A 539,644-nucleotide genomic window follows, 5' to 3' on the forward strand; every position below is an offset into this window, starting at 1 on the left:
GTCTGCAGGAGGCAGAGCCCCCCAGGGAGAACCACCACCCCAGGGAGACCTGCAGGTGGTAACAAGGAGCTAAGCCTTCCTCCTGAGGGGCAGAGTGTGGGGCTGGCTAGGAGACAGAGGCTCTGGGGCCAGGACAAAACAGGATCCTTCTCCTTGAGAAAAGGTGGAGTTGGGCAAGGGTGCTGGCTGCTGGGCTCACTGACTGGGCTGGGACTGTCCCATTCCCCTTTGCTGCCTGCCACCTGCCCAGGGGCCATGAACAAGAGTGAGCCGGGCCTCCCATGGGCATCTGGGAAGGGGGCCATGGAGCTAGCTTGCTCACAGACCAATGGCTCCTTCTGCTCCAAGAAGGTGCTGTGCAGCAGCACAGTCGCCATGGCAGCAGAGGGAAAGACAGCTTTGACATCAGGAGCATGGCATCCCCCCCAGCAGTTTCCAGTTGGGGTACCACTTGCCCCATGTTCTCATTTCACTACCTGGTGGTTGTGGGGAGCAGCGTCACTTTGGGAACACCACTCTCCCTCACTTCCACAGCCTTCCTGAGGGTTTGCTGACCAGCTCTTAGGGCTGACAATAGAGTGTAGACGCAGGCTGCACTTGAGTGAGTGAGGCCTCCAGCAACCCTGCTGTGGGTCCTGTCCTGTGAGCAGCAACCCACCCAGGCATGTGGGCTGAGCCCCTCAGAGCAGAGGCCAACAGCTCCAGCGTCTTTGCCAGCGCTATGACCTGCTTGCACTGTGGCTTGTCTCACCTGCACTGTCCCTGTGGGTATGGGGGTCCTCCGGTCCTGAGGACCCAGTGAATATGGGGGTGCTGGGATTCTGGAGGATGGACGTGAGGACCAGTGGACATACGGGAGCCTGGGGTTCTGGGAGATGACCATGGAGACCCAGTGGATATGGGAGGCCTGGGGTTCTGGGGGTTGGCTGTGAGGATAAATGGATACAGGGAGCCTGGGGTTCTGGGAAGTGACTGTGGGGCCTCAGTGAATTAGGCATTGCCCCCCAACATCCTTGGTCCTCAGCGAAGCCCCAGGAGATGGTGTGGGTGGGGGACAGGCACTTCCTCTCACCCTCCAAGGGCACAACGGGGTCCCAGCCCTGGACGGGTGAGGCAGGTGCAGGGTGTGGCAGGACACGCTCTCCCTCATGATTCCCAAAAGCTCCCATGGATAAGCACTGGACCCTGTGCCGGGCACGGCCTTTTACACCCATCCTCCATGATGTCCCCCAGGCCACCCCTGCTCCTACTGTTACCTCAGGGAGTGACCTCTCCCTCCTGTCCACCAGGGCTCTCTCTGTTCTGGCCATCAGTATAGTGGTGCTGATTAGTTTTGGGTTAATTCATTAATCGCCGCCTTACTGCTCCTGGTTTCTGCTGCTTGAAGTCAGGGAGGATGGTTCTTACTTAACTGCTTAATGTGGCGGGTGGTCTATGATTGTTAAACACTCTGTGGGAACAAGCTGAGTGAGGGAGCTAATGGATGAATGAGTGAATGAATGAATGGGTGAGCGAATGAATAAGGGAGTAAATGAGTGTATGAGTGAATGAATGAGGAGTGAACCTCCTGCCCCCTGGCCCCATGCTCCCCCTGCCCGCAGGCCGGCCATGTCGGCCCTACTGGACCTCAAGAGCAGTGTGCTCAGGCAGGTACAGGTGTGCCCCTCCTTCTGGTGCAGGACCGACGTGGAGGCGGGCAGCTCGGGCACGGATGTCCTGGCGCCCTCCCAGGAAGCCTGGTGGGCGTCTGCCTGCCCCGTTGAATTTGGGTCCGCCTGAGAGGAGGGCGTCAGGGTCTGACTACAGACCCCGGCAGTGGCGCTACCACGCACTTGGGTCTTTCCCACTACGGACCCAGAGGCTGCAGCCGCGCTGAGCCGGCGGCTATCCCGCAGGAAGCCGGGGGACGGCGTGGAGGTCTTCGTGCTGAAGAAAGGCGAGGGCCGTCAGCGCCTGCTGCGCTCTGAGGTGAGCCCCGCGTCCCCGCCCGCTCTGCCTCCGGCGTCACCGCCCACCAGCCCACCTGCGCCCTCCCCTCAGGTCCTCCTGCGTAGCAGATCTCTGGCTCCCGCCGAACCGGTGGAACCCAACCGCGGCCTGAGGCCCCTGAGCCCGGAAGAGGTAAGGGGCTGCCCAGGGCTGGGGCTGCGCCCTGCTTTCCCTGCGCCCGGTGGGGGGTGCAGGGCCTGGGGCTGAGGGGTGGGCGCGACTGCAGACTCAGAGCACCTCCGCTCCCCCCAGGTGGAGATGCTCTACCAGGAGGCCTTGTACACAGTCCTCCACTGCCCGGGGACCATGCGCCCTGACCAGGTGGACGATCAGGATGCCCTATTGGCCTACCTCAGCCAGGTGAACACCGCCCCACCCCTCTCAGCTCTGCACCACCCCAAGTGAGCCCTACCCCCAAGTCTGCACATGCACACATGCCCCCTCCCCGCTTGCACAGGCACACACTAGACTGTGGCGCCGACGCTCCACTCTGCCCGAAGTCAGTGGGGTCCCACCAACCCGCCTGTGCCCCTGCCCTTTGAGAAGTGAGGCCAGGCCTGCCTCCCTGCGGGGCTCACCAGCCCTTGTGCCTGCCTCCCGGCTGTTCAGCACCAGCCCCGAGGAGCACGCAGAGGACGTGGGGCGAGGGAGGGAGGCAAAGGTGAGCCCCGCCATGTGTGGGGGGCACAGGCGGGGGTCCTGAGGCCGCTCCACCTGCTCTGCGCTCAGGGTCCCCCACTCGCAGGCCCCTACCTAAGCCTCAAAGTCTCCATCATGTGCACCAAAAACCTGCTGGCCAAGGACCCCAAAGGTGAGTGGGCACCAGGCAGTTGGGCAGGAAGGGAGGAGGAGTGGGTGTGGCAGCCAGGTGACCCTGGTGACCTGCCGCACCTCCAGGCTTCAGTGACCCCTACTGCATGCTGGGTATCCTCCTGGCCTCGGGTACCTCATGGGAGCCCCCGAGAAGGAACAGCGCTTCGATTTCCGCAAAGGCAGTGGCACGCAGGCTGCGGCAGGGATCTGCTGCCGGCCAAGTGCGTCCAGGTCACCAAAGTCAAGAGTAGCTCCCTAAGCCCCGTTTGCAAGAAACACTTCCTCTTGTGAGTCCCCCCCCCCCCGCACAACTGAGGGGGCCACACAGTCCCGGGGCTCTCAGTGGCCAGGATGGAAGGGTGACAGCTCACTCCCTGCCCCAGGGGACTCCTAGATGGGAGGTTGGTCATATCCCAACTTTCCAGAGGAGGAAACTGAGGCTCAGAGAGGGGTGCTGCACCCCGTGGCCACACAGCTGGTAATAAGTAGTGGGGTTGGGATTCAAACCCAGCCACCCTGTCTCCAAAGTTCCAGCCTGTGGCCCTCCCTTGCCTCCCTGCCCCTCGCCTCAAGCCAGCCTTGGGCAGAGGCTGCCAGGATCCTCATGACATCCCTGTCCTTGGCAGTGAGATTGAGGATGTCAGCTCAGACCAGCTGTATCTGGACATCTGGTATGGGCTTGAACGACTGGGGAGTAGGCACTTCTGGTCAGGAGGATGATAGGGGGACCTCAGGGCAAGGCTGGGGACTCCAGGTAAGCCAGGTTCCCTACTGCCCCCAGTCCCTGGTGGACACCTGCAGAAAGCTGAATGAGGTCATGGGCCTGAAGGGCATGGGCAGGTAGGGGGATGCAGGACCCAGCTTGGGGGCCCCTGGGCAACCCTGTGTCTGTGCCTCGGGACACCACACCTGCAGCTTGGTTCTCCAGGAACCACTGGCCTGATATCCCCACCCCCGACCCCAAGGTATTTTAAACAGATTGTCAAGTCAGCCCTGGCGAACGGGACAGCATGCCCCACTGAGGACCACACTGATGACTTCCTGGGGTGCCTTAACATACCCATCTGTGTGAGTAGGTGGGCAGGAGTGTCTGCTACCAACACCTGCTGCACATTCACGGAGCCCCAGGATCCCCCAAGAGTCTGTGTTCTGCCCCCACCACATGAGGCTCTGCAATGGGGCCAGGCCCCTGCAGATGGGTCGGGTGGGAGGGGCAGCCTCAGGGGACCTGCATATCACTGCACCTTGGGAAGCCTGAGTCAGCATGAAGGCGAGGAGGAGGGAAGAAAGGAGGGTGTGGGCCTGACCCTGTTTTGTCCCCCAGGAGGTGCCTGTGGTTGGTGAGGACCGCTGGTTCAAGCTGGAGCCTCACTCCAGCGAGTACCACCTGGTCCTCAAACTGCTCACCATGCAGGTAGGCTGGTGTTGGGCCTGCCCTGCCTGTGTCCCTGCGTGGGGACCTCAGCAGGGCTGGTGACAGCGGGCCCTGCCTTGCAGAGAGATACAAGCATGAGCCAGTGAGGCCGCTTCGGCTTCTGGCCCTACCTGCTTCTGCTCAACAGCCTGTTACAGTTTGAGGACCACACCGAGGAGGTAGAGGGTGCCCTGGAGATCCCTCTTGCCAATCCCAGGCAGCCAGGAGTGGCAGGGGGCTCCCATGCCCATTCACACCCACTCTCCTTCCCCAGCCTGTCTCGAGCAGCTGGCGAGGTGAGCTCAGCAGGCCAGCAGCCACCATCCTGTCTCTACATGCCACCCAGAGTAACCTGTCACCCCTGCAGCTGGCAGTGCTGTGAGTGGGGGTTGGGGTGTAGGGCAGGGGTGAGCTGGAGGCCTCCCTGACCAAGCTGGGCCCCACAGGCACTGACAGGTCAGCAGCCGGCTCCATCAGACCCATACCATGGACTATAGCTACCTGCTGGGGCTGCTGGAGGACAGGCAGTTGCACTGGCCAGGTGGGTGTGGCCTGCTCTGTGCTGGTTCTGAAGGTGTGCTGGGGGTGGGGGAGGGATGGACAAACTGCATGATTTGGGCAGCAGAGCCTGGAGGTGGGTTGGTATGACCACGAGGGGGCCATCGGGGAAGGCTGCCATGTTGGATCTGAGGTCTGAACAAGAGAGAGTGGGCACCTGCAGGCCTGGGCAAAGCAGAGGCAGAGGGAACAGCAGGTTCGAGGGGGAACAGCCTGTGCAAAGGCCCTGGACCATGTCTGGGCATGAGGGGGACTATGAAGGCTGAGGCCAGAGAAGCCGGCAGGTGAGGCCATGTGGGGCAGGAGGCAGTGTAGGGAGTGGCAGATGTGTTACTCCAGGCAGAGCCCTGCCTGGACCGGTCTGGTCACACCGGGGACAGGGAAGGTGTTTGTGGGCAACAGCAAGTCCCCAGTGGTGCTGTGACAGTGTGTCTTTAGCTCTACAAGGCCCCACCCCCCAGGAGGAGGGCCTGGCCAACAGCTTCTCAGCTTCTCTGAGTTCGGGCTGAAGCTGCTGCACCAGCTTCGAGACTACTTCCCTGCCACCAACAGCACTGCCATCTACCACCTGGAGCTGCTGCTCAAGTGGGTGCTGCTGTGAGGTAGGAGTGGGCAGGGGGGTGGTGGGAGGGCGGGCAGGCAGCTGAGGCTGCCCCCAGTCAGCGGGTGGCCCTGCCCAGGTGTCTCAGCAAGCTCCAGCTCTTCCAGCCTTCCTTTGAGATCTGTCCCTTTGAGACTGAGCTGAACATGGATGTCACCGTGGCCCTGAAGGTACGTGGGCTGCCGGGCACTGGACAGACCAAGCAACCAACCGCTCCTGCCCACCCTGTGCCCCGCCCCCCACGACCTGCCCTGCCCACTGCCCCCTTTCCCTCTCGCCCAGCCGGCTGCCCCCGTGCCTTCTGCTGCAGAGAGGCTACCGTGAGTGGTACGACAAGCTCCTGAACGCAAAGAGCCCTCGCAAGCAGGTGTGGCACGGCACGGGCAGGCTGGCCACTACAAGTGCCTGCAAGTTGGGAGGGTGCAAGGTGGGTACAAGCAGGCCTCCCTTGCAGCCCATGCTGCAGCGCCTCATGGGGCTCATCGAGCTAGCCGATGCCGTCTACGAGGACCTGCAGGCCTGCTATGGCATCTACACCAGCCTCTTTCACAGGTGGGCGCCCAGCCCGAGCGCTGTTGCCAGGCGGGCTCCAGGTGTCAGGTGGGGCAGCGTGGCTGGCTGGTGAGCACCTGGCTGAGGCAGGTCCTTTGCAGCACCCTGAAGGTCGGCTTCTTCACTCTCACCTTCCGGCAGCTGGAGTGTCTGGTGAGGAGGGACCGGGCTCCAGGGACCTGCTGGGCATAGAAGGGAGGGAGGTGGCCTCTGGGAGCGAAGGGGCCTGGGGTTCCCAGTTGCCAGTGCCTAACCCCACCCTCCTGGGCAGGTGGCTGAGGAGACGTGGGTGCTGATGGAGGAGCTGAGCCCCAGGATGACCCTGGAGGTGGCCTCCGGGCTCTTTGAGCTCTACCTGACCCTGGCAGACATACAGCGTTTCTGGAGCAGCATACCTGGTGGGTGGGTGCCCTCCCTCCACCCCACAGCTGTCAGGAGGGACTCCCTGGGCAGCCCCCCTTAGGCTGTGAACCAGGACGCTGGCTGGCCCGAGGTGCGGGTCCTGCAAACTCTGACTGCCTCTCCTGCAGGGACGGCTGCCCACTGGCCCTGGCGGGCATCAATATGCCCTTCCTTCCTGCCATGAAGCTCTGGCTGCTGCGGGACTGTGCTTCAGCCACATCCAGGAGCTCTGGGTGCACCTGGCATGGCCGGACCCTGCCCAGGCCCAGGGGCTGGGCACACAGCTTGACCAGGTGTGTTTGTGGGGGACAGGGGGTGGGAAGGATAGGGTGCAGGGTCTGGGTGACCACAGCACCCAGCCGCTTGTCCCTTAAGGACATGTGTGAGGCCGCCCTGTTCTACATGAAGCTGCTGCGCAAGAAGGTGGACACACAGCCCGGGGCCACGGGAGAGGCCATGAGCGAACCAGTGAGTGGGCAGGAGCAGAGGCCTCAACTGGCAGGGCCTCCATGCCCCTGGCCCATTCTCTGTACCTTCCCCCAGCTCTGCGTGGTCCTCAACGACATGGAGCTGGTGCACAAGGCAGCGGAACAGGCGCTGAGGGGCTTGGCGTGGCCGGAGGGCGCTGGAGGGCCTAAGGGGGGCCTCCCACGGCCCCTACTCAGCTGCACGCAGGTGCTGGACGGGGACCTGCAGCGTGAGGTGGGCACCGTGACAGTGCACCTGACCTCCGAGGTGGGTAGGGCCTGAGGCAGGGTGAGGGGCGTGTCCCCGCGGTCTTGCTGAGTGCCCCTTTCCCCAGATGGTGGGCGACATCTGGAAATACGTGCAGCATGTCAGCCTGTCGCCTGACTCCATTCAGAACGATGAGATGCTGCCGAGCGAGGGCGTGGGGTGGGTATTGGGGGCCGAGTGGGCCCCACCCTGAGCAGCCCACCCACAAGCTGTGGCCCCACTCGTTAAGTACCTGGACGAGAAGCTGGCCCTGCTGAAAGCCTCGCTGATGAAGGAGAACTTGGACAGGTACTCCCTGAACGCAGGTTAGGTTGGGGATGGGTATGATCTGGAACGCCAGGGGCGATCACGGACGCCAGGTCCTTGCAGAGTGCTGGAAGCCCTCTGGGAGCTGCTGCTGCTGCAGGTCATTCTGCAGGTGCTGGGTGCGAACCACAACGTCTCTGCTGACTTCTACAGTTGCTTCCGGTTCTTGTTGGCGGTAGGGGCCCCACCCTGCCCAGGTGGGCTCCCAGCTGGCTTCTGGGGACAAGGCACTCTGGCTGCTTCCACTGCTCATACAGCCCCCTGCCTCTACCACTTCCTTCACAGCTCACCTGCATCAGCAGCACCTGGGCCATCTGCTAAGCCAGGTGTCTGGCCCAGGCACCAGCCTTTTCTCAAGCTTCCTGGGGGATTCTGATGAGCCTCAGGAGTGAAATCTGGTTTTTCCTGGGCTTCCAAGGCTCCCTGCAACTGGAGGTCTCCACCTGGTCCTTCCCTAGCACCAGCACACACCATGCCCATGACCTTGCTCTCCCTTCTGTCCCTGCCCCAGGCCCTGGTGAACTTCTTCCATGCCAAGGGCCAGGGTCTGTCCCTAGAGAGCTGAGGGATGGAAGCTACAAGGTGAGCCCACGCATGGGAATGAGGCGCGTGGACACCTGAGGACCCGCATGCCCTGTACCAGCTGTGCAACGCCGACTAGCCCGTGTCATCCCATATGAAATGGGAGTCGTGACCATGCGTGCCCCACGGGCTGCCGCAGGGAGTCAAAAGCTGGTGTCCCCCAATTCACTCACTCGCCTCCCCATCCCCCCTCTCTGCAGAGGCTGGAGGAGGAGCTTCATCTGCACAAATGCTTAACCTGTGAGTGCACTGAACAATTCTACCTGGACAAGCTCAAGCAGGTAGGGATGCCCAGGTGTGCTCAGGTGGCCCTGCCCCCTGGGAGTCCCCAACCCGAGAGCCCCCAGCTCCACTTTCTGCCCTTTCCTCAGAGGCCCATGGAGAACAGGTTTGGGCGCCTGAGTGTCTGCTGCTACTATGAGGCGGCTGAACAGCGGCTGGCGGTGGAGGTGCTGCACGCCGCTGACCTGATCCCGCTGGATGCCAACGGTGAGAGCGAGGCTGGGGCCAGACGGCAGGGGGCAGGACTGACTCAGCCACCAACTCAGCCGCCGGCCCCTCTCGGCCCTAGGCCTGAGCGACCTGTTTGTGATCATGAAGCTGGGCCCACCGCACCTCTTCCCACTGATCCACAGCCAGAAGACCCAAGTCAAGGCCCGGACCCTACACCCCATGTACGATGAGCTCTTCCACTTGTGAGTGCCTGGCTGCCTGGGGCCTTCACGCACAGCCACTGGCAGGCTCAAGGTGACCCGTTTGTACTGTGTACCTTGCAGCTCCGTGCTGGCAGAGGCATGCTGCCGCTGGGCTGCCTGCATGCTGTTCACTGTCATGGACCATGACTGGCTGTCCACCAATGACTTTGCAGGCGAGGCAGCCCTCGGCCTGGGTGGTGTCTGCAGTGTAGTCCAGCCACAGGCAGGAGGGGGCGCACGCACAGGGCAGCCTATCACCCTGCACCTGTGCTAGCCCAAAACCCAGGGTGAGCACGGGTGCACATGGGGAGGGGGGCGGCCAGTGAGGTGAGGGTGGTGGGGCCTGACCCAGCCCACCCACTGCTGGCAGTGAGGTCTGTTCTTCGGATGCTGGAGGGCCATGCCAACAAGGAGGCGCAGGACTTTGTCATGAAGCTCTGGGAGCTGGAGAAGTGCATGGAGGTGGGTGCCTGAGTCCCTCCTGCTACCGCCAGAGCAGGACCCCAGCTGGGACGCTCCCCTCTCCCTGTGTCACCTCTCCTGTGGTGTTTTTGCAGCCAGGGCCCATGGTGTCTCACCCCCTGCTGCCTGGTGTGTGTGCCACAGCTTCTCTCTGCCCTGGCCATGTTGGTCTGGCATGTCCTGTGAACCCCCCACCCCTGAGTGAACCCCTACACCCCTGCGAGACCCACCCCCACCTCAATCTGGACGCAGAAATCATGATGCCAACAAGCAGGGGCTGCCCTGGGGCAGGCCATCAGGTGAGTGTCCCCTGACTTGCTGCCCAACACCAGCCAGAGGCGGGTGGGTGGGCGCTCATCTTAGGGCAGGGGCTCTCAATGGGCAGCTGTGCCCCCAGGGGATATTTCTGGTCCTCACACTGGGGGTAGGGAAGCCACTGGCACCAGTGGTGGAGGCCAGGGGCAGCACTCAGCATCTTGAAGCATTAAACCAGGCATTTCCCCCAACAATGGCCCGTCACCAATGCCACAATGGAGAGCCCCATCTTAGAGGAAGCTCCGGGGTAGGGTGAGAGGCAGAAGGCCTGGGGACTGCGATTGGGAAGCAGCTGCAGGGCTCCAGGTGGAGGCAAGAGAGGGAAAAGCAGCCCTCATCCTCTAGTGGGGAGGTGAGGTTTGCTAAGGATTATGGAGGTCTCTCCCCACCTGGCTCCTAGGCCCAGAAGAGGTTCCCGCAAGAGCATTGCCTGAGGCTGGTGGGCCGGAAGGGGCTCCTTTCACTCTCAGAAGTGACTCTGCCCACACTAACACCTCCTTCCAGGCAGGGTCTGCCCAGCCAGAGGCCGAGAGCCCCTGCCTTCCCCCAGGGCACTCCAGGCCAAGTGAGAAGAGACACACACAGGCTCCTTGACTACCAGCTTCATTGATGGCATTCCAGGACAGGAACCAGGCGAGCTAGGAAGAATACTGGCAGATAATTGGAGTCCAGCACTGCTGATGGCCACCAAGGGCTGAGACCATCAGACCTGTCTGCTCCTCACTTCCCACTGCCACCTCCTGAGTTCCTCTCACCCAGCAGTGAAAAATATACATGTCTGTGATCCTCAGTCTCTCTGTCATCTCCTGGTTCCTTTCCAAACCCTTTTCAGGGTGCCAGCCTCGGCACCCAGTCCCGGCTCCTCCTCCTCCTCCTCAGGGTAGCTGCTGCCGCCGCCACTGCTGCCTGCTCCATCCTCAGTGCCAGGCCCCTGCTCCTCAGACTCATCCTCCTCACTGTCGCCACTGTCTGGGGACAGCCTGGAAGGGAGTGGTATGTCTCTGAAAGTATCATCCCAGCCAGCCTCAGGCAGGCCTCCCTGGTGTTCTCACCCCCAAAGCACAGGCTCCCAAGGTGTCTACCAGCTCCTCTTCTCCCAAGCCCGCTCCCCACCCGCTTGGGGAAAATTTCCACTTTCCCTTTCCCTACAGTCAAAAACCACTTCGGGGGTGTTCAGGGCCCTACCCCTACACTGCAGGCAGGGCTTTGGCCACAGGCCTAGGTGTGAACTCCCTCGGAACTGGGAAGCACAAGGACTTACTGGGTGCTGCCCACGGGCCTGTTGGGGTTTGCAAATTCCTGCCCTGAATCCACGTCAAAAGGATCTAAGCCGAGAGAGAGACAGGCAGCAGTGAGCTCCCCCCGCCCCCACCCCCACCTCTTAGAGGTAATGGCCTGCAGGGTCCCACTTCCACCCCAGGGGGCTCCCGGGTGTCAAGGCTCACCCTTCTCCTCCTCAGGGCTCTCCTTGACACAGGTCAGGAACTCTTTCTCGGCCTGGAGCACCTCTTCCGGGCCACTGCAGGCTGCATACCTGTCCAGGAGCTGGCGGTTCAGGTCCAGGAAGCCTTTGCCCCACTTAAACTTTCGCAGCAAAATGACAGCAAGGTCAGAAAAGCCTGGCAGTGCAGAAAACGGGAGACCCTGTGATGCCCCGTCCCTCTCCTGAGTGGGTCCAGATTGACCTCTCAAGGTCCCCTCCCAACACCAAGTCACACTCCAGATGGCCTGGCACGCTCACCAATCCCTGTCTCGTACCACTGTCTGCCTCCGAAGCCCACTGAGTCCTCTTTTCCTGAGAAACACGTGTTCCCCCGGCAAAGACTGCCCTGTGGGGTCCCCCTTCTGGGCCTCTCTCTGGGCCATGAATTCTCTGTGGACAGGTCAGGGATGATGGGAACTCCCAGCCGTGCTACCACAGTAACCTGAGGGATTGCCAGGCCAACCATCTCTGAGGCAAGGGTTTTAAGGGGAAACTGGGACTGAAACCCTGGTCTGCCAATCTCCACCCCTCCCTGTGTCCCTGCTTGCGTCTTTCCTCCTGGGACTGAGGCTGGCCCAGGCGCCTCACTCACCTAGGATGCAGAAGGTGGCAGCAAAGGCCTCCACACAGGACAGCTTGTAGGGCCGGCCATAGTTCACAGGGTTGGCAGCCACCAAGTAGGGCAGCAGCCGCAGATGACTCCCCCGCATCTTGCCAAACGGCGTCTCATCCAGTCTGGCCCAGGAACAGTCAATGACGGCTACCCCCGACTGGGCCACCAGCTGTCTGCCAGAGATAGCAGAGAGCTGGGCTGTCTGGGCCAGCAGAACCTTGGTGTTGACCCAGAAGGAGGTATGCCCTTGGAGACTAGCCTTACTGTGAATACAAGAACATCATTCCCCAACCCCACATACGACCCTCCACGATCCAAGCTCTTAAGACAGCACGCTTAATTATTCACTCAACAGATGTCTTTTGACACCCTTCTATAGCCTAAGGCTCTGCCACAGGCAGTGGGGGCAAATTGGACAGACGAATTCCAGCCCACGTGGACCACAGTCTTGGGGTACGACAAACAAGTACAAATCAATGGGCCCCCAGGAATGATGCGCTAGAGACAGTGACTTAACACAAGACAGTCCAGGCGGGCACTTGCCAAATCCACAGCGCAACCGCCCACTACCTGCCCGTCGCCCCCAGGCCTCCCGCGCCTACCTGTCTTTGGGCGACACGTACTGGGCGCCCACGGGGCTGAGCACCAGGCCACCGAATCGGTGGCCGAGGCGCAGGCAGTGCACCAGGCCTAGGCGGGCCAGCTTGCGGCCGGTGCAGCGCCGGGGGTCGCAGTGGCCCAGCTCCCACATGGCCAGCGCGCAGGGCAGCTCCGCAGCGCCCGGGCTGCCCTCGCCCCCGGCCGCCTCTGCCTCTAGGGTCGCTGCACCGGGAGAGAGAAAGGGACCGGGTCTTAGGCGCGGGCTCCCCCGGTAGGTCCTGGACCTCCGACCCCAACCCAGCGCTGGCCCCATCACCCCGCACTCACCGCGCAGCGCGGCGCCGACCTCTTCGGCGAAGGCTTCCAGGGACCGGTCCGCAGGGCGCCGGCCGCGGCCGCCTCGAGCTCCGGGCCCGCGCACTGCCCTCCTGCGGCCCATGCTGGGAGCAGGAGCCCCCGAGGCCCGAATACACTCTCTTTTCTAGCCCGTAGGGCTGTGAGGGAGTCTGCGCACGCGCCGAACGCCACTTCCGGTTCCGGCGCTCAGGTGACGCTAAGGCCCGCGTTCACCTAACCCGGATTGGCTGCCGAGTGATGGCGGTGGAGCTGTCGTGCTTCTTGCTGTTCCTCGGGCTCGCGGAACGCGGTTAGTGGCCGGCCACCGCGCTTCTCGCTGCCCAGGCCTTTCATGTCCCCTTCTGCGCCCCAACGCCCCGTCCCCTGCGTTCCGCCTTTTCCTCGTTCCCCACACCTGGGCTTCCCCGCCCATTCCTCACCTCCTCGCTTCTCCTAGGGTCGGGGACTGCGGATGCCGTCAAGATGAAGGTGGTGGAAGAGCCCAACACGTTCGGGTGAGCGGACTTGAGGGCGGCACGGCACAGGGTGAGGGGCAGCCCAGCGCCCCGCTCATAACTGACCCTCTCGCTTTCTGTAGGGTGAACAACCCCTTCCTGCCCCAGACCAGTCGCCTCCAGCCCAAGAGGGATCCCTCGCCTGTGTCTGGTGAGTGCAGGATCCCGGCCGGGCGGGGTATCCGAACGGAGCAGGGAGCTGGCCTGGACACCTGACCAGGTGGACCAGGTCAGCGCTGTGATGTGACCGCCTAGGAGCCTGCTGGAGGGGCCAGGGGAAAGCCCTCTAGCTGGGGAACAAAAGACATAACGATGGAGAAGGGAGATAAGGGCAACCGTGGTGGAGGGACGCTGAGAGTGAAGGCCGCCTGTTAGTGTATGCGTTCCTTTGGCAGCGCTTTAAAAGTAGTTTTTAATTGTGGGTATCGTACCAGAAGGTATTGTACCAAGTTAAAATAATTACCCTGGACTTAGTCTTTTATTTGCTTTTCCGGAGGTAATCACTGTTAGCAGTTTGGTGTCTGCCCTTCCAGATGTATTGTGTGTTTCTCCGTGCATTGGGTACAAGTGGAAAATGTACAGCGGTTTTTGTGATCTTTGTTTTTTTTTTTTGAAACAATAATGCTACACAAGTTTGGTATCCTTTGGAACTCTTCAGGGTAGTGGATGTTGTTGTTAGGTGCCCTCGAGTTGGTTCTGACTCATAGCGACCCCTGAAGCACTGCCCAGTCCTGGGCCATCCTCACAATTGTTGGTGTGCTTAAGTCCATTCCTGCAGCCACTGTGTCAGTCCATCTCGTTGAGGGTCTTCTTCTTTTTTGCTGACCTTCTACTTTACTAAGTGGCTATAGGGCCGCTAGGAGTCGGAATTGACTCGATGGTACTGGGTTTGGTTTTTTTTGGTTTGATGTACTTCTCCAGGGACTGATCCTTCCTGATAACATGTCCAAAGTATGTGAGACGCAGTTTCACCATCCTTGCTTCTAAGGAGCATTCTGGTTGTACTTCTTCCAAGACAGATTTGTTCATTCTTTTGGCAGTCCATGATATGTTCAGTATTCAGTGATTGTGAGCATTTTCTCATGTATCTGTTAGGCACCTGAATGTCTTCTTTGGTGAAGTGCTTGTTCATATCCTTTGCACATTTTTTAATTGGGTTATTTGTCTTTTTGTTGAGGTTTTGCAGTATCTTGTAGATTTTAGAGATTAGAGGCTGATCAGATTTGTCATAGCTAAAATTTTTTTTCCCAGTCTGTAGGTTGTCTTTTTACTCTTTTGGTAAAGTCTTTGGATGAGCATAAGTGTTTGATTTTTTAGGAGCTCCCTGTTATCTAGTTTCTCTTCTGGTGTTTGGGCATTGCTAGTAATGTTTTGTATACTGTTCATGTCATGTATTAGGATTCCTAGCGTTATCCCTGTTTTTTTTTCCCTGATCTTTATCATATTAGATTTTATATTTAGGTCTTTGATCCATTTTGAGTTAGTTTTTGTGCATGGTGTGAGGTATGGGTCTTGTTTCATTTTTTGCAGATGGATATCCAGTTATGCCAGCACCATTTGTTAAAGAGACTGTCTTTTCCTCATTTAATGGACTTTGGGCCTTTGTCAGATATCAGCTGCTCATAGGTGGATGAATTTATGTCTGGATTCTCAGTTCTGTTCCAGTACCAGGCTGTTTTGACTACTGTGGCGGTATAATAGGTTCTAAAATCAGGTAGTGTGAGGCCCCCCACTTTGCTCTTCTTTTTCAGTAATGCTTAATTTGTCCGGGGCCTCTTCCCTTTCCTTATGAAATTGGTAATTTGTTTCTCCGTCTCATTAAAAGATGCCATTGGAATTTGGATAGGGATTGCATTATATTTATAGATGGCTTTGGGTAGAATAGACATTTTCACAATGTTGAGTTTTCCTATCCATGAGCAAGTATGTTTTTCCATTTACGTAGGTCTGTTGGATTCCTGCAGTAGTGTCTTGTAGTTTTCTTTGTATATGTCTTTTACATCTCTGGTAAGATTTATTCCTAAGTATTTTATCTTTTTAGGGCCTATTGTAAATGGCACTGATTTGGTGATTTCCTCTTTGACCATTCTCTTTGTTGGTGTAGACGAACCCAACTGATTTTTTTGTGTGTTTATCTTATATCCTGAAACCGTGCTGAACTCTTCTATTAGTTCCAGTGGTTTTCTTGTGGATTATTTAGGGTTTTCTGTGTATAAAATCATATCATCTGCAAACAGAGATACTTTTATTTCTTCCTTACCAATTTGGATGCCCTTTATTTCTTTATCGAGCCTAATTGCTCCGGCTAGGACCTCCAGCACAATGTTGAATAAGAATGGTGATAAAGGGCATCCTTGTCTGGTTCCTATTCTCAAGGGGAATGCTTTCAGACTCTATTCATTCAGGATGATGTTGGCTTTGTATAAATGCACTTTATTATGTTGAGGAATTTTCCTTCTATTTTGCTGTGTTGGTTTTTGTCAAATGCCTTTTCTACATCAATTGATAAGATCATGTGGTTCTTGTTTTTTGTTTTATTTATGTGATGGATTACATTGTTTTTGTAGTGTTAAAGCATCCTCGCATACCTGATATGAATCCCACTTGGTCATGGTGAATTATTTTTTTGATATGTTGTTGAATTCTATTGGCTAGAATTTTGCTGAGGATTTTTGCGTCTGAGTTCATGAGGGATATTTGTCTGTAATTTTCCTTTTTTGTGGTGTCTTTACCTGGTTTTGGTTCAGGGTTATGCTGGGTTCATAGAATGAGTTTGGGAGTATTCCGTCTTTTTCTGTGCGCTGAGACATCTTTAGCGGTAGTGGTGTTAACTCTTCTCTGAAAGTTGGGTAGAATTCTCCAGTGAAGCCATCCGGGCCAGGGTTTTTTTTTGTTGGGAGTTTTTTAAATTACCTTTTCAATCTCTTATTTTGTTACAAGTTTATTTAGTTCTGTCTCTGTTTGTGTTAGTTTAGGTAGGTAGTGTGTTTCTAGAAATTTGTCCATTTCCTCTAGGTTTTCAAATTTGTTGGAGTACAATTTTTCATAGTATTCTGTTATGATTCTTTTAATTACAGTTGGGTCTCTTGTGATACCACCCGTCTTGTTTCTTATTCTGGCAATTTGCTTCCTCTCCTGTTTTTCTTTTGTTAGTTTGGCCAGTGGTTTATTGATTTTGTTGATCTTTTCAAAGAACCAGCTTTTGGTCTTGTTAACGTTCAATTATTTTTCTGTTCTCCATTTCCTTTAATTCTGCTCTAATTTTTATTATTTGCTTTCTTCTGGTGTCCAAAGCTTCTTTTTGCTGCTGTCTGTTTGTTTGAGTTGTAGGGATAATTCTTTGATTCTGGCCCTTTCTTCTCTTTGGATGTGTGCATTTATTGCTGTAAATTGACTTCTGAGCACTGCTTTTGCTGTGTCCCAGAGATTCTGGTAGGAAATGTTTTCATTCTCATTTGATTCTATGAATTTCTTTATCCTGTCCTTAACTTCTTTAACCCAGTAGTTTTTGAGCAAGGTGTTGTACAGTTTCCATGTATTTGATTTTTTTCCCTTGCTTTTTCTGTTATTGTTATGGCTTTATGGTCAGAAAAGTTGCTTTGTAATATTTCGATGTTTTGGATTCTGTTAAGGCTTGCTTTATGATCTAATATGTGGTCTGTTCTGGGGAATGTTCCATGTGTGTTGGAAAAGAAAGTATACTTGGCTGCTGTTGGGTGAAGTGTTCTGTATATGTCTGTGAGGTCAAGTTGGCTGATTGTGGCATTTAGATCTTCTGTGTCTTCATTGAGCTGCTTTCTGGATGTTCTGTCCTTCACCAAAAGTGGTGTGTTGGAGTCTCCTACTGTTATTGTGGAGCTGTCTTTCTCTCTTTTCAATGCTGTTAGAGTTTGTTTTATGTATTTTGGAGCCCTGTCATTGGGTGCATAAATATTTACTATGGTTATTTCCTTATATAGTGTCTTTCCTAATCCTTTGTGGTAGAGTTGTGCCTTTTGATTTCTTGATTGCTGCTTCCATGGGTGTTGATTATGGATCCAAGTAAAATGAAATCCTTAACAACCTCAGTCTTTTCTCTCTTTATCATGATGTTGGTTATCGGTCAAGTTGTGAGGATTTTTGTTTCTTTATGTTGAGGTATAATCCATACTGCAGGCTTTGGTCTTTGATCTTCATCAGTAAGTGCTTCAAGTCCTCTTCACTTTCAGCAAGCAAGGTTGTGTCATCTGCATAACGCAGGTTGTTAATGAGTCTTCCTTCAATCCTGATGCCCTTTTCTTCTTCATATAGTCCAGCTATATGTAGTGGATATAGGTCTTCATTTTTTCCAGTTTCTGCTAGTATTCCTGGGATGGTCTGCATTCTTCCGATGTCAAGCATTGAGGTTGCTTATATTTCTGGACCATTAGAAGCAAGGCTTCAGAGAACATCATTTGTACACTTGTGTGAGTGGTTCCTTAAGGCCGAATCTCAGAAGTGGAATTGCTGGGTCACAGAATATGTGCATTTTAAACGTTGAATGAGTGTTAAATGTAAGAATTATTTATTGAATTCCACTATGTTAGGGCCCGTGCTGGTGATGCAGAAATGAATGCTTGTCCTCTGGAGCTCACAGTCTAAGAGGGGGCAAACTATAAATAATGAGGTGGATAAAGTACATAGACTGCTTATGGTGATAAAAGCCATGTAGATATGTAAAACAGAGAAAGGGGAAAGGAGTGTGTATGAGAGTGTTGTTCTGGGGCTTGCCGTTTTAAATAGGGTGGCCAGTAAAGGTCTTATGAAAAGGTGACATTTGAGCAAAGAACTGAGGGAGAAGGTGCAGGGAAGGGAGCATCCAAATGAATAAGAATACCAGGGCAGAGGAGATTGGGGGTTGGGGGTGATGGCAGCAGGAGGTGAGGTCAGAGATAAAGGGGCCAGGTAATGCAGGGTTTTGTTTGTAGGCCCTTAAACAGACGTTAGAAGTCCCTGGGTGGCACAGGTGGTTAAACTTGGACTGCTAGCCAAAAGATTGGCAGTTGGAACCTATCCAAGGCACCTTGGAAGATGGGCCTGGTGATCTGCTTCCGAAAGGTCACAGCTTTGGAAACCCTATGCTTTGGAAACCAATTCTGCTCTGCACACATGGATCACCGTGAGTCAGAATCAACTCGATGGCAACTAACAACACAACAGCATGTGGACTTCGACTCTAAATGATTCTATTCAAATTGTTATTTGAAAAAGTATCAAATAGAACATTTGAAAGCCTAGGAGGCTGAACGCCATCCTACCCTGGACTTCAGTACAGCACTACTCTGCCGTGGCTGCTTTATCTTTCTCTGTTTACATTTTTATTTTGGAAAATGTACATTTTTATTTCGCTGAACCATTTGAAAGCAGATTGCAGCCACAGTAACACTTTACCCCAGTATGCATCTCCCACCCCCCAAAAATTAACACAAAATCTATGGGGTAATTAGTCCATGTCTAGATTTCCACAATTGTGTCTAGAATGCCTTTTATAGCTCTCCCCACCTACCCTCAAACCAGGATCGAGGATCACATGGGCATTTGGCTAATTGTGTCTATTTAGTCTTTTAATCTGAATAAACCCCTTCCCCCCTCCGTTTCCTCCTCTTTTTTTTTTTCAGTTCATGACATTGACTTTTAAGGCATCCAGGCCCATTGTCTTATAGAATGTCTGGCATTCTGGATTTGTCTGTGTCTTCACAATGTCATTTAGGTTGTTCCACTTTCCCTGCTATTTCCCATAAATGGGAAAGTAGGCCTGAAAGCATGCTTAGTGCCAGTCATAGTTTGGGTAAGACTGTGTCATAAAGGGGAGGCGTGGACAGTGAATCACATCACCTCGAAATCAAAACCAGACCCCTTGCCATCAAGTCAGTTCTGTCTCATGGCGACCTCATGTGTTACAGAGTAGAGCTATGCTCCACAGGATTTCCTTGGCTATAATCTTTATGGTAACAGGTCACCGGGCCTTTCTTCTGTGGTACTGTGGGGGGGGGGGGTCCGAACCGCCAAACTTCACGTTAGTAGTCCAGTGTAAACTGTGCCTCCTCGGGACCTTTTTTATATCACGTCAGAAGGCACTGAATGCCAAGCAGCCCAACAAGCTATGCCTCGTCATGTGGTTGATGCTGACTGGGGGTCTAGCCACTTGAAAGTAGGTTTTTTTCTCTGCAGTTAATATGGTGCCTGGGAGTCAAAGCTCTGGCCCCAGCAGCCTCTCTGGTGGATCAGGACTCTCATACTGTGATCGACGGGGGTAGAAAACACTGGGTTTCTCTTTCTCGTCTTCCTTTTGCATATATTAATAAGAGATCTGTGATAAAAAAGGGCATCCTTGTTTACCTTCTCCCTCTCTTTTTGGACATGACTCTAGGCTCAGATTTAAGCAGATCTTTTTATTGAAGTATAGTTGACGGTACAGTAAAATAAAAGGTCTGAGGGGTTCACTTTGATGAGCTTTGATAGTTGAGCACATCTGTGTAATCACCACCCAGAACAAGGTCGAGAACAGTCCCATCACCTAGAAAGTTCCCTGTGCCCCTGCCTGATGACCCACCCCCCCATCGCTTTCTGATTCCTGTCACTGCTGATAAGTTTTGTCATGTGTGGACTTCAGATAAACGGAGCCACATAACACATATGCTTGTGTCTGCTTCTTTCGCTCAGCACTTTTTTTTTTTTAAGTGTGGTGAAGATACACATAGCCATTTCAACAGTTTCTGCATGTGTAACTTACTGACATTAATTACATTCTTCAAGTTGTGCAACCATTCTTTTTCCATATCATTCTACCACCATTAACAATTACTCCCCCTCTTTCCCACCCCTGGTTACCACTAATAGCCTCTGGTTTCTGCATATTAGCTTATTTCATATATGTGGATTCATACATTTATTTGTCCTTTTGCCGCTGACTTGTTTTGCTCGGCATGATGTTTCCAAGGTTCATCCGTGTTGGGCGTGCGTTAGAACTCAGTGCATGTTTTTAAGAGTTACTCTGTACAGTGTAGTGTTTTTCATATTGCCGAGCACATATGAAAACTGGTGAAGTCCAAGTGTGGCCTGTTCATTGTACTGTGCCAAGGTCAGTCTGCCACATGCTAAAGTTATGCAGGATAAGCATTGGGGGAACGCTAAAGTTATGCAATATAAGCATTGAGGGAAGCTGGGTGAAGGGTACATGGGACCTTTCTGCATTTGTTTGCAACATGTGAGTCTATAAGTATTTCTAAATAAAAAGTAAACCTTCACTCACACACACATGCATACACACCCACATGCATACACATACGTATGCATGCATACTGGAAGAATGTATGAAATACATCTGTTGTAATTTTCAATTAAAATTTCACATTGCAGCATTTTTTCTTTTATTTTCTCTTGGTCTTTTTTTCCCGTAACACTAAAAAGCTGGGTCCATTAATAACAGATATACTTACAGACTTTGTCCTGTCGTTCCCATAAGATAGAGTCAAAATGATAATGCCAATATCAGTATCATCAGTGAAATGACTGGGTGAGGCTTGAGGTTTTCCTTGTTTGCCTCTGGCATGTGCCCCGCTAAGCTGACTGTCAATGCAGTGAGGTTGCACCTGACCACAGGATCCTCTTCTCTGTGCTTGTTACCCATTTGCTGTGCAGTCTGGGCCACTGGTTTCTCTTTACGCTCAGTTTTAGTGCTTGCTTTTGGTTTTTCTTTTGCTCTTTAAGCTTTTGTGTTGTGAACAATTTCAAACCTATATAGAAGTGGGGAGGAGGTTTTGATAAAGCCCCAACTACTTTCACAGTTCTCAACTAAGTCCAGCTTTGATTTCTACTTTTAGTTTCTCCCTGCCACCACTGTTACTTTGCGGCACATCTCCAATCACATACTTTATTTGTAAATATTTGGTATGTGTCTCCTAAGAGCATAGCCACAACGTCATCATCACACTTAGAAATAAAGCAGTAATTCTTTAAATGCAACACAGATCCCCCAGTGTTTCGATTTCTCTGTTTGCCTTGTAAATTATTTTAAATAGAGCCAGTGTCTAAAGTCTGCACGTTGCGTATACTTGTATGTACTTTAAGTCTCTTGTAATATGTTGGGTTTCCCTTTGGTTTATTTGTTGAAGAAACAATCATTTGTTTCCAACATTCTGGAATTTGTTCATTGCATCCCGTGGTCTTTAATGCTTCTTCTTCATTTTAGCTGGGATAAAGACAGTTTTCCCTTTCTAATCTGTATGACTTTCCCTGCTTTTTCTGGTCTGTTTCCCTGCTGAGGGCGTCCTGTGCAGTGGTGGTTAGAAGCGGTGAGAGTGGATGTCCCTATTTGTTTCTGATTTTAGGGGACAGCAGCCAGTCTCTCAGCTTTATGTCTGATGACAGCTATGGGTTTTCGCTGTTGTCAGCTACCATCAAGTTGGCACCCCCTTATGGCGACCCTGCGTACAACATAACGAAAAGTTGCCCAGTGCCGCACCCTATTCGGAAACCCTGCTGGTGTAATGGTTAAGTGCTACGGCTGCTAACCAAGAGGTCAACAGTTCGGATCCGCCAGGTGCTCCTTGGAAACTCTATTGGGAAGTTCTACTCTGTTCTATAGGGTTGCTATGAGTCAGAATCGACTCGATGGCAGTGGGTTTGGTTTTTGGTGGGCACCATATTCATGATCTTTGCTAGGCTTTAGTCCGTTGTTGTAGCCACTGTGTGTTTTGAATGCCTTCCAATGTAGGGGGTCATATTCCAGCGCTATATCGGGCAATGTTCTTTTGTGATCCATAGGATTTTCACTGGCTGATTTTTGGAAATAGATCACCAGGCCTTTCTTCCTAGTCCGTCTTAATCTGGAAGCTCTGCTGAAACCTGCCCACCATGGTGACCCTGCTAGTGTTTGAAGAATCAGTGGCACACATCCAGCATCACACCGAGACACAAGCCACCACAGTATGACAGACAGGTGGTGGGTGAGTTTTTGTAGATGCCCTTTTTTAGGTGAAGGACAATCCCTTCTGTAAAATAGGACTTAGAGTAGTAGTGATAGTAGCGTCATCATGATCAGCCCCAAACTGATCTCTGTGAGGGGAGGTCAGACATACCTCCACTCTCCAACCTTTTTGCCAGTTCTGACACTACCCATCCCTCCTATGGCACCCTTTACTTCTCTGCTGGGTTTGAGAATCCAATGCGATGGCCACTCAGAACTCACAGACCATACATACAGTTAAGTGGTTTATTAAGGATCAGGATTAGAACGGATGCAGGCAAAGTCTAGAAGGCTCCCCTGAAGAGGAGAGCACATCCCTTCCTTCTTCGATGCAGGACAGCTGTCTCGCCTCCTCTCAACCCCCTCAGGATAGGCTCCTCTCAGCCCTGCCATCTGTCACGTCCAGTGCTCTCCCTGTCCTCAGTGTTGCAGCCTTTTACCAGTGTTACAGCTCTTCTAGGAGGTTCCTTTCCTCCTCTCTTTCTCATGCTTCTGCTTCTTTCTGCTGCTTTTCTTCTTGTTTTTTTCTGTCTTTAAAAAACCTTAGTGAGGCTGGCTGCATATATACATGCATTTATATGCCGAGGTTTCCTATCTGTTCAGTTGTTAAAAGTATATTTTATTTTTTACATTATCCTTTGAACATAGCTGTAACAGCTGCTTTAAGACCCTTTTCTAATTCCAGCATCTGTGCCGTCTGGGGGCCCATCTCTATTGAGCACCATTTCTCTTGGTTAGGGGCCCCTTTTATCTGTTTCCTCATATGTCTAGTAATTTGGGAATATATTCTTGACACTGAATGCTCGAAGGTTCTCTTGTGATTGTTTGCAAAGGCTTTATTATTTTTTTAGCAAGCAGCTAACTTGGCTGCACTCAGACTCCAAGCCACCTCCCTTGCGGTGGGGAGTAGTGCCGTCCCGCCTCTGTGCTTTTGGCCTCTCTGGGAAGTGCGGTCTTCCCGGGCATGTGCAGGCTCAGCTGGAGATCTGGGCGGAGTTCAGGTGTAGAATGTGGGTTCCCTCTCTGGCCTCTCCTTTCTGGCATTTTCCCCTCAATGTCCAGCTGCTGTGGTCACCTCCACTCTATCCTGATTCCTGGTGCCTTGAAGACTGTAGGCTCTGAGTGTTAGCCACTGGCTGGGCCTGCTGGGAGGGCAAAGCCAGAAAAGCTGGACCTTTGTAGCGGGGTCTCTTCCCCAGCATGACCCCCTCCTGCACCTGCCTCTTGCCCTCTGCCGCCTTCAGGTGCTGTTTTTGTTTCACCAGTGTCCCTCACGCTGTCTGCAGGAGTGCAGCTCTGTGGTCAACTGTGTGGCTTCTCATACCCAAGGTTACATACAAGGGTTTAAACATGACACCACAAACCAACTTGGCTTCATAGACATACACAGAACGCTCCACTCAACAGCTTCCAAGTATACTTTCTTTTCCAACGCATATGGAACAGTCTCTAGAATAGACCACATATTAGGCCATAAAGCAAGCCTTAACAGAATCCAAAACATCGAAATACTACAAAGCGTCTTCTCTGACCATAAAGCCATAAAACTAGAAGTCAGTAACAAAAAAATCAGGGAAAAGAAATCAAACACATGGAAACTGAACAACACTTTGCTCAAAAACAATTGGATTATAGAACAAATTAAAGACGCAATAAAGAAATTGATAGAATCCAGTGAGAGTGAAAACCCTTCCCATCAGAACCTTTGGGACACAGTGAAAGCAGTGCTCAGAGGTCAATTTATATCAATAACTGTACCCATACAAAAAGAAGAAAGGGCCAAAATCGAAGAATTATCCCTACAATTTGAACAAACAGAAAGAGAGCAACAAAAGAAACCTTCAGGCACCAGAAGAAAGCAAATAATAAAAATTAGAGCAGAATTAAATGAAATAATAATTGAAAAATAATAATTTTTAATTTAATTTAATTTAATAATAATTAACAATTATTGAAAGAGTTAACAAGACCAAAAGCTGGTTCTTTGAAAAGATCAACAAAATTGATAAACCGGCAAATAACCCAGATAAGAAATTAGATGGGTAATATCACAACAGACCCAACTGAAATTAAAAGAATCATAACAGGGTACTATGAAAAGTTGTACTCTAACACATTTGAAAACCTAGAGGAAATGGACAACTTTCTAAAAACACACTATTTACCTAAACTAACACAAACAGAGGCAGAACAACTAAATAAACCCATACCAAAAGAAGAGATTGAAAAAGTAATTAAAATCCCAACAAAGAAAAACCCTGGCCCTGACGGCTTCACTGGAGAATTCTACCAAACGTTCAGAGAAGAGTTAATACCACTACTAATAAAGGTATTTCAGAGCAGAGGAAAGAATGGAATACTCCCGAACTAATTCTATGAAGCCAGCATAACCCTGATACTGAAATCAAGTAGAGACTCCACAAAAAAAGAAAATTACAGACCAGTATCCCTCATGAACTTAGACGTAAAAATCCTCAACAAAATTCTAGCCAATAGAATTGAACAACGTATCAAAAAAAAAAAAATTCACCGCGACCAAGTGGGATTCATACCAGGTATGCAGGATGATTCAACATTAGAAAAACAATGTAATCCGTCATATAAATAAAACAAAAGACAAAAATCACATGATTTTATCCATTGATGCAGAAGAGGCATTTAACAAAGTCCAACACCCATTCATGATAAAAACTCTCAGCAAAATGGGAATAGAAGGGAAATTCCTAAACATTATAAAGGGCACTTATACAAAGCCAACAGCCAGCATCATCCTACATGGAGAGAGATTGAAAGCATTCCCCTTGAGAACAGGAACCAGACACGGATGCCCTTTATTACCACTCTTATTCAACATTGTGCTGGAAGTCCTAGCCAGAGCAGTTAGGCTAGATAAAGAGATAAAGGGCATCCAGATTGGCAAAGAAGAAGTCAAAGTATCTCTGTTTGCAGATGACATGATCCTATACACAGAAAAACCTCAAGAAAAATACTGAAACTAATAGAAGAGTTTAGCAGAGTATCAGGATACAAGATTAACATACATAAATCAGTTGGATTCCTCTACACCAACAAAGAGAGCATCGAAGAGGAAATCACCAAATCAATACCATTTACAATAGCCCCCAAGAAGATAAAATACTTAGGAGTAAATCTAACCGGAGACGTAAAAGACCTATACAAAGAAAACTACAAGACAGTACTGCAGGAAACCATAAGAGACCTACAGAAGTGGAAAAACATACCTTGCTCATGGATAAGAAGACTCAACATTGTAAAAATGTCTATTCTGCTCAAAGCAATCTATAGATACAGTGCAATCCCAATCCAAATACCAGTGACATTTTTTAATGAGATGGAGAAACAAATCACGAACTTCATATGGAAGGGATAGAGGCCCTGGATAAGTAAACCATTACTGAAAAGAGAACAACGTGGGAGGCCTCACACTACCGAATTTTAGAACCTCTTATACCACAGCAGTAGTCAGAACAGCCTGGTACAATAACAGATACATACACCAATGGAACAGAACTGAGAATCCAGACATAAATCCATCCACATATGAGCAGCTGATAGTTGACAAAGGCCCAAAGTCTGTTAAATGGGGGAAAAGACAGTCTCTTTAACAAATGGTAGCATAACTGGATACCCATCTGCAAAAAAAAAAAAATGAAACAAGACCCGTAGCTTATACCATGCACAAAAACCAACTCAAAATGGATTAAAGACCTAAATATAAAATCTAAAACAATAAAGATCATGAAAGAAAAAATAGGGACAACACGAGGAGCCCTAATACATGGTATAAACAGTATATAAAACATTACTTACAACACACAAACACCAGTAGAGAAACTAGATAACTGGGAGCTCCTGAAAGTCAAACACCTACGCTCATCCAAAGGCCTCACCAAAAGAGTAAAAAGAGTACCTACGGACTGGGAAAAAGTTTTTAGCTATGACATTTCCGATCAGCACCTGATCTCTCAAATTTACATGTTATTGCAAAAACTCAACAACAAAAAGACATAATCCAATTAAAAAATGGGCAAAGGATATGAACAGGCACCTCACTAAAGAAGACATTCAGGTAGCTAACAGATACATGAGGAAATGCTCACGATCATTAGCCGTTGTTGTTGTTGTTAGGTGCCATCGAGTCAGTTCCGACTCATAGCGACCCTATGCACAACAGAACGAAACAGTGCCCGGTCCTGCGCCATCCTTACAATTGTTGTTATGGTTGAGCTCATTGTTGCAGCCACTGTGTCAGTCCACCTTGTTGAGGGTCTTCCTCTTTTCCACTGACCCTGTACTCTGCCAAGCATGATGTCCATCTCCAGGAACTGATCCCTCCTGACAACATGTCCAGAGTATGTAAGACGCAGTCTCGCCATCCTTGCCTCTAAGGAGCATTCTGGCAGCACTTCTACCAAGACGGGTTTGTTCGTTCTTTTGGCAGTCCATGGTATATTCAGTATTCTTGACCAACACCACAATTGAAAGGCGTTAACTCTTTGTTGTCCAGCTTTCACATACATATGATGTGATTGAAAATACCATGGCTTGGGTCAGGTGCACCTTAGTCTTCGGGGTGACATCTTTGCTCTTCAACACTTTGAAGAGGTCCTTTGCAGCAGATTTACCCAATGCAATGAGTCTTTTGATTTCTTGACTGCTGCTTCCATGACTGTTGATTGTGGATCCAAGTAAAATGAAATCCTTGACAACTTCAATCTTTTCTCGGTTGATCATGATGTTGCTCATTGGTTCAGTTGTGAGGATTTTTGTTTTCTTTATGTTGAGGTGCAGTCCATACTGAAGGCTGTGGTCTTTGATCTTCATTAGTAAGTGCTTCAAGTCCTCTTCACTTTCAGCAAGCAGGGTTGTGTCGTCTGCATAACGCAGGTGGTTAATGAGTCTTCCTCCAATCCTGATGTCCCGTTCTTCTTCATATAGTCCAGCTTCTCATATTATTTGTTCAGCATACAGATTAAATAGGTATGGTGAAAGAATACAACTCTGACGCACACCTTTCCTGACTTTAAACCAATCAGTATCCCCTTGTTCTGTCCAAACAACTGCCTCTTAATCTATGTAAAGGTTCCTCATGAGCACAATTAAGTGTTCTGGAATTCCCATTCTTTGCAGTGTTATCCATAGTTTGTTATGATCCACACAGTCGAATGCCTTGCATAGTCAATAAAACACAGGTAAACATCCTTCTGGGATTCTCTGCTTTCAGGCAGGATCCATCTGACAACAGCAATCGGCCTCTTCTGAAGCCGGCCTGAATTTCTGGCAGTTCCCTGTCGATATACTGCTGCAGCCGTTTTTTTAAATGATCTTCAGCAAAATTTTGCTTGCATGTGATGTTAATGATATTGTTCTATAATTTCGACATTCGGTTGGATCACCTTTCTTGGGAATAGGCATAAATATGGGTCTCTTCCAGTCAGTTGGCCAGGAAGCTGTCTTCCATATTTCTTGGCATAGACGAGTGAGCACCTCCAGCGCTGCATCTGTTTGTTGAAACATCTCAATTGATATTTCATCAATTCCTGGAGCCTTTTTTTTCGCCAGTGCCTTCAGAGCAGCTTGAATTTCTTCCTTCAGTACCATCGGTTCCTGATCATATGCTACCTCTTGAAAAGGTTGAATATCTACTAATTCTTTTTGGTATAATGACTCTGTGTATTCCTTCCATCTTCTTTTGATGCTTCCTGCATCATTTAATATTTTCCCCATGGAATCCTTCACTGTTGCAACTCGAGGCTTGAATTTTTTCTTCAGTTCTTTCAGCTTGAGAAACGCCGAGTGTGTTCTTCCCTTTTGGTTTTCCATCTCCAGCCCTTTGCACATGTCATTATAATACTTTACTTTGTCTTCTTGAGAGGCCCTTTGAAATCTTCTGTTCAGTGCTTTTATTTCATCAATTCTTCCTTTTGCTTTAGCTGCTCGGCACTCAAGAGCAAGTTTCAGAGTCTCCTCTGACATCCATCTTGGTCTTTTCTTTCTTTCCCATCTTTTCAGAGACCTCTTGCTTTCTTCATGGATGGTGTCCTTGATGTCATTCCACAATTCATCTGGTCTTTGTTCACTAGTGTTCAATGCATCAAATCTATTCTTGAGATGGTCTCTAAATTCAGGTAGGATATACTCAAGGTCATATTTTGGCTCTCGTGGACTTGCTCTGATTTTCTTCGGTTTCAGCTTGAACTTGCATATGAGCAATTGATGGTTTGTTCACAGTTGGCCCCTGGCCTTGTTCTGACTGATGATATTGAGCTTTTCCATTGTCTCTTTCCACAGATGTAGTTAATTTGATTTCTGTGTGTTCCATCTGGTGAGGTCCTTGTGTATAGTCGCTGTTTGTGTTGGTGAAAGAAGGTATTTGCAATGAAGAAGTCGTTGGTCTTGCAAAATTCTATCGTTCGAGCTCTGGCATTGTTTCTATCGCCAAGGCCATATTTTCCAACTACTGATCCTTCTTTGTTTCCAACTTTCGCATTCCAATCGCCAGTCATTATCAATGCATCTTGATGGCATGTTTGATCAATTTCAGACTGCAGCAGCTGATAAAAATCTTCTATTTCTTTGGCCCTAATGGTTGGTGCATAAATTTGAATAATAGTTGTATTAACTGGTCTTCCGTGTAGGCGTATGGATATTATCCTATCACAGACAGCATTGTGCTTCAGGATAGATCTTGAAATGTTCTTTTTGACGATGAATGCAACACCATTCCTCTTCGAGTTGTCATTCCCAGCATAGTAGACTATATGATTGTCTGTTTGAAAATGGCCAGTACCAGTCCATTTCAGCTCACTAACGCCTTGGATATTGATGTTTATGCATTCCATTTCATTTTTGACGATTTCCAATTTTCCTAGATTCATACTTCATACATTCCAGGTTCTGATTATTAATGGATGTTTGCAGCTGTTTCTTCTCATTTTGAGTTGTGCCACATCAGCAAATGAAGGTCCCGAAAGCTTTACTCCATCCACGTCATTAAGGTTTACTGTAGAGGAGGCAGCTCTTCCCTAGTCCTCTTTTGAGTGCCTTCCAACCTGGGGGGCTCATCTTCCAGCACTATATCAGACAATGTTCTGCTGCTATTCATAAGGTTTTCACTGGCTAATGCTTTTCAGAAGTAGAGTTCCCGGTCCTTCCTAGCCTATCTTAGTCTGGAAGCTCAGCTGTAACCTGTCCTCCATGGGTGACCCTTCTGGTATCTGAACACCGGTGGCATAGCTTCCAGCATCACAGCAACACACAAGCCCCCGCAGTATGACAAACTGACAGACACGTGGGGGCCCAACTCCTATACTTGTGGATTAATCTAATCTAATATAATGTGTGTTGCATTAGCCATAGATTCTGTCTCACTCCAACAAGGCTGTCATTAATCCAAAAAGCACAAAATAATAAATGTTGGAGAGGTTGCGGAGAGACTGGAACACTTACACACTGCTGGTGGGAATGTAAAATGGCACAACCACTTTGGAAATCAATTTGGCGCTTCCTTCAAAAGCTAGAAATAGAACTACTATACAATCCAGCAACCCCACTCCTTGGAATGTATCCTAGAGAAATAAGAGCCTTTACACAAACAGATATGTGCACACCCATGTTCATTGCAGCACTGTTTACAATAGCAAAAAGATGGAAGCAACCAAGGTGCCCATCAAGGGATGAATGGATAAATAAATTATGGTATATTCACTCAATGGAATACTATGAATCAATAAAGAACAGTGATGAATCTGTGAAACATTTCATAACATGGAGGAACCTGGAAGGCATTATGCTGAATGAAATTAGTCAGTTGCAAAAGGACAAAGAACTGAAGAAATATTTTAAATAGAGGAGAAAATATTCTCTGATGGTCACGAGATGGGGGAGAGAGGGAGAAGAGGATTCATTAATTAGATAGTAGACAAGAACTAATTTAGGTGAAGGGAAAGACAACACACAAGAGAGGTCACCACAACTGGACTAAACCAAAAGCAAGGAAGTTTCCCAAATAAACCGAAGGCTTTTAAGGTGAGCGTAGCAGGGGCGGAGGTTTGGGGACCATGGTTTCAGGGACATCTAGGTCAATTGGCATTATAAAATCTATTAAGAAAACATTCTGCGTCCCATTTTGGAGAGTGGCATCTGGGCTCTTAAATGCCAGCAAGCGGCCATCTAAGATGCATCAATTGGTTTCAGCTCACCTGGAGCAAAGGAGAATGAAGAACACCAAAGACACAAGGTAATTATGAGCCCAAGAGACAGAAAGGGTCACATAAATCAGAGATTGCATCAACCTGAGACCAGAAGAACTGGATAGTGCCTAGCTACAACCGATGACAGCCATGACAGCAAACACAACAGAGGAGCCCTGAAGGAGCAGGAGAGCAGTGGGATGCAGACCTCAAGTTCTTGTAAAAAAACCAGACTTAATGGTCTGACTGAGACTAGAAGGACCCCAGAGGTCATGGTCCCCAGACATTCTGTTAGCCCAAGACAGGAACCATTCCCAAAGCCAACTCTTCAGACAGGAATTGGACTGGAGCATAAAACAGAAAATGATACTGGTGAGGAGTGAGCTTCTTGGATCAAGTAGACACGTGAGACTATGTGGGCAGTTCCTGTCTGGAGGGCAGATGTGAAGGCTGAGGGGGACAGAAGCAGGTTGAATGGACATGGAAACACAGGATGGAGAGAAGGAGCGTGCTGTCTCGTTAGGGGAAGAGCAACTAGGAGTATATAGCAAGGTGTATGTAAGTTTTTGCATGAGAGACTGACTTGATTTGTAAACTTTCACTTAAAGCGCATATAAAAATTAAAAAAAAAAAAAATGACAGCACAGCATTGCCGCCGTCAGAACTCCTGTAAGGACCTGCTCTTAAATCACTTGAAGTGGCTCTGTGCGCTCTGCTGCTTTGCTATTAATTTATGTAGCTAGTTCATTTATTTTTCTTCATTTTCAGCTTTAGCAGCTTATTTTGTCCCTTTTACATTAGTTTTGAACATGTGAAAGCATTTATGTATTCACGTATCAAATCTCTATAGGAAAGAACGTCCTTGTCTTCTTTCCTGTCACCCCATGCTACCTAGAAGTCACCATCTTTTAATTATAAAAACATATAACAAAGTTTGCCATTTTTCCCATCTGTAAGTGACAGTTCAGTGGCATTAAGTGCTTTCACCGTGTTGTGCAGCCATCATCGTTATGTAGTTGCAAAACTACTTCATACCCGCAAACAGAAACCCTGTCCCCATTAACTAATGACTCCCCATTTCCTCTCAAGCTGCACCCCATTCCAACTCATAGAGACCTTATAGGACAGAATAGAACTGCCTCACAGAGTTTCCAAGGTCGTAATCTTTTTTTTTTTAATTGTATTTTAGATGAAAATTTACAGTGAATACACATGTTGTTTTGTGACATTGGTTGCCAACCCCACAACATGTCGACACTCTCCCCTTCTTGACCTTGGGTTCCCCATTACCACCTTTCCTGTCCCTTCCTGCCTTCTTGTCCTTGCCCCTGGGCTGGTGTGCCCATTTAGTCACATTTTGTTTTATGGGTCCAAGGCTGTAATCTTGATGGAAGCAGACTGCCACATCTTTCTCCTGCAGAGCAGTTGGTGGGTTCGAACCACCATGCTTTGGGTTAGCAGCTGAGCACTTAACCACTGCATCACCAGGGCTCCTGTCTCTTACCCCCGAGCCTCTGGTAATCTGTACTGTCCTTTCTGTCTCTATGAGTTTGCTTTTCTAGACATTTCACCTAAGTGGGATCATACAATATCTGTCCTTTTGTGTCTGACTTATTTCAGTGAACATTGTAAAAATGATGTGATGGGGACATCTGACCTCCTCTAACTTCACAAGGAGGAAGGAGAATCAAGATCGACAGCCCAAGGCGGATTCCTGTGAGGCAGAGGTCAAACATTCCTCCTCTCTCCAGCCTTTTTGCCAATTCTGACACCAACAGTGCCTTCCACAGCTCGCTCTACTCCTCTGCTGGATTTGATAATTCATCGCAAGGGCCACACAGAACTCACAGACCATACTCACACTTATAGGGTTTATTAGAAAAGTAACAGGCTACAGTTAATGTTTAGGAATGCTCACGATACAGTTCTTCCATCAGGACAGCCTCCTCTTAGTCATGGTGCAGATGGGTCTCTCCCCCTGGCCCCTTGGACTTGCTCAGGCAAGTGTTATAAAGCTCTTTTAGCTCTGCTAAAAAGTGCTTGGAGGCACCCCCCTCAGCCAGTATGCCTTGTCACTCAGTCTAGCTCTGTGGATAGGCAAGCCTAGCTCCGCCAAGTGCCCATAGGCAGCCTACTCTGCCATCAAGCCTCCTGCCCAAAGACACTCAGCTTTCTTGCTCCAAGGGCCTGGAAGCCCACCGTACTGTCCCTTGCTGGTTTCCTGGTTCCACTTCCACTGTTTTTTTGCCGCTACTTCTCATTGACTTGCCATCTTCAGTGTTACAGCTCTCTGTCTCCTGGATCTCAGCGGAGGGATCCTAGGCCCATAGGACATGCTCAGCTCATGTCTCTTCTTCTTGGTGGTAGTCAGGCTCCCTCTGCTCTAGAATTGGCTCTCTTTTAAGCCGAGCAGGGTGGCAAAACTGACTAGTCCCTCGTTAGGGTTCCATACACTTTATTTGCATGGTCTCATTCCCACAACTATGCCATGAACCTTATTTACATTATTAGCAAGTTATCCATTCCTCTTGGTGGGCCACAAGCATGTCATTCACATAATCCCACCCAGTCATTTGGTGGGAGTTACAAAGACTTTGGCTAAAAGTGTCACATTAAGTAATGTACTGCACTGCAAGCATGTCTTCAAGCTTCATGTTGTAGCATGTATCAGGACTTCATTTCTCCTTATGGCAAATACTTCATCGTTGGGTATACCACATTTTGGTTATCCATTTATCTGTTGGTGGACATTTGGGTTGTTTCTACCTTTTGGCTATGGTTAATAGTGCTGCATTGAACATTGACGTACAAGTATATGTTTGCATTCCTGCTTTAGTTCTTGTGGGTATATATGTCGGAGTGGAATTATTAGATCATATGTTAATTCTATGTTTAGCTTTTTGAGGAACTCCCAAACTGTTTTACACAGTGGCTGCCCCATTTCACAATCCCACCAGCAATGGATGAGAGTTCCAATTTCTCCATAACCTCGTCAACACTTTTGTTTTTATTTTTTTGATCATAGCCATTCTAGTGAGGGTGATGTTATATTTAATCATGGTATTTATTTGCATTTCCCTAGTGATGTTGAGCATCTTTTCATGTGCTTGTTGGCCATTTGTATTTCTTCTTAGGTGAAATGTCAAATTCTTTGCCAGTTTTTTGATTGGGTTGTTTGTCTTTTTGTTGTTAAGTTGTAGGACATCTTTATATATTCTAGATATTAAACACTTCTCAGATATCCAAAAAAAACAAAAACAAAACCTGTTGCCATGAAGTCAATTCTGATTCATAGCGACCCTATAGGACAGAGTAGAACTGCCCCATAGGGTTCCAGGGAGTGCCTGGTGGATTTGAACTGTCTACCTTTTGGTTAGCAGCTGAATGCTTAACCACTGCACCACTCAGATATAAGCTTCCCAAAATTCTTTTCCCAGTATGTAGGCTGTCTCCTTACTTTGTTGATAAAGTCCTTTGATGAACACAAATTTTTAATTTTGTTGAAGTCCCCTTTATTTGTCTTTTTTGCTGTGCTTTTGGTGTCATATCTAAAAACTCATTGTTAAAAACTAGGTCCTGAAGCATTGCCCCTGTGTTTTCTGCTAAGATTTTTGGTGGTTTTAATTTTTTATCTTTAGGTCTTTGGTCCATTTTGAATTAGTTTTCCTGTATGGTATAAGGTATGGGCCCAGGTTGATTCTTTCCTTTGTGGAAATCCAGTTGTTCCAGCACCATTTATTGAAGAAATTATTCTTTCCACATTGGACGGTCTTAGCACCCTTGTTGAAAACCATTTCACCATAGATGTATGGGTTTATTTCTGGACTCTCATTTCTATTCCATTGGTCTGTATGTCTATCCTTGTACCAGTATCAGACTGTCTTGATTACTGTAGCTTTATAGTATGTTTTGAGATCAGAAGTGTGAATCTTATTTTTTAATCCTTTTTCAAGATTGCTTTAGCCATTTGAGGCCCCTTGCAGTTCCATATAAATTTGAGGATTAGCTTTTCCATTTCTGTAAAGAAAGTTGTTAGAATTTTGATAGGGATTACATTGAATTTATAGATTGCTTTCGGTAGTATTGATACCTTAACAATATTAAGTTTTTCAATCCATGAATGCAGAATGTCCTTCCATTTATTTGTTGTTGTTGTTGTTAGGTACCATCAAGTCAGTTCTGACTCATAGTGATCCTATCATCTAGGTACAACAGAATGAAACACTGGCTGGTCCAGCTCCATCCTCACGGTCATTGCTATGTTTGAGCCCATTGTTGCAGCCACTGTGTCAGTCCATCTTGTCAAGGGTCTTCCTCTTTTTCACTGACTCTTTATCTTACTAAGCTTGGTGTTCTTCTCCAGGGACTGGTCCCTCCTGATAACACGCCCAAAGTACGTGAGATGAAGTCTTGCCGTCCTTGCATCCAAGGAGCACTCTGGCTGTATTTTTTCCAAGAGAGACTTGATTGTTCTTCCAAACTATGGTGCTGGCAAAGAATATTCAATATTCTTTGTCAGCACCATAGTTTAGAGGCATCAGTTCTTCTTCAGTCCTTCTTATTCATTATCCAGCTTTCACATGCATGTGAGGTGGTTGGAAAATAGCATGGCTTGGGTCAGGCGCACCTTAGTCTTCAAGGTGACATCTTTGCTTTTCAACATTTTGAAGAGGTATTTGCCCGCCGAAATACATTGTTTGGTTTCTTGACTGCTGCTCCCGTGGGTGTTGATTGTGAATCCAAGTAAAATGAAATCCTTGACAACTTCAGTCTTTTCTCCATTTATTGTGGTGTTGCTTATTGGTCCAGTTTTGAGGATTTTTGTTTTCTTTATGTTGAGGTGTAATCCATAGTGAAGGCTGTAATCGTTGATCTTCATGAGTGAGTGCTTCAAGTCCTTTTCTCTTTCAGCAAGCAAGGTTGTGTCATCTGCATATTGCAGGTTGTTAATGAGTCTTCCACCAGTCCTGTTCATATAGTCCAGTTTCTCAGATTATTTGCTCAGCACACAGTGAAAGGATACAACCCTGACGCACACCTTTCCTGATTTTAAACCATGCAGTATCCCCTTTTTCTGTTTGAACAGCTTCCTCTTGGTCCATTTATTTAGGTCTTCTTCGATTTCTTTCAGTGATATTTTGTAGATTTCAGTGCTCATGTCTTTAAATTTACGTCTTGGTTAAATTTATTCCTAGATATTTATTCTTTTAGATGCTATTGTAAATGAAATTGTTTCCCTAACCCCCCCCCCCTTTTTTTTTTAATTTATTTATTGTGCTTTAGGTGAAAGGTTAAAAAATCAAGTCAGTCTCTCATACAAAAAGCTGTAAACACCCTATCAGGCACTCCCAGCTGCTCTCCCCTTAATGAGACAGCACATTCCTCCTCTCCACCCTGTGTTCCCTGTGCCCATTCAACCAGCTTCTGTCCCCATCTTCCTTCTCATCTCGCCACCAGACAGGAGTGGCCCACATAGTTTCATGCATCTACTTGAGCCACGAAGTTCAGTCTTCACCAGCATCATTGTCTACCTTATAGTCCAGGCCAATCCCTGTCTGTAGAGTTGGTTTCAGGAATGGCTCCAATCTTGGGCTGTCAAAGGGTCCAGGGACCATGACCGTCAGGATACCTCTGGTCACAGTCAGACCATTAAGCTTGGTCTTTTTACAAGAATTTAAAATCCGCATCCCACTATTCCCCTGCTCCATCAGGGATTCTCTGTTGTGTTCCCTGTTTGGGCAGTCATCGGTGGTAGCTGGGCACCATCTAGTTCTTTGGGTCTCAGGCTGATGGAGTCTCTGGTTTATGTGGCCCTTTCTGTCTCTTGGGCTCGTATTTACCTTGTGTCTTTGGTGTTCTTTCATTCTTCGCTCCAGGTGGGTTGAGACCAGTTGATGCATCTTAGATGGCCGCTTGCTAGCGTTTAAGACCCCAGACGCCTCTCACCAAAGTGGAATGCAGACCGTTTTCTTAATACATTTTGTTATGCCAGTTGATCTAGATGTCCCCTGAAACCATGGTCCCCAGACCCTATCCCTGCTACTCTGGCCTTCAGAGCTTTTGGTTTGTATTGAGGAAATTTCTTTGCTTTTGGTTTAGTCCAGCTGTACTGACTATCCCTGTGCTATGTGTTGCCCTTCCCTTCACCTAAAAAAATTTTTTGTCTACTGTCTAGTTAGTGAATATCCCTTTCTCTCCCTCCCCACCGTCGTAACCATCAAAGAATATTTTCTTCTGTGTTTAATCTTTATCTGGAGTTCTTGTAATAGTGGTCTCATACAATATTTGTCCTTTTGCAGTTGACTAATTTCACTCAACATAATGCCTTCCATATTCCTCCATGTTATGAAATCTAACTTCCTTTTTGTGATGCTCATTGTTGACATATAAAAGCCTGACTGATTTTTGTGTGTTGACTGTGCATCCTGCCACCTTGCTGAGTTCATTTATTAGGCCTGTAGTTTTCTTGTGGATTCTTTGGGATCTTAGTTCGAATCTGGAACCTTGGAAACTATCAGGCAGTTCTACCCTGTCCTATAGGGTCGCTATGAGTCGGAATCAACTCGACGGCAGTGGGTTTTTATCTATATGGGATCATGTCGCTTACAAAATGGGGTAATTTTACTTCTTCCTTCCTGATATACTTTTTATTTCCTTTTCTTGTAATTGCTCTGGCTAGAACTTCCAGTACAATATTGAATAGCAGTGGTGAGAGCAGGCATCCTTGTTTTGCTCATGATCTTCAGGGGAAAGCTATGTCTTTCTCCACTGAGCGTGATGTTAGCTGTGGGTTTTTCATAAATGTCCTTTAACATATTGAGAAATTTCCCCTCTATTCCTAGCTTGTTCAGTGTTTTTATCATGAAAGTATGTTGTATTTTGTCTACTGCCTTATTTTGTCTATTTAGATGACCATAAGGTTCTTTCCTTTTTTTGTCTTAATGTGGTGTGTTATGTTGATTGATTTTCTAACGTTGAACCACCCTTGCATTCCTGGGATAAATCCTACCTTATTGTGGTGTATAATCATTTTATATGCTTTTGGATATACTTTTAGTATTTCGTTGAGGATTTTTGTATGTATATTCATAGGGGACATTGGTCTGTAATTTTCTTGTGTTGTCTTTGTCTGGTTTTGGTATCAGAATAGTGCTAGCCTCACCGAATGAGTTAGGAAATATTCCCTCTGCTTTTATTTTTGGAAAGGCTTAAGAAGGATTGGGGTTACTTTTTCTATAAATGTTCTGTAGAATTCCCTAGTGAAGCCATCTGGTCCAGGACTCTTTCTTTTTTGGGAGGGAGGTTTTTTGTTTTTTTTTTTTTTTAATTACTGATTTGATTTCTGCACTTGTTACAAGTTTATTGAGATCTTCTATTTCTTCTTGAGTCACTGTAGGAATCTTACGCGTTGTCTAGAAATTTGTCCATTTAACGTAGATTAATTTGTTGGTGCAAAACTGTTCACAGTATTATGATCATTTTTATTTCTGTAGGGTCGGTTATGATGTCCCCACTTTCTGATTTTAGATATTTGCATCTTCCATTTCTTTGTCGGTCTTACTAAAGCTTTGTTGATTTATTGATTGTTTCACAAAAGAACTTCTAATTTCATTGATTCTATTTTTCTGTTCTGGTTTCATTTATTTCTGCTCTGTCTTTGTTATCTCCTTTCTGGTTGCTTTGGGTTTGGTTTGCTCTTTTTTTCAGTTTCTCAAGTTGTAAATTTATTGATTTGTGGTCTTTTTTAATGTAGCTATTTACAGCTATAAATTTCCCTCTGAGCACTGCTTTTGCTGCATCTCATAAGTTTTGGTATGTTGTGCTTTCGTTTTCCTTCGACTCTTAAGTGTTTCCTGATTTTTTCCTTGTCTCATTGGTTGTCTAAGAGTGTGTTTTTAATTTCCACATATTTGTATACTTTTCAGTTTTGTTACTAATATCTGATTTCACTGTATTGTGGTTGGAGAAAGTCCTTGGGTGTTGCAAGTGGTTTGTGCCCAACTACTAACCTAAAGGTTCATGGTTCAAAGCCACCTGGTAGCTCCACGAAAGAAAGGCCTAGACACTGCCTTTGCTTAAAGCTTATAGCCAAGAAAACCTGTGCAGCAGTTGTACTCTGTAGCATATGGGGTTGTCATGAGTCAGAATTGATTTGATGGCAACAGGATCGGTTTTTGGTTTGGTGGTTGGAGAAAATACTTCATGTGGTTTCCGCCTCTCTACTGAGACTTGCTTTGTGGTCTAGCATGTGGCCTCGCCTGGGGAATGACCTGTGAGCACTGGAGAAGAGCGTGTGTTGTGCTATTATTGACATGTGCTGCGTGCCTGCTTGGGTGGCACATGCGTTGCGTGTCTGCTTGGTCTGGTTGGTTTAGTGTCATTCTGGCCATTTCCTTACTCCTCTTCTGTCTCCACATCCTGCCCAGTGTTGGGGGTGGGCCATCGGCATCTCCAGGCCTAGTCAGGGTGGTCCACCAGAGCCACCCGTGCTTGGACTCAGAGGTGGAGGGGCCAGTGAGACTGGATGGATGAGCAGACTCAGGAAGTGGCAATGGTGGGGCTTAGAGCTGAATTCTGGAGGGAGGGTGGGGGACGATGGCTCCGGGGCTGCTAAGCTTGAGATGCCCAGGACCAGAACTGAGTTGGTGAGTGTCCACTAGTGTGGTTTTGGCCCTGCAAGGCTGGCGCTGGGGTTGGGGCTGGCATTGTTGGTTCAGGGCTTATCACTGGGTTGGCAGTGGGTGAGGGCCCTGGCGAGAGTGCGTGGTGGGATGAAGGGGTGCAGGAAATAGGCTTGGGGCTCAGCTGAGTGCAGTCAGGTCGGGGGCCACACCAGCCAGTGGAGAGTGGTGGGGGGCAGTCCCTTAGGACAGGTTAAAGGGAAAGGCACGTCATCAAGAGACAACACGGCCAGGGCCAAGGGGAGCATCACCAGGGCTACAGGCAGGAGGTGAGGGCAGCGACTTGAGTCTTTGATGTGGGCCAGGGAGAAGGGAGGGATGGCGCCGGAGGTGGCCGTGGGAGGGTGCTCAGTTCAGGTGTGGCTCCAGCTGTGTGGCTCATGGCATGGAGCCTGCCAGGCCAGCGTGGGAGTTGGCCATTTGAAGTGTCTGGTGCCCAGGATAAGGGCCGGGCATAGGGCCCACTTTTGTCTTAGCAGGTGTGAGGGCCAGGAGCGAGCAGAGGCTGGGGAGGGGCAGTGACCCCACCACCATGCCCTGGAGGAGGGAGCCCACACTGGGCCAGGCCAGCCTCAGGCCACAGTGCTCTGTCCTGTTCCCTTTGCTTGAGTGAGGCTGCTGTGTGCAGACCCGTGAGCCCCAGCCCCGGCGTGTCTGCCACGTGTAGACCTGTGAGCCCCAGTCCCAGTCCAGGCATGTCTGCCGTGAGCAGACCTGTGAGCCCCAGCCCAAGCATGTACCCACCCATGTGAACTTGTGTGTGCACCCCGTCCTGTCACGCATGTGAGCGTGTGGACTCACTGTCCTGAGTGTGAGCAGGCCCACATGTACTAGAGCACAGGCTGAGTCTTTGTGTGGTTTTTAGGGACCGTGTCACACTCTGCTGTGGCAGGGCCATGGTGCAGGGCATGCCCGCGGCTGCAGGAATTGAAGACAGGAGGCCATTGTGTAGGGGAGGGGGGCCAGAGAGCTGGGGGGCCCAGCCGGAGGGCCTGGAGCTTGCATGATGGCCATGCGTACCCGGTGCCCACAGGAAGGGGGGGGCAGGGTTATGGCCTCCTCCTAGGATAGCATGAGGGGGTGGCAGGCACCCAGAACATCAGTCGGGAGAGGGTGGGTGGCCAGGTCTGGGCCATCCACACAGACATGCTGGTCCAGGCTCTGGAGGTGAGCTGGGGCCCCCACGCAGAAGCTGCAGAGGAGGGGATGAGGCTATGTAGAGCAGTGGGCAGCACCCAGAGGGCTGCAGAGGGCACTTGCTGCCCCACTCCTGGGGGGCCTGGCGAGTGGGCAGGGGGCTCATCCGGCTAGTTTCTGGCTTCTTCTGGCTTGACTTGGGAGGCAGGGCCTGGAGTCGGGTGTCTGGGAAACAGTCACTCAACACTTTTATTTCAACTTTAATAGAAAAAGTAACACTGGCAAGAGGTTTTTAAAAAAGTGCCGACCAGGTTTAGAACAGCACATTCCCATCACAGAGGCCTCCTGGACCCCTCTGTGGGTGAGGTGTAGCATGGGCTGCCCAGCCAGGCCCCTCCCAGAGCATGGCCCCAGTGTCCTCTGAGGCTGCCTCCATCCTGCTCCGAGTGGCTCCAGGGAGACCTGCAGGTCTCAGAGTGCACCTCTTAGGCTCTAGGGGCAGTACCCCCTCCTGAGGGCCATGGAGGCCAGGACTTGCACTTCTGGCGGCCTCTCTCTCATCACCTTTCCTCTTATGTGGCCCCCCTCAGGCTGTCGGGGGCGTGCTCATGCTGCTCACATCCCGGTGGGACGTCCTCTGTGGAGCTTGTGCCACGCGATGTGTCCCTGTCAGCCCCTGGCCTCCCCACTCACGGCACCCTCTCCTCACAGGGCCCAGGCACCTGCTCAGACTCTCCAGCAAGTGCTTCAGTCTGGTGGAGTCCACGTGAGTGAGTGCAGGGCAGGCGGCGGCATGGGGCCGGCCCTGGGGACCCCCCTGACAACGCTGTGCGCCCCCAGGTACAAGTACGAGTTCTGCCCCTTCCACAATGTCACCCAGCACGAGCAGACCTTCCGCTGGAATGCCTACAGTGGGATCCTAGGGTGAGCTGCCGGCGGGGTGGGGGTGGCCCTGAGGCTCCCGTACCCCCGCCCCAGCCCGCCAACTTGGGTGAGCCGCAGGTAGGGGGGTGGCCCTCAGGCTCACCTGCCTACCTCCCCAGCATCTGGCATGAGTGGGAAATCGCCAACTACAGCTTCATGGGCATGTGGATGCGCGATGGTGACTCCTGCGGCTCCAGGAGCCGGCAGGCTAAGGTGAGGGCCCATGGGAGCCGGCAGACTAAGGTGAGGGCTGCAGATGAGGGCCCGGGACCCTCAGCTGCCATCACCCGCACTCCACCCCCAGGTGGAGCTCACATGCGGGAAACGCGACAGACTGGCCCAGGTGTCAGAGCCTAGCACCTGTGTGTACTCACTGACTTTCGAGACGCCACTCGTCTGCCACCCCCACGCCTTGCTAGGTGGGACCTGGTGCCAGGGTGGGTGTGCTGCCCCACACTGTGTTGGGGGAGTGTTGAAGGGGGGGTGTGGTTTGGCCAGCGTGTGTCGGCGCCCACACACTGTATTGGGGGACATGGACAGGAGTGGCCTCGGCTGAGCCACTGCCTTTGGCCACAGTGTACCCGGTGCTGCCTGAGACCCTGCAGCAGAGGTGGGACCAGGTGGAGCAGGACCTGGTGGATGAGCTTATCACCCCCCAGGTGAGCACAGGTGGGCGACTCCTCCCTTGGTGCCCCTCAGCCAGGTGCTGGGCGCTCCCACCACCTTCTCTGCCTCTAGGGCCACGCAAAGCAGCTGCGGTCACTCTTTGAGGAGGCTGGCTACTTGAGGGCCCACAAGGACAGTGACCCAGCCTGGCTGGAAGAAGTCTCGTGGGGCCAGGCGTTCGAGACCCTGGAGAGCTGCACTCAGGTAAGGACTGGCAGAGGGGTGCCAGGGCCACCTCCTGGTACAGAGGATGGGAGACATGCTGGCCACCCCACAGGCGCATGACTCCCCTTGAACGTCCGTCTCAGGCATACAAGGATCTGTCCAAGGAAGTGAAGAGGCTGCAAGGGTTGTTGACCCAGCATGGCATCTGCCACACAACGGCAGCAGGTGAGTGGGGCGGGGCCGTGCTCACGTCCTAACTGTGGCATGGGCCACTCTGTGACCTGCAGCTGTGCTTCTGCAGAGACTTCCAGCTCCCAGCACTTGGGCCAAGAGGCCCCCACACATGGGCCCCCAGCACAGCTGCGCAGAGACCCGGGACTTCACAGGAACACCCTGTGATCTGGCGAGGAGGATGAGACCCCAAGGGTCCATGCCAGGACCACAGTGCACGTGGAAAACACTACAGCCAGGAGGCTTTCAGAGCCAGAGGGACGGCTCCTGGGAACCACCCGCCTTTGCTGTTCTCAGTGATGCAGACGGAACAAAGATTCAAGGTTTTAATTATCCCTGTACTGATAAAAATAACTCCAGGGTTCTGTAAACCATCGCAAAATGCTGTAGTGTAAAAAATTTAAACAAGTGTTAACAACTTTAAACAATTCACTACAAGTAAATGGTTATGCGTTATAAATACTGCCTTCCAGGTTAAGAGTCCATTCAAATAGCATTTTCATCTAAATACTAAAACCTACACATTGGGGGCCTCCACAAGTTAATGCACACAAAGAGCCTGTGCAGAATCGGGTTCTCTACTGACCAGTATTAGATGCTGTGGCAGCACGTTACCACCCATGTGGAACACTCGGGACAACAGGTGACAAGGACGACAGGGCTCTTGCACCCCCTTGCAGCCATGCCTGCTCCCTGCTTCGCCCCTCTGAAGCCTGTGGAGGGGAGGCCCACCAGGGCGGCTTCCAGCACCTTCCTCGCTGTCACACTCCTGTCGGGATCTCCTTAGAGGCTTCCATCTCAGAAGATCCAGCACCGAGAGCGAGGAAGCAGGGTGGGAGCAACCCCCCGCCCCCCAGGATCACACACGGCAGTTACTGCCCGACAGTGCCCCAGAATGCCCACCTGGGCAGTCCGTCTCCCTCATACCCCAGTGCTCACAGAGCTGAGGTCCCAGCCAAATGCGGGGACTCAGAGGCCCTCCAGGACACACTGGGACCCTGCATCACTGGAACATCAGGCCCGGAGTTCCCCTCTTGAGAGCAAGCCAAATTCCAGAGACAGAACTGACCAGAGTAGCTTATACACAGACCTAAAGCTTACTTGTTCTCCACTGTCATGTAATTTGAAAATGTCTAGCTATAGATATTAAACATTGTTCTGTTATCCCAGCAAAGACCCACAGGCCTGAAGTGAGAAACAAGTACATAAATATTAATAAAAATAAAGGACTTTAAACAGTGATAACAGTAGCACAAAAGAAACATTTCTAAATATTGATCTAATAAATCATTATCACTATTGTTAAAAACAAAGTAGATTCACTAAAAACCAGGCAGAGTGTCAGTTTAGTAGAGGGCTAGCTGCAGAAGGTTGGAGGTCCTCTTCCTTTAAAACGATAGAACTCGTCTGTCAGGTTGGTTGCATTAGAAAGGGTTTTTTAACTCCTTACTATATTAAATACATTCTCATTTGGTCACTGATAAAAATTCTTACCTAGTCACTGTGCATTTTAAAAAATGCTATTAAAAGTCTTTGGCAGAGGCAGGCAGAGATGCATCAGCAGTCACTCCCTGGCCACAGGCGCCGGTACCTGTGCCCGCCACCCCGTGCAGATTCTGAGATTTTCTTAAGAGGACTGTGGAAAGTCTGGGTAGACCACAGACATCTTTCACTTATTCTGGGATCTGTAGGGAAGACGTCCCCAATCCAGGCCAGAGAGGATTCCAGTTACCCTCACCGTGCACAGTCTCAGTCTATAGTCTGCCATGGGGCCTGGCTATCACAATTCTGCTGTGGCTCCTGGGGCTGAGGCAGCCTCTCCCCCGGCTCCAAGGTGGTGGGCTGGGCCTTCTCTCTGCAAAAACCTTGTTGATCACACACGTAAGTTCTGTGATCACAACAGCTGGACAGATTGGTGGATAGTGGCAGCTGGAATCGTTGCATGCATGAACTCAGGAATAGACCACTGCCTGCCGGCCCCACCACAGCCAATGGGGCCAGGCAGTGGCCACACACTCTCAGTGCGGCCCCTCTGTACAGTTACAAAGCACCACTGCCTGTGACAGGTCTGAGGAACTGCAGGGTCACACACAGCTGCTTCTGAAAACTGAAATGCAAGCATCTGATCCCTTCTGCTGCACATTTTCTGTTAGGATCTAACAGCCTTATTTTCAAGGAAGAAAACAACCCCAGCGACCGTTGTTCACTTCTTTAGCAAGGCACAGGCACTTGGAACAAGTGGCCTCGGCTCATGTAGCTGCACGAGAGAACTATCACGCCACGTCACGTGCTGGACATACAACACCAGCAGGCATGCGTGTGCACACGGTCAGGAGAACAGATTCTTCCATAAATCAAACATACAGGTAAATGTATACGTGTCTTCCAATAATCGCCATCTGCTTGTAAATACTATTGGTTTGCACTTAATTTGAAAACTGTAAAAACCCTAGCATTTCTCACTACTAGATAGATGCTCATTTGATAATACGAAGTCTAATATTTACCATACTATATGAATAAACAAACTGATATGAAATAATTTTAAGTTCACAGTACACATATAAAGCTTCATATTATCGCATATTTAAAAAAAAACATAAACCTAGAAAGCAGCTTATAATAATTTTTAACATCTAAACTCCTTCGTTTACAAAGTGCTTTTATGAGAATCAGACTGCTACTGATCTTGCCAGCAGTAGTGTCAGATGATTGCAAACCCTGGCGGCAGCGCCCACCCCACGCTTGGCAGCCAAGGGAAGGTACGCTCGACCCCAGACACCGAGCCCACTGGCAGAAACAAAGAAGGGTTTTGGGGGGAACACCACGAAATCGCTGGTGTAAGTAACGCACAGGGGCATCACATCAAGGGTTGTTGGCGCACTCATGGCTGCACTGCACCATCAGTTGGGCTCCAGGAGGTGGGTCACCACTGTACCGGCTGGCCCTCGCAGTAGGGGCAGGCAGGCATGCTGGTGGCACACGGCTCACAGAGGACGTGATGTGGGCAGATTCGCGGGATGGAGCTGTGGGCCCGCTCGCGGCACACCAGGCACTGCTTTGCATGCACCTGGACAATGACCTGTGGGAGGAGGCACTGTTGATGGGGGTGACCTCAGAGGCTGTGCTCAGGCCCCCGGCAGCAGGGGGAGGCCACAGAGCACTGTCCACCAGCTACAGTGACCAGGGTTGGGGGCATGCAGAGGCTGGTAAGGGGGGAGGTGAGGACGCTTCACTGCAAGACCGAGCCCAAGGCCAGCAGGGCAGGGTGGCTGGCAAGACACCCAGGGGACAGGCTAGACCTGTCAGCCAGGCCAGTAGAGGGCCTGCAACCTGTGGCCGCCAGACATTGGGAAGTAGACTAAAGCAGTCCTGCCTTGGTGCCAGCCTTCCAGCACCAGTAGGGGGAACTGCACTGTGGCAGGCCTGGAGAGCAGCCCAAAGGAGGGCAGGGTGGTGGGACTGGCCCCTGCTCTGAGGGCCAAGAAGGTGGAGATTGGAGTGGGGGGATTCCTAGCCAACCTGGCCATGACAAGTGTGTGCTACACCTGAAAGGCTGGAGAACAGGACAGGTGAGAATGATAGATGGTGTACCGCAACATAAACCATGCCTGGGAGACACCTGTGAGGAGCAGTGTGGCCAGGTGGAGGGACTCCTTTAGAGGCAGGTGGTGGCCGCACTCCATCCCTGGACATGGGTGCGGGCAGAGGCTGTGCAGGGGTGTCCGACGCTGCACTCTCAGGGCCTGCAGCCGCAAAAGTAGAGGCTGAGTGGACAAGAGGGAGCAGCCACACCACTGGACAGCCTCGGGTCCTTGGACGTTGCCACCGCAACCTGGAGGCCCACCTTGCGCTCCATATGGGACTCACCCCGTCAACTGCCTCCAGGCCCAGGCGCAGTCTGCTCTGCAGGGAATGCAGTGTGGACAGGGGCGCTGCGTCCAGATCACCATAGCTCCTCAGCACGGGCAGCGCAGCGGCCAGCCCCAGGCCCTCCACCTCCTCCTGGAGCTGCCGGCACCGCGCCTCCACTTCCTCCTTCCGCTGCAGCGCCAGCTGCCGGTCGCTGTCGGCTGCCCGAGCACGCTCTTTCGCCTCCTGGGCCTCCCGCTGCCATGCATCGCAGGCCTGGAACCAGTGGAGATGGGGCTGGGGGGCCACATGGTGGGACACACAGGTGGGGTGGGGGGGGACACGGTGGAATAGACCAGTGGAGTAGGCAGACGCAGTGGGGCCAACAGCCCCCCCACCACGTGTCCCCTCCCCCCCTCCCCCGCTCACCTGCTTCACCTGCTGCCAGGACTCCTCCCACTGCCGGATCCTGCGCTTGGCCTCATCCAGCTGCCTCTGGACACACGCCAGCTCTGCAGTGCTCGGGGTCCCGCTGGAGGACACAGGCCCAGTGGTCAGGATGGGGGAGGGGCTGGGGGAGAAGCTGCTGGAAACGAAGTCCCAGATGCTCCCGGGGATGCCATTTAAGCCTGTGAGGGTGACAGGGACAGGAGATGACACAGACCCACTGTCACCCATCTTCATGGGGCACTCCTTTGGCTCGGCTCACCAATGTCACGGGGAGATGCCATGGGTGGGGGCTGCGAGGCAGATGGCACAGACGCCCACCTTGATCTCACCAGGTCCCTTTCCCAACCCAATTGCTTTTGGAGTTTAAAGAAAAATGGAAATTAGGCTTTGTTTCTGGGACTGCATCACACACAGCAGCAGTCCCCTCCAACTTTGGTCTCAGGGCGCCCTGTGCTCTGAGGACCCCGAAGTGCTTTCACCACCAAAGTAGGTGGTACCTACCGACATCGACGGCATCAGAAGTTAAACTGAGACATTTAAAAACAGAACCATTTAAAACAATAAATGATGTGAAAAAATAACATTTCTTAATGAGAAATAACTACATTAAAAAGAGTACAGTAACTCTTCAGACAGGGATTGGGCTGGAATATGGGATAGAAAATGATACTGGTGAAGAACGAGCTTCTTGGATTAAGTGGACACATGAGACTATGTTGGCATCTCGTCTGGAAGGGGGATGAGAGGGCAGAGGGGGTCAGCAGCTGCCCGAATGGACATGAGGAGAGACAGTAGAGGCAAGAACTGAGCTGTCTCATTGGAGAGAAAGCAATTAGTATATGGCAAGGTGTATATAAGTTTTTGTATAAGATACTGACCTGATTTGTAAACTTAAGGCACAATAAAAATTAAAAAAAAAAAAAAAATGCAGGACTGTCACTCAGTGACCCCCACACTGACCTCAATGCTGCTGTGAAAGGCCCAGCTACACTGGAGAACTGATCAGGTTTGAAGCACTAACACCAATTATAGCCATGGCTAGCCTCAACAGAAAGCCCCAGAGCCCCTCTGGAGGAAGGTCCACTGAGTCTGCGTGGGGTGCTACACCATGAAGGTCCACACCTGGTGGTGCGCAGAGGCGGCCTCTGTGCCTTGGTTTACTCACCTGTGAGAAGGGGGACTATGTCCTAACCTCAGTGGGAAGCAGCTGGTGCCTCTCAAGAGCCCCCAGGTCCTGTCCCTCCCTCCCCTGCCTGCCCACCCAGCTGCACTGGCTCACCACCAGCCCCAGCTCACTGCCTGCCCGCACCAGCTCACCACCCACACCGGCTCACTGCCTGCACTGGCTCACCACACGCCCGCACCAGCTTACTGCCTGCCTGCCCACCCTCACCAGATGACCAACCGTACTGCCTCACTGCCTGGCCACACCCGCTCACTGCCTGGCCACTCACCTAAGGAGCTGTATGAGGCGGCCAAGGAGCCCAGGCTCCCGGGCTCCGACTTTGGGGGCAGTGGGGGCTGCCGGGGGGGCGTCATGGCCAAGGAGACCAGTGGCCCCGACAGTGACTGAGAGAGCAAGCTGAGCGGGGAGGTGGACAGGGACGAGCACGAGTGCAGGGACGGCGAGCATGTCATGAGGCCTGGAATGGTAACCGGTGTTGAGGTCCCCAGCAGTCTCTGACCTGCAAGAGGGGAGGGGATGGTAGCACATCAGGAGAGGTGGGCTGGGGTCCTGGTGAGCTCACCACACCCCCCCTGCCCCAGACCAGCCATGTTCCAGCGGGATTTCCACTGGCTACGCCATGGTACAGGGTCTCAGCACCTTCAGAGGCCCCTGAAAGTGGTTTCTTTTAAAATCACATGGAACATCACATGAAGAAAATATGTTAATTTAAAATATTAGCATACCCATCTCTATACAATGTGGTCATAAGATACGATTTTGGTATTTTCCTCATGGAGGAAAAAGGCTGCAGCCTGGCTGGCTGGGCAGGTCCTCCAGCTCCCACAGACCAGGAGGGGACAGAAGCCAGCCAGCGACACATACCACAAGGCAGGAGGAGAGTGTGAGCACCAAAAAAGCTGAAAAAAAAGGGGCAGGGGGCCCAGAGACCCTCCCACCCCCAGGAGCTGGCAGGCCCCACATCAACTCATGGAAGAGTGATGAGAGGCACCGGAAAGCGTTGCACATCCGGCATCTTACTTGTCAGCCCAAGTTCGCTCTTCTCTCCGTCTTCTAGGTCTCTCTCCAGGGATGCAATGTTTATGTCACTAAGGTGGATGTCTAAAGCCGAACCTATCAAACAAAACACACGTCACCCTTGCATCACCCAACTGGCTGGGAGACCGTCCTGGCTCAAGCCTGGGGCTTGCCTCTGTGGACGTCTGAAGAAATCCCAAATGGCATTTTCTGGCCAGTCACCAAGGGCCAGAGTAAGGGCTGCTGGGTGCCTAGGAAGGTGTCTTCCCCTGACACACCCAGTGGGACTGCTGCAGCAGTGCTGACAGGTTCTCGAGTCAGTGGGCCTTGTTGCACCCTTGTGATGAGCTCATCTGGGCTTGGCACCCACCAGCCTGCTCTCCTCACACTCCATAACCTTGATGTTCTCCCCATTTGTTAAAACTGACCAGATGCTACACCTGACTATAAAAAGAGCATTTCCCAGAGAGCCCTTCTGGTTTACAGGGGCATCACATGGGTCTTTAGGTCACACTCATGCTGAATGCCGAGACCACAAACCCAGACCCCACTACGGCTGACCGGAAATGCGACAACAGACCCCAGATTCGTAGCACACCTTCCAGAGTAGTGGAGAATGCACACACTCCCTCTTCTCTCAGGATGTTGTGGTCCCAACTGTTCCTTCCCTGCACTGGGCACAGAGCAGAGCCATGCAGCTGCCTTCTAGAACCTTCTGGCCCACAATTCCAGTGCCACCATCAGAGGGTGTGGTGTTGGCCCTGTGACTAGGCATTAACCCTGGTCTAGGAGGGAACCTGTTGCACCCCCGGCTTGCCCATTAAATGAACGGAGGAGCCTCGGGTTGGTGAGCCACCCACCCCCCAGTGCCAACCCACAAACCCTTTCCTGCAGGCCAGGGCTGCCCTCTTCCAGGTCCGCAGGCCCAGTGGGGACTGCCCCACTGGGGTGGGGTGGGGTGGCACTGCTCTGCTTACCCAGGGCCACCCATCTTCCATCCTCCCTCTTCCCTAGGGCTCCCTCCTCCGAGTCCCCACCACCCACCCTCACCTCCACCATCATGCAGACCCCTCTCCCAGCCCAGGACCCAACGTAGAGCAGCAGCGACCCCAGGGGCTCCTCTAGCGGTCGTGAGACTGTCTCAGGACAGCTGGTCACCCCCAAACCCTGAGGCTGGAGTGAGTTTTGAATGTTCTGCTTCTGCGGGAGCAGCATAGCAGTCGGCTCAGGAAGGAGTGAGCAGATAGGTCTCACTGAGACCTGGGTGGCCAGTGTGCCTGGCCATCCCCCCCCCCCACCCCAAGTCCCAGCTTAGCCTCCTGGGGAGATGGCAGTGGGGCCCAAGATGACAGCACACAGGGTCTCAGATGATCCTGTTAAAACCACCCCTTCCTTGATGCAGGTGGGGTCTCTGTGGCCAAGCACTGTCCCACCTGGTGTCTGATGTTATCTGTTCCTGACGGCCCCCACACCCCTAGGCCCTCAGACCCCCCCCCTCCCGTCTGGGCCCCTGAGGATGGTAGCGCAGACAGGACACCTGGCACAGCCTGACCCAGGTCACACCTGCCCGCTTGTGCATATGTACCAGCTTCTAGGACTTAGGCCTCTCCTGGTCCCTATGGCTTTATCAACAGACAAGAGTCAGGCAGCTCCCTGGACCTCTGTCAACCCCAGGACATCATTTCAACACTGCCCAGGTAATTAGGCCACTGCCACAGGATTCTAAATAGACACTGGGCCCAGGGACAAAAGATGAAGCTTCCCCACTGTCCATCCACCCATCCTTCTTGCAGCCTACCCCTGGGAGTGGCATTCTGTGATGCTGACCCTGGCTGCCGTGCCATTGCTGCCCCCTCCACCGGTGGCAGCTTCCTTTCCAGTGGTCTCAATCTCCTCGGTTGGCCTTGACCTGTGACCTCTCCAGCTCCATCTACTAGGAACAGTCCCAGCTACTCCTGGAAGAAATCCTGCTCAGCCTCCAAAACCCTACTCCAAATGGCCTCTGCTCTGTTCCTGCTGGTGTGGACAGAGCTTACCCTGAGACCAGGTACTCAGCTCCCCACACTGCTGCCTACCCCAACGCCCCCTGCCACTCACCCCAGGGTGTCCCCACCCCCAGCAGTCCAGCCATCTGGACTGAACCCTCGGTCCCAGGCTGTTCTGGGTCAGGTCAGGAACGGCCAGTCTGAGGCTCTTGAGCACAGCAGCTAACCCTTGGCAGAGCTTCAGAAACTTCTGAACAAAGGCACAAGGATGACTGAGAAGGGGACACCTGCCCCAGAAGCCTCTTCTCACCCTGAAAGATCTGATGGCAGGCACACCTGCCTGTGACTCTGCACCAAGGCACTCCATTCTCCATCTGATCTGCTCCAGGCACAGCCTGGGGCCCCCAGGGGATGAGGCCAAACTGGGGCACAAGCTCACTCACACATAAACCCTGACCTCACCAGCCATAGTGTCCTTGAGCTCAAAGCACTTAGAGATGTCCATCCCAGCCCCAACACTCACTCCTCCCTCGAGCAGTGGTGTTCAGAAATGAAGCCTCATTCCACAGTGGAAGGCCTGGGAGGGACAGGGTTGGACTCACTCTGGAAGGAACCCTGGGACAGCCCCCAGGCAGTTCCCACCACCTACTCCTCAGGATGCCCAGTGGGGACACTTTTGTCTGAAGCATTTCTCTCCCTGCACACCTCACCACCTCCTAAAACCAGTCTTGAATCTCTCAGAATGCCCCATTCCAAGTGCACTGCTTTGGGAGGAGGGAAGAGCTGAGCCCGGGAACTAGGTGAGTGGTTACATAAGCAGCAGATTGGGTGGCACTGTGCTGCTGAGTAATGGTCCTGGCCGGGTCTGATTCCGGAGTGACAGCAAAGGAGACAGGCAGCAGACCTGCACGAGCTAAAGACCAGTCCCGAACAGCCACTTCCCTCGACCCCAAGTTCCCCAGCTCTGTCCCCAGTTGTGAGGAGAGAAACCCACCCCCTAGCCAGGCGACCTGACCAACGCCCAGTCCTCAGGAGGGGGCGAGGCCCACCCCACCAAGAGTTCCTGGGGGACAGCCGTCAGGGTCAACCCCTGAGCAGCTGCAAGCCCCTCCAAAAAAGCCGCCAGGGGCACAGGCCTGGGAGCCGGGTGACGGGCAGGAATTGTGGGGTGCGGGCGCGGTTCAGGGCGCGGGGTGCCTGAGGGGCCGCGTTCAGGGAACGTGGCAGCCGCCAGCTGGAGGCCAGGCGCCGACAGAGGCACATGAGATGCAGGCTTTTAAAATGGGAGCAGCTGCGTCCTCTCTAGCTCTGCAGCCTCTAAAAGCACCGCAACGACCTTGCCACATTGGAGCCGGGTCCCGCGCGCAGCACCTGGACGTCCTCCCGAGCCCACCTGACAGCGGCGCACCTACAGCCGCAGCGCGAAGCTGACTCACCGCCCGCCGTGCCACCACTGCCGCCGATTCAAACCCGCCCGGCCCCGCCCCGCCGCCTGCCTGGCCCCGCCCGATCCGCGTGACTTACCCGCGCGTGCCCCCGGCTCTGCACAAGTGAGATCCCAGCTTTTCCACCCGACCGCGGCCCGCCCCAGGTCTCTACGCCTTCAAGTGTCAGAAAGACTCGCGTCTCGGCCCCACCCGGTTCCCTGACGCACCGCCCAGGCCCCGCCCCCACGCCCTCAGACTCCGACGCCCCGTCCCGCCCCTCCCCGCTCAGGCCCCGCCCAGGCGCCCTCAGACTCGGACGTCCCGCCCCGCCCTGCCCTTGCGGCAGGCCAGATAGCCGAAGCCCGACGCCCGGTTTTAAGTTACAAAGGAACCTTCCGCGACAGACGGGATCGGCGCTCCAGCCTGAGCCCCGGGCCGTGTTCTCTGCTCAGTAAGGGACGCATTCCACACTACTGCCAGTTATGGGGGCGGGCCATACCCAACGGGGCCAGGGAGGGCAAGGCACGGCCCTGACCTCAAAGGTCACGTCCAGGGTCAGTCTACCGGGGTCACACTGGGGCCCAGGCCGCTCCCTCACCTCACCTGCCTCACCTGCGGCTCACGTGCCGGAATTTCAGATGGGAGGGAACACCTGCATTGGAGTGATCAGCTTGGCAAAACCCGGGGCCTTGAGTTCTAAGGCCCGCACAGGCGGCTATTTCCTATCAAAATCAGCACGTCCCTTTCGTGCGACCTCTGTGGTTCTAGAGGAACAACTTTTTTGCCCCCAACTGCAGGTTGAAAAAAAAAAAAACAACACTGGGTTTACTTTTACTTAAAAATAAATGCACACCAATACCACCCACTAAGTATGTACAATTTTAGGCAACTGCCCTCTAAGGTGAAGCCCTAAAAGAGAGTCTGTTTATGCATAGTGCTTCCTCTCATATGCAGCCCTACAGGAAGAAGATGTGACTTCCAGAGACAGGGGCAGGGAAGTTGGGCAGAAGTTTGAGTCCTGGCTCAGACACAGGCAGGAGCGTCCAAGGAAGGAAAGGCCCCACTCCAGGGACAATGCGGAGGGCAGGCCTCGTGCCTCAATGTGTTCACAGACAGTAGACCAGTAAGCCTAACTGCAGGTCAACATGGTCACCTAGCCCCTCTGGGAACAGTCCAGAAAAGCCTCTTTCAGCATGCACCAGCAGCTCACATCGTCCACTGGCACACTGTCCCCTGGCCTGATGGCCACCACTGTGCCACTGCCCGACGCAGCGGCTTGAGGTGGTGGGCTCCAACATGCCCTCTCCACTGCTTCCCGTGGGGAGACAAGCCATGAACTCCAGCGCTCTTGAGCTTTTCAGAGACGATATCAACCCATAACGGAGAACACAGGGCTCCATGGGGGATACGCCCAGGTCCCCAGCATTCTCCAAAGTGACCTTTGAAGAATGTCAAGGAGTCTAAATATCACCCCAAATGGAAACAGGATCCAGAACTCAGCTACACTAAAAGCCACAAAAATGCTGCACGCACACGGAAGCCTATTCTGGAAGGAGCACCCTGGGAAGTGCTGTCCAGAGCCTCCAGGGGCCACTTGCCACTCCAGAAGTTTCCTGCGACGTCCTCATGAGGTGCGCAACTAGACCAGCTCTGATGTCTCCTGACCGGTGGTCTAAAAGACAGCTGAGATGATGCCCTCTCACCCATCACTGTGGCTGGCTGCAGAGTCCACACCGGCTGTAAGGCCACATACTGGTCGTGGGCTGTGAAGAAGGTTCCATGACCGATGTCTATCAGCAGTGTCTGTGGGGCGGTCACCACCGGCATGCATCCATCTGGCTGTTACAGCTGACATTATCTCCAGTCAGGAGGCATTGTCGTGGGCCTGGGTGCTGGCTAAGCACTTGCTGTGCGTGGCCCGCCTGCTCTGACTCACCCAGAGCAATCTCACTGGCCAGCCCTGAGCCAAAGAAGCTGGAAATTACCCAGAAAATGAGGCCTTTCCAGAGCTGTCAGAACAGACACAGGCTCAGGTCAGCGTGGCACTGGTCCCTGTAGGGTGTGGGCCTCAGGGCATCCTAGAGCCACATGGGGAGCAAAAGTCCCCAGCTCTATCCAACCAGCTCCCCCTGTCTGTCCTGCATTTCACTGAGGCCTCCTCACTGGTCTCCATGGCACCCACCTTCCCAACCACGCCACCGCAGGTCTCCCCCAAGCCCGGCTCTAAGCATGTCCCCATGAGTCCCCATACCCTCAGTGACTCCCCACTGCTAGAGGCCACCCCACCCCCCACAGCTGGCCTCTGAGGCTCACAGCTGTGTGGCCTTCTGGCCACCTCTCTGCTCCCCTCCACTCTCCACCTTGTCACTGCCCCCACCCTCAGGGACTCTCTGGCCCCATCACTTCATTTTTATTTCTCAAACACCCTGCTTCCTCCTTATGGCCTCTGGGCAGATGGCACCCACCACCAGGACCACAATCCATGGGGGACCTGTGTTGCTGGACTCTGTTTTCGTGACCAGGTACAGCACAACCCAAAGGAGAGATGCCGGAGACACATATCTGGCTTTTCTACCAGGTGGGCATTCCAAGTGTGTCCCGAGCAGGCAGCTCCCCAACAGCAAGCTCACACACGAACAGCAACCTCAAACACAAATCACAATCCAGCAGACGTGGAAAGAACCCAAGGCGAAAAGGAGCAAGGGCATGGGACTCACCGAGGACCGACTCAACTGTGTTGCTCATGGGGTCTAGTGGGAGGGAACGGGCATCCAGGGCGGACAGCGCAGTTGGGGAGGAGACCCTGGGGCCAGTGCTGGAGGCCAGGGTCGAAGTCACGCTGGAGCCCACACTGGAGGCGAGTGGGTGGACCACGGCAAGCATGGTGAGGTGGTTCTGTTAAAAACAGACGAGGCAATGTGAACACAACATCATGATGATCCTGGGGCGCAGGGGCCAGAAACCCCCAGAACCCACATATGGGACAAAACACGAAGGAGGGCAGCCTTCCCAAATGTGCTAGAGGATGGCGACTTTCTAGTTAATTATGACAAAGCATCGTGGGCCACGTGGGCCTCAGGAGCAGAGCAGACACAGCCAGAACATGTGCCAGCTAAGGAATTTTCCACAGAAAACGATTTTTCAAAAGTGGGTGCAGACAATAGCCAAAAGGTGGAAACAATGGATGTCTATCAACAGATGAGGGTTAAAGAAGGCGCGGTCTGTCCATGCATGGGAATATTACTCAGCCATGAAAGGAAAAGAAGTCTTGCCCCACTCCTGCTCCAGGCTACTCATTCATAGCCCCTAGGCAGGTGCCCTGTGGGCCAATGCCAGCTACACAGACTGGCCAATGTCCACATTTCAGATTCTTTTCTCAGCCCCTGACTAACATCAATCACTTAAGATCTCACCACAAAAGAACATAACTGGGCTGCCTTTTGCTTTTAGCCATCCTTCAGCTGATTTTAAAAATGTTTCAGAAGGCCCGAGTAGAAAACAACTAAATAACATGTTTCCACAGATACTTTGGGACAAAAATCCTCAGGGAGGCACCCTAGGATTAGGCATCAAGAAACTGAGAAAGAGAAGAGAACATGAGGTCTCACCCATTTAGGAAGTGAAAAATAAACTTCATGGGCAGGAAATGAAAGAACAGTTAGCTAACCCCTCAAATAGAAGAGTGAAACACTCACTGCCTCCCCAAAACATAGTCCCTCAGTGACTCTGGAAACATCCAGAAAGCTCACTGCTTTTTTATAGCTCTGAAAAAAAAAAACACAAGGGTTTTTTTTAGTCCTTAAGGCAGTGGTGTCCAGAAAAAACAATTGTTTCTCAAAACAACTCTGGTTTGCGCAAACGGATAGGAAGGTGGGTCAGGTAGAACAGATGGGCAGCTGAGCTCAGCCAAAAGCGAGGGGCAGGACAGGGTGGGGTGTGATACAGTATGAAGCCGCCACACTGGGGTACACCAAAATGATCAACAAAATCTCTGGCGATGACATTGACAATTACCTTTTCTTTTTTATCGTTTTCCTCACCCCTTACAACTCCTCACCCTCCACACCTGGCTTCCTCTTGACCCCTCCCACCTCTTCCCTCCCTAGTCTGAGGCTTCTCCTGGTCCCTCCTACCTCCTTACCTACCACACCTGGGCCTCCTTCAGATCCCAGCCACGTCCTCACACCCACACCTGGGCACTCTCCTCACAAGATAATGACCTTTAAGGTGTGGCGATAACCTGGATGGGGAGCCCCCAAGGGGAGGACTCTGCTTCGCCCCAAGAGAAGGGAGTGGCCAGGCTTGTGGGGACAAGCTACAAAGGGCACCTATTTCTCCACCATTGAACAGTAAGAGGCTTGGCTTTGCTGCTTCTCAGATACATCCAAATATTAAAATATTAAAACACCACAATTTCAGAACATGGGTGACAGAGTATTTTGAGATAGAGAGAAAAACAAGATTTTATTCCAAACGGACCTTAACCAAACCACTTTGTGAGAGGGTCAGGAGTGAGCATGAGTGACTATTTGTAAAAAAATAACAACGAAGGATAGTGTCATCCAGTGGCAAAGGCTGTGCAACCCCGCCATGGGGCCTGTACCTGCTTGCTGCTGTGCTCGCTGGCTTTCTGGCTACCTTCCATGGGTGAATCTCTCTGCTTTGCCTGCAACAGAGAAACATTTACATCAGGGAAAAGCAGGAAGCAGCTCCCACCCTGGACCCTGCCTCAGCACTTCCGGTCTGGGGAGGAGTCAGCACCCTTTCTGAATGTGATCCAGAGGACCAAGCTTCCAACTCACACCAAACAGCAGTTGTGAGTCCAGCAAAGGGCAAGAATGAGTCAGCTGGCCCGGGAGAGAATGCGGCCAGGACTCTTCTAGAATGTTCTAGAAGAAGCTGCTGGCTGCGCCAGGTAGGCTGCCTCCCTCAAACCGCCCCACCTGTCTGCGCTCCTAAATGTTCAATGGAAATCCAAATGACACGGGCACAGACAGCTGACTGCGGCTTCCTTCTCAGAATGCTATCTTACGTTTCCCAGCAGGCCACTGTTGGTCGCAGGGCTGTTGGTGGAGTTGGGATCAAGGCAGCCCAAGTCACTTGAGATTCCGATGCTCTCTGCCAAGAAAGTGGGGGTAGCAGGTTTTGAGTAGAGAGAGCCCCTACCACACCAGGCAGTCAGGCCCACGCTGGCCTTGTTAATTTTTCTAAGCAGTGGGAAAACAAGAACCCCTGAAACACCAGGATGAGCATCCTGAGCAAAGTGACCCTTGGATTCTGTTGATTCACCTCTTTAATGATTTTTATGCTAAGAAACAAATTCTTCATTTGAGCAAGAATAGCTACCCTCTCCATTCAAATTTAAAAAAGAGAAAGTAAAATTTGAGTTTGCCAATAAAAACAAAAAAGCCAAACCCATTACTGTTGAGTCAATTCCAACCCATAGTGACCCTAGCAGACAGAGTAGAACTGCTCCATAGGGATTCCAAGGAGCTGCTGCTGGACTGAACTGCCAACCTTTTGGTTAGCAGCTGTATCACTTAACCACTGCACCACAGAGTCTCCTGAGTTTGCCAAAAATTCAGCTTAATTAGTAAAGAATGTCTGCCGTGAGCATTGTGCTCATTTAAAAACCACCTATATGGGATCAAATTGACAAGAGCAATTTGAAAGGTTAGGAAATTGAGGAGCAGGGAGTTTACGTTAACGGGGGATAAACAATTTGGAAAAGGAAGGTGAGAATGGTTGTACAACTTGAAGAATGTAATCAATGTAGACACTGTTGAATTGGTTTGTTTTACTACGTACAGTCTCAATAACAAAAATAAATTATTTAAAACAAATATTTGAGTTTGCAACTATACTTGGAAAAACTAGAGCTCAAACTCAAAGCCTTTTAAGTAGAGCTCCTGGGGAGCGGGGCAGGGGTGTTTGTGGGCTTTTCCCACCTGACACTGTGCCTCAGGGAGTGGTGTTTCCCCTCTGGAAACGTTTTTAGGAATGCCTTTGGTCATCCAGACCAGCCCCTCTTCACATTGACAGATGAACACAGAAAGTGAAGAAATGAAGCACTGTTCTTGGAAGTGGACACGCACCCCCACCACAGGGACAGTGCCACTTGAAGAAGGTGTTTGGGCAAGATGTAGTGGGCAGGTACATGCCAGGTTCAGGGACCTGGCTCACCCACTCAGGAGGCAGGGATGTGGCTGTGCCAGGTGGAGGCCCTGGCCATCCGACCAGAGGGCGGCCACTCGGCCCAGGACTCGTGGGGGCAGGGGGCAGCTCCAGGCTTCAAATGGCCAGACCTGGGGCAGGAGTGGGGGGATCTCTGGTCCAGGGAGCCTGGCCTTACACACAGTACTCACCCTCCTGCCCCAGGGGCCCTAAACAGGCATGTTGGGGTGCTCCCTACTCCCCTTTGTGCGTGCTGACCTCCCCTTACACCCCAGCGTGCATGGGAGGCCAGGAAACCTCCAGCTCGGGTCCGCTCAGTATACAGACAGTAGCTAGCAAGGAACCTGGCAAGCACCACAGACTTACTTTCAACATGTGCAAAGGCACAGAAGGGGCCCCGGGGGCAGTAGCCGGTTTGGCGCATGTCGTTGCATTTTGTCGATTTGTAGATCTAAAAACATAAAAATGAAAGATGGAGGCATGGTTGGAAATGGGTTTCTCGGGAAGCCCAGCGACACCGCAGTGAGTCAGGCACTCGGCTACGAGTGACCATCAGCTCTGGATCATGACAAGGCCTCCTGAAGCAGGGGCTGCTTCCCTACTCCTCGCCCTTTGATTGGGAAGCCCTGCCTCTCTGCACTGACCACACAGAGCCAGTGGGGCCGTGGAGGAGAAGCAGAAGCATAGACCATCCGCTGTGGCATCAAGTCACAAGCAAAGTCCACTTAAACTTTTCTGAAAGATGCAGCTAACACTGTGCCTGGCATACAGCAGTTGCCCAAAAACTACTGCTAAGTGAACACGTGCATCCATCTGTTTCACAGTCGGACCCAAGGTTACTTCACTCGGGGTAAAAAATATGTTCATCCTGCCCATGACACTGGGGGCTGGCCCCAAGGCACCAAGGGCCCTCGACAGGAGACACAAGCCTCAAGGGCCCCGACTCCCCCACCTCACAGAGCTTCCCCTCCAGGGACTCGGCCCTCCTGACCGAGCTCTGCTCTCTGCCAACAAGGCGGGGGCGGGGGGGGACGGGCAGCAGGCTCTGAGTGGAGGGACCCTCACCAAACTGAGCAGTCAAGCCCATGGTGGCCTTACTAACTTTTCTAAGCCCTGGCTTCCCCAGTGAAGCCTTCCCCAGCCCTTTAAACTCCTCTGCCCCGGCTTCATCATTGCCTGAGGGCATGTGCTGACACTTCAATGCTGACCTATAAAAGCAGTTTTAAAGGGTCTTGAATTCAGAACTAAAAATATCAAGACTGCTAAGTATCATTTTACATCCATTTGACAGCACAGGGTCTCTGAATACAACGCAATTCTAAGAAATGAAATACAAGCACAACTTTGAGGACGAGGCACTCAGGCCACACTTTTAGAACCTTCACGCTGCTGTGTCGCCTCTGCCTGGTACACTCGCTTAGCACAGCCATTTCAAATGCCTTCATTTACTTCCCACCTACTGAGTTCTGCACCCACTTTCATGTCCCCCAGGAAACATCCCTAGAACATTCCAGAAGAAGCATTCAATGACTCTCGAACAAAGGTCAGTTTCACCATCATGCTTTTGTCTTGCTCAAGAGTGAACGTACACATGCATATAAGTGCCTGCGTGTGTGTACAACAGCCCCTGGGTGGTGCAGTCTGCACTTAACTACTAACCAAAAGGTTGGTGGTTCGCATGGAAGCTCCATAGACACGTACAAACTCCCCGGGGGACCAAGTTACTGGGCTGAGGGCTATGGGGACCATGGTCTCGGGGAACATCTAGCTCAACTGGTGTAACAGATTATAAAGAAGATGTTCTATATTTGACTTCGGTGAATGGCGTCTGGGGTCTTAAAAGCCTATGAGCAGCCATCTAAGACACTCCACTGGTCTCACCCCTTCGGGAGCAAAGAAGAATGAAGAAAACTAAAGATACAATGGAAAGACTAATCCAAAGGACTAATGGGCCACAACTACCACAGCCTCCACCAGACTCGGTCCGGCACAATTAAACGGTGCCCTGCTACCACCACTGACTGCTCTGACAGGGACCGCAATAGAGAGTCCCGGAGAGAGCTGGAGAAAAATGTAGAACAAAATTCTAACTCACAAAAAAAGACCAGACTTACTAGCCTGACAGATACTGGAGAAACCCCAAGAGTATGGCCCCCCTTGAAGTCACTCCTGAGGTTCACCCTTCAGCCAAAGATTGGACAGGTCCATAAAACAAACAATGATACATGTAGCTCAGCCATATATACGAGACCAAATGGGCACACCAGGAGCAAGGAATGGAACGCAGGAGGGGACAGGAAAGCTGGTAATAGGGAACCCGAGGACAAGAAGTGAGAATGTTAACAAGCCGTGGGGTTGGTAACCAATGTCACGGAACAATATGTGTACTAATTGTTTAATGACAAGCTAGTTTGCTCTACAAGCCTTCAGCTAAAGTACATTATTATTAAAAAAAAAAAATGGGTTGGCAGTTCAAACCCACTCAGCAGCACCACAGAAGAAAGGTCTGGCAATCTGCTTCCATAAAGATTAACGCCCCCCCCCCCAAAAAAAACCTGTTGTTGTCAAGTCAATTCTGACTCATAGTGACCCTATAGGGCAGAGTAGAACTGTTTCATAGGGTTTCCAAGTAGTGGCTGGTAAATTTGAACTGCCAACCTTTTGGTTAGCAGCAAAACTCTTAACCACTGTGCCACCAGGGCTTCTCCATAATTATTATAGCCAAGGAAACCCTATGAAGCTCGGTTTTGCCCTATAACACATGGGGTCACCATGAGTCAGAAGTGACTTGACGAAAAGAAGCTTGATTTTTTCGGTTTAAAAAAGAAAAACTCATACGATTATATCAATAGATACCGAAAAAGCATTTGACAAATGCAATACCCACTCGTGATAAACACTCCCAGGAAACTAGGAATAGAGGGGAACTTCCTCAACTTGATAAACATCTACAAAAAACCAACAGCTAACATCACACTTAAGTGAGAGAAAATAGATGCTTTCCCCTTCATGTCAAGAACAAGACAAAAATGTCCCTTCTCACTATGCCTACTCAACATTATACTGGAAATCCCATCTAACACAATTAGATAAGAAAAGAAAAAGGACAGAGATTGGAAAGAAAAAAATAAAACCGTCTTTGTTCATGGGTTACATGATCATCTACAGAGAATATCCCAAAGGATCAACAAAAAATTTTCTGGAACTAGTAAGAGATTATAGCAAGGCTGCAGGATATAAGATTGATATACAAAACTCAACTGCTTTCCTATAAACCAGCAATAAACAATTGGAATTTGAAAGCAAAACGGAAAGCAAACACTCTAGACACGACCATGGCTCATGAAATAGACTCACACACCTTCCTGTCAGGCTATGAATCAAAATCAGCGTTGGAATACTTATGTGAAACTGAAAACAAAAGCAACTAAAACTACAGAGCCCGCCCCCAATCCTGTGCATACCTCGGGATGAAACTGTTGCTCAGTGCGAGAGTGGCAGTACTGGCAGCTGTCCCCGCTGGTGCACCTTGAGGGCTCGCCCCACTCGTCTCCGTGCTTCACGATGGGGCAGGGTGTGGACCTGGGTAGGGATGGTCGTGAGGAAGAGGAAGACACCGCCCCCTGACCTCTGAGGTGTCAGCCCATGTGATAGGTCACCTTACAGGGAGCTCCCCACTCCACCGTGGTCAGACAACATGGGCCCTGAGAATGGCACACCTCTCGTTACTTAGGACAGGCAGAGTACTGAGGAGAGGTGCCCCCTGAAACCTGGAAGGAAGTTCAGGGGAAGGAAAGCCCCATTTTTACTTTGCATCAAATGAAAAGGGAGTCTGAGTCAGGGCCCGCCTGTAGCCTGCCAACACAAAAAGCATCTTGGAGAAACAGCCAAATCCCCTAAGAGTGAGAAGGGGCAAGGCCAGGGGGGACGGGGCTGCAGGGAGACAGAGAGACAAGACTGTAGGCGCAATGAGGCCGGGGGATGGAGGGATGAGGCTGGAGGGGAATAAGGCTGGTGGGGCGGGGGGGAGGGCCAGATTGGAGGGGATGAGGCTGGGGGTAATGAGGCTGAAGGTTAAGGCCAAGGGGGAGATGAGACCAGAGGAGGCTGGCAGGTCACAGGTGAGGACAGACCAGGAGGAAGAGGGAGGAGCCACGCCCACCCCACACTGCCACCACATTTGCGAGCTGAGAGGATACAGGGGTAGGGGAACTCCAGGACAGGAAGGGTGGCCATCACCCAAAGGAGGAGGGGAGTCCAGGCAGGGGAAGGGGGTTTGCAGGGAAGCAGAGGGGCCTGGGCCACCGAGGCCCATTGCCCAAAATGAAGCCTGCACCAGCACTGGTGAGCGTGTGCTAGAGGGACCATGAGGGGGCTCTGACACCATGGAACCTGAGTCCCAGGCCCGTGGGCTCACCTGTACTGGAACCTACGGGGGTTCCGCCTCCTGTCGCGGCTGTTGTGGTAGTGTGGGCATGCATAGCCCTGGCGGCAGAGGCGTGGTGGCTTCAGGCACTGCTCCGTCTTATAGCTCCCCAGCACAAAGTTGGTGTCTAGAAAACAGGCAAGCCCACAGAGCTTGTGCGCAACGTCCACACAACAGTCAGAAGCTGAAACTGCCCAGGCGTCCATCAGCAGATGATGGACAAACACAACATGCCCACCCACACAGTGGGATACTACTCAGTTATGAAGAGGAATGAAATCCTGATGGCACTCTACGACATGGTGAACCTTGAATACATCATGCTGAGTGAAAGAAGCTAGTCGAAAAAGAGCAAGTATTGTATGGCCTCGCTTATACGAAATGGCCAGAAAAGGCAAATCCACAGAGGCAGAAAGCAGATTAGAGCAACTAGGGACTGGGGGAAGGGAATGGGGAGCGCCTGCTCACAGGACATGGAGTTTCTCTTTGCAGGGAAGAAAACGTCCTGGAACTAGACACAGTTGGTGATTGCACAGCACTGTGAGTGTGCTAAACACCACTGAACTGTGCGATTAAAGTGGCTAATCTGATGTTATAGACATTTCATCCCAAACCACCACCACCCATAAACCAGTTGCCTCTGAGTCGATTCCAGCTCATGGCAACCCCACGTGTGTCAGAGTAAAAGTACTTCACAGGGTTTTCTTGGCTGCAATCTCGATGGAAGCAGACTGCCAGACCTTTCTTCCATGGTGCTCCTGGGTGGGTTCGAACCACCAAGCTTTTGGTTAGTAGTCGAGCACAACTCGTTTGCACCATCTAGTTGCCCAACAACTGGGGGTACTTAAAGGCAGCAACTAGTGGGAGAGTATGGAAAGGCAGTAACTAGTGGGAGGGTATTTAAAGGCAGTAACTAGTAGCTGTATAACAGCATCTTATTTATACCTGTGGGGTAGAGCGTACAGGGTAAGAAGGAAAAGGCAAGGGCTGGGAGGAAGGGGAGGGGAGTCAACACCCCAAAGTCCCCTGAGAGCTGCCATGGTTTCGTACATTGGAGTCTGGCAGAAAAGAACAGGCACTGCCGACACGCAAGACACAGGTCCAAGTTCAAATGCCAGATGCAGATACTGTCCACCCACAGCAGATTTTATTCACTTATGAAAAGACAAGCAATGTCGACCCACAGCAGGCTTGTGGAGCACAAAGGGACTTGTAGGACAAGAGAGCTGATCTTAAGAAAATAAAAGTCGCCAAGTATTCGCAAATGTCGACTGAGCATCTCACATGGACAAAAGTCCCATATGAAACACAGGGACCAGTGACTCGGACACAACCGTGACGCAAAGGGGCTGGCAGATGCTTCAGACATGAAAACAAACGCTGGGAAATGTTATGGCTGACCATCTGGAAAAGAAAACGCAAATGGGCAATTATGATGATTAAAGCAGGAAAACAGGTTATCTTAACATATTCAAGTATGAAAGCTCATCATAAAATAAGGCACGCATGTTCCACTGTTACAGTAAAAAGCACCTAAAAAACAACCTATGTCCACGAAGTCCTTCAGTGGGTGATGGGCAGGCAAACTGTGGCCCATTCACACAATGGGGGAACACTCAGCCAGCACAAGAGATGAGCCATCAAGCCAGCAAGAGACATGGAGGAGCCTCGAACACACACTGCTAGGTGCAGGCAACCAGTCTGAAAAGGCTACACACTATGATTCCAACTATATAACATATTTGAAAAGGCAAAACTATAGACAGTCAAAAATCAGGGGGCTCCAAGGGTTCAGGAGGAAGGGGGAGGGATGAACAGGTGAAACACAGGGCATTTTTAAGGCAGTGAAACCATTCTGCTGGATACTGTAATGGTAGACACATGACATTATGCATTTGTCAAAACCCGCAAGACTGAACACCACAAAGAGGAACCCTGATGTAAACTACAGGCTCTAATTGACAATGATGTATCAGTACAAATTCACCAATTGTAACAATACAAAGTATGAAGCCCAATGTATACTATGGACTCTAGTTAACAACAATGTGTCAATACTGATTTACCAATTGTAACAACACAAAGAGGGAACCCCCCCATGTAAGCTTTAGTGAATAACAATGTATCAGTATCAGTTCATCAATGTAACAGATGTACCTCCAGAATACAAAATGCTAATAATAGGAGGAACAGCATTGGGGGAATGGGAACTCTCTGTATTTTCTACTCAATTTTTCTGTAAACCTAAAACTGCCCTAAAAAATATAATCTATTAATTAAATTAAAACAACAAAACAACCTGTATGAAGAACAAAAACACAGAAGCAACAGCCTGGAAGGGCTCTGCAAAGGAGGCCTTTGAAGCAGGTCTCAGAGCCCCTGCTTTTCTCCAAGCACTTGGAAAATATTTTCTTGACACAGGTCAAGGAATGAAAACAAGTATAAATAAAGTGGACTGTCTGGCACTACACTGCGAGTTAACCAGTACAACCCACAGAGTGACCAGCCCTGCCCTTCTCCATCCTCATGCTCAGCCAGGTGACGGCAACATGCAGATGCTAACCAGGGATATTCCAGAGAGAGGAAGCCCCGACTGGCAGCCAGCTGGGAACCAGAGCACCACCTTAAGGGGCTAGAGGTTGGGGGACCTTCTGAACTGGAAGGCAGGTGGGTGAAAAACAAGAAAGGCAAAGGTCTTGCAGGTATCTTCCTGAACAACAAGCATGACAACATCAGAGTGAAGCGCTTGTGCTCGGGCACTGGTGAGCACTGCTTCCAGGCGCCGGTACCTGGGAAGCCCTCCTGGGGGTCTCTCCATGGCGCCCCCATACCACAGCGCTCTCGCTCCCTGGCCTGGACCAGCACAAGAGCCCAGCAGGGCTTCATGATACAAGGATTTTCTTTAAAATCCCAGCTGTCACACTCCCAGGGAGCTTGGGAGACACAGTTCCCTTGCCCGTGGCTGGAGGGAGCGGCGGGGGGGTTGGTAGGTCCAGCCCAGGAACTGTTTCAGACCAGCTCCCGGGATCCTAACACCAGGGATCCAAGTGCCAATGGCAAAAACTGTGTGCTGGGACAAGGTGGGGCCGTGGGACACTCCAGGGAGTGGCTGACGGCAAGGACCAGATGCCCCAGGAAAGAGCTGCCTAAGCCATGTGGTCCATTCCCACACACAGGATCAGCCGACCACTGGCACCACCCAGAGGCATCCAGAGTAGAGGGTCAGAGCCACCTTGGGGACCACACACGGCCTGCATTCAAGTCCTGCCCGTCTACCTGCAACCCAAGAGACTGTGTGTAAATGACAGCTCGGAGAGCCTGTTTCCCCATCTGTAAATGGGGATGATGAGGTTTGACACATGAGGTCACTTTTGGAACAGGAATAAACCAAGCTGGTCTGTGGTAAATGACCACGACTATACCCAATCCCGCTATCACCTCGCATGTTCAGCAGCGGTGCAGGGTTACCTTGCCACCGGGGGTCCTCGTCCAGGACCTTCTCGATCATGGCCTGGCTGGCCAGGACCCCAGGCTGCAGATCCGGGAGGCCATCTCCACCACCAAGCTGGCCATTCTGTAGGGCTTCCTGGGCCTGCAGCTCCCTGCAACCAACAACAAACAGTTACGGCTTTGTGACAGGACAGAGCCCTTCAGGACGGCCAGAGCCAGCATGGAAACACTCAGTCCTGCACTTTACAGAGCCCCCATGTGCCACCCACAACGCTGGTCATGCCTGGGTGTCACAGTGGGCATCATGCGCACCCTGTCCCACACACATCCGTGGCCAAACCCTGAACACTCAAAGTGACCTCCTCAGACACTACTTCCCATCACTGTACCCTCTGAGGTGCCCACGGGACACAGAAGGAAGAGCTGTGTGGGAAGTGGAAGCTTAATGTTCTCATCAGAAAGAAAACCATTGCTCAGGGGACAATAAACCAAGAACACCAGCTGCCGTGGAGTCAGGTCCCACTCCTAGCGACCCCATGTGTGCAGAGTAGAACTGCTCCACAGGGTTTTCAAGGCTGTGACCTTTTGGAAGCAGGTTGTCAGGTCTTTCTTCCACGGCACCTCTGGGTGGGTTCAAACAGCCAACCTTTCAGTTAGTAGTGGAGAACTTAACCATTGGTGCCACCCAGGGGCTCCTCAGAGAACAGTAAGGGAGCAATAATCTTGTTCGCCCTGGTTCAGATGGTTACCAAGAATGCAGGCCCCACGCTAATAGTCTATAAGCATTAGCTCATGCAATGCCCACAAAGGCCCGTTTTAGAGGTGAGGAGCTAAACGACTTGCCAACGTCACCCAGCCAGCAAGGGGCACGGCTGGGACTCAGACCCAGACATTCTGGCTCTAGAGTCTGTGCTCTTAGCCACCACTCTGTAACTGCCAAGGTTTCTCTGCCTGGCCCACCTGGAGCATGCAGGGTGGTGGACAGGTTCCCTGCCCATCCAGCCATCCACCTGCCCGCCCATAGCACTCGCGGCTGCCACACTCACCGGACATCACACACAGGAGGCCGGAGGTCCAGGGGCCCATGTGCGAAGGCGCAGTGCAGCCCGTTCTTGGTGCAGTGGCCCCGGGCATCTGTCTCGTGGATGCAGGTCCCCGTCTTGTAGTAGCGGAGGTGGTACTTGCGCTCCGTGTCCCCTGTTGTGCGATGCAGGTACGGGCACCTGGGGAACAGAGGGGGCAGGCCCTGCCCAGTCCTCAAGGGCAAAGACACTCTTGATTCCAACGCGCCCACATCTCATGTGGCACCCGGCAGTCATTGGGTCCGCTCCTCTCACCCAGATACCTACTGTGCCCAAGCAGGGGTGGGGGTGGTGAGCGCTGCCAGACAGAGCACCAGCCCGAATGGGCTGTGACCCACAGCCACTGATCCCTCCACTAACCATGGTAGAAGAGTACACGCTGGACCTCCATCCAATCATCCTTCACGCTTTTTAAAATAAACTTCTGATGATCATGTGCAGAGAGGCGGCAGCTGAACCCACTGAGCTGCAAGCTTACTGTGACCTGGCTGATTGTATGTCATGTGAATTTCACCTCAATTTAACAAAAAATTCAAGTGGGGGAAAAGAATTCATGTTGAAAATAAACCTTGGTCCCTAGACTCAGGCAATGTCATTTTTTCTGGCAGCTGCTATCAGATGAGGAGTTGGTGGCCTCTCCCACCCAGCCATTTTGGGGACCCACTGAGGGAGGAAGGGGGCTGCAGGGAGAAGCTGCTACAGGCTGGGAAACACAGGGGGCCTGGACACCACTGGTGCGGATTCTGGCACGTAGGAACAATGATGGGCAGCAAACAGGGCCACTCGGCAGACCCAGCATCACAGGTGTCTCAGTGGCAGTGGCAGGCCACAGAGGAGCCGAGGGCAAGACCCCCTGCAGCTCACATCGCGGAGAGGAAACACCAGCAGATACGGTCCCGGGACTCCAGCATACATGGAATGGGGACTGTGCCAGCTTCAAGGTCAGGACCCCAGAAAAGCATCACAAACACAGATGGAAGAAAAGCCTGGTGATCTACTTTTGAAAATCAACCAATGAAAACCCCATGGAGCGCAACGGTCTGATTTGCAATCAATCATGGGGATGGCACAGACGAGGCAGCATTTCATTCCATCACGTATGGGGGTCACTGAGAGTCAGGGTGACTCAACAGCAGCTAACAATAATGACAACACTCGTAATAGCCACAGACTACAAATTTCCATCAACAGTGAAGCGGATAAATAGTGGTATTGTCACACAATGGAACCCTACACAACATTGACAATGAGCATACTATCACTGTGACCACCAACATGGTTGGATCTTACAAACACGTTGACCAAAAGATGTTCGATGCAAGAGTGCACACCCCATGATTCCACCGATGGGAACTACAGACACAGGACACACTGGCGCAGGGTTTCAGAGACAAGCACAGTGTGTACCTCTAGGGAGGGAGGGGTTGAGGGAGCCACTGGGGGCTCCTGGGGGCTGGTGGCATCCTCCCTTTGTGTGTGGGTGCTAGTTTCATGGCTGGGTTCAATCAAGCTGTACTTTGGATTTTTGCACCATATATTATACCCCTCAGGAGCTCTGGTGGCACAACAGTTAAGCACCCGGGTGCTAACCAAAAGGTCAGCAGTTCAAACCATCATACGTCTCCACGGGAGAAAGAGCTGGCAATCTGCTCCTGTAAAGATTACAGCCTTGGACACCTTATAGGACGCTGTGTGTACAGTAGGTACTCTTGTCACATGGGGTCACTGTGAGCCAAAATCAGCTCAACAGCATCTAACGACACAGTTACATAAGCACAGATGTATATCTGTGCGTACAGCAGGTGTGAACGCAGGTGTGTAGCTGCATACCTGTGCAGTTGTGTGTGGATTCCCCAACAACAACACGCACGCCCAGTACCATGTCAAGGTTTCTAAATACCCTCCCACCAACTTCAGACAGGGTCCTTGAAGGCACATGTTGCTGAGACCGAGAAGAGATCAAGCAAGTATCAGGCTGGTGGTGCCAGGGTGGGGACATGGGAAATCAAAGCCCTCTTCTCTAACACAAATCCACCAAATGTAAGGACCAGCTTCAAGTCAACGCCATGCAGTTCTGCTCCATTTCAACTGCACATGTGCACTTCCTCCTCGGACCCTGACATGAAGCTGGGTCAGAGCTCAAGTCCTCTAGACTGCCAGGCCTGCCTAAGATTTCAGACACCAGCCGCAAGCCTGGGGGTTCCTCATAGCACCCTCAGTTCTGATCTGCTGGCTACAAATCTGGGGGCTTCCCACTCCCCCCTAATGATGCCAACTGTACGTTTGGGGGGGCAGGTCAGGTTAGAACGAGGTGAGAATGTTACTAGACAGCACTGCCAATAGTACTAGAACCTTCTGGAACCTCTAAAGAGAGCGTCTTTCCTCTTGTGGATGGATATGGCATCCCCCCTGGTGCCCACGAATCTGTTAAATCACTATTAGGAAACATGAAGGAAGGAAGCCAAATAACTCACTTCCCGAATCCCTTTTCATTTTACAAAAGCAATTCCAATCTCCACACACACTTATGGCTACTGTGAGCCAGACATGAGAATTCCACGAGACTCAGGGTGAGGGGTTATCGCCAGAATAGAGTAGCTCCAGCAGTTTCACCTGCAGAATGCACCGTCTGGCCAAGGCAAGGTGGGCATGTGCCTCAGCATGGCCAAAGGGAAGGCAAACTGTCAGGAGCCTTCCAAGACCACGTGTACACTGGCACTCCATGGCAGTAAACCCCTATGAGGCCACTGCCCCTGACTGATGTCCCCTAAAGGTCTCTCAGGCTGGCTGCTTAGCTGCGCTCAAAAGGCCTCACCAAGAGCATCACTTACTGCTTCTCCACTCAAGGCGGGGCACCATTGCCATGGCAACCACAGGGGCTGCTGTGGCCCCCCTTGGCCCTGCACTGGAGCGCTAAGCAGGGTCTCGTGTAGGGCATGTTAAATGGGACGGCATCTGTTTTTTGTTTTTTTTTTTCTTTTGGTTTATATCTCCAGGATAGCTGAAAATTATCCTCTTTGTGATGTGGAATTGGATGTGCCAGCCTGGCTCAGCTACAGGACCAAGTGCTTTGGTCAAACAGTTCTCTAGATGTGGCCCCTTTAGATGTGGCTGTGAAAGTGTTTATATGTGATTAACACTGAAATCAGCTGATTCTGAGGAAAGCGGCTCACACTCCGTAATGTGGGTAGGCCTCATCCCATCAGTTGAAGGCCTTAAGAGCAAAGACTGAAGCTTCCCAAAGGAGAAGGATTCTGCCTCGAGACTGTAACACAGACAACCTGCTGGAGTTTCCAGCCTGCTTGGCCTATGGATTTTGGACTTGCCAGCCCCACAATCACCTCAGCCATTTCTAAAAATAAATCTCCTTATATATATACACACACGCACACATATACGTATACATACGTATATACATATTTAGGTAGAACCAATATATAAAAAAGTTTCCATTGAGTCAATGCTGCCTCTGTGTGTCAGAGCAGAACTGTGCTCCACAGGGTTTTCAAAGGCTGATTTTGATTTTTCAGAAATAGATCACAAGGATTTTCTTCCAAAGCACCTCTAGGTAGACTGAAACCACCAACCTTTCAGTTAACAATCTGCATTATATATATATTATTAGGACTCCGTGTGTGTGTGTGTGTGCACGCACATGCCCACACTCGTGCATGTGTGTATCTTATTGGTCCTGTTTCTCTGGAGAACCCTAATACATCTTCTCTCTGGCATCTCTCACCTGAAACAAAGGTGGACCCACCAAACTCAATTACACTCAACAAGGGCTTATGAAGATAATTCTAGAAGCTGCACACATGGGGCCTGGCCAGGGGTTCCCAGCCTGGAGTGGGCATCAGCACACCTGGAGGGCTTGCTGAGTCACAGGCATGGGCCCACTCCAGCATTTCCAAGTCAGCTGGTCCGGGCTGGAGCCCAAGGACATGCATTGCCAGCAAGCTCCCAGGTGAGGCTGATGCTGCTGGTCATGGACCGCACTCTGCGAGCCACTCAGCTTAGGGACATTCCAGGATAGCACGAACCCCTCCCACTCTCCAAGGAACGTATGCCTGGGAGGGGGAGATGAAAACACAGCACACGAATAACAGGGGCAGCAGGCGGACTGGACAAGGCAGACCGTGTGCTGCAGACCACTGGGGGTGGGAATTTGGAGCCTGGGGGAGAAATCCAAAGGTGTCATGGTACATCTGCCCTCTGCCTTTGAACACTCTGTCAGCCAAGTCCGCCAGCTCAGCTGTGCCCACTGGCCTCCAGCTTTCCAGGGCTACCCCAACCCCCAGCCACCTGCAAGAGAACCTCTCAGTGGATGTCCAAACACACAGGATACAGACCAACAACCTGAGGCCTCACTTAGATAGAGATGGACGCTCTGAAAAGTTTTCTCTCAAAGTCAACAACCACCACAAATACTGCCCAAGTGGCATCACCTGCTCATCCCATCATCACCCACTGGGACAGGCTGTGGCTCTGATACCCGAGTGCAGGATTGGGGAACTGTTGGGAGGGATGTGCCTGAGAGCATGGTGGATACACCATACCAGGGAGACCCCAGCCAGGGCCAGTAGGGAAGCCAGGCTGGAAGCAGGGTCTCTGGAAAGAGTATTTTGAGGTGTGGTCCACAGGTGTGGGCCAGTGGCCCAGTGCCAGTTCCAGCCAAGAGCATCAGCCTGGCTGCCGATCTTGGGTGGATATTGGAACCTGTACCTGGCACCTGGGGTACAGGCGGCCAGGCAACCCATGGTTCCCTCAGGCTATTGGGCAGCAGGGGAGGTGGGCAGCCAATCCTCACCCGTGCCTGGAAGGGGCATATCCTCCCTGACCAAGGGGGGCACTTTCTATGCCAGGAGGGGGGCTCATGGAGGATGGGGTGATGGGGGAGCTGGCTGCCGAGGAAAGGGGTAACCCCTGTGGGGATGCCCACCAAGAAGTAACAGCGGGGGTGTCACAGGGAGGGGTAGATAACAAGAAAGGGGATGCCACATGCTCAGGAAAGCAAGGACAGCAGGGGTGCCCATGGGGAGGTTGACCATGGAGGGGCCCACTGCAAGGTGACAGAGGGTATGCCCAAAGGGGGAGTGAGGGGATGTAGTGTGGGGTGGGGAGGGGTGTCCTCCTGCTCAGGAAAGCCTGTGACTGGGGTGACCATGGGGTGATTGACCGTCAAGGAGAGGTACCCACTCACCCCCTTCCTGTCCCATAGCACCTCCGGCCTGTGCCAAAAACAACGTTCCTGGCTCATTTCCCCTGAACCTGGCTGAACGATCTTGCTCTTTGATACATATTCATGTTTTAAAATAACAGGTGGGTAATACATGTGCCCCAAATTGGAATTTCAAAACCAAATGAGGGGACATCTAAGTCAATTGGCATAATAAAATCTATTAAGAAAACATCCTGCATCCAACTTTGGAGAGTGGCGTTTGGGGTCCTAAACGCTAGCAAGCTGCCATCTAAGATGCATCAATTGGTCTCAACCCACCTGGATCAAAGGAGAATGAAGAACACCAAGGACACAAGGTAATTACGAGCCCAAGAAATAGAAAGGGCCACACAGACAACCAATGACTGCCCTGACAGGAAACGCAAGAGAGAGCCCCTGAGGGAGCAGGAGAGCAGTGGGATGCAGACACCAAATTCTCATAAAAAGACCAGACTTAACGGTCTGACTGAGACTAGAGGAACACTGGTGGTCATGGCCCCCAGACCTTCTGTTGCCCCAGGACAGGAACCATTCCCAAAGTCAATTCTTCAGACAAGGATTGGACTGGACAATGGGTTGGAGAGGGATGCTGGTGAGGAGCGAACTTCTTGGATCAGGTGGACACTTGAAACTATGTTGGCATCTCCTCCCTGGAGGGGAGATGAGAAGGTAGAGGGTGTAGAAGTTGGCGAAACAGACACAAAAAGAGAGAGTGGAGGGAGGGAGCAAGCTGTCTCATTATGGGGTGAGCAACTGGGAGTATGTAGCAAGGTGTATATAAGCTTTTGTGTGAGAGACTGACTTGATTTGTAAACTTTCACTTAAAAAAAAAAAATAAAGCACAATAAAAATTTTAAAAAAAAGGGGGGGGGGAATGAACTGAAATAAAAGGTAAGTCCTCCTCCTTGCTCTGAAAAGTAGAATCTATTTATGAATTACACAGCAATGCTGCATGACCCAGAATAAGTAATGCAACAGGACAAATTTGGGGCCATTACATTTGTGGGGCAAAGGGAAAGTCCTTCTCCCTCTTCAGTGGAATGAGCGTTAATGTACTCAGGAGAGATTCCTGGGGAGAGGTCTGGCCTGTCACAGTCATTACATGTCCTCAGTAAAAGTTAAGACCCATGACCTTCTCACAACATGCCAATGCACACAGGCTGCATCCAAAACAGAACATGTCACACAGCACTGGGGACCCATTGACCATGTTTCTCAACGACGGACCCACGTGCCATTCAGAGTGTATTTCTATTATTGAAGTTAATATTTAGTAATAAACTCACTCCACATAATGACCTCAAAAGAGTACCCCTGGGTAGGGGGCTGCGGCAGTGCCTGCAAAGCACCGCCAAGACGCTAGAAACTGGACATGGGTGCCCTGTTGAGGGAGGCTGATCCAAAAACAGGACACCCAGCTATTACAAGACGCTTTCCTCTCTGCATGAAAACATTACCATTAGTTCCCACACTCAACGCTAGAACGGGACCAGGCAAGTCAGGTCACTGGCCTTGGCATTGCTGCGACCCAAATCCTTGAACCAGGGCTGGGCAGCGGAGTCCCCACTGGGCGACTCAGGACCCAAGATGCAGAGAGAGACTGGCTCAACTAAGGGACAGTGGGATTTTAGGGACCTGAGTCCAGGCTTCAACCACACAAACATATTTCTTCTAAAGACTCCTGTATGTAGAGCATCAGCTCAAGAAGCAACTAAGCATGTAATCAAAAATATCACTTATAAAATTGCATAGAAGTCCCACACCATCTTAATCAAAAACACTTCCAATTCAGAAGCAGGGCTGGCTACTTGATTTCAAGGTTAGGATCCAAAATGCCTTAACCAACAACACTATCCCTCCAGTACTCAATTAAAAGACTTTCAGTAGGTGTTTAAAGTTTATAAAACAATCGCCATGATCAGAAGTTCACTCCCTGAATGTAGAGTGGTGATGGCTGCACAACATGGTGATGCCACTGAACTGCACAGTGTGAAAAGCTCTTCACAGAACACACATTTGGAGAAGCAGCTCCCCCACCCGCCCAGCCCCACATGGGATCAGGGTATTAGCCATCAAGAGCCCAGCCAATGATGGAAAAATTCGAGAACAGTTGATGGCCATGGTTGAACGTTATGAACATGTTTAATGTCACTGAACTCTACTTGTGAAGACTGATGAAATTGCAGATATTCTGTACCTATATATTTATGTTAAAAATAAAATTTAAAAAGGCCCCACCCAATCCAGCTATTGATCCTAACAGAAGCTGAGCAAACTGTTATTTTAGAAGCTCATGGGCCAGGAAGGAAGCACCCTCCCCCTGCTTGAACATCTCATAAGAAAAAAAGTAAAACTTCCCACTACCAATTTCCGCCCATTATGTGAATATACAATCTTCCTTTATTTTCTGTTTTCCCATTCTACAAACTTCAAAATAAAGACATTTGTTCACAGCACCACTAGGAAGTTTGTAAAGAAAAAAAAATCCTAACTCAAGCCTTGGTTTCTTAAACTCTAAATCTGCAGATAAAACAACTTTCTTTACTATCAACCTTTTTTAAAAATTAAAATTTTAAATAGTAAGAAAGGAAAGATCCCAGGTGCACCTGGAGGTGGAGCGAACAAGTGTTCCTATAAGCCCGTTGATGGGGCCACGGGCACGGCGGGCAATGTCACACCTGGCAGCGCTGGCCCCCGGCCTCCGGCCTCTGTCAGGCACTTACTCGTCGCCGTCGGGGCACACACCAGTGGCCTCGTCATACTTGGGGCAATACACGTCGGGACTGTAGTTGAAGGTGCCGTCGCGCCTGCGGAGTGGTCTGCGCCGACGCTGATTTAGGAAATGCCAATGGAAACAGGTAAATGGCCTGTGCTGGGCGCACTTGTGCTGCAAAAACAGGGTGCACTGCTCTGTCCTAAACTCCTTTAGATACCTAAAAAGACAAACAGCGTTGCCGGTCCGGCAGGCGGCGCCCCCCCCCCAGGGGAGCCCAGACGCGACCCCCGACCCAGCCCCGACCTCTGAACTCACTCAGGCTTGGCTTCCCAGGTCCTAGGCCCGGTACCCGGTATCCCCATCCCAAGTGCGGCACCCTAGGCCCTAGGCTTACCCCAGGCGCGCCCCTGCCCCCCAGCCCAGGTGCTATCCCACCCCAGGCGGCGGCAGCCCAAGTCCAGATGGCCTCCCCTATCCCAACCTGAGGCGCGGATCCCAGAGCCCTGAACCCAAGCGCGGACCTCTGACCCCAGGCGGCGGCAGCCCGAGTCCAGATGGCCGCCCCTTCCCCTCAATTCCAAGCACGTTTTCTGTCCCCCAGGCCCAGGTGCCACCCCCAAACCCAGGCGCGGATCCCAGATCCCCAACTCCAGGCACCGCCCCCGACCTCAGGCAGCGGCACAATGAGTCCAGATGGCGACCCCCATCCCCGACTCCGGGTGCCACCCCGACCCCAGGCGCGGTCCCCTGACCCCGAGCGGCGGCAGCCGGAGTCCAGATGGCCACCCCTTCCCCCCAATCTCAAGCGCGTTCCCTGTCCCCCAACCCCGGGTACCGCCCCCGACCTCGGGCGGCCGCAGCACAAATGCCGATGGCTGCCTCCACCCCCACACCGCCCCCGCCCCCGCCCCCGACCTGAAGCTGGAGGTGGGAGGCGGGGGGGCGGGAGGCGGGGGGGGCGGGGGGGCGGGGAGCGCGGGCGCAGGCCGCACCGGCCGACGACAGGCCGCAAGCTGAGGGGCCGAGTCGCCAGCCTCCCGCCGTTCCGGACGTACTGGCGCCGCCGCGCTGACCTGTAGTGGGTCGGTTTCTCTGTCTGCGGGGGGGACCCGTTCAGCGCCGCAGCTGCCGCTTTCGAAACCGACGGCATTTTCTGGCAAAAACAATGCAGTGCGCATGCGCCGCGCGGGCCCGCCCCCGCCCCTCCGGTTCTCCCCCCGCGCGGAACCCACCCGCTCCCCCCGCCCACCGACCCACGCCCCCGCCACGCCCCCAGACCTGCCGAGCCCGCGCGCACAGCTTCCCGGTCACACCGGCTACGCACGCCCCCGACACGGCAGCACCGCCTCTCCCAAGCCCACTGCCAATCTCACCCTCTTACCCACCACAGTCCCTTCCCCGACCATCGCTATCGCCCCCACCTTCCTGCCCTACGCATTCTGCAATTTCGGACACCCACCCAGAGCACAGGCCACGCGCGTTCGCAGCCCCCACACCCACTGATGTCCTAGGTGCTGGGGCCACAAAGATGGAATCCAACTGCTTAGGGCCAGTAAGTGGGGGGCCAGGAGAGGGGAATGGGGCGTGACTGCAAATAGGTGTGGGTTTCTTTTAGGGGGTGGGGAAATGTTCCAAAATGAGATGGTGGTGATGGTTATACAACTCTGTGAACGTGCTTTTACTTTATATTTTTGAATAAATAGTACACTTTAAATGGGCGAATTGAATAGTATGTGAATTATATGTTAATAAAGCTGTTTAAAAAAAAAATGAATCCAAGAGGCTGAGTTGAGGGGGAGACACAGACACCACAGTCACCAACAGGGTGACAATCACGTGCATGGGGCAGGGATGTACCAAGGGTGGGAACTATGAGAAGCAGGCAATCACACCACTGGACAGCCCTCACACACATGGCCCCACTGTAGGCAGGCCCTGGAGGAGAAGGAGGAGAGTGTATGTCAGGGGGCACCCAGGGCTAGAGTACATTATCTTGTAAGTGTGTGTCATAAGAGACATTTTAAAAATCAGATTGAAAGATTTATGTTTAAAGATAGTTGCCACAGAGTTAGGCTGCAAAAAGTTTAGACTAACAATCCATGGAAGTAGCAGTTAAGAAATCAAACAGCTTTTTGCACTGGGCAAATCTGCTGCAAAAAGATCTCTTTAGAGTGTTAAAAAGCAAAGATGTCACTTTCAGGACTAAGATACACCTGACCCAAGCCATGGTGTTTCCAATTGCTTCATACGCATACAAACATTGGAAAATAAATAAGACCAAAGAATTGATGCCTTTGAATTATGAGGTTGGTAAAGAATATTGAATATACCATGGACTGCCAGAACGAACAAATCTCTTAGAAGAAGTATAGCCAGAATGTCCTTAGAAGTGGGGATGTCGAGACTTCATCTCACGTACTTTGAACATGTTATCAGGAGGGACCAGTCCTTGCAGAAGGACATCATGCTTGGTAAAGTAGAGGGTCAGTGAAAAAGAGGAAGACCATCAAGGAGATGGATTGACACAGTGGCTGCAACAAGGGGCTCAAACACAGCAACAATGGTGAGAATGGCACTGGATTGGGCAGTGTTCCTTTGTGTTGTACATGGGGTCGCTGAGTCAGAACCACCTCAACGGCACCTAACAACAACAGTCTAGTAGTCAGAAAATATTTAAATTACTAATGCTATACCATGGCTTTAGAAACCTTGGTGGCGTAGTGATTAAGTACTATAGCTACTAACCAAAAGGTTGGCAGTTTGAATTCATCAGGTGCTCCTTGGAAACTCTAAGGGGCGGTTTTACTGTCCTATAGGGTCGCTATGAGTTGGAATTGACTTGACAGCAATGGGTTTGGGTTTTTTGTTTTTTTTTTTTTTGGTTATGCCATGGTTCAATAACCATGTGTCCTAAGAATTTTTAGTGACTCACAAAATGCCATTTAGCTTAAAAACAAAACAAGAACCAACAAGATAAATTTAAAAAGAAAAACAAAGCAAGATATAAAGTTTCCATATTTGTTCCCAATTATGTAATTTTTTTAAATGCAAAGAATACAGTAAAATAGCAAAAACTATTACTAGCTGGTAGGACAAAAGACTTATTCATATCTTCACATTTCAAACTATGACCTCTACAAACATTACGTTAAAATCTTGAAATTAAAAGGATAAAATCAAGAAAGAACGTGGTATTTTCAGAGATCAAGCAGGAGGATGGATTGGGGAGGGGAACAGGGCTCGTGAATTCTTTGGAAGAGAAATAAACAGATCTTGAAAACTGACAGGATGTCAGGAATAAGAAAGAAAGGTCTAACTGGGGTCTCAAGCTCAGAGCACTGGGTGGATAGTAATGAGATTAAGTGAGATATGGAACAAAGGAGAAGAAACAGACTGGGAGAGGTGAATTTCAATTTGGAAGGCATTCATGGAACCTGTGGGCCAGTCCAGTATTTGTGTCCAGGGGAAGCTGGGAGCTCAAGATGAAGGGATTTGGGGTTCTCTTATAGAGGTGGGAGTGAAGATGCCCTGTTTATTCTCACCCACTGGGTATCTTTCCTGAAGTCAGAAAGAACTGTGATACATTGTACGGATGTAAAAGGTCATTTTTGTGCTTTTGAAGAAAGTTCTTAAAAGGCTGGGGTAGTGCTCAGACTTATATAACACCAGGGTTTTCATTGTGAACCTAGAAGTGTTTTTTCTTTTGGGGGGAAATGCATAGCACCACCAGTATTCTAAGACTGCTCATCAGTTTAGAAGTGACCATTTAGTTAGCTTCCTTTTCTTTAAAAAGATTCTCTCCCAATCTCTTTTCTTTTCTAACAATTTCCTCCTCCTTCTGCCCAACAGGAAACCCTGGTGGTGTAGTGGTTAAGTGCTACGGCTGCTAACCAAAAGGTCTGCAGTTTGAATCCGCCAGGCACTCCTTGAAAACTCTATGGGGCAGTTCTACTCTGTCCTACAGAGTTGCTATGAGTCGGGATCGACTTGACGGCAGCGGGTTTTGGGTTTCTGCCCAACAATTTATCATTTTAATAATCTCTGCAACAGCTTCCGTTTCAGCATGCTTACACTGGTCCCTGAAAGTGCTAACTGAGCACTCACATGAAAAAATCAATGTGCCAAGTAGCTAGGGAAATAGAAAATCTACAGGCCCATTGGGGAAATAAGGCAGCAGACTACAAAAACAGCTAACTAATGAAAGGACTGAAAAGTCCAGGTGTAGACAGGTCTGCCCTCTGTTGCCAGCTGGCCTTGAGTTCTCTTTTTGCTGAGTTGCTGTGACAATGAAGCTTATCCATGTCTCTGGGGTGAAGTAATAAATTGGAAAAGCCCTCAGAGACCTACCCTGGAGGCACTCAGGGTCTGTTGCATGTGGTGTGATGTCTCATCAAAAACAATGTTACTCACCCACTTGTGCTTCTCTAAAAATTGAGTATTTATATATGCATGGAAAAATCCAGGAAATGAAAGCAATGAAGCATTTAGTGGTTACCTCTTGGAGCTCTGGTGGCACAGTAGTTAAGAGCTGGGCTGCTAATCGAAAGGTTGGCAGTTCAATTCCACCAGCTACTCCTTGGAAACTCTGTGGGGCAGTTCTACTCTGTCCTATAGGGTCGCTATAAGTCAGAATCAACTCAACGGCAACAGGGTTTTCTTGGTGGTAGGATTATTGCTGTTTCTTATTCTCTTCCTCTTGCTTATTTTAGTGTCTAGATTTCCCAGATAAAATATATATTACTTTTATAATAGGATAGTAACTTTCAGTTCAAACAGAAATTCTTCCCATTCATTCTGCTTTGTTTCCCTGCAGAAGCTAGTGAGAGTAAAACAGGGGCTTGGGTTTGAATGACTGCTGCTCAAACCAGATGGTCCACAACCAGTCACAACCACTCCAAGTCTGAGATAAAAGTCTTAACTCTTTGATCCTGCTGGAACTATACTCCCTGAGCTGAGATGGTCAATCTTCCCAAACCTTGGTTTCTCCACCTTTAAAAAAAAATGAACATGCTTCCACTGGCCCACCTCCTTCACACAAATAATTTTATGGATGTGCAGGAAACATGGAAAGCACTTCAGCACAAAAGCATTAGGAGAAGTTAGTACAGGTAGTCCCTGATAACGATGGGATTCTGCAACTGTTTTAAGCTGGTTCTGATGTAAGCTAAATACCTCTTTTTTTAGTCTTCATTATTATCACCTTTTATCATCAGTATCCTTATAAATCCAACCTTTGAACATCTGAGAATAATAACATCACCAATTACATGCTGCAACATTGTATGCAGTGCATGTTACTGACTATAAGAAGTACCAAAAAATAAAAATGAAAAAGACGGCCTTATGTGTGGCTCATTATAAGTTGGAGACTACCTGTATATTACCATACCATCTGCCCTGGTGAAGCCTCCAATTAACTTCAGCACCACAGATACACTAAGACAAACCTTCCACTGGGAGGCTAAGTGTGTAATAATATCCCTTATGCATCTTGCATTTCAGAATCAAGCTGATTTTTCTAATAACTACTCACTTGAGAAAGAAGTCAATTTAGGTAACACAAAATAGTGTCCATAATTTGTCAAAAGAATTGACTAACTGGTTTATTCTACTCAGAAAAGTGTTGCCTTGCTAAAAATAAAGTTTTGCAGAAAGCTGAGAAAATTTGTCATTTCTGGCATCATCAGATAGTGCATTCCACAATTTACATTTCTGTTTCTTTTCTCAGTTCCTACACTAGGGAAAAAAAAAAAAAGACATAGAAAAACATGGCTGTTGGCCTGCTAACCTGCTCTCCTTGCCCTCCGTTTTGTAATAAAGTGCAAGAAAAAGAAAGAAAAGGAATTGTCTTGATTTCATGCCACCAAATTTATTTTCAATTTGTTAAGTGTGTAAAAGATCAATAGATGTTATTTACACACACCTTAGTATGTTATGAGCTCAAAAATGTAACACTTCCGCCGGTTATTGTGACTCAGAAGCCAGATGACCTGAAAAGTAACACTGCATTACAAGTGTCTTTAGGGACATGTTTCACAGAAGACATCGCAAATCTAACACCACACACTGGAAACAAAACCTTTCCTCTGCGTCTGAAACGTCTCTTGGACTGATTTACTAGGCATCAAGTACTAGGCAAGGCACAGGTTTCCATCTGCTGAGACTACCCTGCCTTCAGTGCGCCATTCATCAAGCCCTTCAGTGCTGGGGACGGACGCATACCCAGGGCAGAAAAGGTCAAACGCGACATCAAAGCCGAAGGACAGTGCCTGCTGCCTTCCCGGAAGCCCCAGGGGGCACTCCGTTAAGTTCTCTCCCAGTTGCCAGTAACAGGCTCCTAGGAGCGATCACTGGGCTCTGTCTCTTCTCCCAGCACACCAGTCGAACACTCGTCCGAGCTGCTCTCCTGCCTCAGAAAACACCAGACGAACAGAGCGAGGAAGGAGATACTCAGGGGCAGCACTTTCCACCAAGCCCGCTGCTGTACCCTTCCCAGGGAATGCTCTACCGTCCAGCGGGGCGGGTTGGCTTTGCTGGAGGAAAACTGGATAGGCCGGTTAAAGTCGTCCTCTTCCTCCCCCTTGGCCACCGGCTGGGCCCGTGCCCGGCCACTGGACGGCGGGTGCGGGCTTTGGGAAACCCAGCGCACAAACCTCAGCGCCCGGGCGACCCTGGAAGAGAGAGAGCAGTGAGCGCTCCGCCAGTCCTCCCACCGGCTCCCGCCCTTGGCCCCGCCGAAACCGCGCAGAGCTTACCCAGGCGCCGGCTCAAACACTACACAGCTCATTGCGACCTCGACTCCTCGCTTCGCGACTTCCGTCGCGCGAAACCGGAAACCTGACGTCGCTTCAGGCTTCCACTCACGACCGCAAAACGTGGGCCCAGTCGCGCACAGGAAATGACATAAAGCTTTCAGATCTCTCTTCCGCCGCAGGCCCCATCTCCGGGGATCCGCGAGTGTATGCCGGGAAATGTAGTTCCCGGTTCGGCCCGAAGCGGAACTATCTCGCCGGGTCCTCGGGCAGCGACGCGGGGCCAGGCTGGAGGGAGGGGGCAGAGGAGGGATGAGCTCGCCTCGGGGAGGTTCTGGTTCCATCACGCGGACCCCGCCCGAACATCCCTGCCCTCCCCGCCTCCGGGGCGTCAGGGGCTGATGTTTGGAGGAAGTTTTGCAATGGCGGAGACCCAGGCCTTACTCCCACGCAGCATTCCGTGAGAGCCGGCGGGTGGGCCTATGTGAACCCTCTGCCCTCGCCAGGCCAAAGGGAAGGACCCACCTCCGCTCGCCACACAGGCGCAGTCAAGGAGCGTCCGAAGCGCTGGGGACCACTTGAGCTTGAGGCTCACCCCCAGCAACTCGCAAGCCCACGTCCTCTTGTGTAACCCCAGGGATGCAGGCAATCCTGTACAACAACGAACACTGATCCCTCCCTTCGTCATGTGTGACCTGGTGGTCTGGGACAAGCACCTTTCCAAGCCCCGGCTTCCACCTCTCTCCAGGAGAGGAGATAGAATCTGCTCGCGGACCCCACGGGGACATCTGGTGGCAAAACCAGATCACTGTGACCCTAATAGCTCACAACACATTTTCACCTTTTCAAGATGGGCAACTGAGAGCTTGACACAACTAAGGCCATAATGATACTCTAAGTAATGTGTAAGGTTTTTTGAACTGTAGCAGCTGTACTGGTCTCTTCCCAAAGAAGTGCAGGGCCTTCTTCGCTCTTGCGGCCTTGGTCTCCCTCCTCTTTTTTTGTTCTCTTGGGAAATGGCCTTCAGCCTGCAAGACTAGGAAGGCTCCCTGGCCCTTTTGGTCTGCAGCTTTCTTTCTTGCTCCTTATCTCCCTCAGAGTAAACTTGGCAGGCCAGTTTCACTAGCCAAGAGATTTTTATGTAAGTTTTTTTTGCCTTTTACAGACATAAAGATGAGAGTCCAGATGTCCAGCACTGACTCATACTGACCCCACAAGGCAGAGTAGAACTGCCCCATAGGGTTTCCAAGGCTGTGATCTTTACTGAAGTGGACTGCTACATCCTTCTCCCGCCAGTAAAGATTACAGCCTAGAAAACTCTATGGGGCAGTTCTCTCACACGGTTGCTGTAAGTCAGAATTCACTGACAGCACACAACAACATCACCTCCTCTTGCAGAAACATCCATAATGAGCAAGCCCCTCTCTGCAACCAGTACTAAACCCATCCTACTCGAGCACAGGTGTGTCCCTATGAGTGGTGAGAGGGTTATTAGTTACTTGCCCCTCCAATGCAATGGGATTCGGGGTGGGAAAGGCCACAGCCGGATGGTCCTGGGGCTCCTGGCCTTCCTCTCCTGACCCTGTTGAGTGTGGGAAGGTGACAGGTGCTGAAGTGACCCTTGTGAGGCCTGCTCTGGTCCAGGCCCCTCCTCCCCGTCCACACCTGGGGCATAAACCAACACCTCTGCCTCCACTATCTCAGAGCACACAGAGAAATTTTGAGGCAGGACTAATGTCCCTGTAATGGGGACGCAGTGGCAGCAGCCCTTGTGTGCTTAATGGTGGGGGTAATTTATTGTAGCGCCTCTTGAGAGCTGACATATTGGAGCTATTGATTTTTCCCTAGATGGCAGGGCCACCTTCTTCACCAGGGCCCGTGTCCCACTCCTGGAGGCTGGGGCCTGTCACTGGGGTGGGTGCTGGCGGGGTGGGGCAGGGCGGGCCTGGCGCTTGCCACAGCCAGAGGCAGCTAGGAGCAGATGAGGGACATATGCTTGGTCCCCAACCCTGGCAGCCTGGCCCTCAATCCCACTGCAGTGGTCCAGGGCACCCCCCAACATGGGCTGAACAGGCTGCCGTTCCCCAAACCAGCCTCCTCAGTAACAAATGCTGGATCTCAGCTTCCGCTGCTGGACTCTGGCCTGTCCTGAACCAGGTCCAGACTGAGAAGGTGCGGGAGGGCAAACTTAGTGACCTCCAAGTCTTGGGGCCTCAAATCTAACACCTGCCCTCAGCCCCCACCTGCTGGGCCCTATCATTACTTGGCCAGACAGGTGTAGCAGCACAACCCAGCCTCACCGAGCCAGCCCACACCTTGCCACCTGAGGCCCTCCTCCCCAGCGCCCATCTGCTCCATTTCTCACCACGCCTGAATTCTCAGTCCTTGTCTGGGCTCTCCACCTTGGTCTCTGGGCCAGCAGAGGAGATTTAGGGCTATGCCAGGAGAGGCAGGACGAGGTCTGGCTGTGTGGGCTATCCTCACTGAGGCTTGCACGGGTGGGCATCTCCACCCTTGGCCACAGGCAGGGCCCAAAGCCCCACCTAGGGCCCCATCCCTGCAGACGGGACCTGCGGCAGAGGCCAGGCAGGAAAAGAAGGTGTGTGCACAGATGTGCACATGTCTCAGTGTAAAACCAAGGGCCCAGGGTGGGAGCAGGACCCTGGGGAGTGGGTAACCGTTGCCTGCCTTCCCCACTCCCCTACCATCCTCACACTGAGGTTTTTTGTTTTGTTTTCATCAAGGAGGAAAGAGCCCAGTGCTCAGATGGTCCCGCTTCATGTGCTCAAGAGGAAAATCCCAACTCTGTCCATGCCTGCATGAGGTCCGATATGGCAGCCCCCACCCTGCTCCCCCTCCGTGTCCCCACCTCCCTCCCCACCTTCACACTGTGTGAGCTTCCTGTGGCTGAAATTAGTCCCCACATCGTGCATGGCTTAAAGCAATGCTCATTCAGTATCTTACAGTCTGGAGGTCAGAAGTCAGACATGGGTCTCATGGGGCCAAAATTAAGGTGTCAGCAGGGTTGGTTCCTTCTGGAGGCTCCAGGGGAGAGTCTGTCTGCAGGCCTTTTCCAGCTTCTAGAGACCAGCCCTATTCCTTGGCTCGTGGCCCCTTCCTCTATCTTCAAAACTGGCAGCACAGCATCTTCCAATCTCTCTCTGTCTGGGACCCTCCTGTCTCCCTCTTATGAGGACCCTTGTGATCATATGAAGCCTACCTGGATACTCCAGGATCATCTCCCATCTCAGGATTCTTAACCTGAATCACACCTCCAGGTCCCCCTTTACCATGTGAGATCATATAGTCCCAGGTTCTCATGACTAGAGCATGGATGTCTCTGGGGGCATTACTCAGCCATCACGCAAAGACTTAGAGCTCCCCAGCCCCAGAGCTCCTCGTGGGACTGGGTCTTCTCCAGGCCATCCCCTCCACTGGCATTTCCTTCCTCCAGGATGGTTGCGGGGAGTCACGGCGGGTCCTGTTGAGAGGCCTGGACACCCTGGCTTCACGGTGCACCCCTTGCACCCGAAACTCCGAGGGCAGAGTCCAGTGACACCCCCGACCGCAGCCCACTCAGGCCCCTGCCTCCCACCCCTGTGGGTAGAGCCCATCGGGGTGGGGGTCCCTGCCTCCCTCCCTTGGACCCCAGGCCCTGGCCAGAGTCCAGTCTTCAGCCCTCTGTACCCAATCAAGTCCATCCTTCCTGTGCTGATCAGCAGAGGGCGCTGCTGTCAAATGGCCACCAGGACAGCTGGCTCCCACCCACAGGCGCCGCCCCCAGGTCTTGGCTAACTGCTAGCCTGCTGTCAGAGGAGAGGTGGCTGGGCTGAGGCTGGGCCGTCCATGGCCAGGACCTGGGCACTTATCACGGAGCCTGAGGCCAGCCCCAGGGCCAAGGCCAGCCTGACGCCACCATTGGTTGTGCCTGAGGCTGAGACAAGGCTGAACTAGGCCTTCAGTGTGGTCGCCCCCTTCCCTCCAGCCTCCCCAGGGCCTGCAGGTACCCCTGGCCTATGCTGCCCCTCCTCTGACCAGCACCAGCACCCCTCAGGGCCGGGTGGTCTGGGGTGGAATTTTTCACTTCCTTGTCCCACCCCGAAGTCAGGAGGAGTCTGTACCATAGCCTCCAAGCACTAACCGCCTGCATCAGCCCTCCTGGGAGGTGGGGCCTGGGCCTGGAAGAGTCCCTGGATGGTGCAAATGGTTGATGTGATCAGCTGCTAACTCAAAGGATAGAGGTTTAAGTCTACCCAAAGGCCACTCGAAAGAAAGGCCTGGTGATCTACTTCCAAAAAGTCAGCCACTGAAAACCCTGTGGAGCACAGTTCTACTCTGACACACTTGGGGTCACCATGAATTGGGGCAACTAGAAAAACTGGGAGCAGGTGGGGCTGTGGTGGTCCCCACAGTCTCCCCTTCACCGGGGCCAGAGCCCGTTTACCTAGCACATGGGCAGGCAGTTTGCTTTTTGGAGAAGGCTACTCCAGAAGTCAAAATAGCATGAAATTTAATTTTCCACCTATTTGACACAACTGGGTCGGGCCCCAATCACTGCGGAGATAAGGGCCCTTGGGCCAAAGGTGGGAGCCAGCTGGGCCCATAGCAAACACTCCAGGATCCCTGGGCAGGCGGCAGCCAGGTGAGGCCCCTCTGAGCACACACCCCCCCCACCCCCCACAGAGCTCTGGTTGCCGGGTGCTAAAGCAAACGGGACTGTTTGCCCAGTCTGCGATTACAATGCCGCCATCACCAAATATTTGCCAGCCCTGGCTGGCCAGCCACTGCAGCTCGGCTATAAATGCTTGAGCCCAGGTGGAGGCGGCCTGCCCAGGGAGAGCTTTGGCCAGGTAAGAGGCAGGTGTGTGTGGGCAGGGTGGGCCCAGGTCTCTCCTGGGACTCCTGGGGGCTGCCGCACCACCAGTGGTGTGGGGGTCCAACCTCCTCTCCCCTCCTTGCTGCCGAGGGTGGAGGTCTGGTCTATGGAGACCCCTCACACCAAGGAGGCCACCACAGCTGGGCTGGCCAAGGACTGGAAAGGCAGGGGCCCCTTGAGGCAGGCCATAGGGCAAAGATGGGGCTGGAGTAAAGGGCCCGTGAGTCTTGCTCTCTGAGAGTTGCCATCCTCAAAGTCCAACGATGGGGCCACCTGGGGGCAGAACCCAGCCCTGTGAGCTAGGTCAGGGCCACAGAGCAGTCAGCAATGTAGGGAGGGGAACCTGGGAACCAAAATGGGGGCAGCATCCAGGGCCACCCTCAGAGAGGGGGTTTCTGACACTGGGTCGCACTCTCTCTACACCAGATTCCTTTCCTCCTTCTCGCCCTCCTGCTGGGGTCCCCAGGAGCCCATGGCTGTGGAGGGGCCAACCGCACCTCTCCCTGAGGGTAGGGAGCCTTCCAGGGTTCAGTCAGCCCCAGTGTGGCTGCTGGCCAAGAAGAGGCCCCTCATCCTGCAGGCGCCCCCAGAACTCCCTTGGTCCTGCCCAAGACCCAGCCCAGTTGCCTTCCTCAGCCTTTCCCGGCTCTGGGACCCCCGATCCCCCCACTTCCTCCCTCCTGCCGACCCCTCCTCGGCTGGAGATGCTGACGCTGACAGGGTCATCTCTTATACCCCTTGTACCATGGAGGGGGACAAATTAAAGCTTTGGTGTGCCCGCACTAGAATTAGAGAAGACAAGAGTACCGGGACCTGGGGGAGGGGGGCAGCCTACCATCCCCTTTCCAGATACGAGCCTGTTTGTCAGAGAGCTGCCAAGGCCAGTTCTGATGCCACAGCAACCACAACCTGGGCCAGGCGCCCCACTCAGCAGGGATCCCAAACCCCTTGCACCGCAGTCCCTGGGTCTCTCCCCCGTCCCCTGCAGCACCTGGTTGGGGCAGGGCTGAGTCCCTGTGACCTCTCTCGGGCCCCTCCACTTCACCCATTGCTGCAGAGGCTCCCCAAGATCCACTGATTCTTTCCCCCACGACGATTCTGATGAACCATCCAAGTCATGGCCCACCTGCCCTCCACCCATGGACCTCTCTCTTCCCCCTGTCCCACAGTGCCCAGCCCTCTGGAGCTGCCACCCCAGTCTTCCTTGGCCCTCAAGAGGGCTTCGGCTCCAGGGAGGGCAGGTGGCCTACTGTGGGGAGGAAACGTTTGGGTGGGCTCTGAGACAGACCTACTAGAGGGTGAGTCTGTCCAAACCGCTCACCTGCCCCTCTTTCCACCTACCCCCCCGCCCAGCCCCGGTAGCCCCAGGACAGCGAGGAGATGGCGGCCGGGGTGGTCCAGCCCCTGTGCGACTTCCAGCTGCCCCTGCCTTTCCACCAGCCCTTCCTGCCCTTGGAGCCGGAGCCCCCAGAGACCGCAGAGGAAGAAGAGGAGCAGGGGGAGGAAGAGGACGAGGAGGAGGTGCTGGAGGGTCAGGGGCCGGGGGGCTGCAGCCCGGACCCCCGGAGCTCAGGCGAGACCTCCGCGCCCGCCCCCACTGGTCCCAGCAGCCCCGAGGGCGCATGGCGACTGCTACGCTTCTCCGAGCTTATCAGCGGCGACATCCAGAGGTACTTCGGCCGCAAAGACCAGGGGCAGGACCCCGACGCCAGAGACTTCTACCGGGAGGGTCGCGCGGTGGACAGGTCCACCAGAGGGCGCTACTATGCCGACCTGGTGTGGGAGGCCCGGGGTGGGGCCCCCGAGGAGACCCTCGAGGCCGCCGAGCCCGCACCGCTGGGGCCGCTGGCTGAGCTCTTTGAGTACGGGCTGGGGCGATGCACAGGGTCTGGCGGAGGCCGCGGCCAGAGGCTGCAGCGCAAGTACGGCCACATCACGCCCATGACCCAGAGGCAGCTGCCTCCATCCTTCTGGAAGGAGCCAGCACCCAGCCCCCTGGGCCTACTGCACCCCGGTACCCCTGACTTCAGCGACCTGCTGGCCAACTGGACGGCCGAGGCTGGCCTAGAGCTGCCGGGCCCTGGGGCCGAGAGCCAGGCCCTGGAGGGGGGGCCGATGGCTGAGGCCTAGACAGTGGGCTGGGGACACAGACTTTCCTATTGCCCCCCTGGAAAGAACCCCCGGGACCCCCAGTGAGCCACAGGAGGAGGGGCTGGGTACATGCTGGGATCTGACAGCCAGGAAAGCGGCAGGAGCTGGCGGCCATCTCCCACCCAAGCCCTGGTCCCTCGGAGCTCTGCCCACCGGAAGTGGGGACTCAGCGAGGGCTGTGGCCCTTTGGAAGCTGTGGCGCAGGGCGTCTGCACACTGCGACCCTGTTAGGCTGGGGCAGTTGTCATCCAGAACCACCGAGACCTGAGGCGGGCACAAGGGCCGCTTCTGTCACTGCCCACCTACCCTGGGCCCCCTGCGGCCCAGGTGAGGCCGGGGCCAGCTCCCAGCCCGAGGGGTCCGGGCGGGATTCGGGCCCCACCTCTCGGCCACAGCAGAAGGCAGGGCTGTGGGATGGGCCAGGGTTTTCCTGGAGAGGCAGGAAGAGAGGACGCTGGGGCCCTGATTGGAAGCAAACACCGCCGTTTATGACGCAGATTAGCGCTGGAGAAGCCCATTGCCTGTGCGGTAGAGGGCTTGGAAGGCCTCGCCCCCAGACCTGTAAGCCCCGCCCCCACGTGGCTCCTCCCTCCCGCCTGAGACCCCTGTTCTCATCGGTTCCGGAGCAAGGAGGGGCCTCGCTGAGCCAGGGGCGCCTGGCTGGGGCTCAGGCAGGACCAGGGGGGTTTGAGGATCAGAAGACTAGGCTCCTCAGCTTCCCCATGAGGCCCCCAGGCTGGGCCCCACTGGCATCGGAGTCCCTGGGGCTGGGCCACTGGGAAGGCCTTGGTCAGTGACACCAACAGGCTTCTTGTCCCCTCCCCTTGGCTAGCTCCATATCATGGAAGGTGTTGCCAGGGTCCAAGCAGGAGGCGTGGGGTCATTGAGGGGTCTCACATGCTAGCTTGTTTATTTCGGAGGAAAGGACAGAGACGGGAGGCTCGAGGTGGACTCCAGGCTGCAGAACTTCTCGGCGGCTACGTTAGGTCTCCTCTGGGGCACCAGGCTCATGAGCACCACCTTCCACTGCAGCCACCTGCCAGAGAGTGGCTCGGGGATCGTCCTTGGACCCTTGCCCGCCCGGCTGGGGCCAACCCCCCTGCCCACCTGGTGGCCTGATACACGCCCCATTGGTTCACAGAGGCCACCTCGCCAAGGGTGGTGTCCTTGACGAAGAAGTGCTGGCGCACCAGGGACATGAGCACCCTGCGGCTGCCCATTTTCAGTGCCCACGGGCCCTCCTCACTCCACAGCCGCATCACACCCTCCCGAAGCATGGCGATTTCCTCCACCCGCTGACGTCAACGGGGGCCGCAGGCCGCAAAGGATGGAGGGAGGATGGGGCGGACCGAAAGAATGCTGGAGTCAGACAGCAAACAGGGGCTTATCTTCCCCTGGCCAACACGGGCCAGGAGGTCCTTCTCTGCTGGGAGATGCTGAGCCGCCCCAAGACGTGGAGACAGATTGCGGTGGCCAGGCAAGCAGAACGCAGGAGGCTAGCCCGCCCTGCCCACCGACCTGGGCCCTCGCTGCGGCTCACCAGTTTGGTTTCCGTATTAAACTTGAGGCTCTGGATGGTCTTGTTGTCGTGGAGGCTGTTTTCTAACTTCATGATCTGGTTCTGGAACTGAACACGGCCCCGCGGTTGTGGGTGGGTCAGCCTCACTCTGGACATGCCCATGTTGACCCCTGGCAGACCTCTCCACCCTCTGGGCTCCCTCCACCCTCTTCTCCACATTCTCCCTACCACAAGATGGGGCAGGGAGATACCCTGGGTGGGGCCTGGCAAGCACTCAGGGCATCTCTGTCTTCACAGTAAGGCTGACCCCAGGCCTTCGAGGGCTCCGGAGGCTGACACACCGAGTCACCCAGAGAGACAGCTAGCTCTGAGCCAGGCAACACCCCTTGGATCTAAGGCTGTGCCTGGAGGACTCCGTCTGGGGGTGCTGAGAGTGCTGTACAGCCCCTTACTCTGAAAACCAGATGACCCCCAACTCTGCTGCCCTGGCCCCCCCTCCACCCCACCCTAGGCCCTGTTCGGGGTACCGTGGCCAGCTTGCCCTGGATCTCTGCAATCTTCCGCCCAGAGTGGTCCTTCTTGAGCAACTGCACGGACAACAGCAGGGCAGCCAGCTCCTGTCGCACCGCCCCCACCTCAAACTCCCTGTGGGCATGGAGAATGAGGGCTGCCTAGCTCTGGAGGGTCAGCAGTGGCAGCCTGGTGGCAGGGCAGGGCAGGTGGGGAGAGGAGGGCAGGGGGAGGCTCGCGATGGGGCGAGGATGGCTGGGCTCCCAGGCTGAGGGGACGTGACAGGGCATCAGGGCAGTTCAGCTGGGACTCTTTCCATGGAGATATGGGGGCTTCTCACCCAGCCCTTTAGGAGAGGGTCTTGGTGCTGTGGCAAAGGATACATGCAACTGCACCTGGAGGGGGTGGAGCCAGGGCACAGTGAAAGCCCCCTCCCTCTTGCAAGCCTTGTTGATAGTTCTGAGAGCTCCTGGAGCAGGGTGATGTGTGGGGCGGGGACAGAGCCCGCATTCCTGGAGGGGCATGGCTCACACTGCCAGCATTCACCTGGTTTTGCCCTCGGAGGTGATCTTCAGGTCCGACTCACTCTTGTGCAGGATGCACTTGGCAGAGACACCTTCTATCTAAGCACAGCCAGGGAACGGGATCAGGGTCAGGGTTGGGCCAGGGTCTGGGGCCAGGGTGGCAGTTGGGCAGCCCAGAGAAGCCACCCCATGCCTGGACACCAAGGCACCACCACCCCAATCCCAGCCCTGCCAGCAGGGAACAGCTGGGTAGTAGAGAATGAAAAAGAGGAGGTAGAGGAAGAGGGGAGGGGAGGGGAGGAGAGAGGGATGGGAGAGAGAAGGAGGGGAGGGAAGGCAGGGAAGGAGGAGGGAGGAAGAAGGGAGGGAAAAGAAGGGAGGAGGGAGAAGAGAAGGGAGGGGAGGGGAGGAGGAAGGGGTGGGAGAGGAGAGGGAGGGAGCAAAGAAGGGGGAGAGGAGGAGGAGATGAAGAGTCAGGGGACAGCTGGGTCAAGCTGCTGCCCGAGGCCAGCAGTGGCACAGGCAAGGGGGAGGACAGAGACAGGGACATCTGTGTTCTGTCCTGCACCCACCTGCCGGGGGAGGCTGTCCACCTTCTCACGCACCTCCCTCAGGTGCGCCTCAGCCTCCTGCTGCCACCGGGCCAAGTCCTCCAGGGACTTCCTCTCCGCACCTTCCCGCTCACTCTTCACCTGGGACGTGCATACCCCAGTGAGGCGCCAAGCCCCAAAGGGAGGACAGATGGACTGACAGATAGGCCCCTCCAGTGGAGGACAGGGGGGTTCTGGGAGGTGGGTTTCTGGGACCCAGAAGTTCACATCCTGGGCAGAGAGCACCTGGGGCAGCCACCACCAGCATCCACCTGGCTCTGGGCACATGCATAGACAGGCAGACACACATGCAGTCCAGGGTGGCCAGGCTGGCACACTCACTGAAGCTGGGCCATGTGCCTGAGGAGGAGGCCTGAGCAGCCCCTCCATGCAGCCCCTGCTGCCCACCAAGTCGGCAGGGCACAAAGGACAGTCAGCTGTCCACACCCATGGGAGAGAAGACAGTTGGCTGGACCAATGGGCTATGTTGAGCTGTTCTAACCACACACTTGCCCAGTGGGGCCACAGGGCAGGCCCAGGTGGGATCCAAAGGGTGTCCACAAACATTCATAGCAGCACTATTCACAACAGCCAAAAGAGGAAACAATCCAAGTGTCCATCAGGAATTGAATGGATCAACAAAACGTGGTTTATGCATACAAAGGAATATTACTTGGCCGTAAAGAGAAATGAAGTCCTGATATATGTTACCACATGGATGAACCTTGACAACAGTGTGCTGAGTGAAACAATCAGACAGAAAAAGAACAAATGCTATATGATTCCACTTACATGAAATATCTACAACAGGCAAATGCATAGAAATAGAAAGTAGATAAGTGGTTGCCTAGGGTTTGGGGGAAGATGGAATGGGGACTGACCACTAAAAGGTGTGGGGGGTCCCTTTTAAGGGATGAAAAGGTTCTAATATTGACTGTGGTGATGGTTGCACATATCTGAATATACTAGAAACCCCTGGATTGTGCAGTTTAAATGAGTGAACTGTGTGTTATGTAAGTCATATCTCGGTAAGGCTGTTCAAACAGAAAGAACCAAAGGGGAGCTGCTCCATGGAGCCCCCAGGTTGACATGCCTTCCAGGGGCCTCAGATTGTTACCAGGCCTTTAGGCCTCATCAGTTGACCCTGGGGTGAGGGGCTGTCAGGCACGGCAGGTCTCTAGGGCAATTGCAGTGTGGGGGTGGGAGGCTCAGGTCATTCTCAGGGTTCCCCATCTTTCAAGAGTGGCCTCCTTTCCCTCACAGTGCACCTGGTGCTCACCTCGGACAGCCGCAGGTTCAGTGTCTGCTCGTGCAGATCCAGCCTCCAGCTCAGGGCCATGAAGTGGTCACTCAGGTCCTTCACCTGCCTGGCCAACTCTGCAGCAGATGCCTCCAGGGCCTGACTCTTCTCTTGGAGCTGTGAGTGGAGGGGTGCGGAGAGGCCCTGCTGAGGACTGTGCCCCAGTGTGTGCAGGGAGGGGGCAGTAGACTGCCACCCTCTGCCACCCCAAGCCCTTCACTGCACTCACCAGCTCCAGTGTGCTACATGCCTCCTGTTGGGCCAGCTTCCCAGCCAGCCGCATGGCCTCGAGGTTTTCCTGCAGGTAAGTGGTCAGCTCCCCAGCCTGGCTCTTCTCCACGAGCCCCTTGGCATCCCTGAGGCCAGGGCCACCGAGAGGACAGCCCCTCAGCATCAGAACAGGGACAGGAGCCTGCCCCTGGTCCCTGAGCTTCCAAGACAGCTGGTGAGGCCCTGCTTGGGGAACTCGTGGGGCCGTGGCCTGGATCAGGGTGGCCCCCGCACAGATAGCCCCTCTGCCCCTGTGTACAGTCCCACTGGGCCTGGTACTATGCTAGGGCTGATGGAGAAGGGTGGGCAGGGCCATCCCCTCTCTGGCTCATTCCCAGAGTTCCCCTTCCTGGCCCGGTTTGCACACCCACCCGGCCTGTAGGACGTGGTTCAGGGACATCTGGTTTTGCGTAAGGAACTTGGTCAGTTGTACCACAGACCGGTCCAGGCCCCGACACTGGTCCAGAAGGCAGGACTCTTCCTCCTGCTAGGCAGAGCGACCCTGAGACCTGCCCGGGCCTGCACCTCGCGCCTGCGCCCACACCCACCCAGCCCGAATTCTGCTCGGACCCCACCAGGACCTGCCTGCATCCTGCCTCAACCCCACTCACACATAAGCTGGATCTTGTCTGCCCCAAGCCTGCAACCCAGCCCGGCACCCTCACCCCTCCTCCCAGCCCGGGCCAGCCCGGACCTCGCGCTGCCCGCGCAGCGCCAGCAGGAGCTCCTCGTTCCTCTCCTGAAGCTTCTGCCAACGGCTCTCCAGCTCCTCCCACAGGCCGACCTCCGCCTGCAGCCGGGCGTCCTCCGCGGTCTTCATCTTCTGTAAGAGACCCCGCGCTACCACTGTGAGCCTGGAGGCCTGAGGGCGCCACTAACCCGGGAGGCCAAGGCGGAGCCCAGATGTCCCTTCCCGGCTCGCCCCCACCCACCGCCCCAGTCCCGCCCACTGGCCCCGCTCCACCCCGCCCACTGATTCCACTCCTCACCGCCGGGTCCGCACACCCAACTGACCCCGCCCCACCCGGTGGCCCCGCCCCCTGTTCCGCCCACGCCCGGCCCAACACCATAGCGGGCCGGCGAACCTTCTCCAGGGCCAGGAAGCTCTTCTGCAGGAAACCACATAGCTTGGCCTCCCTTTTCAGGAAGCGCAGGCTCATCTCCTCGCCGAGCTTGGTCACCTGAGCCTGGGGGACAGCCTGGGTCACCGCGCGCCCTGCTGTGCGCCCTGCCACCTCGCCCGTGCGCGGCGCGGCCGCTGTTTCCGAGCCTCCCACAGGGCCGGCCCCAGAGAGGACCAGGAGGGGAACTGTGCGGGCTGCAAGCGTCAGCTCCGAGTGTCCACTGGGACTGCGGACACCTGCCCAGGACAGAGCCATAGAACCCACCCGAGCGGAACCTCAGGCCGGCACGCCCACCAAGGTGTGGATGTGAGCACGCTCCTGTGCAAGCACACACGTGCAGACACGTGTACACTCATACTCACGTGCGCACACACACACATACACACACACACACTCTTGGAGGAGGTGCCCTCACTGCCCAGGATGGCCCTTTCCGGCCCGCTGAAAACCGGCCCCAGCTCCCTCCGTGGAGACCCAGCGTTGGCCTCCCGGTCCAGGCCTGCAAGCGACCCCAGCCCTCCCTCAGCGCCTTCGCTGCCCCAGGATGTAGGGTGCAGGAGAGAAACGGGGACACCCGGCGAGGATCCCCGCCACAGCGCCCCGCGGGGGAGCGCGCCCCCGGCCCCAGTCCTGCCGGCCCCCAGTCCAGCCCGGCTGTCCTGAACACGCACCGCCGACGGTCTCCGCAAGGAGCACGGTGGGGATTGTACGGTCTGTGTCCCAACTCCTCCACTCTGCGCCTATGGCGCGAGAACCAAAAAACCAAACCCAGTGCTGTCAAACCGATTCCGACTCATAGCGACCCTACAGGACAGAGCAGAACTGCCCCATAGTTTCCCAGGAGCGCCTGGCAGATTCGAACTGCCGACCCTTTGGTTAGCAGCCATAGCACTTAACCACTAGGCCACGAGGGTTTAGCGCGAGGGTACTGACAGCACGTGCCTGCATGCCCATAAACTGTCCTTGCAACAGGAATTTGTGTATATACTTTGTATCTATTTTATTTGTACTTACTTTTAACAATTTATATAATTATTTTTAATATATTTTAAAATTCATCTTTTTTCAATTTTATTTTTACTGTTATCTATTTTATATTTTACTTATGGCTTTATTTATTCACATTTATATTTATTTAAATATATTCGTGCATTTACAAGTATTTTCATTTATATTTATTAATGACATTTCATTATTTGCTTCAATTTTAATATTTGTTAACTTATTTTTATTGATCGATGTTAACTCAGTTATTTGACTCATTTTTATCCAAAAATCATATTTATTATTTATCTTTATTTTGATTGGCTTACTCATATTCATTATTCTTTTAAAAATTATTTACTATTGCTTATCATATATTATCTAATTATTCTTTGTTTTATTAATCTATTTTATTTTTACTTATATTGATTTGTTTATATTTTTAATTTGTATTTACTTTGTTTATACTTACTTTTATTTGGTTATTTTACCTGTTTATTATCAATTTAATCTTTATTTAAATGTATTTGAAATTTGTTATTTACTATTCGTTTTTGTTTATATTATTTATTTTGAATTTTTATTTATCTATAAGTTTAGTTATCTCTTTAACATTTACTTATTGTTTTGTGTTTGATCAGTTGATCAATCATTAGTTTGATTATAATATTTAATTGATCAGTTTGTTTAAATTCTAGTTGAAAAAATATTGAAAACTTGAAAATTAGGTGTATGAAAACTCTAATTATTTCATTTATACCACAGCCAGAATTTGTTATCATTTTACTTTTGTGGACTTACTGGGAAGCCCTGGTGGCACAGTGGTTAAGGGCTGCGTATGGCCGCTAACCAAAAAGCCAGCAGTTCTAAATCCACTAGATCGAACCCTACAGGGCAGTTCTGCTTGTTCTATAGGGTTGCTATGAGTTGGAATCAACTCAACGGCAACGGATTGGGTTTTTGGGTTTTTTTTTTTTGGTTTTGTGTTTAATGGAAGTAAACACATCAGTGATATTTTGAAAATCCACATATTTGCTTGTCTTGTTTCCAATGTAGAGAAATGACAAGTCTGACCCTTTTTCTTGAGCAAGTGATGATCTTCAATAATGTTTTAATTGACTTTGACTTACTGGTCTTGTGCGTAAAATGTTGATGTTTTGTTCATCATGGATTGTTTATCAATTTTAATTTTCAAAATACTTTGCATTAAAGTATCATTAAACCTGACCACTGAGTTTCTTGGCACCCCTTAAATATTTCCTCATTCACACTAACCTGGCCCTGGTGGGGAAGTCGGTACACAAAGTGGGCAGGTCAGAGTTCAATCCCAGAGGACCGGCCTTCTCCAACTCTGGGCCCTTCTGTTTCCTCCGGCCAGATCGTTCTGTCAATGGACTTTTGAACATTGAGCTAGTGCTTTACTTCTTGTTATTCCCACGGTTCCCATCAAGGCATGGGATGGTGACCCCACTTCAGTTTCAATTACCAAATCCATGGTTAGAATCATCTGACACTTAATTTCAGCGATTCAGCAGACAGCACGGGAACTGCCGGTAATGCCTTCCCAGACCCGGAGCATGGGAACCGCCTAGTGCCTGGCCGGGACAAACCTTGGCGCCGCTCTCACTGCGAAAGCAGGAGGTTTCCTTCCCGTGGGACTCACCACCCCAGGGAGGGAGCCGCAGCCGCCTCGGACTCACCACCCCAGGGAGGGAACCGCAGCCGCCTCGGACTCACCACCCCAGGGAGGGAGCCGCAGCCGCCTCGGACTCACCACCCCAGGGAGGGAGCCGCAGCCGCCTCGGGGCCAAACCCAAGTGGAGTCAGCAGTGAGGACAGCGCTCCCTCTCCACCACCCAGACTGCGGAAGAGGGGGCTTCGCCAGGCTTCTCCCAGACACTTTTCTCCAGTAGCGAGCACCTCAAAGTCACATTTAACTTTTTTACTCCTAAACCAGAATTTATTACCATTTTACTTTCTTGGCTTTAAAGGAAGCTAATCCATCCATGATATTTTATAAATACACTTCTTAGCTTATCTCATTTTCAAATGAGAGTATTTCCATGTTTGACATGTTCTCATGACCCAGTAACAGTCTCAAATAATTTTTAATTACCTTCAGTTTATGGAAGTGTCTTGGAGGACCCGACTGTGACTTGTGTAAACAAATAATTACAATGAATAAATATGATAAAACAAAACAAATTAAATAAACTCTAAAATACAATTATTATATAAAATAACATTAAATTATTTAAAAATAAGATTAAATAAAACATGAAAATAAAAATAAATCTAAAATTATATTAAATTAATATATAATATAAATGGAAACTCCGGTATAAACAGAATTTTAAATAAAGTATTCCATAAAGTAAAATAAAGCTAAATTTAATTAAATACAAAACATAAAAATATCAAAACATTATATAAAGTTTTCTAACTCCAAGTCTTTGCACATGTCATAATACTTTTTTTTTGAGCCACCCTTTGAGATCTTCTGTTCAGCTCTTTTGTGTCATCGACATTCAAGAGCAAATTTCTGAGCCTCTTCGGACATCCATTTTGGTCTTTTCTTTCTTTTGTCTTTTTAATGACCTCTTGCTTTCATCATGTATGATGTCCTTGATGTTATTCAACAGCTCATTTGATCTTCAGTCATTAGTGCTCAGCACATGAAATCTATTTTGAGATTGTCTCTAAATTCAGGTGGAAACCCTAGTGGCATAGTGGTTAAGAGCTAAGGCTGCTAACCAAAAGGTTGGCAGTTCGAATCCACCAGGCACTCCTTGGAAACTGTATGGGGCAGTTCTGCTCTGTTCTATAGAGTCACTATGAGTCAGAATTGACTTGATGGCAATTGGTTTTTAATTGGTATACTCAAGGTCGTACTTTGGCTCTCCTGGACTTGCTCTAATTTTTTCAGCTTCAATTTGAACTTGCATATGAGCAATTGATGGTCTATTCCACAGTTGGCCCCAGCCTTGTTAACTGATGATATTGAGCTTTTCCATTGTCTCTTCCCACAGACGTAGTCAATCTGATTCCTATGTATTCCATCTGGCGAGGTCCACATGTGTAGTGGCCGTTTATGTTGGTGAAAAAAGGTATCTGCAATGAAGAAGTCATTGGTCTTGCAAAATTCTATCAAGCAATCTCTGGGGTCGTTTCTATCACCAAGGCCGTATTTTACAACTACTGATCCTTCTTGTTTCCAACTTTTTGCATTCCAATCACCAGTAATTATTAATGAATCCTGATTGCATGTTCAATTAATTTCAGACGGCACAACACTTAATTATGCTCATGAGGAACCTGTACATATATCAAGAGGCAGTCGTTCGAACAGAACAAGGGGGTACTTCCTGGTTTAAAGTCAGGAAAGGTGTGCCTCAGGGCTGGATCCTTTCACCATACTTATTCAACCTGTATGCTGAGCAAATAATCTGAGATGATGAACTATATGAAGAATAATTGGGCATGAGGATTGGAGGAAGACTCATTAACAACCTGTGTTATGCAGATGAAACAGCCTTGCTTGCTGAAAGTGAAGAGGACTTGAAGCACTTACTGATGAAGGTCAAAGACTACAGCTTTCAGTATGGATTATCAACATAAAGAAAACAGAAATCCTCACTACTGGAACAATAAGCAACATCATGATAAACAGAGAAAAGATTGAAGTTGTCAAGGATTCCATTTTACCTGGATCCACAATCAACTTCCACGGAAGCGGCGGTCAAGAAAAAAGACACATTGCATTGGGCAAATCTGCTGCAAAAGATCTCTTTAAAATGTTAAAAAGCAAAGATGTCACTTACAGGACTAAGGTGTGCCAGACCCAAGCCACAGTGTTTTCTGTCATCTAATATGCACGTGAAAGCTGGACAATGAATAAGGAAGACTGAAAAAGAATTGATGCCTTTGAATTACGTGCTGGTGAAGATTACTGAATATACCACGGACTGCCGAAAGAACAAATATGTTTTGGGAGAAGCACAAAGGGCTCCTTAGAAGCAAAGTTGGTGAGACTTTGTCTTACGTACTTTGGACATGTTAACAGGAGGGATCAGTCCCTGGAGAAAGACATCATGTTTGGTAAGGTAAAGGGTCAGTGCAAAAAAAAAAAAAGACCCTTGAGGGGATGGATTGACACAGTGGCTGCCAACTATGGGCTTAAGCATAACAACGATCATGAAGATGGCGCAGGACCATGCAGTGTTTCATTCTGTTGTGCACAGGGTTGCTATTTGTCAGAAGTGACTCGACCACACCTAACAACACAGCAATATTATATAAAGTAAAATAAAATAAAAAAGCAAAACAAAATGAAGCACTAAATAAAGTATCAAATCAAATTTAAATAAAAATAAAATTATTGTAAAGTTTATATTAAATAAAATAGCATATAAAATACAATAAATATTAAACCAAGTTAAATATTAAATGAAATGAACTCTAAAATATTATATAAAATAAAACAAAATTAAATATAAAATAAAATAGAACACAATAAGATTAATATTAAACTAAAAATAGAATGAACCAAAATTAAATAAAAATTAAGTAAAATATTACATAAAATAAAACATTAAACATTAAATAAAATTAAATATAAAAATGAAATAAAAACAGAATTAAATATTAAGATTAAATAAAACATCAAACAAAATTAAATAACTAAACTACTTTAAATTTCATTAAATAGTAAATTATTTAAAGTACAATAAAATAAATTTATATTAAATTACATTAAATATTAAAAATATAATTGAAATATTAAAAATGAAATAAAATATAAAATCAAATTAAATTTGTTTAAAATATATACAAACTTACACTTAAATAAAATAAAATATTAAATAACATTAAATTAAAAATTAAAAACAAAACCACATAAAATATGCTGAATAAAATTAAAAAATTATATTAAATATAAAATAAAATTTAAATGAAGTTAAGCCTTAAATAAAATATAATTAATTAAAGGAAATATAAAATACATTATTCTATAAAATAAAGAATAAAAAATTAAACTAATCTAAAAACAAATTAAGTAAAATTAAAAAAGCACAAAATAAACTATTATATATTAGTTATATAAAATAAAATTAAATATAAAACAACATAAAAATTAAATACAATATTAAAAAAATTAAGGCAAATATTAAATTCAGTATAAAATTAAAAAGTATATTTAAATAAATATTAAATGAAACCAAGTTAAATAGTAATTAAAATCAAATTAAATTACATTAAATATTATATTAGGTATAGTAATATGAAATTAAATAACATTAAAACTATGTATTGGTTGCTTGGTCAATGATTGAATTAATTGGTTGGTTGAATGGTTTGGTTGAGTGACTTTTTTTTTTGTTTTTATTTATTGTGCTTTAAGTGAAAGTTCACAGATCAAGTCAATCACTCATACAAAAACTTATACACCCCCTGCTATGTACTCCTAGCTGCTTGCCCCCTAAGGAGACAGCACACTCCTCCTCCCACCCTATATTCCCTGTGTCCATTCAACCAGGTCCTGTCCCCCTCTGCCTTCTCATCTTGCCTCCAGACAGGAGGTGCCCACATGGTCTCATGTGTCTACTTGAGCCAAGAAGCTCACTCCTCACCAGTATCATTTTCGGCCTTATAGTCCAGTCCAATACCTATCTGAAAAGTTGGCTTCAGGAATGGTTCCAGTGTTGGGCTAACAGAGGGTCCGGGGACCATGACCTCCAGGGTCCCTCTCGTCTCAGTCAGACCATTAAGTCTGGTCTTTTCATGAGAATTTGAGGTCTACATCCCAGTGTTCTCCTGCTCTATCAACGAATTCGCTGTTGTGTTCCCTTGTCATGGTAGTCATTGGTGGTAGCTGGGCACCATCTAGTTCTTCTGGTCTCAGGCTGATGTAGTCTCTGATTTATGCAGCCCTTTCTGTCTCTTGGGGTCATATTCACCTTGTGTCTTTGGTGTCCTTCATTCTCCTTTGATCCAGGTGAGTTGAGACCAACTGATGCATCTTAAATGGCTGCTTGCTAGCGTTTAAGACCCCAGATACCACTCACCAAAGTGGGATGCAAAATGTCTTCTTAATACATTTTGTTATGCCAATTGACCTAGACGTTCCCTGAAACCATGGTCCCCAGATCCCCATCCCTGCTACTCTGTCCTTTGAAGCATTTGGTTGTATTCAGAAAACTTCTTTGCTTTTTGTTTAGTCCAGTTGTGCTGACCTCCCCTGTATTGTGTGTTGTCTTTCCCTTCACCTAAAATAGTTGTTGTCTAATATCTAATTAGTGAATACTCCTTTCCCTCCCACCCCACCCTCGTAGCCATCAAAGAATATTTTCTTCTGTGTTTAAACTTTTTCTTGAGTTCTCGTAATAGTGGTCTCGTACAGTATTTGTCCTTTTGCAACTGACTAATTTCACTCAGCATAATGGCTTCCAGCTTCCTCCATGTTACGAGGTGTTTCACGGATTCATCGTTGTTCTTAATCATTGTGTGAATATTCCATAATTTATTTATCCATTCATCCATTGGGCACCTTGGTCGCTTCCATCTTTTTGCTAATCAGTGCTGCAATGAACATGGCTGTGCATGTATCTGTTCGTGTAAGGGCTCTTATATCTAAGATATATTACAAGGAGTGGGATTGCTGGATCATATGGTAGTTCTATTTGAATGATTGATTTTTAATTGATTGGTGGTTGGTTGAGTGATTTTTTTAATTGATTGGTTGATTGTTTAATAGATTGGTTGGTTGATTGATTAGATGATTTATTGGTAGAACAATTGATTGATTAGTTAATTGATTCATAGTTTAATTGACTGGTTGAATCACTGGTTGATTGTTTAATTGGCTCACTGATTATTTTTATTTATTCATTTTAACTCATCTGTTTGTTTTGTTATTTTAACCTATTTACATTTATATTTATTGTTTTATTTGTGACAGAGATTTCAATTATTTGATCGATTCATCAATTGATTGTGGGTCCCGTGAATGGAGCCCAATTGAACACTCGATGGAGGTGGGAGCAGGGGAGGCGTTTGTTGCAGCGTGGGGCCAGTGGGGCGTCAGGCCTCCTCCCCAGGCCAGCCCTCTGGGAACTGGGGCTATGGAAGAGTGTGGCGGATGCCGTACCTGCATCTTGGCCACCTCACGCTCCACTCGCTGGCTGGCCTCCTCCTGCTTTTTCTGCAGAGTGCCGCAGGCCACCCTCCAGTCCTGGCCCTCTTGCCTCAGCTTCCCAGTCAGCTTGCTCAACCTGGGGGCAGCGTTAGTGGGTCACGCAGACCAGCATGGGGAGCAGGGCTGGGCAGGGGGCTGCATGGGGGCTGCGCACCTGTGGATGCATTACTGGGCCGGGCCTGCCCCGACGGCCAGACTGACCTACAGGCTCTGAGCAGGAGGCACACCCCCAGTGAACACAAGAACAGAAACGGGCCCCAGGGCTGTGGGGTGGGGGGGCAGGCAGAGATGCCTGATGGGGAAGGAGAGGGGCAGGGACCTGGCTTGAATCTCTTCTCCCTCCAGAGTCCTCAGTGGCTCCAAGCCTTCCATCAACCCACAGCTTGTCCAGAAGCTGTCAGTGTTGGGGACATGGGGAAGACAGAGTGAGGCATGCAGCAGGGCACACCTGAGGGTCAGCTCCTGGTCTGAACTCTTATGCTTTGAGTCCTGGAGCACCTGCTTCCTCCGGATTTGAGCCAGGGCCTCGCGAACCTCCACCAACCTGGTGCACAATGAGTTACCCGTGGTGAGGGCCTCCCAGTGAGCTCCCCAAGTGAGCCCCCGCCACAGCAAGCCCCGGCCCACAGCAAGGCCCCCAGCGAGCTCCCCCAGTGAGTCCCCCTACAGTTAGCCCCCACCCCCAGCAAGCATCCTCAGCGAGCTCCCTCCCACATTGAGCCCCTCCAGCCCACAGCGAGCCCCCCAACCCCTTCTTGGGGCCCCTGCAGGCTGCCCAGGTGCACTGAAACCCAGACCTTCCAAGTGTGCATGTAGTTTACCCCAGCAAGATAATTCAGTGGAGTGTATGAGTATGCGTGTATGTGTACAAAAAAACTGTTTCCAGACTGGTTCCAGCACCAGTCACCACTCTGCAGAAGCCTGAGCCTTCTTTCCCTCCTGCAAGCCTGCACCCATGGGTTGGGGTACCTCTTGTCCAGGGCCTGCATCTGGATCTGGCTTGGGGTGCTGGCAAGCTGTAAGGAGGAGGTGGGGACTCAGCACAAGTCCGGGTTCTACGCTGGCCAGCACAAATGCAGGAGTACCCAGGGGTGTCCAGGGACAGGGGACTGAGTTCAGGGTCAGGAAGCCCAGGAGACTGGAGCCCCCCATAGCCAGTGCCTACCTCACAGGCTTCCTTCTCAGGGGCCCGGGCTGCCTGGCGCACATCCTGCTGCAGCTGCTTCAGCTCAGTGTCCTGGAGCTCCACGAGGGCCCGCAGCTGGAGCAGCTCCTGCAGCAGGCCCGGTGTCGTGCAGGAGCAGCGGTCCCTGTGCCCCCAGAGGCAGGCCACCTTGGCCTGCAGGTCGACCAGCCTGGCTGGGCAGCAGCAGGGCATGTTGGGCAGGGCCCCTGGGTGCCTGGGAACTTCCCTCACCCCTGGGGCCATGGCTTACCACTGCTCTAGCTGTCTCCAGTGTTTAGGGGTGTCCTGTCCAGGGACTGGTGAGGTTGGTGCCAGGCAGCCAGACTCACACTTCTTGGAGATCTCCTCCAGGCTCAGGGGCTTAAGACTGGCTGGGTCATCTCCATAGATGAGCCCCAGGTCCTCCAGAGTGGCGGGGCTCAGCCAGGAGGGAGTTGATGCCCCTGGCGATGGGATGCTGTTGAAGTCCACCAGCACTGCACAGGGAAGGCCCCCGTGGATGAGGCTTCTGACAATGCAGTGGCACTCACAGGGCTGGACCTGGGCCCCGAAAGAGAGGTCTCCTCTCGCCAGGGAGGGGCGCGGCCGAAACTGCTGGATGGCACCCAGTGCTGGCAGCAGAAACGGGGCCACGTGAGGATACTTGGGTCATGAAGCAGAGCCGACAGCCACCCAGCTCCTACTCACTTGACAGGACTTCACAGCAGCCTTGGCTACCCCTTCGAGGAGCCACACATGGCCAGTGAGGGTAGGGACAGCTGCAGGGAGCAGGGGAAGTGGTGCTGGAAGGCTGGGGTCTGTGCGGTGGTGGTGGAAGCTACTAAGATAAGCTCCTGTCTCACATCGTGCCCCTTTCCTGAGAATACCCAGGGCAGGCACAGTGGGGACTGTTCTGGAACCTTCCCTTCCTCACCAGAACCAACTGCCCAACTCCTATGCCTGCGAGGCCTCCCAAACTGCCAGTTTCCATGGAGTGGGGGTGGAGGGGTCCAGCTATGGTCCCTATTGCAGGGTTGGGGGAAGCCTGGCCTGACCTGGCGGGAACAGGGGCCGCGACAGACTAATTTGGCCTGTGTCCCATAACTCAAGAGCATATCCCCAAGGGCACACAGACGTGGCAACACAGCGCTGTCTGAGAGGTCCTTCTGGCAGCTCGATTAAGACAGTAGAGGCAGTGAAGTGAATCTTGTCTATTTTATTTAATCCAACATATCCAAAATAGTATTTCAACATGTCATCAATACAAAAGTTGCTAAAGAGACAGTTTGGGTTGTCAGGCTGTGTCCTTGAGACCTGGTGTGCCCATGTGGACAATGTGTCTCCTTCAGGCATACTGCACCCAGCCTGAGGGCTGCTGTCCACCCCTCCGCCATCAGGCCCCCTACCGCCAGGAATGGCTGGGTGCGGGCCTCTGCTGTAAGGAGGGAACCTGCAGTCAACCCCCTTCCCGAAGCTGCTCAGAGGGAGCTGGCCTGGGGCTGCTGCTCACCACTGGCTGCAGGAACTGGAAGGGGACGTCAGCAGCCTTGGCCCTGCACCAAGCCTGTGGGCAGGCCCGGCCTCCACTCCCCACCCCTGCAAGATGACCTCCCCCCAGGAAAGACATCTTCCCACAGTGTCCTGTGCACATCCTGATGGAGACAGAAATCAGCAGCAGAAGCTGGGAACAGCCAAAGCAGTGGGCATTCTCCTCAACTCCGGCTCCTGGGAGCCTCTTGACAACGGATCTCCCATCCCAGCTCTGTTCCGGCCACCACTGTTGTCACCACCACCACTTGGCGCCCCCTGAATATCGGGCCCCGGGAACAAATGAGCCTGCCTGGCCTTTCGAGGATGAGTTCTTTATTTCCACCTTCAGAACCCCCCACCTATGCAGTGGCCCACAGGGCGGTGCCCCCAGGGAGGGGTGAGTTCTAAGTCACAGCCTTCTCTGAAGGTGAACCTGAGCGGTGGCCTGGCCCAGACCAGCCCAAATATCTGTGCTGCCTAGTGACAGAGACAAGCCAGGGGTCCCTGGGGGGCCACCAGCAATCGAGGGACCACCAGCCCCAGCCCATCCATGCTCACCAGGACTACCCAGACCCACATGTTCCTGGAACTGGCCCAGAGCAGCACAGACCCCCTACCCAGGCTAACTGGGCTGACAGGAGCAGGGTCCTCAGAGGCCCCCCAGTGGCCACTGCAGCAGAAATAACATCACCACTGGCCCTGGGGGCCTCTAGTGTCCCTGACAGCTCTGGCACTGAGGCACAGCTCATAGGGCTTAGTGGCCTCAGGCTTGTGGCGCAGCAGGAGGTGGGCTCACTGTTTCCTGAAGCTGGCTGGCTCAGGCCCAGGCCAGGCCAGGGTGCAGACCAGGGAACCTGTGCATGATCCTGGGGACAGCTGGCATCTCCACAGAGCCTGCCCCTGATGCTGCCCCCGGCCCACCCCGTTTCCCAGGGTCCTCTGCTTAGCTGGGGCCTTTGCCAGGCCAGGAGCATCCACGGTGGCCACAAGTCACCACCGCACTGCCAGCCAAGACTGTGCCTGTGGCCAAGGCAAGTAGGCTGGAGCCTCCCAGCCATGAGTCAGGGACACCGGAAGGCCACGTAACTGTCTGTGTGCTAACAGGAACACAGAGAGTGGGGCCCTGGGGTCACAGAGGATAGGGCCCTGGGGTCACAAAGAGTGGGGCCAACCCTGGGGTCACAGAGAGTGCAGGCCCTGGGGTCACAGGGAGGACAGGCCCTGGGATCACAGTGAGTGAAGCCCTGGCGTCACAGAGTAGCAGCAGCAGCGGGGACCCCAGCTCAGTCTCTCACAGGCATACACATACACACACATGTGCACACACTTTGAACTCATACAAATTCTCATACACCCTACAAGCCCCCCCATGTACTCACACTCATATGCATAAACTCACACACAGACTCACTCCCAACACACATATACAGTTACATATTCCACCCTACACTCACATTCTCACACATATGCCCACACACTCACGCTCTCACACTCACACATGCACCCTCCCCAGATGGGGAGGGTGCACAGCAGGAAGGAAAGAACAGCTGGACATCGTGGCACACGTGTGACTCCCGTGAGGCGCAGATAGCGGGAAGAGAATCACCCTTGGAGCCAGTGAGGGGCGCTGGGAGGCACACGTTGTGTGAGGAGTTCCGGGGGAATGCCTGGCCATCTGCGGCGGCTCTGGGAGCTAGAAGGACTTCCTTCTTCCACTGAGGGCTGGGGAGCAGGCTTCGGCACGAGACCAGAGATACCAGAGGAGGTGAGAGGGGCACACGGGGCAGGGATGCCAGGCCCGTGAGAGCAGATGCCTCATGTCTGGGCCAGCGAGAGCTCCTCAAGGCCACCTCTGCCCAGCCGGTACCTCGCAAGGTCCTTCCTGGTCACCAGCCCCACCACCTGTGGGACAGTCCAGGTCATGGCCCACGGAGCCCCCACCCAGCCTGTCTGAGGCCCCCACCCTGAGAGCTAAGCCACTTGTAGAGGACAACCCTGTGCACCAGGACCCTGCCAGAGCAGCTCTCTGATGAGGAGGGACAGGAAAGCACGATGGCTGCTGGCTGGGACCAGTCTCAGGAGGGAGAGATGCCCCCACCACCTGACCCCATCAGCCTACCGGGCCCCACTTACCTGATTGCAGTTGTCCACCACCACCAGGTGCCTGAGGCCCAGGGCCCGGAAAAGCTTGAACACCCGTGGCAAAGATGCCTCCTGCAACAGAAGAGTGTGCCTCAGCACCCCCGGCCTCCCAGCCCAGCCATCCACACATCTCCCTGTACACCCCTAGGCCACGGACCACTGACACGCGCCCACTGGCCCTGCCTTCGTCAGCCACCCTGTAGACAGACCCCTGCAACTGTTCTGTACCAAGGAGCTCTGTGAGTCTGTTAACCCCTCCCCACCATGTCCAGGTAACGCGGCCCTCCCCAGGCAGGCCAGGTGTCTCCTCACCCTGTGCCTCCACAGGCCCCACCTACTGCCCCCTGCTGGGCTCCTAGAGGTGGCCACACCAAGAAGGTTCCAGCAAGACCCTCCCCCAAGTCACTATGTGTCGTGTGTGCCATGGCCCCTGTACCTGGGGCACCATGTAGGGGGAAGGGTTCATGAACTCCGACAGGTCCATGGTGCATTCGCGCTCGTCCTGGGACACATGGATGGACTGGATGGGCGGGAAGCGGGGGTAGGCATCACGGAAGTCCTTCAGCCTTAGCCTGCGCTGCACCAGGCCCAGGTGGGAGCGCTCCACGAACACCTGCCACACAACAAGGGGCGTGACAGGGCGGGGACAGGACTACAGAGTTGTCCACCCTGGAACTTCTGTCCCCACCTACTTCCATCCTGGGACCCCCAACACCTGCCTGCTTTGTCCCAGGACACCACTGTGTCCACCCCAGGACTGCTGTCCCTGCCCACATTTACCCTGGGACCTCACCCCCGCCTGTGTGCGCCCAGTACCCCGACACCTGCCCACATATACCGCAGGAACCCCCCCATCTGCTCTGGGAACCCCACCCCCTGCCCGTGTCATTTCAGGGCCCCCAAAAGCCACCTGTGTCACCCTGCCACCAGCCCGTGTTAGCCCTGACCCCCACCCCCACCTGCAGACACACCTTGTGCTTCAGGAGGACAATGAGCTGGGAACGCAGGATCAGGCCCTGCAGCCTGGCAGGCTGTGGAGACAGGGTGGGCACTGGGCTGCAAGGGCAGCAGGACCTAGTCCAAGACCTCTGGAAGGGGCCGCTGTAGGCTGTGCCAGCCGGGGCTGGAGGGCAGTAACACTGGGACAGAGCCCTGACCTAAAGGCATGTCCCGTCACCATGTGTGGCCCCATTTGCACATGTGTCTGGCTCTGACCCCTAGCCAGGAGCCCCTCAGGTCCTGTGTCACTTCCACCTTCATGTGCTGGCCTGGCTGCAAGTACTCCACTAGCAGATCTCACCACCCCGACAACCAGGAAGGCAGGACAGGACCCTCGCTGCAGACTAAGAAGTCCAGGCTGTGGGGGTACACGTCCGCTGGGTGGAAGGTACACCCCACCCACCATAAAATGACTCCCAACCACCTGGTGTGGACAGTCCAGGTGTCCCCAGCAGGAGAGGTGGGCCAACTGCACAGCTGCAGACCCTTTCCCAATAGCAGTCACGGTGACTGCTGTGGGCTGGAGCACACCCAGGACATGTCTTTGTGGCTATGCTGCTCACCTGCCCAGACATGAGGCCTCTGTGCTTGTCTGCACTAAGCGGTATGTTTCCCCACAGAAACCACGTGAGGCCTCCGTGCTCATGTGCACTAAGTCATGTGTTTCCCCACAGAAGCTACACTCAATGCCAGTGTGGTGACAAACAGCTTCCTGCTCATGCTGGGACGGGCCTCACACGGGTGGGAGCAGCTGGCCCAAGGACATATGCTCATGTGAGACAGCGGCTGGAAGCTGGGTCCACCTTGCCTACTCAGAGGCCCACCCACCCCTGCGGAGCTCAATCTAGTACCTGGGTGTTGTCCACGTCATCCACCACAGGGAAGCCATTGTGGTTGGATGCCGGGTTGCTGAGGACGTCCACGATGACACCGACCTTCTCCCTCCTCCTCAGACAGGTAACAGGTGTGCTCATCACCTCCCTGCCAGCAGAGCAACGTCCCACCAGCCATGGCCACTACCGCTACCTGCCCGTGTGACACTCTCAAACTGTCCCTCCTCCCACTTGAACCAATGATGCTCTAAGGGAACAGGGACCCCCTGGAGACTGTAGCCACCCTACCCAGCTTCGTTAGCCTGCAAATAACTGCCCCAACATTGAGAAGATACAACCAGACACAGGGAAGCAAGGATGTGGTCCCACCCTGCCTGTGCCAGATCCACAGCGTCCCTCCCCAACCCATGCTGAGCGTGGAGGACGCCACACATGTGGGAACAACAGGCCTGCAGCCGGTGGTCTGCACCTTGATCGCACGGAGGCTGGGGGAGCAGGTACCTGGCTGTGAGCGAGTGTGAGGTGACTGGGGCCTCCCAGTGCAGGAAGGGCACGCTCTGCAGCTGGATGTGCATGTCGTACAGGCCCTGTGGAGGGAAACTGTCCACACTGAGAGGTCCAGGCACTGCGTCCACCACTGAGGGGGTCTGGATGCTGCATCCAGTCACCAATGGAGTGGGGACCGAGGAGGCCCCGCTGTCAGGGAGGCCTCTGTGTGGCCCCAGGCCCCTCCACCCCTCACCTGGGCCCCCAGCTATCTCTATGAAGACTGCAGCCTCACAGGGAAGCATGAGCGAGCTGCCACCCAAAGGTGCTAGAGGGGGTCCATAGTGTTTGTGCCCTCCCTCCAGGTACGGGGGCCCTGAGGCTGCACCTCAATGAAGACGTCACCCACAATCTTGGCTGTCATGAGGACCAGCATGATGGGGAAGCCGTAGGTGACGTTGCTGGTGGCCTCCATCATGATGACTGTCAGGCTCAGCGTCATCCGCACAATCCCGCCTGCGTGGGGGAAGGGGTAGTGAGCGGGGCCCCAACCTTCCAGGGCGGCCGCTCCTCCCACAGACAGGCTAGAACCCCTCCACACTCAGGACAGACGGCCTGCTCACGGAACCAATGGGCCTGCTGCCTCTACTCTGCACGGCCTGTGCCCCTCGCTTGTCCCCAGTGGTCTCTCCCTCCAGACACAAGGCCTGAGGAGTAGCTCTGCTCTGGTCCCACCTGGTCCCCCGGCCAGGGGTTAGGACAGAGACATGCAGCCTTGGGGCACACTTCTTCTTTGTTCATGTCTGTGGAGTGTGATCGCCGCGCTAGGCCCACCCCAGCTCTGCTGCTGTGCAGACCTGTCCAGCAACCGGGCCCACCAAGACTCACCAAGCTGGGCGGCGGCTCCCATCAGGGCATACTTGCCAGGGTCTGCCCAGATCTGCAGGGAGAGGCCAGGGCAAGTGTTAGGGGAGTGGTGGGCCCACCACCACAGCAGCCACACCACAGCCATGCCTGGGAGCTGGCCCTAGAGCTCACACGAGACGACTGACCTTGGCATCCTGTGTTGGGACAACACTCAGGACAATCCACAGCACCTCACTGGGCAGTTGAATCCCACTGGGCAAGGAAAGGCCCAGCTCGCACCCCCGCCCCATGCCCCACCTGCTTTCACTGGCGCCCCACACCCTCTAACCCCACAGCACCCGTCCCCCTTTCTGTGCTCACTGTACCACACCCCCATCTTGCCCCCCCACTTATGCTCACCACAGTGCCCTTTGCCCCCTCACCCCACCGCCCCCCCATATCCCCTTATTCCACCAACCTCTCACAGCCCCTACCCCTGCCTTATGCCCCCCATCCCGTGCTCACCATGGTGCCCCACGCCCCCTCACCTCGCTGCCTCCCCACGCCCGCACTCCCCATCTGCACTCACCACCTCACACCCCCCCCCCCGCCCCATGCCCCCCACTCCCTATCCACTCTCCACTTGAGGCCCCGCCTGCACTCACTGCAGCACCCGTGAGGTAGGACAGGGAAATGCCAAAGAGGCGACCCCAGGCAGCCCCGATGAGCAGGGAGGGGATGAAGACGCCGGCAGACACAGTCAGCCCATAGGTCCAGCAGGCCAGGAAGAAGTAGACCAGGGTGAAGAGGCCGAGGGTCAGGGGGTTGTAGGAGCCTGGGGGAGAGGAGGCTGACCAGGGTCCCAGGACTCACCCGGCAGGTCTGCCCCTCCACTCCCCAGCTGCTCCTGCCCTACCCACATCATGAGTGCCTCCTGGGGTGCTCTGACACTGAGGGTGGTCCCAGCTCTAGACATTTTTGGCACCCCCAGGAAAAGGAGGATGTAGGTGGGACAAATAAAAAGCTGCGGTGAGAGACCACACCTTCAGCCAGGTGTCACCCACACCCTCTCCACCGCACTGGGTAGGGGTGTTGGACCTGGGCCTAGAAGGTCCTCCACAGTGGAGGACCAGGCATGCTGGTGGCATCTGGCCAGGCCCAGTAGCTGCTCGGGTCACACACCTGGAGGGTCGTGGAACAGGCTGACCACGCTCTTCTCTGGCGTGTTGAAGAAGGCAGCAGCCATTGAGTTGTACTCGCCGTCCGCACAGAAGAGCTGCCGGGAAGGGGGTAGTGAGGAAGGCAGACAGGGCCCAGTGAGCACAGACAGGCATCATCTGAGGATGGTGAGAGCCTCAGAGGCACATCTACTGCCAGCATGGGTCATGGGAGAGAAAGAGCATCTCCTAGCCCCTGGCAGCCAGCCTAGCAGGGTGCAGGCCTCAGACCCAGCCCAGACCCACCACAGTGCAGGAACAGAACTGGTTCGGCAGCCCCAGGGTCACCACATTCTGGGGGAGCCACGGGGGTGAGGCATCAATCCAGCAGAGCCACACCATCCACTGGTACCCAGTGGGCTGCAAGTCCTTCTCTAGATGCCTGGGGACCCAGGAGTCACCTTCAGAGACACCCCAGAGCCACGCAGGGCCCAGGGCTCCTGGCATGAGCTGTGGGGAGGGGCACACATTTCCAAGGGCTCCCGGCCTCCCACCTGGAGTGGGTAGGACATGGCGTTCCCCTGCAGGGGCTGGCAATCCCGGGAGGAGTAGATCATCACAAAGGCCACCGTGGCAGTGACGGCAGCTACCAGCACGGCTTCAATCACCTGCTGGCAGGGCCGATGGATGTACCTAGGGCGGAGAGTTGACATAGGCCTGCAGTGTGGTGGCCAGATGTACACACAGACACAAAACACGTATCACATGCATGCACACACACCACACACGCACACACCACATGCATGCACACGGGCACGCCACATGCACACACGGATCTACCGTATACACACACATCACATGCAGGCACACATACACATGCACAGACACAGTACATGCAGACACACCACATGCACACACAGACACACATGCACAATTTTATGGCCGGAATTATGTCCCCCAAAAATGTGTTTTAAGTCCTGACCTCTATGCTTGTGGTTATAATTCCATTTGAGAATAGGTTGTCTTTGTTAAGTTAATGAAGCAGGACTAACGTAAGGTGTATCTTGAGTCAATCTCTTCTGAGATATAAAAGAGATTAAACAAGCACAGCAGCAAGCAAAGATGAGGTAAAATAGATGCCAAGACACAAGGACATCTCCAGGGAACCAGGAAGCAGAAGCTGAAGAGACAAGGACCTTCCCCCAGAGCCCAAAGAGAGAGAAAGCCTTCCCCTAGAGCCAGTGCTCTGAATTTGGACTTCTAGCCTCCTAAACTGTGAGAAAATAAGTCTCTGTTAAACCCACCCACTTGTGGCATTTGTTACAGCAGCACTAGATAACCAAAAATTTGGTACCAGGAATGGGGTGCTGCTCCAACAGATACCTAAGTATGGACACTGTTTTGGAATTGGGTAATGGGTGGAGGCTGCAAGAGTTTTAAGATACCTAATAGCAAAAGCCGAGATTTCTTTGAAGCTACCATTGGTAGAATTTCGGATGTCAAAAGCAATTCTGGTGAGGGCTCAGAAGGAAGTGAGGAGAGGGATGCAGAAAGTTACTATCGTTTTAGAGAATACACACGATGCCAGTAAAAGAACGTTGCTAGAAATGTGGACCTTAAATGTGCTTCTGGTGAGGCTTTAAAACAAAATGATGAACGTGATTGTACAACGGAAGAAAGGCAATGCTTTTTCATGCAGTGGCAAAGAACTTGTCTGAATTATGTTCAAATGTTTGGTGGAAGATAGAAGTTGAAAGGATGAACTTGAATACCTGGCTGAGAAGATTTTTAAGCAAAATCAAAGTGGCTATGTGGTTTCTCCTTGCTGCTTATAATAGAATCCAAGATGAAAGAGATGGACTTAAAGATGAATTATGCGTGAAAATAGAACTTAGAGGTTGTACAAACTAAGTACACATGTCCTGGGATATTCACCAAGGACATGGCTACACAATCTTTTGTCAAAGAGACTAAGCCTATGACTGATGGATCTAACCAACTACCACAGCAGAAGCCCCCAGTAGCTTAGACTGAAGGGGACAGAGAAAAAAGAAAAAGAACATTGTCTGCCTCTTGGAATTCTACAGGCAGGAAACAGGCCAAATGAGCTACATCTGTTGTCCTCCAAAAAGAGAAAAGGACCATTCCTGGAGCAGCTCAGAGACCAGAACTGCTGGAAGATGCATGGGAAGCAGGGCCTTCTCAGTTTCGAAGGGTGGAGTCACAGCCTCCTAGGTTTCAAAGAATTGATCTTCAACAACTTGGTTCCAGAGGGTGGGGCTATCACTCATCAGTGCCAGGGGGATGGGGCCGCTGCCCGAAGATTGGAGGGGGGGGGGCTGCCATGCCTAAGGGGAGAAGAATGGGGCCTGCTGGAGCCAAGGGGGTAGAGTCACCACTCAGATGAACTAGGAGAACGTGGCCAGCCAAAGCCAGGAGAGCAAAGTTGCCTCCCCATTGGGTATGGAAGGAGAAGCTGAAGCCCAAGGCTTCCACCCAGAATCCAGAGGGCAGGGCCATTACCCAGATGGTCTCAGAGAAAAGAGGATTATTTTCGAGCTTTGAGAGCTAATGTAATTTGTTCTGCTGGGTTTTGGACTTGCTGGGTGCCCGTTGGAAATCCTGGTGATATAGTGGTTAAGTGCTATGGCTGCTAACCAAAGCGTTGGCAGTTCGAATCCACCAGGTGCTCCTTGGAAACTCTTTGGGGCAGTTCTACTCTGTAGGGTTGCTGTGAGTCAGAATCGACTCGATGGCACTGGGTTGGGTGCCTGTTATCACTTCCTTCCCTCCAATTTCTCCCGTTTGTAATGCAAATATCTACCTTGTGCCTGTTCCACCACTGTACTTTGGAAACAATTTGTAGTCTAGATTTACAGGTTCACAGATGAAAAAGTATTTTGCCCCAGGATGGCATACGCCTAATGTTTCACCCATATCTGATACAGATGATTCAGAAAATAAGATCTTGGACTTGTATTTATGACTTTTAGGATGATGTAACAGGGTGAACTGTGTTTTACAGGTGGCAGTTTTTGAGGGCCAAAGGATAGAATGTTATGAACTGAACTGTGTCCCCCCAAAATGTGTTGTAAATCCTAACTTCTGTCTGTGGTTATAGTTCCATTTGTGAATGGGCTGTTTACGTTAATAAAGCAGGATTAATGTAGGGTGTATCTTGAGTTGATCTCTTTTGATATACAAAAAAGATTAAATAAACACAAACAGAAATGGGGTAAGATAGCTACCAAGACACATGGAGATCTCCAAGGAACTAGGAAGCATAAACTGACTCAGAGACAAGGACCTTCCCCCAGGGCTGGCAGAGAGAGAAAGCCTTCCCTTAGAGCCTATGCCCTAAATTTGGACTTCTAGCCTCCTAAACTGAGAAAATAAATTTGTTTATTAAAGCCACTCACTTTTCTGTTACAGCAGCACTAGGTAACTAAGACACACGCACAGGCACATGACGTACATGTACACATATAAACATACCACACACACGTGCAGACACACCACACACCCCCTCCACAGGCAGAGCCCCCCACAACTTCATTCCACTGGCCACCAGGACCTCCAGACTCAGGTTTACTTCTCCATCCACCCTGACCCCCGGGTGTCCCTGGTACAGCTTCTCCCCTGGGGTGCCAGCTGTCCACACACCACGTAGACCAGGGGCAAGAGCAAGAGGAACGCGTTGCGTCTCGACTGGTGGGTCAAGGTGAAGACTCACTGCCCGCAGGCCCTAAGCCTGGGCTGGAGGCAGAGGCCCCGGAGGAGCACGGCACCAAGCCACAGGGTCCACGTGCCTAGGAGGCCAGCCCATGCGTGAGGGGTCATCACCTCCTTCAACCAGCAGTACTGCAGTCCCTCCAACATGCCCTCCAGCCTCAGCTGCTCTCCCTCTCATCCTCCCCGGGAGCATGCCCCACTCAGATATGCTCACTCTCTTTGAAGCTTGGTCAGCAGCGCCACAGAACACAAGACATGCAGCCTTTCACCCCTGCGGAAAGCCCTGCACTGTCAGCACAGCACACAGGTCCGGGTCTCACCTGATCCGGAACATCGTCAGCCAGTAGTTCAAGGCGTTGAACACAGCCCCGAGGACACCCCCTGTGACCAGCGACCAGAGGGAAGACAGAGAGCACAGGAGGGACTGGGTGCACTCAGACTGCACCCACACTGCCCCAATGCACCCCAGCACTGCCTGTGCACTCTGACACCACCCATGCACCCCACCACTGCCTGTGCACCCCAACACCACCTGTGTACCCCAGTACTGCCTGTGCGCCCTCACATTACCCATGCACTCCAGTACTGCCTGTGTGCCCTTACACTGCCCATACACCCCTGTTCCCCAGTACTGCCTGTGTGCCCCGACAGCACCCACGCATCCCAGTACCCGCCGTGCACCCTAGTACTGCCTGTGTGCCGATACCACCCACGCTCTCCAGTACTGCCCATGTACCCTCTAACACCGCCTGTGCCACCTGACACTGACGACACTCCCCAATACTGCCTGTGGGCCCTGGAGTGGGAGCGGGGCTTCTGGTCCTCTGGTGGCAGAAAGCCCCCCCAAGAGCTGTGCAGAGGGACCAGGGTGAGGCAAAGCCTGCAAAAGCCTGTCTGCACCACCACACTCAGAAGGAGACTCCCTCACCCCCCAAATGCTCGCCTCCTCAGGGGAGAGCTTTCCTAGAGAAACACATGCTTCCCAGACCCACTCAAACTTCGGGTAAAAGCCCAGATTCTCCCTGTGCTTTTCCTTTTATGGAGAGAAAAGGAAGGGAAGGGCCAGGGAACACAGCCCTGGGCTGCTGTCCTGCAGAGGTCACCTGTGAGCACATACTGAGGAGCAAGGATGGAGACGTGAAGGGATGCGCCAGGGAACAAGGCCTCCGGGCCGCTGCTCTGTGGGGGGGTCCCCCGTGAACACAGACGGATGGATAAGGAGGATGGATAGGGATGGAGCGGCCTCCTGGGTGCCCCTCTCTGGAGCCCCTCCCTGGCCCTACACCCACACAGGAGAGGCCCCAGCCCCACAAGGTGCATCATCTCAAGAGCAGCCCCAGGAAGGCACCCCCACAGGCAGCGAGGGAGGGGCAGGGGCTCACCAACAACGCCCATGGCGATGAAGATGGGGATCTCGTGGATGGTGTACACCATTTTCTGGGCAGAGAAAAGGGGAGTAGAGGCTGTGAGGATGTGGGGGTGACATCACAGATTTGCCCATGCACTTTGGAAACTCCCAAAATATTTGTCACTGGGGAGCAGGTGGCAGGGGCTGACGGAGTGCGTCCTCCTCACACACCAAATGGCCTCTACTTTTTTGAGGTGTTGACCACTTCCTGACCAGAATTTATGACCTGTAAGGGGTGATTTGGGGCGCTGCCAATAAGGCAGTTGGGGAGCAGCGAGTGGGAGATGGCACTGCTGGAACATGGGGTCCCCACCCTCGTCAAGGACTCCAGTGCATCCTTGTGTGTGGACCTGCCAGGGAGTGAGTTCTGAAGCACGGGGGTTTTACAGCACGTGGCCAACCACCCTGCGAGGGCTGGCCTGAACCCATTGTTGCTCTGGATGTGGAGGCTGCCCATGCGCCATCCTGAGCTCACATAGCTCGGGACACACAGCTGTGTGTGGCAGCTGGTCCACTGCCAGACCCTCTGCTGCCTTCCTGGCCCAGGGGCAACAGGGCGTCCTAGCCTGCAGTCTGCTCTCATGAGCCCTTCCCTGGCAGAGCATCTCACCTCCAGGAAACTGGAGCTTATAAACAAGGGCCCAGATCAGAGCTAAGAGCTAGATGCTTCCAAAAGCTCCAACCTCCCGTGGGGCCTCGAGGATGTGGCCCTGTACCGCAGAGTATGGCATGTGGAGCAGCAGGGCAGCCCAGTAGTTACCTCAGTGTCGAACCTCCCGAAGTTGATGAGGCCTGGGCTGGAGAGGTCCCATATGTTCCCATGGTAGATGCTGAGCACAAAGTTCAGGGTGAAAGTGGAGATCATGGAGGCAAAGAACTGGGCAGGGAGATAGCACCAGGGACCAGCGTCAGGGCCTCAGAAGACCAAGAGCCCAGATCATGGGAGTGGGGCCAAGGGAGAGGGGGCTCAGGGGGAGACCCCACCAAGGGGAGGGAGGGACATGGTGTCAGGCTGGCTGGGGTACCACATGGTCAGAGACGGTGGCTGGGCAAGGTTGGCCCCTGGCCACGTCTGGATGAGTGATGACAGTTGGTGTGAACAGGCGAGAAGGGTGTGCAGTTTGGGGTCCACAGATCCACTCTATCCCACCACGGGAGCCCAAAAGGGCGGTGGGGACACAATGGCCAATTTCCAGGACTAACAGTAAGCTCGGTGGGGAAAGGACAGCCAGCGCTCTGAAATCAGATGACTGGGGGAGGGGTGCATGGAGCCCTGTGGAACCCAGCCCCAACAGAAGGACAGGCCTGAGGCCCTGACACTGAAGGAGAAGCCGGGGTGAGGACCCCCAACTTGGATGAGGGGTGGGCGAGGGTGGCACTTACAATTCTCCAGGTCAGGAACTGATTCCAGAAGGAAGCGCCTTCCTCCAAGCTGAATAGGACGCCGCCTGGAAAGGCCAGGGCAGCCCTAATATGCACATGCCATCCCCAGGGTTGCAAGGTGGACCGGGGTCCACGCCCAAGACCCGAGGGAGCTGGGGTCTCGTCAGTCAGGAGCTGTCAGGGAGCAGGGGTGTGCCCACTCCACAGCCGCCACCTCCCACCGTCCCACAGTGACCCATTCATAGCCCACAATGCACAGGGAGCTGATGCCCCAGGCACATCCCCCAGCACATGGGCAAGTCTCCCCCATAGCCGGGTGGGGCAGAGCTACCCTGAGGGGCAACGAGCTGGCTCCTCTTACCCACGGGGGCCCCGAATGCGGCTGAGACACCAGCCGCAGCTCCTGCAGAAACAAAGTCCCGCTTCTCCGTGTCTCTGCGGAAGTATTCGAAGATCTAGAGCGGGAGCAGAGGAACAAAGGGCTCACCCAGGCCCTCCGAAGCACTGCTCTCAGAAGGAAGGTGGTCGTCTTGTACCACCAAGACAGGAGGGAGGGAGAAGGAACAGGGAAGGGACGACTCAGGGGGTTCATGGACCAGGTCCCATGAGGACTCTTATGGGGTTCCACAGTCTGCCAGCTGCATGGGTTAAATATTCCGAAAACTGAAGCCAACGCGTCCCCCCCACCACCCCCACAAAACACACACAGCGTGTATCCTGCAAGGGCTTTCACTTCAAAGGACGACCAGTAATGGAGGCTCTGCCACTGAAGGGTTCGAGGCTGTGTCGAGACCACGGGGGAGCGTCAGAGGGGCAGAGCAGCAGGGCCCTTGGGGCAGGCGGGGCCAGGCCCGCATAGCAGGAGCCACAGGAACGGTGTCCTCGAGTGCTCTCTCTGCCTGGAGGAGCTCAGGGAAGAGCCAGTAGGTCCTGGGGAAGTATGTCCCTGCAGCAGGCACTAGGCCCCCAGACGCCACAGCCTTACGCCCACCTAGGTGTCCACATTTGCACCGGGGCGGGTGGAACCCACCTTGAAGTCGCGCTTCAGCGAAGTGGACCTGCCCTGGGAGATGCCGGCGGCAATCACGGAGCCCGAATGGATCATGGGCCCTTCCTGAAAGGCAGGGCACTCAGCGAGGTGATGGCCTGAGCTGCTGCAGGCGCCGATGGGAGAAACAACGCTGGGAGGGGTGGCACAGGTGCATTACCTTTCCAACAGCCAGGCCGCCCACCACAGACAGGATCACCCCTGACACCTTGATCACCAGGGTCTGGGACATAAGGAGAAAGAGTGTCATCTGTGACTGAGACAAACGCTGAACTGGGGCCAAACTTGCACCGGCAACATGGCCATGGTCAGAGGTGCCTGTGGTACAGAAGCCACAGCCAGGCTCTGGCCCCCATTGGCTCCATCCCCCCTTCCCGCATCTTCAAGCTTACCCTGTGCCCCATAGTGCATGCCACAACCAGCTGCAATTACCTGCCCCTCCCCATGCCTCCTGGTCATTTCCTGCCCACTCACTTGCTGTACTCTGGGGCCCCCCAGCCCCTTCCCAAGCCCACATGCCCCATGTGTGCTGCTCCTGCACAACCCTCCTCAGGCCATGGCAATGTGGGGCACTGCCCCCGGCCACCTCATGCCTACCTTGAGCCGCACCACGTGGGGGATCTTCACCCCGTTGAGAAAGCACTTGATCTGGGGGATGCCGCTACCCGCTGCCACCGGCTGCAAGAGTGAGGGTCTACACTGATGGGGGAAGCCCAGCCTGGCCGAGGGAAAATCCCTTGTCCTCCCCTCTCCCAGGGGGTCCATAAAAGACACAGAGAGTGGAGACAGAGGAACCCATGTTGCGACGGACAGAGGCCACGGTGGGGATGTCCCCAGATGGGGGGGCTCATGTCATGTGCCAGAGACAGGCCACTACGCTGCACCTGCAGGAGCTTCTGGACGCAGCCCCTTCTCTCCCCAACACACCAGGATGGGGGTTGAGGGGCAGAGAAGAGGCAGGCCCAGGGGAGAGGAGGACTCTGGGAGATGGGCTGGCATGAGAGAGCCAGGAGAGGCCCAACCTCGGGCCACTGTTTCACCTGTGAGAGCCGGGTTCCAGCTCCTTCCTCCACCTGTACCTGGAATGGGTCTGTCCTGCTCCTGAGACCTTGTCACCAGAGCACCCTGACACCTAGCTCCCGATGCCTGCCATTTGCAGGGCCCTGGCTATGTGTGGATGTGGTGCTTGCATGGCTGTGGCAGTGGAACAGAGGCAGTAGTGCTGGGGGCCTGGGCTGTGGAGACCCAGATGTATTTTTTGTTTTTACTAAAAACATTATGTCCACACAATGATCCTGCCACATCTAACCACGAGACCCCTCATCTACAGAACCACAAGGGGGGAAGTACGTGGACTGGGGGAGTCGCAGCCCTCCACTGAGACCTTCCAGCCCCGAGGCACTGGGGAGCCTCATACCTCAACGAAGGCAACGATGAGCGAGCCCAAGAGCACGAAGGCGGAATTGAGCGTTGCCCACAGCAGGAGGGAGAAGGACAGGCCCCCTTTCTCCGTGAACTTGTCGATGTCTCCACTCGTCAAGGAAGGCAGCTCACCACAGGACCTGAAGCTCCCTACCCACCCGCCTGCCCCCCTACGTGGCTGGGTGGAGGCCCGAGCATGGCTCCTGGCTTGATGGACACAGGCCCTGTTGGGCCACAACCGACAAGGCGGCCAGAGGGCCCTGGGCTCCAAATATACCTTCCATAGACATCACACAACCTGTCAGAGCCCTCAAGAGCACGGCACATTGCCGGGCTCAGCAGGCCCCTGCCCACAGGGAAGGCCGTGCTGTGAGGTCCATGCTGGGTGACATGGCCCAAGGATACTGTCCTTGACAACCCTGTACTTGAGCCCCGCCAGGTTCTCCACCACAATGTCGATGAAGCAGGCCACCAGGCCGGTGAGGATGCCAATGAGAGCACAGATGACCCAGCGCTTGATCTCCACCGTCCGGAAGGCCTGTGCGGGGGTGGGGGCCCGTCATGGCTGCTCTGGTGATGGCATGACGAGCTCAAGCTGCCTGCAGGCCCGAGACCCTGAAGGCCACACCGTGCACAGCATGCTGTGCTTGTGACCCCGAGAGCCACAAAGGGCAGCTCCACCAGAATCTCACAACAAGGCAGCTGCCAGAGCCCACCTGGAAAGGGGCCCTATGGGGTGGGGGGCCCAATGGGGCAGGGACCCTGCAGGGAAGGGGCTGGCCTTCCCAGCAAACTCATAGTCAGCTACTGAAACATGTGCCACTGGATCTGGCATCTTGGCTACTGTGGCTGTGACCTGTACCGGGGGGCCAAGCAATACCCGTGCAGGGAAGAGCAGGAACAGGGCTCCAGATAACAAAGTGTGGCCTAAAATGCTAGGCAGCAGCCGAGGGAGCAGTGCCCAGGCCTTACTCACTGTGTGGTTGATGCGCCGCTCCTCCTCCAAGAACAGCTGATTCTCGCTGTTGTCATAGTCCAGGCTCTGTGGGCCATGGTGGGGAGACAGCAGGTCACCGTCAGTGCCGGCTGGGGCCCAGGGCCTGGGGATCAGTGGCCCCAGGGCTGGACAGGTTGGACATGCATGTGAGGGCTCACCTCATACTTCAGGGAGAGCAGCTTCTCGTTATGCGGGATCTCCCTGGGGAAGGGCTGAGGAGGGTCCATTCCCTGTAGAGGGAGGGGAGAGATGCCCACATGACCAACAAGACATGAGAAAGGAAGAGGGACACGTCCCCACGCACCCCCTGGAGCCAGCAGGATCTTGCCATCAAAACCAAAGACCTCACAAGAAAACTACAGACCAATACCCTTTTTGAATGTGGGTGCAAAAGTCCTCAACAAGATGCTGTAAACCGAACCCAGCAATACCGTGAGCAAGTGGGGTTTGTCCAGGGACTCAGGTCTGGTTTAGCCAATCGATGTGACACCCCACAGCAAAAGAACAGAAAACAAAACCCACACGGTCACTTCAAGAGACACACCCACACGGATGGCTATAACAGCAAGTGTTGGCAAGGACGTGGGGAAATCAGAACCCGCATCCACTGCTGGTGGGAATGTAAGCTGGCGACTGGCACAATCACTGTGGAAAACAGTCTGTTGGTTCCTCAGTTACACATAAAGTTACCACATGACCCAGCAATTCCACTCCTAGGCACGTACCCAGGGGACCTGAAAGCAGCAACGCAGATACGTGCACTCCAATGCTCATAGTGGTACTGTTCACTACAGCCAAAAGGTGGAGACAGCTTAAGTGCCCATCAGTGGATGATGGACAAACACGATGTGTCCATCTGCACAACAGGATACTATTCAGCCATAAAGAGAAACAAAGTTCTGGCACACGCTACGACATCCTCACATACCCCCAGGTGGCCCAGCGCCCCCGGGACGCCCAGCCCACGACGGCAGGGCCAAGGAAGCAGGCAGCAGAAACAGGACCCAAGGGCTGTGCAACTGGGCACTGGGTCCCCTAAGTGGTGTGTCAGGGGCTCGAGAAGGGCAGACAGGATGGGGAAAGGGTGGGCGCCCGCATAGACAATCGAGGTTCACAGAGGTAAATCGCGACCAGCAGACTGCTGTCTGCCCAGAGGCTTTAGTAATTCCGCTACAACACGAGTGCTTTCGGTTCCACTCATCTAAGCTAAGGTGCCAGTTTTGCTGCAGGTACAACTTCTTTGAGACAAGGTTACCCTGGCCAAAACACCCTAACGGGAAGGTGAGACACAAGCTCTGCTGCTGGGGGCTCAGAACCTTACCCATGCAGTGGTGACTGCGGGCAGAGGGCCCGAGCGTAAGGTGGGGGCTTGCTCTGGGGATCGGGTGAGTCTACACTGAGGTCAGAGATGCTGCCCCCTTACTCTCTACTGCTGTCTAGCCCCCTGGGAGTCAGACTCCCATCCCCCAGCATGCCACACTCACCCTGGCCTGGCTCTGCACTCTATCTCTGTAGTCACTGGGTCTCAGAGAGCCTCCTGGCTGCCGTCCCCTCGGCCCCAGCAGTCTGTCCCACCACTTGCCCACTCACCGGGTCAAGGAGCTCGTCGTCCAGCTCCACGTTGCTCATCTGTCCAATCCGAAAAAACGCCGAGTGGGGCAGCTGGAAGGAGAAGGGGATGGTGAGGCGCAGGGACACAGGAGTGTGTCACTCTGGGCACTGTCCCACCACCCGTATCCTGTGGGAGTGCTGCACAGGGGCCCACAGCCTGGTGATGAGCAGCGAGGCCCCTAGAGTGGAGACTGGGCTGCCCTCACCTGAAGTTTCCCACCCTCCGCGGGTGTCCCAGGTGACCTCACAGACAGGCTAACAGACCTGCTGTCACCAGGAGGGAAGCCCAACAGTGCCACCACAGCTGAGCCTGCGTCCTCCCAGTTGACCATGCCCTGTGCCCCCACTGGGACCCCTCCCTGCTTGTCCTGGGGGCTTGCTCAGCCGCCCTCATCTCCAGGGAGACTTCTCCAGCGTGGCCTCACTGGGCCCACACTGGCTCCACATGCCTCAATCCACCCTGGGGTGCTAGCGCCACCCTCCCAGCCCAGGCCATGTCTGGGCGTGGCATGCTAGGGAAAGGGTGCCCTGGTCTGGGACTTCTCTACACACATGCACATCTGTGCACACATGTGCACTCATATGCATGAAAACACGCGCATGCACAGGCACATTTGAACGCTCAAACACACAGATGCACAGGTACACATGTGTGCATGTGCATACACACACATGCATGCGTGCACCCACACACATACGCACCCACACCTGCACACAAGGTGAACATGAATGCACATGCATGCACTCATTTGTGTGCACATCCACACACAGGCACACATACAAATGCACACACAGGCATGAATGCACCCACATGCACACGTGCCGCACACATGCACACAGCCAGTAGGATGGAGGAACCAACTCAAACTCCAGGTTTTGTCACCAGAAGATGACCCTGTGGCCTTCCTGCTGGCTGCCAGGCCCACAACCAATGCTCTGGCCCCTGGGGCTCATGGACAGAACTGGGCAACCCTGCAGCCCTACCATCTGAATCTGGAGTCGCAGGACCCTGAGTCCTGGCAGGTGATTACCCCAGATAGCAGGGTGAGACAGCAGGACCTCAATCCCTTGGCCAGTGGGAAGGGGGAGCAGAGACCACCTCCACACGGCTGGGCCCATCCCCCATGGCATCAATGACACCTGCGGACAATGTGTCATCACCACCCAAGGCACTTTCCACTTTGTGCCTGTAACTCTTCTGGCACTTTCCTCAGTAAGGCCACTGTGAAGTCCTTGAGTACCTCAGGCTGTTTTGTGTTGCCAAACGTCAATAAGACAGTTTAGTAAATAAAAAAGATGGATGCTTCTCTTTGAAGAATAATCAGCAATGCCCCCAAACAGATGAGTCCAGAGAGAAATGTGAGGTGCAGGGCCTGTGGCTCCAGCCACGCTCAGAGGGCCTTGCTCTGGCCCCAGCTCAAAGGAAGTACTGGACCAGAAACAGGTTCCAGTCAGGAGGCCTGGGTGCTGCTGTGGTCCCCGCCGCCCAAGTAGGGCTCAGAGGTGGGTGTGCATGCTGGTGTGTGATAGAAAGTGTATCACAGCCCTGCACCAGCCCGGGCGCCACACACCAAGTACATTTCTCAGGGATGTGTCCATGTGGTAGACCGGCCCCAGATGGAGCGCAGACAGACAAGCCAGCTGTGCAGCCAACAAAGCGGAACTGAAAGTTCCCTGTGAGAGGTAGACAGCATGCCTGCCTGCTAGTCGGCCTTCCTGAGTGCAAGGGAAACAGCAGACCGCCCGTCTCTGCTTCACTTATCACTGATGGCAAAACGAACCAGTAACCAGGTGCCCTCAAGTCAACTCTGACTCACGGCGACGCAGTGGGTATCAGAGTAGAACTACGCTCTATAGGATTCTCATTGGCTGATTTTTGGAAGAATATCGCCAGGCCTTTCTTCCTAGCCGTTCTTAGTCTAGAAGCTCTACTGAAATCTGTTTAGTATCACAGCAACACACAAGCCTTCACTGATAGATGGGCGGTGGCTGCACATGAGGTGCATTGGCTGGGAATAGAATCTGAGTCTCCTACACGGAAGGTGAGAATTCTACCCCTGAACCACTACGGCCTCCAACCAGTTGCCCTTGAGTTGATTTTGGCTCACTACAACCCCACATGTGCCAGTGCAGAACCTTTTTTGGTGGTTGATTTTTCGGAGGTGGATTGCCAGGCTTTTCTTCCAAGACGCCTCTGGGAGGACTCCAACCTCCAACTTTTCAGCTGGCAGGCGAGCGTGTTCACCGTTCGTACCCAGAGACTCCATGTTACAATTACATAGATGTGACCACGGGGGGAGACTGGGTGAAGGGTACGTGGGGCCTCTCTCTGCTACCTTTGTAGCTTCCTAGGAATCTACAGTTATATAAAAATTTAAAAGTGCACTGAAAGACCATGGCTGCCCTGCTCTGCATCCTAGTCACTGTGCACCTATGTGCACCAGGCTCTACACTGAACTCTGAGGATGTCGCAGCCGCCTGGAGCCCCCAGGGGTCTCCCTGATCCCTGAGACGCAAGATCCCAGTGCTCAGCCCCAGTATTGACCTGGGCTTCTCACCCTGCTGGGGTCTCAGATGCAGCTTTCCCAAGCAGGTTCCTGGCACTTACAGATCCTGTCCCATCCCTGCTCTGGAGCCATCTGCTCCTGGCTCAGACAGGCTTCTCTTTGTAAGTTCTCAAGACCCTTGCTCCCGCTGTCCTGCCCTCACACATGACTGTGACTTGATGGCTGGCCTCACCCTCCCCGTCCCAGCAGAGCAGGAGCAGTGATACACTTAATAGCTTGGGCCCAGGGATGGGAGGAAAAGCCCACCAGGGTCTGGGCCCAGCTGAGGCTATGCATGAAGTTGGGCCTGAGTGTGGCAAAATGCATTCCCAGCCTGTCCCACCCAGTGATCCCTGCTCCTGCCACCAAGCACCTGAGCAGCCACACCCTGCCTTCAGTAGCGACTTCCAGGCAGAAGTTTTGTGTTGGTGGGGCTGGTCCCATGCCAAACAGGTGCCTACACTGCCCAGCTCTGGGAATCCTGCCACAAACCCCAAGGGACCAGAGGGCGGTCAGGGCAGGCTCCCCCAACCCCAGGTCCTTGGAAAGGCACCCCCAGGGCTGCTGCTGGTCTGGACAGAGAACAGCTTCCCGAAGCCGAAGCTCCAGCACTGGGGAGCATATGGAGCTCAACAATGAGCTTAGCCACTGGCTAAAGCAGGCACCCTGCCCCCAAGGAAAAGCAGCATCCAGACATTAAACCAGATGCCAATGGAGTTGTACCATGAACATAAGACCCAAAGATGAACTACTTCTGTGTTGCTGGTTTGAACACTAACGATGACAACTAACGTGGCTGAGAACGTGTTATGCGACAAGCACTGGGCTCAGTAGTTTACATGCATTAACTCTTTTGCAGCTGAGGAAACCCAGTCACACAGAGGCAGTGCAATTTGCCTGAGACTCTCCATGGTCCGGAGCAGGGCTCCTGGTACAAATGCCTCAGAAGCCTCTGGGGGCATGCGGCACCTGGCCTAACCAGTCTGCCTGCCTCTAGCTGCCCCCATCCCCAGTAGTCTGCACGAGGCTGGGCTCTAGTCTACGTGCTATGCCCTGCGGGCTGGGCCCCACCTCCCTTTCCAGCCTCTCTACCCACACTGCATTCCAACCTTCCACTCAAATGCTGCGTTCAAAGTCCCCTCTGTGAAGCAAGGCCCTTCTCCTGTTCTCAGGGTCCCTCACACAGTCCTCATGTGCCCTGGGCCTATTTCTTTCCCTGTCAAGCTTCCCCATGAGCCTGGAGCTAGTGGGAAGGAAGCTGCTTTAATTCACCTCTGGTTCCAGGCAAACTGCATGTCGCCAAGCACAAAGCAGGTGCATGATGCATTTTCTCACTGTTTAAGAGCAATCAATTGCTATTAAACAAAAACAAAACAAAAAAGCCTGCAAAGATTTTTAAAGGATTGGAAGAGATCAACAAGTTCTTTCCCAAAAAACCCAACTCTTATACTTATTTGTAGCCCTGGTGGCGCAACAAACAGTTAAATGCTCAGCTGCTAATTGAAAGGTTGGCGGTTCAAACCTACCAGTGGCTCTGTGGGAGAAAAGAGCTGATGATTTGCTCCCGCAAAGATCACAGCCTAGGAAATCCTATGGGGCAATTCTACTCTGTCACATGGGGTCACTATGAGTCAGAATCAACTCCACGGTGCCTAACAACAACATACCTACTTGCAAGGAGAAGCAGGAAACCCCAACCACACGGGATCATGAAACAAACCCAAACTTAGCCTCATTCAAGATCTCCAACCTCTCTACCTGCCAACTCTGGAAGCTAGCATTATCCTTTTATCTTGTGGACTTCAAATCACTTTCTTTTAAAACAAGGAAAAAGAAACTTACCAAGGAGAAAATAACAAATCACCCGGGTTTCCACCACCCAAAATTAGCACTTTAGATCCCTTCTCATGCAGAGCATAGAAAGCACTTCAGTTGATTATGTCACTGGAAGGGGGCGAAGCTGCCTCCCACCAGCAAAGAGCCAGTTCTCATCCCCAGTGCCTGATGCATTGCAGGGACTGGGGAAACATTAAGTATAAGCTCTGCAGAAACAGTCCTTCCTAATCTTTAAACACCATACAAGTGGTTAAAGGACAAATCTAGAACCAATGGAGAAAAGGTAAAGCTACCATAACACCAAATAATCAACAAAAATAATCCATTAACTCAAAATTGTTTGTCAAAATGTCATACACACACGCATCTGTCATTCTTGTTAGATGCTAAGGAGTCAATTCTGACTCATAGTGACCCCATGTGACAGAGTTGAAATGCCAAGTCTTTTCTCCCTCAGAGCTGCTGGTGGGTTCGATCCACCAACTTTTCAGTTAGGAGCTGAGCGCTTACCCATTGCGCTAGCAGGGCTCCTCACACACACACACACACGAGAAGAACTAAATTTTACTGAAATCTTTCTCCAAACCTTGAATGTGGTTAAAGACCCACACTACGTTGCTGCCATGCTGGGACATTCCAACCACTCTGGTTTGTTGTTTAGTGCGTTTGGCTGCATATTTCAACTACAATTTCCTGTTAAGGGAAACTGAGTACCAATGCTCAACATTCCTAAGACCACAGGAGTGTCTCTACTGATCCCCATGGATAAGGGTGGCAGATAGAGTTTCTCAGTCACTCTCACTGAAAGAGAAAAGCTACCACTTAAACTGCTAAAATTTCCTGGGATTCAAAAACCCTAAACCCAAACAAAACGAAATTCCTTGTGTATTCACTGTAATTTTCAAAAGAGTCACCGGAACAGAAAACTTGCTCTTAAAACCATTTTGGAAATGTAAAGGAATAAATTTGCTTTACGGCTGCAAAGGACACAGCTGCAAACTCGCTAGTGTCCATTCACGCTCATAAAACCAACTCAGAGTCTCATGCTAAGCACTGCCTGTCCCTCGTGCCCTATTAGTCACATGCCCCAGGGCTTCCTCCAGACCCCAGAATCCCAGGCCGTAGGTTCCTATGCTAAGGAGCCTGTTGGCACAACAGTTAAGCGCTCAGCTGCTAACCAAAAAGGTTTGTGGTTGGGCAGCTCCACAGGAGAAAGACCTGGCAAACTCTTCCCGTAAACATTACAGCCTAGAAAACCCTGTGTGGCAGCTCTACTGTTATATGGGGTCGCTAGGAGTAGTCTGGAAGGAAACCCTGGTGGCATAGCGGTTAAGTGCTACGGCTGCTAACCAAAAGGTCAGCAGTTCGAATGCGCCAGGGGCTCCTTGGAAGCCCTATGGGACAGTTCTACTCTGCCCTATAGGGTCGCTATGAGTCGAAATCGACTTGACGGCAGCGCGTTTTTTGGTTTTAGGAGTCGGAACCGACTTGATGGCGCCCATCAACAACAGGTTCCCACGCTAGCGCTGCCACTTACCCAGCGAGACCTCGGGCAAGTTACGGAGCCCATATGGGGCTCCATTTCCGTATCTTTAAAATGTGGACACCACATCCACTTATTCTGCAGTGCTGTTGTGAGGATTAGCTGGGATTATGTCCCGTAACGCGCACATTAAAACGGGCCTGGCCCACAGAAACCCTCGATACTCGGGAGCCACAGTAGTGTAACTCCCTCACTTGTCAATACCGTAGGCCCCAACGCCAGCCGACGCCCTCCGGATCCTCCCATCGCACTGCGAGGCGGCATCCGGCAGCCGAGGGGAGCCAAGCCTCCGGGAATGCCGCGGAGCCGCCCTCAGTGGCCAGACTGGGGCTCGGTTCAAGGCCTGGAAGTCCCACACGGCCGGAACCTCGGGGCTCGAGGCCTCAGTTTCCCAGGGCGCCCGGCCTCACCTGGCGGGCGGCTGCGGGCCCGGCGCCGTTCAGCAGCGGCGTACCCTCGAGGGACGGCGCCCCGGGCTGCGCCGTTCTCCGCAGCAGCGGCGTCGCCTCCTCGTCGTCCAGGTCGCGGCCGGACCACGACACCTTTTTTGAGACGTTGGCCATTGCCGACCGCACAGAAGAGCGCCCGCCGGGGAGCGCCAGCAGCCGGCTACTTGTTCCCGTGACCCGGCGCCTGACGGCCACATGACATGCGCCACGGCGGCCGCGGAGGGCCTTGCGCTCGCGGAGGCCTCTGGGAGTTGTAGTTCTAGCCCGGCTCGCCTTTGTCGCCTTTTACAAACAGGAACGTCGCCTCTTTACACCTCCTTTCATTTACGCTGATACCCGGGGCTTAGCGCTGTGAACGCCAGAGAGGTGTTACTGGAATTTAACCCGGTTGGGCAAGACAGACTTCAACCACTTTAGAGATAGATTGTTGCCGTTGAGTTGACTTGGACTCCTGGTGACATTGCTCAATCTTATGTCATCGTCATGATCACCAGCGTGTTCAAGTCCAGCATTGCCGCCACTGTGCCAGTGCATCTCACCGAAGGCCTCCCTCACCCTCTAGCCCTCTACTCCACCAGCCAGGATGTTCTCCTCCAGCAGTTGATCCTGAAACAGGCTGCTCAGCCATATTGAAAACCCCAATAAACACCCCTTCCCCCCCGTCCCCCCCCGCGCCTTGTCTTGCTAACCACAAGCTTGTTTTGAGCAGGAAGTCGCAGCAGGTAGTGGCTCCGTCCACTGACTAGCCCTAGTTACACCTTGAAGCAGGCACAGATTGAAATCACATCCTTCAACTGACTCCCCCCCAACCCCCATATATAGGCATGGGTGGGCTAAAGGCAGAAAATTCCCTGAACCAAACCCAACCCCCTGACGCCATTGGAAACAAAAAGCTCCCCAGCCCCCTTAGTCAGGGAGCACTTGGCCTTAAGGTCACTAGACCCCACGCACTCCTTGTATGCGCTGACAATAAACTTGCCACTTCCTGCTTCCGTTGCAATCAGTGTCTGTCTTATTTCAATCAGCTAATAAGACAGGACAAGAACCCGAGTGGCGTTCGGTTACAATCCCTCCTGATGATGTTTGCTGGGTGGAAACTCCAGGTTCTGTTCGGTGCAACTTGGCTCAGCAAATAAAGGAGAGACCCAGGTGGGAGAGTAGAAAGTTACCTTTTTTTTTTTTTGTTGTGCAAGAAAAGGAGCAATCGGAGCTGCTGCCACCAAGACTGCTCAGCGAGGGCAAGGGGGAACGTTACTTTTAAGGGTTTTACAGGTAGAAAGTTCATGAGTTTCATCAGCAACATTTTTAATCATATTACGAAGATGCAGTAGGGTTTACATATAACTTCATGCATGACCTGTTCAGAAAATGGTAGCTAAACTCCACCCAAAGGTGGGGAAGTAATTACGTATGAGCTCTAAAAGGTTATCCTGTATGTCAACATCGCACATAAACTGGTTTCCACGAATTTCCTCTAGTTTTGGGCAGCAGTTAAGGGTTGGGGAACCAGGATTTTTTTTTTTTTTATTAACTTTTATTAAGCTGCAAGTGAACGTTTACAAATCCAATCAGTCTGTCACAAATAAGTTTACATACATCTTACTCCGTACTCCCACTTGCTCTCCCCCTCTTGAGTCAGCCCTTTCAGTCTCTCCTTTCGTGACAATTTTGCCGGCTTCCCTCTCTCTCTATCCTCCCATTCCCCCTCCAGACAAGAGTTGCTAACACAATCTCAAGTGTCCACCTGATGTAATTAGCTCACTCTTCATCAGCGTCTCTCTCCCACCCGCTGACCAGTCCCTTTCATGTCTGATGAGTTGTCTTCGGGGATGGTTCGTGTCCTGTGCTAACAGAAGGTCTGGGGACCATGGCCGCCGGGATTCCTCTAGTCTCAGTCAGACCATTAAGTTTGGTCTTTTTATGAGAATTTGGGGTCTGCATCCCACTGATCTCCTGCTCCCTCAGGGGTCCTCTGCTGTGCTCCCTGTCAGGGCAGTCATCGATTGTGGCCGGGCACCAACTAGTTCTTCTGGTCTCAGGATGATGTAGGTCTCTGGTTCATGTGGCCCTTTCTGTCTCTTGGGCTCTTAGTTGTCGTGTGGCCTTGGTGTTCTTCATTTTCCTTTGCTCCAGGTGGGTTGAAACCAATTGATGCATCTTAGATGGCCGCTTGTTAGCATTTAAGACCCCAGACGCCACATTTCAAAGTGGGATGCAGAATGATTTCATAATAGAATTATTTTTCCAATTGACTTAGAAGTCCCCGCAAACCATGTTCCCCAGACCCCCGCCCTTGCTTCGCTGACCTTTGAAGCATTCATTTTATCCCGGAAACTTCTTTGCTTTTGGTCCAGTCCAATTGACCTGACCTTCCATGTATTGAGTATTGTCTTTCCCTTCACCTAAAGCAGTTCTTATCTACTGATTAATCAATAAAAAGCCCTCTCCCACCCTCCCTCCCTCCCCTCCTTGTAACCACAAAAGTATGTGTTCTTCTCAGGTTTACTATTTCTCAAGATCTTATAATAGTGGTCTTATACAATATTTGTCCTTTTGCCTCTGACTAATTTCGCTCAGCGTAATGCCTTCCAGGTTCCTCCATGTTATGAAATGTTTCACAGATTCGTCACTGGGAACCAGGATTTTAATGTAAAGCTGTGGGGCACCAGGATTCTAATAGCTAGGATTCTAACAGGTAAGCAAACCAGACCCAACCCAGTGCCATCGAGTCGATTCCGACTCATAGCGACCCTATAGGACTGAGTAGAACTGCCCCATACAGGTAAGCAAAGGAACCAGAATTCTAGTGCAAAGCTACAGGGTGAGCCAAGCATGCTGCTGGAGGCAGTGGAATTTTCCGCAGGCTGGGGACTTCCATCTTATTAACTTTTGCCGAATCTAGGTGAGGGGCATATGAAATGCAATGTACTAACTAGTCTTGCAACCTTTTTTTTTTGGTTTGAAATTTTTTCCTAATAAAAAGATTTAAAAAGTCCTTTAGAAAAAGAGTCCTTAATGATTTTCTAAGGCTGAAAAGATAACAGAGCTGCCCCCCCATATGTAATTCAAAATTAAATGAAAACTGAACTAAAAAAGAAGGAAGTCCAGCAGAGTTTTGAATTTTCTGTATAATTACTCTGCAACACTTTTTTTGAAATTCCAAGAATCACATTTTTTCTAAAATCCATTTTTCTCATTGGTGTGCCCTTGTCTTGCCCTTTCAGAGATGGTAACAAGGATATTCTGACCCCGCCCCCCCATTTTTATAAGTTCTTTATCAGATATGTAGCGTACTAATATTGTCTCCCAATCTGTGGCTTGTCTTTTTTCCTTATTCTCTCTTTCACTGTCTTTTAAAGCAACAACTCCCCATTCCCTGCCCTCTTCCTTGCCCCCTAGACACAGCTATGTTGTTGTTGTTAGGTGCCGTCGAGTCGGTCCGACTCATAGTGACCCTATGCACGACAGAACGAAACACTGCCCAGTCCTGTGCCGTTCTTACAATCGTTGTTATGCTTGAGCTCATTGTTGCAGCCACTGTGTCCATCCACCTCATTGAGGGTCTTCCTCATTTCTGCGGACCCTGTACTCTGTCAAGCATGATGTCCTTCTCCAGGGACTCATCCCTCCTGACAACATGTCCAAAGTATGTAAGACGCAGTCTCGCCATCCTTGCCTCTAAGGAACATTCTGGCTGCACCTCTTCCAAGACAGATTTGTTCGTTCTTTTGGCAGTCCATGGTATATTCATTATTCTTTGCCAACACCACAATTCAAAGGCGTCAGCTCTTCTTTGGTCTTCCTTATTCATTGTCCAGCTTTCGCATGCATAGGATGTGATTGAAAATAGGCGCACCTTAGTCTTCAGGGTGACGTCTTTGCTCTTCAACACTTTGAAGAGGTCCTTTGCGCAGATTTACCCAATGCAATGCGTCTTTCCCTATGCTGGGAATGACAGACACAGCTAACTCATGCCAATGCTAAGCCCTTGCTCCAGCTGTCCTGCCCACCCCATGAACATCCAGAACATGGTGGCCTGCAGCGACTCAGCTCCAGAGCCTGTGGTCACTTAGCCAGATACTCTTGCAAACATGTAAAACTGTGGTTCCCTGTCACATTATGAGCTCCCAAGAGCAGGGAGTAGTGGAAAGAGCCTCATGCATGTTGTTTCACTTTAACAGAGTAAAAACGCCACTGTGGTCCTAGCTGTCCCTCCTTAGTACTGACTAACTGAATGACCGAACTTCTCAGAAAAGCAATGACATCTTTGCTTTCTCAAGAACAGAGTGGGGTAGAGCAAGAAAGTTCCAGAAACTCCAGTAGAGACTGAGAATGAAAGGCAGGTTGAGGAGGGAGGCTCTCCATAAAGTGAGAAATGGTCAGGGGAAGCTGTGGGGTGAAGTAATGCAGTGATTCATTGAACCTGCCACGTGGGCCCTGCAGGGAGGGGGTTTCCGGTCTGGTACGCCTGCTCTGACCTTGGCTCATGGATAAGTGGTGTTGGGGGAGGCTGGCTGCTCTTTGAGTTGAAGCCCAGCATTGCTAGGGTGGGCAGACAGCTCTGTTGAGTTGAGAACATGGCTGAGAGATTTAAGGTAAATGGGAAAAAAACCCAAACAACCAGTTGCTGTCAAATTCATTCTGACTCACGGTGGCCCCGTGTGTGTCAGAGTAGAACTGTGCTCCATAGGGCTTTCAATGACTGATTTTTTCAGAAGTAGATTGCCAGGTCTTTCTTCCAAGGCTTCTCTGGGTGAACTTGAACCTCCAACATTTTGGTTAACAGCCAAATATGTTAACCATTTGAATCACCCCGGGCACTCTTATAACCTACCTAAACAAAAAATGGCAAACCACTTGACTTCAAGTCATGGCAACCCTATGTGTGTCAGAGTAGAACTGTGCTACACAGGGTTTTCAATAGTTGATTTTTCAGAAGGAGATCACCAGGCCTTTCTTCTGTGATGCCTTTGGGTGAACTTGAGCTTCCAACCTTTTGGTTAGCAGCTGAGGGTGTTCACCATTTGTACCATCCAGGGACTCCAAACAGAAAAAAGGATTAATTGAGAGCACCTTCACCATGGGGCAGCTGGACAGAACTTTGTCCACTAGGGTACATCTGTGTGGGTGAGAGGTGGGGGCCTGGTAGTCAGGGATGTATTACCCAATAAGCAAGGTAAGTAAGCACGTGCTTAGGGCATCAACAATACAGGGGCACCAGTTGTCCAAAGCAAAGGCCCACAGTTGCTAAGCAGATGGGACACAAGGAAAAATAAGCACCAGAGTAGAAGGGAACCGGCAGGGCACTAAACGATATTGATAGCAGCTCCCGTGTATGAGAACGTGCTGGCCAGAAATAAAATTCACAGAGGAACACAAGGGCACCTACGTGAAAGGTTGTTTAAAGTATGAGGCCCCTATCACTTTAACACCTTCATTGACATCTGTCTCCTACAGTCCCTCCCATGTAATTGAAACTCCTTATCTCAACGGGTCTCTTGGAGTATACTATTTCTAATAAGAAGGATGTGGGGTAGGCTGTCGAATTGAACTCTTGCTACGTTCACCCAATATGCAACTAAATCCAACATGATAAATTATTGGGCAAGGACAAATTATATTAATAGATAACAGGCCTGTGATCTATTTTGAGAGGACTCTTTTGTACATCCACATCTGCTGACCCAGCAACTCCAGCCAGGAGGGCCAGCAATTTATAAATATGTATATATACGTACATATGTAAATGTGCATACCTATTTTTTTTTATGTACAAGTATATATGTAACTCACATATTTCATTCAAATGCATGAGTGAGTAGAGGGGGCACGACAGATTATCAGTGTTTAGGGCCATCACATGCTTTAATCCAGCCCTGCAGGCTGTGGCCCAGGGCCCTGCAGAACTGAAACCACTACGCAGGGTGGTGGGGGCTCAGGGCGTTCTAGTTCTGGTAAGGAGGGGCTGCAGGGTTTCTCTATTTTATTTTCTCACCTTTAAAATTAAGTCCTATAATACAGTAAATTAGTAGGTGAGAACCGGGATCGTTCCCAAACTCAGTGATTCTAAGCTTCTAACAGATGGAGAGTCCCCATTTTCCGTATCAAACCAGTCTTTTCTCCTACCTGTCCAATTGACTGATTCGTGGGATCTTGCATTTGGGGTCTTTGTACTGGTGTCCTGGGGCTGCCATAATGAATACCAGAGACTGGGTGGCTTGGAAGAACAGAAAATCGTCTCACAGTTCTGGAGTCAAGTATGGACTGTGTTGATTCCTTCTGAGGGCTCTAAGATAGGAATTGTCCCATGTATCTCCCAGCTCCTGGTGGCTCCTGGCAGTCCTTGGCTGCCTGGTCTTCATGTGGTGGTCTTCCCTCTGTGCCTCTTGTCTTTGAAAGGACACCACTTGGGTTGGATAAGGACCCACCCTACTCCTCATGTTAACCTAAATGGTAACATCTTCAGAAACTCTATTTCCAAACAGGGTCACAGCCACAGACTCAGGGGTTAGTACTTCAATACATCTTTTTTGGGGGGACACAATTCAATCCATAACAATCTTCTTTGGGTATCTCCAAAATTGTAGGGATTAATTTACGTTATGCTGAAATATAAACGAAGTATCTCTAATACTATATATATACATGTATATACACACTTTTTTTCTTAACCTGCCACAAGTTGAAATACATATATCTATTTCTTCCTTTTTTTTTTTTAACCTGCCACAATTGGAATTCTGAAAATACGTTGCTAAAAAGACAGATGATAACGTGCTAACAAGGATGTGGATTGCTTTTATACATTGCTGGTGGGAATGTAAAATGGTGCAGTTGCTTTGGAAAACAATTTGACATTTCGTTTAAAAGTTTAGACGTGAATTTACCACCCGTGCTAGCAGTTCCTCTCCTAGGTATCTACCCAAGAGAAATCAAGGTACATGCCCACGCAAAGACTTGTTTGAGAATGTTCACAGCAGCTTTATTCATAGTAGCCAAAAAGTGGAAACAACTCCAAACATCCATCATCTGCTGAATTGATAAACAAAATGTGGTCTATCCATACAATGGAATGGTACTTAACCATACAAAAGAATCAAGCAGTGATAGATGCTGTAACATGCTGAACCTTGAAAATATTGTGCCAAGTGAAAGAAACAAGTCACAAACGATCACATATTATATGATTTCATTTATATGAAATGTCCAGAGTAGGCCAATCGATGGACAGAAAGTAGGTTACTGGTTGCCAGGGGCTGGAAGGAGGAGTAGGGTGGGGCAGGGAGTGGCTCCTAATTGGCATCATTCCTTTCGGGGTGATGCAAAAGTTCTAAAATGGGATTGTGGGGATGGTCGTACAACTCAACACATTTACTAAAAATCTGTGGCTTGTAGAGCTACAATAGGTGAATTTTATAGTATGTAAGTTATATTCAAGTTGCTTCGAGAACGTTGTTAACCCATCATTAACTTTTGTGAAGAGGTTGCTCCTTTGCCTGGCTTAGCAGACCTGAGGGCCCTGTTGATCTGAAGTGGGGATTCCCCTTCATCCATCCATATACATATACACGTGTATACATATATGTATATATATATACATATCTTCTCCCCCCGCCCTGCCTGCTATCAGGACTACTGGGCAGACTGGCTGGTTGACCTCGAGTGAAACCCCAGGCTCCCGGCGAAGGGGGGCTGTAGGGGTGTAGGGGCCTGGAAACGGACTTTCAGGCCCTTTTTGTAAGATGTCAGGATGGCGGTCACCCAAGGAGATGTTTTCCTAACCACCCTTGAGAGAGGGTGAGGACAGCTCAAGTGCTATCCAACCAGTTTTCAGGGAAGCTTCTGGAGTTCTCCAGAACTGGCCTTCAATCACCACAGACCCACTCTCAGAGGTCAGCTGTTGGAGTCCAAGGCTCTCATCTGGCTGGCCAGGCCCTATTGAGATAGTATTAGATACCAAGAACTAGGCAACCGAGGCTTTAGATGTGCCACGCTTACAAACCGTTCAGCAATGAGAACAATAGGGTCCCTGCAGGTCCGGCCTTGGCTTCTCCTTGCCCTGGCTCATTTCATCGTCCACCTGCTCGCCTTGTGACGGAAGGCCCCCACCCTATACTGCAGAGTAGGTATGCACATCCAGGATGGGGGGTGCCCTTTATGGAAAGTGCCCAGGTCAGGGGTAACTAAGCATGGCAGAGGCTGGTTCCTCCCGCAGGCACAGACTGTGGCCGCAGCTTCTGCGCAGCAGGCTTGGCCTCACGGATGGAGCTCCAGGCAGGAGCCGGTCACCCTCTGCACGAATCCACTTGCAGATTTAGCATTGGCCAGTGTCAGGAGGGGTCCTGTCAGGACTGCCTTCCCGGTGGCAAGGCTTGAGACTTCCCTGGGGAGAGCGCCCAGCCCCCGAGGGCCAGGCCGGCCACACTCCCCACGAAGGTCTCAGCACTGTCAAACCCACCCCCAACAGTGTCTTGCTCCTGGCCCAGCACCAGGGACCCTCTGGGTGGGATCTCATAGCCCTTCCAGAAGCGGGAGCCAGTGGCCACCACCCTGTGGTCCACCTACAGCCAGTGCCAGCCCTGGGTGGACATTCAGATCCCACACAGGTGGTGCCACTGGCTGTCCAGCAGTGGCTGCAGCAGCAGCTCCCAGAAAGCCAAGTCCTGGATCACAAAGTGGACTGAACCGGCGGCCAGGAGTCCTGGCCATGCAGCACCAGCTTGTTGTCATTCTCCTTGGTGGGATAGGAGAGGTGGGTGCCCAGACAGCCTGAGGCTGTACGGACCCAGCTGCAGATGGACAGAGTCTGCAGGCCCACGAAGAAGCCAGGGTGGAGGAAGACTACATTCTCAGTGGAGGCATCGGGGAACACGAGCGCAAGGCTCACACTGCAAACCAGAAACAGGGGGAGGGTCAGCCCTGCACACAAGGTAATCCAGAAGCTTCTAGACCGTTTGGTCCAGGGGGCTGGACTTAACACTCGCAGCTTTCATTGAGCACTGTGTGTCAGACCCTGCTAAGGCCTGGCCTTACATAGCTGTGTTTATTCTCAGTCTCACCCTCACTTTGCAGACAGGACTCTGGAGGAGGCCAAGTCCGCGGACGTGCCTAAAGCCAAGGGACGCACACCTGCAGAAGTCTCCAGCTTGCCATCTGACCTGCAGATTTTGGATTCGCCAGCCCTGGCAATTGCGAGAGCCAATCCTTTGAAGTAAATCTGTCTTTCCATACGTACATGTCTTTCTGGTTCTGTTTTTCTAGAGAACCTTAAGACAGCTTCAAAGAATGCATGTTTATTCTCTTACAGTTCCGGAGCTCAAAGTCTGAAATGAATCTTGCTGGGCTAAATAAGGTGTGGACAGGGCTGTGTTCCTTCCTGAAGGTGCCAGGGGAGGATCTTCTTCCTTGACTTTTCTAGCTTCTGGAAGCTTCCTGGAGCCCTAGTGGCACTGTGGTTAAGAGCTCACCTGCTAACCAAAAGGTCAGCAGTTCGAATCCACCAGTTGCTCCTTGGAAACCGCATGGGGCAGTTCTACTCTGTTCTGTAGTGTTGCTATGAGTCAGATCCGCTAGATGACAATAGGTTTTAGAAGCTTCCCCCATCCTGGGCTCGCAGCCCCACATCACTCTGACTTCTGCTTCCATTATCACATCTCCTTCTCTGACGGTGATTCTCCTGCCTCCCCTTTACGAGGACCCTTGTGATTACGGAAGTGACTTGGAAGAAAGGGGGGACTGGGGATCAAAGGGGGCATCTGAGGGTACTTACTCTCCCCGGTCTCTGGGGGGGCCGTGCTCACTGAGGAGGGTCTCCAGTTTCCTCTTGTGGTGCCTGCTGGCTGGCTGCGCTAGCAGGCCCCCATGTCACCTGCAGATGTCCAGTGATGTCCCGAGGTGAGTTCCTGTGCTCCAGCAAAGCTGGGAGCACCTGTCTGTCCCCCTGCAGCTGCAGGGGGCTCAGGATCGGCCACTGAGGTGGGGTCTGGGCTGGGGCAGGGGATGGGGTCAGGGCCATCATGGGGGTTGGGCCAGGGGCAGTCAGCCTGGCACCCTGGCTGTGGATGAGCTGTGTCAGGCCAGCCAGCGTGTCCTGCAGGGCCTGCATGTCCAGGGCCAGGCCACAGGCCAGGCGGGAGATGGCGTCACTCTGCACCTTCTGCTCCTTGAGTTTCTGGGCATGCTGCTGGTTCCTGTCGCTCAAGGCCAGGTCTGAGGGCAGCAGCTTTGCATCCACCTCGCAGCCCCTCCACTGCGTCTTCCATACCCAGGTCTTTAGGTGGCCCAGGTCGCCCTGCACGGCAGCCTACGACTAGTTCAGCACCAGAGCCATGGCCTGGTTCTCCTGCGCCAGGCTCCGGAAGCAGGCATTAATGCTGTAGGACACATTGTAGTTGCTGGTGGTGCCCTGCAGATGGATTAAGGTTACCTCCTGGGATCTCTGGAACTGCAAAAGGGACATAGGGCAACAACAAGGGGGCCAGACTTGGTGGGGTCAAGACCTCCCACACTCCCAAGGCACCTGCTTCGTCTGCATCCACTGGCTTCATCCTCAGTGATGCCCTGGGGGCTTCATGCCGGTGACTGTGGTCACCCCTTGGAGGAGGGTTGCCAGAGTTCCCTGGGATAGAGCGGAACTCCATTTAAGATCAGCGGGGCCCCTAGGGCTGCTAAATGAAAGAAGCAACCTGTTCACAAATAAAAATTAATGATGGGCTGGTGTCTGGAGAGAGTTGCTAGGTGGTGCAAATGTGTTTAGCTACTAACCGAAAGCTTGGAGTCCACCCACAAGTGCCTTGAAAGGCAAGCCTGAGGATCTACTCCTGAAAAATCAGCCACTGAAAACTTTACGGAGACAGTTCTACTGTGACACACGAGGGTCATCATGAGGTGGAGTCGACTGGACAGCAACTGGTTTGGTTTTGGTTTTTGGTGTCTACAGGGTAGCGCCCCAGGATGCTGCCACAGGTGGCCGATGAGTACTGAGGCAGGTGACCAGCCTGAGGGTTCACAGCTGCACTGTGTAGGGTGTGGGCTCCAGGTGACAGTAGCCCTGCCCCACACCCTACTTGCTGGGCAGTCACCAGGTGTCCCTTATCCTCTATGAGCTTGGGGTCTACCTGTGAGTGGAGAGAATGGAGCAGGGGCTTCCTGGGTGGTTTTGGGGAGCAAATGGGTAGCAGTTGGCGCCGGTGCTCAGAAACTGTGTGCTGGTCCCACGGCGGGTTGCAGAGGCTGTCCATCCCCTCTGCACCCCTGCGGACTGCCACCCTCCCACTCCGTACCCAGCACCATCTGCTCCCTCCCTGCTGCCCAGCCTGCATCCAGCCATCTTCCAAATCCCCATTGCGGCTTCTGACTCCCCCCTCCACACTTCATTGAACATGTCTTCAGAAAGGAGCATGGCCCACTGAACACAGCCCACATTTTTGTTGGTGCCCAAGCCCAGCTATGGGTGCAAACAATGCCAGACGATGAAACAAATAACAAACCCCACGTCAGTGCCCATGGAGCGCCAAGGTTTAGGACTTGGTTGCTTTCGCATCTGCCCTTCCTCTGCTTCCAACTTAAGAAGCCAGCTGCCCCACATCATGGGCCACTTACCTGCTCTTCCAGCCTCCAGAGCCTCTCAAAGAAGGGTTTCCTTTCCCCTGGTGGACGGGCTTCCTGGGATAAAGCCATGTAGAGAAAGGTGGGCACCAACACGAAGAGGAAAAACAGGGTCTTCCTCCCCCACCATCCCATCCTGAGAGATGCAGAGGCTGTGCAGTCCCTGCTGCAGGCAGAGGGAGTCTGTGTTCTGGCCTGTTGCGTCCTGCCCCATCCCCTCTGCCTCCCTCGTGCCCCGCTGAGTGATTTTCCTTATTCAACCCTGGCCAGGAGTCAGGCCCTGTCTTCCACCTTAAAAGGCATTTGTGTTGGAGCGGATGGGCTCTGCAAATTTGGATGTTTCCAAGAAGACATGTTTAAAACAGATGCAAATAATTTCTCTGGAAAATTGTTCTCCCGGTGCAAGCCCCTATCTGCTGGGTCCACTGGGAGGTGAAAGGGAGGTGATGGTTTCAACAGGAGCACAGACATCCTTGTTCCTGCCAAAAGGGGCAGAGGCAGAACCGGGAGCCCCCTGGGACTGGGCAGTCATCCGAGCCAGGCTGGAGGGCCCAGGGCCCCGGCGGTGTCCAGGGGTGCCTTGTGAGGCCCCACCTCTCTCTCGTTAACAAGAGAAATGGACAAGGTTTGGGAGCCGCCTTAATTTCATTTTAGGTACAGCTGGACACACAGAGGGAAGATGGCCATGTGACAACAGAGTTACGCTGCAGCTGTAAGCCAAGGAACGCTTGGGCTACCAGAAGCTAGGACAGACAAGAATCTTCCCTAGTCTTTGGCGGGAGTACAGCCCTGCTGACACCCTAAATTGGGACTTCTGGCCTCCAGACTGAGACAAGAAGTTTCTGCTGTTTTAAACTTTGTGATACTTTGTTATGGCAGCCCCAGAAGACTCAGACTCACTTGTCGCTGTTCTCACGGCAGCCTCTGGCTGACTCCCTGCACCGCCACTGCCCCTGGTGTCTCTTCTATCTGCACCAGAGAGAACTTTAGCAAATGAGGGTTAGATCCTGACACCTGGGCTCCCCACCGCACTAAGGACAGCCTGCGGTCCTTCCATGGCCGGGCCCCAATCTCCTCCCTCAGCTCCCCCTCCCAGGTCACAGGGTGGTCCCTGAAGATAATTAAGGGGTTCCAGCCTCGGGCATCTCTTCCGCTGGCTTCCTCTGTAGGGAACACTCTCCCCAGGTATCACTTCTAGGCTTCTGCTCAAATATCTCTTTTACAGAGATCTTGCTGTTTTTAGCTGCTGTGGAGTTGGGCCCCTAACATATGGTAACCACATGTAAAACAGAACTTAAATTAGCCTGAAGCTGCATCATCATCAGGATCTCTGGCATGTTGAAGTCCATCGTTGAGGCCACTGTGCCAATCCATCTCACTGAGGGTCTCACTTACCCTCGTTGGCCTTCTATTTCAGCAGCCATGATGTCCTCCTTCAGTAAATCAAATAAGCTGAACAATATTGCTACCTACAAGTTCTCATTGGGTGATTTTGGGACATAAACTGCCGGGCCTTCCTTCCGAGTCTGCCTTAGTCTGCAAGCTCTGCTAAACCCGTCCACCATGGGTGACCCTGCTGGCATTTGCAGTACCGATGGTGTAGCTTCCAGCATCACAGCAAAAAGCAAGCCACTGCAGTACCGCGGACGGGGTGGTGTCACTCTCACGTCACCATGCTTATTAAGGTCTGAAGTCATCTCAGTTGTGATTCTGCTTCCACGTTTGTTGTGCGTCTGCGACTGGACTATAAGTCCCTGAGGGCAGTGTGGTCCAGGATGGAGAACCTGGCTTTGAGGGTCAGCGAGGCCGGTCACCAGGCAGCCAGGCCGGTCACGTGGCAGCTACTTGGACATGGCACGGCAGCCCCGCCCTCCTGGCCCCGCCCACACCACGCTCCCACACTGAAGTTCCACTCTTTCGCCCCGCCTCGCTCTCCGTCTGCGCAGGCGCAGTTGAGGCAGCGCGCCTGCGCCTTCTCAGGGCTCAGTGGTGTGTCAGCAGATTCGTCACAAGCGGCCCGCGGGACTGGCCCCGGAGTTTCTAAAACAGTAGGCGACATCTCTTTCTGTGCCCGGAGAGCTTCTGAGCCGCGGCTGTCTGCGCTGTGCCGCTAGCCGAGCGCGGGGCCGGAACATGGCGGCCGCGCGGGGCGGGGCGGGGGGGCTTGAGCATGCGCGGAGTTTTTGGAGGCGACCAGGGCATCGGCGCTCGAGTGGGGATCCCTGAGCTTCCCCGGCCCGCGAGTGCGACCCGGCCGCCCGGCGAGGGGGCCTCCCTCCGGGCCTGCGCCCACGCTGGCAGGGTTCGTGAACCGGCCGACACCCGCGTTTGGGGAGACCGCGTGGACCGGCGGGATGAGGGGGGCTTGACGTCCACATTTATGCTGCGCAACTGAAGCGTCGGAAACGGGTCCGGGCCTGGGGGTGCTTCAGGCTAGTGGGGACGTTGGCCCAGTCCCAGATGTCGTCTTATCTGGTGGCAAGACGGACACGAGCTCCACTTAATGGACTCAGTCTTGTGAGGGAGGCCGAGGGTAGACACACAAGCATTAACTGAATGGTTGTGCGTTCTACAAAGCAAAGACGCAGGGTAACGTGAGTCACAGACCAGTGCATTGGGGAGGCACAGGTGCTGCTAGGTCCCTCGAGACTAGGTGTGCAGGCCTTGGCACTGTTGACGTTTGAAATCCCAAACGTGGTGGGGGCTGTCCTGTGCTGTAGGCTGTGTAGTGACTGCCCTAGCCTCTGCTCCCCAGATGCCGGTAGCGTACCTGCACCCCATGGTGAAAACCAAAAATGTCTCCAGACATTGCCACGTGTCCCCTGGGGACTTGATCACCCAGGGTGAGAGCCCCTGCTGGGGAGGGTACAGTGATGGCCTGAAGCTGGGAAGTGGACCCTTGGTGGGAATAGTGACAGATATGGGAGCAGAAAAAGATGGGTCAGGTTGAGGGTGCTGTTAGTGTCAGGGTCAGGTGGACTGGTGCCCCAAGGAGCTTCAAAGGAAGGGCCAGAACGAGGGGTTTCTGAGACAGTGTGAAAAAGTATGATTCTGTCCCCGGGGCTGAGCCCCAAGTTGATGCTGAGCCTTCTTGGCCCCTCACATGCTCTTTCTCTGACACCCCAGGCCTGACCACAGGATGGATCCAGCGCCCTCTGTGGTCCGTCTTGCTGTTCGTGATGCCATCCATACCCTTGCGTCCTCTGAGGATGGCGGCTGCATCTTCTCTGTCTTGGGGTCCCTGAAGCACTACCTTGGTGAAGCAGAGGCCCTCCCTAGAGAGAGGGAGGAGTTTGCCAGGTTCCACTTCTCTCCCCTCCTCAGATGTCTGGTCAGCAAGCTGAGCCCCGACTGGCTGGAGCTGTTACCTGCTGGCCAGCTGGAGGAGCTGTGGGCTAGCTTCTTCCTGGAGGGTCCGGCTGACCAGGCCTTCCTGGTGCTGATGGAGGCTATCGAGGGCACTGCTGGGTGAGCAGGGTGGCCGTGACGCGGGTGTGTGTGTGTGTGTGTGTGTGTGTGTGTGTGTGACCTCAGCAGGAGAATGGCAGAGGAATTGTGAGCTGATTGGTTGCCTAGGTTCTATGAGAATCCAGCATCCCAACAGGTGCTGAGGATGACTGAGCATCCAGAAATTGAGCAGGATGTGTCAATTTTCTTAGCAATGGATTGGCTCTGCCCCCTCAAGAAGATCTGCTCTCACTGCTTGCCTCATGCCCTTGGAGCCAGCCATTCCTGCCGTGTCCTGCAGGAGAAGGAGGGGTGCTGAGATAGTGAAGTTAGCTCCAGAGATATCTTTTGTAGCCACTGTGGAGCAGGGAGCGAGGGTGGTGGTGTCCACTGATTTCCAAGTGGGAGGAGCTGTGTGGCACTCATTCTGTTAGTGCCTGTGGTTTCGGAATAAAGTTAGAGTGTTGCCTTCTTTCAGGACCACATATGAGGACCTAAGTGCTCACTAAGTCACTGGGACTCCTTGTCTGGAAGCGGGCTTGTCAATGTTGCTTTCAGCCAGGGTGCTGAGGACGGAGGTTGGGGCTTCTGCACCTTGACACGTCTGCTCTCCGTTCAGCCCCAGCTACCGTCTCATGAAGCTGGCGCAACTGCTGGAGCGGTTCCTGCACGCTGGCAGGGTGGCGGTGCTGTTGGGGGAGCAGTGTCAGCAGCAGGCACAGCCCGGCACCCCCCTGCTCCAGGAGATGCTGCTTGGCAAGGTGGTATGTCTGCCTGACTACCTGAGCAACCGCCTGCAGCATGAGAATCTGGCCCTGTTCCTCCCGCAGAGGTATTTCCCTCTGCTTGCTGAGGAGCTCGTCCGTGCACTACGCATTGTGGCAGACACTCTTCGAGGTGAGCATCCCCTCACCCTTCGCCTTGTGCAGTGACCCTCTCTCTCCTGCCCTGACCTCTTGAGGCCTCTGGGGCTTGGGGGTCTCTGGGCTGTGCTGTGGAGTCCCTGGGTGGAGCAGATAGCTAATGTACTCAGCTGCTAACCAAAAGATTAGAGGCTTGAGTTAGCATCTCAGGAGAAAGGGCTAGCAATCTACTTCAGAAAAGTTAACTGTTAGAAACCTTATGGAGCACAACCCTACTTTGATATACATGGGGTCGCCACGAGTTGGGGTCAACTCTACGGCAACTGAGGCAGCGCTGTCAGGCTGATCAGACGGTGCCCCCGTTTTGGAGGGTTGTGCCTTACACTCTGGAACCCCATTTGTGGGTCAGTTCTTGACTGCAAAGGTGGGAATGTGCTGCTATTGCCTCATATCTTGGGATGACATTCGGTGAAGCTGTTGGGACGTGGCGAGTGCATTGTTATCACTGTCCGCTTTCCCAGGTTTGGGCCGTGACTTGGTGGACTGAGTCTGTGAGTTAACTTTAACAAGTCAGCCCTATTGCGATAAGGCATCTCCCGATCTCAGAACCGGGCTCCTTCCTCCAGGTAGTGGGGTGTCTTTCACGTCCTCACTGCTGGCTCCCTCTGTCCCAGGCGGAGTGAACTGCTCTGTCACCTTCGTGTCTCAAGTGCTAGGGAAGGTTTGCATCCACGGGAGGCAGAGTGAGTGTTTCCCATCGTGAGCCCGCACCCACTCCACCCACCTTCCCCCTGCCCATCTCCTCAGCCATCCCTGTGGGACTTAGCAGGCGGGAGGTGAGGCTGCTGACCTTCCCTGACCTTGAGGGTCTCCCTATCCTGGGCTGCAGGTGGGGCCCTGCCACCCCATGGTGCTCACCCCTGGCCTTAACTCAGGCCCCGCATCCCACAGAGGAGCTCCTGGGTGTGCTGGTACCCCGCCTGGCTGCACTCATGCAGGATGACAGGCTTTGGCAGCAGGTGTGCTGGCGTCTGGTGGAGTGCGTGCCTGACCGGGCTGTGGAGGCCATGCTGATGGGGCTCGTGGAGGCTGCCCCGGGGTAAGGAGCATGCCCGGCCTCTCCCAGAGCAAGATGGGTTCCAAGTGTTCTCTGTGGCCTCCTTGTGTCTGGGAGTGTGCTTTGCGTTCAGTGAGGCTGTACTGTGCTTGGGCGCCTGCTGAGGCCTGGTGCCCCTGTGTCAGTACCCATGCAGTGTGGGGTGGCGGCCCCTCCCTGGTCCAGTGGTGTCTGGCCTTTTATCAGAGGTACTGTGTCAGGTGGCCAATTGGTCAGGCACAGGTGTGTGCTGGTGGTGACTGCCTGGCCTGGTCCAGGGGCTGCCATGGGTCTTCTGGTCCCCCATACCTGCCCATCTTCACCTGGCTGGACCAAAGCCAATTCACGGTGGTGGCATTCCACAGTCAGAAGGCCTCACTTGTCATGAAGATGGCACAGACTCAGTAACAATAGTGAACATCACACGGAAGGGCGTGTTGTGACGAGAAGCTGCCCCCCAGCCCAGACCCCAAGTTGAGAGCTTGCCACGGGTTCAGAGCTGCAACGAGGCAGTGCCCAGCATCCAGCCGGCCCAGGATCCAGTGCTTGTGCATCTACCATTGCAGGGGACCGTGTGACAGTGTCTTTTCCTGACTCCCTTTCAGGCCAGAGGTCCTGTCACAATTGTTGGGGAACCTAGTGATGAAAAATAAGAAGGCCCAGTTTGTGATGACCCAGAAGCTTTTGTTCTTACAGCATCGGTGCACGGTAAGAACACAGACAGAGGTCTGGAGGGGGGACCCATCTGCATGATCAGGTGTAGTTTCCACAGCAGAGGTCTTAGAACGTGAGGGAATTTTAGGATGTGAGGAGGCCTGAGAGAACGTGAGGAAGCCTGTGAGAACGTGAGGAGGCCTGAGAGAACGTGAGGAAGCCTGTGAGAACATGAGGAGGCCTGTGATAATGTGAGGAGGTCTGAGGTGAGGAGGCCTGTGAGAACATGAGGAGAGGTCTGAGAATGTGAGGAAATTGCTTAAGAAAAACTTCTGCCTGGACCAACATGTGTGGACATAGCGTGCCCCTCAGAAGCCTCAGCCTGTGGGTGCTGGTTGGGGTGGATGGAGAGCCCTCTTCCCAGGGGCACGCGCTTGTCCACTTCCGTCGGTCCAGATGGCTCCTGCTGGGTCACTGTGGGCCAGGATGTCCGTGTCACATAGGAGCTGGCTTCTGTTGCAGATGCCCATGCTGCAGAGCCTCCTGGGGTACCTGGCTGCGGATAGCCAGCGGCGACCTCTCCTCGTGCAGGTAACTGTTCTATCCCTTTGTCCCCGCGGGTGCCACCATGAGGGCTGGGCAGGGTGGCTCTGTTGGCACAGATCTCTTTCTGGTGGCGGAAAGGGGAGAAGGGGACGCTGCTGCCTGATGGAATGGGTGCCATGCCCACCAGGTGCTGAAGGAGCTCCTGGAGATGTGGGGCAGCAGTAGTGTCGTGAGACATGCGCCAGTGCCGCAGCAGCACCACATTGGCAAGGCCATCCTCATGTGCCTAGTGTACCTGGGGGAGGCGGAGCTCCAGGACATCCGGGAAGGTGAGTGACAGGGTGGCATATGGATGGCCTGCCTTGGGACGTGCTGGGGCTCAGGGCTGTGCTATGGGGATGCCTGGGGACACGCTGGAGCTCAGGTCCATGGTATGGGGACACCCCATGATGCACTGGGGCTTGGGGCTGTGCTGCAGGGTTGCCCAGGGATGCACTGGAGCTGAGGGTGGTCTGTGTTGCTTCCAGAGCTGCTGGCCAGCATGATGGCAGGGGTGCAGAGCCACCTGGACAGCAGCTTGCCACCTGTGCGTCGCTTGGGCATGGTGGTGGCCGAGGTCCTGAGCGCCCGCCTACACCCTGAAGGCCCGCCCCTCAAGTTCCAGGTAAGGCTGCTGCACTCATGCCTCTTCACAGGGCCCGCCCACACCTGGGCCTGTGTTGGTATCGAGGTCACGGCCAGGGAAGAAAGGCTGGGGCTCAGGAATGGCAGGCTTGTGGTGCCCCACAGCTTGGTCGGGGGCTGGTGGGGTGAGGCCTGAGCTCCTGGGCCAAGACCCCTGTCGAGTAGACTCCTGGACATGCATAGAGGAACCACATGAGGCCCGGGGTGTGTCTTTGTTGGCTCATGTGCTTTGGCAGGAGTGAGCAAGTCAGCTTCTCTGCTGCCCACTGTGTGGAACCAGCATGACATCGCTTGCCCATCCTCCTGCTGTGCTCTACCAGGCCCAGGGTTGCTGTGTGCAGGACGTCGCCTCTCTGTGCTGGCCCCACATGGTCTGCAGGTGGCCTCACTGTCGGCCTGGTCCCCGGGTTCTCGGCTCTTCTAGGGCTGCAGCCTCTGCCCATGGCAGAGACTTGGGCACGGCATCTGGGTGGCGGCTGTTAATGAGGCCATGTCAGGTCACTGTGCAGATTCACGGGATAGGTGTACCTGTGGCGGCTCCGCTGCTCAGTTTCCTGCTGCGGGCGTTTCTGATGGTACCTTCTCTGCACGTCTAGTACGAGAAGGATGAGCTGACCTGTGAGATGCTGGCCTTGGTGGCTCCCCGGCCTGCAGATGGTGGCCCCTCCACTTTGGGGTGAGGATCTCCTGTGCTGGGGGGCGAGGGTCTGCTGTGCTGGGGCTGGCTCGTGCACATACTTTTCTGCTCCCATGGGTTACCTTGCATTTGCTACAAAAGCAATTATCGAGGTGAGGGGGCCAGGGACCTGGAAGCAAAACATGGGGAAAGGCCTTTCCTGAGGGCGTGAAGTTCTTACCCCAGAATTGCAATGCGGGGATGTTCCTGAAGGGCACCCTACACTTTTGTCTCCAAAAAGCCTGTCTGCGGCATCGGTTGCCACAGAGACCCCTGCTGACGGTAGCTGGGATGTTAGCACGGCACCTGTGCAACCTGAGGGGGCTGATCCCGAGCTGGACAGGTAGGTGCAGATCTGTGGCAGCGTGTAGACATCCCGGATGTGAGTGCTTGCGCTGTTTTCTGGTCAGTATGTGGCCTGGTGAGGGGTCAGGCCACTGCAGGCCAGTGATGGGGTTGGAGACCTCGAGAGCCCCCTTGGGGCTGCACATGAGAGGCAGGAGTAGGCTTTCGGTGTACAAGCTTCTGATGTTTTTTGGACATGGTCTTTGGGTGCTCACTAGCATGTGGTTCACCATGACTTTGACTATGGCCCCCTCCCAGGAGGACAGCCCTCCGTCCCCAGCTCCTCAGTGCTCTCCTTTCCACATGATTTTGCTCAGTGGGTGATGTGTTGTTTTCTCTGCAGTGACGATGAGTTTGTCCCTTATGACATGTCAGGGGACAAGGAGCTGAGGAGCAGCAAGGCACCTGCATACATCCGGGACTGTCTGGAAGGTGGGCTTGCTGCTGGCTACCCCCACAGTACTCACAGCTTCTCACAGTCTTGGGTAGCTTGAAGCCCCTTGTTCTGAGCAAGCTAGTCCCTTAGGAGGCATTCGTTTCCTGGGCGGGCTCCTTTCCTGCTCCCTGCCCGTGTTCTCAGGGCCTTGGCATCCAGCCTGCCGTGATGAGCTGAGGTGGACAGCTGGTCTGGTTCTGTGCAGCCCTGATGACATCAGAGGACCAGGAGCGCTGGGAGGCAGCCCTGCGGGTGCTGGAGGGCCTGGTCTACCGGAGCCCTGTGGCCACCCGGGAGGTGAGTGAGTGGTAGGCAAGGCTGGAGGGGTGTGGGCCTGTCTTCCCTGAGGTCTCCATGTGTCGCAAGCATGGAAGGCGGTGTGTGCAGTGGGAGGGAAGTGTGTTGAGAGCCGAGGTCTGCTGGGGTGCAGTGTGCGTGGGTCCTAGGTGGCAGCCCGGATCTTGTGCCAGGGAGCACCGCAGGTGGGAGCCCTGGGTTCCAGTTGGCACTTTAGTGCAGCACCTGTGTGCAGGTGAGCGTGGAGTTGGCCCAGGTGCTGCTGCACCTGGAGGAGAAGAGCTTCGTGGCAGGCTTCGAAGCACTGTGCCGTGGAGCCCTGGTCGCCGTCACAGTGACAGACCCGGCCAGGGTGAGTAGTGGCATGCCCTGGGCCGGCGGGGGCCACAGTAGTGTCTCAGATATAGTTGTGGGTCTGGGGCCAGTGCTCGGGGCCTACAGGGTTCTTATGTGCTGGCACAGGTGGCAGAGTACCTGACCACACAGTTCTACGCTCTCAACTACAGCCTGCGGCAGCGCATAGACATCCTGGACGTGAGTGCTTGCACTGTCTCCTGGTCAGTGTGTGGCCTGGTGGGGGTTCAGGCTACTGCAGGCTGGTGATGGGGTTGGAGACCTCGAGAGCCCCCTTGGGGCTGCACCTGAGAGGCAGGAATAGGCTTTCGGTGTACAAGCTTCCGATGTTTTTTGGATGTGGTCTTTGGGTGCTTACTAGCATGTGGTTCACCATGACTTTGACCATGGCCACTGCGTGTGTGTCAGGAGAACGGTTCTCCGCAGGGTTTTCAGTGGCTGATTTTTTGAAGTAGATTACTAAGCCCTTCTTCTGAGGCACGTCTGGGTGGACTTGAATTTCCAACCTTTGGGTTAGCAGCCAAGTAGTAACAGCTTTATCGAGATATAACTTAGACGCTGTAAAATTTGCTTTTAAGATGTTAAATTTGGTGTTTTTTAGTATTTTTACAAGACTGTACAACCGTCGCCGTCTAATTCTAGAACATTTTCACTCCTCCAAGTGGAAACCATTTGGAGTACTCATGAGCTCTCATTCCCCACCCCTCCCCAGCCCCTGGCACCCACTGGCCCTCTCTGCTTTGGAGGTTTCATGTGAGTGGGATTGTCGGATGTGTGGCCTTTGAGTGTAGCTGCCTGCCCTGAGCATGATAACCTGTACCCTGTGGGGCATGCACCAGGATGTCACTGCTGTTTATTGTGGGGCTGAGTTCTTCGGGGAAAGGTTGTGGCCCTGGGGCAGGGGGAGGGTGTTGGGACCGGGGAGCTCCAGGTCAGCAGAGGCCCTCCTCCAGGACTGTCTACAGAGCCAGGGGGTTCTGAGACATTCGGCATTTCCCTTCTGCCCCATGCAGACCACCACACACTAGTTGGGGAGGGTCTGCCTCCCCACATCCAGTCTTGGCCTCTGGGGACTTGATTGTGAACCTGAACTTTAGTAGATGGCATTTTCCCCACAGGCAGTGAGGGCACCTGGTTTCTCCCTCCCCCAGGTCCTGACTCTCGCCGCCCAGGAGCTGTCTCGACCTGGGTGCCATAGCACGGCTCTCCAGTGGAGTCCCCCAAGTCTCGGGGTCCAGGGCGAGTCAGCCTTGGCTGCCTCTCAGCTTAGTGGTGTGGTGCCTACGGACTGGAAGGCAGTCGTGGAGCTACGGATCAGAAGCAAGACCCGGCGATTCTCTAAGGTGGGAAGGGGCTTGGTCATGCAGGACACACGGCGAACCTCTCCCAGCACTGTCCATGCCAGGGGGTCCACCTGGGAATAGAGGCCTCCAGCATGGTTGCCTCTGGAGGGGACATTCGTGGTGTGAGCTGGGCTGCATGACAGAACTCCATGGAGGGTCGTGTCCTGGAAGGGATAGGAGGTCCGGGGACTTTACCTCAGAGGGAGGGGTGGGGGGCATCTGTCCTCATGGTGTGTCTAGGCCAGGGGCTCCCAACCAGGGCGATGTGGCCCGCAGTGGGTGTCTGGCAGTGTCTGGGGATGTTTGTGGCTGTCACAGTGGTGCAGTGTTACTGGCATCTGGTGGGTGGAAGCCAGAACACAGCTAACATCCTGCAGGGCATACACGCGCATCCCGCCCCCCCACCGCCATGAGTCACCAGCTGTTCCCGTGGGGCTGTGGCCGTGAGGCTGCTTCTCCTCACAGGAACCCCTGGTCTTGGCAGGCCTCCTCCAGGCTGGACCCGGCATGTGGCCCCAACAAGTTCAACGCTGTGGCTGGCTGCTTCTTCTTTCCCCTCATCCAGCGCTTTGACAGGTGAGGGGTGTGTGGGGGCTTTGGGTTTGGGGAAAAAGAGCCTTGGAGGCCTCCTATCCCATAGCCAGTCACCGCTGCCTCAGTGGGCTAGGAGCAGGGCCACAGCCTCCGCAGTGGTGGTTTGGAAGGAATTTATTGGAAGGGTTCCTTGTGTCCTCGAGCTTTAGGCATCACCATCTGCTCCCAGGGCCTTGGGTCGGGGTGTGGCATGGTGCCCAACCTTTAACAGGTGGAGGGGCCGCCCTCACCAAGGAAGCCTGGTGACAGTGAAGGAGGGCACTCCCCAGCACCACAGCCCCACCTGATCCTCCCACCATGGCTGTGGCCCTGCTCATTCTGACCGACCTCGGCACCAGCAGCTTCCCTCTGTAGGGATTCCACGAACCCCCTTCTTCTTGTGGCTCGTGGTGCAAATGGTATCTGCTTGGGTTGGGATGGTGGCTGGCATGAGTGTATGCCCACTGCTGGCTTCTACACTGTAGACCTATGGCAACCTTTGATCTTTTGGGAGATGACCACCTGGTCCTGGGCAGGCTGACGCACACTCTCGGGGCCCTGATGTACCTGGCTGTGAACACCACGGTGAGTCATGTGGTGGGCATCGTGCCCACTGGCTTTGTACCCCCAGGGTCCAGGCCCTGAGGGCAGAGTCTGTGCTTGACCTGGGGTGACCTTTCACCTTAGCACCACCCTGCCCCATGTCCTCACATCCGTTGCCCTTGTCTGGTGTTTCCAGGTGGCCGTGTCCATGGGGAAGGCCCTGCTGGAGTTCGTGTGGGCCCTTCGCTTCCACGCTGACGCGTGAGTCACTGTTAGGGCTATGTGGACACTTGAGGTCGTGGGAGGCTGCTTGGCTGGCCTGGGCTGGGGTGCTTGTGCTGCAGGTGGGTTGGCTGGACCGGGGTGGGGGCTGTGGGGCCACCAGGGAGCAGTGCCTCACGCCCGCCCGTGTGCTCACAGCTATGTGCGCCAGGGCTTGCTGTCTGCTGTCACAGCCATCCTGCTCAGTGTGCCTGCAGAGCGGCTGCTGGGGGAGCTGTCGGAGGAGGTGCTGGAGGCCCGGGCCTGGCTAGCAGGTGAGTCACCCTCCAACATGTATGCTTTCCTAAAGAAGGAAGTTGGTGGCATTGGGGGTGGTCCTGAGTTACGAGGATGTCAGTCCACCTGCTCCCCCAACCCTGAGCCCCGCTGGTGGGGGTGGGGTGCGAGTGCTGGTTTTATCTGGGGTTGGGACTCCTTATTGGACCCCATCGCCCAGCCTCCCAGTTGGGGTTTTACTACAGTCTGCAGGGACGCAGTCATAGATCTCTGCTGGCATCTGAGATGTGTCTGTCCCCAGGAAATGCCCTTTGAGGTGCACTGGGGCTACAGGCCATATGCCTCGTTGCCCAAGCTCCCAGGAGTGGTCCCTCCCTGCAGTGTGTGACACCTGCTTTCTTCTTGTCTTCTGGTAGACATGGCTGAAGAGGACCCTGATGGGGAGTGCAGGGCACTGGCCGTGAGGGCGCTGCTGCTTGCTGAGAAGCTCAGGGACAGGCTTCTCCCACACCCTTCTCCCTAGACCTGCTGCAGGCCACCCAGCCTGCAGGAGCCCATCAGGCTTGCAGGGACCTACCCGGCCCACAGGAGTCAACTTTGCCTCCAGGAGCCCACCTCACCTCCAGGAGCCCACCTCACCTCCAGGAGCCCACCTCACCTCCAGGAGCCCACCTGGATGCCGGCCAGTGCTGTGGGAGAAGTGGATGGTTGAGGTCATGCAAAGCACCAGAGAGCTGCGCAGTGCCCCTGCAGCCACCTGGGACCTCGTGTACAAACTCAGGCCTGCCGCGGTGCTTGACTGCTATCTATAGCCTCACAGGCCAAGTAGTTGGCTAAAAACATGCAGGAACCTCTCCCCAGGACAGGAGGTCTAGTGGGCACCATCTTCCCTGAAGGGTTCCATGCACGGACACCCAGGCAGAGTGCCGTCAGTGTGTGACCGGGTGCAAGACTAGACACTGTGGTCCAAGGAGGGGCCTGGCAAGTCTGCAGGACACAAGGCCTGCCATGGTGAGACGCAGCCATGGCCACACGGGGGCACTGCTGCCCAGAACCCCAAACTCCCTCCTGGGTGCATTTCACACTTGGTTCCTTACCTGCTGTGTTTCTTGGCCTCTCTCTCACCTAAAGGCAGGCGAACTTAAAGAAAAGCAAGGAGGAATAGAAAGGAGGTGGGGGGAGCAAGTAGCTTTCTTGCTTTTGGGTTCTGGCTGCTGGGCAGGCTCTGGGTTGCCATGCCGTGTCCTGAAGGGGGTGCCCCAAGAGGCAGGACGGGAGGCAGGGCACAGAGTTTGGACAAAATAAACTTTATTGCAGTTGTAGAAAAGTTGTAGCAGTGGTGGGCAGAGCTGCCCAGATGCCCAGGGCCCATTTGAAACAGATAGATCATCATGTAACCCATGGGTGATGTGTGGTGAACACAGCAGCATGCCCCAGCCCTTCAGTTCATGAAGTTCTAGAAGTTTCTTAGGCTCTCCAACTTATAGCTGGGAGAATATCGTGGGAAAATGAACCCAACTCCCTTGTCTCCTTTAGTAAAGAAGCCAAATCGAAAATTCTCTGAGCTGAGTGCCTCCCACTAAGCACTCAAAGGCAGAAACGATTAGCAAATGGCTTAGAAATACTCTACTTTTCTAAATGTGGGAACAAGAAGGGCTAGCCACCGAGTAGCTTCTCGGTCCACATCCTGCTACTGCTTGGCTTACATATTAAAATACGAAAGCTTTTTGTTTTTTCATAAAAGCCAGCTTCTTGGTACTACTTCTGATAATAGAGAAATCCCAGAAGATGCTTTCCTGCACAGGGAGCTGGCTGGAGGGTGTGGGGTGTGGGCAGTCAGGGATTGCCCACCTCCTCTACCACCTCATCGTCCTGCGGGTCGTCTGCGCTGTTGTGGTGGACGTGCTCAGGCCCCAGGCGTGCCACGGGAATGCCCAGCCCCTGGTGCACGGCATCAGCAGTGCGCTGGCTCACGTAGTAGGTCACGTTGGCTGCGGGCACCCTCTTGCGCATCTCCTCCAGGTACTTGTAGGCCTGGGTAGTACGAGACAGCATTATGGTCTGACTCGTCCTGAGCTCCCACCCTGCCGGTCAGTGGGTGGCTGCTCCAGGTACTGGGCGCAGCTGGGCTGAGATGTCCCCACTTACATCAGGAGACTGTGGCATCCGAGGACGGCATCCCTGGCTAATGCTAAAAGCTATGAAATGTGAGCTGTTGTCCCCAGTCATCATCTTACCAGCCTAGTAGAAACCTGTGGGTGCGTGCGCGGCTGTTGTCCCCAAGTGCCATGCTGACATCTGGGGGGCCCCATGCCCAGAAGGGGGCAGTGGAGTTTCTACAGCTTCTCCCCAAGGTGTGCCAACTCAACTCAGATGTGACCAGAGCTCCTAGCAGCTTTATTTTATGAGGAACAGTGATCAAGTCTCAGTATGTCTTAAAGATGACAAGACTACTGGAGTAATTTTATTCTGGGGGGGATACAGCTGGGATATATGTGAAGACCATGTTGTCAGTTGCCATCAAGTTGACTCCAACTCAGGGCAGCCCCATGTGTGCTGAGTGGAACTGCTTCAGGGTTCCCAAGGCTGTGACCTTTCAGAAGCAGGCCACCAGGCCTATCTTCTGAGGAGCCTCTGGGCGGGTTAGAGCCACCAAACTTGGCTAGTAGCCGAGAGCATTTAACCTTTTGTACCACCCAGGAACCTATAAATACAACAAAAGACATACATACATATATATATACATATAAATTGGAGCCCTGGTGGCGCAGTGGTTAACAGCTTGGCTGCTAATCAAAAGGTTGGCTATTTGAATCCACCACCTACTCCTTGGAAACCCTGTGGGTCGCTGAGTCAGAATCAAGAGTAATGTGATGTTTTTGGTTTTATATATACATATATATACATGCTTTTTGGGGAGAGGTCATTGACATCATGGGTATTTATGAAAGGTCTCAGACGCACAAGACCTGCCAGGTTGGGGGCTGGGTGGGAGCAGCCCCAAGGCATCCCCAAACTAGGGGAAGATGAGGACGGTTTGTTGAGCATTACAGGCAGGGAGCACAGGGTAGAGGTACATAGGTGGGCAGACCCAGGACAGGCCAGAGCAGCAGAGAAGCCTGTGCTGACAGGAGAGGTGGCTGGAGCAGAGGGCAGCAAGTGTCCTGGCAGAAAGCCAAATTTGGGGAGTGTGTGTGAAGGGGGTAGGGGACAAGGAGCTGGATGGGAAGCAAAGTGGGTCAGGAGGAACCTTCTGTATCATTGAGTACAGCCAGGGCCTGGCACCTCTGCCCTCAGCACGCAGAGCTGCTTCCATGATCAAAGGAGAAGCTTCCAGAAGAAAGGTGTGGTCACAAAGATGGACACTATCAAGGATGAAGGACTATGAAGAGATATCACTGGCTGTGTCAACTAGCAGCCACTGAAGATGCTCAGCTTCCACAGTGGGTGCCTGTGACAGCCAAGTGGGTGGGGGTGTGCACGTGAAGGGGGGATGGTACAGCGGCACGGACACGGCTCTCTCCCCAGAAAGGGGAAACTGCTGTGTACTTTCTCAACTTGTTTATACTTTTTTTTTTTTTTTTGGTATTTAGAGTTAACTAAATTCCATAGGCTTCAAACAGTATGGTGAAATACTTAAAATGTGATTTTTCCAGAAACTTTGAAGATAACAGTGGTCTGTAACATCTCTCTAGTCTGATTTTGCTTTTATTCTCCAGAAAAAAAAAAGGAAACTTTGGTAATAGATTTAGAGTTGTTTTCTCTCAGCAACAAACAGGGTTGGTGAATGGAAATGGTAAGGGGTCAAGGGGAAGTGAGTGATCAGATCCGGAAATCTGAGTCTCCTGGTGCTGACTTCTCGGGCCTGGGGAGGAAAAGCCACTTATGAATAGCTTTCCGGTGAATTCTGGAAACTGCAGCCTAACGAGGCTGATGTTGTTCACAAGTAACATTTCTAAAATTAATTTGTGAATCCTTGGTGTGTGAGTACTTAGGAAGAGGCAGAGAGGTTTCTTGGGGTCACTGTAGTTTCATTAGGACTTCATCTGCTGGGGAAATGTGACTTCTAGCAGAAGGAGATGCTGCAGTGGAGCTCCTGGGTTTTAACAAGGCCTGGGTGGAATACTTTGGAACATGAAGGGAACCTGCAGCCAGGTGGAATGTTTTCTGCTGACTATAACAGACTTGTGATTGACAAAGAATGAGGAGAGCCTTGTAATGGTGGAGTAACTCATAAACTGGCCCTGGGGAACAACTACAAATAGGCAGAAGCTGGAGGGGAGTCAACACTTGGAAGAAGGGAATTTGGAATATTTCTAGCTTGTTATGACTTTGCCTCTGGGCAGGCCCCAGTCAGGCCACTGTGGGCAGTGAAAAGTCCCACGCAGAAGCCCAAACTCTTACTGGCTTAAAAAAAACCAAAAAAACCTGATGCCATCAAGTCGATTCTGACTCATAGTGACCCTATGGGACACAGCAGAACTGCCCCATAGAGTTTCCAAGGAGTGGCTAGTGGATTTGAACTGCTGACCTTTTGGTTAGCAGCCCTAGCTCTTAACCACTGAACCACCAGGGCTTAAAGAACCATAATTTGGGTCAACCACAAGAGCTGGAATGTGAGAGAAAGGCATTGGAAAGGGGAGTCATACAGGGGAAGCCCAAATCCTGAGCATAAATTCTGCCCAAATCTCTGGTTGGCTATGGACTATGCACGTAGTGGTGGGAGGGGAGATGCCAAGAAGCCTGACAAAAGCTGAAGACGCTGAACAGGGATTTCAACCACTATCCACCACAGAGGCAAGTTTGTACTCTGAGTTGCGTAACAATGACTGCCTAATAAACAAAAGCAATATTTTTTGGAGGAGCATAACAGAATCCGGAGTCTCTACAGTGGATTAGTCACAATGTCCGTGATAAAGAATTACTAGGGATATAAACAAACGGCTTTTTATCCAGAATGTATACAGAACTCTTAAAACTCAACTACAAATAATGCAACAGGGGCCAAAGAACGGAAAATACACAAAAGAAAATATACAAGTGGTCAACGAAACATGCGAAGATACTCAACATCGGTGATTATTAGAGAAGTGCAAATTAAAACCACAATGAGATAACCACCACATGCCCACAACAGCTAAAATTAAAACAGCTGACAATACCAAGTGTTGATGAAGATGTGGAGCAACTGGAACCTTCATATACTGCTGGTGGGAATGCAAGATGACCAGCCACTTTTCAAAGTTTGGCAGTTTCTTAAAAAGCTAAACAATATGAACCAGCAAAACAACTTCAAGGCATCTACCCAAGCGATGTGAAAACCTATGTTCACGCAAAGACTTGTCATCAAATGCCTACAGTCACGTTATTTATAATAACCAAAAAAGTGGAAACAACTCAAAGGTTCGACAGAGGAATGGCTAGACTAGATGTGGTCCATCTCCACAAGGGAATACGACTCAGCAATAAAACGGAAGAACTACTGATAACAACACACAGATGTATTTCAGAGATGTACTAAGTGGAAGAACCCAGGTGCAAAGACTACATACTGTATGATTCCATTTGTAGGAGATTCTAGAAAAGGCAAAACATGGCAACAGAGAGCAGATCAGTGCCTGGCTGGGGCCATGAGTACAGTGGGGATCTGATAGGAAAGTGGCACCAGAGACCTTTCAGGGTGATGGAGTGTCTAAAGCTGGATGTGTGGGTAGGCGAATGCTCATCAAAACCCTCCAGCTGCATCCTCAGAATGGGCGTGCTTTACTGTGTGTAAATTATAACACAATAAAGCTATTCAAAGGAAGCTTGGTAGGAGGGAGCAGATGAAACAAACTTGGAAAAATGTTGATAACTGGGTAACTGGTACATGGGGGTTCATTAAACTGTTCTCTACTTGCACACATTTGAAAATTTCTATAATCTAGTTTTTAAAATTTGGAAACAATGAGGACAGTAAGGAATTATAACCCCTGACTAAAATTGGAATTCATGAGTCCATGTTGGTAATAAATAGACAGATGGAACGAGGGAGAGGGAGAAGCTTTCTTAAGTTGAAGGCTGACTGGGAACCGTGTTGAACGGGGCTCAGTTGGACAATGGCGTTTTGCAGTTATCCCATGGAGACTGGCTTGGGTGAGAATCAGTCTAGGGAGGGTGCTTCAGAAGAAGTGCTGGACCCTTGCATGGTTGTCAGGCATCATGCAGCAGAGAAACCAGCCAACACCATGCGTGACTCGGGGAGCAAACACCTGCTTCACGGGGATAGATATAGACGGGGGCCTCAGGTGAGCCCTGGGGAGGATGCAGCACCACCTACATAGTCATCCGCCTGGGATGCATGCCTTAACCTGCTCTTGAGGACATGGCGATACACCCTAACCAAGGAACATTCTGGAAAATAACTGACTTGTTGCAGTGGTTTAAGAGCTACAGCTGCTAACGAAGAGGTTGGCAGTTTGAATCCACTAGCTGCTCCTTGGAAACCCTATGGGGCAGTTCTACTCTGTCCTGTAGGGTCGCTATGAGTCAGAATTGACTAGATGGCAACCACTTTGGGTTCTCTCACATATCAACGTTGTGGATGACAAAGGACTGTTCAGACAAAAGGACAATGAAGAGACCCAACAAGTGAGCACGGGGTCGGGGGACACAATGTAGCACAGCACGTTGGAATGAACACATCACATGGGCCAGAGAGGAGTGTCCATCATTGTATGGCTTCCTGCCCGTAAGGTCTGTTGGTGGCTGAGTGTGCCCGCTGTGAGGGGTGCTCACTAATGGTGGATGAGCAGTGAGACACTGTGCTTCTCAAACGGTCAGAAGGAAATTTTGTATATCACCAAATACCAAACCCACAACTGGTGAGTGAATTCCGACTCCTAGCACCTCATAGGACAGAGGAGAACTGCCCAAAGGGTTTCCAAGGCTGTGATCTTTATGGAAGTCACATCTTTCTCCCATGGAGCTGCTGGTGGGTTTCGGCCACTGGCCTATGGTTGGCAGCAGTGCGCTTTAACCACTGCACCACCAAGGGCCCACTCATATATAAGAGAGCTTAAGTAAATACACATAAAAAAACCCCAAAACCACCACCATCAAGTCGATTCTGATCATAGCAACCCTATAGGACAGAGTAGAACTGCCCTGTGGGGGTTTCCAAGGAATAGCTGGTGGATTCAAACTGCCAACCTCTTGGTTAGCTGCCCTAGCTCTCAACCACTGTGCCACCAGGGTTTCCTAAGTAAATACAGAGAAAGATGAAATGTGGCAATGCAGTAAAAACTGGTGAACCTAAGTTCTATTAGTTTTGCAACTTCTCAGTTTGAAATTATTTCAAAGTAAGAAAGGTAAAAACCCCCAAACCAGGTGGGGCTCCTCCTCCATGGTGCCCCCAATACCCGCAGGCTGATTGTCTAGCCATTGTGGGTGGGCTCCCGGGGGATGAGCAGTTCTCTTGGTCCACAGCCTGCCCACAGCCTGATCCTCGGGCCCTCATCACACAGCGGTGACAGGTTCTATTGGCCCACAGTCTGTCTGCAGCCTGGCCTCAGGCCCTCACCATCCAGGGGTGACAGGTTCTACCAGCCCGCAGCCTGCCCACAGCCTGGGGGCCCTCACCACCCAGGGATGACAAGTTCCACCCCACAACCCGCCCAGGCCTTCCATGGCCTGGGGGCCCTCACCACCCAGGGGTGACAGGTTCTACCGGCCCACAGCCTGCCCTGGCCCTCCGTGGCCTGGGGGCCCTCTCCACCCAGGGGTGACAGGTTCTACCGGTCCACAGCCTGCCCTGGCCCTCACCGCCTGGTGTTCCCCCAGCTGCAGGAAGTGCTCCACCAGGAAGCCGTAGACGTCCCCGATGCGGATGGTGCTGTCCAGGTCTGGCTCCTCCAGGAGCAGCTCGCACTGCCGCATGGCCTCTTTGGGGTCCTCCAGGTACATCCTATGGGCGGAGACACGCTCAGCTTTCACCCAGGAGCCTGGGTTGCTGCCCCATCAGAGGGTTTCCTGACTCTAGAGGAGGGGCTTCCGGAAGTAGGTGGGATGAACGTTTTATGAAAGAAATTCTCATGAATTAGATGTTTTCATTCAGCTGGTCACTACTGATCACTCAGTACTGACTCAGAACAGAGGACCATGAGCACAGCCCTGCTTAGGGCAGTGTTGGGGGACGGGGATCTCATGAGGGCACATAGGGACAGAGGTCTGTGAGAACAGCCCTGCCCAGGGCAAGTGTGTGTGTGTGGGGGGGACAGGTGGTCCCATGGGGGACATGGGGACAAAGGTTTGTGAGCACAGCCTCGTCCAGGGTACAGTGTGTGGGGACAGGGGGTCCCACAGAGGCACGTGGGGATGAAGGTTTGTGAGCACAGCCCTGCCCAGGGCACAGTGGAGGGCACGTTGGGTGTTGGGAGGAAGGTTGTTGGCCAAAGGATATGCTCATGGACATGGGGAAGGGCACAAGGACTCCAGGGCATGGCCAGCAGGGCTTGGAGCCTGTAGCCTGGGGACCAGAAACCCCGGGGACTTGAGGAAGGGGTGGGGACAGGAGGCATGCTCCAGGGAAACGCAGGGCTGGGCATGGTGACTGATGGGGCTTGGAAAAGGGATGGGGATGGAGGATGAGCTAGTGAGTGGAGCCAGGAGCTGGAGGTGGGACTTGGTCTGCGGCAAGAAAACGGAGCCTGGAAGGAGGGGGAGGGGAAGAGCTCATACCATGGCCTGCCACTGTGGATTCCTGCATGCGCCTGAGCAGGTGTAAAGCTCTTCCTCACAGACAGGCCTTTTCTGACCCAGAGCTGCCTCACCCACCCCTCGCCCCGATTTCTCTCTCTGTGGGTTTGAGCTGTCTCTGGACAACCTCCCCAAATGAGCACGTGGCATGGGCTCTGAGGCAGTCCCCCAAAGGAGCTCCACCAGAGTCTCTAGGGGCCCCCTGAATGACAGCGCTTGAGTGATGTGGCACCCCTCCAGGACAGGGCCAGGGGACCTCAAGTGCAGGCGGGGGGCCTGGCAGCTCCACAGGCACCTGTGCCACACACCTCCGGGCCTGGATAAACCTCTTCACCAGCGTCATCTTGCCCTGCAGCTGAGCCAGCTTGGCCTCTTGATCCAGGGGGCTCTTGGCTTTCGCCTTGGACAGGCACTTGTAAGCTTCAGTCAGCGCCCCGTGGGCCTTGTCGTAGTTTTGGTACTCGTCAATCTCCACCTGCACAGACAGGGCCCTCAGAACCCCTGATGAAGCTCCACGCCTCCCTCTATACCTCCCTCCGCACCCAACCACAAGCCCTGCCCGGAGCCCATGGGGGTCCACAACCCCATCTCCAGAGCCCCAAGTGCCCCTTGAGGAGGGTGACACCTGGGCACAGGCGTCATAGAAGCCAGCCAGGAGGTCCAGGGCTCGGCCCTTGGTGTAGAAGCTGATGATGTTCTTCATGATCTCCGGCTCCTTCCGCCAGTCCAGTGACTGCAGGTAGTTGGCCGCCATGATGTAAATCTCTTTCTGCCGGGACACACCCGCGAAGAACACGATTTTCTCCATGTCCCCAGACTTGAGCAATGCCCTCATGGCCTAGACAGGGATCACAGGCTTGTTAGGGATCCAGCCAGAACAGTTGCTGGGTGTGGGGAGTCTGGGCCCTGCTGAGAGACACTGGCTCAGCTGTTGCCAGCCCCATAAGGCCGAGTAGCTCCCACCGTGCAATTAGAAGCTGGAGGTCAAAGCTGATGGATGACGTAAGTCCAGGCGACTGTGAGAACGAGGCCCGTGGCCCCCGGGCAGTGCCCACCTTCAGCTTGCTGTTGGCCCCCCAGCCCCTGGTCCCCCAGCAGTACCCACCTTCAGCTTGCTGCCGGCCTGGGTGTACTTCTTGGTGGCCAAGTGATAGTTGCCCTGGCGCATGCAGCAGTTGGCGATCTGCTCCAGTAGCTCCCGCCGCGCCTCTTCTGACAGGTCCTTGGAGTCTTTGGAGATAGTCATCTTCTCAGCCATCTCCTCGGTGATGGTCATATTGTGCTCTAGGCAGAGCTGCAAGGCTTCATGGTACTGTGGGGGCCAGGACCACAGTGGGCTGTGACTGGGGCTGCAGGGGGCCGTGGACCCCGCTCCCCCACCCCTCCCACCAGGGAAGTTGAGTCCACCGAGGAAGGGCGGGATGGGCCACCCTGGAGACTTAGAACCCTGCCTCAGGTGGGGGGCTTCCCTGATGGTAACACAAGGACAGAGCAGAGGGGCCGGACATAGAGACCACCACATTCATTGTGGGAGGGAAGGGGCACCAGCCATTGCTTTCCTTTGTGTGTGTAACAGCATTCTCTTAGAGAGGGGCATTTGTTCTGGCACCTTCTTGGCCGCCAGCAGCAGCTCCACAGCCTTCTCATACTGGCCGTGCTCAGTGAAGAAATCTGAGCAGCGGGCCAACAGCGTGGGGTCTGACTTCTCATCCAAGTCTTCAGCAATGAGCTGTAGGGCCAGGAACTGCTGGGTGGCGAAGGCCAGCTCCAGGGCCTTGGAGAAGTGTCCGGCCTGCAGACACAGCTCGGTCTGAGGACCACTGGCCTGGCCACAGTCCGAGCATGGACCACCTCCAGCCCCTGGCCCCTCTTGCCTGCCCCATGGCCAATGTGGAGGCATTAGTGGGTAGCGCCCACCTTATGGTACAGCATAACCGCCCGGTCCATCTGCTCCCCTTTCTCCTCGTAGTAGCGTGCTGCCTCAATCATGTCCTCCGGGGAGCTCAGTAGGGCCAGGTTCATAAGCTGGTCATCGAGGCCGTTCTCCTGAGGGGGGTGGACATGTGCGTGCCTGTGACCATGACGCCTGGGAGGGGCACAGTGTGCAGCAGGCTATGGACCAGAAATGTCAGAAGCACCTCCACTGTTCTATTGTAGGAAGCATAGCAAGAAACGCCTGCCTCGAGGGGTGTCCACACTTGAAGCGTCGCCAGAGGTGAGACCAGGGTTGGAACATTTTTATGGGTGCTGTTACTGATTGAATTGTGTCCCCCCAAAAGACACATTGAGGTCCGAACCCTGCACCTGTGAGCGGGACCCTGTTTGGAAATATGGTCTTTGCAGACGTTATCAGCTAGCTTAGCATGCATTTATGCTGGAGTGGGGGGGGGGGCCTGGTCCTATGTGAGTGGTGTCTGTGTAAGAAGAGACACAGAGACAGGGACACAGGGAAGATGGCGTGGAGTGATGTGGCCACAAGTAAAGGAAACCTCGGACCACCAGAAGCTGGAAGAGAAAAGAAAGGGCCCTCCCTAGAACCTTCACAGGGAGCCTAGCCCTGCCCACAACCTGAACTTGGACTTCGGCCTCCAGAACTGTAAGAAAACACGTTTCTAGCGTTTTAAGCACCCACTTTATGGTGCTCTGTTACAATGGCCACAGATGCTCACATAGATGCATTGTCCACATGCTCGATCGAAGGACCAGGCCTGTTCACAGAGCTGGGACAGGAGCCCTGAGCACTAGGAGATGTGGTTGATACTGAGGAGGGGCGGGGGTGGGAAGAGGGACAGGGACAAGGCTGCCAAGCAAGGGGGGGTGGCCGAGTGAGGAGAGATGAGGGTGCAGCTACAGCTCCGCCCCCTCCTGTGTACCCGCAAGTCCCTCAGGGAAGTCCCGCCTGCCCGCCCAGCCAAAAGGGAGCTTTCTGGAACCTTCCACCCACCTTGCAGAGGCGGATAGCATTGTTGAAGGCCTGCGCCCGTGTGTAAAAGTGCACGGCCTGCCGTACCTCCTCCTGGCTCTCATACTGCCTTGCCAGGTGGTAGGATGCCGCCCAGTTCCCTGTCTTGTTGGCAATCTCAGCTGCCTGTGGAGAACGGCACCAGGCTGGCCCACTCCCAGGCTCCCCGTCTGGGTGGCTTGGCACCGGGCTGCCTCCCCCTGGCTCCCCGCCTGCACCAGGCTGCCCCCCCAGGCTCCCCACCTGCACCAGGCTGGCCCCCCAGGCTCCCCAGCTGCACAGATGACACCAGGCTGCCCCCCAGGCTCCCTGTGGTGGCCCTGTGTGAGGTGCTCACCATCTGGGTGTTGCCCTGGAAGCAGTGGATGCGCACCAGTGAGAAGTAGTCCTGTGCCAGCTCGTAGTATCGCAGTGCCGTATCCATCTCCGCCTGGCTTTCCAGGTACTGTGCCCACCACCGCCAAAGGACCCTGCGGGGCAGCCAGGAGCTCTGAGCCCACTTCCCACCGTGAACCCGCCTCCATCTCCCTCCCTGCCCGGGCTGTGCTTACTTGTCCTGCATCTTGTTGATGTACAGCTCTAGGGACTGCAGGTCCTCCACCAGCATCCGGGGCACCTCGAAGCGGTGGGTATCTGACTTCTCATAGCTGGGAGTGTGGGGGGCAGACAGAGGCCTTAGTCTCTGACAGCTGAGTGCCTGGGGGCAGTCATGCCGCAAGACATTTCCAGGCCGTGGTTGGGTGGTGGTCAGGGCTGCAGCTCAGTGGCAGGGGTCCCTGTGGCACCCATGGATGACTGTGGGGGCCACCTCTCTGTGCTCCCAACATGCACCCCATGTTGGGGGTCTCAGTAAGGACAGCCTGTCTGGGGAGGCCCAGTCAGTGGCGGGGTTGATGCCATGTGAGCGTGCTGCCTGACAACGCAGGCACACCTCTCCTCACAGGCCCCGGGCCCCACCAGCAAGTTGGTATTAGTGCGCACAGCTGACACCAGGCCTCAGGGAAGGCGTGCCTCTTTAACAACCAAGGCCAGGTCAGCTCAAAGGGTGGCCCGTCTCCCGAGTCCCCAATGCTACCAATGCATGCTCCCTCAGAAGCCCCCTCAATGGGGCTGCCACTGGCCCAAGATGCCACTCTGCACCTTGAAGGTGCCACACTCAGCCCAGGTGGAGAAGCAGACTGGAAACATCAGAGTCGAGTATGGTGTGGCTGCATGCCGTGCCCTGGGGGCCCCAGATCTCCCTCCTCCGTCTTTGCTCACTAGCTGAGGGCCAGGTTGCAGTCAGCGCTGGCCTCCAGGTGCTTGGCATAGTTGTAGTAGGTGGTGCGCAGGTGGACACGGTCGTGCCACTCAGCCACCTCCACAGCCTTCTGCCACTGGCCTGAAGCCTGGTAGAACTTGTTCAGGAGGTCGTAGCGCCTGCACTTCTTGTATAGCCGCTCGGCATCCTCCTGCAGAGCATGAGTCCAGCATCAGAGACCACATGGCCAGGCGGGGAGGGCAGGCTCACAACAAAGATGCTGAGCACGCAACAAGGATGGGGATGAGCAGGGTCAAGAACAGGCAAGGATGCAGGAAGACCACACATGTGGATAAGAAACCATGCACAGCCAGGGCAATGAGACCAGGTATCTGTAGAAAAAGGAAGGAGACAGAAAAAAGAGGAGACAGAGGGAGGGACAGAGAGAGAGACTAACTTCTAAACCAACCTGTCTCCTTGGCTCCCATGGAGCCCTCCCAGCCACACCTTCTGCCCCTCCCTACAGGCCCCACCCTGCCATCCTTGCCCCTTGATAGTGTCTGTCTGCCCGTCTGCTCACCAGCATGCCCAGCTGCACCGCCAGCATGGCTACATGGGCCTCCAGCTCAGGTTCTTGCTGGGCCTCTCGTAGGGCTCGGGCTCCACGGGCGTGGCCCATGTTCCCCAGGCACACATGGGCCACATCTAGCCGCTGAGTCTTCACACACATGCGTGCCATGTTTTCCCAGACGGCCTCGCTGTGGGACAGGGTAGCTGTTGGGTGGCCATGGACTACTTCTGGCTGCATGTCCCCCTCCCTCTGCTCTACAAACATGCCAGGCCAGGAAGGGGTGTATTGGAGTGATGCTTGGGCCCTTCCCATGCTACATCCCACCACATGGCAAACCTGCAAACCTGCCGTCACCACTCCTGTCCCCGAGAGGACTCAGAAGTGAGGCCCTGGGGGCACGTCTCAGAGCCCCCGTTTCTGGGCCACGGGTGGGTGCCACTTTCACTGCTCCTGCAGCCTGGGGCACACAGACCCCACCTTTTTCACCAGGTCCCCCCTACAGTCCTGCAGACCTTGGGGGAGGGGACCAAAAACACAGCTGTCCTGTCCAGATGGCCAAACTCTGGCTCCTGTGTGTTTGCTCATCTTCCTTCAGCCCAGCTCCTCTTTATCTCACACGGTATACAGTCACACAAGCACATTCTCACACTCACTCACTACACAGTCACATATGTATGTATTCATACACCATACTCACATACTATACACACACAGCCACCCACTCTCACACTCACTATATGGTCACATATGTATACACTTGCTAACCACAATTACATGTACACAGTATACACACACACTCTCACTGTATACACCGTCACATACACACACACTCACTATATATACACACACTATATACACACTCAAAATACACACAGCCACATAAGCACACTCTTACACTCACTATACAGTCACATACAATCACATGTACACACTATACACACAGCCGAATATGGACACACACACACACCGTACACACACTCACATACACACGCACATACTAGAAACACTCAATATACACATACAGCCACATAAGCACACATATTCACACTCACTCATACACTATAGTCACATATGTTCACACACTCCTGTGCTCACACATTCATACTAGTCTCACACACTATACAGGCATTCACACTACAGTCTCACACACATTGTACAGTCACATACACACACTCAAAAAGTCACACATGTATATTCACACACTACATGAGACAGTTTCTCATACGTACACTATACACACAGTCACAAACATACACACACAATTGTGTCAACAGCAGTGCCTCCTGCTTCTGGCCTGAGCAGATGTGTGGAAGCTCCTGGTCAGCCCCTCCAAAGAGCAGGCTCCGCAGGGAGAAGGGGCTGGTATTGTCTCCCTCCCCTGTCAGAGGGTGGCGTCCGAGGGGTGAGATCTCCCGGGGCCTCAGTCTCCCTCGGCCTGTGCCGGGGGTCCAGGGGCAGTGCGGGTGGGGAAGTTGGACAGGCTGGTTCAGATCTGACTAGGCCCTGAGATCACGAAGACAGGCTGGTTCAAATCCAACTATGCCCCGGGATCACGAGGACAGGCTAGTTCAAATCTGACTAGGCCCTGCGACCATGAGGACAGGCTCGTCCGCTCTGTAATGCCTTCTCACCCTTCACCTACACGGATGGTCTCATGAGGTCAAGAATGTGGCTGCTTATATGTGCACAGAACAGGCACGTGTGGGTGAGCCCCACCAGGGCACGTGTGGCCTCACTGGCAGTGACGCTGTGTGTTCTCTTTTAAAGCTTCCCTGATGCGCGCATGCTCCTTGCCCTTAGGGTGCTGATCCAGGATTCTGCCAGGAGTCCTCTATTTGCTGGGCTTGGTGTAAGGCTCATGGGGACCAGGGTGGCACATGGCTTGTGGGCAAATGGTGCAACACATGGACAGGGGAAACGGTGTGCCTCCAGCCCCTCCACCCGAGGGCCCTCGTCCTCCCACAGCTCCCAGCTTCTCTGGACACTGCTGGGCCTGGTCCTCAGATGCAGACACTGAGCCCACTGCTCTTGGACAAAGAGGTCTTTCAAACAGCTCAGTGTGATGGCTAATGGGGAGGGAGCAAGAGAAATACAGTTTCCTTCTGGGTTATCTCTGTCTACCTTGAGTACCTCTTCCTGTTACTATTGGCACCAGCAGTGCCACACACACTCACATGGGGACACACCCTCACGTGCATGCACACACTCACAAAGAGACACACTCTCACACTCCTACACACCCTGAGGATAAGATGGCTTGATGTTGGGGGTGTGACACGTGCTGCCCCGAGCAGGGCAGAGCGGGACGGGCAGAGCATGTTCTTGGGTGGCCTGCTGACCTGAGGCCCCTCCCCTCGCATTTCAAGGCTGCTCTTGCCCAAGAAAAGAAAAAACCCAGGCCTCTGCAAAAGGAAGTCCGGCAGTGGTCGGGGCTGGTGGCTGCCTCCCTCCCACCTGGTCACTACAGGAACTCCTCCCCTTTGTCTGGAGAGTGGAGAGGCGGGGTGTACACAGGGCAGGGGTCTCCTGAGCGAGCATGGCTGCAGGTCTGTCCCCTGTGGGTGACAGCAGTGGCCCACCCCTCGGGCCCTCAGCACAGTGGAGTCGGACACGCCACACTGGGACCCGGGTGTTGCGGACAGGTGTCACGTGAGTGTCCCCATGCAGGTGAGGTCCTCTGTCAGTGCATGCACCCCTAACGCTTGGCATTCTGCTGGGTGTGGCATAGACGGGAGGATGCTGTGTGACTGCGACCACCCCTGATGGCTGCTGCCTGTGGGAGTGAAGCCCGAGGAAACATGGTGCTCTCGTTCTGGGCAACACGCATGGTCAGGCCCCACGGCACGGGGTGGGCTTCTGCGGGGGTCATGTGCGTGCGTGCGTGTGCCTGTGTATGTGTGCATGTATGAGTGTGCCTGTGTGTGTGTGACATGCTTTACAACCTCTGTTCCAAGCCCTTGGTCGGGGCGAACCTTTGCTCCCCGACACTGCTGGGCTCCTTGAGCACTGAGCCCACACAATCCAGTGATCATACCACTCTGCTGGCTGACCCCGGATCAGCAACACCCTTTGCCACCCCACACTGCCCTTTCTCCAGGAGGCCGATGTGCTGTCTCCATCTTTTGGATGCAGAGTTCAGATAAGAAGCTGTCACTGTGAGGCTGGCAGGCACCTTACAATCCCACTCAGCTTAACAAGCCCACAGCACTGACACTGTCCAGGCATGTCCCACGCTGTCCAGGTGCATCCGGAGAGGGTCGAAGGCCCAAGGTGGGCTCAGGAAAGCTGGTGTCTTTCTTCCGTTTGCTTGTCCAGTGGCTTCAGGAAAAAACCATGTTCTGCCCTCAAGTACTTTCTTTGTACGAGGCAAGGTACCGCAACACTAGTCTTTCCCACTCTCTGTCCTCAGGTTGAGTTAGGAGGCATGCTAAGCACCGCAGCTGTTGACTCTTGAACACAAATGGCTCATATCCTCTAACAGGCAGAGCAGCCTGGGTGTGGCTACATGTGTGTCCCAAGCTGTGTGTCTCCCCAAAGGACAGGCTGGCCCTAGGGGGTGCATCCCAGGGCTGAAGCCACGGGACATGCTGTGTGCACGTGAGCAGTGGAGAACTCTGCCCCCAGAGCAACAAGGTGCCACCACCTCCCTCCTCCCCAGGAACTCACGCCACCAAATGAGGAAGACCGAGTGGTGCTTCAGGGTGGGGGGGAGGCGAGGACGTGGGTGGACCAAGGGGAGGGTGGCCTGCTCCACCTGGCCGAACTCAGAACTAAGGGAAGATGCTAAACAAGGATAGGAACATCTGCAGGCGCACAGCCATTCCTGAGGCATTCCCCACGGAATGCCCTAGCTCAGGAATGCTGGACTCTGGCCCTGGAGTCTAGGGCCTGTACACCCACGTAAATCCCGAGACATAGACACCCGTGAGTCTCCACCTACCTCAGCAAACTTCCTGTTTCCGAGCAGTCTGTGCAGTAACTCACATCTGCACTTCATCAAGCCTGAGAGGCCACAAATGAAATGTAGATGGGGTGGTGGGGGATGGGCCTACTTTCTGGAAGAATCTGTCCTTTGTGAAACTGTTGGCCATGCAGGCCCCTCTGAGCTGCAGTGTGGAGACCCTTCCCCAGTCAGGGCTGCTGGCAACTGGAGGATCATGCTGGTGTCCTACTGCACAACCGGCACACTGAGGCCTGGCCTCCCCATCGTCCTCTGTCTCTTAATAGCAGATGTGTGGGCAGAAGAAAGGCTGGCCCAGTCAGCAAGGCCAGGGGCATAACATAGCGGGAGGGTGGTGCTCACCACCAGTGCCTCAGTGTCCCCCAGTAACAGGGATGACGTGGGAGCAGCAGTCCTGCCTAAGGGCAGGGTCAAGTCTGTGGAGGGGCCCCTCCTGGCTCAGTTAGCTACTCGGGCTGGAACCAAGGACCCAGTGGCCACCGGCAGGAGCTGCCTCAGAGTGTGTATCGGGGGTGGCTGATGCAGGGACCTGCTGAGGGTCCTGCACCCTGGCAGGACTGCCACATGGAAGTACCCCCATCCAGGGCAGTGGCGGGGGGCAGGGTGGGGCTCCAGAGTGGGCTGACCAGGAGCAGGGCCCGGTCTGGCCTGGCCTCCACTGGCCTGAAGGAAGGGAGGAAAGAGCTGGCTGGGCTCCTTCTGGGGTGTGGGCAGCATGCCCTCCAGATCTGGACCCACGTGTTTTATTGGAAATCAGTCACTGAAGTGCTTGTAGACAAGCCACGCTGCTGAACAGCCAAGGGATCTAACCTCTTCTCCAGGCAGTCCTGGCCCTGGGAACTTAGGGCCCCAGAGGCCCCTAGGAGGGACCACGGGCAGTCGGGTGTGGGCGACTTGGGGCATCCCTGCGTCAACAAGGGCAGAATGGGAGGCCTGGAGTGTCCCTGGGTCAACATGAGGGGCCTGGGGGGCCTGGGGCATCCCTGGGCCAACACAGGGGATATGGCGGGCGGGGGGACTGGAGGTTCTTTGGATGAACACAGGGTATGTGAGAGCAGACAGACCAATGCGCAGAGAAGCTGACCCAGAGAAGCAGGCAGAGGGGACAGGAACTTTGAGCACAACGGGGGCAGACTCTCAGCTGCCACATCCATTACAAGTCTGATGGAAAAAATTCTAATCAAGTGACCCCCCCTACAAGCAATCAGCACAAAGGCTCTTCAAGACTGATGGTCCGCGAAGGCTGCTCAGTGCCCACCTGCTATGTGCCAGCGCGGGAAGACCCTGGTTGAGATCTCATGCACGCATCAGACATGGTGTGCTGTCCCTCCCCGTCCCCGTCAGATCTGGGGGTGACTTGTCCCCACCCTGTCTTAAGGGCATCACCATGTGTGACCCTCTGTGGTGACAGTAGACACCAGGGCAGGCCCTGTGCGTGGGGTGTCCTGCGTGGCTGCTGACCAGAGTGTGGGACCTGAGAGCCGTGTGCTGGGCTCCAGAACGTGAGGCGTGAGGGTGGGGGGCAGCTTCGTGTGGCGCCAGCCCTTCCTCCCAGGAAGCACATCCTGTTGGTGTCTGGCCGGCAGAGCTGCTGTTTGCTGCAGTTGGCTACGCCCTCAGCTCACCAAAAACAGCCTCAAAAAAAACATTTCCCCTCTGCTGAGAGACAGGGCAAGAGACCACACACACCAGCACACACACTTCCTCGCAGCAGCCCGGTGCCTCCGGGACCAGCACCTTGCAGTGGTGACTCCAGGAGAGGACATAGGCGTGGTCCGCCGGTTGCTGCACCCTTGCCCATCTCAGCGGCTCTCCGTGGTGGCCCACGAGAGGCTGGTCCAGGGAGTGTGGCTGGGGCAGACACCCCTGCTGCTGGCTTCTGAGCTACTTTCTTTACTGCTGCCTACAGCAGGTGAGAAGAGCTGCCGCTGGCCTTGTCCCTGCATCCCAGGAAGACCACACAGGACCCTGGGCCCTCACCGTCCCTGGTTCCTCAGGATGGGCATCTCAGCAACGGTGCCCTGCACTGGCCTGGCCCTGCTCCAGGTGCAGGAAGCCGGGTGAGCGGCATCACGTGTGGGGACCTCACGGCCCCACTGAGCCCCGCGCAGCCCCGAGAATGAGCGGCGACGTCCTCTAGCCACCCAACACCCGCTCAGTCCCCTTGGCGCCCCACAGAGGCCCAGACTTTGGGTTTCCTGCACAGCAGACAGCGCGGCCGCCAGCAATGACCATCCAGAAACTTGTGGCCTTGGCTGTGCTGGCGGCCCTCATCTCCCTGGTGCTCAACAACGCGGCGGCCTTCACTCCCAACTGGGTGCACCAGACGCTGGAGGATGGGCGCCGGCGCAGCGTGGGGCTCTGGAGGGCCTGCTGGCTGCAGGATAGGGCGCACAGGGGGCCGGGCCCCGGTGCTAGGCCCCTGCTGGCTGATGAGCATGAGTGTGAGGCCCTGAGCTGGGGCTCTGAGGTGGCCGGCTTCCAGGAGGCTCGGGGCACCGTCAAACGTAAGTCTCAGGGGCCAAGGGGAACAGGAGATGGGAGGCAGGTGGAGGCGTGTCTGGGGGGGGGGGGACGGGTGAGGGGGTGACTGCTGACTCTCCCAATCCCTGGCCTGGACTGTAGGCCACCACCTGCCCCATCCCTCCTGAATGAGCAGTAGGCTTAGAAGGTGGGGGCTCCTCCTGGGGGATGGTCCTCCGTCAAGTCTGGGAAAACACGTTTCTCAGTTGAAAATAAGTATTTTTAAGGAGTAAAAGTCCACAGGGAGTTTACGGAATTGTGCTGTTTCTACGCCTGTTGGGGTCTCTGAGGCAGTGGGCAGTGTGGGGTCACGGAGGACAGATTTAGACCAAAGGGGGAGGGCCGGAGTGGCAGGTGGGGACAACACAGGTGGGTAGGGACCCCCAGCTCCCACCTCCATTGCAGGGTAGCCCCTGATGGGCCGTTGCGTCACAGGGCCCCCTGGCTGCTCTGGAAGCTGGGAGGGACCTGTTACTGGCACCATATCACTGAGATGCAGGCCCCGTGACGGCCCAGGTACCCAGGGCTTCAGTGCCGCCCAACAGCATCATGGACGTCCTAACCACACCTCTCCTTAAGAAAGTGCCTGGGCAGTGAGAGCTGTTGGTGCTTCCAGACAGCTTCCCAGAGGCTGTAAAACAACACAGTGGGGCTGTATGTGCATGGGACGGGCCACCACAGACCTGTCCCCATGCCTGCTGTGGGCTCAGAGCCCACGGACCCTGTATGTGGGGACCACCATGCCATGTCACAGGTCACGGGGGAGCAGCGGAGAGGTTCAAGTGCAGCCTGGTGCACGGGGGCACAGGGGTGCGGGCCCACTGCAGCCTGGCACCCATGCACTGCCCAGCTGTGGGTCTCCTGTTCCCTGTCTGGCCTGCCTCCTAAGCCCCTCGGCCCCCTGGCCTCAACCCTGCGTCTGTCCACCTGCCAACAACACCTGTCCCTCTGGAGGCTCCAGTCCCTGCTTTCCATCTCTTACCATCAACCAGTCCCCGGGCAGGGGTTGGCAATGCTGCCTTTGGGGTATTTTGTGCATCAACCATTCCTGCCCAGCCCCTGTGGTCCACAGGCTGAGGCCTTATCACCTCGAGTATTCCCCACCAACCAGGCCTGAATACTACCAGATCTTCCCCTCTTACTCAAGAGCCTTCATGGGTCCCCACAGGTCGATGCCACATCATCAGTCCCCCCACTGCAAAGCCCCGCTCCTCCTTCTCTTTCACTGTGCGTGAGGTGTCCCTGAGGTGCCAACTGGGATGGCTCCCTGTGACCACATTGCAACCCCCAGAGCCCCCATAGGCCTGACTTCTCACCTCTGAAGGCCTGTGGTACTCTGCTTACCTGTCTCCTCAGAATCCCTCAGGGGACTCACCTGTCCCCACCTGCCCTCACCTGTCCCCACCTATCTGGTTTGCTCCCTACCACCACATGAGCTCCTTGGGCAATTAGAAAACATCTCCACTACTAGCCCAGCATACACATGCAGCGGCCCTGTGGATTCTGAACAGCCAGTATCTGTTCAAAACAACAGAAATGTCAACAGGAGCTTCTCGTGAAGAAGGCTGAACAGAAGATGCTGGCCGCTGACAGGATGTTCCCCAAGTTCCCGTGACTCAGCACGGCATGGACAAAGCTGCCCTGAGTGAACACTTCCTCAGGGAACAGAAGGGTCTCTCCACTGGCTTTGGCTGCAGGCCACGTGGCTCAGCCCCTGGTGGCCTGGGGCCATGACTGGCTTGGAATGCAGACCAGGATGCCTGGAGCATCCTCTGCACCTTACAGCCCACTCCCGCCTCAGCTCCTCAGGAGCCCACACCTGCTTCAGGTCTAACCGAGTCCAGAGGGCAGCCCTATGAGGCCTTGGCATGGACCCTGGATGATGCATGTGTGCTCACACTCACAGAAGTGATACATCTTCCTGGGTACTGGAAACCCATGCTCAGCACTTCTTGGGGAAGCACGTCTGTCCTGTGGTACGGACAGTCCCGTGGTTCTGTCCCTAATCCCAGCCAGGGTAGTGAGGATGCCACTTCACGTACCGTCTGTCACAGTAGCCACATCCTCAGAGTATCTAGACGGCACTCAGACAATGGACACATGAAGGCTAGGAGGGAGAGGGATGCTCACGAAGAGTGGATGTGTGGCCCGGCATGGATCAGGATTTTCTCAATATTGTTCATCCAAAACACACTACAGAAACAAACTCAAAGCTGAGGACAACACAGACAGTTGCTTTCCCTCAGTATCCTGATGTCTTGGCTCTGCTCGCTGTGGTCTGTTTTGGAGCCTTCAAAGTTAACTGGACCTGTAAGCGTATGCTGCTGGTGTACACCATCGGTATATACTGTAAAAGTGCTGTTTTATCACCACTGAGCTGGGATTCTGTTCAGATCTCATTTAGGGGAGAGGTTTCTCTGCTACAGAGCTGTAGCCGGCTCTGTTCCCTGCAGGCAGTGCCCCCTTGTGGTCTGTCCCCGTTGCCCCTGTGAGCCCTGCCCACCTCACTCGGAGCACCAGGGGCAGGACAGAGCATCAGAGGATGAGGGGTCCTGGCTCTGTTGCAGGCAGGGCACGTGGTTTTGGCAGAAGAGTGGGAGAAAGGCCACAGGTCCGGATCCAGCCCTCAGTGGCTGCGAGTGACCGTGGACAAGTCGCTCATGCTGCCTGTAAGGATCATCACTTGGTGGGTGATAACACCCACCTCCAAGGCACGGCCCCTGACGACTGCTGAGACCCCTACATGGCGCCTGCACGCCGGTGCTGCATCCCAGGCGAAATGACAGTGAACAGGACCCCAGCTCTGCTAGTGTATGGCCCCTCTGTGTTCCCCTTTATGGGCAGGGGCAGAATGCGGGCCCAGAAAGTGCACAACTAGGGACATGCTTTCCCGAGATGATTAAAGTCACCACAGAAGGCCTGCCCCAGTGGGGTGGGAACCCCAGCACTGGCCTTTGATGCATGCGTTCTGTGGCCAAGGAGGCATGTGGGCACCTGCTTATGAGGCTGGGCTGAGGCACCAGTGAAGGGCAGATGCTTCCAGACAGCTCTGCAAAGTGTTTCTGCGTGGATGCAGGCACGGTCCTTGCTCTTTCCAACACGCATGGTCCCGCTGAGGGTGGGCACACTTAGGCAGGGTGTGAACTGCGCTGACCTGCCTCTCTCCCCTGCAGTGCAGTTCGACATGATGCGTGCCTGCAACTTGGTGGCCACAGCGGCGCTCACGGCGGGCCAGCTAACATTCATGCTGGGGCTGGTGGGCCTGCCACTGTTGTCACCCGAGTACCCTTGCTGGGAGGAGGCCATGGCTGCCGCATTCCAGCTGGCGAGTGAGTACCTGTGGGTGGGTGGCTGGGTGGGCTGCTGGGTGGGCTGTGGACCGTGGTGGGGACCTGGGCACAGATGGCCTGGGGAGGGGCTGTGGGCTCCCACCAACCCCTGGCTCATCTCCCACCCATCGTGCAGGAGAAAGCAAGACAGAACTGCCCGTACCCAGCTTTGCGCCAATGGGTACACATCCACTCCTTTTTAAACTCTGTGTGGAACATACTGTGACAAGGGAGTGAGTGTCAGAGGCTGTGTGGGCTCTTGTACCACTAGGCACCAAGGCGATATATGAGGAGGCAGCTTGGGGAGACTGGTTCCTGCTGTGGGCAGAGGCAGGGCCCACAGTTGAGACTGGCTGACCCCTGGCTCACATGCATAGGGGTCTGGAGGTGGGAGATGGCAGGCGTGGGTCACCTAGTTTGCAAATGGGAGTCAGGGCATGCATGAGGCCCCAGTCCTGGCTCAGCTGCACAGAGGTGAGCCTGTACTGCTCCTTGGGTGGCCCAGGGGGATGCTCCATCCATGCACTGTGGAGGCAGGGCCATGTGAAGCCACACTATACAGGGCCAGAGGGGGCCCAACCCCCAGCTGGTTAGCTTTCCTTCTCTGTCTTTCATCCTCACCAGGGTCTGGATGTACAGACCTGACACCCCGTGGCGGGCGGGGGGGGGGGCGCGGGGCGGGCAGGAAGTGTGATGTGGACATTCTTGGAACAGTGAGCTTCCGGCTAACAGTTCTTAAGAATCGCACCCAGGATGCATTGACACATTGAGGTAGAAGCTACAGTGGAGAGCGCAAGGGTGGGTAGGAAGCCCTCGCTCTCCTGTGCTATCGACTGCCTCCTCGCACGAAAGCTCTGCGTCCGATGTGGCCACTCAGCCCCGGCCCACGCCGAGTTTCACAGAAAGCACTGGAATGGCACTCTGTCCTGACACCATCAGTGTGAGCCTGGGCCAATTCCTCAGCTGGCTTGTGCTTCAGTTTACCCAACTGCAAACCCGGCTGCCCCTGCTCAGGGTGTTTAGGGCTGGGTGGGGTGGGGAGGTGTGGTCCTGAGCAGGGTGATCAGAAGTTCATGGTCTCTGCCTGCCCCATCCTCCACGTGACTGCAGGTGAAGACATACATTTCACAAGATGTCTGCCCGCTTAGGAAAATCACCCGCTCTGCTCATTGCACCCTCAGAGACAAGAGTGAGAGCAAGAGTGAGACAGACTGCTTTCCTGGGTTTTACTGACACTGACATCCAAGTAGCTGGGCTGAAGAGAAACATGTTAGTGGCAGAAAGGAAACAGAAGTATCAAGATCGTCTTTTTGAAAACAACTCCTTTAGCATGGCAGTCACACAGGTCACTGTGCATCGTAAGAAACTTCCTTTAGACTCTCAATTTGGGATGACGACGAGGATGTCACTGGCCTGGACACGTCAAGGTGGAATCCTGCTTCTTACAAACTATTTCAGAACAAGTCAGAGCTGTTTCCAAATCACGCATACATTTTAAAAGAACTGGGAGGCAGCCTCACTGACTAAAGTCTGGATGTCCTGTGGGGCCCCAAGAAGAGGGAACGCTGCCCAGCCTCCGGGGCCTTCCCCTCGGCAGTCCAAGGCCATATAACCCCGGAAGGTCGGACCAGGATCTGTTCAGACAACGACCGGCAGGTGGGCTGTTTCTGCCCTCCATGGCCCGGCTGTCACCCCTCCAGCTTGTTTTTCCAGTGAGGAAACTTGAGGCCTTGTTTAGACGCGCTCCGTTGACAAACAGTCCCGGGAGCAGCATTGCACTTTCTTCTCAGGGCTAATTTTAGAGCGAGGTTCTTTCCCGGCCTGCTCTAAACAGTTGGGAGAGACTGCAAGGCGCCAGGATATCCTTCCAGGGACAGGAAATGCTGCCGCTACCTGTTGTGCAAGCCGAGCTGTGTCCTCACGCTGGGGGTGGGCACAGGGGAGGATGCTCACCAAGAGAGGAGGGGACAGGAGCTCTGGAGTCTCCGAGGGACTCGGAGGGTCCCGAGCTGGTGGGAGAGTATAACCACCCACAAGGAGGTCCCCGTCTGCTCTGGAGCAAGGAGATGGCCTTGTTCCCTCACTTGTCTGCTCCACAGAGGCTCCTGGGACTAGGACCATGCTTGCATGGTGCTGGCTGCCCCCACTGGGGGTGACATCGGGGTGAAGCTACAACCATGACAGCCCTAACCCGCTCAGCCTCCATACACAGTGGTGCTTCTTTCCAGTTTCTTTGCAGAATTTCCCAGTGTATTCTCCCATCTATCTTCATACCCAGAAGATTCTTTTCTCCCCCTTCCTCTGCCCCATCCCATCACCTGAGAAGTGGCACGTTTTCCTGCTCCCATTGGGAACTCAGGACCTGCAACACCCAGCTCCCCACAGTAAGGTGGCAAGGTGGTCAGGAAGGGTGGGCCAGCAGCCCTTGACCCCATGCCCCAAGGCAGCTGCTGCGTGGGATACCAGGCCTGGGCCTTTGCAGGCCACAGAGCAAGGCAAGGCTGCAGTTCGGGGTGTGCCTCTGCTGTCTATCTGTCCGAGATGTCATCACACAGCAGGCTTCATGTCAGTCCTCTTGGTCTGTCTCTCCCCCTCCCCCTTTCCCCTTTTGGTCAAGCTCAGGAGCGTAGTGGACCTGGAACATTGGGGTTTTCTCTCCTTCCTGGGGTCTGTCTGGGGTGTGAGCTAGCTGGCTGCAGTCTGTTGGCCGATCCAGCCCCAGTACATGGAGCCCTTCTCATTGGGCTGTGAATGCCAAGGAGCCACAGGAACGTAGGCAGCTGGGGGACCTGGGGTTGAGCTTGTGGACAGGCACCTGCCAGAATGGGCGCCCCATGGATCCCACTCCCTCCACCTCCTGGACCCCTGGAGGGAGCCGCTAGGACAGTGTGTGGAGGCCAGCTCTCCGGGCTCTGCGCTGTGAAGCCACATAGCTTGCATGCTGCGGGAGGCCCCATCTTCTCGTGGCCGAAGCAGCACTGAGGGGGCTTCAGGAAGACACCCAGGAGAGGGGCCTCTGGGCTCGTTTGATGCAGACCGCAGGGGCGAGAGAACATCAGAGCGTCAGTTTGTGTGTGCTGGAGGGGCCACGGAGCCCAGACAAGTGCCATCCCTCATGCCTACACCACGGGAATGACCGCCCCGCCCTAGGGGCCACTGAGGCCGGGCATCGTCACAAATGCTCACTAGGGTTACATGCTGATTCTCTCTAAGCCCTGTGGACAGCACCCACACAGGAGCCGTCAGTTCAGTTCCAGAACGTTCCCTCAAGCCAGTGTGAGTGCTCCCTGAGGGAGGTTCGGCCAGGCACCCCTGCCCCCACAGTGGGCGCTGTCTTGCAGGGCACAGCCTGGCCAGGCTCCCAGTTTCCTAAAGGCATGGGCTCTCTCCCTGCTCCTGGTTTCCGGGGCACCTCACCCCATGCCTGCCCTCCAGGACCCGCTGAGTCTGGCCCAAGGACAGCACTTCCAGCTTAGACTGGAGAGTCAGTCAGAGTGCTCTCTAGGCTCACGCTGGATCTTCAGAGGGCGAAGCCTTGGCCCCTTGACCCTCCAGGCAACCATGTCGATGGGCTCCAAGAGGCTGCTGTCCTGGGAGCGTCAGACGCTCACATCTGGTTCAAGCTCCCTAAGGTGCCAGCTTGGAGTATGGCCTGCTCCAGCTGCCCGCATACACAACGCCCTCTGGGTCAGGGTGAGGATGTGGGCATGCCTGCATGGTGATGGCCGGGGGGCTCTGAGGCTCAGCAGGTCCCTTGTTTTCTGGGCAGTCTCAGCTCCAGCGCAGCCGCTTCACTTCTCGTGGACTCTCTCCTTTCACCAGACCCCTGCTGTCCCCACTTCACCGAAGATGTCGAGGGCAAGCCACCTCAAGTCCTTTTAGGAGAACAATGGCATACAAGTCCCTAGCACCACTTGGGACCTGGGGATGGTGTCTGGGCCGTGCCACCCTGCACCATGTTTCTGCAGACATACCAGCTCCTGCTCACAGAGTGGTTCCCAGCTCAGCAGCTCCCATTTCCAAAGCAAACAGCTCCTTCCTGTGAGCAGCCGTAGCGGCGGGCACAGTGGTTCAGCCTGCAGAGATGCCACGTCCAGTCTCGTTTCCTTCCTGCCCCCTTCCTCGGTGGGACCGAGTCACAAGGCCTTCCTTGGAGCGGCTGTCAGTGTCAGTGCCCCTCCTGCACAGTTGAGCCGTGTCTGAGTGTGCTCCAGGGGCCACACAGTCTGTGTCCCCACAGCCTGCCACTTGGCTGTTCTGGACCCCACCCTATAGCTGGCCCCATCTCACTGCCATCTGGAGTCTCACGCCAGACTGGACCGAAGCTCGTCCCCGGGGTGGTGGGGGAGGGTGTGACCCCACCCTCTTCCCTAAGCACACTGAAGCTGGGCCGTTTGGATTTTTTTTAAAGAAAACCTCTATTTCCTCTAAAAGACAAAAGCAGAGAACATGCCTCTAAACAGGAATCTGCACTCAGTTAAACGCTCATCTGAGCTGTTTCTGACATGATGTAGAGAACACCTGTGCTTGCTTCCACTTTGAATTATTTATAAAACCCAGAAGGGGTTGTCATCTGTCAAGTCGTCAAGGTTTTGGTGTGGCCTCTGAGGGGAGGCCAACTGGGAAAGGCTGCCCGCTAACTCACAGCCACGGGAAGTGATTCTGGGGGACCGGTATCTCATTGAGACATAGGATCATGTGCAGGCACCCTCCCCACTGCCACCACAGGCCAGAGGGCCTGGCCAAGACCCAACAAAGGCCCCTCAGTCTAAGGGGACCACCCCAGGGTGGGGCCAGGGTGGGAGGCCAGCACCCCACAGTCCTTCTCCTTGTCTCTGACCAGCCCTCTCTCCCCTGCAGGCTTCGTCCTGGTCATTGGGCTGGTGACCTTCTACAGGATCGGCTCCTACACCAGCCTGTCCTGGTCTTGCTACCTGAACATTGGCGCCTGCCTCCTGGCCACCCTGGCAGCAGCCGTCCTCATCTGGAACATTCTGCACCGGAGGGAGGACTGCATGGCGCCCCGTGTCATTGTCATCCGCCGCTCCCTCACGGCCCGCTTCCGCCGCGGGATGGACAACGACTACGTGGAGTCCCCCTGCTGATAGTCCCAGGGACCCTCTCAGGACGCTGCCATTGAATGTCCAGTGTAACAGTTAGACTGTCTAGAGACCAAGGGGCTGCAGAGCCACCTCACTGCTGTGCAGAGGTGCAGGGGATAAGGGTTACCTGTGTGTCCGTGTACATGACACACATGTACATTGCTGTTATATATGGGTATACATAGGGTATGTATATGGGAGCATCTGCGTGCTCAATGTGCTACAAAGTGTCTTGCTGCCGCCACCATTGCTTCACATCTGCACGTGTTTCATAGGTGTTGACAAGAACGAGAATTGGGGTGCAGGCGAAGGGCTACCAGCCCCATCTGGGTGGGGTTAATTTATCCTGCTCCTTCAGAGAGGGGCATCGCTGGTGGAAGGCTATGTTGGTGGTGTGGAATGTCCAGGCAGATGCCCCAGAAATGTCCACGATGTGCCCCTGGTGAATCTGGACTCACAACCCAAGCACTGCAGTTTCTGACAGAGCCATCCTGGTGTACATTTTGCTCCTGGTTATTTTTCTAAGTTAAAATAAAGCACAGGCCTCTCACCACTGTCTTTTAGAACGTGTGTCCTAACCCTCCATCTTTCCACCACGTGGGTTAGAGGACTTGGGCCTGTTTTTCTGTCACTTTTGCATACTGCAAGTAAGACAAGAGTTGAACAGCCCTTGGTGAGGCCGGGTGGAGCATGTGGGGTCACTCACACTCTTGTTCCCATCCCCAGTGACCTGAGCTCAGGAGCCCTCCCGCCTGAATAGGCTCTCTGAGGTCTGGGGACAGGCGGGCAGCCTGCGGAGGGAGCATTTGGACCAAATCTCTTGGCTTGAAAACAATGCAGAGATTGGCTCGCTTTTCCCCAGAAGAACCCCCAGTGTCTTCAGCCAGATTCTTTGTGGCTACAGAATGCCTTCATGCTGCTGCACTAAGCAACCCTCTTCCGAAACCTGCAGACCATTCACCGTCAGGTCAATTTCAGCTCACAGTGACCCCATGTGTGTCAGATACAACCATGCTCTATTGCGTCTCAATAGCTGAGGTTTTTCAGAAGCAGGTCACCAGATCTTTCTTCTGAGGCACCTCTGGGTGGCCTGGAACCTTCAACCTTTCGGCTAGCAGCCAAGCATGTCAACTGTTTGCTCTGCCCAGGGACTCCACTTAAGCTAGTTGTTGTTGGTAGTTGCTGTTGAGTCGATTCCAACTCACGGTGCCCCCATGTGACAGAGTAGAACTGCTCCATGGGGTTTTCAAGGCTGTGACCTTTCAGAAGCAGGTCACCAGACCTGTTTTCCAAGGCACCTCTGGGTGGGTTTGAACTGCCAACATTTCGGTTAGTAGGTAAGCACCACCCAGGAACCCTAACCCTCTACAAGGTGGATCAACCATTGCACCCCAGTTTGAAGAGAACACCCCTCGATCCGTACCACAGGGTTGAATGCTAGCCCCCAGGGCCTGGCACCTGGCAGTCCTTGGTCCGGCCCTGGTACCAGCCCTGTGCTGCACAGCCAACCCTACCGTCATTCGGAGGCACGAAGTGAGGAGATCCCCCTTGGAGCTGGGGGCTGCAGCTGGCCCCTCTGGCCCCCTCCTCTGCCCCAGGCTGTCCCCTCTTTCAGTTTGGCCTGGGAACCCAAGCTGCTCGAATAGGTTAGCGTTAGAGCAATGGTGAATGGGGGCCGGTGCTCTCCATGGAGCTGTGCACAGCGACATGCCTTTGCATGGACAGGCCACCTCCCAAAGACGCGGCACAAAATGTGGAAATACCCAGGGTGAGACCCTTGCACAATACACAGATGAGCACACACAGACACCCCTCCTCCTACGCAACTGCATTCCTGGAATGGACTTTTCCCAGTCACACCCTAAAAATAACTTTTAAAAATACTAGTGGAATATTTAAGACGCTGTATTGTTTCTGCTCATGTTACACATGTGACTGTTTAAACTGTTGGCCATGTGGTCGGTCAGTCTGTGGTCACGTTTACGTCTGTTGGAACGTGCGTGGAGAAGGACTATGCCCTGCCACGAAGCCCCAGCCCACCCCAGTACCCGATGGCCACTAGTCTACAGGGCTAGGTGGAGGATGTTCTAGAAAGACAACAGGCCAGGGGTCCCATGCTGTTTGAGGGGTACTTTCTGTGCCCTGGTGGCGCAGTGTTTAAGCATTTGGCTGCTAACCAAAAGGTTGGCAGTTCGAATCCACCAGCCACTCCTTGGAAACCCTATGGGGCAGTTCTACCCTGTCCTGTAGGGTTGCTATGAGCCGGAATGACTCGATGGCAATGGGTTTGGTTTTTGTTTTCTGTGCTGCAGAAACCATCCCTGCAAGATGAGTGAGCACATGGCTCAGGCTACTTGATTACTCATCCCCATGCCACCCACCCCGTTTTGGTTTCACTCACTCTTCAATACTTTTTTCTGCCCTTTGGAAATGAAAATGCATCCCAGGGCCCTGTGAAGAACTCCTGTGTGCGTTCTCCCAGGACAGGGACGAAGGGCTGCAGACAGCCCTGTGCTCAGAGGCTTTTCTGGAACTGTTTTCACTGTGTTTCCATTCCGTTGTCACAGGGGTTTGTTTATCAAGGTCTTTTCTGTTCAGCAGCAATGGTTCCCAGGGGGACAGGTCTCACTAACCTTTAGCAACCTCAGAACTTTCAACTAGGAAGTATTCAGAACACTTTAAAACAAATTGAGATGGTTAAATAAATAAACAGCCCAAGAGGACCCAAGTGCAGCTGCCTGACACAAAGGCTCACCCGCAGGACAGGCCAGCAGGGCAGGTGTCATAGTTAGCAAAGACTATGAGCCTGACACCGTCACAGGGAACCAAGCAAAGACCATGAGCCCACCCTGACACAGTCACAGAGTACAGAGCAAAGACCATGAGCCTTATACAGTCACAGAGGATCGAGTAAAGACCATGAGCCTGACACAGTCAGAGAGGACCGAGGAAAGACCACGAGCATGACATAGTCACAGAGGACTGTGTAAAGACCATGAACCTGACACAGTCACAGGGGACTGCGTAGACCATGAGCCTGACACAGTCACAGAAACCAAGCAAAGATGATGAACCTAACACAGTCAAGGAAGACCATGTAAAGACCATGAGCCTGACACAGTCACAGAAGACTATGCAGAGACTATGAGCCTGGGACAGTCACAGAGGATAGACGAGCAAAGACCATGAGCCTGACACAGTCACAGAAGACAAGCAAAGACCATGAGACTACCCTGACACAGTCACAGAGGACTGAGCAGAGACCATGACCCTGACACAGTCACACGGGACCGAGCAGAGACCATAAGCCCACCTGACACAGTCACAGAGGACGAGCAAAGACCATGACTCCACCCTTATATAGTCACAAAGGATTGAGCAACTTCAGCATCTAACTCAGAAGGGGAAGAGATGCCCTGGAGGTGAAGAATCCAGAGGGTATACAAGTCGCTTCCCAGCGTATCAGCGGCTGGCGCCTTACCTCTTGATGAGCTTGATGGACTTGAAGGCCTCGTCCATGTCCCCAATTGTGACGAAGAAGCTGAAGTTGAGCATAGCATCCCGCGTGGGCCGGTCGCAGTCCTCTAGCCCCACAAAATCCCGGAGCGGACTCCTGCCCACCATCTGGGGAGCCCAGTGGTTCCCAGTGTCCACATGGTCCTCTTTGACTGCTTCCCCAGGCTGAAGGACAAGGAGCACCATTCACCGGTCAGCTCACATGCAACGCCACTGCCCATACCCAGTCCCCTCCTCTGATCCATGTTGATTACGGGACAAATTCCCACCGGCAGGCAGACGTGGACAGCCAGCTCTGCCAAAGACAGTGGGAATCTTTAGGGTCATGGGAACTCACTGGGGCTTGGGGCCGGGAGTTCAGACAGCAGGACAGACAAATGCGTGCTCATATGAACTCAACCTTCGGTCTCAGACTCATCAAAGTCAGATTCTTAGCCTTTACGCAGCAGCTGTAATCGTTCCCAGCTCATGCCTTTCTTTTAAGGATTAAGTGAAAAATCACATGGAGAACAGCCCTTTGTGAACTACAAGAAATGATCACCATTTACAATCACCAGGAGTTGCTGGGTGGTGAAATGCTTAATACACTCAGCTGCTAACAGAGCAGTGGGAGATTTAAGTCCACCCAGAGATGCCTCGGAGGAAAGGCCTGGTGATCTACTTGTGAAAACTCAGCTCTTTTCTGACACACGTGGGGTCCCCATGAGTTGGGGTCAACTCGATGGCACCAGGTTTCTATACATCATCCAGGCAGAGGTGTGCTGGGGTATGCAAGGTATTGGAATGAAGGTGCCAGCGCTGCTGCAGGTAGGATCCCAACACTAACCCAGGCTGGCATCTCCCCCTCCACTGGTGCTTCTCAGAACTGTCAGCCTAGTACAGTGGTCCCCAGACAGACGCACAACGAGGAAGCTGCTTCTATGGGTTTGGCCCTAACACCATGCCTCACACAAGAGCGTACTTTTAGCCACCCGGCCTGGGCACCTCCTAGCCTCGGTAACTCTGTATCCAGCCCCTTGAAATGCACCCAACTCGGGGACCAGGTGCTGTCTTCCCCCTCGTCAAGCCCACCCCCTTCCCGGCTAGAGGCCCCCATGCACCCTACCCCTAACATGTACCATCTGCGCTCCTCTCTGTGGGCTCCAATTCTTGGGCATGTGTGTACTTGCCACACCCAAATAGGGCCCCAACACCTGTCCTTGGGCCCTGTGTCCCCTCCGGGTGTTGCTCAATGCCTGCTATTCCTCCATGGCTCTTGGGACGGCTCAAGCCTCCTGCCCTCACTGGACACCCCATGGGCTCCCGGCCCTGGCTCCTCCTAGCCAGCAGCCCCACTGGATTGGGCTTCTCAGAACCAGCGGCACGTCGGTGGCTTGGGTGCTGGCCAGCTCTCTGAGATACAGGTGGGCATGGGACCCCTTGACTCAGAGATGAGCTTGGCAGGAGCTTGTCTGGGAGACCACAGGCTGAGAGGGGCACACATTTGGGGGCAGGTGGGGGTGTGCAGGTCACACCAGGCAGCACACGGGGGACAGGGGCGTTTGGGCAGTTGTGCATGAAGTGGGAAGCTGTCAGAAAGTGTGCCCACCAGAGCTGTGAGGAGGACCCCTTCTGGCTCTGGTAAAGGAGTGGCAAACATGTGGCCCCAATCTGGAGCTGACTAAATTAATCCTAATTAAAGCATGGTCCCCGTGTGAGCACAGGCCCCAGAGTTCTCATGAAAAGAAGCGTGCACTCAATGAGTGCAGCACTGTGGTGGCCTGCCCTGCACGCTACCCATGTGTCCCTATTTGGTCCCCACCAAGCTCTGGGTGTGGGAGCCGGGAGCCAGGGCCTGCCTCTCTCACCATGGCCCCAAACATGCACAAAGTGGAACCTCGAAGAAACTTAACCTGAGGGAGGCCCGTTTTTAAGCACTTTGTGGCTGTTTGTCATAACTCCTACAAGGGTCCAATTAATAATGGCTCCTACATCGCAAATGCAGATAAACTCAGTGTTCCCTGTATGACATACGACCACCTGGGGGATTGCCTCATCGTGGCCATATCGCTAAGCCAGGCCCAGAGCCGCATACAGTGAGCTGCTCAGTAAAGGCTGTTCACACCGTGTCTAAGACCTTCTGATGAGCCTTGCAGCCAAAGCAAAAAGCAGCAGTGTGCAGAGAACGACAGCCTTAAATAAAACAGGAAGTTTTGGGGACAGCAGAGAGTGAGGACCACAGATGGCCACACTGCGTGGTGAGTACTTATGACTGTGCTATACACACCGCCTCTTAGGAACAACAGCTATGAGGAGAGGAGCGTGACAGGAGGTGGGAGATGGGAGAGAAAGAAGCAAAGATGCATAAATATGAGGAGGAAATCAAAGTCCACGAGGTGAAAGTAATGGGAAAAAGCAATGAAGAGAATAGAAAAGTACCTTTCAGAGCTTATGAGTTCTGAAATCGAAGAGAAATTAAAATGCAAAATGAACACTAAATAAGAATGAGATTGAGAGAAACACCAGTGTGGTGGTGTAAGCAAATTTAAAATAAGGGGATTAAGAAAACTTGCCTTAAGGAAGAAGTAAAATTATCTCTATTTGCAGATGACGTGATCTTATTCACAGAAAACCCTAAGGAATCCTCCAGAAAACTACTGAAACTAATGGAAGAGTTCAGCAGAGTATCGGGATACATGATAAACATACAAAAATCGTTGGATTCCTCTACACCAACAAAAAGAACATCAAAGAGGAAATCGCCAAATCAATGCCATTTACAGTAGCCCCCAAGAAGATAAAATACTTAGGAATAAATCTTACCAGAGATGTAAAAGACTTATACAAAGAAAACTACGATACACTTCTGCAAGAAACCGAAAGAGACCTACATATGTGGAAAAACATACCTTGCTCATGGATAGGAAGGCTTAACATTATAAAAATGTCTATTCTACTAAAAGTGATCTATACATTCAATGCAATTCCAATCCAAATTCCAACGACATTCTTTAATGAGATGGGGAAACAAATCACCAACTTCACATGGAAGGGGAAGAGGCCCCATATAAGTACACCATTACTGAAAAAGAAAAAGTGGGAGGCCTTACTCTACCTGATTTTAGAACCTATTATACTGCCACCGTAGTCAAAACAGCCTGGTATAGGTACAACAACAGATACATAGACCAATGGCACAGAATTGAGAATCCAGACATAAATCCATCCACATATGAGCAGTTGATATTTGACAAAGGCCCCAAAACAGTTATAAATGGGGAAAAAACAGTCTTTTTAACAAATGGTGCTGGCATAACTGGATATCCATCTGCAAAAAAATGAAACAAGACCCACACCTCACTCCATGCACAAAAACTAACTCAAAATGGATCAAAGACCTAAATATAAAATCTAAAACGATAAAGATCATGGAAGAAAAAATAGGGACAACGTTAGGAACCCTAATACATGGCATAAACAGTATACGAAACATTGTAAAGAATGTAGAAGAAAAACTAGATAACTGGGAGCTCCTAAAAATCAAACACTTATGCTCATCCAAAGACTTCACCAAAAGAATAAAAAGATCACCTACAGACTGGGAAAAAGTTTTCAGCTGTAACATTTCCGATCAGCGCCTGATCTCTAAAATCTACATGATACTGCAAAAACTCAACTGCAAAATGACAAATAACCCAATTAAACAATGGGCAAAAGATATGAACAGACACTTCACTAAAGAAGACATTCAGGTAGCTAACAGATATATGAGGAAATGTTCACGATCATTAGCCATTAGAGAAACGCAGATCAAAATTACGATGAGATTCCATCTCACTCCAACACGGCTGGCATTAATCCAAAAAACACAAAACAATAAATGTTGGAGAGGCTGTGAAGAGACTGGAATACTTATACACTGCTGGTGGGAATACAAAACGGTACAACCACTTTGGAAATCGATTTGGCACTTCCTTAAAAAGCTAGAAATGGAACTACTATACGATCCAGCAATCCCACTCCTTGGAATATATTCTAGAGAAATAAGAGCCTTTACACGAACAGATACATGCACACCCATGTTCACTGCAGCACTGTTTACAATAGAGAAAAGATGGAAGCAACCAAGGTGCCCACCAACAGATGAAGGGATAAATTATGATATATTCACACAATGGAATACTATGCATCGATAAAGAACAGTGATGAATCTGTGAAACATTTCATGACATGGAGGAATGTGGAAGGCATTACGCTGAGTGAAATTAGTCAGTTGCAAAAGGGCAAATATTGTATGAGACCACCATTACAAGAACTCATAAAATAGTTTAAACACAGAAAAAAATATTCTTTGATGGTTACGAGTGGGGAGGGATAGGGAATATGGGAAAGGGGTATTCACTAATTAGATAGTAGGTAAAAACTACTGTAGGTGATGGGAAAGACAACATACAATACAGGCGAGGTCAGCACAACTGGAGTAAACGAAAAGCAAAGAAGTTTCCAGAATAAACTGAATGCCTCGAAGGCCAGTGTTGCAGGGGCGGGGGTTTGGGGACCGTGGTTTCAGGGACAGATATAAGTCAATGGGCATAATAAAATCTATTAAGAAAACACTCTGCATCCCACCTTGGAGAGAGGTGTCTGGGGTCTTCAAAATACTAGCAAGCGGCCATCTAAGATGCGTCAATTGGTCTCAACCCACCTGAATCAAAGGAGAATGAAGAACACCAAGGACACAAGGTAATTACGAGCCCAAGAGACATTAAGGGCCACATAAACCAGAGACTACATCATCCTGAGACCAGAAGAGCTAGGTGGTGCCCAGGTACAACCGATGACTGCCCTTACAGGGAACACACAGAGAACCCCTGAGGGAGCAGGAGAGCAGTGGGATGCAGACCCCAAATTCTCGTAAAAATACCAGACTTAATGGTCTGACTGAGACTAGAAGGACCCCGGTGGCCATGGCCCCCAGACCTTCTGTTGGACCAGGACAGGAATCATTCCCAAAGCCAACTCTTCAGACAGGGATTGGACTGGACAATGGTTTGGAGAGAGATGCTGATGAGGAGTGAGCTTCTTGGATCAGGTCGACATTTGAGACTATGTTGGCATCTCCTGCCTGGAAGGGAGATCAGAGGGTAGGAGGGCTTAGAAGCTGGAGAAATGGACACAAAAAGAGAGAGTGGAGGGAGGGAGCGGGCTGTCTCATTGGGAGGAGAGCAATTGGGAGTATGTAGCAAGGTGCATATAAGTTTTCGTGTGACTGACTTGATTTGTAAAGTTTCACTTAAAGCGAAATAAAAATTAAAAAAAAAAAAGAAAACAAGCCTTGACAGACAGCGGGGACCTCCCAAATTTGGCCAATCATACAGACACCTCTCCAATCATCACAAAGCTATTTTACTGCAAGTAAAAGCCTATCTATCATTTCAAACTGTAACGGCCGTCCAATTTTTTTATATGGCGGCATGGAAAAATTTGAAACAACTGCGTCCAGATTCATCCTTGTTCTGAACGCATATATTGTTACATTTAAGGTTCTGGCAGCGCTTCTTGTTGTTAGTCGCCCTTGAGTCGGTTCCGACTCACAGTGACTCTATGCACAACAGAACAAAACACTGCCCGGTCCCGCGCCATCCTTACAATCGAGCTCGTTGTTGCAGCTACTGCGTCAATCCACCTCGTTGAGGGTCTTCCTCTTTTTTTTGTTGACCCTGTACTTTGCCATGCATGATGTCATTCTCCAGGGACTGATCCCTCCTGACAACATGTCCAAAGTATGTAAGATGCACTCTCGCCATCCTTGCTTCTAAGGAGCATTCTGGTTGCACTTCTTCCAAGACAGATTTGTTCGTTCTTTTGGCAGTCCACGGTATATTCAATATTCTTCACCAATGCCACAATTCAAAAGCATCAATTCTTCTTCAGTCTTCCTTATTCATTGTCCAGCTTTCACACGCATATGATGTGATTGAAAATACCGTGGCTTGGGTCAGGCACACCTTAGTCTTCAAGGTGACATCTTTGTTTTTCAATACTTTAAAGAGGTCCTTTGCAGCAGATTTACCCAATGCAATTCATCCTTTGATTTCTTGACTGCTGCTTCCATGGCTGTTGATTGTGGATCCAAGTAAGATGAAATCCTTGACAACTTCAGTCTTTTCTCCCTTTATCATGATGTTGCTCATTGGTCCAGTTGTGAGGATTTTTGTTTTCTTTATGTTGAGGTGCAATCCATATTGAAGGCTGTGGTCTCTGATCTTCATTAGTAAGTGCTTCAAGTCCTCTTCACTTTCAGCAAGCAAGGTTGTGTCATCTGCATAACGCAGGTGGGTAACGAGTCTTCCTCCAATCCTGATGTCCCGTTCTTCTTCATATAGACCAGCTTCCTGGATTATTTGCTCAGCATACAGATCGAATAGGTACGGTGAAAGGATACAACCCTGACGCACACCTTTCCTGACTTTAAACCAATCGGTGTCCCCTTGTTCTGTCCCAACAACTGCCTCTTGATCTACGTAAAGGTTCCTCATGAGCACAATTAAGTGTTCTGGAATTCCCATTCTTCGCAGTGTTATCCATAATTTGTTATGAACCACACAGTCGAATGCCTTTGCATAGTCAATAAAACACAGGTAAACATCCTTCTGGGATTCTCTGCCTTCAACCAGGATCCATCTGACATCAGCAATGATATCCCTGGTTCCACGTCCTCTTCTGAAACTAGCCTGAATTTCTGGTAGTTCCCTGTCGATATACCACTGCAGCCATTTTTGAAATGATCTTCAGCAAAATTTTGCTTGCGTGTGACATTAATGATATTGTTTTATAATTTCCGCGTTCAGTTGGATCACCTTTCTTGGGAATAGGCATAAATATGGATCTCTTCCAGTCAGTTGGCCAGGAAGCTGTCTTCCATATTTCTTGGCATAGACAAGTGAGCACCTCCAGTGCTGCATCCGTTTGTTGAAACATCTCAATTGATATTCCATCAATTCCTGGAGCCTTGTTTTTTTGCCATTGCCTTCAGAGCAGCTTGGACTTCTTCCTTTAGTACCATCAGTTCATGATCATATGCTACCTCTTGAAATGGCTGAATATCTATTAATTCTTTTTGGTATAATGACTCTGTGTATTCCCTCCATCTTCTTTTGATGCTTCCTGCGTCATTTAATATTTTCCCCATAGAATCCTTCACTATTACAACTCAAGGCTTGAATTTTTTCTTCAGTTCTTTCAGCTTGAGAAATGCCAAGAGTGTCCTTCCCTTTTGGTTTTCCATCTCCAGCTCTTTGCACATGTCATTAAAATACTTTACTTCGTCTTCTCGAGCTGCCCTTGGGAATCTTCTGTTCAGTTCTTTTACTTCATCAATTCTTCCTTTTGCTTTAGCTGCTCGACGTTCGTAAGCAAGTTTCAGAGTCTCCTCTGACATCCCTCTTGGTCCTTTCTTTCTTTCCTGTTTTTTCAGTGACCTCTTGCTTTCTTCATGTATTAAGGAAAATCGTCAAAAATGAAATTGAATGCATAAACATTGATATCCTAGGCATTAGTGAGCTGAAATGGACTGGTATTGACTATTTTCAATTGGATCATCATATATACAGTCTACTATGCTGGGAATGACAAGTTGAAGAGGAATGGTGTTATATTCATCGTCTAAAAGAACATTTCAAGATCTATCCTGAAGTACAACGCTGTCAGTGATAGGATAATATCCACACGCCTAAAGGAAGACCAGTTAATATGACTATTATTCAAACTTACACACCAACCATTAAGGCCAAAGATGAAGAAATAGAAGATTTTTATCAGCTGCTGCAGTATGAAATTGATCGAACATACAATCAGGATGCATTGATAATTACTGGTGATTGGAATGTGAAAGTTGGAAATAAAGAAGAAGGATCGGTAGTTGGAAAATATGGCCTTGGTGTTAGAAACGATGCCAGAGATCGAATGATAGAATTTTGCAAGACCAATGACGTCTTCACTGCAAATACCTTCTTTCGCCAACATAAATGGCAACTATACACATGGACCTCACCAGATGGAACACACTGTAATCAAATTGACTACATCTGTGGAAAGAGACGATGGAAAAGCTCAATATAATCAGTCAGAAGAAGGCCAGGGCCGACTGTGGAACAGACCATCAATTGCTCATATGCAAGTTCAAGCTGAAACTGAAGAAAATCAGAGCAAGTCCACAAGAGCCAAAATGTGACCTTGAGTATATCCCACCTGAACTTAGAGACCATCTCAAGAATAGATTTGATGCATTGAACACTAGCGACCAAAGACCAGACGAGCTGTGGGAATGACATCAAGGACATCATACTGGCAAGGCTTAGAACTGGAGAGGCGCCTCGTCACATAATGTTCACAAATCAAGGAGTAGTCACCCCCCCCCGCCCCCTGTTCTGGACAGAGTTGTGTCCCCCAAAATACATGTTAAAATCCCAACTCCTGTGGATGTGATCCTGTTTGGGAATACAGGCCTCCTCTGTTATGTCAATGAAGTCATACCTGAGTAGGGTGGGTCCTAAACCTAATCACTTCCGAGCTATAAAAAGGGCAGAACAGACACAGACATATGTGGGATAAGACAGATACCGCGTGAGGGTTGTCTACTAGCAAAGAAAAGCCAAGAATCACTGGTAGACACCAGAAACTAGGGCAAAAACCACAGAAGGAATTGACATATTTGAGGCCCTGATTTGAATTTTTAGCCTCCAGATCTGTGAAAAAATAAATTCCTACTCTTTAAAGTCCCCCCTTGTGGTATTTGTGTTACATTCAGCACCAGGAGACTAAGACGCACTACCCCCCCGCCAGTCCTTTAGGCCAAATCGGATAAAATAAATAATAGCCCCGGGAAAAATCTGGGTGAGACCTATTTATATCCTTGCTTTTGACTGATGGAGGCTGCAGAGTACAGTCACATTGGATTCTAGGCCAAGCAGAGATTCCCACACAGGACTTCATGTGGTCTCAGCTCCTCTGTGCTTAACTCTCCTCCTCCCCGGGCCAAGTTTCCCCCCAACCTCCACCCCACGCACCTCTGGGTACAAAAGTGATACACTCCAGTTGTAGAAAACTGGAGAAGTACAGAAAGCTCATTTTTACGGTTGATTTTAAGACATCTCGTGAAACAAACAAACAAGGTTACACCTGCCTTTCCTCTGACATAAATGTGAGAAAAGAAACGGTTTGCCCCCGTGAGGAGAGAGGCTCCCACGTTCTGCGGAAGAAAAGATCCCACAGAAAGGATGTGCTACCCATCCTGGTTTCTGAGGGATGGGAGCCACTGCCTTTGGCCTTGTGGTGGCTCTGGAGTAGCCGACACTGAGCCCTGCGAGCCCAAGTCTCTGGGTCTGGGGAGCAGCCAGGGCTCCTGTGAGAAGCCACCGCAAGTAACTCTGGTGGCTTACGCAGGTTAACAAGGATGGATCGCCAAGAAAGCTGGGGGCCTCACTCACAGTCAGAGTGCTTCCGTGTGGTTTCAGAAAGCTCTGGGGGAAAATGTCCCTCAGTAGATATACCACACACCCTTACATTTGCACAAGATTTAAGAATCAGAGAAGGATCTGAACTCGGGTATAGCGGGACCTTGGAGATGAGGAGAGAGTCCCAGGGAAGGCAAGTGAGGCATTCAAAACAACCCAGGATGTACGCGTGTGTGTGTATGTGTTTGTATGTGTGCGCATGTGCATGCGTGTCTGTGCACACAATGAAGATGAGCCCATTCTATCACAACTTTTAAAATAGTCATGTGTGTGAAATGAGTGCACAGAAGTCAGCCTGATACTGTCTCTGAGGGTTGGGATTATGACAATTTGTATTGTCTCTGTTTTGATTTCTACTTTCTAAATTTCCTACAGTGAACACAGAAATACGTAATTTTTTAAAAAGCAGCTAGAATAAAAAAAATAAAGTAGAAAGGCATAGTGCTCACAGGGGAGAGCACCAGGCAGAGTGGTCACAGGGCCCTGGCCTCCCTTCCCTCAGAATCTAGAACACTTTTGCCTCACGATGTCTCCCACAAAACAGCCTCTGTCCCTTCCAAGAGCAAAATCGCATCTCCTAATTTTCCTCACCCAGGGGCCCTCAGCATCTGCTGGAAAATCAAGGGATACAACGGAGCAGATGGCAAACTGCTGAGAGGGGAGCCCTGCCTTCAGGGACCCCTGGTGCCAACTAACTCCCACACTCGGGTGGCCCAGGTTGGTGGGAGCTCACTTGTGCCCAGCTGCGTACCTTTCTCGTGAAATAGTAATGGGGCACCTCAACGCCCAGGAGTGCCTGGAAAATGGCTGGCCGGGGGAAGCTGTCCTGCAGCAGGAGGCTGTGCTCCTCGGAGACGAAGAACGACAGCACCATGACGTCTGCCTATGGAGAGAAGGAGGAGGGCGCTGGCTTCCACGGAGCAACATGACTACAACCGTGCTTCTAATTTCCATTTCCCTGCCAGGACATGTAATGACGCAGAGAGGACAGAGGGAGAGAGGCATGTGGCACATGGCTGCCACACCTGTGTCCCTGTCTTTTCTGACTGCCATGTCTTCTAGAAGGATGCTTGGATTTTAAGTCAATGACAGCAGCACGCTCCTCTGCTGTTTTCATGGAGTGGGGATGGCGAAACGGAGAACTGAGTGTTCTCGGGGTTTACTGCACATGGCCTGGCACAGGCAGCATCAGCACCGTAACTGCTCTCCCGCAGGCCCTTCTCCACAGGAAGTGGATGCCACAGGTCCAGCCAGAGTCTCTCTGGACCACCACTTCGCCTCTTCTTCACAAAAGACAAGCGGGTGGCTGACCACGTTAGGAGGATGCTCAGCGCCTGCGTTTCTCCTCCTTCCACACATCGTGATGGAGTTGGTCACTAGTGCCATCCCCCTCCTAGAGGAAGGTCCTCTGGCAACGACAGAGCTGCCCCCCAACATGCGTTACCACACAAAGGCTCAGAGCCAAGGGCTGGATTGATCTGCTCCTGAAAATCTCAAGTGTCGACACTGCCCCCAGAGAACCTGCAGGAGGCTTCGTATGTTTCCGGCCTTGTGAAGGAGAGCTTCAGGCTGGACATGGGTCCGCTGAGGTTCTGCGGGGTCCTTTGCTGACTTACTTGAGGTCCTGACATAAAGTCTTTTTAGAATAAGGTGGGCCATCAAGACACAGGCACAGGTGTCTGACACTCGCGAAACCCAAGACTCGACATGTCAGGGAGCCCATGCTCCTAGGGACATTCTCCTAGGCACAATCCTGGGGGCTGATAGCTTGTCTGCATGGTGGTCTGGAAGGCCCTGCAGGAGCTGGGGAGTGCGGTAGCCAGTGTGAGGGCAGTGACTGGGCAGGGCAGCAGGGAGTGAACAGTGCCTGCCTCCCGCGTCAACGGGGAGCTCCCTTGGACAGGGGTTATAAGAGGCCACAGACTGTTATGGACCAAACAACAGTCTGACAGGCTGCCCCAGAAATGACATCACAGGGTGTGTTGACATCAACGGGTTCATTCATATTAACTGTCTGAACAATGAGCTCTGCCCCAGCCCTGAGAGAAAAAACACGTAGCAGCTGAGGTAACAGGAGAACCCAGACCACAGCCTTCTGTGCAGACCAGAGAGAAGGGGGGCTGCCTCCGATGCGAGCCTGAGGTGAGAGACATACTCGCGACTCCTGGCGATCACTGTGAGTTTATGGGAACAACCAGAATGCATTTTCTGGGAAACTCTCCCACAAACTGTGTCATGAAGGTCTGAGCCTAGCACCCAGATTGCACACAGGTCTGGGTCACACACACACACACACACACACACACACACACACGCATACATGCGTGTGCATGCACACATGTGGTCAGGCATACCGTGGGGCCAGTGTTGTCTTCAGTAAAAGGCTGCCTCTCTGCGGCCAGTGGCTGGGTCCTGGGTGCCTCAGGGATGGCCTCGCAGACGAACAGCCGAGGCTCCGTCTGGTCCCAGAAGTGGCTCACAGGGATGTGGAGCGCCAGGCTCTCGTCGGCAAAGACACTACTCCTGAAAGAAAAGGACGTATCTCCTGAGGGCAGACGAGAGGGTATGTTACAGGCCCTGGACACACTCAGTAGGGAAGTGGTGTCTGGGACTGTTTCAAGCATGCATGGGCAGTGGCCTGTCTGAACATGCCCTCCCCTCAGGTCTTAGAAACTGGTGGGAAGCATTCTGGTCAGCCAGGGGTTGGTGTGTGATGCCTTGACCAACCGGGACCAGCAGGCAGCCCCTGAGCCTGGACCAGCACCCTTACCCTGTGCTGTCTGGGGACACGGCTCCAGTCCTAGTAGTGTCCCTGTGTGGCACTGCACATTTGTATCTAAAGCTTTGTATCTGCAGCCCAGAACCTAGAACCTCGTGCAGTGCTATCAGGAGACAGAGTGAATCGGCAGTCAGGGCAGGTCAGTGGTGAGAGAAGAGCATGGTTGGCACAGGGCCTGTGGCCACATGGGCTCTTGATGGCAGTGGAGGACGAGGACCCGTCCTCAGGAAGGGACCTTCTCACAGATGTTCCTTCATCGACACTGTGAGTGCCTGTGTGGCCGTGCCCTGCCCTGCCCAGGCCTAGGTTCACTGTCCCCCGCCAAACACATGGGTGTAGTGTTTTAGATGAAAAGGGGCATGTGTGGTGCACCTGTGGGTGCCTGGAGCACAGGCCAGAATTTCTGCAGCTGTGACAAGGGGCACAGGGTGAGAGGAGGGGCGTGAGATCCACAGAGGCCATCGTGGCCCTTGAAGGGGAGCCAAGCCCGGATCGACAGACATCTCAGAACAAGAGCAGCAGAAGTGGCTGAGGCCACAGAGGTGCGATCATGGGGAAGTTCAGTTCTAGGGTTCTGAACCCAGTGGCCAAGGACCATGGTGCCTCTGGCAAGAACGGGAGGTAGGGGGTGAGGCTGGTGAGGGGTGGGTTTCTGAAACGACTGCGAGGGATTCAAGTGGCAGCTTTTTGAGGAGACAGAACTGGGACCAAGCTGGGTGGGAAGTGGAGACTAAAGCATCCAGGTGGGAGTCACAGGGCAGGCAGAGGGACAGCCCTTCCCTGTGGAAGGAGGGCCTAGATGGGGCTCTGAGAAGGAAGTGGGTGTAAGATGTGGCCAAGGGGAAGCCCGTTGGGAAGGAGGAGCTGTCAACAGCAGCAAAATAATACAGTGAGAAAACTACAAAGACAGAAAAAACAGCTCCTGGACCCAACATTTTAAAAGCTACCGCTTTCCCTTGAGTGGCTGCTTCTAGCCCAGAGACCCCCTTCATGCACTTCTGCTCTGAGCTTGCTTTGCGTATGCTCTGTCTGAACACCACCAACACCCTTTCTTCGATGAAGAGTGGGTAGACACAACCCCGGCATCCTTCTGAACATGGCCTGCTTTGCTTTTGTGTATTATTTCATGCTAGATCAAATGTAAACCATAAATCAACGTTACAAGCACTTAAATTTCTAGAATATTTTCTTAGTAGCAGAAGGAGCTTCAAATGTCTGTTACATCAGTCTGCTGCAGAAAGACTTCTTTTTTCTAGGAATACATCATCTAAGTAGACAAGCCCACTCACAACCTGTATGTACTGATGGATCTGAGCTGCCCATTACTTTCCACCAGAGGCTCGAGGGCCACGTCTGCAGTCACATCAACCACAGCCTTCCCTTCAGAAGCTCAAGTGTCTTCTAAGCTAAATCCAAACCTTATTAAAATCTGGAAAGCGGATTAAAAACACACATCTCTCCCAACTCCCAAATATGTTTCTGTTTTACATTTTTTTTTTTTACTACTGACAGAGCGACTGCAATGATGGGCTCAGACACAGCAACAATCATGAGGACAGTGCAGGGCCACGCAGTGTGTCATTCTGTTGTGCACAGGGTCGCTATGGGTCAGAACCGACTCCATGGCACCTGACAACAACAACACCATTGTGAGGACAGTGCAGGACCGGGCAGTGTTTGTTTCTTTGAACACAGGGTTGCTATGGGTCAGAACTCGATGGCACCTAACAACAACAAAGCTGCAGAGATGGTCTGTAGTCAGGCACGTGGTTTAGCAACAACCTGCCCAGAAGTTGAGAAGTAACTGCCTGTCATTTCCAGCTTTTTTCCCCCCAACAAAGCCCTCTCGCAGCACAATCTCACTTCCTGGTCTCTTGCCCATTAAAGGACAACATCTGTCTCCGGTCAATCTGCCCCGTCCTGAAGTCAAAGGTGGTCACCATGTCCATCTCCACATCGTAGAGGCAGATCCTGGAGTCGGGGCTGTTGTCAGCCTGGGGGAAAGACAGCGGAGAGCTTACCAGCTGCCCAGACTCCAGCCCTTGGGGCTGGACTCGAGGCCATTGGCCAATAAGGTCCAGAGACCCGAGCCTGGGTGTCATGAACACCCACAGGCTGCTCAGCTCTCGGGGGTTGCCTACTCTCAAAATTCTGAATTTGAGTGTCAGCTGCCCACAAAAACATCTGTTGAATCACTAGTTTATAATTTCGGAGAACTAAAAAATTCTAAAAAACTGTGACTGTTACATGATGCTGAGTGAAAGAAACCAGACACAAAGGGACACATTGTGTGTGGTCCCACTGATGGAAAACATCCAGAAGAAACAAGAAGCAGCTCGGTGGTCATCAGAGCTAGAAAGGGAAAAGGGGTGACTGTGTAAGTGCTGCTGAGCTTGTTTCTTTAAAAACCCTAACCAGTTGCCACTGAGTTGACTCCAATGGCACCCTATGTGTGTCGGAGTAGAACCGTGTGTTCCACAGGGTTTTCAGTGGATGACTTTTTGGATGTCGGTTGCAAGGCCTTTCTTCTGAGGTGCCTCTGGGTGGACTCAATGGCCAACCTTTTGGTTAGCAGCCACAACACCAGGTCGCAGAAGCTGGGGGTAACGTGTGAGCAGCCAGGACGAGGAGGGGATGGCTGGCCTTCCTGTGTGTGCATGCCTGCCCTCCCACGGCCAGCTGGGTCTCCCCCTTGAGTGGTGCATCTGCCTGGCACTCACCTTAGTGAGGAGAAGGCTGATTTTGTTCCCGCTGGCATTACAGCGCAGTGAGGCGATGCCCCCGATGCCAGGGACCAGCTCGGCCAGGTTCTTGCAGTTACAGTGCACTTTGGCCTCTCTGTGGAGGAGCGAAGCAGGTCAGCGAGTCAGGTGCCGTGTCCCATGGGTGCTGGCGACTCACTGTCTGTAGACAGGTCAGCGAGGTGGGTGCCATGTCCTGTGGGTGCCATGTCCCATAGGTGCCAGCCACTTGCTGTCTGCAGACAGGCCACAGGCGAGGACTTGTGCCCCGAGAGCCCTGAATCTCTGGGCACAGACACGTTGCACTGACATGTCAGCTGCTTCTGATGCTGCATGTTACTCGTGAACCACAGCGCGGGCCAAACTCAGGATACAGGAGGAGATTTTAAAACTCAAATATTTTTGTGAGCAAATGTGAATGTGTATCCTTATCTCCATCCGTCTTTTTATATAAAAAGTAGATGCCACAAATGTTGCTCCACACCTCGCTTCCCCACAACAGTATGAGCTGGGATCTTCCACGCCAGGATGGGGTCCCTGCACTGTGACGTGAGCATTTTCCGCCGGATGGATAAGTTGTAATTTATCTAATGAGCCCTGTCAGTGACATTTCTACAGTGATGTAGAAATACTGGGTGTTTAGTGGTAGCTCAAGGAACCCGGGCGGTACAAACAGTTAAGCGCTGGACTACCAGCCTAAAGGTTGGTAGTTCGAACCCACCCAGATGTGCCTCGGAAGACAGGCCTGGTGACCTCCTTCTGAAAGATCACAGCCTAGAAAACCCTGTGGGGCAGTTCTACTCTGCAGATGTGGGGCTTCCAGGAGTCAGAGCTGACTCAACGGCAACTAGCAACTAGTGGTAGTTAATTGTAATTTTAAAAAATGCTTCATTCAGATTTCCTTAGACTTTACCTGATGTCCTAGAAAGACTGGCCCCCAACTGGGTGGCTCTGGAGCCTTTCTTAAAATCAAGGTGGGATGTTAAAGTTGAAACCAGAACTGAAGGAGTTCCCTGGCTTAGATCCCACTTTCCACCCACCACATTACCTCCTGAGTAATTTTCAAAAACTCACTACCTTTACTTGGACAAAAGATGTACCTTCGGGAAAGATCAAAGCTTTTGAAGTGCGCCAGGTCTGTTCCTACCACTAGGAAGCTCCCACAGATGTCCAGGAGGCAGGGGCTGCCCTCGGTCTCAGAGAAGGGCAGGAGCTGCTTGACAGTCCCCTGGGGAGAAGAGGACAGGGCACTCAGGAATGCTGCTTCTGTGGCACTTCACCATGCAGGAGCTCTGGTGGCGCAATGGTTAAGTGCTTGGCCACTAACTAAAAAGGTGGCAGTTTGAACCCACCCAGCAGCTCTGTGGGAGAAAGACCTGGCAATCTGCCCCCCTAAAGATGACAGCCTAGGAAGCCCTACAGGGCAGTTGTACTCGGTCATACGGGGCCACTATGAGTCGGCATCAACTTGACAGTACTCAACAACAGTGAACATCATTCCCAGATAGTCTCCCACACCCTTTTCCAGCCGCCATTGTACTACTGGGGGGGATGTCCCCATCCTGGCCTGCCCTCCCACACATGTGGGGGGCGGCCAGTTCCAACACAGGCTTCCTTTTCTGGCAGCCCCCACTTGCCGCTTAGCCCCAGAATGCATGTTGGACCTGGCGAGCATCTCCTCCCATGTTCCCTGACGTGTGCAAGGCTGGTGACGGAGCCTTGTCCCCACCCAGGCCTTGCCTCTCTCCAGCTGCCAAGCCCTCGGCTGCAGCTGAGGCCCCACCAGCCATTGGTGGGGCCAAGTCCCAGGAGCTGCTGCCCCCCGGACGCCTGCTGACCACACACATTTGAGAAGCAAGGTTTTGAGGGAGTGTGATGTTTGAAATGTGAAAAGCAGCCGTACCTCTGTGGCTAAGCACAGCAGTACCACAAAACCAACTCTAAGGTAGTGGATGCTTGAGTGCCATTCTGGTAGACACCATCACAGAGGTGGAGCCTCACCCTGGCTGCCTCTGGACCTGTTTTTATGGTGGTCCCTGTGGTGGGTGGGGTCCAGCTGGTGAGGTCCACAGACAGGTTATGGCTCCATTTGGAGGTGACATCTTAGATTCAGCTCTCGTTCTCAGCCGTCACATCTACGTGCTCTCAGCCCTTGCCTTACCTGCCAGGTTCGCACTTGGACGCGGTTTGGCTCCACGGTGTAGACACTCTCTTCATGCATCACCAGCACCAGGGACTCACACAGGAAGGTCCCTGCAACAGAAGGCAGATGTCACAATGGTGGCAGTGGCTGCTCACCTGGCTCCCAGCCTGTCCATGTTCTTGCTCCTGAGGTACCCAGCCCCCCACAGCTCTGTGAAAGTAACGATGGCAGCATCGTGCAGGTGGGGAAAGTGAGACCTGAGACATTGGGACTCCCCAAGGCCACAGCCAGCAATTGACGCTAGTGCAGCCTCTAAGCCTAGCCTGGGGGCACCAGGCAGGGTTCGCTGCCCTGCCCCCTCATTTGTGGGGTCTCCTCTTTACCCTGAGCCACAAAGTGAGAGAATGCCCAGTCCGTGAGAGCATGCGTCTGCACTAGCAGAGGGGTTGTTGCTGTTAGGTGCCATTTAGTTGGTTCTGACACATAGTGACCACATGTGCAACAGAATGAAACACTGCCTGGCTAGGACACACAGCAGAACGAGAGGGACGTCAGCAGAGAACTTGAGGCATAAAGTGAGGGAGAGAGGCAAACCCCTGCAGGGAGCCCAAGTCCCCTTTGTTGGTATAGGCAGACAGACTCCTACCTGCATTTCGCAACATGGCTCCTGAGGGCTCGAAGATCACCACCTGCTTCCCGTTCCAGACAGCTACAGCGTCCTGAAGGGAAGACGGGGATCAAAGAGCAACGTCAGGAGAAGGCGGGGCATGGACTACAGATCCACTTCACATTCCACCGTGCCCTCCTCTCCTCCTTAAACATCCCAGAACATCACCCTTGGTCACCTGACCTCAGCTTGCTGGCCTACAAGGGCACGGCTGGGCCGGTTTTTCACGCATGTGAGTGCCCTGCACTTTATTATTGTTTTCTTTACGATTCTGGCTCATGTGTGAGTTGGCAAGGAAGGCCGTGAGGATGAAGTTGCGCGTAGACTGGCCTGCATCCTGGCTGTGGGTTGTCCCCAGTCACCCCAGCCTTGGCCTTCAGAGATGTCGTGCAGGCAGAGGCTCCGCCCCTCAGTACCACATCACCTTGGTGGCGAACACTCCGCTGACGTGCATGTCCGTGCGCAGGCTGTAGGTCGTGCCAGCCGCCAGGAAGGCCACGTGCAGCAGACTGGACGACAGCTGCACCGCCGCCACCTGCTGGTGGAAGTGCGCAGCCATGGCCTGCTCACTGAGGATCACCAGGGCGCTGATGCTGTTCACCGCTAGCAGGTTCTTCCTGGAGCCCCACTGTGGCGGGTAGGGGGGTGCAGACGGGAGACGTCAGAGCCACATCCACAAACACGAGAGCACACACGCCATCCCCATCGCCACCATGTCTTCTTGTTTAAAGAAAGTTTTTAAATTTTTTTATAAAGATAATATGTGCACACTGCAGAAAATTTAAAAAATATATGAATACTCAGGTTCCTCAAAAAGTTAAACACAGAATTACCATCTGACCCAGCAATTCCACTCCTGGGCATACACCCAAGAGACTTGAAAGCAGGGATTCAAACAGATGGTGCCCATGAATGTTCACTGCAGCACTATTCACAACAGACAAAAGGGAAAAAACCCAAGTGTACATCAGCAGATGATGGATCGACACAATGCAGTCTATCTACACAGTGCAATATTACTCAGCCGTAAGGAGAAATGAAGCTCTGCTACACGTTACAACGTAGATGAACCTTGATGGCATGATGCTGAGTGGAAGTCAGACACAAAAGGACAAATTGTATGACCCCACTTATGTGAAATATCTAGAACAGGCACATGCATAGAGACAGAAAGCAGACAGAGGTTACCAGGGGTTGGAGGAGGGGGGAGTGGGAGTTATTATTAATGGGAACAGGATTCTGTTTTGGGGGATAAAAGCATTTTAGAAATAGACGGTGATAGTTACACAACATTGTAAATGTAAATAATGTCACTCGAGTGTATACTTAAAAATTATTAAAATAGCAAATTTTATATCAAATTTACCACAATTAAAAAAAAAAAAACACTCTGGGGTCTTAAAAGCTTGTGAGTGGCCATCTAAGACACTCCACTGGTCTCACACCATCTGGAGCAAGGGAGAATGAAGAAAACCAAAGACACAAGGGAAATATTAGTCCAAAGGACTAATGGACCACAAGTACCACAGCCTTCACCAGCCTGAGTCCAGCACAACTAGATGGTACCCAGCTACCACCACTGACTGCTCTGACAGGGATCACATAAGAGGGTCCTGGACAGAGCTAGAGAAAAATATAGAACAAAATTCTAACTCACAAAAAAAGACCAGATTTACTGGCCTGACAGAGACTGGAGAAACCCCAAGAGTATGGCCCTCAGATACCCTTTTCGCTCAGTAATGAAGTTACTCCTGAGGTTCACCCTTCAGCCAAAGATTAGACAGGCCCATAAAACAAACAATAATACACATAGCTCAGCCATGTACATGAGACTAAATGGGCATACCAGCCCAGGGATAAGGACAAGCAGGCAGGAGGGGACAGGAAAGCTGGTAATGGGGAACCCAAGAAAGGGACAGCACTGACATGTTGTGGGGTTGGCAACCAATGTCACAAAATAATAGGTGTATTAATTGTTTAATGAGAAACTACTCTGTAAACCTTCATCTAAAGTACAATAAAAAAGAAAGTATTGATTCTCAGAGCTCTAACCCAGCATATATACAACTGTGCGCCATTCCAGGTAACATCTGTTCTGATTGGTTGGGGTCTGAGCTGACTCCCAGTGCCTGTTTTGTACCAGGTGTCAAACATTAGGACCATCACCCCAGTCACAAAAGTGCCACCATGCAGATATCACTGTCTTCTCTAAGAAAACTTGCATAAGGAGTCCTGGTGGCTCAACAGTTAAGCGCTCAGCTGCTAACCAAAAGGTCAACGGTTCAAACCCACCAGCAATGCTGTGGGAGAAAGAACTGGCAATCTGCTTCCAAAAAGATTACAACCTAGAAAACCCTGTGGGGCAGTTCTGCTCTGTAACACACTCGATGGCACCTGACAACAACACTGCACATTTTCCTACAGCCACTGTCTGGGGCCCCAAATTATCACGCTGTGTAATCACAACCACTAACACTGAGTGAGCCCCAGCAAGGGTTAGGAACTGGATTAACAATCAACACACATGTTCTCCCTGGACCCTCACAACAACCCATGCAGGAGACATTCCTGTTGGCCCATTTCACAGATGGGAAAAGCAAAACAAACAAAAAAACAGTAGCCACTGAATGGATTCCGATTCATGGCAATTCTATGTGTGCAGAGTAGAACTGTGTTACGTATGGTTTTCAAGGCAGTAACCTTTTGGAAACGGATTGCCAGGCTTTTCTTCTGAAGCACCTCCGGGTGGGTTCAAATTGCCAATCTTGAGGTTAGTAGTCAAGCACTTACATTCCTGTTGGCCCATTTCACAGATGCGGAAACTCGGGCTTAAAAGGAATGAGCCCCTGCCCCTTGGCGGACAGCGTTGACCCAGGGGGACGCCAACTCAGGTCTGCTGAAAAGCCTGTGCTGTCTGTCCGGTGGCTGCCACAGAACAACTGTCTCAGGGAGGAAGCATCGGTGTTGCTAACGACAGCAGGGATAGTGTGATAAGGTAGAGGACACACCCTGCGGTCTCGGAGTGTCTCCCTACCCAACAATTCGCTACATAGGAAGCAGAAATACCTTGAACCTGAACCCAGCAGACACACCATAACCATGTGGCCAAGCCAGCACCATCAGAAACAGGATGTACAGACAGCCTTTGCCTCCCAATGGGAAGAACACAGCATCATATCTGGGGTCTTCCTGCTGGTAAAGCACTATCTGGATCTGACCATGAGGAAACCTAAGACAAGCCCAGACAAAGAAAGTCTACAAAACACATGGCTGTGATCCTCCAAAACATCAAGGTCATAAACAAGTAAGACTGTATTGTCCTGGAATAAAGAGAATGTCCACGTTCTCAGGCATTTCTCTCGCTGCCGTGAGGTTTCACAGGCTTTTCATGTATTCTAACAACCCTTAGGTAAATTATCCATGCTCTCCTTCATCAATTTATCCACTGCAGTTCTTAACATTTTCTTACAAATGTGAGTGTGTTTTTTACATGACCTTCATTCTAAGCTGGCACTGAAGGGAAGCTGTCCCATCAGTTTAAAATAATAGCTTTCCTGGAGGTGGGGCCAAGATGGTGTAGTTGTCAGATGCTTCCGGTGATCCCTCTCACAACAAAGACCCGAAAAAACAAGTGAAACGATTATACATATGACAAGCTAGGAGCCCTGAACATCAAAGACAAAGTTAGGAATTTGGGCTGAGCGGCAGGGTGAGGAAGACATGGTTCAGAAGCAACGAGGTATTGCCAGACCTGACTCGGTGGGAAACGGTGTCCCTCAGGCATGATCCCCTGGAGTGATTGCAGTGGGGCTGGCAGTAGTGTTCAGGATGCCAGCAGGCCGCACAGCCTACTTACACCTCCGGAACCAGAGAAGAACAGTGCTCTTGGCAAAAGCTAAGTACTTGTGTTTATTTTACCGTGCCCCTAGTCCCCAAGCCGGCTTTCAGTGGCTGTCGATTTCCTGGGCCTGAGATAGGTCCTAGTGCATGCCCTGAGCCATTCTTCTGGCCCTGGAGAAGGAATAAATTAACAACTGGGGGAAAAGATAGCCTGCCAGCTCCACTAAGCTGGGGAGCTCAGGGCAGAAGTGGCTCCGGTTTAGGCACAAATAGTCTATAGACTTTGAATACCTCTTACCCCTGCATGGACCTTGTGGGCCCATTTCAGGAGATTAGGCCTGTGTTTGCAGACTGCAGTGTGTTTCAGCTGTGCAGTGGAGAGGTGGGTTTTTGATGTTTAACACCACTTTACCTATTAAACAGGGTCCTCACCTACCCACATCAGGGGCTTGAGGACTGGTGGCTCCACCCACGTCACCTAGCCACCCGCAACACAGGTCCAAGGATTAAGTGGTGCCTCCCAGTCCTTATAACCAAAAGCATTGGGTGCCCATGGTCCAGCTACAGAACTCACATACCTGTGCACTCTAGGGAACAACGACGTGCTTTCCTCACACTCGGGGGGATGGCTGTCAGCCCCTGCCTTGTTCAGAGCTTGGCTCCCTGCTGCACCAATCGCTCCTGCCCCTCTAAGACTGTAGGACACACACTCGATGACCAACTACCTGGACACCTGAGCTGAATCCATATGAGAAAAGTGAATGGACTCCTATGCTCATATACTTGGTAACAGCTCTAGCCATCTGGTGACAGGACGTTAGAGCTCCAAAGGCACAAATAATCAAGCTAGCTCACTCAAGTAGCCTATTTGTGCATGTCAAAACAAAACAAAGCAAGAAACTAGGATACAGTAAGCAAACATAAAATAAACTAATACAATAACTTATAGATGGCTCGAAGACAAAGGTCAACATCGAATCACATGAAGAAGCAGACCACTATCTCCTCAATGAGCTCTCAAAACAAAGAATCAAGAGATCTTCTGGATGAAGATGTATTCCTGGAATTATCACATGTAGAATACAAAAGATTAATATACAGAACTCTTCAAGAGATCATGAAGGAGATCAGGCAAAATGAAGAACAAGCCAAGGAGCACACAGATGAAGCAGTTGAAGAAACTGAAAAGGTTATTCAAGAAGATAATTAAAAATTTAATAGCCTGCAAGAATCCATAGACAGCAATCAGAAATTCAGAAGATTAAAAATAAAATTACAGAATTATATAACTCAACAGGAAGTCAGAGGAGCAGAATTGAGGGAATGGAAGGCAGAATTAGTGAGACTGAAGATAAAATATCTTGCACCAATTTATCTGAAGAAAAATCAGATAAAAGAATTTAAAAAAATGAAGAAACCCTGAGAATCATGTGGGACTCAATCAAGAGAAATAACCTACAAGTGATTTGAGTACCAGAGCAGGGAGGGACAACAGAAAATACAGAGAAAATTGTTGAAGATTTGTTGGCAGAAAACTTCCCTGATATTGTGAAAGATGAAAAGATATCTGTTGAAGATGCACATCGAACTCCACACAAGGTAGATCTCAAAAGAAAGTCACCAAGACATATTATAATCAAACTTGCCAAAAACAAAGGTAAAGGGAGAATTTTAAGTGTGGGTATGGATAAACGATAAGTCACCAAGAAAGGAGAGTCAATAAGAATAAGCTCAGACTACTCAGCAGAATCCCATGCAGGCAATGGGATGACTTATATAAAGCATTAAAGGAAAAAAATTGCCAGCTAAGAATCATATATCCAGCAAAACTCTCTCTCAAACATGAAGGTGATATTAGGACATTTCCAGATAAACAGAATTTAGGGAATTTGTAAACCAAACCAAAACGACAAGAAATACTACTTTTAGTAGTCCTCTGGTTAGAAAACCAATAATATCAGATATCAACCGAAGACTAGAACAAAGGACAGAGCAACCAGATATCAACCCAGATAGGGAAATCACAAAAATAAATCCAGACAAAAAAACACAGAAAACAGGGAAAAAGCAATGTCATTATATAAAAGATGACAACATTAAAACAATAAAGAGGGACTAAAAAATGTAGTTATAGATCTTTCATAGGGAGAGGAAGTTAAGGCGATATGACGAAACAAAAGTTTGGTTTAAACTTAGAAAAATAGGGGTAAATATTAAGGTAACCACAAAAGAGACTAATAATCCTACACATCAAAATAAAAGAAAAACAAAAGACTCAACAAAAAACGAAATCAACAACAAATAGGAGGAAGAGACAATATATAAACTGCTCAGCACAAAAAACTAAGTGGGAAAAAGAAACTGTCAACAACACACAAAAAAAGACATCGAAAAAAACTCATACCTATCTATAATTACACTGAATGTAAAAGGACTAAATACACCAATAAAGAGACAGAGAGTGGCAGAATGGATAAAAAAAACACCATCCATCTATATGTTGCCTACAAGAGACACACCTTAGACTTAAACACACAAACTAAAACTCAAAGGATGGAAAAAAATATATCAAGCAAACAAAAAAGAGCAGGAGTGGCAATATTAATTTCTGACAAAATAGACTTTAAAGTTAAATCTACCACAGAGGATAAGAAAGGACACTATATAATGACTAAAGGGACAATATACTAGGAGGACATAACCATATTAAATATTTATGCACCCAATAACAGGGTTTCGGCGTACATAAAACAAACTCTAACAGCACTGAAAAGTGAGATAGACAGCTCCACAATAAAAAGTAGGAGACTTTAACACATCACTTTCAGTGAAGGACAGAACATCCAGAAAGAAGCTCAACAAAGACATAGAAGGTATAAATGCCACAATCAACCAACTTGACCTCATAGACATATAGAGTACACTCCATCCAACAGCAGCCAAGAATACACTCTTTTCCAAAGCACATGGAACATTCTCTAGAATAGACCACATATTAGGTCATAAAGCAAGCCCTAACAGAACCCAAAACACTGAAATATTACAAAGCATCTTCTCTGACCATAAAGCCATAAAAGTAGAAATCAATAACAGAAAAAGCAGGCAAAAGATATCGAACTCTTGGAAACTGAACAGCCTGCTCAAAAATGATTGGGATATAGAAGAAATTAAGGATGGAATAAAGAAATTCATAGAATCCAATGAGAATGAAAACACTTCCTATCAGAACCTTTGGGAAAAACCTAAAGAAGTCCTCAGAGGTCAATTCATATCCGTAAGGGCATACTTACAAAAAGAAGAATGGGCCCAAACCAAAGAATTATCCCTACACTTGAACAAATAGAAAGAGGGCAACAAAAGAAGCTCTCAGGCACCAGAAGAAGGCAAATAATAAAAATAACAGCAGAATGAAATGAAACAGAGAACAGAAAAACAATTGAAAGAGATAGGAAGACCAAAAGCTGGTTCTCTGAAAAAATTAACGAAATTGATAAATCTTTGGCCAAATTGTCAAAAGAAAAACGGGAGAGGAAGCAAATAACCCGAAAAAGAAATGAGATGGGCGGTATCACAACAAACCCAACTGAAATTAAAAGAATCATACCAGATTCCTATGAAAAACTGCACCCTAAGAAATTTGTAAACCTGGAAGAAACGGATGAATTTCTGGAAACACACTACCTACCTAAACTAACACACAGAGGTAGAACAACTAAATAAACCCATAACAAAAGAATAGATTGAAAAGGCAATTAAAAAACTTCCAACAAAAAAAAAGCCCCTAATCTGACAGCTTCACTAGAGAGTTCTACCAAACTTTCAAAGAAGAGTTAACGCCACTACTACTAAAGGTATTTCAGAGCATAGAAAAGGATGGAATACTCCCAAAATCATTCTATGAAGCTACCATAACCCTGACACCAAAACCAGGTAAAGACACCACAAAAAAAGAAAATCACAGACCTATATCCCTCATAAACTTAGATGTAAAAATCCTCAACAAAATTCTAGCCAATAGAATTTAACAACATATCAAAAAAATAATTCACCATGACCAAGTGGGATTCATACCAGGTATGTAGGGAAGGTTCCACATTAGAAAAACAATTAATGTAATCCACTACATAAATAAAACAAAAGACAAGAACCACATGATCTTATCAATTGATGCAAAAAAGGCATTTGACAAAGTCCAAGACCCATCCATGATAAAAACTCTCAGCAAAATAGGCATAGAAGGAAAATTCCTCAACATAATAAACGGCATTTATACAAAGCCAACAGCCAACGTCATCCAAAATGGAGAGAGACTGAAAGCATTCCCGTTGAGAACAAGAACCAGACAAAGATGCCCTTTATCACCACTCCTATCTAACATTGTGCTGGAGGTCCTAGCCAGAGCAATTAGGCTAGATAAAGAAATAAAGGGCATCCAGGTTGGTAAGGAAGAAGTAAAAGTATCTCTATTTGGAGAGACATGACCTTATACACAAAAAACCGTAAAGAATTCTCAAGAAAACTACTGAAACTAATAGAAGAGTTCAGCAGAGTATCAGGATACAAGATACACAAAAATCAGCTGGATTCCTCTATACCAACGAAGAGAACATCGAAGAGGAAATCACCAGAACAACACCATTTACAGTAGCCCCCAACAAAATAAAATACTTAGGAATAAATCTAACCAGAGATGTAAAAGACCTATACAAAGAAAACTACAAGACACTATTGCAAGAAACCAAAAGAGACCTATGTTAAATGGAAAAACATATCATATTGTGGATAGGAAGACTTAACATTGCAAAAATGTCTATTCTACCAAAAACCACCTATAGATACAATGCAATTCCTATCCAAATTCCAATGACATTTTTTAATGAAATGGAGAAACAAATCACCAGCTTCATATGGAAGTGAAAGAGGCCCCGGATAAGTAAAGCATTACTGAAAGAGAAGAACAAAGTGGGAGGCCTTACACTACCTGATTTTAGAACCTATTATACAGCCATAGTAGTCAAAACAGCCTGGTACTGGTACAACAACAGACACACAGACCATCTGAACAGAATTGAGAATCCAGACATAAATCCATCCACATATGAGCAGCTGGTATTTGACAAAGGCCCAAACTCAGTTAAATGGGGGAAAAGACAGTCTCTTTAATAAAACGGTGCTGGCATAACTGGATATCCATCTACAAAAATATGAAACAAGACCCCATACCTCATACCATGCACAAAAACTAACTCAAAATGGATCCAAAGATTTAGACTTTATATTAGTTTTAAATATAAAATCTAAAACAATAAAGATCATGGAAGAAAAAATAGGGACAATGCTAGGAGCCCTAACACATGGCATAAACAGCATACAAAACATTACTAACAATGCACAAAGACCAGAAGAGAAGCTTAATAACTGGGAGCTCCTAAAAATCAAACACCTATGCTCATCCAAAGACTTCACCAAAAGAGTAAAAAGATTATCTACAGACTGGGAAAAACTTTTTAGTTATGATATTTCTGATCAGTGTCTGAACTCTAAAATCTAAATGATACTGTATAAACGCAACTACAAAAAAACAAATAACCCAATTAAAAAATGGGCAAAGGAGATGAACAGACACTTCACCAACGAAGACATTCAGGAAGCTAACAGGTACATGAGGAAATGCTCACGATCATTAGCCACTAGAGAAATGCAAATCGAAACTACAATGAGATTCCATCTCACTCCAAAAAGGATGGCATTAATCCAAAAAACAAAATAATAAATGTTGGAGACTGGAACACTTATACACCATTGGTGGGAATGTAAAATGTACAACTAGTTTGGAAACTGATTTGGCGCTTCCTTAAAAAGCTAGAAATAGAACTACCATATGATCTGGCAATCCCACTCCTTGGACTACATCCTAGAGAAATAAGGGCCTTTACATGAACAGATATATGCACACCCATGTTCACTGCAGCACTGTTTTCAATAGCAAAAAGATGGAAGCAACCAAGGTGCCCATGAATGGATGAATGGATAAAAAAATTATGGTATAGTCACACAATGGAATACTATGCATCGATAAAGAACAATGATGAATCCATGAAAGATTTCATAACATGGAGGAATGTGGAAGGCACTATGCTGAGTGAAATTAGTCAGCTGCAAAAGGACAAATATTGCATGAGACCACTATTATAAGAACTCAAGAAATGGTTTAAACAGAGAAGAAAATATTCTTTGAGGGTGGGGAGGGAGGGTGGGGAGGGAGGGAGGGAGAGGAGTATTCACTGATTAGATAGTAGACAAGAACTATTTTAGGAGAAAGAAAAGACAATACATAATACAGGAGAGGTCAGCACAACTGGACTAAACCAAAAGCAAAGAAGTTTCCTGAATAAAGCAAACACTTCGAAAGCCAGAGTAGCAGGGGCTGAGGGTCTGGGGACCATGGTTTCAGGGGACATCTAGGTCAACAGGCATAATAAAATGTATTAAGAAAACATTCTGCATCCCACTTTGGTGAATGGCGTCTGGGGTGTTAAATGCTAGCAAGCAGCTATCTAAGATGCATGAATTGGTCTCAACCCACCTGCATCAAAGGAGAATGAAGAACACCAAAGACACATGGTAATTATGAGCCCAGGGGACATAAAGGGCCACATAAATAGATAGTGCCTGGTTACAACTGATGACTGCCCGAACAAGGAACACAACAGAGAATCCCTAATGGAGCAGGAGAGTAGTGGGATGCAGACCTCAAATTCTCGTAAAAAGACCAGACTTAATGGTCTGACTGAGACTAGAAGGACCCTGGAGGTCACAGTCCCCAGACCTTCTGTTAGCCCAAGACTGGAACCATTCTCAAAGCCAACAGAGACAGGGATTGGAGTGGACTACACAACAGAAAATGATACTGGTAAAGAGTGAGCTTTTTGGCTCAAGCAGACTTTACACAACAGAAAATGATACTGGTGAAGAGTGAGCTTTTTGGCTCAAGCAGACACATGAAACTACGTGGGCAGCTCCTGTCTGGAGGGGAGATGAGAAGGTAGAGGAAGGCAGAAGCTGGGTGGATGGACACAGAAATAGAGGGTGGAGAGGAGTGTGTTGTCTCATTGGGGGGGGGCGTACGAGTACATACCAAGGTGTATATAAATTCTTGTATGAGAGACTGACTTGATTTGTAAACTTTCACTTTAAGCACAATAAAAAAAAATAATAATAGCTTTCTTGGTAAAGCAACACTCCCCAAAAAGCAAAACCAGGACATTAAATATACATCAGTACAAGTTGCATGCCAGCATCGGCATTCAACCGAAGAAAACAAAGTGCACTGAGGGACCAGAAGGTGTGGTGGTTTCGAGATTACCCTTTACATCCTGTAGAAGGAATATGTACCCAGATCATCTCCCTTTTCGTTCTACTTTTGTTGTTCTTCACTGCCCAATTTGAATAAACGTTCATGTACTCAAACTTGCCATTATCTGCTTTGCATTTATAACTTCAGATCCAAGAAAGTTACGCTTCCTCCACAAATCTGGCCATATTCTACAATCCTGAGACCCAAAAGGCCCTTGGAAATTTTTCTTGCTGTCATTTTTACGTGGTCTTATGTTGGATAACTGACCAGATGGGTAGCTAAAGCTCCCATAGGGTCTTACCTTGATCTGTGTGATGTTCCCCTCCAGCTCGGTAGGTGTCTGCAGGGCCCACTTGTCCTTGCCCTCTGTCCCGAGGCTGCTCTGGGGGTCTGGGGCTTTCCGCCACATGGCAACGCGCCCTCTGTCAGTGCCGGCTGCCAGAAGACCTACGGGTGAGAACTCACACCAACCCAGTGAAAAGCGGGATCAACAGAGATTCCATAGAAGAATCCAGACCAAAAGGGGGAAATGCAGAACAGAATTTTAAATTCTCACAGAATCTAGACTTTTTGAAGCCATGGAGGCTGGATAAACCCCTGAAACTATTGCCCTGAGATAATCTTTAAACCTGAAACCAAAATAGCCCCAGAAGTCTTCTTAAAACCAAACAATAGTTTAGCTAAACTAGCAAAAAATGTCTGCAGTGAGCATGGTGCTCCTTTAAGATCTATCTATATGGGATCAAACTGACAACAGCAACTTGGAAGATTAGATAGGAAACTTAGGGGGCAATGAGCTTATGTTAATGGACGAACAACTTAGAAAAGGAGGGTGAGATTAGTTGCACAACTTGAAGAATGTAATCAGGGTCACTGAGTTGTACCTGCGGAACTGTTGAATTGCTGTGTTTTGCTGTGTATATTCTCAACAACAAAATAAATAAATACAGTTAGAAAAAAAAAAAATGGGATGAAAACAGCAGGAAGTTCCCTGCTGACCACCTCTGTGAATGTCAGCCCTCACTCTCAGTGACCTCTAGGCCTCTTCCCTGGCTCCACTTTTCTTCACAGGTGCTTAGCACCACCTGGCAATATAGTGTGTGTGTAGGTGGGATTTGCTGTTATTTTCTCTCCGTCCTCGTGTGTGTGTGTATGTGTGTGTGTCTGTCTGTCTGTCTGTGAGTGTGTAGGGGTTGCAATTATCTTCCCTCTGTCCTCGTGTGTGTGTCTGTGTCTGTGTGTGTGTGTAGCGATTGCTATTATCTTCTCTCTGTCCTCAGGTGTGTCTCTGTATGTGTGTTTGTAGGGGTTGCTATTATCTTCTCTCTGTCCTCGTGTGTCTGTGTCTGTGTCTGTGTGTGTGTGTGTAGAGGTGGCTATTATCTTCTATCCTCGTGTGTCTCTGTAGGGGTTGCTATTATCTTCTCTCTCTCCTGATGTGTGTATCCATGTGTGTGTAGAGTTTGCTATTGTCTTCTCTCTGTCCTCCATGAGAGCTACGGCTTGTCTGCCTTTTTCTCTGCAGCTCCCCAGTGCTGGACTACTGCTGAGCATAAAAATAAAACAAACCTGTTGCTGTCGAGCTGAATACGACTCATGGTGACCCCATGTGACAGAGTACTGCTACTCATGGTGACCCCATGTGACAGAGTACTGCTACATTTCATAGAGTTTTCTAGGTTGTAATCTTTTTTCTAGGGTGTTGCCAGGTGGGTTTGAACCACCAACTTTTAGGTTAGTAGTCACATACAAGCCTTACTTACTCGGGGATCACATAAATGTCTGCTGGATGGACTTCGGCTCTGGCTCATCTATTCTCTCTGTCCTCTGTGTGTGTGTGTACTTCCTGCACTGTCTTCTTTGTGGGGCTTCAAGAGGGACCAGAGATGGCTATGTGCATTCTCAGGGTGGCCACACTCTGGCCATGCCCGAGGCCCTCCTGTGGACAGCAAAGCTTTACTGCTACCTGCTTGGCCTGACTGACCTCACACTGTTGGCATCACTACAGCATTTAAACAGTCCCTTGCAAGACCCTTGAGGCTGCTTTATTTCTCTCCTACGCTGGCCAGGAAGGCTCACCTTTGCCTTTGCAGTAGGAGACACAGTTTATATTCTCTCCTTTTTCAAAACCAAACTTCTCTTCTGGACTCAGTACGTAATTCTCACCTCGTTCTAAGTCCCAAAATCTACAAGGGAAGAAAGAGCCCAGAGAGGGGCTATGTTAGGGCATGTCACTGTGTTCAGAGGGTGCTGTCGACCCCAAGGATGAGACTTCAACCATCAGGGAAAAGATGTGGCCCCGTCGACCCCCCCAGGGAGAGGAGTGCTGCCTATCTTTAGGGATCGCCTCTGCTGGCTTATAATCAGAGAGAACGGTGTTGATGTGAGATGGCTCATATCAACTCTACAGTACAACAGCCACATGGAAGGCTCTCCCCAATACCGTGCTGAGCTAAAGGTGCCAGACACAAAAAAACACACACTGTTATTCCACTTAAACACAGCCTGAAAAAACCAGGCAGAAGTCAGGATGGGGTGGGCCCTGTGGGGTGGTGAGCCCACAGGGGGAACTGCAGGGTGGGGCAGGGATGCAGGGGCTCTCCAGTGTTTTGTCTCCTTATCTGGGAGCTCGTTACTGGACATGTATTTTCCGTATGCATGTGAGACTGGAAGGAAAAGTCCCCTTCAAAATGACCACGTGTAGAGGATTTTAAATCAGGGGCGCAACCGAAAAGTCAGGTCTCACCTGAGCACCGTCTCCCCGATGGCCATAACGAGCAGGCTGCCTTCGATCAGAGCCATGTCGGCCCGGCGGCCTGTCTTCCCACTCAGCTTGACCTGCAGGAGGGAAACACGACCCAGAAGAAGCACATCACTTTCCCTGAGACTGTGATTTTTGGAACCTGGCCTCTGGTCTCCATGCCTCACAGAGACCCAGCAAGCATAGCCTCGGGAATGTGCCAAGGGACGAAGCGCCATGCAGGTGACACGAACTCTGAGGGGCGCCGCAGTCTTCGGAATGCACAGGCGAGCAAACCACAGCTCTTGTGTGTGACATCATTGGTGACGACAGCCACCTTGCATGCAGCACATGGCAGAAACTGGTCAGCGAGCATGTTTCTAGAGCGATTCCCAAGTGGAATCATGACCACACCCTGGGCAGTCCTCCCGTCCCTGCTCCACAGGGAACAGACGGCCACTGCCCAGTGCCCCAGGCCCATGAGGCTAAGTGGAGATTTGAACCTAAATCTGACTCCAAGGTCAGGCTCTTCACTGCCGTGCTACAGGGCAGACATGACCAGACCGACACTGAGCAAACAAGCAGACCTGCAATCTAATTGGCTAGAAAGTCCTTGGGGAAAGTGCCAGGCTCTCCCAGGAGCAGAGCCCCTAGGTATAAACCAAGGAAGTAGTGTGTCAGGCGAGCAGGGTCCTCAGTGGCAGCAGGTCTCAATCGCCAGCCCCTCCTGCGGGGTGCATTACCACCCACGGATGGGGCACAGGGTGCTCACATGGAAGGGCCACACAAGCCAAGGCCCATGGGGCACCACCACACATCATGGGATTTTTCCAGCAGCCACATTAGCACATCTGCTTCCTATGGGATAACTGTAACCACACCCGGCAGGCAGGCTGACATGGAGCATGGGCTAGAGGCAGATGTGCAGAGACCATGCATGGAGTCCCCACCAGCGAGCGCCGGGTGACGATCACCATGGCCCAGCCTCCCACGGCGCTGGCCTCCTTGTGCCCTGTGCCGGCACGGAGCGGGAGGGGGGACGGCAGGGCAACATACTGCTCCTGCTTCTGTTGTGCAATGTGTGGGATGCTGTAAGGTGGGTGGGGCCGGTCTTGGTTTCACATCCAGGGTTGGGCTTCTCACTGGCCACAGACTTGCCCCTCCTTCTCGTCCCAGCCAACTCTCTCTCAACACTCCCCCATGTATCCAGTGACACAGGACAATCTCACCCTCCTCTTGATGTTAACGAAAACCAAAACCAAAACCAAACCCAGTGCCATCGAGTTGATTCCAACTCAGAGCGACCCTATAGGACAGAGTAGAACTGCCCCATAGAGTTTCCAAGGAGCGCCGGACGGATTTGAACTGCCGACCCTTTGGTTAGCAGCCATAACACTTAACCACTACGCCACCAGGGTTTCCTCTTCTTGATGTTAGTTGCCCTTAAACAAAGAGGACAGATCTCCCGTCTTCCTAGACAAACAAGGAAGCTGCTGTGAAGTCAGTTCAAAGAGTCTAGTCTCCGAGTTCCACAGTATCCCTTGTGGGAGGGAATGGGTTCCTTGATGCTGGTTCTTCTGGATCTTGCTGTTGTGGGCTGAATGTGTCCCCAAACAGGACATGTTGAAGTCCTAACTCCTGGAATCCATAAATGTGCCCTTTTAGAAACAGGGTCTTTGGAGAGGTTATCATTTAAGTTAACCTGAGGTCCAACTAGAGCAGGGCGGGCCCCAATTCCATCTGAGTGGGGTCCTTAAAAAAAAGATGAGACAGAGAGACACACAGGGAGGACATGACAGGACAGGGGAGGCAGAGATGGAGCGATATGGCCATAAGCCAAGGACTGCTGGCTACCACCGGAACCTGGAAGAGACAAGAAAGGTTCCTCTCCCAGAGACTGTGGAGGGGGCACAGCCCTGCTGACACCCTGATTTCAGACTCTGCCTCGAGTATTTTGAGACAACACACTCATGTAGTTTTTAGCCCGTTTGTGGCCTTGGTGGCAGCAGCCCTGGGACATGCACATGCCTGCCTTCACTCACCTTCATGACTTCCTCGGCCTTACCCTCGGGCATCACCGTGTACAGAGACAAGAGCAGCGTCTCCGTCACCACCACCAGTGCCTCCCGCTTCTCAATGTAGAACAGCGTCTGCACGGGGCCATCTGTGGATGCCACGTGGGCCGTCTTGCCCTTCTCGTCCACATAGTGCACCGTCCCTGTGGACGAGAGCAGGCGTCCCATGGGTGTGGCTCCTACATTATCCAATGACATTTCAAGTGGCCGCTTTTATTTACTTGGGAAAAAATTTAAAGTAAGACTTCCCACTCCCAGAACTGAGCTGAGCACCTGGCATGTAACACGTGATTACAGAATGAACAATGGAGGTACCTTGTGTGCTGGCCACACAGTGAGGGGTCATCACATCAGACCCTTCCAAGACCGAGTCTCTGTTTGCCTCTATCAGAACAGTGTGAAGTGACTCTGCAGACACTGGACACGTAACTGCAGGAAGCTAGCTAACTCATCAAGAAGCCCTAGGGTGAGTGCTTGACTGCTAACCAAAAGGTCGGAGGTGTGAACCCACCAGCCACTCTGGAGGAGAAAGGCCTGGCGATTTGCTCCTGAAAAGATTACAGTCTAGGAAGCCCTATGGGGCAGTTCTATTCTGTCTCATGAGGTCACCATGAGTTGAAATCGACTCAGTGGCACCTAACAACAACAATAGCTAACTAATCACTCTAACACTGGCACCCGTGCAGCCTGTGGTTATTTTTTGCTGAAACGTTATCTGTTAGTTTAAGCCCATTACCAGGTATCCCTAAAATGCTTGACACCTGTTATGGATTGAATTGTGTCCCCCCAAAATGTATATCAACTTGGCTAGGCCATGATTCCCAGTATTCTGTGGTCATCCACCATTTTGTGATCTAATGTATTTGTTCTATGTGTTATAAATCCTAATCTCTGTCTGTGGTTAATGAGGCAGGATTAGGTTATGTTAAAGAAGACCTGGGTGGGATGCAACAGCCTTACTCAGGTCACAGCCCTGATCAAATGTAAGGGGAGTTCTCTTGGGGCTTCGTCTGCATCACCTTTCATCTTACAGGAGAGAAAAGCCAGCAGAGAGATCGGGACCTCAAACCACCAAGAAAGAAGAGCTAGGAGCAAAGCACGTCCTTTGGACCCGGAGTCCCTGCACTGAGAAGCTCCTAGACCAGGGGAAAATCGATGGCAGGGACCCTCCTCCCAGAGCTGACAGAGAGAGAAAGCTTTCCCTGGAGCTGATGTCCTGAATTGGACTCCTAGCCTCCTAAACTATGAGAGAATAAATTTCTGTTTGTTAAAGCCATCCACTTGTGGTATTTCTGTTATAGCAGCATTAGATAACTAAGACAAAGTTTGGTACCAAGAGTGTGGTGCAGCTCTAACAGATACCAAAAATGTGGAAGCAATTTTGAAACCGTGAATGGGTGGAGGCTGGAAGAGTTTTAAGGTGACCAACAGTAAAAGCCTAGGTTGCTGTGAAGAGACTGTTGGTGGAATTATGGATATCAAAGACAGAATTTGGTACCAGGAGTGGGATGCCTCTAGGCACTTATCAGTAGAGCTAAAGAGCTTTGGAACACTTGCCCAAGCAGGGCAGATACTGGGCTGGCCCAAAAGACCCAAGGGGCCAAGAGGCCAAGGAACCAGGAAACAGGGACTAAACAGACAAGGAACATGGGAATCAGAGCTGCCTCAGTTTCAAAGGATAGGGTCACAACCTCTGGGGCCTCAAAGGGTAGAGCCACGGCCTCTGGGGTTTCAAAGGATGGGGCCACTGCCTCCTAGATTTCAAAGAGTCAGATCTTCACCAACTTGGTTCTGGAGTGTGGGGCTGCCTTTCACAAGTGCCAGCGGGATGGGACCAAATCCACTGCCCAAAGCTGAGGCAGCGGGGCTGCCATGCCCAAAGAGCAGAATAATGTGGCTTGCTGGGGCTGAAGAGGTAGGGTCAGCACTCAGACAGACTAGGAGAATGGGGCCACCGAAATCTGAGGGAGCAGAGTTGCTATTCCAGTGTGCCTGGAAGATAAAGCCTAGGGCCAAGGGACTTCCACCCAGAATCCAACAGAGAGAGAAAACCCTCCCCTAGAGCTGGCACCCTAATTTGGACTTATAGCCTCCTAAACAGTGAGAAAATAAATTTCTCTTTGTTAAAGCCATCCATTTGTGGTACATCTATATAGCAGCACCAGATAACTAAGACAATATCCTATAACCATGGTATAGATTTCTTACCATCCATCAAGCTGACAAAGAATGACAGCCCCTCCTGAGGTCCTATTTTCAGGAAGCTTCCGAAGCCACTCTTCCTCCAGTTGAACATGTCCAGTGCCTTCTCATCGCCACTCACAGCAGCCTTTGCCAATTGCACGAGGTCCCTGAAAGCAACGATGGCACGGGGCGTGATGGACCCTCCGTCCACCACGTAGGAAGATGCTGTCACTACAGAGTGGCAGCAGCACCTCTGCCAGGGCTGTGACTTCCCCCTTGGTCCCGATAAACAATGTCTCCGCCCCCAGCACCCCAGACCCCAGAGAGCGTGTAAACACACACAGTTGCCATTGGAACCTCCTACTTACTTAAGGAGTGCTGGTGGCACAATGGTTAAGCACTTGGCTTAACCAAAAGGATGGCAGTTCGAACTCACACAGCGGCTCTGCAGGAGAAAGACTTGGCAACCTGCTCGCATAAAGATTACAGCCTAGAAAACCCTGTGGGGCAGTTCTGCTCCATCACATGGGGTTGCTGTGAGTTGGAACTGACTTGGCGGCACACAACAACAATAACAAAGCTGTTCAAAAAGGAGCCCTGGTGGTGCAAACGGTTAAGCAGCTCGACTCCTAACTGAAAGGTGACGGTTGGAACCCACCTGGTGACTCCACAGAAGAAAGACTTGGTGATCTGCTTCCATAAAGATTACCGCCTTGGAAACCCTATGGGGCAGTTCTACTCTGTCACATGGGGGTGTCATAAGTTGAAAATCAACTTGACAGCACTCAACAACACTTACTCGCCAGGAGCAGGGAGCCGGAAGATGCAGTGTGTTAGGTGTTTTCCATACTCGTGCTTCAGCAAGGGCGTCCCTTGTACTCGGCCTCTTTGGTCCAGCCGCCATAACAGCAGAGCACCAAGCTGGAAAAATCCAACAGCAAGTGTTTGGTGGCAGTTGCACGAGAGATCACAGGCTTATTCCTTTTTTTTTTTAAACCTCATAACTACCTAGCATCTATACTTTACCCAGATTTCCTGTTTCCCTTAATGTCCTTTCTCTGTTTTGGCATTGCCACGTCTCCTGAGGGTCCTTGTGGCTCTGGCAATTTCTCAGACTTGCCTTGTCCTTTGCAATGGAGACACTTGTGAGGCGCGCCAGTCAGGTATCGTGTAGAATGACCCTCTGTTAGGGTTTGTCATGATGAGGCTGGGGCGATGGTCTTTCAGGGAGGAGGACCACAGGGGTGCAGTGCCCTTCTGTTCACATCATCTCAGGGCTGCATGCTCTCAGCGTGACCTGTCACTGTTGACGCTGACCTTGACCACCTAGCTAGGGGCATACTTGTCAGGCTTCTCCACGGTAAAGTTACCCACCCTTTCGTTCTGTGCTCTTTGGAGGGAGTCTCCACGTGTAGTGTACACTTAAAGACGAAGAGTGGGGTGTCTATGTGGATCATTTGGAATTCTTCTGCAAGGAGATTTGTCTCTTTCCCCCATTTATTTACTTATTCAATCATTTACTTATCCCAGCAGTGACAGCCCCTGAGCTGGAAGAACAGGACGAGGAAACCACTAGGGAAGGAGGGAGATTGCTCACGGCACCGGTGACTTGGGGTGCTGTGCATGTGACAGCGCCTGAGGCACTTACCCTGCCTGTAGGAATGCAGTTTCCTAGTGAAGGTCATTTAAAGAGTGACAGACATACCTTTGCCACAGAGTGACATTTTAGAATGAAATTTTCAAACCCTGGTTCCAATATATAACAAAGTCTGTGATTATGTCCGGCAAGATCAATTGAATTTGGCAGATGCACAACTCATATGATTTGGTCTTCAACATACTTTCCAATGTGTGTCTATCAGAGCACAGCCAGGGAAATACAGAGGTTTGCAATCACTGTCAAAAGTCTGTTTATGACTGTTACAGATTCAACTGTGTCCCCCAAAAATACATGCTGTAAATCCTACTATACCTGTGGTTATAATCCCATTTGGGAATGGTTTTTCTTTGTTATGTTAATGAGACAGTATGAGCGTAGTGTGTCTTATGTCAATTTCCTTTGAGACATGAACGCAAGCAACAAGCAAGTACAGATGGGGGAAGATAGATGCAACATGACACTGCCAAGGAACCAAGAAAAAGAAGCTGAAAAGAGATAAGGATCTTCCCCCAGAGCCAAAAGACAGAGACAGCCTTTTGCTAGAGCCAGTGGTCTGAAAGTCAGATTTCTAGCCTCATAAACCGTGAGAAAATACATTTCCATTTGTTAAAGCCACCCATTTGTGGTATTTCTGTTATAGCAGCACTAGGTATCTAAGACGATGACTATTCAGCCATAAACAGAAATGCAGTTCTGATACATGCTATGACATGGACGAACCTTGAAGACAGATGCTGGATAAATAAGCCATACACAAAAGGACAAATATTGTATGATGGCACGTATATGGAATATCTAGAACAGGCAAATGCAAAGGGGCAGAAAGTACATGGACAGTTGCCAGGGCTGGGGGTGAGAGTGCAGAGTGACTGCTGTGGGGTACTGTGTTTCTATTTGGGGGGATGCAAAACTATGGAAGTAGACCGTGGCGATGGTTGCACAATATGGTGAACGTAATTAATATCACTGAAGTGTACACTTAAAAATGGTTAAAGTAGGATTTTTAGGTTATATACGTTTTACCACAACAAAATAAAGCCTGTCATAGAACACCACCAGCAGCAGCAGACTGCTCACCCTGTCCCCAGATGCTAGGCAGTTCCCGTTGGTGCTCCAGGCAAGGATGGTGACCTCGGCGGTGTGCATCGGTGGCATGGCATGCTGCTCCTTGTCCTGCTTGTTGAACAAGCTCACTTCCCCTGTTTCCCAGCCGATGGCCAGGATCAGCCGCGTTGGGTGCCAGCACAGGGATGTCACTCGGAACAACCGCTCGATGTGCGTGTCAGGTGCGTGCTCGCCCTGTGTGGGACAAGAGGGGAATCCCTTCTTAGGACGCTGGCAGCTGCTCTAAGCATTTCTGGCTCATCAGAGGAGCAGACATCAGCTAGAAGACAGAGCTGCTGTTGTTGGGTGCTGTGGAGTTGGTTCTGAGCCACAGTGACCCTATGTGATACAGTAGAGCTACCCCACAGGGTTTTCTAGGCTGTAATCTTGATGGGAGCAGATCACCAGATCTTTCTCCTGCTGAGCTGCTGAGTGCTTTTGAACCACTGACCTTTCATTTAGCAGCCAAGTGCTTAACCGTTGTACCACCAGTGCTCCTTATCCACATATTAGGGCTTTTATAATATTGGGAATTTGGACCTCACAGGGAACTGATGATGGCTGCTATGTTTTTCTTCATGAAAAACCTAGTCCAGAGCTATTTGGTCACATGCACACATACACGCAAACACATGAACCAAAAAGAAACAAGAGCAAGAAGCTTCTGAAGTGAGAGCAGTTGCTCTGGGTACTCACTTGCTCCAGATAAATATCCATGCTGCCTCCCGAGGTGGTGCTGACGGAGGCCACCGCCAGGAAGGGATGCACAGGGTGCCAGCTTATGTGGGAAGGTGACCCCACTGAATTGGGGGCTTCTACACGGTGATCAAAGTAGAGGGCCATGACGAAATACAGTCTCAGTGGCAGACCTGCAGGGGGCAAAAAATTACCAATTCCTGTGGGCTCTAAACAGACAAACAAGATGACTACAGATGGAATTAGGAAAAGGAACCGTGGCAGCACAAAGGTTAAGCACTCAGCTGCTACCTGAAAGGTTGGCAGTTCAAACCCACCCAGTGGCTCCATGGGAGAACATTACATCCTAGGAAACCCTATGGGGCAGCTCTAGTCTGTCACATGGGGTTGCAGTGAGTTGGAATGAACTCGATGGCACCTAACAACAACAACAACAGAGCTAGGAAAGAGAAGCATCACAAACTCAGAGGGATAGGACATCTGGCAACTTAAAAATGCCCCTTTAGACTGATGCAGGCAACTTGCTGTCGACAAAATCTCCAGCAGGGAGAAATGATAAAAGCAGAGGCAAGGGATGGGGCCCACATGACCCCAGGGTATGCTGGAAAAGAATGATAGCTGCCATGTGGAAAAAATGAATAAAGCCCTTTCAGACACTGTTCACAGTCTTGACTACCATCGGAAGCCTTGATAAACTTTGCTCCAATCATAATAAAGATGATTTATATTTTCCTAAGAGGTCCCCAGGTGCCACAAACCATTTGAGCTTGACTACTAACCTAAAGGATGATGGTTTGAACACTTGCATAGGCAGGCACCATGAAAGAAAGTCCTGGTGATCTGCTTCCCAAAGGTCACAGCCAAGAAAACCCTACCAAGCCCAGTTCTACTCTGTAACACATTGGGGTCATTATGAGTCTGAATCCACTCCATGGCAGTGGGTTTGGTTTTTTATATTTTCATAGTTTTCTTTTAAGCAAAAATACCAAACCAAATAAAAGCAAACTGCTCTCCGATACAGAGGATGAGGCATGAAGACCAAGGCTGTTGCTGCCCCTGTTCAAGGTGGCGGAAGGTGGAGTCCCTGGTTGGAGAGCCTGGAAAACAAAGCCATAGCAGGTGCAGAGATGGGCCTTGATGAGCTGTGAGTTCAACATCTCCTTTCCTTTAAACCCAAGGAAGACATACATGTCCTTTTTTGGGAGGGCTAAGACGTGATTTTTTTAAGACAGTGAGTGAGAAGCCCTGGTAGTGCAGTGGTTAAAGTGCTCAGCTACTAACTGAAAGGTCAGAGGTTCGAACCCACCAGCAGCTCTGTAGGAGACAGATGTGGCAGTCTGCTTCTGTAAAGATTACAGCCCTGGAAATCCTACAGGGCAGTTCTACTCTGTCCTACAGGGTTGCTATGAGTCGGAATCGACTCGATGGCAGTGGATTTTAGGACGGTGAGTGAGATGACAGTCTGAATACTGCCACGTTACGCTGTCCCAGAGTGGGTTTGAGAAGACAGTATCTGTGGGCTGGTTTTCTATCATTTAAAATTAGTCAAGATCTGCCAAGTCCTATCACTGGAGTAGGGAACAGAATCTGCCTTCTGATTTTAGTAACATTTATAAGCCTCTGTGTGGAGCCTGGAAGCCTCCGTGTGGATCTGGAGAAGTAACTGTGGTTCAAGGAGAAGCTAGAAGATGTACGGGTGCAAGTGGATGCTCATGCTTTAGATGTCTTTTTCCCTACGAATGTTGTTGTTAGGTACTGTCCAGTCAATTCTGACTCATGCCGCCCTCCATGTGGCAGAGTAGAACTGCCCCATAGAGTTTCCTACGCTGTAATCTTTACAGGAGCAGATTGCCAGGTCTTTCTCCTGTGGAGCTGCAGGGTGGGTTTGAACTGCCAACCTTTCAGTTAGCACCTGAGCGCTTGACCGTTGTGCCACCAGGGCTCCTTCTCTATGAATAAAACATGCCCTGAATACTAAGCAAAGCCATAGCTTCCCCGACTGTGTGCTCTCCACCTCAAATCCAAGCACACTGACTCAGGGCTGCTAACTGTGGTCTCCAGCTCTCTGCTGGCTCTCAGAGCTGGAGGCAGGGGCATGCAGAATTCAGGTGCCTCCCCTATCTGCCACATAGGGCACCCTATGCTGTCCAGGCCTCTGCTTTCTTTCAGTAAAGCCTCATGAAAGCCACAGAACGAGGCCATCTCAAATGAAAGCACACCAGGCCAAAGCCTGGGCAATTCCAAATAGGAAAGGAAAGCGCGTACAGTGAGTTTTCACATGCTCCAGCCAGCTAAGGGACTGAAGACTGGGCTTAGGAAAATTCATCTTCAGCAAGTTTACTCTGTGAAAATATTTTCTGGAAAAATGAGTAATAATTTTGTTGTAATGAGGAAGAATTCTGATTTAAAAATAAAAAATAGAGGTGAAGCCAAGATGGCGGAATAGACAGATGCTTCCGGCGAGCCCTCTTTACAACAAAGACCCAAAAAAACAAGTGAAACGAGTATATTTGTGACAAGCTAGGAGCCCTGAGCTTGAAAGGCAATGTTACTAAATGAACTGAGGGGCAGGGGGAGGAAGAGACCATTCAGAAGTGCAGAGGAGTTGCTGGACCTGAGTCGCGGGGAGCCCTCAGGCACCATTCCTGGAGCGGCAGTGGTGGCGGAGGACTGGTACTAGCGTTCGGTGGCAGTTTCCTCACCAGTTTCCTCACGGAGAAGCAGCCAGCGGCACAGCCTGCTCACACCTCCGGAACCTGAGGAGAATGGCGCTCTTGGCAAAAGCTAAGTACTTGCTATATTTTAACGCACACCCCCCACCCGCAAACCGGCTTCAGCAGCTGAATTCCCTGGGCCTGAGATAGGCACTGTGGAGCACCCAGAGCCATCCTCCCGGCCTTGGGGAAGGAAAAAAATTGCATTTGGGGGAAAGATAATTTGCTAGCTCCACTAACCAGGGGAGCTCGGGACAGAAGCAGCTCCTGTCCAGGCATAAACCATCTGTGGGCTTTGAACAGCTTTCCCTTCTGCATGGACCGGTGTGGGCCTATTTTGGGAGAATAACCCCTTGTTGGCAGACTCCAACCATTTCAGCTGTGCGGTGGAGAGGTGGGTGTTTGATGTTTCACATTGCTTTGCCTATTAAACAAGGTCGCTACCTAACCACATCAGGGACCTAAGGACTGGTAGCTCCACTTAGGTCACCCAGCCACCCGCGACAGGGGTCCAAAGATAACTGGTACCTCCCAGTCCTTACAACCAAAAACTTTGGGTGTCCATGGTCCGTCTGCAGAACCCACCCACCTGCACGCTCTAGGGAACAGGGACGCGCTTTCCTCAGAGACACTCAGGGGTCAGTTCTCAGTCCCCTGCCCTGCTCAGTGTGACCCCCTACTGCAATCAGATACGGGTATATATGCCAATCACCCCTGGCCCTCTAAGACTGCAGGAGAGAACCTGTACCATGCACTTGATGATCAGCTACCTGGAAACCTGAGCTGAATTCATACAAGAAAACTGAATGGACTCCTAGACTGATATACCTGATAACACCTCTAGCCAGTTGGGGACAGGAAGTCAGAGCTCCAAAGGTAATCAAGCTAGCTCACTCAGGCAACCCACAGGGGTATACCAAAACAAAACAAAGCAAGCAACTACGACACAGTAAGCAAGCATAAACTAATACAATAACTTATAGATGGCTCGAAGACAACAGTCAAAATCAAGCCACATAAAGAAACAGACCATGATCACCTCAACAGACTCTCAAAACAAAGAATCCAGGGATCTTTTAGATGAAGGTGCATTCCTGGAATTACCAGATGCAGAATACAAAAGTTTAATATACAGAACCCTTCAAGACATCAGGAAGGAAATGAGGCAATACGCAGAACAAGCCAAGGAACACACAGATAAAGCAATTGAAGAAATTAGAAAGATTATTCAGGAACATAATGAAAAGTTTAATAAGCTGAAAAAATCCACAGACAGGCAGCAATCAGAAATTCAGAAGATTAACAATAAAATTACAGAACTGGGCAACTCAGTAGAAAGTCAGAGGAGCAGAATCGAGCAAGTAGAAGCTAGAATTTCGGAACTCGAAGATAAATCACTTGGCACTAATATATTTGAAGAAAAATCAGATAAAAGAGCTGAAAAAAATGAAGAAACCTTAAGAATCATGTGGGACTCTATCAAGAGAAATGACCTACAGGTGATTGGAGTACCAGAACAGGGAGGGATAACAAAAATACAGAGAAAATTGTTGAAGACTTGTTGGCAGAAAACTTCCCTGATATCGTGAAAGATGAGAAGATATCTATCGAACAAAGATGCTCATGGAACTCCACATAAGGCAGATGTTACAAGAAAGTCACCAAGACATATAATCAAACTTGCCAAAACCAAAGATAAAAAGAGAATTATAAGAGCAGCGAGGGATAAAAGAAAAGTCACCTACGAAGGAGAGCAAATAACAATAAGCTCAGACTACTCAGCAGAAACCATGGGCAGGCAAGAAGGCAATGGGAAGACACATTTAAAAAATTGAAGGAAAAAAATTGCCTGCCGAGAATCATATATCCAGCAAAACTGTCTCTTAAATATGAAGGTGAAATAAAGACATTTCCAGATAAACACAAGTTGAGGGAATTTGTAAAAACCAAACCAAAACTACAAGAAATACTAAAGGGAGTTCTTTGGTTAGAAAATCAATAATATCAGGTATCAACCCAAGACTGGAACACTGGGCACAGCAACCAGAAGTCAACCCAGACAGGGAAATCCAAAAAAACAAACAAAGATTATTTAAAAAAAAAACTTCAAAACAGGGTAACAGCGATGTTATTACATAAAAGAGGACATTAGAATAAAAAAAAAAAGAATAATAGAGGGACTAAAATATGTAATCATACACCTTCCATATGGAGAGAAAGATATGGCGATACAAAGAAATACAAGTAAGGTTTAAATTTAGAAAAACGGGGTAAATAATAAGGTAACCATAAAGGAGACAAACTATCCTACTCATCAAAATAAAATACAAGAAAAAAATAGAGACTCAGCAGAAACAAAATCAACAACAACAAATACAAGGAAAGGACAATATATAATCTACTCAGCACATAAAATTAAGTGGAAAAAGAAACTGTCAACAACACACAAAAAAAGACATCAAAATGATAGGATTAAATTCATACCTATCCATAATTACCCTGAATGTAAATGGACTAAATGCACCAATAAAGAGACAAAGAGTGGCAGAATGGGTTAAAAAACAAGATCCGTCTATATGCTGCCTACAAGAGACACACCTTAGACTTAGAGACACAAACAAACAAAAACTTAAAGGGTGGAAAAAAATATATCAAGCAAACAACAACCAAAAACGAGCAGAAGTGGCAATATTGATTTCTGACAAAATGGACTCTAAAGTTAAATCCATCAAAAAGGATAAGGAAGGACACTATATAATGATTAAAAAGACAATACACCAAGAAGATATAACCATATTAAATATTTATGCACCCAATGACAGGGCTGCAAGATACACAAAACAAACTCTACCAGCATTGAAAAGTGAGATAGACAGCTCCACAATAATAGTAGGAGACTTCAACACACAACTTTCAGTGAAGGACAGGACATCCAGAAAGAAGCTCAATAAAGACACGAAGATCTAAATGCCACAATCGACCAACTTAACTTCACAGACATATACAGAACACTTCACCCAACAGCAACCAAGTACACTTTCTTTTGTAGTGCACATGGAACATTTTCTAGAATAGACAACATATTAGGTCATAAAGCAAGCCTTAGCAGAATCCAAAACACTGAAATATTACAAAGCATCTTCTCTGACCATAAGGCCATAAAAGTGGAAATCAATAACACGAAAAGCAGGGAAAAGAAATCAAACACTTGGAAACTGAACAATACCCTGCTCAAAAAAGACTGGATTATAGAAGACATTAAGGATGGAATAAAGAAATTCATAGAATCCAATGAGAATAAAACACTTCCTATCAGAACCTTTGGGACACAGCAAAAGAGGAGCTCAGAGGCCAATTTATATCAATAAATGTACACATCTAAAAAGAAGAAAGGGCCGAAATAAAATAATTATCCCTACAACTTGAACAAATAGAAAGAGAGCAACAAAAGAAACCCACATGCATCAGAAGAAAACAAATCATAAAAATTAGAGCAGAACTAAATGAAATAGAAAACAGAAAAACACTTGAAAGAATTAACAAGACCAAAAGCTGGTTTTCTGAAAAAAATCAACAAAATTGATAAGCCACTGGCCAACCTGGCAACAGAAAAACAGGAAAGGAAGCAAATAACCCGAATAAGAAACGAGAGGGGCGATATTACAATAGACCCAACTGAAATTAAAAGAATCATATCAGATTACTATGAAAAACTATACTCAAACAAATTTGAAAACCTAGAAGAAATGGATGAGTTCCTAGAAACGCACTACCTACCTAAACTAACACAAACAGAGGTAGAACAACTAAATAGACCCATAACAAAAGAAGAGATTGAAAAGGTAATCTAAAAACTCCCAACAAAAAAAGGCCCTGGTCCTGACGGCTTCACTACAGAGTTTAACCAAACTTTCAGAGAAGAGTTAACACCAAGACTACTAAAGGTATTTCAGAGCATAGAAAAGGACGGAATACTACCAAACTCATTCTATGAAGCCACCATATCCCTGATACCAAAACCAGGTAAAGAAACCACAAGAAAAGAAAATTATAGACCTATATCCCTCATGAGTGTAGATACAAAAATCCTCAACAAAATTCTAGCCAATAGAATTCAACAACTTATCAAAAAAATAATTCACCATGACCAAGTGGGATTCATACAGGTATACAGGGATGGTTTCAACATTAGAAAAACAGTTAATGTAATCCACCACATGAATAAAACAAAAGACAAGAATCACATGATTTTATCAATTGACGCAGAAAAGGCATTTGACAAAGTTCAACACTCATTCATGATAAAAACTCTCAGCAAAATAGGAATAGAAGGAAAATTTCTCAACGTAATAAAGGGCATTTATACAAACCCAACAGCCAACATCACCCTAAATGGAGAGAGCCTGAAAACATTCCCACTGAGATTGGGAACAAGACAAGGATGCCCTTTCTGACCACTCTTATTCAACATTGTGCTGGAAGTCCTAGCCAGAGCAATTAGGCTAGAAAAAGAAATAAAGGGCATCCAGATCGGCAAGGAAGAAGTCAAAGTATCTCTATTTGCAGATGACATGATCTTACACACAGAAAACCCTAAGGAATCCTCCAGAAAACTACTGAAACTAATAGAAGAGTTCAGCAGAGTATCAGGATACAAGATAAACATACAAAAATCAGTTGGATTCCTCTACACCAACAAAAAGAACATCGAAGAGGAAATCACCAAATCAATGCCATTTACCGTAGACCACAAGAAGATAAAATACTTCGGAATAAATCTTACCAGAGATCTAAAAGACTTATACAAAGAAAACTACAGTACACTTCTGCAAGAAACCAAAAGAGACTTACATAAGTGGAAGAACATACCTTGCTCGTGGATAGGAAGACTTAACATTATAAAAATGTTTATTCTACCAAAAGGGATCTATACATTTAATGCAATTCCGATCCAAATCCCAACGACATTCTTTAATGAGATGGAGAAACAAATCACCAACTTCATATGGAAGGGAACAAGGCCCTGGATAAATAAGCCATTACTGAAAAAGAAGAACAAACTAGGAGGCCTTACTTTACCTGATTTTAGAACCTATTATACTGCCACAGTAGTCAAAGCAGCCTGATACTGTCACAACAACAGATACCTGGACCAGTGGAACAGAATTGAGAATCCAGACATAAATCCATCCACATATGAGCAGTTGATATTTGACAAAGGCCCCAAAACAGTTAAATGGGGGAAAAGACAGTCTTTTAAAGAAATGGTGCTGGCATAACTGGATATCCATCTGCAAAAAAATGTAACAAGACCCATACCTCACTCCATGCACAAAAATGAACTCAAAATGGATCAAAGACCTAAATATAAAATCTAAAATGGTAAAGATGATGGAACAAAAAATAGGGACAACGTTAGGAGCCCTAATACATGGCATAAACAGTATACAAAACATTATAAAGAATGTAGAAGAAAAACTAGATAACTGGGAGCTCCTAAAAATCAAACACTTATGCTCATCCAAAGACTTCACCAAAAGAGTAAAAAGACTACCTACAGACTGGGAAAAAGTTTTTAGCTATGACATTTCTGATCAGCGCCTGATCTCTAAAATCTACATGATACTGCAAAAACTCAACTGCAAAATGACAAATAACCCAATTAAAAAATGGGCAAAAGATATGAATAGACACTTCACTAAAGAAGACATTCAGGTAGCTAACAGATACATGAGGAAATGTTCACGATCATTAGCCATTAGAGAAATACACATCAAAACTACAATGAGATTTCATTTCACTGACACAAGGCTGGCATTAATCCAAAACACACAAAACAAGAAATGTTGGAGAGGCTGTGGAGAGATTGGAACACTTAAACACTGCTAGTGGGAATGTAAAATGGTACTACCACTTTGGAAATCGATTTGGCGCTTCCTTAAAAAGCTAGAAATAGAACTACCATACGATCCAGCAATCCCACTCCTTGGAATATATCCTAGAGATATAAGAGCCTTTACATGAACAGATATATGCACACCCATGTTTATTGCAGCACTGTTTACAACAGCAAAAAGATGGAAGCGACCAAGGTGCCCATCAATGGATGAATGGACAAAGAAATTACGGTATATTCACACAATGGAATACGACCCATCGATAAAGAACAGTGAGGAATCTGTGAAGCATTTCATAACATGGAGGAACCTGGAAGGCATTATGCTGAGTGAAATTATTCAGTTGCAAGAGAACAAATATCGTAGAAGACCACTATTATAAGAACTTGAGAAATAGTTTATTTGTGGTTACGAGAGGGGGGAGGGAGGGAGGGCGGGAGAGGGGTATTCACTAATTAGATAGTCGATAAGAACTACCTTAGGTGAAGGGAAAGACAGCACACAATACAGGGGAGGTCAGCACAATTGGACTAAACCAAAAGCAAAGAAGTTTCCTGAATAAACTGAATGCTTCGAAGGCCAGCGTAGCAGGGGCAGGGGTCTGGGGACCATGGTTTCAGGGGACATCTAAGTCAATTGACATAATAAAATCTATTATGAAAACATTCTGCATCGCACTTTGAAGAGTGGCATCTGGGGTCTTAAACGCTAGCAAGCAGCCATCTAAGATGCATCAATTGGTCTCAACCCACCTGGATCAAAGGAGAATGAAGAACACCAAGGACACAAAGTGATTAGGAGCCCAAGAGACAGAAAGGGCCACATGAACCACAGACTACATCATCCTGAGACCAGAAGAACTAGATGGTGCCCAGCTACAACCGATGAATGCCCTGACAGGGAACACAACAGAGAACCCCTGAGGGAGCAGGAGAGCAGTGGGATGCAGACCCCAAATTCTCATTAGACCAGACTTAATGGTCTGACTGAGACTGGAAGGACCCCCGTGCTCATGGCCCACAGATCTTCCGTTGGCCCAGGATAGGAACCATTCCCAAAGCCAACTCTTTAGACATGGATTGGACTGGACAATGGGTTGGAGAGGGATGCTGGCGAGGAGTGAGCTTCTTGGATCAGGTGGACACTTGAGACTATGTTGGCATCTCCTGCCTGGAGGGGAAATGAGAGGGTGGAGGGGGTTAGAAGCTGGTGAAATGGACAGGAAAAGAGAGAGTGGAGGGACAGCGGGCTGTCTCATTAGGGGGAGAGTATTTGGGAGTGTGTAGCAAGGTGTATATGGGTTTTTGTGTGAGAGACTGACTTGATTTGTAAACTTTCACTTAAAGCACAATAAAAATTATAAATAAAAAATAAAAACAAACCCATTGCCTTTGAGTGATTCCAACTCATAGCGACCCTACAGGACAGAATAGAACTGACCCATAGGGTTTCCAAGGAGCGGCTGGTGGATTCCAACTGCAGACATTTTGGTTAGCAGCCAAGCTCCTAACCTCTAAGTCACTAGGGCTCCAGAGCTAAGATAGTGCTTGAAAAAACCTGAACCTGATCTGTTCTAATTTTTATTTTAAACATTGCTTAGTAATAATGATAGAAGCTGGAGGAGTTATAAAGAATCAGCTTTCCTGCCTGAGGCTTTCCACCCAGACCCTGCCCTTAAAAAATAACCAGTTGCCGCTGAGTGACTATTTGATTCTGATTCATGGCTACCCCACATGTGTGTCAGAGTAGAACTGTGCTGCAAAGGGTTTTCAATGGCTGATTTTTTGGAGGTAGATAACCTGGCCTTTCTTCTAAGGTGCCTCTGTGTGGACTTGAACCTCCAACTTCTTATTAGCAGCTGGGCATGTTAACCATTTGAACCACCACAGACTGTGTAGGTCCTTAGGAAGCTAATAATCACTTTCCAGCCTCCTTTGGGTATTCAAGACACCTCCTTTCCTCCTGGAAGTTAGCCCTGACATGACACCCAGGTTGTTCTGGCATCCTCAAAGATCCCTGGTCTCATTCAATCTGGGCATTTAAACTTTATTGAAATGTGTGATTGATTAACCAGCCTCCCACCCCATGATGTGCTCTATAGGGTAGAGGCCAGCTACAGTACCCGCAGCCCAGAAGCTTCCTTGCCTTGCACAGCACAGGCCCTCCATCTGTGAATCCCCCACGAAGATATTTATTAGCACAGAAAACTGCCCCATAGGGTTTCCTAGATTGTAATCTTTACGGGAGCAGATTTTTTTCTCCCTAGGAGTGGCTGTGTGGATTCCAACCACATCTTGTTGTTAGTGGCTGAGCACTTAACCACTGCGCCACCAGAGCTTCTTAATAAAATACTCAATGATAATATATCCATGGAGTTTCAATTCAGAAAATATGTGCACGTCTTTTCCTTGAAACAAACTCTGGGTCTCTACAACATAAAAACGCCGGGCAAATGTCTGGGCTTTGGGGAAAAGAAAAATCTTTTTATCGTTTATTCTAACTGATTTCCTTTCTCACCTCCATGTCTCCAACATATTCACAACCTCTATAAATGCCACCACTAGTAAGATTTTTGGAAAGAATCCCTCAAGTTTATTCAGATAAGGCCTTCTAGGATCCCTGGTTGCGCAATGGTTAAGTGCTCAGATACTAACCAAAACATCAGTGGTTTGAACTCACCCAGCAGCTCCGCTGGAAGAAAAGACATGGTGATCTGCTCCCATAAAGATTACTGCCTAGGTATTCCCATAAGACCAGACTTAATGGTCTGACTGAGACTGGAAGGACCCCCGTGCTCATGGTCCCCAGACCTTCTGTTGCCCCAGGACAGGAACCATTCCCAAAGCCAACTCTTCAGACATGGATTGGACCGGACAATGGGTTGGGGAGGGATGCTGGTGAGGAGTGAGCTTCTTGGATCAGGTGGACACTTGAGGCTATGTTGGCATCTCCTGTGTGGAGGGGAGATGACAGGGTGGAGGGGGTTAGAGGCTGGTGAAATGGACAGGAAAAGAGAGAGTGGAGGGAGGGAGCGGGCTGTCTCATTAGGGCGAGAGTAATTGGGAGTGTGTAGCAAGGTGTATATGGGTTTTTGTGTGAGAGACTGACTTGATTTGTAAACTTTCACTTAAAAAAAACTGACTTGAGTTGCAAACTTTCACTTAAAGCACAAAAAAAAATTATTAAAAAAAAAGGATTACTGCCTAGGAAACCCTATGGGGCAGTTCTATTCTGTCACACGGGGTCGCTATGAGTCAGAATCGACTCAGTAGCACCCAACAACACCACTCCTTGGAGACATTTTGTAACAGAACCGAAAGGAATGAAGCCCTAAAGGGGGACTTTTAGGTAACAGGGAGCTGAGTGTGGGGGTGGGCACTGGGGTAAAGCCTCATGCTTGAGGCCACAGCTTGTGAGCCTATGGTCAGTGCAGGGTCATTTAGCTGCATCTAGGCGACACCACTCGATCCACTGGGTCATAGGTATCATTTTATGTCACAGGATTTTGGACAAATGGCCCACAATGCCATTCTTATTCTCTTTCAGGTGCACTGGGTTAAGTATCAAATCTGAGGGTGCTGCCCCCAACCCCACCCCAGTGCATACCGCAGGGGTGGACATCAATTCAGACAGCAGTCAGAGACCTGGGATTGTGCCTGGAGGTAACAACAGCCAGCATACCAAGTCCTGCGTAGCTCTCTTGCGATGCTCGTGATTGTCCTACAGAGTTACTGATACTGTCCTTTGACAAGGCAGTAGCCCTAGCATGGAGAGGCGAGAAGAGAGCCCATGGCCTATACCAGGGTTCTCCCACTAGGCACCCTGGGCTGCCAGAACAAAAACCAAACCTGTTGCCGCTGCGTCTATTCAGACTCATAGCAACCACATAGGACAGAGAAGAACTGTCCCACAGGGTTTCCAAGGCTGTGAATCTTTAGGGAAGCAGGCTACCACATCCTTCTCCCAAAGAGTGGTTGGGTTCAAAAAGCTGACTTTTCGGGTAGCAGCTGAGTGCTTAACCATTGTACTACTAGGGTTCCTTATAATAAAAAAAAAAAATCCTTTGCCAAGGAGTCAATTCAGACTCATGGTGTTGTTGGTAGGTGCCATCCAGTTGATTCCAACTCATAGGGACCCTATGCACAACAGAACAAAACACTGCCCGGTCTCATAGTGACCCTATAAGGAGAGTAGAACTCACCCTTCGGGTTTCCAAGGCTGTAATCTTTGTGGAAACAGACTGCCACGTCTTTCTCCTCAGGAACCGCTTGAGGGTTGGAACCACCAGCCTTCTGGTTAGCAGCGAAGCGCTTAACCGTTACCCACCAGGGATCCTCCCCTGGGCTGCCACCCACACCTAACCCGGCCCGTGATTGAAAAGGCAGAACAAGTAAATCGAATCCACTTTGTGCCTCGAAACAGCAATGCAAAGAAAAGAGAGGTTGGAGAAAATAAGGCGGCCCGGGTTTAAAGGCCCCTAGCCCAGCCTGGAAATCCTGGTGGCTAGTGTTTAAGCGCTACCGCTGCTAACCAAAAGGTCAGCAGTTTGAATACACCAGGGGCCCCCTGGAAACTCTATGGGGCAGTGCCATTCTGTCCTGTAGGATCGCTATGAGTTGGAATGGACTCGACCGCGAGGAGTTTGTTTTTGGTTAGCCCACCCTTGGTGGCCTCCTCCGCCCCGACTACCCCCTCAGAGACCTTGAGAGAGGGTGTTTTTGGGGAGGGAAATAACTCGAGGTGACGCTAGGCCGGGGTGCCTGGCCGGCCCACCCCGGTTCCGCCTCCCTGCGCCCCAGCCTCCCGAGTCCCCGACTCTGGCCCTCTCCAGTCCTCAACCCGACCCACATATCCGCCACGATCCCCGGAGTCCTCAATCCGACCCCCACATCGGCCCACGAATTCCCGTGACCCTGTCCCCGGAGCCGCGGCCCGTGACCACGACCCCAGCCCCAAACCCGGGGAGGGAACGAGCTCACCTCAGCCCGGGCCACAGCGCCGCCGCCCGTTGCCGGGACAACGGCTGCGCGCGGAAGGCGGAAATAGCCGAAGATGAGTGAGGAGAGCCGAGGGGGCCGGAAAGAGCCGAAGACGATCGGGAATGTTCGTGCAGCTCGGAGGGCTGGGATTGACCCGCCTGCGGACTGCAAGTCGGAGGTTTTGTGGTGCGATGTGTCCTCTAACCAAAAGACTGCAGTTTGAATCCACCAGCTGCTCCTTGTAAACCCTATGGGGCAGTTCTACTCTGTCCTGTTGGGTAGCGATGAGTCAGAATCCACTCGACCGCAACGTGTTTTTTTGGGTTTGAACCCTCTCAACCATAAAGACACGAAGCCAAGGCGCAGAAGCAGATTATCCAATAGGCAACTTAATCACGGTTTTTACTTTGCTTACCAGATCATCTGTAGTGAATAATTTCACATTTTTTCACCACATTAAACGTTCTGCTTCTAGGTAGGACTGGCACCTGTCTCTCTCCCAACCCCACAGCACCCTCCTACAGAATCAAAGCCTCTTTTCAAGTTCACAATCCCTGACAGAGGCAGACGACCCAGTAAACAAGGTAAGCATGGGTTTACTTGTGCTTACCTACTAATCTGAGGTGAACAATTTCACATAGGTCTCACCACATCAAAGAAATTGCTCACTACATATGATTTGGTAAGCAAAGTCAGCACCGTGCTTGCCTTGCCTATTGGATAATTCACCTCTGCCAAGGCGCCAGGATATGCTGTACTAAGAGAAAAGGGAAGCTGTAACACATCTCCTAGGTGTGGCCGGGCAGTTCTACTCTGTCTTATAGGGTCACTATGGTCATAATCAACTCAATGCACACAACAACAAATATACATACAACATTTGCCTATTTGACACTTTTCACGTGTACAATTTAGTGACATGAATTACACTAATCATACTGTTCAGCCATCACCAATATCTGTTGCCGAATTTTCCATCACCAGAAACAGAAACTCACTGCTTCCTAGAACGCCACTGTTCTTTAAGATGTTTTAATTTCCAGTTAATCTTAATGCAGGATGGTTCCTGATCCCAGGCCATTTGTTTGGCTCTGCTTTCTTTGTCTTGTCTTAAAATGGAGAGTGTGGTTCAAGAGTATTTCTGAGAAAAGCCAGCTGGTTCCATAGAGTTTCTTGAGGTTTTCAGGTCATTTCTTACATATATAAATGTTTTGGGTCCCATATGGATTCATTTGGCAAGAAATGGTGGCCAAAGACACGGGTTTATCCCATCAGAGACCATCTTTATTCGTCGCCACGGGCTGTGTGCCCACAGACGTTAGCAACATGTGGCCTGGTCTGAACGGTCAGATGTGGCTAAACTGACTCTGAAAAACAAACCAATACATCTTTAACTGTTTGAAAGCGGTCAGCATCATTAAAAAGAGAATACAGTCACAATAGCAAAAAGATCCACATTGTGAAACATGAGCAAAAGTAAAAGATGAAAATGTAGCTACTGCTAAGTTGGACACACAAGGAAATTCTATTTTTTAAAACTTCGTTTTGCTTGGAAGGAGTGCAGCCAGAATGCTTATTAGAAGCAAGGATGGTGAGACTTGTCGAAACTTCTCTCACAAACTTTGGACATGTTATCGGGAGGGATCAGTTCCTGAAGAAGGACATCAAGCTTGGTAGAGGGTCAGCGGAAAAGAGGAAGACCCTCAAAAAGATGGATTGACACAGTGGCTGCAACGATGGGCTCCAGCATAACAACGATTGTGAGGATGGCCCAGGACCGGGTAGTGTTTCGTTCTGTTGTACACAGGGTTGCTATGAGTTGGAACCGACTGGAGGGCACCTAACAACACCACATTAGCATTTTAAAAACACTCCTTTGTCGCCATTACGGAGAAAAATGATTTAAGCGCCTAACATAGCCAGCTACGCCAAAGAAGCTCCAAAGGAGTACCTCCATCCAATAAAGGGTGTGTTTATCTCGCTTAAATGTAAATTTACATCTTTTGGTCAAAAGCCACGTTCGCGCCGGATTCAAGACTCGGAGTTCAGGCTGTGTTTTCTCTCACGCATCCGTCAACACTGCCTCGACCAATCACAGCCCGTTAACTGACCCCATTGGCTGTCGCTTCACCAGTCCGGAGAGACGCCTCAGCCCCGCACCGCCGCGGGGACGTCGGCACAATGTTACGCGCGTCCCAAGTCCGCCCTGCCGCCCCGCCCAATTCCCGTGAGTGCAAGCGCGCGCGTCTGCTGCTGGCCAATGGGAGGGCCGCTCGGGGGTCGCGCTAGCTGGAATGCCCAGGCGTGCTCGCCTCCGCGCGAGTCGCTCCGCCCCGCGCGCAGGCGCTAGCGCCAGCCCCGCCCCGGCCCCGCCCCGCCCCGCCCCCCACTCCGGCCCCGCCCCGGCCCCCGCCCCGGCCCCCGCCCCGGCCCCCGCGTCTACGAGCCGTGCGGTGGTCCCTGTCGGCTGCCGTAGCCGGAACTGCTGTGAGAGCGGCGGGCCGAGCCCCCGGGACGCTGAGGGGCAGGCGCGCCTGCGCTCGCTGCCCCGTCTGTCGTTCGCCGGTCCGCTGAGGAGACGAGTCCAGCGAACGACGCGCGGCCACCGCGTCTGGGGAGGGAGGAGCAGCGTTGCGTCGCGGCCTTGCTTCAGCCGGAGCTCAGGGCCGGGCTGCCCGGCCGGGCCGATTCTGCGGGCGCCTCCTGGGCCGCGGGCAGGAGGTCCCCAGGAAATCGGGAAGCCAGGCTGCCGCGAGGCGTTGATGAAAAAGGTGACCGGGGTCTCGGGAGGGCCGGCCTCCCTAGGGACTGTCATGGCGGGCCCGGGTCCCAGTCGGCAGGTGCTGCGGGCTGAGCGGCCGGTGACCTCGTAGAGCCGTCTGGCCGGGTCCTATGGAGCCCCTAAGCCGTCCAACCGTGTGCACGCAGAAGGCTTTGGGCAGTTTGGGGGAACCCTCCTCCGCTCACAGTGTTGCATCGGCAGCGTTCTTTGTGCGTGGACAGAAATCTACCCAATAGCAAATTTTACTTTTCCCATCCCGAAACGTGACACATGGTGTCAAGCTTTGATGGGGGTCGAGATGGAGTTCACCTCTGTGAAGTCAGGAAGGTTTTCAGTAAAAGGATTCAGTTCCTGTGTTTTTCTCTGCCTTTAGGGGAAAAATCTGAACTATGCCAATATTCTTTTAATTCTGGATAGGGTTTTAGTGTTTTCCACCGTTCTATCAGACAAATGCACAAGTTATTCTGTTGAGTCTGAGGGATGTTTTGCTCGGGTCCTAGGCTGGTTGTGGGTAGCTCTGGCATCATAGGTCCCTCGGAAGTAGGGTTCCCCAATCAATAACCCATGGAAAGGCCTTTTGGGATATTTTCAGGTTTCTTAAGTAGAAAGGGATAAATTGAAAGTACTAAGGAGAAGTCCTACTCAATGAAGTCTTTTAAGTTTGGGTGTTTGTCTTGTGTTGATCTGTTCTTTGACAGAGCTATTATTTTTTTACAAGCGATCTGTAAAGTCAGTTCGAATAGATAAAAACTGCTGCTGATCATTTGGTGGCAGAATATGGCAGACTAGTGGTACTCTTACGATCTTACTTATTTACCCATTTCCAGACTTTTGTATAGGAAGTCGTTGTCCTCTTACTGTATTTCATTGTTGGTGTTAGTACCTAGCTCTTGTTTTCCTTTAATGGACTGTTGCCCTCCTCAAACAGTTGTGTTGTGCATGGTATCAAACAGTTGGGGCATAGGATCTAAATCTGTTAAAAAAATCCAATATATAGCTTTCATACACAGTATTGGATATTTCTGGCCACAAAATATTGACCTGTCCCTGATTCTCTTAGTTCAACTTTGATCAGACCTGCCTTCTGGGTTGCAAACATTTTTACCATCATTGCATCTTATTGTTGTTGGCATTTTACACGCTGCGGGTAACATAGTTAATGCAGGAATTTTATTTATGGTTACCAAGAGTTTTGACAACAATTTTCTTCTGCTTATTCCTGCCCCTGGACCTGGAAATCACCTGGGGCCGTCACTTTGACGGCTGCCTCCAATCTGTTAGATGCAACAGGCTCCTTTGTTGCAAAAGCATTTTTTTAAATCCGTAAACCCCCAGCAGCAGCAAAAACCCCACACCCTGGGATGCAAGATTCCCAGAAACCCCAAGCTCATGGTCCCTCTGCATGTCTGTTTTCAAATCAGAAAGCGGACGGGCAGCCGCAGGCCACCAAGGAGTCCCCTCCGCGGGCCGGCCACCCCGCGCCCCTCCGCCTCCGGGGTCCATCAAGGCCCCTAGCCCCTGCTCCGAGGCCACCTTCAGGAGCCCGCGTGCGGGGCAGGTGCGCGGGCCCCGGGAGCCCCACGCCGGTTTCCAGGGGCGGGGAGGGGGTGGTGACGAGGCCGGAGGAGCTGAGCGGCGGTCCGGCCCGGGCGGTGCGGGGGAGCGAGCCGTGCGCGCAGGCGGCCCCGCGGCGCCGAGGCCATGAGCTGCGTGCCCGCCGGGTACGTGGCTGCGGGACCGGGCCCGGCGCCGGGGCGCGGGCCGGGCCGCTGCCTGTGTCCGCCTCACGGCCGCGCCGCCCAGACGCTCTCCCTGGGCCGGGCCGCGGAGGGGGAGCTGGGCCGCAGCCGAGAGTCCCGGGCCCCGGGTCCGGGCGGCGCGGGCAGGCGAGCGGGCGGCCGGGCCGGGCCGGGCCGGGAGGGGATTGGAACAAACAACGGCGGCCATGTTGAGAGGGAATTTGTGCGGCTAAAGTTGTCCCTGCGCCCCGGGCCTGCCGCCGCCCGTGGGCCTGTCCCCTGCCCAGGATGACAGTGAAGTTGGGAGACGGCGGCGGGGAGGACGGGCTCAAGAAGCTGGGCAAGCGCGCGGCCGATGAGGACTCCCTGGAAAGAGAGGGCGCTGGTGGAGGGGACGTGGCCGAGGAGACGAGCGGCACAAAGGAGGCCGAGCAGCCCCTCAGCAGCGGCAGCGCCGGGCCCCCAGCCCCCTGCGTCCCGCAGGGCTCCCCCCAGGACCAGCACCACTTCCTCAGGTCCAGCGTGAGGCCGCAGAGCAAGAGGCCCAGGAAGGATGCGTCCTGTGCAGGCAGCGGAGGCAGCGGCAGCTCCGGGGCCCGGGGCAAAGGTATTGTGAGCCCCAACCCTAATCTTGGGGTATCCCTCATGGCTCCTGTCAGGGCCTGGAGAGCTCTCCCTCCCTTCCCCCAACCCACACCTACAAACCAGGCCCCTCCATTCCAGGCTGCTCCACATCCGCCCCCTCCACATCAGCCCACCTCCATAGTAGGCCCCCTCCTTGCTAGCCTCCCTCCACACCAGGCCCCTCCATTCCAGGTACCCCCTATAACAGGCACCCTTCATACCAGCCCCCTTCCATACCCAATACTCTCCATACCAGGCGCTTATGACAAGGGTGGCCCTCTGTAGAACTCTTGTGGACATGCGCTGTGGAGGGGCCAGGTGCCCCCTTCCTCCTCCAGAAAGGGCTATGACTTTCTGTGTCTCAATTATTTTAAGAGGCGGTAAGTATTCTGACTCGATGGTGACGGGCTTTTGGTTTTAAGGATCCTTTCTTTGGGCAAGCATAATAGACTACTTATGGGCTGTTTTTTCCACTCCCCCGCCCCCCCCCCCCATGATAAATTTGTGCGGTAGGCAACTTTAAGCAGTGGGAGATAGTTTGGAAATGGAAAGAGGAAATAGGTGCTGTGTCTTTCCCAGATGTCCCACAGTGGGAGGACAACAATGGAGTGGGCTTTCCAGGCTCATGGGTGGACGGAAGGTCAGTAAGAGGCTGGAAGTGAAGGACTCAGCTCGAATGCATTCTGCGCAAATGCATGAGGGGTGGCCAGATGTGGCCCTGTGAGGTTCAGCCAGGGTTCACTTTAGTGCCTCAAAAGGATCTCACCTGGGGCAGAAGGTAGGGGAAGTATTTGTGGTCTGGTGGTGGGAAGGCACAGCTGCCAACAGTGCTTGTCCTTGTTCTCTGAGGTGACCAAGAGCATTATCATTTCCTGGGTGCCTTCCCACAAGCGCAAGAAAGCCTAGGGTCCGTCACTCCTGAGGAGCATTCTCCCCATCACTCCTGAGGGGCCTTCTCCTCCTCATTGTCTGCTGTTACTGATTTATATTTCTGCTCTCTTTATTTCTGACCAAGTTACTAGCAGTTGTATAAATTGTAAAAGTAACATTACTTTCCGATGAATTTTACCAGGAAAAAATCTTTTACTTGGTTCCCTGGAAAATGATAATTTAAATTTGCTAGCTGGCCCTGATGGTTTTAAAAAGTAAATATTTCAGGAGCTGGCAGAGAACCCATTTTGGAAATCGGGGTCAAATATTCCCCCTTCAATTCAGCCTCTGGAATGGTGGCGTTAATAATTTTTATCAAAAAAAAGGTGTTTTGAAATGGAATAAGATTTAAGTAAAAGGTGATTTAGAGAATATGTTTCAGAAATTTAAATGTGCCTCATATGAGTTTGTTTTGGTGTGAAAAGTTGCCTATGGATTAGAAAAACATTATCTTATCTGCTTAGTTTTGTAAAAAGTAACTTTTTGTTCTTAGTCACAGGTATGCCTGCGTTATCCCACGTCAGGGCCTTTGGTGGCTTCGAGGGTTTGTGGTTTCTCGAGTCAGAGCACTAGACTGACTTGGGGTCCAGCTGCCCTGTCACCCTGGTTCTCTGACCATGTCTCAAGTCTGATCTTTCATCAGATGAGTGTCCTCACGGGACAACGTGAATGCTCCACTCCAGTGAAGTGTGGTGCTAAAATGAAATTAGATGTCAGCATGACAGAACGTTATGACCTGGAAAGGTGAAGTGGTGCTGAAACCTCAGATTGGGTTAGCTATTTGGCAGTAACGGGAAGAGGGCAAGTTTTGTTTGCATGGTTGCATGTGGCCTGGAAGGTGAGGAAGGTCTCCTGGATTAACCTCTGTGCTTCAATCATTGAGCTTTCAAATGGCACTACCATTCCTGGTTCTTGTTGCAGTGTGTGGCTAGGAGCAGCAATTGACTTTTTTTTTTATATCTTAGTGAAATGTGAGTTTGTTAGAATCTGTGCTCCTTGCGACTTCTGTGCTTTCCTATTTTAGCAAGCAAGGAATTTTTTTTTTTAAAGTAAACAATGAAGCTAAAACATAATGGTTTTTAGGAGGGTAGTAGGAAGCAAGTCCCCTTGGCTTCACAGAACTCCTTGGCCAGCATCCTGCCTCCTCTTGGCTACACCGCGCTCATGGGCTTCCTGGGTCCTGTGGCTGCATCTCACTGTGCCTAAGACATTCGCCTCCCTGAGCTTCAGGGCAGCCTCCGCACAGTCATTGCTGGCATTGACTGCCGAGGAGGAGGCTAGGGGGCCGCCGTAGGCCATCGTGTTCTCTGGCTAACCTTTGGAAACAGTCCGTAGAGGTCTGTCTCCTTCCCAGCTTATAGAAACCGCCACCCAGGCTGGTGAACACAGACCAGCAGGGAAACGAGCAGCACTGGCATTTTAACATTTTTCACATGAAAACAACATAATTTCCATTGTGCCTAACGAAGCACACTCCTTGGTGTTTCCTGTTGGTTGATTGCCAGCTTCAGTCTTACTGGGAGGAGAACCTGGCCATGAATTTAGAGGACCAGACTAGGGAAAAGGGGTCCCTTCTTGGTCAGCTTTCCTCCACACTACTGTGTGACTTCTTTCTCTAGATGTTGATGAAAATTGTCTCTTCTGGTAAAATTAAATGCTTTTGGAATTGGTAGAAGGGAGGTAACTAAGATTGAGCTCTCATGTGTAGGCACCTTGTGTTGCTGTCACTTGTTTTTTAAATGGGTGCCGAAACTGAAGTTTGTTGTTTCGGTAAAGCACTCGAGCTCAGCGGGGCTGCTCAATTCCAAACAAACATGCCTCTGGCCCTCCACATGGCCTGAAGTGGCCCAAGCCCACACTGGGGACCGAAACCCAGAGTCAAGGAGACTGTATCCAGAAAGACCAGGGACCAGGAGGCATAGACCCTGTGCCCTTCCCTGTTTGGCCAGTTTGTGATCTAGGGTGCACTGGGCAAATGAATCCATCTCTTGGAGCTGTGATTTCTTTGTAGATGGGGGCAATATAAATGCCCACCTCACTGTAGTGAATGATGAATCTTTATAAGTTGGTTAGGGAGTCCCTGGGTAGAGCAAACAGTTAAGTGGCCAAAGAGTGGTAGTTCGAACCTCCTCAGAGGTTCCTCAGAAGACAGGCTGGTGATCTGCTTCTGAAAGGCCACAACCTTGGAAACCCTATCAGGTGTTTCTACTCTGCACACACAGGGACACCATGAGCTGGAATCGACTTGATGACAACTAAAAACAACAACAACATGTGATGGGCTCCCAATGCTTCCGTTATGGAAAATGTGCATAGTGTGAGGTTAGGGACTACAGGTTGCGGGGGGAGGGGAGGGGTCCCACCTGTGTGCTGGAGAGGGCAGAGGTCTGAGGAATGCCCCTAACCTGTGCCCTGTTGGACTGACTGGGCTAGTGGATACCTGGGGGAGGGGGCAGAATCAGAGCTTCTGTTTCCATTGCCACCTTAACCCCCTTCTGAGAACCCAGGGACAGTGCAGCCAGTCTGGAGGGGCCCTCTTGGGTATCTACAGAAATGCAGTAACGTAGCCTGGTACAGGTTCTACTCTTGTTTATGCTTTGCATAATTTTGTGGGCTGCCTGTAGCTTCTTGGTGTTTTTAAAAGACGTCTCATAAAATATCTCACCATGGCACAATTGGCTTCTGGGAGACTGGTGCCATGTTGAAAAGAGGGTCAACCCAGGAGGCGGGAGACCTGAACTAGACCGGAGAGCTGCCACTTGTCACATGGCTGGTTTGGTTGTGTGACGGGCATGACAGGCCTGGACTTTCGGTTCCCACTGGGGGAGATGGTCACTAAGAGATGGGTTTACCTGAATTCAGGACAAAGGGTTCTGTTGTGCAGAATGGACCTGGGTGACCCTGGATCAGGAAGGAGAGAACAGCGTGTACTGGACAGCACAGTACCTGAAGTTGGGAGGTTTCTTTGTATGGGGGCCTCTGCTTAGCCCTTCCTTCTCGGAGAGCCCTAGGGCAGGAGCGGCACACAAGGCCTTGTGCCTTGTCCAGACAGATATATCTCCCTGGTGCTAGTCTACTTGCCTGTGTCTGAGGTTGCTCTCTTAACAGCCGCCCTGAGGCCAGGCTTTCTGATCCCTCCTGCCCAGTCTAATCCAGTCACTGGTATTTCGGGAAGTAAGACACAACGAAGAGTTGGTTGAGCGCATTGCAGCCTGCATTGTGACGTCAGGTTGTTCCAGAAGCCCACACACCTAATGGGAGAAGAGGAGGAGCAAGGAAGCATTCCCACTGACCCTGCCCAGTGTACGGCTGCACACCCTGGGTGAGGCCACGTGCAGTGGAAGACGCCCCAACCCAGACACACACTCCTGGCATACAGGAGAGACCACATGGGCAGTTGGTCAGGAGACTTGGCCAGGCTTCTGCAGATGAGGCAAGACGGAATGGTGTGGGATTGAGAAGAAAGTGCCTGTGAACAAAGGTGCAGAGTTCCATAAACTGTACTGGACGTCAGAGATACAGATACACGTAGATACACACACACAGGAGTCCCAGGGTGGCACAAACAGTTAAGCACTCAGCCACCAGTTGAAAGGGTGATGGTTCAGACCCACCCACAAATGCCTTGGAAGACAACCCTGGTGATCTGCTTCCAAAAGGTCACAGCTTTGAAAACTCTATGGAGCAGTTCTACTCTGCACACCTGGGGTTGCCATGAGTCAGAATCAATTAGACTCAGTGGTAGCTAACAACAATATACATATGTGCACGTGCACACATACACATTCATACCCATGTATATGACACACACAAAAAAATTTTTTTTTTTTTAACTGTAGAAATGACCTTGGGGTCACAAGGGGGAGGAGAGAATCAGCATCAGCCCAAGGCTGATTCCTATGAGGCAGAGGCCAGACATGCTTCCTCCCTTCAACCTTATTATCAACCTTGACACCAGCCATCCCTCCCATAGCACTCTACTTCTCTGCTGGGTTTAGTAATTCGTTGCAGTGGCCACATACAACTCACAGACCATACTCATGATTATGAGGTTTATTAAAATTTAGGGTCAGGAACGACTTCAGTCAGGACAGCTTCTCAGCTGTCCGCACAGGCAGGCCTCTCTCTGGCCCTCGGCCTCTCGGCCTGTCCTCTGCCCTGCTTGGGCAAGTGTTACAAAGCTCTTTAGCTCTGACGACAAGTGCCCAGAGGTACCCCACTCCACCAGCAAGCCTCCTGTCTGAAGGTACTCAGCTCTCTTGCTCCATGGGTCAGCTCCCTAGCTCCGTGGGTCGGCAAGCCTGCCTCTGCAAAGTGCCTGGCGGCACCCCAGTCTGCCAGCAGGCCTCCTACCCGAAGGTGCTCAGCTCTCTTGCTCCATGGGTCAGCACACCCACTGTAACCACCTTGCTCCATGGGCTGGGAAGCTCACTGTGCCACCTTCTACTGGTCTCCTTGTTCTGCTGCTGCCGGTCCTCTGCTGCACTTGCACCGCATCTTGCCATCTTGCAGCGTCTCCAGTGTTAGAGCTCTCTGTCTCCTGGATCTAGGAGGTTCTCAGTGCAGGGACCCTATGTCTAAAGGACATGCTCCACTTGTAGTGAGATCTCCCTCTCCTCTGGCATTGGCTCTCTTCTAAGCCTAGCAGGATGGCAAAACTGACCAATCCCCTTGTTAGGATTCCATACATCTTATTTGCATGGTCCTACCCCCACAGGTGTTCCATGAACCTTACTTGCATTATTTTCAAGCTGTCTGATCCTGTTGGTGGGCCACAAGCACGTTATTTTATAGTCCCCTTCGATCATTTATAGTCCCCCTCAATCATTTAAACCCTGGTGGTGTAGTGGTTAAGTACTATGGCTGCTAACCAAAGGATCAGCAGTTCGAATCTGTCAGGCACTCCTTGGAAACTATGAGGCAGTCCTACTCTGTCCTATAGGGTTGCTTGAGTCGGAATCGACTCGATGGCACTGGTTTGGTTTTTTTTTTGGTCTCAGTCATTTGGTGGGAATCACAAAACTGGTGAGAAAGGCCATATAAAAGTGATTCATTGCACCACAAACACACATATACATACACATATATGCATGTATGTAATACACGTGTGTATTTTCACATGTGCATACATACGTATAAACGTGCACTGACATAGCAACATTTGAATGTGGATTTTAGAGCTAAGCTAATTTTCAAATGCCTCATTTACTTTCAGAACTAATGTAGTTTCTGTGGAATATGACTGTGGAAATGTCTTTTACCAATGAAGTATACTTTAGGATTTTGATTTTATATAGTGCATTATGTCTTAATTTGAATTATATGACGATATAAAAGAGGAATGATTTCAGATAGCAGAATCACAGGTGAACAGTAGTTCTGTAATGGATGGTGGTGCACAGAAGCATTTTACTATGTTAAGTAACCACAATGTTCTTAGCACTGAAGGGCAGCGTGAGAAAGGCTAGAAAAGCAGGCATGCCCCTGGGTGTGTGCTGGGAAGTCAGAACGGCCTTTCTAAAACCGTTAGAAAGTCTTATGTTGCTCGATGAAAGGGCATACATTTTGATAGAAACAATGGGATTTTAACTGTTTTTCTCAGTGTTTCAGGCAGGAGGGGGAATCTTCAGGGCCGAGGTGGAGTGTGCAGGAGTATGGCGAGTCTTATGGTACCTCAGGCTGGAAGCCCGGCCGGAGAAAGGCCATCCATATTGAGGAGGCAATGGGGGTGACATTTGACATGCAGAGATGACCGGGAAGTGTCTTGGGTTCTGTGTGGTTCCGGCTCATCTTCCTGTCATGGATGAGGATGCCAACGAGTCTGGTGGTCCTAGGGAGGGGTTCCTGTGGGCACGGTGGGACGGGATCTTTAGAGGCCAATTAAACTATGAGTGATTGGGAGTCGTGTTTGTTCGGTTGTTGACCATCTGCTGTGTGGACTAGAGGAGCTTCCAGGGGTGGGCAGGACTAGTGTAGAGGTGAGCACCTGGCTGGCAGTGCAGAGGGGCTCCTCATCTGCTTGATGGTCCCCAAGCAGCCCTGAGTGGTGGCTGCATGAAGCCTGGAGCTGGGTTTGGGGGTAAATGTAGGACATGGATCATACTCTCAGAGAGCTCACCGTTGGAGTCTTGCCCTTGGACATCATTTCCTTCCAGGTTTTTTGAGTGCTGACCTTTCATCTTGCAAACTATCGTGAAGCCTCTTCATGGCCTCAGAAATAGAGTAAGAGCTGGAGTGTTGACTTTGGCCTTCTGCTTTTTGTTGGGCTTCTCACACTCACCCCGAAGCATGGGAAAAAAACCCACGCTGACCAATCTTGCCCAAAAATGTTTTCTCTTTCCATCTCTCGCCTTTCTCCTTCCTCTATTCTTGCCTGCTCCTGTTTTTTTCCTCTCCAATTGTCACTTTCTGTTTTCATCAGAGTTTTTTGGACTGAAAGTGGTCAGCCACTCCTGGGTGGTCACTATCACATTCTACCACGATTTCTCTGGTCAAATCATTTTCCTTAGCCCACTTCGTGGCATAGAGAACACTGGAATGGCATTTCTGTTCTAGATGCCAGGTGGGAATAGAGCAGGTGGAAAGCAGGCCCTTCATTCTGTGATGGTGCCTTTAGACCATGAACACTGAACACTTATGTGTGCAGCACTGTCCTGTCACCTGGCATGTTCTGCAGTGATGGGACACCTTGTTCTGTCTGAGAGGGGAGCCATCTGCCTCACGTGACTAGCAAGTACTTGAAATTTAGCCAGTGAGACAAAGGAAATGAGTTTTTACTTAGACTTAATTCATCGATTTTTGAAGGCCCCTAGGTGGCGCAAACAGTTTGTGCTCAACTGCTAACCTTAAGGTTGGTGGTTCAAATCTACCCAGTGGTACCACGGAAGAAAAGGCCTAGTGATCTGCTTCTATAAAGGTTACAGCCAAGAAAACCTTAAGGGGCCGTTCTACTCTGTAACACATGGGGTTGCCATGAGTCAGGACCGACTTGACACCAACTAACAACAACAAAAACAATATTTATGGTTAAATAGCTTCACGTGACTATTGGTCCCCAAATCAGACAGTACTGTGCTAATGAAGTAGAGATTTCAGCGTAGCTGATCTGTTCTCAGGAAGAGGGCCCGTAGCTGAACTGATACACTTTCCCAACACAATAAACAAAGGCATTCCTTACAGCTGACTGGTTTTTTCTGTGTGTGACAGGCACATTTTGCTTTCTGACGCCTACCGAAGGGAACCGTTTCCAAACGCTTTATGTTGAGAAAGTGGTGCAGACTTATGTACACAGTCTGCGAGGCACACAGGACAGCCGTGAAGAGCAAGTCTCCGTCCCACCCGTGTTCTAGGCAGCCAGCTGGTAGCCATTATTTGTGTGTTTTTCCAAAGAGGGTCTTTGGGGGCATTTATAGATTAACAGCAAATAATCCGAGAAGCTGGACTATATGAAGAAGAACGGGACATCAGGATTGGAGGAAGACTCAGTAACAACCTGTGTTATGCAGGTGACACAACCTTGCTTGCTGAAATTGAAGAGGACTTGAAGCACTTACTAATGAAGATCAAAGACCACAGCCTTCAGTATGGACTGCACCTCAACATAAAGAAGACAAAAATCCTCACAACTGGACCAATGAGCAACATCATGGTAAACGGAGAAAAGACTGAAGTTGTCAAGGATTTCATCTTACTTGGATCCACAATCAACAGCCATGGAAGCAGCAGTCAGGAAATCAAAAGATGCATTGCATTGGGTAAATCTGCTGCAAAGGACCTCTTTAAAGTGTTGAAGAGCAAAGATGTCACCTTGAAGACTAAGGTGTGCCTGACCCAAGCCATGGTATTTTCAATTGCATCATATGCATGTGAAAGCTGGACAATGAATTAGGAAGACCGGCGAAGAATATTGAATATACCACAGACTGCCACAAGAGCGAATAAATCTGTCTTGGAAGAAGTACAACCGGAATGCTCCTTAGAAGCAAGGATGGCAAGACTGCATCTTACATACTTTGGACATGTGTCAGGAGGGATCAGTCTCTGGAGAAGGACATCATGCTTGGCAAAGTACAGGGTCAGTGGAAAAGAGGAAGACCCTCAACGAGGTGGATTGACACAGTGGCTGCAGCTATGGGCTCAAGCATAACAACGATTTTAAGGATGGCTCAAGACCAGGCAGTGTTTCGTTCTGTTGTGCATAGGGTCGCTATGAGTCGGAACCGACTCGACGGCACCTAACAACAACATAGATTAACATTTATTTCTTTCTCATGGTCTCTTGTGGACCTGTGTGGCTTTCCTCTGCTCCTTAGGGACAGACCCATGCTGAGAAGGTGAGGGATCTGGACCCTGAGCCCCTGTCTGCACGTGGGCCCTTGAGTGCCCTCACTGAATCCACCAGGAAGTAGCATCCATAGGAATTCACCAGGAAGTAGAACCCATAGGAAAAGCCCATGATGATTTCATTAGGAATCATTTTAATAGTAGTCTGCATTTGTCTGGATTTTGCTTCCTAAAGCAGTTTTATTGTCATGTATTTGCCTTTGTTATACAATTGTCTCAGAGTTTGAAGCTTTCTCACCATTTTATGGCCCTGCAGTCAGTTGAAAAGCAAATACTGGTTATCACAGGGAGATGCTGGAAGTTCTCTCCTGTTCATGCTGGGAGAGGAGGAGCGGGGAGGGGGTCGGAGCATTGGGTCAGGTCATAAAAGTGCTCTACCTGTGCCTTTAACTCTTGCTTGCTGTCTCTGCTCTCCTAGGAGCCCAGAGGTCTCGATCCTGGTGCAGGATCACCATGTTCCCCAGGGCCTCCCACTTATTACCTCCCCCTTCCAGCACTGCTTTAAAGACTGTACATAAGGAAAGCAACTGATGCTTTCAGAGGAGTTACGGGGTTACCAGGTCACTCTCAGAACACCAGGCTTTGATGGTGGAGATTAACGGAAAATAAGAAGTTTTCAGATTTTAAAGATTATTAGGCATTCAGTGATATATATTCTGAAGTACTGGTAAAGTAGAGGGTCAGTAAAAATGAGGGAAACTCTTCATGAGATGGATCGACGCAACAGCCACAACGATGGGCTCAAAAATACCAGTGATCATGGAGATGGCCCAGGACTGGGAAACATTTTGTTCTCTTGTACTTAAGATTGCCAAGAGTCGGAGCCGACTTACCGACTTATGGGCAACTAACAACAGCAACGTTCTGAGGTATCATATCTAAAAGAAGATGAGGTTTTACACACTCCTAAATGTTTTCTTTTTTAAAAAAAAAAAACTTTTGTTGTGCTTTAAGTGAAAGTTTACAAACCAAGTCAGTCTCTCACATAAAAATTTATATATACCTTACTACATACTCCCAGTTACTCTCCCCCTCATGAGACAGTCCGCTCTCTCCTTCCACTCTTTTTGTGTCCATTTTGCCAGCTTCTAACCCACCCACCCTCTCATCTGTCCTCCAGGCAGGAGATGGCAACATAGTCTCAAGTGTCCACCTGATCCAAGAAGCTCCCTCCTCACCAGCATCCCTCTCCAACCCATTGTCCAGTCCAATCCTTGCCTGAAGAGTTGGCTTCGGGAATGGTTCCTGTCCTGGGCCAACAGAAGGTCTGGGGGCCATGACCACTGGGTTCCTTCCAGTCTCAGTCAGACCATTAAGTCTGGTCTTTTTATGAGAATTTGGGGTCTGCGTCCCACTGTTCTCCTGCTCCCTCAGGGATTCTCTGTTGTGTTCCTTGTCAGGACAGTCATCGGTTGTAGCCGGGCACCATCTAGTTCTTCTGGTGTTAGGATGATGTAGTCTCTGGTTGATGTGGCCCTTTCTGTCTCTTGGGCTTGTGATTACCTTGTGTCCTTGGTGTTCTTCATTCTCCTTTGATCCAGGTGGATTGAGACCACTTGACGCCTCTTAGAAGGCTGCTAGTGTTTAAGACCCCAGACGCCACTCTTCAAAGTGGGATGCAGAATGTTTTCTTAATACATTTTATTATGCCAATTGACTTAGATGTCCCCTGAAATCATGGCCCCCAATCCCCTGCCCCTACTACACTGGCCTTTGAAGCATTCAGTTTATTCAGGAAACTTTTTTGCTTTTATTTTAGTCCAGTTGTGATGACCTACCCTGTATTGTGTGTTGTCTTTCCCTTCACCTAAAGTAGTTCTTATCTACCATCTAATTAGTAAATGCCCCCTCCCACCCTCCCTCTCTCCCTCCTCTCGTAACCACAAAAGAATGTTTTCTTCTCAGTGTAAACTATTTCTCAAGTTCTTATAATAGTGATCTTCTACAATATTTGTCCTTTTGCAACTGACTGGTTTCACTCAGCATAATGCCTTCCAGGTTCCTCCATGTTATGAAATGTTTCACAGATTCCTCACTGTTCTTTATCAATGCATAGTCGTAAATGTTTTCTTGAGTTTGAATTTCCATTTGCTTGTTTGAAAAGATGCTAAGAATTACTTGAACCAAGACTTAATTTGAAGAAGAGCCACCTCCACCACAAGTTACTGTTGCATCAACTCTGACCCATGGCACCCCCGATGTGTGTCAGAGTAGAACTGCGCTGCATTGAAAAGCAGTTTCTGTTCACAGAGGGAAAAGACCCTGGAGCCTCCAATGTGGCCAGGATATCACGTTGTCCTCTGACTGCCCGTTTTAAACAGTTCCACTTAACCGTCCTCCTTCTTCTCACTGTAAGCGTGTTGTCAAGCATCGACAGGTCAGGTTGGGACCGTGTTGTTGCTGAGCCACCTCTTGGGGCACATGGGATCCCAGGGGACGTCCTGCTAACGCTCTCGGTTGAGGAGTGTGTAAGGGCTGCTGGCCGGTGGGTCTTCCTAGTTCCTGGCTCCCTGGAGCAGATCACCACATGCTGCTTTCTTTCCAAGGATCTGACAGTGGTGGAGCATTGTCCGGAAATGGGCCTGGGGCCACCTCTGCTGCCCCTGTGGGGGGCTCGCGTCCATCCTCCCGGAACCTAGGCTCTGCGGGAGGCGAGAAGGAGGAAGGCAAGAAGGTCCGGCGGCAGTGGGAGTCCTGGAGCACAGAGGACAAGAACACGTTCTTCGAGGGGCTGTATGAGGTGAGTAAATGGTGGAGGGGAGCAGCTCTGTGTCCTGGCCATGCTCGCTGCTTTGTCTTTTCTCTCTGCCACGTTTCCCATCTTTCTCACCACATGGTTGTTTGGTCCAGCAGATTTGAGACTGTCAAAGTGGCCAAGGCAGGTATGGGCACTTGCCCTCTCCTCCACTAATGTACTTACTCAGTTATCTATTTGTGTTAATATAGACTCAGGGATGTTATTTATTCTGTTTTATTTTCTGGGTCATAACCCATTTGTATCTTGCTCATGTTGTTTCCCGAATTGCCCCAGATTTGGCCTCTGGGGGCCTCTTCAAGTCGGCTCCTGTGTCCTCTCTACACATTTCTCTCATTCTTTGAGCTCATCCTCACTTTCTGGCACCCTGAAGCAGTTCGGACTCCCGTTGTACTTTCCCTGTCCCAGACCTGGAACCAGCCATTTCCCCCAAAGAGCTCTGGTTCCTCTTGGGAAGCGGTGTTTTAGAGCAAGCTGTGGTCACTGGTGTGCTTGTTGCTCCTGGGGTGCCATTGCTGCTCAGCCTGTCCCATTATTGCTGATGGGCTCGGCTTCGATATGATGACCATGCAGCTGATTCCCTCTGTGGTAGTCCCTGGAATAGCAGTGACGGAGAACGTGCTCTCTAAGATGCACTCTGCCTTTGCCCAGGGCATCGAAGGAGAGTGGCCCACAGAGGCAGCCAGGGCATATTCTGTGCGAGTCTCTTCTGGGTGCTCATATCTGTTGTCCCTGTCAGAATATGGGGCACGTTTTGCATTATCAAGGCCAGGAGAGTGATTCTGAATGGTCAGTCCATTCTTTTATCCTGAGATGCCAAATGTGCAACGCCCTGAACTGCAGAATCATGTTCTCCCATCTTCAGGGAGTTGTCTCAGGGCGTGATCTGTAGTAACTCCAAAGGTGAAGCCGTTTCTCCAGATGATCAGGTTTTTGTCTCTCCTGTTTCAGCGTTCTTGCCTCTTTAGCATCGTATGGTGTCATAGTTCTGTACCTGAGTTTCTGCTGCTGGTTTGTCCTTTATCCTGGTTAAAGCCTGAGATTCGTGGCTCACGCACAGAGAGAGTGCCGAGGGCTGTTTGCTTGTCCCCAGCCGGTCTATGCCCCTTCTCCTTTCTCAGAAAGCACTGTGTTGCCCTCAAGGCTGTGTTTTGTCAACCCCATGCTTTCAACATGAGCTGTGTCTTCCAGCACGGGAAGGACTTTGAGGCAATCCAGAACAACATTGCCCTGAAGTACAAGAAGAAAGGCAAGCCCACGAGCATGGTGAAGAACAAGGAGCAGGTCCGACACTTCTACTACCGCACCTGGCACAAGATCACCAAGTACATTGACTTCGACAATGGTGAGTGCACTGCAGCCCAGCTGTGGGAGTAGGCGGGGGTGCTGGTCAGGGCTCTGGCGGGGCTATGGACACACCACCCAGCTTCATGTGGCCCTGGGGCTTGGCGTTTACTTGCCTCCAGGCTCTCGCCGGTGGTGCCCCTGGTGACTGTTGGCCATGTGCAGTTGTCTGGAGGCTGCGTTCTAGCTCTGCTGGTTCCACCGCCTGCTGTGCTGTGTATCTGCATGCTCGGTGGCTCTGAGCGCCTGCAGGTTCTGGGTCCCCGGCTTGCAGCCTGTGTACCTGCTGCAAGGGAGGAGGGCCGGCTATGGGCACGGGGGCCAGAGCCGGGCCCTCCTGTCTGAGTGCAGGCACGTGGTCGGTGCTGGCAGGGCCTGGACGCTCATCTGTCTGTGGGCCACTCTTACAAGGGTGAGGGCCTGGCTCTGCAGAAGCTCAGGCCCTCTGTGCTTGGATTTCAGATTTGCGTAGTCCCCTCTCTTATCCACATAACCAGGTTAGCACGGGTGCAGTGCTGACTTCCGGCTCGAGTGCCCTTTCTCAGGCCATCAGCTTCTTTGGGGTCCCATCTGCCTATGTGCTGGTGACTTTGTCACCAAGTGGCTGGAGCTGATTTGCCTCCCCATTTCCACCTGCGAAAGGAAGCACCGCTTCCATCTGTGCCGTTCCCACGGATCACCAATTGCGTGGATGGACCACGTTTTGTTTGTCTATCAAATAGTGGGTCTTTAACTTTTCTGAGTCGTGGTCTCTTAGAACCTGGTAGACTCTGAGGGTCTTTTTCTTTGGAAGACCTTCCAGAACATTTGGCGTGTGGTGTTGGCTATCACAGACTTCTCAGCACCGTCCTGTCTCAGAACACTTGTTCTGGATCATTTCTTTGAGCCCTGGGTCCCCATCCATTGATGTGTTCCCCTTTTCCTTTCCTGTTCTCATACACACACAAACACGTGCGCGGGCGTGCACAAACACACACACAATGAATGTTAGGGCTCTGAAACGTAGCTGCTGAGGGAGAGCCAAGGAGGACAGGCATGAGAGTGTGTGTGGAGGGGGTGGGACGGGTGACCCTGTCACTGCCCTAAGAGACGCGGTAGAAGCTCCTAGTCTGTGACATTGCTGGGCTTCCTGCATCAGCGTGAGGTCTGGCTGCACGGATTAGAAAGCTCGATGTCACAGTGGCTTCTCCACACAAGGGTTTGTTTTCTATGTAAGTGACGCCTGGACCTGGAGGCCTGGGGCGGGCACAAGGGACCCAGGCCCCGTCCTTCTGCTCTGCCGGCCACGCACATGTCCAGGTGGCCCCACACAGCAGCCGTCCTGCCCAAGTCATTCGCTTTAAGGGGCCCTTCTGGTAGCTTCCACAGCACATCCACACCTCATTGGCCAGGGCTTGGTTGTGTGGCCACATCTAACTACAAGGAGATACGCCGTGTTCGCTGTCTGCGTTGCCTCCCCAAATCAGATCGGGGGCTACTGCTAAGGGAGAAGGGGATGGGCACTGGGTGGGTCATGAGTGTTCCTACCACACTTTCTCCCCCTGTCTGGCCCTTGGCGCTGTGGCACGTGGGCCTGGTTGTCAGAAGAGGAGAGGACAGGTAAGGGGTGGGGGCGGGTGAGATGGCCTGAGTCCTGTGTGTGGGGCCGTGCAGAGAGAGTGATTAGTGATCAATCCCGTGTCTGTCTCACTTCCCCCGCCTCCACGACAAACCAACCGTGCCCAGTGTTCTCTTTTCTCCCCCAGGGGACATGTGCCCTGCTTGTTGGGTACAGTTTTCTATCTCTACTCATTTTGAGAGTTGTGTAGATAGTACCATGTTCCTTTGTACCCTCTACCCAGTCTGTTCTGGGGTTACTGTCCTGCATAACCAGGGTCTAGTGATCAAAGGCAAGACACCACCAGAGCCTCTGGTCGGCACCAACGCCCTTGGTGCACTTGCGCTGCCTGGCCCAGGACTGTGTGTGCAGCCTCCTGAAACTCTGCTCCCCGCCCCGCAGTGTTCTCACGCGGACTGAAGAAGTCGTCCCAGGAGCTCTACGGACTCATCTGCTATGGCGAGCTGCGCAAGAAGATCGGGGGCTGTGAGTATGCGCCACCTGTGGATCTGCAGGGCTGGTCCCCATGGTGGAGGTGCCACGTGTCCTCCTGGCAGCCCGGCCGCGCCCGTCATCATGGAGGCCACTTGTTTTCCTCCAGCTTCTTATCTTGAAAAGTTTTAACCTACAGAAGCATTGGAGAAGACTGCGGTGAACGCCACATACCCTTCACCTAGCTGTACCGTTAATATTCTGCCCTGTTTGCACTCTCCCCCGACCCCTACACACAAGCACATATGCAGGCATGCCCACAGATGCACACACACACATGCAGGCATGCACACACCTACCTGCATGCTCACGCACACACATATACACGTGCACACACTTTTTTCCTTGCCCATCCATTTGACTATAACTGACAAACATGCTGTACTCCTAAACACCTCAGTCCTTATTGCCAAGAACAAGGACATTTTCCTAGATTACCGCACTGCCACACACTTAGCATATGTAAAATAGATACAGTAATCTTATCTAATATACTGCCTGTGTTCAGGGCAGGTCCCGCTGCCAGAACCCTGTCACGTGTAGTCGTGGTGGCCTCTACAGTCCCCTGCATCCTGTCTTTCGTACTATTCATGCTTTGGAGGGTCTGAGACTGTGTTTTCTAAATTGCCTTCACCTCAGATTTACTCTGATGGGTCCCTTATGATTCCATGTCTTTTAAATGCTTTGGCACAAGCCCGCTAAGGGGATGTCACAGCCTCCTGCTTGCCCACGCCGAGGCCACTTTGTTCTCCCTTTTCTGCCTGGGTGACCACAGACAACAAGGCACCCATGTGGCTTTTCCAGGCCTCAACTTCTCTGTCACATGGACGTTGTAAGGGCACACACCCCACAGGACTCTTCTGGAGATTAAATGAGTGGCTTTGGTAAAAAAGCCACCTCACACCTCTCTAGACTCCTCACCTCAGAGTAGGCGGTGGGCCAGGAGGGGCGTAGGCGAACAGAGAGCAGAGAAGGAGCCAGTGTCTGCCGACCACCACACGTGCCAGTCGTGGATAGTAAAAACGGTTTGTGCTGGACTAATAAATGAAAGATTGGTGGTTCAAGCCAACCCAGTGGCTCCAGGGTAGAGAGGCCTGGAGATCTGCTTCCATTAAGGTTACAGTCAAGAAAACCCCACAGAGCACAGTTCTGTTCTGTAACATACAGGCTCGCCATGAGTTGGAGTCGATTTGACAGCAGCGGGTTCTGTTTTGGTCTTTGGTCTGTGTGTGTGGCCCAAGTGTGGTAACCTGTATGTGTGGTCTCATCATGGCAGGTGAACACAACATTGGGGTGAGGAGCTTGCAGTGACGGGGGCACAGGGTGCGGGGGGCATCTGCAGGGAGGCAGGCCTTCTGGATGAGGTGGATAGATGGGCAGGGGCCTGGGAGAGAGCCCTGAGTAGGCGGGGATCATGTGCAGGTGACACTGGTGAGTGGAGCTGTGTGCGCAGACATGAGGGGGGACAGTGGGGGCACTTTCTGGAACGTTCAGTTCTTTCTTTTGACTCTGGGGGAGGGGCTGTGTAAGCATCAGGGACCTTGAATATTTGGGCGAAAGGATTTGGATTCTGTGGTGAAGATCATTGTCTGGGGACTTTTAACAGTTTTACCCTTCACCGCATCGTGGTCTTAACTTCTGTTTCTTTCTCCACTTGAAGGCATGGATGACAAGAACGCAACAAAGCTGAATGAGCTTATCCAGGCTGGGTAAGTCGGGGTTACTGGGAGAGTGCCTCCTGAAGTGCAGAGCTTGAAATATTGTGCGGCTTTCTTCCCCGCTCTCTGAGGGGACCGTGGATGTCGCACTCCTCCAAGTTGAAAGATGATAGCATCTGGTTAGGTGTTCTTGCCTGATAAAAGGCCTGGGGAGCAGCTGGCCCTCACCAGGGGCCTGTCCATCCTTGGGGGAGGAAGGTACACACTCCCCTCAGGCTCTTCTGTCTGAGGCTCTATTGGCTGTCGCTGCAGGCTTGATACAACCCCGGGCTCTCTCTTTGTCATTCTCCTTTACTTTGACCTTTGTGCATTTCACTGTGCTAGTCCTCCTATAGCTTCTAGAAAATTGTCTGTTGTGCCTTCCTGTTGCATGTTTTCTGGTGTTCCTTCTGTGCTTCTCCCGATGGCGTTTCATGCCTCCTCTGCCTGCTACCCCTCTTGAGCCCACTGATGCTCGGGGATCCTGAGGTGCAGGTGGGTCCCGACTTTGTGTTCTCCTCACACACCCATAATTCCCGAGGGCTCAGATGTCTCCCTGGGTGCACGAAACCTCTAGGGCCTTGGCAGACTGGTCCATTTCTGCTCCTAGATATGACCTGTGTAGACATCAGCCTGCCTGTCCTCGAATTTCTCAGTGGGCTGTTGTCCACCTTTGGCCTCATTGAGGAATCAGCCTCGGAGCCCCCCCTTCACTCTAGTATTCCTACTGGTTGGTTCCCACACCCCCACTGAGGTGTCCAGGCCCTGAGCTTCCCCAGGTCCCAATCACCTGCCCACAGCCTCTTTGCCCCCTGACCTCCTCTCCAGGCAGTCCCGGGTACCGTCCTCAGCCTTCTGTCTCTGCACTAGGGGGCATTCTGTCTGGGATGCCTGTGTGGCCGTGGGTGGTGAGTTGAAGACAGCCACTGCGCCCCACCCACTCACCCATTGCAGCCTCTATTTTCCACCCAAGAAGGTGGAGAGGTGGCTGGGGTGGTCTTCCTACCAGCAGGCATGGGCAGCGCCCTGAGAGGGCCGAGACTCCGCATGGGGTAGCTCTGGGCCACTCTCACTTCACCTTTGGTTTCCAGTTTCCCCAGAAGTCCCTGGGTGAAGGATGTTGGAGGTGCCCTGCTTTGTGCTCAGGGGACACAGGGACTAGTCTGGGTGCAGCAGCAGGTCTGCTTGGCTTTCTCGCGAGATCAGGCTGGTGTGGGGATGGTTGTCTTGTCATGAGTGTGGGCAGAGACTCTCTCCTGGACTTGTTTTCAGTTTCCTGGGGGAGCACGATGCCTGGAAGCTGCACGCTGAAAGGCCTTGGAAGGGGCCTCGGAGTGGCTGGAGGGGTGGTCCCAGAATGACTGGGACACAGGAGAACTCAGGGCCTGAGCCAGGACCCCGAGAGTGTGGATAAACTCGGACCAGAGCTAAGAAATCTCACTCCCTTAGCAAGAAGCTATCTCCTTAAAGCCCCTGGGTAAGATGAAGGCTAGAATACTCCTGAGTAAGCAAAAATTCGGGAGAAGCACCCACAGGTTTGTTTTAAATCCTTATTAAGAAATGTAGTATTGAAAATTAACCCAAAATATGCAATAAATATCTATGAGGCCATATTTACATAAATGAATGAGTGAATAATTGCATGGGGAGAAGAGACAAATCTCTGAGCAGGAGAATTCCAAATGATGTGTATAGATGCTCACCCTACAGGTGGGGATATGTAACTCCCCATTCCTTATGTGTGGACTGCACGTGATAACTCCCTCCAAAGAGCACAGTGTGGAAAATGGGAAAAGTAACTTCCGAGTGACAGGCACGACCTCAGCCAGGGGTCAAGGTCATTGTCAACAGTGATGATTCACGGTGACAGCAGGTACTCTGATAGGACATGATAGAGGCATTTCACCTCTGTAGTCTTCCTTTCAAAACCTATGTTGTTGTTCTCTGGTGCCATCATGTTGATTCCGACTCATAGCGTCCCCATGTGACAGAATAGAACTTTTCCACAGGGTTTTCTAGACGGTAATCTTTCGGGGAGCAGATCGCTAGCCAGGTCTTTCTCCCGTAGAGCTGTTGGGTGGGTTTGAACCACCAATCTTTTGGTTAGCAGCTGAGTACTTAACATTTGCACCACCAGGCTCCTTCCAAAAGCCCATAAAAAACAAAAAACAAAAAACACCTGTCTAATCATGAGAAAAACTTCAGACAAATCCCAGCTGAGAGTTATCTATAAAATACCTGCCCAGTGCTCCTTAAAACTGTCAAAATTGTGAAAAACAAGGCAAGTCTGAGAAACTGTCCTAGCCTCGAGGAGCCTTAGTAGATATGATGACTAGATGTGAAGTGGGGTCCTGGGGCAGAAGAAGGACATTAGGGAAAACTTAGTCATTCTGCATAAAGTGCAGACACCAGTTAATAATAGTGTGTCCATGTTGGTTCACCCACTGTGACAAGTGCCACACTGATGTGAGAGGTCAACAAGGGAAGCCAGGTGGAGTATGGGAACTGTCTTTACAAACTGTCTTGTCACTCTTCTATAAATCTAAAGCTATCCTAAATTTAAAAAAAAAAAAAAATCTTTTTTTTTTTAAATAAAATCACTAAAATAAAACCCTTATTAAGGATCTCCAAGACTGCAGTGGGGCCATCGTGGTCCAGGGCAGGCAGAAAGATGACAGATAGCAGGAAGGAAAAGATACAGTTATACTAAAGAGTGTTTAGTTGCTGATGACATGATTGGCCGTCTAGAAAATTGAAAAGAATCAATTGAAAGATAGAACTAATTAGGTTTCAATGACAGGGACAAATATAAATATTAATGATGAGATCATCTGTTATTAAAATTAATTTTAAAATCTCATTTACTTTTACAGAAAAACACAAAGAAAGGTAGACATAGCAAAAAACACAGGTGAGCCTATGTGGAGGAAAAAAAAAACAGTAAAATGATTGAAATCCATCAAGGAAGTTTTAATAGTTAGAAAGCTGTCCCAGGCTTCTGGATGGAAAGACAGAGCACTGGAAAGATGCTACATCTCCCTAAATCAGTCTGCAGACGTGTGGTTTCACTTAGACTCCCAGTGGTATTTGAACTGAAATGTAGCCGGAAAAAAAACGTACATGTCCTATGTGCCCAGTGCCAGGTGTGTCCACAGGATGCTCACCAGATCCAGAAGTAGAATACAGTCACCTCCCTGGAGCCCCCTACTGCCTCCAGTCACGTCCACCCCCAGTCCCAGCTCGAGGGAGACCATCTGGACTTCTGGCTTCATTTTGTCATTGCTCTTTTATGTTTGCTGGAACTCAACAAAGTGACCCTGACATCCATCTGGAAAAACAGATGTGTAGAAATAACTGAGAACATGTAGAAAGTAGCGGTGAGGGAGGCTGGCCAGCCTAGGACTTGGAGTTGTGACGTGGCGGTAGTGGGAATTGGGGTGTGAGCTAGGTGTGATTGTCAGCATGGTGGAGGAGGCAGCGGGGTGGGGAGGGACATGGGGGCTCAGGTCAGGCCCAGCTCTGCAGGACACACTAGGGATCAGGATGGCCTTCGCAGTGTCACAGGAAGCTGGTGAAAAGTTCAAAGCAGGGGAGCCCCTTATCTGTACTGGAGGATAGATTAGGGGTGGGGGTGGGAAGAGTGTACAGATATCCATTTTTTGTTAATATTTTAATTTACATACAGTAAGACTCACTTTTCGCCTATAGTTCTTTGACTTTTAACAAATGCGTAGAGTTGTGTAACCTTCACCGTAGTCTAGATACAGAACCGCCAGATACAGAACGGGCGCATCAATGCTTTGTAGTCACCCCCTCCCCACACACAGCCCCAGCAATCCCCAAGCTCGTCTCCATTGTCTGTACTCTTGCCTCTTGCAGAATGTCCTGTGAATGAGATCAGACAGTGTGTGGCCTTCGCCCTTGGCCTCTTCCCCTCAGCGGAATGCGTGTGTGGCCCACCATGCTGCTGGTGTCTATGGTTCATTCCTGTTTATTGCAGAGTGGGGTCCCATGATATTCGTGTACCCCAATCTATCAATCCGCTCCCCTGTGGAAGGATGTTTGGGTGGTTTCCAGTTGATTTTTTTTTTTTTAATATAATTTTTATTGTGCTTTAAGTGAAAGTTTACAAATCAAGTCAGTCTCTCACACAAAAACCCATGTACTCCTTGTTACACGCTCCCAATTTCTCTCCCCCTAATGAGACAGCCTGCTCTCTCCCTCCACTCTCTCTTTTGCTGTCCATTTTGCCAGCTTCTAACCCCCTCCACCCTCTCATCTCCCCTCCAGGCAGGAGATGCCAACATAGTCTCAAGTGTCCACGTGATCCAAGAAGTTCACTCCTCACCAGCATCCCTCTCCAACCCATTGTCCAGTCCAATCCATGTCTGAAGAGTTGGCTTTGGGAATGGTTCCTGTCCTGGGGCAACAGAAGGTCTGAGGGCCTTGACCACCGGGGTTCTTCTAGTCTCAGACCATTAAGTCTGGTCTTATGAGAATTTGGGGTCTGCAACCCACTGCTCTCCTGCTCCCTCAGGGGTTCTCTGTTGTGTTCCCTGTCAGGACAGTCATCGGTTTTAGCCGGGCGCCATCTAGTTCTTCTGGTCTCAGGATGATGTAGTCTCTGGTTGATGTGGCCCTTCCTGTCTCTTGGGCTTGTAATCACCTTGTGTCCTTGGTGTTCTTCATTCTCCTTTGATCCAGGTGGGTTGAGACCAATTGATGCATCTTAGATGGCTGCTTGCTAGCGTTTAAGACCCCAGACGCCGCTCTTCAAAGTGGGATGCAGAATGTTTTCTTAATACATTTTATTATGCTGATTGACTTAGATGTCCCCTGAAACCATGGTCCCCAGACCCCTGCCCCTGCTACGCTGGCCTTCAAAGCATTCAGTTTATTCAGGAAACTTCTTTGCTTTTGGTTTAGTCCAGTTGTGCTGTCCTCCCCTGTGTTGTGTGCTGTCTTTCCCTTCACCTAAAGTAGTTCTTATCTACTATCTAATTAGTGAATGCCTCTCTTCCACCCTCCCTCCCCCCTCTTGTAACCACAAAAGAATGTTTTCTTCTCAGTTTAAACTATTTCTCAAGTTCTTATAATAGTGGTCGTATGTAATATTTGTCCTTTTGCAACTGACTAATTTCACTCAGCATAATGCCTTCCAGGTTCCTCCATGTTATGAAATGTTTCACGGATTCCTCACTGCTCTTTATCGATGCGTAGTATTCCATTGTGTGAATATACCATAATTTATTTATCCATTCATCCGTTGGTGGGCACCTTGGTTGCTTCCATGTTTTTGCTATTGTAAACAGTGCTGCAATAAACATGGGTGTGCATATATCTGTTCGTGTAAAGGCTCTTATTTCTCTAGGATATATTCCAAGGAGTGGGATTGCTGGATCATATGATAGTTCTATTTCTAGCTTTTTAAGGAAGCGCCAAATCGATTTCCAAAGTGGCTGTACCATTTTACATTCCCATTAGCAGTGTATAAGTGTTCCAATCTCTCCACAGCCTCTCCAACATTTATTGTTTTGTGTGTTTTGGATTAATGCCAGTCTTGTTGGAGTGAGATGAAATCTCATTGTAGTTTTGATCTGTATTTCTCTAATGGCTGATGATCGTGAACATTTCCTCATATATCTGTTAGCTACCTGAGTGTCTTTAGTGAAGTGTCTATTCATCTCTTTTGCCCATTTTTTAATTGGGTTATTTGTCTTTTTGCAGTTGAGTCTTTGCAGTATCATGTAGATTTTAGAGATCAGGCGCTGATCAGAAATGTCACAGCTAAAAAACTTTTTCCCAGTCTGTAGGTAGTCTTTTTACTCTTTTGGTGAAGTCTTTGGATGAGCATAGGTGTTTGATTTGATTTTTAGGAGCTCCCAGTTATCTAGTTTTTCTTCTACATTCTTTATAATGTTTTGTATACTGTTTATGCCATGTATTTGGGCTTCTAACGTTGTCCCTATTTTTTCTTCCATGATGTTTATCGTTTTATATTTAGGTCTTTGATCCATTTTGAGTTAGTTTTTGTGCATGGAGTGAGGTATGGGTCTTGTTTCATTTTTTTGCAGATGGATATCCAGTTATGCCAGCACCATTTGTTTAAAAGACTGTCTTTTCCCCATTTAACTGTTTTGTTAGGTGGATTAAGCAGCTTTGCAGAGGAGGAAGTAAATTTGTGCAACAGAGAAGAAAGCTAAGCTGTGTGCATGGAGGAGAATGACTCTGCTGTCTGTTTTGTCAGTGACGCTCAGTTGAGGAGCCAGAGAGAGCCCTGTGTGTGGTGTCCCAGTTGAGCAAACGTCGAGTGGTGGTCTTCTACAAACAGTCCCCACTGGGCTTCGTGCTGCTGGGGAAGTCCTCTTGTCTCCTCAGCCATCTCCTAGTCTCTCAGCTCTGGGGCGGCATGAGGGTGGGGAAGGCAGACCACTTTCCAGGACCGTGACCAGGCCTGAGAGTCCCTCTCGCCTTTGAGCTTGAACGTGGCTCTTTATGTTGTCGTACAGTGCTCCAGTTTTGGGCTGGCCACAGAACTGTCTGAGAGAAAAAGAGAGTGATTGTAATCCCAGAATGGTTACCTGGTAATTAAAAAAAAAAAAAAGTCTGCACAGTTTCACTTAAAAAAAAACAGAGGAAGTCACAAAATAGCAGTTTAACGGAAAGTGATTGTCTCAGATGCAGGTGCCGCATGACACAGCTCCTTCACTCTCTAAGTCTTGCTTCTGTGTGTTTTGGGGTAGACAGAACAACAATGATGAGCAGAGAAGTTAGTCTGTTTGCAGAGCAGCCTAGTGCAGGAAATCGTTTAAGAACCCACTCTGTGCTCAATTGTTGCTCCTTTAAATCTTCCTCTGGGTTCCTCTGCAGCCCTGCTCCAGTATCATTACTATAGCTGCTGCAGCACTTGTCATCTATACACTCCACCTGGGTTGCAGTTCAGATTCAAGAACTTTGTCCAACAGAACGTGGGACTGTACTTGTTTTGTGTGGACTCTCGTCCTCTCTGAATTCCTCTTCCTGACAGAAAAGGGTAGAGTGGAAGTGTTCTTCCTGGGGCTCTTTTTGCCTCTTTGGCCAGGATTTTGAAATTTCAACTCTGCTCCTTGGTGTTCTGTGCTTGATTCCCAGCACAGAAGGAGCTCAGTCAATGCTTGGATGGGTGGACAGACGGACAGATGAGCGAATGGATAGGTGGATGGATGGATAGATGAGTGAAGGGAGAGGTGGATGGATGGTGGATAGATGGATAGATGAGTGGATGGATGGTGGACGGATGGATAGATGAGTGGATGGAGGATAGATGGGTGGGTGGGTAGTAGATGGATAGATGGATGGATAGGTGGACAGATGGTTGGATAGATGAATACATGGATAGATGGATGAATGGATGGATGGGAGGATAGATGGACAGATGGATGGATGAACAGATGGATGGATAAATGAGTAGGTGGAGGATGAATTATGGGTGGATAGATGAATGAATGGATAGATGAGTGGATGGAGGATGGATTATGGGTGGGTGGGTGGATGGATAGATAAGTGGGTGGAGGGTAGATAAGTGTGTGGGTAGTAGGTGGATAGGTGGACGGATGGATGAGGGAATAGATGGATGCATTCCATTTGAAATGATTTGATCTTCAATTCCAGGTAGCATGTTTTTAGAATAATTTTTTTTTTAATTACACAAGTAACATACAAATGCAGTGTTACCGAAATCAGAAATAATGCAAACTCTGGCATCCGCAGGCCAGTCTTCGTGGGATGTGAGTGTCCCGTACTCCCCACGCCCCTGGGTGTTTGACTGATTTGGTTGAGGGCATCTGTCATATGTGATGACATCTTACAACTTTCTCACAAGGGGCTCTGAAGAGGAGGCACGCATGTTGGTGGGGTGACAGAGAAGGGCTTTGCCAAGAAAAGGGAGCAGCTGCAGTGCCAGGACTTCCAGGGTGGGACTAGGGCAGAAGGGCAGGGTGTAAACACAGGGGTCCCCTCTGGGGGGCAGGCACTCAGGAAAATTGTGGGACACAGAGTCACTGCACCCCATGCCTCTTACATGCATCCTCTACTTTCTGTAGCCTCGGGACAGACCGTGGAGGGTTGGGGTGTTCTGTGTGGGTGGTGCGGGGGACCTAGCAGAGCGGCTGAGTGGTTGCTCTGGAGGCCAGGCTGGGCGCTGTTTCATGGTCCTTCCCCTCTACCAGCCCAGGCTGACCTTCCACACGGTGCCCAGCAGAGGGCAGCCACTCACCCTGGGCCTGATGTGTCCTCACCACCCTTCCCCTAGGGCCACCACAGTCCGCTACAAAGGAAGGAACCTGCGCATCAAGGCGCCCATGTGTCGAGCCCTGAAGAAGCTCTGTGATCCCGATGGTAAGTTTAGGTCGGATGGCTGGGCTGGTGTGGCCCCTGGGTGGGGGGGGGGGCGCTCTGCCTCATCCATGTGGTGAGGAGCAGGCTGAGTGAGAAGTGATTGCCTCAGTGGTTGTGTTGGGGCAGCTCCTGTCACAACGGTGTGCTCCTTGTAAATCACCTTTGGCTTAGAGGCCAGTGATGCATGGACGGAACGTCAGGGCGCAACTCTTGTGGCTTCAGCCCTCACTAGTGATGGGCGACCATGTTGCGGCTTTTCCTCTAGGGCCAGGCTCTCCTGGCTCCTCACTTGGCCTGCTCCGGCGGGGAGGCTCTGGTCCACGCTGGTGCTCACTGTCCTTCTGCCCGCCCAGGCTTGAGTGACGAGGAGGACCAGAAACCCGTGCGCTTGCCCCTGAAGGTGCCAGTGGAGCTACAGCCACGCAACAACCACGCCTGGGCCCGAGTCCAGAGCCTCGCCCAGAATCCACGGCTCAGGTGACGGCCGTGGCATGTGGGGGGACATGGGGGCATGGGGACCCCTGAGGAGCCTGCTGATGTGTCCTCTGCATGCTCTGCATCAGATGAAGTGGGGTGTGGGACCTGGGGGTATGGGAACCCCTGAGGAGCCCACTGACGTGCCAGATGAAGTGGAGTGTGCGGCTGCACGGTGCCTGCTCTCCTCACACTGTGGGGCCTGGAAATCCCAAGCTGCGGTCCCACCTGGGTGAGGGTCTCTGGGCCAAATGCGAGCAGGAAGGACGTTCTGGTTAGAGGGCTGAGTGGCTACAGACTTTCTCTCATCATCCCCCGTGAGGCCTCATGGGCCTCCTTCCCGTTCCTGGCCACTTGCATCTGATTTGTGCACAGGCTTGGCTGGGGACCGGGCTGGTTTCCTCTCATGCATTCTATTTTCTGGCCAGATTGCCCTCCTTGACCCCAGATGGCACTAGTGGGATGGATGGCGGGTCCGCCTGGCCAAGGGCGTGGGCAGTAGTATGACCAGATGTTCCCCGGGGTGCCTGGGTGGAGGGCACATAGGGGTGCTCCGTTGCCTCTCATGCTCCACATGAGTCTGCAGGTGTCTCGGTACAAAGGGTCATTTAGCATAGAGCCAGCAGATGTTCTGGCTGCCCCAGGCCCTGGCCCTCCTGGGCCCTTCCTGGGTTATTTCCCCGTCCACGTCCGAGCTGCCCATTCGCTCTTGCGGAAGCTGCCATGGGCTCCTTGAGGGGGTCCCCTCCTATTGTACCGACCATGCTGTCCTCTCCTCTGTTCTCTTCCTGCAGGATGATTGTGGAGCTGCATCGCAAGCTCTCCAGCCTCATCGAATTCTTGAAGCAGAAGTGGGCACTCCATGAAGTGCGCATCGTATCCTTTCCTGATGGAGCCAGCCTCTGGCTCCACGAAGTGCCTGGTGCTGGTGGGGCCGTGGGCTGCAGCAGCCACACTGGTATATGGTGTAGGATTGAGGTGTAGGGCCCTCATTCTTGTGGGCTTCGGGTAATGAGCTCCGTCTGCCCTCCTTGCAGCTCCAGAACACACTTGCAGGTAGCCAGCCTTCCCCTGGCATGCTGAGCAGGTGAATGCACCTGACTCCAGGTGAGCCAGATCCCTGGGAGGTGGGATGGGTGGGTGTCAGGGTGAGTTTCTTGAGGACAATGCTGGGTCACTGCTTGTGGTCAGAGGGCGTGGCCCGAGCCATGTCTCAAGCTTCCCCGCGGCACAGCGCCAGCCACTGGCCAGGGATGCCCAGTGGGCGAGGCGGCAGGCAAGCTCTGAGGCCAGGGCAGATGGGCCAAGCATGGTGGTGCAGTCCTTGACAGTGTGCAAAGCGCAAGACTCTGGAGGAGCGGCAGCTGCAGGAACCCTGTGCTGATGCGGCTGGGCATCTGCTGGCCCAGGAGAGGGTGACACTGCACCTGTTCCCAGGCGAGAGCTGCACAGTGACACCCCTCCCGGGTGTGGCACGGGTGGTGCACTCCAGGGCCTTCTGCACGGTGCACTGGCAGGAGAGCGGCCGGTGCAAGCAGGGCACCCGGGACACCCATGCATTGCCGCCCGCCCAGATCCTGGGCATCCAGAGTGGCCAGGGCACAGCCAGGGGCCAGCTCAAGTGTCCCCGGGGTGCAGCTGAGGGCAAGGCTGGCGGGCGGCCCCCCGCACCCACTGACGCCTCACAGAGCCCCGAGGAGAGCTCCCCTGAGAGCGGCTCTGGGGAGGGGACCACCCTAAGCCTGAGCAGCCCTGATGCCCCTGACAGGCTCTCTGCTGGGCTCTCGGACACCGCAGGAGGCCCCATGGACGGCCTCACTCATGCCCAGGGCCCTGCGCTTCCTGAGCCATGTGCCTGTGGCCAGCTTCCGGACCTGGATGAGGAGTTGTCCTTGCTTGACCCCTTCCCCCGCTACATGAAGTCCTGCCAGGACCTCATCATCCCCAACAGGTGCTGCTGTGCGGACTCACGGGCTGGGGGCAAGCGCTCTTCCCCTAGGGGCTGCACCTCACCTGAGGCCCCGGCCCCCAGCGCTGCACAGGCTGTTGACCAGGCTTGGGGCCTGTCCCCCATCCGTGTCCCACCCCAGCCAGAGGCTCAGCCCAGCCAGGGCCCTGGGCCACAGCCCGATGGCAGCACAAAAGATCTGGCCGAGTCACCTGCAGAAGAGCCACCAGAGAAGGGGAGTACCCCCGACGCTGCACCTCCTCAGGGACAGCCTGCCAGTCGGCTGGCCCAGCAGGTGCGCGAGGAGGGCTGGAACCTGCAGACATCAGAAAGCCTCACTCTGGCTGAGGTGTACCTCATGCTGGGCAAGCCCAACAAGCTGCAGCTGGAGTACGACTGGCTGGCTGTGCAGGGCCCCACTCCCTGTGCCACTGCGCCCGCTACCCTGCACAAGCAGCGCCTCCTCAGCTGCCTCCTGAAGCTCATTGCCACTGAGGTCAACCCCAAGCTGGTGAGTGGGGGCCCGTCAGCACCCTGGGGAAACCAGCCCAGGCCCCCCGCTCTCACTGCACTGCCAAGACCAACAGCAAGGGCTGCAGGGCTAGGTTCTGCCTGCCCTGCTGCGTGAGTTGGAGTTCAAAGAGAATGTTCTTTGGCCAGCGGCCAGGGTTCCCACAGGATCCACAGGGAAGAGGAGGCGCAGGTCCCCAGGTGACCAGAGGGCTGCCTTGGGTTTTTTGTAGACCACTTCCATCCCTACGAGCAGTAGTCTGTGTAATCCTTTTAAGGGCTTCAGTTCCCTGCCAGGTACCTGTGTAATGGGCCCACGCTGGGGGCATGTATTAAGCCCGTGTTATGCCTCAGGGGTTCTAGGAAGCACCGAACAAGCAGGTTGGGGATGACAGTAACAGAACGGGGCTGGTTGGCAGGTCCCAGCCAGGTGGGTCTCAGAAGCCACAGCCAGGAGTTAGGCTCTGTCTGAGAGCAGAGCATGCTGTGACAGGGATTCTGCCCTGACTGGGGGTGTAGGGAGCTGCAGCAGGAATTAGGGCTCTGTCTGGGGGCAGAGGGGGCTGTGGCTGGGATTCAGGCTATGTCTGAGGGTGGAGGGTGCCATGATGGAGATTCAGGCTCCGTCTGGGGGTGCAGGGTGCTCCAGCTGGGATTCTGGCTCTGTCTGAGGTCAGAGGGAGCCACGGTTGGGATGGGCTCTGTATGAGGGTATAGGGAGCTGTGACAGGGATTCTGGCTCTGTGTGGGGGCAAAGGGAGCTGTGTCAGGGATTCAGGCCCTGTCTAGGGGTGGAGGGAGCTACAGCAGGGATTCAGTGTGAAGGAGGGACGGTGAAGTGTACATTTCTGAACCACTATTCTGGCTGCCTTGCAGATGGTGTTCATTGAGGTCATAGAGGAGCTAAAAAGCCATTGGAGGTTCTGGTGTGCACTCAAGCCTGAAAGTCACTGGCTGGAGGCCCCAGTGAGATTGGGGGCCTTGCAGGGGCATGGTGTGGACCCCTGGTCCTCTGTTGTCTCCTGGAGGGAAGGCTGGGGGAGGCTGGAGGCAGGTGGATGTGCTTAGCAGAGTCCATATAGGAAGGAAAATGGGGGCAGAGGGGCCCGTGGAAGAAAAAGTGGAGCCAGCTGGGGTCCTGTGGGGGGTTGGGAATGCAGCCTGGAAAGCCTGCATGAGTAGGGTAGTTGCTTCTGCAGGGAGGGGGTGTCGGGGAGCACCGAAGAGGAGGAGAGGATATCCAGGTGTCTGGCTGACTTCCCTGGGGACAGCGATACCACCAGGGTGAAGAAAGAGGGTCACAGGAGGGGTGTCCTGAGGCAAGCAGTGGGGGCCTGGTGCCACATGTGGAGGTGGAGGCTTTGTTCATGGGCCTACAAGACCCCATGAGTCTGGGGGTTTGCCTCAGCGAAGGGCTCTTGGGCTGTGAGTATGTTTCATCCTAGAAATTAAATCCAGGTTTCCTTGGTGACTCAGCAGCAGAGGCAGCTCCCAGCCACTGTGGCCACTGTTTAGTGGCTTCTTGGAGCAGCCAGTGGCTATCACCTCCGTTGAGCAGTCCCCAGCGTGAGGCTCAGCCCCCACCATGTGCCTCACCACGCTCTCTCTGTTCGCTGGGTGGTAGGACTGCTTATCCATGCAGCCACAAATACAGCAACATTTGCATGAGGAGAACGTGCTTTTTTCTGGTGATTTACCTGATGAGTGGTTTTTAAAATGGGTGCCTTCCGGGTGACCTTGGAGGATCCCGAGGCTGGGTGGGTCTTGCCCCATGGGCACGTGACCTTTCTGCACCCTTCATGGCTCTAAACTCTCAAGGGTGGCCTGTGCCTGCAACCCCTGGGTGCATGCTGAGGCCAGACATTTCCACTGTCTCTGTCCCAGGCTCCGGAAGCGAACACCGCCTCCACAGTCTCTGTGAAGCCTGCCCAGGAGGAGCAGTCATTGACTCCCTCCGGGAAGGTGGTGGCAGTCAGCTCACGGAGTCCCCGTTGCACTCGGAACCAGGCGACCCTCCGCAGCAGCAAGGCCTTCTCTCCAAACACTGCATCCTGCCCCTCAGGTGAGGCTTGGTCGCCCACCTGGCCCCCAGTGCCATCCTCCAGGTCTTGCTGAGTGTCAGGCTGCTCTCACGGATGGGATCAAGGAACAAGAGGCACTGTTCCCTGTAGGGAAAGAGAAGGGGGCCCATCGGAGGGCTTTGGTCCAGAAGAGGGCAGGCACTGGACACGGGCCAGCGGGAGAGGAATGGGCACAGGGTAGCTGTGGCCAGTCTGATGACTTTGGGGACTCTGCTTCGTGCGGTCAGCAGAAACCTTTCTTAATTCCTGTATTGGTGGCTTCAAGCCCCCAGAAGGGGTTGGGTCTTTCTGAATCTGGTTTTCTCTATATCTAAAATATTGAATAAAGAAGCCTTCAATGAAAGTATTTCCAGCAGGTTAACATGAGTCTTGGAAAGAAAGAGTACTTTCCAGTGCACAGTCAGAAAATGTAGGCCATCGCGGTGTTAAGGTCATTGCTGCCTGCTTTGGTTTGTTTGTCCTTCACTTCACTTTGGTTCTTTTCTTCTGTGCGGATGACGAAGGGAGCAGTGGTAGCCTCTGAATCATTTTCATCGTGGATAAAGGTGTGCTAATTGCTAGGCAGGTGGCTGGTAGAGTGTGTAGTCTTTTTCAGTCTCCCACTCTGTTTTGTTGTTGCTTTTTTTTTTTCTTGATCCTATGTACATGTTTCTAAATTTAAAATGCCTATAGACCAGCAAATCTGGGGCGCTAGAGTTCCATATGAGTACTCAAAAGATCCTATCTCTGGGCTCCATCAGAATCAATTTCATCTCACAGATCTGTAAAGAAAGGGGAACTGTCCCTACCATGGATTCTGAGGGTGCAACTGGCTTTCCCAAACATAGCATTTCCTGAATAAATACTGTCTGTCTTTTCGTCTTTGGATCTGCTTACTGTACAATTCAATATTTAGACCAGGAATCAGCAAACTATGACCCGTGGACCCAATCTGGCCCACCACCTACTTTTTGTGAATAAAGCTTTATTGACACACAGCCAGGCATATTTCTTTACATATTGTCTGTGGCTGCTTCTGTGTTACAACTGCAGAGCGAGTCGTTGCCACAGAGCCTGTGTGGCCCACAAAGCCCAGAACATTTATGCTTGGACCCTTTACAGAGAACATTTGCTGATGCCTGGCCCACACTAGAGGGTCTTGAAGGTCCTCCTAGTGGTGAAAAGTCTTTCATGGTATCTCTGCCCTTCCACTGAGGATCGTCAAAGTGGGGAAGGGCCTGTGCCCTTTCAGAGAGCCTGTGATCTGCTCCAAATGGAAAGTAATGTTTAAGCAAGGGAGATAGAAAAGCATCTTTTTAAAATTTTTTCTTTTGGTGTTTGGGGATATATGCAGCAGAGTATACACCAATTCAACTGTTTCTAGATGTACGATTCAGTGACATTGATTACATCCTTTGAGTCGTGCAACCATTCTCACCCTCCTCTTAAAAGTTGTTCCTTCCCCATTGACATAAACTCACTGCCCCTAGGGTTCCTATCTAATCTTTCTAGTTACTGTCATCAGTTTGATCCCATATAGTTAGATTTTAAAAGAGCACAGTGCTCAAGGCAGACATTTTTTACTAGTTAAGCTAAACTGTTGTTTGGTTTTAAGAAGACTTTAGGGGATATTTTTCGTTTAAGGTTTAAAGATTATCTCAGGGCGATAGTTTCAGGGGTTCATCCAGCCTCCATGGCTCCAGAAAGTCTGGATTCCAAGGAAAGCATCATTTCGTGGGACTGAGATGTAGGAAGGTCCTTTCATGGTGACTGGGTAAGTTGCTGGAGAATTCCTGAGACTCCAGTCTTCCTGTTTCCAGTTTGCTTCTCAGAAGAGCTCCACTCATAGAGAACTGGGCATGTGCAGTGGTGCCGACGCCCCTTCTCTTTCCCAGGTTTGAGGAACCCCCCGAGGCCCCTCCTGGTGGCTGGCCCCTCCAGTATGGGAAGCAGTGACACCGATGGGGGCCTTTTCGCCGTCCCCACGACTCTGCCTCCCAACAGCCGGCACGGGAAGCTCTTCTCTCCCAGCAAGGAAGCCGAGCTGACGTTTCGCCAGCACCTGAACTCGGTCAGCGTGAGTGCCGGCCCCTGCGCCCTGCGCGCTGGGCTGCTGTGCCGATGGGAAAGCCCCTCAGGAGCGGTGCCATTGCCTTTGCAGATGCAGTCTGATTTCTTCCTGCCAAAGCCCCGGAAGCTGCGGAACCGGCACCATCGGAAGCCGCTGGTGGTCCAGGTCAGAAAATCCTACTCGGGTGCGAAAGCTGGGCAGGTAGGCCGGTGTAGGGTCACATCGGGCCTCTCCTGGCACCTCCCTTGCCAAGCCACGTGGGCCAAACTGGTTTTCTTCTAGATCTCAGTTTTTCATTGTGTGAAACAGATGAAATTCCTGCCCCTTTCTTTTTAGGAATAGGGTAAATAAAGTAATAGCAGTGAACTTAACTGTCTGTACCTGGACATAAAGATAACGTGTGCATAGCATTGAAAACCGCTTGCAAAGAAAGATGGAAAGTTCTGGGGATTCGAGTCCCAAGAATGTTCCTGGTTTGGATATATTCGAGGACTCTCAGAACATCTATTTGTAAATATTTTAATCACTGGAAGCAGTTAGCAAGGCATGTGGGTTGGCCAGAGGCCAGACCTTTTGAGAGCTCATAATATTGACCACTGGGGGATCCATAGGTGCCATATTTAAACCAGAGGGGAGATCAGGGAAGTGGAGGCACGAGAAAGGAAACGTGTATTTTGAGGTAAGAAGGTAAAGGAAGTGAAGCTAGACATCCAAAATAACTGTTGGCTTAGAAACATGTGAACGTGTTTCTTTTTGCATGAACGCACAGGCTTCCTTTGGTTGGACTCTTAGAAAATCTTTTCTTCTCTTGAGATTAGTTTATTTAGAAATGAGAGATCCCATGAAAGGTATTAGGAAGGAAGATGCATTCTAAATGCGAGGCAGTTTTTGTTCGGACTTACTTGGTATTCATTCATGTATTTGGTCTGGCTGAGTGTGAGCTCTGTGGCCCCTTGCTCCAGTCTCAAACTGCAGCCCGTGGGCCAAACCCAGCCCACTGACTTCTTTCTTTTTTTTTAAAACAATTTTACTGGTGTATAATTTACATACCATAAATTTTAGTTCACTCACTTAAATGTACAATTCAGTAGTTTTTAGTATATTTACAGAGTTGTACAACCATCATCATAGTCTGAGTTTAGAATATTTTCTGTCACCCAGAAAGAAACCCTGTATCCCTTAGCAGTCACTCCCCTGCCCCCACCCCCCAATCCCTGGCAAGCACAAATCTTTCTGTCTCTGGATTTGCCTGTTACGGACATTTTGTGTAAGTGTGATCATACAATATGCATCTTTTCCACTTACTGGTTTTGTAAATAAAGTCTACTGGAACAGAGTCACACTTATTCATTACAATATTTTTGATGGCTGCTTTTACACTACAAGGGCAGAGTTGAGTAGCTGTAGCAGAGATGATATGGCCCACAGAGCCTCCAATATTTTCCACCTGGCTGTTTACCGAAAAAGTGTGTTGGGCCCTGTCTTAGGTTTTGGAGTGAAGCCAGCACAGAACTTCCGTGGTTCCTTGTGTTGTTAATAGCAGCTCACCTCCTGTCTTGGTACTTGGGTGGACCTGGCATTCCTCCTGTCACATGGGCAGGAGCTCCTCCTCTCCAGCCTCTGTCAGCACTGCGGGCACCTCTAATGGGCGAGAGACGTCCCGTGAGCCCGCATGTTTACTGCATTAGCAGAGCAGCAGTGGTACTGCCCGGAGGCCACAGTGCCACCTGGAACACGTTCTGGTCGACAGGTGCCTCTTGTGAGCGTTGTGTTTTGACTGCAAACCATTTTAGTGGTTGGCATCATTTCCTCTTAGATGGTCACAGTCATCAGTCAGCAGATGCCCTGAGCACATTGGAACTCAGTTATTCATGCACAGGAGCTGGGAACTGAGTAGAGAGGAGTGGACACGGGGACCTCTGAGTGGGAAGTTGGGGTGACCTTCTTAGTGGGGCAGGGCTTCTCAGTGCTCTCTAGCCCCTCCGTGTTAAAAGTGGTAGCTTTGTTCTCTTCAGCCTGTAATAGGGGTGACTTAGAAACAACCCTATCCAATGATTATAGATAGATTCGTGTAGCCGGTGGTATCCCATCCAAATCCAGAAGAACGTCCTGGGTTACAGATGTCTTCCTGACATTCCTCCAGTTAAGCTCCCTGGGTCTTTCCAGAGAGGGCCTGGGGTCCACAGGGCACAGCTGTCTTCAGAGTGCCCCAGGCATACTGTGTCCTCAGCCCCAACAAAGAGCCCTCCCCCACTTATATCGGCCCCTCATCTTCAGAGTGTCCCTTTCTAGCCCAGTGCCAGTTTCCTGATTGACACTGTCAGTGAGGCCATTTAACCCCATGGTTCTTCGTGCCTTTTCTTCACAGAGAACACTGCTGCCTCGACCGTCTGAGAGCCAGGCCCACAATGTCTGCTCCTTCTCCATCCTGTCCAATTCCTCCATCGCCGGTAAAGACTGGGGCTTCCCCCAGGCAGCTTTTTAGTCGCCCTAGCCTGTGTGTGGCCTCGTCTTTGGGGACTAGTGGCCATTTCTCTCTGTGACTCTCTGAGGGATGCTTCAAGCATCACTTTGTTCACTCTGGCACATACTGTGTGTGCTGGGCCAGCTGGACATCCGCGAACCTCTGAGGCTGATGCTTGCTTTTAGTATTGCCTGCGACGGCCCTATTTGGATGCTCTGCTAGACTCAGTGTAGTGGAGCATCTGCCTGTGCTGTAGCATCTGTGCGTTACGGATTAGCTGTGTTCCTAGAGTGCGCGGATCACACTTTGATAAGCCCCTGCGTTCAGTGGGGGCCCCAGCTGTTTGTGCCAAATTGTCTGCAGTAAGGATCCTTGTGACACACATACTACTTGACTTATCTTTCTTACTGGTCTTGATTTTCATCGTTCACATTTACATACTGCAAGACTCACACAGCTGCTGGTTGCTTTTGCTCTTGTACAATAAAGAGATAAAGCCAGCTTGCAGGAGCAGAATACTGGTCCAGGGTCCAATGCTCCGCCTCCCCTCAGGGGCCTGTCACTCAGCCCTGGTGCTCAACTCCTGGTGGTGCTGGGTACTCATCATGGGGACAAGAATAGTAACCACAACCTTTCAGTACTTCAGGGGCGTGGTGGCGCTCTGACTGTCTAAGTTAGCAAGTGTTTGGAATGTTTGAAGGCTTTTGGTTCGGCTTCACTTCCTTGTCCTTATTGTGGCTGTGTGGGAGGGTGTGGGTGGGCAGAGGGCCAATGTGTGTTCTTGTTCTTGCCCTTACAGGGAGAGGTTCCTTCCGGCCGATCCAGTCTTCTCTGACCAAAGCAGCTCTGTCTCGGCCAATTGTGCCCAAGGTCCTTCCATCCCAGGCCACCAGTCACTTGGCCAGTAAGTTTTGGTAACCGGGTATGGTGGCTGCCACTGCATGGGGTTTCTGAGTGACATCTGTTTGTAAGATTTTTAAGCTTTTTCTTATTCAAACCATAGTATCTCATTTCCCTTCTAAGACAACATCAGATCCATTGGCCTTTGCATTGAAATGAGGCGTGAGGCCGTTCCATGGCCCTCCTGGGAAACTTTATGGGATATCTGTAGAACAAAGACGTGAAGTATCATTTCTGTTGCCAGGTGCCATTGACTTGGCTGCTAAGAGTGCCGGCATCATTCCTGGGAGCCCCCTTCCCGTTTTGGACCCCGAGGGCTTGTCTGGCATCTCTCCGCTGTCCTCAGACAGTGTGACTGCAGTCGTTGCTGGCCAGGGCGCCACCAGAACCCGCCAGAATGGACACCCCATCTCTGCTGTGGGCGTACGTGTATCTAGTTACCGCCAGCCCCCAGGGTGGGAAGTCACCCTCCAGGGGTTGGAAGCTGAGACCTCATGCTGAGGTTGCGTGGGGTCCCAGCTTCTGCCTTTCTAGGGGTGCCCAGTGGGCTAAAGTGCTCTGGAGTGGTTTCAGTGGGACAGGAAGAGGCCAGGAGCTGGGGCTGGAGCGTGCACAGCCGATCACAGCAAGGGGGTGCTCAGTGGCCCCGAAGGACCAGGGGTAGGGCAGGCTTGTACTGTGGCTCTGGAGCAGCCAGAACTTGGCAAGCCTGGTGATCTGTCCACCAGGCCTGGGGAGTAACTTTAATCACATTGGCCAACAGCAGTGGCCACCTGCTCAGCCACGCCGAGGCCTCTCTTCCATTTGGGAGAGAATGGTCTGGACGGGCTTGGCTGTGTCCTGCCCAGTCTTTCAGACTCACTCAAGGAGGGCAGGATTCCCAGGAGCCCAGCTGGACAATGATCAGGGCGATGTCTGGCCAGGACTGGGGTTGACTCTCTGGGTCGACAAATGCTGTTCAGCATGGGGACTTGGCTGGCCCTCCTCTGCCCTCCCCTCCCGCCCCCCCCTGCCCCCGAAGCACTTTGTGGTGTGTCTAGCCTGTTGTGATCCATTCACAGTGCCTGTGCTGTCGGGAGGCCAGGTGGCAACACTGTGCTTTCCTCCAGAGCTCGCAATGCAGGCTGCTCACTGGCACTCCTGGCATTTTTCTAGGGTGCAAGTGATCCTTTCATCAGCATCCCCTCAACGCTCGAGCCAGAGCCGGAACCAGTGGCGGATGGCTTCCAGGTAGAGTGTGCACTTAGGTGCCGAGCACAGTAGTGCTGCCCAGGCCCACGTCTGGCACCTGGGTTCCTGTCATCCCTGGTCCTGCCCTTGGATTGCCAGGCTGGCGATGTTGTCCCTCCCCTGACACACATGCGGCTAGAAGGACTGAGCATGCTGGGCCGGAGAGGGCAGGGTGGTCAGCTGGCCACTCTCCTCGGCACTCACTCCACCTATGCGCTGCTGGCTGTCTGCTGCAACCCTTGCGGCGGGGACCTGGCTGCCCTGGCCTGGCCTTCCCATGTCGTCATCTCCATGGCAGCTCCCGGGTGCTGAGCTCCACAGTGTGCTTCTGGAGGCTGAGCCGCCTCTGCTGATTTGCCCTTACCAGTCAGTCTGTCACAGAGTCTGACCCAGATGCTGTGTCTCCCCACAGCGCTCTTCTGTCATCTCCCTATCTGAGCTGCCCAAAGCTCCACTCCAGAACGGCTTTTCAGCACCGCTCCCCTCAGAAGGTTCCAGCACTCGGCTCTCTCCACCCAATGTGTCTGCTCTGCTGGACCTCTCCCTCCCCGGGCCGCCTGAGGATGTGCTCTCGCAGGGCGAGCCCGCCACCCACATCAGTGACTCCATCATCGAGATTGCCATCAGCTCCGGCCAGTATGGTGAGGGGCAGCGCAGTATTGCACCCCCAGTCACGGCCCCTGCACCCCCAGGGGTCACAGCTGCTGCTCACCCTCCAGGGTCACGGCCCCTACAGCCTTCCGGGGTCACAGCTCCTGTGCCCCCCCAGGGTCATGACCCTGCCTCCCCCTGGGTCATGGCCCCTGTACCTCCCGGGGTCACAGCTGCTGCTCACCCCCTGGTGTCACAGCTCCTGCACCCCACAGGTCATGGCCCCTGTGTCCCCTGGGGTCACAGCCTCTGCACCTGCTGCGGTCATGGCCCCTACATCCCCCAGGTCACGGCTGCTTTGCAACTCAAGTCACGGCCCCTACGTCCTCTGGGGTCATGGCCCCTACATTCCCCAAGTCATGGCCCCTGCATCCCCCGGGTCGTGACCGCTGTGCAACCCAAGTTATGGCCCCTGTTCACCAGGCTCACAGCCCCTGCTCACCTGAGTCACAGCCTCTGCAGGAATGGCCAGGTGATCTACACTGAGTACCCTAAGTGTTTGCAGCCGTGTTGAGGATGCCTCCATTCAGCTCTGTTCTGAATTCTGAATCTCTGCCACCAGCATAGTGCTGCCTGGTTTCGGCAGGGGCAGCAAAGACAATTGAGATCAGGACCTGGCCTGCGGCTTTTACAGTCTCGTGGGAACTCCCCCAACCTTGAGACAGGCCCAGTGAGCCCTCTTCAGCCTGGGAGCTGGCAGGGGTGTTTTGTAATTGGTTTTGAATCTGGCTGGACTCAGGGATTCAGTCAGGCAACCTGGGTTCATAGCTGGTGAGTGTGTGGCCTGGGCCAAGCCACTGGCAAATCAGAGTCTCCCTCCCTCAGCAGCAAGTTGGAAACCACATAAGGACACAGAACTGTCCTTAGCACAGACGAGATGAATGTCGTAAAGCTCTAAGCAAGGCCTGCCCTGTCACTCTTCACTCTAAATCCTCCATGGGGCCTTTGTTGCCATGAGCAGCTGCTCTGAGGCTGGCCATCGTAGGCTCATGCTGCTCATCCTGAGCGGAAGCACCTTGTGTCCACCCACCATCTTTGTGTTCTCAGGCTCCTGGGCCCAGCAGTGCACAGCCAGGCCACCCTGCCATCCTGGTGGGGAAGTGGAGAGGCAGGGCGCTGTGCACCTGCATGTGGCCTCTGACAGCAATTTTGGTTTGCAGGTGAAGGTGTCTCCCTCTCTCCAGCAAAACTGAACGGCAGTGACAGTTCCAAGAGCCTGCCCTCCCCATCCAGCAGCCCCCAGCCCAACTGGATTGCCTCTCCCACGCACGACCCCCAGTGGTACCCCAGTGACTCCACTGATTCCTCACTCAGCAGCCTCTTTGGTGAGTGTGCGAGTGGCTCGGGCCTCCTCTCACACACACACCAGCAGGGGCCACACTGTACACCAGCATGGAGGGCCTGGGGGACGAGGGTTCTCCGTGCTCTTCAGCAGAACATCCACCAGGGTTTTTTTTGTTTACGTATTTGTTTGTGTTTCTTTTTAATGTTTTGTTTTTTTTTCCTGAGTAATTTTTTTTGTTTTAATTGAGGCATAATTTACATCTGGGAAATACACAGATTTTGAGTGCAACCAATTTTGGCATAAACCCGTGTAACCCGCAACCCAGTCAAGATATAGAGCGTTTTCATTAGCCCAGAGAGTTCTCCATGCCCCTTCCCTGTTCGTTTGGGTATCCTGGCCATTACCCCTCTGGGGCTGTGGCCTGGCATGTTCTGCTGTGTGTAGGGTAGGAGGAGCTGGCCACCCGTGCTCTCTCGTAGGCTCCCCTTTTTCTGTACTCAGTGAAATTGTCTGAGGGGACACTTCGGAGGTTTGAGGCATGTTCTCTGCTGCAGATCGGAGAGTGTCTGGGATGTGGCCCCCCACCCAGAGCCTATTTCTCAGTGGTCACCTGTGTTTATTTACTGTGGTGGAAAAGGATATGCCAGCCTCTGTTTCCCATGTCAGGAAGATTCAGTTGCACACTGGGATCTGTCCGCCATCTTTTTAAAGACTCGGCAAAGGGGTGCAGATGGCGCATCATTCCTGGCAGCCTTGGGACATGTGCTGATAGAGGGCGGACTCGGCCATCACTGTCTCTGGCCCCGCGCCTAATGGCCCAGAGTGATCAGAGGGGTCTGGGGGTTGGAGGGCATCAGCCACTTACAAGTGCTTCCTGTTATAAAAGTCATGTCACAGTACAGAAATGTGAAAAGTTGGATAGAAATCACAAAAAATTGGAAGCAACCTTAACCGCCTGCCCATCAGTAAGGGACTGGTTACGCAGAATGAAATGTCGGGAAGGCGTAGGGCTGTTGGAAAAGTGAGCTAGACAACGTTGCTGCACGGGCTGCCTGGAAGAGGGTGGCAGCAGACTAGACTGAGCCAGGCCTCAGAGAGTTTTATCTGGCCTTCTCTCTGCAGCAAGCTTCATCTCCCCAGAGAAGAGCCGGAAGATGCTGCCAGCTTCTGTTGGGACAAACAGTGGCACTTCCTTGCTGGGCCCCAGCTTGCTGGATGGAAACTCACGGGACTCCTTTGTATCCAGGTCCCTGGCTGATGTCGCAGAGGTAAGTGCTCCCATGCAGCGCTGTCTCATGCCTGAACTTGACCTCCCAGCCCCGGTTCCTGAAGCTGCCAGATCCTTCCTGTAGATGATCTGGTCAGGCCTCCCAGTGGGCTGTTAAGAACCTCTTGCCAGCAGTTAAAAATTGGGGGAGAGCACGTAAAGCTCCGGTTTCTGCCTTCTCTTGAGAATGGAACGATCTGGCCATTCTGGCTAGCGTTTGTCCCCAGGTGACGTCAGATGACAGGCCCTGAGTAGCAGCAGGCCCCTGAGGGCATGAAAGCATGGAAACTCGGGTGCCCGGGCCCAGAGTGTCTCACCAGCTGTGCAGCCGTGGGCCAGTAATGTCACTTCTTTCTACCTCAGTTTCCTGATCCATAAAGAGCAGTAGGTGGTATTATCGTCATTGCTGCCCCCCACGTGTCCTGATGGTGAGTGACCTTCAGCAGCAGCCCCCTGGGCTGTACTCTACCATGGGCTTGGCTGAGGCCGGAGAAGCAGGTTCTGCAGGAAAGGCACAGCCATGCCCTGGGCACCTCTCTTTGGGCCCTTTTCCTTTTCCATGGGTCCATTAACGAATGTTTATCCAGGGCCTACTGTATGCCAAGGACTGCTGCAGGCACTGGGTAAACAAAAACAAAGGAACCTGCTCCCTGAGGCTTCCATTCTAGTGGAGGTGGCAGACAAGGAATAGTGTCCACAGCGACTTCTGTGTATTTGCCCCCAGAATAAAATCCTGGCCCCTGAGGCCCTGTTACTGTCCATGCGCCTCTCTCCTTCTATTCACCACCTCAATCCTTGTATCCACCCACCGTCTTTGTGTTTCTTGAGCATCCTAAGCCTGTTGCCACCTCAGGCCCTCTGTACTTGCTGTTTCTTCTGGCTGGAATGCGTTTCCACCACATCTTGATGTGCTTTCCTCCCACACTTCTGCTCAGAGTCTATTCCTCACACAGTCCTTCTCTGACTCCCCTGCCCCAATGGCACACGTTGACCCCTGGCTCTGCTGCCCTTTCCTCCAGCCACACCTTGCTCACTGCACTCACTCTCTTTGTGTATGGACTGTTCGCCTGACTTCTCGTTAAGTGTCACGAGGGAGGGACCCCACTCAGCAGCACACCACACTGTAGGCTGTCTGGGGACACGTGTTGAAAGAAGGGAGTTCAAAACAGACAGAGGCACTTCTGAGGTTCCCCTGGGCCACCATTCCAGGGCTAGATTCCAGCAGGGCGGTCGACGTGAGAGTCTGATCTTCACTGTAAAGAGATACTGGGTCCCCACCATGGCGGCCTTCCACCAGGCTGCCAGCTGATGCAGTCTTCCCGTGCCCTCTGTCCCACAGGTTGTGGACTCCCAGCTGGTGTGCATGATGAATGAAAATAGCATTGATTATATCTCTCGGTTCAACGACCTGGCCCAAGAGTTGTCCATTGCTGAGTCCAGTCGCCGGGAGGTCCTATTTGATGGCGGTGGGCCTCCTATTGGCGACCTGTCCCAGTGACTGCATCTCCAGGTGGAGAGGAGGGCTTATGTGGCTGGTGGCCCTCAGCTGTAGTGGGGGTAGCCCTCTTTAAACGAGAGAAACCACCAACCAAGCTCAGGCCACCCTCCAGAGGACTTCTGAACAGAGACACCTCTGCGCCTGGAACAGGCAGTGCACAAGAATAGCTGGCTAGAAGCTGTGTTCCAAGTGGCAGAGGGCAGCCCTAGATGAGGACCAGTGCTCCAGAAGACTGAAGACAGAAGTTGCCATGGCGTTGGGGCCCCGTGTTGGGATCTACAGAGCGATGATGTTTCAGTCACGCTTCCTTCTCGGGTTTGCCGTGCTGGATGTTTCCGTGGGCTTCTTTCTGAGAGAAGGGAGCGAGCCTGCCTCGGTGCGGCCATTGCTTCCTGGGGAGTGTGAGCTCCCCTCTCCGCAAGGAGCTCTGCCACTGTTTTCTTCCCACCACTCTGGTTGCTCTCTGTGTGGAGTGTTTACGGGGAGCGCAGCAGGCCCGGGGCTTGGCTCGGCCTGCTGGCATCTGCACCCTGAGGCAGCAAGCAGTTCAGGGGGAAGCAGAGGGTTCCAGGGCAGTGTAGCCGATGCCAGCCCCAGAGTCCTGGCCCCAGCCTGATGCATCCCCATCTAGGGACTTCGTTCTGACTGGTTTTAGCAGGAGGTGAGAAAGAATCATGTCTTACGCAGGTCATGTAGACTTTTTTGAAAAGCCTGCTAAGCTAGTTGAAACATACTTTTCTTGTGTTTAAGAATTAGGAGATGCTGAAGAGGAAGAACGGAGTCCTTGGTTTAGTTGGTTTCCTTCCAGTGTCCATCTGTGAGTTTCTTCTAGGTGATCTAAGATGTTACTTCTCACAGTTGGGATGATCCTGAGCACTAACTTGACTAGAGCTAATGCTTTCCTGATAAATTCTTCAGCTTCCGATGTGTTATCCTTTGCAGGAATGTGTGACTGTTGGTTATCCTTTGCAGTTCTCCTTTGCAGGGACATTTTCTCCTCTTCAGCATCTCCTCTTCCTCTCTTTGGCATTGGTGTAGGGTGTGCTGTGAGGCATTATGTAAGCCCTCATGTGTACTGTGCCCCATGGCCTCTGTTTTTCTTGTTCCCACTCAGGGAATCCAGTCAGGGGCTCTGACTTCTGGATGCAGTCAGGGCTCACCACAGCCCTTTGGTGGCCTTCTTGAGCCCCTTGGGTGGGTGGCCAGTGGGGACTCCTGCAGATGGTCTGGCAGCCAGGCTTTCTCCAAAGTAGAGTCCAGGGAGGCCCAGGCACAGGAGTCACTGTCCAGCCATGGACGATGCGTTTGGGAGCTGTTGCCCTGGTGGTGGGCAGGTCACATCTGTGCCACTATCTCACCTGCTGCTTCACCTTCCATCGGTAGCCAGGGTTGATGTGACCTTTTAAACCTACATGCACCTGGAACTGCCCCTTCCCCTTTTCCTCCCCTACCCCTTGCCTGTGGAGCAGTGGCTGTTAGGGTCAAGCCTGGCCTCTCCACTCCCTGGCTGCTCTGCGTCCCCTCAGTGAAGAAGGGAGCCAGTGGGAATGGGCATGGAAGGGTCTTCCACATGTATGAGCAGGGGACACTCTTGATCATGTGGTCTCCCCAGCCAGACACAGCCTCTTAGACTGCGGACAGGGTCATACACACAGCTGGCAAGGGGAAGTGAAGGTGACAGTTGGCCTCCGTGCAACTGCTTCCTTCGTCTCAGGTTTTTCCCAGAGCTCTTGCCTGGAAGGCGGCCTCCTTCCTTAGCTCTGATTCTAGGCACAAACATCACTGATAGGAGCCTGTGCTGACAACTCTTCCAGGCTCTTAAGAAAACCGTCCCAAAGCTCTGGAAATACAAAGGAAATATGCCACTTTATTAAGAGGTACAGAGAGCAACATTTGAACCAGAGTATCTAAACTAGCTTGTGTTCTGTGCTCATTATATCAGCTTTCGGAAACTAGCACCTTATTGAGCTGAACAAGATGAGTAGATCCCTCTCCCTGGGGATCTGACTTTGCTGGGCCTCTGTAGATTAGGACAACAGGCCAAGCTTAGGCCACAAATCAGTTTCTCATACTCCCACTGTCTCAGGCCAGAGATGCCACCTAGCATCACAGCACTGACAACGGGAGCAGTGGCCACTGGTGAGGGCCCTAGGTGAGGGACAGTCAGAATCCTGAGCTGCATATCTGTCAGGGTAGACATGGAGGCAGTCTGGCAGGGAGGTTGACATTTGTTGCCCGATGACATCTAAATGGAGGGAAACTCTGGCAGTTGAGATCGGTTTGCAGGCTTCTTGTTTAACAGCACCTCCTGCTTAGGTCTTGCACAGACTCTGTTCAGGAGCGGCTGGATGCAGCCAGTGTCAATCAGTGGGTAGGTGGGTTGGGGAGGAGGGTAGGATGAGTCTTCTTGTCTATAGTAAAGCTGAAGTGGTTCCAGATGATTCGGTTGCTTCTTTAGCAACTGGGAAGTATGACGTTGCTTGCCGTAATAAAGGGAAAATGGTATCATTTGTAGTAGAAAAACAATGGGTGTATTTTCTCCCAGCCTAAGTGAGTATATATGTATAAAAATAGAAACTGTTAAAGGCTGGTATTTTCAAAAGACCCAAGCAGAGAAGTCTCCCACTTCCTGCATCTTCCCAGTGCCTTCCATCAGAAGTTGTGATTGTCTCGGTATGAACGTGTGGCTTCCTTTGTGCACTTGAGCATGTTGTGATTCAGATGAGATCAGTTTCTTAGAAAAATCTTTCCCTGATCACTCTATTGTTGTCTGGGATCTTTTTGCTGATTCTTTTTTTCTAAAGTTTGAAACTGAATATCTCAGGTCTCAAGGGAGCTGGTGTTTTTGCCCTTGACTCTTTATTGTGAATATCTGGTGATGAGTAGTCCACCTTTTAGAAGATGCAGAAGCAGGTTGATGTTCATCATTTCACGAAAGGGTTGTGATGACATTCTTTCTCATCTCGCTGTATCTTCTATGTGTAGAGTACTTGCTCAGGGAGTGGGGATATTTGGGAACATTTCCTCAGTAGAACTGCTTGCTTGCTTTCCCACATCTCCAGGTTCTTAGCATTAGAGTTCCATCCTTTATCATTTTGTACGGTGGCTTCATTTTAATAACATCTCTAACTAGATCACACCATTGAGTTTATACTTGTTCTGCACAGAGAAGGCATAGGATACAAGACAGTGGAAACAACTGAGGAGGAAAACAGCAGTTGTTTTTTTTTTTTTTTTTTTAATCTATCAGATGCATTTATGGGGGAAATATGGCACTTAATTTCTTAAGACAAAAAAAAAAAAAAGGAAAGAAACCCACAGCAAACCTTTCCCTACTGTCAAAGCTCTCCTAATCTCACAGCAATTTGTAAGTCATGTTAAGACTTGGCAGCACTACAACCACCTGTATCCTTCCTTCTGCAACAGGATAACTGGCTCTGGAGCTAATGGTCTGGGCAGCAGAATTTATTGCTGTTTGTTTTAATAATAGTTAAGCCATATCATCTAAGTTTTTCAGCTTGAGATGTGAATTTGTTTTATAGATTATAAATATACATATATAGTGTATGTATAAAGCAGAATGCCTGTCCTTCCTGATTATTTTTTGTACCATATTGTAAATTATATTATTTATTCTTTACCAGTTTTGGGAATAAAAGGTGTTTTGGTTATTTAATATAATAAACAAAAGCTGTTAAACTTCTTATGTTTAAATTTCCAGTTCAACTTGTAAATCTGTTTTTATTGTGTATAAATACATACTAATACTTGATCTAATAATTGTTTCAGCTTTTTTTTTTTTTTTTAAACAATTCGCACTTACAAAGCAGCCAGAGCCGAATATTGTCACCATTTGGTGAGCTCTCAGAGGACGAGGTGGGCGGTCCACTGCCAGGGTCCTTTCAAATCCAAACCCTGCTGATAGTTTTGTTTCTTGGCTTGTTGATTTTTGAGTCAGGACTAGGACAGCCCGGGCACTTTAGTCCAGTGTGCAACGCCTAGTTTCAGTTCTTTTGCTTTCCCCTGAAGGCGTCTCTCTGAAGGGCCCTTCCACCCCACCGTCCTGGCCTGCACAGCTTAGAAGGGGAAAGAGAATTGCTGAGGGCAGAAGCAGGCTTCCTCGAACAAATAAATGCCAACTTCAGACGTTTTCATTTGGCCAAGTGGTGCAAATGCCTTCGACCTGGCTTGCAAAGAACAAACGTGTGCCGAAAGACTGGAAGGCCTATTCCCTTCGGAATAAAATACAAGTGACCAAGCGATCGGTGGCCTCCGGTCACGGCTGCTCCAGAGATGAAAACAAACGGAACCACGGCCGGGTTGGGCCAAGGGACCAGCGCCTCACAGAACTTAGGCTTTTGTCCGGCCACCACGCCCAAACGCCCTCTCCAGCGCTGCCTTCGGCGCATTAGGACGGGGATCTGTCGGTCCATGCTTTCTGCTGACGGAGACCCCGCTCCGCGCCACCGGACAGCTCCCGGTTCGGTTCTGGCCGGCGGCCTCGCGCCCTGTGGAGACGCGCCTCAGGGTGACTTTGGTGACCCGGACATCTCGTGCACCGCGGGCGCGGGGTACCCGTTCCCCGGCCGAGCCAGGTCCTGGAAGTCCGACCGAGACCCCAGCGCCTCGCTTGGGGCAGCGCCCTGCTGCCGTGTCCACCTCAGCGCGTCGCCCGAGCGGCACCGCCCCTCCCGGCCCACTGTCCAATGCTGGCGCCCGTCTCCGTAAGCGGCGTCTGCCCCCACCAATCGGCTGAGAGAGCGGCTCGGGCCTCTCCAGGTAGCTCTCTGGTTGGTGGCGGGTGGCCGCGGAGGAGGTGGGTCCAGGGGCCGCGATAGGCTATGGGTCGTGATTGGCGTCACCGGATTCCAATGGGCGCGGGCGGGAGGGTGGTATATGCGCGAGGCCGGGCGAGAAGCTCAACTCGGCCGGCAGAGGGAGGTGCCGGGCGGCGGGCGACATGTTCCAGGAGCTGGAGAGCGAAGGCGGCCGGGGCGACTCCAGGTGCGCCGGGCGAGCGGGCGGGTGGGCTCATGGACGCGGCAGAACGGCGAGCGGGCTCGGGGCTCCGGTCGTCGGGACTCTGGGTGCCCGGCTGTGGGCCTGTCGGGTGGACGCGGCGAGGCGGGACCCCTGTGAGGGCCCGGAGGCGCCCGCAGGCCGGCGCCGAGTACCCCTGGCGGAGCGCCCTCACCTGGAGCTTCCCGGGGCGGCCTCCTCAGGCCGGCCGCGTGAGCGACCCTTGCGGGAAGCGGAGCTGAGTGTCTCCATGACTTCCCACACTTGTTTTATGGACGGGACGTGCAGGGCCGGTGCTCACCGAGGGTCCCACGTCCACGGCTTTTTGTTTTATTTAATAATTTATTGTGTTTTCGGTGAGGGTTTACACAGCAGTTTAGGTTTCCGTTCAACAATTTCTGCACAAATTGTTCGGTGACAGTGAGTGAACATTTTCGTTATTTCCTTTCTGGTTGTTTCGTTTCCATTAATCTAGTTTCCCTGCCCCCTTACCTTCTCATCTTTGTTTTAGTCTGTGGCTAGTTAGATCTCCTACCGGTGTTTTTTTTAAAAAAGCGCGGTACTCCCGGGTGATAGTCTTTGTTTTGTGAGCCAATCTGTTATTTAGCTACGAGGTGATCTCAGGGGTGAGTTTCAGTTCTTGTTTTGAGCAGTAGCTCAGGGCGATAGTCTGGGGAGTCCTCCAGTCTCAACCGGTCCAGTAAGTCTGTTTTTTGTTTTGTTTTAATAATTTGAGGATCCATTCCATATTTTTTCTCCCATTCTGTCAGGATCCATCTGTTGTGGTCCAGGACACGGCTTTTGACCTTTCCCTTAAGTGTGCACACTTGGGATTCATTTTCTGAGTATTCAGCCAACATGAACCCCAAAGCTCATTCACCAAGAGCGCACTTTTCCTGCAGAGGCTATATCTGGATTTGGCCTGTGGGATGGGCAGGGGTGATGGTGGTGCCAGGAGGCTTGCGAACAATGCGAGTGTGTGTGATAGGCGGTTGCCCAGGGATGGCGGGGATCAGCACTCAGATCTTCAGTCCCAGGGTTCAGCGCATGTTTGTACTAACCCTTAGTGCAGGCAAGTCCACTGAACATTGTAAAGTGCTGAATGGTGTTGTGGACCTTGTCTTGGGATGAAGATAGCAACACAGGTGTTCTAGGAGATGCTGTCTTCCTCTAGCCATCCCCAGGACCCGGGGGTGGCAAGGAGGAAACAGACCCAATTGTGAGTGATAGGAGGTGAGATTGGAACAGATCTCCTGACTCAGGTTTCACATCCAGGAACACACAGCTCACCTTTTTTTTAACTTTCGAAGAGCTTCCAGAAAGTTACTGCCTTGAAAACCCTATGGAGCACAGTTCTGCTCTGCACACGAGGTTGCCATGAGTGAGGTAGCCATAAACCATGGTAACTGGTTTATGTTTTTGGTTGTTACTAAAGTTGTGTAGTCCCTGGGTGGCACAAAAGGTTAAATGCTCTACTACTAACTGAAAGGTTGTCAATTGGAATCCATCCAGAGGTGCCTTGGAAGAACGCTAAGGTGATCTGCTTTTGAAAGGTCACAGCCTTGAAAACCCTCTGGAGTAGCTCTACTCTGCACACATGGGGTCACCATGAGTCGGGATCAACTCAACAGCAGCTGGTTTGGATTTTTTTGTTTTGGGCTCAGTGGGTATCAGAAATCACACAAGTTAGAGTTGAGACGACAAGGAGCCCTTTCATGTGACTTGAGGAGCCAGCTTGCATTTTAAAGTTTTGGGTCTTCAGGTGCATTTTTCTTTACTGTAAGTAAGCCCTGTCTGTGGCACAGCCTCACCAGGAGAGTAGAGGGCATGTGTGTGTGGTGACTGTTAAGACAAATACTAAGTAGAAGAATTGCTTCGGCTTGCTAAAAATTTTTACCTTCAAACTTGAAAGAGTTGGGTCAATATTCAGTAATACGCCTAACCAAATAATTAATCATTAATCCACTGAACAATGACTATTAGTCAACCACATCTAGGCCTATACATTTATGGGGCCAGAAGCTTATCCCAGAGAGGTCAGAGTGATCAAGCAGAGTTTCTAGGGGGCCTCAGTCTGCAGGGAGGGAGCCTTCTGACGCTGGGATGCCACACCAGCTGGGCAAGGGGCCACTTCCACGAAGTCAGGTCCCTTCTGGTTTACTGTATGCCTGGCACTGGGTGCTCAGTGAATGCTGGTGGAGTTAATGGATACATACAACGAGTGACATCGACATGCTGACTTTGAGAGCGATGGAAGTTAGCTGTCAAGCTGCCTCTCTAAAGTAATAGATCACATATCTTTGAGGAATTAGTTTTTGGAGAGGTTATTTTGAAAGGGAGAAAAATTTTCCTTTTAGGATGCTAAAGAGGGAAGAGTCTCTTCTTAATTGGATGTCTAAATGTAATTGGAGTTTTCTGTTTAGGATCAGTTAGAGGCATGTGTTTTGGCGGCCACCTTTGAGGAATAGAGTAGCTAGATGTTTAAGATTCATTCTTTATTTTGCCCTGAAGTGAATTGACTGATGGTTGTGAGGTTACCCAGCCAGGTTTTCCTCACTTCTAACCCTACACATCTTCACATTTTTGTTGAGCCATCTTTTGTTCTCTGGTTGAGGGACTATCTTGTGTTTAAGGGATTTTGAGCTGTGAAGGCATGATGCTTTAGCCATCATTAACTCAAGACTTTTAAACCGTAGAATTTATATTCGTAAACAATTTAATCCAGGTTTGTTTCTCATGCTTAACCTCTCCGAGCCTTACTGCTCCCGAAAAGCTTTTCCAAAACAGGGACAAGCTGTTGGAGAGAGAGGGAGTGTGCCTGGGCACTCTCAGGTAAGAGTCACTCTTTTTTTCTAGGCCTCTGCTGGTGGTCTAGTCAGCTTCAGCTCTGTGTGTGGCTTTTTTGTTACATACCCCTTAATTTCTCTTGTGTACTTTTGACTATCTCTATCAGAATATGCTGAAGTGCAACTCCCAAAAAAAAAAAATAATTAGAAGCGTTCCCACTTTGTGCATTCTTCCTGCAAAATGTCTGAGCTCAATAGTGTTCCCACCTACTCCCCATTATCACTGTAGCAGTGATGCCTCAGTGATAGTGAGCTTTGTGAACCTGAAGGGTGGTCTGAGCCATCCTGTGGGTTCTGTTTTTATTAAAATGCCTGTTTGGCTCTCAGTCCCATTCATTCAAGACCTTGGTTGAGAGCCTGTGCCACCGCCTGGTGCCCAGAGGCTGACCTGATGACTTTTGTGCTAGAGATGGCTGCTGTCCCTCCTAGGAAGTTTGATCACTGTGCACTATAGTCACTCTCTGCCAAAACCAGGGCTTTGAATTTGTTCAATTCGAACCCTTGCTGAGAATTTGTATTTTTAACAAGCTTTCAGGCTATGCTAATGCTTCTGATTAGGGACCATTTCTGAGAACAAATAGTACAGCCCAAAACCTATTGCCATCCAGTCGATTCTGACTCATAGTGACCATATAGGACAGACTAGAACTGCCCCCATAGAGTTTCCAAGGAGCTCCTGGTGGATTCAAACTGCCGACCTTTTGATTAGCAGTTGAACTCTTAACCACTACATCACCAGGGCTTCCACTAGAAGAGCAGATGTTCTCAGATTTTATTATACGTAAGAATCACCTGGGGATCTTGTTAAATTGTAGATTCTGATTCAGTATATCTGGGATGGTTATCTTAGTTATCCACTGCTGCCATACCAGAAATACCACAAGTGGGTAGCTTTCCCAAACAGAAATTTATTCTCTTACAGTTTATCCACCCACCCACTGCCATGGAGTCTGTTCCAACTCATAGTGACCCCATAGGCTTTCCAAGGCTGTAAATCTCTACGGAAGCAGACTGCCACATCTTTCTCCCACAGAGCCGCTTGTGGTTTCAAACCGCCAACCTCTCAGTTAGCGGTCAATCACTTTAACCACTGCACCACCAGGACTCCTTCTCTCACAGTTTAGAAGACTGGAAGTCCGATTTCAGAGCGCCAGCTCTGGAGGAAGGATTTTTCTCTTCCGGCTCTGGGAGAAGGTCCTTGTTTCCTTTAAAAATCTGTGGACTCGGTGTCCCCTGAAGTTCTACGTATGTCTTGGCATCAGTCTTCCTCTGGGTCTAGGAGGTTCTCAGCACAGGGACCCTAGGTCCAAAGGATGGCTCTGCTCCCCAATCTTCTTTCTTCGTGGTACTGAGGTCCCCCCTCTCTGCTCTCTTCTCTCTTCTTTTACCTCTTGTAAGATAAACGGTGTGACTTGAGTAAGGGTGGTGCCTTGAGTCACAGGCTCTAGTAAGGCAGTGACTCAAGATCCCACCCTAATCCTCTCTCATTAGCATAACAGACAGCTCACTCCCCAGTAGGAACATAACCACAGGCATAAACACGAAGCCCACTGAGCCGATTCTGACTCATAGCAACCCTATAGGACTGAGTAGAACTGCCCCATAGGGTTTCCAAGGAGTGGCTGGTGGATCCAAACTGCCGACCTTTTGGTTAACAGCCAAGCCTGTTCCACCAGGGCTTCAAGAACAGGCATAAATAAAAAAAAATTTGGGGGGGGTGGGGGGCGCTAGGATTTACAACATATCACAAAATGTAGGATAATTAGATCACAAAATGGAGGACAATCTCTCAATACTGGAAATCGTGGCCTGGCCAAGTTGACACATATTTTTGAGGGATACAATCTCATCCATGACAGGAGGAAATGCAAGTTCTCAACAGAAGTTCAAACCAGAGTGAGCTGGTTTAAATCCCTCTCTAAAACAGACTTTCCTCTGGCACCATTTTCCTTTTCCTCTTTTTCAAAGTAAAATAAAATTCAGAGAAGTACACAGAGTAGTGAACACTTAATATTTTTACCATCTCAAATTAACACTTAGTCATAAGCATTAGTCTCTTCCCTTCTGCACCCGAAGGTGTCCTTTCCACATGGAGAGCACAGACTCACCATGGGCTCACCTCTGAGACATCTGGAGTCCCAGGGACAATGAGAGCCTGTCGTGTCACCCCCCACGGGACTTGCCCCTGTTCAGTTCTATCCATAGGGTTGGGCACAGGCTCGCCGGGGGTGGGGGCTCAGCCAGAGTTTCAGGTGAACTGAACAAGAGTGTGAGAAGAGAGGGCGGAGCCAAGATGGCAGGATAGACAGACACTCCCTTCGAGCCCTCTTTACAACAAAGACGCGAAAAAACAAGTGAAATTAGTATATTTGTGACAAGCTGGGAGCCCTGAGCATCAAAGGCAAGCTTAGACAACGAACTGAGGGGCAGAGGAAGGAAGAGACCATTCAGAAGCGGAGAGGAGTTGCCGGACCTGAATGCGGGGAGACCTCAAGCACCATTCCTGGAGCGCCTGGGGCGGCAGCGGGCTGATCCTAGCATTCGGCCGCAGTTTCCTCAGGGAGAAGCAGCCAGCCACACAGCCCATTCACACCTCCGGAACCGGGCGCTCTTGGCAAAACCTAAGTACTTGCGTATATTTTACTGCGCCCCACCCCTAAGCCAGCTTCAGCGGCTGAGTCCCTGGGCCTGAGATAGACCTGGTAAGCACCTGGAGCTGTCCTCCCGGCCTTGGGGAAGGAAAAAATTTCCAACTGGGGGGAAAAGGTAATTTGCTAGCTCCATTAACTGGGGGAACTCAGAACAGAAGCGGCTCCTGTCCAGGCATAAACCATGCAGGGACACTGAGCACCTTTACCTTCTGCAGGGACCAGTGTGGGCCTATTTCGGGAGAACAGGCCCTTGTTGGCAAACTCCGACCATTTCAGCAGTGCAGTGGAGAGGTGGGTGTTTGACATTTGACATTGCTTTGCCTATTAAACAAGGTCCTCACCTACCCACAACAGGGACCTAAGGACTGGTGGCTCCACTTGGGTCGCCCAGCCACCCGCAACAGGGGCCCAGGGATAACTGGTACCTCCCAGTCCTTACAACAAAATCTTTGGGTGCCCATGGTCCCTCTGCAGAGCCCACCCACCAGCATGCTCTAGGGAACAGAGACGCGTTTTCCTCAGAGACACTTGGGGGTCGGTTCTCAGCCCCCTGCCTTGTTCAGAGCGTGACCCCCTGCTGTAATCAGATATGGGTATATATGCCAATCACCACTGCCCCTCTAAGACTGTAGGGCAGAGCCTCTACCACACACTTGATGATCAGCTACCTGGAAACCTGAGCTGAATTCATACAAGAAAACTGAATGGACTCCTAGACTGATATACCTGATAACAGCTCTAGCCAGTTGGGGACAGGACACCAGAGCTCGAAAGGTGAAAATAATCAAGCTGACTCACGCAAGCAACCCATAGGGGTATACCAAAACAAAACAAAGCAAGCAGCTACGACACAGTAAGCAAGCATAAACTAATACAATAACTTATAGATGGCTCGGAGACAACAGTCGATATCAAGTCACGTAAAGAAACAGACCATGATCACCTCAACAGACTCTCAAAACAAAGAATCCAGGGATCTTCTAGATGAAAGTGCATTCCTGGAATTACCAGATGCAGAATACAAAAGTTTAATATACAGAACCCTTCAAGACATCAGGAAAGAAATGAGGCAATATGCAGAACAAGCCAAGGAACACACAGATAAAGCAACTGAAGAACTCAGAAAGATTGTTCAGGCACATAATGAAAAGTTTAATAAGCTGGAAGAATCCATAGACAGCAATCAGAAATTCAGAAGATTAACAATAAAATTACAGAATTAGATAACTCAATAGAAAGTCAGAGGAGCAGAATTGAGGAAGTAGAAGTTAGAATTTCTGAACTCAAAGATAAATCACTTGGCACTAATATATCTGAAGAAAAATCAGATAAAAGAATTCTAAAAAATGAAGAAACCTTAAGAATCATGTGGGACTCTATCAAGAGAAATAACCTACGAGTGGTTGGAGTCCCAGAACAGGGAGGGATGACAGAAAATACAGAGAAAATTGTTGAGGATTTGTTGGCAGAAAACTTCCCTGATATTGTGAAAGATGAGAAGATATCTATGCAAGATGCTCATCAAACTCCACATAAGGTAGATCTGAAAATAAAGTCACCAAGACATTATAATCAAGCTTGCCAAAACCAAAGATAAGAGCAGCGAGGGATAAAAGATAAGTCACCTACAAGGGAGAGCCAGTAAGAATAAGCTCGGACCACTCGGCAAAAACCATGCAGGCAAGAAGGCAATGGGATGACATATTTAAAAAATAGAAGGAAAAAAATTGCCTCTCAAGAATCATATATCCATCAAAACTGTCTCTTAAATATGAAGGTGGTGAAATTAAGACATTTTCAGATAAACACAAGTTGAGGGAATTTGTAAAAACCAAACCAAAATTACAAGAAATACTAAAGGGAGTTCTTTGGTTAGAAAATCAATAATATCAGGTATCAACTCAAGACTAGAACACTGGGCAGAGCAACCAGAAGTCAACCCAGACAGGGAAATCCAAAACAAGGCAAGATTAAAAAAAAAAAAAGCTCAACACAGGGTAATGGCGATGTTATTATATAAAAGAAGACAACATTAAAATAATAAAGAGGGATTAAGAAATGTAATCATACACCTTCCATATGGAGAGGAAGATATGGTGATACAAAGAAATAAAAGTTAGTTATAAATTTAGAAAAATAGGGGTAAATAATGAGGTAACCACAAAGGAGACAAACTATCCTACTCATCAAAATAAAACACAAGGGAAAAATACAGACTCAGCAGAAACAAAATCAACAACAACAAATATAAGGAAAGGACAATATATAAAGAAAACCTACTCAGCACATAAAATCAAGTGGGAAAAAGAAGCTGTCAACACACAAAACAAGACATCAAAATGATAGCACTCAACTCATACCTATCCATAATTACCCTGAATGTAAATGGACTAAATGCACCAATAAAGAGACAGAGAGTGGCAGAATGGATAAAAAAACAAAATCTGTCTATATGCTGCCTACAAGAGACGCACTTTAGACTTAGAGACACAAACAAACTAAAATTCAAAGGATGGAAAAAATATATCAAGCAAACAACAATCAAAAAAAGAGCAGGAGTGGCAATATTAATTTCTGACAAAATGGACTCCAAAGTTAAATCCATCAGAAAGGATAAGGAAAGACACTATATAATGATTAAAGGGACAATACACCAAGAAGATATAACCATATTAAATATTTATGCACCCAGTGACAGGGCTGCAAGATACATAAAACAAACTATCAGCATTGAAAAGTGAGATAGACAGCTCCACAATAATAGTAGGAGACTTCAACGAAACACCACTTTCGGTGCAGGACAGGACATCCAGAAAGAAGCTCAATAAAGACACGGAAGATCTAAATGCCACATCAACCAACTTGACCTCGTAGACATATACAGAACACTCCACCCAACAGCAACCAACTATGCTTTCTTTTTTAGTACACATGGAACATTCTCTAGAATAGACAACATATTAGGTCATAAAGCAAGCCTTAGCAGGATCCAAAACATTGAAATATTACAAAGCATCTTCTCTGACCATAAGGTCATAAACGTGGAAATCAATAACAGGAAAAGAAATCAAACACTTGGAAACTGAACAATACTCTGCTCAAAAAAGGCTGGATTATAGAAGACATTAAGGATGGAATAAAGAAATTCATAGAATCCAATGAGAATGAAAACACTTCCTATCAGAACCTTTGGGACACAGCAAAAGCGGTGCTCAGAGGCCAATTTATATCAATAAATGCACACATCCAAAAAGAAGAAAGGGCCAAAATCAAAGAACTATCCCTACAACTTGAACAAATACAAAGAGAGCAACAAAAGAAACCCCCAGGCACCAGAAGAAAACAAATAATAAAAATGAGAGCTGAATCAAATGAGATAGAAAACAGAAAAACACTTAAAAGAATTAACAAGACCAAAAGCTGTTTTTTTGAAAAACTCAATAAAACTGATAAACCATTGGCCAAACTGACAAGAAAAACAGGAGAGGAAAAATAACCCGAATAAGAAATGAGATGGGTGATATTTACAACAGACCCAACTGAAATTAAAAGAATCATATCAGATTACTATGAAAAACTATACTCAAACAAATTTGAAAACCTAGAAATGGATGAATTCCTAGAAACACACTACCTATCTAAACTAACACAGAGGTATAACAACTAAATAGACCCATAACAAAAGAAGAGATTGAAAAGGTAATCTAAAAACTCCCAACAAAAAAAGGCCCTGGTCCTAACGGCTTCACCTCAGAGTTTTACCAAACTTTCAAAGAGTTAACACCACTACTACTAAAGGTATGTCGGAGCATAGAAAAGAATGGAATACTACCAAATTCATTCTATGAAGCCACCATATCCCTGATACCAAAACCAGGTAAAGAAACCACAGGAAAAGAAAATTATAGACCTATATCCCTCATGAATGTAGATGCAAAAATCCTCAACAAAATTCTAGCCAATAGAATTCAACAACTTATCAAAAAAAAATTCACCATGACCAAGTGGAATTCATACCAGGTATGCAGGGATGGTTCAACATTAGAAAAACAATTAATGTAATTCACCACATAAATAAAACAAAAGACAAGAATCACATGATTTTATCAGTTGGTGCAGAAAAGGCAGTTTGACAAAGTTCAACACCCTTTGGTGATAAAAACTCTCAGGAAAATAGGAATAGAAGGAAAATTTCTCAACATAATAAAGGGCATTTATACAAAGCCAATAGCCAACATCACCCTAAATGGAGAGAGCCGGAAAACATTCCCATTGAGATCGGGAACCACACAAGGATGCCCTTTATCACCCCTCTTATTTAACATTGTGATGGAAGTCCTAGCCCGAGCAATTAGGCTAGATAAAGAAATAAAGGGCATCCAGATCGGCAAGGAAGAAGTCAAAGTATCTCTATTTGCAGATGACATGATCTTATACGCCGAAAACCCTAAGGAATCCTCCAGAAAACTACTGAAACTAATAAAAGAGTTCAGCAGAGTATCCAGATACATGATAAACATACAAAAATCAGTTGGATTCCTCTCTACCAATAAAAAGAACATCGAAGAGGAAATCACCAAATCAATGCCATTTACAGTAGCCCCCAGGAAGATAAAATACTTAGGAATAAATCTTACCAGAGGTGTAAAAGACTTATACAAAGAAAACTACAGTACACTTCTGCAAGAAACCAAAAGAGACTTACATAAGTGGAAGAACATACCTTGCTCGTGGATAGGAAGACTTAACATTATAAAAATGTCTGTTCTAGCAAAAGTGATCTATACATTTAATGCAATTCTGATCCAAATCCCAACGACATTCTTTAATGAGATGGAGAAACAAATCACTAATTTCATATAGAAAGGGAAGAGGCCTCAGATAAATAAGGCATTACTGAAAAAGAAGAACAAAGTGGGAGGCCTTACTTTACCTGATTTTAGAGCCTATTATACCGCCACAGTACTCAAAGCAGCCTGGTACTGGTACAACAACAGATACATGGACCAGTGGAACAGAACTGAGAATCCAGACATAAATCGATCCACATATGAGCAGCTGATATTTGACAAAGGCCCCAAAAGAGTTAAATGGGGAAAAGACAATCTTTTTAACAAATGGTGCTGGCATACCTGGATATCCATCTGCAAAAAAATGAAACAAGACCCATACCTCACTCCATGCACAAAAACTAACTCAAAATGGATCAAAGACCCAAATATAAAATCTAAAATGACAAAGATCATGGAAGAAAACATAGGGACAACGTTAGGAACCCTAATACATGGCATAAACAGTATAGAAAATATTATAAAGAACATAGAAGAAAAACTAGGTAACTGGGAGCTCCTAAAAATCAAACACTTATGCTCATCCAAAGACTTCACCAAAAGAGTAAAAAGACTACCTACAGACTGGGAGAAAGTTTTTAGCTATGGCATTTCTGATCAGCGCCTGATCTCTAAAATCTACATGATAGTGTAAAAACTCAACTGCAAAAAGACAACCCAATTAAAAAATGGGCAAAAGATATGAATAGACACTTCACTAAAGAAAACATTCAGGTAGCTAACAGATATATGAGGAAATGTTCACGATCATTAGCAATTAGAGAAATGCAGATCAAAACTACAATGAGATTCCATCTCACTTCAACAGGCTGGCGTTAATCCAAAAAACAAAATTATCAATGTTGGAGAGGCTGTGGAGAGATTGGAACACTCCTACACTGCTTGTGGGAATGTCAAATGGTACAACCACTTTGGAAATCGATTTGGCGCTTCCTTAAAAAGCTAGAAATAGAACTACCATACGATCCAGCAATCCCACTCCTTGGAATATATCCTAGAGAAATAAGAGCCTTTACACGAACAGATATATGCATACCCATGTTTCTTGCAGCACTGTTTATAATAGCAAAAACATGGAAGCAACCAAGGTGCCCACCAATGGATGAATGGATAAAGAAATTATGGTATATTCACACAGTGGAATACTACGGATCGATAAAGAACAGTGAGGAATCTGTGAAACATTTCATAACATGGAGGAACCTGGAAGGCATTATGCTGAGTGAAATCAGTCAGTTGCAAAAGTACAAATATCGTATAAGATCACTATTATAAGAACTTGAGAAATAGTTTAAACTGAGAAGAAAACATTCTTTTGTGGTTACAAGAGAGGGGAGGGAGGCAGGGTGGAAGAGGGGTATTCACTAATTAGATAGTAGATGAGAACTACTTTAGGTGAAGGGAAAGACAGCACACAGTACAGGGGAGATCAGCACAATTGGACTAAACCAAAAGCAAAGAAGTTTCCTGAATAAACTGAATGCTTTGAAGGCCAGCGTAGCAGGGGTAGGGGTCTGGGGACCATGGTTTCAGGGGACATCTAAGTCAATTGGCGTAATAAAATGTATTAAGAAAACATTCTGCATCCCACTTTGAAGAGTGGCATCTGGGGTCTTAAACGCTAGCAAGCAGCCATCTAAGATGCATCAATTGGTCTCAACCCACCTGGATCAAAGGAGAATGAAGAACACCAAGGACACAAGGTGATTACAAGCCCAAGAGACAGAAAGGGCCACATGAACCAGAAACTACATCATCTTGAGACCAGAAGAACTAGATGGTGTCTGGCTACAACCGATGACTGTCCTGACAGGGAACACAACAGAGAACCCCTGAGGGAGCAGGAGAACAGTGGAATGCAGACCCCAAATTCTCATAAAAAGACCAGACTTAATAGTCTGACTGAGACCGGAAGGACCCTGGTGGTCGTGGCCCCCACACCTTCTGTTGGCCCAGGACAGGAACCTTTCCCGAAGCCAACTCTTCAGTCATGGATTGGACTGGACAGTGGGTTGGAGAGGGATGCTAGTGGAGAGGGAGCTTCTTGGATCAGGTGGACGCTTGAGACTATGTTGGCATCTCCTGCCTGGAGGGGAGATGAGAGGGTGGAGGGGGTTAGAAGCTGGCAAAAAGGACAGGAAAAGAGAGAGTGGAGGGAGAGAGAAGGCTGTCTCATTAGGGGGAGAGTAATTGGGAGTATGTAGTAAGGTGTTTTTGTGTGAGAGACTGACTTGATTTGTAAACTTTCACTTAAAGCACAATAAAAATTATTTAAAAAAAAAAAGCTTGAGGACAGGTAGAAGGAGATGTCGGGGGCTTCCAAGAACATGACGAGCATGAGGGTCAGGGAACCATCTTGGAGAGCTTTGAACCAATACAAGTCTCCCTGAATCTGACCTGACAGTCAGTGTGGGGCATTAAAGGTTTGGAGGAAGAGCGATATTTCAAATAAGTCAGTAAAAATAGTAACTCATGCTGCATAGGATTTGATATTAAACTCAGTTTAGTTCTAAGGATTGCAAATCTCCACTCCCTGCCCCCAACCCACCCTTTTTTTTAAGATATGGCTGTGGAGACCCAGGCATGTTAAACCTGCTGCAACTAGCCCAGACAAATATGGAGAACATCATTATGCCCAGGCTACATGGTTTACAAGTGACGTGGGCATCACTGTGCCCACCCGTTAAGGTGCCTGACCTGAGAACACCGGTTAACCAAAAGACAAACCCGTTGCTGTCAAGCCGATTCCGACTCGTAGCCACCCTATAGGACGGAGTAAAACTGCCCCATACGGTTTCCAAGGAGCGCCTGGTGGATTCGAACTGCCGACCTTTTGGTTAGCAGCCATAGTTCTTAACTACTATGCTACCAGGGTTTCCAGAACACCGCTTAGCCCTTTCTAATTTAAGCCTAGTTACTAGCCTTTTTTTTTTTCCTTTCCCTCAAATGAAAATCTTTTTTTTTTTTCCTTCCATCAAATCCTTTTTCAGGAAGTGCTGACCGCAGAGTGGGCAGGCTCGGCGTATCTACGTTTCCCATCCTACGAGCAGACAGGTCTGGGCACCGCATCACAGGTCCCAGGCCTGCCTTTTGCCACACTTGGCGGCGACAGTGCTGAGTGCCGGCTCTGGTGCCTTTGTCCGGTTGTGGCTGGCGCATCACCTGTCGTCTATAAAACACATTGCATTCAAGAGTGTGGTATTTCATAGTACCATAAATGGCCAGGTCCCTGTCAAAGACACTTTTGAGGAAACAAAAACTATTTTTAATATCCCAGTCTTTGTGGAGCTCTAATTTTCAAGTATCACTAGCTGCGTGAGATTACAGATTATCTTGTTGTCTAGGACTAGTAAAGCAGCACCGGCCATTCACTGGTTAAAACTGAGTTTCACCCCCAGACCTTCTGTTTGTCCAGGATGGGAACCATTCCCAAAGCCAACTCCTCAGACAGGAATTGGACTGGACAATGGGTTGGAGAGGGATGCTGGTGAGGAGTGAGCTTCTTGGATCGGGTGGACACTTGATACAATAAAAAAAAAAAAAAAAAAAAACAAGTTTCAGTAGGGCCCACTCTTATCTAAATGCATTTTAAAAATCTTTCCAGATGTTCTGAAAAGCTGCTGCATATGAATTCAGTGTGTTACCACCCTGCTGGAGTAGACAGATGCGCCAGGTAGGCAGGGCGGAGCTTTGTGGAAGTTCCTTAGTTCTTCACACATTGACTCCGTGACTCATCACTTTAAAAGTGGCTCTGTCTTCTACTTCTGGAAATGTCTACTTCGAAGCTCCCAAGCAGTGTGTGACAACTTCCCAGAGAGAGAGCCTTCAGGTGGCTGTTGCTGTTTATCACAGAGCAATGGTAATACCACTATTCTTCATAGGTGTCTGAGTAAAGTTGGTGTGTGGAATGCCAGTGTACTGTAGAGATGACATGTTCCATTTGCGTCGATCTAACATAACCAGTGTGGCTAGTGTCTTTTTTGATTTCTTGTTGGTTATACCAGATTTCAGTGCCAGAGACGATTACCCTATATTCCAGGATTCACATGGACTCGTGTTGGTGGTGCATCCCCCACTCTAGGCCAGTGCTGTCCAATAGAAATGTGAATCCTGCTATGGAATGTTACATTTTCTAGTAGCCATTGCTTAAAAAAGGCAAAAGAATCAGGTGAAATTAATTTTAATATATTTTATTCAACCCATTGTATGCAAAGTATTATTTCCAAATGTGGTCAGCATTAATGAATTGATTAAAGACATATTTTGCATTCTTTTATTTGTGCCGAGTCTTCCAAATCTGGTGTGTATTTTATACTTACAGCACATCTCCATCCGGACTGGCCACGTATCAAATGCCCTACTGCCACTGTGGCCAGCGGCCTCCACGCTGGAGAGCACAGATCTAGCCCCAGGGGTGGGCAGCGGCTGCCCCCTCTGTTTATTTTCTAGAGACCTTTAAGAGGCATTAGGGGCCGCACTTTGGACCTGTACCGCTGGGGTTTGGACCCTGGCTCTGCTACCTCCTGTGTGGCCTCAGGCACACCCCTGACCTCTGTATCTTAGTTTTAGTTTCATCAACTGTAAAATGGGAATCATAATACCTTCCTCCTAGGGTTGCAGTGAGGAGTAAGCAAATGTAATACATGTGCGAAGCCGTTGCAACCGTATTAAGCACTGAACAAATGTAAGTGACAATATTAAACACTACTCTTAATAGAAACCAGTATTAAACTCTACTCAATGTGGCTAAATTGACCTGTTTTAGGGAAACTCTAATTTTACTTACGTGAGATCACAGGAATAATTTTACAATATGTGAATTTCTACAAATTTTTAATATAACCAACACATACAGGGACCTCGAAGGCTAAAGGAAACTTGCTACGTGGCAGCCTGTCAGCTGCTTATGCCAGCATCAGGTAACAGGTGTGTCCATAGACATCAGGAAAGTGTCATCCAGTATTGTGGTGGCCCTGCACAACCACCGTATCCAGGTGCCCTCAGTAACTCGTGTTTCCTCTCTGTGTATAGGGCCATGAAACCTCCAGGAGGAGACTCGAGCAACCTTTTTGGAAGCCCAGAAGAAGCTGTTCCTACCAGCAGACCCAATAGGATGGCATCTAATATCTTTGGACCAACTGAAGAACCTCAGAACATACCGAAGAGGACAAACCCCCCAGGTAGGGTAGGGACCTTTGTAAATCCTTATCCTTGGGCCTCAGGCTCTTCTCTCTGATGCTGCTCTTTGCAGAAAAATTTCTCTTTCCTTGTATTTATCCTTTAAAAAATTTTTGGTATAGGTTAACCCTTGTTATCAGAGTTCTTCTAGAATAGAAGAAAGGTTCTATGCTGGTTTTTATTTTCTCTTTGAAGGTGGATCACGCATTCTTGAGTTTTGCATTCTCCTGCAGACTTGTTCCATCCTTAAAAATGAGAGGCTGGCACAGGAGTCATTGTGTCATAGGGATGATAATGATCCAGCAGACCCAGAGCTTTAACTACTCCCTGCCCTGCCCCAACTCTGAGTACGAATAGTCCTTGACCCAACCTGGAGGAACAAAAGCAGCAGGTTCAAGAGCTAGTTCCTGTTTGGTTTGGTTTTTTGGGGGGTGTTATTTCCTAATGCAGTTACAGTGGAGAAGCAGGTGCTGCTTACTAAGTGCCGCACCTTGAAATCCAGAATGACAGTCTCTCTGTGGCCCAGTTCATGAGTATGGGGCCAGCACTGGCCAGCCCTACACATCCTTTGTACTAGCAGCAGAACGACATGTTGCGTGGAAGATAGAGGCGAATATGAAGCCCTGCTAGGGGTCCCGGCTCAGCAGGAGCTGGTCTGGAGCTATCCCTGTGGTGTGTTGGGTTGCCTGGAGAGTTGGGCAACCTGGAGGTGGCGCTTCTTGGCTTACAAAGCCCCGTCAACTACCGGCTCCTCAGCCCGGCCCCTGATGGGTGGAGTCAGGAAGCCTCTGCTGTGCATGGTCAGAGATGTGCTAAAGGCCATTGGGGTCCCTGTGCTGAGTTGCCACTGCTCACAGCCCTGTTATTCATGGCAGTGTTTCCTAGCCCATGGGTGCCCTTTCAAAAGTCTGTGAAGAATGGCCAAGGGAAGGCTGAAAGGAAGCTGCTTATCGGGTCCCCCGAGAACTGGTCTTGCCTCATTTCTGTACTCGGTTATGCAGGTAAAGGGCTCCATTGAGAAAGGAGTGGGAGGCAGAGCATGGACGTGACATGGGAGTCATTGGGACATCCCAAGAATGGTCCTAGATGGGCCGTTTAGTCCTTATTGCAGTCTCTTGGTGTGTTTTGCCAGTTGCCTGGTTTAGACCTTCTGTGAACCGCTTTCCCTGTTCTCCTAATAATGATGATTGGTATCTCGGTTGTTTACTGTTTGCTCAGTGCTTTGTGTGCACTTCTTCCTGGTCCATGCACAGCTGTATGAGGCAGGTACTGTTACCTTTCACAGAGAAGGAAGTAGAGGCCCCACAGCTGGTTAGTGCTGTTACCTTCCAGCTCTGTCTTTTGGGGTAAATTTCTCGAAATGGAATTGATGAATCAGACTATGTGAGCTTAAAATATTGATAGAATCTTCAAGTTCTTCAAAGAGGCTGTCCACTTCTCACCTATAATATATGTGCATGCTTGTCAATACTGTGTTTTTTGTCTTTTGGTTTTTTAAAAAATATGTGTCTTCTTGTTGTTTTCCAGTTATGAAAGAATTTAGGCATCTTTTCCCACTTCAAAAAAGGAGTCCTGGTGCACAGTGGTTAAAGCACTAGGCTGCTAACCGAAAGGTCATGGTTCAAACCCACCAACTGCTCCATGGGATAATGTTGTGGCAGCCTGCTTCTGTAAAGATTACAGCCTTGGAAGCCCTGTGGGGTAGTTCTGCTCTGTCCTCTAGGGTCACTGTGAGTCAGAATCAACTTGATGGCAACGGGTTTGGTTTTTTCTGCTTTGAGGTTGAATTCATCCTTCAATTAGTAAAATGTTCTGTAATAGAAATAAGCCAGACACAAAGTAATATACAGGCAGTATGATTCCTTCTCTATGAAGTTCAAAAGCAGAACTATATTGTTTAGGGGTGCACCTATTCCGTAAGTGTTCTCTCACCCCAAAACAAAGAAGCCCAGCCTGAGCCTCTGCTCCTATGCCCTGTTATAATTCTCACCCATTGTAGCCATACTCTGGGTCACCTGATTGACTGACACCCCAGAAGGCCAGTCTGCTTTAACTCTGCTGTAAATGAAGGCTAGCCCAGAGTGTAAAACAAAAACCCCAGCCAGCAGCCCCTCCCGTGGGAAGCTCACACGGCTCCTCGGCCACCTGGTTATCTGGAGCGGGTGTCCTGGGAGAGCAGCGGGGCTCTTACTACGGCCAGAACTGCTTGAAATTTAACTCTTTGAAAACGGAAAATACAGAATATCAAAATGCTATAAAAAAAGAACATGTTAAGCAGTCATACTCTCACCCCTCCCTATGATCCCATCTCCTGCACACACGCACACACCAGCCCCCATAGGTCACCACTTTTGTGGGGCAGGGCATGGTGTGATGGCTTATTTTCTTTATTCAGACACAAGCAAATAAGAATAGCCTCTTCTTCTCGCATTAGAACTTTGCATATTGTTTTGTACTTTCTCTTTTCACTCAGCAGTATGTCCAGGAATGCTATCCTCAGCAGTTTATAGGAGCTGTCTTAATGTTTACTGTGCAGCTGTGTCCCATGTGCTGCTCTAGGCATTTTGACAAAGAGCTCCCATGTAGCTCCCTGACCCTCACAGCCGTGTGAAGTGGCCCTTTTACTATCCTCATTCTACAGATGAAGAATCTGGGGACAGAAAGGCTGAGTCACTGTAAAATCACAGAGCTGGTTATTGGAATCCTCTGGTAGATAAGTTCTCTGGTGTACCAGGCCGGGATTTCTGACAGCCTCACCTCCATGTGGAGCTTTGTGGAGTGGAGGTGCTTGGGGTTTGCCGAGTGAAGACAGGATCAGCTGATATTGTGTGTAGCCATCCCTTTGCTCAGCTAGGATTTGCTTTTCACATCCAGGCCTCAGTCATAAGCTTTAATGAGTTGCATCCCAGACACACACTTCATTATGGCTTATCAGATCACTTATTGCTGGCAGCAGAGATGTTAAATGCCTGTAATTTGCTGACGTTTCTAGTTGTCACTGGAAGTTCCAGCCAGAATGAGGTAGGAAGGATGACTAATAAATGTTATTTTCCAGACTACAGGGTAGCCTTGAATAGGGCATGGTCTTAAATTTACAGCTTTGTCTATGTGACCTAAAAATTCAGCAGGTCTTTATTTTTAATCTACTAAAGAACTTTGCATGAGTTTGATGAGGAAAGCAGAACAAGTCCGGGGTTACTGGACATTCTGGGGGAACATGTGTGCTTTGTTCCATCTCACCTGTATAGGCTAGCCCAGCTCCACTCCGCTCTGGAAGGGAAAACATCAGTGGTCCCCCTGGTGTGGGGGTCAGGCTTGACATGGTCTCTGGCTCCTCGGCTCCTGACTGTCCAGCTTGAGGGCTGGAGCGCAGGCCTGGTACTGGAGTGTTCCTGGGAGCGGCCCCTGATGGTACACAGGAGTGGGTCAGGTGGGCAGTCTGTTTGCTCAACATTCTGTGATTGTTTTCCAGGCGGGAAAGGAAGTGGCATCTTTGACGAGTTGACACCTGTGCACACCCGGCAGCGTCAGAACCCGCCTGGTGGGAAGACCAGTGACATTTTCGGGTCCCCGCTTGCTTCCACTTCACCCTTGGCACACCCGAACAAGCCCAAGGTATGGTCTACGTTCAGATAGCAGATGCGAAAGGAAAACACAAGGCAAGCCTGGTGTTTTTTAACCAGGCAGGTGTGACATCTCGTCAGGAACAAACAAGATGAGGGCATTGATTTTCTCAGGTGCTGTCATTAGTCATGGAGCCTCAGATCTCCTGTGAGTCACCTGAGACAGATCCTAGCCTTGGTGGGATGGCAGCTGGGGTCTGGTCTCCTAGCACATGGGTGGTAGTGAATGCCCCGAGGGCAGGTCACTGCTCCTCACTGCCCCTCCCTGGGGAGCAGCAAGAACATTTGTAAAACTGAGCTCACAGCAGAGGGTCTGTCCCTCAGGATGTTGTTGCTGTTCATGTTTCATTTCAGAAAGGAACAATGGTAGCCCTGGGTGTGTTCTTTCCCTGACATGAGGCCCAGGTCCTGGGACACGTGTGGGGCTTGGCTGACATGTGGCCCATGCCTTTGCACCAGGAAGGGCACTGGAGCTTACGGCTAGCCTCTTCCTCTCACAGGGTGGTAAGTGCCTCACTTGGAGGTGACTGGGAAGCAAGAGAATTCTGGAGCGCTGTGACCTCGGCCATGGCCCGTAGAGGTGTTGGTCAGGTTTCCATGTGCCCCCTGGGAGCAGGCTTGGTTATCTCCAGTTAACACTTTGAGTTGATCCCAGGTGGCTTTTCTTCACCTCCTATTGTTTCTAACCAGCCTAGGCCTCTGCCCATGTTGTCCTTTCCCTAGAAGCAGGGACAAGGCAGAGCTGGCAGGACTCAAGCAGAAGAGAGGGTCCCAAAGGGCAGATGAGAGAAGGGGGGATGGGAGACGGGCATGTGGCTGGAGAGGTGGAGCCGCCACTTCGCTGGGCTGGAATAGAAACTCAATTAGGGTCATGCTGGCTTCCCTAAGCAGTAGAACCTTCACCTCCTGCTCGAATGGTTCTCTGTTGGTTTGAGGGGTGGCAGAGCCTCTCAGGTTTACTATGGCCAGGACTCACCAGTGATAAAACCCGTTCCCATCAAGTTAATTCCAACTCATAGTGACTCTATAGGACAGAGTAGAACTGCCCCACAGGATTTCCAAGGAAAGCCTGGTAGATTTGAACTGCCGACCTTTAGGTTAGCAGAGACATAGCTCTTAACCACTACGCCACCAGGGTATACAACTTATTATTGACAGTTCTCTTAGCCTACTCATTAGCTTTTCCATCCTATATGGTCAAAGATACAAGTTTCCTAGACCAGCATGTTTTTGTCCATTTCTGGAGTTCCTTGTCCCTGGAAATCTTTGCACTTCTGTTGGTTCACATCCCAGAAACTGGCATACATCAGAACTGAAATGGAAACATACAAAGAATTGAGTGAAAAGGAGAGTGGTGGATGGGAGAGCATCGACAAAGCAGCCTGCCTGGATTGCTTGGTGGCAGCGTCTCTGCTTCCAGTTCAGAGCCGCACAGGGAGCAGGCGTGGGCCTCTGGATGGTCACTAGACTGCGATATGCGATCCATTTTGAAGAGAGGTATGTCTTGTTGGGAAGCACCTTTGGGGCACTGGCTATAAGCTGAATCTTCGCTGGACGGGAAATGTCCTGAAGTCAACACGTCTCCACTATGGAGAGGACAGGATCAGCCAAGCACAAGGGGAGATGCTTCCTGCTGTAGTGTACACACTCCAAGGGTGGCACAGCATGGAGGGCAGACCATTAGCACGACTGGGACAGGCTGAGGGGGAACATACTAGAACTTTGCAGACATGAAACATAAAGGTCTTTGCCTTGGTAGCATTGGGCACTTCCAGCCCCACTGGGGAAGTGACCAGGTCGAGAGCAGGGCTGAGCCTGGAGCATCCTCTGACACGAGAGAGCAGGGAGGCTGCCAGAGACCATGGGGCTGCATCAGAAGGATCAGGGAGCAACAAGAGGAGGCCGAGTCAGAAGGATCAGGGACTCAATAAGTACGATAACTGCCGTGATTACAGTCCATCATGTGTCTATCAAATACTTAAAATTCACGTGTTCATAATGATATAGGAAAAAAAAACCAGATTTGTCACTTTTGGGAAATGCCAGGGGACCAACTCGTTATTGTGGAAAATGGTAAAGAAAAGGCAAAATCAAGCACTAACTGGCATTTCCTACAGTAACTGTACTCAGAGTTAAAGTCAAGGGTGTTTCCTTTCCTAAAAGCAGTCCAGCCAACAAGTGGAGAAAGATCAGTGGGCTTTGAATGTCCCCACTTTGAAAACGTGTGATGAGTAATGGATCTAGGCAGTGATCTCAGTGGCGGATGACATCACAAAGGGGAGTGTTATAGGTTGAATTGTGTTCCCCCAGAAAATGTGTGTCAAATTGGCTAGTCCATGGTTCTCAGCATTGTGTGATTGTCTGCCGTTTTGTCATCCGATATAATTTTCCTATGTGCTATGAATCCTTCCTTTATGATGTTAATGAGGTGGGATTAGCAGCAGTTAATAAGGCAGGACTCAATCTACAAGATTAGGTTGTATCTTAAGTCAGTCTCTTCTGAGATATAAAAGAAAGAAGTGAGCAGAGAGACAGGGTGACCTCATACCACCAAGGAAGCAGCATCGGGAACAGAGTGTGTCCTTTGGACCCAGGGTTCCTGCACTAAGAAGCTTCTAGTCCAGGGGAAGATTGAGGATAAGGACCTTCCTCCAGAGCCGACAGAGAAAGCCTTCCCCTGGACCTGACGCCCTGAATTAGGACATGTAGCCTACTAAACTATGAAAGAATAAACTTCTGTTTGTTGAAGCCATCCACCTGTATTTCTGTTACAGCAAAACTAGATAACTAAGATGGAGGGACAGTCAAAAACTGGGGACCTCATGATGGGAGTGCAAACCACCTTTGGAGCCTTGTCAGAAGATCAAGCCTGGTTCGGATCAAGCCTCATACGAACTGACACCACAGCCCAGATAACGCAAAATACAGGGAATTATTTGACAAAAAACAGAATCCTGTAAATTAAAGAGGCTTAGAAGACACGTCAAGCAAATGCAATGCACAGACCTTGTTTGGACCTTGGTAGAAACAAACTGACTATGAGACAGAGAGCTAGATCATTTGGGAAATTGGAATGCTGACTAGGTATTTGCTAGTTAAAGAACTGCTAATGTTTGCAGTTTTGAGAATGTTATGGTTATGTTTTTGTTTTTAAACATTATTAAGAGCCACATCGTGAAATATTTATAGGTAAAATTTCAAGGATTTGATTCAAAGTAGTCCCTTGGTGGTAGGAGACTGGCTTGGGGGAAGAGTGTGGATGAGACAGGAGGGCAATGCGTTGATTACCTTGTAGCTGAACGACAGGTTACTTGGGAACTCCCGGTACTATTCTCTCTACTCTGTTGATGGTTAAGAGTATCCATAATAAAAATGCTTTTAGAAATTAAAAATAAAACCACTCACTTAAGTCGGGGTAGAAGGCCCCTGAGTCCCACACTGACCCAATTGTTTGCTCATTGCAGGACCATGTTTTGTTACGTGAAGGAGAAGATCCAAAACCAGACCTTCCAGGTGAGGCTGTTTCTGCCCCTTGTCCTGTGGGCCGCGCCCCACCCTCCCCACCTCAGGAATTGCAGGTGTGCCCCTGGGGATGAGAGCACACAGTCTTCTGCCTCGTGCAGGCCAGTGACCAGAACTGCCATGTTATTGCTGCCAGGACTGAGTGTTTGCATACAGCCAGGGAAACTGGCTCGGTTAATTCCAGTAAACACTTTGAGTCTATCCTAGATGGCTTTTCTTCACCTCCTGTCGTTGCTCACCAGCCTTGGCCTCTGCCCACATTGTCCTTTTCCCTAGAAGCTGTCCTTTGGTAGTGGAGGGGGGACAAAGGAGAGCTGGCAGGGCTCGGGCAGAAGAGAGGGGCCCAAAGGGAGGGTGAGAGGAGAGATGAAAAAGGAAGGGATGGAAGACAAGCATGTGGCCAGGGAGATGGAGGCATCTTGTTGCAGAGCTGGAAGTCCGAGCCTGAGCCCCTGACTGTGGCACTCTTGCTGTTACCCTAAAATAGATGGCCAGGCCACATGGGAGTCCACACGTTATTCCCTAAAAACGTCCAGTCACAGTATAAGAGAACCTGGCCTTCGCCTCTTCAGACCCTCCAGTTCAGACATGCTCCATGTACTGCTCAGGCTCACTCTGAGGAAGTCTCTTTGTTGTAGTTGGGGTGGGAGAAGGGGGCATGGAGTTTGACAAGCAGTACAAGGATGTAGTTAACTTATGTAGAAATAAATCAGGGAATATTTGTAGTACCAAGCCCCAGTTGTCAGCCTAGGACACGTTGCATCTGGCACTTACAGCTAATTGTCTTGTCACGTGTTGAAGCTCGACTTTGTTTTCTTCTCTTCACCCTGTAACCGGGTGAATTATTTGCAACCTGTTCCGTGACACAGACTTTTTGCTCATGCAGCTTTACATCAGGGTCACAGGCAGCCTCTGACAGGTAGTGTGCTGATTTGTTCCACAGCCATGGCGAGCACCCTCTCAAGAGAGGGGCCGAGTGAGAAGGGCGGCACGAGAGGCACGGACCCCGCCATGGAGCCAGAGCCCACAACCAAGGTGGACAGCCACGAGCCCCGGTTGGGGCCAAGGCCACGCTCCCACAACAAAGTCCTGAACCCCCCTGGAGGCAAGTCCAGCATCTCCTTCTACTAAGAGAGTCCGGGACTTCCAGTAGCCACACGGAAACTCAAGAGAGACGATATACTGTACTGTAGTTCCCTTTAGCCCAGAAGAGCGGGGGTGGGAGAGGGTTTGTCACATGTTTGAAGCTGGCTGTGTAGGGGCTCCACTGCCCAGGAGATGTGCGTCTGTAATTCCAGATATGGGAGGAGTTCCAGGGTGGGGAGGGTGCGGGCAGCTCTGAGACCTGAGTCAACAGGATCCTCCATGTCCTTGGAGCCTCAGCGTGTGGGCTTAGTGGGCACCTGGGAGTGACTAAAACAGAAGCAGAGTTTACAGCAGTGGAAAGAAGACCAAAAACTGCCCATTCGTTACAGCGAGAACAAGACCAAGACCTAAGCAGAAACACCAACACGGATGGGGGGGTTCTTTGCATAAATCGCCCCCCCTTTAGATCTTGACGCCAGTCACCCTTCGCGGAAACAGTTCTGTTCCAGAGCGTACCGCTGCTGCACCCAAGAGTCCCCTTCACTTTCACCCCAGCCTCTGGTTCTGCGTTCTTCTCTTGAAACGTCTGGATTACATCTCCTTGGCAGCTTTCAACCAAAACCAGAAGGGTGCGTTTGCAGTATTTTCTGCAAGTGTTCTGCTAGCGAGGTTCCCCTTTCCTCTTGTTCTCAGTCTTAGACTTTACAAGAGATATCTTACCCTGATCCTTGAAGGTGCCCTGTTTCTGCCATCTCAAACTCGGCCCCATCTTATGTAGGAATCTCTGCCTTTCCTTCATGAAGGAGTGGTTTTGGTCTTCACATGCCGGTTTTGCTTGCAAATCGCTCCATTTTTCTCTCGCCAGCCTTAAGTCTGGGCCTTTGCTCTTCACTGTTGATGTGGACAGTTTCCGCCATGATCTACAGTTCTTTCTAGATAGGAAGCCCCAACCTCTGAAGGCCTTTTCAGTCTGTTCACGTATGTCTGGGTATTGGGCTTGTTTACATTGTTCATATATCTTAACCTTAGGTGTGTAATCGGTTAGTAGGAAAAAGATGTTTGAGAACCAAGGGTTCTTGGGTTTGAATTCTTTAATAATGCCTAAAGAGCTATTTTTAAACACCAGCTTCCCATCAGTGACTATTGATTCTGATCTGTTCCTGACACCTTTCCAGAAAAAAGTCAGTTACTCAGGTACACTGAAGAAGAAGGCAAGTTGCAGAACTCTGGGTGGTATTTACAAACAACCTTCTGGAAGAGACTGGGATCCAGTAATTCAGCAACAAAGTTGCAACTGGCCAAGTCTGTGGTATCTGCCTGCAAAGATAATGGGCTGGCAAGAATTGTATCGCCTTAAACTTCAGGCAGCCCTGTCTCCCAGGTAGCCTATGATTGAATCCCTACCTCCTTCATGTTGGACCATCTTAAGGGGAGAAGGCTCCTGTGGGGGTTGCCATTGGTGTGAGCACCCACAAGGCCAATGTGAAGAGCTAGAAACACGACTCTCTGTTAAAGCTAGTAAAGCACCCACTGTACTTGGTGCCCTCCCCAGGCCAGCTACCCAGGTGCCTGCAGGAGATCCCCACCAAGCCCCTTCCTGTCCAGCAGGCAGAGGAGCCACACATGGCACTGCCAACCAAAGATTGTTCTTCGCCTTTGGAGCCAGGACACACTTGTTCGCATAAAATTGGTCACCTGTCTCCAGCCTTCACATCATTTCAGAGTTGTTAAAAGAAGTTATTTGGAATCCAGAGCAGTTTTTTCCCTGTTAAAAAGCAATGTCATAAATGATGGTTAGCTTTTAAGCCCAAGTGCTTTGACTTTTTTAACTTATAATGTGAATGAAATATTCTAATGATAGAAAACTACCATTTATAGCAGTGTTTTTTTTTTTTTAATGAAAAAAAAAAAAAAGATTTGTAAATTCCAAATGGGATGGCCAAGAAGCCTAATGTCATAGCTTGGCACTCGTGACTCTCCTCCTCATCTCTGCTGCCAGCCCACTGGAGGAAAGCTCTTCTGGTCTTTTGCCACTGTCAAGGAGTTCTGTGGCAGCAATGAGGGAAACCAGGATGGGAAGGGAGGCTTTGGGGAATGAGGAAAACATGAGCTCTAGCAAGAGCCCCTGGACTGCAGTTTCAGGTAACAGCTTCCCGCCTGCCTTTTCTCCCCATCTTCCCAGTCTTCCCTCATGAGGCAGTGGGAGTGGGTGTGGAGTACCTGGGTGGTCTGTCCCCAGGGAGACAGAACCCCCCTGGGGGTCATTTGTGCCTAGATGATGTTCTGTGCATTGGGAACTTGCCTGTATTGGATTCAGAAACTGTTGTGTTCTCAACCTCTAAGCTGCACTGAGAAATTACTAGTCTGTGTTTTTCTTAAGCCTTAAGATATTAAGTGGATTAGGTGCCAGCATTTTTCTAGAGCTGTATCAAAACACACACCTGTACTCACATTTCCATGTAATTTTGATAGGAACATTTTGTTAACTTTTACAAGGCAGATTGGATATAACAGGTGAATTAAACTTAGCAATCATATACTCAAAGTCTTTGCCTGGTTTGTGTTTATGTGTGCACCTTTCTCGGTGGACTGTTCTCCAAAAGCCTTAGCTCCGCTCCTTCCCTCCCTGCTTTTCTTTGGAGAAGGGGTTTGCCCCCCTCTTTTCTGTTCTGCATTTGTCCTGAGAAAAATGCCCAAATTTATCTTCTCAGAGGAATTGCAGATTTAAGGCTTTTCCATTTGAAAACCAAAGACTGGGTTTTGAACAGAACACTGGGAACATACCAGTGTTGTTTTCAACTCGTGTCAGCTAAAGGTAATGGTCCCTTTTTCTCACACCACTCATTTTCCTAAAGAGAAGAGGTAATAATGAACTTGCCTCTGAGTTGGCTTTGAAACAGATGACAAGCCTTGTAATGAGTAGGTGAGGGGCTGAACTGATAGTTTGTCAGATTCAAATCCTATAGAGAAAGCACAGGTAAACATATCTTCTCCTAATACATTCTCTATTTTCATGTCCCACACCCAAACTTTTAATATCCTTGCATGCATTGCATGGATTCAGGGTGTTGGGACTTCAGACTGCCTGCCTGGGGCATTGCCCCTTGGAGGCTGCACCACACTCAGCCTGTTGGCTTGGGGTCAGCCATAGGGACCGTGCTTCAGAGAGACCCCGTGCAGGTAGCCTGAAACACCCGTCCTCATCTATTTGTCCCAAACGTGTGTTGGAGTGCAGCACATATGCCAAGCACTGGGCTGTGTGCTGGCAGCGTTGGATCATCTGTGTGCAGCAGCTGTTCCCGCCCTGCAAGCCCGAGTCTTGGAGAGTCACAGCCTGTCTCCAGAGGTCAGGTGTGAATAACAAACACCCAAGGGCTGCCACGTCACAGACTGGGCTTTGTGCAGCAGTACAACTTGCTGTGTTGTCACTGTGACAGGCCTCAGTGAGTCAGACTTCAGCGGGGTGTGTGTACTTCCCCCACTCAGGCATATTCTGTGTTAGCCAGGTCCTCAGAGCCCACTGTGTTCTTAACTTTAGCATTCCTCGAGGATACCATTAATGAGACGGCCCTGTTCTATGTGCAACTACAAAGTGCTTCTATCTGAAATTCAGCCTCTGAAGAAGTGTGGGGGACTATAGGAGAGGCCCAGGTGGAGCAAAGAGTTAAGCACATGACTACTAGCCAAAAGATTGGCAGTTTGAACCCACCCAGAGGCACCTAGGAAGGCAGGCCTGGCGATCTGCTTCTGAAAGTTCACAGCCTTGGCACACAAGGAATTGCCATGAGTCAGGATCAACAGCAACAAATAACAATGTAGGGACCTAGGTGATTTTATCAGGCATTAGGGGCAGATACTTAGAAATTCAAGTGAGAGTTTTGAAACTTGTATGTGCCCATCTTGTGTTTAAGGATCTTATCATGAGGGAAAGGAAGAAAAAAGCTGTATCCCAAATTTCCAAATCTGAAAGGCAAGTCTGTTAGGAAATTAATTCAGTTAGGTTGCACTTCCAAGAACATAGTAGCTGCACTATTCAGTAAGGTTCAAGAATTATTCACACAAAAGAACAAGTATTGTATGACCTCACATAAAAAGACAAGGCAAATGTATAGAGACCAAAGTTTACTAGTGGTTACCAGGGATGGGAGGAAGGGGGAAAAAAGGGTTAACAATGATAGAAAAATCACATTAAGGGTAGGGTTGCACAGCCAACTACTGTAATTGCAGTCAGTAAGTTGTACACCTGTAAAAAGTTGAACTGGCAAAAGTTGTGTGATAAATATATTTACAATAATGACAAAAGAGAAAGAGTAGCTGCTGAGGCTGCGTATGTATGACAAATGGGATTTGGTTTGGAGTTTTAGGATAATGGTTTCATAGGACATCCCAACTGGCCTACTAACATGTTTAGTGCTTCTGTTCTACCTCCTAGTTCATTTCGTAGTGCCTGGGGTCCACAGATTTAGTCTCAAAGAACACTCAGAAGGGGAAGGAAGTCTGAACAAGAGACTGAAGAAACAGCAGACTGCAGAATCAGACCTGCAAAGCTTTTTAAAGAACAAGGTGCTGAAAATATAAGGAATAAGAGCCTACCAAAACTGGTAGAATATAAGTCAATCAAATAGGACAAAGATATTAAAAATATAACCACTGAAAGAGGGGGACAGGAGCTGCTTGAATGGATGCGGGAAATACAGGGTGGAGAGAAGGAGTGTGCTGTCACATTGTAGGGGGAGCAACTACGGTCACATAACAATGTACAAGTTTTTGTATGAGAAACTGACTTGAATTGTAAACTTTCACTTTTAAAGCACAATTAAAAAATTGAACCACTGAAATTAAAAACTTGATGAGTTAGATTACTCACAGCTGAAAAGAACCTGGGAAATCCGAAGACACTAAACAAAATGCAGGACAGAAATAGACTAAATGAAGGAAGTGAAGTTAGTGGATGTTGGAATGAGATGACCAACTCGCATCTAACTGGAGTCCCAGGAGGAGATACCTGAATGGTAGAGTGCACTATTTGAAGATCTGAATATTTACTGTATAGAAGTACGCACTGTTAGTTGCTGTGGAGTCGATTCTGACTCATGGCGACTTCACGTGTCCAGAGTAGAACTGCTCCATAAGGTTTACAAGAGTGTGACGTATCGGAAGCAGATCGCCAGGCCCTGTATTTGGGATACAGCTAAAGAGAGTAGCGCCTCTGGTTGGGCTCGAACCACCAATCTTTTGGCTAGTAGTCCAGCGCTTAACTATCAAAGGACAGCTAACAAAGTCGGCGTTACGGTCGCCTCTGGATGGAAGGGAGGATGCAGCCAGGGCTTCAGGAAGTTCCTTTTCTTAAAGAAGGGGAAGGCGGGTACACGGATTTTGTCTTTAAACCACATCATCGTTCATATATGCTACTGAGATATATGATAGGCCACTACTTTAAAAATCAGGGCCTGTGACGGGGCTACTGGTCACGGAGCTGACGGGTTCCCGGCATCGCTGCCACTCCCCAGCAGATCAGACAAAGCGGGCGGAAGTGCTCCCTGCCCTGTTCAGCCAAGCTTCCGGCGCAGAGAGGGCGTCCTCCTACGTCACGGTCCGTGCGACCCCCCCCCCCCCCACCGCCCGCCCGCCCAGGGGCGCAGACCCTGGGGCTCCTGCGGGACTTGCGGGCACCGCCCCTCTGCCTGGAGGGCGGGTCTTCCGGAGGGTGAGTGACGGGCGCAGCATCAGCATCGGCGGCGGCTGAGCCTGAGGCGACAGCATCGGCGGCGGCGGCGGCGACGGGCTGCGGCCTGAGGACCCACGGCGGCGGGCGGCGGGCGGCGGGCGGGGAGCCGGCCATACAGCGGTCCGCGCTGGCGGCGGCGATGGCGGCGCTGATGGAGATCCAGATGGACGAGGGCGGCGGCGTGGTGGTGTACCAGGACGACTACTGCTCTGGCTCGGTGATGTCGGAGCGCGTGTCGGGCCTGGCGGGCTCCATCTACCGCGAGTTCGAGCGCCTCATCCACTGCTACGACGAGGAGGTGGTCAAGGAGCTGATGCCGCTCGTGGTGAACGTGCTGGAGAACCTGGACTCGGTGCTCAGCGAGAACCAGGAGCACGAGGTGGAGCTGGAGCTGCTGCGCGAGGACAACGAGCAGCTGCTCACCCAGTACGAGCGCGAGAAGGCACTGCGTAAGCAGGCCGAGGAGGTGCGTTGGGTCGCCCGTTCCCCCCGGGATCCCGCCTCGCCCAGAGGCCGCGCCGGTCCCAGTACCCCCGGCCGGCCCGGCCTGACCCCCACCACTGCCGTCCTCCCAACCCAGCCCAAGGTTCAGAGCCCCATCAGGCTATCCCAACTGGGTCCTGAGCCTCTCCAGCCCGGCCCAGTACCCAGCGGGCCCCGCTGCCCTGCCCAGCCCAGCCTGTTTCCCAACGAACCCGACCCCCAGCCCCCTCATCCTCCCAACCCCGCCCGGTCTCCAGACCTCCTCCAGGCTATCTGGACAGGGTCCTCAGCCTCCCCATCCTTGCTAGGCCCCCAACGCACCCCCACCCCACCCCGGGGACTCCAGCCCCATTCTCAACCACTGAACCTACCCCCCTGCTGATCAGAGCCTATTCCCCAGCCCCACCCATCCTGGCCGAGTCCCCAAGGCCCCAGCGCCCCTGTAAGGTAGTCCCTTGCCTGGGAGACTAGACCCCTCCCTCCTCTCCCGGGCAGAACCAAAGCCCATCTCTCTCAATCCAGAGCCCCCAGCCTGGAGCCCTGGCCTGGCCCCGCCTAGGGCAGCTTGCAGCCAAAATGGCCTTGAGCCTGGAGCCCAGTCTCTCCTCTGGACCTCTCTCCTCCCCTGCCCACTTCTCCTTCCAAATGCCAGTTCCATGTGGTCTTGTGTGTTTTTCCCCAAACTGATTTCCCAGACCGCCCTTACTACCTCTGGTCCCTGTGATTCTTCTAAGCCCTCCCAGAAAGGCAAGCTCTGATTTTCTAGGGTGCTGCAGCCAGAAGTGGTCTGTTGATGTCAGACCCCTTCCTTGTCCCCAGTGCCGTACTTTGAAGGTCTATGACATGTATGAATTTGAGGATTGGTGTAAACTGATGCCGCAGTCAGGCTGCCCAGGAAGAGACCAGGTTCTAGAGGTGATTTCTTTGCCCTTTGGTACCCTTTGTCCATCAGATTGTTTGGCTCGTATAGAAAGACTGGTGTAGAAAGCCCACTCTGGCTTTGGAGGAGTTCAAAGTCAGATTTTGCCATCTGGTTGTATTAGAGGATGCCTCCATAACCTGGGAATGGCTCGTTTGTGATGTGAGCTGGTTAGGCGAAGGTGCATCGTAGGGAGTACCCTCTGACTTATTTACTTACCATCAGATAGTTCAGCACCAGCCACAGGCCAGACCTCGAGTCTTGCCCTTTGTAGAAAACAAAAAAAGAGTGATTCGGGTGATGTCGGTTCTTGTCCCTGCCTTGGCACAGATCCTTCCACGACCCTGGCTACATCACCTGCCTGCTCTGCATTTTGATTTTCCATTAGCCAGATAACTGGGTTATCCTCGAGGCTTCCTGACCCCTAAAATTCTCTTATTTTAGGAGTTGAGTGATACTTTTGATTTACGAACAAGAAAAATCTTATTAAATGAGTTCAGATTCCTTTTCAGTTAATTTGGTTGAGCACATGCATGACTTTAGTTAGTACTGAAATAAAAGATTGCTTTGGTGTTTGGCTTTTTCTTAAGCCAGGGTGGTTTGTACTCTAATTTGGTTTAACGCACACTTATAAAAATTATTAGTATGTTGTTTCATACATTCCTACTTACAGTGGTTTGTTTTGCTTTGTGGTTCCCTGTATCTATCAAGAGACTGTTTTCTATTAATTGGGGGTGCCCAGGCCCCCAAAACTGATTTAAAACTCTCAATTTATGGGGGTGCAAGAGCTTGTAGAATTAGAGCCCAGAGGGACCACAGGCATTTTTCAGGGAGGACATCGGCCCTGAGCAGTAGAGGGACCCGACCAAGGTCACAGGCCCTAGAGGAGCTGGGCCAGGATGCAGAGCGAGCCCTGACCCCTGGCCTGGGGGGTCAGAGGGCTGCATGGGGGCCTGGAGCCAGGGCTCTGCCCTCTGCTTCTTGACTGCTCTTGAGTGCCATTCGATACCTGACTGAGGTTTCGGTGGGTTTCTTTTCTCTCACCCCTTACCTGTGTGGTTAGAATAGTGAGCCAGAAGGACCCAAAAGGAAAAAAAATCAGAATGGATAACTTAAGGCTAAGAATAAACTTTCCAGCTTGAAAACAAGCTGTGCAGAGAGGGGGTCCTCTTTCCTGTTCCACGCTGTTCAAATGCCGTCCCAAGGCAGGGTGCTCCCCCTTCCTTCTCAGACTCCATGCTGGACCCAGAGCCTCTGGGTATACTCGTTCTCAGGAGAGACGGCCTCTGGGCCGGCTGCCGCAGAGAGCTTCATGAGCACAGAGCCATGAAGAAAGCCTGTTCAGCAAGCCAATTAGATGCTGATAGGGCATCCTTAGAAATATCTCAGATGATGTCACAGCTAAAGAAAAGGGCCAGGCACCATGAGCGTTTTGGCATGCTATTCATTGATTAGCTCAAGCAGACATTCCTTTTCAGTTTTGTGGAAAAAGACCACTGTGGCATTGTGGGTCAGCTTCTTTTCTAGGCAGGAGCCCTGATTACCCGTGTGTGTGTCTGATAACACAGGAGCCTGGCCTTTACGGGCTCCAGGCGTGTCCTTGGTGCAGAATTTTTCCTGCAGGAGCTGTGATGGGCACCTCTGTCCTGGCCTCTGCTCAAGAAGGCTTAGTCAGAGGGTAATCTGAGCTGCCTGCAGCCTCCTGAGCAGATGCTCTGAGGAACAAACACCCTGCCCCTCCCCCTTGCCCATCGTCACCACCGCTGGAGGCCCAAGGTGGTTCTAACGAAGTGGCCAGGTGGATGGACGACAGAAGTGGAAACAGCATGGTGCAGGGAGAGGAGTCCAGGCCCATGAGTCTGCAGACTGCAGGTTGAGTGTCAGCCCTGCCCTTTGGAGCTACTCAGCCCGAGAAGCGCTTCTTCCCCTCTCGGCCACAGTGCCCTTCTCTGGACAGCGAATGAGGTGCCGGGGGGAAGAGCGCCAGCTCCCATCCCTGGCGAGCAGTGGCTGGGAGAGTAGCGTTTAGCAGAGTCCAGACCTACCAGGAAAGAGCACCGTGATGAACCATATCCAGCATGAGACATTCTGGCCACCTGCCCGCCCACTGGCTCACACAGTCCCTGACACACAGGAGTCCCAAGCCCAGGCCTCCATTTGAGAACAGTGAGTCCTTTAACATCTGTGCTCAGGTTTACAGAGCCAAATGGACCTGTTTGCAATGGTTAAGTGCTTGGCTGCTACTCAAAAGGTTGGCGGTTTAAACCCACCAATGGCTCTGCTGGAGAAAGACCTGGCGATCTGTTCCTATAAAGACTACAACCTGGGAACCTTACGGGGCAGTTCGACCCGACAACACACAACAGCAGCAACAAAATTTTCACAAAGACCTTAAAAAACGTTGAAGGTTCATCCAATAAAAAGTTTTTTTTTCATCCACCAAGTTCTTTTCTATTAGAAAAGAAGCTTGGAAATAGGCAGCTGACATTGTTAAGGCTGGACTGAAAAGGAGTGGGTGGTCCCTCATACATTTTGCCCCTGGTGTAGTCTAGAAGGAATGAACAGAAGAGCTATGCTGTCTGTACTGACCCAAGCAGCAAAGCACCCTCCTCCTTGCAGTGATCCAGAACTTAGAAGAGGCAAGGTAGTGTTTGCCTTTAGGGTTGAGTGGTAGACTTCCTGCCTCCCATGCAGGAGATCTGGTTCAATTCCTGGCCAGTGCACCGCTAGTGCAGCCACTACCCATCTGTCATTGGAGGCTTGCCTGTTGCTATGATGCTGAACTGGCTTCAGTAGAGCTTCCAGACTAAGATGAACTAGGAAGAAAGGCCTGATGACCTACTTCCAAAAATCAGCCAGTGAAAACCCTATGAATCCCAATAGTCTGATCTGCAACCAATCATGGGGATGGTGCAGGACCAGACAGCATTTCGTTCTGTTGTACGTGGGGTTGCCAAGAGTCAGGATGACTCAACAGCAGCTAGCAACAATTTTCCCTATAATCCTATCCTAAAGAAACTGCTAGTAACACACTCTCACAAGCAAAGCAGGTGGATGTTCCATCTATGAGACACCTCCTGGTGGATATTTGCCAACTCAGCGTTTGATGCACTATAAGTAAAGCCTCCAAATGGAGGAAAGTTTTGTCCAAAACATATTTTTTCTAGTTATATAAAAGCCATCCATTTCATAGAAGAGCATTTGAATAGGATTAAGCTGGAGGGAGGGAAAAACATAGCCCTGATCTACTGAGATGATCATTTTACCTTGTTTTCATAAGTGAATTAATATATTGAATTTGAAAGTTTCATTCTTGTTTCCCATATTACCAGTACCAGTTGCCGTCAAGTCAATTTCGACTTATGGCAACCCCATGTGTGTCAGAGTAGAACTGCTTCATAGGATTTTTTTGGAAGCAGATCGCCAGGCCTTTCTTTTGAGGCACCTCTGGGTAGACTCGGACCTATACCCTTTCAGTTTAGCAGCCGAGCGTGTTAACCGTTGCACAACCCAGGGACTCCAGTGCATGTTACCAAGCCAAAAACCAAACCTATTGCTGTTGAGTCAATTCTGACTCATAGCGACCCTATGGGACAGAGTAGATCTGCTCCATAGAATTTCCAAGGAGCATCTAGTGGATTCAAACTGCCAACATTTTGGTTAGGAGCCAGAGCACTTAACCACTACGTGACCAGTGTTTCCCCAGTGCAAGTTAGTTCTTCCAAAATTAAGATTTTTAAATTATATTTAATTCTTTTTTTTTTTTTTAAATAATTTATAGGAAAGTTGCAGAAATGATACTCTTCATCAGATTCCCAGATGATAACCCTTTTCCACATTTGCTTTATTCTCATTCTTGTTCTCCTTCTCACTTTGCTGAGGCCCAAGGTGTCCTGCAGTGACTCCTTTGTTTGGGGACAGCTCCTCAGCCTGCTCTTTGCGACCTTGACCTTGGAGGTGGTGGCCTGTGCAGGTTGGTTGTTTTGTAGGCTGTCCATCAGCTTGGCTTTCGCATGTCCTCGTGATCAGATTCAGGGCTTGCATCTTTGGCGGGAAGACCCCAGAGGCAACACTGGGTCCTTCTCTGAGAATGTTAGATGTTCATGATGTGCAGGATGGGGCCTGGGAAGGGGAGCACGACAGCTAGGACAAGGCTCCTTTGCTCCAGGTCCTCCTCACCAGGTGGTCACCATATGAAATGATGCCTGTAAATGACAAAGCCAGGAACACAGCCCAGAGCTTCCTGCCAAGGTGGATTTCCCAGGCTGGTGTGTTCCTTTGCTCTGATAAAAATCAGGGGCCAGGTCAGCCTCATAGCCTTGCCCTCACCCAGCAGTACTTTTCACCAGATGACTTTTTTTTTTTTTGTGGTGAAAATATATATAACCCATCCATCAGCTTCTACATGTAAAATTCAATAACATTTGTTACAGTCTTCACATTATGACACCATTCTTGCTGTCTCTACCCATATTATTTTACCATCTTGACGTAGACTCAAACCAAAACCAAACCCAATGCTGTCGAGTCAATTCCGACTTATAGTGACCCTATAGGACAAGTAGAACTGCCCCATAGGCTTTCCACGGCTGTAACCCTTATGGAAGCAGACTGCCACATCTTTCTCCCATGGAGTGGCTAGTGGGTTCAAACCTCTGACCTTTCCATTAGCACCTGAGCATTTTAACCTCTGTGCCATCAAGGCTCCTTGACTTAGACTCACTAACCCCTAAATTTCTTATCTGTGCTTTAGAGTTACTGTTGACAATTTGATCTCATATAAATAATTCTTTAGAAGAGCACAATGCTCATGGTGAATATTCTTTCCTAGTTTAGCTAAACAGTGGTTTAAAGATGACTTCAAGGGATAATTTTGATTCATGGTTTGAAGATTTTTTTCAGAGCCGTAGATTTGGGAGTTCCTCCAGTCCTGATAGGTCCAAGTCTGAATTCTATAAGAATTTAAAATTCTGTTCCAAATTTTTCCCCCTTTTGATCAGGTTTCAGCTATTGATTCCCTGATGAAAACATTCAGTAGTGGTAGCCGGGCACCATCTATTTCTGGTCTTATGACCAAGGAAGCAGTAGTTCATGGAGGCAGTTAGACCTGCAGCCTGGTTCCGCTCCAGTTCCTGCCCAGGTGGCTTTTTAATCTGCCTACTTCTTGTCTCCTTTGCCGCCAGCCTGGTTCCAGTCACTACTCTCTCACTGGTCTCCCCATCTGTCCACCCTGAGGAGCCGAGCTTGTAACTTTATTTCACTTTAATTTATTTAAATGTAATGAGCACATGTGGCCAGGGGCCGCTATCCTGGACAGCACAGCACTGGACGAGCTACTCTGTGGCATTCACATAGGGGTAGGCAGAATATTTCTAAGTTGCTCAGCTTCTGGCAAGAAAGGGAGGTGCTCAAAGGCAGTTTTCATTTCCAGTGAACATATTCCAGAAAGAGGGGTGATCCTGTCAGTAGCAGGGTTCTGGTATACAAGATTAGAGAGAAGAAACTATTGTGAGATAAGAAAATGAGTGCCAGCTGTTTCGGAACCAGAGCAGAGTGGTGATGAAACCCCCAAAGAGGTCTGGTGGGAATTCCCTTGTGCGTAGAATGGTCTACTGTTTAAGGCACAAGATGAAATATTTATTCTGGCCTTTTTGTTTGAACGGGGGTGGGGGTAACAAGTTTATTGAGGTATCATTGATATACACTAGACTACATATTTAAAGTGTACTGTTGATGAGCTTTGACATACGTACACAGCCATGAAGCCATCCCTCCAGTCAGGATTATGAACATATCCATCACCCCAAAAACTTCCTTGTCATCCCTCTCTCCCGTTTCCTGCTGCCCCTGCCCCAAGGTAACCCCTGATCAGTTTTTGTCACTATAGGTCAGTTTGCATTTTCTAGAGTTTTGTGTGAATGGAATTCTGCAATATATACGCCTTTGCCTGGTTTCAGTCACTCAGCATAACATTTTGTTTCATTTTTTATAACTCCTATGCCCCCAAGCCCCTGATGACCACTAATCTACTTTGTGTCTGAAATGTAGCTGCCTGTTGTAAATATTTCACGTTAAGTGAGGTCATACAGTGTGTGTCCTTTTGTGTCTGACCATGTTTTCAAGGTCCATCTGTGTCGTAGAGTGTGTTAGGACTTCATTTCTCTCTTTTTTTTTTTTTATTAACTTTTATTGAGCTTCAAGTGAACGTTTACAAATCAAGTCAGACTGTCACATATAAGTTTATATACACCTTACTCCATACTACCACTTGCTCTCCCCCTAATGAGTCAGCCCTTCCAGTCTCTCCTTTCATGATAATTTTGCCAGCTTCCAACTCTCTCTATCCTCCCATCCCCCCTCCAGACAGGAGATGCCAACACAGTCTCAAGTGTCCACCTGATTTAATTAGATCACTCTTCATCAGCATCTCTCTCCTACCTACTGTCCAGTCCCTTTCATGTCTGATGAGTTGTCTTCAGGGATGGTTCCTGTCCTGTGCCAACAGAAGGTTTGGGGACCATGACCGCCAGGATTCCTCTAGTCTCAGTCAGACCATTAAGTCTGGTCTTTTTATGAGAATTTGGGGTCTGCATCCCACTGATCTCCTGCTCCCTCAGGGGTCCTCTGCTGTGCTCCCTGTCAGGGCAGTCATCAGTTGTGGCCGGGCACCAACTAGTTCTTCTGGTCTCAGGATGATGTCGGTCTCTGGTTCATGTGGCCCTTTCTGTCTCTTGGGCTCTTAGTTGTCGTGTGACCTTGGTGTTCTTCATTCTCCTTTGCTCCAGGTGGGTTGAGACCAATTGATGCATCTTAGTTGGCCGCTTGTTATCATTTAAGACCCCAGATGCCACATTTCAAAGTGGGATGCAGAATGTTTTCATAATAGAATTATTTTGCCAATTGACTTAGAAAGGACTTCATTTCTCTTATTGGCTGAGTAGTACTCCACTGGATGTACAGACCACATTGTGTTTGAACGTTCACCAGTCAGTGGACACTTCGGTGGTTTCCACCTGGTCATGATGGTGTTGACATTTGTCTGGGCATTGCAGGTGTGGTAGCTCTTCCTCTTATTGCTGACCTGTGCCAGCTATATGGAGGTGCTCTCTCCATATAGTGGAGCTAGTAGGATGGAGCTCCACCTTTACATAACCTTGGCACATTTATCACATCACTCAACCAGGTGACCCCACTCTTAGGCCTTGTGACAGGCTCTGCTACATGGTAACGAGTACGAGACCAATGGGAGGAACACACTAACAACAAGAGCTTAGAGGCCATGTATGACTGACACCAGCATTAACGTGCCGCCCTGGGTGCCAAGCAAGCGCCCTCACCATCCGGGGTGGAGAGCCTGATCCAAGAAGATGAAATACTTGTGAAGACACTTAGTGCCTACTAGGAGGGGGTCGTTCATGAGTCATGTTTTTCGAGCACCTGTTATAGGCAAGAGATTTGGGGAATGCCAAAGTAAATGTGGAAACCCTGTTGGCGTAGTGGTTAAGTGCTATGGCTACTAACCAAAAGGTCAGCAGTTCGAATCCACCAGGCACTCCTTGGAAACTCTATGGGGCAGTTCTACTCTGCCCTATAGGGTCGCTGTGAGTCGAAATCGACTGGATGGCAGCGGGTTTTTTTTTTTTTTTTTTTAAGGTAAATGTGATAGGGTCCTTGTCCTCAACAGACTTACCTCCATGAGGTGGGGTGGTGAGACAGGATTAGGACAGTTAGATTCTCAGCAGCAGCAGCAGCAGATTCTGAACAATATCTTTTATTAAGGCTTTCTGGTGCCCATTCCTCCCCAGGCCGCCTATATCTTCCATGGACTTTGAGTGCCTTTCCTTTGATTTCTCTGCTTCCTTTTGGATTCTTGTTCCCTACCCTTTCCCCAAGCAGCCTTCTTATCACCTCTTCTTCTCTCAGTGAATGAACACCCAAATAAACACAAAACCCTTGTTAGTCCACTGGGAGCAGCAAATACTGACGTCCTTAGCACGCCTCCTGTTAAACTGAAGAAGAGGAAGCTGGAAACTGGGACCCAGCAGAAAGGTGAGAGTCAGTGCAGACCTCCAGGAATGCTTCAGAGGGTAGAATTTTACTTGGGAAGGATTCTTCCCAGGGAAATTTTCACAGGATAGAACATTGAAATTAGAATGTTAGTTTTGTCTTCGTTTTTCTTAGTTTCCCTAGTACCAACCATATATAGTTTTTATTTAGAAATTTATTTATGTATAAATAAACATACAGTCGGCCCTCTGTATCTGTGGTTCTGTATCTGTGGATTCAACCAACTGTGGATCGAAAATACTAGGGGGAGAGAATGTTTCGAAAAGCAAAACTTCAATTTGCCACATGCCAAGCACTCCGCAGAGTCCATGCAAATGAAGTGACGGGCAGGCAGCCCCTGTTGTAGCCTCCCCCATTTCACAGCCCTCAATCTCTCCAGCACTCAGCCTTTGAGCATTGTTTGCCTTGGGTCTTGTCATTACTCCCTAAACAATACTGGACTGTTTAACAGCTGTTTACATGACATTTACACTGTATTAGTATTATAAGTAATCTAGAGATGACTTAAAGCATTGAGGATGTGCGTAGGTTATATGCAAATACCATGCCATTTTATATAAGGGACTTGAGCATCTGGGGATTCTGGTATCCATGGAAGTCCTGGAACCAGTCCCTTGTGGGTACAGAGAGGACTGTATATATTAGATCTATAAATATATTTATGGGACCCTGGTGGTACAGTGGTTAAGAGCTACCGCAAGCTGTGGCTGCTAACCAAAAGGCTGGCTTTTCGAATCCACCAGCTGATCCTTAGAAACCCTCTGGAGCAGTTCTACTCCATCCTATAGGGTTGCTATGAGTCGGAATTGACTTGACAGCAACAAGTTAAATATTTTTTACTTTATTTTATTTTTCTGTCTCCTCAATTCTTGAAGATGAGAGGGAATGAATCCAATGCCATTATTGGGGTGAGTGTTGAGGCCCGCAATCAAGTGGTGCTTTAACATTCAAGCATGGACCCTGTTTTGTACCAGACTCAGTCCCCAGAGCTGTGGCCGTGTCTCAGACATGTACCCGACACTTGACTAGAGAAAGGTCCCCTCACCCCCTGCGTACTGACCCCGGGACCTTGGGGAACTTTCAAAGCTCCAGGGCTGCCTGATCTCTACACCTGCCTGCACCTGCATTTAGATCTAGGGGTTCTACATTTGTGGAAAACAGAAAGTGTAAAAGAGCACCTGTGGTTTCAGGCCTTAGTTCAGTGCCCAAGGACCCTTGTGAATATTTGATGCTGATGGGAAGTCGCCATCGATCTGGGAGATTTAGCACTAAGGACAGGCCATCTTCTGGCCCAGAGACCTGCGCACTGAATCCTGAGTGCCTACCTCTGCCCGCCAGGGATGAGAAGGCAAAAGAGAACATATTCCTTTTGGAAATTCACTCCCTCCTTCCCTGCAAAGAAGGAAGCGAATTGATTAAATAGTGCAAATGAGCAACATCTTTGATTCCTGTTGACTTTCGTTTCTTATGACAAACCAGCTAGAGTGCCTACATAGAACCCTGGCAAAAGGACAGAGAAGATGGAAGTATTAAACAGGTGAATGTACCTCACCATCAGAATATCTGTGGGTTCTGGGAGGTACCAAAACGTTAATGCTTACATTGCACAAGTGTGTTTACTGGGTCAGCTCTTTGCATTCTGGGACTCGGGAATTCAGACACGTGGCCGGCTTAATTCTAGCTTTGACTAACCTTTGCTTTTTTATGTATAAAAACGGGAAGAACAATCTCATTCGTGGAGCATCAAGAAAAATAGACTCTGGGTAGGCTTTACCAATTCCTAGACTTTTAGAGCAATTTCATTATGTATCTGGAAATTTACCAAAAGAAAAATTCGGAACACAAAAGTTCAGTAAATTTTAAGAGAGCACTTTGTCAGTGGGAGGAAGGGGGAGGTAGGTATGCTGGTATTTATTTAGAGAGAGAATAGAATTGGGCGTTTTGTATATAGATGTTAAGAATAAGACACCTGGCTGCATTTTCCTTAACTGTGTAATTGCCAGTCGTTGCTCTTTAGGGTGCTCAAATGATTCGTCCATCAGACTCGTCATAAACATCTGTGGGCTGTCTTGTGCCATGTGACATTTTTTATTGTGGTGAAAATACACACAACACAACATTCTCCAATTCAACAATTTCTCCACATACAATTCAGTGATACTGATCGCATTCTTCAATTGTGCAGCCATCCTCACCCTCCTTCTCCAAATCATTCCCCCACTGTGAACATAGACCTAATGCCCCCTAAGCAAAACCCTCCATCTCCCTCCCTCCCACCCCTGGTAACCACTAATAATTTTTAGTTTCTATATATTTGTTTATTTCAAATAAGTGAGATCATACAATATTTATCCTTTTGCGACTGACTGACTTTGCTTGGCATGATGTTTTCAAGGTTTATCAGTGTGGTGGCATGCATCAGGACTCCATTCCTCTTTATGGCTGCGTAGTGTTACATTGTGTGTGTGGATATACATACCACAGTGTGTTTATCCATCCTGCGCTGATGGTTGTTTCCATTGGTTCCACATTTTGCCAGCTGTGAAAATGCTACAAGCCATATGACATTCTGATTACACCTGGTTAGACAGATGATCGTTTCGAGTAAGTTTAAATCCATACTGGTTAACAGCTACAGTTGCTAACCAAAAGGTCAGCAGTTCGAGTCCACCAGGCGCTCCTTGGAAACCCTATGGGAGAGCTCTACTCTGTCCTTTAGGGTCGCTATGAGTCAGAATTGACTAGATGGCAGTGGGTTTGGTTTGGGTTTTGGTTGTAGTCGTGCCTGCCAGGGTCCATCTTTGGGAAGATTATTTCGGACACGAGATTTTTATTTTCACAGTCTGATACCACGCAGGCCAAGTCAACCCAGATGCTGGTAGTGAAAATTTTATCCTTCCGAGTCTCATTTGTATTTTTATAGTCAGATTCTACTTTAAATTTTTTTAGTTTTCTTACAGAAAGAAAAGCTTTATAGATTTAAATTCCATAGTCTGTACCCTGCCCCGTCCCCCTACCACTGAAAAGCCTTGGTTTTCTTAAATCTGAAATAAAAATATTGTTTGCTTCTTTGAAAACATCTACTGAATTTCTTGTGACTTTGACTAACCCAGGTGATGAAGTCCTTCAGTGCCCCTTCCCTGCTCCCCCACAGCCACCCTGCCGTACCTTTGAATAGACCTTTGGTCAACACCATCCTTTCATTCACTCATTCATTTAACCACCAAATACAAAACACTTACTTTTTTTCCCCCAGCACTTGGCTGGCTACTGTTCCTTCTCATTATTTATTATAATACTGGATGAAAATTGCATATTCAACTTTGGTTCAATGGCTAGCTTGCATTTTTTTGTTAACTAAGTTACCTTATCTAATATTTTGAAATCTTTTTTTCAAGAGGGGAAGAAAGAAGATTTCTTTTGAACCCTGGAAAACCATATTGGTCTGTTACAACATTTTCATACTCTAAAAGCAGGTGAGGAGTCCCTCCTGATTCAGCTCAGACCGCTAAGATGCTGGCTTCATCTGAGAGCCTGCCTCCAACTCCTGGCGCAGCCCAAGGGGTCTCCCCTTTACACAGACCCCTCCAGGCTAAGCAGGTGGGGTAAGGGAGCCCAGGCCAGATTCCTCGGCAGTCTGAGCATGGTCACTCCTCAGCTGGGGCTGTTACTGTATCAGAACATTGTCCCCACAGAGCGCTCACATGCTCTTCTCAGCCTGGAAGCCAGAGGAAGAAGGAAGGTATTAATTCTTAGCTTGTCAGTTCCCACCCCATGCACTGTCCCTTCAGCACCAGAATGCCTATGTAGTGTGCCCAGTGGTTAAGAGCTTGGCTGCTAACTAAAAGGTCAGCAGTTTGAACCCACCAGCTGCTCCTTGGAAACCCTATGGTGTAGTTCTACTCTGTCCTATAGGGTCGCTATGAGTCGGTTTTTTTATGTCTTTGGCTTTGAGGACAGCAGTGCACACTGCTGACTCCTGCATTTTCTCCTGGTCACTTCTTCCATGCTTCCTGATGCAGAGAGGCCTGAGTTGTCACCACAGTAGAGGATGCCTGCATGCAGCTTCTTTACCCATCTCCGGAGGCCTGGGGGCTGTTCTGTGGCATGACAAGGCTGTTTGGGATTGTCACTTGCAGTGAATTTCAGTTACCACCTCCCAGAAGAGACTCAAGGGATGCCTGTCTTGGCCTTGAGCATTTGAAAGTGGGCTCTCTCATACTGTCTTTAGTTTGCAGATCTTTCAGCTGTTTCCCGAACATCGAACGCAGGTGCAGTGGTGAAATCCTGGTAGGCAAAAGGTTCTAGTGAGGTGGTGTTAGCACCAAAGAGCCCTTGTCTTTGCATAAGCCTTAGAGGTGCAGGGCACAGGTAGACAGTGTTGGGTTTAGAGAAAGGAAGAATCTCCTCTCCTAGCCCTGGATCCCATCAGCTCTCGTTCCATGTGTAAGATGATGCTTTTCTTTATCCCAAGCCCAGCTGTGGGCAATTTCACATGGAAAACAAAGACCAAGACCCTTTCCTGAGGAACATAGAACAGGTGTTTCTGACAGGCGAAATGCGTGTTCAAAAAATAAATATATAAGTGATTCAGAATGATTGTCAAGGTAATCTGGAAGGATAAATAAGTGAGAATTGCCAAGAAGATGTTGACAAGGAAGATTTAAGAAAAACATGTATCAGATATTAAGAAAAAAAGAGTTAAGAAAGAGGACATACATCAGGTATTACAAGACACTATAAAGTTACAAGACAACTTAAAAAAAAAACTTTGGTACTGGCTCAAACCAAAATCAAACCAAACTCATTGCTGTCTTGCTGTCGATCATTTCCGACTCATAGTGACCCTATAGGACAGCACAGAACTGCCCCATAGGGTTTCCAAGGCTGTAATCTTTACGGAAGCAGACTGCCACATCTTTCTCTTGCAGAGTGGCTGATGGGTTTGAACCGCCAACCTTTCTGTTAGCAGCCAAGCACTTAACAACTGTGCCACCAGGGCTCCTTGGTACTGGCTCAGGAACAGACAAATTAATGGAACAATGTAGAAAGACCAGAAATAGACTATTAGTATAGTCTATAAATATATACTAGAATTTAGCCTAAGATTAAGGTGGCAATTGAAAGCAATGGAGAAAGAATAACTTATTAAGTAAATGTTTTGAGACAACTTCACCACACACACACACACACACACTACAACCTGGGAAAAAGGAATACTTGCAGCATATAAGATGAAGACAAGTTCTTGAGCCGATCATTGCCAATCAATGATTGAAAAATATGAACATAAGTAGAAAATTGGGCGAAAGACAGAATGAGCTGTTCACAAAAGAGATAGTATATGTAACCAATAAATTGATGAAAAGGCATTCAGTATCACTAGTGATGAAGGAAATGTGAATTAACGCAGTAATGTGCCGTTGTCATCTGGCAGATGGTCAGTGATGGGTATGTTCCACGTGGTGAGGCTGAACGTGCACAGGAAACACAGTCACGGCTGGGCTGTGAGTCACACACCCTTTCTGAAGGGTCATCTCAACCCTGTGACCGGGACCCCAGGCAGAGGGGGATACGGAGACAGCTTCGCAATAAAAGCAAAAATTTCAGAGTGATGTGGAAGTCCAGTAATGGTGACTGATTGGGTGAACTATGCACACACACACTCATACCTGCTCACATCGGATTACAACACACCTTTTAAAAATGGAAGTGGTAGAATGAGTTTATTGATGTAGAAAGATGTTCCAATATGAATGAGGCAGTAAAGCAGGGTACAAAATACTGTGTACAAAATGATCATATGTCTGCCCTGCACATACATGTACACACACACACTGACAGTGGAGTATATACCTATTTAAGGTTTTTTTTTTTCAAGTTTTTTTTATTGTGCTTTAAGTGAAAGTTTACAAATCAAGTCAGTCTCTCATACAAAAATTTATATATACCTTGCTATATACTTCTAGGTGGTCTCCCCCTAATGAGACAGCACACTCCTCTCCACCCTGTATTCCCCGAGTCCATTCAACCAGCTCCTGTCCCCCTCTGCCTTCTATCTCACCTCCAGACAGGAGCTGCCCACATAGTCTCAGGTGTCTACTTAGGCCAAGAACCTCACTCCTCACCAGTATCATTTTCTGTCTTATAGTCCAGTCCAATCCCTGTCTGAAGAGTTGGCTTTGGAAATGGTTCCAGTCTTGGGCTAACAGAAGGTCAGGGGACCATGACCTCCAGGGCCCTTCCAGTCTCAGTCAGACCATTAAGTCTGGTCTTTTTATGAGAATTTGAAGTCTGCATCCCACTGTTCTCCTGCTCCATCAGGGATTCTCTGTTGTGTTCCCTGTCAGGGCAGTTATCAGTTGTGGCCAGGCACCATCTAGTTCTTCTAGTCTCAGGCTGATGTAGCCTCTGATTTATGTGGCCTTTTCTGTCTCTTGGGCTCATAATTACCTTGTGTCTTTGGTGTTCTTCATTCTTCTTTGCTCCAGGTGAGTTGAGACCAATTGATACATCTTAGATAGCTGCTTGCTAGCGTTTAAGACCCCAGAGGCTGCTCACCAAAGTGGGATGCAGAATGTTTTCTCAGTACATTTTGTTTTGCCTGTTGATCTAGATGTCCCCTGAAACCATGGTCCCCAGACCCCCGCCCCTGCTACTCTGGCCTTCGAAGTGTTCAGTTGTGTTCAGGAAACTTCTTTGATTTTGGTTTACCAGTTGTGCTGGCCTTTCCTGTATTGTGTGTTGTCTTTCCCTTCACCTAAAATAGTTCTTGTCTACTATCTAATTAGGCATATACCTATTTAACATGGAAGTGGTAGAATAAGTTTATTGATGCAGAAAGATGTTCTAGTGCAAATGAGGGAACAAAGCAGGTTATACAACACATCACACATGTATGAGAAATGCACATCTGCCCAACACACACACACACACACACACTCACAAATACATACACACCGAAAAATCTGGAAGAACACATGGATTTTAGCTGACTTTGGATAATAGGATTATAGTTTTAAAAAATATTCTTCCACTCATCTGATTTTTCTACAAAAGCTTGTTACCTATGTCATTGTTTCAATTTATTTTAAACAGTGGAAATTAGAATCACCCAATTTTGTTATGCACATTTCAGACAAAGGTCACCATCTATGTAATCCTCATATGCCAGCTTTGGCCCCTGCACAGTGAACAAAGCCACTTATGTTTGTTTCTGCATCTTCTAAATATGTGTGCATCTTCTAGCTGCGGGTATCATTTCCCTTGACTTTACCTACATGAGGTGCTCTCATTCCTGCTGACTCCCATCCTCCCATTTCTCGGAATGAGTCTTCCTTTGGGCAGGAGTCCCAGTGGCTTCCAGCACAAAGACCTTCTAGAAGCCACTATCGGAAGCATCTCTGGGGACAGAGAACTGGGTGGGGGCTCGGAGGAGTGATAGAAAACGCAGACTTGGCCACCACAAACCAACCTGCCTCTTCCATACATCCAGATGTGAGGTCAGTGGTCAGCTTCTTCTTCCCATCTTCTGAGAAGCTGTCTCTAAAGAACCTAGCTGGTGTTTCTGCTTCCTACAAATGCAGTTTCTTAGTATCTAAATAATTTTCCTCAGTTTCCAAATCAGCAAAACCAAGGTGATAGTAGCTTCCCCCCAGAGCAGTCGGGGGAATTACATCTGCCCAGCATTTGCTGGACCAATGGGGGCTGGCGGTAAATGCTAACTCCTCCACCTCCAGGCTCTCCAAGATCTTTCAGGAGTGTCTTTTATTTTGCAAAGTGCTTTTCACTTGGTATGAGTTAATTTTGCTCAAGAACTTATAAAGTAAGGTCAAGATTCCAAATCTAAACAACAAAAATCAGTTGCATATTGAGTCAACTCCGACTCACTGTGGCCCCATGTGTGCCACAACAGAACTCTGCTCCACTGGGTTTTCAATGGCTGATTTTTTGGAAGTAGGTTGCTAGGCCTTCTGAGGTACCTCTGGGTGGGTTTGAACCACCAACCTTTCAGATTGCACATTAACTGTTTGTACCACCCTGACCAAATCAAAAACCAAACCCATTGCTGTTGAATCGATTCCAACTCATAGAGTGCCTAAAGGACAGAGTAGAAATGCCCCGTAGAGTTTCCAAGGAGTGCCTGGTGGATTCGAACTGCTGACCTTTTCGTTAGCAGCCGTAGCTCTTAACCACTATGCCATGAGAGTTTCCTTTTTACCACCCAGGGACTCCTAAATCTAGACCCAACCCCCTTTTTTAAGGAATAGGAGCAATAGTTTGTGTTGCTAGTTATTCCGGTAATGACGGCATCCTCAGATTGAAACAAAGACTAAGAGAAAAGTAGACTGTACCTGGTTTAGATGTTTAATATTGAGAAAACCCATTGCCAGTCAATTCCGGCTCATAGCGACCCTACAAGAAGGAGTAAAACTGCCCCATAGGGTTTCCAAGGAGTGGCTGGTTGATTCAAACTGCTGACCTTTTGGCCCTTAACCACTGCTCTACCAGAGGAGTACTATTTCTCTAAAGCAAACAGGACTAGCTACATGGTATGGGGGGGCCCTTGTTCATAAATGATTAAAAATTTTAAGAGGGCAACAGCAGGGTGTTCAAGCCTGCACATCACCCCTCTAAGGGCGACTATGCAGATGTTACACCATGAAGCCCCCTGATTGGAACCTGCACCCACCACCCAAACTTTCTTAGGATATTTGGACGGGAGAGAGTCAAAGAGTCCTAGGGTGCTCACTGCTCAGAAGGTTCTAGAGACTTTAATCTGGGGGTGCTGTGTGGAAAGCCCAGGCTCCACCTGTTGTCAGTGTCCTGGTTGCTTCAAGAGGGCGTGTCTGAGTCTCCTGGGGCTGCTTTACAAAGCACCACACTGGGTGGCTTGTAAGAACAGAAATGGATTCTCACAGTTCTAGGGGCGGGGAGCTTGCAGTCAGGGTATCAGCAGGGCCAGACTGTCCTTGGCTTGCAGCCGCAGCTGTCCTCGTCTCTCCCTCTCCGTGTCTCTGTGACTCTTCCTTTTCTTAAGAACACTGCTCAGGTTGGATTAGGGCCCACCCTGCTCCAGTGTGCCCTCATGTAAACTGATAGATAACCTCTGCAAAGACTGTTTGCAGACAAGGTCACGCTCACAGGTACAAGGGTTAGGATTTGAGCGTATCTTTTGGAGGACACAATTCCATAACATGGGAAAAGGCATTGTGACATGGTGGGACACGCCCAGGGTGTGGAGTGGCAAGGCTCACACGCTGGTCTCTCCCCAATGGGTCCTGTGGCCTTGGAGAAGCTGTGAACCTCTCAGTTCCCACAGCCTGGGGCCCCCGGATGGGCCTGGAGCAGGCGCCTGTGGTTGCCGTCTGCTGCTGCCTCTTGGCCAGTGTCCTCAGGCTCACCTGCTTTCCCGTCCTTCCACGTGTAGAAGTTCATTGAGTTTGAAGATGCCTTGGAACAAGAGAAGAAGGATCTGCAGGTCCAGGTGGAGCACTACGAGTTCCAGACGCGCCAGCTAGAGCTGAAAGCCAGGAACTATGCCGACCAGAGTAAGTAGGGCGGCAGCACATGGCCTGTATGTGCATCTGATCCAGACAGGAAGACGTTGAGGAACTTTGACGGGAAGAGCCCAGAGGAAACCCAGTGGTGTCCTATTTCCCCGTGTGTCCCTTAGCCACTTGTCTTATGGCTGCACAGGGCTGCGTATCCCTGTAATCCACCCCAAACCCTTCATGGAGATAAGTAAGACCCCTCCAACCACATAGCACTCCAAGACTGCAGCCTGGCTGAAAAATGACAAACCTGTGGCCCATTAGTGATCTTTAGAACAAAGCGCCCCATTGCTCACCTGGGGTTTTTGTCCTGTGACGCTGTCGAGGGGGGTGCTCTGTCTTGATCTGGAAGCTGGATCCACTGAGTGAGCCTCAGCTGTGTGCCAGTGTCCAGAAGGGGCCCAGGGCTGACAGCGGGGGTCCCATCAAGGAGAGTGGGGAAGAGCAGTTTTTATTATTTTGATGAGAACCATTGTGTTAGATTTCAGGTGTCTTTTTGCTTAAAGAAACTGGGCACTTGTAGTTTTCTATCATTAGAAGGGAAACCCTGATGGCATAGTGGTTAAGAGCTATGGCTGCTAATAAAAAGGTCGGCAGTTCGAATCCGCCAGTCGCTCCTTGGAAACTCTATGGGGCAGTTCTACTCTGTCGTATAGGGCCGCTATGAATCGGACTCGACAGCAGTGGGTTTGGTGGTGGATCATTTGAAGTTTCAACAGTTGGAACCTATTTTACTGCTTTCCCTAGTTGCCTCGGATGGCAGGTGCCTTCATGCCTCTAAAAAGTTAAAATCAAATCAGGGAAGGATAACAGGTTGATACGGTGGGCCTGGCCCTGTCCTATGGCTTCGAGGCCAGTTTGCTGAGGCTGATAACCCACTGATCTGTCTGAGCCACAGAGGGCAGCCTCAGCTGACAGCTTGCATGCACACACAAATACATCCCATCACCGTGGTCCCACTGGGCTGAGGGGCACTGCCAGGGTCACCACTGTTCGCCGAGTCCCCACTATCCCTGCCCCCGCAGCCCACGCCCGCAGAGATGCACAGCTGACCAGGTGTGGTTATGTTTTCCAGTTTCCCGGCTGGAGGAGCGCGAGTCAGAGATGAAGAAGGAGTACAATGCGCTACACCAGCGGCACACAGAAGTACGTGCAGCCCGGGGCCCAAGTCTGTGGCAAGTAGCGAGGATGCTGCTCTGAGCCGGGCAGCCTGTCCCAGTGGATCTTCCTGGCTCTCCATCACCAGCCCAGGATCGTGTTGCCCAGACATAGCAAGTCTAAAGCCCTCAGCAGCCAGAGGCAGGGGAGGGTGTGGTCACAGTGAGAACTAACTGCCCCCTTCTCGCAGATGATACAGACATACGTGGAGCACATCGAGAGGGCCAAGCTGCAGCAGGTCGGCGCCAACAGCCAAACGGAGGGTGGCCTGCCCGGGAGGAGGTGCGTGGGCAAGGTGTCACTGGGGTAGGGTACGGGTGGGAAGGGACAGGAGGATGATCAGGCTTTCCGGAGCATTCCACCCCCAGTGGCTCAGGAGGGGGGCTTGGGGTAGGTGTGTGTGGGATTGCTAGGACCCCAGAACAGTGCACTGCACTGGATCTGTCTGGCTGTTCCCTGTGCATCCCCCTCCCTGGCTCAGTCAGGAAGGCCCGGGAAGTGTCCCATGCACGCACAGGGGTGAGGCAGGGACACCAGATGGGTGGTCTCACCCTGCACCCTGGCTGGCAGACTTGGGCCCTGCCTACATTCATAGCTTGGGGCTGGTTTTGCTCAGGGAAAGGGAGAAGGCTGCAGGTCGGGCTCCTTTTCCATATTCTGTGCCATCAGCTTAGGATAAAATGGGGGACCAGCCCCATGGGAGCAGCAACTGAGGAGGGATTAGCCCGTGGGAGCCTGTGCCAGGGAGGCCGGGCCTGGGTCCTTAGACTCCTGGGGGAGGAGGGGTGTGCAGTGGGAATCCTGGGCCCAGGTGGAGCGCAGCTGTTGGTCCATGGTTCTCCCTTCCCGCTACTGAAGCCTGGGCTGTGATGGCTGACCTCTAGTCATAGCACATGCAGACCCTTTGGTTGCAAAGCCTTTCTTCTGTGCCTAGCTCTTGGTAGGTGGGTTCTGTCTACAAACAAGAAGATTCAGAGTCAGATTTGGCTTTTCCCGTTATTTCCTGGGGAGTAGCAAGTGAACTGAATATATTCCTGGACTTGAGGATCCTCTAATTTAAAAACATATACATGTAGGCAGCACGTAGGTACAGGCCTAGCTGGATCTGGGAAAGGCAGCAAGGGACTTCCTAGCGGGAGTTAGGACCTGGAACCACTTCTGGCGCTTTCTTGCTGTGAGGGCCACTGCTCGAGGAAAGTGTGATCCCTGCGAGAATTCAGCGAGGTCATATATGTGACTAAATGCTGTAAGCCGTGAAACCCTGTGCAGATGTTATCCCTTCCGGTGGAACATACCAAGAGGTGGGAAATACAGATCTCCAAGCTGCTGTCTCACACACCAGGAAGCGTTCTCCTTGGCGCAGTGAAATCCTCACTCTGCCAGTGACTGGACTTGAACTCTAACCCAGAGTGCGGGTGTCTCTGTTGTTCTTCGGGAAGCTGAACAGAGGTGGTTGGGATAGGGCTGGCAAGGGCTGGATCTCTGCTGATGACCACCGGGTGCTGGCCCACTGCTCAGGGGCTGCGGCATGCAGAGTCTCAGCCTGGCTTCCACCGGTCCTCCTGACAGCCCTCCAGGAAGTATCCTCTTGAAGATCACGCAGCAGCACCCAGGGAGAGGAGCAAGCATGCTGTGGCATCGAGCTCAGGCCTGTGGACAGTGAGGATCCTGGGTCATAGTAGCCACTCCCAGGCTCCAGGGGTGGGATCCCACTGGAGCAGACGTCCTGAGGACCCTCCAGGTGCTGGGCCTCAGCCAGAGTCAGACGCTGCTGGCTGCAGTGTCTACTGTCTAGGCCTTGGTGCAGAGCAGGCTCCTGGGACAGGCCAGAGTGTCGGCTCTATGTGGAGCCCCGTGCATGCACCTCCCTCCATCACTGCCCAGGCAGAGGGCACGGAGAGACCCCATGGCTGCTGCAGCGATGCTGCGAATACAGTCTCCTGGTCCACCTGCGTGTCTGGGGCCAGCCTGAACTGCATTTCTGAATGACGGACGTGCAGCAGGGAAACGAGCTTCTCTCTTTGCATTGGTGTTGGGTTCTTTAGGCCTCAGGACGTTGGGGCAGGGGGAAGGACACCTCTACCCTCTGCCAGAAGCCCTTGGTCCCCTGGAGGGCACATGTGACATCTGTCCTGGAGTCAGGCTCCCCGGCTTCCCACAAGGGCCCTAGTCCTGGGTGCTGAGCAGGGCTGGGCTTTTCCTCCACTGCTGGCTGGGCACTATGTTCTGTGTGTCATGGAGTGAGGGTCCATGCGAGCTCACACCTACTCAGAGTGCCCTGCAGACCTTGGTGTGAGGGGCATGCCCTCCATCCCAACGTGTAGCTGCGGCATGGCTGTGTCCCCATGTGTGGCCACGGCGTACGCTATGTTCCTGTGTGTGGCCGCAGCGTGCACTGTGTCCGTGTGTGTGACTGTGAAGTATGCTCTGTCCCTGTGTGTGACTGTAGCATGTGCTGTGTCCTCATGTGTGACTGTGGTGTGTGCTCTGTCCCCGTGTGTGACAGCAGTGTGCGCTGTGTCCCCATGTGTGGCTGTGGCGTGTGCTGTGTCCTTGTGTGTGGCTGTGGCGTGTGCTTTGTTGCCCTGTGTGCCTGTGTTGATTGCGAGCTTGCCCTCGTCCCCCTCCTGCACTGAGTGTGGGTAACATGCTGACCATGTGCTGAAGCTCAGAGGGCTGAGTCATGTTTGCTGTGTGGTCATTGTCATTGTGCTTTCACATCTGTCTGTTGACACAGCGGGTGGTGCAGACATCACTGCATGCCTGTTTCTCTGTGCGCGCACACGAGCAGACGTGAGCTCTGCCTTTGTCTTTAATGGTGTTTTCTCATCTTGCTTCCTGTGCTGTCCCACTGGGCCCTGCTGCCACATCCCACCCCGCAGTCCTCACCAGTCATGGAGGAAAAGGTAAACCTGGGGTCTGCTCCTCATGGGGGCCTCTGGGTCTCTGATTGCCCGTGGTGGGAGGAGGACAGCTGAGGGGGCTTATGTGTACACACAGTTGCTCCCCATGCGTCCCCCCAGGCTTGTGTTTTCTGTGGCTGACATGGTAGACCAGAAGTTGCATTTATGAGCCTGTGGCATTAGGCGGTAGTTGCCTGGTCAGGCCTCCAGCACAACGACCAAATGGGGTGCCGGCACAGGAGCTCCCTGCACATCCCCAGCCTGGACATGGCATCCTGCCTGTCACCCACCCAATACCACCCTCTCTGCAGATCAGAAAGAAATCAGGGCAAGTCCTGCTGCCAAGCTGCAGTGCACCAAGCTCGCCTCCGGGTGGGCTCCTGCCTGGGGTCAAGGCCGTCTCTGTGACCCCAGACAAACCTGAGTGGCTGTCACGGTGCGCCACTCCCGAGCATGTGACCAGAGCAAGGGCGTCACCCGCTGCCACTTCTTGTCATGGGAAAGGGCAGAGCCTGCACCGTCCGAGGGATCCACGGAGCGTGGGACCCTTCCACAGTCTGGGCACAGCCCACGGCGGTCTTGGGGAGGAGCAGAGGAAGCAGGACTTCTGGGTGCAAAGATCCCAGGCGAGGAGGGCTGGCTCCTCCCCACGTGGCTTGTCAGCCACACGCACGCCTTCTCCCGTCCTGACTCGAGACCTCTTTGTGCCTGCTGTCACCCTGCAGGCCACGTCTGTGCAGTTGCGTCTGTTTTAGGTCTCAGCCCGTGAGGTGTGCTTCGCCTAAGGTCATGTGTACAGTAGGAGAGTGTTTCCCAGGCAGGAACCAGGAGCCCTATCGGAGGACTGTGGGCACAGGAAGCCTGGGCTGGACCTGTCTGCCTGTGTCTTGGTGCAGCTTGCTATGCTCACCTCCCCAGCAGGCCTTGTCTACTTTTGGGGTGGGCTGCTATAGGCACCCTGACTTATTTGGAGAATAACTCAGGTGGGGCTCAGACAGTGAGGCCTGGCATCATCAGCAGATTTGGAACCTTCGGACCTTATGTCTCTCCTAGGGCCTGAGCATCTTCAAGTCCTCAAAGTGCAGGGCTGATCAGCGAGGATGTGGGGAAATCGGAATCCTCGTGCATGGCTGGGGGGAATGTAAAATGGGGTAGCCGCTGTGGAGACTAGTCTAGCAATTCCTGAAAAAGTTAGACATAGAGTGACCCAGCAATTCCACTCCTGGGTATGTACCCAAGGTACTTGACAGCTAGAATGCAAACAGATAAGTGCACCCCAGTGTTCACTGCAACACTGTTCACAATTGTGAAAAGGTGGAAACGATCCAAGTGCCCATTAACAGATGAATGGATAAACACAGCGTGGTCTGTCCACACAACAAAATAGTATTCAGCCTTAAAGAGAAATGAAGTACTGATACATGCTACAAAATGGACGAACCTTGAAAACACTGTGCTGAGTAAAATAAGTCAGTCATAGAAGGACAAACATTGCATGATGCTCCCCTACATGAAATATTTAGAACAGGCGAATCCATCAAGATGTAAGGTGTGTGGTTACCAGAGAATGGGAAGGGGGAGTGTGGGAGGTTAAAAAAAGTCTATCAAGCTTTATCACACAGGCTTCATGGTATGTTACTGAGGTTATTTCACGTCTTCATCTATCTTAAAAAAAAGTGAAGGGCTAAGAAATGTTCAAGAGCAGCCCTTCCCCTATCATGGGTGACAAGCCATGCTGAGCACCTCATGGAGGACCCCCATAGAGGACACTCCACAAAGAACCCCCCCAGAAGGCCCCCCACAAAGAACCCCACAGAGGACCCTCACAGAATACTCCCCAAAGAGGACACGCAGAGGATGAGGCTCCCTTGAAGCCCTGTCTCCTCTGCTGAAAGGCACAACTGATCCTCAGGCAGTGGGAGCGAGACCCTCGCCCACACACTGCGCTACGGGTTCTTTCTCCACTGTGGTTAACGCCTGAACTGGTGGTGGCTCCAGGCCCGGGACCCTCACCATGCAGGAGGGACATTGTCCAGAAAAGGATGGTGACAATGTACAGTCCCTCCTGGTCCTCTGCCTTCACCATCGAAGCCTGGCTGATATCCCCAGACTGAGAGACCCCCACCCAGAACCATGCTCTGTGAAGCCGTCCGCCTGCCTCACTTGGCCCCCAGTCGTCATACCATCCTCCCAGCTCTGTGAGGGGCCTGCCATCTTCTCACTTCAGGAGCATGTTAAGAGGGGCTGGTTGGGCTGCGTAGGAGCCCTTGTCCTTGTGCAAGTTCTATAGGAGGAGTGGGCTGGGCAGCCATGGTGCCGAAAGCCCCTTGTCACAGCTGTGGAGTTGCTGCTACACTGCAGGTTCCTGTTTAAAATGGACACAAATCACAATTACAGACCAAAACACAGAGGCGGTGATGTGTGCTGCATGCCACAGCAGAGGTCCACCTTTGGCCGTGAGCCTTCCTCCCAGTGAGGGCAGGGGTAGGCTGGGGGTGCTGGGGTAGGAGTGGCCAGGGGGGTGTTGGCACCCAGCTGGAGGGCCATGCTCGCCCCTCAGCTGCCCACACTGCCTGAGCTGGCGGGGCACAGCTCATATCTGGGCATCATGAGAGCTGTGGGCTGTGCAGAGCAGGTGTCCACACAACCAGGAAGGGCTGGGACTGTCCCTTCCATCTAATGTCCACTTCCTCTCTCTCCCGCACCCCAGCAGGAAGGAGCGCCCCACCTCTCTGAATGTCTTCCCCCTGACCGATGGCATGGTACGTGCACAGATGGGGGGCAAGCTCACGCCTGCAGCGGACCACTGGCACCCGAGTGACCGCAGCCAGCTGCCAGCCAGCTCCAGCTACCAGGTTTCGTAGCTATGCCATGGGCGAGGGGCTCCCCTGTCGCCGGCTTCCCTTGCTCATCCAGGCAGGCTAGCTCCACACATGCCCTTTGCCCAAGGTGGGCAGGGAGAGAGGAGCCGGCCAGCATCCAGGTGTGGGAGCCGCAGGACCAACATCCCTGCATGGGGCGCCTTCTCGTCCAGGCGGTGTTCCCTGCAACCAGGGCACCCATCACCGAACTACACTCCAAAATGCAATGTCCTCAGCCAGGCCCAGCCCGGGGTGTGTGGCCCTGCAGACCAGCCACCCTGCCTTCCTAGGAGGTTGAATTCCTAGAGAACTGGGGAGTCAGAGGCAGGGAATTCCTCCTCTTCTCTCATCTGCCCTGTCTGCTTTTCCATGATGACAGCTTCTCTGTCTCTGAGCTTGAATGGGTGAAACCCATAGGTGCACACTGCTGATGGGTGCTCCCAGAATGGGGGGTGTAGTGGACCAGAAGAAGGCAGGGCTGGGGGAGCATGCTGTCCCAGGGGTGGGGGGCCCAGGGTCTGCTGGGTTCCTGTGGTGGCTACAGCACATGCTGTAGGAAGCCGGGGCTGGTAAGATGTAGGGTTGGGAGGTTCTCTGGAAGCTTCTGTCCTGCCGCCCTTCGTGCATGACTGTCCTTCAGCCTCGGAGTGTCTTGCTTGCCCATGGAGGGTCCTGCCAGGTTGCAACTCTGTTAGAAAGTGGCCCTTCTGCTTGTTCTGTGGGCATGCATTCTGCGGCCATTCCGGCCACTTGACCACCAGTTATCAGATATCACTCCAGGATTTGGGGACTGGGCAGAAGGCGGGGGGCCTGTGGGAGCCAGTGCTCGTGGGCCGTTGGCCCAGTTCTGTCATCTGAGGCTAATGGCTCACAGGCATTCAATCATACACACACACACTAACAATCCACTCATGCTCATACGTACTTGCTCACACGCACTCATGCTTACATGTGCTTCCTCACACACATGCTCGAGCACCCATATTCACATGTGAGCACGCACATGCTCACACACACGCTCACACACTCACACTCGCATGCACTTGCTCACACACGCTCACTCAAACAAGCCTAGGAGCTGGGTCTGCTGTGGAAGCACTTTAACCCACATGAGCAACAGGAAGCAGCAGGGAGCCCACCCCAGCCTCCCCTGGGTCTCAACCCACCCTTCTGACACCCCCATGTGAGCTGGCTTTTCTGCTCATGACCTCCTCCCTCTCTCTTCCCCTATCTTGTCTTCCTCTTAATAAGCCACAGTGTTTTATGTTTTAGTTCACCTGTTTCATTTGATTTTTTTTCAATAATTACGTTTAAGTTTTTATTTCATGCCCTAAGTTTTAAAGTTTTTCTAATTTCTTAATTTTTTGTTATTTATTGTTCTTTTTTGTTTTGTTTTGTTTTGTTTCTATATACTGTATTTTCAGTGTTTTAACCAAACAGTTGTGGCTACTCATGGTGAGGAATGACGCTAAGAGTTTGGGTTCTTTGCATTTGGAGGTCACTGCTCCCGGTTGATGTTTAGCAGGTTGAGAGGTTTGCCAGTAGGTAAGTTGTGGCCAGGGGGAGTGTCCCATGGGTAAGTGGTGGCCCTGTAGGACAATAGCACTAGGGGGGCCAGGGGCAGCATGGTCATACTGCAGAGGTCCAGGTGGTTATTCCTAGGTACCCCAGGCCCATCTGGCACCCACAACTCCCAGCCTGTACATCTGTAGCTGGCTAGGGGATGTAGCCATTGGGAAGGTCCAGAAGCCATCCACTCCACCAGGTATGGGCCGCCTGTTTACTTAGCAGCCCCAGTCATCTGGTCTCCTATACCCCCTCATGTGGCAGCAGAGGCCCCATCAGCAACTTGGGGTCAGGCAAAGGAAGTTCAGGCATTTCACCACCAAGATGTGACATGGAGTGTAGGTGACGTGCACCTGACTCAGCTTTGGTCTTAGACATGATGAGGAAAGGGTTTTTTTCCCTCTCGAATTGGGCATAAGCTGTTGAACGCAAATCCAAACACAAACGTTTATGCAAAGCCCCTTGCCAGGAAGCGAGGAGTAGGCTCTGAGTGAGTCTCTCCACCTTGGCCCTGCGACACCGGGCGGTCATCCTCTGGGGCCGTCCTGGTGCTGCAGTATGCTTAACTGCCTCCCTGACCTTTGCCCACCATGTGCAGGTAGACTTCTCCCCAAATTGTGACAACCAAACCCAAATGTTGCCAAGTATCCCCTGGGGCACAGTCACTGGCAGAAAGCCTGCTATAGAGCAGGCTCTGAGTTTTGGGGCTCTTGGGAGCGAGGTCTCTTAGCTCATGAATGGAGCCAGACCCCACCTTCCAAAGGTATAGCCCCTGCCCAGTACAAGGGTGTCTCTGCTTGGAGTGTAGTGGTGACCAGATGGGGAGCTGCCACAGGCCTCACTTGGAGCCAGCACTGTCTCCTGGGTCTGGACGCATTCCGGGAGCCCCATCTGTCACCTGGATAGTCCCTATCACCCTCTCAATGACAGCACGTGCATGTGATCCAGCGTTTACCCAGCTTTAGAGAAGGACCAGCTGCCCTCCTCAACCCCTCCTGCCCCGGATATGCATCCCCACCGTTGGGAAGTCTCCCAAAGTGTGGCCTCCATGCAGCTGTCTGTCCTGGATGTGTGTTTGAGAGGCCCCCATGTCCTCTCTGGGGAAGGATCGGTGTTTTTCTGCTGGGCTTTTCCTGCTGGCCTCTCTCGGCACCAAGAAGGGTGGGGAGGGTGGGTGAAAGCGACCGCGCCCAAGGCTGCCTGGGGGTGAGCTGCACTGACTGGTGCCAACAGAAGAGTGCCAGGAGCTGTGCATGAGGCAGGCCAGGGCTTCCCTTAAAAGGGACCCTAGGAGGAGACCCACGGGTTATTCAGAGAGCATGGCTTCTCCTGGTGACATCTCAGGTGACGCTGTTGTAGCAATCGTGGCCGTGCCCCCAGGACATTTCAGTGGCACCCCCTTCTGTAATTGTAGTTCTGTGATTGTCAGGGCTGGCACTGAAAGCCTCACCCCTCAGTGTCTCCCCTGCGCGGGTGACGGGGGCAGAGCCAGGCATCCTCAGGGGTGATGGGGAGCCTGTGGGTCGGCATGGCATTGTGATGGTCGGTCAGACACCAGGCGGCTGCTGCCTGCCTGGGCGGTGGCTGTGCCTGACAGCAATGGCAGTAGAGGCCGCCCTGCCCTGCCCTGCCATGTGGCCTCCATCACACTGTGCATCGTCCTCCTGTCTGTGGGATTGTGCCAGCTGAAAGCCAAGTTCCAACCCATTGAAGTCCAGTGGTAGCTGCTTCCAGAAAGCCAGACAAGCCGCAGAGTCTCCCCTCAGCCACAGAGTGATCAGACCCCAGGGGTTGGCCTGGTGGGCACCAGAGGCATCCCCTGGTCCCTTCCAGACTGTTCTTTTGCAAGTGGCAAGGATGCTGGGTGACAGGGCCTCAGATGGGGGTGGCCGTGACACCCCATGTGGCCTCGCATGGCCAGACTGGCCTATAGTGGGGAGACACCATGACACACCCTCCCTGTGCTTGTCCCAGTGTCCCCATGACGAGATGTCCGAGTCAGGCCAGTCTTCTGCAGCCACCACACCCAGCACCACTGGCACCAAGTCCAACACGCCCACATCCTCGGTGCCCTCGGCTGTGGTCACACCCCTCAACGACAGCCTGCAGCCCCTGGGGGACTACAGCAGTGGCACCAAGAATGGAAAGCGGGCTCGTGAGAAGCGTAACAGCCGCAACATGGAGGTGCAGGTCACACAGGAGATGCGCAATGTCAGCATAGGTGCGCCACTCTGCCAACCACCCTGCCCCCACTTCCCTGCTGGTGGCCATTGTTGTTGGCCTCAGGGTAGCCACCTGTGCAGGGCAGGAAAGATGGGCCACTGCCAAGTGTCCTGTCAGACTGGGCCCATGCCTCTATCCCCTCCTGCGGGCCTGGGCTGCTCCGTCCACCTAGCTGCACAGGATGGCCCTTTATGATGACCCCCCAGCAGAGGCCATCACGGGGTGACTGTGGTGGTGGAGAGAAACCACTGGCACCCCAACCCCACTCTGCTGTTCCCCCAGGGATGGGCAGCAGTGATGAGTGGTCTGACGTCCAGGACATCTTAGACTCTACCCCAGAGCTCGACATGTGTCAAGAGCCACGCCTGGACCGCACCAGCAACAGGTGTGCTCAACCCACATCCTCACATCCCCAGGTGGAGAGGGTCCCCGGGTCCCTGGGTGGACAGGGTCCCCAGGTGGAGAAGGGTCCCTGAGTGGACAGTGTCCGTGGGTGGACAGGGTTCCCAGGTGGAGAGGGTCCCCGGGTAGAGAGGCCCCAGGCACCCCTCCCACTGCTCAGGGGAGACAATTGGGGGCTTACCCCGTTGTCCTACTCATGCCTGATGCTGCAGAGCGGTGCTGGCCTGCAGAGCAGTGGTCTTGGGGCTTGGAGGATCTGGACAGCACAGGTGGGCACTGCCCTCTGACTGCCTCCCATGCATCCTCCCACCAGCCCCACCCAGGGCATTGTGAACAAGGCTTTCGGCATCAACACCGACTCCCTGTACCACGAGCTGTCAACTGCCGGGTCAGAGGTCATCGGGGATGTGGACGAGGGGGCCGACCTGCTAGGTGAGGGTGAGGGTCCTTGCTGCTGATTCTGTATTGCTACACTCTCCTTGGGGGGGTCTGACTCCAGCCATGAAGGAGCTGGTTTCGCAGCTTCCCAGGATATACTCACACCCTCATGACTCACCATGCCATGTCCACGGCTGTCCAGGACACACTTATGCCCTCACGACTCACCACGCAATGCGCACGGCTGTCCCAGGACACGCTCACCCCTCAGGAATCACCATGCCATGCACACAGCTGTCCCAGGACACACTCACCCCTCACGACTCACCACAAGAGCGCACGGCTCTCCGGGACACACACCGTCACGACTCACCACGCCATGTGCACAGCTGTCCCAGGACACGCTTACCCTTCATGACTCACCACACCATGTGCATGGCTGTCCCAGGACACTCTCACACCCTCACAACTCACCGTGCTACGCGCACGGCTGTCCCAGGACATGGTCACAACTCACCACACAGAGAGTACGGCTGTTCCAGGACACTCACGCCTTTACTACTCACCACACAGAGTGCACGGCCATCCCAGAATACACTCACACCTTTACAACTCACCACACAGTACATGGCTGTGCAGGACATACTCACACCCTCATGACTCACCACGCAACGTGCATGGCTGTCCCAGGACACACTCCTCACGACTCACCACTCAATGCCCATGGCTGTCCCAGGACACACTCACACCCTCATGACTCACCATAGAGTGCACGGCTGTCCCAGGAAACACTCACACCCTCACGACTCACCACACAGAGTGCACAGCTGTCCCAGGATACACTCACCCATCACGACTCAACACACAGAGTACACAAGCTGTCCCAGGGCACACCTCTCACGACTCACCATACACAGTGCATGGCTGTCCCAGGACATGCACACACCCTCACGACTCACCACAGAGTGCACGGCTCTCCCAGGACACACTCACACCTTCATGACACACCACACACAGTGCACGGCTGTCTCAGGATACATTCAGCCCTCATGACTCACCACACAATGCGCAGGGCTCACTGGGCTCTGGTGCATCAACAGAGGTGTGTAACATCCCCAAAAGGACCGCGTTCCACCAGTGGGACCCTATTGCTACCCCTGCCCCTCCCAGGCGATCTGCTCTCTTGGCCGTGTTTGAGGGTGACCCTTTGCCGGCTCTTGGCTGTGCGAGGAAAACGCCCAGACAGGTCGGTGCCCTCCCAGCCCCCAGGTCTCCCAGGTCTTCATGCCTGCTAGCCTCCTGATCTCTCCTTCCTCCTGGGATTGTGGGGAATTTGCTGGGAGCCAAGAGCCTTGGGGTTCCACTGCGGCTTCAGCCAGGACAGCTGTGCTCCGAGCCTAAGGGCCTTACGGCAGCCTCTTCCCACAACTGTGAGATGGTGGGGCTGCTGCCTGTTCAGCAGCTTCCAAGGAGAGTATGTCCTGCACGGGGCAGTTGGGGTGTTCTGTTTCCATCAAGGAGGGGGTTGTCCCTCACCTCCCCACAGACTGTCCATCTCCCCAAGGATTCACCATGTGCACACAGGAGGGAGCTGAATGGCCTCACTGTCTGTACTGCTCCTTCCACTGCCGGCCTTTCTGTGGCCGTTCCTCCCCTTGAGTACTGGCCTTAGCTTTGTGGCCTCATCTGCAGCCACCGTGTCTGAGCCCTGCCCAAGAGGGCAGGCCAGGCCTCCTGTCTGTCTGGCACTGTGGCTTGCTCAGCTCTGGGGCCTACCCCTCCGCCACTTCCATAGCTGATGGTCTCATTTGGGGTGGGGCCTCCCAGGCGCAGACGTGCCTTTAATTATCTAGGGTGTTCAGCACCTGCACCACCTCCTCCAGAAGCCAAATCTTTTCCAGCCAGTCTTGAGTAAAAAGTGTCCCACTGAAGGCAGCGTACGTTTTTTTTAATTGTGCTTTAAGTGAAAGTTTATAATTCAAGTCAGTTTCTCATACAAAAACTTATACACACATTGTTATGTGACCCTAGTTGCTCTCCCTATAATGTGACAGCACACTCCTCCTCTCCACCCTGTATTTTCCGTGCCCATTCAACCAGCTCCTGTGCCCCTCTGCATTCTCATCTCACCTCCAGACAGGAGCTGCCCACATGGTCTTACATGTCTCTTGGGCTAAGAAACACACTCCTCACCAGTATCATCTTATGTCTTATAGTCCATTCAATTTTTTATCAGATGAGTTGGCTTGGGGAATGGTTTTAGTTTTGGGCTAACAGAGAGCCCAGGGGCCATGCCTTCTGGGGTCCCTCCAGTCTCAGTCAGAACATTGTCTGATCTTTTTACTAAAATTTGAGTTCTGCATCCCACTGCTCTTCTGCTCCATCAGGGACTTTCTGTTTTGTTCCCTGTCAGGGCAGTCATTGGTGGTAGCCGGGCACCGTCTATTTTTTCCAGTCTCAGGCTGATGGAGTCTCTGGTTTATGTGGCCCTTTCTGTCTCTTGGGCTCACATTTTCCTTGTGTCTTTGGTGTTATTCAATCTCCTTTCCTCCTGGTTGGGCCTAATTGATGCATCTTAGATGGCTGCTTGCTAGCACTTAAGACACCAGATGCCACTCACCAAAGGGCAGCACATGTTTTAATGGAGCGTTTCTTCACACGTGTTACAGAGCACGTACACACATAGCACACACGCTGTCAGCATGCTGAAATACTCCTCCAGTCAGGGGCAACCACATCTGACACCCTCACGTTGTTCCTTTCTCTCTTCTGTGCATACTTCGGATAATGCCAAGTATATTCAATTTTTAGGCATGTTTTTGTTTTGGGGAAATGTGATATATGCTTATGACAATATTCAGATAATATTGGAAAACACCAAGAAGAGAGTGAAAGCCAAGGAGACCCCCCGTTTCGCAATGACCATTCAAAGCACATGGCTCCAGGGCTTTGAGTCTACTCGCAGGGCCATGCAACTGGCTCCTCCAGCCTCAGTGCGTCTTCATCTTCCCAAAAGAAACCCAGACCCTTTAGCAGTCAGTCTCCATTCCCCCGCCCTCCAGCCCCTGGCAACCACTAACCTGCTTTCTGTCTCCACGGATTCAACTACTCTGGCCATTTCACCTAAGTGAACTCATACAGTATGTGGTCCTGTGTGTCTGGCTTCTTTCACTCAGCATCCTGATCTCAAGGTTCATCCATATTAGGGTGTGTCAGGGCTCCATTTCTCATTATGGCTGAGTAGTATTCCGTCATGTAAATGGACCATGGCTTGTTTCTCCACCTGCTGGTGGACACTGGGCTGTCTCTGCATGGGTGGACCATGGCTTGTTTCTTCATCATCTCCTGGTAGACACTGGGCTGTCTCTGCATGGATGGACCATGGCTTGTTTCTCCATCTGCTGACACTGGGCCGTCTCTGCTTTTCTGCCGCTGTCAACAGTGCTGGTGCTGCTCTACTGGTCTCTCACACAATTCCAGCGAGATTCCCAGAAGTAATTAGCACCACACTGCCAGCGTCTGAATGCCTGGCTTGCCCCTCAGCCATGGCACTGCCCATGGGCCCAGGCCACCCTGTGGCCCTTTCAGTCAGCTCTCCCAGGCCCAGTGGTACCTGTGGGTCTCCAGTTACCACCCCTGCACCAGGGCTCTGTCACTGTCTGCAACTCAGGCAGATCCTCCAGACATCACTCTCTTTTGAGTCTCCACACATAGTGAGGAGGGAGAGCAGAGAACCAGAGTGTCGACAGGAGGGAGAGCAGAGAACCAGAATGTCCACAGATAGGAGGGACAGCAGAGAACCAGAGTGTCCTTAGATAGTGAAGAGGGACAGCAGAGAACCAGAGTGTCCACAGATAGGAGAGAGAGAGGAGAACCAGTGTTTACAGATAGTGAGGAGGGAGAGTGGAGAACCAGAAATGGGCCCAGCGGGTCTCACAGGGAGCTCATCAACAGAGCTGGGACAAAAGAGAGGATCTGGTGTGGCAGGAGTTCTGGATAAGGAATGTGTCTGATGAATCCATGGGCCTCAGGAGGTAAATCTGTCTGGTTAGGGAGTGTCTAGTGTTGTCATCTCTGGGAGAAGGCCCAGTCACCAGACGGTACCAGGGCCAGAACCTGGGGCAGCGTGTGGCGTGGACCACACCTGGTAAATGACCCAGTGTGGCTGGGGTCAGCTGCTCCTGGGACAGAGGCATGAACGTGTCCTGAGGACCTGTACCAGGACCCAGAGCTCAGAGCTGCCTCCTTGTACCCAGGCTGGACAGTGCGCTCCCATGTGGCTCCGAAGCAGGACACAGCCACCTTGGGGCTCTCAGTTTGGGTGAAACAAGACCTTCCTTAGGAGGAGTGAACCTTCTGGGGCCTTTCTAGAGCCCCGCATGTAGCGCATGTGCTTAAGCCTGGCAGCACTGAGAGCCAGAAGGGGGCTCGTGTCTCCGCCATCCACCAGCTGCAGACACACACGGGGGCGTGCCATCCAAGCAGGAGCGTGGGGAGCACCGTGCCCTCTCAGCCATTGCTGCTTTTTGCTGGGGCCTCTGTCAGGCCAGTGTCTGGCCCTACTGGAGTAAGGGTCTGATGGGGTCCCATCCCCCACCATCTCTGTGTGTCTGGGATTCATCTTCCTGAGGGCCAGACAGCCCAAGTTCTATTGTGGGGCAGTCAAGCAGGAAGAGATCGGGACCTGGTCTATTCTGTAGTCTTGATTTCGTGACAGTTTTTCTCCATGGGAAAGCCCTGTGAGTTGAGGGACACAGCAATGCCCCATCCCGGTATGGTCAGTGGCGGCTGCCTCGAGCACCATGCCTCTCTCAGCATTGTGACTGTGAACTCCCTTGGCAACGAGGGAGGACAGGACTCTGGTGGGGCATATGTCACAGTTCATCAAATCTAGGACATCACCGATTTAGACACATCATTATTTTAGGAGCCTCAGTGAAAGAAAACAATGGTTACAAATTAAACTCTCACATGCCATTGATTGTAAGAGCCATTGCAGTTTCAGAAATGTTCAAATGAGAAAAAGAGCGCCTTAGGATTTTTTTTTTTTTAGGATTGGCGTGATGGGGGAGCACGAGGACTACCATTAACTGAGTGCAGTGGTTAAGAGCTCGGCTGCTAACCAAAAGGTCGGCAGTTCGAATCCACCAGGCGCTCCTTGGAAACACTATGGGAAGTTCTGCTCCGTCCCATAGGCTCAACGTGAGTTGGAATCAGCTTGATGGCAGTGATTTTTTTTTTTTTTAGCAAGTGCCGGTCCCATGCCAATGCCTCTCCTTACACTGTATCAGGGAGTTTTGCAGCAACCCTGCTCTAAGGAGATGACTTTTCCATTTAAAAAGTGAAGAAACTCAAACTCAAAGAAGTTAAGCAACTTGCTCTGCATCATTTAGTTTGAATCTAGAATTCTAACACCGGCTGACCCGCTTTCAAAGCCAGTTTTCATTCTTCTCTGCCATGCTGTCATCAAGCTGGATCCTACCCAGAGCTATAACCAAAGCCATAAGATTTCTAGAAGTAACCCTGAGAAACATCACATGAAAAGAGAATGATAGCCCTGAACTGAACGACATAAAAGAAGCCTTAAATAAATAGAAAACATAGCACGTTCTTGGATGAAAGATCGAGCTTTGCAACATCACAAATCAGTCCAGTAGTCACTTCATTCAGTACCAGTAAAAATGCCTGTGGATTTTTTGGGGGAACTCGATGAATGGATTCTGAAGTTTATCCAGAAGAGTAACTGTGTGAGAATAGCCTAGAAATTTTTGAAAAAGAACAAGGTTGCAAGATCACCATCCCAGGTATCAAACATGTCATAAAGTTACAGTAACAGAAGCCAGGTGTTCTGGGGCAGTCATCAGTAATTGTGTGAGCTCACTAGCAGGAAAAGTTGAGAAAAACCTGGATACATATGGAAATTTAGTCCAGGATAAGTATGGCATTTCAATTATTGGGAAATGGGTGGCTTATTCCATAAATGAACTAGATTAACTGAAGAGCCATTTGAAGAGCCAAAGTCTGATCCCAACTTCATACCATAAATAAAAAACTGAGTTCCAGGTGGATTGAAGATCTAGACATGAAAACACAATGATAATAGAATTGGAAAAGAATATTGTAGAATATTTTTACAGTCTGGGCTTTTCTCTACATGACGAAAGCCATAAAGGAAAATATTGATGGAATTGAACCCCAGGTCTCCCGCGTGGAAGGCAAGAGTACTACTACTGAACTACCACTGCCCTCTTACATATATGTACCTGTTGACCCGTTGCCATTAGGTTGATTCCCACTCATGGTGACAGAGTGTAGAACAGAGTAGAACTGCCCCATAGGGTTTCCAAGGAGTGACTGGTGGATTCAAACTGCCGACCTTTTGGGTAGCAGCCATAGCTCTTAACCACTGCATCACCAGGGCTGTTTTATGTATACGAGAGCTCCATAATTAAAATAATTCACATGAAATAGAAAATGGGTAGAGGATAAAATAGGCAACTCGGAGAAGATAACAACAAATAAGAGTGTCCAGTTCAGAGGTGATAAAGGAGTGAAAGTGAGGAGAAAATAGAGATCGCCCTTTTCCCCGAGTGACTTGGCAGCAATGAAGAACATCAAGACCATCCAGCACACAGCGGGCAGGGCAAGGCCCAGTTGCTCTGCACCTGCGTGGGCGGGGGCAGCACAGGGAGCCCCGGGAGGGGCAGTTTCTCGGCTCAGAGGGACCACCTGCCCCACACAGGACACGCACACAGGATGCACTTGCAGCTCTCTGAGGGCCCTAGATACCTGTTAGAGGGACGAGTGGTGGCAGAGCCCTGGAGAAAAGGACCGCCTCAAGCTGAAGGTAATCGTGGATCCACCACGGGAAGAGCTTGGCAGTGCTGCGTTCAGCGGAAAAAGCATTTTCCCAGAGAGGGTGGTGGTGCCTTCCTGTCTTAAATTCTTCAAGAGTTGCCCTTGATCTAGAAAGAGGCCTGAGAAGAGAATATCAGATGTCAACAGTGGTCACTGGGGGAGTGGAATTGAGAGAAGGGGCACCCATTTTTTCATCTGTCCACTTTATTATTAGGATTTTTATGATCAATTGTGCATTTCATAATTTAAGTGACTTTTGAGACCGTTTCCCTTCCTGTATGAAATGGGCCAAGTCTTCTCTGGTGGAGAAGGAAGCGTTGTCTCCAGTCGCTTCTCATTTTCCCATTGGGCAGAGGAGAGACCCAAGTGGGGACTTCAGACCCCAGCCCTGTACCGCCACTCCCTGCAGCCCCTTCCCTGCAAGGTCCCCTCCCCCATGCACCCCTTTCCACTCACTCCTCCCCCACACTCCCTGTTTGGTCAGCTCCCCCTTCCTGCAAAGTGGAGCCCGTGCTCATGTCCTGTCTTCTGGTCATTGCTCCCCTGAGGGTCCCATTAAGACCTAGGCCTGACTCAGGGCCCACAAGCCCAGCCTGCCCCTCAGGGGCCGCCGTCTTGGGGAGAAGTGACCAATACCTCCCTCCAGGTCACTCTGGGTTCCTTTAGGCTGGAAACCATTGGGGCCCTTTGCTGAGCATATGCATGTACGGGTATGCACCATGCCCACAGTCCGCATGCGTATGTGCACACCACACACATGCACACACACTAGACATGCACACGTGCATATACACAGTATACACACACATGCACACTTCCCTTCACAGGCCTGAGCCATAGCCGTGGGGTCTGCAGAAGCCCAGCCCTGCTGACACAGGGCAGCTGAGAGAATAGAAGTGGTGGCCAGACTAGATTCCTGGCCTTTGGGCACTTGTTGGGAGGGGGCGGTGACATGGGCCTCTACCCCGGGCTGTGTGTGCAGTCAGGCGGTCGCACCAGCTCATCGCAGCGGTCTGTTCTCTGTACCGCCTCTGTCGGTTCCAGTCCACTGACTCTGTCTGCTTCCTTCCCCATCTGCACTTTGCTGGACGCGGCCCAGGGGAGTTCTCAGGTGTGTATCTCCTGTCCGTCCTCCCCACTCGTAGCCCAGGTTGGGGGGGGTCACACATGGGACACTCCCCTGCTGCTGTCCAGTCCTTGCTGGCTGTGTGCCTGGTCCCTCCCGACTCTGTCCAGCTGCCTGGTGCCCCGGCCCCCCAGCAGCCTACTCCCCTGCCCCCAGCTCCTGCACTGCAAGCTCATGCCAGCCTGCTCCCCACCTCCAGGCCTCCCTGTCTGGAACCACTGCTGCTAGCCTCTCCTCCAAGCCCAGAAGGCCCCACACACCGTTCCTTAAGGTCTTCTCAGCCACTGAGTGTGCAGCCAGCAGACTGGACAGTGGCAGACGGCCCCCTCTCCCTGCTCCTGGGGTGCCCCAGGAGTCAGGGGGCTGCCCACTCTGCACAGGACACCTCTCCCCATTGGGCAGACAGACACAGCCTGGTCCCTCTTCCCCACCTAGCCTCACCCCCCTGTGTTGGCAGTGACCCCTTCCCTCAGCCACACACCCACCTGGCTCTGGAAGGAGGTGTCCACTGGCCCCAGCTTCTCATCAGGCACACCCCATGCCCCCTGCCTCGTCCTTGTCCTGGGGGCAGCCCCAGAGATAAACTCGAGGGCTTTTCTGGAAGGAGTGGCCAGCCCCATCCTGTCTCCTGCCCCATCCAGTGCCTCCTGCTCCCACCCCTAACCCAGTACACCTCACCCTGAAAGACTGCCCCCTGCTGTTGACCACAGGCTTAATGCGCTTGTCTTCTCTCCCTCCACCCTGCCCTGCTTGCCGTCTCCCGTGGGATTGGGACGGCTCCCGTAGTGCGCGATGATTTTTTTGGTAAGGCAAAGGCCGTATTTCTGTGTGCTCCTCCCCATCTTATCATGCTTCATGTGCTGTTTGCTCTATTCTGCATGGTGGCAGTGGCGGCGGGTTCAGCAGGCCCTCAGGGGTGGTCCGTGGGGTGGTCTGCTTGGCAGCTGCCTCTTCTCCACCAGGGCCCCTCACAACTGCCAGGCCTGAGGGACCAAGGTGCTTCCTGGGGCAGGAAGCAGCCTCATTAGCCCTTCCGAGGCTCTGAATTCAGTGCAGGCTGCCCCCCCACCCCAGCCCCCTCGGCCTGCCTAGATAAGCCCAGTGCTGCTGCTGGGGGTGGGGCAGGCAGGACCTCACTGGAGCTGGGCAGGGCCCTGAAACCAAGCCCAAGGCTTGGGGAGGGGGGCAGGTGTACGTGTGTGGATAGATGTGACCTTGTTCTGTGGTGGCATTAGGAAGTAAAGAGTCAAGTGACTGGAGACCCAGACGTGGGTGCTCAGGCAGACTGGTCTGGGGCTGTCAGGGGGCGGCACCAGCTCTGGCCCTTTGGGCTGTGTGCTGCCTGTTGTGACCTCCACCTGCAGCTCCTCTGAGGCAGCCCCAGGGGCTCTGTCCTCCTCACTCCCCCGTGTCTTCTGCTGATCTGTCCCCTGCAGGGTTGTGAGGAGCCCCGGGCCATCCTATCTCCTGGGGAGGGCTTTCTCTGAGTTCTGTGCTGTCCCTGTCACCACACTTCTGAAGGGGGCTCCAAAAGTGTTCCCCTTGTGATGGCCTTGGTGACCACTGAGCTGGGGGGTGATGTTGGGGGGCCACCGGGAGGCCATATGTGCACCAACATCCGGAAGTAGAGAGAGAGCTGCAAGAACCACACTGAGGTGCCTCCCCAGCCAAGGAGTGACCCCTGGGCTGCTGCGCCCTCAGTCAGCGGGGACCCTGCTCAGAGCCCCCTGGGGTCCTTCCAGTGACTCAAAGGTGCTGGTGGCAAGGCTGCTGGGAGCCAGGGAGCACCCTCTCCACTTTGTATGCCCCTTCCTGAGGCCCTGCCTAGCTGTAGATGGGGACTCAGCCTGTCCGCCCCTCCTGCCGCCTAAGCATCGGTCACCACGATAGCTGTCCCAGGGGCTTCTTTGGGGCAGGGTCTGTCTGTGCAGGGCTGGGGCAAACCCACCCCTTCTGTTTCAGGGATGGGCAAGGAGGTGGGCAACCTACTGCTGGAGAACTCACAGCTGCTGGAGACTAAGTAAGGGCCCCTCTGCACACCCTGTTGCTGCATTCCCCACCGCTGACCTGCCCTCCTGGGGGTGGGCGACTCCCGGCTCTGAGCCTTGAATCTGTGTGCTCCTTGGGGTGGCTATCTCTGTAGTGGAAAGGTCTTGGGAGCAGGTTTCTTGAGGGATTTCCTTTGGAAGATTATTTTCAGGATCCTTCAACTGGGTTGGCCATAGAGCTTAGTATCCCGAGGGGATGCTTGTAAGAAAGGATTTCTTATCACTGTGGCATTGGGCACGAGCGTAAGCCAGGACAATCCTGGGTAGATCAGGACATGGTGTCCCTGCCTTACCCATGATGCGGGTTCCCCTGCTTTTCCCCGGGATGGGGTCTTCACATTTCCCCCGGGATGCAGGGTTCCTGCCTACATCCAGGCCATGGCTTCACAGATACACAGTGGAGATAGCCCTTCTGAAGGCCCCCTCGCTTAACGTGTCCTTTTGCTTTTCAAAGGAATGCTCTGAATGTGGTGAAGAACGATCTGATTGCCAAGGTTGACCAGCTGTCAGGGGAGCAGGAGGTGCTGAAGGGGGAGCTGGAGGCTGCCAAGCAGGCCAAGACCAAACTGGAGATCCGGATCAAGGAGCTGGAGGAGGAGCTGCGGAGGTCAGGGTGGGGTGCTGTCTGGCAGAAGGGAATGCCCTCCAGAGCTTGCCAGGGGAGGTGGGCCTCCCCCAGCAGGACCCCTCCACCCCATTCTCCCCAGCCCTAAGCCTCTGAATGATCCCTGTCCCTGCTTCAGTCCTGGCTTATGTTGACCCCCTGATCTCTCAGATGCTGTTCTGAGCCCTTTACCCACCCCCTCACCCCCACTCCCACTCCCACCCTCACATCTCCCACTGGGGCCCTCGATTCTCGGGAGTCCCAGTGCAGGGATATGGCTGTGCTCAGGCTCCGGGGAGTCCCCTTCAGAGGGAGGGAGGAAGGTGGGGAGCTCCAGGACCCCTGCACACCCACCTCCCTCCCAGGTTCCGGTCAGCCCAGGTTTCCTACCAGCTGTGGGCCCTGCTCTTCCCACCTGGCCCACTTGCTTCCTGGGGAAAGGCCCTGCATTTATGTGAGTGGGAACCAGCCCCACCTGGAGACAGGCCTGGGACAGCCTCCTCCCACATCTGACCACCTAGTGCAAGCCACAGGACCCAGGCCTGGGCTTCTGGGGACAAGGGGGGCGGTGGGGGGATGGCCTTCACCGCCCCCCCCCCACGGCCCCTGCTCACCTGCAGAGTGAAGTCTGAGGCCATCACTACCCGACGTGAGCCCAGAGAGGAGGTGGAGGATGTAAGCAGCTGTCTCTGTACAGAACTGGTACATCCCACCATTCCCCTGGGGGAGGGCGGGGGGCTTGGGACCCTTGTTCTCCTGTGCCTCTGGGCCCTCGGTGCCCCTCCCACAAACTCTTCACACCCTACCCTCGGGGACTCCCACCTGCAGGGTAACCAGTAGTCTTGGGTTTGGGAAAGTTCTCAGACACAGTTTCTGCCCAAAGACGAAGCTGGGCCCACAGCCACCAGGTCCTAGTGGTCACAGATGTGTCTCCGACCCCATCTGCCTACACCCCCGACACTGCACCTTGCTGAGTGAGGTTTCAGGAACGGTGCCAACATGACTGTCCTGGGGAAAGCCTATGCCCGCAGTGCAGCCACCCCTCCCTTGGGGTCTGTAGCTTGAGTGTCTTCCTCATGGGAGGACCTGCTGCCTCTCCTCCGGACCCTGAGCCAGGGCAGGGGAGATACAGCTTAAGGCCTCTCACCCCCGAAGGCTTTGCTGGCTGGGGCGAGGATCTGTCCTGCCCGGACGTTGTAGCTGGGCACATAGGGCACCCAAAAAAGAGGACCCTCCAGACAGACATCCAGGAGAAGAAGCAGGCTGGGAGGTCGCCCATGCCCCCAGTACCTGCAGAGCGCAAGGGGCTGGCATTCAGGCCTCGGCCTCCCCTTGTTGGGCTCAGGGCATAGAGCTTACTGATGGTGGACCCAGGCTGAGCCCTCCCTAGAACTTCTCCCCGTCACCTTGCGCCAGGCCCCCTTGTCAGCCTTCACCAGAGGCCCTGCAGTGTCCGGGGACCTGTAGGAAACCCCCGCACCCTGGCCTGCGGGGACAGTGGGCTGTGAGCTGGCTCCCAGGCACCCCTCACCACTGCCCTGCCTCCTCCCCACACAGGACAACATTCCCATGGCCCAGCGGCGCCGCTTCACACGCGTGGAGATGGCTCGTGTGCTCATGGAGCGGAACCAGTACAAAGAGCGGCTGATGGAGCTGCAGGAGGCCGTGCGGTGGACTGAGATGATCAGGTGAGAAGAGGAGCACCCTGGGCCGGAGCTTCCCTGGAAGGAAGTGTCGGGTCACTCAGCTGCCCTGAGCCCCTCTGGGAAGTGCTGGTGACCCCCGGTCTAGAGCTGGGACCTGGGTCCTGGGTGCACGAGCACCAGCCGGGGTGGAAGTCATTGGGGTGGTCTGTGGCAAGCCAGTATTCTCCCTGTACCCCTCCCTGCAGAGCTTCTCGAGAGCACCCATCTGTCCAGGAGAAGAAGAAGTCCACCATCTGGCAATTGTAAGTGGCGAGGCAGTGGGTGACCAGGTGGGCTAGGGGAGGTGGGGGCTGCACACCTGGGAGCTGGCCCTCACTCCTTGCACCCCTCCCTCTGGCAGCTTCAGCAGGCTCTTCAGCTCTTCCTCCAGCCCACCACCAGCCAAGCGTGCCTACCCCTCAGTGAACATCCACTACAAGTCGCCCACCACCACTGGCTTCAGCCAGCGGCGCGGCCACACCGTGTGCCAGATCTCAGCTGGGAGCCGTCCCCTGGAGTTCTTCCCTGAGGAGTGAGTGCCCCATCTGCCCTGCCCCCAGAACTAGGGGCCCCACTGCCTTGCCCATCCCCCAACAGGACTGGGCACCCCCCGCCTTGTGCATCCCTGCCCCCCAGGGCCTGGCGCCCAGGTTGGGTTTCTTCCTAGGGAATGCATTTGTGTGGAATTTTGGGTTTTTCTGGGTTTTGTAAGCCAAGCCTTGGGATCTGGGCAGTCCAGGCAGCAAGGAATACATGTGCCTGGGGCAGAGGCCCTAGGACTGTACTGGAGGGTGCTGCCAGCTGAGCCCTGGATGGACCTGAGTGTCCCCTGTGCTGGGGAGCCACCCCTGGCTCCCAGCAAATGGGCACCTGGCTGAGCAGTACAGACCTCAGTGTCTGAAGAAGGACTGGGGCAGGCCACACCATGGCGGGGGTACAGCGCGTCCCCGGACCATGCCAGAGACCACCCTGTGTCACCCCCCCGCCACACCCAGCGACTGCACATCGTCAGCGCGGCGGGAACAGAAGCGCGAGCAGTACCGCCAGGTGCGCGAGCACGTGCGCAACGACGACGGGCGGCTGCAGGCCTGCGGCTGGAGCCTGCCAGCCAAGTACAAGCAGGTGAGGTCCTGGCAGGGGCGGGGTCTGCCCACCCAGTTCAAGCAGGTGAGGAGGACCGGAGCAGGGCAGCACAGCTCGGCTGCTCTTTCGGCCCAGGGTGCCTCTGGGCCCGAGCCTGGCAGCCTGGTGCCCACAGCGCCCTGCCTTGACTTTGCAGCTGAGCCCCAATGGCAGCCAGGAGGACACACGCATGAAGAATGTGCCCGTGCCCGTGTACTGTCGCCCCCTGGTGGAGAAGGACCCGACCATGAAGGTGAATCCACGGGGCCCACGGGTGGGGCACACTGGGAGGGGACAGCCGCTTAGGGGCATGGGCCCTATCCTGGGGACTGCAGACTCAGGAGCCTGGTGGGTTTGCATTACATCCTGCAAGGTCAGGCCACCATCACGCAGCCTCCCCAGAATCCCTATAGCTGAGAGTGTGTCCCAAACTATGGGGGTGTGCTTCATGCCAGCTCTACCCCAGGTCCAGCCGGAGCTAAGTCCCTGTCCTTGCAGCTGTGGTGCGCCGCAGGCGTCAACCTGAGTGGCTGGAGGCCAAGTGATGAGGAACTTGGGAACGGGACCAAGCCAGTGCCCAGCCACGACCCCCTGACCTGCAACTGGGAGGCAGAAGGGGAGGCTTCCAGCAGCCACTCATCTCCAGAGAAGAAGAAGGTCAGGGTAGCCACAGGCCTGGGGGTCCTGCCTTCGCTACAGTCCTTGATGCTGTCACCCAAGGCTCAGGCCAGGCTCACCGGGAATGGCCAGACCAGGAGCAGCTGGCCACAGGCAGTGGCCGTGGAGGGTGGGGCTGAGCTGCCTGCTGGGAGTCTGGTGGGGTGCATCTTGCCTGTGGAGCAGTGGCTAGGAGTCCAGGAAGAGGGAGGGTAGCTCGGCATACAGCACTCCCCACCAGCTGAGGAGCGGGGTGGGAGGGCTGGGCAGGAGTAAGCAGAGAACTCTGGGGGCTTGGGGTCAGAGGCTTCAGTTAGTGTCCCAGCTTGACACAGGGCAAGGAGGGAGCTGTATGTGACGTGCATTCTGAGTCTTCACCGTCCTGGCTAGCTGTGTCCCTTGGGCCGTGGTCAGAGCTACACACCGAGGGCCCCACACTGCACCCCTCGTGCCCACAGGCAAAGGAGCTACACGAAATGGACGCCACCTCCAGCCGTGTCTGGATCCTCACCAGCACGCTGACCACCAGCAAGGTGGTGATCATTGATGCCAACCAGCCAGGCACCGTGGTGGACCAGTTCACTGTCTGCAACGCCCATGTCCTGTGTATCTCCAGCATCCCCGGTGAGTCTTACCATGGCTTCAGGGGCTGCCGGGCAAAGCTGGGGTCTGAGGAGCTCAGGGGCCACAATTAGGGCACAGAATAGAGGCCAGACCATGACTCCCCATGGACAGGAGCAGACAGCGGGGGGAGGTGGCTGTCCTGCATCGAGCAGACCCTGTCCGTGTCCAGGAGAGGCTCTCTGGCAGCCTTGCCCTACTGACAGGAGAAGGCCCCCACTTTGCACCCTCTACCATGATAAGGTCACTGGTGGGGCCACAAGTGGGGATGCCAACTACCCCCGGCAGACAGGAGCAGCCAGTTCAGGCAGGAAGCATCCTCTGTCTGAGTGGGACCACGGGTTCAGACCTGGAGAGATGGTTCATTGGTGGGAGGTGACAGTGTGGTCTCTCCCTCCCAGCCGCCAGCGACAGCGACTACCCACCGGGGGAGATCTTCCTAGATGTTGACATGAACCCTGAGGAGCCTGGCGCCGATGGCGTGCTAGCGGGCATCACGCTGGTGGGTTGTGCCACCCGCTGCAACGTGCCCCGCAGCAACTGCTCCTCCCGGGGGGACACCCCGGTGCTGGACAAGGGGCAGGGTGAGTCCCCATGCCCCAGTGCACCCCACCCCCTGCCTGGCATAAGCCCACCCTTCCTTCCACAGGGGAGGTGGCTGCCGTCGGCAACAAGTAGGTCAATCTTCCACAGGGGAGGTGGCTGCTGTCAGCAATGGGCAGGTCAACCCGGCTCAGTCCACAGAAGAGGCCACAGAAGCCATGGAGGCACCCGAGCCCGGACCCAGTGAGCCCGAGGCAGCTGCAGTGCGGCCTGGGCCCCTCACGGAGCATGTCTTCACTGACCCGGCCCCCATGCCGCCACCTAGTACTCAGCCTGGCAGGTGGGCTGTCTGAGGTGGAGAGGGAGGGGACACGTGGCTCCCCAGGGTGGTCTGTTCTTTGAGATGGGCAGAGCTGTGTCCCCATGGAGCTGGGTCCTGAGGACTTCAAATAGAGCAGACCCCTCCCAAGGCCAGCTCTGCCTGGTGGGCGGGAATATGAGGAAGCAGGCCTTTGGGCCACTGTGGAGCCAGGTCCTTTTTGCAGTGAGAACGGGCTTGAGGCTGAGGCCAGCGGTGCACAGCCAGAGCCGGAGCCCAGCGCAGGCCACACCGGGGCCAGCAGCAGCGCAGCGCCCACCATGTGGCTGGGAGCCCAGAATGGCTGGTAAAGACACATTGTGGGGCCTGCTGGGCATGGCTGGGGGCAGCACAGGCCAGCCCTCACCAGCCTCCTTCTCCACGTCCAGGCTTTACGTGCACTCAGCTGTGGCCAACTGGAAGAAGTGCCTACACTCCATCAAGCTGAAGGACTCCGTCCTGAGCCTGGTGTACATATCTGGGTAGCAGGGCTGGTGGGAGGAGTGCCAGCAGCCACACTGCTCCCAGAGCCTAAGCCTGGCTCTCTTCTTGTTTCAGGCATGTGAAAGGCCGCGTGCTGGTGGCCCTGGCTGACGGGACTCTGGCCATCTTCCACCGGGGTGAAGGTGAGGCCTGAGGAAGGGGTGGAGGGATCGATGGGCTCCCTGGGCCCCAGGCCTGCAGCAAGCATCCCTGCCCCCTGCCCTGGGAGCCAGGCCTGAGCAGTGTGTCCCGGGCCTCACAGATGGCCAGTGGGACCTGAGCAACTACCACCTGATGGACCTTGGCCACCCGCACCACTCCATCCGCTGCATGGCTGTCGTATATGACCGCGTCTGGTGCGGCTACAAGAACAAGGTGCATGTCATCCAGCCCAAAACTATGCAGATCGAGGTGAGTGGCAAGGTAGGGGGCAGGTGGGTGGGCCGAGGGTGAAGCTGGGGTGGTGGGGCCACTGAGGAGAAGGTGCTCAGAGGGGAGGGTGCTCCGGTGACTCACCTTCCTGTAGACTTGGGAGTTTTCTGGGTAGTGAGGACCTGGGCTCAGAGGCAGTAGTTTAGGTCAGTGAAGTGTGTGCCAGCTGCATCTGACACCAGCTGGGCCTCGAGAGCCAGTGCCCCTTCTGTCCCCCTTAAGCCCAGGGCTGAGTGAGCCTTGTGGACACCCACTGATGGCTGTGATGCCCCACAGAAGTCGTTTGACGCCCATCCACGGAGGGAGAGCCAGGTGCGGCAGCTGGCGTGGATCGGTGATGGCGTGTGGGTGTCCATCCGCCTGGACTCGACCCTGCGGCTGTACCACGCCCACACCCACCAGCACCTGCAGGACGTGGACATCGAGCCCTATGTCAGCAAGATGCTGGGTAAGGGGCACCGGGTGGGGTGGGGGGGTGTACATGGCAGACCCACCCACTGACCCCCAGGGTGAGGGAGTGTAGGGTGGACCCACTTGCTGACCCCTCTCACTGACCACCCCCTCCTCTCCAGGCACAGGCAAGCTGGGCTTCTCCTTCGTGCGCATCACCGCCCTGCTCATTGCCGGCAACCGCCTCTGGGTGGGCACTGGCAATGGCGTGGTCATCTCCATCCCGCTGACTGAGAGTGAGTGCACCCCACCCACCCGCCATCTAGGGCGGGCTGCAGGTTGAGGCACGGTTCACTTCTCTTTGAGCCAGGGTTGGATGGGCTCTGCAGGGGATGCAAAGGGGACATCACGCTTGGCCCCCTAGCCTCTGGTGACAACCCCTTCCTCCCTCCCTCCCAGCTGTGGTCCTACACCGAGGTCAGCTCCTGGGGCTCCGAGGTAAGTCCAGATGCTGCCGTGTGCTGGAAGGAGGCCGCCCAAATGGCTGTGGGAGGGGGCAGGCCACCGTGGGGCTCTCCCAATCCTGGTCCTCCCAGCTGGTGGTCAGCCCTCATGGGTCCATCTGCAGCCAACAAGATGTCCCCCACGTCTGGGGAGGGTGCCCGTTCGGGGGGCGTCATCCACGTGTACGGCGATGACAGCAGTGACAAGTCAGCCAGCAGCTTCATCCCCTATTGCTCCATGGCCCAGGCCCAGCTCTGCTTTCACGGGCACCGTGATGCTGTCAAGTTCTTCGTGTCCGTGCCAGGTGAGGCGGCTACCTGGCCCCCACCCACAGGGTGCAGTGGCCCTATAGTGGTGTGGGGTGGCCCGGCTGTGCTCTGAGGCCCCTTTGCCCCACGACAGGGAATGTGTTGGCCACTCTCAACGGCAGCGTGCTCGACAGCCCATCCGAGAGCCCTGGGGTCCCGGCCACGACCTTGGACACGGCTTTAGATACTGCTGAGGGCCAGAAGCTGAAGAACGTGCTGGTGCTGAGTGGAGGGGAAGGCTACATTGACTTCCGCATCGGTGAGTCGGCCAGGCAGAGCCGGACAGAGCTGGAAGGCTGCAGGCAGGGGCCACCCCTCATATGTCTTCTTGCAGGTGATGGTGAGGATGACGAGACCGAGGAGGGCGGGGGAGATGTGAGCCAGGTGAAGCCCATGCTGTCCAAGGCGGAGCGAAGCCACATCATCGTGTGGCAGGTCTCCTACACCACCGAGTGAGCTGCCACAGCTGCCATGTACATAGAGCGTCTGCCTGCTGCGGCCACCCCCCCAACCTCTCAACTGCAGCTTTCGCCTTAGGTCTGGGCCCCTCGGCAGGCAGTGTGGTGGCACAGGTTAGGCCAGGAAGGAGTGGCCGCAGGTGGCATCCAGGAGGGACCCTCTTTCCCAGCAGCTCCTGGCCAACACCAGCCCGCAGTCCTCAAGCCCCAGGGTACCACAGGGCTGGGGTTCCAGGGTGGGCCTGGCTGTGGGGAGTCCCTTCAGGTGACTCCAGCTCTGCTCCTAGGCCCCACTCCACTCATCCCAGGTATTTCCCAGGGCTGGCAGCTCACTTGGCCTTTGGACCCCCAGGCATAGGTGATCTGAATCTGTCTCCTGCCGCCGGGGTGGAATACCGACTGTGACCCAGACCCTGGCACTGCTTAAGGAAGCTGGGCCCTGACCATTGCCCGGAGAGGCAGGGCTCAGGCCACCTGGTGCCTGGACCCCCAGCTAGCCTTCCCTGGGTCTTCCCTAACCCCTCGGCCCTCACCTTCCACTTCCTGTTGCCCAAGGACAGTGGCTGGAAGGGACATAGCACCCCTCCCCTGCCCCCCAGGTTCTCCCACGCCAGAGTGCACCCCCTTGTAGGTACTGGGCCTGCCCTTCCCCAAGCCCCCAGTATGGGATTTCCCAGGCCACCAGGGCCACCCAGCTTCAGGAATAAGGGGGGACCAGCAGCCCCCACTCTGAGGTCAGTGCAGGACTAAGGCCAGCCTCAGGTTGATGAGGACGATGGTGTGCTCCCAGGTCTGCCTTGTGGAGCCCAGGCGAGGGCCCAGCTCAACTTGTGATTAAGTGCCTGGGGCTGCCATGTGGCCCAGTCTTCCTGAGGGCGGCTGGCAGAGGCTGTGGAGCAGAGTCTGAGGGCTCTAGGTGTGTGGGGGGTGGGGGTGGGCTCAGCTCCAAGGGGTGCCTCCCCAGACCACCTCCCCAGTGGACAGGCCTTGCTTGCCTCCCCCACCCCCCCAGGCCCAGGCCTTACTCTTGCCCCGTGTACAAGGCACTGAATCAGGGCAGCCTGCTCCACTGCCCTCCCTCCAACCGAGAAGCACAGACCTTGGTAGCCCCCCTCCCTGCCCAGTTGGCTGCTGTGGCACCCAAGGGGCATTGCAGACTTCTCCTACCGCCTGCCCTCTTTCCACTGTGACATATGTAAAGTCCCTTGTCTGTCCCCAAAGGATCATGAAGTGATGGGGTGAGTGGGTGGGCACCTGGAGAAGGGCCGTGGAATGATTCTCTCTAAGTTTTGGCCCTGCAAGTGACCCATGTACCTGTTCTATATGTAATAAATGTCTCTACACTGTCTTTCTGTTGCTGCACCAAGCCAGCATGGTGCTATCTTCACTTTATTGTGAAAAATGAAATGGCTGGACCACACCTGGGGCCCAGAAGCCTGGGCTGTATTTCCAAGTGTGCTGTAAGCACTGGGGACAGGGGGAGGGTCTGACCCTTCTGAGCAGCTCATGGAGCAAGGATGCGTTATCTCAGATGGGGCTTGGGTAAGGGCTTGGCGGGTCTTGCCCCGGGGGAAGGCCATGAGGGTACATGGCCTCTGTCAAAGAAGGGAGTTAATGCACCAGCAGAGACGGGTTGGGGCCCAGCTGTCTGCGCCATGTTGCCATGTCCACCCAGCTGTGCACAGGCCCTAGAGTACTAGCATCGGCAGGGCTGGGCCGCCCTCAGTGGGCTACTCATACAGCCAGTGTGCGGCGCTATCCTCCCAGCACAGGAGCTCCTGGCCACGGAACCACAGGGCAATCTCGCAGCCCGCACTCTCCACCGAGTCGCTGCCGTGAATCATGTTCCTGTGGGGAAGAGCGTGGGTCCTGTGGGGTTGGCCACCGGCAGAGCCTCGACCAGGCTGAGGTGGGGGTCGGAAAGGGGCTCAGGCTGCTTCGCGCGGGCTTGAACAATCTCAACACAGAAATCCCCTCGAACGGTGCCCGGCGCGGCATTGGCCGGGTCTGTGGCCCCGATAAGCCCCCGCAAAGTGTGCACCACATGCAGCCCCTGCCACACCTACAGCGGAGGGGGCGGCAGTCAGCGCGGGTTTGGCCCAGGAGGCCCCGCACCCCCGCATGTGGCGCACCAGGCGGCCGGAGAAGGGCCGCGCGCGCAGCTCGGCGTAGTGTTCGCGCAGCTCCTCTGAAGCCTACGGAAAACGACAGGTCAGCCACTAGCCCCACCGGTGACCTGCCACTGCCCCACTGGGGACCTGCCGAAGCCCCGGGCCAGCCCTCACCTGCATCAACTTCAGCGCCACCAGCTTGAAGCGTCCCCCCACCTGACCCAATAGCTTCTGGCCTGGGCCCGGTACCCTCACCCTGTACCTCGTACACCCCGCCCAGAGCCTGGTACCCTCCACCCAGCCCCCAGGTGTCCTGGGCCTGCGCCGCTCACTCCCCGGGAAGAGGTTGGCGAGGATGGTCAGCACCAGGCAGATCATAACAGCGATGGTGGCCGAGAGGACCGAGTGCTGACTCAGTGCAGTGGGGGGTGCCTGGGCAAAGCGGGGCCTGGGCTTAAAGAGGCCGCTGCTGCCCCGTCTGATGCTTCTCCCTCTGCGGGTGCCAGTGGAGATGCAGGACACTAAAGTGAGGTGGCCTGTGGAGCTCCGGACTCTGCAGCTGTCACCTCCTTCCCGGAACCCAGGGCATGGGCGGCAGAAGGGCGCTGCCATACAGCTCGAGCCTGCAGTGCGCATTGCCTTCCCCAACAGTTCAGGTCTCCCCAACCATCCCTCCGCACAGCTTTCAGTCCTGGCCCCCCATCACCCAGAGTGGCTGTCCCACTGCATTGTGGGCCTTCCCCCCCCCACCCCCCGCCCCACGCAATCCGTCAGACAACACGCTTCTAGCCCTCAAACCCCAAACTCAGAGAAACCACAACGCAGGCTACTTCGGTGGCCTTTATTCACGTCCAGAGCCCGGGTCTAGGCACAAACAACATGCAACGGAAGGAAGCCCAGGAAGAAGTAGAGTGCGCTCTGCGCCGCGTCCACCACGGGCCCCTAGGCCCGCTAGCCCCCATGCTTCCAGTTTGCCCTAGCAGCCCCCTCTTGGTCTCAGACCTAAGTGTCCAGGAGATAGGAGATGCAGGATCATGCCCACCCCACCACCCAGCCAGAAAAGCACACCCTCCGAAAATCAGGTATGGCCAGAAGGTCTATTCAAGTTCTAGGGGCTGACAGGTGAACCCAGAGGCCTTTTCCTTCCTCACCGGGGCCTTGCTGCACTGGAGCTGCCTTCCGATTCTGGCACTTTAGACTGGGGTGCCCTTGGCCTTGCCCTTCACCTCCTGTTTTGCCGGGTAGTCCCAGGGGCTGATGTGTACCCTCTCCAGATTCAGCATGGGCTCCTCTATGCTCTGGTCCCTGCTCTTCTGCCGATCGGCCAATATCATGGCCCTGAGGAGGGGTGGGTAGGGCACGGAGCGCCGGAGGTCCTCGCTGGCTGGTGTGAAAGTGGTGAAGGCCGCCTCTTCGTGCTTGGGCACCAGCCGCCAGTCGTGGTACATGACCTGCTCGATCTCCCGGGTCTCACTTTCCGTCTGGCCTGGGGAAAGAGAGACAAGGTTCAAAGCACCCTTTCTTAACCATCTGCGCCTGTGCCCACTGTGCAGTCCCCCCAAGCCTTACCTCTGAAGGTCAGAACGCCCCAGGCTTTTCCGTGGTCCAAGCTCTGCAAAGCAGGTAAAAGCAGGTCAGCTCGACAAGCTCAGCACCTACCTCCTCCTCAAAGGTTCAGTGGGGCGCCTGTCCCGGAGTCGGGTGGAGGAGAGAGGGCAGTGTTGCCCCACGGAGCTCCGAGCTCAGAACGGGCCGGCCTGGTCCAGGCGTGAAGCGCGGATGCGGTGCACGAGTGGGGGGCTGGGAAGGAGGGCGCACACGCACCTGCGCGGTGTAGTCTGGCCGCACCCGCGTGAGGCGCCAGTAGCACGGCTCGTCATGCTGCCACAGCCAGGACTTGCGCGTGACGAGGCGGCCGAGGCCGAAAAGCGGCAGGCGGCCGAGGAGCTGCAGGAGGCGGCTCTCGCGGCGCACGTCAGCCCAGGCCCGCGGGGGCAGCCGGCGGCCCGAGAGAGGCCGTGACAGCGTCTCGTAGTCCAGGGCATAGCGCTGCGAGTCGCGCGGCCGCTCCCGCAGCTCGCGCAGGGCCCGCACACGCCCGGCCAGCTCGGCGATCAGCCGCGGCCGAACTTTCTTCCGCGCCATTGTCCGCCCGCACTGACAGTCCGCGTCCTCAGCGCTCCGGCCGAGGGCCGCCGCCGGTGCGCGCTGCGAGGCCCGCCTGGCGCCGGAAACGGCCGGTGTCTCCGGTAAACGCGTCCGGGTGCGGCCGGAAGCGAAGGCGAAATAGGGCTGCCCATGGCGAAGGCCAGAGCCGGCTGGGCCGCTGGGTTTTTGCGCGGAGTCCGGGGCGGTGGTCCATGGGGGGACCCGACCTGGGAGATCTCAGACTCGGACACCGAGGGCCCTGCCGGCGCTGAGGCCGCCGCGAGGGCCCGAGACCCGGCGGAGGAGCGCAGGGCGGCGGCCGAGGCTCTGCGGCCCGAGCCGGCCCTGAGGCGCTTGGCGGTGCGCGTGGACCCAGGTGCGGACGGGAGCAGCCCGGGGTCGCTTCTGCTTGGAGCTCGGCACTGGGGACCAAACTCCCTTTTAGCCTCCAGTAGGAGTGGTAAAAGGGGCGCCTCCTGCCCGGAGCTTGGCCGGCCTTCCCAACCGTGCCCGCCGTTGCTCCGGGCAGCTGTTGCACTCTCTGCTGGCTGTGGGTCTCCCCTGGAGGGATGGCGTGACGGACGGAGCTCGCGCTCTCTCTCTCTTCCATATCACCCTAGCCATCCTGCAAGATGCTGGCGCTGACATCCTGCTGGAGGCCCTGGGCTCCCTGGTCTTCGAGCACCGCGTCGAGCCCCAGCTCCGAGCCCGGAGCCTCAGCTGGAGCCGCGTGAGCCCGGACCCCTGCCCCTGCCCCTGCCCCTGCCCCTGCCCCTGCCCCTGCCCCTGCCCCTGCCCCTGCCCCTGCCCCTGCCCCTGCCCCTGCCCCTGCCCCTGCCCCTGCCCCTGCCCCTGCCCCTGCCCCTGCCCCTGCCCCTGCCCCTGCCCCTGCCCCTGCCCCTGCAGCGTGAGTTTCAGGGTTAATACCCACAGGAGCCCTGTCTCTTCGGCGACTTGGTCTTCTGTATTTCTGGTGTCACTCCACTCTCCAAGGTGCCCTGGGAAGTAGCTGAGGCAATTGTGTATACCTTGAAGATGGGTACCTAAGAGGGAGACACTTCAAGTGCGTGATGCCAAGTCACTCAGCTAGTTGGAACAGGGCTGGGGTTCAGGTCAGGCATTTGCCCCCAGGAACGTTCCAGCCCCTTGTAGGCAGCCCACTCCTTTCCCGCAGGGCTCATAGGCATGGACTGGCTTTGGCCTTCGCTGGGCTGTACGGAGTGGGCCTGGCCTCCGGTTGCCTGTGGGTGAGCTGCAGAGACTGTTGGTGTGGCAGCTGTGTCCTGGGTGTCCCAGCAGATCTCCCCTGAGGGTTGGGCTGAACACAAACAGGAACTGCTGTTGCTGTTGGAACCAGAAGAGTTTCTGCAGGGTGTTGCCCAAACGTCCCCAGTGCTCCCCCCAGCCCTGCTCCACTGGAGATGGGCCAGCCAAGAGCATTTGCTGCCTGAGTGCCTGGGTAGCTTTGGACTCGTCCCTGGTCACTGGGTTCTCAGCTGTGGGCAGAGCGGGAGTGGTAGCTGCTCCCAGAGAGCAGGAGCCAAAATAAACGGGGTCTTTAGATAGCAGGGGTCAGGAGTCCAGTGTCACCTGGCAAGAGGGGGCCTAGGGACTGCGGTTGGAGATGCCAGGCAGGGATGTGGTGGCTGCAAAGTGTGATGGCCACTTGCCGGCCTTGGTTGAAGAACTCAAGAGCACTCAGCCGGCCACACCGGAGCACCATCAGGCCCTCCCCCTGGGCTGAGTCTCCCTGTTCATCACGAGCCTGGTATGGACCAGGTGGAGGCCAGGTGTTGAGGGGTTCAGCGTGACCTGCAGGCTTCCAGAGGCATCCTGCTGCCCAGCTCTCTGAGGCACTTGTGCATTCTGGCTTGCAGGTGTCCAGCCCAGCATGCTCGGTGCCCTGGACTTGTCCTGAGATCCCCATCCGCCTTTACCTGGCCATCATCGATCCCCTCAGTGGGGCTGCCTGGGAGGGTGGGGTGCCCGCACCTTCCCTCTGAGCCCCCACTCCCCTGGGTGGGCTCAAGGAGGGTGGGACTGGTGGGATGTGGGAGCCAAGGCTGGTCCCTTTGTCCAGGTCTCACTGGCACAGTGTCCAGGGCGTGAGGCAATTGCCAGAGGGTTCAGTGGTGCCCCATGCCGAGGGGGCCATTGGCTGGCCCCAGGTGAAGGTGAGAGTCATCTGGATTGGGCAAGGCAGCTGACCTCAGTCCCAGCGCTTGGACTGTCACGATGCCCAGCAGGGCCAGGTTTGGTCCTGACTGGCATAGGTAGTTGGTCTCAGCAGGGTCCCCAAAGGAGCCCCCACCTATTGCTCCCCCTCACAGGCCCTGGTGCTCCTGCAGTTCTCGTTGGGCCTGGACATGCTACTGGAGACCTCCTGGCAGGAGCTGAGCAAGCACTTGTGTGCCTCCCCAAAGTAGGCTGGGCTGGGTGGTGGAAGGACATGGTGGGTGGTGGCAGGGAGGCCTGGTGGAGCTGCTGGGGATGGCAGGCAGTGGGAGGGCTTAGGGCCAGAGCCTCTGGAAGGATACCCACACCCCCATCTGCAGCCAGCTCCAGGAGTCCCAAGCCTTGTCCTTCTGCATAGCCAGGTGCCAGGCAGCCAGCAAGCGGGCACCAAGAGACAGCAGGGGGGCTGCAGGGGACTTGGTGGCACCAGATCAGGCAGTTCAACCGAGTCAGCCCCGCAACCCTGATCTCCTGTTGGACCTGTGTTCTTGAACACACCATCTCCAGCCAGCATGCCACATGGAGAATAGGGGGCACAGGAGACCACCGCCGCCTACAGAGATGGGACGCTGGATACCCTTGGCCTGGGATGGCTCTTGGTCTGTGTCTGGCTTGGGCGGGGCAGGGCGGGGCGGGGGTGGTGGTAGACACCAGGGGAAGTTCTCAGATCACTGGGCTGAGAAAAGGGGTCAGGCAGGCTGAAGGGTTCTGGGGGGCAGTGTGCTTGCCCAGCCCCGCCCATGCTGCCTCCTCCAAGTGCCAGAATGGAGGCCCCTGGAGGAACCCCTTGGGGTGTGGCACCTGTTCCTGGGAAGCTGGGGCCACACTCTCAGAGGGAGGACAGGACTCATCCCCACCCCGGGCAGAATCAGACCCACAGGAGAAATACCACTGAGACACATGAGCTTACTGGGTCTTAGCCTGGCCGCATGTAATCCTACAGCTATCACGGGTGTCAATAGAAACTGTGTTTATTACAGTGATTTACCTTTCTGAGAAGGAGGAGCAGCAGCTGACAACATGCAAAGCAGTGAAAAACAGCCTGAGGCCTCCAAGGCCTGAGAAGCAGGAACATTGGTGCTAGCCAGGCCTTCCTCTACTGCTGGTGGCCAACAGTGACCACCTAGGAGCATCGGGGAGAGAAGCAACTGCCCCCACTGGCACCAACAGAGCAGACGTGGACGATCACATGGCCAAGTGGCCCTGGACCCTGCAGAAAGGACTGTCCCAGGCTCTGGGAGCAGGTGGACAACCCAACAGACTCAGCCCAACTCGTCCCTGTCCTGTTGCCCAGAGTGTGGCCAGAAGGAAGGGACAGAAGACGGTCCTGGCTGAGAAGCAGTTTTCATCAGAAAGGAAGTCAGGTCCGTCGGCAGTGTTTCCTCTGGCAAGGCCTGGTCTCAGGGCTGGGTGCGGGTGGCCAGCAGAGGCTGCAGCTCATGCTCAGCACCCAGCCCAGCTTGTTGTGCAGCACCTGCTTGAGGCCGGGGGGCAGGGGCAGACCCTCGAGCGTGTCCCCGGAGTTGGGTCGCAGCTGGCGCAGGCGGTAGCAGCACAGGTACTGCAGTGAGGTGGAACTGGCGCAAGAGCGGATCACCTTCATGCTGCTCTTGGCGGCCGTGGAGCACACCATTGGGTAGAACTTCTTGTTCTGCAGCCTGGTGGCTGCCACGCCTTCAAGAGAGGCATGGCTGATTGGTCCCTCCCCAACCCCACTCTGAGGTGGAGATGGAGCCTCAGCCAACTGTGAGGACACGTGGTGGATCCACACTCGGTACCATGGGACCCTGTGGCTTGGACCTTCCCTGTCCCACTGCCCCGCCCTCAGGGGCCTGGGACCCAGGCTCCTGCACAGATGGCCTGGGCACCCTTACCTATGCACTTGCGGTTCTTGAAGAAGGTCAGTTTCCCATGCCAGGTGTCCAGATGCACACCAATGATGGAGCCCTGGCCAAAGCGTGATGAGAAGCTCATCTTGTCTCCCTTGTGGTGGAGGAGCCCTGGGTGCAGCCGGTGGGGGTGAGCCCAGAAGCAGGGTGGGGGGGCACCAACCCAGCCCCACTGCCCCCCCACCCCCACACGCACCCGTGTACGAGAGGCCCCAGCTGTCCTCATCCCTGCCCAGCAGGCTGCAGAAGGTGTGGTGGTACTTGTCCAGGTCCACATCTGACGTCCCAATGCCTACCATCTAGGAACAAGGCCAGGAGAGGGGCACATGGGGCTGGGGCTGATCCCGCACGCCTCACCTGGGGCCAATCCCCGCGTGTCTCTGGCAGTCAGCACTCACCATGTCAGTACCATAGACAGGCGAGGTCATCTTGATCTCCCAGAAATGCTGGCCCTCACCCAGCTCCTTGGTGCCCCGGATGGCTGCTGTGCCACAGCTGTATTCCACATGGAAGCTGACTTTGCGATTATCGCAGCTCAGGAGGGTGGCTGAGGACTTGTTCAGGTCATCCCAGACCCAGTCAAAGTCTGCAGGGGCGAAGGGCCAGCTGAGGTGGGCAGGGAGCCCCTCTCCCCCACCCTCCCCTCAACCTCCCCCAGTGCTCACGCTTATCCTCCTCCTTGTATGTCCCCCCTCCCCCAACCTTCCCAAACACTCATCCTCCCTGCAGGTCCTCCCCCAAGTCCTCCCCACGCACTCACGCTCGTCCTCCTCCCCACAGCGGCAGTCTTTGCCGCTGTGGGTGCTGTGCCGGCCGCCGCAGAAGGAGGCCTCACTCTGGCTGTCGCAGTCACAGAAGGACTCCCCGGTGACCGGCACAGCGCTGGGGATGGATGGCGGCAGGGACAAGAACTCAGGGTCGGAGTCTGAGTCGCTGTGCTGGGAAAGAAGGCAGGCTGTTCCCACCTCTGGCCTGCAGCCCTGTGCCAGCCCCTCCACACCCACCCTGCTGCACAGCCCCCTTGACGAGGCCCCTGCTGCAGCTTCCAGCTTCTGGGTATAGAAAAGTACTAGTCAGCTGAGCTGCCCCTACAGGACCCAGCCAGACACTCGGGTCCTTGTGCAAAGCTTGTCACACCCAATAGCCGAGTCACCCACAACCCCTCCTGGGGGCCAGCCAGCCTGCTTAGGGGTCTCTGAGCTGAGTCATCCTGCTCTGAAGCTATGCAGTGCCTCCAGTCTCCACACCTGAGCAGGTGGAGAGAGCCCCTGCCTGAAGCTCTGCGGCTCACTGGCCGCCACTGGGCTTTGCTTCTCCCCCCGCCCCACCACCACTCCACACTCTGCACCTAGACCCAAACAAGCTTTTAAAACACGCTACCGTGACACTCCGCCATGTCCCACCGCCCCCATCATGCCGTTCCACCACGCCCTAGAGTACCCGTGCCCCATCGAATCCTTCAAGAGCTCCCAGCCCAGATCTGCCTTCTGAACTCCACCTTCACTCCTCCCATGTGCAGCACGTGACCTCAGGGTCCCCCACCTGGGTCTTCCGATGCTCCTCCTCAGACCACCATTCCCCGGCTTTCTTCTTCTTATCCCTGAAACTCATCTGTCACCTGTCCCCTGACAAGGGAAGCCCAGCCCTTCTGTCTCTTTCCCGTCACACTCCAGGGCCCAGCACCATGGCCACACAGCAGCTAAACCAACTGAGCAAATAAACAGCAAAACGGGCATCTGCTGTGTCTCAAACCCATCACGGATGGACAGACAGACAATCATAAAGAAGACTGCAGGAGCTGGGGAGAGGAGAGGATGGGCCCAGGAAGAGAAGACACGGAGCCACAATGGTCGGGCTGGCAGGTCTGTTTTGAGAGCCGACTTAAGAATGGGACATGGTCCCATCTGCAGAATGGTCGCCACAGCAGGCCACGCAGGCCTAAGGGACTGCATCCCATTGCAGGGAATGGGACCCTCCACCCTAGGCTGAGGCCTCTGCCTCCTATGAACTAAGGAAGGGTATGTGTGCTATTCACCCCAGACACACTCACAGGCATGCAAGACCCATTAGGTGACAGGGGACAAAAAGCATGTATGTGTCACATCTGTACCATCAGTGGTCACATTCTGCATCCCACAGCAGTGAGTCTGTGCTCCAGACCACATGGTCAGTGTGGGGGCAGGGCAGGAGTGCAGGCCAGGCCTTCCCCTGGACAGCTCCCAAGGCTCACCAGCCACTCTCTGGGGGGACAAGGGGCCACTGATCTGGAGGAGAGGCACCCGCCCCTCCCAGCCCGGGGCACCTGTGCTGAGCAGAGGCCAAAGTCACCTCGGGCAGCCCTGCAGAAGACAGCTGGGGTGATTCAAGCTGGCTCCTACTCTGAGAGATGGAACCTATTCTTCTCCTGGCCTCACCAAACCTTCACCCACATGCTCTGCCTCTCCATGCTGCCCCTGCTGGGGCCAGAAAACCTGAACTGGGAGACAGATGTTCTCTGGACTGCCTCCTTGTTCCCACGGAGAGGCTCACATGGTAAGAAATTCTGATCATCAAGAACCAAAGCTCTTTTTCATGCACACGTACAGAACACTGTGTGTCTGGACAGGCCAAGGAAACATCTAGAAAGACATTCGCCAAGTTAACAATGGCTCTCTTCTGGAAATGAGTTGGATGCATGAAATTGAAACATTTTTGTTGGCCACAATCCCCAGTGTGCAGCCTCGCCCCAGTGTGGTCTTTGCAAGACAGAAGAGTGTTATTAAGGAGAACCTGGCACCTGTGCTGGGGCCCAGCCTCAGGGGCCTTCACTGGGTTGAAGAGCCTTGTCAGGCAGAGCATGCCCAGGGACAGTGGGACCTGGGCATCCATCCTCTTTCATCCCTGTCTAGGTCATGCCTGCTTCTCCACACCTCAGTCCAGCAGCACCCCCTCCTCACGGGGACCTACCTGCCCATCAGAGTCATAGCCCCAGTTAGCAGTGCCTGCCAGAGCCACAACCCGGGCATCGGCATCTCGGCGGGCTGCACTCAGGACAAAATGCCATGCCCGGCTGCTCCGGGGCCGCCTGGCCATGGCGGAGAGGACCTGGAAGAAAACACAGACCCCGAGAAAGGAAGGAAGACTCAGGATGCTGGACTGTCTCCCAACAGCCCTCTGTACTCTGTCCTTCACCCCTGTGCAGGCTCCCAGCTGCCCCTGCGGGCTGTGCCCACAGACCCACCCAAAGGTGGAGGTGTTCCCGGGCCACACGGATCCCATGGTCAGAGCTCCAGAACTCTCCACACAAGCCCACACCTCACTCCAGTATCTGAGTACCTCAATGAAAACCAGGCAGATGGTGTGCAAAACCTTCCACAAGTCCATGACTCTCCACGGCACATCTCAGCCCATCTCCCTCTGAGCTCATCCTCACCTACCCCACGTCTCACCCACTTGCACTTCAGGCATTTCCAGCCTTGGCTGACTCCTCCTCCTCCAGTGTCCAGTTTGGCAAATGAAATCTCCAAGCACGTAGTTCCTCATGCCAGACATCCCTGACACCTCCTCCATCCCCTCATGGCCCGCATCAACTCAGTATCTCCAAGCCCTGACTACCTCAACTCGTCCATGTTCTTCACCTCCATCCCAACCCAGGACCTCCCCTGGACCACACATCTGTCTGCCTCACCCTCCTCCCAGATCCTTAACACACAGCCAGACTTGCTCTTGAAAAATTAATCTGAATCTTACCATGCCTTCAGGCCTTCCCATTATTCTTAAGATAAAATGCAGAATTCTACAGAGCCTCCAGAGTTCTCAGCTTCCCCAAGCCATACTGGCCTTGGTTCAGTGACCAGCTTTCTCCTACTCTTCTCTCACTGCTGCTCTGATTACCACGGTCCTACTGAAACAGGCTGCTCAGCCATATCCTGAACAGTACCTGTGCCATTTTTCCCCTTCTTCTTTCCCTTCCCAGGCTGTCTCTGTTTCCAGGTAGGATTTTCCTGTTAGCTCCTCCAAAAGGTTAACCAGTGTTTCCCCTAGGACCTTGGAAAACAAGTGATATGGATCTAATAAGCCTGTCAACAAGATGAAGCTGATGGGATAATAGCAGGAAGAGATCAACATGTTTGAAACCAAACAGAAAGAGAATGCACATTCCACGAGTTCCTAAAACTTATAGCCCCTTTTCCCTTGAAAACCCTAGCTGACCTGTAGTTCTGAGAGACAGACAGCTAGCTTTAGGAGATCATTCCCCTCTGCCTCCATATATCGGTAAATACCGGTATATCTAATAAACTTCTTGCTACCCACCTCACCCGGTCTCAAGAATTGGCTGTTTGCAGCATGCGGCTAACTAGGGAAATTGTGGTAACACTACCTTCCGTTATCAATTCCACCCAACCTAAAGCAATATGTGGCCTTCCGTGATGGTGTATACCTGCCTCTCCCTCGGGCGGGAAAGCCTACAAGGCCCCTGCCAGACACCCAAAAGGTGCCTTGTCCGCTGAATGAATGAGCTGGGTGGGGGGGGGGGAGGCGGGGGGGAAGGCCCTCCCTAGCCTGAGCCACTGGTTCCTGGTGATGGGAGTCCTGCTGTTCTCCATAAACATCTGGCCTGCACCAGAGCCTCCAGTCTCCAACTATGGTTGGAGCAGTTACAATCGGCCCCAAACGGCTTAATCGCTATTCGCTACACTGGTACCACACAGTGGGCGCCACGTGACCCAGACTGAATGAATGACCCAACGAGCTTGTCACCCACAGCGAAGTCCCGACAACACGCTCCCCAATCTTCACGTAACCGGACGGTCGCCATATCCCGATTCTCGCGAGCTCGTACTGATTTCAGTTTCGGGGTGCCGTTTCCGGAAGTTACCCCCCAAATCGGGGGGGAGGGCCCCCTAACCCGAGGCAGTGCGCAGAGCGCCCGACGCAGCCGTCCTTCCGGGGCCCCGGAGATGGACGAGGGTCTAAGAGGGAGCGCGGCCCGCCTGGTGGCCGCGGACAAAGCGCAGGGCGGGCTGGGAGCAGGCGCCGTGCCCGGGTAGCCGGAGGAACAAAGGTTGGGCGCGCCCTCCCGAGCCCGCGACGCCAGGGCAGGCCCGGCCGCGCCGCCGCGCTCACCTGGCGCTGCTCTGCCTCCGCCGTCGCCGCGCTCCCTGCCCGCGGTGACCTACTTTCCGCTCCGAGCGAGACGTCAACAATCCCCGCCCCGCGCCGCATTGGCCGGCCCGCGGGAGGCGGGCTCCAGCTCAGGCTTGGACCGGGGGTCGGGACTCGCGGGGCACGGCTCCTGCCGATAGGCTGCAGGGCCCGTTAGTCCCGAACCGAAGTCTCCATTGGCCACGCCTGAATCCGTCGGAGAGAAGGCCCCCGCACCCATTGGGCGCGGATTGCGGGAGGGAGGCGGTCCCAACTTGGGGCGTTGACAGGGAAGTGGACCCATCTCCTCCACGTCATCCGGCGCCGGAACTCGCGCGCACAGCTCGGGCGGTCTGATTAGCTGAGGGCAGCAGGACTAGGCCTATGAAGAGGCGCCGGGGGGCGGGCTCGCGCTGCCCACTGGCCCGAGGGCTCTTCACTCCTGCTGGGAGGCGGGCGGTCCGCGGGCGGAAACCCAGAGACGCAGGAGGTGGCGGATGGAGGCGGTGGCGGGTGAGTATGCGAGACTTGAAAAACAACTCAGGAAGGTTATCAGTCAAGCATGTAGGGATAGGAAATATGGCCCCTTATCTTGTCTAAGCACCTAGTTTGTTAGTCACAAGTGTCTTCGAGTGCCAGCAGTAAAAGTTATATGGTGGTCTGCACTTAGGTTTAGATTCCAAAAACACTGAATTAGAAGTTATTTAATTGTAGCCAGTCCGATCTCTTGCCTGTCTCAGTCACGGTTCAACTAGGTTACACCTGGCTCTCTCACTTTCGAGCGTTTCCAGCAGAACCCCCTCCCCCAGCAACGAAGGTGAACCTGCAGCCTTGCACAGTATCCTCCCACGTGCCTGTTGGTGTTACCTTAAGCATTAGTGTTTGCTGGGCAGCTTGGGTGTGATGTCGCCTAAGACGAGATCATGGCCTATAGTTCACAAAGTTTGTGTTAAGGTCCCGCCAGGAGGGCCAGGTCAGGCCCTGCGAGTACCTCGGGGAGATATTGGAGGGGTGGGAGGAGGGATGGGATTCTACCCACAACCACCTTCCGGGAAAGGCGGGCACCCAGGAGAGCAGCTGAGCAGAGGCCTGGGCAGGGTGGAGGGCACCTGATTGGAATATGGAGGCCAGGCAGACGGTGTTTGTGACCATCCCTGATTCATTTGGTGAAGTTTCTTGCTCAGTGGAAGGAAAAGGAGCAGGGCAGGTGGTCAAAGACCCAAAGGAGAGTTTTGGGGGGGGGGCCTGTGTGGAATGCGGCCAAAGACATTAGTGGGTGGGTGCCTTCGGGGTGGGGCACAGGGGCAACAAGAGTGTGGACTCAGCCAGTCAGGCAGTGCTGATGCTTGCATAGCAAGGGCCGTCTGGTGACCTGGGTCTCAGGTGCTGGCACTCACCCTCCCCCCCCGCCCCCGCAATTGGAGCCCCAGTGTCTGCCTCAGGGCCTCTTCTGCACTAACCTGGGTCCTAGGAGGTGGAGAGGGGCAACCTCAGGCCCAGATTCAGTCATGTCTTGGGCCTGGTCACTGAGAGGAGGCACAGCAGCCTCCAGGCATAGGTGCACCTTGAGGCCACGAAGACGGCAGCTTTGTTGGTCTCCAAGTGTTTCTCCGTTGGAATTAGAGGGAGCTGGCATCTCAGGCTTGTCTTGTCTCCAAGCGTGAGTGCACACCACTTCTGCAGTACATACACACATGCGCACACCTGCACACATAGACGCTCTCTAAAGAGGCTTCCTGGTCTTCGGCAGCCAGGCTTCAGGCAGGAGTGGGTGCTATGGCGTTCACGGGAGCAGCGGATGGGCTGTGGAGCCTCCTGCCAGCCTCATTTGCTCAGTGTCGGGTGTGGGGGCCGTGACCCCAGAGCCCAGAGGTGGGAGTACACAGTGAGCCCGTAGGGGGAATGGTGAGGAGTGGCTGGCATATTGGGACCTCCTGACCTTTATGTCTCTTGTTCTGACAAGAGCCTGGGAACCTGGCCGGCGTCCGGCACATCATCCTTGTGCTCTCGGGAAAGGGTGGTGTAGGGAAGAGCACCATCTCCACTGAGCTGGCCCTGGCCCTGCGCCACGCGGGCAAGAAGGTGAGCACTGTGCCTCCAGGCCACTCATCCCCCCTGCGCCTGCCACCCCTGTCCTCCTGAGCGTGGTCCTCACTGGCTACACCGCCTGCAGGTGGGCATCCTAGATGTGGATCTGTGTGGGCCCAGCGTGCCACGCATGCTGCAGGCGCAGGGCTGCGCTGTGCACCAGTGTGACAACGGCTGGGTGCCAGTGTTTGTGGACCAGGAACAGAGCATTGCTCTCATGTCCGTGGGCTTCCTGCTGGAGACACCCGATGAGGCCGTGGTGTGGAGGGGCCCCAAGAAAAATGGTAATGGGGCCCAAGTCCTCAGCAGTCCCATGCCAGCTGTCATGGGGAGTTGGCAACATCCCGGCTGTGCCGGGTAGGCTTCTGTGAATCGTGGGATGAGGCGGGCGCATGGTGCTGGGGCCTGTGTGGTTGAGGCCATCATTCTTGAGCCACCAATCTGCAGTGTTGGGGCACTCATTGGGGGCTCGGGTGCCTCTGGCCCATCAGACGGCAGCAACAACCCCCGCCTCCCCCCGCCATCAGGTCAGCGATGTAGTTGGAAGCCTGGACCGCCTGCCGGTATCAAAAGCCAGCCTAGGGCCAGTCAGCCATGGCACTCCCTGCAGGGCCAGCTCCCTGGGCCGGGACACTTGGGGCCATCCTGTGTCTAGAGCAGACATCAGCCAACCGCTCCTGGGTGGGGCGGGGAGAGGGACAGTGTGCTGGGGACCTCTGCATGTGCTTCTCCTCCTGGCAGTGGCCTTGCTTTTGGGGTCCAGGCCCTGTTGATAGCGCTGTCTGCACTGGAGGCTGCAAGAGGCTGGGGCTTCTCTGGACAAACGCCTCATGAGCCCCCGGGGTTCTGGGTGGTCTCTGCAGCACTGATAAGGCAGTTTGTGTCGGACGTGGTGTGGGGGGAGTTGGACTTCCTGGTGGTGGACACGCCCCCAGGTACCTCTGATGAGCACATCTCGGCTGTGGAGGCCCTGCGTCCGTACCAGCCCTTGGGCGCAGTTCTGGTTACCACACCCCAGGTGAGTGAGCACCAAGCTCCAAACATGCAGCCCCTCCTGGCAGGTGGGGGCGGTGGCCTCCCTCTCTCCAGCAGAGCTGCATGTAGAGCCCCAGACGCTGTCTTGGCCCCCAGGCGGTGTCTGTGGGGGATGTGCGGCGGGAGCTGACCTTCTGCAGGAAGACAGGGCTGCCAGTGATCGGCATTGTGGAAAACATGAGCGGTTTCGTCTGCCCGCACTGCGCGGTGAGGCGCCCGGCCGTCGGGTGGGCAGGGTACAGGGGCACAAGGGGCCTGCACTCATGGCCCCATCCCTCTGTCCAGGAGTGTACTAATCTCTTCTCCGTGGGAGGCGGGGAGGAGCTGGCCAGGCACGCTGGGGTTCCCTTTCTAGGTGAGTGCCAGGTGGGGGGTAGTGGGGTCCCTGTCAACTGTGGGAGCATGCCTGCTGGGACCCCAAGATGCAGGGGGCAGGACAGGCACTCCCTGCCCAGGCTAAACCTCAGGGCTGCCCTTTGGATGAACACTGAGGCAGGTGTCCACGCGCTGGGCAGTACTGAGCTAGCCCATGGGAGGTACAGCATCCGGGTGGAAGTGAGCCCCCGCAGAGTGCCAGCCTGGGGCATCTGCTCTCTCAAGGAGGCGCTGGCTTCCAGGGTGGGGGTGCATGGCGGTGACCCGAGCCTCCCCAGGCCCTGCCCTCCCTTCCCCCGTCTCCTCATCTTCACAGGCTCCGTGCCTCTGGACCCCCAGCTTGTGAGGAGCCTGGAAGAGGGCCGGGACTTCATCCAGGAGTTCCCCAAGAGTGCTGCCTTCCCTGCACTTGCCTCCATTGCCCAGAAGATCCTGGATGGGGCACAGGTGCAGGCGCAGACAGGCACTGACTGAGGTGCCCTGCCAGCTCTCCTGTCTCCTGGGCTTTCCCATGCTGCTGTGGAGCTCATGCACGAGGGCCAGAACAGGGGGCCTGGAGGGGTGCAGGACCTACATAAGCTGGTCCAGCAGCATCTGTGCCTCCCACCCCCACCAGACTGCGTTCAGAGACCTTTCCAGTGTTTGAGCAGTGTGGGCGGGGTCCTGGTAGCCTTGAGAGATGGCACCACATCCAAGTTGCATGGGGAGATGCCATGTTCCCAAAGGGACCAGCTTCTGACACCTGTGCCCCACATGGCGTGGAGCTGCTCTGTTGTCCTTGCTGACCCTGGGCCTGCCACGTTGGGGGGTGGCTGCCAGGCCTGGAGACACCCTGCACTGCACCATTAAACAGACACCTACGTATGTGACGTCTCTACTGTCTTGTCTAATCTGCTCTCCTGTGTGTGTCTCTCAGTGAGCCTCTGGGTTCTGTGAATCCAGAGTGAGAAAACGTTCGAACTGAGGGCAGGAGGGTGCTTGTGGTTGCTGTGGAGGTGTTAGAGAAACACGTGAGTGGGGCCACCACGGGGACCCTGGGACCAAGCTGGGAGAGGGTGATGCCCTGAAGGGCACAGTGAAGTTGAGGGCCATTTTCCACGTGAGCTGAGAGGCCCAGGGGCTTTCTTGCACCTTTGCCTGGTGAGGACAGTGTGGCAGGCCGAGTGCTGGCTGGGGCTGTGTCTCCAAAGGGAGGAGTTGGTGCAGCTCCTGGGGATGGAGTGGGCTTGGGGAGATAGGACAGGGTGGGAAGGTGAGGGGGCCTCCTGGTCGGATGGTGGGGCACGTGTCTGAGTTGCAGGCAAGGCTAGGGCTGCAGAGAAGGGGAGGAGGGCTGGAGGCACAGCAGCCCAGTTTTAATGGTCAGAGGCTCACTGGGTGGCGCTCAGCCTGGACCCTCTACTCCCAGCATGGACACACAGCCTTGTGCACTGAGGGCAGGACGCCAGGGAAGAGACAGCTGTGCCACCTTGACTCACTTTGGCTTTGTAGGAGCAGGATGCCTCAGGGAAACCACCTCAGGGGGAGAGACCTGGGTGGAGCAATGGCATCTGGGGGGGCATCTTCCCAAGGGGGCAGGGCTGGGGGAGGTGTGAGGGAGGGCTGTGGTGAGGGGGGGGTGGGTGGGGCAGGACCCCTAGTAACACGTTTGGGGGCCGACTGGCAGCATGCCAGGGCTGATGTTCCCTTGCACCTGTGTCTGTGTCTCAGGGTCACACGCTGTTTGTCAGATTGCTTTAATTCATGGCAGCCCAGGTGGGCACAGGGCATGTAGCTGCTCCGCCCCAGCTCCTGGTCAGGCCTTGGGGACTGCCAGTCGGTGCTTACATGGCCCCAGAGGACTGCGGCTGCCTCCGCTGGCATTGTGGGATCCGCCAGCCCCACCTCGGGGCTGCGCCAAGGTCAGCAGTGAGCAAAGTGGGCCTCGCGGAGGTCCCGCAGGTCAAGGCCAGCCACAGCAGGTGGACCTGCACAGGTGATGTTGTTGTAGGTGTACACGGGCGGCTGGCGGTCATCACCCTCGGGGACCACCTGCACAGCGCGTGGTACGGCGCGGGGGTTCTTCAGGGCGAAGGCCCACAGTGCCTGCAGCGCACAGCCACAGTCCCAGGGGTTGCCCTCGAGCCACAGGTGCTCCAGGCCAGGGGGCTGCGGCAGGAAGGTGTGCAGGGAGTTGTTGCCCAGACTGAGGTAGCGCAGCTGCTCCAGGGGCGCCAGGACACCCTCGGCCAAGCCCTCCAGGCGGTTGTGTGCCAAGTCCAGCCAGAAGGTGCGCTGCAGGGGCCGGAGCGTGTCCAGGGTGAGCTCCACCAGCTGGTTGTGGGCCAGCAACAGGTACTCGAGCTTGCCAAGGCCCTGGAAGAGTTGGCGCGGCAGGTGCGCCAGGCAGTTGGCGGTGAGGTCCAGCTCGAGCAGCTCAGGCAGCCCTTGCAGGCTCTGCTCGTCAAGATCCATGATGCTGCTGTCTCGAAGGAAGAGCCGGCGCAGGCCCCCCAGGCCCGAGAAGGTGTGCGGGCGCACACGGCCCAGGCAGCTGCCCTCCAGGTGCAGGCTGTGCAGCTGGCCCAAGCCCCGGAACACCTGCTCCGGCAGGTTCCGCAGGCAGTTGCCCGAGAGGTTCATGACGGCCACGTTGGCGAGCCCCAGGAAGGCACCTGGCCGCAGCTCCTGGAGCTGGTTGTGGTCCAGCGTGAGCACCTCCAGCTGGCCCAGGCCCTGGAAGGTGTGCTCAGCCAGTTGCCGGATGCGGTTGTGGCCAAGCTGCAGCTCCTCCAGAAAGTGTAGGTCTTTGAAGGTGCGTGGCCGCAGACCGGTCAGCGCATTGTGAGAGAGGCGCAACACACGTAGCCCCAGCAGGCCAGGGAAGGTCTCTGCAAAGAGGCCACCCACACGGTTGTGCGACAGGTCCAGCCAGCGCAGGGCACGCAAGCCCAGGAAGGCACCGGGTGCCACGCTGGTGATGAGGTTGTGGTGCAGGTAGAGCTTCTGCAGCTTGGGCATCTTGACAAAGACGCCGGCCTTGACGCTGCGCAGTGCATTGCGGCTCACGTCCAGCTCCTGCAGCTCATCCAGGCCGCAGAAGAGCGGCGGCTGCAGGTAGATCAGGCGGTTGCCAGCCAGTACCAGCTCACGCAGACCAGCCAGGCCCTGGAAGGCAGTGTCAGGCAGCACAGCCAGGCCATTCCAGCCAAGGTTGAGGGCCCAGAGGTGCGGCAGGCTGGCGAAGATGCCCTCGTCCAGCCTGCTGAGCAGGTTGTGGTGCAGGCTGAGGGAGGCCAGGCCTGGCGTGTGTGAAAAGGTGCCAGCCGCCAGGCTGCGCAGCTGGTTCTGCTCTAGATGAAGGTGGTAGAGCGCGCCCAGGCCCAGGAGCGCGTGTGGCTCCAGGCTGCCCAGCTGGCTGCCCTGCAGGTTGAGGAAGTCCAGGCCTGAGAGGTTCTGGAAGGCAGCCGCGGGGATGCTGGTTAGGTTGTTGCAGTCCAGCCACAGGGCCCTGGTGCCCTCAGGGATGCCAGTGGGCAGCCGTGTGAGGTTTCGGGCACTGCAGAAGACATTGAGCTCATCTGTGTAATCGTCGTAGTTGCAGACACACATGGTGGGGCACCGCAGGCTCTCAGCGTCCCTCGGTGTTCTGGGATCCATGCCTTCCAGGCCGCCACAGCCCATTGCCGCCCAGCACACAAACAGCAGCACCAGTGCTGGGCCTCCTGCTGCGAAGGCAGAGCTGACTGGGGCCCTTCCCAGTCCCAGCCCAGCCACCTCCAGGGATGGCCTGAGGAGGCAGCTTGGGGACCCTGGTGGGGAGACAAGGCCCTATCTGCTGTGCCAAACATGGGGTCAGGCCTTGTCTCCCTGCCTCTGAGCTTGAGGCAGCACTGGGGGGTGCCCCCCATGGCACGGGGCGCTGCCCACTCACACAGGCTGGCCTGTCAGGCTGCTGCTTGGCCTTCTGGCAGCGACAGTGGGCCTCGTCCTCCTCCTTGGCCAACTTGGCCAAGGGCCTGGGCGTGGGGTGAGGAAGGCACCTCATGCCCTACTTCTGCGCATGGTCATCCTGCCCAGAGGTGGAGAATCCGAATCTGCCTTACCTGACCTCCCCAGTCACTCTCCTGGGCCCTCAGGGTGGGAGGGAAGGGAAGGGAAAAATCAGTGGCCATCAAGTCCCCGTCAACTCATGGCAACCCCATGTGTGTCAGAGTAGAACTGTGCTGCACAGGGTTTTCACTGGCCAAAATTTTAGAAGTCGCCAGACCTTTCTTCCGAGGCACCTCTAGATGAACTCAAAGCTCCAACCTTTGGATTAGCTGCTAAGCATGTTAACTGTGTGCACCACCCGGGGGCCCTGGGAAGGATGGGGCAGGAGGGTGAGAGGAGCCTCTGGTTCCAGCTTTGAGCCTCCCCAGCAGCATTCCCACCAGGGGCTCCCCAGAGCCCCGCAGGGATGCCCCTGCCCCTCCTCCGTGGGCTCTGGTCAGCTGGAGTGCAGGGCCGGAGGAGCTGAAGGCTCACCTTTGTTCAGGGCCATTGCCGCGTGCTCAGCAGCCGGCGGGCAGCGCGTCTGCTGGGGTCGGCGGCTCTTGCTCTCTGGACGCAGTGCACCACGCAGCCAGGCCCTGACAGCCAGCCAGCCACCGCCCGGCCCCTTAACCCCCTCGTGCCGGGCAGCAAGCGTCTGGCCGAACCCTGGGGTGTGGGCAGCGGGGGGAGCGGTTGGGGGGCCATATCTGCCTGAGGCTGCCTTCCATCAGAGGTGGACCATGGCATAGCATGACTCTTAGGGCACACAGTCATGTCCCATCCCGTCCCCTGCCCGCCTGCATGGCTGTGCCCAGGAAAGGTGGAGTGGGCCAGGGGCAGGGGTGCCTTTGGAGCAGCCTTCAGGGGCTGGTGTTCACAGTGGGTGTGGGGTCCAGGAGAGGAGGCCTCAGGCTGGACATGCTTTCCCCAAAGTCAGGGCCTGAGGGCGGGGCCTGCACCCCAGCGCAGCAGAAGGCCATGTCAGGGGTTAGGTGGGCACCCCCATGCTCCCTAGCCAGCCTGCACTGCCGCCATGGCCCTGACCACCTGCCTCCCCTCCACCCGTAATTTCCTAACAGCCGGGTGGCATCAGCCACTCGGCCCCCCACCCCCACGCTGTCCCAGGAGGCCGTGCAGGGCCCAGCCCCGCAGTAGCCCAGCCCTGGCCTCTCTGGTGACCTCAGGGTCGGCTCCTGTCTGGCCAGGCCTCCCCCACGCCTCTTCTATGAACGCCCGAGGGCCACGCCAGCACCTGTTTGCTCTGCATGTCCTCGGCTCCACACCGGGACCTTCTCCCCACCAGCCCCAGTGAGGTCCTCCAGGTTCCGGCAGGGCTACCCCAGCACACCCCACCCCAGCCCACCCTCCTGCGACCTGCCCTGACTGAGGTCAGGCGGGAAGGCAGCCTGATCAGCAGCTACTCATGCCAGGAGCCGTGTGTCCCCCTCCCACCTGGGGGCTGCATGCCATGCCCTGTCCCCCAGCTGCCATACCTTCACATCTGCTTGGTACCACCTCCCTCTCCCAGGCTTGACTCCCCAGGCATCCCCCCACCAGTCCTTTGCTGCCCCCTGTGCCCCCAAAAGGCCCTGCCCATCCACCCATCTTTCCTAGGTCAGCTGAGCCTGCTGGGGGCAGTGGGAGTGTGTGTGGAAGGTGCTAGAAGGAATGAGAAACACAGAGCTGGGGCTGAGGAGGGCAGCCTTGGTGAGGCAGAGGAAGGAGGCCGGCCTCGTCCTTGGGACAGGGGAATGGATGGTGGGGGTGGGGAGCCAGGACCAGGGGTGCTCTAAGCCCTCACACGGAATCTGGGAGCTCGGCACCTGCCCACCTGGGGCTGTTGTGCCTGGGCAGTCTCTCCGAGGCCCCAGCCCCTCCTCCCACAACAGCACTGGGCCAGGCAGTTCCATCTCCCCTTTATTGAGCTTTGACTCTTTTCCAGATTGTTCTTTAGGGTCTCTTCTGAGAAATTATAGATCCTAAGGGAGAAAGTCCACCCCTGGGAAGGCCCGTGATGAGTTTACCTAGAGAAAGTGTGGACTCAGCAGAGGCTGGGCCAGCGCAGGCAGGGGCGCCAGGCCCGCCTAGGCTGCATGCTCCAGCTCGCTGCACTAGGATTGGGTTTCACGGGTGGCTCACTCGTGGGGGGCGGGAGGCAGAAAGCTGCACCCCCCCCCCCGCCGCCGCCAGGCCTGTGGTGGGAAACCACAACCAGGAGTTAGGCATCTGGGTTCAAGATTCTGGAGCTTTTTCTAAGCCAAGAATACTCAGGTGATCACAGTGTGAAAGCCTGGCCTCCTACATCCAGAGTGCGTAGCACCCTCTGAGGATGGCCCACCCAGCTCCCTGACATCCAGGCCGGCCCCTCGCTGCTTTCCCTCCTGTGTGCACTGCCCCGAGGGGTTTGGCCTGGTTCTGCCTCAGTCATCATGAAGCTCGTTCCACGGGATGTGGCGGGTCTCCTGCTTATGTGCAACTCTGTGCTGGGAGGTCCTGAGGCTGTGCAAGCAGGGCACCATGTGTCCACTCTGCCATGCTGCTGGGGCCTGCCAGCCCACACCTCGCAGGGCTGTGGGCAGACTTGAAGGGGGTGCTAAAGCCCAGGGGTCTTCTCAGTGAAGAGGCCAAACCCTCCCAAAGAGGAGAGCAGTTCACACGCTACCCGGGCATCGCATCCCCGCCTACGCCTGTCTGCCCGGCTTTGCCTTGGTTTGTGCCTGTTTCCCCAGTTAACTGCGAGGCCCAGCCCCTCTCCAGAGGTCCTCAGCCACGGGTCCCCGTGTTTTGTGATGTGTGCATTCAGGTCTCAACCTGTTTTTCTGTTGGGTTCTCTGATTTGTAGGATTTTTAAAAGAATATGTTCTGGATGAGGTCCTGTTGTGTATGTATCACAGATAGCTTCTCCTTCATTGGAGTTTGCCTTTTTGTTCTCTCCACGGTGTTTTGACAACTATTAATTTTAGCATATGGTCCCTGTGGGTTTTAAAATTAACTTCACCCAAAAAATCTGGTGTCTGTCTTTGGTTCCTGGGAACCTCTAAAACCTTTGAATCCCCCAGCGTGGTGAGGCCTCCAGGCTACACCTGAGGGCTTAGGCTAATGAAGTGGCTCAGGTAAGGGCTGGCCATGCAGCAAAGACCCAACAGGTGATACCAGCTGGCTTCAGAGGGGAAGGGCACAGTTCACTCAGTTGAGTCTGCATGGTGAGGCCCCAGTGAAGGCTCTGGACGTGGAAGCTCCAGGGGTCTCCTGGTTGGTGATGGTCATCCATGTGCAGGGAAGGGTAACTCCTCACGTGGAAGCTGTATCCGGGACCCTCGTAGTCTTCACTCTATTTGTATCCTCTTTTTTTTCCGCTGATGCATGGCAATCCCATGTATGTCAGGGTAGAACTGTGCTCTGTACAGGAGTTTTTTCTACGTGTACCATTTAGTGACTGTTTGCGTCCTTTTTGCTATAATCCTAAGTACAGTGCACTCCTGGGCTCTGTGAGTCTGTAGTGAATTATCAAACCCCAGGGAATAGTGGGAGCCAGCAGGTCAGACTGAAGTGGGAGACCATGTGGACCCCTAAACCTATGGCTGGTAACCTAAGAGGATAGAGGGAACCCTTGAAGTTGCAGTTTGCAGGTCAGAAGTGAGGGTGTCGTGGGGACCCCCGTGCTGTGTCTGGCATCTGGAGATCTGTGCCTTTCATCTCGTGAGCTGTGACCCAGTTCCAGGTGGGTGGAGTCAGAGGAGGATGTGCTGGTGTCAGGAGTGGAGAACAGAACTGATCCCACAGTCCCTTAGAATGTTACCTATTGAGCTGGAATTCTCAAATACCAATAAAGAAGATAGAAAAATGCAAAAAAAAAAAAAAAAAAAAAGGTCCAATGCAGTCCACTTTGTCAAACTCTTTGGTCATTACTACTTGTGTACTATTTTGGTACATGGGTTCTAAAATGTCTTATACGAGCTTAGTTTTGTTTTTCACGTGATCTGCAATCCACTTGGAGTTAAATTCTGAGTATATGAGGAAGGGATAAATTTTTTTCTCTTTTCTATATGGGTTACGATGGTATCAGGACCATTTATTAAAATAATGGCCCTTTCCTCACGAGGCCCTGGGCAGCACAAATATGTAACATGCTCAGTTGCTAACTGGGAGGCTGGCAGTTCCAAATCTACTCAGAGGCACTTTGGAAGAAAGGCCTGGTGATCTGCTTTTGGAAGATCAGCCATTATAAGACCCCAGGCAGCACCGTTCTACTCTGACACGTGGGGGCGCTGTGAGTCAGAGTGGATGGGACCAGGTTTGGTTTTTGCGTTTTTTTTTTTTTTTTTGGCCCTTTCTCATGACTCAGTGCATCCTTCACCACGAATCCAGGGTCCAAGCGAGCCTGCCATGCCTATCTGTCCAGCCTGCGCTGCTGTCCCACCACCTGAATTACTGGGCCTTTTCAATAGGTCTTTATGTGGTACAGCAACGCCCCTGCCTCATTCTTCAAGAGTGTCTTATCTCTTCTGGATTCTTGGCTTTTACTTATAAACTTTGGAATCAGCTTGTCAAGTTTCTGAAACAAACCCAGATTTTTTGGGATTTTGAGTTGTGCTGCAATAAATCTATACAGATCAGTTGTACAGCGACATCTTTGCAATATTGTCTTCCAGTTCATGAATGTGGTCTATGTCCCCTTTTATTTAGGTCATCTTCAGTTTCTCTAAGCAGTGGTAGTTTTTGTTCTCAACGTGTGCATGTGCACATGTGTGCATGCAGGGGGATGTCTTTGTTTTTATGGAGGTGAAATTCACAAGGTGAGAAGAACCAGTCTTAAAGGTACAGGTCAGTGGCATTTAGTCCACTTACAGTGCTGTGCAGCCCCCACCTCTGTCGAGTCCCATTTCCATCAGCCCAAAAGGAAACCCCATGCCCGTTAACATCACTCCTCACCCCTCTCTCCCTCTAGCCCCTGGCAACCACCAGTCTGCCTCACCTCTAGCGATCTGCCTGCTTTAGGGATTCCGTGTAGGTAGAATCATACGATACATGACCTTTTGTGACTAGCTGCTTTCACTCAGCATGTTTTCACTTTGTAGTGTGTCAGTACTTTACTCCCTTTTATGGTTGAAGAATATCCACTGCGTGTACGTGCCTCTCCATCCACTTCCCCTCTGGTGGCACTTGGTCATTTCCCCCTTTGGCTGTTATGAACAGTGCTGCAGCAAACGCTGGTACGCACAGATCCTTGTGGGTCCTGCTTGCAATTCTTTGGGGGTATACCTAGGAGCAGAACTGCCAGGTCACGTAATTCTACAGAGCCCTGGTGGCGCAGTGGTTAAATGCTTAGCTGCTAACTGCAAGGTTGGTGGTTCGAACCCACCCAGTGGCCCCGCGAGAGAAAGACCTGGTGATCTGCTCCTGTAAAGATCACAGCCTAGAAAACCATCTTATGGGGCAGCTTTACTCCATCACATGGGATCACTGTGAGTACGAATTGACTCAATAGCACACAACAACATGGTGATTCTGTGCTTAATTTATGAGACGCTACCAGCCTTTTCCACAGCAGCTGCACCATTTTACATCCTATGAGCAGTGGATGAGGGATCCAGTTTCTCTGTTCTTGCCAATGCTTTTTTAATTTTGTTCTAGCCATCCTAGTGGGTATGAAGTGGTATCTCTTTGTGTTTTTGACTTGCACTTCCCTAATGACTAACAGGAGCCCTGGTGACACAGTGGTTATACAGTGGGCTGCTAGCCAAGAGGCTGGCAGTAGTTCGACTCCACCAGCTGCTCCTTGAAAGCCCTGTGGGGCAGTTCTACTCCGTCCAATAGAGTCGCTACGGGTCGGAATTGACTCCATGGCAACAGGTTTTTTGGCTTTTTAACGACTAATGATGTTAAATGTGCTTATTAGCCATTTGTATATTTTCTTTGGAGACATGTCTATTCAAGTTCTTCCTCCCCCCCCCTTTTTTTTTGCTTCCTGTTTTTTTTTTTTTAAACAGACTTTTGGGAGTTTTAGGTTTACAGAAAAATAGAGCAGACAGTACAGAGAACTCCCATCCACCTCTTCTCCCCTGCACTGTTCCTCCTGTACTAACCTTGTATTCTCCTGGGACAACTGATGAACAAACACTGACACATGATGATTCAGTGAAGTCCATAGTTTCTACTGGGGTTCACTCTTTGTTGTGCCGTCCTGCGGGTGTGACAGATGCACCATGTCCCGTGTCCACCATTAAAGTATTGTATAGTCTCACTACCCTAACAATGCCTGGGGCTCCCCGTTCACCCTTCCCCCCTACCCCCAGCCCTTGGCAACCACTGATGCTTCACTGTCTAGTTTTGCCTTTTCCAGAACATTATACAGTTGGAATCATACAGTGTGCAGCTTTTTCAGGCTGGCTTCTTTCACTCAGCAGTATGCATGTAAGGTTCCCGTGTGTCTTTTCATAGCTTGATAGCTCACTTCGTCACTGAGTAATACTCCACTGTGTGGACGGACTACAGTCTGTTTATCCATTTACAATTGAAGGACATCTTGGTAGCTTCTGATATTTAGCAATTATGAATAAAGCTGCTGTAAACATTCGTGTACAGGTTTTTGAGTGACCGTTATGTTTTCACTTCATGTCTGTAAACATCTAGGAGTGTGGTTGCTGGACTATATGGTTAAGAATATACTTAGCTTTGTAAGAAACTGCCAGACTGTCTTCCAAAATGGCTGTGTACCATTTTGCAGTCCCTCTTTGGCCATTTTTTAATTGGGCTGTCTTTTTGTTGTTGAGTTTTAAGAGTTCTTTATATATTCTGGATACTGGACCTTTATCAAATACATGATTTCTAAGTAATTTCTCCCATTCTGTAGGTTTTGTGTTCACTTTCTTGGAAATGAGTGTCCTTTGATGCACAAAAGGTTTTAATTTTGATGAAGTCCAATTTATCTATTTTTTCTTTTGTTGCTCACGTTTTTGGTGTCGTATCTAAGAATCCATTGTTTCATCCAAAGTTTTCTTGTGAGATTCTGATAGTGTTTTACAGTTTTCTGCCTGTGTTGTGGTCTTGCATATAGTCTAAAGATACTTTACCTAGACGCTTGTTACTTTTTGGAACTAATCTCTGTGTGGATGTGTTTGCATTCCTCTTGGGTAGATTCATCGGAATGGGTCACTGGTATTTACATTTAACTTTTAGAGAAAGCACCAAATTTGTCCAAGTGTATCATTTTACATTCCAACAGAAAGTATGAGAGAATTGTCTGATAGCCTAACATTTGGAAGGGCGTCTTTTAGTTATTTTCATTTGCGTTTCCCTGATGACTAATGATGTTGAGCACCTTTGCATGTGTGTATTGTTGTTAGGTGCCATGGAGTCAATTTTCAACTAATAGTGACCCCGTGTAACAGAAGAGGAAACCCTGGTGGCGTAGTGGTTAAGTGCTACGGATGCTAACCAAAAGGTCGGCAATTCAAATCCTCCAGGTGCTCCTTGGAAACTCCATGGGGCAGTTCTACTCTGTCCTATAGGGTTTGGAATTTTTTTTTTTTTTTTCAGTGATAGAGGAGAACAGCCCAGTGGAGTTTCTTAGGCTATAATCTTTGTGGAACAGATTGCCACGGAGCCCCTCAGTAGGTTCAAACTGCCAGTCTTTCAGTTAGCAGCCACGCACTTAACCATTGTGGCACTAGGGCTCCTTATGTGCTTATTAGCCATTCTTATATCTTCTTTCCTGGCTGTGACGATTGCCAGGCCTTTTCTTCCACGGCACCACTGGATGGGTGTGAACAGCCAACCTTCTGATTAGTAGCTGAGCATGAAATGGTTTGGGGACCTCATTTATACTGTCAAATGGGGTCGCCGTGAGTCGGAATCAACTCAAGAGCAACGAGTTTGGGTTGCTTTACATTCTTTGGTGAATTGTCCGTTCCAAGTCTTTTGCCCATTTTTAAAACTGGATTGTTCACCTGCTTATTGTTGAGCTGTAAGACTTTATATATTAAAGACATGAGTCCTTTATCAGATAGATTTTCAAATATCTATGGCTTAGCTTTTCATTTTCTTAATGGTGTCTTTTGAGGTGTGGTTTTAAAATTGTTTAACAAAAGTAATTCCTAGGTATTTTGTCTTGATGCTATTATGAATGGAATTATTTTCTTAATTTCTCTTTTGCACTGGTCACTGTTAGTATATGGAAATACAACTGACTTCTGTATATTAATCTTGAATACCCAGGATTATGCTAAACTTATTAGTTCCAGTAACTTGTATTTGGGTGTGTGTGTGTTCCTTAGAATTTCCTCCATACAGGATCATGTCATCTGTAATCAAAAGCATTTTTACTTCTTCCTCTCCAATCTGTTTTCTAAATTTGTCTTTTCTTTTCTTGCCTTAGTTCACGTCCAGTACAATTTTAAGTAGAAGATGCAGGAGCAGACATCCTTGCCTTATTTCTGATCTCAGGAGGGAGCAGCCAGTCTTTCACCAGTAAGCACAATGCTGTACGTTTGCATAGATGCAGTGCTAAGTAGAATGATGCGCCTCCCCCCACCCCCCCAAAAGACGTCCACATCCTAATCCTCAGAGCCTGTACTGCTCCTTGCATGACAAAGGGGAATCAGGGTGCTAATCAGCTAACTTCAAAATAGGAAGATGACCCTGGGCTTCCTAGGTGGGCCCAAGGGTCCTTAAAAGTGGAAAAGGAGGCAGAAGAGGTGACAGTGGTGCAGTATGAGAAGGGCTCTACCCACTGCTGCCAGCTTTGAAGATGGAGGAGAGGCCAGGAGCCAAGGAACGTGGGCAGCCTCCAGCAGCTGCAGAAGGCCAGGAAGTGGATTCTCCAAAAAGAATGCAGAACTGTGAGACAGATGATCCATTTGTGTTGGTTTCAGCCACTGAATAACTGCTGCAGCAGGGCTGGAAGCTACCACAGGGGCCTCTACCAGGTGGAGACGTTCCCGTCTATTTCTAGTTAGAGAGTTTTTATTGTGAGTATGTGTTGGATTTTGTCAAGGGCTTTTTTTTTTTTTTTGGCCTCTCTTTGAGATGATCTTGTGGTCTTCGTACTTTATTAACAGTTTATTAATTTTTAGATGTTTAACCAACCTTGCGTGCCTGGGCTGAATCCCACTTGGGCATGGTGTATCTTGCTGAATGTGGGTTGCTAATATTTTGTTAAGGGCTTTTACATTTATGTTCAAAAGGATATTGCTCTGTAGTTTTCTTGTGGCTCTTTGGCTTCGGTATCAGGTAATAATGGCATCACAGCGAGTTGGGATGTGTTCTCTTCCCTCTTTTCTGAGTTTGTGAAGGATTGCTGTATTACAGATATAAGGTACTAGTGAAGCTATCTGGGCCTGGGCTTTTCTCTGTGAGATTTTTAATTGAGTTCAACCCCTGGTTACAGATCTATTCAGATTTTCTCTTTTTTTAGTCAGTTTTGATGATTTGTGTCTTTCTAGGCATTTGTCTGTTTCATCTAAGTTGTCTGACAGGGTTTTCATAGTACCCGTCGCATGTCCTGGTAGCTCTGTAGGGTCAGCAGTGATGTCCCTTCTTTCATTCAGATTTTGATAATTCGTGTCTTCTGATTTTATTGGTCAGTCCAGCTAAGGGTTTTTCAATTTTTATCTTTTCAAAGAACCAACTTTTGGTTTCATCAGTTTTTTTTTTTGTTTTCTATTTTACTGCTTTCCTCTCTGATCTTTATTATTTCCTTCCTTCTGCTTCATTTAGGGTTAGTTTGCTTTTCTTCCTAGTTCCTTAAGATGGAAACCTGAGTTTTTTTAGACTTTTTTTCTTTTCTCCAAGCACTGCATTAGCTGCATCCCATAATTTTAATTTTTATTGTGCTTTCAGTGAAAGTTTACAAATCCAGTCAGTCTCTCCTACAAAAATTTATAAACACCTTGCTATATACTCCTGGTTGCTCTCCCCCTAATAAGACAGCACACTCCTTCCCTCCTCTCTTTCTCTTCGTGTCCATTCAGACAGCTTCTGACCCCCTCTGCCATCTCATCTCCCCTCCAGACAGGAGATGCTCACATAGTTTCCTTTCTCTACTTGATCTGAGAAGCTCACTCTTCACCAGTATCATTCTCTATCCCATAGTCCAGTCCGATCCCTGTCTGAAGAGTTGGCTTTGGGAATGGTTCCTGTCTTGGGCTAACAGAAGGTCTGGTGACCATAACCCCTGGGGTCTTTCCAGTCTCAGCCGGACCATTAAGTCTGGTCTTTTTATGAGAATTTGGGGCCTGCATCCCACTGCCCTCCTGCTCCCTCAGGGGTTCTCTGTTGTGTTCACTGTCAGGGCAGTCATCAGTTGTAGCTGGGCACCATCCAGTTCTTCTGGTCTCAAGATGATGCAGTCTCTGGTTTATGTGGCCCTTTCTGTCTCTTGGGCTCATAATCGTCTTTGGTGTTCTTTATTCTCCTTTGCTCCAGGTGGGTTGAGACCAATTGATGCATCTTAGATGGCTGGTTGCTAGCGTTTAAGATCCCCAACGCCACTCTCCAAAGTGAGAGCATCCCATAATTTTGTTTTTGTTTTTCTGGGGGTATAAAGATGAATGTTTTAATACTGTAGAGTAAGACATCTTCTTTGACCTAAAAGTTTTTTTTCTGATTTTAAAAGAAATGAAAACATTTTTGTGGGTTCCTAGAGGTGTCATGAGAGGCAGTGGTGGCTCAGTGGTAGGATTCTCACCTTCCATGTGGGAGACCTGGGTTCGATTCCCAGCCAATGCATCTCATGCACAGCCACCACTCGTCTGTCAGTGGAGGCTTGCATGTTGCTCCAGTGCTGAACAGGTTTCAGAGGAGCTTCCAGACTAGACAGACTAGGAAGAAAGGTCTCTCCTTCCAAAAATGTGCCAGTGAAAACCTTAGGGACCAAAATGGTCTGATCCCATTGTGCATGGGGTTGCCATGAGCTAAGGGCAGGCTCAGTGGCAGCTAACAACCGAAGGGAGGACAAATGGGCCTTGCCTGGTACTGCCAGGTCTGCATGCACATTTCATACATGCCTTTCTCCCTCTCCCAAATTTGTGTCCATTTCGGGCTGTCTCATTAGGGGGAGAGCAATTGGGAATATGTAGCAAGGTGTATATAAGTTTTTGTGTGAGAGACTGACTTGACTTGTAAACTTTCACTTAAAGCACAATAAAAATTAAAAAAAAAAAAAAATTGTGTCCATTTGCAGCAGGCCTTGTTCTGAGGGTAAATGTGGCTGACCTCTAGGACTCAGCCAGGGAATACCATCTATGCTTTTTCGGCCACTGTCACTGGTACCAGTGCCTGGAGGGGTTAGAGAAGAGGCAGGGGCAGGCTAGGTGTCCTCAGGGGTGCCCAGACCCACCCCCATCCCATCCCAAGCTGTGAACTAGCGGGCCAGATGTATGGCTGGGGGTGGAAGGGTGTCCAGGGGTTTTTAGCCATGGGTACAGAGTGTCTTGTATCTGCTAAATGACCTAAAGTCATTCTGGCAGCGGGCTGGGCAACTTCCAGACCTCTGGATGAAGTCCAACTCCTGGGGGTAATTTTGTCCCCAAAGGACACTGGGCAATGTCTGGAGACATCTGTGATTTTGACTGGAATGGTGCTATTAGCATCTAGTAGGCAGAGGCTAGGTGCATCCCATACATTTTTGATACGTTTTTGTTTTCACTCTTCTTTGACCCACACATGGTTTAGAAATGGGTTATCTGTATATTATGATTTCATTCTTTTAAAATATATTGTGGCTTGTTTTGTGGCCTCTGATATGGTCTATCCTGGAGACTGTTCAGTGATCACCTGAAAAAAATGTTGGTGGAATGTTCTCTAAACACTAGCTTAGGCTGGTTGACAGTGTTGTTCAGTTTTCTATATACTTGCTGATGTTTTAATTGTTCTGTCGGTTATTGAATGGGGTATTAAAATGTCCAATTATTACAGCTGAATTTCAATTCCTACAGTCTTTTCTACCCCATTGCCACCCCTTGCCCATTCAAACTACACATGAAGTATTCATTGTTTCAACAGAGGATTGTTAAAACAGATATCAGAGAGAAAGAAATGAATTACTGGTTGATGAAAGAAGTCAAGGTTTTGGCCTAAGAATATTTGATGACAACAGAAAATTAAAAGCTGAGCCAGGGAATAGGAAAGATGGAGAAGAAAGCAAAAGAAGGAGCCTATGCCTCCGTGGCCTCTGATCACCCATACCCCAGCTTCTGTGGACTCCCTGGTGGGTGGGGGGTCTGAGAAGAAAGGTGGCTGACTGTCCATCCTGCTGAGGTAGGGACAGAACAGTGAGGCAGAAGGAGCTGCCATCTCCCAGGTGTCCCCAGGTCTGTCCAATGGCTCCTCTGTGCACCGCACCAACCTTGCTCTCAAGAGCTCCAGTCTCCCAGGCCAGGTCTCTGCCGGAGCCTCCAAGTCTCCGTTCTTCCCAGCCCTCTCAGCTGCCCCTCGGCAGTAGATGGGTTACAATCAGGAGCAGTGGGTGAAACAGGAGAAGCCTTCTTCAACACTTTTACTGACAGATTAACTAATGATAACTCCTCTGATCCATTGGGCGGCTACGAATAGACAGTGAGGATCTGGTAGGATCCAGCTGAAGAGCAAAGGGGCCCAGGATCAGCATAGGGGCCTGTAGGGAAGGAAGTCCATCACTGGGGGGATGAGATGGTCCTCCTGGCAATATCAGCAGAGCATCGGACTGAACACACCATGGACAGGGCTGCACAAGAGAGAGATCAAAGCCCCGCAGGACAGCCACCACCTAGGAGATGGCAGGTGGTTGAGGATGCCTTACAATGAAAACCCTCAGAGCAGGCACAAACTAGGAGCCAGTCACAAGTAACGTCAATACATCCCAGGTACTCGCCTGTGTGTCAGAGAAGACAGAAATGGAGAACAAGTACCACCATCAGTGCTTGTGGTACTTGTCAGCTAGGCAATTAAAGGGAATCTTCTGCCCTTGTTCTTACTAGGAAAGAAGGCTGAAAATCCACACATTGTTAAAAAGCACAAGCCCAGAGAGACTAGTGTGGCCCTGAGGACAGGCTGTCATGAAGGGGGCGAAGCCACAGGTGCACTCGGGTGAGAGACACTTGACACCAGAGAGCAGATGTGAGGGATGATGAGACAGACGGTCTCCTCCTGCTTTTGGCCAATGTCGTGCCTACCCGGAAATCATGTGGGCTGTAGATGCAGCAACGGGTGTCCTTACGAGGAGGAGCGCCTGGGGACAGACAAGAGTCACAGGCGAGAGAGACAGCCACGTGACGATGGTGCAGAGGGTGGGGGAATACCTAGGGTACCAGGAGCTGGGAGAGGTAAGGAAGGATCCTCCCCAGAGCTTCTAGAGGGCACAGCCCTGCTGCCATCCTGATTATGGACTTCTGGCCTCCAGACTGGGTATCCCTCTGCATTGTTTTAAGCCACCAAGTTTGTGGGTCTTTGTTGAGGCAGCCTAGGACACTCAGACACCCAGGGTACTTTTTAAAAGCAAAAACTTACCCAAACTGGCTGAAGAAGAAGAGGAGAAATAAGGCATTTTAAACTTGGCTTGTCCCAAACCCAACCCCACAGGTCGCCTACCAGCTCCTCCCATGGCCCCCCTCTTTTCAGTTGCTCAGCCCAGAATCTGTGGAGTCAGTCGCCCTTCATCCGGACTTCAGGGCTCAGATCAGCCTAGAGCAGCTGGGGCAGCTTTTCCTGCCCAGGTGCTCCCGTGGCTCTCAGTCTCTGAGTCCCTCAGGTTTCTGCTCCAGTGTCTCCTCAGTGAGGCCTTCCTACACCCTGTTCAGGACGAGGACGCCCTTGTGCCCCGTGTCCCTCTCCTGCTTTCCTGTCTCCACAACACCTCCACTACCTGGCCTCCTTCAGTGTCCTCATCCCTCAAAAGAATACAGGCACCATGCAAGAGGGCACGGGTTGCTGTCTGCTCATGGCTGAGCTCTGGAGGCTCTCGGAACCTGGCCCACATCGGCATCACAGTCAGTGAAGTTGGGGACACAGGCCACCTCACCTACTCCCCTCACGCCAACACTGGGCCCAAAAGTAAGCTAGAAGTCACAGTGCCAGGAAGGAAGTAGCTGTCTACAACAGCAGCAGAGAATAACAGGCAAATGACCAGAACCTGCAAGTTCTGCAGGGTCTCTAGGAACAAACTTTACATTTCTGACACAGGTGTAGCTTGAAAGATGACACAATTTACAAGAGCATCAAAAACCATAAAGTGAGAGCTGGCCTATACGGAGAAAATGACAAAACCCCACCTGAGGCATCAGAGAAGATCTGAACAGGCAGACAGGGCAGTGGGCAGAATGGTGACCCCACCCAGAGAGCTGTCTGTGTCCTGATGCCCAGACCTGTGAGTGCAACCTAATTTGGAAAAGGATCTTTGCAGCTCTGATTAAGAGTCTTGAGATGAGGTCATCCTGGACTGTCTAGTGTCCTTATAGGACAGAAGGACAGATACTGACAGGAAATACTGTGTGACGATGGAGGCAGAGGATGGGGTGATGCAGCCCCAAGCCCAAGAATACCTGGGGCCACCAGAAGCTGGGAAAAGGAAAGAAGGACCTGCCCCAAGAGCCTCTAGAGGGAGCATAGTCCTCCCGACACCTTGATTTCTGACTTCTGGCCTCCAGGATGTGGGAGAATGTGGTACTTTGTAACAGCATCCCAGGAGACCGACAGGATGCTCATGACTTGAACACTCCGTGTCATAAAGGGAGTCAGCGTTACTCCAGCCTACACTGCAGTAATTTTCTCCCAGAACTAGACAATCTGACAATTTTGACAGGTAAGAGCAAAGGGCCAAGAACGCCCAGGACCTCCTGAAGAACCAGATGGAAAATCACCGTGAAGCTACGGTAACTAAGGAGGCAGTGTGGGCACAGACAACAGGCCAGCAGAACATGGGAGCCCCAAGTCAGGCCAGGGCTGCACGGAGGCTAATCCACCACAAGAGGGCAATGCAGACGGCTCAGGAGCTAAGGCAGGGATGACTGGACATTTCTCCCCTGTGGGAAAGACAAAAGCAGACAGACACCCAGCATACAAGCCATCTTCAGGTGAACTGTAAACCTGATGTGGATGTGTTCCCAACTAGACACAGCATTTCCATCAGGGAAAAAAGACATCGACTCCACCACCCAATTAAAAACTTCTGTTCACCAAGACATCACGGGGCGCCAGCCACCAACGGGGCAACGACAGGCATCACCAAAGAACATACAAAGAATATAGTGTGTAAATACCGCAGACCATGAAGTGGGATGGATAAAGGACGCCTGCTGAGTAGTAAGATAAGAGACAGCCTGGCAGAAGGTGGTGACAGGACATGCAAATGCCAGTCAGCATGGGAAGCAGGTCCCAGCCTCCCAAGTAACCACGTAAATGCTTATTAAAAGCTCCGTCAAACACCACTCACACCCCCAATCAGCAAAACCTCATGCATTCGATACCAAGTGCTGGCAAAGATGGTGCGCTACAGCGTTATCACACGCTGGTGGGTGCCACTTGGTTTAGGTGCTTCTCTGGACATGCCCTGTTTGTCCCCTCCCCATGACCTAGCAGCCCTACCACTGGTCAGAACGCTAGGGACACTATGACCCGCACAGAGCAAAGGAGACAAAGGGCAATGCCCACAGGTGGGATTACAGGAATAAATACTCCTTAAACTTCTCTTATAAATAGGCTTCAGAACATTTGATAACACAAGCAGCGGGCTTGAATTAATTCAAAATTAAACACGAGGGAACTTCTGCACTACTGGCAGCCAAGAAATTACCTAGAACACCTCAATACCCAAATGCCCCTGATGGCGGTGGGCGCCCAGTCAGTCCCGCGGCACCTTGAACTGGTCCTTCTCTTTGCGGATGGCCCTCATGGTGGTCACGGGGTCCGTCTCGCTGGCGTGCTCCTGCACACTCTTCTCCCTGCCAGAGACGAGGCTGTGCTACAGGCCGCATGCAAGGCAGAAGAGCCTAGGGTGCAGGGATGTTCTGAAAAATGGCACTGCTGCCAGCAAGGGCTACTACCAGCCTAAAAAAAAACACTTCTACTGCCTGGGGTTCTGGGGCTCCAGTCAAAAAGTACCCCATATACTTGCCAAGGCACCAAGAAAACACCCCCCCTCACTCTTGGATAAAACCATCCATATCCCTGACTACACGTGACAGCCCCTGCATAGTCTGGAGTCTGCAGGGTGAGGCCAGGGCCAACGCTGCACATCAAGGGGACGTGTGGGACCACCAGCCTCACCTCACTCGCATGAAGGGGTTGTAGGTGAACTCCTCGGCGATGGTGGACGGCACCGTGGGCTCCCCAATCCTGTACTTCTCCTGCAAAAGACATGTGGCTCTAGGACAGACCCTTAAAGGTGACGTCTCAGAATACTTCATAAAGATCTAAAAACAGAGGCGGGGCCAAGATGGCGGAGTAGTCAGGTACTTCCAGTGATCTCTCTTACGACAAAGACCTGAAAAAACAAGTGAAACGACTGTATTTATGACAAGCTAGGAGCCCTGAACATCAAAGGTAAAGTTAGAAAATGGACTGAGCAGCAGGGGGGAGGGAGAGACGGTTCAGAAGCCGAGAGGAGTTGCTGGACCTGAGTAGCTGGGAACCCTCAGGGACTATTTCCTGAAGCGACCGCTGCCGGGCTGGGTAGCGTTCCGGATGCAGTTTCCTCAGAGAGAGATAGCGAACCACACGGCCTACTCACACATCCGGAACCAGAGAAGAAAAGTGCTCATGGCAAAAACTTAAGTACTTGCATTTATTTTACCATGCCCCCAGCCCCCAAGCTGGTTTCAGTGCCTATCTGTTTCCCTGGGCCTGAGATAGGCCCTGATGTGCATCCTGAGCCATTCTCCCAGCCTTAGAAAAGGAATAAATTCACAATTTAGGGAAAAGATAATCTGCCAGCTCCACTAAGCTGGGGAGCTCAGGACAGAAGCGGCTCCTGTCTAGGCAAAAATGGTCCATGGACCTTGAATACTTTTCACCGCTGCACGGACCTGTGTGGTCCCATTTCAGGAGATTGGGCCCTTGTTGGCAGACTACAACTGTTTCAGCTGTGCACTGAAGAAGTAGGTGGGTGTTTGATGTTTGACACCACTTGGCTTATTAAACAGGGTCCCCACCTACCCACATCAGGGGCCTAAGGTCTGATGGCTCCACCCACATCACCCAACCACCCGCAACAGGGGTCCAAGGATAAGTGGTACCTCCCAGTCCTTACAACCAAAAGCACTGGGTGCCCATGGTCTGGCTGCAGAACCCACCTACCTGTGCACTCTAGGGAACAGGAAACCCCTTTCCTGACAGACACTTGGGGGATGGCTGTCATCCCCCAGCCTTGTTCAGAGCATGACCCCATGCTGCAATCAGACACCTGTACCTACACCAATCACCCCTGCCCCTCTAAGACTGTAGGACAGAACCTGCACCACACACTTGATGACCAACTACCTGAATCCATACAAGAAAAGCGAATGGACTCTTAGGCTCATATACCTGGTAACAGCTCTAGCCATCTGGTGACAGGATGTTAGAGCTGCAAAGGTGAAAATAATCAAGCTAGCTCACTCAAGCAGCCTATTCGTGCATATCAAAACAAAACAAAGCAAGAAGCTAGGACACAGTAAGCAAACGTAAAATAAACTAATAACTTATAGATGGCTTGGAGACAACAGTCAATATCAAATCACATAAAGGAGCAGACCATGATCGCTTCAACAAGCTCTCAAAACAAAGAATGACAGAATCTTTCTGATGAAGGTGCCCTCCTGGAGTTACCAGATGCAGAATACAAAAGATTAATATACAGAACTCAAGACATCAGGAACGAGATCAGGAAGGAAATCAGGCAAAACACAGAGCGAGCCAAGGAACAAACAGATAAAGCAGTTGGAGAAATTAAAAAGGTTATTCAAGAACATAATGAAAAATTTAGTAAGGTGCAAGAATCCATAGAGAGATGGCAATCAGAAATTCAGAAGATTAACAATAAAATTACAGAATTAGACAACTCAATAGAAAGTCAGAGGAGCAGAACTGACGAAGTGGATGGCAGAATTAGTGAGAGTGAAGATAAAACCCTTGGCACCAATATATTCAAAGAAAAATCAGATAAAATAATTTAAAAAAATGAAGAAACCCTAAGAATCACGTGAGACTCAATCAAGAGAAATAACCTACGAGTGACTGGAGTACCAGAACGGGGGGGATAACAGATAATACATAGAGAATTGTTGAAGATTTGTTGGCAGAAAACTTTCCTGATATCGTGAAAGATGAAAAGATATCTATCCAAGATGCTCATCGAACTCCACATAAGGTAGATCTCAAAATAAAGTCACCAAGACATAATCAAACTTGCCAAAACCAAAGATAAAGAGAGAATTTTAAGAGCAGCTAGGGATAAGCAAAAAGTCACCTAGAAAGGAGAGTCAATAAAAATAAGCTCAGACTACTCGGCAGAAACCATGCACAAGAAGGCAATGGGATGACTTATACAAAGCATTGAAGGAAAAAAATCGCCACCCAAGAATCATACATCCAGCAAAACTGTCTCTCAAATATGAAGGCAAAATGAGGACATTTCCAGATAATCAGAAGTTTAGGGAATTCGTAAAAAGCAAACCAGAACTACAAGACATACTAAAGGGAGTTTTCCGGTTAGAAAATCAGTATCAGATATCAACCCAAGACTAGAACACAGGACAGAGCAACCAGATGTCAACCCAGATAGGGAAGTCACAAAAATAAATCGAGATTAAAAAAACACTCAAAACAGGGAAACAGCGATGTCATTATGTAAAGGAAAACAACATTAAGACAACAAAGAGAGACTAAGAAATGCAGTCATAGATCTTATAGAGAAATAAAAGTTAGTTTTAAACTGAGAAAAATATGGGTAAATATAAAGGAGACTAACAATTCTACTCATTAAAATAAATAACAAGAAAAAAAGACTCAGCAGAAAAAAAATCAACAACAACAAATAAGAGGAAAACACAATATATAAACTACTCAGTACAAAGAATTAAGTGGGAAAAAGAAACTGTCAACAACACACACAAAAAGACATCAAAACAACAGCACTAAACTCATACCTATCCATAATTACGCTGACTGTAAATGGACTAAATGCACCAATAAAGAGATACAGAGTGGCAGAATGGATAAAAACAACATGATCCGTCTATACGCTGCCTACAAGAGACATACCTTAGTCTTAGAGACACAAACAAACTAAAACTGAAAGGATGGAAAAAAATATATCAAGCAAACAACAATCAAAAAAGAGCAGGAGTAGCAATATTAATTAATGAGAAAATAGGCTTTAAAGTGAAATCCTCCACAAAGCATAAAGAAGGACACTGTATAATGATTAAAGGGACAATATACCAGGAGGATATAACCATATTAAATATTGAGGCACCCAATGACAGGGCTGCAAGATACATAAAACAAACTCTAATGACGTTGAAAAGTGAGATAGACAGCTCCGCAATAGCAGGATACAAGATAAACATAAAAAATCAGTTGGATTCCTCTACACCAACAAAAAGAACATCTAAGAGGAGACGACCAAATCAATACCATTTACAGTAGCCTTCAAGAAGATAAAATACTTAGGAATAAATCCTACCAAAGGTGCTACAAGATACTACTAGAAGAAACCAAAAGGGACCTACATTAAATTGAAAACATATCATATCATGGATAGGAAGAGTTAACACTGTAAAAATGTCTATTCTACCAAAAACCATCTATGGATACAATGCAATTCCGATCCAAATTCCAACGACATTTTTTAATGAGATGGAGAAACAAATCACCAACTTCATATGGAAGGGAAAGAGGACCCGGATAATTAAAGCATTACTGAAAAAGAAGAACATAGTGGGAGGCCTCACACTACCTGATTTTAGAACCTGTTATACTGCCACAGTAGTCAAAACAGCCTGCTACTGGCACAACAGATACATAGACCAATGGAACAGAATTGAGAATCCAGACAAATCCATCCATATATGAGCAGCTGATACTTGACAAAGGCCCAATGTCAGTTAAATAGGGAAAAGACAGTCTTTTTAACAAATGGTGCTGGCATAACTGAATATCCATTAGCAAAAAAAATGAAACAAGACCCATACCTCACACCATGCACAAAAAGTAACTCAAAATGGATCAAAGACCTGAATATAAAATCTAAAATGATAAAGATCATGGAAGAAAAAATGGGGACAATGATGCTAGGAGCCCTCATACATGGCATAAACTGTATACAAAACATTACTAACAATACACAAATGCCATCGGAGAAACCAGATAACCGGGAGCTCCTAAAAATCAAACACCTATGCTCATCCAAAGAGTTCGCCAAAAGAGTAAAAAGATTACCTACAGACTGAGAAAAAGTTTTTAGCTATGACCATTTCCGATCAGTGTCTGATCTCTAAAATCTGCACGATATTGAAAAAACTCAACTACAAAAAGACAAATAACCAATTAAAAAATACGCAAAGGATATGAACAGGCACTTCACTAAAGAAGACATTCAGGTCGCTAACAGATACATGAGGAAATGCTCATGATCATTAGCCATCAGAGAAATGCAAATCAAAACTACAATGAGATTCCATCTCACTCCAACGAGGCTGGCATTAATCCAAAAAACACAAAATAATAAATGTTGGAGAGGCTGTGGAGAGACTGGAACACTTACACACTGCTGGTGGGAATGTAAAATGGTACAACCACTTTGGAAATTGATTTGGTGCTTCCTTCAAAAGCTAGAAATACCATACAATCCAGCAATCCCACTCCTTGGAATATATTCTAGAGAAATAAGAGCCTTCACTTGAACAGATATATGCACACCCATGTTCACTGCAGCACTGTTTACAACAGCAAAAACATGGAAGCAACCAAGGTGCCCATCGACAGATGAATGGATAAATTATGGTATATTCACACAGTGGAATACTACGCATTGATAAGGAACAATGATGAATCCATGAAACCTTTCATAACATGGAGGAACCTGGAAGGCATTATGCTGAGCGAAATTAGTTGCAAAAGGACAGATACTGCGTAAGACCACTATTATAAGACCTCAAGAAACAGTTCAGAGAAGAAAATATTCTTTGATGGTTACGACAGTGGGGAGGGAGGAAGGAAGAGGAGTATTCACTAATTAGACAGTAGACAAGAACTATTTTAGGTGAAGGGAAAGACAACACACAATACAGGAGAGGTCAGCACAACTGGATGAAACCATAAGCAAAGAAGTTTCCTGAATAAACCGAATGCTTCAAAGGCCAGCATAGTAGGGGAGGCGGTTTGGGCACCACGGTTTCAGGGGATATCTACATCAATTGGCATAATACCTATTAAGAAAATATTCTGCCTCCCACTTTGGAGAGTGGCATCTAGGGTCTTAAACACTAGCAAGCGGCCATCTAAGATGCATCAATGGGTCTCAGCCCACCTGGAGCAAAGGAGAATGAAGAACACCAAAGACACAAGGTAATTATGACCCCAAGAGACAGAAAGGGCCACATAAACCAGAGACTACATCAGCCTGAGACGAGAAGAACTGGATGGTGCCTGGCTACAACTGATGACTGCCCTGACAGGGAACACAACAGAGAAGCCCTGAGGGAGCAGGGCAACAGTGGGATGTAGATCTCAAATTCTCGTAAATAAGACCAGACTTAATGGTCTGACTGAGATTAGAAGGACCCCAGAGATCATGGTCCCCAGACCTTCTGTTAGCCCAGGCCAGGAACCATTCCCAAAGCCAACTCTTCAGAGGGGGACTGGACTGGAGTATAGGATGGAAAATGATACTGGTGAGGAGTGAGCTTCTTGGCTCAAGGAGACACATGAGACTATGTGGGCAACTCCTGTTTGGAGGGAAGATGAGAAGGGAGAGGGGGACAGAAGCTGGCTAAACGGACACAGAAATAGAGGGTGGAGAGAAGGATTGTGCTGTCTCATTAGGGGGACAGCAACTAGGAGTATATATAGCAAGGTGCATATAAATTTTTGTATGAGAGACTGTCTTGTAAACTTTCACTTAAACCACAACAGAAATTTTAAAAAAGGAAAAGTAAATAAATTGAAAGGGAAAAAAAAAAAAAAGGTCTGAAAACACTGTCCCCGGAGAAGGCCCCGTGAGGAGTTGAGTCCATTCAGAGCCAAGCTGGCCTGATTTATGGCCAGAGCTCAGCCAGGCACTCTGTGCCTGGTGCAGAAGGAGCAGAGCAGTCCTGTTGTGAAAGTAGAGCCACCACCTTTAGGCCCTCCTGCCTCTGCTCTCTTGGAGCTTTCTTTTCATTCATATGCAGTTTGTTTTCACATTACAAAAGTAGCAACTAGTAAAATCTCAAACACAGGAAAGAAAAGCATGGTGTAGCCTTGTCCCCAAGACGGTGTGGGGGCCACGAGCACCACAGTGGAAGGGGAGCATCAGGCTGCAGGGGGCAGTGAGCTCTCGCCACAGGTGTCCAGGCCCCGGGCTGTGCATGGCAAGGTCATCGAACTTCCTCGAGGGTGCCTTGTCACCTCCACTCAGCAGTCTCACTCCTCCTGACCAGCAGTCTGACCAGGCAGAGGAGAAAGAGGACACAGACCACCATCCGGCCAAGGTCACTTCCTGCAGAAACTCATGGGGAGAATGTCGGGATTATGGGCTGGGAGTTCTTTAGACAACAGCTGCTCCCACTCCAGGCTCCCACCCCCAGGGCCTCAGACCAGGGCCGCATCCCAGCCGTCCCCAGGATCCTCAGACCTGGGCCCCGTCCCACTCGACCTCTGTGCAGGCCATCAGGAAGGACGAATCCCTCCACGCTGAAAGCTGCCGAAGGGGTTGGTGGGCATCAGGAGAAAGGCTCACCTTGGTCTCTGCTCTCTCCCTGCTGTGGCCACAATCTCAGCGCAGCTATCTCATCCCCTCGGACTCCCTCCAGGACTCTCACTCCTCCACTCAGAGGGGAGGAAACAAATCATGTCTCCATCCTCTTGTTATGCAATAATAACCCAATTTTTTATTTAAGTGGGCAAAATATTAGAGCAAACGCTTAACAAAATAGCCAATAAACACAGAAACAGATGACTAACATCATTAGGCATTACAAAAATGCAAATTAAAACCACAACAAAATACCACTACACACCATGAAAGTGACTGAAATTAGAAAGACCAACAACACCAAGTGTTGACAAGGCTGTGGAACCAGGGACTCTCACGCTTTGCTGTGGGAACAGGCAATAATACGGTCACTTTGGAAGACCATTTGGCAGCTTCTTTAGAAGTCAAAGCTACATCTATAACCCAGCGAATCCACTCCTAGGTGCTAAGGCAGGAGAAAGCAAAGCCGCTACACAAAGGCATGTACCCAGTGTTCCAGCAGCTTTACTCACAACAGCCAATAACCAGGACAACACTAATGTCTGTCTACAGGCCAACAGATAAACAGATGTGGTCCATCCACACAATGGGATACTACTCAGCAGTAAAAATGGGTGAACTACTGACATGTGCAGCAACATGGCTGAATCTCAGATCATTATGCCAACTGAAAAAAAGATAACAAGAGTGCATGCTGTATAGTTCCATTTCTATAAAATTCTAGAAAATGCAAACTAACCTCTAGTGACAGAATAGATAGTGGGTGTCTGGATCCAGGGGCAGAGGGAAATGAGGCATGAAAAAACTTTTGGGGGTAACGGAAATGTTCTACATCTTAATTGTTGTTTTGTTAGTTGAGTCAATTCCGACTCACAGTGACCTCATGTGACAGAGTAGAACTGCTCCATAGGGTTTTCAAGGCTGTGACATTTCAGAAGCAGATCTCCAGGCCTGTCTTCCAAGGCATCTCTGGGTGGGTTTGAACTGCCAACCTTTGGACTAGTAGTCAAGCACTTAACACTTTGTGCCACCAGGGACTCCATCATAATTGTGGTCATGGCACTGGGATGTCCATCTGTCGAAACTCATTGACTTGTTCAACTTAAAGTGATGCAGTTCATTATGTGTAAATTAAACTCAACAAAATTGATATTAAAAGAAGGATATTATGAAAACTCTATGCCAATACATTTGAAAACCTAGATGGAATGGATACATTCCTTGAAAACACAAATTACCAAAACTGATTCAAGAATGTAATAACTCTATACAAATTAAAGTCACTGAATTCATAATTGAAAATCTTTCCACAAAAAGATTTCCAGGCCCAGATGGCTTCACTGGTGAATTCTAACAAACATTTAAGAAAGAATTAACAATTATATAAAAATTCTTTCAGAAAATATGAGGAAACACTTTCCAACTCATTTTATGAGGCTAGCTTTACCCTGATATTAAAGCCAAAGACATTACGAAGTAATAAAACTACAGACCAGAATCCCTCATGAACACAGACACAAAAATAGAGTCTAGCAATAAGTAAGAAGGGCTTTACACCATGACTAAGGATCATTCTGAAATACAACACAGTCAGTGCTGGGTTAACACTCACTACTACGAGGAAGACCAGTAAATATGACCATTATTCAAATTTACCAGCCACAAATACCAAAGATGAAGAAACTGAGATTTTTACAAACAGCTGCAATCTGATAAATTGGTGCAAGGATAAGACAAACAGATCAATGGGATAGTCTTTCCAACAAAGACCAAGTAATTCAGTGAGGAAAAGATAAGTCTTTTCAATAAATGGTGCTGGAACAGCTGGGTATCAATAGCAAAACAGGGACCCGCTACAGAATCCACTCACAGCAACTAAGAACAATTACCCTTACCTCACACCATACACAAACCTAAACATAAAAGCTAAAACTATAGGCTCTCTAGGAGAAAGTCCTTCTGACCTAGAAGTATGCAAAGGTTTCTTAGCTGGGGCACAAAAAGCACAAAAGAAAAAATAAACTGGACTTCGCCAAGACTAAGGGCTAAATGGACCCCTAGAGTCCAGGAGACTCCCTTCGCACCCGCCCCAGGCCATCCTCGCCCGGCCACCTGTCTTCACCCAACTCAGCAGGCGCTCACACTGTGGGAAACGTGTGGGGCTGGGACCTGCAGCTCCAATTCACCTGGGCCCCTGCTGGAAATGCAGATTCTCAGAACTGATCTAACAAGGCCTGGGGGAAGGCTCATGCAGTTATGTTGGGGGCTGCACACTGCCCTGACCACCAGGAGACCCCCTTGCCCCAGACCTCCACCAGCTTGGAGCACACGGCTTCTGCCCACTCCGTGCCGGCAACCCCTGACTCTCCCTGCTGCCATGCAAGGGGCTCCTCAGGAGCATCACTTCCCAGTACTCCAAGACACAAGCCACGATTCACTCACCTTGGCCCAGGCCAGTTTATCCTGAATGGCGGTGTTGTGTGGCTCCACGTAGCGGGCAAACTTGAGGTTGTTGATGGTGTATTCGTGACCACAGTACACTTTCTGAAAAAGGAAAAAGCCAAGCACATCAGGTCCTCTGCCTTGCAGGACTTCTGGAGGGGCTGGGAGGGGCTCCTGACACTGGATGCTCTTGCTCTGGATGCTCCCATGCTCACTCGTGAGAAGTCACAGGTTTTGGAGACACTGACCCTGAGGACACGGACACTCACCTGCATGCACGTTTAACGCCAATAAAAAGTCCATTGAACTAACACCGCTCTCCCCTCTGTTCTTGCTCTTCCCCACACAAAGGGGAGGGCACAGCCCCCTCAGTGCCCATCCTCCACAGGCCTCCTGAAGTGGGCAGAGGCCTGGAATCGGGGCTGCCACTGCCTGTCCAAGAGCGTCACAGCTGGGGAAGGACACAGAGGGGAGCCAGGCAGTGCTGAGGCCTGCTGCTGCATGGGGGCGGGCATCTGCCACCCCAAGCTCCTGCCTCCCCTGACTCCCCGCAGCAGCCCTGGGCCAGTGTGCTCAGCCTCACCGGCCAGACACCAGTACTAGGTGCCGTGACGAGGGTGGATGGGAAAGCCACACACCGTGTCCGGGGGGAGCTGACCCAGGACCTTGATCAGGGCCTTGTACATCTCATCCGCAGTTCCTTCGTAGAACTTCCCGCAGCCAGCCACAAACAGAGTGTCGCCTGGAAAGCAAAGGACAGCCAGGGAGGCAATGGATGGGGACCTGGCCTCCCACCCCCCAGGACACTCCACCTGGGCCATTCGAGCGGCTGGGCCATTCAAGGGGCTGGGCTAAGGGTGCTGGCCCCCCAGGGTGAGCCCACAGCCTCCACCTCACTTGCACCTTGCTAGTGGGCAAGAGGCACGTGGCAGACGGCCAGAGAGCCGACCCCAGCCCCCTGCTGCTCACAGGTTCTGCAGACCCGACAGGCCTCTCTGACCAGGACATGGGGTTCCCACCCCTACCCCAGACCCTGAAGCCACAATGATGGGCACCAGCAGCCCTCAAACAGCTGCAAAAACACCACTAGTCACCCAACTCCTCCCAAGCCCCATGGACCGTATCCCCAAAACCCTCACAAGCCCATGGCTCCTCCCTGCCCACCAGCCAGTAGCCCCTTCCAGCCAGGGCTGTCCTGTAAAAGCCAAGAGCCTCATCTCACCACTGCACCCCAGGGATCCCTCACACCCCCCAACCTCAAGCTCCTTCCCGGAGACCCCTCATCCGGGTCTCACTCAGAGTTCCCTTCTCAGGGGCCTCTCCCAACACCTTGTCCACCAGGATGTCCACTCCTGCCCCAGGGAGTGGGCCTCCCCCCTCACTGACCCATGTGCTGCCATAGAGAACACATGGGCATAGCACAGCATCACGTGTGAATGGGACTCAGGTGCCAGGGCCCTGCTGGGTCCACATGGACCACATGGCACGTCCATGGGTGCCCCTCAGAGCCTGGGGGGTGGGAAAGCCGGCAAAGGAGCCTTCCCCAAAGAGCCCTGACCTCCAGTGACAGGCAGCCCAGGACTGGCCTTGCACTCCCCTCACCAGAGGATCACCTGGCAGGTACCCATGGTCCGCCCTGCTCCTCCCCCAGCGTTCAGCCTCCCTCCATTCTCCTCTTCCCATCCACTGGCCTTCCCTCACCTCGCAGGGGGCCTCTCCCAGGTCCCTCTCCTCCCTCTGCTCACTGACCTGGATGCTCGGTTCTCTGGCCTCAGCATGCCCTACACGGTGGGCACCTCATCCAGCCCTCCTCACCTGCCCTCCCTGCCCCATGCTGCCACCTTAGGTCCCAGACCCCAACATCTCCCACCTACTGAAGCTGTCTGCCACAGTCCTCGTCGGTGAAGAGCATCGCTGGGGTGTTCGGGCCACCCATCACCCACCTCTCAGCACTGCAGGTCCCATGGCACAGCACTGGCCACTGGACCACCCTCCTCCTTACCCTTATCATCTCCCCCTGCTGCCATGGGGCTGCCTGGAGGCCCAGGCTCCCCCGTGAGGGCTGGCCCTCCTCACACAGGAATTTGAAAAGAGAAAACAGACACCCTGTGCAGTCTGCCTGGCAGGTAAAGCTTGGCTTCTCTGCCCAGGTTTCCAAAGACATCTGAGATAAGCTTTGCAGAGCACACCCGACCCAACAGGCACACCTCTCCACTCACCTGTGAACACAGCAGGAGGCTCCGAGCTGCCAGGCTTACTTACAAAGTAACAGATGTGTCCAGAAGTGTGGCATGGTGTCGACAGGCATTTGACACTGAGAGACCCCACCTGAAAGAATGTGAGCAGTGCTCCAGTCACCTGGGGCCTCCTCCAGGGTCACACACAGGCAGCAGTGCCCACCCCCAGTGCCACGTCCAGTGCCATACACTCCCGCTCCCAAAGGGACCTGCTACAGCCTCTGCTCATTTCTGGCAGAACCTATGCTCTGGTCACTATGGCAACTGACCCTGGGGTCTGCACTTGGCAGAGGGACCACTCTAGAACACAATGGGGTGGCCGTGGTGGCAGAACAAAGAGGCTCGTTCTACTCTCTCCCTTGAAATTGTCAAACCCAAACTAGGCATCAGACAAGAAAGGCAGGTTCATTCCTTCTTAGGTTTGTGGTGGTTGGTTTTGTTTACCTTCTCCATCCCAGCCTACCCCCAACTCTTTATTTCAAAAATGTTCAAACCTACAAAAAAAGCTAACAGTAAGATGACGTCCATGTGCTCTACCGTGGAGTCACTAGCTGTAACCGTCTGTCCACATTTGCGAACACACTCACACACACTTTTCTACTGAGCCATTTGGAAGGCAGCTGCAGACACCCTGGAGGCCACCCTGAGCACTGAGCATGCCAGCTGCATCTCCCAAGAAAAGGCCACCTGCCCACATAACAGTGCCGTCATGACCGTGTCGAAGAAATGGACCACTGACGTGATGGAACTATCTCAAACAGCCCACACTGAAACTTTCCCAGTATCCTTAAAATTCTCCTATATACTTTTCCTCCATATCCAATCACACTGGTTTAGTTGTCACACCTTTTGGCAGCAAATACTATCCAGATGAGGGTGTGAGGCAGGCCCCTGAGAGACCCTCCACCCTCAGGTTAGCTGTCCTCCTTCCCTCTGGTCCCTGCACCTGTGAGGTGTCAGGAAGGAGAGGGGTACCTTCATCATGTCCCTCCTGCCCCCACCTCCCCCCGCTCTTGGGCCCTCCTGTGGCTCCGCCCTCACCTGCAGCACAGACAGGTGTGTGACCTTGTTAGTCAGAGCCTCAATGCGGTCATCACCCCCATACACCTTCAAGCCAGGCTCCAGCTTGACCAGCTTCTCGTTCCCACCAGCATGGTCCCTGAAAGTCAAAACAATAGACCTGGGCTACCTGCTGACATAAAGGGTGCTGCTTGCTTGCTTTGAAAACCTGACTAAAACTGCCTTTTGTTTTCCCAGCTACATTTCTCAGAAGTAGAAACCCGTGTCTTTGAATACAGAGGCCTGGTTGCTCGTCTGGTACTTGTTCTGACACCCCATGTCCCAGTAGGCATTTCTGTGCCTGCCCTGTGGCTACAGAAGGCTCTGGAGCAGAGGAACAAAAGTCTGAACACCTGGAGAGTCCCTGAGCCCATGGTTCCCAAGCTCTGGGGCACACTGGGACGACCTGGGCTCTCTGAAGACTCCCAAGGCCTCCCTCCCGCCCACACCCTGGGGTGATAGTCTGGGTGCAGCCCAGTGTGGGAGCCTTGTCTCAGGCTGGAGTAACTCCTGGGCAAGCTAACAGGCAGCCAGGGTGGAGGTGTGTGTGGGCATCCGTCCATGCAGGCTGCTACCAGCTTTCCAAGGGCCGAATGATTGGATCTGCATTTTGAAAGGGGCTCCATCCTGAACCTCTGAAGATGAGGCTGCAAGTCAAGGACAGGTGAAGGCTCCCCCACGGTGGATTGCAGTTCCTTCACCCCACCTCTCTACACGTGTGCACACAGACATGGTCAGCAGCCACGCCCTAGGGCTCAGGGTGACTAGAGAAGAAACGCCTGCCTGCCACCAGCAGGGGTCCAGGGGCCAACAGCAGCCTGCCAGTTGCCAGGCCCCCACTTTGCCCCCCAGGAGGGCCCATCACACCTAGGCCAGTGGTCACACCCAGGTTGGTGGTCACCCCAGGTGAGTCCAAGGCAGAAAAGCCAAGGCCTGCACCAATTGCTGATACTTTTCAATACTCCCCCAATAAACTATCAATACACAACTTGCTCATGGTGTGAGGCACAGGCTATACCCCAGGGGTCCATTTAAGGCTGGGCTGAGGGCCGAGGGCCAAGGGCCGAGGGCCGAGGGCCGAGGACTGAGGACTGAGGGTCAGACCATAAGGGCAGCAGGAGAGTCTCCAGGGTCGGAGCCCACTACACAGAGCCAGAAGCAGGCCCAGCCTCCCTGCCTGACACACACCAGGGGTCCTGTGTCATGTCTTCACTGTCCCAGATGCTGGGAGGGATGACAAGGAGGAGGCACCGAAGATTCGGTCACGCTGCCTGTCTGCATCAACACTGAACGAGCTGTGGCCAGGCCCCATATGCCTCACAACCCCACAGAGGGAGGCCAAACTGGAGAAAGGAGGCAAGGGGACAGCTCCATGGAGGCAGAATTTCGCACGGTGGGCGCTCGGGGGGTGGGGGGGGCGTCCAAGAATCGAGGTGCTGGCTGCTGTAGATAGTTGTTTGGAAAGAGAATTCAGAGCCAAGCAAACATGTTTTTCTAGCTTTGAAGAGCTTTAAGAGTTTCAAAAAGCCAAAAGGAGGGCCAGCCTGGAACAAGCAACTCTTGCACTGAAACCCACACACAGGCTTTTTCTCCCCGCCCCCCATCCTTTAGTTTTCAACTACTAAAAACAAGAAAAAAAGAGAAAAAAACACTTAAAATACGGCTGCATTTTTTAAAACTCAAATTTCTAGACTAAAAATAGCTCCCACTGAGCTCACACCATCTGCAAACCACATTTCTCTGACACCAAGGGGTGTTGGAATCTTGCTCAACTCATCATGTTATCTTAAAATACCCCAATGTTTCCCTTTTACTCCATCAGTGTTCACAGACTTTTGTCTGAGGACTCTGGGGAGATCCTACTGAGAAGGAGCTAAGACGTGGACTGTGGTTTCTCACAGGGCGGGTGCCTTGGCTACCAGCAGGAATAGGAAAAAGCGTTTCAGTGGTCCTTATTTCATCCTAAGTGATGGTGGTGGATGGTGTCAAGTCAATTCTGACTCATAGTGACCCCATGTGACAGAGCTGCCCCATAGGGTTTCCTAGGCTGTCATCTATACAGGAGTAGATGGCCAGATCTTTCTCCCATGGAGCCACTGGGTAGGTTCAAACCACCAATCTTTCAGTTAGCAGCCATGTGCTTAACCACTGCACCACCAGGGCTCCTTGTTCTTCTACTTGTCTGAATTTTCCAATATTTCTTTAGTGAACACAGCTTATTTTTGCTAATTTAAAGATATATAATTTCAGATGTGTCTCTCTATGCTGTCACCAACACCTGTTATTACCTACTTTTCTAGTTTTGTAAATCTCCTTGTTTTAATTTGAATTTCTACGATCACTGGAAAGGTCAAACACCTCTTCATAAACCCACTAGTTATTCAGCAAGTGATAAACTGTTGTTGTATGCTGTCTAGTGAATTCTACCTCATAGCGACCCCACGTGACAGAACTGCCCCATATAGCTTCCAGGATGGCAACGGGTTTTTTTTTTCCATCTTTAGTGTTTTTTTTTTTTTTTTTAGTGGAGCAGATTGCCAGGTCTTTCTCCCATGGAGCCCCTGGATGAGTTTGAACCAGCAGCCATTCTGTTAGCAGCCAAGCACTTAACCCTGACATCATATATATTCTCCTTCTTCCTCTGCATCTAAATAGCCAACCTTTGAAAAACATCACCAAATTGAACTGTCTGTAGTGACACACAATACAACCAAAGGGAGTGCTTCTTTTCTGGTTCCTTACTACTTCCCATTACTAGAACTGCCAGTTCATTTATTTTTCAATCACTGAACAGACTTAGTTCAATCTCCCTCATTGCCTTGGCTCACTTCTGATACTGTAGTTGGAACCACGCGTCAGGCCAACCACTGTATGCACCACAGAGATAAGTCACCTTCTGGGGTAGGCGTCCACAGTTGGCCTGGTTTGACACTACCAGGATCCCGGACTAGAACCTCAGCTTTTTCAGATGCTTTCACTTCATTTCTGTTTTTCCTTTTTTTTAAATCTGCCTTACTCTGTATTTATCTGTTATGTATGGCAAAATGCTCTGCCAAGTAACTCACTACGGTCCTGCAAAGCTTCTGCAGCTGATTTTATTACAAGTGGAATTTCCAAGCTGCCTCTAAGTTATGTGTGGGTTTTGTTTGTTTTTTCCAACTACAAAACACTAGTAGCCATAATTAGTCACCCACAGAATATCTGCTAATAAATATATAATAAAAAATTCCGTTCAGAATTTTTTTAAAAAGCCTCCAAGTAAGGGTTTTTAAAAAAACACTGATTTCTAGACTAGTTTCCTCCCTGACATCAAAGCCACCAGTTCAAGAGCACAGGGAAAGAAGGGGACACAGGTGGAGCACAGCGCAATGGTTCCAGCCTGCCCATACCCTCCGTCAGTCTGTCTGTCCCCCTCTCTGTCCATCCGTCCTTCCATCCCTCCCTTTGTCAGGCTGTCCCTCCCTCCCTCCCCCGTCCATCGGTCCTTCGGTCCATCTGTCCTTCCGTCCCTCCCTCAGTCAGTCCGTCCATCGGTCCATCTCCCGTCCCTCCATCAGTCCATCTGTCCTTCCTTCCCAGGCTGTCCCTCCCTCCCTTCTTCTATCCGTCCATCTGTCCCTCCCCAGGCTAAAGGAACCTCATCACACAGGACCAAGTGGTCAGGGCCTGAAAGGCCATGAGCAGAAGGCAGCAGGCATACAGTGGGAGCCTGTCCCCTCATCTGTCCAGTAGAGACAAAGCACCAGTAGGGCGAGTGTCCCTCTGCCAGAGGGCTGTGATGGCTCTGGCTCTCCAGGCAGAGAAGTGTCCCAGGCTCCTGCCCCAGTTCCCACCCCCAGCTGCTCCTGCCTGCACACCTGGGAGGCCAGAGAGCCTACCCCACCGTGTGTCCCTCCTAAGCCAGCACCAAGCTTCCTGCTGGGAAACCCTGGAATTGGTCAGGCCCCAGAGCTCTGTGGTGTGGCAGGAAAACATGATGTGGCACAGCACTCACCAGTGGTGGTGGGTGGTAAGCACAGTGGTCAGCTTCACGCCGTGCTTCTTCACGGTCTCCATGACCTACACCAAGGTGAGAAAGAACAAAGGCCACACCCACTCTCCACCCTGGCTCCTGGGCACTGTGGCCCCGTTCGCCCTGACTCCTGACTTGTCCCAACTCTAGGAGAGTGGGGGAAAGGTGACCATTTTCTCTCTGGACCAAATGGGCAGCACTGACCCCACACATACCTTCTCCAAGCTGCTCAGCCCTGAGGCCACACCCCGAAGGTGACAACACGGGGCAGAGAACCAAGAAGAGAGAAAACAGTCCTGGGGGTTCACTGTGCCCCCATGTTAGAGTCGGAGTCCCTTTTATCTCCCAATCTAAGCCTTTGGTATTCTCCACCCTCCCCCATCCCCTGGCCCTGGGAGAAAAGCGTGGCTAGACACGCATTCAGGAACAGACTCCTCTCCACTTGGTTCTGGCAGAGCTGCCGGGACACAACTACAGAGGCCATCAGGGGCCTGAAGAAATGCTTCTGGGACACAAGGCATGAGAAAGACCACACCCAGTCTGGGCAACGAGGCCCTGCCCAGGTTTGGGTGATGAGGCGTGAGAAGGGCCACACCTGGTCTGGGCAATGAGGTGTGAGAAGGGCCACGACCTGGATGGCTCCCGCACGGGCCTGCTCATGCCCCCCAAAATACTGCAGCCTAGGAAACCCTAGGACATGGCTCTACTCTGTCCGGTGGCGTCACAATGAGTCGGAATTGACTTGATGGCACCCAACAACAAAAGGCTGAGACACAGCCAGAACCAAAGCCTCCCAACACCCCCCACCCACCCAGCCCCCCACCGAATCCAGTGACCCACACCTTCTGGGGCTGCACTGGGTCCACAATGGCAGCCTCCTTGGTGTCCTTGTCGATGACCAGATACATGTAGTTGTCAGTCAGGGCAGGCAGGAGCTCCACTTTCATCGCGGCCTGCTCAACCATCATGCTCTTCCGCACGGTGTGATGGAAGAGGACTCCCAGCAGGGCTGGCCCTGAGGAAACAATGAGGCTTCAGGGCAGCATCTGAGGGAGGCCATGCCAGCCGAGGCTTCACCTCAGCCCTAGCCCAGCACTCAGCCCCAGAGACACGTAAGCATGGTCTCGGTTCCTCTGACAAGGATGAGAACACCCTCACTTGACCACTTATTTCCAAGAACAACAGAACCTCGTTCATGCTCATGTTCACGAAAATTAGCTGTTGAGACTTAAACCCCTTGTCTTCTTTTTCAAGGCCTTAAAAGGACAAGAAGGAGTTCTTAGGCAGTACAAACAGCTAAGCACGCGGCTAACCAGAGGTTGGAAGTTTAAGTCTACCCACAAGCACCTCAGAAGAAAGGCCTGGCAATCTCCCTCTGAAAGATCCCAGCTGTTGAAAACCCTGTGGAGCACAGTTCTACCCTCACACGTCTGGGTCACCATGAGTTGGAGTTGTGGGTTTTTTTTTTTTTTCTTTTAAAGGACCAGAACTGCCTGTTGTGGTTGTGATTCTGGCCACTGTTAAGCTGCTCATGCCCAGCTCAGAAAAAAGACAAAGAGAAAGGGGCCCAGGTGAAAGTGCTGAGCCCTAGCAGTTTAACCCAGTGCCCAGCGCTGCCTCCAAGGACCTCTGGTCAAAACAGAAAACGATATTTGCTCTCCAATTGCAGGAATTCAAGACTTGGATGAGGCAGCACCACCACCAGTCCTGAGAAATGAAGAGCTGGCCATGCTGCTTTGAACTCAAGTGTCGAATACTCAGCATCACCGGCCAGCTGGGTTGGGTGACTCTGCTAGGAATGGGGACTGAGGGACACACCACCTTCATCCAGAAGCTGGACACCAACATAGCTTCACAATGAAACTCCTACTGAATAAAATACACACGGGTAGAACGGTCCTGTAGGTCTTAGCTCAAAGGGAAAAAACCACAAAAGCTGACAGAAGACAGCTGTGAAATTCTGGGGTAGGCGCTGGGATGGGGACCTCTCCCGAAAGGGAGTCAGAAAGCAGGCAGCACCCACTGACTGACTGACAGACAAACCACGTCTCCACGGGCTATCTAAATGCTATGGCCAGAGTAATGGCCTAAACTGTCACTTTCAGGATTACACAAACGTATCCATTTACCTCTTTTGACAGCTACCTGGGCATGCTCTAGACCCTTCTCTTCGTGGACAACAAATAAACATTTTTGTATGTTCAAGTTTCTGTGATATTCTATCTCCCCTGAGCCCTGGCACTGTCCAAGCCTAATTGGGATTACAGAGCAGTGGGGGGCGGTGGGGGGAGGGATTTCAACAGGCCTCAGCATTTTCCTCCTCAAAAAGGGGCCCTGTTTACGTATTTCCAGGCAGAATCTTAACAAGAGCACCGCCCAAGTGCAGGGAACATAACTTCCAACTGGTGCTCAGCTTCCTCTAGGCACTGAGTGAGCCTTGTGGAGAAGTGGCCGCCTGGGGAACGTGTGCTGATTGCTAAGGGAAGAGCTTGCTTGGTGCTGGCACCACAAACCTTACTCCTTTTCCATAAATAGCTCAGCGCTGCCTGAAAACACTACCATCTCACTGATTGCAACTGGGATATTCTGTTTATGAAGAGGTCCCAGACTCGCAGCCTATGCTTCGTTTGGCCCACAAAATATTTTAAAAGTGAAGGACTTTCATAGATTTTCACTTCTCTAACTGGGCCCATAGGTCTCTGGGTGGTGCAGTTTCCACTCAGCTGCCAACCTACCCACCCAATGATATCACAGAAGAGGCCAGGCGATCTGCTCCTGTAAAGATTACAACCAACACCCTGCTAACTCAGAACTGAAGCCACTCCCAAAGTCTACCTTTCAGCCAAAGATTAGGCAGGCCTATAAAACAAACAATAACACATGCGAGGAACATACTTCTTAGTTCAATCTAGCATACGAGACCAAATGGGCAACACCTGCCCAAAAGCAACAACATGAAGGCATAGGAAAACTGGATGAACAGACAGGGAGAACCCAGAATGGTAAGGGAAAGGAAGACAGTGCTGATGCTGACACAATGCAGGAACTGCAACCAATGTCACGAAACAATTTGTAAAATTTTTGAATGAAAAACTAATTTGTACTCTAAACTTTCACCTAAAGCACAATAAAGTTTAAAAAGAAAAAAAAGATTACAGCCAAGAAAACCCTTGGGGACAGTTCTACTCTGTCACATAGGGTTACTCTGAGTCTGAGTTGTTGGGCCTGTTTTCTGCCTGGCATCAATGCATTAGGTGCAGAGAGGGAAAAAAAAACTCTTTAAATGGGACAGTCACTGCCTGGCTTACACTTCCTGCCTGGATCCTGATGCAAACACTCTCAGCTCCAACACTTCCACGAATGTCCCTAAATGGAAGAAAACCTGCGATTCTGGAAATCTCAAAAAACGGGCTCTTCCCTTAGTAACGACATTTCAGCCCCTCCAGAGCCTTGGTTGTGCTCAGCAAGATGTGAAAGTGGGTAAGGATGGTCTCTCCGCTCCATCTCCCTACCTAGCGCTCTGCGGTCATCCAACTAACTGCTAACCAGCTCCCAAACACAGCAAGTAAACCAACTGCCCCTATTGCTACATCAGCTAGATAAGATGGCAAGTTACAGGAGATTTCAAGATCAAGACCAACATATTCCAACAACGCTAGAGGCAACACTGTAAGAAATCTGAATTTGAAAGCTTGAAGAGAAGGTCCTTGGGGGCCAGCAAGTCCAACATCACTCATTACAGAGGTGGATGGAAAGACAGCTGCATGGAACGAAGTGACCAGACCAGGGCCCCTCAGCTCACAGAACCAAGTCTTGGTGGAACCCAACATTGTTCTAAGGTTCTGCCTTTGGTTTTTAAGAACTATATACCTGAAGGTTTTCCCTCCCAGCTAAAACCGGTGTGAAAAGACGTGATTTGTTCGTGGAGACATAAACACAACATTTTCATTGGGCTTTAGACACAATCACATCATTACAGAGAACAAAAATATGGGTTTTTATATTCTGGGGAGGGGGGGAGACGGGGAAGACGCGGAAACCCAGAGAGTGAGAGGAGCTCAGCTCGCTTTCGGGCAGACCCTAGGAAGAGGCCGGGTTCCCGAAACGGGGTTTGTGAGCTATTCTGGAACAAACATTTCCTTACCTAGCACAAATCCTTCCGCACCCAGCTGACAAGTTACCCCACTCTGTCTTCTGCCCCTCTCACTTGTCTGACTCAACTCCCGGGAACCTTTTCTGGACCACAACCGGCTGCCTACCGGTGGTCCGGGAGGCGTTAGACACCTGTTTTTATAAAAGACAGCGTCAGCTTGCGGCCGCCCCCTGCGGGCGGCCCCACGCGTCGGACGCGGGCGGTCCGGAGCGTGCGCGGCAAGGCTCGCGACGTCTCGACCGGAGGTCCCGCGGCCGAGCCCGGCCGGCGTCACCCACGACCAGGGAGCCGTTGTGACGCCTCGGCGTCTACTCAACGACCTCCCCCACCGCCAGGCGTTTGCAGCTCGTGCCCCAGGAGCGGTGCCCCTCGTCCCGGCCCGACAGCGGCCCCAGGGTGGAGGACGAGCGGCCGAGGCACATCCCGGGCGGGCCCTGTCAGGCTCACCGCCTCCGCGGCCGGCCTCCCCGCGTCGCTCACCGCCCACCTACCCAGGCCGCGGCGAGCGCAGGCTCCCAGGACGGCGAGATTCCGGCAGCCAACAAGCCCGCGACCCGAAACCATGACCCGCACGGCGGCTGGGAAGGCTGCGGCGCTCGGGAAGCACAGCGCCCGGCGCAAGCACGCCGCAGCCAATCAGCGGCCGCCGTCCCGCCCCGCCCCCGCCAATCAGCGAGCTGGCGTCGAATCAGCAGGCTAGTAGCAGCTGCAGGGAGCCCTGAAGGCGGTGTCGGTTCCCGAGAGCTGCGTGCCGACCTCAGCCTCCTCCTGGGGATACGGCCGGCCTCCCCGGGCCGGGCAGCAGTGAGGCAGCCTCCAGACAGCAGCTCCCAGGAGGCCAAGCGCGGAATGGACAGGGCTGTAGCCGACCGGACAGTTCGGAGGTGATTTGTCCCCTCGGGGCAGCCGTAGGCGCCGCGTCTGGCCCCGCCGGGCCCACGTGACTCGGAGCGCCGTATCCCGTCGACCGCGGGCGTAATGGCGGCTCCCAGGCAGCTGTGCCGCTTCTGGGAATGGGGCAAAAACATAGTGTGCGTGGGCAGGAACTATGCGGAGCACGCCAAGGAGATGCGGAGCGCCGTGCTGAGCGAGCCAGTGCTCTTCCTGAAGCCGTCCAGCGCTTATGCCCCCGATGGCTCGCCCATCCTCATGCCGGCCTACAGCCGTGACCTGCAGCACGAGCTGGAGCTGGGCGTGGTGATGGGCCGGCGCGCCCGCGCGGTGCCCCAGGCCGCGTCCATGGACTACGTGGCCGGCTATGCCCTATGCCTGGACATGACCGCCAGAGACGTGCAGAACGAGTGTAAGAAGCAGGGGCTGCCCTGGACCCTGGCCAAGGGCTTCACTGCCTCCTGCCCCGTCAGCGCGTTCGTGCCCAAGGAGAAGATATCCGACCCTCACAAGCTGAGACTCTGGCTCAAGGTCAACGGCGAGCTCAGGCAGGAGGGTGAGACCTCCTCTATGATCTTTTCCATCCCCTACATCATCAGCTACGTTTCTAAGATCATTACCTTGGAAGAAGGCGATATCATCCTGACCGGCACGCCAAAGGGAGTTGGGCCTGTTAAAGAAAGCGATGAGATCCAAGCTGGCATAGACGGGGTCGTCAGTATGAGATTTAAGGTGGAAAGAGCGGAATATTGAGTCTATGTAAAGTGCCCTAGCTGCTTAAGTTTCAAGAGAGAAGGAGCAAGGCAGAAGCTAGCAAAGGTTATTACAATCCTTTAATGAGAAATCTATTTAAAAAATAATTAGCTTTGAGTGCTCTACCTCAAGGAAGATGGATCCTTCAAGAAAAACCTGATGTAGAACAGCTGGGCCAGTAATGGAAACAAGAAACAGTGCCTTCAGGAAGCAACCAGAATGAAGGATGGGTAATGGCCCTGAAGAGGAGAGGCTATTAAACCAAATGGTCAAAAGACCGGCCTTAGTTTTTCTAAAACTGGACTGGATAAGACTTTTCAATGGGTCAGTCTGGGATTTCAGTAGTCCAAGCCTTAAAATCTGTAAAGGAAGCTGAAAATCGTGTGCCAGATCAGTGTTTCTCAGATTTCCTTGATGATGATCATCTGTAGGTTATTTGTAAAAATAAAAATTTCCAAATTACCGGCCCATCCCAGACTCACTGAATCAATCTCTATGATGATGGCCTGGAAAGCTGTGTTTACAGGGCACTCCAGGTGATTTTTTATTGGAGAAATTTGGAAAAACACCACTCCAGATAAGCCCTTAATTTAAAATTTCACTTAGTAAGTGAATGATTGATGACTATTTACCCATTTAACTCAGGGTATCCACCCTGGCCTGCAGACTGAATTTGGAAGATAATTTTGAAATTATTGCTTTCCAAATAAATGTGCTCTTGTTGGCCCTAAAGTTATACTTCTTCCCCTCCCAGTAGTGGTGAGGAAAGACACTTCCTTCTGGGGCTCCTGAGCACTGGGCTCTAACCGCTAGGCAAGTTAATAAGCACTTTCTCCCTCCCACCCAGGATAAGGCAGCTTCAGTGTGGTGGAATGGCCCAGGAGTGCTGCTGTGGCTCTCAACTGCTCCCTTCTCTGAAAACGAGGGAAGATGCACAGCACAGCTGTGGGAGTGCCTGGTGTTAGTGTGAACAGAAGGCATTTGCTAGGCCCCTCAGAGAAAGCTGAGGACATCTAATGTTAGTAACAATGGCTAACATTTACTGAGCACTTAGTAACACTAGGCATTGTGCAAAGAGCTTTCTGTGTAGTATTTAGTCCTCCACAAAGCTGTGACATTTCTATTGCTACTTCCACCCCATTTTACAGATGAAGGTGTAAATTTAAGAGGTAGGCAGCACTAAAGAGTGAAAGAGCCCAGATGTAACCTGGCTGTCCCAAGACCAGAACCTCAAGCCTGACCACAGTGGAGGGTGCATCCTGTAAACAGGTATGCAGTCCCCAGGTTTAAATTGTAATTTTTATGAGGAAGTGCCATAGTGAGATTTGTTTATTAAATGTCATTCTATTTTAACTTATTTTGCTTTTTGAACATGTTCATTACTGAAGAGTCAGAAAATACAGGTAAGCAAAAAGAACAACCAAAATCTCACCACCTAGAGGCAGCCAGAGTTAACCATTCAGTGTACATACTTCCAAATCTGTGGGCATGGTTGTCATTTTTTAAAAAATTTACTCATACCACCCATACTATTCTCTAGCCTGATAATCTTTTCATGTCACTCAGTATATTTCTGCAGTATTTTCACTGATTGCATAGCATTTTGTCATCTGTTCTCCATTTCTGGACATTGAGATTGTTGCTAATTACTTGCTTGTAGCAACAGCACACTGTAGTTCTTTCCTTTGGTTAGGCCCCCACAGGGGTAGAGCTGGGCCATTGGGAAGGGTATACTCATCTGGACAGTGTATCAGTCCAGCTAGCAGGTGCAAGGTTCAGCTGACATGAGTCTACCAAGTGGGTTTATTATGGCAAGCTAAGTACAAGCAGTGTCCACGTGAGTCCACTGGCCTGAGTGGACAAATCAGCACCCAGAGTGTACAGTGCCCCTGGGGTCAAGGGCCACCATAGTGTAGTACAAGTTTTGTCCAAAGTAGCTGTTTATGCAATGGCACAAAGATGTGACTCAGCACTGTAGGTACAGCACACAAAGTCCTTGGCTGCAAGGATCAGAAAACAATTGGCTTACCAATTCCAACAATTCCTGATGTTTTATAGCTTTGCTAACATCACCAGTAATCCTTTCATCCAGAAGATATATTTTTCCCTGACTTTTTGTTCTGAAAAAATTTAAATGTGAGAAGTTAAAAGACTGGTACAATGAACCCCATACACCCATCTCTAGATGCAGCAATTGTGTTAACGTTTGCAGTGTTTTCTTTCTCTCACTTATTTCCTATCTACTTGTTTTAGAGAACTGTTTGGAAATCAGTTGCACAACCACTTCACCCTTACAGCACACATCTGAGAATAAGCATGGTCTCTGAATAAGCACCACCATCACACCTAAAAATTCCATAATGTATCAGTCCATACAGAATATATTGTTTGGGAACAGTGTGGAGCAGAACTCAAATTCACATAAAAAGACCAGACTTAATGGTCTGAGACTGGAGGAACCCCTGAAGCCGCGGGCCCGGGACACTGTGTTAACCCAGAACAAACTATTCCCAAAGCTCACTCTGCAGACAAAGACTAGACTGGACTATAAAACATAAATACAAAGAGTGTGCTACTTAGTTCAAGTAGATACACAAGACTAAATGGGCTGCTCCTGTCCGGAGGCAGGAAGGGACAGAGCTGGCTGGATAGACACGGGAAACCCAAGGTGGAAAGGGCGAGTGTACTATCACATTATAGGGATTGCAGATACTGTCACATAACAGTATGTGTATAAATTTTTTGTATGAGAAATTAACTGGACCTGTAAACTCACCTAAAGCACAATTAAAAAATATATCATTTGACATCCATTCTTCTGGAGTTTTTTTTAAACATATATACATTGGGCTTTGATAAAAAGTTAGTATTATAAAGATCTGTTTCTGAATGATCACAGCTTTGAAAAGGCTATGAAGCAGCCCTTCTACTCTGCACACATGGGGTCGCCATGTGTCAGAGTCGACTTGATGTCAACTAACACCAACAACAATGCTTCTAAATAAAGTCTTTTTTGTTGAATGGGCCTTTCAATAGTAGGATTTTTTTACTGGTTTTTATTATTGATTTTAAAGTTTCTTCTTGAGGAATTCTTCAAATTTCCTTGGTTACGATGGAACCTAATATTTTAAAAATATATCAGAAAATATTAATAAATGAATTATTTCTTGTTCTACGAAAATTGTTGGTGTGGGCCGTCAAGTCGATTCCGACTCATAGCGACCCTATATGACATAGGGTTTCCTACGCTGTAATCTTTACAGAAACAGATCACCAGGTCTTTCTCCTGCAGAGCCACCAGGTGTGTTTGAACCACCAACCTTTTGGTTAACCATTGCACCACCAGAGCTATCACCCATGATTCACCCATTGCCATAGAGTCGATTCCGACTCATAATGACCCTACAGGACAGAGTAGAACTGCGCCATAGAGCTTCCAAGGAGCACTTGGTGGATTTGAACTGCCAGCCTTTTGGTTAGCAGCCATAGCACTTAACCACTGTGCCACCAGGGTTTCCTCACCCATGATTAAAAAAAAAAGGGTGACTGAATTCTGGAGGAAAAAAAAGCAATAAGAACCAGAGGACCCTTTCCCCTTAGAGAAGTCCCACCAGAGGAGGTGACACCCACCTGCTTCCCCAAGCTCTTGCTTCCCCTGCTCTGGTCAGGGCCCTCACTTTCCCAGGCCTGAGTCTCCTGGGCCTTTAACTCCTAGAGTACACCCTCCTCATATTCCAGCTCTTCAAATGATACATCCATTTTCCACCTGGAGTCAGCTCCAAGTGCCTTGGTGTTTATTTATTCCCTGAAGCCTTCACCTGGAGTCCTTGGGTGGTGCAGTTAATGCGTTCAGCTGCTAACCAAAAGGTTGGAGGTTCGAGTCTACCCAGAGATGCCTCAGAAGATCTCCTGAAAAATCAACCACTGAAAACCCTATGGGCGCAATTCTCTGACACATACAGGGTCACCATGAGTCAGAATCAATGACAAATAGAGGTGATAGTAGAACCCCCCCACCCAGCCCTGGTAGGCTTAACACATCTGGAACTCTTGATTATAGTGGGTTTTGTATCATTTGCTAATTCTTTCACCCCCATAAATCCTCCAGGACAGGGTCAGCACTACCTTCTGAAGTTCTCAGTGCTGACAGATTCTGACTTCTCTTCTCTCTCTTTTTGCCCTTTGCCCCTTGGCATCTCACAGAGACGTGATAAGCAGGATGAACATTTCCTTTGGAAAGTGTGGACCTAGGATTGTATGGGGAATATGTTTCACAGGAAATCCACCTTTGAAGGAAGTGACAAGTCTGCAGTCGGACCGAGTCAGAAAGGAGTGTGTGGCGTGTTAGACTCAGACTAGACTCACGTGGCAAACTGCATGACAGAAACCAACTGCAGGATCATGACCAGGGTGCAGTGCTGGCAGCAACTCAAGAAACTGGAAACTCTCTTACGTGGCTATTGTGTGTAAAAAATTTTTCGGGGGGCAATTGGTCAATGATCAAAGCCTGACAAACGTTCCTGCACAGGCTCAGCAAAGCCTGATGGCCAGGACCCCAGTCTCACCCTGCCCTCCCCACCTCAGATGACCTGTGTGACTTAGAGCATAAACACTTTGTGCTTCAGATTCTCAACCTGTAAAATGGGCTAAATAGCAATACCTGCATGACAGCACAATGTCAGTGAAGTGCTTATCGTGTCTGTCACATATAGCACTTAATAATGTTAGCTATTAATATTATTGTAGTAATCTGCTGTCCAGAAATTTACCCCGAGGAGATTATTAAGAATGTGAACAAAGATTTAGCTGCGGCTGTTGTTTGCAACAGCTAAAGACAGGACACCCCCCGCCCCAAATGTTCAATGGTGCTGCAATGATTACATTCACTATCCTATACTCATCTAGTGGAATGGTATGCAGCCATTAAAATTATGTAGAATATTTATGGATGTATATCTTGGGTTGAATTGTGTACTCCCCCCAAAAATATGCTGAAGGCCCAATCCTCATACCTGGGAGTATGACTCTGTTAGGGAATAAGAGTTTTCTTTTACGTTATGTTATTGAGGTCATACTGCAGTAGGGTGGGTCTTAAACCAAATTCCTCCTGACTAGGGTCTTAAAAAATGGAAAACAGATCCAGAGACATACACAGGGGGAGATGCCATGTGAGGATCCACCTACAAGTGAAGGAATGCCCGAGGTTGCTGGAAGCTGAAAGAGACAAGGGAGGATCTTCCAGAGCAGACAGAGCAGAGATCTGCTGATGCCCTGGATTTGGCCTTTCAGGCTCCAAAACTGAGAGACAATAAGTTCTTGTTCTTTAAAGCCCCCACGGTGGTATTTCTGTTACGGCAGCACTAGGTAACTAAGACAAAAAAAACCTGTATTTGTAATTATACTTTAACATAGATGGACAGATAGATGATCGTCAGGAAAAACATACAAAAATGTGGAATGAGGGATTACAGGTTGTCCGGTTTCATTATCTATTTTCTAATTTTTCTACAACATGTAAAACTTTTAATAAAAAGAAAAAATATTTTAAAAGCAAAAAACACCCCCGGGCTCCTTAAGATGAATAATGGTCAGGCAAATATATATGTGCTTCTGCCATGCAGAGCACTGAACCAATCAATACCTAAGCAGAACTAGGAAAGACTTACTGAAATGAACCAATAATAGAGGATTAGAAAAAATCGTATCATCATCAGCCTATGTCTATACCAAAACCAAAAACCAAACCCAGTGCCGTCGAGTTGATTCCAACTCCTAGCAACCCTATTGGACAGGGTAGAACTGCCCCACAGAGTTTCCAAGGAACACCTGGCGGATTTGAACTGCTGACGCTTTGGTTAGCAGCCGTAGCACTTAACCACTACGCCACCAGGGTTTCCATATCTATAAAGCAATATAAAATATGCAGCCAAAAAATGGTAAGACCAGAAAAAGAAAGGCTCCTGGGGGAGGTGGGGGCTCCAGACATGGGGGTGTTTCTTTCATGTGGACATCTCAATTATGCTGGGATGCTCAGTCTTTTAACCTCTTTGAGTACATGCCTAAACAGACTTAGATAGCGATCAATTTGTAATCTGTATTTCATTAATGTGCAAGGTAAATTTTGTGAAGCACCTTTAATTCCATTTGGCTTGATATCTAGCCCTGTAGACACGTCATTAGCTGACATGAGAAACCAGGGTGTCCCTTTAGTGAGCTAGGTAACAGAGAGGAGGCTACTCAGAGCCCTCTGCTGGCTGTGCTGGCTCCACCACTACACTGGCAGAACCCAAGAATACATGCACATGCTTATATTATTGAATAAAACTATGGCTACATTTTATATACAATAGGTATGTGATAACTATGTATATGTGTGCATATATATATACACACACACACAATATATACTGAAGCATGGCTCAAAATGAGAAGAAACAGCTGCTAACATCCATTAATAATCACAACGTGAAATGTATGAAGTATGAATCTAGGAAAGTTGGAAATCGAAAATGAAACGGACCACATAAAGATCAATATCCTAGGCATTAGTGAGCTGAAATGGACTGGTATTGGCCATTTTGAATCAGACAATTCTACGGTCTACCATGCCGGGAACAACAAATTGAAGAAGAATGCTGTCACTTTCATCATCAAAAAGAACATTTCAAGATCTATCCTAAAGTACAACACTGTCAGTGATAAGATAATATCCACATGTCTACAAGGAAGACCAGTTAATACAACTTTTTCAAATTTACACACCAACCACTAAGGCCAAAGATAAAGAAACTGAAGATTTTTTACCAACTTCTGCAGCCTGAAATTGATCAAACATGCAATCAAGATGCACTGATAATTACCGATGATTGGAACGTGAAAGATGGAAACGAAGAAGGATTGGTAGTTGGCCAAGGTAGCTAAAGTCAAATATGGCTTTGGAGACAGAAATGATGCTAGAGATAGCATGACTGAATTTTGCAAGACCAACGACTTTTTTATTGCAGAAACCTTTTTTCAACAACATAAACAGCAACTATACACGTGGACCTCGCCAGATGGAATACAGAGGAATCAAATCGACCACATCTGTGGAAAGAAATGATGGAAAATCTCAGTATCATCAGTCAGAAGAAGACCAGGGGCTGACTGTGGAACGGACCATCAATAGCTCATATGCAAGTTCAAGTTCAAGCTGAAGATAATCAGAGTAAGTCCACGAGAGCCAAAGTATGACCTTGAGTATATCCCACCTGAATTTAGAGACCATCTCAAGAATAGATTTGACGTGTTGAGCACTAACGACCAAAGACCAGACGAGCTGTGGAATGACATTAAGGACATCATACATGAAGAAAGCAAGAGGTCATTGAAAAGACAGGAAAGATAGAAAAATGTAGGACAAAATTCTAACTCAAAACAAACAACCAGACTTGCTGACCTGACAGAGACTGGAGAAACCCTGAGAGAATGGCACCTGGACGCCCTTTCAGCTCAGTAATGAAGTCACTCCTGAGGTTTACCCTTTAGCCAAAGATTGGACAGGCCCATAAAACAAAAGGAGACTAAAGGGGCATACCAGCCCAGGGGCAAGGACTAGGAGGCAGGAGGGAACAGGAAATCTAATAGGGAACCCAAGGTTGAAAAGGGAGAGTGTTGACATGTCATGGGGTTGTTAACCAATGTCACAGAACAATATGTGTACTGACTGTTTAATGAGAAACTAGTTTGTTCTGTAAACCTTCCTCTAAACTGCAATAAAATATTTTTTAAAAGACCAAAATTAATGTCAGAAGAGGCTGAAAGTTGCTCTTGAACGTCGAGCAGCTAAAGCCAAAGGAAGAAATGATGAAGTAAAAGAGCTGAACAGAAGATTTCAAAGGGCAGCTCAAGAAGACAAAGTATTATAATGACAAGTGCAAAGACCTGGAGATAGAAAACCAAAACAGAGGAACACACTCACATTTCTCAAGCTGATAGAACCGAAGAAAAAAATTCAAGCCCTGAGTTGCAATACTGAAGGATTCTACAGGGAAAATATTAAACACAGGAAGCATCAAAAGAAGATGAAAGGAATACAAAGTCACTACCAAAAAGAACTGGTCAATGTTCAGCCATTTCAGGAGGTAGCATATGATCAAGAACTGATGGTACTGAAGGAAGAGGTCCAAGCTACACTGAAGGCATTGGTGAAAAACATGGTACCAGGAATGGACAGATTACCAATTGAGATGTTTCAACAAAAAGACGCAGCAATGGAAGCACTCACTTGTCTATGCCAAGAAATTTGGAAGACAGCTGGGAGAGATCCATATTTATACCCATGCCAAAGAAAGGTGATCTAACAGAATGCAGAAATTATCAACCAGTACCCATTGAGATTACACACAAGTAAAATTTTGCTGAAGATCATTCAAAAGTGGTTACAGTAGTACATCGACAGGGAACTGCCAAAAATTCAAGCTGGATTCAGAAGAGGATGTGAAACAAGGGATGTCATTGTTGATGTCAAACAGATCCTGGCTGAAAGCAGAGAACACCAGAAAGATGTTTACCTGTGTTTTAACAACTATGCAAAGGCATTCAGCTGCGTGGATCACAAGAAATTATGGACAACATTGAGAAGAATGGGAATTCCAGAACACTTAATTTTGCTCACAAGCAACCTGTACTCTGACCAAGAGGCAGTTGTTCAAGAACAAGGGGATACTGCGTGGTTTTAAGTCAAGAAAGATGTGCATGAGGGTTGGATCCTTTCACCATACTTATTTATACTGGTGGTGTAGTGGTTAAGTGCTATGGCTGCTAACCAAAAAGTCAGCAGTTCAAATTCACCAGGTGCTCCCTGGAAACTCTATGGGTCAGTTCTTCTCTGTCCTGTAGAGTTGCTATGAGTCAGAATCGACTCAAAGGCAATTTTTTTTTTAATCTATATGCTGAACAAATAATCTGAGAAGCTGGACTATATGAAGAAGAAGAGGAATTAGGATCAGAGAAGGACTCATTAACAACCTTCAATATGCAGATGACACAACTTTGCTTGTTGAAAGTGAAGACGATTTGAAACACTTAACGATGAAGATCAAAGACCATAACCTTCAGTATGGATTATACCTCAACAAAAGAGTTTTGTTTTAATAATCCTCACAACTGGATCAATAAACCACATCATGATAAATGGAGAAAAGACTGAAGTTGTCAAGGATTTCATTTTACTTGGATCCACAATCAACACCCATGGAAGCAGCAGTCAAGAAATCAAAAGACACATTGCATTGGGTAAATCTGCTGCAAAAGACCTCCTTAAAGTGTTAAAAAGCAAAGACGTCACTTCAAGGACTAAGGTGTGCCTGACCCAAGCCATGGTATTTTCAATTGCCTCGTAAACACATGTGAAAGATGGACAATGAATAAGGAAGACTGAAGAAGAACTAATGCCTTGGAATTATGGTGTTGGTTAAGAATACTTAATATACCATGAACTGCAAGAAGAATGAACAATTCTGTCTTGGAAGAAGTATAGCCAGAATGCTCATTACAAGTGAGGATGGCAAGACTTTGTCTCACATACTTTGGACATGTTATCAGGAGGGACAAGTCCCTGGAGAAGGGCATCGTGCTTAGTAAAGTGGAGGGTCAGCAAAAAAAAGGAAGACCCTCAATAAGATGGACTGACACAGTGGCTGCAACAATGGGCTCAAGCATAACAACGATAATGAGGATGGTGCAAGACCAGGCAGTGTTTCGTTCTGTTGTGCACAGTGTCGCTGTGAGTCAGAACCAACTCGATGGCACCTAACAACAACATGTATACAAAATATATACCAAAGCTAATGGTGAAACAGCTCGGGCCCATGGACTGGATGTTAGGAGCAGGGCTTGCCTAGGCCTTATTGCTGTGGACCCTGCTGACCAATGGGCTCCCAGGTCCTTGCTAGAGGGCAGCCACCAGGGAGCCTGGCTCAGCAGCTCCGGACATGCCATCTGGGGTTGGGTGTCCTTCCCCACCTTGTGCACTCTTCTACACAGGGCCTGACTGGAGGGGATGCCATTTCCAGTGTTGCTTAACCTATAATGAATGCAAACCCAGCTGCCAGGTGCCCCGTCTTGCTCTCCTCCCCTGACCGGCCCCTCCTCCTCCAAATGAGGAGGGATCCTCTCCTCCACCACCACACATCTGTCCTTCCTTCCCTGCCCACCCACCCCACCCAATTCACCTTAACTAACACACTTCTTCTCCCCAAAGGAGAAGTACACTCCTCAGGGGGCCATATGCTGTCTGCACAGCTAGGGGAAGGCCTTTATTGCCTCCCTCATCACCCCCACCTGGGCACACTAGGAGTCACTGTGTACCCCTCCCTTATAGATGCATCTGATGAAAGTCCCTGACTGGATCCTCTCCCAACACTAGGTTTATAGAAGAGTTTCATTACTTACTTTCCCCCTCCCTCTTCAGTCCTGTGGCAGGTAAGTGGAGCCTCCTGAAGTACCAGGCCCCAGGCACACTGGCTACTCTCTGACAGTGGGGTGGTGCTGACACCAGCTGCAGGTCTTCTCAGACTGAGTGCAAGTTAAGCAGTGTGCTTTGGGGCTGCCAGAAGGACAACTGAGCCAGAAGAGGGCTGTGGTCTTAATATCTTCAGTGGGTCTCCTGCCCTTCAAAGCTCTTGAGGCTAGGGCACTGCTCATGTAACTTTTGAAGCTGGTCTCCTCCTGGTTGATTCAGATTCCAAAGCACGAACCCTGAGCCAGAAAGCCTTGCAAACCCTGGATGGCTAGGATGTGTCATCACAAAAGGAAGGGCTAAGAAAATCACTTTCGTTTTCAGAGCACTCACACGACTTTGCCCAGGGACTTTCTTCAGGAAAACAAGACAAAGAATAAAATGGCTCAAAATGAGAAAGCAAACTATCTGTGAGAAAGATGAAACTTGTTTATTCATCACGCAAACATTTTCCAACTTAGGAAGAGATGTGGCAGAGCCAGCGGAAAGGCCTTCTAAGAAGTGAGTCCAGCTGAGACTTCCCCCAAGCCAACTCCAGAAGGAAACAATAACGTGTAGAAACACTTATAGCACACTTGCTCAAAATACAATTTTATCCATAATGTTCAAACAATATTCCACTTTAAAGGGAGTTAAAACTCCTTATATTTTCCAGAGTTTAAAATGATGGTTTTAAGTATTTCTTTGTCCAGACAAGTTCCTACTTGCCTCAATAGGATCTGCAAGCTTACATGAGAGCACGGTAATTCTGAATCCACCCTTTGCTTTGTGTGACAAAACAAACTGTAAGAAGAAAAACAGTTGCTTTTAAAAATCACCTAATGCATAAAGTTGAAAACCAACATTATATAAAATAAAATAAAAAACAGCAAAGGAAGTTCTGTTTGCAGATATTAACATAAACATCAATTAATGGTTGTAGGGTGGGGGAACGAATTCTACTCTCAGGCAGAGTATGGGCTGAGAAATTACAGACCTGGCTTCTGAATGATTTTAGGAAAATCCATGTAGAAAAAAAAGGCTTAATGTGTGTACCAACTACCAATTTCTGGTAAGACATGAAGCTGTAGTGATGACATAATCTATTAGATGATAGGGACATGATCACATAATTTGTTAATAATATATGTAATTCTTATTAAATATATAATATGTATATCTTATAATTTAGAGTTGTATACTCAAAGAGGTTAGCTTATTTGTCTGGGTCTCACCATACTGGGGGCAGGGAGAACCAGCCTGACTCCGAAGACTGCTGAACTGCCCTGGAGTTAACATTAATGGATATTGTCTTTGTTGAGCTCTTTCTTGGGTGTCATTTGTAACTCCTTTATACTTTATGGGGGAAAAAAATGATTCTATTGTTTCTAGGGTAGCTGAATCCTTCTGCACCCACAGGAAGTGGGCATAATTAAAAATAAATTTCCTGATTTATTAGGTCTGTACCCTAGGCTTTTGAAATTATTGTTTGAATATAAAGAATGATATAGCACCGTAAAATACACTAACTTTTAAGTAAATTTTGCTTCTTTCCAAAAGAAATTGCCACTTTAATGCTGTTTTCTGTTCATCTGTCATTGCTAGAAATTCATTTACCTGGTTAAAAAAAAAATATTTCTGAAGTTAGTATGAAAAACTCATCTTGACAATAATGTGAAACTTAAATGTGCTCATTAGAGATGAATTTTCTTCACCATGAATAAGCTCAATTCTCTTGATGGAGGACAGAAAACAGGACAGGCTATATACCTCAATCTCTGAAGTGAATCAGGGGTTTGGCATAGAAACCTCCCCTTAGCAAGGTGGAGACAAAAATTTATTGTTATAACCAGACCCACGAACTGGTTGTAAAAATAAATCATAAACACACCTGCTAATGTCCAAGTACCGCTGCTGTTCTAAAGCAGACCAGGGAGAACAGTCATGGTTGACTCTATCTAGCTGTGGAAGTAAGAGATCCCAGACCCTGTCCTGGAATAGCCACCACATAACCGACCAAAGTCTTCGATGTGTTGGTTTCCCCCACTATTACTTGACTATACAAAATTTCCTATTAATTCCTCTGCTTTGGCTAAAGGCCTTAGTCATTATTCATAATAGTCCATACTAGCTACAATTTGGTGGCGTACTGGTTAAGTGCTACGGCTGCTAACCAAGAGGTCAGCAATTCAAATCCACCAGGCACTCCTTGGAAACTCTATGGGGCAGTTCTACTCTGTTCTATAGGGTCGCTATGAGTCAGAATCGACTCGAGGGCAGTGGGTTTGGTTTTTTTTTAGCTATAATTTTAACATACAACATGGAATCAATTCTTCATGCAAAGCAATGTGTATTTAAATCAAGATCGACAAGATTGACTTTTTCCAGGCCTATTAATGACTTAATTTCTACCAAATGTTCACAAAAATAACCTATGTTTTGGTGGAAGAGAAGTCAATTTTGAAATGTTTCTAAGCATTTCTTCCTTCTTGCGCTTTACCGTGCAGTCCAAAGTCTCCTCAGCAACACTCCCAGTGAGACTGCAGGAGTGGAGGGTGCCTGTGTGGTCGGTGAGGTCAACCAGCATATCAAAGCTTAGAAAGACAGACTGAAATCCTGAACAGTCTTTGTTGCAGGTTGTACAAGCACTGGATGCTTCATTTACAATGTAACTACAGCCCAAACTGAAAGGAAACAAAGAAAATAATAAAACAGGACAGCTGTAAGTGACAAGTTTGATCTCTTCAGAAGGATTACCACTTAAAAGGCTAAGCCAGCACATGGAATATTACTGGTCATCGGCACCATGCAGGATACAAGGCAGACAGAAGAAATAACAACGAACAGTCAGGAGAGCTCTCTCCACAATGCAGTCTAATCTGCAGCATTCATGGTTTATCTGAAACTGGGATGGCCCAAAACTCTCACTGTCCTGCCCTTTCTCCCCTCCTGACTGCTGAGATTCCTGCCCAGGCTCTAAGGCCCAGCCCAGCTCATTTCCCCCTTTTTTTTTTTTGACCCCAGTGCTCACCCCTTCCCTTCTCTGAGCACTGCAGAACTTCCACTTCGGTGATCGATGTTGTGGGGGACAGGAATCATGTTTGCACTGAGAAAGCCCAGGCTCAGTGGTCTCTATACTGTGTCCTTTGTACACATACAGAAAAACCCCAGGGAACTTTTTTGGCTCCACTTGCTAAATGCTGTGGACATTGCTGGTGATACATTCTCACTTTAAATGGTAACTTTATGCTCTTCAAAATTTCTGAGATCTTCGGCCAATTTGAACAGGAAGACGAATTCAAATTTCTCAAAATTTCGTAAGGCCTTTCGCCAAAGTGGAGGAATGAATAGGAAATTTTGTATAGTCAAGTACTAGTGGGGAAAACAACACATTTGAGACTTTGGTAGGTCATGTGGTGGCTGTTCCAGGGCAGGGTTTGGGATCTCTCACTTCGGCCAATTTGAACAGGAAGACTAATTCAGATTTCTCAAAGGAATGATCTGAAGATAGCGGTTTCTTGTCTAGCACAAGATCAACTTTATAGTAAATGTTCGATGCTTTTCCTCAGATACCAATGTTAGAAATGGAGGAACAAATAAGGGAGGCAATAAAAAATATTTTCAAAAATATTTTTCAAAAAAATTAACACATGCCTTGCACAGCAGCCTCCACATCAGTTTTCAACTTTAACACTAAACTATAAAATGTCTTAAAAATCCACAGTTCAGTATCCTGACTGTGGCAGTACATACAGAAACCTACACATGTGACCCCATGCGTCTGTCAGTTTGTCTTACTGTGGGCACTTGCGTATTGCTGTGATGCTGGAAGCTATACCACCAGTATTCAAATACCAGCAGGATTACCCTTGGTGGACAGGTTTCAGCTGAGCTTCCAGACTAAGACAGACTAGGAAGAAGGACTGGAGGTCTACTCTGAAAAAAAATTAGCCAGTGAAAACCTTATGAATAGCAGCAGAATATTGTTTGATATAGTGCTGGAAGATGAGACTCTCAGGTTGGAACACTGAAGAACTGTCGCCTCTGAATTATGGTGTTGGTGAAAAATGTTGAATATATCATAGACAGCCAAAAGAACGAACAAATCTGTCTTGGAAGAAGTACAGCCAGAATGCTCCTTAGAGGCAAGGATGGCAAGACTTAGTCTCACATACTTTGGACATGTTATCAGGAGGACCAGCTCCTGGAGAAGGACATCATGTTTCGTAAAGTAAACTGTCAGTGACAAAGACGAAGAACCTCAACGAGTTGGACTGATACAGTGGCTGCAACAATGGGCTTAAACATAGCAATGACTGTGAAGATGGTGCAAGACCAGACAGTGTTTCGCTTCGTTGAACACAGGGTTGCTATGAGTAGGAACTGGCTCGATGGCACCTAAAAAAACCACGTGTGGCAAAACTGTATAGAATACACACACACATGCAGGTAAAACTGAGCTGGTGGATTGTATCTAGGTCAATATCTTGGCTGTGATCATGAGCAACAGTTTTGCAGACTATTACAATTGGGAAAGACTGAGCAAAGTGTACAAGGAATTTCTCTGTATTATTTCTTACAACTGCATATGAACCTACAATTACCTCAATAAAAATTTCAATTAAAAAAATCCACAGGGAGACTTTCACAGTAACATTTTAGATGCTGCTTGCCAAGCACATTTTGGCTAACATTATTAAACCCACTGAGGTTTACTTTTCCATGCAGGTAGATACTATATTTACCTAGGAGATGCTGGCCATCTTATTCATCATGCAGTTGAAAATAATTTTTTAAAATGCTGTCACTGCATGACTATAAGACATGTCAACCAAAATAATTTTCTACTACGTTGTAAGACAACAGTTTGTCATCCCGGTTAAATGTTTCTGTATTATATCTTTATTTTCTAGGATTACAGAAGTATAGCAGAATAAATTTTACTTTAAAATGAAATTATAATCTTTGAATCTAAATAATTTGCCATGGAAACTTTTCAGTAGGAGTCATTTCTCTATACATTTCTATACATGTCAAAAATAGCTGTTACTTTTATAGAGCTTAAAACTTATTAACAGGAATTGTTTTTTGCTTCTTACAAAGATATATTTGCTGAAAGTAATTTGGCTGCTTACCATCTGTTTCGAACTACTTTTGTTGTTTCATCATCAATGTTCAGTGTAGAAATGTAAGCATAAAGAATACCATAGAAAGGATCTGCTTTTCCTTCCTTCTTCAAAGCTTTCGCCTTTAATTGCTTCACTGTATAGACATCAACTATTGTATTTACTAAAAAAAAAAAGTGATTCCAGTTTACATATATTCTAAGAACTACAAAGGATTACATCCAAATAGAAAGCAACAAAGTTCAAATGATAACATGAGTAGCTTAAGTAGCAGAAAAATTATTGTTATATTAAAACTGATTATACAACTAAACATAAAAGGAAAAGGATGAGAAATAAGTCATCAGTAAAATGAAGGATTTCTAATTATCAAAAGATACCATTAAAAAGAATGAAAATGCAAGCCACAAATGGGAGATGGTGGTAATTTGTAACAAGACAAAGTACTCATTTCCGAGATATCTAAAAGACACTTAAAAATCCAGAAGAAAGTCGACTTAATTTTAAAAATAAGGAAGAGACTTAAAAAGGCACATAACAAAAAAAGATAGCCAAATGGCTTATAAACCTATTGATCATTGGATGAATGCAAATTAATGCAACAGCAGGATTCCATGAAATGTCCACCGTTTAAAAGACTAACAGTACCAAACACTGGAAAGGAACTCGAAAACACTGCTGGTGGAAGTGTAAATTGGTACCAACTTTGGAAAACCATTTGAACAAATGCCCAACAAAGCAATTCTACTTCTAGGTGTACACCCAACAGAAACACAGACTCATCTAAAGACTCGTGCAAAAAGGTTCAAAAATTTTTGTAAAAACAAAAACCAGAATCAGTGAAATAGAGAAATTTTGGAGCCCTGGTGGCACAGTGGTTAAGAGCTTGGATGCTAACCAAAAAAGGTCAGCAGCTCAAGTTCACCAGCCATTCCTTGGAAACCCTACAGGGTAGTTCTACTCCATCCTATAGAGTCACTATGAGTCGGAATTAACTCGATGGCATTGGGTTTGGTTTGGGGGCACAGTGGTTAAAGCACTCAACTGCTAACCGAAAGGTTGGTGCTTCAAAACCACCAGTGGTTCCTTGGGAGAAATATTCGGCATTCTGTTTCCACAACGATTTTCAGCCCTGGAAACCCTATGGTGTCGCTATGAGTTGGAATCAACTCCATGGCAGTGGGTTTTTGGGTTATATTTATATTAACGGATTCCTGGTGGCACAATGATTAAGAGCTGGGCTGCTAACCAAAAGGTCGACAGTTTCGAATCTACCAGCCGCTCCTTGGAAACCCTATGGGCAGCTCTGCCGTCTTATGGGGTCATATGACCCGAAACTGGCTTGAAGGCAACCAGGTAACGGCATAGTACATACATCAATGAAAACAAATGCTACACACAGAAGCATGGGTGAATCTCACAAACATAATGTCAAAAAAATCACACACAAGAGTAAGTATACATGATATGATTTCACTTCTACAACTCCAAAGCAGGCTGAGTTCATCTGTGATTTTTATGGTGTTAAACTGAGAATCATGTTTACCTCTGGGAGAGGCATGAGGAGTCTTCTGGGCCCTGGCATTTATCATCCAACTGGAAGGAGGGTCAATGGTGTGTGCTATGTGAAAATGCACTGAGCTGTCCACTTGTAACTGGCTTACTTTTTAAAAGTTTATATAAGAAAATTTACAAAACCAAAAACAACAACCTATTAGTCATTTTTAGTTTTCTTAATCTTAGAGGAATCTTACAGGAGCAGATATTACTTGAGAAAGGAAGTTGCCCAGTTCCTTCAGCATTTCATTGGTTTCTTTTCTTCTTTTGACTTCTAGTACATAAAATTTAATTTCCTTCACAAAAATTATGATCTGTATGTCTATCATATTTTTATATCTTTATCTTTCTATTAGTGTCTATGCACAGAATGATGGATTAGAAGACATTCACAAAAATGATAACCCTTTATTTCTGGGCTATTTTAAAATTGTATAATACTTTTAATATTGAGCATCGTCGTTTTCAATAGAAGGTTTAAAAGAACCTGATTATAGTTTTAACCATAAAATATTTCATCAATTCCCATCTCTAAGTTTTTCATGGGGGTAATGAGTATTTTAAAAGACAAAGCAACTCATTTTTGTCCCTGAGTAAATTTAATTATCAAAGTTCCCACAGTCAAGTAAAAGAAAGGGACCTGGAAGTACTTACTACCTTTGTGATCACATTGATGTGACACACTGATTAGGAAAAAGTTTTCCATACAAATGTGATGCCCATGAGGAGCCCAGCAGTAGCACAGTTTTTGTTTCTCTACTTCAGGGTTGAGAGACTCTCAGGGACTGAAATAAATTTGTAGCAAACCCACCTCACAGCTCAGTGGTCACTTCTGTGCTTTATGGAAGCTTCCTGAAATGGTATCTTTGGCAAACGACTCAACATTTTTTTAAATGCCTCCAAAGTAACAATAATCACAATTTTAACTCTGATAACACAACTTTATAGTCCCTTGTTGGAGGCAAAAAGATTACAGTTAGATTATTGGAAACAGGCTGACTCCTTCAAGGAACAATGACAAAGTTCTTGCTTTTACACAACTCTGGATGACGGTGTCTATATGAACTTGCAGAATAATTTATCATGGTTGTCTTAGGCTGGGTTCTCTAGAGAAGCAAAACCAGTAAAGCATATAAATACACATATAGGGAGATTCATATCAAGGAAACAGCTCACATGATTGTAGAGGCTGAAATGTCCCAAGTCTGTGTATCAAGATAGAGGCTTTTCTCAATTCACACAGCCGTAGAGGTTGGCAAACCCAAGATTGGCAGGTTGGAGAGCAGGGATCCCGCTCTCAGGCTGTGAAAATCTACGAATTCCAAGATCTGCATTTAAGATGATAGCTCAAGTCCCAAGAGGCCAAGGCCAGACAAACAGGAGGCAGGGCAGGATCCAGAGTGGGCAAAGAAGCCAGAGTGTCTGCTTATATTTGGATGCAGGCCACACCCCCAAGGAAACTCCCCTTCAACTGACTGGCTACTCTCAGCAGATTCAATCATGAGAGTGAACACATATAAACACTGAGAATCATGGCCCAGCCAAGCTGACATAGTTTTAACCATCACAATGGTTACTTCAATTGTTACTCTCTGGAGGTGAATTTAGTGTCCTCTGTGATGATGAAATACTGGATCTCCTAGTAGGAGGTTAGAGAAAATGCCTCCAGAGAGCGAGCTAGGACTCTGCTCTGTTCCTCTCCTTCTCCCTCGGGCCCTGAGTAAGCCACAGACGGCAATAAATGGCATCCATTTTAAAGTTGAGCCTCAACCAGGACTTCATTGACTTTGGGTCTGTGAACACATGACATTTTCTGCAAAATTCTGTGTGTGTACAGCTGCCTTTATGAGGAGGGGGTCATTAGCTTTCATTAGATTGGGAAAAAGATTATAAAACCCCCAAAAGTTAAAAACTGCATTTTTAAAACTGGAAATATAATAGTTACAGAATTAGAATATGGTAATTTTTTTAATTTTCACAGGCCCAAACTTTGACCTCTTAAAAATTCAAATATTTAAAGGGTCACTTACAATTTATGGATTCTTTCAAATAACTGTCTATTTCATCATCTGGAGCACTTGTTTCTGTATTTTCTCTTACAAAGTTCAGTAGGATGTTAGCTTCTGGTGTATCTTAAAGTAAAGATGTGTAAGTAAAAGGCAAGAGAACCAGGTCTTAGGGATAGCCTGCAAAGCCCCACTGACCTGCCCCCACCCCCCCATGTCTTCTCCACCCTTGACTTCTGCTCCTCTCCCTGTGCTCTGTGGCCTTCTGCATACGGCTCCTTGTCACTCCTCCCTGTGCAGGCACCCTCCAGCCTCAGAGCCTTTGCATTGGCTATTCTCTCTGCTCTTCCCAGAACACACTCTCCTCGGCTCAACCCTCACCTCACTAACTCTGCTCGGATGCCACCTTCCCAGGGAGGCCTGCCTGGTACCCTATTGAAAACTACAACCCGCCCTTATACACACTCCAACACTCTGGGCCCTCCTGACCCTGCTCCAGTCTTTTTTCTCAAATACTCCATGATCGTGGATGTGTCATCTTTATTGTCTAGTGTCTGTCTCTCCCCTGCTAGAACACAAGCTGCATGAAGGTAGAGATGGTTGCCCACTTTGCTTGTAATCAGTAAATGTGACTGTCACACAAGCACCTGCTCTGCAGCTCAAGGAGCTGATGCTGTGCACTTACAGAAGACAGTCTCATCAGCTTAGGTCATGTCAGCTTTCAGAGAAGTCCCACCTTTCAGAAATTCCAAAAACGGCTTGGTCAAAAACGTGAAATTGCTTTATGATTTTCAGCCACTGTTGACGCTTTGTTACTGGCCAGCATAGTACGCTTAAAGTAACACACTTCTAAATTTCTATCTTCTTGAGACTGCAAAGGACAATGCCATTTCTGGAGTCCTGGATGGCGCAAACATGAGCTCTGGTGGTACAGTGGTTAAAAACCTTGGCTGCTAACCAAAAGGATTGCAGTTCAAATCCACCAGGTGTTCCTTGGAAACCCTTTGGGGCAGTTCTACTCTGTCCTATAGGGTCGCTATGAGTTGGAATCAACTCAACAGCAACAGGTTTTATGGGTGGCGCAAACAGTTAAGTGCCCTGATTACTAGCTGAAAAGTTGGCAGTTCAAACCCACCCAGAAGCACCTGGAAAGAAAGGCCTGGCAATCTGCTTCTGAAAGGTCACAGCCTTGAAAACCCTATGGAGTAGTTCTACTCTGTCACATGGGTCACCATGAGTCAGAGTCGACTCCACAGCAACTAACAACAGCACTCCATTCTCGTCATTCTGGACTCTTCCGCAGTATTGGGCTGGTCATTATGTCTGTCCTATTAGGCACTCTGAGAAAGTGTAAAGACAGTAACTCCCTGATCCCCCCCATGTCTTGCTCCCCTGATTTCATGCAGGGGTAAACTGTCCCCCCTTTTAACAAGGGACCTGAGACTGATCCCTCCGGGGCTTAGGACTGGCCTGGGCCCAACTATCGGGTAAGCATAAGGCCCTAGAAAGAGCAGCGCTCCTGTGAGCTCTCTGGGCATTTAATTGACAGCTATGGACTAAGAGAACCATAAATATGTACTCAACGCTCTAGCAATAAAAGTTATCTGAGTACATGGAAACTGGATTTATTTTCTAAATAGTCAATAATTTAGGTTATCCAGTAAATAACACTGACATCTCAAAATTCATTACAACAGATGATGCTTTAAAAATTAGTCTGGTTCTTCACATTCCTTCAGTATATAAAAAGATATATAGCTCATAGGTTTAAAAAATGCCATATAAAGCAATTTTTTACTTTTAATTAAAATTAAACCCAATTGCATTTTCATCCTTAAATACACTGCATAAATATTGGAATGTCTGATAAAATCATTTCAAAAGGGATGAAAAATGTCAAAAGGCTTTTTACCTGGATTAGCTGTAATAATGGTTTTTGAGATTACAGTTGCCATCATACAGTTCTGAAATCTGTCAAAACTTATTCTTATATCTGAGGCAAATATTACTGTTTGGGAGGAAAAATCATTTTAGAATTATTGCACATGGGTAAAGAAATGACAAATACTGAACATAATCACTGAAGTATGATACCTGTTTCTCGTGGCGTCCAGCTCTGTGCAAGTAGGATAGATTCACTGTCCCAACTGAATTTTTAAAAAAGAAATGATAAAAATTGAATACATTAGAAGAAAACGTTATTTACAGAAAAGAATGCCTTAATGGCTGACAATCGCCCATATTGTCAAAGACAGGTGAAGGCTGTTTGCTTTTCCTGCCTTTTGCAGGGTTATACTCTGTATTCAACAGAGTATTTAACATCAACTGATAAGTCATTCCTTTAACAAATACATATGTCTAACAATGTTCTGTTCATCAAGTCCATCTTTTCCCCTCCTCAGGCCACTCTAGGCTAGTTAGAACTGAGTGGCTAGAAGTCACTCTTTCAGACCATTGAGGTAAGGTCCCCACCAAGGGATAAACTGCTCAGGTCACTTGATGGACTTAAGACACTTCTCTTATTAAGTGCTTCCTGTGGGGCCCAATGTTTGGACTCTACCTCAATGCTGTGTTGCACCAGCAGTGTTTTAGGGCACAGCTGCTGCCTGTATCAGACATGCTGTACCCACAGAGTCCAGCCTAAGGAAGTTGCTGCTCCACCCCCTCCATGCCCACTATGGTTTATTGCACAGGTCAAGTCTGCCTTGCTCATCATCTTTCGGGCCTCATTAAACACCACTGATGTGAAAACAGTACACGAGTACAAAACAGTCACTGTGGAGCCCATCCTAGCAATTCTTGCCCCTCTGGAGACCTCAGTGACAGTTGGCCTACAGCACAGTCTATAGCAGTGGATTAACACTGAACCTACAGGAGCAAGGTATATTTTTAATATCTTTTATGTCCTGACATTAAATCTATAATCTTTTTGATAAAATACAACTGTTCTGTCTCAGTGGTAATAGCAGTAATTTCATAGTCTGGAACAGAAGTGGGAGGTTACCATATCATTGTAAAGGAAGACTCTGTTTCATCATAGAGTTTCACTTCACACCTCTGGCCTTTTCTTCGGTCTGAAGTTGTAAAGTATTTTGGCTCACCAACCTTAGAAATAGGAGGAAATGATAATGCTTTCCCTATAGTTGCAGAGGTACTTAATACACATTTGATGAAAATATTTAAACGCTTACTTTTTAAATACCAAGTTAGAAACATTAAAATAGCAAGAACTACTATTGTCTATTTGATGATTTGAAAGCATCTCTATTCTAAACTCGATGCCTTTAGCTGCAGTTGTAGGTTACACACGTCTGGCTGAAGAGAGACAAGGATACATAAGCTTTAAGTCAAGGTCATCAGGTCTTCCAACGTGCTGGGACAGATAGTTCATGGCCAGCATCTCTGGACCCCTGGAGGTAGACAGGGTATCTGTGTGTCCCAGGGCTCGGTGCAGGCCAGCCTAGACTTCCTGTGACTGACAGAACCTGGGCTCATCAGTGAGCTACCAGTGGTGAGACCTCCTCTGCCTTCCCCACAGGGGAAGGCACAAAATCGAGGAGACGGTGGTGCGAAGGCGCTTTGGCACTGTCTGGTTCTGTCCATGTTGTTAGGGAAGAAATCAAAGTGGTAGGACTCAGGGGACCTGGAGTCTCCCCACTGAGCGCTCATGTGGAAACAGGTGCTGCCTCCTCTACCAATCCCACCACCACGTCTGTCCTCTCAGCTGCTTCGGCACTGAGCTCTGCTAGAAGGGGCTGGGGGAGGCTCAAGAGTTGCCAAGAGAGGAGGAGGATCAGGAAAAGAAACCTAGAGAAAAGGACAGCCAGAGTGTGAGAGAGGCCTGCTCGGTCCCTGGGGTCGGGGAGAGAAAGTGTACTGAAGAGTTGTAAAGACTTGAAACTTCTGAAGACTTGAAAAGACCACGAAGGAGGAGAGAACAGGTTAAATACAAACCTGGAGAAAAGGAAACGAAAAGAGCTGAAGCAAAATGAGAGACAGAAGTCATGAAAAGAGGTAATACAACCCAGGAAAGAGGGTACCAAGCGTGTGTGTGTGTGTGTGTGTGTGTGTGTGTGTGTGTGTGTGTGTGTGTGTGTGTGTGTGTGTGTGTGTGTGTGTGTGTGTGTGTGTGTGTGTGTGTGTGTGTGTGTGTGTGTGTGTGTGTGTGTGTGTGTGTGCGCGCGCTGTGTGTGTGTAAAGCTGTTGCAGGTGAAATTCATAGTGAATTTTGACAAATTCTTACTACACTGTAACTATAATGACATTTTATAGAATTGCAGCGGAACTGAGAGATCCTTTCCTGCCTTCAAGTAAGACTGAATCTCAATTGCCCAGAAAATGATTTCTCTTTTTCAAGACTGTCTTACAGGGCATTTATTCCTCCATCCTAAATTATACAGACAATTCACCATGTGGCAGGCACTGTGCTAGGCTGGAGCTAGGGTGGCAAACAAAGCAGACACAGCTCCTGCTGCCAAGGGCCTGTCATCTGGGAAGAATCGCACTCCTGTCAGTATTTAATACCTAAAAGCAATTAGTACTTACTTACATTAACTACAAGAAGAATGTAAGATATTCCCTTTTCTTGCGTTTTGATCATCATCCTTTCTATACTGAGAAATGACTCTTGCTCTTGCCCCTTTCCCTTTCTTTCTGAGCTTCATTTTGTGAAGCTTTGCTTTTAAGGTCCACCTCTAAGTCCTTGCCAAGCGACTGAGTCTGTCAACTGCGGAGTTCAGAACGAGCTGCAGTAACTGAGCCAGAGGGAGATGATGCTGACGCAGCAGGTGTGAGACAGTCCTTGCACCTGCGGACTTGTGCTTCGTGCAGGGGGCCTTCTCCCTCTCCCCACCCAGGAGGGTTCCCAGAACACTGCACGGAACTGATTCCCCAGTTTATTCAACTCACACCCTTTCAAGGAAGGTCCTAGAGATAAACTTCAAGCCAATGGGTGGACCCTCTCATTGGTTAACCAGAGTGTGGGAAGCTCTCACACCGTCAGCGAGTTATCTCCCAGTAAGTACTCAGGATTTAAACACCATTTTATTCTGCTACTTGTTTACAAATAAAATGCTACTTTCCCTTTAATGAGAAGTGTTATCCTTTTCTTAAATCAATCCAGCTGACTACTGATCAGTATACAGAGGGTACATTACTCCAGCTAGTCATGATCACTACTTTCCAAATGCAGTTTAAATGATGCCCCTACCACCACCACTGCACTTAGTTTCCTTAAGATTTTAACTTACCGACCTCACTGCTGCCAGCACGTTAATAATCTTCCCATGGAGATTTTGTCCATTTGCAACAATGTCACCCAGTGAATAATAATCATGAGACTCCTTCACAGGTAAGTGTATCAAAGAAAGTAACTTGGTATCCACTTCATAACTGGAACAGACTTTTACAATTGAATGAGTCTCACTGAGCAAGAGCTTACAGTTGCTAAATTGCAAAAACACACAAAAAAGTTAACACGCGATGATTCTTGCATACAAGAAATACTCCCATGTTCACAACTGAATTACTTTTTGGTTGTAGTTTAGACTATATTAAGAAACGTACACTTTTTACTCTAAGAAACATTGCAAAACACTTTTTGTCTAAAATATACTGTCATTAAGAAAATGCTTTGGTGTATGTGTATGCCCCACACCTGAGACTGTGGTGCCCTGCCAGGACCCTTTACCAGGCTGGCGCGGGGTCACTCCCAGCTACACCCTTCTTTTGAGAACTGCCCTCGGCCAGGAATGCCTTCGAGGTTATATCCCCTCATGGGGATAGGTGGACTGCAGCCAATGGCTAATAAAGGGTACAAAAGTCCAGCCCCCCCAGTGGGTACATCTCTGTGGTGCCGCTCACACCCAGAGGTCCCTCCTGGGATCAGGCTGAGGCTGAGTCCCAGCTGAGCTCCCCTCTTACTCCGCTCCCCCAGGCCCAGCTCTCTCTCAATTAACCCCCTGCACAAGAATCCTCGTCTCGGGCTCTACCTCTAGGGACCCTGGCCTAAGATAACATGGCAGAGAGGAGTTATACCTTGATATGAAAATAGACATAATTTCCAAGGTTTATCTTCAGTTCTTGCTGTTCACTTCTTATGTGACTTAAAAAAAAAAAAAACTAGAGTCCAATTTTTACAAATCTAAGACTGAGAATCAAAGTACTAAAAACAAAGCCATAAGCAAAGAAATGTCATAACCAAAGATAAGTTTTGTGAGGAAGAATTTAACTCCTAATTTTTTAATTGAAGTGTAAACTCTCTGCTAAGCTGACACACAAAAATTATTAGCGATGACCAGTCTAGCACAACAGTTGATCTCTGTGCTGGACAGACATTTACCTAGGAGTTGCAGGCCTGAATTTTTCTTCTCTTTCCATTTCCTTTCTTTGTACCAGGGGATTTTCAATAATCACTAAGACAGAGGAAAAAGTATGATGCCATTACAAAATGGTAACAGGATCAACCCAAAACATGTGCACCTCACGTCTGTAGCGGTGTCACTGCTAACTGTCCGAGCGGGTGCTGAACATCCTTCATAGTCATCTTCTCATGCCACTGAGAGAAACAGGATCCTGGGGTCTGACCATCAGTTTGATCCCCGATGACAAGTCCCAACATACGACCCACATTCTTATTACTTTACTAATTAGTTATACTGAACATCTGATTTGGTCACAACATGCCTTCTATACAACAAACACTGTAACTGATCTCCACCTAATTAACAGCTGCCCTCTGAAATAACAGTGATGGAAGAGAAGGAGCAACAGAAAACCCAGGGTACCAAATTGTGGCTCCACCACTTACCAGCTTTGTGAACTTAACGTTTTAGGATTTCGATTTCCCTATGGCTTTTTCTGCTCTATTTTAATTTCTCACACAATAGTCCTGTGATTGTCCCTATTTTACAACTGAAGAAACTGAAGCTCCAAGAAGTTAAACTGCTTTCTTGAATTCAGACAGCTACTAAGTAGTAGAGTTGAAATTTGAAGCCACCATGTTTTTAATTTGAAAACCTATACTTTTTTCATAAGCATTCTATTTAGACTTGTAATCACCATTAACTTCAGGCTCTTTAAAAATCTCTTATTCATCCTCACAACAGCCATCAACATATAACATATCTTAATACTGAAGCCAGTCTTTATCTCTGTATGAAACTAATATTCCTGCATTCATTCAGGGAATGCGTATCACTATACTGGGCCCTATGAAGTCTGTGGAAACCCTAGTGGTGTAGTGGTTACCAGTTCACCTGCTAACCAAAAGGTTGACAGTTTGAATCTACCAGGTGCTCCTTGGAAACCCTATGGGGCAGTTCTACTCTGTCCTATAGGGTTGTTGTGAGTTGGAATTGACTCCATAGCAATGGGTTTGGTTTTGGGTTTTTATGAAATTTGCAGTTTTCTGCCTTTGTACTCCACAGTTCAATGACCTTGTTATTTAATTAGAGGAATGCTATATATGGCACTGAAAAGTTAATAATACAAGGTAATATGTGACTAGATACTAATCCCAGGAACCAGCAATGGGCTGTCTGACAGCACAGTGCTGCAGAGGAGTAGTTTAATTATCTGCATTACCCCTTTTCTGCTCTTTTTGAACCATGAAAGAGAATTGGTACGTGTGCTTTCTTCAGTTTCGTATGTAAGGTTAGAGTTGTTACCTATTGAGTGACTAAATTCTACACTTTATATTAGACACTATCTCATTTAACATTCACAAGAACCTAATAGGGTATTATTTTACAGTTGAGGCTCAACAAGATTAAAACATTACTTCAAAGCCACAATGTAAATAAATGTTGGAGCTGGGATTTGAATCCAATTTACCTGTTTTCACAGTCCTTATTTTTTTTCCACTATACTCTTGTGGATACTACACTGAATAATCAGAGGGATAGGGTGGGTGGAAGATGAAAATATTTGGCATTCGGACTAAAAGTAAAGTTCCTTAAAATCCATTAAGAAGTCAAATATCAACTTTTATCAAAATCTATTCAGTGGCCCTAGCATGTTTACAGATAAATGATTATGAAAACAATAGGGTTGATGCAAATTGGATAGGAAATAAATGAAAGATCATAACACTACCTAGGTAAATATGTGACTATCATGTTTGTAAACTGGAAATTTCAGAACACTTAATTGTGCTCACGCAGAACCTGTTCATAGACCAAGACGCAGTCGTTTCAACAGAATAAACAGATATTGCACGGTTTAAAGTCAAGAAAGGTGTGTGTCAGGGCTGAATCCTTTCACCATGCTTATTCAATCTGTATGCTTGAGCAAATAATCCGAGAAGCTGGACTATATGCAGAAGAATGGAGCATCAGGATTGGAGGAAGATGCATTAACAACCTGCGATATGCAGATGACACAACCTTGTTGCTGAAAGTAAAGAGAACTTGAAGCACTTATGACGAACATCAAAGTATGGATCAGCTACAGTATGGATTGCGCCTCAACATAAAGGAAACAAAAATCCTCACAACTCGACCAATAAGCAACATCATGATAAATGGAGAAAAGATTGAAGTTGTCAAGAATTTCCTTTTACTTGGATCCACAATCAACACCCATGGAAGCAGAAATCAAAAAATAAGATAACATACTGTGCTGGGCAATTCTGCTGCAAAAGATCTGAAAGTGTTGAAAAACAAGGATGTCACTTTGAGGACTAAGGTATGGCTGATCCAAGCCACAGTGTTTTCATGCAAAAGCTGGACAATGAGTAAGGAAGACCAAGGAATAACTGATGCCTTTGAATCACGATACTGATGAAGAATACTGAGTATACCGTGGACTGCCAGAAAATGAACAAATCTGCCTTGGAAGAAGTACAGCCAGGCTGCTCCTTAGAAGTGAGGATGGCGAGACTTCGTCTCCTGTACTTTGGACATGTTATCAGGAGGGATAAGTCCCTGAAGAAGGACATCGTGCTTGGTAAAGTGGAGGGTCAGCAAAAACGAGGAAGACCCTCAAGGAGATGGATTGACACAGTGGCTGCGACAATGGGCTCAAGCAGAGTAGCAATGACTGTGAGGATGGCGCAGGATGGGGCAGTGTTTCATTTTATTGTACATAGGGTTGCTATGAGTCGGAACCGACTTGATGGCACCTAACAACAAGCACCATAATCATGTTTTTATACATTTCAAGTAATACAGAATGCCTTGCTTTATGTTCTTAAATTTACACTTGATTTTTTTTTTCCGATAAGGTTCTTAACAGTTAGAAACTGTGCCTTATTTTAACTCCCAAAGTATAGCTATCACAAACATATGACAGGAATAATACTATAATAGAAATAGTTTAAGAATCAAGGACAACTTACAGCACTCGCCAACCCTGAAGCTGTCAGAAAGTGACCTGATGTAATCTTCACTGCCCCAGGATGCTATGTTTACAAAGTGGGCTGGTGAATCCCGCACAGTGAAACTCAAGGTGTACCTTTCTGATCCAATACCTAAGGGAAAGCCAATGCTTTTATTTTTCAAATGAAGTGCTATTTCAGCTTTGAACAAATAAGATTATTATGATAAAAATACTCAAATGCATGGTATAAAATGACACTTCAAATATAAATTCTGTAATAAAAAAATAAGTTATGCTTTTATGAGTTTCAAAGTGAGGGTGGTAACAAGCTGCCCACGTAGATGCCTCCCCTTACGATCTACCTCTTTGTCTCTGTCCCCCAGTTATCTGTATATTTGGAGGAAAACAATATGTAGGCTTGAACCATCCAGCTATTAGCTTTGACTCTCTACTCTCTCCTACTGTTATTGTTTTAACCCAAGTCACAATGCAGGTCTAAATTGTTATTTCAAAATAAACTGTGTGCTATTAAGTGAGCACCACTAGACGTCAGCAAGTATTTGTTTTTTCAAACGGAAATCTCTTCATCGTCTTTGCTAACTAAAAAAGTAATACAACATGTGAAAATTACAGATATATCTCCAACTGTTACTAGCGTTCACCTTTGTGGAGGGGAGGGGATCGAGAGAGTGGGGTCGAAAGGGGAATTTCCCTTCTCAACTCTATGACCTTCTGTACTGTTCCAAGTTTTTATGAAAATATATTAATACATTATATGCGTACAGTATTATTTTAAAAGCCAGTAGTATATCTTCTCCAAAAAGGTAATCTCGTATAATCACTGTAAAGAGAAGTCGAACATACAGAAATGTTTCTGCTACCCCCACAATGTGACAGGTAAAAACTGTATTTCATTGTTGTAATTTGAGCAAATATTTTCACAATGACTTTTTTCTAATTCATGTATCTTATACGTTTTAGAGCTCAGAAAACAGGAAGATATATAGACTTGCTCAAATTACTCAAATGGTTAATTCTGATCTAATTAATTTTGATAACATAAAACATCCACAATGAGTACTGGTGGGAGACAACATCTTTGGTTTCACCTCGAAAATAAAAACTGAATATTAATATAAAATAAAGTAAAAATAAAGGTACCTATTAAAATACCAGAGCCCTGGTGGCACAGTGTTTAAGAGCTAACCAAAAGGTCAGCAGTTTGAATCCACCAGCGTTCCTTGGAAGCCCTATGGGCAGGTCTACTCTATCCTATAGGGTTGCTATGAGTCGGAATCTACTTGACAGCAACAGGTTTGGTTTGGTTTTTATTACAATACCTATGATTCAGATGTCATGATTTAGCACAAGTCAAGTTAACACAGACACAATTACACAGGTGATTCAAGCAAAATTAATGTTTCCTGCCAAAATCATTGACTGCCTGGCTAGAGCTCTGATTCACTCAAGCTGTACAGGAACACTTACGCTGTAACATTTAACAAAAGCATTGACTCTTTCAAAACTAATAGTAGTAAACTGGCTAGAGCTCTGATTCACTCAAGCTATACAGGAACACTTACGCTGTAACATTTAACAAAAGCATTGACTCTTTCAAAACTAATAGTAGTAAACTGTCAGTTTTGGCACTCTACATTGTATCGCTGCATGCCAACTACAAAAGTTGGAAGGTGAGTTGATTTTAAAAATTCAATTTCAGTCCTGAATTATGTTTCCATAGTTCTAAAACCCTTGCACAGTTTAAAGCAACTTAGTAAGAACCACTGAAACCAAAATTAACTCCATTTTCCATAGATGAAAGTGATTTTTTTCCATGGAATTGTCTGCTTGTTTGAATTATACATAGATACTGCTGTCACACTTTTAGCTCCCTTGGGCATGACTCTATCATGACACCTCCCTGCTTGAAAACCTTCCTCTTCATTACTGTCTATCTTACATGAGATTTAAACTGAAAGTAAGTTAACCTCAGTTCTTACTATAGGCCACACGTGATGCTAACCCTTACACACACGAGTTCATTTAATTTTCGCACCAGCTCTTCTTATCCTCATTTCACAGAAGAGTTCTGGAGAGGTTGATCTTTGATGACCCAGTGACTAGAGAGCCCACTCAGCCTAGCTCCAGAGTCCAGACTCTTAGACATTACTCTAGTGGAAGATGAGGGGCTACAATTTCTGTTTTACCTTTGCATTCAGGGCCTTACACAGCAGAACTGCTCAACAAATACATGTTGAGACAAGTTAATGAGCTGACCAATTTAACTAGCTATTTTGGCACTGCATAAACAAAGCTTTTAAAAGTATGTTTGAAAAACATCAAATAAAATCATTAAAAATTATTTGAATGTCCTCACACATATCACCTTGAATTGAGTACTTTACAAAAGAGAGCATGACCATTGTTCTTAAGAAGTTAAATAAGCATGAAAAACTTAAATCACTTAAATATACTTTGTTGTAGTTATAATTCATAGTTTATGAAAAATGAAGCAAAGAGTTAAACAGAACTCAGCTTTTTCTGTCTGGAAAGCCTTTGACATCAGTTTTCCCAATAACTATACCGATTATTTTCTGAAAAACAAAAAGGTTACAGAAGACCAATATTAAACACAGATGTAGATGGTAAATATAATTTCATGGACTTGTTATATTGTACTGAATCTAACAAACATTTTTGACTAGGAATCATTTAAATGTACTTATTCCAGACCAATATCTAAAAGAATGCCCTCAATGTTCAATTCCACAAGGATTAGTACAAAGTAATAAGACACTTCACTGCTATTACAAATATAATCATTTAACATGTAGTGTGTTGTTTTTTTTTTTTGTTTCTAGTTTATTTTCATTTTCAATCACTAGGTGGTGCACAGTAACTGCCCTATGCTACCAATCCTTACTGAATTCATTCAAAGCACATGTATAAAGCAATTTAATTTGCCATGGTCTTCAAAGCTTTCTTTTATATAGGGTTTTCTAACAATCCACATAAAATTGCTTAGCTTCTTAATCCAAACACGCTGGACTGTAATATAAATTATATCATTACAAAACTTGTATATTGCTGCTGATAAACCTAAGTTACAAAGTTCTGGATCTTAAACTTTAGTTATAAAGTGCTAGATATTAAACCAATTCCCTTAAAAATTTTAATCTCTTCAATGACTACCAAAAAAATGTGCATATTAAAAGAGTGCTTTAAAAAAATAAAAGCCACTAGCTTTTTCTGAAAGGATAAATCTAAACTTATATTACTAATTCTAGCAATTGATTTTAACCTTGTGATAATCTGTTACATTTAAAATATAGTCAAGCTTTTAAGACCACCACATCCTAGCTGAGCTGTTCACTGGTCTTTCTGCATTTAGACACATTACTGTTTCTTTAATTTCATATGCATGTAGATCTCACTGAATTTTGTTGGAAAGAACGTAACTAATGGAAATGTCAAGTAAAGATTTCCAACTAAAGAGGTGATTAGCAAATATTTTACCTTTCAAGAAAAACTGTAACAACTATTATTTTTAACATTAATAACTTGAAATTGAAAATTATTAAAGTTATATGCAAATTTGTCCCATTTTAAGAAAGTTGGTTTACAAAAGTCAAATGTACATAGCCAACTCACAGGCAGGAGAAGGTGAGGTGGTGTGGAAGTTGCTTTATTACATGTTTTTCACCTTACAGGATGATTACACCCAGATTTCTTTTAAATAAGTAACAATCTCAGTATATTTGAAATTACTGAATTCTGTGACAAACCCTCCCAAAACACCAATTTTCACACAATCATTTCAGAAACACACCTGTTGTATACCTTTATGGCATGAAAGCAGCAATAATGGCAAAAATTTAAGTCTATAACTTAGATAACTGGATTAGAATATAGCTACTATATTCTAATCCAGTTATCTAAGTTATAGACTTAATATACTTATAGCAGATGTACAATATTTAATTAAAATGCTGCAAATAAATTTTTGATCATTTTGAACAATCAACAGTCATATTCTACAATCATCTCTCCTAAGCTGTAGACAAAAGAACAATTAATTTTCATTTTGCTGGCATAAATACAAAGAAGCTTAGGGATACTTAATATCTAACAACTATACTAATGCAGTGAGTATCTATATGCTTGTCAATTACACAAGGTGTATCAAGGAATCAGTAATGCTGACATAATGTAGTATCACATGAAGCTGCACTAGAGAACAACCAAACCCCCCACCACTGAGACTGACCAGATTAGCCATGTTGGGATGGAGATCTGAAAGTGCAGTGAAGGTCTTCGATGCAAAGGAGCCTGACATTCCTTTATCTGCATTTTAGAAAATATAATTTAGAAAAAAATGTAACTGAAATAAACCACAAAACATTCCAGACATCAAAAATATTAATAATTTCTCTAGGAAAGCACTCTAGATATTTTACTCATTCTTTGCAAAAATTTTCATTATAATGCTAAAATGTAAATTAATACAGATTCAACCTGCAGAAAACATGTATCAAAATGTTCTTTATAGTTTTGCATAACATCATTAGGTTCTAATTTTTAACTTTCACTTTCCCAAAACATGTATAGTTTAGCATTTTTGAGTACCATATAAATTTAGAGTTTCAAATGAGAAATGATTCAATGGAACATGTGAAGATTCAAATATTTATTAACAATTATAAACACCTCGAATCGTGCATTTGGTTGCCCTGTGTGGGGATATGTAGTAATTTTTCAACCACACTCTAAGAGGTTAGCTCCATGAGGGCAGAGGTGGTGTCTGACATGCTTTTATCTATTCTAACGCTACCCTGCACAAAGAAAACACTCAACAAGTGTCAAATGAATGAAGCCGTGGCTTGTCCTGCAAAATCATCGTTATAAAAGATCTTACTGTAGTGAAAACTATTGCCATTAGTTGCCATCCAGTTGATTCTCACTCACGGCAATCCCACGTGTGCAGAGTAGAACTGCGCTCCATAGCATTTCCAAGGCTGTGACCTTTCAGAAGCAGACTGCCAGTCCTATCTTCCGAGGTGCCTCTGGGCAGGTTCAAACCGCAAACCTTCCAGCTAGTAGTCAAGCACTTAACTAGAAGTCCACCCAGGGTCTCATATTGAAAATTTTAAGCTACACCAAACTACAGATTTACTTGACTTTCATTTTATTAAAACATGGCCTAATCAACTATGTGAATTTAAACAGTAAACATCTACCCTAAAACAAAGATGAGAAGCTAAGGAGGAGAAGGGAATCTAGATTAATCGAAGCAGAACAAACAGAATGGACATAATGAGAATATTGACACATTATGGAAAATGTAACGGAACAATCTGTATAAAACTTGTTAAATGGAGCCTAATTTGCTGTGTAAACTTTCACCTAAAACACAATAAAAAAAAATTTTTTTTAATTGCATCTTCCACTCTGTGAATGCTCTCTCACCCAAAGGCCTCAGTTTCAGGACATGTCCCATGACATCTGAGTTTCAGGGAGGCTGTGGAATTTGTAAAAAATTATCTTAAATTCTAGTACTATTAGTTTGTGTTTTGACATTACTGAGTTTTAATTTCCTCAGTCATCAACTGTGGACAATCTCTTACAGGTTTTTTGTGAATATTGGAAGTAACATACATGAAGTGCCTAGACGTTCACAGGCTCTCAATAAAGGATAGTGCTGCTTTTCACGCTCATTCATGTAGCTGTTTCTGCATTCAAAGGCCTTCTGCCAGATGAAGTGATGGAGAATAAGCCATATTAAGTCTCTTGCACATTCTCTGGCTTGGTCTGATCTGGCTCACTACGCACTTTCACTCTCTAAAATGTTTGCCAAACTGTCACCCATTCATCCAACAAATACTATCGGGAGGCTACCAAGTGTCAGACACTTGAGGCTGGAGAGGCTGAGTTACTCAGGGGCTGGATTTTGTGTAAAAAAACAACTCACTTATACTATTAAGTGAATTCTCCAAAATTTTACCCCTTAGCATCTCTTGGTTTGGTCACTGACTTAGTGATATCTCTTTGACGATCCTTCAGTTTCTACTGTTATTCAAAGGATATAGCAATATACTTTGGTATCCACTGGCAAGCCTGGACGTTTTGAGAAATACAAAGTTAACATAAAATAGTTCAATGGGGTAATACAAAGATTACATCATTCATCAGCAACTACTGTCCTTTCTACTTTGACAATATATTGAAATGTGTCTCCTTTTCTCCATCTTCAATGCCATCTCCCAACCCAAGGCTCAATTACTCCCCACCTGGAATACTGCAATAATCTAGTTTATACCTAGTTCAATCATTCAACACGTGAAGGCTGACTGTCGGATGTGTCAGACCCTGAGTCCAGGACACAATTTGGGCAGGGGCTGGTCGCCAACACTCCTCACTGTACCCACCCAGGAGAATGGGAGGAGCAATGAAAACAGAGGCCCAGATGTGGGACCAGATGAAACAGCTTTGAGGCCACTGATCTACATCTTACCTAGGATGGGAGGGAAACTAGTTCATTTTAAGGTAACAGTGGTGGTAATGTCACAGGTAATGGTTGTGGAGTGCCTGCTACGAAGCTGGGCCTACACTGCCAATGCTGGATATACCATAACCACCTCTGACAGCTCCCCCGCCCCAGGTCTTCCAGAGCTCCCCTCCCTGAGCTCTGAGCCTTTTTAAAGGCCACCTCCTGTCTGGCTCTGAGCCCATCCTGACCAGGCACGTCCCAGCCTGGACCCTTGATTAAGTTTCATGATGGTGGCAAGCACCGAGCAACCAATGCAAACTTTGCTGACTTTTTGGTACTCCCCAGAGCCAGGAAGGGGTGTGTGTGCTGTCCATTCTCCTCAGTGCAACAATACTCACCCAGTCCTGTGTGCCAGGGCTGTGCAAGACCCCAGAGCTACTGCACACTTTTCCATCTTGGAAAATCCCTTTACCATCTATCTTGTCCTCATGGATGCTCTTACTCTCCTTCACTGGCCGGCCCAAAACAGTCCTTACCAAGTCCTGCCAATTCTACCTCCTAATTATCTCTTGAATCTGACCACTTGGCCTCGTCTTACCCTACCACTCTCTGCTTCCACTCTTGCCTCCTCCATCTCTTCTCCACAAGACAGTAATCTTTTTAAAACTTAAATCATGTCACTCCCTTGCTTAAAACCCTTCCAACATCACCCTGAAGAAAACCCACACTCCTCACCACAGCCTATAATACCCAGCTGATCTGGCCTCTGCCTGGCTCCTACATTTCTCGGCACTCCTCCTTGATGACCACTCTCCAGTCAGGCTGGGCCTTCGCACCTTGAGCACCCTCCCCACTCCCACCCTCAGATCCTCCCACAGCCCCCCCCCCCACTCTTCAGGTCTCAAAGAGAGATCATTCCTACCACCCTAGCTCAATTATTCCCCTGCTTCTATTCCCCCTCTCTCAGCACTCCTAATTGAGAGCAATGAAAGCAGTAACAAAAACCACAGCATGTGCTTGTAATTCGAAGCATAATCATAATAAAAAAATCATAATAACTGGGTAATAACGACAGCTCTGACTGGGGTGCATTAAACCCAAACCACACCTGTTGCCGCCACCATTGAATTGATTCTTACTCATGGCGACCCTACAGGACAGAGTAGAACTGCTCCATACGGTTTCTAAGGAGTGCCTGGTGGATTCGAACTGTTGACCTTTTGGTTAGCAGCTGAACACTTAACCATTGCGCCACCAGGGCTCCGGAGTGCATTAGAAGATTCAAAAAGCATATTAGCACAGAGTTTTACCCTTGTAGGTATAGCGAAACATGTCAGCTAGGCTTACAAAAAATGCTTTTGTTGTTATAACTACAGGAATATTTTTATAGTCATTTTGGTGTCACCCCCTCTGACGGTGTCACCCGGGTGCAGTCTGTACTACCCACGCTCCCCTAGTGACGCCGCTGTTTGTGACAGACTTTGGCAAAATTGGTTTTCCCCTCTTCGAGGGGAACAGTTTCATTCAACTGTCTTTATAAGCTCAACTCAAAGTGGTTGTTTTTACTCCTGCTGCTTCAATGGGAACTTGGTAACCAGGGCATCATGAAACTCTAGGTGACGTCCAGACCCTCTGGGGTGGAACTGGCCATCCACTGAAGAATTCCCCAACATGGAGACAAAAGAAAGCCTGTTGATACTTTTCACGTTAGTACGGTTTCCGTATTTCTAACTAAATGCTGGGGAGAGAAACAGAGAGAGACAGAGACAGCCACGAAGGAAGATGGGAGGGAGGGAGAAAGACCATTATCCAAAAGTTTGCGTTTGGAAATTCCAAGCTGAACTCATACGCCTTCCAACGGATGAGTCCAACGCCTGGAACATTCTAAGAGGGTTCTAAGTCGTCAGTCTGTTTTAAACTCCGCGGAGAAATGCAATGTTTAAACTGTATGTTGTAAGGCGTCTATTTTGAACTGATTTAGAATACGTAAAAAAAAAAACCTTTAAAGTCTAAGCCCGCAAGCTGCGGGCTGCAGCAGCCTGACGGGGCGGGGGTCGGCCCGGGCTCGGAACGTTGCGCGCCGACGCGGTAAGGGTCCACATCAGCGCCTCAGGGGAGCGGGCACCCAGAGTACCGTGCCAGGGCTCCGGAGCCGCGTCGGAACGCGGCTTGCTCGGCCTTCGCCCTGCAAGAACCCGCGCCGCTCACGTCTGCGCTTTACAGCGGCCGCGAACATCGGGGGCCGGGCTTCACCTCAGCCGTCCTCCGCCGGCTTCCCACGGAGACGTCCCCGGTGCTTCTCGGCCTGGACGGCGGCAGCCCACACAGTGGCGCCGCAGCGCCGGCCCCACCTGCCCAGCCCCAGCGGCTTCGCCCTCCGCGGATTCTCCTCAGTGGCCTTTCTGCGCGCTCCAGCACAAAATCGGCCTGAGCTCGCGCGCCGACCGTTGACCGAGGCCCCGCCCGCCGCGCGCCAGCACCGCCCCACCGCGTGCGCGCTGCCCTAGCCCCGCCTCGCTCCGCCCCGCCGCGTGCAGCCGCTTCCCCCACATCTCCCCTCTCTGCGCGCCGGCCCCGTGCCCCGCCCCCACCGCACGCCGACTGTGCCCCATCGTGCCCAGCTCCGCCCATCCCTGCTCTGAGCGCTAGCTCTATGCTCCGCTCCCCCGCTTTCCGACTCCGCCCCTCCACATTCCAGCCCGCCTAGCCCTTGGAGCAAGCTGTACTCTCAGGCCACAGTGTTTATGGAGTCCGGATTGTGAGGAGCAAGACTTGGGGCAGACTTGGGGCCATGGTTGCCGTGTCGTTTCCTTCTCAGGGCGTCCGAGGGCGGGTATCCCGCCCACCTGAAGGGCGTCGGGAAGTTTTAGTTCGCAGGCAGAAAGCAGAGCCGGGACTCGAACGCGCGCCGGTGCGCGCAGCAGGACGCAGCGGCATGATTCGACTTTGCGGTGGTGGACAGGGATGAGCGCCGCTGGTTTTTACAGACCTAGAACAGGCTAAGTGCACTGAAGGAGTCCCTGGCTGCTAACAGAAAGGTTGGAGGTTTGAATCCACCTCAAGGTGCCTTGAAAGAAAGGCCTGAGATTCATTTCTGAAAAATCAGCCATTGGAAACCCTATGGAGCACAGTTGTACCCTGCAGAGGCATAGGGAGGGTAATGAGTGTCCAGGGGCAATCTCTAAATTGTGCCCTCCCCCCACCCCCACACACCAGTTTCAAAATGAATAGACGTTGATAGCGGTGATGAGTCAGCAGAAGCGCCTTCCCCCCGGTCTTGTCCAGCTGCCTCAGTCAGGCGCCTTTCATATTTGTAGCGCCTCAGAATGTCATTCCACACCTCATCTGGCACCCCCTTGGACTTGCGTCCAGGGGCAAGTGCTCTGCTTTGCTCCCCACATCGCTACGTTTCTGCAATCCTGAAACACTGTGAGGTTGCCATGAGTTGGACTCAACTCGAGGACAACTGATCTGGTTATGTGCACTTAATTACCAGGATTTGCAGCTAACTGGGAGGCCTCGTGGCGCAGTGGTTAAGAGCTCGGCTACGAACCAAAAGGCCGGCAGTTCCCATCCACCAGCAGATCGTTGGAAATCCTGTGGGGCAGTTCTACTGCGTCCTATAGGGTCGCTGTGCGTTGGAATTGATGGCAATGGGTTTAAGGCAGCTAATTGGAGACTTAATAATTTCAGTAAAATGCAAAGAAATAAGGGTCTTTTCTGTTGTAACACTGTGGAAATCTAGGATGGAATTTGCTGTAAAAAGTGCAGCAACTTCATACACACACACAAAAATGACTGCAGGTAAAAACAAGAATATCGGGATAATATCGGGCAGTTGTATCCATGTAAATATCCTGGTTGTGATCTTGAGCTGTGGTTTTGCAAGATGCTCCCATTGGGAGAAAGTGGGGGAACTGTATGGGAAGACTGTGTTATTTCTTACAACTGCTTGTGATTCTACAATTATCTCCAAAAAAAAGTAAGTACTCAGAAGATAGAAGGGTACATGTTTGCTGTTGAGGCTTTAAAAGGGGAGCAGGTGCTGTATGCAGACCCTGGCCCTGGTCATCTGCTGGTGGACTCAGGGCAGATGCATGGAAGCCAGGGAAGGGCAGGCTGCTAAGCCATAAAGATTATTTTCCTGACACTATATAAAGTTCATTAGATGGGCTAGGTATTGGCCTTACGTGAACCTGAGAAAAAAATATTGCCAGCTCTTGGATGTTTTAATTACAGGTAGTCCCCAGGTTATGAAAGTCCAACTTATGTGCAACTTGTAGTTACAAACTAGCCCCTATAAAGCCTATTATAGTGAAAGTTGGAGGACATACAATGGTTCCTAGTAACAAACGTTGTTACTTCGTGACATGCATCAAAAACATTATTATTGATCATTAGCCATTAGAGAAATGCAAATTAAAACTACGATGAGATTCCGTCTCACTCCAACAAGGCTGGCATTAATCCAAAAAACACAAAATAATAAATGTTGGAGAGGCTGCGGAGAGATTGGAACTCTTATACACTGCTGGTGGGAATGCAAAATGCTACAACCACTTTGGAAATCTATCTGGCGTTATCTTAAACAGTTAGAAATAGAACTACCATACTACCCAGAAATCCCACTCCTCGAAATAAGAGCCTTCGCACAAACAGATATATGCACACCCATGTTTATTGCAGCTCTGTTTACAATAGCAAAAAGCTGGAAGCAACCAAGGTGCCCATCAACGGATGAATGGGTAAATAAATTGTGGTATATTCACACAATGGAATACTACGCATCAATGAAGAACAGTGACAAATCTGTGAAACATTTCATAACATGGAGGAACCTGGAAGGCATTATGCTGAGCGAAATTAGTCAGAGGCAAAAGGACAAATATTGTATAAGACCACTATTATAAAATCTTGAGAAATAGTAAACCTGAGAAGAACACATACTTTTGTGGTTACGAGGCAGGGAAGGAGGGAGGGTAGGAGAGGGTTTTTTACTGATTAGTTAGTAGATAAGAACTACTTTAGGTGAAGGGAAGGATAATACTCAATACATGGAAGGTCAGCTCGACTGGACTGGACCAAAGGCAAAGACGTTTCCGGGATAAACTGAATGCTTCAGAGGTCAGTGGAGCATGGGCGGGGGTTTGGGGACCATGGTTTAAGGGGACTTCTGAGTCAATTGGCAAAATAATTCTATTATGAAAACATTCTGCATCCCACTTTGAAATGTGGCGTCTGGGGTCTTAAATGCTAACAAGCGGCCATCTAAGATGCATCAGTTGGTCTCAACCCACCTGGATCAAAGGAGAATGAAGAACACCAAGGTCAGATGATAACTATGAGCCCAAGAGACAGAAAGGGCCACAAGAACCAGAGACTTACGTCATCCTGAGACTAGAAGAACTAGTTGGTGCCAGGCCACAACCGATGACTGCCCTGACAGGGAGCACAACAGAGAACACCTGAGGGAGCAGATCAGTGGGATGCAGACCCCAAATTCTCACAAAAAGACCATACTTAATGGTCTGACTGAGACTAGAGGAATTCCGGCGGTCATGGTCCCCAAACCTTCTGTTGGCGCAGGAGAGGAACCATTCCCGAAGACAACTCATCAGACATGGAAGGGACTGGACAGTGGGTAGGAGAGAGATGCTGATGAAGAGTGAGATATTTGTATCAGGTGGACACTTGAGACTGTGTTGGCATCGCCTGTCTGGAGGGGGGATGGGAGGGTAGAGAGGGTTGGAAGTTGGCAAAATTGTCACGAAAGGAGAAACTGGAAGGGCTGACTCATTGGGGGAGAGCAAGTGGGAGTATGGAGTAAGGTGTATATAAACTTATATGTGACAGACTGACTTGATTTGTAAACGTTCACTTGAAGCTCAATAAAAATTAAAAAAATTATTATTACTGTATTATGTTAAAGATGTTTTAGTGTATCTGAAGTGTTTAATGTTTTTTATGCATAGAAAGATACACTATATACTATGTACTAAGACAAACATTTGACTAAGTGATCTCAGATACAACTGTACCTAACTGTTCCAACTTTTGCACAAATTCAACTTAAAGATAGATTTAGTAACTGAACCTGTTTATAATCCGGGGACTGCCTGTACTACCATTTGGAAAATTTTTGGTATAATGACCTACTGAACTAATTTTTGTTAATAGAGTGCTAATCAGGGCAAATAAGGTCCAAAAACTAAATCCATTGTCTGTCCACGTATAGTGTTAGTTAAATATTTGCGCTTCTCCCTTCAAAAGAAAAAAAAAAACCCACAAATTGGTACACATTACATATATTACAAAAGAAAAGTACATTAGAGCCAAGTTTTATGTTATTTTCAAAACAGTCTTTTCTGTGTAATGGACATATTTACAACAACAACCAAAAAAAAAAAAAAAAGAGTAGCTGCTGAGACTGCTTATGTATAACCAAACACCTCATGGGATTTGGTTCTTTGGTTTCGAGGTTTAGGGTCCTGGTTTCATGGGACATCCCAGTTAATTGGCCAGTAACCTGTTTAATGCTTCTTTTCTACCTCCAAGTTCAATGCGTAGTTCCTGGAGTCTTAAAAGCTTTCAGGCGGCCTTCCAAGGCACAATTGGTCTCTATTCACCTGGAGCAACAGAGGAAGAAGGAGAGTCAGAAATAAGAAAAGAAAATGGAATGTGTGGCTAATTGCCGCCATGAACAACTGCATCCTTTGCCATGAGAGCAGAAACTGGATGGTGCCTTGCTACCATTACCGAATTTTTTTGATCAAAGATTCCATAGAAGAATCCTGGCCAAAGGGAAAATGCAAAACAGAACTTCAAATTCTCATGAACTCCACACTTTTCTGGAGCCATGGAGGCTGGATGAACCCCTGAAACTATTGCCCTGAGATAATCTTTAAACCTTAAGCCAAAAATATCTCCTGAAGTCATCTTAAAATGGAGCAATAGTTTAACTAGTAAAAAATGACTGTCTTGAGCATCATGCTTCTTTAAGAACTCTCTGTATGGGATCAAACTGACACTAGCAACTTGAAAGATTAGATAGGAACCTTAAGGGCAGTGAGTTTATGTTAATAGGGGAGGAACTACTCAGAAAAGGAGGGTGAGAATGGTTGCACAACTCAATGTAATCAATGTCTCCAAACTGCAGACACTGTTGAATTGGTGTATGATCTGCTGTGTATATTCTCAACAACATAAATAAAAATTTAAAAAAACATACCCTTTATTTGTCCTCATTTGTTGTTTTTCTCTTATTCATCAAATAATAATGTAAATCGAAATTAAGTACCTGTATTCCCATTTCAAAAATTTAATACAAGTTTTTTTTTCCATATTTTTTCCCATTCTTTGTCTTTAAACGAACATATCTTAATCTTTCCAAAAGAATGAACTGGCATTATAAGCCTATTTTAAAGGGGGAAATGATATAAAAATAGTTTTCATGCATTTTTCAGGGGAACCCCAGTGGGGAGATAATATTTTAATTTTTTTTTGTAATTTTTTATATTTCAGTAAGTTAATTTTTGCCAAAAGTGATGTAAGATGAAGCAAGCATAGTCAGCTCCACTAAGACACACCTGGCTTTTCATAAGACATGATGCTTCTGAGTACATTAACCAAAAAAAAACAAACCCAATGCCACCAAGTTGATTCCGACTCATAGCAACCCTATAGGACAGAGTAGAACTGCCCCACAGAGTTTCCAAGGAGTGCCTGGTGGATTTGAACTGCTGACCCTTTGGTTAGCAGCCATAGCACTTAACCACTACTCCACCAGGGTTTCCTTCTGAGTACATTAGACATTTTATAGTAAATTAGACATTTCTATAATGTGGAATTGTCAGTCATGAAATCAGGACCCCCTTGTGTAAAGAATTCATTTCTTGCATTCTTATAGCAATTCTGTGAAATTGGTTTGTTCTTAACAACAGAATGGACTTGTCAATATGTTTTGGATGTACATGAACAGAAATAAGGGCAAGAAATGCCTAGCTCTTCCCACTTGATGTAGAAGTCAAGGGTGAATGAACAAAGGTCAAAGCTAAAGTAGCTTGTGTGTCTGCCTAAAGAAATGGGATGAGGTTGCATTCTTCACCTCCCTAGAGCATGCCAGCTATCAAACCATCTAGGAGCATGTCACAAAGGGGTGACAGGAAAAATATGTAGTAATAAACTTTACACATACTCATGGGCTGGAAACAATAAACAATTGCTGTAATGAATTACAAGAAAACCTTTTATTTATTTAACAACATTATAATTACAAAAATAACTTTCCTAAAGTTAATCCTACAATTACAATATCCTTCCCAGGACCTGAAATACTAATAGATCAATTACTGGGGTAATTAATCTCACTTCTTGTCTTAGTCATCTAGTGTTGCTGTAATAGAAATATCACAAGTGGACGGCTTTAACAAACAAGTTTATTCTCTCATTGTCTAGGAAACTAGTAGTCTGAATTCAGGGTGCCAGCTCCATCAGGGAAGTCTTTCTCTCTGTCAGCTCTGGAGGAAGATCCTTGTTATCAATTTTCCTTGGTCGAGAACGTTCTCAGAGCAGGAACCCCAGGTCCAAAGGACACGTTATTCTCCTGACTCTTGTTTCTTGGTGGTATGAAGTCCCCCTGTCTCTCTGCTCCCTTCTCTCTTTTGTATCTCAAAAGAGATTGGCTTAAAATACAACCTAATCTGGTAGATTGAGTCCTGCCTCATTAACATAACTGCAGCTAATTCCACCACATTAACATCATAGAGGAAACCCTGGTTGTGTAGTGTGGTTAAGTGCTGCTGCTAACCGAAGGGACCGCAGTTTGAATCCACCAGGCACTCCTTGGAAACTCTATGGGGCAGTTTTGCTCTGTTCTATAGGGTCGCTAGGAGTCAGAATCGACTCCACGGCACTGGGTTTGGTGCTGGGTTAACATCATAGAAGTGGGATTTACAACACATAGGAAAATCACATCAGATGACAAAATGGTGGGCAATCACACAATACTGGGAATTGCCTAGCCAAGCAGACACATGTTTTGGAGGGACACTCCTCAAATGCAAATGGCTGAAAACTCCATCGGAGTAGTGGACCTTGAAATAGATTGTAGATGTGCTGATATTTGCAGATATATTTGTATATTTTTGCAAAAGTTCCTCTAGAAAAGAAGGGTAATATAAGCCATTAGGGATTGGAGGAACCAGATATGTAATAGAGCTTAGGGGCAAAATGAAGCAATTTATGAGCTATTGGAGCAAATGAGAGAAGAAAACAGAAGAGACAGGATAAAAAGGAAGTTTTGAGGGTGGCTGGATTCAGGATCATTTGAAGAAACATTGGAATGGAAGGTGGTGAGAGAGTTTGTGAAAAACAAAGCAGAGCAGCTCAGGAGCAGACTGAGGGCCCAGAAAAGCTCTGGAAAATTCTGTGGGAAGAATTCATGCAAATGCTGAGTCAGGGTTCAGGCTGTTATGAGAAGAATGGTTTCTTTCCCATGTCCAGTGGCTCGAGCAAAAAAGAACTTGACTTCTTCCTCGAGCAAAGGAACTGAGAGGGGAAACATAAACATTGGTATTTGACTGGAAGCAGAAAGAACTGAGGTAGAACTACAAAATGAATTCTGGCCTTCCATGCAGGAGACACCAGTTCAATTCCCAGCCAGCGCACTTCATGTGCAGTCACCACCTGTCTGTCAGTGGAGGCTTGCATGCTGCTCAGATGCTGAACAGGTTTCAACGGAGCTTCCATACTAAGACGGACTAGGAAGAAAGGTCTGGAGATCTACTTCCGAAAACCAGCCGATGAAAACCTTATGGATCAAAACAGTCTGATCCCATTGTGCACGGGGTCGCTATGAGTTGGAGCTGACTCAACGGTGGCTAACAGTAAGAACAACAAATGAAACTGGAAAGTATATTAAAAACCTTATGCAGGAGCTGGGCTATGGTAAACTAAAGTGGACATTGAGTCAGGGCTTGAATTTTTGTGTGTCTCTAGTATATGTCCAGGGATCTCTACCTATTGCAGAGTTGTTTTTGTGCTCCAAATGCCTGATGTTCACTGTACCGAAGGGAGTGTGTTTTATTGAGGGGTGGGGAGCAGGAGAAGGAAAGGTGTTGAGCACAAAGGCACAGGCTTTGGTCGTTGGACTCGAGTTCACACAAGGGCACCCTGGAAAAAAGGCCTGGCAATCTACTCCCAAAAAGTCAGCCACTGAAAACCCTACGGAACACAGTTCTACTCTGGCATGCATGAGGTTGCCATGAGTCAGAATCCACTGGACGGTAAACTGGTATGGTATCTCTTTGAGGGCCATCATGGGACACATTTCATCACAATTTATATTAGACATATATCATTTTATTCTTGTTAGATGCTGTCAAGTCAATTTTCAATTCATAGTGACCTCATGTGACAGAGTAGAACTGTTACCACAAAACATGGATTTGAGCTACCTGCTGCAAAGGCAATACTGAGACAGGGGTGAGGTAAGCAGCAAGAGGGCTTTATTGTATACCAGTATACAAGAGACAGAGGGAATGAGCTCCTCCAAAGTCTGTCTTCTGGAGACTGACCAGAGGGTTTTATAGGGTTAGGGCTTAGGTTTAAAGAATCTGGAGAATGGCAGTTCCCCTTTGAGCGGGGGCATGTTGATCACATTGCAGACATGCTTACATTCTGTGGGTAATCTTTAGAGGTCCTCTGATGCCATCCTCATTTCAGTCACAAGATGGGCCCCATTGTCTGGTTGTCTCAGCCCAGATCTTATTGTTGTTCTGCTTGTTCAAGAGGAACATTGGTTAATTTTAAACTTTATAGAATCATGAGGAATGGGAGAGGGAAGGGAGGAAACAAACCACAAATCACAAAATCACTGGGGTATCCAAAAGCTAACTATGCAAGCCATGTAGAAACAATGCTATAATACCCAGGTCATTAGGCCCCTACGATCTCTTTCTCATGCTGCCCCTTTCAGAACTGTCCAATAGGGTTTTCTTGGTGCTGATCTTTATGGACCACCACTCATCTGTCAGTTTGTCGTACTGTGGTTGCTTTTATGTAGCTGTGATACTGGAAGCTGTGCCACCAGTATTTCAAATACCAGCAGGGCCATCCATGATGGACAGGTTTCAGCAGAGCTTCCAAACTAAGACAAATTAGGAAGGAGGACCTAGTAATCTACTTCTAAAAAAACTGGCCAATGAAAACCTTATGAATAGCAGCAGAACATTATCTGGTATAGTGCCAGAAGATGAGCCCCTCATGTTGGAAAGCGCTCAAAATATGATTGGGAAAGAGCTGCCTAACAACAACAAGAATCTTCGCAGGAGCAAATCACCAGGTCTTTCTCCTGTGGAGGTCCTGGGGTGGTGGGAAGGGGTGTGCCAACCTTTCAATTAGCAACCGAGTACTTAAACAATTAGCCACATCCTGACCTCTCATGTTAGCGCCATGTTTCCAACCACCTGCCAGGCATTCCTACCTGGACTGGGCACCAGGATGTCAAGCTTGGTATATCTACAACTAGACTCAGAAGCTTGCCCCAAGCCAGCTCCTCTTCTAGGTCTTTCATAAATGTACATCAAATAGCCCAAGCTCAGAACCTCAAACATGGCCTTGAATCTCCCCTTTTCCCCCTGCTTTTATCTGATTGGTTGTCAAATTCTATTTTTCTTTGGAATATCTCTCGTCTGCCCTTGTCTTCACATTCTTATTCCTACCACCTTCCTTTAGGCTCTTGTGGCATTGGATGGCTGCAGTAGCCTTCTGCAGAGGTTCTTAGTCTCCCTGCCCCAGTCCACCCTACACCCTACTGAAGGCTAAACTTCTTACAGCTTCCAGCACAGCATTCCCCTTGCCTCAGGGGCCTAACTACAGAAAATAGCCCAAGGCAATTAGTGTTAAACTGTTGAATGATCTCTTACAGCTGACAACGGAAACTGCAATAGCCAATGGAAACTACTCACTAGCCTTTCTCCGCAAGTGTTGCCCACCCTTCCATGCCTCAGTTATGTCTCAGTTCTTCTCTATTTCAGTGTCTTAAGGTTGATGCTCACCACTTCTGCCTTACTTTTTGAAAATATTTTTAAGGGAGCCCTAGTGGTGTAGTGGTTAAGAGCTTGGCTGCTAACCAAAAAGTTGGCAATTCAAATCTACCAGCCGCTCCTTGGAAACCCTACGGGGTAGTCCTACTCTGTCCTACAAGGTCATCATGAGCTGGAATTGATTTGATGGCAAGGGATTTGGTTTGGTACCTTGAACAAAGCCACTATACCATTTCAAATGATAACTACTACCCAGCTTTGTTCTTTTAGAGTCTCAAATCACAACAAGATAGAGAATATTGGGAAAAGCAGAGATTTCCATCTTCAGTACTGTGCTTTTCTGCCTGTGGGTCAAAATCTCAGGCTTTGTTCTTTGTCGGGTTTATTTACATGTTTAGGAATTGGTTCAGTGCATGATAACCTGTCTATACCGTTCACATGTTTGGGAACACCTAAAGGAAGTACAGGAACGCTTCAGTTACAAAAGACTTATTTAGATTTTGAAAATGATCACTCTGGGGAGGTGGGACCAAGACGGCGGAGTAGTCAGATGCTTCCGGTGATCCCTCTTACAACAAAGACCTTAAAAGCAAGTGAAATGATTATATATATGACAAGCTAGGAGTCCTGAACATCAAAGGCAAAGTTAGAAAACAGTCTGAGCGGCAGGGGGAGGAAGAGGCGGTTCAGAAGTGGCAAGGAGCCGCCAGACCTGAATCTCTGGGAACCCTCAGGCACGAACCCCTGGAGCAACTGAGGAGAGGTTGGTTGTAGATTCTAGACACAGTTTCCTTAAGGAGAGACAGAAAGCCATGTAGACTACACACCTCCAGAACCAGAGAAGAACAGCACTCTTGGCAAAAGCTAAATATTTGTGTTTATTTTACCATGCCCCTAGCCCCCAAGCCGACTTTAGTGGCTGTCGATTTCCGTGGGCCTGAGATAGGTTCTGCTGTGTGCTCTGAGCCATTCACCTGGCCTTGGAGAAGTAACAAATTCACAATTGGGGGAAAAGATAATCTGGCAGGTCTGCTAAGCCAGGGAGCTCAGGACAGAAGCAGCTCCTGCCCCAGCACAAATGGTCCACAGACTTTGAATACCTTTCACTCCTGTAAGGACCTGTGTGGGCCCATTTAAGGACAAAAAGGACTGGGTTATAGAAGACATTAAGGATAGAATAAAGAAATCAGAGAACCCAATGGGAATGAAAACACTTCCCATCAGAACCTTCAGGACACAGCTAAAGCAGTGCTCAGAGGCCAATTTATATCAATAAATGCACACATACAAAGAGAAGAAAGGGCCAAAATCAAAGAATTATCCCTACAACTTGAACAAATAGAAAGAGAGCAACAAAAGAAACCCACAGGCACCAGGAGAAAACAAATAATAAAAATTAGAGCTGAACTAAATGAAATAGAAAACAGAAAAACGATTGAAAGAGTTAACAAGACCAAAAGCTGATTTTTTGAAAAAATCAACAGAATTGATAAACCACTGGCCAAAATGACAAAAGAAAAACAGCAGAGGAAGCAAATAACCCGAATAAGAAATGAGATGGGCGATATTACAACAGACCCAACTGAAATTAAAAGAATCACATCAGATTATTATGAAAAACTATACTCAAACAAATTTCAAAACCTAGAAGTGGATGAATTCCTAGAAACACACTACCTACCTAAACCAACACAAAAAACAACTAAATAGACCCATAACAAAAGAAGAGATTGAAAAGGTAAGAAAAAACGCCCAACAAAAAAAAAAGCTGTGGCCCAGATGGCTTCACTGCAGAGTTCTACCAAACTTTCAGAGAAGAGTTAACACCACTACGACTAAGGGTATTTCAGAGCATAGAAAAGGACGGAATACTCCCAAACTCATTCTATGAAACCACCATATCCCTGACACCAAATCCAGGTAAAGACACCACAAAAAAAAAGAAAATTATAGACCTATATCCCTCGTGGAATCGACTCGATGGCAACAGGTTGTTTTTTTTTTTTAACAGGTATCCCTCATGAATGGAGATGCAAAAATCCTAGCCAATAGAATTCAACAACATATCAAAAAAATAATTCACCATGACCAAGTGGAATTCATACCAGGTATGCAGGATTGGTTCAACATTAGAAAAACAATTAATGTAATCCATCATATAAATAAAACAAAAGACAAGAACCACATGATCTTATCAACTGATGCAGAAAAGGCATTTAACAAAGTTGAACACCCTATTCATGATAAAAAAAACTCTCAGCAAAATAAGAATAGAAGGATAATTCCTCAACATAATAAACAGCATTTATACAAAGCCAACAGCCAACATCATCCTAAATGGGAACAGTCCGAAAGTATTCCCCTTGAGATTGGGAACCAGACAAGGATGCCCTTTATCATCACTCTTATTCAACATTCTGCTGGAGGTCCTGGCCAGAGCATTTAGGCTAGATAGAGAAATAAAGGGCATCCAGATTGGTAAGGAAGAAGTAAAAGTATCTCTATTTGCAGATGACATGATCTTATACAAAGAAAACCCTAAAGAATCCTCCAGAAAACTACTGAAACTAATAGTTCAGCAGAGCATCAGGATATAAGATAAACATACAAAAATCAGTTGGATTCCTCTACACCAACAAAAAGAACATCGAAGAGGAAATCATCAAATCAATACTATTTACAGTAGTCCCCAAGAAAATAAAACACGTAGGAATAAATCTTACCAGAGGCGTAAAAGACATATACAAAGAAAATTACAAGACACTACTGCAAGAAACCAAAAGAGACCTACATAAGTGGAAAAATGTACCTTGCTCATGGATAGGAAGACTTAACCTTGTAAAAATGTCTATCCTACCAAAAGCCACCTATAGATACAATGCAATTCCAATCCAAATTCCAACGACATTTTTTAATGAGATGGAGAAACAAATCACCAGCTGCATACAGAAGGGAAAGAGGCCCCGGATAAGTCAAGCATTACCGAAAAAGAAGAACAAAATGGGAGGCCTCACACTACCTGATTTTAGAGCCTATTACACCACCACGGTAGTCAGAACAGCCTGGTACTGGTACAACAACAGATACACAGACCAATGGAACAGAATTGAGAATCCAGACATAAATCCATCCACATATGAACAACTGATATTTGACAAAGGCCCCAAGCCAGTTAAATGGGGAAAAGACAGTCTCGTTAACAAACGGTGCTGGCATAACTGGATATCCATCAGCAAAAAAATGAAACAAGACCCATACCTCACACCATGCACAAAAACTAACTCAAAATGGATCAAAGACCGAAATATAAAATCTAAAATGATAAAGATCGTGGAATAAAAAACAGGTACAACACTAGGAGCCCTAATACATGGCATAAACAGTACACGAAACATTACTATCAATGCACAAACGCCATTGGAGAAACTAGATAACTGGAAGCTCCTAAAAATCAAACACCTATGCTCATCCAAAGACTTCACCAAAAGAGTAAAAAGATTACCCACAGACCGGGAAAAAGTTTTTAGCCATGACATTTCTGATCAACGTCTGATCTCTAAAATCTACATGATACTGTAAAAACTCAACAACAAAAACACAAATAACCCAATTTAAAAGTGGGCAAAGGATATGAACAGGCACTTCACTGAAGAAGACATTCAGGTAGCTAACAGATACATGAGGAAATGCTCACGATCATTAGCCATTAAAGAAATGCAAATCAAAACTACAAAGAGATTTCATCTCACTCCAACAAGGCTGGCATTAATCCAAAAAACAGAAAATAGTAAATGTTGGACAGGTTGTGGAGAGCCTAGAACACACTTAAACATTGCTGGTGGGAATGTAAAATGGTACAACCACTTTGGAAATTGATTTGGTGCTTCCTTTCAAAAGCTAGAAATAGAACTACCATACGATCCAGGAATCCCACTTCTTGGAATATATCCTAGAGAAATAACAGCCTTTACACAAACAGATTTTTGCACACCCATGTTCATTGCAGCACTGTTTACAACAGCAAAATGGTAGAAGCAACCAAGGAGCCCATTAATGGATGAATGGATAAATAAATTATAGTAAATTCACACTATGGAATACAACACATCGATAAAGGACAATGATGAATCTGTGAAACATTTCATAACATGGAGGAATCTGTAAGGCATTATGCTGAGTGAAATTAGTCAGTTGCAAAAGGACAAATATTGTATGAGATCACTATTGTAAGATTGAAGAAATAGTTCAAACAGAGAAGAAAATATTCTTTGATGGTTATGGCAGTGGGGAGGGAGGGAAGGAGAGGGGTATTCACTAATTAGATAGTAGACAAGAACTATTTTAGGTGAAGGGAAAGACAACACACAATACAGGAGAGGTCAGCACAACTGGATTAAACTAAAAGCAAAGAAGTTTCCTAAATAAACTGAATGCTTTGAAGGCCAGCATAACAGGGGCTGGGGTTTGGGGACCATGGTTTCAGGGGACATCTAGGTCAATTGGCATAATAAAATCTATTAAGAAAACTTTCTGCATCCCACTTTGGAGATTGGCATCTGAGGTCTTAAACGCTAGCAAGCAGTCATCTAAGATGCTTCAGTTGGTCTCAACTCACCTGGAGCAAAGGAGAATGAAGAACACCAGAGACACAAGATAATTATGAGCCCAACGACAGGAAGGGCCACATAAACCAGAGACTCCATCAGCCTGAGACCAGAAGAACTAGATGGTACCTGGCTATAACCGATCACTGCCCTGACAGGGAACACAATAGAGAACCCCTGAGAGAGCAGGAGAGCAGTGGGATGCAGACCTCAAACTCTCATATAAAGACCAGACTTAATGGTCTGACTTAGAGTAGAAGGTAGAGGTCATGGCCCCCAGACCTTCTGTTACCCCAAGGCAGGAACCATTCCCAAAGCCAACTCTTTAGACAGGAATTGGGCTGGACTATAGGATGGAAAATGATACTGGTGAGGAGTGAGCTTCTTGGATCAAGTAGACACGTGAGACTAGGTGGGCAGCTCCTGTCTGGAGGGGAGATGAGAAGGCAGAGTGGGTCAGAAGCTGGCTGAAAGAACAGGAAAAGAGAGGGTAGAGAGGAGTGTGCTGTTTCGTTAGGGGGAGAGCAACTAGGAGTGTACAGCAAGGTCTATATAAATTTTTGTACAAGAGACTGACTTGATTTGTAAATTTTCACTTAAAGCACAATAGAAATAAAAAATTTTTAAAAAAGGAAAAAAGAAGAAAATGATCACTGTGACAAACAGCACAAAGGTATTTCTCAAAGTGCTTCATTTCAGTGTGCATTAATCAGAGTCCTCTAATCTTAGCAGTCTTGTCATACTTTTTTTAAATGAAAAAATAAATGGGGTTTAGGAGGAGCTAGCATGAAGAATAGGAACTAAAAGTCGAGCTACTTGGTTAAAAATCTCATCTCGGCCACTCATTATCTGTGTCACTCAAGCCTCTCTGAACTTCGTTTTCCTGATCTGTCAAGTAAAGGGTTTAGATAGATCCAGTGGGACAAAGAGGAAGGCAAAATTACATCCCCTGTGGGAAAACGTGGTGTGTTTATTAGAGTATGTGTCCACCTCTCCGAAGGAAGCTTTCAAAAGCCTGGTTATCTCACAATCCTCCCATTGCTGATGTTGTACCTTGCATATTGCCGGTGTTTGCTGAATGACTCATATTGATTTGACCACAGAATCCCTCAGCTTTACAATAGATGGCCGTAGGAAGCCATTCATTCTCTCCATTGGTATTACTGCGAAAAATAAGTCAATATAGTCACTTCGAAATCATGAATTTTCCTCTTGATCAGTAATTTTATGACCCCAAGGTCACAGCTGTTGAAAAATTATATTGTAGCTTGACAAGTTCTCTGTGTCAACTCCATATTATAAGATCTTTCATTTTTTCAGTTAAACAACTGAAAATGTATACTATCTGTGCTCTTAAATTTATTATGCCGATAAAGCCCATGATAATTACACGAGGCTGTTGAAAAGTGGCATGCCAGGGGCTTGACAGACTGTTTTTAGGTCACTGTTTCGTACAATACCAACCACTAATCAAGTCGTTTCAAGGCTTTAAGCCACTGATTAATAAAAAAAGAAATTATGCCTGCCACATATTTTCATTCATGTTCTACCATGCTCTCCAAAAAGATGTATTTATTACATCAATCTCTTTATACTTGTAAGTGGAAAATGTGAATTTTTTGCAAATAGCATTCTTTAAACTGTATACAGAAAAGATTTTTAAGTCTATGACAGTGATTCCTTATAGATTCAGTTATAAATGATATTCTAAATAATTAGGAGGTATTGACATAGGCTACATCTTGCATTTATAAGTTTTAATAAAATTTTACTTATTAACCCATTGGTCAAGACAGTAAAATGTTACAAGGCGTGAGAAATCAAAAGTGATAGATTTAAGTTCTAGTTCCACGACTTGCCACAGGCAGTTATTATCCTCTGAAAATCCTTTAGTTACTTATGCGAATGCTTCCAGAGCTCTGGCATGAATGTATGTTTGATATTATAATGCTTAGGAAGAAGTCAGCCTATTAAGATGAAAAGTTTTCTTAACTGCATGGAGTTTATCTCTGTCTCCGCATTCTTCATTGTAAGACAAAGGCTGAACCGGTAACCTAAAAGTTGGCAGTTCAAACCCACCCAGCGGTGCCTCAGAAGAAAAGTCCTAGCAATCTGCTTTCATGAAGAGTACAGCCAAGAAAATCCCACGGAGCGTCACTGAATTGTACATGTAGAAATTGCTGAATTGGTGTGTGTTCTATGGACCTTATGAATTACAACTTGCTTACAAGCCCTTCATAGTTGGAATTATTATGAACAGAATAAGCTCAAAGGCTGAGGTTAAACATTTTTGTTGTTAGTTGCCATCAAGTCGATTCCCACTCATGGCAACCCCATGTGTGCAGGGCAGAGCTGCTCTACAGGGTTTTCTTGGCTGTAATCTTAATAGAAACAGGTCGCCAGGCCTATTCCGTTGCAGTACCGCTGTGTGGGTTTGAACCGCCAACCTCTAGGTTAGCAGTCGAGCGCAAACCGTTTTACCACCTAGAAAAGTCAAAACTACTCTGTTTTCTAGTGTTCTATTCTCTCATTGATGTCAGAAATAGTTGTTTGATAAAATTATGGATAATTTTTTTTGCTGTTCATTGCAAAATTATTTTATCCAGTGTAGTTCTGACTATATTTCCTAATGACCTAAAACTATACCATAACTAAACAAATACATAATTCATGCTGTGAATTAGTTACGAGAGGCATCTAGCTACATCTGACCTGCCAGTCCCTATGGGACATCTTAATAGTTTTCCCAAGTATGATCTTCTATGTTGAAGTGGCTCAGGAAAACATGAAAACTCGTCAAAGATGATAGTCCTGTTACTATTTTCATTAAGGTGTCACTGTGAAGGAATCCTCTGTCTGAGAAAATGTCATGGATTAACTAGAACTTTTGCCATCGAGAAAGCCAGGAAATACGACTCAACTGGCTTTTAAGAAAAGGAGATGGAGATAGTGGTGGTGGTTGATTGGCTTCGTAACTGGAATGTCTGGGGGTAGCTGAAGCAAGACTCAATCCAGGGACTCCAGCAGTGTCCCAGGCCTTAGCTTCTTTCCATCCTTGCGAGAGTGTCTTCTTACCCTACAGATCAAACAGAAGTTCTGGGCCTGACATCATCTGGAAGTGGGCTGCTGGCCCATCCTGGATCAATTCCTGTGGCCAATGGAATGGAAATCATTGACAGTCTCAAGCCTACTTCAAATGCCCACCCTGGAACTGGAAGGGTGGGGTCACCCCTTCCAAACCCATGGATTCAAAGGAAATTTGGGGTTTTACTAAAACAAAAGCCAATGAACACTAAGAGGCAAAAACAACCAAGGCCAGAGACGCTTGCAGATCTTATGGCCATGAAAGTGGCAGCATGGGAAAGAGGGTGTATAGAGTGTACAGGCCTAACAACCTGGGAATTATGGTATTATTTTTACCTAGCTCCCATAACTTTTGCATACCCCAGTGATTTTGTGATTTCACGGTTTCCCTTTTCTCCTCTGCCCCTTATCTTTTCCATGATCCTATAAAGTTTGAAATTAACCTATGTTCCTCTTTGAGAAGTAGAAAATCAAGCAATATATCTGGAGGAGAGAGAGACTAAACAAAGGGCCAATCTGGTGACTGAAACTAAGATGGTGTCAGAGATCTTTGAGAATACTCGCAGAAGGTCAACATGTCTGGAATGTGGTCATAATGCCCACCTCAGGGGGGAACTAACAAATTTCTTGAGCTCTTCAGACCCAAAACCTGTCCCTATAAAACCCTCCGGTTGGCCCCCAGGAGACAGATTTTGGAAGAGCCCATTCCCCTCCACCTCTTGTATACCAGTATACAATAAAGACCCTCTTGCTGCTCACCTCACCCGTGTTTCAGTATTGGCTTCTGCAGCAGGTGGCTTGAACCCATGCTTTGTGGTAACAGTCAGATCACTCTCCATATCGTAAAGTAGTCCCCAGGTGGTGCAAACAGTTAGTGTGCCCAACAGCTAACCGAAAGGTTGGAGGTTCAAGTCCACCTAGAGGCATCTCAGAAGAAAGGCCTGGTGATATATTTCCAAAAAATCAACAATTGTAAGCCCTCTGGAGCACAGTTCTACGCTGACACACGTGGGGTCGCCTGAGTCAGAGTACGCTCAATGGCAACTGCTGAGGTACCTAGGTGGCACAAGCAGTTTGCACTCAACCACTAACCTAAAAGTTGGCTGTTCAAACCCACCCAGCAGTGCCTCAGAAGAAAAGGCCTGGCAATCTGCTTCCATGAAGAGTACAGCCAAGAAAATCCTATGGAGCATCACTGAATTGTACATGTAGAAATTGTTGAATTGGTATACATTCTGCTGTGTGTAGTCTCAACAACAAATAAATTACATTAAAAAAAAAAAAAAAAACCTATAGAGCAATTCTAATCAGTAACATGTGGGGTCTCCATGAGTCAGAATTGACTCCACAGCAGCAAAAAAAAAAAAAAAAAAACTGTTCCCCTCTTGCAATAGCTCCCCAACCTTTGCAATAGTCCTTTTGTATACAGTCTTTCCTTACAATGTCCAGATTAAAAACAAAACGAAACAAGCAAACAAAAACAAAAAACAGCCCTGTACAAAAAGTGGATCTTAGGACTGGCTCCCTCAGAGAACCACTGCACAGGAAGTCAGAGGACAGAATAAAAGGAGCATGGGCTTTGGAGTTGGACAGAATCAGTTAGGGTTAAGTTCAGATGCAAACAGAACTGGCAATTGTAGGGGCCCAGTTCTACATGAAATGCAGGGTCTCTTATTCAAATATTATTAAGAATTTCAAAATGTCAACACCAAAGCAGAACCCAGTCCTTCCTGGAAGGCAACTGCACAGGTTGCATGTCCATGAAGTCAGCCTTGGCTGCAAATAACAGGGAAGAAAAAAAAAAAAGAAGTTTCTTTCTTAGGTACAAGTCCAAAGGTAGGCACTCTTGGGCTGCTTGGCAAAGTTATTGGCCACCCAGCATTTTTTCACCTTATTGCTCTGCCATCCCTAGGGTGTGGCCCCATCTGGAAAACCCACTCACTCTCCACTGCATTAAAGACCTCTCCCATCAGGTCTTTACCACTCTTCCCCAGGGAGAAGCAGGCTTTGGTGATCTATTTCCTCACTGCCCACCAGTCCTCTGGCCTTTCCTCAGCCCCTTGGACACATGGGAAGTGACAGAGGAAAGAAAAAAATATTATTTTAGTTTTATAGATTAACTGAAGCTCAGACAGATTGAACTGTTGTCGTTGCTAGTTGCCATTGATTCGATTCTGACCCATGGCAACCCCATGCTCACAAAGCAGAACTGTGCTCCATGGAGTTTTCAAGGCTGTGACTTTTCAGAAACAGATTGCCAGGCCTTTCTTCTGAGTCACCTCTGGGTGGGCAGTAAAGAATATAAATAGCTCTATAAAGAGATTTATATCAAGGAAATGGCTTACGAGGTTATAGAGGCTAGAACATCCCAAATCCATAGGTCAGGCTGAAGGCTTCTCCTGATTTATGTAGTTACAGGGGCTGGTGAAGCCAGGCAGGTCAGACAGCAGGGCTCTTGCTCACAGGCTGTGAAGACCTTTGAATCCCAAGATCAGCAGGCAAGACCACAGGTAAGCTGCTAGCTCAAATCCCAAGAACCAGAGATCAGACAAACAGGAACCAGCTGCAGGATCCAGAGCAAGCAAAAGCCCACGGCCTTGCCAGAGAGTCCACTTATATTCCAAGCAGGCCACACATCCAAGAAAACTCCCTTTCAACTGATTGGCAACTCACAGCAGATCCCATCATGAAGATGATCACATTATATCACATCTCATCATGGAAGTAATCACATCATCAAACAAACTACATCATAACTGCCAAAACACTGAAAGTCAAAGCCCAGCCAAGTTGACACACAACTTTAACCACCACAGTGGGTTTGAACCACCAACCTTTTGGCTAGTAGTGGAGCACTTAACTGTTTGTGCCACCCAGGGACTCATAACCCATTGCCATCTAGTCAATTCTGAGTCAAAGCAATCCTATAGAATAGAGTAGAACTGCCCTTTAAGATTTCCTAGGCTGTAATCTTTATGGAAGCAGATCGCCAGGTCTTTCTCCTGAGGAGCGGCTGGGGAGTTCCAACCATCAAACTTTGGGTTAGCAGCCAAGCATGCACCACCAGGGCTCCTTAGGTACTCATAACACAGTGCAAATCACTCACTGGGGCAGTACAGATGATATCCAAACTCAATCCATCTGTCCCTCTGTATGGCAGAAACTGTTAGCTGACACCTACCCCAAGTGGCATCACCAGGGCGAATGTTACCTGTCACCCAGTGTGGTAACTCATCACCCCCCCGTCACCCACCAGTTACCAGGGTGAGTGTCACCCAGTGCATTGACTCATCACCACACCTCCCGCCCCCCACCCTATCCCTCACCTTCCCACCTCCCCATCACCTGCCAGTCAGGTGAGGGTCTCCACCTTGGCCAAGGGGAGAAGGGAAGAGCTGAGGGAAGCCATGGGGAGAAGAAGAGGGGGGACACTGGGAGGGGTGGGGCGGTGCAAGGAGGTGTTCAGCCCTGTGGAAGGGGGAGAGGGAAGGGGAGAGGAGAGGGCTGGCCGGCTGCTCCGCCCACTGGCCCTGCGGCAGGAAGGAGGGATGGCACCATGAGTTCTGCACTGGGCGATACAACCCTGGTGATCCCACTGCCTCCCATCTATTCATTCCTTCTTTATTGACAGAAGCACAGGGCCACCAACTTCACTTGAAGCCTCACATGGCTGTGTAACTAATTAAACTCTGGACAATGAGATATAAATAAAAGGGTTAAGAGCTAGGCTGCTAACCAAGAAGTCAGCAGTTCGAATACACCAGCCGCTCCTCGGAAACCCTATAGGACAGTTCTATTCTGTCCTGTAGAGTCACTATGAGTCAGAATCGACTCCACAGCAACAGGTTTGTTTTTGTTTTGTTTGTAGTACTTCCAGGGAGTTCTTCCCCCTCACTAGCTCTGCCAACAGCCTGAATTGAGAATTCCAGCCTCCTGAGCTGTAAGATGATGAATCTCTGTCCTCATAAGCCACCCAGTTTGTGGCACTTCATTATGGCAGCCCCAGACTACCACACAGGAGTGAACGCCAGGAATTAGGGATCATGGGAGCCATCTTAGCCACCGCGACTGCGGAAGGCTGTGCGTATTTATCTGTTTTATTACGTCTAGAAAATACCTAGTGTAACACATTGGAAACTGTCAGCAGTGGTTACCTCTGGAAATGGGTCTAAGGGATCAGAGGTGGTGGGAGAGAGGACTTTACTTTTCCTTTTATACTTTACTGCATTGCTTCCCTTTATTTATTATTTTAACCAAAAATACACATTATTTGTATTAAAGAAAAAAGACACTCAAAGCTATTATCTGATAACTGTAATTTTTTTTTTTTTAAGCAACCCGGACTCAAAGAATAAAAATGGGCGTACCCAATTCATTTCTGTACACTAGTTAGCCAAAAAGTGTAGAGTATGATGCTTAATGTCACGTGTCCACTTGGGTAGGCCATAATTCTCAGTGGTTTGGCAGATATTATGTGATCATCCTCCATTTTGTGATCAGATGTGAGCAACCAATCAGTTGAAAGGGGAGCTTCCTTGGAGGTGTGGCCTGAATCCAATATATATGGATGCTCTGGAAAAGTGCCCTCTCTTTCTCTTTATTTCTCATCTCCAGATTACAGAAAAAGGGAAAGACTTCCTACATCCTGTTCACTTTGTTCACTAGCATTTCATTGCATTCAGTCCATAATATGGACACTTAGAGCCAGACCAGAACTCACTATCGAATGATGTTCAAGGCTAGCCTGCAGCATTCCAGCAGGCTACCGTTTATCAGATGCAGAGTTCAGACATTCTAGTTCTCCCTCAAGTCACAACCTTCCCAAACAGCCAATTCATCAGCCTAGGATTGCCAGGCAATATATAATACATCTAGTGTATCCTATGCAATATTTAGGATATACTTATACTAAAAATATTTTTATCATTTGTCTGCTAAATCTGGCAACTGTATGTCATTGTTGTTGTTGCTGCTGCTGCGAAGTTGGCTCAAACTCATGGTGACCGCATGTAAAACATAGTGAAACGTTACCTGGTCCTTCACGGTCTTCATTGTCGCAGGCATGCTCAAGTCCATTGCTGTGACCACTGTATATTGTTGTTGTTGTTAGGTGCCATGGAGTTGGTTCCTACTCGTAGCAACCTTATGTACAAACACTGCTGAGTCCTGAGCCATCCTCATAATCCTTGCTATGCTTGAGCCCATTGTTGCAGCCACTGTGTCAATTCATCTCATTGAGTGTCTTCCTCTTTTTTGCTGACCCTCCACTTTAACAAGCATGATGTCCTTCTCTAGGGACTGATCTCTCCTAATAATATGTCCAAAGTATGTGAGACAAAGTCTTATCATCCTCATTTCTAAGGAGCACTCTGGCCGTACCTCTTCCAAGACAGGGACCACTGTGCAGTGCCTTTCAATCTAGGCTGCTCCCCTTCCAGCATTGTATCGGACAATATTCTATTGTGATCCACAGGGTTTTCATTGGCTAATTTTTGGAAGTAGATCACCAGGTCTTTTTTCTTAGTCTGTCTTAGTCTGGAAACCCATCCACCATGGGTGACGGACCCTACTGGTGTTTGAAATACCAGTAGCATAGCTTCCAGTATTGAAGCAATGCACAAGCCACCACATTACCACAAAAGTATACCCACCCCCCAAGATGGCCTCCACACTCTTTCAGCCGTTATCGCAATTATCACAGTGGTTCTCAAGGAGTGGGGGCAATTTTGTCCCCCACGGGGCAGTTGGAAATGTCTGGAGATATTTTTGTTGTCCCAGTGCGGGTGGATGGATGCTGCTAGCATCTGGTAGGTGGATACCAGAGATATGCCAAATACTGCATTGCACAGGACAACCCCCCACAATAAAGAATCACCCAGGCCCAAATGTCAATCGTGCTGAGGATGAAAAACCCTGATGTAGAGGGTCTCAATCTTCCCTCTCACACACTCTTTGTTGTTCTTCTGCGCAAGGGTAGTTCAGTCTTTGACTCACTGCTAGATGCCCAGGCACCCTGGGAGGGTTGGGGGAACTCAGTGGGGTTCAGTAGTTTCTCTTCACCAGGTAGCTTAGTTCTTCAAGCCACGTTTGGCCGAGACATCACAGCAGCCACATTCTTAAATGCTTCTCACAAGCTCACACTTGTTTCTCTTCCACTAGCTCACATAAAGGTTTAAGCAAATACCAAGCACTTAAACGAATTTGCAAAAAGAAAACGATTTAAGGGACCTGGCAGAAAACATAATCACCTTTTTCCTTTTTTAATTAATAAAGAGATTTTACTAATACCCCATCCAGAACATTTTACTGTGGTTAATATTCCCCGGCAGAATCAATTGGAAACTTGCTGATAAGCCAAATAGTGGATCCTAATAGCAGCTAATAATCTCACCAAGTAGTTTGTTGGTGATTAACACAATTTTCCTGTGAGAGCTCATATTGCTTTCAACCATACTATACGCATTGTATACAAGAATTTCAGCACTTATTTTTTTCTTCTAAAAAAATCTATTATGATTATTTAAGAAAGACTATAAAACCTTAACCTTAAATGTTCATCAGAAGCCAGACACAAATGGGCAAATATCGTATGATCCCACCGATATGAAATATCTAGAATAGACATGTTCCTAGAGACAGGGAGCAGATTAAAGGGTGCCAGGGGCTGGGGGGTGGGGTAGAAATGGGGAATTATTGCTCAGTGGGTACAGAATTTCTGTTTGGGCTGATGAAAGAATTTTGGAAATAGAGGTGACAGCTGCATAACTTGGTGAATATAATCAATGCCACTGAACTGCACACTTAAAAACGGTCACAGTGGCAGATTTTATGGTTGCAATAAAATTAAAAAAGTAAATTTTAAATTAAATCCAATAAATTAGAAAATTAAAATAAGACGGTTCATCAGAATCTCGCTATACAAAGCATATGATCAGAAAACTGTTGCCATCGAATGATTCCAACTCAAAGCAACCCTATAGGACAGAGTAGAACCGCCCTGTAGGGTTTCCAAGGCTATAGACTTTACAGAAGCAGACTGCCACATCTTTCTCCCGAGAAGCAGCTGGTGGGTTCAAACCACCAACATTTTTGGTTAACAGCTGAGCACTTAACCACTGCGCCACCAGGGCGCCTTCAAGTATACAACACAAAGCTGTATTTGTGCTGTTACTATTGATGACATAATGTAATCCTTGTTTATACTTCAAGAAGCCCTGATGGGGAAGTGGTTAAGCACTCGGCTGTTTGAACCCAGTAGCCGCTTCAAGGGAGAAAGATGTGGCACTCTGCTTCCATAAAGATGACAGCCTTAGAAACCCTATGGGGCAGTTCTACTCTGTCCTATAGGGTCGCTATGAGTTGCAATCGACTCCACGGCAATGGGTTTTTGTTTTGTTTTGTTTTTTTGTTTTATACTTCGAAGAAGAAGAATAAAGTGAAATGAGGAGACCTACCATTTCGTTTTTTTTAATAATTTTTATTGAGCTTTAAGTGAACGTTTACAAATCAAGTCAGCCTGTCACATATGAACTTATATACACCTTACTCCATACTCCCACTTACTCTCCCCCTAATGAGTCAGCCCGCTCCCTCCTTCCAGTCTCTCCTTTCGTGACAATTTTGCCAGTTTCTAACCCTCTCTACCCTCCTAGCTCCCCTCCAGACAGGAGATGCTAACACAGTCTCAAGTGTCCACCTGATACAAGTAGCTCACTCTTCGTCAGCATCCCTCTCCAACCCATTGTCCAGTCCCTTCCATGTCTGATGAGTTGTCTTCGGGAATGGTTCCTGTCCTGCGCCAACAGAAGGTTTGGGGACCATGACTGCCGGGACTCCTCTAGTCTCAGTCAGACCATTAAGTCAGGTCTTTTTATGAGAATTTGGGGTCTGCATCCCCACTGATCTCCTGCTCCCTCAGGGGTTCTCTGTTGTGCTCCCTGTCAGGGCAGTCATCGGTTGTGGCCGGGCATCATCTAGTTCTTCTGGTCTCAAGATGATGTAACCTACCATTTAATTTTAATTGCTCAGACTGGAGGCAATAAAAATAGGAAACTGTACAGCTGTGAATTATTCTTTTCCTTCATCCAATAGCTGCACTCTCTGGGAAGTGAATGTTGGGTGAGAAATAATGACATTTGAAACTTTAAGGATGCAAGTGCTAATGCAACGGAACAGATGTTAGATATCCTTGGAGAGATTTTATCGAAATTTTCACCCTGACACTTAAGTAAGTTATTGTTTACATCTTCACTGACTTTCGATTTAAGACTCGTGGGTGTGCAAATTCTTCAGGTGTTAGAAAGCTATGATTTTTTTTTAAGAATCCAAGCACATATTTAATAAAGAGAAATGACTAATAATTTATGAATTCATGACTCGGCAACGGAAGGACAGTTCCCGCTGTTCATTCTCTTATAAAGCCTCACCAGAAGCACATTTAACATCCACATTTCTAGCAGCATTCTGTTGCTGGTGACATATGTATTCTCTAAGACAAAAGAGACTTTCTCTATAGCTCTCCTCACTTCCTTCTGAGCCCTCATCAAAACTACCTTTGATGTCCATAACTCTACCAACAGTCTCTTCAAGGCAATCTAGGCTTTTACTCTTAAAAAAACCAAAAACCTACAGGCTTTTACTCTTAAAAAAAAAAAAATTTTTTTTTTTTACTCTTAGGCACCTTAAAAGTCTTCCAGCCTCTACCCATGACTCAATTCTGAAACTGCTTCCGCATTTTAGGTATCTGTTAGAGCAGCACCCGACTCTCAGTACCAAATTCTGTTTTAGTTATCTAGTACTACTGTAATAGGAATGCTACAAATGGATGGCTTTAACAAACAGAAATTTATTTTCTCACAGTTTAGGAGGCTAGAAGTCTGAATTCAGGATGCTAGCTCTAGGGGAAGGCTTTCTCTCTCTGTTGGCTTGAAGGAAGTTGCTTATCTCTTTGAGCTTCTGCGCCTGGGCGATATTCATGTGGCTTGGCATCTCTCTTCCCCCATCTCTGCTTCTCTGGCTTGCTTGTTTAATCTCTTTTATATCTCAAAAGGAGATTGACTCAAAATATACTCTAACCCTGCCTCATTAACATGATAAACATAACCTAATTCTCATTATATAACCTAATCCTGCTTCATTAACATAACAAACACAACCCATTCACAAACGGGATTATAACCACAAGCAGAAGTTAGAATTTACAACACATATTTTTGGTGGACACAATTCAATCCATAACACCCACATTTGAAACCTCAATAACCTCTCAAACCAAAATGATTTTTGTTTTAAGAATTTACCCTTAATTTTATTTGCATGAAGGAGGCCTCTGTCTTCATAACTGTATACTATTCCATTGTATGGATGGACCACAATCTGTTTATCCATTCATCTGTTGATGGACACTTGGGTTGCTTCCCCCTTTTGGCCATTGTGAATGATAGCAAGGACCCCATTGAAGCTGCTGCCAAGGACAGGGGTTGTGGGAGGCCCCAGGACGTTGACTTATCTTCTTTGGTGGCCTTCTCCAGAGCACTTGTCTCTGGAGAGTATCTCTGCCACAAGAGATGCAGGGATAGCACAGTGAGGCCAAGTTTTATTTCCAAGACACTGGACTATGCTAACCTTTTCTGGGATTTATTAGGTCCTAATTTTCTTTTTTATATGGGTTGGAATCGACTCAAAGGCAACAGGTTCAGTAGAAACCCTGGTGGCATAATGGTTAAGAGCTACGGTTGCTAACCAAAAGGTCAGCAGTTCAAATACATCAGGCACTCTTTGGAAACCCTATGGGGCAGTTCTACTCTGTCCTATAGAGTTGCCATGAGTCAGAATTGACTCTATGGCAATTCTTTTTGTTGTTGTTGTTATGAGGAGCCAGTAGCACAGTGGTTAAGCACTCTGCTGTTAACCAAAAGGTCAGTGGTTTGAACCCACCAGTCACTCCTTGGGAGAAAGATGTAGCAGTCTGCTTCCATAAGGATTTACAGCCTCAGAAACACTATAGGGCAGTTCTACTCTGTCCTCTAGGATCTCTATGAGTCAGAATTGACTTGGCAGCAATGGATTTTTGGTTTTATTGCATTCTCCCACAACCTGTCTGTCAGTGTATCTTACTATGGGGCTTGTGTGTTGCTGTGATGCTGGAAGTTATGCCACCTGTATTTCAAATGCCAGCAGGGTCGCCCATGGTGGACAGATTTTAGTGAAACTTCCAGAATACACAGGCTAGGAAGAAATGTCTGACAATCTACTTCCAAAAATCAGCCAATGAAAACCCTATGGATCAGAACAGAACACTGTCCAATTTGCTTGCTTGGACAGGTAATCAGAAGGGATCAATTGCTGGAGAAGGACATCATGTGTGGTGAAGCAGAGGACCAGCAAAGGCAAAGGCAACCCTTGGTGATATGGTACAATAGCTGCAACAATGGACTAGGACATGCTGGCCATTGTGAGGCTGACAGTACCAAACAACATTTCATTCTGTTGTACATGGGGTCGCCAAGAGTCAGAGTCAACTCAATGGCAGCTAGCTAGCTATTGCATTCATATCTATATATATACAATTTGTTTTATTTTTTGTTTTTGTTGAAAATATACACAGCAAAACATACACAAGTTCAACAATTTCTAAATGCACAATTCTGTAATGTTGACTATATCCTTTGAGTTGTGCAACCATTCTCACCCTCCTTTTCTGAGTTGCTCCTCCCCAATTAACATAAAGTCACTGTGCCCTACGGTTCCTACCTAATCTTTCGAGTTACTGTTGTCAATTTGATCCATATAGATAGTTCTTAAAAGAGCACAATGCTCAGGGCAGACATTCTTTACTAGTTAAGATAAATTATTCTTTGGTTTTGAGAAGACTTCAGGGGATGTTTTCATTTAAGGTTTAAAAATTATCTCAGGTTTATCTAAGGTTTAAAAATTTTCTTCTCTATGATCCAGCAACCCCATTTCTAGGAACATATCCTAGGAAAATAAGAGCCATGACACAAATAGACATATGCACACCTATGTTCATGGCAGCATTATTTACAATAGTAAAAAGATGGAAACACCTAACTATCCATCAATGAATGAATGGATAAACGAACTTTGGTACACAATGGAATACTATGCAACATTAAGTTTCAGGGGCTCATCCAGCCTCCATGGCTCCAGAAAGTCTGGAGTCCCTGAGAATTTGAAATTCTGTTCTGCATTTCCCCTCTTTGATCCAAGGTTCTTCTATAGAATCTTGGATCAAAGTGTTCAGTAATAGTAACCAGGCATTATCAGGTCTCCTGGTCTCATGGCAAAGGAGGCAGTTGTTCATGGAAACAATTAGCCACATATTCCGTATCTTCCTCCTGTTCCTAACTCTCCCTCTTTCTCTGTTGCTCCAGATGAATAGAGACCAATTGTTGTAACTTGGAATGCCCGCTTGCAAGCTTTTAAGATCCCAGGCACTACACCAAGAACTAGGAGATAGAACAGAAGCACTAAACACAATATTGGGTTGATTAACTGGGATGTCCCATGAAACCATGACCTTAAACCTCCAAAACAAGAAACCAAATCCCATATGGTATTTGGTTATATATAAGCATTCTCAGCAGCTAGTCTTTTTTTTTTTTTTGGTCATTGTTGTATATCTATCCCAGTGCTGTTGAGTCGATTGTATATCTATTGCATGTTTAAAATTAAATTAGTTTCTAACGACATTTTCTGAGGGCTCCACAGCCTTCTAACATGAACACACCATAAAGGAAACATCTAAATAGAGTTGTTTCTCAATGTTTTGGTTAGCAGCCAAATGCTTAACCACTGCACCAATGGGGCTCCTATATAGGTATGGTTGTGGATATTTCTATACACGTATTTGTAAGTGCAGCATGTATACTCATGTATGTAACAGAACATATAGGGGACACAGACATGGAAACTCCTTGGACAACCAAACACCTTGCGGGACAGAGCTATTGGGCTGAAGGCTAAGGACCGTAGTCTCAGGACTCATCTAGGTCAATTGGCATAACACAGTTCACAAAGATGGTGTTCTACATCCTAGTCTGGAGAGTTGTGTCTGGGTTCTTAAAAGCTTTACAATGGCCATCTGTGATGCAACTATTGGTCTCTTCCTGTCTGGAGCAAAAGAAAACTGAAGACCCAAGGAAGCAATTAGTCCAAGGGACAAATGGCCCATCTGAACCACAGCCACCTCTAATCTGAGATCAGAAGAACTCGATGGTGCCTGGCTACCACTACGGACTACTCTGACCCTGACCTGGATCACAATAGAAGGTTCTGGTTAGAATGGGTGAAAACTGTAGAACAAAACTCCAATTCTTAAAAAAAAAAAAAAAAAAAAAGGCCAGACTTACTGGTCTGATAGAGACTGAAGGAACCCTGGGACTGTGCCCTAAAACAGCGTTCTAACTGGAAACTCTAAGCCACTCCCAGAGGCCACTTTTCAGCCAAATAATATTCTGGCCTATAAAATAAACAGTAACACCCTTGAGGAATGTGCTGCATAGTATAATTAACTGAATTAGACCAAAAGGGCAGCATTTGCCCAAAAGCAAAGATGAGAAGGCAGGGAGGGGCAGGGAAACCAGACGAATGGAAATGGGAAACCAAGGAGGAAACTGGGGAGAGTGCTAACACATTGCAGGGATTGCAACCAATGTTACGGAACAATTTGTGTATGAAATATTGAGGGGAAAACTAATTTGGTATGTAGTCTTTCACCTAAAGCACAATAAAATGTTTTTAAAAAAAGTAAAAACAGTGTTGTTTCTGGCCATCTCCTGTTTTATAAGGGCCGTGTTGCTAGTTGCTTTCTTAGCTAAAATAAATAAACCTTCAAAACTTTTCTTCCCTATGATCCAGCAACCCCATTTCTGGGAATATGTCCTAGAAAAATAAGAGCCATGACACAAATAGACACATGCACACCTATGTTCATGGCAGCATAAGTTACAATAGTAAAAAGATGGAAACACCTAACTACCCATCAATGGATGAATGGATAAACAAACTGTGGTACACAATGGAATCTTATGCAACGTTAAATAATGACAACAAGTCTGTGAAACATCTCACAGCATGGATAAACCTGGAGGGTATTATGCTGAATCAAATAGTCAATCACAAAAGGACAAATACTGTATGAGACTACTATCATAAAAAGTCAAGAAAAAGTGGGAGTATGTAGTAAAAAGGTGTATAAAAGTTTATATGTGAGAGACTGACTTGATTTGTAAACTTTCACCTAAAGCACAATAAAGATTATTTTTTTAAAAAAGGAAAGAAAAAAAAAAGCTTGCTAGTGCCCATCTAAGATTCAGCTATTGGTCTTTATTCACCTGGAACAAAAGAGAAAGAAGGAAACCCAAGAATAAGAGAAGGAACTGTACTACAGGACTAATTGTCTACATGAGACCAGAAAAACTAGGTGGTGCCTGGCTACCAGTATTGAATGTTCTGACCAGGAACACAGTAGATGAGTCCTGATAAAAAGGGAGAAAAATGTGGAACAGAACTTCCAATTCCTAAAGAATACAGACTTACTGTACCTGTTGATGCTGGAGGAGTCCCTGAGACTATGGCCCTGAGTTGCTTTTCAAACATTGAATTGAAACTATCCCCTGAAGTCACCTTTAAACTAAGTAAAAATTTAGCTCAGAGAGTAAAGATTGTCACCTTTGAGTACTGTTACTTAAAAAAAAAAATCTATTTAAGACCAAAGGACCAACAGCTATTTTAAACCATAGATGAGAAGTTTGGTGGGCAGGAGGATTAAGAAAAATGGAAGTGAAACAACTAGAACAGAAATAAGAAGAATGTTGCCAAATGTGAAGAATGTAACCAATGTCACTGGTCATTATACCTAGAAACTGTGGAATGGGAATGGATTTTGCTATATTTTCTCTCTCTCTCTCTCTCTCTCTCACACACACACACACACACAAGAAGTCTTTATTGAGCATCTTCTATGTGCCAGGCTCTATTGTAGTCATTGGAAACATAGCACCAAAAAAAACAGACAAGGTCCCTGATCTTATGGACATATATTCTAATAAGATGAGACAGGAAATAATTCTCCCAAATAAATAAACCAGAAATTAACTAAGTTAAATGCTAAGAAAAAAACAAAACAAAGTGATGTGATAGAGCAATTTTAGATTGGATATTTAGGGAAGGCCTCTTTAAAAAAGGCGGTGAAATTTGAGTTACTTTCTGATTGACAAGATGGAGCACCATTCTAGAGTCCAAGCTAGATATGATACTGATTTAGGTGAGGGAGCGGTGGTAAGGACTGAGAGATGTGAATGGGTTAGCACACGCACAGAGATAGAGTCAACAGGGTTTACTGATGGATTGGCCGGAAGGTGTGAGGAAAAAAGAAGAATCAAGGATGACAGTTTTTGGCTTGCTTTGATGGGGTTCCATTTACAGAATTGGAGCAGGATGGGATGGTATAGGTTGGGGGTAAGAGGAATCAGGAGCCTTTTTTCGGAAAGATCAAGTTTGAGTTTCCTGTTGGACTCCATATTAGTTTTCTATGGTTGCCTTAACAAATTATCACAAACCAAGCGATGGAAAACAACAGAAATGTATTCTCTCACAGTTCTGGAGGCCAGAAGTCTGAAATCAAGTTGCCAGCAGGGCCATGCTCCCTCCAAAGGCTTGAGGAAAGAATCCTTGCCTCCTCTAGCTTCTGGTGGTTTTTGACAGTCGTTGTCATTCCTTGGCTTGTGGTAGCATCATTCCAATCTCTGCTTCTGTCATGTCTTCCCTCTGTTTGTGTGTCTGTGTCCACATTTTCCTCTTCTTATGAAGACACCCATCCTAATCCAGTAAAAGCTCATCTTAACTTGATTACATTTACAAAGACCCTATTTCCAAATAAGATAACATTCGCAGGTTCCAGGTGGACATGAATTTTGGGGGAACGCTATTCAATCTAGTACAGACTCCAAGTAGAGATGTCAAGTAGACAACTGGGTATATGAAGACTGAGCTAGAAATATATGTTTGGGAGATTTTTTGCCTTTCAGATAACGTTTAATAGAGAGGCTAGGTACGAATACTTATGGAAGAGAGTGCAGTTAGAAAAGAGAAGAGGCTCCAGGGGTATTCTTAAAGTTTTCAGATACCTATGACTCAAAAAAAAATTTTTTTTTTATGACTCATAATAAAACTTCATGGTAAAAAAAAAAAAAAAATCAAGAAACGGTTCTCACGCAGACAGAAACATTTTTAGATGGTTACCAGGGATGGGAGAGGGGACCACTAACTAGATAGTAGACACACACTAACTCTGGTGAAGGGAATAATATACAACACGGGGAATTCAGCACAACGTAATCAAGGTAAAGGAAAGGGACACAAGAGTAAAAGGCAACAATGGTAAACATTAATACATATTCAATCCTGCAACAACAGTAATAACAAACAATAATGTACAAGTGGATACATAGGTAGGTATGTGTCTTAGTTATCTCGAGCTGCTATAACAGAAATACCACAAGTGGATGGCTTTAACAAAAAGAAATTTATTCTCTCACAGTCTAGGAGGCTAGAAGTCCAAATTCAGGGCACCAGCCCCAGGGGAAGCCTTTCTATCTTTGTCAGCTCTGAAGGAAGGTCTTTGTTACCAATCTTCCTGTGGTCTAGGAGCTTCTCAGCACAGGCACCCCAGGTCCAAAGGACATGCTCTACACCCAGCTTTGCTTTCTTGGTTGTAAGATGTCCCTCTCTGCTCAATTTTCTCTTTTATATTTCAAAAGAGATTGACTCAAGACACAACCTAACCTTGTAGGTTGAGTCCTGGCTCATTAACATAACTGCCTCTAATCCTGCCTCATTAACATCATAGAAGTAGGATTTACAGCATACAGGAAAATCATATCAGATGACAAAATGGTGGACAATCACACAACACTAGGAATCGTGGCCTAGCCAAGTTGACACACATTTTTGGGGGACACAATTCAATCCATAACAGTACATAAGCTGAACAGCGGTGGGAAAGAGTATGGAAGTATACCCACATACATATATATGTGTACATGCTGCAAATATACCCATGTATGCCATAGTGCGCACAGGGGACACAGTCTTGACAACTTCTGAGCCATAAGCATACGCCTCCCAGGACTGAGATAATGGGCTTGAAGGCTAGGGACCATAGTCTTGGGGGACATCTGGGTCAATTAGCATATCATAATCCATACAGACAATGTTCTACATCCTACCTTGGTGAGTAGTGACCGGGGTCTTAAAAGCTTTCTAGTGGTCATCTAAAATACAACTATTGGTCTCTTCGCATTCAGAGCAAAGAAAACCAAAGACTCAAGCAAATAATTAGTCTAAAGCACTAATAGACCACGTGAACCATGGCCTCCACTGGCCTGAAACCAGAAGAACTACATGGTACCTAGCTACCGCTACCAACCTCTCTGACCAGGTCATGCACAGAGTGGGTAGAGAAATACAGAACAAAACTCAAACTCATAAATAAGACCAGACTTACTGGTCTAATAGAGACTGGTGGAACCCCCACGACTAGGGCTTTTAGACACCCTTCAAACTTGGAACTGAAATCAGTCCCGGAGATCACATTATAGCCATACAGTAGACATCTATAAAATGAACAGTAACACCTGTGAGGAACGTACACCTCAGAACAATCAACTGTATGAGACCTAAAGGGCAGCATTGCCCAAAAGCAAAATTCAGAATAGAATATGAATATGAATGGAATAGAAGGAGGGTAGGGGCAGGAAAGCTGAGCAAATGGACATGGGGAACCCAGGGAGGAAGGGAGTGCTAACACATTCAGGGATTTGCAACCAATGTCACGGAACAAGCTGTGTACAAATTGTTGAACAGGAAACTAATTTGTTCTGTAAACTTTCACCTAAACAACAATAAAATATTAAAAAAAAAAAAAATTCTCCCCTAAATAGTACTGAAATCACCATAGAACACCTAGATTATATCTAAGATGGCTTCTGTGTCCAAGAGGGCTCTCTTTATTGTATCAAAGTCAAACCATTGTGTGCACAAGTATCAATGGACCAGGCTGCTGGACCACAATGAAGAAGAGTGATGGAATTATCTGTCAAAATCAGAGCTGCCTGGATGGTTTCAAATGCGAAATTTCCAAGGGCAACATCCAGGTGTATAAAGCAAGAGACATTCGTGTGTCATAACATAAAATTTGTATAAAATTTGCAATAATAAACAATTGCAATTTGGTCTCAGACTTTTATAAATCAATAGTGTTTATTAATTCCTTTAAATAGCTTAATTTTTTTCTTTCATGCTCTCTCTCCTGGATCCAGCACCCACCACCCACCCTCTGACCTCCAGGGATGGATGGGGACAAAGGCAGCAAATGGAGGCTGTTTTAGTTACCTAGTGCTGCTATAGCAGCAATACCACAAACGGATGGCTTTAACGAACAGGAGTATATTTTCTCACAGTTTAGTAGGCTAGAAGCCCAAGTTCAGGGTGCTGGGTCTAGGGGAAATCTTTCCCTCTGACTGCACTGGGGGAAGGTCTTTGCCTCTTTTCAGCTTAGGTTTCTCATTTCCTTGGGGATCATATGGCTTATATCTTCCCCTCCATTTGTGCTTGCTTGCTAGCTTGCTTAATCTGCACTTTTATATTTTGAAAGAGGTTGATATTTAAGACACACTCTACAGAGGCGGAGCCAAGATGGCGGAATAGACAGACGCTTCTAGTGAGCCCTCTTTACAACAAAGACCCAAAAAAAACAGGTGAAATGAGTATATTTGTGACAAGCTGGGAGCCCTGAGTTTCAAAGGGAAGCTTTGACAAGGAACTGAGGTGCAAGGGGAGGAAGAGATGCTTCAGAAGTGGAGAGGAGTTACCGGACCTGAATCGCAGGGAGCCCTCAAGCACCATTCCCGGAGCGGCGGCAGAGGGCTGGTACTAGCGTCCAGCAGCAGTTTCCTCAGGGAGAAGCAGCCACTGCTCACACCTCTGGAACCTGAGAAGAAAGGCGCTCTTTACAAAAGCTAAGTACTTGCATATATTTTACTGCGCCCTCCCCACCCCCAAGCCGGCTTCAGCGGCTGAATCCCTGGGCCTGAGATAGACCCTGGTGAGCACCTAGAGCTTTCCTCCCAGCCTTGGGGAAGGAAAAAGTTTGCAGTTGGGGAGAAAAGATAATTTCCTAGCTCCATTAACCAGGGGAGCTCAGGATAGAAGTGGCTCCTGTCCAGGCATAAACCATCTGTGGACCTTGAGCACCTTTCCCTTCTTCATGGACCTGCGTGGGACTATTTTGGGAGAATAGGCCCTTGTTGGCAAACTCCAACTGTTTCAGCTGTGCTGTGGAGATGTGGGTGTTTGATGTTGGACATTGCTTTGCCTATTAAACAAGGTCCTGACCTACCCACAACAGGGACCTAAGGACTGATAGCTCCACTTAGGTCACCCAGCCACCCGCGACAGGGGTCCAAAGATAACTGGTACCTCCCAGTCCTTACAACCAAATACTTTGGGTGCCCATGGTCCATCTCTAGAACCCACCCACCAGCACGCTCTAGGAAACAGGGATGCATTTTCCTCAGAGACACTCAGGGGTCAGTTCTCAGCCCCATGTCTTGTGCAGAGCGTGACCCCCTGCTGCAATTGGATACCGGTATATATGCCAATCACCCCTCCCTCTCTAAGACTGTAGGACAGAGCCCGTACCAGACACTTGATGATGAGCTACCTGGAAACCTGAGCTGAATTCATACAAGAAAACTGAATGGACTCCTAGACTGATATATCTGATAACAGATCTAGCCAGCTGCGGACAGGACACCAGAGCTCCAAAGGTGAAAATAATCAAGCTAGTTCACTCAAGCAACCCATAGGGGTATACCAAAACAAAACAAAGCAAGCAGCTACGACACAGTAAGCAAGCATAAACTAATACAATAACTTATAGATGGCTTGGAGACAACAGTCAATATCAAGTCACATAAAAAAACAGACCATGATCACCTCAACAAGCTCTCAAAACAAAGAATCCAGGGATCTTCTAGATGAAAGTGCATTCCTGGAATTACCAGATGCAGAATACAAAAGTTTAATATACATAACCCTTCAAGACATCAAGAAGGAAATGAGGCAATAAGCAGAACAAGCCAAGGAACACACAGATAAAGCAATTGAAGAAATTAGAAAGATTATTCAGGAACATAATGAAAAATTTAATAAGCTGGAAAAATCCATAGACAGACAGCAATCAGAAATTCAGAAGATTAACAATAAAATTACAGAATTTGACAGCTCAATAGAAAATCAGAGGAGCAGAATTGAGCAAGTAGAAGCTAGAACTTCTGAACTCGAAGATAAATCACTTGGCACTAACATAGTCAAAGAAAAATCAGATAAAAGAATTTTAAAAAATGAAGAAACCTTAAGAATCATGTGGGACTCTATCAAGAGAAATAACCTACAAGTGATTGGAGTAGCAGAACAGGGAGGGATAACAGAAAATACAGAGAAAATTGTTGAGGATTTGTTGGCAGAAAACTTCCCTGATATTGTGAAAGATGAGAAGATATCTATTCAAGATGCTCATCGAACTCCACATAAGGTAGATCTGAAAAGAAAGTCACCAAGAAATATTATAATCAAACTTGCCAAAACCAAAGATAAAGAGAGAATTATAAGAGCAGCGAGGGATAAACAAAAAGTCACCTACAAAGGAGAGCCAATAAGAATAAGCTTGCACTACTCAGCAGAAACCATGCAGGCAAGAAAGCAACGGGATGACATATTTTAAAAATTGAAGGAAAAAAATTGCCTGCCAAGAATCACATAGCCAGCAAAACTGTCTCTTAAATATGAAGGTGAAATTAAGACATTTCCAGATAAACACAAGTTTATGGAATTTGTAAAAACCAAACCAAAACTACAAGAAATACTAAAAGGAGTTCTTTGGTTAGAAAATCAATAATATCAGGTATCAACCCAAGACAAGAACACTAGGTGGAGCAACCAGAAGTCAACCTGGACAGGGAAATCCAAAAAAAAAAAAAGTGAGATTATAAAAAAAAAAAAACAAAGCCCAAAACAGGGTAACAGCAATGTTATAAAAAAGACGACAACATTAAAATAATAAAGAGGGACTAAGAAATGTAATCATACACCTTCCATATGGAGAGGAAGATACGGCAATACAAAGAAATAAAAGTTAGTTTTAACTTTAGAAAAATAGGGGTAAATAATAAGGTAACCACAAAGGAGACAAACTATCCTACTCATCAAAATAAAATGCAATGGAAAAATAGAGATTCAGCAGAAACAAAATCAACAACAACAAATATGAGGAAAGGACAATATATAAAGATAATCTACTCAGCACATGAAATTAAGTGGGAAAGAGAAACCGTCAATAACACACAAAAAAAAAACATCAAAATGATAGCACTAAATTCATACCTATCCATAATTACCCTGAATGTAAACGGACAAATGCACCAATAAAGAGACAGAGAGTGGCAGAATGGATTAAAAAACAAGATCCGTCTATATGCTGCCTACAAGAGACACACCTTAGACTTAGAGACACAAACAAACTAAAACTGAAAGGGTGGAAAAAAAAATATATCAAGCAAAGAACAATCAAAAAAGATCAGGAGTGGCAATAATAATTTCTGATGAAATAGACTTTAAAGTTAAATCCATCAGAAAGGATAAGGAAAGACACTATATAATAATCAAAGGGACAATACATCGAGAAGATATAACCATATTAAATATTGATGCACCCAATGACAGGGCTGCAAGATACATAAAACAAACTCTATCAGCATTGAAAAGTGAGATAGACAGCTCCACAATAATAGTAGGAGACTTCAACACACCACTTTCGGTGAAGGACAGGACATCCAGAAAGAAGCTCAATAAAAACACGGAAGATCTAAACACCACTATCAACCAACTTAACCTCATAGACATATACAGAACACTCCACCCAACAGCAACCAACTATGCTTTCTTTTGTAGTGCACATGGAACATTCTCTAGAATAGACCACATATTAGGTCATAAAGCAAGCCTTAGCAGAATCCAAAATATTGAAATATTACAAAGCATCTTCTCTGACCGTAAGGCCATAAAAGTGGAAATCAATAACAGGGAAAAGAAATCAAACACTTGGAAACTGAACCAGCTCAAAAAAGACTGGATTATAGAAGAGATTAAGGATGGAATAAAGAAATTCACAGAATCCAATGAGAATGAAAACACTTCCTATCAGAACCTTTGGGACACAGCAAAAGCGGTACTCAGAGGCCAATTTATATCAATAAATGCACACATCCAAAAAGACGAAAGGGCCAAAATCAAAGAACTATCCCTACAACTTGAACGAATAGAAAGAGAGCAACAAAAGAAACCCACAGGCACCAGAAGAAAGCAAATAATAAAAATTAGAGCTGAACTAAATGAAATAGAAAACAGAAAATCAATTGAAAGAATTAACAAGACCAAAAGCTGGTTTTTTTAAAAAATCAACAAAATTGATTAACCACTGGCCAAACCTGACAAAAGAAAAACAGGAGAGGAAGCAAATAACCCGAATAAGAAATGAGATGGGCGATATTACAACAGACCCAACTGAAATTAAAAGAATCACATCAGATTATTATGAAAAACTATACTCAAACAAATTTGAAAACCTAGAAGAAATGGGTGAATTCCTAGAAACACACTACCTACCTAAACTAACACAGAGGTAGAACAACTAAATAGACCCATAACAAAAGAAGAGATTGAGAACGTAATCAAAAAACTCCCAACAAAAAAAAAGCCATGGCCCAGATGGCTTCACTGCAGAGTTCTACCAAACTTTCAGAGAAGAGTTAACACCACTACTACTAAAGGTATTTCAGAGCATAGAAAAGGACAGAATACTACCAAACTCATTCTATAAACCCACCATATACCAAAACCAGGTAAAGATACCACAAGAAAAGAAAATTATAGACCTATATCCCTCATGAACGTAGGTGCAAAAATTCTCAACAAAACTCTAGCCAATAGAATTCAACAAAATATCAAAAAAATAATTCGCCATGACCAAGTGGGATTCATACCAGGTATGCAGGGATGGTTCAACATTAGAAAAACAACTAATGTAATCCACCACATAAATAAAACAAAAGACAAGAATCACATGATTTTATCAATTGGTGCAGAAAAGGCATTTGACAAAGTTCAACACTCATTCATGGTAAAAACTCTCAGCAAAATAGGAATAGAAGGAAAATTCCTCAGCATAATAAAGGCCATTTATACAAAGCCAATACCCAACATCACCCTAAACGGAGAGAGCCTGAAAGCATTCCCACTGAGATCCGGAACCAGACAGGGATGCCCTTTATCACCACCACTCTTATTCAACATTGTGTTGTAGGTCCTAGCCAGAGCAATTAGGCTAGATAAAGACATAAAGCGCATCCAGATTGGCAAGAAAGAAGTAAAAGTATCTCTATTTGCAGAAGACATAATCTTATACACAGGAAACAGCAGAGTATCGGGACACAAGATAAACATACAAAAATCAGTTGGATTCCTCTACACCAACAAAAAGAACATCGAAGAGGAAATCACCAAATCAATGCCATTTACAGTAGCCCCCAGGCAGATAAAATATTTAGGAATAAATCTTACCAGAGGTGTAAAAGACTTATACAAAGAAAACTACAGTACACTTCTGCAAGAAACCAAAAGAGACATGCATAAGTGGAAAAACATACCTTGCTCATGGATAGGAAGACTTAACATTATAAAAATGTCTATTCTACCAAAAGCGATCTATATATTTAATGCAATTCCGATCCAAATCCCAATGACATTCTTCGATGAGATGGAGAAACAAATCACCAACTTCATATGGAAGGGAAAGAGGCCCCAGATAAATGAGGCATTACTGAAAAAGAAGAACAAAGTGGGAGGCCTTAAACTTTACCTGATTTTAGAACTTATTATACCGCCACAGTAGTCAAAGCAGCCTGGTACTGGTACAACAACAGATACATGGACCAATGGAACAGAATTGAGAATCCAGACATAAATCCATCCACATATGAGCAGTTGATATTTGACAAAAGCCCCAAAACAGTTAAATGGGGAAAAGACAGTCTTTTTAACAAATGGTGCTGGCCTAACTGGATATCCACCTGCAAAAAAAGTAAACAAGACCCACACCTCACTCCATGCACAAAAAGTAACTCAAAATGGATCAAAGACCTAAATATAAAATCTAAAACGGTAAAGATCATGGAAGAAAAAATAGGGACAACGTTAGGAGCCCTAATACATGGCATAAACAGTATACAAAACATTGTAAAGAATGTAGAAGAAAAACTAGATAACTGGGAGCTCCTAAAAATCAAACACCTATGCTCATCGAAAGGCTTCACCAAAAGAGTAAAAAGACTACCTACGGACTGTGGAAAAGTTTTTAGCTATGACATTTCTGATCAGCGCCTGATCTCTAAAATCTACATGATACTGGAAAAACTCAACTGCAAAAAGACAAATAACCCAAGTAAAAAATGGGCAAAAGAGATGAATAGACACTTCCCTAAAGAAGACACTCAGGTAGCTAACAGATATATGAGGAAATATTCACAATCATTAGCCATTAGAGAAATGTAGATCAAAACTACAATGAGATTTCATCTCACTCCAACAAGGCTGGCATTAATCCAAAAAACACAAAATAGTAAATGTTGGAGAGGCTGTGGAGAGACTGCAGCACTTATACACTGCTGCTGGGAGTGTCAAATGGTACAACCACTTTGGAAATTGATTTGGCGCTTCCTTAAAAAGCTAGAAATAGAACCACCATAGGATCCAGCAATCCCACTCCTTGGAATGTACCCTAGAGAAATAAGAGCCTTTACACGAACAGATATATGCGCACCCATGTTTATTGCAGCACTGTTTACGATAGCAAAAGATGGAAGCGACCAAGGTCCCATCAACGGATGAATGGGTAAACAAATTAGGGTATATTCACACAATGGAATACTACGCATTGATAAAGAACAGTGAGGAATCTGTGAAACATTTCATAACATGGAGGAACCTGGAAGGCATTATGCTGAGTGAAATTAGTTGCAAAAGGACAAATATTGTGTAAGACCACTATTATAAGAACTTGAGAAATAGTTTAAACTGAGAAGAAAACATTCATTTGTGGTTACCAGAGTGGGGAGGGAGGGAAGGTGAGAGAGAGGCATTCAGGCAAAGACAGCACACAATACCGGGGAGGTCAGCACAACTGGACTAAACCAAAAGCAAAGAAGTTTCCTGAATAAACTGAATGCTTCGAAGGCCAGCGTAGCAGGGGCAAGGGTCTGGGGACCATGGTTTCAGGGGACATCTGAGTCAATTGGCATAATAAAATCTATTAAGAAAACATCCTGCATCCCACTTTAAAGAGTGGCATCTGGGGTCTTAAACGCTAGCCAGCAGCCATCTAAGATGCATCAATTGGTCTCAACCCACCTGGATCAAAGGAGAATGAAGAACACCAAGGACACAAGGTGATTACGAGCCCAAGAGATAAAAAGGGCCACATGAACCAGAGACTACATCATCCTGAGACCAGAAGAACTAGATGGTGCCTGGGTACAACTGATGACTGCCCTGACAGGGAACACAACAGAGAACCCCTGAGGGAGCAGGACAGCAGTGGGATGCAGACCCCAAATTCTCATAAAAAGACCAGACTTAATGGTCTGACTGAGAATGGAAAGACCCCGGTGGTCATGGCCCCCAGACCTTCTGTTGGCCCAGGACAGGAACCATTCCTGAAGCCAACTCTTCAGACATGGTTTGTCTGGACAGTGGGTTGGAGAGGGATGCTGGTGAGGAGTGAGCTTCTTGGATTAGGTGAACTCTTGAGACTATGTTGGCATCTCCTGCCTGGAAGGGAGATGAGAGGGTGGAGGGGGTTAGAAGCTGACGAAACGGACATGAAAGGAGAGAGGGGAGAGAGAGAGCGGGCTGTCTCAGTGGGAGAGTAATTGGGAGTGTGTAGCAAGGTGTATATGGGTTTTTGTGTGAGAGACTGACTTGATTTGTAAACTTTCACTTAAAGCACAATAAAAACTATTTTTAAAAAAAAGAGTGGTGTGCAAGACAGTGGGAGATTTTCTGTCATTGGAGTGTTTATTGAGAAATCAGGTCCAGGCTCGCTCATTTGGTAACACCCCCTCCCAAAGCAATGGGATCAAGATCATAAATGCAAACATTTCTTCAGGCACTCGCCTAATCCAGGGGGCATGGGTGTGAATTCTGAAGATTCCGTCTCTCCCCTGCAGCCAAGGAGAGATCTGCAATCCAGGCAGGAGCAGAAGAGAAAGCCCTGCTTTTTATTCCGGCATCCACTAATAGCACTTGGCTGCTGTCCCAAAGGTTGGCAGTTCCAACCCACTAGCAGCTCTGAGGAAAAAATATCTGGCGATCTGTTTCCGTAAAGATTACAGCCTAGAAAATCCCATGGGGAGGTTCTATGAGTCCATGGCAGACAATAACATATCAGTGGTTACAATCCCATCCGGGAATGGATTATCTTCATTATATTTATGAGGCAGTAGTGTAGAGTGTGTCTTTTTTTTTTTTTGATCTATAGGATTTGCTTTATTTTTAACCAAATTCACTGCTAAATACATGCATAGAAATTCAAATTCACTCCTCACCAGCATCCCTCTCCAACCCACTGTCCAGACAAACCATGTCTGAAGAGTTGGCTTCAGGAATGGTTCCTGTCCTGGGCCAACAGAAGGTCTGGGGGCCATGACCACCGGGGTCTTTCCATTCTCAGTCAGACCATTAAGTCTGGTCTTTTTATGAGAATTTGGGGTCTGCATCCCACTGCTGTCCTGCTCCCTCAGGGGTTCTCTGTTGTGTTCCCTGTCAGGGCAGTCATCAGTTGTACCCAGGCACCATCTAGTTCTTCTGGTCTCAGGATGATGTAGTCTCTGGTTCATGTGGCCCTTTTTATCTCTTGGGCTCGTAATCACCTTGTGTCCTTGGTGTTCTTCATTCTCCTTTGATCCAGGTGGGTTGAGACCAATTGATGCATCTTAGATGGCTGCTGGCTAGCGTTTAAGACCCCAGATGCCACTCTTTAAAGTGGGATGCAGGATGTTTTCTTAATAGATTTTATTATGCCAATTGACTCAGATGTCCCCTGAAACCATGGTCCCCAGACCCTTGCCCCTGCTACGCTGGCCTTCGAAGCATTCAGTTTATTCAGGAAACTTCTTTGCTTTTGGTTTAGTCCAGTTGTGCTGACCTCCCCGGTATTGTGTGCTGTCTTTGCCTGAATGCCTCTCTCTCACCTTCCCTCCCTCCCCACTCTGGTAACCACAAATGAATGTTTTCTTCTCAGTTTAAACTATTTCTCAAGTTCTTATAATAGTGGTCTTACACAATATTTGTCCTTTTGCAACTAATTTCACTCAGCATAATGCCTTCCAGGTTCCTCCATGTTATGAAATGTTTCACAGATTCCTCACTGTTCTTTATCAATGCGTAGTATTCCATTGTGTGAATATACCCTAATTTGTTTACCCATTCATCCGTTGATGGGACCTTGGTCGCTTCCATCTTTTGCTATCGTAAACAGTGCTGCAATAAACATGGGTGCGCATATATCTGTTCGTGTAAAGGCTCTTATTTCTCTAGGGTACATTCCAAGGAGTGGGATTGCTGGATCCTATGGTGGTTCTATTTCTAGCTTTTTAAGGAAGCGCCAAATCAATTTCCAAAGTGGTTGTACCATTTGACACTCCCAGCAGCAGTGTATAAGTGCTGCAGTCTCTCCACAGCCTCTCCAACATTTACTATTTTGTGTTTTTTGGATTAATGCCAGCCTTGTTGGAGTGAGATGAAATCTCATTGTAGTTTTGATCTACATTTCTCTAATGGCTAATGATTGTGAATATTTCCTCATATATCTGTTAGCTACCTGAGTGTCTTCTTTAGGGAAGTGTCTATTCATCTCTTTTGCCCATTTTTTACTTGGGTTATTTGTCTTTTTGCAGTTGAGTTTTTCCAGTATCATGTAGATTTTAGAGATCAGGCGCTGATCAGAAATGTCATAGCTAAAAACTTTTCCACAGTCCGTAGGTAGTCTTTTTACTCTTTTGGTGAAGCCTTTCGATGAGCATAGGTGTTTGATTTTTAGGAGCTCCCAGTTATCTAGTTTTTCTTCTACATTCTTTACAATGTTTTGTATACTGTTTATGCCATGTATTAGGGCTCCTAACGTTGTCCCTATTTTTTCTTCCATGATCTTTACCGTTTTAGATTTTATATTTAGGTCTTTGATCCATTTTGAGTTACTTTTTGTGCATGGAGTGAGGTGTGGGTCTTGTTTACTTTTTTTGCAGGTGGATATCCAGTTAGGCCAGCACCATTTGTTAAAAAGACTGTCTTTTCCCCATTTAACTGTTTTGGGGCTTTTGTCAAATATCAACTGCTCATATGTGGATGGATTTATGTCTGGATTCTCAATTCTGTTCCATTGGTCCATGTATCTGTTGTTGTACCAGTACCAGGCTGCTTTGACTACTGTGGCGGTATAATAAGTTCTAAAATCAGGTAAAGTTTAAGGCCTCCCACTTTGTTCTTCTTTTTCAGTAATGCCTCATTTATCTGGGGCCTCTTTCCCTTCCATATGAAGTTGGTGATTTGTTTCTCCATCTCATCGAAGAATGTCATTGGGATTTGGATCGGAATTGCATTAAATATATAGATCGCTTTTGGTAGAATAGACATTTTTATAATGTTAAGTCTTCCTATCCATGAGCAAGGTATGTTTTTCCACTTATGCATGTCTCTTTTGGTTTCTTGCAGAAGTGTACTGTAGTTTTCTTTGTATAAGTCTTTTACACCTCTGGTAAGATTTATTCCTAAATATTTTATCTGCCTGGGGGCTACTGTAAATGGCATTGATTTGGTGATTTCCTCTTCGATGTTCTTTTTGTTGGTGTAGAGGAATCCAACTGATTTTTGTATGTTTATCTTGTATCCCGATACTCTGCTGAACTATTAGTTTCAGTAGTTTTCTGAAGGATTCCACAGGGTTTTCTGTGTATAAGATCATGTCATCTGCAAATAGAGATACTTTAAGTTCTTCCTTGCCGATCTGGATGCCCTTTATTTCTTTATCTAGCCTAACTGTTCTGGCTAGGACCTCCAGCAGAATGTTGAATAAGAGTGGTGATAAAGGGCATCCTTGTCTTGTTCCCGATCTCTCATTGGAAATGTTTTCAGGCTCTCCCCATTTAGGGTGATGTTGGCTGTTGGCTTTGTGTAAATGCCCTTTATTATGTTGAAAAATTTTCCTTCTATTCCTATTTTTTACACTGCTCTTCAAAGGCATTATTAGTGCCTAGTTTGGATAACAGGATCATTGTCCTGTGTCTCGAGAGCATCTGCTTGCGTCTTCAAGACTGTGCACATATCTGCACCATTTTGAATATTAGACTCTGTTATCAGATTTTAGCATCATCTGTCTTCCGCCCCCTCACAGACATTGGGGTTCGGAGAATGGGCCCATGAAATTCAGTGCACTTCCTTCTATTCTGGGGACACAGCCCATAAGGCAAGGAACCTATAAAAGAAAGAACCCTCTATAGGCTCGTTCTTTCTTCCTTCCTTCCTTTCTTTCTTTCTCTTTCTTTCTTCCTCCCTCCCTCCCTTCCTTCCTTTCTTTCTTCCTTTTTCCTTTGTGTTCTTTCTTTCTTCCTTTTTCCTTTGTCTTTTGAAAAAAACCTTTTGCTGGGGTTTTTGGCATGAGTCAGAAAACTGACACCTTGTCGACAGGTTATCTGTACTCATTTGTAAATTCATTCATGCGTCATAAGCTCTTTGGACCCTAACTACCAGCCGCCTTATCCTGACCTTTGAGGAACCTGTGATGAGGGTAAGTATCCGTCCACCTAGCAACGGTACCCAAGGCCTGGGTTACATTCGTTGTTTCTGGTTAGGAGGTAGCAATGCTAACAGAGCAATGGCTTGTCCTGACATCCTTCCTAATTCGCTGACTTCTACTGTTGTGCATGGGGTCACCATGACTCAGGGACCGACTTGATGGCAGCTAACAACAATAAAATACAGAAAAAATAAAGCTCTCACTTATCTTTTACACTTAAAACTCTCTTTGAGATTTCCCAGAGATCCCCTGGAAAACCACAAAGATTGGTTCTTTCTCCAGATAAAAAAGGGAAGCTAGGGATAATTAGGTTGGTTTCTTGGGTTTCATGGGAAGAGCTGTCAAATGAGAAGAGAGGTCTGGGTAAAATGTTGTTAATGTAAACCTTTCAGAAACGGGCAGTCTTTCCTGGATACTTGTCAGTGTCCTTGCTTTCCATAATCTGTGTGTGTGTGTGTGTGTGTGTGTGTGTGTGTGTGTGTGCTTTAGACGAAGGTTTACAGAGCAAATTAGTTTCTCATTAAGCAATTAATACACTTATTGTTTTGTGACACTGGTCGCCAACCCCACGACATGTCAACATTCTCCTCTTCTCGACCTTGGGTTTACCAGCTTTTCTGTCCCCTCCTGCCTTCTCATCCTCGCCCACGGGCTGGTGTGCCCCTTTAGTCTCATCTTGCTTTATGGGCCTGTCTAATCTTTGGCTGAAGGTGAACCTCAGGAGTGACTTCAGTTCTCAGTTAAGAGGGTGTCCTGGGACCATACTCTCAGGGCTTCTCCAGGCGCTGACAGGCCAGTAAGTCTGGTCTTTTTCTGTGAGTTAGAATTTTGTTCTACATTTTTCTCTAGCTCTGTCTGGGACCCTCTATTGTGATCCGAGTCAGAGCAGTCAGTGGTAGTAGTCGGGCACCATCTAGTTGTGCTGGACTCAGTCTGGTGGAAGCTGTGGTACTTGTGGTCCATTAGTCCTTTGGACTAATCTTTCCCTTGTGTGTTTGGATTTATTCATCCTCCCTTGCTCAAGATGGGGTGAGACCAGTGGAGCATCTTAGATGGTTACTCACAAGTTTTTAAGACTCCAGACACTACTCAGCAAAGTCAGATGTAGAACATTTTCTTTATAAACAATTTATCCCAATTGAGCTAGATGGTCCCCAAGACCATGGTCTCCAGGCCAGTAATTCAGCCCCTCAGGTAGTTTGGTTGTGTCTATGGACCTTCCATGACCTTGCCTTGGTCCAGTTGTGCTGGCTTCCCCAGTATTGTGTACTGTTTTACCCTTCACCAAAGTTAGCAGTTATCTATTGTCTATTTAGTGTTTTTCCATCCCCACCCCTCCCCTCCCTGCTGTTGTTAGGTGCATCGAATTCAGTTCTGACTCATAGCGACCCTGTGTACAACAGAACAAAACACTGCCCAGTCCTGCACCATCCTCACAATTGTTGTTATGCTTCAGCCCATTGTTGCAGGCACTGTGTCAATCCATCTTGTTGAGGGTCTTCCTCTTATTCGTTGACCCTCTACTTTACCAAGCATGATGTCCTTCTCCCGGGACTGATCCCTCCTGATCACATGTCCAAAGTATGTGAGATGTAGTCTCACTATCCTTGCTTCTAAGAGGCATTCTGGTTGTATTTCTTCCAAGACAGATTTGTTCATTCTTTTGGCAGTCCACGGTATAGTCAACATTCTTTGCCAACACCACAATTCAAAGGCATCAATTCTTCTTCAGTCTTCCTTGTTCTTTGTCCAGCTATCACATGCGTATAAGGCAGTGGAAAACACCATGGCTTGGGTCAGGCACACCTTAGTCTTCATGGTAACATCTTTGCTTTTTAACACTGTAAAGAGGTCTTTTGCAGCAATTTTGCCCAATGCAATTCGTTGTTTAATTTCTTGACTAGCAATCATCTGTCTTAGGCTGGATTCTCTGGAGAGGCAAAACTAGTAAAGCACATAAATACATATAGAGAGAGATTTACAACAAGGAAACGGCTCACATGATTGTAGAGGCTGGAATGTCCCAAGTCCATGGATTAAGGTAGAGTCTTCTCTTGATTCACATAGCCACAGGGGCTGGCAAACCCAAGCTCAAGTCCCAAGAACGGAGGTCAGATGAACAGGAGGCAGCTGCAGGATCCAGAGCAGGCAAAAGCCAGAATGTCCACTTATGTCAGATACAGGCCATGCACCCAAGGAAACTCCCTTCCAACTGATTGGCTACTCACAGCAGATCCCATCATGGGAGTGATTACATATAAACAGTGAGAATCATGGCTCAGCCAAGTTGACACACAGTCTTAACCATCACACCATCAGAGATTGTTTCTTTTTTTGTGTAAACCTTTTCATGAGTTTTTATAATAGTAGCCTCATACAGTATTTGTCCTCTTGATAGACTTATTTCGCTCAGCATAATGCCCTCCAGGTTCATCGTGTTGTGAGATGCTTCAGAGATTCATCATTGTTCTTTATCACTGTGCACTATTACACAGTGTGTATGTATCATATTTTGTTTATCCATTCATCTGTTGATGGGTACCTAGGTTGTTTCCATTTTTTTGCGATTGTGAATAATGCTGCAATGAACATGGGTGAATATATGTCTATTCATGTGACGGCTCTTATTTCTCTAGGATATATTTCTAGAAGTTGGATTGCTGGATCGTATGGTATTTCTATTCCTAGCTTTTTAAGGAAGTGCCATATCATTTTCCAAAATGGTTGTACCATCTTGCATTCCCACCAGCAGTGCATCAGAGTTCCAATCTTCCCGCAGCCTCTCCAACATTCGTTATTGTCTGTTTTTTTGATTTGTGCCAGTAATGTCAGGTTGAGATGATAGTTCATCATGGTTTTGATTTGCATTTCTCTAATGGCTAGTGATGGAGAGCGTTTCCTCATGTGTCTGCTAGCTGCCTGAATGTCTTCTTTGGTGAAGCGTCTGTTGGTATCCTTTGCCCATTTTTTAATTGGATTATTTGTCTTTTGGTTGTATAGGTGTTGGATTTTCCTGTAGATTTTAGAGATTAGAACTTCGTCAGATTCGTCATAGCCAAAATTTTTTCTCAGTCTGTAGGCTCTCTTTTTACTCTTTTGGTGAAGTCTTTTGATGAGCATAAGTGTTTAATTTTTAGAAGATTCCAGTTATCTAGCTTATCTTCTGGTGTTTGTGTGTTGTTGGTTGTGGTTTGTATACTGTTAATGCCTTGTATTAGGACCTCTAGCATTGATCCTATTTTTTCTTCTATGGTCTTTACAGTTTTTGGGTTTCTATTTAGGTCTTTGATCCATTTTGAATTAGTTTCTGTGTATGGTGTGAGGTATGGGTCCTATAACATTTTTTTGCAGATGGACATCCAGTTTTGCCAGCACCATTTGTTAAAAAGACTGCCTTTTCCCCACTTGATGGACTTTGGGCCTTTGTCGAAGATCAGGTGACCATAGGTGGATAGATTTACATCTGGGTTCTTAATTCTGTTCAGTTTGTCAATGTATTTGTTGTTGTGCCAGTACCAGGCTGTTTTGACTACAGTAAGCTGTATAGAAGGTTCTGAGGTCAGGTAGTGCAAGTCCTCCAACTTTATTCTTCTTCTTCAGTAGTGCTTTACTTATTTGGGGCTTCTTCCCTTTCCATATAAAGTTAATTATTAGTTTTCCAACTCTTTAAAGAATGCTGTTGCTATTTGGATTGGGATTGCATTGTATTTGCAAATTGCTTTGAGTAGAACTGACATTTTTACAACGTTAAGTCTACCTACCTATCCATGAGCGTAGTGTTTTTCCGTTTATGTAGGTCTCTTTTGGTTTCTTGCAGTAGTGTTTTGTAGTTTTTTTGTACAGGTCTTTACATCCTGGTTAGATTTATTCCTAAGTATTTTATATTTTTTATGGGCTATTACAGATGGTATTGTTTTCCCGATTTCCTTTCCATAGTTCTCTCTATTGGTGTATAGGAACCTAACTGATTTTTGTATGTTTATCTTGTATTCTGCCACTCTGCTGAAACTTTCCATTAGTTCCAGTAGTTTTCTCGTGGAGTCTTTTGGTTCTCTATGTATAGTATCATGTCATCTGTGAACAGGGATAGTTTTACTTGCCTTATTGCTCTAGCTAGGACTTTCCAGCACCATGTTAAACAGGAGTGGTGATAAAGGGCACCCTTGTCTTGTTCCTGTTCTCAAGGGGATGTTGGCTGTTGGTTTCGTATAGATGCCCTTTATTATGTTGAGGACCCATAGTATCTTTTAATACCAGAGGAAATACTGATCAAAACTCTTGCAAAAGAGTTCTATCCACTCTTCCTATATTTATCCTGGAGGTACTTTCCCTGATGTTGTTGTTGTTTTTGGGTGCTGTCGAGCCAATTCCTACTCGTAGTGACCCGATGTGGCAGAGTTGAACAGCCCCATAGGGTTTTCTAGGCTGTAATCTTTACAGGAGCAGATTTCCAGGTCTTTCTCCCATGGAGCCTATAGGTAAGTTTGAACCACCAACCTTTGCTTTAGCAACTGAGTGCTTAACCATTGTGCCAACAGGGCACCTTTGCCTGATGTTAGACAACTACATTTATCAGTCATAATTTCAGTTACTATTTAGAATGTTTACTTGGCCTCACATCAGAGCTAACCCATAAAGTTTTATAAAAATATAGATGACTACTCCAAACTTACTGAGTCTACTTGATATTGTTGGCTTAAAAAATCATGTTTCCGGATAATTACATGTTCTATCTTAAGATTTTTTCTTTATAAAAATTCTGTCCATCCATCTATATAAATCCAATGTAATAATATTCACAGACTTCTTTGGAAATAGGCTGAATCATTATCCTTGGAGACATTTTGTCTAAGAAAATGTTTGGAATGGCTTTATTATCTTGTTTTGAAAGCTGTAGAAACCATTGTCTTTCTTTACCAGTTGCATTATTCTTATTATGAATCCTCATCAGCCCCTTTATATTTGAAAATTATCAAGAGTAAATTAACTAGGGCCATAAGTCTTTGTTGTCTACAATTAGTTTTCATTGTACTCTGATGCTTTCTCAGAGGCCCTGCTATAAGCTACAGACCAGAGTTCTTGCCTTCAGCAAAGGTTTGGGGCAGGCACTACACTGAATCACCCACATTTCAAAGAATCAGTGAGTGAGTACAGGCTTCTGAAATGACGTTCCTCAACTTTCAGACCATACCAGTGGGCCGAGTCAGGCTTTAAGTTGAGAGGGGAGACCCTGGGCTGTGCAAACAGCTAACGTGCTTGGCTAATGTGCTAAGAAAGAAAGATTAGAGGTTTGAGTCTACCCAGAGATGCCTCAGAAGAAAGGCCTGGCAATCCACTTCCCATAATCAGCCATTGAAAACCCTGTGGAGCACAGTTCTATTCTAGCACACACAGGGTTGCCATGAGTTGGAATCAACTTGATTGCAACTGATTGAGAACTGATGAGACTGCTAACCCAAGATGTACAGGAACAAAGACTAATCCTGTAGGACTAAAGGAATGCTGAGAGAAATCTTGTGGTAATTTGCTTGGAATATTGATGGTGCTGTTGCTGTTGATGGTGACGCTTTAATGTTCTATTTTCTGGGTGTATAAGGAAACCCTTTCTCGTCTTAAGCAATCTGTAATTCACAGCAATTTAGTAAAACTCTGCTTTTGTAAACCAAAAAGGTACGTTTTTAAATGATATCTGATTCTCACTGCTCCCTCCCCACCCCTAGAAATCAGAAACTTTTTTCACTGCAAAATACTTCTTTACAATTTCAGTAAATCCTAAACTACTTTGCTGTGTAAATGCTCACCTAAAGAACAATAAAAAAGAAAGAATCTGTCCTGCTTGTTACCAAGACATAATCGGATAAATTCATTGTTTCAAGGCCTAACCTGGAGGGTCATATCTGAGAACAAAGCTCATTGAACCTGGTGAGAATGGTCACTATTGTTTCCTTTTTATTATTATTGAGGTGAAGTTCACATAGCACACAATTAAACATAGAATTACCATAAAGGTTAAGACATCTCAGTGTACTGGTGAGAGGCTGTACTGAAGCCCAGACTCCGGACCTTCCAGAATTTTCCTGGGTTGCCCAAGCACCAAGATCTGTGGGCAAATGCCTTGTTGTCCCATGGATTCTCATAACCTCATAGAATTAGACCCAAATTCAGAACCATTTTTACCTCACCTTTCTTGTTCTTATGCCACAGAGACATGCTCCATCTCTTTATGCCACCTGGGAATTTGTTTTATTTTCCAAAATGTGTCCCTTCCCATCCTGCTGTGAATATCTAAGTGACCGAGAGCAGTGACTAAAAATTAGAGCCTGGGAACCATCACTCCCTGCCATCCCACCTCCTGCTGATTGAAGAAGTCATGCAGCACTTCTGGGGAGTAGTTAATTCCTCCCGCATTGCAAAGCCTGCTTGTCAAAAGCACCCGATCGCCAGAGTGGCTCATTCTTGTGCCATCTAACAGGTGTGTGTCTGAGTGGCTCAGGGTGTCCCTGTGCTGCCTGTCACTGTCCCCTGGGGGGCGTGGTAAACTGTCAGAACCAGCTGAGAGATCTTGCTGATGGTGTTAGGACATCTCTGCTTATGCTTGTAACCCGCTGACCCACCCAGACAGGTCAGCTCTCTGCCCAAAATTGTTCCTTGAGAGCAACCCAAGGATATGCAGTAACTCAAGGATATGCAGTAACTCAACTCAGGGGCCAGGAGCCACCGAAGGATTCAAAGCCATTAACTTCAGTGTGATAGCTGAGGAGAGATGGCCACACTGATTCTCAAGCTTGTCATTTTACCCTACTCCTGTTGCTGATAGCTGCTGTCGAGTCAGCCCCAACTCATGGCAACCCCACGCACAATGTGCCACCTCCATGATCAGTTTCAAATCAGATCCTTGTGATCTGTAGGGTTTTTACTGCTAATTTTCAGGTGTAGATTGCCAGGCCTTTCTTCCTAGTCTTAGCCCAAAAGCTCCGCTGAAACCTGTTCAGCATCCTAACAACACTCAAGCCTCCACTGGCAGACATGTGGTGGCTGCGCATGAAGTTGAACCGGGGTCTCCCGCATGGAAGTGAGAATTCTACCCTGAACCACCACTGCCCCAGTGCCTACTCCAAGACATGGAAATCACAGAAGGCCACATGCGAGGTTTCCATTTTCTCCATTCACTGGCTTGTGTTTCTGACTTCAAACTGCTCACTGAGAGCTGAACACTTGCCTTCCATCATTTTCTAGTGTTTAGAAAATTTTTTAACCTCTTGCCTTTCCAGCTAGAAAGGAGCTCCTCGTGGGCAGGGCTTCTCTTCTCAAGTATGGCCACTGGCCATGGGGCAGAGCGCACAGTAGATCTGAGGATGACGATGGAAAGGACAGGAATGTCAGCTTGCTGGGTACCAGTGCCAGGAACAAGCTAGTTCATCCTGGGGACCTCCCCAAGTTAGGAAAGTGTCTTAATATCCTTGTGAAGTGAGTATGTTGGGTTACGTAGCAAGTTTGCAGATGGAATTAAGTTTGCTAATCAGCTGACCTTAAATAAGAAGAGTGTCCTGAATTACTTAAAAAAAAAAAAATTGCCTCATGGTGACCCCATGTATTACATAGTATAACTGAGCTCCATGGAGTTTTCTCAGCTGTAATCTTTATGGAAGCAGATCGCCAGGCCTTTCTTCGAAGTGGTGCTGGGTGTGTTCAAATCGCCAAGCTTTCTTTTGGTAGCCAAGTGCAAACTGTGCCACCCAGGACTCTGAATTACCTTCTTGCTGTTGGTAGGTGCCTTCAAGTCAATTCTGACTCAAAGCGACCCCACGTGGGAGAGTAGAACTGCCCCACAGAATTTGCTAATCTGTAATCTTTATGGAAGGAGCCCTGGTGGTGCAATGGTTAAAGTGCTTAGCTGCTAACCTAAAGGTTGGCAGTTTGAACCCATTACCCACTCCAAGGGAGAAAGACTTGGCAATCTGCTTTCATAAAGATTACAACCCTAGAAATCCTATGGGGCAGTTCTACACTGTCCTGTAGGGTCAGTGTGAGTTGGAATCTACTCAACGGCAGTGGGTGATCTTTACAGGAGCAGATCCCCAGGTCATTCGCCCTTGGAGCCACTGAGTGGGTTTGAACCTTCAACCTTTCAGTTAGCAAATGAGCGCTTAACTGTTTGCGCCACCAGGGCCCAATCCAGGTGGGCCCAATGTAACACAAGGGTCATTATAGGTGGAAAGGGGGGCAGGGGAGTCAGACGAGCAGATGCGAGGACAGACACAGCCCCCTGACTCATACACCCCGAACTTGGCCCACCTGTTTCAGCCAGCGCTGGGGTGTGGTTCAGCCACAGACTGGTGGGCCTGGCTGACCCCGGACAAGCAGAGTTCCCATATGAGTGGACTTTGACTTTGCAGCCACGTCCAGTCTTGAACTGTGGTAGACTCTGCCTGGTTAGATCATAAAGCCTGTGCTTCCCTCTAGACTCTGCCACCCCATTGCTGGGAGGGGGTGGAACACAGCTGTTCCCATCCCTAGCAACCTCTACTAATTCAAAACACATCCCAGGCCTTCACCTGGAACCCCCCTAGAAGAGCTTGTAATTTGGTCTAATAGCATGTGAGTGTCCTGGTCCTGGAATAACTGCCTCCAAGACGTCTCCTCTGAAGCTGATGGCAGAAGAATGTGCACACGTGTTCACCCAATCCTGCTACAAAAGGTTTCCATCCCCAGGCTGACACTGTGCTGTCCATGACCACTGCCTCCCAGGTGCAGTGTAGAGCCAAATTCTTAACTGATGGAGAACCCGATTAAGGGGCGTGTACCCCCACACTTCAACGTCAGGCTGCAGCAGAAGAGAAAAGGGACATGCTGCTGGAGAACATTAGGGGGGTGCCAGAAGGCTGCATTTTTCCAGTGTTCAAGCATGTTTCTCTACCCAAAGCTCTCCCTGAGTTGTTTTTATTATTAGGTATGTCGAATTTGGTTCCAACTCATAGCGACCCTACGTACAGTAGAACAAAACACTGCCCAGTTCTGCACCATTCTCACAACCATTGCTATGTTTGAGCCCATTGCTGCAGCCACTGTGTCAATCCATCTCATTGAGGGGCTTCCTCTTTTTCGCTGACCCTCTACCAAGCATGATGTCCTTTTCCAGGTACTGATTCCTCCTGATAACATGTCCAAAGTTTTTGAGACGAAGTCTTGCCACCCTTTCTTCTAAAGAGCATTCTAGCTGTACTTCTTTCCAAGAAAAATTTGTTCATTTTTCTGGCAGTCCATGGTATATTCAGTATTCTTTGCCAATACCATAACTCAAAGGTGTCAATTCTTCTTCTGTCTTCCTTATTTATTGTTCCCTGAGCATCTCCCATTATCCCATCCAATAAACTTTTTTTTGGGGGGGGGGTGAAAATATACACATCAAGACATGCTCCCATTTAATAATTTCAGCACATATTGTTCAGTGACACTGGTTACATTCTTCACACTGTGTGAACATTCTCCTCATTTCTGCTCTAGTTGTTTCACCCTCATTAATTTAGAAGACTTACTGCCCCCGAAACTTCTCATCTGTGCTTTAGAGTTACTGTCGTCACTTTGGTCTCATATAGCTAATTTTTTTTTAAGAGTGCAATACTTAAAGATGATGGTTTCTACTTTTTGCCCTAAACTGTTATGTTCTGTATTGCTTAAAGATGACTTCAGAGGATAGTTTAGTTTCAAGGTTTGAAGAGTGTCCCAATAGTTTGGGGGCTCCTCCAGCTTCAATGCATCCAATATGTCTGGATTCTTTGGGAATTTCAAAACTTGTTCCACATTTTATCCCTTTCTATCAGGATCCATCTTTTGTGCTCCCCCATTCAACACACTTGCGCTGCACAAACCCTGAGCCAGGCACTGCACTGGGCTCTGAGGTGGGAGACACCGACACACATCCCTGTGGGCAGAGGAAGGGGCCTTGTTCTGTGAGGCTGCAGAAGCAGAGCCGGAACTGGTGGACATTCAGCTCAGTATGTCCAGCAATAGAAAGGGCCACCTTGGAAAGTTCTGGAGTAAGGGACCCATCACTGAAGGTGTGCAATCAGCTAGCCGGTGATCCCTCACCAGGCTGCGGGGTGAGGAAAGGGCTTCTATCCAGATGGCCAGCAGTTGTCAACAATTTCATTCTACTTGGATCAATAATCAACAGCCAGAGAAGCATCAGTCAAGAAGCCAAATGCGTATTGCATCAGGCAAGTCTTATGCAAAAGACCTCTGTAAAATTTTAAAGGGCAGCGATGTCACTTTAAGACTAAGGTGCACCTGACCCAAACCATACTCTCTTCAATCACCTCATAAGCATGTGAAAGCTGGACAATGAAAAGGGAAGACAGAAGAACTGATGCATTCAGATTGTGGTGTTGGTGAGGAATATTGACAGTACTGTGGACCGCCAGGAAAATGAACAATTCAGTCTTAGAAGAAATACAACCAAAATGCTCCTTAAAAGCAAGAATGGAGAGACTTCAGCTCGCTTATTTAGGACACGTCATCAAAAAAGACCAATCGCTAGAAAAGGACATCATATTGGGCAAAGTAGAGGGTCAGTGAAAACGAGGAAAAGCCTCAAAGAGACGGATTGACATGATAGTAGCAACAATGGGCTCAAACATGCCAACGATCATGGGAGTGACTCAGGACCAGGAAATGGTTAGCTCTGTTGTACATGAGGTCGCCATGAGTTGGAACAAACTCAGTGACAACTAACAACAACGGCTCAAAACTGAGGTTCTAGGAATCCGTGGCAGAGCGAATACTCCTGTGAGGGTAAACACTCCGAGTCCAGGAGGTCTGTCTCCCCTGTGCAAATGGACCAGGGGCAAATCCAGAATGTCAACCCTCAGCCTCTTGCTTCTGCCTTTTGGGTTTTATTTCTTCTTAATTTTTATTGTGCTTTAAGAGGAAGTTTACGAATCAGGACAGTCTCTCATACAAAAATTTATACACACCTTGCTATATGCTCCTAGTTCCTCTCCCCGCAATGAGACAGTACGATCCTTCTCTCCACCGTGGATTTTTGTGTCCATTCAGCCAACTTCTGACCCAATCTGCCTTCTCATCTCCTCTCCAGACAGGAACTGCCCACATTGTCTCATGTGTCTACTTGATCCAAGAACCTCATTCCTCACCAGTATCATTTTCTATCCTATAAAAAAAAATAAATTTTTATTATTTTTATTTTTTTTAGTCCAGTCCAATTCCTGTCTGAAGAGTTGGCTTTGGGAATGTTTCCTGTCTTGGGGTAACAGAAGGTCTGGGGACCATGACCTCCAGGGTCCTTCTAGTCTCAGTCAGACCATTAAGTCTCATCTTTTTATGAGCATTTGAGGTCTGCATTCCACTGCTCTCCTGCTCCCTCAGGGGTTCTCTGTTGTGTTCCCTGTCAGGGTGGACATCAGTTGTAGCCAGGCACCATCTAGTTCTTCTGGTCTCAGCTGATATAGTCTCTGGTTTGTGTGGCTCCTTCTGTACTTGGGCTCATAATTATCTGTTGTCTTTGGTGTTCTTCATTCTCCTTTGCTCCAGGTGGGTTAAGACCAATTGATACATCTTAGATGGCTGCTTGCTAGTGTTTAAGACCCCAGATGCCACTCTCCAAATCGGGAGGCAGAATGGTTTCCTAATAGATTTTATTATCCCAATTGATCTAGGTGTCCTCTGAAACCATAGTCCCCAAACACCCACCCCTGCTACACTGACCTTCGAAGCATTCAGTTTATTCAGCAAACTTCTTTGCTTTTGGTTTAGTCCAGTTGTGCTGACCTCTCCTGTATTGTGTGTTCTCTTTCCCTTCACCTAAAATAGTTCTTGTCTACTATCTAATTAGTGAATACCCCTCTCCCTCCCTCCATCCCCACTGTCCTAACCATCAAAGAATATTTTCTTCTCTGTTTGAACTATTTCTTGAATTCTTACACTAGTGGTCTCATACAATATTTGTCCTTTTGCAACTGACTGATTTCACTCAGCATAATGCCTTCCAGGTTCCTCCATGTTACGAAATGTTTCACAAGTTCGTCGCTGTTCTTTATCGATGCGTAGTATTCCATTGTGTGAATATACCATAATTTATTTACCCGTTCATTCGTTGATGGGCTCCTTGGTTGCTTCCATCTTTTTGCTATTGTAAACAGTGCTGCAATAAACATGGGTGTGTATATATCTGTTTGTGTAAAGGCTCTTATTTCTCTAGGATATATTCCAAGGAGTGGGATTGCTGGATCGTATGGTAGTTCAATTTGTAGCTTTTGAAGGAAGCACCATATCAATTTGCAAAGTGGTTGTACCATTTGACATTCCCACCAGCAGTGTATAAGTGTTGCAGTCTCTCCACAGCCTCTCCAACATTTATTATTTTGTGTTTTTTGGATTAATGCCAGCCTTGTTGGAGTGAGATGGAATCTCATTGTAGTTTTGATTTGCATTTCTCTAATGGCTAATGATAGTGAGCATTTCCTCATGTATGTGTTAGCTACCCGAATGTCTTCTTTAGTGAGGTGCCTGTTCATATCCTTTGCCCGTTTTTTAATTGGGTTATTTGTGTTTTTGCTGTTGAGTTTTTACAGTATCATGTAGATTTTAGAGATCAGACTTTGATCGGAAATGTCATAGCTTTTTCCCAGTCTGTAGGTAATCTTTTTACTCTTTTGGTGAAGTCTTTGGATGAGCATAACAGAACAGAATGGAACCCAGTGCCGTCGAGTCAATTCCGACTCATAGTGACCCTATAGGACAGAGTAGAACTGCTCGCATAGAGTTTCCAAGGAGCGCCTGGCCGATTCGAACTGCCAACCCTTTGGTTAGCAGCCATAGCACTTAACCACTATGCCACCAAAGTTTCCTTGGATGAGCATAGGTGTTTGATTTTTAGGAGCTCCTAGTGTTTGTGCATTGTTAGTAATGTTTTGTACGCTGTTTATGCCATGTATTAGGGCTCCTAACATTGTTCCTGTTTTTTCTTCCATGATCTTTATCATTTTAGATTTAGAGTTTAGATTTAGGTCTTTGATCCACTTTGAGTTAGTTTTTGTGCATGGAGTGAGATATGGGTCTTGTTTCATTTTTTTGCAGATGGATATCCAGTTATGCCAGCACCATTTGTTAAAAAGACTGTCTTCTCCCTATTTAACTGACTTTGGGCCTTTGTCAAATATCAGTTGCTCATATGTGGATGGATTTATGTCTGGATTCTCAATTCTGTTCCATTGGTCTATGTATCTGTTGTTGTACCAGTACCAGGCCGTTTTGACTACTGTGATGGTATAATAGGTTCTAAAATCAGGTAGTGTGAGACCTCCCACTTTGTTCTTCTTTTTCAGTAGTGCTTTACTTAACCGGGGGCTCTTTCCCTTCGATGTGAAGTTGGTGATTTGATTCTCCATCTCATTAAAAAATGCCATTGGAATTTGGATCGGAATTGCATTGTATCTATAGATGGCTTTCGGAAGAATAGACATTTTTACAATGTTAAGTCTTCCTATCCATGAGCAAGGTATGTTTTTCCACTTACATAGGTCTCTTTTGGTTTCTTGCAGTTTTCTTTGTATGGGTCTTTTACGTCTCTGGTAAGATTTATTCCTAAGTATTTTATCTTCTTGGGGGCTACTGTTATTGGTATTGATTTGGTGATTTCCTCTTCGATGTTCTTTTTGTTGGTGTAGAGGAATCTAAGTGATTTTTGTATGTTTATCTTGTATCCTGATACTCTGCTGAACTCTTCTCTTAGTTTCAATAGTTTTCTTGAGGATTCTTTAGGGTTTTCTGTGTATAAGATCATGTCATCCAGAAATAGAGATACTTTTACTTCTTCCTTACCAATCTGGATGCCTGTTATTTCTTTACGTAGCCTAATTGTTCTGGCTAGGACCTCCAGCAGAATGTTGAATAAGAGTGGTAATAAAGTGCATCCTTGCCTGGTTCCGGTTCTCAAGGGGAATGCTTTCAGACTCTCCCCATTTAGGATGATGTTGGCTTTGTATAAATGCCCTTTATTATGCTGAGGAATTATCCTTCTATTCCTATTTTGCTGAGAGTTTTTATCATGAATAGGTCTTGAACTTTGTCAAATGCCTTTTCTGCATCAGTTGATAAAATCATGTGGTTCTTGTCTTTCCTTTTATTTATATGATGGATTACATTGTTTTTCTAATGTTAAACCATCCCTGCATACCTGGTATGAATCCCACTTGGTCATGGTGAATTATTTTTTTGGTATGTTTTTGAATTCTATTGGCTAGAATTCTGTTGAGGATTTTTGCATCTCAGTTCATGAGGGATATAGGTCTGTAATTTTCTTTTCTTGTGGTGTCTTTACCTGGTTTTGGTATCATGGATATGCTGGCTTCATAGAATGAGTTTGGGAGTATTCCATCATTTTCTATGCTCCAAAATACCTTTAGTAGTAGTGGTGTTAACTCTTCTCTGAAAGTTTGGTAGAACTCTCCAGTGAAGCCATCCTGGCCGGGGCTTTTTGGGGGGGAGTTTTTTAATTACCTTTTCAATCTTTTCTTTTGTTATGGGTCTATTTAGTTGTTCTACCTCTGTTTTTGTTAGTTTAGGTAAGTAGTGTGTTTCTAGAAATCATCCATTTCTTCTAGGTTTTCAAATTTGTTACAGTACAATTTTTCGTAGTAGTCTGATATGATTCTTTTAATTTCAGTTGGATCTGTTGTGATATCACCCATCTCATTTCTTATTTGGGTTATTTGTTCCCTCTCCTGTTTTTCTTTTGTCAGTATGGCCAATGGTTTATCAATTTTGCTAATTTTTTCGAAGAACCACTTTTGGTTTTGTTGACTCAATTGTTTTTCTGTTCTCTATTTTATTTAATTCTGCTCTAATTCTTAGTATTTGCTTTCTTCTGGTGCCTGAGGGTTTCTTTTGTTGCTTAACAGGCCTCTTACCTTGTCATAAATATATTGATTTCACTTGTTTTTTCTGGTCTTTGTCGTAAGAGGGCTCACCAGGAGTGTCTGTCTATTCCACTATCTTGGCCCCGCCTCCCCTGCCTTAGAAATTGTGCCACCTTGACAGGTCACTGAGTGATGGTTTCCTGGGTTCCCTAGACCACAACGAGCTTTAGAAAGACTGCCTGGAGATCCCGGGAAGGTCGAGTTTGATTCTGCAGAGGAGGGGAGCAAGGGTGCCCAGAGAACTTCTGGATTGGAACACAAATGCCCAGTCCATGGTGAGCACTAAAACTTCATGGGAGAAAGTTTAAGGAACAATGAAATATGTGCATCATATCAGAAACCTCTCCCACAGAATCTCAAGTTCCTTAAAAAAAAAAACAACAAAAAAAAAACACCTGCTGGACTGGTGGAGACTGGAGCATTCCCCAAGACTATCACCCCAAGACACTCCTCAAATCCTGAAGTGAAATTAACCCCTAAGGTCACCTCGAAGCTAAATAACAAATTAGCTCAAAAAATAATGAATATCACCTGTAAGTATAGCACTCCTTTAAAAAAGTCACCTATATGAGATCCAGTGGTCAACGATGACTTTAAAAGAAAGACAAGAATGTAAGGGGGCAGGAAACTAGATTAATGGAAATGGAACAACCAGAACAGAAATAATGAGAATGATCGCCCGTCGTAAAGAATGTAACCAATGTCACTGAAGAGCTTGTGTAGAAATTGTTGAATGAGAACCTAAACTCTTGAGTAAACCTACACCAAAAACACAACAAAACTTTATTTATTTATTTATTTATTTATTTATTATTAACTTTTATTAAGCTTCAAGTGAACGTTTACAAATCCAATCAGTCTGTCACAAAACTTTATTTTTTAGAAAAAAAAAAATCTCTCCCAAAATATAAGTTCATTTCAAAGGAGGAAAATAGTTCCTTTAGGTGGCACACATCACCTTGGCCAGGTGATCAAGGTTAACATCACCAGGAATAGGACATAGTGGCAGCTGGAACCCCTGCTATGATACATAAAGACCACCTCTCCCCTGTGTCTTCGCCATCAGAGTTCATAACCTTGATCTAATCGTGAGAAAGATCACACACTAGGGGCCGGATAAACCCCTGAAACTATTGCCCTGCGATAATCTTTAAACCATAAACCCAAAATGTCCCCTGAAGTCTTCTTAAAACCAAAAAATAGTTTAGCTTAACTAGTACCATGTCTGGCTCAAACATTATGTTTATCTGTACGGGATCAAAGTGACAACAGTAACTTGAAAGATTAGATAGGAAACATAGGGGGCAGTGAGTTTATGTTAATGGGGGAGCAACAATTCAGAAAAGGAGGGTGAGAATGGTTGCAAAACTCATAGAATGTAATCAACATCACTGAACTGTGTACATAGAAATGATTGAATTGGCATATGTTTTGCTGTGTATATTCTCCACATCAACAACAAAAGAAATTTAAAAAAGAAAAGAAAGCATCACACACACCCAAATCGAAGGACATTCTACAAAACCCCTAAGTAGTGTTCTTCAAAAGTCACAAAAGGAAAGACTGAGAAAGTGTAACAGATCAGAGGAGGAAGGAGAAGAGAAGATGTAATGCAAAGTGGGATCGGGGAACAGAAAAAGAACATTAGCGCAAAACTTCTGAGCTCTGAATATGGTTAATAGCCTTGTTCAAAACAAACCAAAGACAAAACAGTTGCTGCCAAGTTGACTATGACTCACAGCGTCCCCATGTGTGTCAGAGTAGAACTGTGCTTCACAGGTTTTTCAATGGCTGATTTCTTGGAAGCAGATCACCAGGCCTTTCTTCAGAGGCGCCTCTGGGTGGACTCAAACCACCAATCTTCCGATTAGCAGCTGAGCTTGTGAACAGCTTGCACCACCCAGGGGCTCCAATACAAACAAAACAAACCCATTGCCATCAAGTTAATTCCAACCCTATAGGACAGAGTAGAATTCCCCCATAGAGTTTTCAGAGTACCTGGAAGATTCAAACCACAGACCTATTGGTTTGCAGCCGAGCTCTTAACCACTGCACCACGCAGGCTGCCTGTCAAAAAACCAAACCAAACCCATTGCTGTCGAGTTGATTCCAACTCATAGCGATCCTATAGGACAGAGTAGAACTGCCCCATGGGATTTCCAAGGCTGTAAGTCTTTCTCCCAAGGAGCAGCTGATGGGTTTGACCCTCAACCTTTCAGTTAGCAACTGAGCACTTTAACCACTGCGCCACCAGAGCTCCTTCTAATAGCCTCGTACCGATGTTAATTTCTTGGTTTTGTTAACTATGGTATGTGCTATGTGCTATGCTAACCTCAGCGGAAGCTGGGTGAAGGAACTCTCTGAACTATCTGCAACTCTTCTGTAAACAAAATTATTTCAAAGTAAAGATTTTTAAAAGTATATTATTCGAAAGGGCCACATGAACCGGAGACTTACATTATCCTGAGACCAGAAGAACTAGATGGTGCCCGGCCACAACCGATGACTGCCCTGACAGGGAGCACAACAGAGAACCCCTGAGGGAGCAGGAGATCAGTGGGATGCAGACCCCAAATTCTCATAAAAAGACCATACTTAATGGTCTGACTGAGACTAGAGGAATCCCGGCGGTCATGGTCCCCAAACCTTCTGTTGGCCCAGGACAGGAACCATTCCCGAAGACAACTCATCAGACATGGAAGGGACTGGACAATGGGTAGGAGAGAGATGCTGATGAAGAGTGAGCTACTTGTATCAGGTGGACACTTGAGACTGTGTTGGTATCTCCTGTCTGGAGGGGAGATAGGAGGGTAAGGAGGGTTAGAAACTGGCAAAATTGTCACAAAAGGAGAGACTAGAAGGGCTCATTCATTAGGGGGAGAGTAAGTGGGAGTATGGAGTAAGGTGTATATAAGCTTATATGTGACAGACTGACTTGATTTGTAAACACTCACTTAAAGCTCAATAAGAATTATTTTAAAAAAAAAAAAAGTTGTAACCCAAATCTGAAAGCTTAAGGGGGAGGAACAACTCAGAAAAAAGAGGTTGAGAATGGTTACGCAACTCAAAGAATACAATCAATGTCACTAAATGGTACATGTAGAAACTGTTGAATGGTGTATATTTTGCTGTGTATATTCTCAACAACAACAAAAGAAATAAAATTACATAAAAAAAACTGAAAGCTTCAGAAGGAGGTCAAAAAAAAAAAAAAAAGTATATTATTCACCACAACTACCATAGCCTCCACCAGACTGAGTCCAGCGCAACTAGGTGGTGCCTGGCTACCACCACCAACTCCTCTGACAGGGATCACTGTAGAGAGTTCTGGACAGAGCTTGAGAAAAATGTAGAACAAAATTCTAACTCAAAAAAAGACCAGACTTACTGATCTGACAGAGACTGGAGAAATCCCGAGAGTATGACGCCCAGACACCCTTTTAACTCAGTACCAAAGTCACTCCTGAGGTTCACCCTTCAGCCAAAGATTAGGCAGGCCCATAAAACAAAATGAGACTAAATGGGCACACCAGCTCAGGAGCAAGGATGAGAAGGCAGGAGGAGACAGGAAAGCTGGTAATGGGGAACCCAAGGTAGAGAAGGGGAGAGTGTCGACATGCCTTGGGGTTGGCAACCAATGTCACAAAACAATATGTGTATTAACTGTTTAGTTAGAAACTAATATGCTCTGTAAACCTTCACCTAAAGCACAATAAAAAAAAAAAAAAGTATATTATTCAACCCTAAAGAGAAATGGAATTCTAATACATTCTATGACATGAATGAACCTTGAAAACATGATGCTGAGTGAAATAAGTCAGACCCAGAAGGACAAAGAGTGTATAATCCAACTGAGATGAAATATATAGAACAGGCAAATACATAGAGAGCAGTTTATTAATAGTTACCAGGGGCAGGGGAGTTATTGCTTAAGAGGTTCTGAGTTTCTGTTTTGTTGTTATTCCTGTATCCTGTCGAGTCAATTTCAACACATAACGACTCCATGTGATGGAGTATAACTACCCCATAGAGTTTCTTAAACTATAATCTTCATTGGAGCAGTTTACCAGGTTTTTTCTCCTGGGGAGCCACTGGGTGGGTTTGAACTCGCCCACCTTTGGGTTAACACCAGAGTGCTTAATCACTGGGCCACCAGAGCTCCAATTTCTGTTAACAACCCTATTAGACAGAGTAGAACTGCCTCCTAGGGTTTCCAAGGCTGTAATCTTTATGGAAGCAGGTTGCCACATCTTTCTCCCAAAGAGCGGCTGGTGGGTTCAGAGTAGCTGGTGGGTTCGAACCACCGACATTCAGTTAGCAGCCAAGTTTAACCATCACGGCTCCAGTTTCTGTTTAAAACTCATTGCCACCCTTACATCATCCTGAGACCAGAAGAACTAGATGGTGCCCGGCCACAACCGATGACTGCCCTGACAGGGAGCACAACAGAGAACCCCTGAGGGAGCAGGAGATCAGTGGGATGCAGACCCCAAATTCTTATAAAAAGACCACACTTAATGATCTGACTGAGACTAGAAGAATCCCAGCGGTCATGGTCCCCCAAACCTTCTGTTGGCCCAGGACAGGAACCATTCCTGAAGACAACTCATCAGACATGGAAGGGACTGGACAATGGGTAGGAGAGAGATGCTGATGAAGAGTGAGCTACTTGTATCAGGTGGACACTTGAGACTGTGTTGGTATTTCCTGTCTGGAGGGGAGATAGAAGGGTAGAGAGGGTTAGAAACTGGAAAAATTGTCCAGAAAGTAGAGACTGGAAGGGCTGACTCATTAGGGGGAGAATAAGTGGGAGTATGGAGTAAGGTGTATATAAGCTTATATGTGACAGACTGACTTGATTTGTAAACGTTCACTTAAAGTTCAATAAAAATTATTAAAAAGAAAAACCCATTGCCATCAAGTGCATTTGGAAATGGATAGTGGTGATGGCTGTGCAATATGGCGAATGTAATTAATGCCACTAAACTGTACGCTTAAAAATGATTACAAAGGTAAATATTTTGTTATATACACATTTCTACCACAACAGAGTTTAAGATCACAAGGCGCTCTTCCCTGAACCCAAGCCTTTGCACTCCAAGGGGGCCTCTTCTGGAGAAAGAAGCCCTCCCGCACCCCGCAACCGTCACTCTCCCCTTCCTGCATTCATTTCGGATAACTGTTAGATCAATCAACAGCTACATCTTCATCGTGAATGAGTATGTTGGTGGTATTTTAATGGCCTCCTACATTTGTGTTGTCAGCAGCGTTTTTGCCAGCAGTGCACAAGCATTGATTTTCTACCCATCCTTCCCTGTGTACATGGATGAGACACCTGCAGCCAGGGCCAGCACTGAGACACAAACCTGTGGCCACAGAACTCTCTGACCAGGACTGCCACCTACCAACAGCGGATAGAGTATTTTCTCTCCACTGAGTCGTGCTTCCTGAATCAACTTCCAGGAGAGAGAAGGTGAATCATCTTTGGACCAAAGAGGAACATAGGATGGGAAGCTTAGGGGGCAGTGCAAAAAAAAAAAAAAACCCACTGCCATCAAGTCAATCCCAACTCATAGTGACCCTATAGGACAGAGTAGAACTGCCCCATAGGGTTTCCAAGGAGCAACTGGTGGATTCAAACTGCTGACCTTTTGGTTAGCAGCTGAGCTCTTAACCATTACTCCACCAGGGTTTCCAGGAGGCAGTGAGTTCATGTTAATGGGGGAGAGACAACTCAAAAAGGAGGGTGAGAATGGTTGTACAACTTGAAGAATGTAATCAGTGTCACTGAATTGTGCATGTGGAAGTTATTGAATTGGTGCATGTTCTGCTGTGTATATTCTCAACAACAAAAAATAAACTATAAAAAAAAAAAAAAAGATGGACTTAGGAATCCCACCTGTTGCCACTGAGTCGACCCCAACTCATAGTGACCCCATTTGTGTCAGAGTAGAACTGTGCTCCATAGAGTTTCCAGTAGCTGATTCTTCAGAAGCAGATTGCCAGGCCTGTCTTCTAAAGCACCTCTGAGTGGACTCAAATCTCCAACTTTTCAGTTAGCAGCACTTTCCCCATGTGTGCCACCCAGGGACTCCTAGGGTGTTCCAGTAAGATGTATTTTGCTGTTTTTCTGACTTAGGGAGGCTGAGCCCTGGAGGGGCGGTGAGAATCATGGCAGGCGACAACACACAGCAGGCAGGCGCAGGATCAAGGCAGGAAGTTGGGCAGATGCTGAGATTCATCCCTGAGCTCCTGGCTGGTAAAGGCAAGCCTTCTCAAGGCAGACTGTGAATTGTCCCTCCCGACTGTGGTATTTTCCACAATGGCATAGTGCTGTTGTTCTTAATCACTGTCAGAACTGACACATGCATCCTGTGCTGTGAAAATAAATGGTGAGTGTCCAACAAAATGAAGCACACGGGGCTTATAAGACATGCTGTCCTCCAAAATGCAGATCTATGCCAGACGGCAGCAAGGGATCTGCCTCGGGCTGGGCCAACCACAGGTATTTATACAGGTGAATCCGATTTAGAAAAGGAAGTGGGCTAGGCATCAAAGGAGAGGGGAGGAGAGAAGCGGTGGCACCAAGCCGCTACATCAAAGCTGGTGTTCATCCATCATCCACAAGGAGGAACTCCGACTTATCCCTAGGGATCCCCTATGGGCAGGCTTCACCTTTACCACCCTATAGGTGCCAAGGACCCAGGGGACAGCATGTTGCTAAATCCATCTAACTCTGGGGTTCTCAACCAGGGATGGTTTTGAACCTATCAGGGTCCTCAGGAGAAAGACGTGGCAGTCTGCTTCTGTAAAGATTTAAAAAAAAAAAAAAAACAATGCCGTTGAAAGGTTACAGCCTTGGAAACCCTATGGGGCAGTTCTTTCCTGTCCTACAGGGTCTCTATGAGTCGGAATCTACTCCACGGCAGCTGGAACGGGGAAAGAATTATCTATATGTGATCAAATTGACAACAGCAACTCAAAAGAACAGATGAGGAGCTTAGACAGGCAGTGAGTTTGTGTTAATGATGGTGAAATAGTTTGGAAAAGGTTGTCAAGAAAAGTGGCACAACTTGAAGAATGTAACGAATGTCACTGAATTGTACATGTAGAAGTTGCTGAAGTGGTATATGTTTCGTTGTATTTTCACCAAAAAATAAAATAAAAAGGAATGAAGTCCTGATCCATGCTACAACATGGATGAACCTTGAGAACACCTTCCTCAGTGAAAGAAGCCAGACACACAGGATCACCTTATTGTATGATTCCCTCTACGTGAAATGTCTGCAATAGGCAAATGCTGGAAACCGAAAGTAGATTAGTGGCTGCCAGGGGCTGGGAGGAGTGGAATGTAGAGAAGGAGTAGCTGAAGGATACCGGGCGATGATAATATTTTAAAATTGACTGTGATGATGGCTGCACATCTCTGCGAATCTACTAAAACAGTGAGATTGTACATTTTCAATTGGTGAATTGCATGGTATGCAGGTTATAAGTCAATAAAGTCACTTAAAAAATAGAGAAGGAATCACCAGTAAGTACTGAGCTCTTTTAAAAAAATCATCTATATGAGACTAGTCAACAGATACCCTAAAGCAAAGATGCGAAGGTAAGGGGGGAGGGACAGTGAAGCCGGATTAAGGAAATGGAACGCCAGAATGAAAACAATGAGAATGTTGACACATTGCGAAAGATATAAGCAATGTCACTGAGCAATAGGTATAAAAAAAAATCTGTTGCCAGTCAAGTTGATTCCGACTCATAGAGACCCTATAGGACAGAGTAGAACTGCCCCATAGGGTTTTCCAGGCTGTAATCTTTACCAGAGCAGATTTCCAGATCTTTCTCTCAAGGAGCAACTGGGTGGGTGCCAAACCACCAGCCTTTTGGTCAGCAGCTGAGCACTTAACCTTTGCACCACCAGAACTCCTTCTAGAAGCTTGAGGTGCGAACGTGAATTTTGGGGGGACACTAGCCCACCATATAACCCACCTGCAGGTAGGTAATTCCCATGGAGTTGCTTCCAGACACACGATCCAGATGGGAGCCTCTCCTGGAGGGTCCGTGTTCCCACCTTGCTTTCAGACTCCACTCCAAGGGCAGGGCTCCAAGAAGGTCCCTTGGAGAACTGCCGGCCCAAGGGTGAGCCTGACCCACGTGGTGCCAAGCATGTCGCAAGACTAGAACCTTCTCCAGAACAGCTCCACGGGAGCATGCCCTGATACAGTCTCTCCTAATTGCTGCCTGGAAACGGACACGGATGTCTACCACTCTTTGCCAGCACCCAGCTGAACACCCAGTAGGAAGGAGCCTGGGGGTTCCTGTTAGCTCTGGACCATTTTATCCCCAGCAGCCCTGCCCTCCAGACCAGAGGCTCCGCAGTGTGGACTCAGGTCTCCCCCGTGCCCCGTGGCCCAGTGTCTGAAAGTGTTCATGTTTACAGCAGGACACTAAGCTTTGTTCCTGGCAGGAATTAATACTGAGTAGTGATATTTGATAAAAGACAGGCTGCATTCCACTGATGTCTCCCTGGAGTGGCACCAGGGAGGGCAGCAAGGTAGGTGTTGGGGGAGTCTGCCTATGGGCCGAAACACTGGTAGAAACCGAATGTCCTCCTGTCACTTCCAGATTCTTCTCCACACCTCGTCTGTCAGTTGGAAGTGGAAGGCAGCATGAGCCTTGTCTGAGCCCTCCTGCTCTCTTCTGGAACATTCTTCTTGGCTGGCTTGCCCTGCTGGGTTAGTTTCATACTGCTGTGTAACAAAAAACCACAAACTGAACAGCTTAAAACAGCATGCGTTTAGGCCCTCACAGTTTCTGTGGGTCAGGAATCCCACATGGCTTCGCTAGGTCTCCTGCTCCAGGTCTCAGAAGGCTGGGGTCAAGGAGATGGACAGGATTGGGGTGTCAGCTGTGTCTCGGGGTCCTCTCCCAACCTCCCATGGCTGCTAGAAGAATCCGTTTCCTGTGTTTGTGTAGCCTACAAGCACTCTCAATTCCCGGAGGACGCTCATTCCTTTCCACGGAGCCCCTGCAGTTCACAAGGTGCTGTTTGCCCTCTTCCAGCCAGCAGACACACGCCTTTCTGACTTCTGTCTCTGACTTCCTTACTCCCCCCGCTTTTTTTTTTTTTGTAATATTATCTTAATGTGTTTTCGGTGAAGGTTTACACAACAGCTTAGGTTCCTGTTCAACAATTTCTACGCAAGGCATTCAGTGATATTGGTTACATTCTTCACAATGCTCAAACATTCTCATTATTTCCATTCTGGTTGTTCCTGTCTCCCTTTTAAGAGCTCACCTGATTGGGTCAGACCCACCCAGAATAATCTCCTTTGTGATTAACTCAAACTGAACTGATTAGTAGCCTAATCACAGGGGTGGCGCCCATCATAACTACGGGCCTCCCCACCACACTCAGGGGAAGGGATTCTACAGGTCGTGCAAACCAAGGGGTGGGAATCCTGGGGGCCATCTCAGAACTCTGCCTACCACACCTGCCCACCCAAAGACCAGCCCCAAGGGGTTGCTTCCTCTCTCTGCACCAACCTGGGGTCCACTTGAATTTCTTGGGCATTAAAGCCCCAAACAAACCTAGGGGGTAGAGGGGAGTGTGTTCTGCTGCTTCCTGGTAATGTGTGTCCCTTCTCTGCCTCAGTTTATGCCTCTGAAAAAATGAGGATAATAACATACCTAATAACATATCAGAAGGGGTGGTTACTAATAAAAGCTGACATTTATTGAGCATTTACCCTACACCAGCACTGTGCTAGGCACTTCAGATATATTCTTTGGTGTAAACCTCACAACCACAGACCCCTGGTACATAGTAAGGTCCCTGGGTGGTACAAACAACTTGTACTCAGCTACCAACCCAAGGGTTGGCAGTTTGAACCCACCCAGCAGCACCACAGGAGAAAAGCCTGGCAATCTGTTTCCATGAAGGTGACAGCCAAGAAAACCCTATGAAACTCAGTTCTACTCTGTAGCACATGGGGTCGCCATGAGTTGGAATCAACTTGACGGCTGTGGGTTTGATTTTCTTGGTTTGACACATAGTGAGTGCCCAGGAGATGCCAGTTGCCGTTATTACCATCAGTGCCGGCTCCGCTTCCTTTTTGTTCCTTCTTTCTAACCCCAGGATTTCTGGGCTCTTTGCAGCCACACCACAGGGCAGTGAGCTCCCAAAGGACTAGCGGAATCGTGAATTCCTTTCTCCTTGATCCTTCATGCCTTACCTACAGTTCTGCAACCCAGTGATGCCCTTGCTCCATTTTGTACCCCAACAGGACCAGCCAGGATGGTAGCACTAGCCCCCCCTGCATGGCCCCATTCATAAGGGGACTTCCCCCCCCACCCCCACTTTCCCAACTGAAGTTCAGACAGTGAAACGAGACAGTCTCTGGATGCTTCTCCCAAAAAACCTTGGCTTGGTTGGCGGAGGATCCCCTCCCCCACGTGGGAAGGGGACAGGCTTCCCTCTAGGCGGTCTTAGCATCTCTCGGAGTGCCTTTCCATCAGATATCCCTGCTGCTTTAGCTGCTTCGGAAGAGAGGACAATAGGATCTGACCCATGGGAGGCTGTTGAGCCTGGCCAGCAGCTCCTCCTGCCTGTGAGGGGGGCATTGCAGCAGGCTGGGAGGGGGCTGAGAGGCTGGAGAACAAGGCATCCAACTGTTCTGCTCAACTGCACTCCTCGTAGTCTGCCTCTTCCTTGAATATTGGTGTGCGAGAGCCTTCTGGCAATGGTTTCACTAAACTGTTTTGGTTGACTGGCTATTCTCGTTTGGCTCTGTGCAAAGCAAGTACAATGTGGCTCAGATTAAGCAGTATGAAAGGAATTCCTCATCCTCCAAGCAAGCCAGGGGCTTGGCTCAGAGCAACAGCAGGATCCTCCTTTTTGTTTTACGTCCCTGGAGGTCTCCTCAGTCCCTGCTGCCAGGAGGCATCAGAGGAATTGTCAGCTCTCAAAAAGTGACACTGAGCATCCCAGGGCAGCAGGACTCAGGGACAGGACATCAACAAGGTTGGGCGGGCCTACAGGTGCACTCATGCCTGGAGGGCAGCCTTGGCCTTGAGGGTGATTTGCTCTCGTGGGGTATCCATGACTGAGGAAAATGCTAGGCCCCATCCAGCATAAGCCAGGCAGCTGGGAGGGGTTTGGGGCACCTCTTGGGGGCCAGAGTAGGAGCAAGGCTTCCAGCCCCCCTCCCCTGCCATCTTCTTTCTCCTTGTGGGCTTCACGGATTCCTGAAACAGGGCAGTTGGGCCGGCAGGGCCATGGTAGGAATGTGAGAATGGAGTGGCAGTGACCAGGGGAAAGAAGGAAAGAACGAAGTCAGAAGGCTGCCAGAAGCGTAATCCAAGAAGAGAAAGAAGAAGAGGCCTGGAGCTGCAGTGTTGGAGAACCCATCCCAGGAGTAATTGAGCATCGCCCCCCGCCTCTACCTGCCAACTTGGGACGTGCACCATTCCAGCCCAGGGGCCAGCAGGCACTTTGCATGCCTCACTCTCAACTCTGGTTGCAGTGAAGGACACACACCGGACAGAGAGAGGGTCACAGCCAGAACTCATCTGGAGGCTTGGGTTCCCTGTTATGGATTGAACTGTGTCCCTCGAAAATATGTGTGGGAGCACTAACCCCTGTATCTGTGAATGTGACCCTGTTTGGAAATAGGGGTTTTCGAGTTCATACAGGAGGAGGTGGGTCCTAAATCCAATCCCTTCTGAGTAGTGTCTTTATAAAGAGCAGGATAGACACGGAGACACACACGGGAAAACAGACACTGTGTGAGGCCCTGTCTACAAGCCAAGGAACGCCAAGGTCACTGGCAGACAACAGACACTAGGAGAGAGGCCAAAGAAGGATGGACACAGTGGAGACCCTTATCTAATCTTTCAGCCTCCAGAACCGTGAGAAAATAAATGTCTGCTCTTTAAAGCCGCCACTTGTGGTATTTCTGTTCTGGCAGCACTAGGAAACTAGGGAACTAAGACAAGGTCCTGCTGCATGATATCAAGGTAACCTTTTTAAAGTGAACGACTCAGTGGCATTTACTGAGTCCCAGTTCCAGAACATTCTGTCTAGTTCCAGAATATTTTATCACCTCAAAAAGAAACCCCAGACCCACTAGCAGTTACTCCCCATTCCCCTGACCCCCCGGTCCTGTTGTTGTTTTTAGGTGCCGTCAAGTCGGTTTCGACTCATAGTGAGCCCATGTACAACAGGACAAAACACTGCCCAGTCCTGCGCCATCCTCACAATTGTTGCTATGCTTGAGCCCATTGTTGCAGCCACTGTGTCAATCCATCTCATTGAGGGTCTGCCTCTTTTTCACTGACCCTCTACTTTACTAAGCATGGTGTTCTTCTCCAGGGACTTGTCCCTCCTGATAACATGTCCAAAGTATGTGAGACATGGTCTCGCCACCCTTG

General features: G+C 49.7%; 23 protein-coding genes across 55 annotated transcripts; 11 read left to right on the top strand and 12 right to left on the bottom strand.

Moving 5' to 3' along the window:
* The first annotated feature begins 1,608 nt into the window (after positions 1-1,608).
* Positions 1,609-10,018, top strand: BAIAP3 (BAI1 associated protein 3). Its single transcript, XM_049904215.1, is given in 36 exon segments — positions 1,609-1,739; positions 1,896-1,968; positions 2,041-2,121; positions 2,242-2,349; positions 2,719-2,800; positions 2,887-2,946; positions 2,949-3,001; positions 3,004-3,089; positions 3,429-3,485; positions 3,577-3,642; positions 3,768-3,870; positions 4,127-4,216; positions 4,300-4,395; positions 4,491-4,594; positions 4,663-4,757; positions 5,047-5,058; positions 5,222-5,260; positions 5,263-5,359; positions 5,455-5,545; positions 5,686-5,802; positions 5,928-6,080; positions 6,199-6,329; positions 6,458-6,519; positions 6,522-6,622; positions 6,705-7,064; positions 7,132-7,352; positions 7,434-7,545; positions 7,882-7,927; positions 7,930-7,952; positions 8,153-8,233; positions 8,324-8,441; positions 8,524-8,647; positions 8,729-8,934; positions 9,018-9,109; positions 9,205-9,408; positions 9,929-10,018. Coding segments are annotated over 36 exon segments (3,765 nt in total).
* Positions 10,012-12,626, bottom strand: TSR3 (TSR3 ribosome maturation factor). Its single transcript, XM_049904214.1, has 6 exons — positions 12,448-12,626; positions 12,123-12,342; positions 11,500-11,693; positions 10,870-11,043; positions 10,686-10,749; positions 10,012-10,404 (listed from the first exon to the last, which is right to left on the bottom strand). The coding sequence occupies exons 1-6, from the start codon at positions 12,557-12,559 to the stop codon at positions 10,224-10,226; spliced, it is 945 nt and encodes a 314-aa protein (XP_049760171.1). The 5' UTR covers positions 12,560-12,626; the 3' UTR covers positions 10,012-10,223.
* A 37-nt stretch (positions 12,627-12,663) lies between these two features.
* On the top strand, positions 12,664-44,406 carry GNPTG (N-acetylglucosamine-1-phosphate transferase subunit gamma). 2 transcript variants are annotated; one of them, XM_049902903.1, is made up of 11 exons: positions 12,664-12,766; positions 12,914-12,971; positions 13,055-13,122; positions 40,700-40,754; positions 40,829-40,912; positions 41,032-41,125; positions 41,217-41,349; positions 41,489-41,571; positions 41,651-41,782; positions 41,887-41,968; positions 42,045-44,406. In XM_049902903.1, the coding sequence occupies exons 1-11, from the start codon at positions 12,715-12,717 to the stop codon at positions 42,140-42,142; spliced, it is 939 nt and encodes a 312-aa protein (XP_049758860.1). In that variant the 5' UTR covers positions 12,664-12,714; the 3' UTR covers positions 42,143-44,406. The 2 variants fall into 2 exon arrangements, with proteins under 2 accessions (XP_049758860.1, XP_049758861.1); XM_049902904.1 differs by having other exon boundaries at positions 41,217-41,331; positions 42,045-44,400.
* Positions 44,407-44,528: 122 nt separating this feature from the next.
* On the bottom strand, positions 44,529-76,109 carry UNKL (unk like zinc finger). 5 transcript variants are annotated; one of them, XM_049902899.1, is made up of 15 exons: positions 76,031-76,109; positions 74,965-75,174; positions 66,988-67,164; positions 65,960-66,093; positions 62,483-62,618; positions 61,530-61,647; positions 58,432-58,516; positions 56,924-57,009; positions 56,495-56,557; positions 54,609-54,786; positions 48,483-48,575; positions 47,731-47,961; positions 46,265-46,455; positions 45,845-46,123; positions 44,529-45,056 (listed from the first exon to the last, which is right to left on the bottom strand). In XM_049902899.1, exons 1-15 carry the CDS (start codon positions 76,105-76,107, stop codon positions 44,901-44,903), a joined length of 2,214 nt encoding a protein of 737 aa, XP_049758856.1. In that variant the 5' UTR covers positions 76,108-76,109; the 3' UTR covers positions 44,529-44,900. The 5 variants fall into 5 exon arrangements, with proteins under 5 accessions (XP_049758856.1, XP_049758855.1, XP_049758857.1 ...); XM_049902898.1 differs by having other exon boundaries at positions 46,256-46,455; XM_049902900.1 differs by having other exon boundaries at positions 44,533-45,056; positions 45,845-46,102; positions 46,256-46,455.
* Positions 76,110-81,261: 5,152 nt separating this feature from the next.
* On the bottom strand, positions 81,262-82,053 carry LOC126087458 (protein CCSMST1). The gene is given in 2 exon segments (XM_049905000.1): positions 81,262-81,628; positions 81,713-82,053. Coding segments are annotated over 2 exon segments (708 nt in total).
* A 4,308-nt stretch (positions 82,054-86,361) lies between these two features.
* On the top strand, positions 86,362-89,561 carry PERCC1 (proline and glutamate rich with coiled coil 1). Its single transcript, XM_049903303.1, has 2 exons — positions 86,362-86,559; positions 87,939-89,561. Exon 2 carries the CDS (start codon positions 87,966-87,968, stop codon positions 88,713-88,715), a length of 750 nt encoding a protein of 249 aa, XP_049759260.1. The 5' UTR covers positions 86,362-86,559; positions 87,939-87,965; the 3' UTR covers positions 88,716-89,561.
* A 68-nt stretch (positions 89,562-89,629) lies between these two features.
* Positions 89,630-106,026, bottom strand: CCDC154 (coiled-coil domain containing 154). The gene is made up of 18 exons (XM_049905001.1): positions 106,006-106,026; positions 105,807-105,924; positions 104,626-104,696; positions 104,189-104,580; positions 103,918-104,107; positions 103,722-103,768; positions 103,201-103,296; positions 102,705-102,828; positions 94,535-94,636; positions 94,144-94,272; positions 93,821-93,933; positions 93,409-93,535; positions 93,159-93,296; positions 91,862-91,981; positions 91,312-91,388; positions 90,783-90,900; positions 90,277-90,363; positions 89,630-89,772 (listed from the first exon to the last, which is right to left on the bottom strand). The coding sequence occupies exons 1-18, from the start codon at positions 106,024-106,026 to the stop codon at positions 89,719-89,721; spliced, it is 2,124 nt and encodes a 707-aa protein (XP_049760958.1). The 3' UTR covers positions 89,630-89,718.
* Positions 104,503-130,506, bottom strand: CLCN7 (chloride voltage-gated channel 7). 3 transcript variants are annotated; one of them, XM_049903301.1, is made up of 25 exons: positions 129,847-130,506; positions 123,491-123,562; positions 122,059-122,130; positions 121,880-121,945; positions 121,309-121,441; positions 120,899-121,008; positions 120,079-120,159; positions 119,642-119,704; positions 119,464-119,547; positions 118,795-118,888; positions 118,434-118,498; positions 117,811-117,927; positions 117,025-117,079; positions 115,963-116,023; positions 112,465-112,603; positions 111,936-112,029; positions 111,419-111,588; positions 110,796-110,847; positions 110,296-110,423; positions 109,923-110,008; positions 109,440-109,533; positions 108,561-108,620; positions 108,026-108,202; positions 107,581-107,661; positions 104,503-107,349 (listed from the first exon to the last, which is right to left on the bottom strand). In XM_049903301.1, the coding sequence occupies exons 1-25, from the start codon at positions 129,997-129,999 to the stop codon at positions 107,263-107,265; spliced, it is 2,394 nt and encodes a 797-aa protein (XP_049759258.1). In that variant the 5' UTR covers positions 130,000-130,506; the 3' UTR covers positions 104,503-107,262. The 3 variants fall into 3 exon arrangements, with proteins under 3 accessions (XP_049759258.1, XP_049759257.1, XP_049759259.1); XM_049903300.1 differs by having other exon boundaries at positions 109,440-109,569; XM_049903302.1 differs by lacking the exon at positions 111,419-111,588 and having other exon boundaries at positions 109,440-109,569; positions 110,796-110,837.
* Positions 130,507-138,141: 7,635 nt separating this feature from the next.
* Positions 138,142-143,321, bottom strand: PTX4 (pentraxin 4). The gene is given in 5 exon segments (XM_049905002.1): positions 138,142-138,266; positions 138,269-138,583; positions 138,586-138,857; positions 139,686-140,329; positions 141,487-143,321. Coding segments are annotated over 5 exon segments (1,497 nt in total). The 5' UTR covers positions 141,628-143,321.
* A 105-nt stretch (positions 143,322-143,426) lies between these two features.
* TELO2 (telomere maintenance 2) lies at positions 143,427-155,590 on the top strand. Of its 4 annotated transcripts, none has more exons than XM_049902915.1 (21): positions 143,427-143,540; positions 144,619-144,960; positions 145,559-145,836; positions 146,477-146,545; positions 146,754-146,901; positions 147,504-147,606; positions 148,075-148,143; positions 148,286-148,427; positions 148,626-148,762; positions 149,379-149,458; positions 149,700-149,801; positions 150,147-150,235; positions 150,445-150,536; positions 150,772-150,888; positions 150,999-151,070; positions 152,042-152,233; positions 152,718-152,809; positions 153,292-153,391; positions 153,546-153,610; positions 153,770-153,885; positions 154,264-155,590. In XM_049902915.1, the coding sequence occupies exons 2-21, from the start codon at positions 144,632-144,634 to the stop codon at positions 154,368-154,370; spliced, it is 2,499 nt and encodes an 832-aa protein (XP_049758872.1). In that variant the 5' UTR covers positions 143,427-143,540; positions 144,619-144,631; the 3' UTR covers positions 154,371-155,590. The 4 variants fall into 4 exon arrangements, with proteins under 4 accessions (XP_049758872.1, XP_049758875.1, XP_049758876.1 ...); XM_049902917.1 differs by lacking the exon at positions 143,427-143,540 and adding an exon at positions 143,561-143,794; XM_049902918.1 differs by lacking the exons at positions 153,546-153,610; positions 153,770-153,885; positions 154,264-155,590 and having other exon boundaries at positions 153,039-153,298.
* Positions 155,591-155,665: 75 nt separating this feature from the next.
* Positions 155,666-239,139, bottom strand: IFT140 (intraflagellar transport 140). 6 transcript variants are annotated; one of them, XM_049902911.1, is made up of 31 exons: positions 238,858-239,139; positions 227,882-228,023; positions 225,268-225,440; positions 224,545-224,766; positions 222,607-222,728; positions 221,832-221,974; positions 219,591-219,766; positions 217,555-217,646; positions 216,888-216,994; positions 215,110-215,243; positions 204,036-204,239; positions 203,591-203,663; positions 202,963-203,054; positions 201,902-202,029; positions 200,781-200,898; positions 199,924-200,054; positions 197,636-197,804; positions 196,033-196,164; positions 185,753-185,952; positions 167,366-167,543; positions 166,806-166,996; positions 166,097-166,192; positions 165,883-166,015; positions 165,528-165,671; positions 164,501-164,629; positions 164,193-164,375; positions 163,689-163,895; positions 163,209-163,421; positions 162,892-163,058; positions 161,651-161,792; positions 155,666-155,881 (listed from the first exon to the last, which is right to left on the bottom strand). In XM_049902911.1, exons 3-31 carry the CDS (start codon positions 225,412-225,414, stop codon positions 155,684-155,686), a joined length of 4,371 nt encoding a protein of 1,456 aa, XP_049758868.1. In that variant the 5' UTR covers positions 225,415-225,440; positions 227,882-228,023; positions 238,858-239,139; the 3' UTR covers positions 155,666-155,683. The 6 variants fall into 6 exon arrangements, with proteins under 6 accessions (XP_049758868.1, XP_049758869.1, XP_049758866.1 ...); XM_049902912.1 differs by having other exon boundaries at positions 165,919-166,015; positions 215,110-215,255; XM_049902909.1 differs by having other exon boundaries at positions 215,110-215,255; positions 238,858-239,138.
* On the top strand, positions 172,947-182,825 carry TMEM204 (transmembrane protein 204). The gene is made up of 3 exons (XM_049902920.1): positions 172,947-173,824; positions 177,014-177,169; positions 182,030-182,825. The coding sequence occupies exons 1-3, from the start codon at positions 173,545-173,547 to the stop codon at positions 182,272-182,274; spliced, it is 681 nt and encodes a 226-aa protein (XP_049758877.1). The 5' UTR covers positions 172,947-173,544; the 3' UTR covers positions 182,275-182,825.
* Positions 239,140-241,282: 2,143 nt separating the features above from the next.
* On the top strand, positions 241,283-289,636 carry CRAMP1 (cramped chromatin regulator homolog 1). 4 transcript variants are annotated; one of them, XM_049903042.1, is made up of 22 exons: positions 241,283-241,628; positions 243,061-243,197; positions 243,666-243,985; positions 255,822-256,015; positions 257,222-257,375; positions 259,374-259,457; positions 261,124-261,172; positions 269,451-269,536; positions 269,890-270,013; positions 270,805-270,886; positions 271,351-272,469; positions 274,353-274,530; positions 276,424-276,605; positions 276,690-276,764; positions 278,968-279,049; positions 279,863-279,967; positions 280,208-280,386; positions 281,119-281,193; positions 281,606-281,834; positions 283,005-283,169; positions 284,252-284,397; positions 285,736-289,636. In XM_049903042.1, exons 1-22 carry the CDS (start codon positions 241,620-241,622, stop codon positions 285,892-285,894), a joined length of 3,933 nt encoding a protein of 1,310 aa, XP_049758999.1. In that variant the 5' UTR covers positions 241,283-241,619; the 3' UTR covers positions 285,895-289,636. The 4 variants fall into 4 exon arrangements, with proteins under 4 accessions (XP_049758999.1, XP_049759000.1, XP_049758998.1 ...); XM_049903043.1 differs by having other exon boundaries at positions 276,424-276,599; positions 285,736-289,635; XM_049903041.1 differs by having other exon boundaries at positions 276,424-276,764.
* A 1,178-nt stretch (positions 289,637-290,814) lies between these two features.
* On the top strand, positions 290,815-317,208 carry JPT2 (Jupiter microtubule associated homolog 2). Of its 2 annotated transcripts, none has more exons than XM_049903731.1 (5): positions 290,815-290,898; positions 306,292-306,440; positions 309,911-310,053; positions 313,526-313,574; positions 314,527-317,208. In XM_049903731.1, exons 1-5 carry the CDS (start codon positions 290,855-290,857, stop codon positions 314,712-314,714), a joined length of 573 nt encoding a protein of 190 aa, XP_049759688.1. In that variant the 5' UTR covers positions 290,815-290,854; the 3' UTR covers positions 314,715-317,208. The 2 variants fall into 2 exon arrangements, with proteins under 2 accessions (XP_049759688.1, XP_049759689.1); XM_049903732.1 differs by lacking the exon at positions 290,815-290,898 and adding an exon at positions 304,851-305,119.
* A 3,081-nt stretch (positions 317,209-320,289) lies between these two features.
* Positions 320,290-370,488, top strand: MAPK8IP3 (mitogen-activated protein kinase 8 interacting protein 3). Of its 2 annotated transcripts, none has more exons than XM_049903202.1 (31): positions 320,290-320,863; positions 339,297-339,417; positions 340,496-340,566; positions 340,769-340,860; positions 346,192-346,336; positions 349,883-350,129; positions 350,414-350,516; positions 350,847-350,965; positions 358,869-358,880; positions 360,858-360,915; positions 361,398-361,550; positions 362,168-362,222; positions 363,105-363,235; positions 363,439-363,495; positions 363,594-363,764; positions 364,228-364,354; positions 364,512-364,607; positions 364,853-365,011; positions 365,470-365,635; positions 366,034-366,216; positions 366,326-366,515; positions 366,721-366,840; positions 366,923-367,003; positions 367,092-367,159; positions 367,279-367,427; positions 367,725-367,896; positions 368,021-368,134; positions 368,298-368,336; positions 368,467-368,646; positions 368,745-368,909; positions 368,985-370,488. In XM_049903202.1, the coding sequence occupies exons 1-31, from the start codon at positions 320,537-320,539 to the stop codon at positions 369,104-369,106; spliced, it is 3,993 nt and encodes a 1,330-aa protein (XP_049759159.1). In that variant the 5' UTR covers positions 320,290-320,536; the 3' UTR covers positions 369,107-370,488. The 2 variants fall into 2 exon arrangements, with proteins under 2 accessions (XP_049759159.1, XP_049759160.1); XM_049903203.1 differs by lacking the exon at positions 358,869-358,880 and adding an exon at positions 359,682-359,699 and having other exon boundaries at positions 346,195-346,336; positions 350,847-350,977; positions 362,168-362,249.
* Positions 370,489-372,050: 1,562 nt separating this feature from the next.
* Positions 372,051-373,493, bottom strand: MRPS34 (mitochondrial ribosomal protein S34). The gene is made up of 3 exons (XM_049903579.1): positions 373,044-373,493; positions 372,789-372,831; positions 372,051-372,705 (listed from the first exon to the last, which is right to left on the bottom strand). Exons 1-3 carry the CDS (start codon positions 373,362-373,364, stop codon positions 372,413-372,415), a joined length of 657 nt encoding a protein of 218 aa, XP_049759536.1. The 5' UTR covers positions 373,365-373,493; the 3' UTR covers positions 372,051-372,412.
* Positions 373,494-373,517: 24 nt separating this feature from the next.
* Positions 373,518-376,909, top strand: EME2 (essential meiotic structure-specific endonuclease subunit 2). 2 transcript variants are annotated; one of them, XR_007519607.1, is made up of 4 exons: positions 373,518-373,743; positions 373,988-374,097; positions 375,698-376,201; positions 376,583-376,909. XR_007519607.1 is itself a non-coding variant. In XM_049903580.1 (4 exons), the coding sequence occupies exons 1-4, from the start codon at positions 373,518-373,520 to the stop codon at positions 376,596-376,598; spliced, it is 444 nt and encodes a 147-aa protein (XP_049759537.1). In that variant the 3' UTR covers positions 376,599-376,909. The 2 variants fall into 2 exon arrangements, 1 of the variants encoding a protein (XP_049759537.1); XM_049903580.1 differs by having other exon boundaries at positions 375,698-375,789.
* SPSB3 (splA/ryanodine receptor domain and SOCS box containing 3) lies at positions 376,558-382,827 on the bottom strand. 6 transcript variants are annotated; one of them, XM_049903573.1, is made up of 7 exons: positions 382,598-382,813; positions 380,438-380,575; positions 378,252-378,429; positions 377,890-378,077; positions 377,688-377,790; positions 377,477-377,602; positions 376,558-377,276 (listed from the first exon to the last, which is right to left on the bottom strand). In XM_049903573.1, the coding sequence occupies exons 1-7, from the start codon at positions 382,694-382,696 to the stop codon at positions 376,963-376,965; spliced, it is 1,146 nt and encodes a 381-aa protein (XP_049759530.1). In that variant the 5' UTR covers positions 382,697-382,813; the 3' UTR covers positions 376,558-376,962. The 6 variants fall into 6 exon arrangements, with proteins under 6 accessions (XP_049759530.1, XP_049759531.1, XP_049759532.1 ...); XM_049903574.1 differs by lacking the exon at positions 382,598-382,813 and adding an exon at positions 382,236-382,591; XM_049903575.1 differs by lacking the exon at positions 382,598-382,813 and adding an exon at positions 381,411-382,219.
* A 217-nt stretch (positions 382,828-383,044) lies between these two features.
* On the top strand, positions 383,045-386,977 carry NUBP2 (NUBP iron-sulfur cluster assembly factor 2, cytosolic). 2 transcript variants are annotated; one of them, XM_049903577.1, is made up of 7 exons: positions 383,045-383,128; positions 384,579-384,697; positions 384,789-384,987; positions 385,567-385,721; positions 385,835-385,945; positions 386,024-386,093; positions 386,430-386,977. In XM_049903577.1, exons 1-7 carry the CDS (start codon positions 383,113-383,115, stop codon positions 386,585-386,587), a joined length of 828 nt encoding a protein of 275 aa, XP_049759534.1. In that variant the 5' UTR covers positions 383,045-383,112; the 3' UTR covers positions 386,588-386,977. The 2 variants fall into 2 exon arrangements, with proteins under 2 accessions (XP_049759534.1, XP_049759535.1); XM_049903578.1 differs by having other exon boundaries at positions 385,639-385,721.
* Positions 386,978-387,840: 863 nt separating this feature from the next.
* IGFALS (insulin like growth factor binding protein acid labile subunit) lies at positions 387,841-391,107 on the bottom strand. Its single transcript, XM_049905003.1, has 5 exons — positions 391,050-391,107; positions 390,620-390,793; positions 390,199-390,226; positions 390,027-390,111; positions 387,841-389,923 (listed from the first exon to the last, which is right to left on the bottom strand). Exons 1-5 carry the CDS (start codon positions 391,105-391,107, stop codon positions 388,016-388,018), a joined length of 2,253 nt encoding a protein of 750 aa, XP_049760960.1. The 3' UTR covers positions 387,841-388,015.
* Positions 391,108-405,810: 14,703 nt separating this feature from the next.
* HAGH (hydroxyacylglutathione hydrolase) lies at positions 405,811-439,336 on the bottom strand. Of its 3 annotated transcripts, XM_049902967.1 has the most exons (10): positions 427,428-427,512; positions 426,928-427,067; positions 423,626-423,798; positions 422,766-422,830; positions 418,754-418,871; positions 417,695-417,803; positions 416,114-416,217; positions 415,476-415,577; positions 406,367-406,446; positions 405,811-406,041 (listed from the first exon to the last, which is right to left on the bottom strand). In XM_049902967.1, exons 3-10 carry the CDS (start codon positions 423,749-423,751, stop codon positions 405,942-405,944), a joined length of 804 nt encoding a protein of 267 aa, XP_049758924.1. In that variant the 5' UTR covers positions 423,752-423,798; positions 426,928-427,067; positions 427,428-427,512; the 3' UTR covers positions 405,811-405,941. The 3 variants fall into 3 exon arrangements, with proteins under 3 accessions (XP_049758924.1, XP_049758925.1, XP_049758923.1); XM_049902968.1 differs by lacking the exons at positions 426,928-427,067; positions 427,428-427,512 and adding an exon at positions 439,015-439,336; XM_049902966.1 differs by lacking the exon at positions 426,928-427,067 and having other exon boundaries at positions 427,428-427,583.
* FAHD1 (fumarylacetoacetate hydrolase domain containing 1) lies at positions 427,647-431,387 on the top strand. The gene has a single exon (XM_049902970.1). It carries the CDS (start codon positions 427,915-427,917, stop codon positions 428,578-428,580), a length of 666 nt encoding a protein of 221 aa, XP_049758927.1. The 5' UTR covers positions 427,647-427,914; the 3' UTR covers positions 428,581-431,387.
* A 154-nt stretch (positions 439,337-439,490) lies between the features above and the next one.
* On the bottom strand, positions 439,491-465,996 carry MEIOB (meiosis specific with OB-fold). Of its 4 annotated transcripts, XM_049902961.1 has the most exons (15): positions 465,555-465,996; positions 463,069-463,181; positions 461,335-461,411; positions 459,604-459,661; positions 457,087-457,218; positions 454,090-454,162; positions 452,999-453,194; positions 450,754-450,854; positions 449,844-449,896; positions 449,662-449,757; positions 447,774-447,875; positions 444,196-444,349; positions 441,561-441,744; positions 440,591-440,677; positions 439,491-439,864 (listed from the first exon to the last, which is right to left on the bottom strand). In XM_049902961.1, exons 2-15 carry the CDS (start codon positions 463,076-463,078, stop codon positions 439,754-439,756), a joined length of 1,434 nt encoding a protein of 477 aa, XP_049758918.1. In that variant the 5' UTR covers positions 463,079-463,181; positions 465,555-465,996; the 3' UTR covers positions 439,491-439,753. The 4 variants fall into 4 exon arrangements, with proteins under 4 accessions (XP_049758918.1, XP_049758920.1, XP_049758919.1 ...); XM_049902963.1 differs by lacking the exon at positions 463,069-463,181 and having other exon boundaries at positions 465,808-465,996; XM_049902962.1 differs by lacking the exon at positions 463,069-463,181.
* Between the last annotated feature and the right edge of the window lie 73,648 nt (positions 465,997-539,644).

This window comes from Elephas maximus, chromosome 12 (assembly GCF_024166365.1).
Source record: "Elephas maximus indicus isolate mEleMax1 chromosome 12, mEleMax1 primary haplotype, whole genome shotgun sequence".
Lineage (NCBI taxonomy): Eukaryota > Metazoa > Chordata > Mammalia > Proboscidea > Elephantidae > Elephas > Elephas maximus.

Excerpts from the sequence above, each read along its gene's own strand:
- TSR3 (XM_049904214.1), bottom strand. The coding sequence starts at position 12,559 with ATGGGCCGCAGGAGGGCAGTGCGCGGGCCCGGAGCTCGAGGCGGCCGC. Across the intron at positions 11,694-12,122 it reads TACGTGTCGCCCAAAGACAG|ACAGCTGGTGGCCCAGTCGG; the intron begins GTAGGCGCGGGA and ends TATCTCTGGCAG. Across the intron at positions 11,044-11,499 it reads TGCCACCTTCTGCATCCTAG|GCTTTTCTGACCTTGCTGTC; the intron begins GTGAGTGAGGCG and ends CTGCACTGCCAG.
- GNPTG (XM_049902903.1), top strand. The coding sequence starts at position 12,715 with ATGGCGGTGGAGCTGTCGTGCTTCTTGCTGTTCCTCGGGCTCGCGGAA. Across the intron at positions 40,755-40,828 it reads TTCAGTCTGGTGGAGTCCAC|GTACAAGTACGAGTTCTGCC; the intron begins GTGAGTGAGTGC and ends GTGCGCCCCCAG. Across the intron at positions 41,572-41,650 it reads ATGAGCTTATCACCCCCCAG|GGCCACGCAAAGCAGCTGCG; the intron begins GTGAGCACAGGT and ends CTCTGCCTCTAG.
- UNKL (XM_049902898.1), bottom strand. The coding sequence starts at position 76,107 with ATGCCGTCGGTTTCGAAAGCGGCAGCTGCGGCGCTGAACGGGTCCCCC. Across the intron at positions 56,558-56,923 it reads ACAGTGGCCTGCTGGGAAAC|GCAAAGCAGAGAGATTCACC; the intron begins GTAAGATAGCAT and ends TCTCTGTTGCAG. Across the intron at positions 48,576-54,608 it reads CACAGTTGAGTCGGTCCTCG|GTTCGGCTTTAGACATCCAC; the intron begins GTGAGTCCCATG and ends TTTGTTTGATAG.
- PERCC1 (XM_049903303.1), top strand. The coding sequence starts at position 87,966 with ATGGCGGCCGGGGTGGTCCAGCCCCTGTGCGACTTCCAGCTGCCCCTG.
- CCDC154 (XM_049905001.1), bottom strand. The coding sequence starts at position 106,026 with ATGTGGGTCTGGGTAGTCCTG. Across the intron at positions 103,769-103,917 it reads CTGAGAAGGAAGCCTGTGAG|CTTGCCAGCACCCCAAGCCA; the intron begins GTAGGCACTGGC and ends TCCTCCTTACAG. Across the intron at positions 103,297-103,721 it reads ATGCAGGCCCTGGACAAGAG|GTTGGTGGAGGTTCGCGAGG; the intron begins GTACCCCAACCC and ends ATTGTGCACCAG.
- CLCN7 (XM_049903300.1), bottom strand. The coding sequence starts at position 129,999 with ATGGCCAACGTCTCAAAAAAGGTGTCGTGGTCCGGCCGCGACCTGGAC. Across the intron at positions 119,548-119,641 it reads GCGGCCTGGCTGTTGGAAAG|GAAGGGCCCATGATCCATTC; the intron begins GTAATGCACCTG and ends CCTGCCTTTCAG. Across the intron at positions 110,009-110,295 it reads TGGGTGACGTCTTCATTGAG|GGCCTGTACGACATGCACAT; the intron begins GTGCAGCCTCAG and ends TTCCCTCCACAG.
- TELO2 (XM_049902915.1), top strand. The coding sequence starts at position 144,632 with ATGGATCCAGCGCCCTCTGTGGTCCGTCTTGCTGTTCGTGATGCCATC. Across the intron at positions 144,961-145,558 it reads GCTATCGAGGGCACTGCTGG|CCCCAGCTACCGTCTCATGA; the intron begins GTGAGCAGGGTG and ends CTCTCCGTTCAG. Across the intron at positions 151,071-152,041 it reads AGCGCATAGACATCCTGGAC|GTCCTGACTCTCGCCGCCCA; the intron begins GTGAGTGCTTGC and ends TCCCTCCCCCAG.
- TMEM204 (XM_049902920.1), top strand. The coding sequence starts at position 173,545 with ATGACCATCCAGAAACTTGTGGCCTTGGCTGTGCTGGCGGCCCTCATC. Across the intron at positions 173,825-177,013 it reads GGCTCGGGGCACCGTCAAAC|TGCAGTTCGACATGATGCGT; the intron begins GTAAGTCTCAGG and ends TCTCCCCTGCAG. Across the intron at positions 177,170-182,029 it reads TGCCGCATTCCAGCTGGCGA|GCTTCGTCCTGGTCATTGGG; the intron begins GTGAGTACCTGT and ends TCTCCCCTGCAG.
- IFT140 (XM_049902910.1), bottom strand. The coding sequence starts at position 225,414 with ATGGCCCTCTACTTTGATCACCGTGTAGAAGCCCCCAATTCAGTGGGG. Across the intron at positions 197,805-199,923 it reads AATGGGCAAGAGACCAGGAA|GAGTAGTGTCTTTGCCGACG; the intron begins GTGAGATTGTGC and ends CTTTTCTTTCAG. Across the intron at positions 163,059-163,208 it reads TCTATGACGCCTGTGCCCAG|GTGGAGATTGACGAGTACCA; the intron begins GTGTCACCCTCC and ends CTGTCTGTGCAG.
- CRAMP1 (XM_049903041.1), top strand. Across the intron at positions 279,968-280,207 it reads GGCCACCAGTCACTTGGCCA|GTGCCATTGACTTGGCTGCT; the intron begins GTAAGTTTTGGT and ends TTCTGTTGCCAG. Across the intron at positions 281,194-281,605 it reads CAGTGGCGGATGGCTTCCAG|CGCTCTTCTGTCATCTCCCT; the intron begins GTAGAGTGTGCA and ends GTCTCCCCACAG.
- JPT2 (XM_049903731.1), top strand. The coding sequence starts at position 290,855 with ATGTTCCAGGAGCTGGAGAGCGAAGGCGGCCGGGGCGACTCCAG. Across the intron at positions 290,899-306,291 it reads GGCGGCCGGGGCGACTCCAG|GGCCATGAAACCTCCAGGAG; the intron begins GTGCGCCGGGCG and ends CTCTGTGTATAG. Across the intron at positions 310,054-313,525 it reads CACACCCGAACAAGCCCAAG|GACCATGTTTTGTTACGTGA; the intron begins GTATGGTCTACG and ends TGCTCATTGCAG.
- MAPK8IP3 (XM_049903203.1), top strand. The coding sequence starts at position 320,537 with ATGGCGGCGCTGATGGAGATCCAGATGGACGAGGGCGGCGGCGTGGTG. Across the intron at positions 340,861-346,194 it reads GGTGGCCTGCCCGGGAGGAG|GAAGGAGCGCCCCACCTCTC; the intron begins GTGCGTGGGCAA and ends GCACCCCAGCAG. Across the intron at positions 368,647-368,744 it reads GTTCTTCGTGTCCGTGCCAG|GGAATGTGTTGGCCACTCTC; the intron begins GTGAGGCGGCTA and ends GCCCCACGACAG.
- MRPS34 (XM_049903579.1), bottom strand. The coding sequence starts at position 373,364 with ATGGCGCGGAAGAAAGTTCGGCCGCGGCTGATCGCCGAGCTGGCCGGG. Across the intron at positions 372,832-373,043 it reads GGCCAGACTACACCGCGCAG|AGCTTGGACCACGGAAAAGC; the intron begins GTGCGTGTGCGC and ends CCTGCTTTGCAG. Across the intron at positions 372,706-372,788 it reads GGGCGTTCTGACCTTCAGAG|GCCAGACGGAAAGTGAGACC; the intron begins GTAAGGCTTGGG and ends CTCTTTCCCCAG.
- EME2 (XM_049903580.1), top strand. The coding sequence starts at position 373,518 with ATGGCGAAGGCCAGAGCCGGCTGGGCCGCTGGGTTTTTGCGCGGAGTC. Across the intron at positions 373,744-373,987 it reads GGCGGTGCGCGTGGACCCAG|CCATCCTGCAAGATGCTGGC; the intron begins GTGCGGACGGGA and ends ATATCACCCTAG. Across the intron at positions 374,098-375,697 it reads GGAGCCTCAGCTGGAGCCGC|GCCCTGGTGCTCCTGCAGTT; the intron begins GTGAGCCCGGAC and ends TCCCCCTCACAG.
- SPSB3 (XM_049903571.1), bottom strand. The coding sequence starts at position 380,854 with ATGGACTTGTGGAAGGTTTTGCACACCATCTGCCTGGTTTTCATTGAG. Across the intron at positions 378,078-378,251 it reads CTGTGGGGAGGAGGACGAGC|ACTTTGACTGGGTCTGGGAT; the intron begins GTGAGTGCGTGG and ends TCGCCCCTGCAG. Across the intron at positions 377,791-377,889 it reads CTGTCTATGGTACTGACATG|ATGGTAGGCATTGGGACGTC; the intron begins GTGAGTGCTGAC and ends CCTTGTTCCTAG.
- NUBP2 (XM_049903577.1), top strand. Across the intron at positions 384,698-384,788 it reads TGCGCCACGCGGGCAAGAAG|GTGGGCATCCTAGATGTGGA; the intron begins GTGAGCACTGTG and ends CACCGCCTGCAG. Across the intron at positions 385,946-386,023 it reads TCGTCTGCCCGCACTGCGCG|GAGTGTACTAATCTCTTCTC; the intron begins GTGAGGCGCCCG and ends CCCTCTGTCCAG.
- IGFALS (XM_049905003.1), bottom strand. The coding sequence starts at position 391,107 with ATGGCCTTCTGCTGCGCTGGGGTGCAGGCCCCGCCCTCAGGCCCTGAC. Across the intron at positions 390,794-391,049 it reads AGGCCCTGACTTTGGGGAAA|GGTTCGGCCAGACGCTTGCT; the intron begins GCATGTCCAGCC and ends CCCACACCCCAG. Across the intron at positions 390,112-390,198 it reads AGAGTGACTGGGGAGGTCAG|GCCCTTGGCCAAGTTGGCCA; the intron begins GTAAGGCAGATT and ends CCCCACGCCCAG.
- HAGH (XM_049902966.1), bottom strand. The coding sequence starts at position 427,500 with ATGGTTTCGGGTCGCGGGCTTGTTGGCTGCCGGAATCTCGCCGTCCTG. Across the intron at positions 418,872-422,765 it reads CTTACCACCCACCACCACTG|GGACCATGCTGGTGGGAACG; the intron begins GTGAGTGCTGTG and ends TTTGACTTTCAG. Across the intron at positions 416,218-417,694 it reads GCCTCCTGCTGTGTTCACAG|GCGACACTCTGTTTGTGGCT; the intron begins GTGAGTGGAGAG and ends TTTGCTTTCCAG.
- FAHD1 (XM_049902970.1), top strand. The coding sequence starts at position 427,915 with ATGGCGGCTCCCAGGCAGCTGTGCCGCTTCTGGGAATGGGGCAAAAAC.
- MEIOB (XM_049902961.1), bottom strand. Across the intron at positions 453,195-454,089 it reads TTCAGGCCTGCAACTCCTAG|CAACTGTAAGCTCTTGCTCA; the intron begins GTAAATGTCTGT and ends TTTGCAATTTAG. Across the intron at positions 441,745-444,195 it reads AAAGTAGTTCGAAACAGATG|TTTGGGCTGTAGTTACATTG; the intron begins GTAAGCAGCCAA and ends GTTTCCTTTCAG.